Here is a 561,051-nt window from a genome sequence, read left to right as displayed (position 1 = left end):
TGTCATGTTTCCATTATTTGTATTCTCAGCTGTTCTCATGTCTTTAGTTGGTGTCTTCCTTAGACTAAATTAGTTGGATTTTTGCAGTCAGAAAAAAATACTTCCTGTATCTTTTCTTACTTTTCTACATGTCTATTACATCCTGTACCTGGTGGGTTTTCAGTAAATGTTAACTAACTCAAATTAATAAAATGATGTAAAGCAAACAGCATGTTCCTTTTTATTTTGCACTTTAGAAGTACATTTATTTTACTTGCTGATTTACTCTGTTGTTCAAGGATCCATGAATTTGATTTAAACTTTTAGATATTAAAGAGCACAGAAAAACAATACAAAATATAGTTAATTTGAATCTCCTGTGTCCTGGTATTATGCCCACCCATAGATCTTGGCACATACATGTCAATACGTAATTAGCTCAGGCAAAATCCAAGCTATTCACCCACTTGAGGAAGCCTCAGCTGACTAGATTTCTTTATGGGGAATTAAGAAACTGAGACCTGAAGCACTTGTTCTTTTACATTCTCTTTTCTTTCTTTCCTTTTTTCCTTGAATTTCTTGAAAAATATCCAGAAAGGCTCAGTTGGAAACTAAATGTGTTCTTTCTTGTAGCAGCAAAACTCAGCCACAATATTTCATGGGTAAGCCCTTCTCCCCAGCTATGAATCTGGAGAGAAAAAGAGGAGCATGACCAGGCCAAGGGAGAGACAGTGGAAGAGAGAAAAGCGCAAACTGTGGGAGCAAACTGCAGCCACCACTGCAGACACAGCTCCATTTCATGGAGACCTGGCAGTTCTGAGGGCATAGAAATTTCATTCCATTCACTCATCATCCCTTTGTCTCCTTCTCTCCTGCCTCCACCCATCCCACCCCGATCTTTGCTTAGCCAAACTCACTTCCCTTCTCATAGAGAAAAGAAGGAAAATTGTTCTATTGAGGGTTTGTTAGGTTAGGTTCTGAATTTAGGGTCCCATTTTTAGCAATGTTACCCCATTGCCGCTGTTAGTATCCCTACAAACTTAGCAAGTGAAGTCCAACAGTTCCTTGGAGAAAGACCCAGAACTCTTCAAATGCAGCATCTCAGTCTTCCCAGGTATATTAGTGTGTTTTGTGTTGCCATAAAAAAACACCTGAGATGGGGTAATTTTTAAAGAAAAGAGGTATATTTGGCTCACGCTTCTGCAGGCTGTACAGGAAGCATGGTGCTAGTACCTGCTCAGCTTCTGGTGAGGGCCTCCGGAAGCTTTTACTCCTGTCAGAAGGCAAGGGGAGCCGCTGTGTCACATGGCATGAGAGGGTGCAAGAGAGAAAAACGAGGAGGTGCCACGTTCTTTTTAACAACCAGCCCTTTTGGAAACTAAGAGTGAGAACTCACTCAGTCCCACGAGAAAGGCACCAAGGCTTTCATGAGGGATTGTTCCCCTGTGACCCAAACACCTCCCTCCAGGCCCCTCCTCAACACTGGGGATCAAATTTCAACATGAGATTTGGAGGGGACAAATATCCAAAGTATCTCACCTGGTAAGATTATACCTGCACTAACTAAATCCTTTGAGAATTACAGTTGTGTTTTAGAATCTTGTTATAACTTGTTCCAGAAAGGATAAGTTACACATTCGGTGATGCTCTCACAATGCCGGTTGGCAACATTACTATTCGTATCATGAGTGAGCACAAGCCATAATAGAAAAGGTAAAGTGAGGGAAGGGAACCATAAAAGAGAGTCCAAATAAGCAGAGCACAAATCTCCAGAATTGTGCCCTTTCTCAAATGGCCTTATGAACACTGAGAACTGGGCAATAGGGAAAAAAAAAAAACAACGAAGAAGAAATGAACTTTGCCTATTCCTTCCTATTGCCTTTGTTTGGTTTTCTGAGAAATGTGTTTTGTAGCACAATTATAGTATATTTGCTATCAGCAGAAGCTTGTAGAATACTTCCTTCATTAGTGCTCAGAATTTGATTCAACAATTCATCTTGAAATCAGAACTTAATTACCTGCTGTGGAATGACATAGGTTATATAGGATTTTCTCTTAGTAATCAGAGAAAGGATTATGATTTTTTTAAAAATCAAGAAACGGAAAGTGATAGAAAGACCGAGAGAAAGAGAGCTAGAAAAAAATGAACACCCAACTCTAATTTCTGCTAAGGTGGGGCCCAGTTGCTTGCACAGTGTCATGCTTCTCATTAATAGGTGTATGTGAGGGTGCAGTGAATGTCTAGGTGAGATACATGATGCTTTCCCAAGTCTTTCAGAAACTTTCTTAATTCGCCTCCCAGAACAACCCCTCCCTCTTAGCTATCTGACCATTTGCAGCAAGAAGTGGAGAATGAAGGGTGCCCAATAACATAGACCACGATTGATCTAGATTGCACACTAGCATTAAACCTTGCCCTTAATTTCAGGAGCAAACATCTGTCTTCTTTCTAGGAAAAGGCCACAGCTCTCTAACATCTTCCTGGCCAAGGACTTGTGCTCCACCTCACTCACAGTTGGAGATCTGGAAGCAGATCCAGAATGGAAGAGGTTGCTAACACTGAAAAGTAATCCTCTGTCTACTTTAATGATTGTGAGGCCAGTGAGGGTTGAGGGTTACTGAAAAACACATCAAAGAAAGTGACAGCTGACCTGATGCTCACATTTGACAAAGAAATGATATGGAATGATAAAGGAATGAAAAGAGAACATTCCCACTCTGCCCCTCACATGGAAAACCCCTCACATGGAAAACCCCCTCACATGGAAAACCACTGTTCCCCATTCTGTTTCCTTCCCAAAGCGATTCTCTGCTTGTAGAGACACATCCATACTATATGCATATTTTTTTTGCTGGGGAGTGTGGGGGTGTGCGCAGGGGGTTGGGATTGTTACCAAAACTTGGATCATATCTACAACTTGCTTTTTTCACTTAATAATAAATTGTGGAAATTTTTTCAGGTCAGTATAGAGAGAGCTACCATTTTTTCTTATTAGATGCTTGGTTTTCCATTAATGGATATTCCACCAAAATCATCATTTAAATCATTTCCATTATTTGTATTCTTACAAATAATCCTGCAATACGTATGTGTGTCTATATATGTATATATTCATACATTTTTACATATTTGAAGAGAGCCCAAGAAATGGGACTGCTGGTTCATATAGTATGCATTTATCTTTCCAAATTGCTGTATTATTTTAATAACCAATACTTGCCCTTTTCTCCCTCACCTGCATCAGTCAGACATTATGTATCTTTTGAATGTATGCCAACAGATGAAAAATTTACCTCTTTTTCATTTGCATTTATTAAATTACTAGCTTAAGTAATATATGTTTATAGATCTGTTACAAACTGAATTTTGTATTCCTCCCACCTCCCACCTCCACCACCAATTCATATACTGAAATCCTAAACCCCAATGTGATGGTATTTGGAGGTGGGGTCCTTGGAAGATAATTAGGTAATGAGGGTGGAGCCCTCACGAATGGGATTCGTGGCCTTATAAAAAGACACAAACGAGCTTGCTGTTTCTTTTTCTGCTCTCCACCATGTAAGGATGTAATGAGAAGGTGCCATCTGCAAACCAAGCAGTAGACCTGCACCAGACAGCAGATTTGCTGGGTCCTCAATCTTGGACTTCCCAGTCTCTAGAACTGTGAGAAATAAATGTTGTTTAAGCCTCCCAGTCTACGGTAATTTGTTTTTTTTTTTTTTTTTTTTTGAGACGGAGTCTCGCTGTGTCTCCCAGGTTGGAGTGCAGTGGCACGATCTCGGCTCACTGCAAGCTCTGCCTCCCGGGTTCACGCCATTCTCCTGCCTCAGCCTCCCAAGTAGCTGGGACTACAGGCGCCCGCCAACACGCCCGGCTAATTTTTTGTAATTTTAGTAGAAACGGGGTTTCACCGTGTTAGCCAAGATGGTCTCGATCTCCTGACCTCGTGATCCGCCCGTCTCGGCCTCCCAAAGTGCTAGGATTACAGGCGTGAGCCACCGCGCCCGGCCCGGTAATTTGTTATAGCAAACAGAACTAAGACAAATTCCTTGAATTTCTTCTTAATGAATTGTTCATTTATATCCCTTGCTCATTTTTATTGTATTTTTCTTATTAATTTGTTAGAGCTAGTTATATTTCAGAGTTATTCATTTTTGTCTATAATATTTGTAATAAATAATGTCTCCCAGTCTGTTGCTGGTTTTTGTACTTTGTACAAAATATGTTTTGTACATTTTTCTTTTGTTGAGGAAAAGGTTTTAAATTTATGAGTCAGATCTGTCAATCATTTCTTTATAGTTCCCAGGTCTTATGTGTGTCTTAGGAAGATCTATCTTGCCTCCTAAATATGCTCTTCTTTATTTTCTTTCTTTTAAATACACACTTAATATGTTTTTAAAATTATAAAAATAATGCACAAGTTTATACTAAAATGATTCAAATAACACAGATGAATAAACAGTAAAAATTATTTTCACTGTTTACTCTTCCTAGTCTATTTCGCTTTTTTCCCAGGAGATAACCTCCATTGGTATGGAAGACATTTTTGCCTTATCACATGGATTCATACTTTATCTTATTTTCCAAAAGGGTTTAAGACTGGTTTTTTTCTTTTTTTTTTTTCGAGATGGAATCTCGCTCTGCCACCCAGGCAGGAGTGCAGTGGCACCATCTTGGCTCATTGCAAGCTCTGCCTCCCGGGTTCACGCCATTCTCCTGCCTCAGCCTCCCGAGTAGCTGGGACTACAGGTGCCCACCACCATGCCCGGCTAATTTTTTGTATTTTTAGTAGAGACGGGTATCTCTGTGTTAGCCAGGATGGTCTCGATCTCCTGACCTCGTGATCTGCCCGCTTTGGCCTCCCAAAGTGCTGGGATTACAGGCGTCAGCCACTGCGCCCGGCCTAAAACTGTTTTCAAAGATATTAACAACATAGAAAAAAATATATTGTAAATTTCCTAGGAGTTAATGTGATAAAAGGGGAAATGATCCATCCTCATGAGATAAAAACAAACCACATGCTCATGAAAAGCATGATTTCTAATTCTGAGATCTGAGAACAACGTCTTATTGGGAGGACTTGGTAATGCAATGAACAAGATCCTCATAGTAATCATAACCAATATTTCATTTAGCTTTTCTTACAATAACATTTAAAGACAATGGCATCATTCCATTTAATCAATTTAATATGAGTCAGTATCAACACCTACATGTTACCCCCTCTCTGATAGGCTAAATTTTGAGTGATGGATTTATAACACAACATTAATTTTATGAAGACAGGAATCAGGGAAGGCCGCAAAAGTAAAAGTACTACAATCTTTGCCTTTCATGAAAAGTGAGTTAAAGTAATTGTTTTTACTGTGATTTTGATAATTAAACAGACTTATGAAAATGGTTGCAGATTACTTTACAGTAACCATTAGTAAAACTAAAACCAGATTTTCTACCCTCCAGATTATTACAAAAGGCAAGTGAAAACAAAGTTCTGTTTATACTGAAAAGAGAACTGAATTTTAAAAACAGCAAAGGAACCAAAACAAAACCACAAAATCACATGACAGTGGTCAAAACAATTATGACAATTTAAAACTCTTATTAAAAGGCAAGATTTATGGGAATGCAAATTGGTACAATCACTTTGTAAAGTTGTTTAACACTGTTTTCTAAAAATATGCATATTCTGTGACCTAGCAATTCCATCCCAAGGTATGTTCTGAACAAAAATGCATATATAAGCTAGCCAAAATGCACACAATGAGTGTTCATGGCAGCCCCATTTGAGATAGCCCTAAATTAGACAATACCCAAAAGAGCATCAATAATAAGTAGAATATTATTCAGCAATAAGAATGAGCAAACTACAGCTACATCCACCTATGTGGATGAATCTCCCAACAATAATGTTGCATGAAAGAACATAGACACTAAGGTACAAGAATGAATCCATTCATCTAAAATTAAAAATCATTTAAAATTAATCTGTGCTCTTACAAGTGGCTACCCTTGTAAAGGCTAATGACTAGAAGGAAGTAAGAGAAGAGTTTCTGGGATATTCTTGATTCAAATGCTGGCTCACAGCTTTGTTCACTTTGTGAAAAATCATTCAACTGTACACTTAGGTCTGTACTTTCCTGGATGTATATTATTTTAATAAAAATACATTTTAAAAAAAACATTCAGTGACTTTCTGTGTACAAGAGAACACAACTTGCACAAAATGAAAAAAAAACTAAAATTAAAAGAATTAGAAAATAGATTGGCTTTTTTATTTTTTGAGACAGAGTCTCACTCTGTCACTCAGGCTGGAGTGCAGTGACAAAATCATGGCTCACTGCAGCCTTGACCTCCTGGGTTCAGGTGATCCTCCTACCTCAGCTTCCCAAGCAGCTGAGACAACAGGTGTGCATGACCATGCCTGGATAATTTTTGTATTTTTTGTAGAGATGGGGCTTCACCACACTGTGCAGACTGGTCTCGAACTCCTGGACTCGAGCATTCTGCCCACCTCAGCCTCCCAAAGTGCTGGCATTATAGGCATGAGCCACCACACCCAGCCCCAAGTGTTTTTCTTATATTATTTTGTTTACTTTTCCAATAATTTGCTTTATACAATAAGGTACAAATTATTTATATTTCTAATAGATATAATCAATAGAGAATTCATAATAGTATTAAGCATTTATTCATCAAATGATACAGTACCAAAGATACATAAAGCAATAACTTTGGAGATAAAAATAAGGATTTGTAGAAATGCAATTGACATGTAACATAATAACAGCCCCTTCACAAGCTCTGTACAAAATCAACTAGACAAAAATAAGGAAGGTAAGGAAATTTGAACCATATACTTTCTTTACATGTGTCCAAAGAACATCTTTTTGAAAAATAATCAGTTATTAGAGCAAAGAAAATCTAAAAGAAATAAAACAGCAATAATTGAAAAGGCCACATTATCTGATTAAAGAGAATAAAATTAAAAATTCATAAAACATTTAATTTACAACAACTCTTTTAGCCTATTTTCATTGTCACATTGCTATACAGTACTACTGGAGAGTGGGTAATTTATTTAAAAAAAAAAAAAAAGGTTTATTTGACTCACAGTTCCATAGGCTGTACAGGAAGCATGGCTTGGGAGGCCTCAGGAAACTTAACAATCATGGCAGAAGGCCAAGGAAAAGCAGGCACATCTTACATGGCCAGAGAAGGGGGACTAGAGTGAAGGGGGAAGTGCTACACATTTTAAACAACCAGACTTCATGAGAACTCATTCACTATCACAAGAATAGCAAGGGAAAAGTCTGCCCCCATGATCCAATCACCTCCCACCAGGCCCCTCCTCCAACACTGGGGGTTACAATTCGACAAGAGATTTGGCTGAGGACACATATCCAAAACATATTATTTCACCCCTGGGACCTCCCAAATTTCATGTCCTTCTCACATTTCAAAATACAATTATCCCTTCCCAACAGTCCCCCAAAGTCTTAACTCATCTCAGCATTAACTGAAATGTATCATCTGAGATAAGGTATGCCTCTTCCACCCATGAGCCCATAAAATCAAAACCAGTTAGTTACTTCCAAGATATAGTGGGGATACAGGCACTGGCTAAATATGACCATTCCAAAATGGAGAAATCAGCCAAAACAAAGACTACAGGCCCCATGCAAGTCCAAAACCCAGCAGGGCAGTCATTAAATCTTAAAGCTCCAAAATAATCTCCTTTGACTCCATGTCTCATATTGAGGCAACACTGATGCAAGGGGTGGGCTCCCAAGACCGTGTGTTTCTCCACCCCTGTGTCTCTGCAATGTACAGCCCCCTTGCCTGCTTTCATAGGCTGGCACTGAGTGCCTGCAGCTTTTCCTAGCACACGGTGCAAGCTGTTGGTGGATCTACAATTCTGGGGTCTGGAGGATGGTTGCCCCCTTCTCACAGCTCCACTAGGCAGTGCCTCAGTGGGGACTCTGTGTGGGGGCTCCAACCCCACATTTCCCCTCTGAACTGTCCTAGTAGAGGGTCTCCATGAGGACTCCACTCCTGCAGCAGATTTCTGCCTGGATATCCAGGTATCTCCATACATCCTCTGAAATCTAGGCGGAGGCTCCCAAGCCTCAACTCTTGCACTCTGTGCACGCTCAGGCTTAACATCACATGGAAGCCACCAAGGCTTATGGCTTGTACCCTCTGGAGCAGCTGCCTGAGACATAGCTGGAGCCCTGTTAGCCACAGCTGGAGCAGGAGCAGCTGAGAGACAGGGAGCAGTGTCCTCGGGTTGCGCAGGGCAGCAGGGCCCTGGGCCTGACCTACAAAACCATTCTTCCCTCCTAGGCTTCCAGGCCTGTGAGGAAAGGAGATGCCATGAAGGTTTCTAAAGTGTCTTCAAGGCATTTTCCCCAATGTCTTGGCTACTAACATTCCACTCTTCTTTACTTATGCAAATTTCTGCAGGCAGCTTGAATTCTTCCCCAGAAAATGGGTTTTTGTTTTGCTACCACGTGGTCAGGTTGCAAATTTTCCAAACTGTTATGCTCTGCTTCCTTTTTAAATATAAGTTTCAGTTTCAGATTATCTCTTTGTTCACACATAACAAAAATGAGCTTGGTTCCAGTTCTCAATAAGTTTCTCAAATCCATCTGAGACCTCCTCAGGCTGGACTTCACTGTCTATATCACTATCAGCATTTTGGTCACAACAATGTAACAAGTCTCTAAGAAGTTCCAAACTTTCCCTTATTTTCCTGTATTCTTCTGAGCTCTCCAAACCCTTTCAACCTCTGTCCATTACCCAGTTCCAAAGCTGCTTCCATATTTTCAGGTATCTTTATAGCAATGCCCCACTTCCCGATACCAATTTTCTGTTTCTGTCGCCTCTCACATTGCTATAAAGAACTACCTAAGACTGGGTAATTTATAAAGAAAAGAGGTTTAATTGACTCACGGTTCCATAAACTGTACAGGAAGCATGGCTGGGGAGGCCTCAGGAAACTTACAATCATGGCAGAAGGCTAAGGGGAAGCAGGCACATCTTACGTGGTCAGAGAAGGAGGACTAGAATGAAGGGGGAAGTGCTACACACTTTTAAATAACCAGACCTCATGACAACTCACTCACTATCATGAGAACAGCAAGGGAGAAGTCTGCCCCCATGATCCAATCCTCCAACATTAGTGGTTACAATTCGACATGAGACTTGGGCGGGGACACAAATCCAAACTGTATTAAACACTAATAAAAATTCACGTTTGGAAAAAAAAGTAATCCTTTCTTATCCTAAAAATAAAATTCCATAAAGCTATACTTAGAGGTGAACTTCTGGCCTTAAATGCTTTTATGATCAAGAAGAGAAGATAAACTAATAAAATCACTACTTAAATAAGTAAGATGTAAACAATAACTTTCCTTTAAATCACTATTAAACTGTTAAAAGTAAAATGGAGAAAACATCCCATTTATAATAGTAAAACAATAAAAACAGAACCATATATACTTAAAAAATGTGCAGGAACAATACAAAGGAATTATAAAATTATATGAGGACATTAAAAATGTGAATATTCAGTTAATAGGATTGTTTAAAAAATGTGAATACATTGAGAGATGCATCATGCTTCTGAATGTAAAAGCTGTGAAATGATCAGTTTGTCCCAAGTTAATTTCTGGATTTCATGTAAGTCTAGTCACATTGCTAATTAAAATTTTTAAATTGATAAAGTAACTAAACATTTATCTTGAAGTATAAACAATGAAGACTATTTTCTAAAAATTAGAAAACTAGGAGTAATGAGGAAAGAGACAACCAGCAACTAAACATATCAGAGACTTCTACTTCTGGTAAGAGAGGATAATGCAGACTAAGTGTCTCAGATAAACACTCTCCTGAAGGCAACTAGACAAACTAAACAAAATATAATGATCCTCTGCTCTAAGGTAGGGGATAGCTAACGAGAAAGTGAAGAATTCTTGGGCTACGAACCAGGGAAGTACAGTGGCCCAGGGAAGTAAACCAGGGTAGTGTTGGTCATTCCAAAGGGGCTGCTGAGGGACTAGGAGGCTGATCTGTGCTTTCACAGTCTCTTGGGGCAGAGAAAACAGGGAAAGGAATTTAAGGTGCACTGAAGGGAACTCCAGTAAAGCCTCTCACTTTGGGTTGAGATTCTAAAGAGCTGCTTCTAAGGATTTTTTTTTTTTTTTTTTTTTTTTTTTTTTTAGAGAGAGACAGGGTCTTGCTCTGTTGTTTAGGCTGGAGTTCAGTGGCACAACCATAGCTCACTGCAGCTCACTGCAGACTTGAACTCCTATCCTCAAGTGATCCTCCCACCTCAGGCTCCTTTAGTGCTAGGATTACAAGTGTGAGCCATTGTGTCTGAACTCAAGGAGGATTAATAAACTGAAATACATGGGGCATAGGTGGGAACTACAGTTTAATTTCTAATCATCTTAGCTCCTCAGTTTGGTGCATGTGACCCCAGGCACTACAAATGTAAATCCTCTCAGAAGGAAGAAATTATTACCCAAGTTCTCTCAATTATTTCTAAAACAATTTTGCAAGTATGTATGGCACATAATAGAAAATAGCCATGTACATGAGGAGGTAAGACAATAGGAATACAACACAGCACAGACAAAGGAAAATACAAACATCTCCAGGTGCAGCAGCTCACGCCTGTAATCCCAGCACTTCCGGAGACCACAGTGGGCGGATGGCTTGAGGTCAGGAGTTCAAGAACAGTCTGGCCAACATGGTGAAACCCCATCTCTACTAACAAACCAGAAATTAGCCAGGTGTGGTGGCACACACTGGTAATTCCAGCTACTCAGAAGGCTGAGGCACAAGAATTGCTTGAACCTGGGAGGTGGAGGTTGCAGTGAGATCATGCCACTGCACTCCAACCTGAGTGACAGAGTGATACTCTGTCTCAAAAAAAAGAAAAAGAAAAATATAGACAGACACACGAGGTCTTTAAATATTAGAGTTTCTAGACACAGACTTTAAAATAACCATGTGTACTCTCTTCAGAGAGATAAAAGATTGAGAATTTTGGCAGAGATTTTAAAAAATGGAATTTAGAACTGAAAAACTCAATAACTGAAATTAAGGAGTCAATGGATTGAGTTTAACAGCAGATTAAAACAACTGAAGAGAAATTAGTGTCCTGGAAGACAGACTACAAGAAATTTCTAGAATGAGGTACAAAGAGACAAGAAGATGGAAAACACAGATGAGAAGGTAAGAGACATAGAGAATTCAGTAAGGACTAGCTTAAGTGTAGAGTCCCAAAAGGAGAGAATAGGGAGAAGGGAGACAAACAATATTTCTATAGATAATTTAGTTAGAAATCATTTAATAAACATGAATTACATATTTAAGGACCTCTAAAAGTTCCAAACAGAATAGAAAAAAAGAAAAAGAAGGAAGGAAGGAAGGAAAGAAAAGAGGGAGGGAGGGAGGGAAGAAGAAAGAAAGAATGAGATCTATGTTTAGGCACATCACAGTGAAAAACAAGATAAATAAAACTTAGAAGAAAAGAGAGATTGTCTTAAAATAAACCCTCCAGAAAGACAATTTAAATTCAAAGAAGCTACATTAAACTGACAGTTGATTTCTAGCAGAAGTCATGGAAATCAAAATATACTGGAATAACATCTTTAAGATTCTAAAAACACCAATCAACAAACTAACCATTTCAACCTAGAATTTCATATCCAGCAAAAATATCCTTCAAGAATAAAGGTGAAAGAGGGGAGGCATTTTTAAAATTGCTTGAACCTGGGAGGTGGAGGTTGCAGTGAGCTGAGATAGCACCACTGCACTCCAGTCTCGGTAACAGAGCAAGACTCCATCTGCGGAAAAAAAAAAAAAGTTCCAGTTGCTAGCATCTTCTGCATTTGTGCAAACAACAATAGTAACGTTGGTATTTAAAATACAGGGAGAAAATACCTGACAACAATGGCATAAAGGTTAGGTGAAGATTAATAGAAATATTCTAAGGTGCTTGCACTCCCTGGAAAGAGGCAAAGACACCAATTCTTATTAGACTTTGTAACGTCAAAAAGGTAGGCTATACTCATTAGAGTAATTACCTAGAGACCTAGGGTACCACCAAAAGAATAATTAAAAGGCATACAATTTCCAAGCTAATGGACAGGGGGAAATGAAATAGTAAAAAATCTTATCAATCTGAAAAAGGGCAAGAAAGGAATATAACATGGAGCAGGCAGAAAAAAGAGAGTGTGTTTAATAAGAAGGTATATTTACACCCCCAAATATCACTAATTAATGAAATGTAAATGGGCAAAATGCTATAATTAAAGGCAAAGATTGTCACACTGGATAGACAAGCATATTTTTTTCTCTGTATAATTTGATGCTACATTATTAGGTAAAGATAGATACACGCACATAAGCACATGCTCAACTTTCTGTGTTTACAACATAAAAATACAAAAACATAAAGTAAAAAGATGGAAAAAGCCAAAAACTGGTTCTCTGAAAATACTTGTATCTCCCTAGTGAGAATAATTTTTGAAAGAGAGAGGAGGCACAGATTACCAGTGTTAAGAATGAGAAAGAGAACATCACTACAGATCATTCAGACATTGAAAAGACAAGAGAAGGATATTATGGACTATTTTATGCCAATGCATTTGAAAATTTGGATGAAATGGACAAATTCTTATAACAATAAATTTTATAAAATCGAGCACAGAAAGACAATAAAGAACTCTTGATTTATGACAAAGGTGACACACAGAGAAATGGGAAAAGGATGATCTCTTCAATAAATAGAGCTGGGGCAATTTCCAAATACAAAAAAAAATTAACAAGCTTGATTAGTATGTCACACCAAAAAGAAAAATAGATTCCAAAATATTTATAGGTATAAATGTGAAAGTCCACAAAATAAACCTAGAAGATAATTTTGACTATCCTCATAACCTCAAAGTAGGAAAAGATTTCTTAAATATATATAGAAATATACTTTAAAATGTAACATATTTATATAAAATATAAAACATATATTGTAACATACAAATTTATATTTAAATATATTTTCTTAAAATATATCTTAAAATATATTTCTTAAATAATTGTGAGATTTGAACAATAATTTTAACCACAGAGGAAAAGATTGATAAATTGGATTTCATCAAAATTGCGAACTTCTTTTCATCAAAATGACGAGAATAAGAGGGCAAGTGACAGAATAAAGGAAATTATTTGCAATATATTTATCATATAAAGAACTTGTATTAATCAATAAAGACAGACAACCCCGTAGCAAATGAACAAGACACTTCACGAAAATTATATTCCAATGTCCAATAAATGTATATAAAAGTACTTTATTTCCTTATCAGAGAAATGCATACCATTTCAATGTTATTACAATTACAATCTCACCAGAATGGCTAGAATTAAAAGGATTGGCAACACAAATGCAGAAGATGCTAGCAACTGGAACTTTTTTTTTTCCCCAGATGGAGTCTTGCTCTGTTACCCAGACTAGAGTGCAGTGGTGCTATCTCAGCTCACTGCAACCTCCACCTCTCAGGTTCAAGCAATTCTCCTGCCTCAGCCTCCCAAGTAGCTGAGATTACAGGCACTCGCCACCACGCCCGGCTAATTTTTGTATTTTTAGTAGAGATGGGGTTTCATCATGTTGGCCAGGCTGGTCTTGAACTGCTGACCTCATGATCTGCCCACCTCAGCCTCCCAAAGTGCTGGGATTACAGGCATGAGCCACAGCTCCCGGCAGCAACTGTAACTTTTGAGGCAGGATTTTTCTTCTCGGTCACTTTGCAAACCGGGACCTCCGGCCAGCGATGCCCCACCCGCGCCCTGCTCAGCCACCCTGGCATGCCCCAGCTCGCCTGTGTTATAGCTTCTATCTGCGTTCGGCGGTTCCCAAGCTCTTGTACCCGCGTTCGGTGGTTCCCAAGCTCTTGTACCACGCCTGAGAAGAATGAGGATACGTTGGACATTGAAGGGTGAAGAGGGCGGAGAAGAATTTTATTGAGCAAGGGAACAGCAATTAGCGGAGAAGGGACTCTGGGGGGTGGTCGCCCACCCCCTTAGTCGGATGGTTTTTTCCTCCCCTCGTGGCTGGGTCACGAGCTTTTTATGGGCTTAGAATAGGGGAGGGGCAGGTCATAGGTAGTATTGGAAAAGGCAACGCTTGATCGGTTAAAACGCATTATTTAGAAATAATTAATCAGGAAAGAGCGGGGGCAAAAAGGAACAGAAGTACTCAGCCTGTGTCGCGGGTTTCATCTGGGACCAGCAGTTCAGTGTTTTTGGCTGGAAGGTGGGGTTTCACCCCATCCTCCTGGGCATTTAGCAGCCTCCAGCCACGCTCACTTTCGTGTGCCATGGACGGGATGATAAACTGAGATTGTAGAGGAGTTGCAGTTCTTGGCAGTGACCAGGTCTAGAGAATGACCACTGAGGTAAGTGACTGAGGTGGGTAGATGACAAGGGGAGTTAAAGGTGCTGAGAGGCCTGGGTACTGAAGCAGTCATCAGCGTGGATATTAAAATCACCAGGAACAAAGGCTGACGTGGTTTCGGAGAGACTTACAGAAAGCTAAAAGCTAAAATGATGGAGATGTGAGGGGCTCAGCTCAACTGATGACGGTATCAGTAGGTGTGGTAGACGGTGGATGGTATAGTCTGAGGACAGGAGGTGAAAGCTAAGGGAGCGCAAGGACTTTCTGGTCCACCACCATCCTCGTCTGTCTGACCAATACATCTCTCTGCTGGGTTTCTATGTTATCTTTTTCTTTTCTCTTTTAAAATTTACTTACATTCCATCTCATAGATTTCAATCGTTGATTTACTTATTCCCTTTCCCAACCACTCTATGAGAACACCAAGTCTAATTTGATTTTGTGTTCCCGAGGCCTTGCTCATTGGAAGCACTCAAAGATTCTTTGTTGGATGTATGAATGAAGAACTTGTTAAGTGCACCCGCAGAGTATACGTGGTTGGCTCAGCCACGCGAGGTTCAGTGTTAAGCACAGTCCACTGGGAGGCAGTGTTGTGCAGTGAAAAGGTCTCAGCTTTACGAGACAGAAGGCCAGATCTCCAACATCAGTTCTGCCACCTTCTATCTGCCTGACCTTGGGCCACAGTCTCCTTAAGACACAGGCAAAATGGGAATACTGAGAAAGACAGTCATTTTCTTACAGGAGTACTGTGAAAATTAAAGGTAATTTAGGTAGATTTAGGTACAACATCCAGCATATAGTCGGTGTATTTATCATAGGGTAACTTGATTGCTTTCTTATATAACAGTAAGCACGATTGCAGGTTAAGTCCTCCAAAGAAGTGTTTTTCATAATCATGCTGCAAATGATTCTCACTCTAAAATTGTCAGCCCAATTCTCACCTCTCTCAGAGGCCTTGTGGTTGGATGCTTGAGGCTCAGAAGTTCTCAGGGCTCCATGAGACTGGGGGCTCCACTGGGGATCAGGCAAGTCCAAGACTTAAGGGACTGGCCCTGGTTCAGCTGCATGTGCATTAAATAGATTTTTGTGCACTGGCCTGGGAAACAAGCCACCATCTATAATTCTGTTTCTATGGGGAAAGGCTTTCTGTGTTCCAAACAACCGACTTACTAATGAACTCCTGGAACACAACCTATGTGTCGATGGGGACTGGCCGACTGGGTTTTCATGGCCGAGTCAGCCGCCCAAGCAACTGCACAGTGTTGAGCTAATTATAATGGGTTCTCTACGGTGACTAATCTAGCTGTGGTCTCCACAACTGAAGTGGAATTTTGAAAAACTGGAGAAGGTTCTGCAAAAAACCACAAAGATGATTAAAGGACTTAAGGAAGATCTAGTCTGGTCTCTACAGTTTTAAGAGGACTGTAGAAACTACCCATGTAATCATCACTCTCGATTGAAAAAACAAAGTATGCACGCCTGTAGTCCCAGCTACTCGGGAGGCTGAGGCACAAGAATCGCTTGAACCTGGGAGGTGGAGGTTGCAGTGAGCCAAGATCGTGCCACTGCACTCCAGCCTAGCAACAGAGTGAGACTCCATCTCAAAAAAGAAAAAGAATAAACAAAGTATTTGATTCTGTACTGTGGCAAGTGCATTTCTCACTTGTAAATTTACTATAAATTGGCAGAGAAGGGAGCCAGTGTTTGTTGGGCACACACACCAGGGGATTAGACACTCTGCAGGCCCTTTACATGCAATATTTATACTTATTCTCACAGCTACCCTGCCAGATAAGGCATACTAATAATTACCCTGTTTTACAGATGAGGAAACTGAGATTATGTGAGATTAAGTAATTTTTTGAAAATCTTAAAATTAATAACATGGACCATAGATTTAAACCTAGGCCAGATTAATTTCAAAGCCTCTCTAATCAATTTTCCACATGCAGCCAGAATGATCTTTCTGAAACATAAACCTGAGAGGGTCCTTCCCCTGCATCAACACTTCCATGGCCTCACTATGCTCCTGGGATGAAATCCAAGCCTAACATGACCGATGTGACCCCAGGTGTTCTGCCTCCCACATAGCAGCCCTGGCTCCTACTGTCACCCACTCCCACTCTGCCCTGATGATAGCATCTATATTCAGAGATCTTTCCACTTCTTGATTTCTCCATATGCCTCCAGCCTCCAAGCCTCACACACATAGCTCCACCTGCCTTCCGGCTGTGTCTCCTGTTGGCCAACTTTCTCCCACTCACCCTATGCATCTCAGCTTGCACATGCCTTCTAGGTACAGGCTTATCAGCCCTTCTCTTGGGTCTCAGGGCATGCCACATTTCCTGTATAACAGCATTCATCACTAGGAATTGGTTCAGCCTTACACATCTCCCAACACAAACACACACACCCCTCACTCAAGAATTATCTGTTAAAGAAATGTTGAATGGGGTGGGGTGTGGTGGCTCACACCTATAATCCTAGCACTTTAGGAGGCTGAGGTAGGAGGATCACCTGAGGTCAGGAGTTCGACACCAGCCTGGGCAACATGGTGAAACCCTGTCTCTATTAAAAATGCAAAAATTAGCCGGGCATGGTGGTGCATGTCTGTAATCTTGGCTACTCAGGAGGTTGAGGCAAGAGAACTGCTTGAACCCGGGAGGCAGAGGTTGCAGTGAGCCGAGATTGTGCCACTGCACTCCAGCCTGGGCAACAGAGTGAGACTCCATCTCAAAAAAAAAATGTTGACTGATTATATCACAAGCTATTTAGTTATTTTTACAAGCAATAGTTAAAAGACTGACATTTACAAAACATTTACCTTTTTAAAAAAGAGGAGTTGAGGTTATCCTAATCACCAACAAGTAGCTCTTGTTTCCTAATATGTTTTCTTGAGAAGAAGGAAAGGAACACAGCTGCCCGTAGGATGCTGGGAGTTGTGCAAAATGTTAGTTTAGTATGCACATCGAGTGTGTCCCACAGTGAACATCATCCACTGCCATCCTGGTCACGGTAGAAAGGAGACTGCCAGCCTTCCCTCCCTTTACTTCAGGAAAGAGCCAATCTACTGCATTTAAAAGAACATTGATTTTGCAAAGTCCTCCAAAGAAAAATCTCCAACCCTATCTGGTATCAAACAACCCTAGGCATCAGGAAATTCTTCCTTTTGTTTAACTTTAATGAGCCCATTCTTTTTGTGTCCTTGGCAACAGAGGGAAAAAACAGTCATCATCCTCCATGCAATGGCTGTTCTGAAGTTTAAGTCCAATGCTGGCACTTCTTAATTCACCTCTGATGCATCTCCTCTCTAGGCTAAATAATCCTAGGTCTTTTAGCCCTTGTTTGCTGGTCACAGGATGACTATTCTGCTTTAGCTCTGAACTCTCCACATTCTCTCAATTCCCGTTGAACTATGGAGCCGGGAGCCAGCCCCAGCTCTCTGTTACAGCTCTGGACAGTACAGAGAGCAATGTAACAATTACCTCATGATACAGACATGCTTTTCATTTGCTACAGTTCTCTGCTTGCATTTTTTTCAATCAACAGAACTGCAGGATTGTGACAATTCTTCCCGGTCAACTGGCTGTCCACTAAAGAAAGCTATACTTCCAATTTTCCAGCCAACTGCCTTTGAGTAGTTGGCACCTTGCCTTTGAACATGTTCACTTTTCAACTCCAAGTGCATAACCCTGAATTTTTCTCTACTGAACCCCATCCAGTTTATGTCCCATTATTCCAGTTGACCAGGATTGCCTTCTCTGATGACTCTAGCCCCCTGAGATCTTCTGGTTTTATGATATTTCAGGGTTTGAGTTATGTTTCCCATGCATATTTCTTATTGACCAGTGCATTAGTCAGATTAAGCTAAAATATGCTGCAGTAAACAAATCAGCAAATCTCAGCGGCGTAGAACAATAGTCTGGGGTAGTTTTTTGTTTTGTTTTGTTTTCGAGAAGGGGTCTCACTCTGTTGCCCAGGCTGCAGTGCAGTGGTGCAATCTCGGCTCATTGCAGCCTCCACCTCCTGGGTTCAAGCCATCCTCCCACCTCAGCCTCCCAAGTAGCTGGGACTACATACGTGCACCACCACATCCAGCTAATTTTTTAATTATATATGTATTTGGGAGATGGGGCTTGCTATGTTTCCAAGGCTGGCCTCGAAATCCTGGACTGAAGCAATCCTCCCCACTTGGCCTCCCAAAGTGCTGGGATTACAGATGTGACCCACCATGCCCAGCCACATTATTTTTCATATTCACACTACATTTCCCACACTAATTGGCGGAGGGGTTCTGATCATCAGAGTCCAGGTGGCCCAGGTTGACAAAAGTTCTACCACTGTGTGAAATCAACAGAAGGCTTCAGGGTTCATGGAAAATGGAGAAGTTTTATACATATTTAATACAAGTAGAAGTGATACCCGTTGTTCAGTTAATAGGGTTGCTAAAGTTAACAACAAAAAAAGCTAAAAAAATTTTTTTAAAGCGATACCCATTGTTATGCCAACATTTCGTTAGCTAAAGCAAGTAACATGGATGTGACTAATTCCGAGGGATGTGTGCTCCCAAGGAAAGAACTGGAGAGAAATCTTGGCATTCACTAGTTGTCTCCCAGAACCAATGAGATTCCATTTTCCTAAACACAGTCATCTTGTCTTTTATTTCTGCATCATCATAAATTCAACCATAAATTATCAAAGAAGACTTATAGATTCTCAGCCAATTTTTCTCCCACCCAGCATCTCTTACAAAAGTAGGGGCATTTTTCTATTCCATGGTCCAGATTATATACGAAGATGTTAGTTCAAAGACCAGATTCTGCCAAAAGCTGCTGGGCAGAATGATGAGGACTGAGCCACTGAGAACAAATTTCCTCTTTACTAAGAGCACTGTACAATATAGAATTGTTTAGAAACCAGCGTCATGAGCTTGTGAGGGACATCTCTTTCAGTCTACCAAATCCACTGCTCAGCCAAATTTGGGTTAGAACTGATCACATGTTACAAACACAAGAGGGAAGTGCAGACCCTCATCAGTGGCTTTAAAATCGAAACAAGACCAAGGAATCTGGTGGAGAAATGAGCCCCACAGAGAAGAAACGACAGTGGCCTAGGAGTCTGAGCTTCACTCAGCTTCTAGGGAGCTCTGTGACCTTTGGAAAGTCTCTCCACCCTGCAGGAAATCAGGTCTAGCTCTGTCATGGAAGAGGGTGGGACTGACCTGTGACTCCCAGCTCGGGTTGCTGCTCAGAGTCCCTGAAGAGATTTTTTTAAAACATGGATTCCTAGCCAGGCGCGGTGGCTCACGCCTGTAATCCCAGCACTTTGGGAGGCAGAAGTGGATGGACCGCTTGAGCCCGGGAGTTCGTCAACAGCCTGGGCAACATGGTAAAACACCGTCTCTCCTGAAAATAGAAAAATTAGCTGAGTGTAGTGGCCTGCACCTGTGGTCCCAGCTACTTGGGAGGCTGAGATGGGAGGATCACCTGAGCCCAGGAGTCAAAGGTTGCAATGAGTCAAGATCGCCCTACTGCATTCAGCCTGGGTGACAGAGTGAGACTCTGTCTCAAATAAATAAATATATAAATAACAAAAACAATAACAATAACCATGGATTCTTAGGCTTCACCCAGGCCTTCTAAATCATCTCAGGTGGGACCTGGAATCTATTCCAGAAAATAACCTCTTATGATGCCCTTACGATGTGGGGCACCCCATGACTCTGTCCTTGACCTTCTCTTGGACTGCTCTGTCTTCAGTCCAGACACAAGGAGCACAAAAGTGAACTCAGCCCTTAATGGCTCTGTTAATATCCAGACATCCTACAGGTGATTGCTGCAACCATGAATCCCATCAGCGAAGCCCGAGAAACCTGGATTCATCTTTTAGTCTTTCCTCTTTCCACCCACTTAGTCTTTTTTTTTTTCTTTAAAAGACAAGTTCTAGCTCTATTGCCCAGGCTGGAGTGCAGCTGTGGTATCTTAACTCACTGTGACCTCCATCTCCTGTGCTCAAGTGATTCTCCAATCTCAGCCTCCCAAGTAGCTGGAACTACAGGTGTGTTTCACCACGACCAGCTAATTTTTATATTTTTTGTAGAGACTGGGTTTCACCATGTTGCCCAGGCTGGCCTCGAAGTCCTGAGCTCAAGTGATCTGCCCACTTTGGCCTCCCAAAGTGCTGGGATTACAGGCGTGAGCCACCGCCCCCGGCTCCAGTTAGTCTTTCAGCCCTAAACATTCCTCCTGTTTATGCCCAGAGCCACTGCCCCAGCTCAGGCCTTCATCGTCAGTGGCCTGGACTATTGATTGTATCAGCCTCTCTCTAGATGTCCCTGGTTTGAATCTCATTGATTCCTCCTCCCATTCCATCCACACCCCTTATTTCCCCAAAGATCTTTTTTTCCTTTTATTTTTTCTTTTTCTTTTTCTTTTAAGATGGAGTATCGCTCTGTCGCCCAGGCTGGAGTGCATTGGCAGAATCTTAGCTCACTGCAACCTCTGCCTCCAGGTTCAAGCAATTCTCCTGCCTCAGCCTCCTGAGTAGCTGGGATTACAGGCATGCACCACCACACCTGGCTAATTTTGTATTTTTTAGTAGAGATGGAGTTTCACCATGTTGGCCAGGCTGGTCTTGAACTCCTGACCTCGGGTGAACCACCTGTCTCGGCCTCCCAAAGTGCTGGGATTACAGGTGTGAGCCACCATGTCCCACCCACCAGAGTGACCTTTCTAACATAAAAGATCTGCTTAAAAATCTTCAATGTTCTTTCTGTTGACTCCAGTTTAAAATCGAAATTCCCTTGCATGGTATTCAAGGTCCTTGTCCCAGCATGACAGGGCCATGGGCAGGAGCTTCCCTGCTCACAATGCACCCTACAGCAATACTCGGCCATTAGTCGTGCCCCAGCTTCTCCCTGTCTTTGCAGGCGTTGCTTGCTCTGATGGAAACGTTATTCCTAGGCTTCATTTCTGAATATGGATGTCCCACTGCCAGCTTTGGGAAGCCTTCACCATCTCTGCCTATACAGATGGACACACTCCCTGCCTGTGCTGCTGCTAGACTGTGCTTACACTTCCATCACAGAATTTATTTGATTGGGCTATCATGGCTTCTCTGCTGGAATGGAAGCTACTTGGGAGCCTGGGGAAATGCTTGGCTCAAAGCATAAGTATGTGAAGAATACATGAATGAATGAATGACCCTGTCAGCTCTAAACATCCTATAAGTTTATCTTGCTTCATGGCCAGCACAGGGGCTCATGCCTATAATCCCAGCACTTTGGGAGGCAGAGGCGAGCGGATCACCTGAGCTCCGGAGTTCGGGACCAGCCTGGCCAATATGGCGAAAACCGGTCACTACTAAAAATATAAAAATTAGCTGGGTGTGGTGACAGGTGCCTGTAATCCCAGCTACTGGTAGGCTGAGGCAGGAGAATCACTTGAACCTGAGAGGCAGAGGATGCAGTGAGCTGAGATCACACCACTGCACTCCAGCCTGGGCAGCACAGTAAGACTCTGTCTCAAAAAAAAAAAAAGTCTATCTTTGCTTCAATACAAAATATGAAGTATAATATTAAATTCCAAGATTAAATTAATACCTGATCAATGATTGGCAGCAAGGTATGAATGAAATAGAGGTCTGAGCAGGAGGGGAAGAAGCAGAGAATGGGGAATCAAGATGGGGAAAATGGGTCAGGCACAGTGGCTGGTGCCTGTAATCCTAGCACTCTGGGAGACTGAGGCAGAAGGATTGCTTGAGCCCAGGAGTTCAAGACCAGCCCTGGCAACATAGTGAGACCCTGTCTCTACAAAAAATAAAATAAAATAAAATTAGCAGGACATGGTAGCATGCACCTGTAATCTCGGCACTTGGGAGGCTGAGGTGGGAGGATTGCTTGAGGCCAGGAGTTCAAGACCAGCCTGGACAACATAGTGAGACCCCTGTTTCTTAAAAAAAAAAAAAAGACTGGTCAAAATCAGGGGGTGCACAGAGAAAATAATGTTCAGGCCCCAACTCTGCCCAGAGCAATTCTTAATACTGAAGTTGTTTTAGGGAATCTCAAAGTACAAGTCAAGCAACTAGAAAATTAGGATCCACTTGATTGAAAGTCTCTGAATAGCATGATTTCACAGAAGCACTGCCTGCATTCTTAAAGCAAATTATTTTCACTTTCTGCTGCTTTTCTCTGACCTTCTTCTCAAGTACTGACATGCACTAAGTTTGAAAAAGCTGAAACTATCCTTAGAAAAATTCCAAGACGCAGAACTTCCAAAGTGAAGAAACCTTTCCGTTGGCTTTTCCCTGGAGGAAAGCTTCACTGACAGGCTCCTTCATGCTCCCTGCAAAGACCAGGGCTCAGATATGTGCCCTAGGTAGTCAAGGCCATCATCACTGTGAAAAATGTCTCTCTTTTAAAACATTTCTTGTTTAAACAAACATTAAAGAAATATTTGGTGCCAGATGCTTAGAGCTGGTGGCACAATGAATTTTTTTTCTTGAATGTTTATGCTGCCCAGCCTGTAGAATTTAAGTTAATAAAGAACGTTTAGTATAAGGTAGCAATGTGGATGAATAGTTTTTTTGTGTGCTTACTAAAAAGTGGGGCTCCAAAGAACAAATCAGAAACCCATTAGGAATAATTTTGCTTCTCCAAAGATGGACAGAAGTCATGTAGGGGAAATGGAGAAAATTATAAAAGACTGTATTCTAAAGGGGCAATAGTCAAATGTCAGTCGAAGAACTTTTAAATGAAAACCAAACTAGCCAGCAGTTGGGCTATAAGAATGAGCCACTACAACCAGCTCTCTGCATCCCTCCTGTGTGTCTCAATCTCCCTCTGTTTCCCTCTTATACACAGACACACACACACACACACACTTACACACTTCACAAATGGAATTTAATAAATCAGAACTTCATCATGGCTCTTTTGGCTTGACACTTAAACTTTCCAATAGTTACTGATATAAAATTTTTTTTTGAGATGGGGTCTCACTCTGTCACACAGGCTGGAGTACAGTGGCTTGATCACAGCTCACTGCAGCCTCAACCTCCTGGGCTCAGGTGATCCTCCCACCTCAGCCTCCCAAGTAGCTGGGACTACAGGCTCGCACCACTGTGCCTGGCTAGTCTTTTATATTTTTTGTAGAGAAAGGGTCTCACTCTATTGCTCAGACTGGTCTCAAACGACTAGGCTCATGTGATCCTCCCATCTTGGTCTCTCAAAGTGCTAGGATTACAGGCATGAGCCCCTGTGCCCACTTTTGCAAAAAATTATAACAGTGAAGCCAGGCACAGTGGCTCATGCCTGTAATCCCAGCACTTTGGGAGACCAAAATGGGAGGGTGGCTTGAGCTCAGGAGTTTGAGTCTAGCCTGGGCACTTCAAAAAAATTTTTTTTAAATTAGCCAGGCATGGTGGCATGTGCCTGTAGGCCCAGCTACTTGGGAGGTTGACATGGGAGGATTGCTTAAGCCTGGAAGGTTGAGGCTGCAATGAGCTGAGGTCATGCCACTGCAATTCTGCCTGGGCAACAGAGGAAGACTGCCTCTAAAAAAAAACAAATAAATCACAACAGTGAGAAAATGACTACAGGGAAAGGCATGGGCCAAACTAACTATGGGAGAAATTTAGTTTATAGTTTAAATAATAATAGCCCTTTTATAATAATTATTATAAAACTAATAAAAGGCCACAAATTTAGGATTAAGAGAAGGGCCTGAATTCTGCTAAGAAGTAGGTTTAGTTAAACAATTACCAGCAATTGTACTGGAGATCACAAGATTTGTAACTTCCCCTATTACTCCTGTGAATAATGTCACTATTGTAGAGCCTAAGATTGGACTTTTGAGATGTCTTTTCAGACTTCTGCACTTCTGATGGTTGGATGACTCCACTGAGACCCAAGACTTAAGACTCACCTGGTCCTGTAGCCCCCACCCAGAAGTGGACTCAGCACATAAGAACCATTTTCTACATCTCTATGATTACATCCCTGACCAATCAGCAGCACCCATTCCCTAGCCCCCAGCCCACCTAACTATCTTGAAAAAACTCTAGCCTCCAAATTTTCAGGGAATCTGATTTGAGTAATAAAATCAACCCATCTGTTATTATTAGTCTGGCCATTTAGCTGGTTCTATGTATATTAAACTGTTTCTCTACTGCAATTTCCCTGTCTTGATGAATCAGCTCTATCTGGGCAGTGGGCAGGATGAACCTGTTGAGTGGTTACACATCTGGGTGTCAGTTATTGCTGAGTAACAAACAACTCCAAATTCTGATATTTAAAACTATATTCAGCCAGGCACGGTGGCTCATGCCTGTAATCCTGACACTTTGAAAGTCAAAGGCAGATGACTCACTTGAGCCCAGGAGTTCAAGACCAGCCTGGGCAACACAGCAAAACCCTGTCTCTACAAAAAATACAAAAATTAGTCAGGCATGGTGGCATGCAACTGTAGTCCTAGTTACTCACAAGGCTGAGGTGGGAGGATGTCTTGAGCCTGAGAGGTTGAGGCTGCAGTGAGCTGTGATTATGCCACTGCCCTCCAGCCTGGGCAGCTGAGTGAGACACTGTCCCTAAACAACAACAACAACAACAAAACCACATTCATTTACAATCACTCATGTATGGAGAAGTTAGTTAGAATTTGGCAGATCTAGTCTGGGCTCAGTTGGGCAACTCTATTGTAGATTGCAGCAGCCAGAGTGGCTCTGCTGCTCACTGTAGGTCTCAGGGGTGACTCTATGCCCCATGTCACTTATCCTTCTTGAACTAGCAGGCCAGTCTGGGAATGTTTCTTTCATGATGGCTTCTGAGGTTCAAGAGCACAAGTGCAAACACATAAGGTCTCTTAAATCCTAAGCTTGGAATGGCATACTGACATTTCTATTTATGTCATTGGCTGAAGCAGGCAACATTGTCAAGCCCAAAGTCTACCCACAGTAAGGCCTTGACAGTGATATGAAGGCAGGGAGGGGTGAAGAGATTCAATATACTACATCTTCCTTTTCTTTACTTCCTGTAACTGACATGTTACAGAGGCCTATTGATTTTACCATAAAAATCTCCTGAATAGTTCTGCTTTTCATCCTCTCCCTCATCACCGCCCTCATCTAAGCTATCAGGTTTTATCTGGACACTGCAGTAGACTCCTAACTGGTCTCTAGTTATTCAGTCTCGGGCCTAACCCCAAAGGGATCTTTTAAATTCACAGACCTGCTCATGTCACTTGCTATGGCTGTTATTTTTTGAGGATAATGACAAAAGTTTCTTCTATGGCCTAGCACCCCCATATAATCTGACAGTCATCAGCTCTCCGGTCTCATCTCTAAACCACTTCCTCTCACTCTCTGTGTTTCAGTCCTAAATGGCTTCCTTGCAGTCTTTCATAAGTGCCTTTACAGATACTGTTTCTTTGCCTAGAACCCTATTCTCTACCACTACCCCGTTAATTCTGACTTATCCTTCAGAGTTTAGCTTGAAGATTTTTTCTTTAAGAAAGCCTTCTTTGATGCCACAGACCAGACCACCTCTTTGTTTTGGAGAGTCTGAGTCTCATGTCACCATATACCTTTACATCACTTTTTGCATTTTGCCATCATGGAGCATTTATTTGTGGGATTATTTAATTAATGTCTCATTTCTCCAACCCACAGTGGTAAACTCCTTAAGGATAGGAACTATGTCTATTTTTGCTTATTATTATATCTCAGTGCCCAGCATGGTACTTAGCACATGACAGGGACTCAATGCATTTTTGTTTAGTGAATGAACAAACTAGCCCAAACAATGAAGAAAATAAAACTTACTCTCTTTTCATTACTTTTCTCAAGAACCTGAGAATACCCACATACTTTTTTTTTTTTCAGACAGGGTCTCACTCTTTCACCCAGGCTGGAGTGCAGTGGCACAATCTTTGCTCACTGTACTTTCCACTTCCCAGGTTCAAGTGATTCTCATGCCTCAGCCTCTTGAGTCGTTGAGACCACAGGAACATGCCACCATGCCAGGCTAATTTTTGTAGTCTTAGTAGAGACAGGGTTTCACCATGTTGGCCAGGATTGTCTTAAACTCCTGCCTTCAAGTGATTCACTTGCCTCAGCCTCCCAAAATGCTGGGATTACAGGCATGAGCCACTGCGCCCAGCCCCCACACATTTTAAATCAAGCTTTAACAGGAAGAAAAATGCAATCTCAGACAAATTACAATTTCTCAGGACAATAAAAATCTTCACCCACAGACTCCTCTGGCCCTATATCCATCCCTTCCTAGTCTTAATCCAGATTCAATTTAGCAGAAAAAATCTTCCAAGACCCAAGGACCTTTGTTTATGTTTCATTTCCTGAATGTGTCCATGATGACTGAGAAGAACTATTGTAGAACTTGAGTTCCTCTAAGAAGAAAAACTTGGCTGCGTGTGGTGGCTCATGCCTGTAATCCCGGCACTTTGGGAGGCCAAGAGAGGAGGATTCCTAGAATCCAGGAGTTAGAGTCCTGCCTGAGCAACATGGGGAGACCCCATGTCTATAAATACATTTTTTTAAAAATTAGCTGGGTATGGTGGCACGTGCCTGTGGTCTCAGCTTCTTGGGAGGCTGAGACAAGAAGATTGCCTGAGCCCCAGAAGTTGAGCCTGCAGTGAGCCTTGATCATGCAGCTGCACTCCAGCCTGAGCAACAGAGCAAGGCCCAGTCTTGAAAAATAAAAAATTTAAAAGAAAAACACAACTAAATAAAGACAATACATTCAGGTTTTTTTGTTGAAGATGATCCTTACTATTTTCAATTCCAATCAACAACTTTTATTAATATTATGGTAAATTGATTACATTCATAGCCCCAATTGGTGGTCTCTCTGTACCCATGATTTTTGCAATATGACATTGTAATTTGTCAAGCGATGGAGTATATTTCCCCAGCCCTTGAATCTGGGTTGGTCTTGTTTTTTATCTTGACTAATGTAGTGCAGTGGAAATGACACTGAGCCACTTATGAATCTATGCCTCAAGAAGTCTTTCATGCTCCTGTTCTCTCTCGTGGACCTCTCTCAAATGGATGATGTGATAAAAACAAACCCAGGCTGGCCTAATGAAGGACAAGAGACCATGTGGAGGAACGACAAGTTGTCCCAGCCAAGGCCCTAGGCCAGTCAACCCCTTGCCAATATCCAAGCAGAAATCTGCCAAGATTGGACCAGATTCACAGGAATGATTTGCTGAGCTAAATAAATGTTTATTGTTTAAATTGGGCTTGGTTTGTTACATGGCAATAACTAACTGGAACAATATTTAAGACAACGTGCTAAGTTTATAAAATAAATTATTACTATTCCCATCCCCTTTGCTCTGCCCTCAAAGATAGACCTAGACAGATGTAGTTTTGAATCCTCTGTCTTTTATCAAGCAGGTGACTTTGGGCAAGTAACGTAAATGGGTTAATCATTCTTTCCTCCGTTTTAGATCCTCAAAGTTGTAGTTGGCACATGGCCACCCACCTACACATGTTTATATGACTGCCTTCTGGCCAATGGACTCTAAATGAAATATCATGTAGTAGAAACCTTACTAAGCAAAGCAGTGTGTTTCCTTTGCCCTCTTTCTCTTATCCCTTTCTTTGCTGTTGGCACTGCAGCCAGTGAGCATTTATAAGAGAGAAAGAGCTTCAGTCCCTAAGTACTTTGTGGAGCAGAACTATAAAGCCAGGCCTAGAATGCCTACCTCTGGACTTTTATGTAAGATAATACAATTCATTCTTTCTAAAGACATTATTATTTTAGGTTTCTATTACTTGCAATTGAACCCAATCCTTGCTAACATATAGTAAGCATGTTAGCAAATTTCTTTGCTGGCTTGTTGTAAGCTAGATGATAAGTGCCTGGCATCATTTGTAATGCACAGTGACAATAAATGAATGCAGTTATTACTATTTTTTATGATAATAATAATAGAAGCAATACCAACATACCTCCCTAGCTAATGTTGAGAGAAAACTGGCAATACTGTTAAAGTCAGCTGAAGTAATGGGCTCCAGTCACAACATTTGCATAATAGCATAGATCTATGAAATGTGTTTCTTGATAATTTTGTCTTAAAGAATTCTTGATTCATCCCTCAGTAAAATAAAAATTTTACCTTAATGAAATTTAGGAAACAGATGTCCATTAGATATGTTAGTATAGCAGTCACTTTGTTACAAATTCTAACGCATAAAAGAGTTTTGAGCATGTTCTATATAATTCTCATTTCTTCATAAACATTTCAAAACTCTATGAAGAAAATGTAATCTTCATATATATTTGAAAAGCAATGTTATATATTTTAAATGCTATGTTTACTAAGGTAATACAGTTTCTTCGCAGAAAATTAAACATCAGCCTTAAAATATTTAAAAATTTTATTTTAAATATTGGAAGAAGGAATCGTTTTTAGAGAACAACTACTATTGTGACCCTGCCATTAGCATCTTTGATATTCTCTACTGTGAAGATCATTGAGACTTGGAAAGTCAGCAAAAAGGCATGCGGAACCTCCCTAAGTCCTGAATCCAATTTTTAAGACCATTTTTCCTCAGAAATATGGTGAAACACAGAGAAGTCATTCATAATGAGTTCCTCAAGCAAAAATTCTTTTTAATTATTCTGACATTGGAAAAAGAACTCACAGAGACACACTCTTCACAGTGGATTCCATATAGCATTTAATAGTTATGTGTCATTAGCAAAATAACTGACAGGTCCCAATTTAACTAGAATGGGCCTTTTCCCATTAAGGTGCTTTTTACAATTCATTTGTTCCCAAAGCCTATGATAAAGGCTTTTCTATAAATCCTATGCTGTGAAGATCAATAGAGAGATTTAAAAATTGTTATTAGGGGAAGCTGGTCAGAATATTGCAAGAAAATCTAAACTAATTCAACAAGAAAGTCAAGAAATGGTTTTAAGGTGTAAGTAGACTTGAGATGTTTTTAAGAGAGGAGTAGCAGTCTGCCTAGTGAAACACACAAGGGTATAAGAAGTATAGGTCAAGGCAAGAGTTGAGATAGAGGCTGTGGACAAGTGGCAGGTGGGAGATTAGTTGGGAATAGTAGGACATACTACTGGGAATGCATACCATAGGATGTTATATTGAATTCATTAGGTGATTGGTAACCATTGAAGGGTTTCAAAGAGGAGGATGAAAAAGTCATTGCTGGCTTCACTGGGTGAATTTTACCAAACACTTACAGAAGAATTAACACCAATTACTCATGAATTCTTCAAAAGAAATTATAAACCAGTATTTCTTATGAATATAGAGATGAAAATCATCAACAGAGAATTAGCAAACCATATCCAGCAACCCATAAAAGGATTATACTCCATGACCAACTAGGATTTAATTCCAGGAATGCAAAGTTGGTTTAACATTCAAAAATGAAATAATGTTATCATATCAATAGAATAAAAAATAACCACATAATCATCTCAATAGATGCAGAAAGAGCATTTGAAAAAACCAACTCTTGGCCGGGCATGGTGGCTCACACCTATAATCACAGCACTTTGGGAGGCCAAGGCAGGCAGATCATGAGGTCAGGAGATCAAAACCATCCTGGCTAAAACGGTGAAACCCCATCTCTACTAAAAATACAAAAAAATTAGCCAGGCATGGTGGCTAAATTTTTTAGCTGAGGAGTCCCAGCTACTCAGAAGGCTGAGGCAGGAGAATCGCTTGTACCTGGGAGGTGGAGGTTGCAATGAGCCAAGATTGTTCCACTGCACTCCAGCCTGGGTGACAGAGTGAGACTCTATCTCAAAAAACAACAACAACAAACAAAACAAAACAAAAAACTAAAAAAAACCCCAACTCTCTCTTATGATTAAAAAAAAGTTCAACAAATTAGGAACAGTGGACTGCCTGAACCTCATAAAAACCATCTAGAAAAACCCATAGCTACTATCACACTTAATAGTGAAAGACTGAGTGATTTCACCCAAGATCAACAACAAAGGGAGGACTGGGCACAGTGGATCACACCTGTAATCCCAGAACCTTGGGAGGCTGAGGTGGAAGGATTGCTTAAAGCCAGGGGTTTCAGACCCACCTGGGCAACATAGTGAGACTCCTTTCTATAAAAAATTAAAAAATTAAAAGTAGCTGGGTATGGTCACACACACCTGTAGTCCTAGCTATTCGGGAGACTCTGGCAAGAGGATCAATTGAACCCCGGAGTTTGAGGATGTAGTGAGCTATGATCACACTCCTGCACTCCAGCCTGGGCAACAGAAAAAGACTCTAGTCCTTAAAAAACAAAGAGAAGGATGTCCATTCTAACTAGCTCTATTCAACATTGTATGGGGGTTCTAGCCAGAGCAATTAGGCAAAAGAAAGAAATAAAAGAAATCTCAATTGGAAAGGAAGAAGGAAAGCTATCACTATTTGGAGATGACATGATCTCATATACAAAAAAACCATTAGAATGAATAAATGAGTTCAGCAAGGTTGCTGAATACAAGATTAATATGCAAAATCAATTGTATTTCTATACACTTTCACTGAACAATCCAAATATGAAATTAAGAATGTGATCCTACTTACAATAGCATCAAAAAGAATAAAATTTTTAGGAATAAATTTAACAAAAGAAGTGCAAAACTTTTACCTAGAAACTACAAAAATCATTGAAAGAAGTTAAAAAGATCTAAATAAATGGGAACACATTCCATGTTCATGGATCAGAAGATTTAATTTTGTTATAATGGCAATACTCACTAAATTGACCTGTGAATTCCATGCAATCCCTATCAAAATCCCAGCTGGCTTCTTTGTAGAAATTGACAAGCTGATTCTAAAATTCACATGGAAATTCCAAGGATCCAGAATAGCCAAAACAATTTTCAAAAAGAACACTGTAACCCTTGCACTTGGGGAGGCTGAGGTACGAGGATTGATTAGGGACAGGAGTTGGAGACTAGCCTCAGCAATATAGTAAGACCCCCATCTCTAAAAAATGTTTAAAAAATTATCCAGGTGAAGTGGCATGCACCTATAGTTCTAGCTGCTAGGGAGGGTGAAGCAGGAGGGTCACTTGAGCCCAGGAGTTTGAGGTTTTGGTGAGCCGTGATCATGACACTGCACTCCGTTCTGGGTGACAGAGTGAGACCTGTCTCTAAAAAAAAGAAAAAGAAGATCAAAGTTGGAGGGTTCATATTTCCCAATTTCAAAACCTACTATAAAGCTACAAGTAATCAAGACAGTATGGTATTGGCATAAGGATAGACCTGCAGATCAATGAAATAAAATTAAGAATCCAGAAATAAACCCTCGCATTTAGAGTAAATTGCTTTTTGACAGCGTTGCCAAAACAATTCAATAGAGGAAAGAATAATATTTTCAACAAATGGTGCTGAGACAACTGGATATCCACGTGCAAAAGTATGAAGTTCGACCACTATCTTATACCATACACAAAAACTAACTTAATGGAGCAAAGATTTCAGTGGAAGAGCTAAAACTATAAACTCTTAGAAGAAAATGTAGGCGTAAGTCTTCCTAATCTTTATTTGGCAGTGATTTCTTAGATATAACAACAAAGCACAAGCAATCAAAGAAAAAAATAGATAAATTGGATTTCCTCAGAATTGAAAACTTCTATGCTTCAAAGGACACCAGCAAGAAAGTGAAAGGACAAACAACAGAATGAGAAAAAATATTTGCAAATCATATATCTAATAAGGGACTTTTTATCTAGAATACATGATATTCTAGTCAATAGCAAAATACAAATTACCCGATTTAAAAATGGGCATGGAATCTAAATAGATATATCTCCAAAGAAGATAAACAGATGACCAATAGCACATGAAAATATGCTCAACACCAATAGTCACCAGGGAAATGTAAATCAAAACCAAAAGAGATACCACTTTACATCCACTAGTTCGGCTATAATAGAAAGGACAGACAATAACAAGTGTTGCCAAGAATGTGAAAAATTGGAACCCTTCTGCACCACTGGTAGGAATATAAAATGGTGCAGCCCTTTTGGAAAACAGTCTGACAGTTCCTCAAAAAGTTAAACGTTAGAGTTACCACATGACCTGGCAATTCCACTCCTAGGTATACACTCAGGAGAACAAAGTGGATACCTGATAAACACATGAAAAGGTATGTCCACACAAAAACTAGCAAATGAATGATCATAGCAGCAGTATTCATAATAGTCAAAAGGTAGAAAAAGCCAAATGTTCATCAACTGATTAATGGGTACACAAAATGTGGTGTGATCATAGAATGAAATTTTATTTAGCCATAAAAACAATGAAGTACAGACACATGCTATATCTTGGATGACCCTTGAAAACATTTGGTAATGGAAAGAAGCCAGTCACAAAAGACCACATAGCACATAATTCCATTTATCTGAAATGTTCAGAAAAGGGAAATCTAGAGAGACAAAAAGCAGATGCGTGGTTGCCTAGGGCTGGGTGGGGAAATGGGGAGATTGGGAGGTCGTGGTTAAAGAGTACGCATGATGAAAATGTTCTAAAATTGATTGTGGTGATGATTGCACAACTCTGTGAACATACTAAAAACAATTGAATTGTTAAAAAAAAATCAATACTATGCTTTAGGGGAATCTCTTTGACTGGCGTGCAAAGAAACAGAAGGCATGAAGACCAATTAGGAGGTTTTTAATCTTGACTGTTAGAGAGAAAGCATCTCATCACCAGGTCTTTTTTTCCTTCAATCTCCACACCCATTCCCTTTAAATATAATTAAAACACAGTTATGAAATCCATGCTTGATAAATTGGTAAATAAGCTATGGGATGGGGCTAGGAAAAAGGGGGTCATAAAAGGGAGCTCTTAACTCTATAGTGATCATTTTATTATTTAAGTAACCAAGGGCAAAAGATACTTCTCAACTGTTTACATAAAAGTCACAAATTTAAATTTAGGTTCTGAGCAAGACATGTTAAGCTCACATACAGCCTCAGACTAAATGGTGAATGAGTTTTTGTTTTGTGCCTGGCACATAGTAGTAGGTCCTCAGTGTTTTTCAAAATAAATTAAATGAATGAATTTTAAGAGTAAACATAAACTTTATAATGCGTTATATAAATATGACCAAGAAAGGCACTGTGAGATGAAAAAACAACATATAATCTTAAACTGGTGAAGGAGAAGAAGGAAAGAATGAGGAGAAAGGAAAACTCGTAATTCAACAAGACAGCAAGCCACTAAAATGTGTAAGAAGTCTCTTTCGTTCCCTTCAGGAAAAAAAAATTGAGGAAGAAAAAGGTTATAAATTTATAAAGAAGAGTGAGGATATTGTACCTAAAGAATACAAAAGGATGAAAAATCAATAAAGGCAATTCATCACATTAGCAGGCTAAAGAAGAAAAATCATATGATTATATTAATAATGCAGAAAAAGCATTTGACCAAACCTAACATCCATTTATGATTAAAGACTCTCAGCAAACTAAGAATAGAGGGGAATTTCCTCAACTTGGTAAAAAATGAAAAAGGAAATTAACAAACCAGAAACCAAACCTTTTAAGGATGCAGAGGGGAAAAGAAATTGCTACTCATCCAAAAATTTGCTAAATAAAAAGCACAGTAGAGGAAAAAGAGATTAAGGAAAAGAATAAGGAAGTAAAACAAAACAGAAATAAGCTATCTTCAGTATCTAAAATGGAAAGTAAGAGTTAGACATCAGAAACTACCCAGGCACAGTCTTATTCTCCCAGACCAGTTTTGGCCAGAGAGATCTGGTTTTTCCTATTTAGAGAGCTCTTGTTCTCTGTCCTAAAAAATAATTAGGAAGTTGAAAAGAAATAAACGAGATTCAGGGATTACTAAATGCCATCTCACAAGAATGATGATTAAAATATCGTGATTAAGAATCAAGGACCTTTAGCCCCTTTGAGTGCTAATTACAAAGTGATTAGTAGGGATTACTGTGAGATTAACAATGTTTGCAAGGAAGATGATTTGATTCATTCCAGGCGTTAAGGGACAGGGGTGGCAGATGGTTTCGTTATACCAAGAGAAACTGTAAAACACACAGACTAAAAGGCAATCATCTTTTTATTCTATTTCCTTTGAAAAGAGGGGAGGGAGAGACTCTTGACGGGTGAGGATATGTTGTTTAAAGTTGTATAGACTGTGTCATATTTTTTCCAATTTGTCAAGAGTGCGAAAATGAAATGATTAGTTTCTGCCTGGGAAGAATGAAGAGATCCAGATAATGAAAACATTAAGTCCTAGGTGCCCATTTTGTCCTTTATATATTAATTAAAAGCCCTTTGATGGGAATTTATGGTGTGAACTAAACTGCTTGGTTTACTATTTAGACAGCTGTGAAAGGAAATAAAATAGTTTAGATGTTTAAACTAGTACTTGCATATGCAGATGACATGTCAATGATTGTATCAACTGATGAGTCTGTAAAAAACATCTCTTGAATGTTTGAAGCATATGTTGTAAAGCAGCTGGTTCTAAAATAAGTTTAAGAGTAGCTATTTGCTTAATAGAACTCACAAATAGGAACAGGTGATGGTCTTGGAAGAGCCCATTGTTTAAAAATGAACCAGTTGGGAGTTTAAGAGGGTTTTTGGAAAGTCAAAACAATGAAAAAATCCAAGAAGAGAATAGATGTAGCAGATAAGTTAGTGTCTCTCTAGCCAATTTGGAAGTTATTTTATTGTAGTGAATATGTTGTTAATCAAAAAAGTTTCTCATTGCCTTGAGCCATATGGAAGTGATTTACCATGTTTTTCTTGCTGTCCATTTGCAAAGTTATGTTTGAGGGAGCTGGCAAAGTGCCCTTCTAAAAAACACTATCTTTACAAAGTTACCTTAATGAGCTGATTGAAGACAAGATTCTTTGCATGGCAACCATGAGAGAAGAGGTTGTCTTAACTTGTAAGAAGAATCCATATAAGAAAGAACTTGACCAAAAAAAGAAAAAAAACACTCTTTCTCAAATAATTTTGTTATTCTGAGACATGCTTAGGAAGCACGTACACTAAATACACTGACTGCATAGAATTATCTACAGAAGGGCCTTTCCAGTCAGTACAGTTTGTAAGCATTATTTTCTAATCTTTTAAAAACTTTTACTATGATGAAGAGACTTACTGATATGGAATGGTTAAGAGGCTACTAAATCCTCTCTTTAGGCAAAATGATGAAAGGGAAAGAGGCAGAGTGAGAGTCAAGGGACTGGGTTTCCAGGAAGAAGTCCACCACCAGTTGTCACTCACTCTTCTCCTACTTTGTTTTCTTCACCTGAAAAAAATATTAATAATAACTGATGTTTATAAAATGCTTATGTCCAGGCATGGTGGCTGATGCCTGTAATCTCAGCACACTGAGAGGCCGAGGCATGAGGATGGCTTGAGTACATTTCAAGACCAGCCTGGGCAAGCAACATAGGGAGACCCCATCTCTACAAAAACAAAAAAAATAAAATGCTTACTAGTGGTCAGGCACTGTTTACACATTTTATATAAGTGTATTAGTTCGTTTTCATGCTGCTGATAAAGATATACTGGAAACTGGGAACAAAGAGAGGTTTAATTGGACTTACAGTTCCACATGGCTGGGGAAGCCTCAGAATCATGGCGGAGGGCAAAAGGCACTTCTTACATGGCAGCAGCAAGAGAAAATGAAGAAGAAGCAAAAGCAGAAACCCCTGATAAACCTATCAGATCTCGTGAGACTTATTCACTATCGTGAGACTAGCATGGGAAAGACTGGCCCCCATGGTTCAATTATCTCCCCCGGGTCCCTCCCACAGCACGTGGGAATTCTGGGAGATACAATTCAAGTTGAAATTTAAATGGGGACATAGCCAAACCATATCATCCTACCCCTGGCCCCTCCAAATCTCATGTCCTAACATTTCAAAACCAATCATGCCTTCCCAACAGTCCCCCAAATCCTTAACTAATTTCAGCATTAACCCAAAAGTCCACAGTCCAAAGTCTCACCTGAGACAAGGCCAGTCCCTTCCACCTATGAGCCTGTAAAATCAAAAACAAGCTAGTTACTTCCTAGATACAATGGGAGTACAGGTATTGGGTAAATACAGCCATTCCAAATGGGAGAAATTTGCCAAAGCAAAGGGGTTACAGGTGCCATGGAAGTCCAAAATCCAGCAGGGCAGTCAAACTTAAAACTCCAAAATAATCTCCTTTGACTCTAGCTCTCATATCCAGGTCACACTGATGCAAGAGGTGGGTTCCCATGGTCTTGGGCAGCTCCGCCCCTGTGGCTTTGCAGGGTACAGCCTCCCTCCTGGCTGCTTTTGTGGGCTGGCATTGAGTGTCTGCAGCTTTTCCAGGCACATGGTGTAAGCTGTCAGTAGATCTACCATTCTGGGGTCTGGAGGATGGTGGCCCTTGTCTCACAGTTCCACTAGGCAGTGCCTCAGTAGGGACTCTGTGTGGAGGCTCTGACCCCACATTTCCCTTCTGCACTGCCCTAGCAGAGGTTCTCCATGAGGGCCCCACCCCTGCAGAAAACTTTTGCCTGGGCATCTGGGCATTTCCATACATCTTCTGAAATCTAGGCAGAGGTTCCCAAACCTCAATTCTTGACTTCTGTGCACATGCAGGCTCAACACTACATGGAAGCTGCCAAGGCTTGGGGCTTCTACCCTCTGAAGCCACAGCCTGAACTGTACATTGGCCCCTTTCAGCCATGGCTGGAGTGGCTGGGACACAGGGCACCAAGTCCCTAGGCTGCACATAGCACGGGGACCCTGAGCCCAGCCCACGAGACCACTTTTTCCTCCTGGGCCTCCAGGCCTGTGATGGGAGGGGCTGCCATGAAGGTCTCTGACATGGCCTGGAGACATTTTCCCCATGGTCTTGGGGATTAACGTTAGGCTTCTTGCTACTTATGCACATTTCTGTAACCGGCTTGAATTTCTCCCCAGAAAATGGGTTTTTGTTTTCTATTGCATAGTCAGGCTGCAAATTTTCCAAACGTTTATGCTCTGCTTCCCTTATAAAACTGAAGGCCTTTAAAATAACCCAAGTCACCTCTTGAATACTTTGCTGCTTAGAAATTTCTTCTGCCAGATACCCTAAATCATCTGTCTCAAGTTCAAATTCCTACAAATTTCTAGGGCAAGGGCAAAATGCCTCCAGTCTCTTTGCTAAAACATTACAAGAGTCACTTTGCTCCAGTTCCCAACAAGTTCCTCATTTCCCTCTGAGACCACCTCTGCCTGGACCTTATTGTCCATGTCACTATCAGCATTTTGGTCAAAGCCAATCAACAAATATCTAGGAAGTTCCAAACTTTCCCACATTTTCCTGTCTTCTTCTGAGCCCTCCAAACTCTTATAACTTCTGCCTGTTACCCAGTTCCAAAGTCGCTTCCACATTTTTGGGTATCTTTTCAGCAATGCCCCACTCTATTGGTACCAATTTACTGTATTAGTTGGTTTTCACACTGCTGATTACGAATACCTGAAACTGGGAACAAAAAGAGGTTTAATTGGACTTACAGTTCCACATGGCTGAGGAGGCCTCAGAATCATGGCGGAAGGCGAAAGGCATTTCTTACATGGTGGCAGCAAGAGAAAATGAGGAAGAAGCAAAAGTGGAAACGCCTGATAAACCCATAAGATCTGGTGAGACTTACGTACTATCACGAGAATGGCATGGGAAAGACCAGCCCCCATGGTTCAATTACCTCTGTCTAGGTTCCTCCCACAACACATGGGAATTCTGGGAGATATAATTCAAGTTGAGATTTCAATGGGAACACAGCCAAACCGTGTCAATAAGTTATTTCATCTCCCAACAGCACTGTGGTGGATATAATAATCATCATTTTACAGATAAGTAAACTGCATGGAGATAATAGAATACTTCAAACCTCTCATGAGAATGCATTATAAAAATTTAAGGGTTTTTCCAAATACCGCATGTTCTCACTCATAAGTAGGAATTGAACAAGGAGAACACATAGACACTGGAAGGGGAACGTCACACACCGGGGCCTGTTGTGGGGTGGGGGGAGGGGGGAGGGATAGCATTAGGAGATATACCTAATGTTAAACGACAAGTTAATGGGGGCAGCATGCCAACATGGCACATGTATACATATGTAACAAATCTGCATGTTGTGCACATGTACCCGAAAACTTAAAGTATAATAATAAAAAATAAATAAATAAATAAAAATTTAAGGGTTTTTGATCTCAAAAATAATATTTAATCTCAACTGCAGAGTAGTTAGGCATAGCCCAGACTAAGAAAGGTGGACATAGAATAAAAGTTTCCCTCTATACCAACCCATGATAAAAAAGCTTAGCAAGCTAGGAATAGAAGAATATGGGGTTTTCGTTGTTGTTGTTAATTTTTAAAATTAAAAAAAAGAGAGAGAGAGACGAGGTTTCACCATGTTACCCAGGCTGGTCTTTATAGTAAGTCCTGGGATCAAGGGATCTTGGGTCTCCTGGGATCAAGGGATCCTCCCACCTCGACCTCCCAAAGTGCTGAGTTTTGATATCTAGGCAGAGGTTCCCAAACCAAATAAAGTTAGCCAGGCATGGTGGCATAAACCTGTAGTGCCAGCTACTTGGTAGGCTGAGGTGAGAGAATCGTTTGTGCCTGGGAAGTCGAGGTTACAGTGAGCCATGATCTCACTGCTGTACTCCAGCCTAGGTGACAGAGTGAGACTATCTAAAAAAAGAAAAAGAAAAAGAAAACTACACAACTGTATTGAAAGAAAACCTCAATACAGCTAAAATGCAATGTTTGTAGATTAGATGATGTGATATTGTAAAAATGTCAATCTTCCCAAATTAGTCTAGAGATTTACTGTAAATCCAATACACATCTCAGCAAGTTCTTTTAAAAAATAAAAAACTGATTAGCAGGGCACAGATATTCACACCTGTAATCCCAGCACTTTGAGAGGCCAGGCAGGAGGATCGCTTGAGCCCAGGAGTTTGAGACTAGCCTGGGCAACATGGTGAAATCCTGTATCTACAAAAAATACAAAAAAAAATTAGCCAGGTCCGTTGGTGGGCACCAATAGTCCCAGCTACTTGGGAGGCTGAGGTGGAAGGATCACTTGAACCTCAGAGGTTAAGGGTGTAGTAAGTCATGATTGCACTACTGCACTCCAGCCTAGGTGACAGAGCAAGATCCTGTTTCAAAAAAAGGAAGGGAGGGAGGGAGGGAGGGAGGGAGGGAGGGAGGGAGGGAGGGAGGGAGGGAGGGAGGGAGGGAGGGAGGGGGGAGGGGAGGGAAACTGATTAGCTGATTCTAAAATTTATTTGGTAGTTCAGTGGACTAAGAATAGTCAAGACAATGGTGAAGAAGAGCAAAGTTGAAGGACTTATTATAAAACTAATATAATTGAGACATGTTATTAATACAGACATGGACAAATAGACCAATGGAACAGAATATATAGTTCAGAAATAGAACCACTATAGTGTCATGAGGGAAAGAATGGTCTTTTCAAATGAAGCTGGGTTCACCAATATCCATATTGTATGAAAATAAAATTTGAAACTTATCTCTCACCACACACAAAATTAACACTAGATGAATTTTAATCCTAAATATACAATAACACATCTAGAAAGAAGACATAAAAAATATTCTTGTGAGTTTGAGGCAGGCAGTGATTTTTTAAACAGGACATAAGAAGCACTAACCATAAAGGTAAAGATTGATAAATTGAACTACATTGAAATAAAAACCAGTGTTCATCAAAAGGCATTAATAGTTCCAAGACTAAGAAACAAAACAAGAGTGAAAAGGCTACAATGCCAAAAAAAAAAGTGAAAAAGAAAGCTACCAAGTAGAAAAAGATATTTGTAATACCTATATATAACAAATGAATCATAACTATCGTATATGAAACATTTCTACAAACTAATAGAAAAGAAGCAGACAACCCAATAGAAAAATGGGCAAAAGACTTAAATTGGCATTTCATAAAAGAGGACACTCAAAAAAAAATCATCAATCATATGACAGGCTGCTCGACTTTATTAATCACCAGGACAATGCCAATTAAAACCAAAATGCAAATTTGAATCACTGTACCCCACCAGAATAGCTAACATTAATAATAAGACCACAATATCAAATTTAGGCAAGAATGCAAAGCAATTTGGACTCTCAGACACTGTTGGTGGAAGCGCACATTTGTAACAATGTTGGAAAAGTGTTTGATAATATCTACTGAAGTTGAACTTACCCAAACCCTCTATTTTTTATGTATAGCCAAGAGATGCTTATATGTACACCAAAAGTCATGTACAAGTGTTTATAACAGGACTATTCATGATAGCTCAAAACTCAAAACAACTCAAATGCCCATCAATATTTCACAGATAGGGCCTGGCTACAGTGGCTCATGCTTATAATCCCAACACTGTGGGAGGCTGAGGCAGGTGAATCACGGGAGCTTAGAAGTTTGAGACCAGTCTGGGCAACACGGTGAAACCTCATCTCCACAAAATATACAAAAATTAGCCAGGTGTGGTGGTGCACACCTGTGGTCCCAGCTATTCAGGAGGCTGACGTGAGAGGATTGCTGGAGCCCGGGAAGTCAAGGCTGCAGTGAGCCATGATCATGCCACTGCACTCCAGCCTAGGTGACAGAGTGAGACCCTGTCTCAAAAAACAAAAATTCACTTGTAGCTCCATAGGTCCATGTAAGTTTATGAACAGGAATAAAGAAAAGAATATGAATAGAATCAATTGTTCTTCAAGCAATTCTTGCAGGACCTTCCTGAAATGTTGATCATTTCTGGGCTCATTGTCAGCACTGGGGTAGATAAAAAGCTACTGTGGGTTTGAATTTTTTTAAAAAATAAAGAAGACATTTATGCAGCCAAAAGACACATGAAAAAATGCTCATCATCACTGGCCATCAGAGAAATGCAAATAAAAACCACAATGAGATACCATCTCACACCAGTTAGAATGGCAATCATTAAAAAGTCAGGAAACAACAGGTGCTGGAGAGGATGTGGAGAAATAGGAACACTTTTACACTGTTGCTGGGACTGTAAACTAGTTCAACCATTGTGGAAGTCAGTGTGGCGATTCCTCAGGGATCTAGAATTAGAAATACCATTTGACCCAGCCATCCCATTGCTGGGTACATACCCAAAGGATTATAAATCATGCTGCTATAAAGACACATGCACACGCATGTTTATTGCGGCACTATTCACAATAGCAAAGACTTGGAACCAACCCAAATGTCCAACAATGATAGACTGGATTAAGAAAATGTGGCACATATACACCATGGAATACTATGCAGCCATAAAAAATGATGAGTTCATGTCCTTTGTAGGGACGTGGATGAAGCTGGAAACCATCATTCTCAGCAAGCTATTGCAAGAACAAAAAACCAAACACCGCATGTTCTCACTCATAGGTGGGAATTGAACAATGAGAACACATGGACACAGGAAGGGGAACATCACACACCGGGACCTGTTGTGGCGTGGGGGGAGGGGGGAGGGAGAGCATTAGGAGATATACCTAATGTTAAATGACAAGTTAATGGGTGCAGCACACCAACATGGCACATGTATACATATGTAACTAGCCTGCACATTGTGCACATGTACCCTAAAACTTAAAGTATAATAAAAAAAATTAACAGCATAAGGTCAGAACTTTCAGCTGGGCGTGGTGGCTCATGCATGTAATCTCAGCACTTTGGGAGGCCAAGGAGCATGGATCACTCGAGGTCAGGAGTTCAAGACCAGCCTGGCCAACATGGTGAAACCCCGTCTCTACCAAAAATGCAAAAATTAGCCAGGTGTGGTGGCACGTGCCTGTAATCCCAGCTACTCAGGAGGCTGAGGCAAGAGAATCATTTGAACCCAGGAGGTAGAAGTTGCAGTGAGCCAAGATTGCGCCACTGCACTCCAGCCTGGGCAACAGAGCAAGACTCTGTCTAAAAAAAAACTAAACTTTTTTTTTACTACTATGATAAAAAATAGTGTTGATTGTTGATATTACTGGGAAAACGTATTGTCATTTCTACTCTTTCTTGCTCTGAGTATTATAAGTAATTATCCCTTTTCAAATTTATTCCCAGTTAGTGCCTATCTTCAAATTTCTAATGTTCCTAAGTCTCATGTATTTATTGAACTTTCTATGTGTTACTTTATTTTCTTTCCTCTTAATCAACAATTCTGACTGGTAAGTAGTAAGGTTCAACCTCAAATAGCTGGTGTAAATTGCCAGGATACCAGGCTACTAAAAACAGCAAACTGCAGTTAAATTCTCTTTCTTCTTTGTCATTTAAGAAAAGTTGAGCCCTTTCCACTCAGCTGTTTTCTTGCACAGGAGGGCCATAGTCAGCCATGGAGCCCAGCAGGAAAGGCATGATCTTCAAGTCCCACTTCAACAAGCACTGGCAGTGGTGTGTGGCTACATGGTTCAACCACGTCTGGACCCATCCGGCCCCATAGTAAGGTGCTGCATGGTGAGGTATCATACCAAAGTACACGCTGGCCAGGGCTTCAGCATGGAGGAGTTAAGGGTGGTTGGTATTCACAAGAAGGTGGCACAGAACACTGACATCTCTGTGGATCCGAGAAGGCAAAACAAGTCCACTGAGTCCCTGCAAGCCAATGTGCAGTGCTGATGGAGTGCCGCTCTAAACTCATCCTCTTCCCCAGGAAGCCCTTGGCCCCCAAGAAGGGAGACAGTTCTGCTGAAGAACTGAAATTGCCCCAGTAGCTGACAGGACTACTTATGCCTGTCCAGAATGTCTATAAGAAGGAGAAAGCCCGAGGCATCACTGAGGAAGGGAAGAACTCCAAGGCCTTTGCTAGTCTCCATGTGGCCTGCACAAATGCCCAGCTCTTCTGCATATGGGTAAAAAGAACCAAGGAAGCTGAAGAACAGGATATTGAAAAAAAATAAAGATAAAGCCCTGGGGACTTGTAATAAATCAACAGTAAAAAATAAAGAGGAAAAAAAATAAAAGAAAAAACGAAAAGTTGAGCCAAGTGTGGTGGCTCACGCCTGTAATCCCAGCACTTTGGGAGGGCGATCACTTGAAGTCAGGAGTTCAAAACCAGCCTGGCCAACATGGCAAAACCCATCTCTACTAAAAATACAAAAATTAGCCAGGCATGGAGGTACATGCTTGTAATCCAAGCTACTCGGGAGGCTGAGGCAGGAGAATCGCTTGAACCTGGGAGGTGGAGGTTGCAGTGAGCCAAGATCACATAACTATACTCTAGCCTGGGCAACAGAGTGAGACTCTGTCTCAAAACAGAAAAGGAAAAATAAAATAAATAATTAAAAATTATCTGAGCACGGTGGTGTGCACCTGTAGTCCTTGCAACTCAGGAGGATGACATGGGAGGGTGGCATGAGCCCAGGACTACACCACTGCACTTGAGCCTGGGTGACAGAGTGAGAGACCCTGTCTCTAAAATGAAGAAAAGAAAAGAGAAGAAGAAAAGAAAAGAAGAAAAGAAAGAAAAGAAAAGAAAGAAGGAAGGAGGGAAGGAGAAAAGAAAGAGAAAAATAAAGAGGGAGGGAGGAAGGAAGGAAGGGAGGGAGGGAAAAAGAAAAAGAAAGAAGAAGGGAAGACAAACAAAGAAAAGTTGAAAAGTTCAGGGTAGCATCCAAATATACTCTACTGTTGAAGCTTAACACAAATGGTGGAAAGGAAAAGCTGATTAATGCTCTTCTAAACCAAAGTCCTTAGGACAATATTCAAAAACTTTATTCCTTTCAATAATCAAGGCAAAAGCAGAAGAGCAATCATGAATTGCAAGTTAAACTGGAATCTTGATTTTTACATTCTCTCATGTTAGAGCTTCCTGGATCCTTAGAAAGCGAATTCTGAACAAGCTCATTTCTGTACCTTAGACAGCACATACTCAAAAAAGAATTGGTCTGTACATTTCCACTTTATGTTTTAAAAATTTCTGTATCCAAGGTTTCTGAAAATCATATGAGTGAATTGCCTTGGGACAACTTCAGATCTGGTAAATAAACAACTTGGTTCCTCCTTATAAGCATAGATAGCTAGAAGCAAAACTCTTTTAGCCAGGGGTTGGAATTTCTCAAGAGAGAAATAAAAGATTCTTGACTTTCAAAGATTGCTAGTGATCTGAGGCAAAAGTTTAGAGCTGTTTTTCATTGACACTAGGATCTGTGATACAATTAGGCACCTTTCTCCCCTCCCAGCCCTTCCTTATCCAGAGGCTTATGGTAACTAGAAGACGACTAGTTGAAGCTCACATTCTTTAAAGTGGACACTCACCTTATCAGGAACTAATCTATGACTTCAAACATCTCTAAGATATAAGAACTAAAACCACCACATTTTAGGCCAAATAGAAATTAGCTAAGTCTCATTTTCCCCTTTGTGTCATCCAACTGACATAAAGAATATTATTGTCCATTAAGCACTCATCAATGAGGGCACAGTGTAATCTCAGCACTTTGGAAAGCCAAGGTGGGAGGATCGCTTGAACTCAGGAGTTTGAGACCAGCCTGGGCAACATGGTGAAACCCCGTCTCTATGAAAAACATAAAAATTAGCTGGGCATGGTGGTGTGTGCCTGTGCGCAGCTACTTAGGAGGCCCAGGCAGAAGGATCACTTGATCCCACAGAGGTTGGAGTGAGCCAAGATCATGCCACTGTGCTCCAGCCTGGGCAACAGAGTGAGACCCTGACTCAAAAGAGGGTAAAAAAAGGAGACCTACAACTCACTTTAACATAACATTTTGAAATTTTGAACACCAGGATGGTATTATGAATAAGTATTTTTCAAATTGGACTCATCCAACATCCTAAAATCAGTGCAATCAAAAGAGTAGGCATTTCATTGTCTTCTCAGAGACCAAAACTTGTGCAAAAAGTTAATATATTGATATATATTAAATGTGGTATAAACATGCTAAGAAATTCAGGTTATATACTGTATTAGTTTATTCTCACACCATTATGAAAAAAACTACCCAAGACTGGGTAACTTATAAAGAAAACTGGTTTAATTGACTCACAGTTCCACATGGCTGGGGAGGCCTCAGGAAACTTACCATCATGGCAGAAGGCACCTCTTCACAGGGCAGCAGGAGAGAGAATGAGTGCCCAGCAAAGCAGGAAGCCCCTTATAAAACCGTCACATCTCATGAGAACTCACTATCATGAGAACAGCATAGGGGACCTCCCCCAAGTCATGATTTAATTATCTCCCCCTGGTCTTACACTTGACATATGGGGATTATTACAATTCAAGGTGAGGTTCAATGACACAGAGCCAAACTATATCATTCCACCCTGGCCTCTCCCAAATCTCATATCCTCACATTTCAAAACCAATCAAGCCTTTCCAACAGTCCCCCAAAGTCTTAGCTCATTCCAGCATTAACCCAAAAGTCCAAGTCCAAAGTCTTATCTGAGACAAGGCAAGTCCCTTCTGCCTATAAGCCTGTAAAATCGAAAGCAAGTTATTTAGTTCCTGGATACAATAGGGGTACAGGCATTGGATAAATATTCAAAATGGGAAAAACTGGCCAAAACACAGGGGCTACAGGCCCCATGCAAGTCCAAAATCCAATAGAGCAGTTACGAAACCTTAAAGTTCCAAGATGATCTCCTTTGGCTCCATGTCTCATATCCAGTGATATGGACAGGAGGCAGGGAAATACTGCATAGAAGAGGGCAGTTCCCTGGCAAAGGCCCCATCCTCAAGCCTAGAAACCCATGGCTCTAAATGGGAACAGGCATTCCTGTTTTATGCCCAATGTTGCCTTTTGGCCCACTATGCCCCCACCTATCCTGTACCCATATAAATCCCAAACCCCAGGCTCCATAAGCAGAAGAGCAGCAGAGAAGGAGAGAAGAGGAGCATCTGAACGTCAAGAGGAGTTCGTCTGGGGATGGTCAGAGAGGAGATCGGCTGTGGGATGGCCAAACTTCAGGGGAGGATCAACTTCCCACTCCATCACTCTTCCAGCTTCCCATCCATCCCACTGAAAACCACCTCAGTCACTCAATAAAACTCCTGTATTCACCATTCTTCAAGTCCATATGACCTGATTCTTCCTGGACACTGGACAAGGACCTGGGTACCAAGAGGGCAGGGCATAAAAGGCTGTCACCCTGACTCTCCACTGAGCTGGTTTAACACTTAGCTGTCTGCAGATGACAACTGCTAGAAAAGCATTAATTGTAACACACCCCTAGATACTACCATGGGGCCAGAGCCCCAAAGCGCCTGCCCTGGCTCCTGCACCTGCCTGTCTGCATGATCCCCCTCCTATAAGGTGTTTGAGCATGCAGTGGCTGAGCAAACAAGCTGCACCCCTGTTGCAAGTCCTGCGAGGGGGACAGAGAACTATCCTGTTTTACCAGGTCATGCTGATGCAAGAGGTGGGTTCCCACAGTCTTGGGCAGCTCCACCACTGTGGCTTTACAGAATACAGCCTCCCTCCTGGCTGCTTTCATAGGCTGGCATTGAATATCTGCAACTTTTCCAGTCACACGGTGCAAGCTGTCAGCCGAGCTAACATTCTGGGGTCTGGAGGACAGTGGCCCTGCTCTCATAGCTCCACTAGGCAGTGCTCCAGTGGGGACCCTGTGTCGGGGGGCTCCAACCCCACATTTTTCTTCTGCACTGCCCTAGCAGAGGTTCTCCATGAGCGCTACACCCCTGCAGCAAACTTCTGCCTGGACATCCAGGCATTTCCATACATCCTCTGAAATCTAGGAGGAGGTTCCCAAACCTCAATTCTTGTCTTCTGCAGACCTGCAGGACCAACGCCATGTGGAAGCTGCCAAGGCTTAGGGCTTGCACCTCTGAAGCAATGGTCTGAGCTGTATCTTGGCCCCTTTTAGCTATGACTAGAGTGGCTGGGATGCAGGGTACCATGTCCTGAGGCTGCACAGAGCAGGCCAGAAACCCATTTTTCCCTCTTAGGCCTCAGGCCTGTGATGGGAGTGGCCACCATGAAGGTATCTGACATGCCCTGGAGGCATTTTCCCCATTGTCTTTGTGATTAACATCGGCTCCTTGTTACTTATACAAATGTCTGCAGCTGGCTTGAATTTCTCCCCTGAAAATGGGAATTTTTTTTCTATCACATAGTCAGGCTGAAAATTTTCCCAACTTTTATGCTCTGCTTCCTCTTGAATGCTTTGCTGCTTAGAAATCTTTTTCTGCCAGATATCCTAAATCATCTCTCTCGAATTCAAAGTTCCACAGATCTCTAGGGGAGGGGCAAAATGCTGCTAGTCTCTTTGCTAAAGCACAGCAAGAACCACCTTTATTTCAGTTCCCAACAAGTTCCTCATGTCCATCTGAGACCATCTTAGCCTGGACTTTATTGTCCATATCACTATCAGCATTTTGGTCAAAGCCATGTAAGAAGTCTCTAGGAAGTTCCAAGCTTTCCCACATTTTACTGTCTTCTTCTGCACCCTCCAAACTGTTCCAGCCTCTGCCTGTTATCCAGTTCCAAAGTCCCTTCCACATTTTTGGGTATACTTAAAGCAGACCCCACTGTCTGTGTTACCAATTCACTGTATTAGCCCATTCCCACACTTCTATGAAGAAATACCCAAGACTGGGTAATTTATAAAGCAAAGCGATTTAATTGACTCACACTTCCACATGGCTGGGGAGGCCTCAGGAAAGTTATAATCATGGCAGAAGGCACCTCTTCACAGGGTGGCAGGAGAGAGAATGAGTGCCGAGCAAAGCAGGAAGCCCCTTATAAAACCACCACATCTCGTGAGAATTAACTCACTATCACAAGAACAGCATAGGGGAAGCCCCCACCCCTCCATGATTCAATTAGCTCCACCTGGTCCTGCTGTTGACATGTGGGGATTATTACAATTCAAGGTGAGATTCAGGCAGCAACACAGAGCCAAACCACATCATATACCAATTTTACAACAAAATTACTGTTAACTTTTTAAAGGTGTAACAAAAGTCTTCTTATATTTTAAAGATACATATTGATGCTGGGCCTGGTTGCTCATGCCTGTGATTCCAGCACTTGGAAGGTCAAGCAGATCACTTGAGCCCGGGAGATGGAGACACGCCTGGGCAACATGATGAAACCCTGTCTCTACAGAAAATATATTAAAAAAAAAATTAGCTGGATGTGGTGGCATGCCTCTAGGCCCAACTACTCGGTAGGCTGAGGTGGGATGCTCATCTGAGCCTGGGAGGTCAAGGCTGTAGTGAACCGAGATCACATCACTGCACTCCAGCCTGGGTAACAGAGCAAGACCCTGTCTCAAAAAATAAATAAATAAATAAAGATACTTATTGAAATGTTAATGGATGAAATGATAAAATGATGTCTGGGATTCACTTTAAAATAATCCAGGGAAGGAGTAGGGGGAGTAGGGGATACTGATAAAAGAAGATTGGCCATATATTGAGAATTGTTGAAGTGAGATGATGGGTTTATTATATTCTTTCCTCTACTTCTGTATGTGTTTGAAAATGTCCACAATTAAACGTTTAAATAATAGAGTTGTAAATTCATGAATGATTAGGTTTTGCTTTAATATGTGAGTCTTTCCATAAACCCATTAAATTATTTAAAAATGGATTTCAATTCTCTTAATTGATCCTCCAAATCTATAGGTAAATGAATTTCTTCATCAAAATGTATTTACAACTTGCTTAACATTCATTTATTGAATGCATGTATTCACACAGACTTGGAAGTATTTATACTTTTAAAATCAGAATACGTACAGTTTTCTATCTAGAAAGTATATGTAAGAAAAGATTCTAATGAAGCAGGCACTGCTGTATTGTGGGAGAGATCGACAGGTGACATCAGGACACCTGGGAGTTCTAGCTCCAGCTCCACCACTAAGAAGCTAGGAGACGTGGAGCAACCAATCAAGTCCTCTGGGCTTCAGTTTCATCTATTAAATTACAGTAATGTTAGCTTCTCTATCTGCTGCACAGGGTGTTTGGGGATTCATATAAGTAGTAAATGTAACAGCCCCCTAAATGGTTAAAAAAAATAAAGTTGCTCTTTCTAGCAAGGCTTCATTAAAATGCACCACCAGAGTAGAATCTGAGGCAGTGTCAACATAGAGTTGGGAGCAAAGAAATCCATCATCTAGCCAATTGTTTTGCTATGTGACACCAAACAACCAGTTTGGCTGAATTTCTCACTGACTTGTCCAAAGGGAGCAGATGTTTCAGTCCTATTGTTGCAGTCCTTGGAAGACGGACCTTTGCCACGTGTGAAGTCAGGTACGGGGCTGAGCATCAGGCATTATGCTGGGTTGCTCTGCAGGGCTCAAGCTGAGTGCTGATGAGGCTAAAGGGAGGGGACAGTTGGGTAGATAGTGTCAGCACAGAGTCAGTCAGGACCCTTAGGACCCTGTTAGAGACATTAAAAGACAAACAGCAGGAACCTGTACCAACAGCAAGCAGGAGAAGCCCCTTCTCTACCAGGGTCCTATATAGGTTGGTGCAGAAGTAATGGCAAAACCACAATTACTTTTGCACCAATCTAACACATCTTGCTAGCTCCAGATTGTTTTAGAAGCTGGCAACTTTCTGAAATATATATCCTCAAAGCCTCTTTCCTTTGTTCTGTGTTTCTTTCATCTCCATTTGTAATGCATTTAGCCCATTTTTGGCAGGAAGGCCTCTCTGGTGTGTGCTGGGGAGAACTGTCCAAGGGGCTGAAACTCTGCAAGTTTCCGTTCTACATAGACAGAGAGGGTGAGGCACTTGGAACCAAAAGATATGGGGAAATTCAGCCCAATAATGGTTTTCATCCCTTGAAGATGACAATATGGTTTTTGTTTTTGTTTTTGAGATGGAGTTTCGTTCTTGTTGCCCAGGCTGGAGTGCAATGGCATGATCTCTGGCTCACCACAACTTCTGCCTCCCAGTTTCAAGTGATTCTCCTGCCTCAGCCTCCCGAGTAGCTGGGATTACAGGCATGTGCCACCACACCTTGCTAATTTTGTATTTTCAGTAGAGGTGGGGTTTCTCCATGTTGGTCAGGGTGATCTCAAACTCCCACCCTCAGGTGAAACGTCCGCCTCGGCCTCCCAAAATGCTGGGATTACAGGCGTGAGCTACGGTGCCTGGCCGACAATAATGTCTTAATTTATTAGAATACTTGCGTCATTTCTTTATGAAACTTTCACAGTTGCAGAAACAGCCATTCTTCTCGCTCTGCCATAGAATGAAGGTAATGTTCCATTGGAAATAAGACAAAACTCTTTCCCCTTCTTTTCTTTTCGAGCCTCAACAAGCAGCTTATATTAACCAATGCCTGCCTCTATGAAGTAGTGCAATCTTGCATAAGTCACAATGTCTCAGAGCAACTTTCTTCCTAATCAGCAAGATGAGTGGGTTTGGTGAGCTTCTCCTATCATCTCTGTGATATTCTGAAGTTCTCATTCTCTGGTTCTTACCAGAATGCTTAGAAAAGAGAAGCTTTTATAATCTTGAACTCCTGAGCTCAAGTGATCCTTCCACCTCAACCTCCTGAGATACTGGGACTACAGGTGGGCCACCATGCCTGGCTAATTTTTTAATTTCTTATAGACACAGGGTCCGCTATGTTTTCCAGGCTGGTCTTGAACTCCTGGTCTCAAGCGATCCTCCTGCCTCAACCTCCCAAAGTGCTGGTATTACAGGCATGAGCCATTGTACCCAGCAAATAATTTTTCTTATAATTATTTTTATTCAAAAATCTTCCTAACATGCATTATAATCCTTCTGATGAATTCAAATTCCAAATTATAACACTAGCAAATTAAATCTAACAGACTATTAAAAGAATCAGGCCAGGCATGGTGGCTCACACCTGTAATCCCAGCTCTTTGGGAAACTGAGGTGGGAGGATCACTTTAGCCCAGGAGTTCAAGACCAACATAGGCAACATAGTGAGACCTCATCTCTACAACAATAAATACAAAATAAAAAAACAACTGAGCATGGTGGCAGGTTCCCATGGTCGCAGCTACTTGGAAGGCTGAGGTGGAAGAATTGCTTGAGCCAGGGAGGTTGAGGTTGCAGTGAGCAATGATTGTGCCACAGATCAAGACCTTGTCTCAAAAAAAAAAAAAAAAAAGATCATATATCAAATCAAAGGAGAATTTATTCTGGAAATGCGAGGAAGGTTTGATATTGCTAAGTGCATTAACATAATTTGGTATTGGCCAGTTGCAGTGGCTCACACCTATAATCCCAGCACTTTGGGAGGCCGAGGTGGGCAGATCACTTGAGTTCAGGAGTTTGAGACCAGCCTGGGCAAAATGACGAAACCCCATCTCTACCAAAAATACAAAAAATTAACCCGGTGTTGTGGCATGCACCTGTAGTCACAGCTACTCAGGAGATTGAGGTGGGAGAATCACTTGAGCCTAGGAGGCAGAGGTTGCAGTAAGCTGAGATCACGCCACCACACTCCAGCCTGAGTGACAGAGTGAGATATATATATATGTGTGTGTGTGTGTGTATATATATATGTGTGTGTGTGTGTATATATATACGTGTATATATATGCGCATATATATACACATATATGTAAAATTGGTATCAGTAGGACTAAAAAGAATCTGTAATTATCTTAGTTTATGATAAAAAGACAATTGATAAAATTCACATATTTTTTCTTATTCCTAAACTAGCACTATAAGGAATTTTTATTTATATGGTCTTAAAATTTGCCTTAAACCAATCGCCAACCTCATTTTTTTTTTTTTTTTTTTTTTTGAGACAGGATCTCACTCTGTAGTCCAGGCTGGAATGCAATGCCGCAGTCTCGGCTCACTGCAGCCTCGACCTCCCAGGCCCAAGCAGTCCTCTGGCCTTAGCTCCTCATGTAGCTGGGACTACAGGCATGTGCCACTATGCCTGGCTAATTTTTGTATTTTTTGTAGAGACGAGGTCTTGCCATGTTGTCCAGGCTAGTCTCAAACTCCTGAGTTCATGTGATCTGCCCATTCTGGCCTCCCAAAGTGCTGGGATTACAGGCATGAGCCACTGCGCCAGGGTGCCAACTTCATTCTTTAATAATGGAATTCACAAAAACTATTCATGTGTCTGTCCATGGTTCTCGAATCTCCTAAAACTATATACAACACTTTGTATGTCTATCTTTCTAGAATTCGCATTAATCAAATACTTAAAGGGATAGGACATACCAAAAATTCTATAGAGGTGTTACCATTAGTATCAGGAAGAGGGAAAGGAGCTTGCTATTTGCTATTACCACTATTATTTAATAATATTCTGGAATTCCTGGCTAATACAATAAGACAAGAAACAGAACCAAGAAGCACAACTATTAGACATTAAAAAGGTTAAATTATCATTATTTGAGGATGATGTGATTATAGTAAGTTCTTTAGATTGCAAGGCATAGAAGCATGCTTAAGTTATATTAGTTTTACTTATCAGTTTATTATGAAGATACGTGGGAAGTCAAGAGGAGAGGAATCAGCCCCATTGAGTGGTATGTTGCCTGGGACAAGGGAATATGTCTAATGATCTGATGGCAGATGTCCCTTGTTCTTCACTGCTGTGCTACACCACCAAGGTGATTGATCTCCTATTTCTGCTATAATTAACTAATTGGCAGAATCTATATGTCTCTTCTTTGTAAACAAACTTGCTTTTTCCTGCTCATATGGCCAAACCCAAGTCATCCTGACTCCGGGGCCAACCCTCCTATTAGTTTAAGGGAAGTGAGAAGAAAAAATTCTCATTCTTGCTGTTGTTCAGGAATATCCACAACATTGTTCAGGACCACAATGCTTCAACCAATTTCTGGAATGTGCTATAATACTGAATACAGCCATCGCTAAACCTAATCCATGTGTATTTATTCTCTTCAGTGCTTCATTGGGAAAATCCAACTATCCATTGGCTTTCGTATGGGGAAGGATAGCAGTTTCACTAACGAAGTCAAACTTGGGATATGACAGCTTCTCCTGGTAATTTACTTGGCTTTTAGGCTCACGCAATCTGTTCCCATACATACTAAGTAATAATAATTATAATAATGATAATAATAGCTATTACTACTCTTTGAAATGGGGGCTGGGCGAGGTGACTCACACTTGTAACCCCAGCACTTTTGGAGGCTAAGGTGGGAAGATCACTTGAGACCAGGAGTTTAAGACCAGCCTGGGTAACATAGTGACACCCTGTCTCTACAAAAAATAAAAAATTTAGCCAGGCATAGTGGTGCACACCTGTAGTCCCAGTTACTTGGGAGGCTGAGGTAGGAGGATCACTTGAACCTCGGAGTTGGAGGCTGCAGTGAGCTAGGATGGCATCACTGCACTCTAGACTGAGCAACAGAGTGAGACATTGCCTCAAAAAATAATAGTAGTAATTAAGAAATAAGAAATAGCCTAATGGTTAAGAGTATGACCTCTGGAGCCAGAATGGATTCAAATCCCAGCTTCATCACTTGCTAGCTGTGTAATATTGGACAAGATATTCAACCTCTCTGTGCCTCGGTTTCCTTGTTTATAAAAATGAGAATGATTGAGTTGTTTTGAGGATTAAATGAGTCATTGCCTATAAAGCACTTAGATTACCTAGTTAATACCATATAAATTGTTTGTTAAATAAATAGCTAATGCTTATTGAGCACTTACAATGTGCTTGACACTATGCTAAGTATTCTGCACGCATTTTTTCATTTAAATCCCATAATCACCCTATAATCATGACTCTCACAATATAACAGGGTGTTTAAAAGGGACTCTTTCTGTCTCAGTTTCAGCTGAGAAGAAAATAATACTAGCTAGAATTTCCACATTCCAAAGTGTGATGCTAACTGACTTCTGCAAGACTTGCAAAGGAGGTGATTAAGAACCAGCTTTGAGCCTGAGGTTAAAATACCCAGGAAGGGGGGTATTTTGGGGAAAGGGCATAGTAAATGAAAAGAGGAGAGTAGTTCCCTGACTACAAATCAAGTGAGAGGGCAATAAGGAGAGACTTAGAAAGCTCACCCTGTGTCTCCTGGAGTTCGGGGACTCAAGGGTCTAGTATCTTGTGCCTGCCATTTGATTCTGCAAAATCTAAAGAACTAGGACTTCCAACCTGTGGCTAGAGCAAGGACAGCTGCTTTCATAGGAGCAAGTTGACCTGCCAGAGATGGCAGGGCAGAAGTATGCGATTTCCCTGGGCAGCATACTCACATGGGATAGGGCAGGCCTGGGAGTCATTTTACAAGGGACCTGACGTCAGTGACATGGGACCTTAATCAGAAAATAGGGGGTGGGAGGTCACTGAAGCTTGTAAGTGACCAGCCCCAAGACAGCCATTCCTGTGTTGGGTGCTGCTAGTATGTTCCCAAGTAGGGGTCTCCAAAGAGCCAATAGAAACATCACATGTAAGAAAGAGTCAACTTGATCATCTGTCAGCCCCAGAGAACTCCAGCCACAGCGTCAGTCAAGAAAAATCACTGATGGAGCACGGTGGCTTGTGCCTGTAGTCTCACCTACTCTGGAGGCTAAGGAAAGAAGATCACTTGAGGCCAAGAGTTTCAGACCAGATTGGGCAACATAGCAAGACCTCATCTCTAAAAATAAATAAATAATAGCCGGGAGCAGTGTCACTTGCTGTAATCCTAGCTACTCAGGAGGCTGAGGTGTGAGGATCGCTTCAGCCCCGGAGGTCAAGGCTGCAGTAAGCTATGATCACGCTGCTGCTCTCCAGCTTGGGGAAAGAGACACAGTCTCTAAAAAAATGAAACAAAAATCCCAGAGGGGTCGGCTGCTCTGGTTGAGGGTTGGGGTGGGAGAATGGGGGTTTAGGATTAGGGAAAACATAGGTTTGAAAGAGAAGAAGACAGCCCTTTTCTCTTTGCAGATTTATGTAATCAATCAGTGCTGACGTCAGGGAAAGAGAAAATGAAGCTCAAATTGAGATTTTTACATAGGACTAGGCATTTCAGTTACTGAAATGGGACTGTTTTGCAGTTATATGTGATAGAGATAGTAGAATGACTGGAGTAGTCCTAGGACTACCTTAGATTTCATCCCAGGGACAGAAAAAGGCTAGCCCTACTGAGTAGGGGAAAGAAAGCTATTTTTCACTTGTAACCCATGGAATCTGATTCTTCAGACAAGATGGTGGCGGTAATAATGATAATAACAATAACAACTCTTAACATTTACAGAGCTTACTACGTGCCAGTTCAGGTTTAAAGCTTATAACATGTCTTTGTTCATTTAATTTTCACAACAATCCTAGGAGGTAAACCTATGGAGTTTTGTAAGACCAATTGACAAAAAAAGAAACTGATGCTTAGAGGAATCAAGTACCCGCCCATGGTAATAAGCTCAGAAGTGGCAAATCTGGAATCCATTTGATGTTAGCACATTCAAATGTGACCCCTGGCAGATCACCTTCTGCCCCGAGCAACTTGTGAGCACAATAGCAAGTCAGAAGCTGTCTCATATGGACATAGGTGTGATTGAAAAGGGGCATCGACTTACTCCAAAACCCCCACGATTATCCTCATATCCCACACTTCCTGTGGGCTCCACACAGTACCCTGATCTACAGGGACCTCTCTAACTCATGAGACCAATGGAAAATGTTCCTGAGTAGGTCTTTTTTGGAAAGACTAAGGGAAGATTCATAACATACTGCTGTGGTTTTATAGCAGCCTTCTTGAAAGATATCTAGCCTTTCCTTTCCTTGAGAGTGCCTTGGATTTTTTAATTAACTTAAGTCTGGGACTTGCCTGAGGGCCTGGTACTCCTTGCTCTGTTGAGTTTGAATGGGGTACAGAATCCTGTTTGTCAGGTCTGAGGTTTTTCTTCTGATACAATCAAACAATCCTTAGCCTTACCTGATAGTCTTGTTCCTGTGCTCCTCTTAATTGATAAGCCAAACCGTGGGGTCCTCAGCCAATCCCATGCCCACTTGGCTCCCAGCGCTTCACAGCTGCAGCCCCCATGGTGGCATATCCCATGTGGCTTTAGTCTTACGATACCCACTACCTGGACCCTCCTGTCAAAGCTCCTCTCATCCCCATTGTAGTCAGTAAACTGATTTTTGTTTCAAGTTCTTGAGGTAAGATATGCGATGATAAGTGAGGATAAACTGGGCGTTAAGAGTTAAGGTAAGGTCCAGAGTTTGAAAGATAACAAAAATCAGCTGGGCATTTCAATCGCTTGAGCTTGAGATTTCCAAAGGTAGTATGAATGTCAAGATTTTCTTACTATAAAAATGAATGTCTCCTAATGACTTATACCTTTATTATTATACCTGAAGGATTAGGAATAAAATCACATACAGTTAGGAAGACAGACATTGACAAATAGGTAAAAATAAAATACTAATAAACATAGCCAGTTGAGCGTGGTGGTTCACACCTGTAATCTCAGCACTTTGGGAGGCCAAGGTGGGCAGATCACTTGAGGCTAAGAGTTTGACACCAGCCTAGCCAACATGGCGAAAACCCATCTCCACTAAAAATACAAAAATTAGTCCGATGTGGTGGTGCATGCCGGTAATCCCAGCTACTCAGGAGACTGGGGCATGAGAATTGCTTGAACCCAGGAGGCAGAGGTGCAGAGAGCCGAGATCATGCCTGCATTCTAGCCTGGGAGACACAGAGAGACTCTGTCTCAAAAAAAAAAAAAAAAAGCCACATGGCATATATTAAGCCATTATGAACAATTCGGTACTGGTGTATGAAGAGATAGAGATAAATAAAAAAGAACATAGAGACTTCAGAAATAGTCTTGAATATTAATATTTTGTCTAAGATAAAAGCTAGTTCCAATTCAGAAGGAAAATAAATGGTGTTGAGACACTTGGCAAGCTACATGGGAAAAAAAATCAAGTTTCAATTCCTACTGCACTCCTAATTAAACAATAAAATCCAGATAGCTCAAAGATTTAAAGATAAATGTAAAACCATAAAAGTACTAGAAGAAAACATGGAAGATTTTTTTTTTTTGTTTATAGTCTTAAATTAAGAGAGGCCTTTCTTTTTTTTCTTTTTTCTTGAGACGGAGTCTTGCTCGGTCACCTAGACTGGTGTGCGGTGGCACAATCACAGCACACTGCAGCCTTGACCTCCTTGGCTCAAGTGATCCTCCCAAAGTGCTAGGATTACAGGTATGAGCCACTGTGCCCGACCAAGGCCTTTCTAAGTATGGGACAAAAGACATAAGGAAAAAAATACATTTGGCTATGTAAATTAAACATTTCTACATGAAAAATTACCATAAACAAAGTTGAAAAGCAAAGACAAACTCAGAAAAAAATATTAGCAAGTATGATAGAAAAGGAGCTAATTTCCAAGAGTGCTTAGGAAGGACAGACAAAAACAGAGACAGAAAGGCAATGAAAAAAGCAAGAAAGGAAGGAGAAGATCAGGGAAGGAGAAAGGAAGAAGGAAAGAAAGAAGAAAAGACTTGGCAAGACTTGAAACAATTGTTCACAGAGAAACACATATTTGTGTAAACACAACAATATACTCATATTCAGTTGTAATCAAAGAAACGCAAAATTTTAAAACAATGTGTCATTTTTAACCCATCAGAAAACTTTGTAGTCCATAATATTAGCACATATATGGGGAAACAATCACTCTCTTACAGTGTGAGAAAATACATTAGCATAGTCTCTGTGAGGAACAATTTGTTAACATTCAAAAATTTTATACACTTAAGTTAAATACAAGCCAACCGCAGTGGCTCACACCTCCTATAATCCCAGTACTTTGGGAGGCCAAGGTGGGCAGATCACTTGAGGGGGAGTTCGAGACCAGCCTGGCCAACATAGTGAAACCCTGTCTCTACTAAAAATACAAAAATTAGCCAGGCATAGTGGTACACGCCTGTAATCCCAGCTACTTGGGAGGCTGAGGCAGGAGAATCACTTGAACCTGGGAAGCGGAGATTGCAGTGAGCCAAGATCATTCCACTGTACTGCAGCCTGGGTGACAGAGTGAGACTCTGTCACAAAAAAAAAAAAAGGTAAAAAAGTTAACTCCAAATGTCCTTTGACCTACAACTGTTTCCAAAAATTTATGTTAAGATTCATAAAAACCAAATGAATAGTGATATTCATTACAGCATTTTTAGTAACAAAATGCTTGAAACACCTACATTTTTATCAATAAGGACATAGTTTAATAAATCATGGTACAGGCCAGGCATGGTGGCTCACGCCTGTAATCTCAACACTTTGGGAGGCCAAGGTGGGTGGATCACATGAGGTCAGAAGTTCGAGACCAGCCTGGCCAATATGGTGAAACCCCGTCTCTACTAAAAATATAAAAAATTAGCTGAGCATGGTGATGGACGCCTGTAATCCCAGCTACTCGGGAGGCTGAGGCAGGAGAATTGCTTGAACCGAGGAGGCGGAGGCTGTAATGAGCTGAGATCACACCATTGCACTCTAGTATGGGCAACAAGAGCAAAATTCCATCATACACACACACACACACACACACACACACACACAAAAGCCGGGCATGGTGGCTCACGCCTGTAATCCCAGCACTTTGGGAGCCCAAGATGGGCAGATCACGAGGTCAGGAGATCGAGATCATCCTGGCTAACACGGTGAAACTCTGTCTCTACTAAAAATTCAGAAAAAATTAGCTGGGTGTGGTGGCAGGCGCCTGTAGTCCCAGCTACTCAGGGGCTGAGACAGGAGAATGGCACGAACCCGGGAGGAGGAGCTTGCAGTGAGCCAAGATCATGCCACTGCACTCCAGCCTGGGTGACAGAGTGAGACTCCGTCTCAAAAAAAAAAAAAAAAAAAAACAAAACCCGCATTGCCAAGTCACTCTTAAGCCAAAAGAACAAAGCTGGAGGCATCATGCTACCTGACTTCAAACTATACTACAAGGGTACAGTAACCAAAACAGCATGGTACTGGTACCAAAACAGAGATATAGATCAATGGAACAAAACAGAGCCCTCAGAAATAATGCCACATATCTACAACCATCTGATCTTTGACAAACCTGACAAAAACAAGAAATGGGGAAAGGATTCCCTATTTAATAAATGGTGCTGGGAAAACTGGCTAGCCATATGTAGAAAGCTGAAACTGGATCCATTCCTTATACCTTATACAAAAATTAATTCAAGATGGATTAAAGACTTACATATTACACCTAAAACCATAAAAACCCTAGAAGAAAACCTAGGCAATACCATTCAGGACATAGGCATGGGCAAGGACTTCATGTCTAAAACACCAAAAGCAATGGCAACAAAAGCCAAAATGGACAAATGGGATCTAATTAAACTAAAGAGCTTCTGCACAGCAAAACAAACTACCATCAGAGTGAACAGGCAACCTACAAAATGGGAGAAAATTTTCGCAACCTACTCATCTGACAAAGGGCTAATATCCAGAATCTACAATGAACTCAAACAAATTTACACGAAAAAAACAAACAACCCCATCAACAAGTGAGTGAAGGATATGAACAGACACTTCTCAAAAGAAGACATTTATGCAGCCAAAAAACACATGAAAAAATGCTCATCATCACTGGCCGTCAGAGAAATGCAAATCAAAACCACAATGAGATACCATCTCACACCAGTTAGAATGGTGATCATTAAAAAGTCAGGAAACAACAGGTGCTGGAGAGGATGTGGAGAAATAGGAACACTTTTACACTGTTGCTGGGACTGTAAATTAGTTCAACCATTGTGGAAGTCAGTGTGGCGATTCCTCAGGGATCTAGAACTAGAAATACCATTTGACCCAGCCATCCCATTACTGGGTATATACCCAAAGGATTATAAATCATGCTGCTATAAAGACACATGCACACATAAGTTTATTGCAGCACTATTCACAATAGCAAAGTCTTGGAACCAACCCAAATGTCCAACAATGATAGACTGGATTAAGAAAATGTGGCACATATACACCATGGAATACTATGCAGCCATAAAAAATGAAGAGTTCATGTCCTTTGAAGGGACATGGATGAAACCGGAAACCATCATTCTCAGCAAACTATTGAAAGGACAAAAAACCAAACACTGCATGTTCTCACTCATAGGTGGGAAATGAACAATGAGAACACATGGACACAGGAAGGGGAACATCACACTCTGGGGACTGTTGTGGGGTGGGGGGAGGGCGGAGGGATAGCATTAGGAGATATACCTAATGCTAAATGACGAGTTAATGGGTGCAGCACACCAGCATTGCACTTGTATACATATGTAACAAACCTGCACATTGTGCACATGTACCCTAAAACTTTAAGTATAATAATAATAAAATAATAAAAAAAAACAACATGGTACATTTATCCAATGGAATACTATACAACTGTTTAGAAGACTGAATTCCAGCATTATGAATTGATACAGCATTGCCTCCACAATATATTGTTAAGTAAAAAAGTATAATCTGTTGAACAATGTGAAGAGTATGCTCTAATTTGTGCTTATAGAAAATGAAGCAGGCCATTTCTACATAAACATCTTTGTATATGCATATATTTTTTTTTAAAAAAAAAAACCTCAAGCTCATTTTGGAAGTAGAAATGGTATAAACCATCTAAAGAGAAAAACACTTTAATCCTTTATGTAATGGCAACAACATCAACTGTATCATCAACAAATTGTGATTAAGGATATCCTTGATTGATTATTTTTTATCTAGCTCTTATATTGAAAGTTTTATTTTTTTCCCCAAGATGAGGTCTCACTCTGTTGCCCAGGCTCTAGTGCAGTGATGCAATCATAGCTCACTGCAGCCTTGAACTCTGAGACTCAGATGATCCTCCTGCCTCAGCCTCCCGAGTAGCTGGGACTACAGGCATGCACCACCAGCCTGGCTAATTACATTCTATTTTATTTTTTGGAGAGACAGGGTCTCACTTCATTGCCCAGGCTGGTCTTAAACTCCTGGCTTCAAGCAATCCTCCTACCTTGGCCTTCCAAAGTGCTGGGATTATAGGTGTGAAACACTGCACCTGGCCAAAAATATAAATTTTAAATATAAGCATGCTTTCTCTGATTTCCTTTTTTCTTTTAAAAGCAAAATAATTTTTCTTTTTTAAATTTCTTTCGTTACATAGTAAGTTCCAGTTAATCATGATTTACTACATATGTTTGCTTAAGCAGTTAGAAGGACCACAAAAGGCAGGATGGAATTACCTCTGTAGATAAACAGAAAATCTTCCAGAAGCCTCTAGAGCACCCTTGCTTTTTGCAATTTTTCTTTCTTTCTTTCTTTCTTTTTTGAGATGGAGTTTCGCTCTTGTTACCGAGGCTGGAATACAATGGCACGATCTTGGCTCACTGCAACCTCCCCCTCCCGGGTTCAAGTGATTCTCCTGCCTCAGCCTCCCGAGCAGCTGGGATTACAGGCATGTGCCACCACGCCCTGCTAATTCTGTATTTTTAGTAGAGATGGGGTTTCTCCATGTTGGTCAGGCTGGTCTTGAACTGCCAACCCCAGGTGATCCGCCCACCTCGGCCTCCCAAAGTGCTGGGATTACAGGCGTGAGACACTGTGCCCAGCCTTGCAGTTTTTCATCAAGGGCAGAGGACAATGATGAAAGGCAGGGGTCTCTACTCCAGGACCTTCTGCCAACAGGCCAGGGAGAGTTCTCAGGGAACTAGTCGGCAACATTGAATATGGAAGTCATGGTGGCCTTGATGGTCTAAAATACTATAATCTAGTTTCTGCAAAAAAGGCTTAACTTCATAAAATACTTAATAATATTTAAGTGTTATTATTTTATTAATGCTTTAATAAAAGCATTTAGAAACTAGGATAAGTTCTCACTTCCATAAATTTTGCCCACGTCAAATTTGAGCCATTTTCCTGGAGCATGTCTCAGACCCTGTTATGACTGGCAAGTAGAAAATGAGAATACGCTAGTCTTCAGACATGTTCATTTGATAGTTTTCATCACGATACATTTAGCAGTCATAGAAATAAGAGGAAAATATTGAAGTTGGTTCTCTATGAACCTTAATTTTCCATCTGCAGCTTAATGGCTAACTAAATATTATAAATACTTAACGAAATGGTCTTGGTCTTAGGCAGTGATTCTTCACTGGGGGAGATTTTTACCTCCAGGGGACATTTGGCAATATCTAGAGACATTTTTGGTTGTCACAACCAGTGAACTGTTTCTGGCATCTCTAGTGGGTAGAGACCAGGAAGGCTGCCAAACATCCTACAATGCACAGCACAACCCTCCACAGCAAAGAATTACCCAGTCTAAAATGCTACAGGCCAAGGATGGGACGCCGTGGCCTTTTTGTTCCTGGTGTAATAGGTGAAGTATCCCTGCTTGAACTCAAGCTCAGGAGAAAATCCAGCCTTCCTTTGAGTTAAAGTCATCAATTTATTGTTTATGAACTTAATACAGTTCTAAGAATGATCAATTAGCTCCTGAAGAACATCTTAGGATTTACTGCCTTTGTCTTTTTCTCTCTCCCACTTTCAGACTGAATTACATATTCTTGCAAGAGGCTCCCAAAATACCGCAGGCATTCTTCTACTACATTCTGTATGACAGCTAAGACTTATCAGTCCTTTACTACGTGCCAGGGAGTGTAGTAGGTGCTTTATATGCATTGCTCTTTTTTTAATTTTTAATTTTTGCGGGTACATAGTAGGTGTAGCTGGTCTTTGTAAGCTCCATGGCCACCTTCCTCAAGAGGTGTTGCTTTCCTCCCTGACTCAAGAGTACACTTGTGCTTTACAGTACCATGCCTTCCTTGTCACACGACCCTTGCTCTCTGATGCTCACATCAGACTCCCTCCTACAACTGGGTCTTATTCATTTCTCTATCTTCACAGCATCTCAGAGCCTTGTGCATAGTAAGAGAAGTGATGAATGAACAAATGGATAATTGGCTATATAGATATATGCTGTCAAATTTGGAAACTTGTTGCATTTGTAATACCCCCATATAGATTCTCTGCCATATAAAGGAGACAATCTATTTCAGTTTTTTCTCTATGCAAAAGAAAAAAAGGATTGAGAAGTAGTATAGTATCTGGAGGCTTCTATAAAAGTATTCGGCTAAAAATACTGGTTCTTATCTTGACTCTGTGTTTCAGTGTCTTAATTCAATTCCCACTGACCTAAGAAAAGCAACATTATTCAAGAAGCATTCTATTGGAAATGTTTCCTGGGAACAGTTTATTTGGTTGATCTTTCAAATACTTTGTCACATGTAATAATATCTGAAGTAAGTGTTAAAATGGTTTTACAGTTTCTGTGTAGGGTGTTCTGTTGACTGGTGTCATCTGTCTGCAGCTTTTTCACAGTGAATGTGTAGCCCTATTATGTCTGTTCAGAGAAAGCTACATAATCACCACTTGGCTTGACCATGGGGTAGCTCTTTGGCACATGGAAAAGATGTACAAGTATAAGGCCACACTACAAGTCTTATCTTTTCTTATTTAGAGATCAGTGAACACAGACCTTTTTTTGTTTTTTCCAGGTTGTTTATTCTTTTTAATTATGAATGCACATTTATTTATTCATGAACATTGGGAAAAACACAAATACATCAGAATCGTTAAAAATCTACAGCTCCTCATTCTTCACTACTAGTTTCTCTTCTCAGAGGTAAACACTTTTTCAAAAATTCGTATTTTAAATTTGGGGGTGGGTAATTCACATGGTGCAAACATCAAAAGCTATGAAAAGGTGAAGTTTCCCTCCCATTTCTCATTGCTCCAAAGCAGGAAATCATTGTGATTAATTTTGTTTGTTTTTCCAGAATGAACACAAAGTTTTATAATATTTGGAAAGGACACTGTTCCTCAGAGTCCACCCTCTAAGCTAAGCATTTGTGATATAAAGTCAGTAGAAAATATATTAACATTTTCCCCCTTTCTAGATGTATTTCTAGAACCAGAGAAAGGAAAGGCACACAGGGGAGTAACAGTCTCATTAAAAGTTTGAATCAACCAAATAAATTTGTTTTCTTCAGAGAATAGTTTATTGCTTCGATTTGTTGACTTGTAAGAGAGATGGAAAAGGAATTGTCCAAAACTTGGGCAACTTTTTTCTAACATACATATAGGAACCTGCCTAACACTTTAGATCTGGCACCTGGTTATACTGAGCAAAAGTAGTGCTTTGGCTTCAGTTCCCATGTTTCTTATAAATCTGAACCACAAACATCTCTGTGTGATGCAACTGTCCTAAGCAAAGGCCAATGGTTTTCCAGGAAATGTCTTCAGCGTTGTATGTGTTCAAGAAGCATGTTCTCATCCCTTTCCTGACACAAAATCGTGCTACTTCTCCATGTGAGAAACACACTTGCTAGTGTGGACATTTAAGTCACAAATCTATCAGAGGGGACTTTAAACTTTAGCTTCATTCAGAATGCGTGCCTGAGGCTTAGCGTGACTGGCAACACTTTTGTTTTCAGACTTGCCTGTTATTTTGCTTTGCCTTCATTTTTCCTCCACATTTGTGCTGAAAAGAAAAAAAAATTGCCCAATAAATACAGCACTCAAGGAAACAATACGTACATGATATGAACTGTCCAGATTTTTCTCCTAACAATACCTTCTATTTAATCAGAATCTGAAAATCTCCAAGTACTTTGAAGGCTTCCAAAACATTTTCTTCCTATTTTAAATCTCATTAACTAGCTATTTTATCCTAGCAGTGCCCATATAATGAAAGTGGAGAGAACAGGGTATTATACCTGTCTATGCATGAGGCCACAGAAATAGCCTAAGTGCTCAGGGACACACAACAAGCCAGAGATAAAATCTAGGCAAGAATTCTGGGCCCCCGCATCATTATTAGCTCTGCTGAGCCTACTGTGCTTATGGCATTCTTTCCTTTGCCTTTAAATAAGAAGTTCTCCTGCCTACAACAGTACACTGTCCATTTTGTCAACTGAAAAACCAATGTGCAGAGAGGACGAGTGGTCCCCCAGGTCACCTGGACCAAATACAGGAGCTAAAAATAGCACGTGCAATTGGCAGGCCCTGATCCTTCACTCAGCTCCTTTAACCTCACGTTTGGGGTTGCAATATTAGAAGATATTGGAAGTCCATGTATCTCCTGAGTGAAGGCTTTCCTCCAGCTGTGGCCAACCACGAGCTTATTGCTAGCACTATCCAAGCCAGGTCTCTAGTTTGGCCATCGACAAAGGGCAGGAGGTGGAATCCAGGGCTACTTGGGAATAATGAGGATAATTCAGAGGAAGGTGTTGTGTGTCTGGAAAATACAAATAGGTCAGGGGAGGCCTGGAAAGTTGTGAGGCCTTGGAAAGTTTTCTCAATTTCACATTTCCTTTGCTTATGGGCATACGGCCTTAACAAGGTCCACATTCGCAGTCACTCATGTCCCTGCATGTCCAGGTGAGGAGAGCACATTGAATGAACCAAAACCCTTAGACATCTACTCCTCAGACATTTCGAAGTTAAAAGCCATTAAAATCAAATAGATGGAAAGAAAATCCTCATAGTATAAGGAGCGTTTCCACTACAGAACAGATCCCTGGAGTAGTGAATTTTTCATTTTATCTCCTTTTTATTTTAAGGCACATTTGAGCTCCAGAGACCTTGACAAGTTTCTCACCAATGGTTTCTTCAGTACACGAGAATTTCTTTAATTGAGGAGGAGCAAAAAAGTTGAAAAGAGAGTGAAAGAACAGGATTACAACATTAATTAGAACACAAATGGATGCCATTTTCTATTCAAATTCATAGACTGTCACATAAAATAAGCACCAAGTTTTGTTGGTTATCGTAAACTATTTTTATTATAGAAGTAACAGTTTTTCTAATTATAGAAAAATTAGACATTTCATGTGAACGAAAAAGAAAATTCACTCATAATCACATCACCAGAAGTAATCACTATATAATTTATGTGTGTGTATACATACATTCATTTAAAGTAGAGATCATATGATGCATACCATTTAGCAAACTACTTTTATTATTGTACTATATGGTATAAATATCTTTTATGGGAATAAATATCTACATCATTTATTTTATTTTTTGAGACAGTCTGTCTCTGTCACCCAGGCTGGAGTGCAGTGGCGTGATCTTGGCTCATTGCAACCTCTGCCCCCCGGGTTCAAGCAATTCTCTTGCCTCAGCCTCCTGAGTAGCTGGGATTACGAGCATGTGCTATCACGCCTGGCTAATTTTTGTATTTTTGGTAGAGACGGGGTTTCGCCATGTTGGCCAGGCTGGTCTCAAACTCCTGACCTCAAGTGATCTGCCCGCCTCAGCAGTGCTGGAATTACAGGCGTGAGCCACTGCGCCCAGCCAACATCATCATGTTGGCCAGGCTGGTCTCAAACTCCTGACCTCAACTGATCTGCCCGCCTCAGCAGTGCTAGGATTACAGGCGTGAGCCACTGTGCCCTGCTGACATCATTAATTTTAATAGCTGTATAACATTTAATTGTATGGATATACTTACATTTATTTAATCAACATTATTGTTGGACATTTAGGTTGTGTATGAATTTTTCAATAAGATGGAACAGGTCTAGAATAAACAGGCTTATACAAGTTCTTTACCTACTGGTTGAATTATTTCCTTAATACAAATTCCTAGAAGCAAAGTTTCTGGGTCAAAGAAATGCACATATTTGCAGGCTATTGACCCCTTCAATAACCATTTAAAAATAGTAAGCAAAGGAGGTAGTTTTTTGTCTAAAGTAAGCCTGAGTAATAGAATATTATATTAGAGGAATAAATTAAAAATCATATCAGAAAATAGTGGGTTTTTTTTCATAATTATAGGCCAGGCACGGTGGTTCACACCTGTAATCCTAGCACTTTGGGAGGTTGAGGCATGAGAATTGCTTGAGCCCAGGAGTCCAAGACCGGCCTAGGCAACATAGTGAGACCCTATTTCTACAAAAAGTAAAAAGATTAGCTGGGCATGGTGGCATGTGCCTGTCGTCCCAGCTACTCCGGAGGCACAGGTGGCAGAATTGCATGAGCCTGGGAGCTCAAAGTTGCAGTGAGCCATGATTGCACCACTGTACTCCAGCCTGGGCAACAGAGAGAAATCCTGTCTCAAAAAAATTAATAAATAGTAAATAAAATAATTATAGCCAGAACCTTCGTAAACTCTCATTTTAGTTCTAAATCTCAGTTTAAGGGTGAAAGAGAGAAGGGTAATGTGGAAGGGATTGAAGGATACACAACAAAAATCTATGCATAAACCAAACAAGGGACAGAGAAAGGGGGACACACAGGGAGAAAACCCTACCGCCTATTTCAGTCCGTAACTCCCTCCCCACATTCCCTTTTGGCTTTTAACCAAAAGTATGGGTTCCCTGACATCTCTAAGTGGACTTAACTCTCAGTGTCCAGGCCCCAAACTAACGAACAAACACAGATCCACCAATCAACATTTCCAGCCATCTCACAGTGAAACTCACCAGGAGAGGGGCCTTTCTTTTTCTTAGTGTCAAACTTTTTAGCACAGTTTTATTGGCTGAATTTCAATTTCATCTTCAAACATGTAGGAGACAGGGAAAGAAAACATTTTCTACAGTTTCTTAGAGTTATAAAGAGTAAAGCTGCAAAAGCGTGTGATAAATTATGCCTACTTTAAAAATATATTGATTAAAATTTAAGAAACTGAGGTCTGCAGAAAACCCCTCGTAAATGAGACCCAAATGCCTTTTGAATGCTCCAGGATAATCACTACCTTGCATGCTAGACTTTCTTAAGTGTGGTTAGCTTTTAAGTAGCCAATTTTCTACTATTTTTCCCATAATGGTTTTTGCCTTGGATAGGAAAATTGAATATAAGGTCAGAGCACTTCGACATTCATTGAACAAATACGTATTTAGGACTTTTAACTTACATTTGTAACAAATGCCGTGAAGAAAAAATAAACTGGCTCATGGAAGAGAAAGTGGCTTTTTTTTTTCTTTTCTTTTCTTTTTTTTGGTAGAGACAGGGTCTTGCTCTGTTGTCCAGGCTTGTCTTGAACTCCTGGGCTCAAACGATACTCCCACCTTGGCCTCTCAAAGTGCTGGGATTACAGGTGTGAGGCACCACACCCAGCAGACGGAGTTTTGATGAAGGAATCAGGAGCAGCCCTCAGCCCTGGCCACAGCTGGTGGGAAGAAGCCAGCTAGCAAGAGAGGGCATTCCAGGCAAAGGACACAGACTAGGAAACTCCAGACAATATATCGAGGTAAGTGTGATACATTGTGAATATGGGCTCTGTCGATATAAGAAGAGACAGTCCCTCTACAACACGGAGCCATATCTGGGGCCTTTATAACTTTAGATAAGCAGGCACAAACAAGCCTCTGACCAAATAAAAACTAACTTGATTAGTTTCTCTTCGTCTTTAAAATATGGCACAATCAAAGTAGTAATCAATTCATTAACAATTTTTTTTTTTCATGATGGGGTGAGCACATTGATTCTGCTATGACCATGCTTAAACCTAGTGGAGAAGAAAAATGAATACTGGAAGAATTAAAATGCATTGAAATGATAAACCATGGACGTTAACTGAACATTCAGTGAGAGTTCATAGATCATTTCTGAGAAGGGCAAGTGGTCCAAAATGGGAGGTAGGACTTCATCCATTTCATCAATAAACATTTGCTAAATGTTTATACTAAGGCTAGGTATTGAGACAGACACAAACACAGGATAACTAAAATATGTCTTTGTTGCTGGACATGGTGGCATGTACCTGTAGTCCCAGATACTTGGGAGCTGAGGCAGGAGGACAGCTTGAGCCCAGAACTTCTGGGCTGTAGTGAGCTATGCTCACTGGGTGTTCACACTAAACTGGCATCAATATCATGACCTCCCAGGAGTGAGGCCCACTAGGTTGCCTAAGGAGAGGTGAACTGGCCCAGGTCGGAAATGAAGTAGGTCAAAATTTCTGTGCTAATTAGTAGTGGGATCTCACCTATGAATAGCCACTTCACTCCAGCCTGGGAAACTTAGCAAGACCCCATCTCTAAAAACTAGCTAAATAAATAATATGCCTTTGTCCTTGGAGAGCTCACTGCCTAAAGGAGAGAGACTGAAAATTAAATACATAATTACAGTTCAACATTATAACACAGATATGTGCAAATGATTGAAGGAACTCTGATACTTACGGGAGCATGAAGGAAGACTGACCCACATCAGAGCAAATGAGAAGAAATGACATTTGTGCCAAAGCTTAAAGAGTGAGTTAGATTTTATTTAGGGTTTAGGTTCTAAATGCTGATGTTGGCCGGGTGTGGTGGCTCACACCTGTAATCCCAGCACTTTGGGAGGCCAAGGCAGGTGGATCACCTGAGGTCAGGAGTTCGAGACCAGGCATGGCCAACATGGTGAAACCCCATCTCTACTAAAAATACAAAAATTAGTCAGGCATGACGGTGTGCGCCTGTAGTCCCAGCTACTCGGGAGGCTGAGGCAGGAGAACCACTTAAACCTGGGAGGCAGTGGTTGCAGTGAGCCGAGATCATGCCATTGCACTCCAGCCTGGGCAACAGGAGCAAAACTCCATCTCAAAAAACTAAAAAAATAAAAAATAATAAAATATAAACAAATAAATGCTGATGTTTGAAGTGAAACCTTAAATCACCCATAAAGTACAGCACCTAGGTATTTAGTATCTAGATATTCAGTATCCAGTAAGCCCCACACAGCCAGTTTTCCTCCAGCTTTGGAACAGATTGTTGCTGCTTCTTTGAGCACCAGATGCAGAAGTTGGCTTGTGTTTATTGGCTCTGCTGTATGAAAAACGGTTATCCTTCAACACTGGGATTACACCCTCTGTGGTGAGAGCCTCACACTAACACAGGACGGGCACTGGGGGTCTGAGTGGACTGAGGGAATGGTAGGGTAAAGTCTCGCATCTCACGTTCATTCACAAACATAAACTCATTATGTGAAATGAATGGGCAGGCAGTATTGTCCTCATTCTCCCTGTCTCTTTGAGTGAGAGACAGAGTGAATAGTTGAAATCTCAAAAATTAAACTGACAAATGAGTAGATCTAAGAAAAAAAATTAAACTCATGTGATGTGGTTGCTTATCCTGTGAAGAAATGAGAGAAGGATATTGTACATAGAGCGACAAGATGTGGGAAGACCTGGAAACCATGGAGGATTTGAACTGCTTGAAGAAAACTAAGAAGTTAAGGATGGTTAAATTATTGGACAAAGAGATAGGTAAAACAGAGTTGGACGGGTTGTCACACCATAGAAAACATGGGACTTGACTATGCAGGCAATGAGAAACCATCTTTTAAGTTAGAGGGTGACTGGATGGGTGTATTTTTGGCAAGACCATTTTTGTAGCATGGTAAAGATGAGGTCCGAAAAATTATTTTCTGTAAAGGGTCAGATCATAAACATTTTAGGCTTTGTGGGTCATATGATCTGTGTCACAACTACTTATTTCTGCCTCATAGCAGACATGGACAATTTGTAAACAAATGGGCATGGTTGTGTTCCCATAAAACTTTATTGATGAAGACAACCTGTGGGCTTGATTTGGCTCAAAGGGCCAGGGTTTGTTGATTCCTGGATTAGAAAATGATGAGGTTACTGGTGAAGAGATGAAGAGGTAAGCGAGGTAATAGTCTGGGCCAGTGGTTTCAAAGTGTAGTCCCTGGACCAGCAGCATTACCATCACCTGGGAATTCCAGAGGATGGGAGAGGCAGCAATCTGAGGTTCAACACACTCTCCAGATGACGATTTTTTTGGTTTTTGTTTCTGAGACAGGGTCTCACCCTGTTACTCAGGCTGCGGTGCAGTGGCATGATCATAGCTTACTGCAGCCACGAATCCCTGGGCTCGAGTGATCCTCCTGCCCCAGGCTCCCAAGTAGCTGGGACTGCAGGCGGACCACCATACCTGGCTAATCTTTTATTTTTCGTAGAAACAAGGTTTCACTATGTTGCCCAGGCTGGCCTTGAGCAATCCAACCCACTCAGCCTCCCAAAGTGCTGGGACTAAGGTGTGAGCCCCTGCACCCAGATGATGATTCTTATACCTGCTCAGGTTTGAGGACCACTGGTCTAGGAAAGAAGAAAGACAATGCATTTCCGCATTTGGGAGGCGGCACTAGGAAAGAACAGAATAGGGCAAATTTAAGGCAAGATGGTAATCTCAATTTCTAACACACGTACAATGAACAGGACTTTGATGATTATCTGGGTGGGAGGCTGGGGAGATGAAAAAATATTTAAATTCTATTCAGATATTTTCTACACACCTAGATCCCCCATGCCTAAAATACTGCTAGGTGTAAGGTAAGTGCTCAAAAAACGTTTTTTTGAATGCATCAAGGATGATTCAAAGTTCAGCTTAGGTGACTGAAGAGGTGAGACATGCATGGTATTAGCCAAGCTAGAGGACACACTTTGTTGTTTTTGACAGTTGTGAGGGAAAGAGATAAAGGAACATTTATTGATCAAGTATACCTGCTTTGCCTATGATGTGCCAGGTAGTATTTTACATCCATTATCTATTTGTCCCTCAAAATAACTTTTTAAGTAGTTATTATCATAATTTTACAAATGAAGACAATCACAGTTCCCACAGGGATCAATGGCAAAGAATGAGCCTATCCCTGGCAGTGAGTGACAACTAAACCCAGGCTCGTTGCACTTTGAAGAACAGAGTCCTGTTTTGCCTTCTGGCCAAACTTTGCAGAATATGTTTAAGCTGTCACTATAAAATATTCTGAAACTTTACTGTTTACAAAGCAGCTTCGTAGATTATTTCTTTTGAGGGACATCATTTGGTATAGCAGCAAAAGCATAAATTTCTAGGTTCAAATCCCAGCTTGGTCACTGATGCCATGCCTGGATGAGACCACAGGCCCATGTGTAAAATGGGGGTAATGATAATAACTATGCAAGTGAGATGCTGCTATGCAAGTGAGATGAGATATGTAAAGCACCTGGTGCAAAATGAGAGCTCAGTAAATGGTAGATACTATTATTTCATGATCCTTAATACAGCCTATTATGTACATTTGAGAGATATCTTAAAAGTACCTCTTAATGAGTTCCATTGCTTTGCTTAAAGGACTTATCTTCTTGTTTAAGGCAAGTTGATGGTTAAACAGATTTTGAATTTGGGTGAGGCGGCTCCATGTAAAGGCTGGCTTTAGTGCACCTCTTTGCTCCTAGTCCTGCCCACAGTGGGCACCCACTCCACTGGCTTCAAGATCCATCCATACAGGTTTTCCTTCTTTAGATGAGTTAAAAAAAAAAAAATCTTTCTTTCCCTTACTTGTCAAGTGAAACAATGGGTGGGGTTGACTATCAGAAAACAAAAGCTAAAGCAGGTAAAGATGTTCTTGAAAGAAATGCTTCCTTGTTTCAAAGGAATTTTACTCTCTGGGATGAAGGCAAAAAAGAAATAATCTGAAAAAGAGCTGGATTTTCTAAAGAAGTAAAACTAATCGCTGGTTCCCTTCCTCTCTTCCATACTTAGAAGGGCCTAAAGGGGTGGTGGCTCTCCACTTTCAGAATCTGAGAGTGTCACTTGTTTGACCTCCTGAAGGACACGTTGTGGACATCACCAGTGCCTTTATGGCAGACAGGTTGGTTTGTGACATTGTGTTTACCAGCTTTTAGGAGAGAACCTTCTTGCTTTCAGGTATGTTTTAGGTGATTAGAGAGCAAGGCTACTACTTTTGCAACATACTAGATAAACAGCAGTTTCCATATTAAGGGGAAATCATATCATACCTGACCATCTTGCCTCCTTGGTTCCACTGGATTAGAAAACAAGCAGAGATAAACACAACTTTGGTGGAGTTGGTTGCACAGCAAGGAAAGGAATAACTAAGCCCTTTAAGATCAATGTAACTGACAGAGTGCATTCTGCAAAAAATAAACACAGCTCTAGGAGAGTTATTGTGAACAATGGTATCTGAAAATAATAGTTGAATAATTTTGATGCACAGATCTTTTTCCCAAGATTGGAAACAAAATCTTCTCCCCTTCTCTCCCATCGTTTAACCAAGCTTTTGGTCCTCTGATAAAAATCATGCTGTCAAAAATGACTGAACTAATTTGTGACTTTTGACCAAATCAATTTTGATGTAATACAAGATTAAATGAGTGGTTTCTTTTATCCCTCAACCTGAGGTAGAACAAATTGTACTGCTCACGGTGTCCTGCCACACAGGGCTGACTTGACATAAAGATCAGTATTTTATCACAAGATTTGGAGAATAATTATTAGAGATCCACTTTGCGTGACGTTTATTGGGTTCTTAAAAGATAACTGACCATTTCTTATCACAGAACAGTAGTCTGACATGACATTTGGGATTATCTGAAGGTCTAGTTCAGGACTCTCAGGCCTTCTGTGAGTCTGCCCATTTTTGCTTTGAATTTATTAACTGGGATGACAAGAACCAAGATCTCCCCACTCATGTTTCTTCCACTCAGTGATAAATTGGAGGGGGAAATCATGCAAGCAATCCTTACAGTGATTTGTACTCATAGCCATTCACACTTACAGCCCTCTGCCAATTACACCCATGTTGTAACTTCTGACACGTAAACAGGCAGTTTCTCACATGAACATATGTTGCTCTCCCCTTTTGAGAAAATGAATCCCAACCTTAACCACACTACTGGGCTGCGATTAGTTTTAATCCCTAGGTTTTATGACAGGAAAATTGACTATCAGAGAACGAGGGAATGGCAAGTAATCACTCCTGAGTTCACTTTTTTTCTTTTCCAGAACGGCATCACATAACTGCCCCAAACTTTCCTTCAATATACTTGTCAAAATGTCCTCAAGGAAATCATCCTGAAATCCATAAAATGAATAAGCCTGCCCATTGGAGTTGTTTTGCTTCAGTGTAATAGTTGGCAGGAAGCTGTGGTCAAACAGACTGCACCATATTAAATGGATTTTATGTTTATTGACTACTTGTAGCACTACTTAATTGATTTATGTGTGTGTGTTAGAAAGCTTTATGCTATGAAACTAAAATATATCATTTATAGTTTATTAAGTCCTGCATTTAGTAAAAGTTGGCTTAAGGCCCTAGGTCAGGAACTTTACCCGTCTGTTACAGCAGTGTTTCTGGGAGAAAATAATAGTTGATACACTTTATTTCCACGTATAGTAAATTGCCTAGGAATATAATCCACATGGAAAGGTGGCTTGTTTTTGTTTTTCTTAGGGTCTTGCCCTGTTGTCCAAGCTGGAGTATAGTGGCGTGATCTTGGCTCACTGCAACCTTCGCCTCCTGGGTTCAAGCCATCCTCTTGCCTGAGCCTCTAGAATAGCTGGGAATACAGGCACTCATCACCATGCCCAAATAAATAATTTTTTTGTATTTTTTGTTGATACTGGGTTTTGTCATATTGCTCAGGTTAGTCTTAAACTCCTGAGCTCAAGCAATCCTCCCACCTCAGCCTCCCAAAGTGCTGGAATTACAGGTGTGAGCCACTGTGTCTGGCTTGTGTTTCTCAAGTGCTACTCACTGTCATATTACCACTGTGTTTGAATGAGCTTTCTTTTGTGATTCGGAGTTGAAATAATAAATTAGAGAAAATGGTAAATGAAGTATAACTTAGTACCTAAGGTTTTTATTCTACTAGTTTTTAGAACTGGCAGGAGAGGCCTAAGACAAAATAAAAAAGATATTATGATAATGCTAAGATCTTGCAAACTGTAATATAATAATGCTCAGATTTTGAAAATTATATTAAATATATATGTATATACATATGTACTATGTATGAAAATCAGACCGAGCCCAGTGGCTTATGCCTGTAATCCCAGCCCTTTGGGAAGCCAAGGCGGGCAGATCACTTGAGGTCTGGAGTTCGAGACCAGCCTGGCCAACATGGCGAAAACCTGTTTCTACTAAAAATACAAAAAAAAAAAAAAAATTAGCTGGGTGTGGTGGCACATGCCTGTACTCCCAGCTACAGGAGGCTGAGGCAGGAAAATGGCTTGAACCCAGGAGACAGAGGTTGCAGTGAGCCGAGATCGTGCCACTCTGCACTGCAGGCTAGGCAAAAGCGCGAGACTCTGTCTTAAAGAAACAACAAAAAAAGATTAATTAAAATTATAGTAAGTTTTAATATAATTACCACTGCTGCATGTTGGTACTCATAGATGGATAACCAACATTAGGAACCTGAGCCTGGCTGGGTGTGGTGGCTCATACCTGTAATCCCAACACTTTGAGAGGCTGAGGTGAGAGGATTGCTTGCGGCCAGGAGTCTGAGACCAACCTGGGCCACACAGTGAGACACCACACCTCTACAAAAAAATTAAAAAATTAGTTGGGCATGGTGGCACATGCACATAGACCCAGCTACTCAGGAGGCTGAGGTGGGAGGATCGCTTCAGCCCAGAAGCTCAAGGCTACAGTGAGCTGTGATCACACCACTCACTCTACCCTGGGTGACAGAGTGAGACCCTGTCTCAAAAAAAAGAACAAACAAAAAGCAAAACCAAAACACAAAAACCTCCCTGAACCTGGTCTTCAGTCACCAAGGTGCTACATAAAGGGTACCAATAATACTTAGAGTAATCAAAATCATAGAGACAGAAAGTAGAATGATGGTTGTCTGGGGCTGGGGGGAGAAGGGAATGGGGAGTTAGTGTTTAATGGATGTACAGTTTCAGTTTTGCAATGTTAAAAAAAAACTTTAGACAATTTAACAGAGTTTAATTCAGCAAAGAACAATTCAACAACCATGCAGACTCCCCCACCTCCTTGAATAAGTTAAGAGCAACTCTGGCACTGCGTCGCAGTCAGCGAGGATTTTTCACAGAAAAATGCAAGTGACATACAGAAAACACACGTGAGGTACAGAAACAGCCTGATTGGTTACAGCTGGGTGTTGAACACATTCGATCAGTTGGCTACCTGTGATTGGCCAAAACTGGATGATTGGCACAAGAGTAGGTTACAGTCTGTTTACACCTCCAGTCAGGTTACAGTTCACTGTGTATGGAGAAACCTTTAGACCAAACTTAAAATATGTAAGGAGGCAGCTTTAGGCAAAACTTAATTTAACAATTGCCCCCTTTTGGTCAACCTCTCAATTTTGATTGGCCAAAACTTTAGACATTGATGTCACTCTGTCACCATTGTCAGTGTACTTATTTGGTCTCAAATCTCAGTGGGAAATAGCAAAACAGTGAGTTTTTAAATGTGAGAACCAGGACTTCAGGTTTGTTTTTTTTTGTTTTGTTTTGTTTTTTTGGTAAGGGTTAGAACAGAAGGGACCTCTTTATGCTGGAATCTCCTGTTTTCAGGTGAGAAAAAAAAACTGGTCTGTTTTTGTTGTAACCAAGAAAATGCTGAATGAGGAAAGTAGTAATCTAAAAATGGCAGCAAAGCTTTGCAGCTTCCTTAGTTTCATTTTGATTATGTCTCATTTAGCATGAGTGACTCCATTTTGATTTGGTCTGGTCTGTTGGGGCCTAGTGCAGAAAGAGGTGATCTGATTTGGCCTAGGTCCAAAACAATGGCCTCTCACAATTTTAACAGCAAAATGAAAAGAATTACAGAGGTGGGTGGCGGTGTTGGTTGCACAACATTTTAAGTGTATTTAATACCTCTGAACTGTATACTTAAAAGTGATTAGGATGGTAAATTTTATGTTATGTGTATTTTACCACAATTTAAAAAGTAAACCCAGTAGCAGCGGCTCCTGCCTATAATCCCAGCAACTTCAGGCGCTGAGACAGGAGAATTATTTGAGCCCAGAAGTTCGAGATTGCAGTGAGCTATGATCACACCACTGTACTCCAGCCTGGGTGACAGAGCCAGATCCCAGTTCACAAAAAATAAATAATTAAAAATGAAAAAAAAAAAAAGAGGTGCCATTACCTCTAACTGTGGCGTCTCTTGAGCGTGATTTTGAGAGGAAGCCAGTGAGACCAAGAACCCACCAATTCCGGACACAATTTCAGGCCTCACTCTAGCCAGAGTTGCCGGGCTCTTGGGTATGGGCAGGTCCTGTTTTTCCTGCTTCTGCAGCACCAGGGCAATCTACTTGATATGGGAAAAGCTCCCTTGTCCCCCTCGCAGGGTGTGTGATGAGGTGTGGCTCGATTCTTCAGTGCCCTGCTGCTCAGACCTCTAGGGGAGCATACAGGCGGGCAGGCTGTGGGGCTCCGATCCCACAGCAGTGTCTAGGGGTGAATATTTACAGCTCCTGAAGCCCCAGTGGGCGGGCGTGTGTTACAGGATGCTCTTTTAGGTTGCCATCTATAGGCGGTTTGTGTTAGCTCAATTACACCCCCTTTCTTATCACAAGGACAGAAGGATTTCTGTATCCTGGGGTTTCTTGCCCTGGCTTACCTGAAGAATCGGATTACACGTGGGCTTGGAGAATGAGTGCAAGGTTTTATTGAGTAGAAGTAGCTCTCAGCAGATGGGGGAGCCAGAAGGGAGATGGTTTTCCCCTGGAGTCGGGCCCCTTGGCGGCCCAGGCTCTTCTCTGACTGCCCCGTCAAACTCTGCATCATTCTGCTGGTGCATGGCCTGCCGGTGGTGTGTCGGTGCCTGTCGGTGTGTGCTCTTCTGCTGGCATGCTCCTCTCAACGTCCTCTCGAGGACCAGCCACTTGCGTCTTCTGCCAATGTGCTACTCTCCATGTCTGGCTGGCTGTGTGTCTGCCCACTAGGGTCTTGGGAGGTTTTGTTTTGTTTTGTTGTTGTTGTTGTTATTGTTGTTTTTGAAGGAGTCTCTGTCGCCAGGCTAGAGGGCCGTGGCGCAGTCTCTGCTTACTGCAACCTCCACCTCCCGGATTCAAGCGATTCTCCTACCTCAGCCTCCCAAGCAGCTGGGACTACAGGCGCGCACGCCATCACGCCCAGCTAATTTTTGTATTTTCAGTAGAGACAGGGTTTCGCCATGTTAGCAAGGCTGGTCTCGACTTCTTGACCTCGTGATCTGCCCGCCTCGGCCTCCCAAAGTGCTGGGATTACAGGCATGAGCCACCGTGCCCGCAGTCTTGGGTTTTTGCAGGTCCAGGATGGGGGTATGGCGGGCCAGGGAGGTCTTAGAAAATGCAACATTTGGGCGGGAAAGCAGGAATGGGGTTCGTGGGGGTGGAGCCTTAGCCAGGGACCCGCCTTTCTCTACCCAGCGCTTCCCTTCCTCCATTCCGCATCATTTAAAGGGACCACGCTTTTCCCTTCCCAGCACTCCCATATCATACTGACCTCACTCCTCCAGTCCTGTGAGCAGGACCCAACAAATAAGTAGTATGAGAAATAAAGCTTAGCATCTCTGTTTGAAAACACAGGAAAAATTGGGGGCAAAAGTTGTGTTCCATATTGGAATTTCTTTGAATTGTCACATCCAGTGTCACTTCTCTTTTGATATATGTCAAGAGCAATAACTATGAAATATTACATATAATTGTTTCCATTCTAAGCAATTGAACCAATGTTCAGCTAATAGCATTAGTGAAAGAGAACACTGCCTGAGCAATGTAAAATAGCGGCTGATATAAACATTACTAGTATTTGGCTTTGAAATATGCTTCTTATAAAGACTTAGATTTACACATGGCAGATTTGATCTCAAAAATTCCAGCAAGGCTAGGTGCCATGGTGGCTCATGCCTGTTATGCCGGTGCTTTAGGAGGCTGAAGTAGGAAGATCACTTGAGGTCAGGAGTTCAAGACCAGCCCTGGCAACGTAGCAAGACCCCATCTCTACCAAAAAAATTCAAACAAAATAAAATAGAAGGGTAACTCAAGAGAATTGGGAGGCGGTCTTGCCTCGTTATCCTGGCGTTTACTTCCCACCCCTCTGCCTACTGGCTGCTGGCTGGCAAAGATTGCTAGTGCTCCTAATGGATGCAACTCACAAGGTCAAACTTTTGCCTCCCAATCTTTCCTGACTCAGAGACTTTCATTTTGTGTTTTGTTTGGGATTGATTTAAAGTGCTTCTCTCGCTAATGTGTAAGTTTCATGTAAAAATCAGTGTAAAAATAGAAAACTGAAAGGTCAAATTAAGTATTGTGAATAATGCAAGTGCTGTTAAAATTAAAAGCAAGATTTGCTGGAAGTGATGTGCCCCAGATTGATAGTAGATGGAATCTATTTGTATACCTCGCAGATTATTATGTGTGAGTGTATTGTTCATTTGTCGACCATCATAGACTGGCTTCCTTCTTCTACTTAACCTGTTTTCATTTAGTTTCTTTTTTTTGAGACGGAGTCCCTCTGTCGCCCAGGCTGGAGTGCAGTGGCATGATCTTAGCTCATTGCAACCTCCGCCTCCTGGGTTCAAGCGATTCTCCTGCCTCAGCCTCCCGAATAGCTGGGACTACAGGCGCGTGCCACCACGCCCGGCTAATTTTTTGTATTTTTAGTAGAGATGGGGTTTCACCGTGTTAGCCAGTATGGTCTCGATCTCCTGATCTCATGATCCGCCCACCTCGGTCTCCCAAAGTGCTGGGATTACAGGGGCGTACCACCACACCTGGCTAATTTTTTGTATTTTTAGTAGAGATGGGGTTTCACCATGTTAGCCAGGATGTTCTCAATCTCTTGACCTTGTGATCCGCCCACCTCGGCCTCCCAAAGTGCTTGGATTACAGGCGTGATCCACCGTGCTCCACCTATTTAGTTTCCTTATGGCAGGTCTTGGTGGTATTATGGAGCCAGACAGACCAGACTTCAAACCCCAGTAGCAATGCCACTTACAAGCTGCGGGAGCTTAGGTACTTGGCTTAATGTCAGTTTTGACGCTTACTTGTGCCACCTCAAAATGGCATTAATCACACCTCCTTGATAAAACTGTTACAGGATTAGTGATTCCATGTGTATTAATAAGAGCACATTATCTGTTGCATCTTCTTTTATCAATTTCGCAATAACTAATACAGTGACATAAATATTGTGATTATTTTCTTTGGCAGTAAGTTTTGTACTGATAAAGTTAAATAGAATTATTTTATTGGATTTGGGGAGTAAAGAAAAGCTTTTAAAGGGAGAGATTAAAAAAAAACAGCTTTTAAACTAAGCACAAGTAGTTATTTAAGTCTTGCATAGTTATTTCCTCCATTTTGAGTATGATTCATCCTTCTTGCTTAATCATGTGTGGGTTTGAATTTCTTTCTGGAGTAGCTTCTTTATATAGACTACTTTAATAATACTGCTTGTTGTAAACCTACAGGATGCATTTACCTCTGGGAAGTTATTTAGGTTGCAGCTACACATTCAAAACGCTTCGATAATGGTGACCAAACTGATGCTGAGTCATCACCAGTTGAGTGAATTTCTTGTGCCTGCAGTACCGTCCCTCATCCTTTAAGATTGGGTCTTGTGTCCACTTCTCTATGAAGCTTTCCTTCGTTCTCTAGAACCTTCTCTGAAAGGTCCAATCCAGTCAATGACTGCTCAGCCCTCAATTCCTATAATATATATTTCAACCCATCAATGTAGCTCTTAACTATATACTTTCACGTTAGTCTCCATTTTAGGTGGTTTCTGCTTTATTTATTTATTTATTTATTTATTTTTAGACAGAGTCTTGCTCTTGTTGCCCAGGCTGGAGTGCAATGGCACGATCTCAGCTCACTGCAACCTCCACCTCCTGGGTTCAAGTGATTCTCCTGCCTCCGCCTACTGAGTAGCTGGGATTACGGGCGCCTGCCACCATGCCTGGCTAATTTCTGTATTTTTAGTAGAGACGGGGTTTCACCATGTTGATCAGGCTGGTCTTGAACTCTTGACCTTGTGATCTGCCCGCTTTGGCCTCCCAAAGTGCTGGGATTACAGGCATGAGCCACCGCGCCCGGCCGGGTTTTTTGATTTTTTTCTTTGTTTTTTTTTTTTTAGCTTTGAATAGATTATAAAATTCTCCAGAGCAGATACCATGAATGAGAGAGGTGAGAGTGTGATCCCGATGTAGGGCTATTGTGTTTTTGCTTTTTCTTAGTGCCTCCCACATAATTTGACACATGAAGAGAATTCAACATATTTCTTATGTGACTAACCACAAGCATTCATAAAAGGGAAGTTTTTGTGAAGTGGCTAGGCCTTTCTGGTCAACTCTGGTCTTTTAAATTTTTCAGTAATGTGGGAGGTAAATACTTTTAAGAACACAGGAAATTACCACGACACAGAATATTTGGTGATTTGTGAGGTGAATCAAGATGGAAAAGAAAACTTATCCTAATAACACAGACAGTGGGTGTGCACTCAGATTGCTTTCATGGTACATGAGGATGGCACATCTAACCACAGTCATGCTGCAAGCCAACAGGCCCACCATGTCTGGGTCACCTGCTGGAAATTATCATCGCAGCTGAAATGACAAATCAGGTAGTTGATTGACTGGATCTAATTCAACTGTCTTCTAATATTATTTAGATTCTACTATTCTTTAGGTAAATTGTCCAGGAAATGTTATATGCTGATTAATTGTGCTTTCAGGAATGTACATGTGTCTATGATAATTTTTTTTTTTTGAGACAGAATCTCACTCTGTCACTCACACTGAAGTGCAGTAGCATGATCTTGGCTCACTGCAACTTCCATCTCCTGGGTTCAAGCAATTCTCCTGCCTCAGCCTCCAGAGTAGCTGGGATTATAGGCTCCTGCCACCACATGTGGCTACTTTTTTTGTTTTATTTTTAGTAGAGACGGAGTTTCACCATGTTGGCCAGGCTAGTCTCCAACTCCTTACCTCAAACAATCAACCTGCCTCTGCCTCCCAAAGTGCTGGGATTACAGGCATGAGCCACTGCGCCCAGCCAACTATGATAATTTTGCAATCCCAGAGCAACGTGAGAGAATGATACAAATTTAGAGAACCACAGTCCTGTATTAGTAAACACTGAGTCATTTTTTTAGTAAAAGGTATTTATTGAGCACATATTATGTGCCAAATCAATTTAGGTGCTAGGGATACATCAATGCACAAGACAAACAAAAAAATTCCTTCTGTCATGAAGATAGCATGCTGGTAGCTGAGAGAGATAACAAACTATAAACAGAAGTATTGTGATATAAATTCAGGTAGTGAAAAGTTCCGTGAAAAAAATACAGCAAATGAAGGATATTGAGAATGACAAGGGGCAGGTGACCTAACTTATAAAACATGGAAAGGGAAGGTCCCTCTGAAGAGGCAACATTGAACAGAGACCTGAGACATATGATGCGACAAGGCAAGAAGCTTCCAGGTAGAGGATGGAGTAGTAGAATAGCCCTGAGACACAAGCTAGCTTCATACCATACACATAAAGAATATCGAGATGCCCAGCATGGCTGGATTCAGGAGAGAGACAGGGAGAGTGGTAGTTGGGATCCAGTTCATGTAGGGTCTTGTAGTTCGAATTGTCTTCTGAATATTTTGGAAAGCTTTTGGAGGCTTCAGAGTATAGAAATAACATGATTCAGGCTACATTTTTAAAACATCACTCTGGCATCTGTGTAGGGAAAAGATCCTTTGGAAGACAAGATTGGAAGAAGGGAGGCCAGTCAGAGGCTATAACTATAGTCCAGGCAAGTGATGACAACAGCCTCCACCAACATGGAAATCATAGAAATGGTGAAAAGTGGTTGGATTCAGAATATATAGTGCTGGCGGTTCTTGCTGATGGATTGGCTGAAGGATGTGAGAGAAAAAAAAGACTCTGATCTTTCTCATCAAGAGATAAAAAATATAAGGCCGGGCACAGTGGCTCACACCTGTAATCCCTGCACTTTGGGAAGTCGAGGTAGGCAGATCACCTAAGGTCAGGAGTTCAAGTCCAGCCTGGCCAATATGGTGAAACCCCATCTCTATTAAAAATACAAAAAATGGAGACTGGCCTAGCCTCCCAGCCTACATCTTTCTCCTGTGCTGGTTGCTTCCTGCCCTCAAACATTGGACTCCAAATTCTTCTGTTTTGGAACTTGTGCTGGCTTTCCTTGCTCCTCAGCCTGCAGCTGGCCTATTGTGGGATCTTGAGATCATTTAAAGAAGATATCAAAAGAGGAACTGAAAAGTATTTTGATGGAGTCGCTTCCAAGATGCCGAATAGGAAGAGCTCCGGTCTACAGCTCCCAGCGAGATCAATGCAGAAGACGGGTGATTTCTGCATTTCCAACTGAGGTACCTGGTTCATCTTATTGGGACTGGTTGGACAGTGGGTGCAGCCCATGGAGGGCAAGTCGAAGCAGGGCAGGGCATTGCCTCACCCGGGAAGCACAAGGGGTCTGGGGATCTCCCTTTCCTAGCCAAGGGAAGCTGTGAGTGACTGTACCTGGAGGAACAGTACACTGCTGCCCAAATACTGTGCTTTTCCCACGGTCTTCACAACCGGCAGACCAGGAGATTCCCTCCTGTGCCTGGCTTAGTGGGTCCCATGCCCAAGGAGCCTTGCTTCACTGCTAGTGCAGCAGTCTGAGATCGACCTGGGATGCTGGAGCTTGGCGGAGGGAGAGGTGTCCGCCGTTGCTGCGGCTTGAGTAGGCGGTTCTATGCACACAGTGTAAACAAAGCAGCAGGGAAGCTCGAACTGGGTGGAGCCCACCACAGCTCGGCCAGGCCTACTGCCTCTCTAGATTCCATCTCTGGGGGCCGGGCATATCTGAACAAAAGGCAGCAGACAGCCTCTGCAGAATTAAACGTCCCTGCCTGACAGCTCTGAAGAGAGCAGTGGTTCTCCCAGCACAGCGTTTGAGCTCCGATAACAGACAGACTGCCTCTTCAAGTGGGTCCCTGACCCCTGTGTAGCCTGACTGGGAGACACCTCCCAGTAGGGGCCAACAGACACTTCATACAGGTGGGTGCTGTTCTGCAGCCTCCACTGGTGGTACCCAGGCAAACAGGGTCTGGAGTGGACATCCAGCAAACTCCAACAGACCTGCAGCTGAGGGTCCTGTCTGTTAGAAGGAAAACTAACAAACAGAAAGGAATAGCATCAACATCAACAAAAAGGACATCCACACCAAAATACCATCCATAGGTCACCAACATCAAAGACCAAAGGTAGATAAAACCACAAAGATTGGGAGAAATCAGAGCAAAAAGGCTGAAAATACCAAAAACCTTGAACACCTCTTCTCCTCCAAAGGAACACAACTCCTTGCCAACAAGGGAACAAAACTGTACAGAGAATGAGTTTGATGAGTTGATAGAAGTAGGCTTCAGAAGGCCAGTAATAACAAACTTCTCCAAGCCAAAGAAGCACGTTCTAACCCATCACAAGGAAGCTAAAAACCTTGAAAAAATGTTAGACGAATGTTACACTAGAATAACTAGTGTAGAGAAGAGCTTAAATGACCTGATGGAGCTGAAAACCACAGTACGAGAACTTTGTGACGCATACACAAGCTTCAATAGCCGATTCGATCAAGTGGAAGAAAGGACATCAGTGATTGAAGATCAAATTAATGAAATAAAGCGAGAAGACAAGATTAGAGAAAAAAGAGTGAAAAGAAATGAACAAAACCTCCGAGAAATATGGGACTGTGTGAAAAAACCAAATCTATGTTTGATTGGTGTACCTGAAAGTGACAGGGAGAATGGAACCAAGTTAGAAAACACTCTTCAGGATATAATCCAGGAGAACTTCCCCAACCTAGCAAGACAGGCCAACATTCAAATTCAGGAAATACAGAGAACACCATAAAGGTACTCCTCAAGAAGAGCAACCCCAAGACATATAATTGTCGGATTCACCATGGTTGAAATGAAGAAAAAAATGTTAAGGGCAGCCAGAGAGAAAGGTTGGGTTACCCACAAAAGGAAGCCCATCAGACTAACAGCAGATATCTCAGTGGAAACCCTACAAGCCAGAAGACAGTGGGGGCCAATATTCAACATTCTTTTTTTTTTTTTTTTTAAGGGATCCAGTTTCAGCTTTCTACATATGGCTAGCCAGTTTTCCCAGCACCATTTATTAAATAGGGAATCCTTTCCCCATTGCTTGTTTTTCTCAGGTTTGTCAAAGATCAGATAGTTGTAGATAAGCAGCATTATTTCTGAGGGCTCTGTTCTGTTCCATTGATCTTCAACATTCTTAAAGAAAAGATTTTTCAAACCAGAATTTCGTATCCAGCCAAACTAAGCTTCATAAGTGAAGGAGAAATAAAATCCTTTACAGACAAGCAAATGTTGACAGATTTTGTCACCACCAGGCCTGCCCTACAAGAGCTCCTGAAGGAAGCACTAAACATGGAAAAGAACAACCAGTACTAGCCACTGCAAAAACATGCCAAACTGTGAAGACCATCGATGCTATGAAGAAACTGCATCAATTAACGGGTGAAACAACCAGCTAGCATCTTAATGACAGGATCATATTCACGCATAACAATATTAACCTTAAATGTAAATGGGCTAAATGCCCCAATTAAAAGACAGACTGGCAAATTGGATAAAGAGTCAAGACCCATCGGTGTGGTGTATTCAGGAAACCCATCTCACATGCAAAGACACACATAGGCTCAAAATAAAGGGATGGAGGAAGCAAATGGAAAACAAAAAAACAGCAGGGGTTCCAATGCTGGTCTCTGATAAAACAGACTTTAAACTGACAAAGATCAAAACAGAAAAAGAAGGCCATTACATAACGGTAAAGGGATCAATTCAACAAGAAGAGGTAACTATCCTAAATATATATGCATCCTATACAGGAGCACCCAGATTCATAAAGCAAGTTCTCATAGACCTACAAAGAGACTTAGATTCCCACATAATAATAATGGGAGACTTTAACACCCCACTGTCAATATTAGACAGATCAATTAATCAGAAAATTAACAAGGATATCCAGGATTGAACTCAGCTCTGGACCAAGTGGACCTAATAGACACCTACAGAACTCTCCACCCCAAATCAAGAATATACATTCTTCTCACCACCACACAGCACTTATTCTAAAATTGAACACATAATTGGGAGTAAAACACTCCTCAGCAAATGTAAAAGAACAGAAATCACAACAAACTGTCTTTCAGACCACAGTGCAATCAAATTAGAACTCAGGATTAAGAAACTCACTCAAAACTGCACAACTACATGGAAATTGAACAACCTGCTCCTGAATGACTACTGGGTAAATAACGAAATGAAGGCAGAAATAAAGATGTTCTTTGAAACCAATGAGAACAAACATACAATGTACCAGAGTCTCTGGGACACATTTCAAGCCGCGTGTAGAGGGAAATTTATAGCACTAAATGCCCACAAGAGAAAGCAGGAAAGCTCTAAAATCGATACCTTAACATCACAATTAAAAGAACTAGAGAACCAATGGCAACCAAATTCAAAAGCTAGCAAAAGACAAGAAATAACTAAGATCAGAGCAGAACTGAAGGAGATAGAGACACAAAAAACCCTTCAAAAAAATCAATGAATCCAGGAGCTGGTTTTCTGAAAGATCAACAAGATTGATAGACTGCTAGCAAGACTAGTAAAGAAAAAAGCGAGAAGAATCAAATAGATGCAATAAAAAATGATAAAGGGGATATCATAAAGGTTCTGAAATTGAGGAACTAATTAATAGCCTACCAACAAAAAAAAGTCCAGAAATAGACAGATTCACAGCCGAATTCGACCAGAGGTACAAAGAGGAGCTGGTGCCATTCCTTCTGAAACTATTCCAATCAATAGAAAAAGAGGGAATCCTCCCTTACACATTTTATGAGACCAGCATAATCCTGATACCAAAGCCTGGCAGAGACACAACAAAAAAAGAGAATATTAAGCCAATATCCCTGATGAACATCAATGTGAAAATCCTCAATAAAATACTGGCGAACCGAATCCAGCAGCACATCAAAAAGCTTATCCACCACGATCAAGTCAGCTTCATCTCTGGGATGCAAGGCTGGTTCAACAAACGCAAATTAATAAATGTAATCCATCCCATAAACAGAACCAATGACAAAAACCACATGTTTATCTCAATAGATGCAGAAAAGGCCTTCAACAAAATTCAACAGCCTTTCATTCTCAATAAACTAGGTATTGATGGAACATTATCTCAAAATAATAAGAGCTATTTATGATAAACCCACAGCCAGTATCATACTGAATGGGCAAAAACTGGAAGCATTCCCTTGGAAAACTGGCACAAGACAGGGAGGCCCTCTCTCACCACTCCTGTTCAACATAGTATTGGAAGTTCTGGCCAGGGCGATCAGGCAAGAGAAAGAAATAAAGGGTATTCAATTAGGAAAAGAGGAAGTCAAATTGTCTCTGTTTGCAGATGACATTATTGTATATTTAGAAAACCCCACTGTCTCAGCCCAAAGTCTCCTTAAGCTGATAAGCAACTTCAGCAAAGTCTCAAGATACAAAATCAATGTGCAAAAATCACAAGCATTTCTATACACCAAGAACAAACAAACAGAGAGCCAAATCATGAGTGAACTCCCATTCAGAACTACTACAAAGAGAATAAAATACCTAGGAATCCAACATCCAAGGAATGTGAAGGACCTCTTTAAGGAGAACTACAAACCACTGCTCAATGAAATAAAAGAGGACACAAACAAATGGAAGAACATTCCATGTTCATGGATAGGAAGAATCAATATTGTGAAAATGGCCATACTGCCCAAGGTAATTTATAGATTCAATGCTATTGCCATCAAGCTACCAATGACTTTCTTCACAGAATTGGAGAAAACTACTTTTTTCATGTGGAACTAAAAAAGAGCCCACACAGCCAAGCCAATGCTAAGCAAAAAGAACAAAGCTGGAGACATCACGCTACCTGACTTCAAACTATACTACAAGGCCACAGTAACCAAAACAGCGTGGTACTAGTATCAAAACAGATATATAGATGAATGGAACAGAACAGAGACCTCAGAAATAACACCACACATCTACAACCATCTGATCTTTGACAAACCTGACAAAATCAAGAAATGGGGAAATGATTCCCTATTTAATAAATGGTGCTGGGAAAGCTGACTAGCCATAAGTAGAAAGCTGAAACTGGATCCCTTCCTTACACCTTACACAAAAATTAACTCAAGATGGATTAAAGACTTAAATATAGGACCTAAACCCATAAAAACCCTAGAAGAAAACCTAGGCAATACCATTCAGGACATAGGCATGGGCAAAGACTTCATGACTAAAGCACCAAAAGCAATGGCAACAAAAGCCAAAATAGACAAATGGGATCTAATTAAACTAAAGAGCTTCTGCACAGCAAATAAAGTAGCATCAGAGTGAACAGGCAACCTACAGAATGGGAGAAAATTTTTGCAATCTATCCATCTGACAAAGGGATAATACCCGGAATCTACAAAGAACTTAAACAACTTTACAAGAAAAGAACAACACCATCAAAAAGTGGGCAAAGGATATGAACAGACACTTCTCAAAAGAAGACATTTATGCAGCCAACAGAAAAATAAAAAAATGCTCATCATCACTGGTCATAAGATGAATGCAAATCAAAACCACAATGAGATACCATCTCACGCCAGTTAGAATGGCAATCATTAAAAAGTCAGGAAACAACAGATGCTGGAGAGGATATGGAGAAATAGGAATGCTTTTACACTGTCGGTGGGAGTGTAAATTAGTTCAACCATTGTGTAAAACAGTGTGGTGATTCCTCAAGGATCTAGAACTAGAAATACCATTTGACCCAGCGATCCCATTACTGGGTATATACCCAGAGGATTATAAATCATGCTACTATAAAGACACATGCACACGTATGTTTATTGCAACACTATTCACAATAGCAAAGACTTGAACCAACCCAAATGTCCATCAATAATAGACTGGATAAAGAAAATGTGGCACATATACACTATGGAATACTATGCAGCCATAAAAAAGGATGAGTTCATGTCCTTTGCAGGGACATGGATAAAGTTGGAAACCATCATTCTCAGCAAAATATCACAAGGACAGAAAACCAAACACCGCATGTTCTCACTCATAAATGGGAGTTGAACAATGAGAACACATGGACACAGGGAGGGGAACATCACACACCAGGGCCTGTTGTGGGGTCGGGGGCTGGGGGAGGGATAGCGTTAGGAGAAATAACTAATGTAAATGACGAGTTGATGGGTGCAGCAAACACATGTATACCTATTTAACAAACCAGCACCTTGTGCACATGTACCCTAGAAGTTAAAGTATAATTTTTAAAACATACAAAAATTAGCTGGGCTTAGTGGCAGGTGCCTGTAATTTCAGCTACTCAGGAGGCTAAAGCAGGAGAATCGCTTGAACCCACAAGGCAGAGGCTGCAGTGAGCCAAGATTGCACCACTGCACTCTAGCCTGGGCAACAGAGCAAGACTCCATCTCAAAAAAAAAAAAAAGAGAGAGAAAGAGAGATAGTAGAAAATAGTCATTAAAATTTAAGACCAGGTGCCTACAATCCCAGCTACTTGGGAGGCTGAGATGGGGAAATACTTGAACCCAGCAATCCAAGAGCAGCCTGGGCAATAGAGTGAGACCCTGTCTCAAAACAGAAAAAAAAAAAAGTTTAGTTGCATGAAAATATGTACAACCAGAATATTCTATACCAATAGGAATGTGAAAAAGATATCAAAGGTGAAAGATAGCTTTGTAGTTTGTCAAACAACTACTTAACAGTAAAGCAACTAATTGGTGAATGAATTCAATCATCAGTTGTGAAATAAATGTTTAAACTTATTCTACCATTTCTTTCAACAATCTTTCTTGCGTTCCCACATGTTTATATTTTTGCATATCTACATATACAACTGCTATGGTTTGAATGTATGTGTCTGTCGAAAATTCATACATTGGAACTTAAACCCAAAGATGATGGTATTAAGAGAAGAAGCTGTTGGGAGGTGATTAGGCTATGAGGCTCTGCCCTCAGACTTGGGATTAGTACCCTTATACAAGGGCCTGAGGGAGAGAGAGAGTTCCTTGTTTTACACTTCCGCTCTTCTGCTATGTGAGGACACAGTGTTCATCCCCTTTGGAAGACACAGCAACAGGTGCCATCTTGGAAACAGACAGCAAGCCATTACCAGACCCTGAACCTGCCAGTGCCTTGATCTTTGACGTCCCAGCCTCCAGACCTGTGAGAAATAAATTTCCTTTTTTTTATAAATTACCCAGTCTAAGGTATTTTGTTATAGCAGCACAAGCACAAACAGACTTAGACAACAACATTTGTGGCCAAGTAGAAATCTGTATCTCAAGAACACTAGGTCAGAAGTCTATGGGTACTGGTTTTTAGGGCCTACCACTGTCGAACTTTGGATGAAAATGAAAAGTATGCAACTATTTAGTTATTCTCGACTACTTAGCTGGGTAGCTATAGCTTTTCATCTTTATCCAAAAATATAAACAGAGCAGACTGGGCACGGTGGTTCATGCCCATAATCTCAGCACTTTGGGAGGCTGAGGCAGGTGGATCACTTGAGGTCAGGAGTTCAAGACCAGCCTGGCGAACATGGTGAAACCCTGTCTCTACTAAAAATACGAAAATTAGTTGGGTGTGGTGGCGCACGCCTATAATCCCAGCTACTCGGGAGGCTGAGGCAGGAGAGTTGCTTGAACCCAGGAGGCAGAGGTTGCAGTGAGCCAAGATCACACCACTGCACTCCAGCCTGGGCGACAAAGCAAGACTCCATCTCAAAAACAAACAAACAAACAAACAAAATATATATAAACACAGCAATCATGTGAAGATAGTATCATCCCAGAATAGCAATAGCATATCATCACCTCCTTAATGACTGCCTTACTTAGACCTGCACAGACCCCAGAAAAGCACCCAGAATATAAAAGCATAATTAAATTGCAATTGGGCAAAAACACCAGGCATAATAAAACACTCAATAAATCTGAAGAAAATATTCATAAAAGCAAATAATACACAAAAAACCAGATGCTAAGATCAAAAACAAGATTACAGTGTCTTGCAAGAAACAAAGCAGTCAGTCCTCAAATGTGCAGTGGTTTATTTATATTTTTTAAAAATCAAAAACTTACATCTACCTGGTTTTTCTTATGCAATTTCTTCATATAAATCAAGTTACTCAACAATAACAACACTTAGTATTAATAATGTGAAAGAACCTTCACAAATTATTCCAGAAAACATAGCAGTGTGGGAGTATGTAATTTTTTATGGATGAAGGATGAAAAAGCTCAGGCATAGCCCAAGCTAATGTCTTGCCAGTGGCAATTGAGCAAGTTAATGACAGAGCCAGGAGAACACAGAGGGACAAGCCGAACAGTTCTGTGCCGATAAAAGGCAAGATGTGAACTTAGTCCCACGTTACTAATTGACTCATGTATTTAATCATTCAGCTACATTGCTCCCTTTGGCATAAGTTGGATAGATTTTCTTTTTATTCTGTTTCAGCCACAAAATTAGAAACATTTTACAGTTACAGACATGTAATATACATAATCAAAGCAACACTAATGAAAAGAAAAACAGGATGGAAAATGAAGGATAACAACTTTTAGAGTGTCAAGGAGAAGACAAATATATTAAGGATGTTACTTTTAAAGGTCACTATAAATGTGTAATCAAGTACATAAAATTTGGTGTGATACAATGGTAGATAATATTGCACTTCATCAAACTTTTATAAATTATGTCTTTAAGGAATCAAAAAACGGGGTATACATGGAAAAATATATACACTGACTAATGCAGAGCTAGACGAAGAATTATAACCCAAGAAACAAGATAGTCAGAAAAACATAAAAATATCTTTTTTAAATGTCTTAAATGTATTTTAGGCAGGACTGTTGTCAGGGATATTGGCACATTAACATGACTTTTAAATATTCAGAACAATCTGTTAATAAAATTATCAGCCAGAAAGAACTTTCTTAATTATAGAAAAAAGACAAAACAAAACCATCACTAGGGTACAAATTTTCAAGACCAAGACTTCAAAGAAACAACAACTTTATGCTAAGCTTTCAAGGTCAACAACCAGTCCAACAGACTGAGAAGTGACCAAAAATAGAGATAGATAGCAGACTTTCATCATAATGGATTAAGGGTTCCTAAAATATAGATTTTTTTCTTCGTGCTGCTGACTCACTGTGAAACAATGAAAAGGTTGCCCATGCACACAAGCTAAATTTTAAAACACTTTTGACCCAGAGCATGTAATAAATGCTATAAATGCTCTGTCTTTCTGCTGCCAAAATGTCCGTCAGTTCAGAGAGAGTTTGCCTACATAATGCCAGACATCTGTGCAAAAGCTGAACAGCTTGGTCAAGGATTTTAATGTTTTGTCGACATGGTGCCAAACATCTGGGTATTGGAAAAATATCTAGATAATTGACTGACTTTTTACTTTTCATCCAGATGTTTGGCATCAGAATTAAATACCCCCTTACTATATAAGTACATTTATCATGTGAAAGTGCTAACAATATACTCTTAATATAAAAAATAGGTTTAAATCTGCATATACAATGTGATCCCAGCTTTGAAAACAAAAATTGTATATATGCTCACAGAAAAGAACACAGAAGGAAACATACTGAAATGTTGAAAGTGATTATTCATCCTCTGGGTGGTGGGATTATTGTCAATCTTGATTTTACATGTAGTTTTTTTTTTTTTTTTACTTTTTCTAATATTCTTCAATAAAGCATGTATTGCTTTCATAACCATAAAAGCATTTTAATTGTGTGATTAGATGGTATCAGTTAATTTGGAAACTGAAAGAGTATAATTTATGGCTTGGCATTGTATACATACAATTAATTGTAGCTATGAACCTACTAATAAGTTATGCTGGTTTGGGAAAAGCAAATGAAAAGTAAATTAGCAAAGATAGAAAAGCTCCAGAGATCTAATGACTGCTACGCACACATGACTTGAAACAACGTGCCTAACAGGTTTTTCCTCACTCAACTGACTGGAACTCTTTATTTTGCACACACCCCACTATATACCTGCTGGCACAAACACACAAGCCCAGAACACCAGGTGCTGTTCTCAACAACGTCTGGCGCTTGACCAGTGCATTGAGAAGGTTGGTCCCCAATAACATCTATCTCAAGACCACTTTCCACAGCCTTTTTATCTCCCACTCCCAGTCCTCTCTCTTTGTTCTCTTTCCACTCTGACGAATTAAATTTAGCCCATATTCTTTTTCTTGCTTTAGAAAAGTTCCTCGAAGTTTAGATGTGTAGAATGTTAGTGTCCTCAGCATATCTCGCCCAAATCCCTCCTTTTATAGGTGCAGAGACTGAGGCCCACAGAGGTTAAATGCCAGGCTCAAGGTGGTACAATCAAGACTAGAACAAAGGGTCTGTTTTCAGATGCGGGCATTTTTTTTTTTTTTTTTTTTGCTACGGAATGTTACAATGGTTACTCTAGTCCCCAAATGTCTTCATCTATAAAGTAGGATAAATATTTGCATGCAAAGTGCTTTGGGATTTTTGAGATAGAAACTAAATATAAATATTAAGTATTATTTTGGCAACCTTTTTCATTTTATAAACTCTGCTATCCAGTAATGCTTGGAAAAATTAGATCTGATCTAGATGGAATCTCAAATAGAATTTTAGTAAAAATGTCAGCTCCTAAAAGCATCAAGACCTTAATTGTTCTGAAATTGTTAGGAAAGCAAGTGTTCTTCAGATGATCTAAACAATTCCAAATTAAATAAAGAACAAATGGTAAAGTTATCTGGAAACTTTTAAAATGAAACATCTGAGATCCTTTTCAAACAGTAACAAAAAAAAAAAAAAAAAATGAAGGACTCGCGTTGGGTGATTTTTTTTTTCAGCCTTTGTAGAGACCAAAGTAACCATAATTGGCTGATGAATCCCATACACTCTTCAGTGGTTGTTAATCTTAAAAAGCTGTTCAATAAACAACACTTAGAGTAAAAAGGCAAACACTGTTGTCTTTAGTTTATTTTAAGGTTCTTCCCGTAGTTCAAGAACAAATAGACTAACCTGAAATACACCAGGTAAACAGAACCGAAAAAGAAAATGGCTCCCACTTTCTAAGCAAATTTAAAGCTATGCAGCTTAAGAATACTATTTGGTAAAGCTTTCAGTTTTCCCATTCCCTTTCCGATAGGAGGGAAGAAAGAACAAAATACTCATTTCTAGGCAGTGAGCCCTGTAATTACATGCAACCTGCTTAACTCAATTCTTCAGAGCCAACCCAAGAAACACTTACACATTATAAAGAATGTAGCAAACACGTGCTTAGCTAGATCTGGAAACATCCGTAACTCTTAACACTTCCTGGTTTTTTAAAAAAGTATTTATTTGCTCAAGTCATATAAAATGTGAAAAGAAGTAAGAAGTTAATCTGTAAATATTTCATCTCTTCTATAGATTTAATGTTCTTTTCAAAGTATCCTTTCATGAGCCTGGGCTTGGAGCCACAAAGTTACTAGTACGAAAGCCCATTATTGCTCGAATGTATGTAGTATTTCTGTTTTCAAAGCATTTCGCCATCATTAACTTCAATTTCACCATCATTAACTTCATGTCGACTAAGCAGGATATTGGTTTTGATGGGGAAATGATCTAATCCAGTATGGAAAATTCTGTATCTAAAAACACCTGAAACAGGAAAACTTTTTATCTTTTCATTTCTTTGTTTGTGTCTGAAACTTCTCAGTACAGAGGGCTCACAAAATGTGCCTCACATCACTGCAGAATGAGGACAACAGGGGAATCCTGTCTCGTGGAATGGTTTTTATTGTAACTGTCGAATTTGTGTTTGTTATTGGCAGTGATGGTGCTGTTTTGATAAATGTTGTTGATTTGGTTTTGTTTGGGATTGGTTTGGCTTCTCAGAAACGAAAAAAGGTGGTTAAATGAAGTAATTGTCAAGCTAAAAATTGGAGTCTACCTGTGTTCCAAGGTAATTTAGCTGATGGTCTACTTGTACTACCTTTGAGATAAAACAAAAGATTTTTAGGAGTTAGGGACTCTAAATACAGTTTCCTCCGAAAAAGGTCAAATAGCCAAGCAGTCAATTAGAAGGAAAGTTTACAGTCAAGTTTTGATGAATAGAGCAGTTCCGTTCTTTGCACAATTGCTAGTTTTGCATCCTGTCATTCACTCTTTTCTCAAGAACAGTTCAGAGCTGCTGAGCTGTCATGAGCGTGACTTGATTCCTGTGAATTGACTGTGTTCCAAAAGCTCATTATTGGAAAACTTTTCCATTTGATGCTAAATATAGAGTATTATATAAACACAATGTATTATAGGTCAAATTCTGTTACCATAAATGCTAAGAGGCTATCCAATTTGGAGTTAGGAAGAGAGTATTAGAATCTTATAATACAGATAAAATGTGATTACAATTATATAAAGCAAAATTATTTTCAAGCCTTAGTCAATGGGCACCATATTTCAATTCTCAGTAGAAAATCCTTAAGAGTTTGTCAAAATGAGAGTTACTTTAAATGAAACATGAACAATTCTCAATCTTTTTCATCTCACAAGGATCTCACCCTCTTAAACTCATAGCGCTTATTCCCATACCACCACATAGAATGTAATAGTATATTGCTTTGTGACAATGCTCATATGTTGTTTAAAGCATAACATTATCTAGCATTTTCTATTTCTATTTCTCTCTTCAACTTGACTGTAAAGTCTTTGAGGGCAAACATCCAGTGTTTGACTTCCGTGTGTGTTTCACAGTGCTGAATCCACAGAAAGTCCTTAACGAAAAGGATGGAGAAAGGAAAAAGGAGCGAGAAGATGGTGTGACAATTTCAGGCAGAATAGATACCCCTTCGAGAGGGCCTCACTGAGACTTCAGGGGATTTTATTTAATAAGGAAACCTCTTATTCAACTCTTGATTTAAAATAAAGAAGGGGAATAAACTGAGCATAGCTTTCTGCTTATGAACAGACTAGGCTTATAAATGTCTAGCTCCCAAATGCATTACCCTATACAGGAGTGTGAGTTCATCTTTTAAGCCTTAGGGTCAGTTTAATACACATTCTATCAGCCACCTTTGGGCAAAATGGATTAGTTTCATCTCCACTCCATGTGTGAAGAAGGAGGCAACTCCTGTCCGTGGTAATTTCTGCGTGAGCCTAGGGGACCACTCAGCAACTGTAGGATCTCCTTGCTGTCTACCTGCCCCAGACTCTGACATTGGGCACATTTTGATGTGGGCCAACGCCAGGGTAAGGGGAAGGTAGATAGCAAGGACTAGGGAAGTCTTGCCACAAAAGTTTCATCAGGAACACTTTGGCCAGGCTTAGCATTTAAATTCTCAAGCTCCAAGCCCTCTCCTGAATTAACATTAGGCGAATAGGCTCCTCTATCTGAAGGTTCTACTTAAAAGTTTGTTAGGTTGGGGCACTTCTGTACTAATAAATATTAACCCTTACTCTTCAAGAGAATCTTTAGAATTTCAGTCTGACCTTGATCCTGGGTTACATTAGACTGAAAATACAAAACCAAACACTTTCACCTGTACTGCTAATTATCTATCTCTTGAAGAACTAGGTCTTGAAAGAAGATTTTTATCCTAATCTTCAACTCCCAGCTCCTTGCAATCTTTGTAATCTTTACTTCCTTCCATTTACTCCCTTCTAATTGCCCTATGAATAGAGTGATCATATAATTAATTGTTCAAACCAGGAGACATTGAAGTTTTATGTTTTTGTTTGGGTCTTTTAGATTTTTGGTATTGGCTTTTTTTTTTCTTTTTGCAATTTTAAAAATTGAGATTTAATTCACATAAAATTCACCATTCTAAAATGTACAATTAATTGGTTTTTAGTATATTTTGTGTTTTACAACCTTCACTTCTATCTAGCTCTGAAACATTTTCATCATCCCTAAAGGAGACCCCACACACATTAAGCAGTCACTCCCCATTCTCTTTTCCCCCAGGCCCTCGAAACCACAGAGATACTTTTGTTTTGTATGGATTTGCCCATTCTGGACATTTCCCATAAATGGAATCACACAACAGGAGTCACTGTGCCCAGTCTTGTTATTTTCTCTTTTTTTGATTATAGTTATCCTCATGGGCGTGACATGGTATCTTGTAGTTTTGATTTGCATTCCGTAATGATTAGTGGTGTTAAACATCTTTTAACATGCTCATTGGCCACTTTTTATTTCTTTGGAGAACTGACTATTACAATTATTTAACAGTCCAGGTGAAGTGGCTCACACCTGTAATCCCAGCACTTTGGGGGCCAAGGTGGGCAGATCACTCCATCCCAGGAGTTTGAGACCAGCCTGGGCAACATGGTGAAACCCCATGTCTACAAAAATTACAAAAAATTAGCCTGGAATGGTAGCATGTGCCTATAGTCCCAGATACTTGGAAGGCTGAGGTGGGAGGATCACCTGAGCCTGGGAGACAGAGGTTGCAGTGAGCTGTGATGGTGACACTGCATTCCAGCCTGGGCAACAGAGTGAGATCCTGTCTCAAAAACAAACAAACAAACAAACAAACAAACACCTTAAATGCCCATTTTAAAAGTGAGTCGTCTTTTTATTGTTGAGTTGTAAGAGTTCTTTATCTATTACAGACACTTTAACCTGGTATATGAATTGCAAATATTTTCTTCAGGATATTTATAAGTGAAGGGAGAGAACTGTTAATACTTGCTCAGAGAATACAGACATACTGAGACAGTTTCAAGCAAAACAGGACATATGATCAACCTACCTGTGGAGGATCATGATCCAGCAGGTTGAAGAATGAATGTTATTTCAATTTTAATGGGACGGTCTATCTAAATAATCAAACATAGTCAATCGAACCAAGTACCCTTTCTGCATTAGCTGCAGTGCTATATGTTGTGGAAAGGAATCTAAAAAAAAAATAGTTTAAAATATTTGTGAGTGCTTAAGCAACTTTAAGGTCAAGATTGAAGGACAGAAGAAACGCACACATTATAAATGAAAGGATTTGTGTACTACAGTGGCTTAGAAGAAGAGATAAGTGTTAGGATACTTAGAGAAATTCTAGTTCTTTTTCTTTTTGTTTCCCCCTTTTTTTTTTTTTTGGTCTCACTCTGTCATCCAGGCTGGAGTGCAGTGGGGTGATCATGGCTCACTGCAGCCTCTGCCACCCAGGCAAAAGTGACCCTCCTGCCTTAGCCTCCCGACTAGCTGGGACTACAGGTGAGTGCTGCCATGCCTGGCTAATTTATATATATATATATATATATATATATATATTTTTTTTTTTTTTTGAGACGGAGTCTTGCTCTGTCCCCCAGACCGGAGCACAGTGGCGCGATCTCGGCTTACTGCAAGCTCCGCCTCCCGGGTTCACGCCATTCTCCTGCCTCAGCCTCCCTAGTAGCTGGGACTACAGGCGCCCGCCACCAGGCCAGGCTAATATTTTTGTATTTTTTGTAGAGACAGGCTTTCACCATGTTACCCAGACTGGTCTTGAACTCCTGGGCTCAAGTGATCCACCCTACTCAGCTCCCAAAGTGCTGGAATTACAGGCATGAGCCACTGTGCCCAGCCAGTTCTAACCTTAAAGAACAGATAGCACTGAAACTAAGAGAATTCTTGTTTTGAAAAGGAAGTGAGTTGGCCAGGCACGGTGGCTCATGCCTGTAATTCCAGCACTTTGGGAGGCCAAGGCGAGTGGATAACCTGAGGTCAAGAGTTCGAGACTAGCGTGGCCCCCATCTCTACTAAAAATACAAAAAGTACCCAGGAGTGGTAGCGCACCCCTGTAATCCCAGCTACTCAGGAGGCTGAGGCAGGGGAATCACTTGAACCCAGGAAGTGGAGGTTGCAGTGAGCTAAGATTGCCCCATTGCACTCCAGCCTGGGCAACAAGACTGAGACTCCATCTCAAAAAAAAAAAAAAAAAAAAAAAAGAATAAAAAGAAGTGAGTTAGTGCATCTGTTCGGGTTGCTTTAACAAAAGTATCATACACTGGGTAGTTTATAAACAACAGAAATTTATTGCTCACAGTTCTGGAGGCTGGAAAGTCCAAGATCAAGTTACCGGCAAATTCAGTGTCTGGTGAGGGCCCACTTCCTGATTCAGAGATGGTACCTTCTTGCTATATCTTCACATGGTAAAAGGGGCTAGTTAGTGTTCAGGAGTCTCCTTTATAAGGACCCTAATCCCATTCACATGGGTGGAGCCATCATGACCTAATCACCTCCCACATGCCCCACCTTCTGATACTATCACATTGAGGGTTAGTTTTGAACATATGAATTTGTTCAGGGTGTAATAGTTACTGAGAGCTCTAGCTCATGTGTGTGGCATGTGCTAGGGAGTCCAGAAGGGCAGAGCACCCTTGTATGCTCCTATGCTGAGAGAAGGAACGAAAAATAAGGGCTGTGTTTCACACAATGGTTTTGTTCTTCTCTTTCCAACCTCTTACGTTATCACCCCATTAGAGCAAGGAGAAAGGTTTCTAAAAATAAAAAAAAGGTATATATTATTCTACATTCCTGCTTTTGAAGAACACAGCAGCCATTCAGAGCACATTGATTCAATTCTGTTGCTACTTCGTTGCATTTCATACTGTCCCAACCGGAAATTAGCCCTTAATTTGTACTTGCCTAAAAGCACTTTTATTGTTAAAGGTTGACATCGATGCTTTCTAATAAATAAGTCAACTTTGTGAGGACAGGTGCTTTCCTGTTCTCTGGTCTAGTCCCATGTGAGGGTCTTGGATCTGCCCCTGCAGACCTCCTGTTCACTCTGCTCTCTGCCTTTGCTCTCTGGCTGCTGCACACACAGACTCAGCCAGTGGGCTCAGGTCTCTGCAGATGCTGGCTGAGTTCAGTCAGTGGAGATCCCTGGGTAGAGATTGGAGGAGGGAAGAAGGGTAAGATCAAGGTGTTGGTTCACCTGGCTCCTTTTCTGTAAGGTTCCCTGATCCTGCCAGCTCTCTACCTGGTCGTGTTCCTTTGCTCTCTCCCTCTCCTTTAGGACCTACAAGGGGTGACAGTTTTGCTGGTGCTAGCCTTGAGTTCCTGCATAATCCTGCTTTACCCACACCTTTGAAATTTGTAAATAAACTCCCTCTGGATTATCGTAATTTGAATGTGCCATCTGTTTACTCTTGGGACCGTAACTGATATAAACGCTCATAGTGCCCAAAACTTTAGAAGGTGCGTAACAAGTATTTGTGGAATAATTAATAAATGCATAAACGAGAGCAGATGCTTCTATTTCATCTTGTTTTCCTTGACAATTACCTGGTTAGAGAAGAGATTTTTGATAAGGGACATGAAACTTGTAAATTTTCAGTTTACACTTAATGTATAAGTTGACTTCATTTTGAGAAATCTGTTTTTAATTTAAAGTGTAAGGTAGGCCAGGTGCTGTGGTTCATGCCTGTAATTTCAGGGCTTTGGGAGACTGAGGTGGGAGGATTGCTTAAGGCCAGGAGTTTGAGACCAGCCTGGACAACATAGTAAGACCCCATCTCTAAAAAAATTTTTTTTTAATCAGCTGAGCATGGTGGTGCGGCACCTGTGTCTCAGCTGCTCAGGAGACTAAGGTGGGAGGGTCTCTCGAGTCCAGGAGATCAAGGCTGCAGTGAGCTGCGATTGCACCACTGCATTCCAGCCTGGTTGACAGAGCAAGACCCTGTCTCTTAAAAAAAAAAAAAAAAAAAAAAAAAAAAAAAAAAAGCCAGGCAACAAGTCTCATTGTATGATAATTCTGCCTTATTTTGTCACCACAATAATTAAGTATATTCTTTTCTGTGCACTAAGCAAAAACATGTAAGATTGGAAGCAAGGGACATTTTAACATTTTTTTCTACATCATGCGATGTAAGTGGTGTGTGTGTCTGCTCAGTATCAAAGGAAAAAAGAAAAATGTAGTTTTTTTCCTTATTTCAAAAACATCATACTTTCTCTTGCAATTGTTTTCTTAGTCGTGATGCCAATTTCTACCTTTGCCAATTATCACACTGAATGCTTCTGATCACAGGGCAGTAGTTCAGAAAAAGCCCTGGGGTATAGTACACTAAATTTTAACTTTAGTCTTACCTCTTTCAGTTTTGACTTCTCTTTGTTCACTCTGATTTTTTTGTTTTGTTTTGCTTGTGGGATGTGTGTCTGTGCGCACACACATATTTTCAACATGGCCATGCTACAGAGAAAGGCATTTCTTACCTTCCAGCATACTTATAAAAATATTACTTGCTTTCTCACAGAAGCAAGATATCCATAGCTACCTGCCCTACAAAGATCAATAAAACTTTCTTTTTGCTTTCATAAATGATTTCCTCAGTCCTCTAATTTTCTTGAGGACAAGAAGGAAAAAAATTAGCATTAGCCTCCATTTTATCCCTTTGTTCAGGAGACTTCATAAGCTCCAAGAAAAAAAAAAGTCTGTTAGAAATAACAACTATGCCTATGCAGATTCCCTTTGTCAAGAAATTTGATTAGAATAAGAATATCAAAGATTGTCAAAGATCAGTAATGGTGAATTAACAGATCGGGGGCTAGGCATGGTGGTTCATGCCTGTAATCCCAGCACTTTGGGAGGCCAAAGCAGGAGGATGGCTTGAGCCCAGGAGTTTGAGACCAGCCTGGGCAATATGGAGAAACCCCATCTCTAAGAAAAATACAAAAAGTAGCAAGGTGTAGTGGCATGCTCCTGTAGTCCTAACGACTCAGGAGGCTGAGGTGGGAGGATCACCTGAGCCTGGGAGGTCGAGGCTGCAGTGAGCCATGGTGGCGCCACTGCACTCCAGCCTGGGTGACAGAGTGAGACCCTGTCTCAGAAAAAAAAAAGTAAAACAAAGACCTAAGAAATGATGGCCATTTCAGCTAGTGTGGAAATGAAAAATGAAAGTATAGATTAACTATCAACCAGGGATTAGGAGGAAAAAAAACTTGTCTCAAAGAAAAAGTCTGTGGAACATCTTTTCGGTGGATTCTAAGTGAGTCAGTCACTCTAAGTGAGTCAGTCACATCTCTTGGATGGCGAACGGACTGGACACAATGGGTGTGGCCGCCATTATTTGACTGGACACGATCCCTACTGCTTTCTAAATTGGGAGCTTGCTACATGATCTTTTGGAAAAGTTTCTTTCAAATTATTGCCTGGGCTTGTCATGGCTTGCCCCAAAGCAGCCAAACAACTGTCTCCGATGTGCTTTTTTGCCCCAATCCAGCTATTGTGTGCTCTGATGCGACTGAGGGCTATGCTCCTAAGTCTGGTCTGCATCTTAAGGAGAAACGACAGGGAAAGAGTTTGGAATGCTCTAGCCCACTCAGTGACAATGTGTTAGGGTGTTTTCCTCAAATAAAATGCCATTCTTAATTATATTTTCCTCAAAAAATAATTCTCTGTGATTGCCAAAGAGAAATTCATTCATATGTATCTTTGTTACTCATTTTCTTGTGGATTCTGTAAAACAGATTATTATCACTGTAGTATGTGTGAATTTTCTATATTGCTTTGATTTCAAGACAAACTGAAATTTTGATTTGGTGATTTTAGCGAAAACATTTCAGGAAGCCTAGAATTGCTGAGCAGGCTCAGATTTAGCTTCCAAGGACAGGACAAATTGTGAAGGCTTTGTTGCATTTTGTGCATAGTTTGGGGTGAACATCAAATCTTGAAGTTTCCAGAAGGACAAAGGTTGTGTTAAATGGCATATTTTCTTATCCTTCTCTTTCTTTTTAATCCTTCTCATATAACTTGTTGAGAAAAAAAGAAAGAACCATTTCTTTCAGAAAAATCAATTTAAATGGACTCTCCCATCAGACGGAAAAACTGAGCGAAATTGAAAAATAGCTCAGCTCATTAGAATACTTCCTGGGGACTCTCTGGGGGAAAGGCAAGGAGGGAAAAAAATAGGGATTTACAATAAAATTAGGGATGAAAACAAAAACAAAACCTCATTCCAAACTATTATGTAATGATGACCCAGGAATTATGGCAACGAGAGATAATAGTCCAAAACTATACAGTAAGTGCCATAGTCATTGGCAAAGGAGCTAAGAGAAACAAAAGAAAGAATCACCGCTGAGAATGGGAGGGTTTTTGTGAATGTCTACACCAAGAATCTGTGAAGTTCTGTAATCCTATATTCTTCCACAGTCCTCTGGAAGGTACCTTAGGGGTTAATGTGACTACGAAGCTATCTGAGGCACAAACCAAATTTTAGGCACCCAGCCCTGGAGCCGATAAAGGGGTTGTGGTGGTTTGACTTCAGTGCCCTACTGCTTCTCCCAGTTCTCCGAGTGAGCTGTCCTCGAATTGAAGTGCCGCTTTGGGCATGAGGAGCAGAAATAGCAATGTGGAGGGGTGGAGACAGCTTGCTCTGAAGAGCTTTTTGTCTGGTGATTCTGTGACTAAAGATAATATTTGTTTATCTTGTATGTTTAACTTGTGTCTTGTAATCCAGAAAGCTGGAAAAAAAAAAAGTAGAATTACAAGTAAGTTAGTGAACCAACCCATAGTATAGGGTATAATTTCTAGGCATGGGAAGGGCAGGAAGAACAAAATCAGCAGTTATGATAGAATGTATTTTTTCTGTGCTCTCTCCAACCCTTCCAGTAGGATAATTTTACAATTAAAGTGCTGATTGCGCAGCAGTGTTTGATGTTGAGTTATTCTGCACTATTCATGGAAGCAACTTTCTTACTTCTTGCACAGTTAAATGATTTTTAAAAAGAAAATAAAACATCAATCAGTCAATCAAACACAAAAGTCTTCCAGTGGCACTCCAAGGCTGGGAAGCCCAAGGCTGCAGAACATGGAGAAGGATTTAAAACTCGAACATCCTCCCATCAACAAAACATGATTACAGTAGCTCTGTGAATATACCAGATATTATAATGAGTGTGGAGAGGCCAGAGGCATGGGGGGTCTTGGGGCAACACGTTTAGGCTTTTAAAGGATAAAAGGCCCAGAAAAATTCCAGGAAGGAGAAACTGTATGTTCTATCACAGCAGTGTATTTTTTTCTCAGTGAGATCAGCTCCTCCTCTTTCTCTCGTTACAGGCTCGGCTCAATATTATTGAAGTAAAGCCAACAGCAAGTTAGCAAACCAGCAGGGGAGCAAATTGATTATACAGTTAACTGTGGAAAAACTGAAATTCTTTATTAAGGGAAAATGAAATACAGTTAATTTATGCTTCAACCAAGCCTTTCCCCACGTGGCATTTACTCTACTGGTTCTTTGACTTTGCTGTGAGGCTGTAACTCAGCCAAAAAATGACAGAAGCTTTACTGATTTAAAAATAAGGCAGGTTTTGAGCTTTTTTTCCCCCCTTGCATGATGATTTTTCCAGCTACAATTACTGTAACTCACTCATTATAGAGGATAACATGGCAGGCAAACAGGCAAGAAAAAAAGTGTGGTAAAACAGTTGGCAGAATGTAAATTGAAAGTCTTTGCCATCTAATTTTAAACAGTATTTATAGAGAGCACCCATTGAATACAGCATTCAACGTCTCACACAAAATCTCTTAAGTAGTAGACACATTTGCTGAAGTTGTTAGCAAAACTAGTGGACCCTAATAAGTGAAAGAAATTAATAAAACTCTAAGCTCCAAATTTAAAAGATAGAATCAAGGTGAGGTCCATCAATTTCATGTAATTTTGAACTATAAAACCTAATGCTGGGGTGCCCCTTCAGAATTAAAAATAATACTAATGTTTTACACACACAAAGAAAGCTTTCAAAGATCTGCATTCTATATTTTGTCTTATTAATTCTTACAACAGCCCCAGGTTCAGAGAAATTGCTGTATTATTTTCTAACTTTTTATTTTGAGATAATTATAGATTTTCATACAGTTGTAAGAAATAATGTGGGGAGATCCCATATACCCTTTGCCCAGTTTCCCTCAATGACAACGTCTTGCATAATTATAGTACAATATCACCACCAGAAAATTCACACTGATGCAGTCCAGCAATCTTATTCTGTTTTATATGCACTCATTTACATATATGTATGTGTGAAGGGGTGTGTGTATATACTCAGTTCTATGCGATATTTTCACATGCATAGTTTGATGTAACCACCACCAGTGAAGATATGTAATAGTTTCATCATAAAGATCCCTCGTGCTACCCTTTTATAGCCACAGCCACAGCCACCTCCTTCCTACCCCACTCCCTAACCTCTGGCAACTACTAATCTGTTTTCCATCTCTGTAATTTTGTCATTTCAAGGATGTTATATAAATGGAATCGTACAATATATAGCCTTTTGAGATATCCTTGAGATCTATTCAAGTTGTTGTGTATATCAATAGTTTGACTCTATTAATGCTTAGTAATAGTCCATGATATGAATATACCACAATTTGTTTAGCTATTCACCCATTGAAGGACATTTGGATTATTTCCACTTTGGGACTATTACAAATAAAACTGCTGTAAACATTTGTTTACATGTTTGTGTGTGAACATAAGTTTTTATTTCTCTGGAATAAATGCCTAGGACAATTGCTCTGTGTGTGTGCATGTGTGTGTGTGCAAGCGTGCGTGTGTGTGTGTGCAAGCACGCGTGTGTGCATGCTTAGTTCTATACAATTTATCAAATGCTAAGATTCATGTGACCATGACCATAGTCAGAATATATAGTATTATTCTTTTAGCAATAAAAATATAATATTATAGCCGGTAATTGCAGCACTTTGGGAGGCGGAGAAGAGAGGATCACTTGAGGCCGAGAGTTCAAAATCAGCCTGGGCAATATAGCAAGATCTCATCTCTACCAAAAAAAAAGTTTTTTTTATTAGCCAGGCATGGTGGCATATGCCTGTAGTCCCAGCTACTCAGGAGGCTAAAGTGGGAGGATCCCTTGAACCCAGAAGTTCAAGGCTGCAGTAAACTATGGTCTGATCACGCCAGTGCACTCCAGCCTGAGCCACAGAGTGAGACTTTGTCTCTAAACAAAATTTTAGAGACAGATAGAAAAATAGAACAGAGCTACCCTGCAGCATGCTGAATTGGGGCAATTGCTCTGTTTCAATTCAATTACATTCAAAATATATACAAATATGCAGAAAATCACTGCTGTCTAAAGATAGTGATTCCTGTAAGTTACAGGCATAATAATAAATATATGATACCTAGTATTATTATTATTATTTTGTGACAGGGTCTCACTCTGTCACCCAGGTTGGAGTGCAATGTCATGATCAGACCATGGCTCACTGCAGCCTCAACCTCCTGGGCTCAAGTGATCCTCCTGCCTCAGCCTCCTGAGTAGCTAGGACCACAGGCATGCGCTACCACACCCAGCTAATTTTTAAAAACTTTTTGTAGAAATGGAGTGTCACTTCATTGCTCAGGCCGATCTCAAACCCCTGGCCTCAAGCGAGCCTATCACCTCAGCCTCCCAAAGTGCTGGGATTACAGGCATGAGCCACCATGCCCAGCTATGCCTATTATTTTAGTAAATTTTTATGTCTTCGAGGAAGCCTAAAAGTTTTACATTTACTATGTTTTTGTTAGAAAAAGACTTGTTAAGCTTTTTTGTGCAATGGACTGCGTATGGATGCTCACCCGTAAGTGTCTAATTCTGAGTCAATATTACTGCTTTTATTTGGAGGATTCTAAGATAACGAAATGTGAGACATTGGAATCCTATCTCTGATCAGAAGAGGTATAAAATGGCTCAGAAGAGGTATAAAAGAGCCATTCCTACCACAGGACAGCTAGAATCATTCTCCAGCAGAAGCGACCTGGGGAGTGGTTATTAAAGACTTCAAGACAAAGGAAAAAGCCTTGGTATGTTGGGACTGCAACATTCTATTGAAAGGTAAGACCCTTTGCATAAGCAAATCAGAGGTCAGTAGCTGTTGGCAAAGCCTTGTTACAAGAAAATAAATACTGCTTAGAGGAATTTCACCCTGTGTTTCACAATTAGGCGTGTGCTATTTAAGTTAGCAAAATTTTCTAACTTAAGAAGTTTCCCTTTTCGTGCAAATGAAGGTTTTTTCAAGCTAATTATGAGCTAAGAAAACCAGTACTTCAAATGTATGTGAAAGGTTAATATACAAGAATGGTGACTATTTTTGTCTCCACCGAAGTGATAACAAAGGTGAAAATAAAGTTTCAAATATGTTGCTTGAGGGATTTATGTGTAAATACATCCAAGTAAATACTAAGATAACCTGAGGAAGTTGGTAAATGTTCTTCAGCCCTAGAAGTTTACTTCTATACATCTAGAATGGCTTAAAATGCATGTGTGAGCTAGGCCAGCGCGTGCCAACTTTAATGGGAACATTACCTGTGACTGTGACCCTGTTAAATGCAGCTTCTCTCATCGGCCTAAAGACCTGAGAGTCAGCTTTTCTCTTTCTTTCTTTCTTCTTTCTTTCTCTGTTTCTTCTTTCTTCTCTTTTTCTTTCTTTTCTCTTTCTCTCTCTTTCCTTTCTTCTCTTTCTCTTTTTCTTTCTCTCTCTTTCTTTCCTTTCTTTCTTTCTTCTTCTTCTTCTCCCACCTGTGACTGTGACCCTGTTAAATGCAGATTCTCTCAGGGGCCTGAAGACCTGAGAGTCAGTTTGTCTGTCTGTCTTTCTGTCTTTCTTTCTTTCTCTTCTTTCTTTTCTTTCTCTCTCTTTCTTTCTCTCTTTCCTGTTTCTTTCTCTCTTCTTTCTTTCGTTTCTTTCTTTTTCTTTTCTTTCTTTCTTCTTCCTTTTCTCCCACCTGTGACCGTGACCCTGTTAAATGCAGATTCTCTCAGGGGCCTGTAGACCTGAGAGGCTTGCTTGCTTGCTTTCTCTCTCTCTTCTTTCTTTTCTTTCTCTTTCTTTCTCTCTTTCCTCTTTCTTTCTCTCTCTTTCTTTCCTTTCTTCTCTTTTTCTTTCTTCTTTTCTTTCTCTTTCTTTCCTTTCTTTCCTTGTTCTCCCTCTCTTTCTTTTCTTTCTTTTTTCTTTTTTCTTTTTTCTTTCTCTTCTCCCTCTTTGTTTTCTTTCTCTCTCCTTTTCTTTCTTTCTTTCTCTTTCTTCTTTCTCTCTCCTTTCTTTTCTTTCTTTTTCTCTTTCTTTCCTTTCTTTCTCTCTCCTTTCCTCTTTCTCTTTTCTTTTCTTCATTTTTTATTTCTTTCCTTTTTTCTCTTTCCCCTTTCTTTCTCTTTCCTCTTTCTTTCTTTCTTTCTTCTTCCTTTTCTCCCACATGTGACTGTGACCCTGTTAAATGCAGATTCTCTCAGGGGCCTGTAGACCTGAGAGTCTTTCTTTTTTCTTTCTTTCTCTTTCTTTCTCTCTCTTCTTTCTTTTCTTTCCTCTTTCTCTCTTTCCTTTCTTTCTTTCTCTCTTTCTTTTCTTTCTCTTTCTTTCATTTCTTTCCTTCCTTTTTAAATTTCTTTCCTTTCTATCTTTCCTCTTTCTTTCTCTCTCCCTTTCTTTTCTTTTCTTTCTTTCTTCTTCCTTTTCTCCCACCTGTGACCACAACCCTGTTAAATGCAGATTCTCTCAGGGGCCTGAAGACCTGAGAGTCTGTCTTTCTTTCTTCCTTTCTTTCTCTCTTTCCTCTTTCTTTCTTGCTCTCTTTCTTTCCTTTCTTGTCTTTATTTCTTTTTCTTTCTTCTTTTCTTTCTTTCCTTTCTTTCCTCTTTCTCTCTTTCTTTTCTTTCTTTCTCTCTCTCCCTCTTTCTTTTTCTTTCTTCTTTTCTTTCTTTCCTTTCTTTCCTCTCTCTCTTTTCTTTCTTTCTTTCTATCTCTCCCTCTTTCTCTCTCTCTCTTCTTTCTTTCTTTCTCTCTCTCTCTCTTTCTTTCTTTCCTTCCTTCCTTCCTTGTCTCAATCTCTCTCTCTCTCTCTCTCTCTCTCTCTCTCATCTCACTCTGCCACCCAGGCTGAAGTGCAGTGGCGCATCTCAGCCCACTGCCACCTCTGCCTCCCAGGATTCAAGCAATTCTCCTGCCTCAGCCTCCCGAGACTACAGCTGTGCGCCACCATGCCCAGCTAATTTTTGTATTTTTAGTAGAGATGGGGCTTCACAATGTTAGCCAGGATGGTCTCGATCCTCATTTCTAACAAGCTTCCAAGTGAGATGATGCTGCTGGTTTGGAGACAACAAGGAGCTGTGCTACCAATGGGTCTCTCAGTGGCCTTTTCGGGTCCCAGAGTCTTTGGCAAGATTGCTCTCTTGACACCTTGTCTTAATTTTGAGGTACTGAGCACAGAGCATGTTGGGCTCCAAGGGAAAATTGGTATAGGTGGAGACGGGTTGGCGAGAGGCCCAGCACATGGCAGGCCCTCTGACAGGGGCAGCCCTGAAAGGACAGCGACGGGATGAATAGAGTCCACGCAGCCTTGATCCAGAAGGCTCCACCTTGGCACAGAGCAGCAGAAGCCTCCTCCGCGGGGCTGAGATTGTAAACTGAGCCAGATGGGCATCTGGGTTGGAAGTCCTTCCTCAGCTCTGTTCCACCCTGGGAATGCCTCTGCTATTTTCTTACCGCGTATTAGATCTTCCTTCTCTATCTGACAGTACACTTCTTAAGGCAGAGCCACGCGTTCTACTCATAGCACATAGAACTTGCTCAGTAAATTTTTTTGAATGGTTGAATGAATGAGGTATTGCATCTTCATTTGTGCTGTTTCCTCCCCCCGAGTGCCTTCCCCATCTTGTCTGACTGATCAGACCCAAATCACTTAGAAGACTCAGCTCAAGGGTCACCTCTTTCCTGGTTTTCCCTGTTCCTCCTTCTCACTGGCCAGGTACTGTGGGGCACTGCTCTTCTTGAATGCTACCGCTACACTTTGTCCATGCGGCCACTACTCCATTATGTCTCTGTGAGTTCCTTCAGGGCAGGGACTGTGTTTAACTTAGTTTTGACTCCCTGGCACTTAGCACAGTGTTTGGACATAGTAGCACTCCATATATAAGTGGGCATAGCAAGAGACATACAAACTTAGGAATTTAAACCACAGATAAAAGGAAAAAAAGGCAGTATTTTATATTGAATTAGTCCCTGTCATCAGAGGATATTATAGGACCTATACACAGCAATCCCTGTTAAACTTGGTTAATGAAGTAACTATTACTTTACCAATTTTCCCTAAGGATAACCTTAGAAAAAGAGTATAAGCCCTTAGAAAAGGACTTAGGCAGAAGCCCAAATTTCTGGATAGAAAGAGGACAATGCAGAAAACCATTGGAATGTAGGGCCTATAGAATACCCTCTATTCAGATATCCTGAAACATCCCAATGACTACATTTCCACCCCCTCACCTCGGTGTTTGGTATCACATAGACTTGAGCCTTCAACTAAATTCTAAAATTGGAAAAAATAATCTAAAATTGGAAGAAACCTTTTGTCCTAGCTACTGGAAGCCAGTGTTATTTATTCCCAGATCAAGGTCCTTATTAAAATGCATGTATTTTTAAAAATATATGTAAATTCAATGGCAACGAGTCCTCAATATAAAACTCTCCAATCAGGCCAAGTCAATCTCTTTAAAATTTTCCCAACAGTCACAATTTATAAAACATGTAAGCCAAACCCAATAAATCAAGTAAATAGCATTGCATAATGGAGGCTTAAATATAGAACAAGACAAGCCAGAAAGGTTCAATTAAGTAAATGCTGTACATATGTCTAGCTTTGGTGAGGTCAGTATAATATATTGGGTTATTTTAGTATAAAGCCAAGTAAAATAAGATAATTTAATGATTAAATAAAAAAGAGGAAGAAAAAAGAATGAAATGAATACTTTAGGAAAATATAATGGACCAAAAAGTCCTAGAACAAGCTAGAGTTTTGAATTACAATACACTTTTAATAGAAACCCTAGAATTAGTAAATAGGAAAGTTGTGAAACTCTGAAAACAACACAAAAATAGAGTGAAATTCTCTGAATAATTAGTGCATACTATTGTAATTGTGATTTTTAAATCCTAAATTGTTTTCAGATAATTAATATGTAGCAAAAGCAAAATGTACATATATGATATAAAGTTACCATGGAGATATTAGGCTATTGAAGGAGTATGTAACTCTGAAACAATTGGATGAAAATGAAAAATGTATCTAATCATCCAGATGTTTTGTCTACACAGTTGCAAAATTATAATATTTCAAGCTATGTGGGTGATTTAATGAACTTATATTTTTCCTGTGAATGTTTGATCCTGGCCAACAACGTTTTCTACCTCTTTGCAGTAGAAAGGGGATCCTATCAATTAGGAAAAACTTAACTTATGAAAAATACAACTGTTACATGTATGTATAATACAATATCCATGAGCAAATGTCTATAATGATTATGTTGTCAAACTAATCATGATTACCTTTTCTCTTCTAATATTTTTTGCTGTACATTCATTTATTTTGTTCTTCACTGATGCTTACAGGCAAAAAAAAGAGACTGTGACTACTGTAAGTCTTCAAATGCTTAGAAAAAATATATAGGAGAAAAACTTTAAATGGAGAAATCTATCCATGAATATATTGTTTTATGCACTGGGAAACAGGAGCCATTTTTAAATTTTACCAGAAAAACACTTTTGGACAATTTGTATGTCATCATTGTCTCTGAACATAAACTTGAAGATTATTTCTTCAGTCAAACCAGATTTTTTACCAGTTTCCAAACACACCTCTGTGCTTTCCTTGGCTCATATTAATTCATGTATTCATTCAATACCAATTATTAAGCACCTGGTAGGTGTCAGACCTTCTGCCAGATGCAGGTAATACAAAGGTGAAGTAATACACACAGTTGGTGCCCCCGTGGAGCTTATGATCCACTGGGGCACACAGACTTCAATCAAGTGATCATACAAATGAATGGCATGAGAGCCTGTGTGAGAGGATTTGATCTCCAAGGCTTCCCTGAGGAGGTGGCACTTGGGCTGGGGTCTGAAGGATAATTAGGAGTTACATAGGTGAAAAGGTGGTACAAAGTTGTTCCAGCCAGAGGGAATAGCATATGTAGAAATCATGTGACAGGAGAGAGGGTACCAGGAACTAAGATGGGCCTATGTGGCTAGACCAGAGAAAGGACAGGAACATGTTCAGGTGAAGCTCCAGAGAGAAAGTATGTGACAGAGCACGCCCCTTGCAGGGCCTTGTAAATGAATGGAATTTCATCATATCCCAAGATATTTTTCCTAAAAGGCCCTTTGAAATCCTATATGGCCGTTCTCAAATGCCACCTCCTCCAAAATGCATTTCCCAATCCCCTCAGCTAAATGTGTTGTTCCCCTCCTCTATGCTTCAGATAACGGTGGTCATACCTGTGTCGTCTCATTATCCCTTTCTGCCTTGTATAGTGGTTATGTGTGCTGCTTAGTGTCAGGGTTGTGAGTTTATTCACCTTTGTATTCCACACATATGTAATAAGTGATCAATCCATGTTTTGAATAGCTTCAATTTAATCAGCACTCTGGTTCAGCAATTTGAGCCACTGCCTTTTCATAATCAAAACTGCTGGTTAAAGCCTTTAGTAGTTCTATGGAGTGGATAAAGGATTTTGACAATCAAAGGTAAACTATGAAATGTGTGGCAAAATATTGTTACATCTAGGCAAACTGGAGGAGATATGACATACCTGGGTACATGGCTTATTGATATGGGAACACGAAACCATTTGTAGCTCAGTATTCAACTTCACAGCTGCACGAGAACTAATGGCCTTTACCATGTTGTGAAAGTTCCTAGGAATGCTATGTGATCCTGAGATGTGGGTGACCTCCAAGGGCAGGTGCTCACTTTATACCTGACCAACTTTCACACATGTAATAAACGTTGGCTATATAATACTAAATATTTGGAAAAAAATTTAAAATTTTAGTTGAACAGTCTACCAAATAACTCTGGTTTTATCTAGAATTTTGGTAATGCTTACAAATAATCAACGTCTGGGCATTAGGCTAAAACAGAAAATATGAGACGTGGAAATAAAATGCATGCCTCTGAAAACTAGTACCTAGTTTTATTTGTTTTTTGTTTTGGTATCTAGTTTTTGGGGAAATAATTACCTTTTTCCTTTAAAAATATGGCTTTATTAAACACAGTTGAATAAAACTTATATGAAGTCAATTCATTCTTACACATCATGGAGAGGAAAAACGATCATGGATAAAACTAATAATAAAATATTTTCTATGTCAGACTTCGTGGCACGCACCTGTAGTCCTAGCTACTCAGGAGGCTGAAGCAGGAGGATTGCTTAAGCCTAGGAGTTAGAGGTCAGCCTGGGCAACATACCAAGACCTTGTCTCTAAAAAAGGTTTTCTAAATTATAAGCAGCAAAATTATTAAACACAAAGTGAACATTCACAAAAATAAATGTAACAAGATAAAATTAAAATAAAGAAAAGAAAGAGAGGAAGATCATATATATATAAGTATAAGTATTATACTTATATATAAGTATAAGTATTATACTTATATATAAGTATAAGTATTATACTTATATATAAGTATTATACTTATATATAAGTATAAGTATTATACTTATATATAAGTATTATACTTATATATAAGTATAAGTATTATACTTATATATAAGTATAAGTATTATACTTATATATAAGTATTATACTTATATATAAGTATAAGTATTATACTTATATATAAGTATTATACTTATATATAAGTATTATACTTATATATAAGTATTATACTTATATATAAGTATAAGTATTATACTTATATATAAGTATTATACTTATATATAAGTATTATACTTATATATAAGTATAAGTATTATACTTATATATAAGTATTATACTTATATATAAGTATTATACTTATATATAAGTATAAGTATTATACTTATATATAAGTATTATACTTATATATAAGTATAATACTTATACTTATATATAAGTATAAGTATTATACTTATATATAAGTATAAGTATTATACTTATATATATATAAGTAGAAAAGGAGTAATTGCTATTTATGTGTTAGGCTTGCTAGGTATTTTACATGTGTGAATTTATTCAATCTTCACAGCACTCCTATGAGGACAGTACTATTATTATCCCCATTTTACAGAAGAGAAAACTGGAGAACAGAGAGATTAAGTAGCTTGTACAAGGTCACACAGCTAAAAAGCAGTAGAGCTAGGACCTCAATTGGGGCAGTGTGACTCTCCAGAGTGTGTATTCTTAATGAGAGCAGAAATTGATTTTTAGGGGATAAAAAAAAAATCTTAGATATTACCAAGGTTTGTGGCCCTCCCAAGGAACAGATACATAAACAGTCACATAGTACACAAATAGAATTAAAATCTCATGGGGAAGGAGAGATTGGTTAAGAAAAATATGTCTAAAATATCTCCTTAGGAGTGCAATGAAAATGAAGGCTGAGGGCAGTGGTTACACCTGTAATCTCAGATTCATTATATAAACGAGATCATTAGCATATGTGTTGTCATCATAATCATGGGAGTGGATGAAATTGCACTTTGAGAATCCAAGGTGGGAGGATGGCTTGAACCCAGGAGTTCAAGACCAGGCTGAGCAACACAGTATTACCCCTATCTTTATGAAAATTTTAAAAAAATTATCTGGGCATGGTGGCACCCACATGTAGTTCTAGCTACTTGGAGGCTGAGGCAAGAAGATCACGTGAGCCCCGAAGGTCAAGGCTGCAAGGAGCTATGATTCCATCACTGAGCTCTAGCCTAGGCAACAGAGCAAAACCTTGTTTCCAAAAAAAGAAAAAACAAAGAAAGAAAATGAGATTGAGAAACACTACTCTAAAGTTTGTGCTCATAACTCCTATTTAATAATGCCTCTCAAGCTTCATGTTATGTTTTTTCTTTTCTCAGAGAGCAAATTGAAGGGGTGATGTTCACATTTCATTAATAATGTGGATTCATGAGCTCCATAATGATGTAGATTCAGTCTGCTGGAATGTGTCAGTTCTGAAATAGCTAATTTAGCTATCTCCAAGTAACGTTATCGTATCAATTTTATCTCCAAGTTATTAATTATTGAAGTTTTCTTAAAACTTTATTTATAGTATGCTTGTTTTTATGGTATTCTGCTACAGAACATACGTTCCGATGACCGAAGACAATCCTGAGGAAACTTACAGAGTGGGTTCTGTTTATCCTGCCTGGCACTTTCCCTATTATTTTGGAGCTCCTCCTTGACCTCTGAGTTCTCTCTTTTAATCTTCCCTGGTTATTTATTTATTCATTAGACCCAGTAACATTTACTGAGGACCCTGTGCAATTTCATTCACTTCCATGATTTCGATGACAACACATATGCTAATGAGTCTCATTTATATAATGAATCTGAAATCTTTCATCCCAGCAAATATTTTTTTCCCTGAAGTTCCAGAGAACCAGACTGCCTAGTGGACATTTCATTGTCAAGTCCCCCAAATTACATAAAACTTAACACATCCCACAGGGAATGACCTTTTTCTGCATGTGTGCTTCTCCTCCTGGTGCCCCCTTTAAGAAGCGGCAACTTCATCCATCTCATCACCCAAGCCAGAAACCTGGAAGCGTTTGTCACCGGTCACATTCAGCGAGTGACCAAGTCTTGACAACTGTACTTCCTTAACATTTCTCAGATCTTTACTCTCCTTTCTAGTCAAATATATTACTAAATTCACAGTCTTATCACTTCTGTCTAGAAAACTGTTCCCTGCTTTGAAACTCTTCAGTAGCGGCATTGCATAAAGAATGTAGGCCCTATATGATCTGACCTCATTGGGCATACCATTCCATCACCACTCACACTCTACATTTTTGAGGCTTGTAACTCATTTTTAACAAGGTCACTTTGAAAATGTCTGAATCAGAGGCCCTAAATTGGCATATGGGAATCCACCAAAGCTACCTTTGACATATAGAATGGAAAACATGTCCTGTATTTGTTGCCTGAATGTGAATTCCTACCTAAAGTGGACTCCTCTTTTTTTTTTTTAGTGTACTTCTCTTAAAAGCAAAGACATCAAACAAAATATATTGCTATCACCCCTACAGTGCCTTGTGTACTGTAGATGCTCAATAAATATATTTTGACAAAAATCACTATTGACTATTATTCTACAGACTTGCATGTTCTTTCTCTTGGAAATAGAATTATGTTATGAGACCACAGTATTTCTTATTCATGTAATTTGATGGGAGGGCACACAAAATAAACTATAAATTCAATTTACTGACTTACTTATTGAGGAAATTGAGATATTACCAAGTAAAATATAAATATCCAGTCCACTTTTTCAAAAGACAGATATGTAAAAATATAGTTATTGCTAAAACTGGTTTGTGACATGCTTTCTCAGTTTATTTAATGTAATTATAGCCTGTAATCAATATATAAACAATAGAATTCCCAAGTAATACATAAATCACTGAAAGAAATAGATTAAAATCAGCTGTTTTTTGTTAAAATATTGGGGCTTTAACCAAAACATAGATTTTTAACTTTGCTATATCTAAACTTATTATAGGAAATATACAAATACATATAAGCATGAAATTACCATTAAAAAGAATTTTTATTGTAATTTTATTTCCTGAGAATTCAGCATTTATTTGTTTTTGTGAGTGAACCCTAGGATTTTACTTTATTTTATTTATTTTTATTTATTTATTTTTTGAGACAAGGTGTCACTGTATTGCCCAGCCTGGAGTGCAGTGGTGCAATCCTAGCTCACTGAAGCCTCCATCTCCTGGGTTCAAGCAATCCTCCTGCCTCGGCCTTTCGAGTAGCTGGGACTACAGGTGCATGCCCCTAGGCCTGGTTAATTTGTTTTTATTTTTGTAGAGACAGAGTCTTGCTTTGTTGCCCAGGCTGATCTCAAACCCCTGGCCTCAAGCAATCCTCTCACCTTGGCCTCCCAAAATTCTGGGATTACAGGCATGAGCCACCGTGTCCAGCCAAAACCTAGAATTTTCTGAGTTCAATTTTGCTTGGCCAACTGCCAGTCTGAAATGAAGACCCTCTCATCTAAAATCTTTGTAGAGCAGATACATCATAGAAATATTTCATTTGTAAATCAAATCCACAGATCCACAGAACTGTTTCACTTCAAAACTGTCTACTTCAGCCTCACTGTCAGGGGAATTGTTAACAGATTCAAAACCAGTAATGAAGATGGACTTGCAGTATCTTTGCAATGATCAGTATTAGCAAGTAGTGTAAATACCTATCTAGGACTCATCCATATAATCATCTGTACCTATGGTTATCAACCACTGGTTTACTTTTATGTCCTCCCTAATTTTGTGTGCTTGAGAGCACGCTCTGATTTTACCATTTACTATTCCGTTCAAATAAACTTCGATTCCTAGTCTGGTGCTAAATACAGAGTGCTCAAAAACATGTCTTTCAAGTGTATGAATTGATTTGAAAATACGTCTTTATCTTTTAAATCAGAACTATATGAATAAAAAATATTTTAGTAAATTGTCAAATTAGGTTGGTCACTGCCATATCTTTCAACACTATGTAAACAGTAATTGAAACTAATAGACTATTTGAAACATATTTTAATTAAAATTCATATACAAACCCATGTATAAAGTATATGTTAAGCTATGTATTTTACACAGATTTCTGCTATTAAATTTATCTAAGCATATTCAAGGTTTGAAATGCATATAGCCCAAAGAACGAATACTTCATTCATCATGAAAGACTAATTTGTTTTATGAGAGTGTGGAATAAGCATTCACCACAAGAAAACATTTTAGTACAACCACCTTTCACAAATAGCGTATTTCTGGTTTCTTGCTCTACAGTGGAAGAGCTACAAAAAGCAAAAGCAAACACCTTTGTGGTAATCAATAAGTAGCATTAGTGCTACATATATTATGCTTCCAACAGAGTTGGGTCTATTTTTGTTTTATGTTTCAGTGTACAGCATTATCCTTTGGCAATGTCAAGAGAATGAAAAATGTGCTGTTTATAAAATGAAGTATTGAGCTTATTTTAGATATCACATCTTACAAAAACACTCTCAAAATGCAAAAGCGAACCCTCCAAGTTCAATAGAATAATGTATATTGGAAAGGGGTAGAAATAAATTATTTATTATACATAATAAAATATTTATTTAATTTAAAATATATACACATAATTCCACAAGCCAGCAAAATTGAACTGTCATTTTTGAGATTCTCAGCCAGTCTTTACTTATCTGCATATATAATTTTTACATATTGTAATGGAATAAAATCACACTTTCATAAGATAGAGTTTAGTGTTTTAATGTCATTTGCAACAATTTGCCTTATTATTGACATAAAACTCCAACATACAGCTTGTTTTGAGCATTTATCAGTGGAGACCTTCATTTTTGGCCAGATTTCGTAAATCCATTTATTAACTAGAAATAAGTTGATAGATAAGGTAGAAAAAAAAACCATTATTTATTAAACTCAACATACCTTTTTTACTTCATTTCCTGGATTCTTGAATCTTTAATCCAATTAGCATTAGGCTGTGGAGTATGAAAAATAATCGGCAAAATCATTACTCAGGTGAGAGTTCCTTCTGATGACCTGTGTGTTTTCCTCCTCACTCCAACACTATTACTTTACCTTCCAGTTAAGAAACGAAGCAACCATTTTTTTTAATTGAGTGAAAGGGAACATTTTTGTTTTCCTTACAGATTATTAAACGTAATGCCGAACTAACCTATCATGACAGCCAATGAGGCAGTGGTTGAGCCAAAGAAAGGGGGTAGAGGGCAGGAAACTGAGCGAGGAACTGCCACAAGGCAGAAGAAAACATTTGGAGATGACTATGTTGGCTATCTCCATCAAGGTGGCGGTTTCAAGGATGTATACATATGTCAAAATTTACCCACTGTAATTAACTGCTGTTTATTGTGTGCCAATTATCCCTTTATAAAGCTGTAAAAAATGTAGTGCTATTGTAAAAGTAAAGATAATTATTGAAGTAAAAGTAGTTATCAAATGTCTGTGATGTTATGCCATTTTCCTTAAAGGGGCAAGAGATTTTGCCTTTTTATCTCATTTTATCTGTAAGGTAAATTCAAAATTTTGGGAAAGCTTACTTAAGGCAAGACTAATTTTCCATATATTGTTTAGCTTGCTTTCTAACAATTCATAGTTGCACTTCACCATTATTAAAAAATACAGGTTGGGCTCAGTGGCTCATGCCTGTAATCCTAGCACTTTGGGAACCCGAGATGGGAGGATCACTCGAGCCCAAGAGTTCAAGATCAGCCTGAGCAACAAAGTGAGACCCTATCTCTACACGAAATAAGAAAATTAGCCAGGTGTGGTGGCACACTCCTGTAATCCCTGCTGCTTGGAAGGCTGAGACAGGGGGATCGCTTCAGCCCAGCCATGATCACACCATGGCACTCCAGCCTGGGCTGACGGAGGGCGACCCTGTCTCAAAAAAACAAAACAAAACAAAAACCCCACACACACAAAAACAAAAGCAAAGGTCCTTTAACTAAAACTAAAAATAAAACATGTATTAAAGCCCTACATTCTTTTTGAGTGTACAAATCACTTTTGCTGATATCTTTATGATTTTAGTCTTTAATCCTGTTCTTGAAATTGATGATTGAGATTTAAAACCTCATATGTATTACTTTTATACTCTCCATTTATGGTTAATTATGATTGTTCCATATTTCCCCTTATTCTTTGCCTGTATAAGAAGACAGTGAGATGTCAAACAAGATTCTTAGGGATGACTTTACAACCATCACAACTCTGGGAGAAATTGCCCTACATGTGTACAAAGTGACTTTAATCTAGAAAGAAACATAAATTTACAAATAAAGTAGCAAGCAAGAAAGGATGAAATGGAGGAAGGAAGGGAAGCAGAAAGAAAAATGCATACATTAAGGGGAATTACAACACAGTTACAGCACTCCTGCTTTATTGTAAAGGCATACCTAAGTAGCTCCACTTAATTGAAAGGCTTGTCACCTCTGGAACAACCTTGTGGATGCTTTCAGCCTCCACAACTCTGAGCAGAGAAATCGCCTTCATTTAGCAGGAGCAATCTTGAAGGTTGGTGCTCACCCTCATGCCCCAGCACCCATGCACATATTTTTATCAGGCTTCAAACATAAATGAAAGAATGGGGCCTATTATAGTATTGCTGCAAAACATCTCAAAATTATGCATTTATAATTCCTGAAGGTAAGCTGGTGTGCACTGTACTCAGCTTGATCCAGACAAATATGTTTTGGCATGAGGCAGAATAATGAAAAATTGGTATTTTGAAATTTGTGAAGGTTTTGAAATGCAGAGACTCCAAAATAGTTAAATATTGACATCAGCCACAATATATCTTCCTTCTTGTTATATGAGATTGAAAATCATACAAAAACATATATAGTCGTTTCCCACAGTAAGTAGCTGAGATGAAGTGATAGCTTTTGTTCTAAACTTTTTTTTTTTTTAGCAAATTAGCTCGGCATGGGCACATGTTAGATTGCCACACAGAGGGCATATTGCTTGCTGAGCAATTTGCCCTACAGAATAGTTGCTATGCTGCCTTGCTTTGGGCACACTACTAAGCTAAATTCCCGTCTCCTGTCATCATTGACAGCAGAACAGCTGGAAATTAAAGATTGCAAGATACATTATAATTTCTTCCTTAAACAATTTTTTTAGATAACAGCAAGTTATTTTTATTTTTATTTTTAGAGATGGTCTCACTCTGCCACCCAGGCAAAGTGCAGTGGCGCAATCCCAGCTCACCTCAGCCTTGACCTCCTGGGCTCCAGCAATCCTCCTGCCTCAGCCTCCTGAGTAGCTGGGACAACAGGCATGTACAACCATGGCTGACTAATTTTTATTTTTATATTTTTAGAGACAGACAGGTCTTGCTCAGGATGAAGTGAAGTGGCATGATTATAGCTCACTGCAGCCTCAACCTCCCAGGCTCAAGGGATCCTCCCGCCTCAGCCTCTGGAGTAGTTGAAATTATAGGTGCACGCCATCATGCCCTGCTAATTTTTGTATTTTTTTTTTTTTTTTTTTTTTTTTGTAGAGACAGGGTCTCCCTATGTTTCCTGGCTGGTGTCAAACTCCTGAACTCAAGCAGTCCTCCCTCCTCAACTTCTCAAAGCACTGGGATTATAGGTGTGAACCACCATGCCTGACCAGCAAAAGTATTCTGAGAAAACCTTCGAGGGGAAATATAGCCTATTTTTATCAATCCTGCCATGAGAACCATGTTAATTTTCTCAATTTTTTTTCCTTATTTGTATGTCATTGTAATCAGAGATTCAAGTATATTTTATTCAAAATTTTAAACATTTTAGACTTTCCTTTTTCACTTAAAAAAAACCTCAAGAAGGACAGGTTTATGTGAACTGATTTTTGTGGCATATAATTGTGACATTTAGTCATACGTAACTAAAATACTGAATTTATGAAGCTGGAAAAGCCACAACATCACAGTTATACCCTGCCTGTTTTGACTTCCTAGAAGGTGAATGTAAACCACTGGCTTGCGATCATGTTGACGGAGTGTCACATGGCATATGTCATAAATTTGGGGACCACAGGGCTCCTCTCCTGGCATCTTCCTCCTACGGCCAACTTTCAGCATAAATAGTTTGCTCCAGTAAGTTGAGAGAAATTGAACAAGGGCAGAGGCTGGGAGAAGGGGTACCACTTGTACAAATTGTGGGAAATCACTACTCAACTTTTTATAACATTAAGACACTTTGTAAGGGCTTTTAGAACATTCAAGCAGCAGGTTATCGAGCTATTTGCTTGGGACTTTTTTTGGTACTAAAATGTTTAAATGATATAACACTATTTCGCTGACCAATAAAAGCATTCATACTAAAAGATACTCTGAGGAAATTTAACTGCTTTTAAATAGAGATGTAAGATTAGTAAATGAAAAGGTGTTACACTTTATATATCTGATTTTAGTAGATCATTCGTGTGAACACATCCCTACTTATGCTCAGGTATGATTCTCTACCTGATGATATCTTACTCTTCCTTTTTAAAGTAAAACTTTTATATTTAAAGATTCATAGTTAATTTTCATTTTATTTCTCATTTTACTAGTTTCTCTGTTTTAATGAAATGCTCATTTTTCCTCCTGAAAACCGAATTATTACTAACTTCAAGGCCACTTTAAAAATATTAATTTAATTGAGAATTACAATTTGGCACAATGTTAGAATATAATACATACTGAATATAATTTAGGCTTTCTTGGCTTAAAAAAACAAAACCAGGCCAGATATACTAGTATTACTGTGCTCACACCTGTAACCCCAGCACTTCAGGAGGCTGAGGTTGGAGGATCACTTGAGCCCAGGAATTCAAAACCAGACTGTGCAACATAGGGATAAATTTAAAAATTTAAAAATTAGTACAGTGTGGTGGCACACACCTGTAATACCAGCTACTTGGGAAGCTGAGGCAGGAGGATCCTTTGAGCCCGGAAGTTTGAGGCTACAGTGAGCTATGACAGTGACACTGCACTCCAGCCTCAGCAAGACCCTGTCTCTAAAAACACAAAACCAAAAACCAGTTCAGAGTTTTGTAGTGTCTCATCCTCACCACCATATTCATTCATTCACTCATTGATTCATTTCAGCTCTATTTTTTGAGTTTACTACATGCTGGGCACAGAACAAGGTGCAAGAAATTTTAAAACAAACAGATGCATAAGACATAGACCTTGCCCTCCAGGAACTTGGATCAAATAATATTGAATGGGTAGATCAAAGAACCACTCACTAAAGCTTTCTAGTTGACAGCATGCCAGGTATCAAAGAGTTCACAGTGCCTGCCTTTAACTTAAAGCATGACAGGTTTTCTGCTGGTCTTTTAGTCAGTTCTTAGTTTATATTCCAGTGCCCATAATTACGTCAATTTGAATTGATTTCTTCAGTACAATTTCATGTAACTATATGAATGATTTATAAAATTAAATATATAAAGTGTAATACCTTATCATCTATTAATCACACTGAAAGGCAGTTATTTTGTTTCTTAGTTTTATTTTAGTATGAATGTTTTTATCGGTCACAAAAATAGTGTCATATCATATACACATTTTGCTTGCTCTGAAACATGTTCAGTATCTCTAAGAGTGCATTAGTTTAGATTATCAGTTGTAATGGATGGAATGACTAGTCTACCTCCCAAACTTGTTACTTCCCAGTAGAAGGTATTAGGTCATCTCTCTTTTGGCCCAGAGGCATAAATTACCCCACTATGAAGAGAAGAGTTTTGCTGTGTACTTAGCATCTAATTTTTATTCTCTGCTCAGATTTATTTCATGAATAATATACCTGAAAGAGCTAAGGGAAATGAAGACAGTGATCCAGATAATTTTGGAAAATCCAGTTCCATTCACATTCCGTCCTCTGATTGTGCCTTAGGCCTGTTGCTTGGAAGAGCAAATGAGTCGTGGACCCAGACTCAGGCTAGGGAGCAGGCAGTCCTAGGGCCATAGTGGCACACAAAGCCCCTAGCACCAAAGGCATCACCAGGCACCGGCAGTGCAGCCAGTGGGGAGGGTATGGGGTTTACATCATCTTTTCTACTTCCCACATCTTCTCCCTTGCGTTCTGTCTGAATTAAAGACACCACCCAGGTGCTAAAAACTAGACTTAGTGTGCAAACAAAGAAGACAGTATCAGGATTGACGTTGAAATTTAGGCTGGATAAGGAGGAAAGTGAGGATTTGATTTGGGTGAAGCACGGTGAAAAAGTAATAGAAACAATTGGTCATGGATCTGATGGGTGGAATAATTGTTGCCATTGAGGCAGTAAAAGGAATGGGGTGAAAGTGGCTAAGAAGGTAGAGGAATGGGGCAGGGAACAGGATGTGAGGAGTTCAGGGAGGGGAGTTAGTTTAAGCTTCAAATTCTAGTGTGGCCACCGAAGGGAGGGGCTGGGTGGGGTGACAGGCAGTCTTTAAAGGAGGGCACCACTAAATTCTCAGAAATCACCACTAAAGAACTCATCCATGAAACCAAAAACCACCTGTACCCCAAAAACTATTGAAATGTTTTAAAAATGCAGATTAAAAAAATAAAGGGGAGCACTGCAGGTACTGAGAGCCCAGAGTGAGTGATTCTTAGAGAGATGGTTGGAATGGAGATGGAAATAACAAGACCTCATGCTTAGTGCAAGGATGCCTTCCAGAAACAGGAGTGCTAACTGAATTCCAGCTTTGGGAGGGTATTTAGTATTGCCTAGTTTCTAGAAGATGCATTTCTGTCATCGCCTATCACCTACCTTCCGCACATGTTAATGTACAAGTAGGAGTTTAGTGGCTGAGATCTCTGTTTATGTATGTCCTTTAGAACTGTCCTAGTGGAGTGAGTGGCCCTCACTTCAGCAGCCTGGACATTTGAACACTCCACCCATTTGGGAGGTGGGGCGCTTGGCAAATGATGATCCACGCTGCCTTTTGAACTGCTCATGAGCTAGGGATGGTTTGTACATCTTCAAGTGGATGGAAACAACTCAAAAGAAGAGTAACACTTTGTAAGCAATGAATATTACATGAAATTCACATTTGCGTGCTTAAATAACGTTTTACTGCAACACAGACCACCCATTGTTTCATATTGTCTGTGGCTGCTTTCCTACTACAAAGACAGAATTGAGTAGTTAGGACGGGGATCACGTATTTCACAAAGGCTAAAATATTCACGATCTGGCTTTTTGCATAAAAAGTTTGCTCTTCCACAGGAGGCCTGCACACCGCCGCTTGTGCTGCCGCCTTATCTCTTGTGATCCCTGAGAAATTCCAGCGTATTTTGCGAGTACTCAACACCAACATCCATGTTGGCAGAAAATAGCCTTTGCCATCACTGCCATTGAGGGTGTGGGTCGAAGATATGCTCATGTGGTATTGAGAAAGCAGACACTAACCTCACCAAGAGCACAGGACTCTCTGAGGATGAGGTGGAACATATGATTGCCACTAAGCAGAATCCATTGCATTCAAGATCCCCAACTGGTTCTTGAACAGGCAGAAGGATGGAAAGGCTGGAAACTATAGCCAGGTCCTGGCGAATGATCTGGATAACAAGCTCCGTGAAGACCTGGAGCAACTGAAGAAGATTCCAGCCTGTAGAGGGCTGCACCACTTCTGGGGTCTTCGTGTCTGAAAGCCAGCACATTAAGACCACTGGCCACTGTGGCCATACTATGGCTGTGTCCAAGAAGCACTAAGTCTGTGGCCTTGTCTGCTAATACATAGTTTATATACCAAAAGAAAAAGGAAAAGAGAAAGTTTGCTGCTCCCTGCTCTAAACATTAAATAACCATTCATTTGTATATCCTCTGGAAAACAAACTATCTGCTGTATGCTAAGGATCCTCATCAAAAAATAAGACGTTAATCACAGGAGAGGCCATTGTGCAGCCAAGAAAAGAGATCGAGATTGGAGCTGAGGGAAGACTGGATTGGCGGAGAGTGTCGGGGACCCTGTGCTGGCTCTACTGCTGCTGTGGGACCAGAGTGTGCTGCCCAGGACCACTTGGCACAGATCTGGGGTGGATCGAACCCAATTTTACCCTGGTACCCCACTTTTGTAGCCAGTTACTCGTTCCTTTGAGTCTCCGCTTATTATTCCATGAAGTGGGATAGTGATTCCCTCACTGGGTGGTGACATGTGACAACCTTTACAGAAGGCCTTGTGTGGAGTCAGCCTTCGGTCATGTTCTCTTCCTTCCCCCTCATTAGGGCGAGACCTCCAAAAAGGACAAATTACAATTTATATCACCAAGAGACCATTTCACACACTGCAGCAATGAGAGAGAAAAATTTTCATCTTATGATCTCCTGCACTTCAGAGGATTCAATTAGAAAGTATAAAGAAAGCCCAGGCGCGGTGGCTCAATCCCAGCACTCCGGGAGGCCAAGGTGGGCAGATCACCTGAGGTCAGGAGTTCCAGACCAGCCTGACCAACATGGTGAAATCCCGTCTTTACTAAAAATACAAAATTAGCCAGGCATGGTGGTACATGCCTGTAACCCCAGCTACTTGGGAGGCTGAGGCAGGAGAATCACTTGAACCTGGGGGGCAGAGGTTGCAGTGAGCCGAGATCGTGCCATTGCACTACAGCCTGAGCAACAAGAACAAAACTCTGTCTCAAAACAAAACAAAACAAAACAAAAAACCACAAGAAAAAAAGAAAGTATAAAGAAGGCTCAGCCTTTACACTGAGCCAAGTGGAGGGAAAGAGTATAGTGGAGATGAAAACACACTGAGCTGTACCATGAACATCCCAATCAGGAGGTTAATGCATTACAGTACAGCCATATGACTGAACATTCTATAGCTCTTAAAAGAAAAATAATGAGTGGGGCACAGTGGCGGCCCCTGTAATCCCAGCCACTCAGGAGGCTGAGCCTAGGAGTTAGAGGCCAGCCTGGGAAACATAGCAAGACCTTATCTCAAAAGAAAAAATAAAAAGAAAACGTAACAACATTTTAATGACATACATAAAATATGAAAGATATGATAGTGAAAAATCAGAATCTAAAATTGTATATACAATATGGGATTAACTGTATATTTAAAAGAAAAAAACACAAAAAGAATAGGAAGGAATAAAAAGCTCATGAACTTTTTTTAAAAACAGCATTTTGGCCAGGCTCAGTGACTCACACCTGTAATCGCAACACTGGGAGGTGGGAAGATTGCTCGAGCCCAGGAGTTCAAGATCATTCTGGGCAACATAGTAAGACCACGTCTCTACCAAAAACATGAAAATTAGCTGGGTGTGGTGGTGCACACCTGTAGTCCTAGCTACTTGGGTGGCTGAGGTGGGAGGATCGCTCGACCCTGGGAAGTGGAGGTTGCAGTGAGCTGAGATTGCATGACTTCACTCCAACCTGGGCAACAGAGTGAGACCCCAACACAAAAACAACAACAACAACAACAAAAAAAACACATCATTTTGAGAAATAATTCACATACCAGGATATGCACCTTTAAGGCAAAACACGAGACTTCAAGAAAATTTGGACTTGCAGTGGGTGCTTCAGGTTGCCTTGGCTCTGAGCCACAGGCTACACTTCTTTACTCTCTTAGAGGAACCTTGCAAGAAGCACTAGTTTAACTAAAGCTTTCAATTCCCTAACTTTGCAGAAAAGAAATTTGGGCCCCAGAGAAATGAAGAGACCTCTTTAAGGACACATAGCATCTTTTCTTTCTTTTTTTTGGTGGTTTGTTTATATTTTTACTTTTTTTTTTTTTTTTCGAGACCGGAGTCTTGCTCTGTTGCCCAGCCTGGAGTGTAATGGCTCAATCTCAGCTCAATGCAACCTCCACCTCCCTGGTTCAAGCAATTCTCCTGCCTCAGCCTCCCAAGTAGCTGGGATTACAGGCACACTCCACCACACCTGACTAATTTTTGTATTTTTAGTAGAGACGGGGTTTCACCATGTTGGCCAGGCTAGTCTCGAACTCCTGGCCTCAGGGGATCCACCCTCCTCAGCCTCCCAAAGTGCTGGGATTACAGGCATGAGCCACTGCGCCTGGCATATATTTTTACTTTTTTAACTATATTTTTACTACATTTACTTTTTTTTTTTTACCAAAAGCCCAAACCTCACCACACGTATGCATCTTAATAGCAAAGTAGGAACCAGAACTTCAAGCTTCAAGTTTAATACACCTAAACATGCCAATCATTTAATATCTCTTTTCTAGTCCTCATCCACAGACACATATAGTTTTTATGTTGTCGGAATTATTATCGTATAGACACTAATTTTAAAAATACCTTTTTGTTGTTTGAGACAGTATCTCACTCTGTTACCCAGGCTTGAGTGTAGTGGTGCGATCATAGCTCACTGCAGTCTTGAAGTTCTAGGTTCAAGCAATCCTCCTGCCTCCGCATCCTGAGTAGCTACGACTAGAGGCGCATGCTACCACACCTGGCTAATTGTTTTGTGTTTTTTTCTTGTAGAGATGGGGGTCTCGCTATGTTTCCCAGGCTAGTCTTGAACTCTTGGCTTCAAGTGATTCTCCTACCCTGGCCTCCCAAAGTGCTGGGATTACAGGCGTGAGCCACTGTGTCAAGGTTTTAAAGAATTAGTATTCTAATACTAATTCTTTTTTCTTCTCTCAAGTTCTGTCATGTCAACTTTGATTCTTCTTTAGGCTTTCCTCTTAGTGTATTAGTCTGTATACCTAATACACTTGCTGTGCTTGCCTGCCTACACAGTATTTTTTGTAAAAGCCCCAAAAATTCAAAGAGCCCTTTTATTAGCATTTGTTAGAATCTCTGACCTCATTTTAAAATTTAAAATTAAATATTTTTTCCTTTTCAAAGTTTACCTCTTTAGATAGTACTTACAATCTTTCTCCTTAAGTTTTTAAAGATAACAGATACCTTAAAAAACACTTCTGGCCAGGTGCAGTGGCTCACGCCTGTAATCCCAGCACTTTGGGAGGCCAACGCAGGCGGATCATGAGGTCAAGAGATTGAGACCATCCTGGCCAACATGGTGAAACCCCGTCTCTACTAAAAATACAAAAATTAGCTGGGCGTGGTGGTGCAGGCTTGTAGTCCCAGCTACTCGGGAGGCTGAGGCAGGAGAATTGCTTGAAACCAGGAGGTGGAGGCTGCAGAGAGCAGAGATCGCGCCACTGCACTCCAGCCTGGCGACAGAGCAAGACTTGGTCTCAAAAACAAAACACAAAAACAACAACAACAAAGAACACTTCTGTCTCCAGCCACCCCCAGCCTCCTGAAGGGAGAAATGAACTCTTTAAACTCCCCACCTCCCTTCCCACAGCAAAGAACTTCTTTGCCACAATCATTAGAGACCTCGCTTTATTTTCATGCCCCTTAGAACATGCCATCGGTTGCTTCTCTCTTAGTTAGCATAGTAGTTCTCAGCCTTTCCTTCACATTAGACTCACCTGGGGTTGGGGGACTGGTGTTTCTAATTTATTTTTACTGGGATGGGGACATGATTCTCACTTTCAGCCAATTTCAGCCAAGATTAAGAACTTCTGCCTTGGATAAATAGGTTTAAATAAATGTGTTTTTCTAACGGTATTTTTGTTGTAAAATAAGTCCAGTTGGGAAAGTAAAAGACTTGGCCTTTGTGAAAGAAATTTCATTTAGTATCATTTGGAGCTGGCAGAGGAAGTATTTTTTGGACAAGACCATGGAAATTATACAACTAACTTTGTTCTCATCCATTCATTTATTTATTTACTATCCATTCATTAAAAACCTGCCCTGTGCCAGACACTAGAGATTTAAATATGGTTCTTGCTTTTAAGGGGCTTACAGTCTAATAGCAGGAGAAAAATACTCCAGCACATATGATAAAGTGACATATACGCTTGCCAGAGGCATGTGCACAGGCTTTCCCAAAATAAGGAATATGTTAAAATTTAATTTCAAGCATATTAACAAAGTGTATTTCTATAGCATTATACCTAAATCAAGTTTAAAAACTGTAGTCATTCATGGTTAATTGGAAGTCACGGGAAATGTATACAAACATTATAGTTATATCAATAGCAAATGGGAAGTTTATTTGAAATTGAAGTCACATTTGAGGGTGCCTTAAAATGACAAAACTGATTAACAGTTGGTGAAAAAAATAGTAAAAACTCAGTTTGGTAGATGACACAAATCATTTAGGATTATAGGAAAGGAGAGTTAAAGAGTTAGATGAAAAGCAAGTAAGCAATAAAAGTATATGAGAAAGGGACATTAAAACAGACCAAGAATAGAAAAGAAACAATAAGTAGGGACAAGAAAAAGGGCAAAAACAATAAGTAGGGACAAGAAAAGGGGCAAAAAAAGTAAAAGAGCCCATCGTAAAGAAAGTATAATCACTCTAGAATAGAGTTAAAATGTAGTTAAGATTATCACAAGTTAATGATATATTTAAAGGGAAGGAAAGAATTACAAATTTTAAAGAAAACAGATTATGCATAATAGCATAGTACTTAAAAATAGATACTATTACACACATTTTCATTGACTATTTATTTAAAACATGCTATATAAAATATATCCTTTTGGTTCATTTTAAAAAACATCATTTTAGGAGTGAGCAGACCAAAGATAAAAACTCCTTGAAGGATTGCAACAATGTCCCTACTTAAAATTTAACATATGAAAAACCTAGCAAAAATCAAGAAAAAGCCAACAGTGAAACCAAGCCAAATACACTGGGAGGGTTTGTTCAATAAAGAATCTGGATATCTAGTTTTGTTTTTTTTTTTTTTTTATAAAATCCTACAAAATTCCACTATACTATAAAAAATCTTGAAATTATGCCCATGGGGATCCAAATCTTCTCAGCTTGGCACTGACAACCCATTATACACACTGATGGAAGCATACTGAATAGAGCACTCACTTTATTACTACAGATACATCACATTGCTGGTATTATGTTTATAACCAATTGTCATTTATAAATATGTTTTTTTGCATTTTAGAGCAAGTTTGCTAAAATGAATATATTGCAAATATAGTACTAGATTTTTGGCCACCAAAGAAAGTGAGGTAGATTGTTTTAACTACTATTTCAGTGTTATGTATATTCTTTTGAAAAATATTGCAAAGAGATGGTGCTTCTGAGCAAAGTGGTCTATAATAGTAGTTTTCACAGAAGCATTTTGTGCAGGGAAGGCATATCTATAACTAGAGTAAATGCTGCTTCTTTCATGTTAGAAGCAGTCCAATGTAATTGACCTACCACTAGGTAGCTAGCTGATTAGGGAATGGTGCCATATGGGGGACTCGGTGTGGTCTCTGCTGCTGGCAGATTGGGGACTTAGCAGTGGCATCCACTGATTGGAAGTCCATATTGCCATCATAGTCACCTTGTTTATGAGTTTGCTGAATGATGACAGGAGTCTCTGGAAGGAGGCTGACTGGTATCCACAGAACGGGACCTCCTATTCACCATCATGGCATTCTACACAGCATTGCTTCTGATCACGAAACTCATTTTATGGTAAATGAAGTGCAGTAGGCCCAGGGTCATGAAATTCACTTGTCTTACCATGTTCCCCACCATCCTGAAGCATCTCTGGCTTGACAGTACAGTGGAATGGCCTTTTGAAGACTCAGTTATAATGTCAGCTAGGTGACAATACTTTGCAGGACTGGGACAGGGTTCTCTAGGTGGCTGTGTGTGTTCTAAGTAAGTGTCAATAAATGGTGCTGTTTTCTCCCATACCCACTATTCACAGGTCCGAGAATTAAGAAGTAGAAATGGGAGGGAGTATCGCTACTATGCTACTGATTCACTAGCAAAATTTTTGCTTCCTATTCCTGAGATTTTATATGCTGCTAATCTAGAGGTCTTAGTTCCAAAGGGAGGAATTCTTCCACTAACAAACATAACAATGGCTCCATGAACTGGAAGTTAAGATTGCAACCTGGCCACTTTGGCTCTCTCGTGCCTCTGAATTAGCAGACAAAGAAGGGAGTTAATGTACTGCTGGGATGATTTATTCTGATTGCCAGGGGAAACTAGTCAGCAACTACACAATGGAGATACGAAAAACGCTGAAATGCAGAAGATCTATTAGGATGTCTCTTAGTCCTCTATACCCTAGAGTAAAATCAATGAAAAACTACAACCCAATTCAGGCACAACTACTAATGGCTTACTTAGATCTTTCATGAATGAAGTTTTGAGTCACCTGACCGGGTAAAAAACCACAATCAGCTGAGTAACATGCTTGTTGAGGGCAAGGGGAATACAGAATGGATAATGAAAGAAGGTAGTTTTGTTTGTTTGTTTGTTTGTTTGTTTTTTGAGACAGAGTCTCACTCTTGTTGCCCAGGCTGGAGTGCAATGGCACAAGCTTGGCTCACTGCAACCTCTGCCTCCCGGGTTAAAGCAATTCTCCTGCCTCAGCCTCCCGAATAGCTGGGATTACAGGTGCCCACCACCATGCCTGACAAATTTTTGTATTTTTAGTAGAGATGGGGTTTCACCGTGTTGGCCAGGCTGGTCTCAAACTCCTGACCTCAGGTGATCCACCCACCTCGGCTTCCCAAAGTGCTGGGATTACAGGCATGAGCCCCTGCGCCTGGCTTTTTTTTTTTTTTTTTTTTTTTTAATAGAGACGAGGTCTCACTATGTTGTCCAGGCTGATCTCAAGCTCCTGGCCTCAAGAGATCCTCCTGTCTCAGCCTTCCAGAGTTCTGGGATTATAAGCATGAGCCACCATGCCCAGCACCAAGAAGGTAGTTTTAAGTACTAGCTACAACCACATGACCATTTATGGAAATGAGGCTGTAATTGTTTCCTTATTTCATTTGAATGCATGTATGTGTGTATAGGGCAAATATCTTGTTTTCTTTCCTTTCCTCCCATATCCCCTTAACATATAACATAAGATGTATTGATTTTACATCAAGTATTTAAGTATTATCAACTTAACATCTGCTGTGGTTTAAATGTGTCCCCCAAAAAGCATGTGTTAGAAACTTAATCCCCAAGGCAATAGTGTTGGGAGATGAGCCTAATGAGAAGTGATTAGGCTATTACCGCAAGAGTGGTTCATTATAAAGGGCAAGTTTGATACCCTTTGTTCTCACTCTCTCACTCTCTCTTTTCCCTTCTGCCATGGGATGATAAAGCATGAAAGCCCTTGCCAGATCTGGCCCCTCAGTCTTGGACTTTCCAACTTCCAGAATCATGAGTCAATACATTTCTGTTCATTATAAATTGCCCAGTCTCTAGTATTCTGATATAGCAGCATTAAATGTACTAAGGCAATATCATAGTAAAATTTAAGTTACAAGATATCAAGAAGAGTGAACATTACTCAAGGACTTTGCTTTCCTCTCTGGGGAAAGTGTTAGTGTATTTTTCGTTACACACAAGATAGTTGTATCACGTTAGGCAGAAGTATGACTTTTTTATTGTCTTCACTTGGAGATTAAGTATGGCTTAAGAAGACTGCATGGATCCAACTTGAGAAATAGTAGTCTGTGGTGATTTATTTAATGTGTCAATTTGTCTAGGCTGTGGTGCCCAGTTGTTTAGCCAAACACTAGTCTAGATGTTGCTCTGAAGGTATTTTAGATGTAATTAACACTGAAATCAGCAGTACTCATTGAACATTTAAATCAGCTGAGCGCATTAAGAGAAAAAAAAAAAAAAAAAAACTGAGGTCCCCCAAGAAGGAAGGAATTCTGTTTCCAGACTTCCTTCAGACTGAAGACTGCAACATCAACTCTTGCTTCAATTTCCACCCTACTGGCCTTCTCTGCAAAGTTTGGACTTTCAAGTCCCCACAATTGCATGAGCCAAATCCTTAAAATTAATCTCTTTATTAGATATAAATATCTAATTTCTATTTCTCTAGAGAACTCTAATACAAAAATGTTTGGCTTTTTAGGAGGATTGCAATCGTAGTAATATCATAAAGAAGAAATACATTATGAATATCTATGAAGATGGGATTTCAAATGCAACTAATTATCATGGTCTAAAGCCTTTGTTACATTTGGTAAAATTCTGTCTTCTGTTACAATGCTACCATAAATGAGTGCAGAGTTCTTGAAGTGAAGATGATAAATCTAAACTACTTGTAGATAAAATACACTTAGGTCTCAAAGTTAAAATTAGCAAAAAGGTATAGAGGTAGTGGTGGGATGGCACTTGTCTCCTAACCCGTGCCCAGCAAAGTAAGAGCCATATGGGCTGTAGAGGTGTTGCCTTTCTGGTCACAGTCACCCAATATTCCCGCCCACAATTACTTCAGTAGGAATAGGAAGTATTTTAACTTTGATTGCTGTAAAATTCCCCTGCCTAATTTATATTCTGCAACCCCTTCCTTCATTGATTTCATTGAATTTTATGAAACAAAAATATTTATCATATTCTAAGGGTTTTCTTAGGCACAATCACTCACTCCACAAATATTGAGTGCCTAGTATGGGCCGCATCTGCTGTAAATTTCATTCAGATAGAGGAGTTTGTTTAGTACTGGGTCTCTAGTACTTTTTGTTTGTTTGTTTGGGACAGAGTCTTGCTCTGTCACCTGGGCTGGAGTGCAGTGGTGTGAACATGGCTCACTGAAGCCTCAAACTCCTGGGTTCAAGCGATCCTCACACCTCAGCCTTCCAAGTAACTGGGAACACAGGTGAACATTAGCTAATTTAAAAAAAAAAAAAAAACTCAGGTTAATTTTGAAGAAAGTTTTTTGTAGAGATGGGGGCCTTGCCATGTTGCCCAGGCTAGCCTCAAACTCCTGGGCTCAAGCAATCCTCCCACCTCAGCCTCCAAAGGTGTTAGGATTACAGGCATGAGCCACCATGCCTAGTCTCCAGTACTTGAACTAGAGTAGAAACTGAACAAATTTTCACTTAATTAATAAATGGAAAGAAACATATCCTATCTTTTTTTTTATCATTTTGTGCATTATCTCCTGGGCTTCATGTCAAAGGTTGCTAATAAATGCATCTTAGTTATGAATATAACAAGTCCTTGAATGGCTATTAGTTGTGTCAAAAGGCTTTCTTAAAAACTGTGTTTTATGAAGGGCTTTGAAGTCTTAGATGGAAAGCACAAACAATCTTCATGCACTTATTTCCAAAGTTTACTTTTCCATTTATTGGTGGTAAAGTAAAGCATGTTTTTCTATAGAAACAAGATTTTCGAGGAGCTTAAATTCTCAGAGGTGTCTTCCTAAAACCTGTGACATCAATAATAGTACTGTACTGGTAATAAAACATAACCATCATATGCATTTTTGTGGAAAACTATGCTGCACTTGGATAGGGACTCTGCTAAACATGTATAGACGAAGATGGGGCACCTTGGGGTAATGTGGTTGCTCTGTCGGGGAATACTCAAAGTCACCTGGGCTTGGGATTTTATCTTAGGGATGGCAACAAGGGATCCAGAGGAAGGAAAACAATCATCTCCAGAGGGAGGTAGAACTCACATATGAGGCAATGGTGATATTGTCAATGAAACCACTATTAAAAAGGGAGAGAAACAGCTGCAAAGCCCACAGTAAGGAGAGAGAAGAGGAAAGAGGATAAGGGAAGAGGCAGGCAGAGGCAGAAAGAGAAGGGAGTTCAGACGTGGAAGAGCATTGTTAGTCTTAGACGGTGGTTAGTTGACCATGTGTAAATCAGCGACAAACTGTATGAGAAAGTACCCAATATTAGTAATTTATTTTAAAACTTGGTCTAAAGAAAAACAGGGTCTAAATGTTAGCTTTTGTTGTTTTATAAGAAAAGAATGTGATTAAGTAAAACAGTTATTATAGAAGGAATTTAAACTTTTTAAACTAAATATCTTATATACACAGAAAATATTTATAACATGTGTGACAGATACAGGAATAATAAATATTCACATACCTACCACTCGGTTTAAGAGCTTGGACATTAATCATCTAAAAGGGCATGGGGGTGGAGCACGAGACCAACTGCAATCTCTCTGGTAGTTGCGTGGCTGGAACTTTGTAATTATTTTGGGGGAAAACTGAAAACAAAACAAAACAAACAACCCAGGGGCCGAGGCATTTAATCAAAGATGTTAAAAAATGACATTCATAAATAATGGACTAATTAAAGTATAACATTGATTGACTCTGTAAATATTTTGAATAAAAACAAAGTTTTGATTTTAGAGTTCAGAAACTATTGCTGGAATGGGTGTTCAGTGGTAAGACTCTCTGTCAAGTGGTCCATGTTTATAAAGCCTATTTCAAAAGAAGTGAAGGGTATATTACTCTTCTGAAGATGGTTCTTTTCCTGAGGCAAAAGAACAATTATTTAGATGCACTCTGTTTCGCAAAGGCATTATTCTATCCCAACTGTAACTGAAAATTAACGTAGGTTTCTGGATCTAGGGTTTTATAAAACTTGCATTTTAACCAAAGGAGTCTGTTTTTCTTTGAATGTTCTTTAGTTCCCGGATATAGTGTTTCAGAGCTGCATGGAATCTTAAAAATGTAGGACTCAGGTAGGAAACTGAGTCCTAGATGCATTTAATTACATGTCCAGAAGATTTGCTTGAAAAAATTCTAGAGATGGATAGTGTTGAGGGTTGCACAACAAGGTGAATGCATTTAATGCCACTGAATTGTAACTTAAAAATGGCTAAAATGGCAAATGTTGTGTATAAAGAAAGACACACGCACAAAATGCCCAAGTCTCATTGATTATGCATTCAGATACTGGTTTAGAACCTATGTCTCTATTCTTTTTTTTTTTTTTTTTTTGAGACGGAGTCTCACTCTGTCGCCCAGGCTGGAGCACAGTGGCACCATCACAGCTCACTGCAACCTCTGCCTCCTGGGTTCAAGTGATTCTCATGCCTCAGCCTCCCAAGTAGCTGGGATTACAGGTGTGCACCACCACACCTGGCTAATTTTTATATTTTTAGTAGAGACAGGGTTTCGCCATGTTGGCCGGGTAGGTCTTGAACTCTTGGCCTCCAGTGATCTACCCGCCTTGGCCTCCTAAAGTGCTGGGATTATAGGCATGAGCCACTGTACCCGGCCCACTATGAACTTTTATGTTAAGTGGTGTTAAGTCAGGTGAAGCCAATACCTGGTGTTATGTCTATCTGTATTCCAATTTTTACATACTAGCAATACTCAAATGAGATGTGATTCTCACATTGGGCTTAATTTATTAGATTCTAGTTTTTTTGTTTTTTTTTTTTTGAGATGAAGTATTGCTCTGTTGCCCAGGCTGGAGTGCAGTGGTGTTATCTTGGCTCACTGCAACCTCTGCCTCCTTGGTTCAAGCAATTCTCCTGTCTCAGCTTCCTGAGTATAAATTCTACTTTTAATATATATCTAGAGCTTTCTTTTGGAGTTACTAGAGATAAACTAAGAGAAAGGAGATCTTTAGACAAAATGTCAATACTTAAATTGATTTTACATATCTTTATATATTTTTATATATATAAAAATATGTTGTTTTACTATTATTTGTACTTACATTAAAACTAAACAAATAGACTTTATTGGCAACTATATCAACTTATTTTTGTAAAGTAATCTTTTATTTTCTATTTTTATTCTTTTTAGAGACAGACAAGGTCTTGCTTCATTGCCCAGGCTGGAGTACAGTGGTGTGATCATAGCTCACTGCTGCTTGAACTCCTAGGCTCAAGCGATCCTTTCACCTCAGCCTCCTGAGTAGCTGGAATTACAGCTGCTAGCCACCACGCCTGGGCTGTAAAGTAATAGTTTATGAAGCAGCTGTGCTAAAATCTGTGAGGGATGCTAAGAAATCTAAAATATAATCCCTGTCTTCAGGGAGTTTACAGTCTAGTTAGGGAGGGAGATTCAGTAAATGCAAACAACAATAACATTTAAAAAATTGAAGTGTAATATACATAGGCACACAAGTCATTTGTATACCATGAATAAACTGTGCACAAATGTTTCATAAAATGAACATGTCCATGTAACCTCCACTCGGATTAGAAACAGAATATTCTCAGAATCCCCAAATCTCTCTCATGTGCCTTCCTAGGCCGCACCTACCTGGCAAAAGGTAACAACTATCCTGGTATCTATCACCATAGATTAGGTTTGCCTGTCTGACCTTTATGTAAATAGCATCATATAGTAGTGTTCTTTTGTATCTAGTTTCTTTTATTCAAGGTTATTTCTATATGATTTATACATGTTATTGTGTGAAGCTATAGTTTGTTCATTTTCATTTCAGTATAGTATTCCATTGAACAAAAATGCTGTAATTCATTCAGTCTTCTGTTGAAGGACTCTAAAGGATACATACTAAGGAACAGAATTATTAGGTCACCCAGGAGACATGCTCAGCTTTAATGGATATTGCCAAACAGTTTTCAATTTACATGCCAAATTTTCATTTTCTAATTGTTTCTAACATATAGTAACACAATTAATTTTTCTATATTGACCTCCCATTCTAGAGATCTTATTAAATTTAATTCTAATAGTTTGTAGATTCCTTTGCATTTTTCACATAAACATTCATGCCATCTGCAAATAATGACAGTTCTATTTCTCCCTTAGCAATCTTTATGCCATTTTTTCCCCTTTTATCACATTGGCTAGAACTGCCTGTACAATGTTGGTTACAAATGGTAATACTGGGCATACTATTTGCAATTCTCTTTCCCAATCTCAGGGGGAAGCTATAAATGTTTCAACATTGAGTACAATGTTTGTTATAGGCTTTTTGTAAATATACTTCATTATACTGGGGAACGTCCCTATTACCCGGTTTTTTAAAACGCTAATAGTACTTTGTTTAGGTATAATTTGCATAAGTTAATAGCAAAATACACAAATCCTAAGGGTACAACTCAATACATTTTTGACAATGGTTTGTCAAAATGTAACTATCACCTAGATCAATATTAATCATCCCAGAATATTTCTTCATCCCTCCAAAATTCTGTCTTCCCTTTTTCCAGTCAATCTGCACCCCCCACAACCCTAGCATCAACTTTCATCATTATACATTCATTTTGCCTGCGCCTGTAGTATTCTAGCATAAATGGAATTGTACAGAATGCACCCATACGACTACTTTTGCTTAGCAAAATGCTTCTAAAATTCATTCATGTTATTGCATATTTCAGTAATTTGTTCCTTTTATTGTTGAGTAATATTCCATTGTACGAATATACCACACTTTGTTGCTCCACATAACTTGACGATGGAAATTAGTTTCCAGGTTTTCACTATCATGAATAAAACATCGGCCATGCTTGTATTCCAAGCACTTTGGGAGGCCAAGGAAGGAGAATGGCTTGAGCCCAGGAGTTCAAGACCAGCCTCGGCAACATGGTGAAACTCCATCTCTAAAATAAATAAATAAATAAAAAAGCCAGGTGTGGTGGCACACACCTGTAGTCCCAGCTGCTTGGGAGGCTGGGTTATTATTATATTCTATATTATTAATGTTCTATACAATCTTTTGGTGAACATCTGTTCTCATTTCTCTTAGGTAAATACCTAGGAGAACTGTAGGGTAGAATTGTGTATACTTAACTTCATGAGGAAGTTTCTGTTTTCCAAGGTGTTTGTACAATTCTGCCAGCAAAGAATAAGAGTTCCAATTGCCCAACATTCTCCCCAGTATTTGATATTGTCAGTTTTTTGTTTTTTTTTTTGGACAAGAATCTCACTGTCACTCAGGCTGTAGTGCACTGGCACAATCTCATCTCACTGCAACCTCTGCCTCCTGGGTTCAAGTGATTCTCCTGCCTCAGCCTCCCCAGTAGCTAGGAGTAGAGGTATGCTCCACCACGCCCAGCTAATTTTTGTATTTTTAGTAGAGATGGGATTTCATCATGTTGGCCAGGCTGGTCTCGAACTGCTGACCTCAGGTGATCCGGCTGTCTTGGTCTCCCAAAGTGCTAAGATTACAGGCATGAGCCACTGCACCCGGCTGCTGTCTCTTTCTTTCTTCTCTCTCTCTCTCTCTTTCATTCTTTCTTTCACACAGGGTCTTGCTCTCTTGCTCAGGCTGGAGTGCAGTGGCATGATCATGGCTCACTGCAGCCTCGACCTTGCAGGTTTAAGTGATCCTTCTGCCTCAGCCTCCCAAGCAGCTGGGACTACAGGTGTGTGCCACCACACCTGGCTTTTTTATTTACTTATTTTAGAGATGGAGTTTCACCATGTTGCCCAGGCTAGTCTTGAACTCCTGGGCTCAAGCCATTCTCCTGCCTTGGCCTCCCAAAGTGCTTGGAATACAAGGATGGCTGATGTTTTCTTCTAGGAGCTTTATAGTTTGGTTTTTATCATTTAAGTCTATGATCCATCTTGAATTCATTCTTGTGTATGGTAAGAAGTCACTATTTTCTCCAAACTGATACCTAGTTGTAGCACTACTTATTGACAAGACTTTCCTTTTTCCATTGAATTTATTTGACAACTTTGTACAAAATTCATTGACTATAAGTTTGGGGGCCTATTTCTGAATTCTCTATTCTGTTCCATTGATCTGTTTGTCTATTCTTACACCAATATCACACTGTCTTAATTAGTGTAGCTTTATAGTAAATATTGAAGCTGGCAGTGTAAGTCATTCAACTCATGCTTCCTCAAGTTTGTCTTGGCTATTCTAGGTAATATGTATTTGCATATAATTTTTAGAATTAGACCTCAATTTTTACTTAAAAAGCTTGCTGGGATTTTGATTGGGATTGCATTGAATCTATAGATCCATTTGCTAAGTGTTGACCTGTTAATACTGATGACATCTTAATACTGTTTTTTAAAACAGAAATGGAGTCCTTTTGCCCATTTCTGTTGCCCAGGATGGTCTCAAACTCTTTGCCTCAAGTGATCCTCCCACCTCAGCCTCCCAAAGTGCAGCGATTACAGGCATGAGCCACTATACCTGGTCCCATCTCTTGTTTTAAAAATTTAATGTTTTGGTCTGGTATGATGGCTTATGCCGTAATCCTAACACTCTGGAAGGCTTAGGTGGGCAGATCACTTCAGCCCCAGCAGTTCAAGACCAGCCTGGGTAAGACGGTGAAACCCCATCTCTACAAAAAAAAAAAAAAAAATCCAAAAAAAAAAAAAAAAAAGCTGGGTGTGGTGGCACACACCTGTATTCCTGACTATTAGGGAGGTCAGGGCTGCAGTGAGCTGTAATTGTGCCACTGCACTCTCCAGCCTGACTGACAGAGTAAGGTCATGTCACACACACACACAAAAATTAACTTTTTAAGAGACACAGTATTGCTATGTTGCCCACGCTGGTCTGCAACTCCTAGGCTCAAGTGATCTTCCTGCCTCAGCTTCCCAAGTAGCTGGAACTACAAGCATGTGCCACTGTGCCCAGTCTATTTCTGTTTTTAGGCCATTGTGAATTTCTATTAGCAATATTTTTTTCTCAATGTAGAGATCATGCAACATCTTTCATTAAATTTATTCCTAAATTTTGATTTTTAAAATGCTTTTGTAAATGGCATTTTAAAATTTTCATTTTCCAGTTGTTTCATGCTGACATACAGAAGAAATACAATTGACCTTGTATCTTGTGATCCTACATTCATTTTAGTAGTTCATGGATTCTTTTGAATTTTGTACGTACACTATATCATCATTAGTGAGTAAGTTTGGTTTCACCTCCTTCCAATTCATTTTCTTGTCTTATTGCACTGATAAAATTTGCAGAGATGCCAAATAACTTGCCCAAGTTCACCCAGTTAGTAAGAGCCAAGATTGAAACTCATGTCAATCTCATTCAGAATACCCTGGAATGAGTGTGGGTGTATTAATATTTGTTTTTGCTTGAGAAATAAGGGAGGTATGAATAGAGGGGGTATATCAAAGAGGTTCTTAATATAAGGTGAAGGATTTGAATTGTATTCCATAGTTAATGAAGGATCATTAAGTGTTTTCAAGTGGGAAAGTAACAAAATAAGACTGAGGGGATCAATCTTGTGACAGTGTACAGTATGACTTGAAGGGAGCCCATTCATTCATTTATTCATTCTTTTCATGATCATTTATTGAGTATGCATTATGTTCTAGGAGACAGAGTCTTGCTCTGTCACCAGGCTGTAGTGCAGTGGTGCGATCTTGGCTCACTGCAACCTCCGCCTCCCGGTTCAAACAATTCTGCTGCCTCAGCCTCCCAAGTAGCTGGGACTACAGGAGCGCGTCACCACACCCAGCTAATTTTTTTTTTTTTTTTGTATTTTTAGTACAGACGGGGTTTCACCATGTTGGCCAGGATGGTCTCAATCTCTTAACCTCGTGATCTGCCTGCCTCGGCCTCCCAAAGTGCTGGGATTACAGGCGTGAGCCACTGCGCCCAGCCAATGTGTTTCTCAGAGTAGTAGAAATACAAGTGATGAAGAGTAGAATCCTAATACAATCTTAGATATGCAGCGAAGGCAGTTCTATGACTTTGCATTAATTTACTTGACGTCTCTGAAGCTCAGCTTTATTGTACATAAAATGAGAATAATATACATACAATGACTACTTCAGTAAGGAAAAAATTTATGTAATATGCTTGACTTATATTAGACATTTGTTTATTGTAGTTATACTATTTAAGGGATTTAGAAGAGAGCAAACAATAAGAATGAAACATTTCATCACAGTTGTTCAATAATCAAATTGACAAACAAATGTTTTAACTGACGCCCCCACCCTATGATTACATTTTAATAGAATGAACTATAGATTTTTGCTTTGGCAATTTAGGAATGCACCAAAATAGAGATAACTGTGCAACATATTAGCTGACATAATAATATTCCCTTACATCTGTATAAAGAGCTTGATAGTTAACAAAGTACATTTATTTACACCATTTTGAGTCTTGCAACAATTACACAGATGAGGAAATTGCGATATTTAGTGACTTGTTTGAGGTTACACAGTAACTTAGAGACCACTTCACATCATATTTATTTGCTTATATTCTATAGCTCTTTTTTACCATACTGTTACCTCTAATCTCATGATGTATGCTAGTAGTATTAACTCAAAAATAGTATAGAATCTCCCACTTTTATGCAGTTTACTTATGAAAAAAGTGAGTACTTTGAAAACTGTGGAAGAAAAGGCAGACAAAAATAGAAATTCTTGTCTTGTAGCAGTCATATTGTTCTGATTATTCCTAGGTTATATTGTTAAATATATAATTTGTCATTTTCTTTACTTTTCCATGCTGCATTTATGATTCTGCTGACATTTTTGGTGTTTCCTTGCCTCATCCATTCACGGTATGTTATTTCTACTTCCACTAAATTTCAATAATTTCCTTCCCCTTTATGATCTGCACCCACATATTTTTTCCTTGTTGTTCTCTCTTGGTAATATACCTAGTTCCTATATCTTTGCCTTCTTTTTTCTTTCCTTCTTCTTCCTTTCTTAATTTGTGTCATTGAGCCAACTTATTTACCGCCTCCTCTACCTTTTCATTTTACATTATCGTAGTGATGATTCACTAAAAATTATGGCTAGTTTTAATAAACAATTGTTCTGAGGTCTCATGGGAATCAAAGTTCTTTCTAAGTATGGAAGATGTTTTTTATAAACATGTTTTATGAGCAAGGGATTGGAAGATGAGGTGGGGAAGAGGACATGAGGATTGGAATAGATACTATTATTTATATTTCACAAATTCAATGAAACAACAAACATCATACATTCCTTGTTAGGTGCTATAGCATGTACAAACAAGAACAAGACTAGGTCTTGGGCTCTGTTGCACTTACAATCTAGTGAAAGAGAAAGACAAATATATAAACAACTCTAGTGCAAGACAGACTACTGTTACAGCAAGAGCCTGAAGTTCAGAGGGCGCCCAGAGATTGTACCAGAGCGCGTTTAAGTCACACAATTCAATTCAAGCTCAGGCAATTGAGTAGCACTTGGGTATGGAACTCATCTACTATGCTGTCAGACGTTTTTGTTTATTTCTTGTAAGAAAAAGTCTTCAGCCGTCGTAAGACGTTTTATTGGGTAATACGGGAATGCAATGGGGGGAGTCATTTGTTTGCAGAGGTATCATGGGTAGTTTTAAAAAGTGTGAAATCTACGATTGCAGAGGACTGATAGACTCTGGACTTCTGCCAAAATGGGAGGGATAGCAAGCAAGAAGGAGAATCTTTTTTTAAAATTTTTATTTATTTATTTATTTATTATCACAACTCCTGATAGCTCACAGTTGGGGGTGAGGACAGGAAAGCAAATCGGGAGTTCAGAATTGTGACAAACCTCAGGTGACTACTACCCCATTGTAGACAAGCTACAGACTGGTATTAGCAGAAGATAGGCCATAAACAAACTCTCCATTTCCTCTCAACGCTTTGGGAACATAATTCTATTATTCCAGCTAGCTAAAAAAAACCAAACAAACAAACAAAAAAAAACTTTAAAAATATACATTAATACATAGTCAATGCAAACATTTCAAACATTAGATAGGTGTGCAAAATAAAAACTGGAAGTGCCTCATCACCCACTTCTTACACTCCCCAGCGCTAACATTTGTTGTTATAGGCTTCCAAGCATTTTCTATCCACAAACACACACAGACACACACACCCCACACATTTTTTTTTATTCTTTTCCCAAATAAAATTGGCGGTACACCCACAAATTTTAGGATGAAGACATGTTTAAAAGCATGGGCTTTGGAGCTCACCAGAACTGGGCTCACATCCTCTCCAACTACTGGCTGTGACCCTGGGCAAATTACTTTAAGCTTCAATTTTTTGTGTGAAGTGAAAAGCGGCAATGACTTCGGAAGGTTTGAGGATTAAGGCCTATAGCATATATACATCACCTAGCACAGTCAGATTCACAGTAAGTGTTCAATAAACACTCTTATTGTCTACCGCAAGTGACCTTTCTCATTATAAGATTAAAATCAGGGAATATGTTCCTCTCATAGTTTGATAACTGCCATTAAACAAAAGTTTTTTTTTTCAACTAATTACCGTATAAGTTGGAAAAAAAAACTTGCTTTTCCAAAGCGTAAAACAGATTGGTCTAAGTAACACTTAAATGGGGGTTCTCGCATTTTCAGTGCCAATCTCCTACGTCCCCTCAGTACTTTGTTCACGGATGTCTAGAGAATGGACTTTCCAATATAAACTTATGATTTCATGATGTGCCGAAAATTCTCAACCAGGTTAAGTTTCACACTCTGTGTGCAGCATTTGCTTTATCCCGCAATTGCCGGGTGGTGCCCCTTCCAGCTCCCACAGTCGCGCCTCTCCATATCCCCTCTGGAGCTAGGACTGCAATGGGAGAAGCCTCTCCCTGTTGGAGCCGTAGGGGACTTGACGGATGCGGGGCGCCTCCGGGGAGCAGCGGCAGGACCGGGAGTTGGGTAGGGTGAGGTGCGCCCGAGGGGGTGCAGGGTGCTGGCCGAAGGGTCCGGCCGGACGGGCGCGAGGGTCCTCTGCTGGCGACCCTGGAACTCGGCTCTCCCCGATCTTCGTCTTGGGGCACCGTCCCTGCCGTCTGCAGCCCCCAGGCCCCACTGCCTCTAACTCAGCGGCCCAGGCCCGTCCCAGTCGCTAGTTTTCTTTTTGGCATTGCCCTTTGCCCTCCCATGCAGTCCTCTGTTGACTCTCTCTTCAGTTCCAGTCACCTCTAGGTCACCCTCCCTCTACCACAGTCACCCATTTTGTCCCCTGTCCCCTTACTCTTCTTCACCTCTCCCCTTACTCTTCTTCACCTCTCCCCGGGCCGCCTTCTCAGAGGACTCTGCCGACGGAGATGCTGCGGACCCCGCGGCCAGGGGCTGCTCCCCGGACAACCCTGCGTCCACCTTTGCCCCTTCCTCGGGGGCGCGAGAGGCAAGTTTCCGCCCCGTCCTTTTCCCGGTGACAGGACTTGGCGGCGGCCACTGCCGGGGAGGCAGAGGGAGGGACGGCCTGGCTCCCGAGCCCCCTCCCCTGCTCGCGAGCTCGCGCGGTCTGTCTCTCCGCAAGTGCGGAGACGCGGAGGAGGAGGAGGAGGAGGAGGGAGTTGGGGGAGGATCTCCATTGAAATAAACAACCAGGCAGCAGTTATTAACACGGGAACATGGCGGCCGCAGCCTCGGCTACAGCTTCGGCGGCGAAGGTCAGCGCCGACGGCAGCCGGCACCTGACGGCGTGACCGACCCGAGCCGGTAACCGTGCCTTCCCCCGGGGCCGCGAGGGCGGGCGGGGGGCGGGCGGCAGGCGGGGGGCGCCGCGTCCCCACCCCCCGGCCGCGACTGCCCTTCCTGCGCCGAGCTCCGACAGAGCCGTGCGCCTCCGAGAGGCTGTTTTTGTGTGCGGGGACCGCCGCCGGAGTGCGCGGAAAACGGGAGTTGCATCCCGGAGGCGCAGCGACGCTGGGGAGTTGGGGCTTGGGGGTGGGGAGGGCGGGAAGCGACGGGGAGACGCGGAGTCCCCGGGAGAGAAAGGAGGCGCTCCAGCGCCTTGCGAGAGCTCAGGAGACGAGTCCCGGAGCGCGAGGCGGGCGGAGGCTGCAGCCCGCGGCGCGGGCGAGAGGTGAGCGCCGAGGCGCGGCGGGGAGGCCGGGGGGTGCGGGCGCGGCCCCCGCCCCGAGGAGCGAGTGCCCCTTGCCCAGCCTGGTGCGGGGTCGGCGGAGACCGAGGCTCTAACCCCTCGGGGGCAGCGCGGCAGAGCGGGTGAATCCCGGGAAGGTGCATTCTTTAATGGAAGCGCGGAGCGGCTGCAGCGGAGAGTGGGAGCCGGGCGAGGGGAGGCAGGACTCGGGAAGTGCTGGGGGTGTGTGAAGGTGAAGCGGGGTGTCGGGGCGGCCGGCGAGCTGCAGCGCGGGGCGGGGAAGGGGAGCCGCGGCCCGGCGGGTGGCCCGGGCCCGTGTCAGCCCCGGGGGTGGGGGGCGAGGGGCGCCGAGCACGGCGGGCGGACGGGAAGGAGCTGCGGCGGGCGGGGCGGGCGGCGCGCTGGGGCCGAGCAGGCCGGGCCGTGGTGGGGGCGGGGAGCCGGGGGCCGGGCCCCGGCGGCGCCGAGCCGGGCTCGCCCCTGACTGAACTTTCTGGGTGCGGGCGTGTATGCAGGAGGCGCGCTGGGGCCGGGGCCGGGGGCGGGAGGCGGACCGGGAGGTTCCGGGTTGGCTCGCCAGCGCCCCCTTTTCTCGCCCCCTTCTCCCCGCCCCTGAAGGGACAGGCCCTCGGGGCCCCAGGCGGGAAGCGGGAGGGGCCCTGTGGCCGCCTCGCGACGGTCACGCCCCGGGCACGGGGACCCGGCCCTCTCGGGCCCCTGGGGGGTGCTGGGGGAGGGGGCCGGGGTCGTCGCTGCCGGCTGCGCTCCCCGCCTCCTCCCCTCGGGGGAGTCCCAGAGGCGCCTCTTCCGAGACCGGGGGTGGGTCGGTCCCTGGTTAGATGGCCCCTCCCTCTCCCCTTCCCTCTAGTGGTTTCCGGGGCCTGCGGGACCGAGGGGCGGGAATCGGGGACCGGAGCCCCCTTCCGCTGGCCCGGAGCTGGACTGGGCCTCCCGCGTTCTGGGTCCGTCACTGGTAGGGGAAACTTTCCCAAACCAGAGACCGAGCCTGAACACCTTCCTCCGCCACCTCGTCCTCTAATCCCACTCCCTCTCCACCTCCTCCGACGCCTTCCCCTCCCACCGACCCGAATCTCGGTGCGTCTGACTGATGGGGCAGTGAGCCAATGGAAGGCAGGGAACTGACCTGCCGGGTGTCGGTGAGCCAATCGTGCGGACCGGAGGAAGGAAGGGGGCGGGGTTTCTCCTGACCAGTTAGAGCAGAGTTGCATGCGGGGCGGGGGAGTCATGGAGACGCTGAGAGCCAGCTACTCTTGTCCATCCCCGAGTCACCCGCTCCTTGATTTCTGGGGTTGTGTCACTTATAGGGGCTCCGACCCGCAGAGGCTGCCGAGGCAGTCGAGGTCCTGTATGTCTTTCGTACCGAAATAGACGTTGTCTTAGACACGACGAAGTCTAAAGCCACTTTAGGATGTGGCAGTAACTCACCGAGGCCGGTTTCTAAAATGGCATATGCTGTAGTGATCATGTCCTGGACCTCAGCGTCCGGTTTACATGCTAAGGGTCACAGAAGACAGAAGTTACCCATTTACCTCTTATCTCGGTTTCACTCAGCTATGCCAGAATGGGGACAATGAAATTTGAAAAGGAACCCTGAGAATGAAGGCATGGGAGCAGTATCACGTCAACTGATTATTGGTAGTAGAAAGCATCATTGTTCGTAATGGCTTCACTGGTTCCTTGTTTAATTAGAGCGCCAGTTCCCAAAGTGTACTTGAAACTTCGGCATTGGGGATGTCATTAAAAAAAAAAAGTTGTGGTTTATGGTATGCATTTTTTTTTTCTTTTTGCTCTTTCTTGGGTAAACAAAATGAAATTGGGAACTAAAGCATCACTGATTGAAACATTAAGTGTGGGTATTTAAGGAGCAAAGCTAATCAAAGAATATTTGTCTACAGGAAAAAGTCTGAGTAAAATGTAGTTTGCCAGATTACTCCCACACAAAAGATTCTTAAAAATAATTTTAATTTTCTTAAACACTGCTGAATTGTACAGTGTGTGGGTACTTTTCTGGTTTATACAAGGTTTGGAGACATCTTTGGTTTTAACTGTTTATTGCGCGTTCAGTCAAGTGACTTTCTCAACTCTTGACTTTTAGGAACAGAGGTCTTTGATTCTCTGTAAAGATCACAGGTTGCTCTGCAGGAATAGCAGTCTTTTAAAAAGAAAGCAGCTGCTACAAAGCATGTGTGTGTGCGCGTGTGTGTGTGTATGTGTGTGTGTGTTCCTGTTCTTTGTTGGTGAGGTTAGGCACACTGACAGAAGTAATGCTCCCTTTCTCACCTGGAATTTGTAGAATCTTTGGGAGCTCAAAGAATGAAAAGTGTTAGATTAAGAATGAATTCATTGATTTTTGTCATAAGTATCCCATGAATTTAATTTTGGGAGTGTTTTCTTTTAGGTATCTTATGTGGAAAATGTGTATCTTTTCTATAGGTCAAGCTTTTATTAATCTTGGGTTGCTAAGAAAGAATCGAAGGGGACTGCAGTCAGTATTTGCCAAATCTTACAAATGTGTTCTGTTGTAATATACTGTTTTCAAATTTACCATGAGAATTCCCAATTCAGGATCATTTTGGGTGCATGTAGACAAGAATTAATTGCATTTTGCTGTAGCTCTTGAGATGTTTTTTGTAATAAAATAGTAAAAACAGAGAAGGTAAACCAAACACTTACTTAGACTGACAGAGAGGTAAGGAGTATTAAAAACAACATTCAAAATTTGACAACATTCAAAACCCCTCACCATTTGTTAATTTAGTTACTTATGGGCACTCTGACATATGCCCTTCTCTCTTTTGTATGCTGAAGAGCAACACATTATTTTACTTAATTCTTTGCAACAATCCTTGAAAATGTGCTAAGATTCTTGGTAGCAGAGAGAACCAAGTCTCCTAATGGCTGGCTTGGGGGGAAAAAAACCTCTCAAGCATATGGAGACATCTAGAAAAAGATGTGCATCGTCAGCTGTGATTCCATTGTGTGCTCTCAGACTGGATCTGAGCTTCCTTCCTCCTGGGAATTTCAGTCTTAAACAGAGGAGTTCTTTGACTTTTAGATGTCAGTATACTGAAGCAGGAGGGTAGAAAAGGAGCTCACCAATTACGGATTTATTATGTTTTGAGTAGTTAATATGTTTTGGATTTTAACCCTTCATTGGTTAAATATAATTTAGATGAGTGGCTTAGTGTTAGAAGAGCATTTTATTGGAAATATAAAATGTAAGGCTTGGAGGGGGATTTGGGCTGTGGATAAAGGGGTAATGCTCCTTAGTTGTCTTTATTTATAGTTGTATCTTATTAAAGCTTTCCAAGCTTCAGTAACATCAAGGATCTGTGAGCAGTCCTTCCATTATATGCCCTGTATTTAAGGATTCAGTACCGTAGCTGTTTCAAATTACATAAGGTTGAAATGTGACCCATAAGTTGACAGCTTGGATTTCTTAGGAAAAATTGTTTGTGTTGTATTGAGTTGAAAAGCAATTCTTTAAGCACTCTTTAGGATATTGGATAGTAAAGGAAAATACAAAAGGGGATGGTCTCTTTAAACAATTTTTCTGAAATGCACAGCATGCCCTCATTTGATATTTTGGCCATTATTGTGTCATGATCGAAGTTATATTTAAAAGCCAAGTTAATGCTTATTTATTGTTATGAAAAAACTGCTATATAAGAAATTACTAACTTTAGTATTTTGTGTATGTAGTTTTGTTTAGTAATGTATGTTATTACATGCTTTATTGATTTTAGATTAAGAGAATAGGAGGGAGAAAATAAGTCACTGCTTTAAGGTATTGGTCTTTTATTGCAGCAAATCATAAAATCAGCAACAAATCAGGATCTTTTTCCGTAGTAAAAGAATAAGACTATAGTTCATACCAAAAATGAAAGCCATTTAAGGGAAAATGGAACAAAACCTTCAGTTTTTTTGTACCCTTTCATATTTAAGGCTAATTTTACCTCTCTATGCCTTACTTTTCTTAACAAACAAAAAAGGTTCTAAGTGTTTGTGTTCTAGGTGTTTGTGTTTTTCCTTTTTTGTTTTTAAAGGCTTCTAGTAGGGTTTTATGAATTGCAAGCTGTAAAAAGAATATGTCATATTACTCTCTAAAGTCTATTACAAGTAATGGCTGGAAAAGCTATGAAATACAATTTTAATGTTGCAGACCTTCAAGTCAGACATCATAAAGAAAACACATCTTTATGGATTCTAGATGCTAATTTCTAGATAGAGGTGATCACAAATGTGACTTTTGTGGGTATTTTAGAAGCTGGTGTAGTTCTCTTAGCTGTGGTAAAACTGATTATGAAAAGGAGTGGAAATCTTAAAGGTAAACTATGAAGGCAACTGAAATTAAAAGACTAGGTGGTCTGCAGGTAGATCCTAATACTGTTAGCTTTTAGGGCAAAGATTTTATGTGTTTACTCTATGAAATGTTGATCAATGACCACATTTCTGGGTCCCCATGGCTGTGATGACATAATGCAATTGTGGATATGTTGATTCCGGGATAATTTTCAGTTGGTTCTCTGGTTGGAAATTTCTAGAGAAGAATTAAATGACAAGGGAACCTATGGTGGTGTTTTACATAGCTGTTTTTGAGGCTTTGGACACAGAATCATATAGGTAGAAGTTACTTGCAACTGGTTAAATGTTCTAAAGGAAAAAGAAAACATCTTTACTTTGACTAGGCATCAGCTGACAGATACGTGGAGAATTGAAATTAGCCTGTTAATTCTGGCAGAATTTATGCTTTGTAGGCAGCCAGTTCCGAATTGTTTGAGTTCCCCTGGCCAACTTAAATCTTACTTTGGTCTTGCTGTTGTTGTTATTATTATATTATTATTTTGAGATATGGTCTCGCTCTGTCATCCAGGCTGGAGTGCAGTGACATGATCACAGCTCACTGTAGCCTTGACCTCCTAGGCTCAAGTGATCCTCCTGACCCAGCCTCCCAAGTAGTTGGGACTACAGGTGTGTGTCTCCACTCCTAGCTAATTTTTGATATTTTTTGTAGAGATGAGTCTTGCCATGTTGCCCCAGGCTGGTCTTAAACTCCTGGGCTCAGGCGATCCTCTCCCCTTGGCTTCCCAAAGTGCTGGGATTAAAAGCATTAGCCACCGTACCTGGCCATCATTTTGGGCTTTTTGGACCTTGTGTTTGCCTTCTTGTCTGACTTTACTATTGCCTCATTCATTTTATCATTTAGTCGTTTGATGAGTACTGTGTCCTGGCCTTTTCAGTGTGCTTTGATAGTATAAACCATCCATTACAGAGCCAGTGATTAAAGGGGGAACATAGAGTGGGTGATCACTTTTTTTGGTTGGGGAGGTGGGAGGGGACATATATGCCTTAATTTCAATTTGCTTTAGTACTAAAGATCTGTTCTTTTTGTGTGTATGTAATTTTAATTATATAATGTCAGCACATTGTGCTTTGATTTGGGTTTGGGTTGTCTTTTCCCTGAAAATGGGGTTGAAATGTTTATAATAAAAAATATTGTTAAATGTCCCCTTAACTGATTAGCTTGCAACCGAATAGATTTCATTTAATGAAGGTATGAATATTTATAATTCTTTTTGTTTTATTTCCTCTGGAATCATGTTTTGTGCTCTCTGTCCTTGAGTCCTGTGTGGTGTATGGTAAGGATGGCACTCTTTAGTTGGGCGAAGGTGATAGGCGTTGCCTGTGTATTGTTGCTGCTTTAGGACTACTCATTTTGGGCCTTAACTACCTAGGTTTCTAAAGGATAGAATGCTCCTGAGTGCAGCCTTGTGCAAGTATTCTGCTATGGTTGTCAGTTTTTCTAGATGTAGCTTGTTCTTGCTCTTTTTTTTTTTTTTTTCCTTTTTTTGAGACAGGGTCTCACTCTGTTACCCAGGTTGGAGTGCAGTGGCGTGATCTCAGCTCGCTGCAACCTCTGCCTCCCGGGTTCAAGCGATTCTCTCACCTAAGCCTCCTGAGTAGTTGGGACTGCCGTCACATGTCACCACTCCCAGATAATTTTTGTATTTTTTGGTAGAGATGAGGTTTCACCATGTTGGCCAGGCTGGTCCTGAACTCCTGACCTCAAGTGATCTGCCTGCCTCAGCCTCATAGAGTGCTAAGATTACAGGCATGAGCTATTGCACCTGGCCCATTCTTGCTCTTGACTAAAAGGTCTGTATTAGAAGAGTAACAATGATAACATAAATGATAATAGCAGCTATCATTGAGTGCCAGGAACCTGATACAGGCTTTTTTGATGTGTGCTTCATTCTTTAATTCTTGCCACAACCCTATAAAATAGAGGTTACCTCCATTTTCCAGAAGGAGGCTGAAGCTTAAAGTGAGTTTAAGTCCTGTGCCTGTGAGCAAAACTTCGGCGAGGAAAAATTAACTTTGCCACTAAGTGGGGGAAATAAATAATAAACATCAGAGGGAATGGTTGAATCTGAAAACGTCTTTCTTTTAGGAATCTGATAAAGCAAATGTTTGTGGGACATTATAAGGCTCAATCTACTTGTTAAGTCCGTAAGAAGGATGAATAGATTTGAATAGTTCCAGTCCTGCAAATTGTATCAGGAGGCATCTTCCAGACTGTTGCCTTAAGGAGGGCTTATACCTGCACAGAGGTTATTTATTTTAAGACCCATGAATAGTCTCTAGCTTTTTTAGTCATCAGCTCAGTTTTTAACAATTCTTGAAATTATAGATTTTTTCTTTTAATTTTCAGGAAATAAGAATTATATGGGTGAAGTAAAATAGTTAACATTTATTGAGTGCTTACTGAAAACCAAGTGCAGGGCAAAGATGACCCTACAGTACTCTTGTATGTTTTTTACTGTAGCATTGAGAGGTAGAACCCTGTTCTTGTTAGCTCTCTTACCCAGTGCTTTATTGAAGTAACATAGATCAGTAATTCTCTGCTAGTGAAAAGGAAAAGAGTAGGGAGTGTATTTTGCAAGAGCATATTCAGGTTGCCTGTTGTTCTCACAATAAAAAGCTCAGAAAATAAAGCTCAAGAAAACTTGATTGTGGGGGATAGGTAGAACATAGATTGACAGAGCACTATAGAGGATATAGGCTTAGAAAGGATAGAATGCTGATACAGGTATTTGGCTTCTTATGTCCTTAAAACATTTAATTCTAGTATTGTTTAACTGTTGTGCGCAGATTGTGTGATGCATGTTTTGCAGATGTTTTGTAATCATGTAGCATGGATGACTAGGTGTTGAGGTATTGTAGTCCCAAAAAGAAGGCTGATAATATATTCAGTCATCTGACTTCTGCTCTGCTATTTGTGGAATTCTTCTGTCTGCTCAATTGTTTGCACGGAGCGCGGAGAGCTTTCAGGGAACTCTTTCACCTGCACATATAGGATCAGCATGCATTGCTTACAGTGTTCCAGCTGCTGAGACTGAAGACCTGTTGTCATCGACGAGAATATAATGCACGGTATTTTCTATTATTCATTTAGTGTGTCCATATGAAATATGACCCAAAACCTTTCAAGGCTTAACTTGGAGAGTGTTAGTTCTGGTAGTTCCTGTTGGTGCTGACTGATCTCTGCCCATTGAAGTCCCCGTCTAAATGAGGATTGTCTTTACTAGCAGATCATTCCTGCTTATAAAATCAGTACATGATTTAAATATGAAACAATTTCCCTTGTCTTTGGTATTGTAGTAGCATTTGTCAGAATATTTAATATTAACTTATCTTAAAATTTCTAATTGTACTGTTAATATGCTTAAAAAGGAAAAGCTTTCAGTTATTGTCGAAATGTTTTTAGATTCCTAAATAAGGAATACGGAAATTCCGTAGTAGAATTGAATGTCGGGAGTATATGAATTTCTACAAATTTAACCTAATATTACAGCATTTCTGGAAATTACAGAAGCAGGTTGTAGTTATGGAGACAGGCATTGGGGGCTTGCCGGTGCTTGAGGCGGTTCTGCTGTCCTGCATCTGCCATCTTGTGCCAGCAGCCTGTTCTGGATGTAGCATAGGATGTGCCTGGCATTAAGACCAGACTCCAGTAGCTGACCACTTACTACGCAGTGCTTTGACATCAGGGTGGAATGATAAATAATGATTCAAACTTCTGACCACTTCACTTTGGGTATGAACCTTTGCACATCTTTCTCCTCTACCTCCTTTTATCTTTCTTCTTCCCTGACTTTAATTTTTTCTTCAAGTTGAAGATTAAATATAAGTGGTAGTGAAAAGAATACAATCAAGATTACGGGGGAAGTCTGTTACTATCATTAAGGATTTCATGTATGTAGATCATGTCTGATCATGATCTACAGTTTCCCCTTTACCAAACAGATTTACTCTGCCAAAAGCACTTAGTGAAGAAGTCAGCTGTTTGTTAAGAAAGCAGTTATGTTGTGCCTGTGTTAAGATCGCTTAACCCAAGAGTGGTGAGGTATTGGCTGATTTGTTGTTGGAGTTAGTTGCTGGACAACATTGTGGTTCAGAAGACTGGGGCTGAGCTTCTATTGTAGTAGGATCGAGTATTACATTCCTTAGCTTTTATATCTGTATTTTATTTTTTCCCTGTTTAAGGATATTGTTATAAACCCTACAGTGTTAGATGTCATGAAAATGGTGATTAAAGCCATCAAAATGGTGTTAGCTGAAAATATTAAGACAATTTAAGATTGGTGAAACTGTAGTCAAATTGCTAAAACTTGAAGAATGCCTGCCTCTTTGGAGTTTCTCAATATATTTTCAACTTCCGTAATTCTATTTTGAGATTTATTTTGTGTGGTGTTCTTGTTACTGTTTTAAGTAATATTAATGTTTTGATTCCTTAAAGCTTTTTCATACAAGTGTGATGTAAAAATATTTATTTCATTTCAACATGTTATTTTGGCCAGGTGCGGTGACTCACGCGTGTAATCCCAGCACTTTGGGAGGCCGAGGTGGGCGGATCACCTGAGGTCAGGAGTTGGAGACCAGCCTGACCAACATGGAGAAACCCCATCTCAGTTAAAAATACAAAATTAGCCGGGCATGGTGGCGGGCACCTGTAATCCCAGCTGCTTGGGAGGCTGAGGCAGGAGAATTGCTTGAACCCAGGAGGCGGAGGTTGTGGTGAGCCAAGATTGCGCCATCGCACTCCAGCCTGGGCAACAAGAGTGAAACTCCGTCTCAGAAACAAAAACATGTTATTTTATTATATTTGAGCACCACTGTACTCTTTTCTAAATAGGCAGTACGTCATGAAACCTAGTGAAGGAAATGGGAAACCACATGACTATCTTTTCCTTATACTGTGCTACTTTTTATTTTAAGCAAAGGGTTGTACAGTTAATTAACGATCCTAATAGAATGGAATATTCTAAGCTATTACATGTAATACCAAAAAATGACATATTCGCTGACTGAACTTATTGACAGTGAACAACAACAATAGAAGTCAACAAAATGCCTGGACGTTGAAGGGCATTGGAAAACAAAACTGGAGCATTATTTCCTGGTTAAAGGACACTCATGCAATCAGTAGCAGCATTCTCACGATCGTTTATTATCTCATTTCTAGTATTAAGTATTTTCACTTTAAGAAAACACATTTAGTGGAGAAGAGAACCAGGAGACAAGGGGAGCCCAGATTTTAGGCTCCAGGGAAGCAAAGGCTTGGGCAGGAAGGAACTGGGCCTGGGCACACCTGGCCTGGCCCTACATGTGGGTTTCAGGGTGATCTGAGACTCTTGCAGGCGTCATGAACTAGGAGTCACTAGGAGAGGCCTCAGCTGTTCCCTGCCTCCTCTCACTGTGTGTATGGGTGGGGGTGGAGGATGTTGGGGGCCAGCTGCTGACCTTTGGTGGGGATGGAAGAAGAGAGGAAAAGAGGGAGCCTTTGGTAGGTAGATAGAGGATGGGACAAGTCTCAGCAGGTGGAGGCCCTAGATGCTCACTTGCACTACAATTGTACAATTCAGGATATCCCACCAGGAGCTCATGTATAGAGAGAGCCGTTTAATCTGAATCCTTAATTGTGGAACAGAATGGCAATGCTGATGGCCTGTGCCCTTCAAGCACCACTAAGCCCCAAAGCTCTTCTGCCCTCATCCTCTGTGTTACCAGACTGAGCATTTGGGGCATTGTTTTCCCCTTCTTAGGACAGAAGTGATCTTGGATCTGCACCCAAGATCAGATAAAGAGTAGGTAGTCCTAAGGCAAGGGAAGGCTTTCTGGGGCTTGTGGTTTTCAGAGGCTGAGTTCCCTGTCTTCACTGGGCTTGTGTACCTCTAGGGCCCTTGGAAGGAGTGAGGGGAGGCAATGTCTTCCCACCGAGGGGTAAAGAGAGTTTTCCCTTTCCCATCTCCTTCCTGTTTCCTTTTGAGGTTCAGGTATCCCTGGGAGCTTAATCCCACATTTTCTGGGACTACCACAGGTTTTCATACATGTTTACTCCTTTAAGGCAGTCCTCTAACCTTCAAATCAGAAACAATAAAGAATTAAATTTTTGGCTTTGTCACTTCAGTAAAATTGGACATTTTTCACACCTGGACTTATTAAATTTTCCCCTGCAGAATATTTTGCCACTGGAGTGAGAAGAGGGATTAATAGTATCAGTTTTTAGTGGATAGAGGAGGAAAAGGTAAAGAAAACCTTGGGGAAATTCAGTAGTTCTGAAAAGGTAATAAAACAAAACCAAATACAAAGAAAGTATACCAGGGTTGACACTTAACTATTTCCATTGAAGAAGTGATAAAAAAAGAGAATGAAGGCATCACTTAAGGGCTGATGTCTTAATAGATAAATAATGAAATTCTACAACTATCCAAGGCGCAAAGACCTTCCAGTTCACACATTAATATATACTTGTGGCAACACTTGTAAAAATGTTCTCAACGTTCTCCCCAAATTTCTCCTTTTAATAATAATTTCTTATTTTGTGGGATGTTTTTATTTGCAGAATAAGTCAGAAGGCTATCCATCTGTCTGTCATCTATTCATTTTCTGCCACCAACCAATGAACGTTAAATCGTAGAAACACTGTGCGACTCAGATGGAAAAGCGGGCGGCGCTTTGTGCAGTGTCCTGTTCCCCTCCTAGCTCCCCTGATCCTTTAATAATGTGGTAGAATGAGAGGCTAAATACTGTTATTTCAGTGTGTTCTTGTTTTCAGTTCCTGACAGAAAACCTGCTAGAAAAGTATTGGGGTTTAGGGAGGACTAAGGATTTCTTTGGTCCCAACTTTCTTTATGAAAAATTTCCAACACACAGGTTGAAAAATAGTACAGTGAATCCCTGTATAAATTTTGCTATAAATGTTTTTTCTTTCTCCTCCTACCCTCTCCACGGTGTGGTTGTGAGTATGTATATTGGATAAACCATTTCAAAGTAAATTACAGATATGATTCTTCATCCATAAAGTGCATTGTCTTAAAATCAAGGCATTATCTTAGGTAACCACACACACAGTACCATTATTAAACCTAAGAGAACTAATATCATCTAATATCAGCTCTATTTCAGTTTTTCAAGCTGTCCCCAAAATGGCTGTTACAGCTTTGTTTTTCAAACGAGGATCTAATCAAGTTCACTCATTGCATTTTGTTCTCTCCCTTTCATCTCTTTTAAGGTGGACCAGTTCCCGTGGTTTGTTTTGTTTGTTTAGACTTTTTAGAGTCTAAGCCAGTTGTCCTGAAGAGGATGCAATTGTTCTATCAATTTTGGGGTGTCAGACTTCAGTTTCTCCAGAACTGTTAGGAAATTAAGTTGTTAATGTGTTACTGAGTTTGATCAGGGCTGAAGAAGCACAGCCAACCTTTGAGAGCTTATTGCTTGAAATGATGGCATCCTTGGACCTTTTCATGGCATGTTCCTTCTGAAGTCTCTAGGTCTGGGCCTAGACAAACTTTCTACTGGCAGATCATAAGGAGATGCAAATGAAGAGGTAGTATCTGACCATGAGACATTTACCGTCTAACAACTTGAGATATTTTTTCCCTCCTGGGAAGTAGATTTCTGTTTTAGGCTCAGATTAAGGAGGGGGATAGAAATTGAGACACTTAATTTTACAGCCCCCTTGGCTAAATAGAAAGCTTTTATTCAAACATTTATTTGGAGTAACATTATGGAGACGAAAATTTCCTGGAGCTTTTCGGAGCAATAGTAACTTCAGTTTCTTGAATACTTGACTACTTCATAACTTTGAATTTGGAAGTTTCTGTTTCTCTCTTCTGTTTTTCTTTGCAATGTCTTCATCTGTTCTCCCTGTTGACTTTTCCTGTCCTATAATTATTTCCATCTTCTTTACTTTATACCTAACCTTACTTTTTCTCTTTCCTACTTTAGGATCTTATTAGAAGTGTGGTAGAGCCCTCTCTTCCCTCTTGGATCACAGTGTGCATAGGGGTTCATTCTCACTTTGAGAAATAGACCATAAATGTAAAAATCATTCATAGGTATGTAGTAGACACCAGAGAGAGGTACCTGGTCGGTCTCACTCACCTAATCCAGTGGAGAAGTAGTAGTAGTAATATTCTTCGTATGTATGTGTGTGTGTGTGTATGTATGTATGTATGTATTTATTTATTTATTATTGTTGTTTTAGAGACAGGGTCTTGCTCTGTAGCCCAGGCTGGGGTACAGTGGCACGGATCATAGCTCACTGCAGCCTCAAACTCCTGGGCTCAAGTGATCCTCTCACCTCAGCCTCCTGAGTAGCTGGGACCACAGGTGTGCGCCACTATGTCCGACTAATTTTTTTTTTTTTTCTCTATAGAGATAGGGCTTGCTATGTTGCCCAGGCTGGTCTTGGACTGGGCTCAAGTGATCCTTGCACCTTGGCCTCCCAAAATGCTGGGATTATAGGTGTGAGGCACTGTGCCTGGCCTCATAATTATATTCTTAATTGTAGATACAAAAACTTTGGTGTAAGAGTAGTGGGCAGGAAAGATTTTGTCACCCAAGAAAACAATAAGAATTATCACAAGCATTTGAATAACTCCAGAAAAACACTTGGCTTGAAACTTTTAAGCTTTGGAAAAAGCAAAACACAATGAAGTTATCTCCTCTGACTCAAAGTAAGTCCTCTTAGAGTCATTGTTAGGCTAATGGCCTTGAATCAGGCCCTGCACTTTTCTGAATGGGACATAGAGACCTAGACAACATCTCCCAACCCCAGGATAGAAAATGCTGCTTAAAAATAATGCAGATATTATTTTGTGGAATTAATATTTAAAACTGGGAAGTCATATACTTAGAAGATAGAAAAAAGAATGGAAAGAAAAGTGACACTGGTCATAGACCTTTTTTGTTTAACAAATCTGGGCAATTTTAAGGTGACTATGAACCTGAAATAATATGTGACTCGGATTTTTATTTTTATTTTTTGTAAACATTTTCCTGAAATGGCCAGATATGGTGGCTCATGGCTGTAATCCCAGCACTTTGGGAGGCCGAGGTGGGCAGATCACCTGAGGTCAGGAGTTCGAGACCAGCCCACCCAACATGGTGAAACCCCATCTCTACTGAAAATACAAAAATGAGCTGGGTGTGGTGGGCACCTGTAATCCCAGCTACTCGGGAGGCTGAGGCAGGAGAATCGCATGAACCTGGGAGGCAGAGGTTGCAGTGAGCTGAGATTGCACCATTGCACTCCAGCCTGGGCAACAAGATCAAAACTCCGCCGTCTAAAAAAAAGTTTTCCTGAAATGTCTTACAGACATACTTGATGACATTCTCCTTGTTCTTGTCATTCTGTATGTATTGTGCTGCTTTTAAAAAAATGTTGGCATTGGCCAGGCATGGTGGCTCATGCCTGTAATCCCAGCACTTTGGGAGGCTGGGGCGGGCAGATCACCTGAGGTCGGGAGTTCGAGACCAGCCTGACCAACATGGAGAACCCTCATCTCTACTAAAGATTCAAAATTAGCCAGGTGTGGTGGCGCATGCCTGTAATCCCAGCTACTCCGGAGGCGGAGGCAGGAGAATCGCTTGAACCCCAGAGGCGGAGGTTGCGGTGAGCTGAGATGGTGCCATTGCACTCCAGTCTGGGCAATAAGAGCGAAACTGCGTCTCAAAAAAAAAAAAAAATTTGGCCTGTTGGAGGGAGTTTGCCAAAATATTGGAGTTGCACACTGAGTGGCTCTGCTACAACCCAAACAGATGTGATAGTAGCTTGGGTCAGTTGGGAGGAAAATACTTAAATAGTCTGAAGTGTGACGAAAACAGGGACATTAAAAACAAGGGGGAACAACAAAAATAGTATAAAGACAGTGATATTATTGTAAAACAGTAACTATATAAAACCCCCAGAAAATGAGATCTCTTGCTTGGTTCTGTTTTTTATTCCTTTAAAAGGCACCTCCAATTTTAAAAGTAGTCACTTAGGAGAAATACTTATAAAATGAGTAGTATTTCCCTCTTTACTAAACTTACTTGAAATGTGCAAAAATTCACTGAGATCTGTGAGATCTTTTAAGATACTGACCTGTCTCTCTCCACTAAGTAATTGTAAACTGTAGACCCTACACTAAAGAATTCTAGGCTTTTACTTAGTTTCATCTTTGTTCCCTGAGTGTTACCTCTTTCTGTCTGCGTGTGTGTGTGTGCGTGTGTGTGCTTTTTAAAAAGAACAGTTCATTTCCTCTTTTCTAATATTCTGTGTTTTATCTGCTGTGGGTTTGGAAATCAGATAACCAGGTTTGTTTGTTTATTCAGCAAAAATTTAATGAGTGACTTGTATATTGCAGACACTAGTATACAAAGATTAAAAAAGAAGTGTTCCTATCCTTGAAGACCTTACGCTTAGGGAAGGCAAAAGCCATGTAGACAAATAATTATTGTATAATATATACATTAGAATAAAAAATTGTATTAGAGTGGAGGGCTATACAGATATGTTACGTGAGCAAACTGCATTTTGCAAGGTGAAGGAAGGCTTCAGAGCTGCTGTAGTGTTTGATTTGAGCCTTAAAGACCGGCCTAGATGAGATTTCATCAGGGAAAAGGAATCCTAAAGAGGCCTATGCATAGGATGAAGACAGAAAATATTATAGTATGTTTCTATTTTTCCTCATTTTACATATACCTTTAATAAGAGCTGCATGATAATTTGAGAGACTTATCAATAAAGCTAGTGATCTTTAGTGCACAGAATGTGGAATATTTATTTTGAATATAGGGAAAGCAGCCTTAAATTCTTTGCTTCCTTTTCAGTTTTTTCCTTGAGTTCTGAATCAGGGAGTTCTATTAACTATTGCTGCATTATATACCATCCCAAACTTGGTGGCGTTATGCTCACAAATGTTGTGGCTCAGAATCGTAAAAGGTATGATTGACACAGCTTATCTGCCCCATGATGTCTGGCACCTCAGCTAGGAAGACGCAAAGCCAGGGCTGAGTCTATGACTGGGGAGCTGGAATCAGCTGAAGCCTTGCTCACCTGCATGCCTGGCCTTTCCTACTGGCTGTTGGCTGGGATGTAGGCTAGGTTGCAGGCTAGAATGTCTACAAATTGGACTCTCCTTGTACCTGCTTGGACTTCCTCACAGCATGGCGGCAGAAGTTCAGTGGATGAAAATTCCAAGGAAGCTGTGTTCCCTTTATGACTTAACCTCAAAAGTTACATAGGATCACATATGCCCTTAGTCCCAAGCTGCCCCCCGCCCTCCCCCTCTATCCCCCATCCAGATTCATCAGAGAGGAAGCCTTGATTCCAGCTGTACTTCAGAGGAATTCAGCAGGGAGGAAGCATTGATTCCAGCTGTACTTGGAAGACACATTATAAGAGGAGCATTGCATTATAAGGGATGAGAGATTGCAGTCATGTTGGGAGCCACCATCTGTCTGTCACAGGCTAATTTGTAGAAAGTTGAAGCGTTACTGTCCTTTCCTTTAAAATAAGAGAGGAAAGAGGATTTATTATTTCTGAGACGTGTGAAGTGATTCAATATGAGATATAATGACCAGATGTTCTTTAGTTTACAAAAGAGAGCATTCTTAAACTATATATAAAGGGATTTTAGACAGACATTTAGAAGAACTTTCTGATATTGCCAACATGGCAGGGTGGTGCATACCCAAAGCCCCAGCTACTCAGGAGGCTGAATCAGGAGGACTGCTTGAGCCCAGGAGTTTGAGGCTACAGTGTGTTATATGAATAGCCACTGTACTGCAGCCTGACAACATAGCAAGACTCTGTCTACAGTAGGTAAATAATTTTTCAAAAAGTTTATAGGCTTTTTTCTTGACTAGAGGACATTTGTATGATTTAAAAGAAAGTTTACCAGACTGGGCGATAAAGCGAGACCCCATCTCTACCAAAAATAAAAGAAAAATTAACCCAGCTACTTGGGAGGCTGAGGTGGGAGAATTGCATGAGTCCAGGAGTTTGAGCTTGCAGTAAGCCATGATCATGCCACTGCACTCTAGCCTGGGCGACAGAGTCAGACTCCCATCTTTTAAAAAAAAAACTAAAAATATTAAAAAAGAAAGTTTAATAATGGTTAAGTATATTGCCTCTGGATGGACCTGTTGCATTGGACAAGTGCTTTATTTCTGAGTCCCAAATTTCCTTTTTGTTGGATGGGGATAATAACACTTGAGTTGCTGCTGAGCATCAAATAGAAGATTTTTGTTACTCATGAAGCCAGAATGAATTAGATGATTTTAAAGAAGTCTTCTGGAATTGGATTCTCTGGTTATCACTAAGGAAGATTGAACGGCATTAGTTAATTTTTTAAAAATTTTTCTTTACATTCTAGAATTATCTTTTTTAATAAAGAAAAAGTATGGCCCCTCTCTATTGTTTCTTCTCATATACAGTGTGTAGAACTCTTGATTAAATGATGACGACATGTATTTTTGGACTGTTTATTTTACCACAAGTGTTTCCAGGGAGTTAGCCCTGAAAGCCACTTATAAGTAATAATGAACACAGTTCTCCCTGAAAGCACTAGAATGATGCTGCTTCCCCAGATGATCCATTTTATAGATTAAGGCAGCCTTTTGTAAAAAGATGCAGGGCTTTTTACATGGTGAGAGCATGGATGATAGAACAAGTCTCTCATCCAAGAGTCTATACATTTATTTTAGAGTATATAAATTATCTACTTTGCTTATCAAAGTGGTAGTTCCAAGATCTCATTCACTGAGATTTATAAAAGTATGGATGCATCTAGAAATCTGTTTGTAATTTTAAAGAGAGTTTTCAAGTGACTTTTGATAGATATAGTGGGGAACAATACTTGAAGATCCCTTTGTCTGGTCCTAAGCACAGAGGGTCATGGAATCCTCTTTCGCATCAGGAATCCTGGTAACCTGAGAAGTGTGGAGATTACTGGCAAGACTGTCCATCAGTCTGCACGTACTGTTTGGGCTCACTCTTGCGTATTAAGAAATTTCTCAATAGCAGAAAGAGAAGAAAACCGTGCACTAAAGTAACTAATGTGTGTTTTGTGTACCACAAGTTACACACAAATGCCTCGGAAAAGGCATTTCAATTCTAAGGATAAAATGAAAGTAAAATATTTCAAGATACTATGATTAGGTTTTTTTTTCCTCATCACTCTTACAAGGTGATGCCTAAAAGGCAGAAAAATTGTAAAATTTGTGGAACATTCTATTGGAATATGTTAAGTACCTGCAAAATTTGGAGGTCTTGGCTGGGTGCAGTGGCTCATGCCTGTAATCCCAGCATTTTGGAAGGCCAAGGTGGAAGGGTCACATGAGGCCAGGAGTTGAAACCAGCCTGCCCAACATAGTGAGACCCCATTTCTACAAGAAATTAACAAAATTAGCTGGGTGAGGTGGCGGGCACCTGTAGTTCTAGCTACTCAGGAGGCTGAGGTGGGAAGAGTGCTTGAGCCAGGAGTGTGGCTGCAGTGAGCTATGATGACACCACTGCACTCTAGGCTGGGTGACAGAGGGAGACTCTGTTTCAAAAAATAAAATAAAATTGGAGTTTCTTGAATACAAGAGTATTTGTTTTTCAGTTCTGTGAAGGCAGTTTGGTGTAGCACTGTCTGGATTGCCATCCAACTCCATCACTTAAACAAGTGCGACCTTGCGCCCCAATTTTTGTAAATGTTCGCTGTTGTTATTGTCACTTTGAATCACCTGCAGTGATAGGTATTTGACATACAGTTGGTGTTCAATAAATCTTGGTTAGTTATTTGGTATTATAATTCAGAGTAGATTATTTTAAATTCAAATAGAGGATGTTTAGAAGAACTATGAAAAAAGTTAGTCTTGAAGACAAGACCCACCTGTGCATTCAGGATTATTTATGGTCAGGTTTTTATGGTCCTTCTTTATCAATTGAAGGGTGTAACAGAAATGCAATGGGTGATGCAGCACTCTGTAGTCCATAAGGATACATTATGAATTATTTTCTAATTATTCACTGTTTAGAGTAACTGTGTTTCTACTTTGTTTGTTTACAGAATGATTATTATTACAATCCCTTAACATTTTAGCACTTGGTAGGTCTGATTCAATGGTTCTCAATGGATGGGAGTGGGGAAGGACAAAGATGATCTGATGTATCATTTGGCTTACCAACATTCCTGTCCCTGTTACATTCCTGTGGTTTCATGGTGGTTGAAGATGAACCTGACAGTGCTGTTTTACAGAGAAGATTGAAGGGAAGGTGTTTTAAGTCAATAGAGTTAAAGCTCTTTATGTTTTGGAAAAAATTTGGGGGTTATTTTAAAAACTACTCAGAGGTGATAGAGTATTGTAATTATCATATGGAAAATAATACAAGAAATATAGTATATAAAATTCACATTTCATTAACCTGGAAAATTGACTGATTGTTTGATGTATCTAAGTGTTGGACTTAGAAGTGGACAGTATTATTCTCGACAAAGAGATTATATTTAGATTTCTCAGAGAAGTGTGTAATGATTAAACTCAATGTTGGAACCATTTGGTTAATTTAATTATAATTTAAAATAAAACCCCTTTTGAGAAAATTCCTGCATAAGACTTAAGTGTTATTTTTGACTAGTTCAGACTGTGGCTTAATATACAATAATTTTCTCAGAAAAATGAAGCTCTTGCGAAGAATGGTTGGGCATATTTCACCAAAATCAAGTATTTGTGTGTGTGTTTTTTTTTTGGAGTTTGAATATAATCCTGTAAGTAGATGCTTCAAAACCACTTGAATCACCATGGAAAGCAAGTCTCTTTAGTTATTCTCCATCTAAGCAGCCTTTGCTGTACAGTTTAATTAAATCTGATCATCAGTAATAGTTCTCTTTTCCATAGGGATAAGTTGGTTCTTTGGGTTTTTCAAGATTTGGCCTGTTTCAAAGATAAATTCACATTTTACAAAGGTTTGCCCATGGTTATACACAAATGGAGTACACTGATGTTCTCAGAGGTGATGGAAAACCTCGTATAGCTAAATTCCCTGAGGGAAAATTTCCAGATCCACAGGGAAAGGTGAGATATTTAGATAGAGTTACCAGAGAAGACTATTTATAAGCTCTGTTTATGAAGTTCAAAGGAATAAACTTTTTTTTTCTTAGAAGTATGAGCAGAGCATTCAAATAGCAATAAAGAAAATTTCTAGGCCAGGCGCGGTGGCTCACGCCTGTAATCTCAACACTTTGGGAGGCCGAGGTGGGCGGATCACCTGAGGTCAGGAGTTTGAGACCAGCTTGACCAACATGGAGAAACCCTGTCTCTACTAAAAATACAAAATTAGCCAGGTGTGGTGGTGTATGCCTGTAATCCCAGCTACTCGGGAGGCTGAGGCAGGAGAATCGCTTGAACCCAGGAGGCAGAGGTTGCAGTGAGCTGAGATCATGCCATTGCACTCCAGCCTGGGCAGCAAGAGCGAAACTCTGTCTCAGAAAAACAAAAACAAAAACAAAAAAAAACTAGGATGATTTTAGTGTCCCTCTTCTGTAAGAACATAACCATTTAAAATGTTGGATTTCAAGTATTCCAATTTAAACATGATTTATAAATCTCAGTAACACTGCTATATGTTAGACCAATAACTTCTAGTAAAACTTCTGACAGTGTGTCTGTCTTAAATGAGTAATTACAGGTCAGGGGATTAAACAAAAGGAGGTAATTGCTGGTCCAGCTCCTCCTTGGTGAGGTGTTTTCCTCTTAGATCTGGTTGCTGTACATTCACACAGGCAATAACACAGCCCCATCCACTATCTAGCCCTGGCCTTCATATCCCAGCTTCTTGGTGTCTTGATAGGACTTCTCTGGAAGCGCATACCTGTGTGCACGAACATCTGAAGGAAAGGTGTGCTCTGGGCGCGCTATCCAGAGTTCACCCTTTCAGGTAGATGCCTCTGCAATGGGTATGAAAATTGACTTTCTACCATTTTCTGTAATTTTTCGTATTTGTTTTTAATCTTGAAATAGGAACATTTATTAGTAAGTCAAATGAGCTATTCACTCAGAACTATGGAAACTGCAGAGTACCATCTGTGTAGTTTGTGATGTGCCATATCAACTCATATTTGAGCTTTTAGCAGGAAAAGTGACATAAAATTGCGAAGTATTATTAACACGGCTGATCCTACAGTGAATCAGGGTGAGGAAAGAATCTCTGTGGTACAGACTGCTTTTCCATATTGGTTGTATTAACCCTTCTGGAACGTGTGCAAGCATTTGGTAATTTTACCAATTGGTACCCACCAATTGATCATCTTGGTTATGTCAAGAAAGAAATGCCTCCATGTTCTGACTTGGATCAGATTCATTTTTACAAATTATAATTTTCATTCAAAATAGATATCTACTAGCTTCCCTCCTTGGTTCTTCTGGAATTCCTGAACAACAATGCCTAATAGCTGCTGTTTGTATCTAGATAAAACTGTTGGTGGACCTGGTGCAACAGATATTCAAACTTTCCCAACATGGAATATTAGTCTTTCCTGACTTTATCACATTGGGGCCAAGATTTCTTTGTTCTCTTTCTTCCTTGTGGAAACGACATTTTAAATGTAAGCCTTACACTATGCTAAACAACCCTTTATTCTAGCCAGTTAATTTATTATTGCCAGTTTCTTTATTGGGAAAAGTGATCTTCGAAGTCAAAAAGCCGTCTGCCTGCTTGTGTCAGGTGGGCCTCCTCCTGGCCTTGAGGCACTGACTTTTCTTAGAAGAAGCCTTTTTTAGCAGCTTCAGCCCTCAGCACTCTCCTCTCCTGATCCTAACTGGTGCTTATTTCCCAGACCACATGTTGGCTGTTAACCTTACGATAGCTTATTTTATATTCTGGCTTTTTCTGTATGTATTTAGGTTTTGTGCTGCTAACGAAATGATAAACTCCTTCAGTGGCAGCAGCAGCCTGGGATAGTGGAAAGTGAAAAGAATTTGGATTTAGAGGATGATTTGGTATCAGTCTCGCTCCTCTATCCCTGAGTTGGAAGCACAGGCAAATTCTAAAACATATTCTTTAAAAGTAGTCTCATGTAATAATACCTGACTCACAGGATTTTGTGCATTTTATAATCTATATAGATTAAATGCTTTTTACCTATAAAATGCCATTACGGATATTATTTATTGTGGTTATGAGCACATGGGTAAGCCACCCAGTACCTGGATCAGATTTTACATGAGAGCTTCAGAGGTTCTTGGGAAATGTCAAGTAAAATGTGTTATATTTTCAAAACCTATTAGCTTTGTTCCCTCTGCTGCATACTTCATTATCTCAGGTTTAGTCTTGTATTTCTGTTATCATCTCTATATAAGCTTGAATAACAAAAGAAATATTATTATTTTACATTTGGTAATTATATGGTGTCACTACAACAATCCCAATTCACCTGCTAGGCTGGAAAAGAAACATACTTTTCCATGATTAATATTAGTGCTTATGTAGCATTAGTATTATAGCTTCGTAGGGTTCCCTGTAATAACTTTTATCACAGAGTCCTAATACATTTTTCATTGAGAGAGATTAGCACTACTGCCTTCACTTTAACAAACGAGCCATTTGAAACAATGGAAACTTGATATTTATAATTGAGTTAAGATTAGGATTTAGGATCCCATTGTGTATTAAATAGAAGTTACATTTTAATATTCTGTTGTTATTATGCTGTTTTTCTGTGCAGCTTCCTGAAATTCCTAAAAGTTAAAGTTTTTGGTATTGGCAAAATATCCCTTTACAAATGGTTACAAAAAATTACTATGGAAAAGTTTAATAACAATAATGTAATGAACGCCCATGAACCGGTCATCTATACCTTTATCTATTACTCCCCCATCTGTTTTGAGGCAAGTCCCAGATACATCTTTTCATCCTATAGGCATTTTTTTTTTTTGAGACAGTGTCTTGCTCAGTTGCCCAGGGTGGAGTGCAGTTGTGCCATCTCCACTCACTGCAACTCAACCTCCTGGACTCAGGTGATCCTCCTACCTCATCCCAAGTAGTCGGGACCACAGGCGGGCACCACCACACCTGGTTAATTTTTTATATTTTTTGTAGAGGTGGGTTTTTGCCATGTTGCCCAAGCTGATCTTGAACTCCTGAACTCAAGTCATCTGCCTAACTTGGCCTCCGAAAGTGCTGGGATTACAGACGGGAGCCATGGCGACAGGCCTTTTTTTTTCTTTTTTAAAGAAGAAAATTTCGTGTGGTATATATGAATTAACAAATGCTCACTCGAACAAAATTTTGGGCTGTATAGTCCTTGAAAATTTTTGTTTCGTGGTAGCATAATAATAGTGCAATTAGGCTTGGAGAATGAGGGCTGTACAGAATGAATACCAGTAATAGGCATATAGTCTAGGGGAGAGAAACATTAATAAACACACACAGTTCTAAGCTCTGTGACAGCAGAAATCTTTTTTGCCTTGCACAGTGTCTGAAACAACGTAAATGCTAAGCAATTTGTTGAGTGAATGAAAAAAATTAGTAGAAAGTGGAATTATTGGGAACATGAGTCTTGTTATTTGTGTTCAGTATCATTTGGGATTTAAAGTATGTGTGTGTGTGTGAGTGAGTGAGTGTGGCACTGTGCGAGTGAGGAGTATGAATTAAGAATTTGCCTTGACAGAGAATTTAGGTTTGCCCTAAAACTGAGTTCTGAAACCTAGTAGGATCTCATCTTACAAAAGTATTATGAAGTGCATAGGTAAATGGAAAGTAATTCATGCAGCTCTACTAAATGAAACAGAATGAAATGTAATTTTAGAACTTGTACATATAATTAATTATTCATTCTTTAGGCTGAAGTTGACTTATGGCATTACTGATATTTATTTTCTTTCTTTCCTTTTACATTAAGAACCTGCTTGACACTTGTTTCCTGTCTTATTTATAGAAGGCTTAAGCTGTATGTTAAGTACTCATGTTTGCATATTCAGAGCACTTAGAACTAATCCGACTGCCTTTTTTTTGAGCCTCAGTAAGTTATTTATAAACTTCATACTCATTGACACCTTTATATCCTTCAGTGGGAAATTTAATGTGAGAAAACAGCATTTCAGTTTATAATCAGCCATGCGTCATTTTTGTATGAGTTTTAGTTGATGCAAACTGATAGTTAAAGCATGATACAGAAACAATTGATAGAATCAGAAGTTTAGTTGCTCAAAGTTTTATGTATAGGATAAGGACAAGACTCTGTTTTTGCTACTAATATATATATTTTAAATTTTTAAAAAAATCTCAATCCTGCTTCTTCTATAGCTACTTATCTTGATATGTAATATATTAAAATTTTGAATGGGCAAAAAGATGACTTTTTTCTCTTCGGGTGTGCTTTGTGTAAGCAGTAAATGCAGTTCATTTTTCCCAGATACTGTCTTTGATAAAATAAAATGGTGGCAGAAAGAGATAAAATGTCAGTGACAACATGAACTGCTGATATGTGGAAGACAGGCAGTCCGATGCCTCCATCACACAGCAGTGCATTTGTCTGGACCAATTCGTGGAAAAGGCAGAAGTCTGCTAGGGAACTGAAAAGATTGTATGAAACCACATGATATTAAATCTTTATTAGGGATCTTGAAAGGTTTGATTCTCCCCGTCATGTGCTATGTATGTTTAACAAATATTTCTAAAACATAGGGTTTCTCCCGTACTTATCAAAATAAATGAATTGAAGTGGAAGGACAATAGAAGCTTTCCTAGATTGGAGGGTGGGTATAATGCTTTGAGTTTGCCCAAATCTTTTAGAAACCAGAAAATCATTGTAAGTATTTTTGATAATTTAGGCTTACATGGTGTTAAATTTTAGCTAAAATAAGGAAAAATTACCATATAATATTTATTTTGTAAAATGCTACTTAAAACATTAAGAGATTTATCTTGGGATAGACTTCTTCCCACATTTTCTACCCTTATCCTTTAACTGCTTGTCTTCAGGAGAGGAAGGCATCAAGCATAGAGATTAAGGGTATGGCTGAGGAGCCAGGCTGCCTGGGTTTGAAACCCAGCCATGCCCCTTAGGAGCTATGTGGAAATCATCATCATGGTGTCTGCGATTTGGTTCTGTTGCTGTGAGGATTAAATGAGGCACCGACAACAGTGCCTGGTACATAGTTAAAGTTGTATATGTGTTCACAGTTACTAGTCAGCATCATCAGGCTGCTTTTAGCAGAGTTGATTGAATAACATTTCTTCATTTTATGTTGTTTTTTTTATTTTAGCATAGCCTGCAAGTGCAGGGACTTTGGAACTCGAATAACTTGCATTCTCATTTGCTGTTATTTTACAAATTATTGGCCTTGGGAAAGCTTTTCAAATACATTGAGCTTCAGTTTTCTCATTTTTGAATTAATACACCATAAGATTGTGGTAAGAAATCAGTGAAACTATATTTGGAGTTGCTAGACCCGTTCGAAAATCTACCAAAGCTACAAACCATCTCCCTTGAAGAAATGGACCCCTTCCCTGCATTTTGCATACTTCTTCAGCCATCTGTGAAGAAACATGTGGGGATCTCCTACTTTATAATGGCGTTGGGTTAGGTGTTCCTTCCCATTTCTACCTATGACTCTACTTCCCTCAATTTAGAGCCAAGCATCTGTCAGATTTTCAACATTCAAAAATATTTTTTGTAGTATATAAAAGATTTAAAATAATATTTTCTTTTTTATTTTAAAATTATTTTTATGGCGATGGGGTCTCACTATGTTGCCAGGCTGGTCTCAGACTCCTGGCTTCATGCAGTCCTCCCACCTGGGGCCTCCCAAAGAATTCTAGGTGTGAGCCACTGCTCCAGGTCAGTTTGTGGCTATTTTATTCAAGGTGGTTTATATGCTGTGTAAGCGGTATCTCTTAAGCCTATGTTACTGACCTTAATCTTCCAGGAAATAAGTAACTGGAGGGAATTGGTCCATTTTACTTGCAGTCTCATGGTTCCAACTTGGGTGAAATTTTCTGCTTCCTTCTCAAACCCAAACTGATTTTGGCACTGATAATTAGGCCAGTATCAGTCTATGGAAATCAGAGTCAGAGTTATCATTGTTAAAGACTGGAGTACTGACTATCAGACTTGTCATTTCCTTGGGAAACAAAAATAATTAAAATCCTGTGCTTTTTTGCCCATTTAATTTAGATTTATAAGCTCCAGTGGTAGCAGCTGTCTTATTTTAGATTTTGTGCAAGAACTGTCACATTTTTGGTGCTCAATTAATGTGTTTTTACTTTTTATCTAAATTAATGATTCTGCCCATGAACTAATTTACATATTTCCATTTTCAGTACTATGGAAATGGGAAACATTCTTTTTAATTCAATGCCTGGAATTCTAGACTAAAAATTCCAGATCATCAGGCAGTAGCATAAAAGACAGTTTGATTTGAAAAATGTGATTTCAAATCACATTTTGATGTGATAAAGGATTTTTTTTAAAGCTGTTCAACCTATTTTGCTTAGAAAGATGGCTCAGAATTGCCAAACTGATTAAAGATAGAATGTTAAACTATTTAATCCTTTGTAACATACTTTGGATACTAAAAAATGTAATGTACTAAATACTAAATTTTTATTTATTCTTAAATTTATAAGGTACTATTCCTTTTCTAATTATTTTCAGGAAATATAAATGTGTTAGAATTGTTAAGAGTTTTTTTTTTCTTGTCAAGTTGACACGGAGATTTCTAATGGATAGGAAATATAAGTTTTTAAAAAAAGTTTCCATGTAATCAGGATTTTAGGAGTATATATGATCCATGATATAAGAATTAGTAGAGATATTTCATTCATTTTTTTCATTTTGGTTTTTGACTCATTAAGGGAGCTTTGATTAATAGGTCCTACAAATAAATACATAAAGCACTTTTGTTTTCCTGTGTTGATCATAGTCTTAGTGTATAGAAAAAAAAAACACAATGTATAAGCACATTTACTACAGAAAAAGCCATCATCGTCATCTGTGGAAAATCAATATATATTTTTCAAAATTTAGATTGATGATCATGTGTTAGCAGTGTTAGCTAAAGCTTGGGGGCTGCTCCAGGGGTCAAGTACAGGCCAGCGGAGCTCTGGCATCATCAGTGACTATGAGATTGACTTTCTCAGGCAGCTTACCTAGCGCCGGCCCTGAGCGCCCTGGCTGAAGATGAAAGATACACCTGAGTAAGATTTTGACAGGAAATAGTAATAAATAAGTGTTGTGTTGGTCTGTATCTATAACACTGCTACCTTGGGCTAAGCCCAGTAGATTTTGCCTGTCTATGAAAATTGAATTTTGTTGGTCTATTTTTATGGAAATTTTAGAATAAAGTAAACCATTCAACCATAGACCTTTAAAATAATGTTGCATTTGCGCTTATTTAATAATCTAACAGAATTCTAAGATGTTAAATCTGTTCACATCCTGGTCTCTTGATTCTGTAATAGAATTTTTCAAACTGAAGGTCACAATCGACTAGTGTGTCCTGAATCACTTTAGTGGATTATAACCAGCTTAAAAACAAAACAAAACTAGAGAATATAATAGAAAAATTCAGACTGTATTGCACAGAGTTTAGGCAAGTATAAAGGTAGGTGCATACACACGTTTGTGTGTGTGTGTGTGTGTGTGTACTGGGCCACTGTGTAAAATGTATTTTTTACTATGGTTGCACTCAAGAAAGTTAGATATGATAATATCAGTTACTCTCCCCAAAGGAGACTGACTAATGACCTATTCAAATTTTGAGGACACTTATTCCTAAAATAGGAAGTGATAATGTGCCTTCTGGTGAGTATTGTAAAATTGCCACTGCTTTTTGTATTTGGAAATACTTATCCTCCTCCTGCCCTGTTTCTACTTTTATGTATGTCTTCTTTACTACTGGTGTATTATGGAATAACGACTCTCAGACAGTGTTCCTATGGACTGAGGTATTTTACTACTAAAGTTGAATGGAAGAGTATTTTTCCAAATCATAGAAAATAATAATGAATAAAATTATAGTTCTTCTCTCATAAGTTTTCCATAAGTCTTCGGTGACTCTTATTGTCAGGGGATAAAATTAAAGTGAAAAGAGCAAATGGGTATTAGTAGGAAAAGTCATGCTTAATTCAGCAGTGCTATCTTTTTCATAAACATAAAAAATTGTATGCTTCATGTATATAATATGGTCTTATTTTCTGCTATTAAAAGGTTTCTTGTTCATAGGGTGGAATTAGAGATAGTGACATTTCATGCTGTTCGGTAAGGTAGTCTGATATTTGAGCAAGTCTGAAAATGACCCTGGTTGTGGAACTCTAACCAGGTTCACCTCGATTTTCTGATCAGCAATTGAAATTAGAATCAGTATCACAAATGTGGACTGAGCACCAGTAGCAACATTACAGTGACCTGAGATGTGTATATTTAACAATTTTATTACAAATGTGTTGAAATACAGCCTTTTTCTTTTAAGTCTCATTATTTTTGCCCTCAATTTTAATTTCTATCTATGTTTAGGGGTTACTGAAATAGCATATTCTGTTTCCTTCTGATTCCCAAGGACACATGATGAATCCTTTTTGAGTTTCCTGAAACATCCATCTCACCTGATGCCACTGCAAATTTCTAGCCAAGCAAAGGCTTTTCTTCATCTTAGAATTCAAGTGACAGACAGTTGGCATTTTTGGCATACGGAGTTGGGTAGCCTTCCTCTGGGATGATCTTTTCATTATTGCATCAGTTTAACTAATAGCACACAAACACGCATATGCACAAGTACTTTATTTTTATTGATGAATATTTAGCTTTTCTTAAATACCTAAAATACGGTCATTATAATAAAACAACCAAACATTAATAGATGTATATAAAATAAAAAGTGAGTCTTCATTCTTCTTGGAATAATCACTCTCTCCCGATGAGAGTTAATAGTTTGCAGTTTATTGATATCTTTTTTTTGCATTTACCAGGATGATATGCGATGTTAAAAATGCAGAGGTAGGGTGACTGAGCTTTTTTTCTACTTAAGTTATTCTGTAGATTTCTTTATTATATATAATTGTTTTCCTTATGAAATTGTTTATTAAGGAAACATTGGAAAATATAGATAAGTAAAAAGGAAAACTTAATTTTCTGTAATCTCATCTTTTAGAAAGACTTTTTTTTTAACGTATCGGCATATATGCTTTCACTTTTCTTTCTTTTTTTTTTTTTTTAAAGAGACAGCATCTTTCTCTGTCTAGAGTGCAGTAGCATGATCATGGCTCACTGCAGCCTTAACCTCCTGTGCTCAAGCGATCTTCCCACCTCAGCCTCCCGAATAGCTGGGAGTATAGGTGCACACCATTGCCCCAGCTAATTTTTAAATTTTTCGTAGAGATGGGGTCTGGATTTGTTTCCCAGGCTGCTCTTGAACTTAAGGGCTCAAGTGATCCTCCTGCCTTGGCCTCCCAAGTTGTTGGGATTACAGGTGTGAGCCACAGCACCTGGCCTAACTTTCTTTTATGTGTGTCCATTTCTTTTTTCTTTTTTTTTTTTGAGACGGAGTCTAGCTTTGTTGCCCAGGCTGGAATGCTGTGGTGTGATCTTAGCTCATTGTAACCTCTGCCACCTGGCTTCAAGCAATTCTCCTGTCTCAGCCTCCCTAGTAGCTGAGATTACAGGCATGTGCCACCACGCCTGGCTAATTTATGTATTTTTAGTAGAGACAGGATTTCACCATGTTGGCCAGGCTGGTCTCGAACTCCTGAACTCAGGTGATCCGCCCACCTCAGCCTTCTAAAGTGATGGGATTATAGGCGTGAGCCACCACACCCGACCAATGCATGTCCCTTTCAATATAGGCTTGATTTAATGAAAATGGGATTATATATATATATTTTTAAATTCATGCTATTTTGACAAGGGGATTATATTTTCAGTGTAGTTTTCCATACTACTTTTTCCCCCCATTCAGCAGTGAGTGAAAAATTATAGAAATTGACAGGCTGGAACTAAAATTCATATGGAAGTGCAAAGACTTAGGATACCCAGAATTTGTTTTGAAAATGAAGAATAAGGTTGGAACTTTTACACTCTCTAATTTCAAGATTTATTATAAAATCTTCAAGAATGAAAGTATTGTGGTCTTACCATAATAATAAACGTATAGATCAATGGAGCAGTATATAGCCCTCAAATAGACCCACGTTATACGGTCAATTGTTTTTTAGTCAACAAATGATGTTAAAACAACTGGATATTGGTATGGGAAAAAATGAACCTTGTCTACTTGACCTTTCCCTCATAAAATACATAAAAATTAATTTGAAGTGGCTCATAGGCCTAAATAGAAAAGCTAAAACTATGAAAGTTTTAAAAGTAAACTTAGCACAAGATAATATCAACTTTGGTTAGGCAAGGATTTCTTAGAACACAAAAAAGTACTAAGTGTAAAAGAAAAAATGATAAATTAGATTTTATAAAAAATAAAGCTGTCTGCTCTTCTAAAGAAGCTGTTAAGAAAATGAAAAGGTAAGCCACATATTGGGAGAAAATATTTGTAACACAAAAGTCTTTTATCTAGAATATGTAAAGAACTCTTATAACTTAAATCAACCCGATTTTTAAAATGTGCCAAAGACTTGGACAGATGCTTCACAAAAAATTGAAAGTACAGGAAAAGATATTCAACACCATAAACCATCAGGGAAATGCAAATTAAAACCACAATAAGATGGAGTAGCTAAACTTTAAGAAAAATATGAGAATACCAAGTGCAGGGGAGACTATGAAGCAAATTAGATCTCATTCTTTGCTGGTTGAGGTGTTCTTTGGAAAACAGGTTCGCAGTTTTTTAGAAAGTGTCTTGTAAAGTTTAAAGTATACATACCATATTCCTAAGTATTAATCTTATAGGAATGTAAGCACATGTCCACAAAGACTTTTTACATGAATGTTCCTAATAGCTTTATTGATAATATTCTCAAACTGGATAAAACCTCAGATGTCCATGGGTAGAGTAAATGGTTGAATACAGTGTATTATTCATACAATGGGATACTATTTAGCAATAAAAAAGAACAAACTAGTGATAAACTAACACCATATGGATGAGTCTCAAAAATATTATGCTAAATAAAGAAGCCAGACATATATTGTGTATTTCCTTTCATATGAATCTTAAGAACAGGACAAAGTAAGCTGTAGTGGTAGAAATCAGGCAAATGGTTGCTTGGGATGTGGTGGGGAATTAACTGTAAAGGGTGATGAGGGCACTTTTTGGAATGGTAGAAATGTTCATCATATTGTGGTAATAGTATACGTTTGTTACCTGTGTGTTAAAACATACCAGACTTACACATTTATACACATCAGTATATTTCATGAAAAATAAGTTTTGGTATAGCTATGCTTTATTTAAATGATGGAAAGGTGCCTTTGAGAAGTGTATGAATTCTGCTGTTCCCCTACTTCCTAGCCACACAATATGACCTAGGCTGAATCATAAAATGATTTAAAATGAGCATTTGTGGCAATTCTCTGAAAAGAGTAGGATTTTGGGTTGGTGGGGTTGGTTTGTACTTGTTAATTGCTTCTTTGAAAGCTGGCTATGCGTGCTCAGTTTGCATAACCCCCAACTAATCTCAGCACTTCTGAACATGTTAAAGCATTAAATTCTAATTTCTGTACTAAGAGTTATATTCCTTTCCCTCTTCTCCAGTAACTAAGAGAGCTTTAGTAGTGATTTTTGTATGAGTGGATGACCTTTGAGCTTTTTTAGAATTTTAGAACAGAATCTGGTTTCCAGAAATAATGTTTTAAAACCTGCTTGGAATTTTTGGTTTTTGTCTGTAGGGTTTCAAAATAAATGTATTTTATGTCTGGGCTTTTTGTGTTTTATTCTGGTTTTCTTTCTTCATTAACTCGGTATCCAGCTCACTAACTTTTCCACTTTTCCTTGCCCAAATCCATGTATGGTTAATATGATTTTTAGCCTAATAACATTTTTTCCCTAATACTTTAGAGTTAAAAAAATTATAAAGATACACAGTGTAGATTTGTGAATATTTGTTAGTTTTTAAACTAATGAGTTTTACTTATTAGACATCAGATGAACGTACTTTGTTATATTATCTAATAATGCACTTTTAAAAACTTACAGTTTTAAAAATAGCTCTCTTAAGAGATCCCTGTGATGCAGGGTAGAAGTGATAAGAAATTTTCTTAGAGTTTTGAGGAAACTGTTGCTGTAAGTGTATTTTAAAAGCTGCAGTAGTGTTCTTATGTCCTCTTGGGACTGAACTGTTTGCCCACGTGTAGTACATTTGTGTTTATGTGGTTAAACAACAACAACAACAGAACTGTAGATTCATGTTCATAAGATCAAAGTTTTCATTGCTAGCCAATAGTAAAATATCCTGTATCAGAATATTAGGAATATCTATAAATCACTTAAAACTTTTTAGTATCTTTGTAAGTGAAATTGCTTGTCCTTTTTTTCCATAAAATCAGGCTATATATATGTTAAATAAGAAATCTTAAAAATTTGATGTCTCTGTGTTAAGTATAAGAATTCTAGATTATTCTGTGCTATTCTTACCTTTATTTTATTTTATTTTGTATTTTTTTATTGTAGAAAAAGACATTTCAGAATTTACTATCTTAACCATTTTCAGGTGTACATTTACATTGTTGTGGTTACCTTTATTTTTATTTATTTATTTATTTATTTGAGACTGAGTCTCACTCTGTCACCCAGGCTGGAGTGCAGTGGTGCAATCTCAGCTCACTGCAAGCTCCACCTCCTGGGTTTATGCCATTCTCCTGCCTCAGCCTCCCGAGTAGCTGGGACTACAGGCGCCCGCCACCACGCCCGGCTGATTTTTTTGTATTTTTAGTAGAGACGGGGGTTTCACTGTGTTAGCCAGGATGGTCTTGATCTCCTGACCTCGTGATCCGCCCGACTCGGCCTCCCAAAGTGCTGGGATTACAGGCGTGAGCCACTGTGCCCGGCCGGTTACCTTTATTTTTTAAGGTAGCTTAATTTAAACACACGTATCATTATTGCCCAGCACAACAAAGGATATGTGGGTTTACTTAGAGTTTTCTTTAATTTAATATCACTAGTCTAGAATTCTAAGAAGTTGATTCACACACCATTTATTCCTGGTAAATATTCTCTAATTGTTTGACTAGTAACCTGCATATTCTTTCTATCATTCTTCTAATTGTGGCTTCTATTCCTTAGGATATTCCCTTCCTTCTCTTTTTTTCCCTTTTCTCACCTGTTCACAAAAGTATTTTTTTTTTGAAATAAGGAATAAATAACGTACGTGGAGGAAACAGATGTGTTCATCTTAAATTCATTATTTTTCTTACATAGTTTAAGATTTTTTTTTCCAGAAGAGTTGATCTTATGGCATATGAAGTATTCTTAGAACATATCCAGGTGAAGCAGTCATGGCTGAGACACAGTCATAGTTAAATGATGGCATTAGGAAGAATGTGGAGTAAATAAATAAGACCCAGTGTGCTGATTTTCCTACTGCCTGAGTCCTTTTAGCTGCCACAAACCCATGATGGAAAGGAAATAAATATGTCAAGAAAAAGTAAGTTTTTTTTGACATAGGATTTGTATTTATGGAAGTACAGTAAAAGTTTTTATTTCATGATTGTTACTATTTAAAATATACTTTTCTCATATAGGTGGGAAATAATTTCTAGAGAGCTCCATGAAAGGAAGCCTGACATTTTTTGGACATAATATTCTTCATTTGTGTGTTTTCTCTTAATTGCTCTCGCCTTTTCTTTGCGTGTTTTTAAATATTTAGTTTAAAGGCTGGGCACGGTGGTTCACAGCTGTAATCCCAGCTCTTTGGGTGACTGAGGCAGGTGGATTGCTTGAGCCCAGGAGTTTGAGACCAGCTGGGCAAGATGGCGAGACCTTGCCCATACAAAAAAATAAGAAAGTAGCCCTTTGTGGTGGCACACCCCTGTGGTCTCAGCTCCTCTGGAGGCTAAGGTTGGAGGATTGCATGAGCCCAGAAGGTTAAGGCTGCACCACTGCACTCCAGCCTGGGCGACAGAATGAAACCCTGTCTCAAAAAATAAAATACTCAGTTTATAATCCTGAAAAAAAGAAAAAGATTAATGAGGCACTATTCTGCCTTTAGTACTTTGTAGCTTCTTGTCTTACTCCTTAGGCAAGCACAGAAGGTATAATGGGCCTGGGACAGAAAAATCTACTATGTGCCCAGAGCTTGAATCAGGTTGTCTTGTGAAAACCTGACAGTATTACTAGGAAGTAGGTAATAGCATCCCCTGTCAGCCCCCCAAAACACGTACATTGACTATTTGGATTGCTTGGTGATATCTCAAATTAATCATTGGCAGAAGTAGGATCTAAATCGAAGGATGATGATAAAGATTGTGTGCTTTCTGCTCTATCTTTAAAGCTGCCTCATGCTGCCAGGGAGCAAGACACAGTGAAACTCATTGTGGATAATTGGGTCCATGCCTCACTAATCAGAAAACTGAGTTGCAATATATTACATTTCTCTGTTCTATTATGATGGGAGTAATTTCATTATAAGTGAGTTTTTATAGCACCATCTAAAAAGAATATACACTTTAAGAAAATCTAAAATCCAAACTTAGAAAGCCAGATTAATCAGGGATATTTATTCACTTTACATTGGTGTCTCTCAATTTTATAAAAGAACCAATTGTACTACAGCCTTCCTTAAATGGACATCTTCCAAATGTTTCGTATGTTTAAACTATTTGAGTTACCAAAATTGAATTTGTGTGGAATTTTTAAGACTACGTCAGTGTGTAAAATGAACTGAGTTTCAAGTGAAGTCTATTCATTTTGATAATGGATAGAAAATCACATAGCATTTAAAATGTTGCTCAAGTTTATTATTTTAGGCATACTGTTAACTCTAAAGAAATGGGTAAATGTATAATGAAGTAGTTAATGGGACAGAAATGGAATTATCCCTTTTTTTTCTTTTTTTGAGACTTTACTGTTATTTTTGGAAAACATTTAATAACTCTTAATATTTTAGTAGCCATTATATCAGAGATGCTACTTTTGTTTTTGTAGAATAGATTTACAGAGTACATAAGCAGCCAGAATTTCCCACAGGGAGTGACAGAATAAGTTGTGCAGTTTTGGGAGGGGTTACATTGACCAATAAATGATTTCTGTCAGTACCCAAAGGGCACCCTTACGGCCCAACAGAATTAATGAAACTGTGCAGCAGCATTAATTTCCTTTTGAAAGGCTTAGGACCAATAATACTGTCCTTATTTTCTAAATTAAAGTGAATTTTTATATAAATACAGTTTGTTATGTGACACTTAAGAAATACAGTGAAAGGTTTTAATAGTCTAAACTATACTTAAGCTGTTTTATAAGAAAAATAAAGTGAAGAGTTGGTGAATTTCATTGATATAGATAACCAGTTACTTTGGTCTCAGTAGCAGATTTTGACTTGAAAAACTAAATAATGGCTGTATTTCTCTGCCTCATTTAATTGTGCACCATTTTGCTTTTTTGGTCTTTTATCTATAATCCATCCATTACTCCCCTTTGAGATTAAGTTTTCTAAAACTCTGCTTTCATTCCTCCCTCAACTTTTCCATGTCTTATAAATTGCCTCTTGGTTAAAGTCCCAGCCTAGTGTATTTTACAGCCCCATCTCCAAGTATTTCCCTATGCGGCCTTGCACTTCAGCCAGATGTCTCTAGCCAGCACTTGTGACACTCTCTTTGTCTTTCTTTCTGTCCACATCCTATATATGCTTTACAGCATAGAAGAATAAGCCACATTTAACTTTCCAGACCAAGCCAGCACACTTGTATGTCAGGTTTTGAAATTGTTGCAGCTTTGGGTATAAAAGCTGTTATACTTTGCATTGTCTTCTAAGATTTCTAAACTCTTAAGTTACTTCTCTCATTTCCTAGTCTTCATTTGGAAATTTACTGAGAGCAGAGGCCTGCATCTTCTACTTCTGAGTCTATGTTGAATTCATTCCTACAGTGTCTACTTCTATGTAACAGTATTTTACACATATTGAAACCCTAAAAAAGACACAGAATTAAGTCATAGAATTTTAGGGCTAGAAATAATTTGTAAAAGGTTGTCATTTATAGTTGAGAATACTGAGTCATAGAAATGTTGATTTTGATTAATAGTATCTTGAAATCATGGTATGGCTTGGAGAAGTGTTATCTGTTATTTTTATTTTAGTAGGGTCTTTGTGGTGGTTTTCACTTTGATTCTTTTTGAAGAAATAGCTTTAAAAATCCTTAGCACTTGGATATGTAATTATTTTACTAAGATAATTTTCAAACACTTTGAATAGTTCTACTTAATACACGGAAACTGATGATCAAACATTTAAATTGAAACTGTTTGGACCTGTAAACTGGTTTTTACTAAAAGCTGGAGTACTGTGATTATTGGTCCCTCTGTGCAGTAACTCCAAAATCTATGTTATACTCTCAGCAGTCCTATTTATATATGTTATTGGTGTAACTATTACTCTGTTGGTAGTCTTTTCACTGTATCTGGAAATGCAGTCCACCTCCTGAGGAAAAAAGGAAAAAAATAGTAGTACTTAATACTATTATTCCCACAGAGCTTCAGAAATTGGCACAAAAGTTTTCATGTTAATCTTACAAATGCTGTTATTTTGAATTTATTTAATTTCAAAACAGTATTCAGTGTCTTTTCATGAAATGCAAACTTAAACAAGGTCAGCATTATAGAAGGAAATGAGAACAGTCTTAGGAGTTTGTATTAAAGGAGATAGCTATGGTTGAAAGGAAAATCTGGGCTACTAGTAACTTGTGTTTATTTCTAAAACAAGAATTTTTCCTCCCCCAAGGCCTGGTAGGGTGTTTTGAAGGCTGTATGTAAAGTCAGACATGATCGGGTTGCTATTATTGTCCTTTAGGAGAACTGTGGAAGATTTCTGCTGTGCAGTGTCAGGAACAGGTTGCTGTGGATGATGAGAGTATCCTCATTGGCCACTATTATTCTGTATGAATCTTCTGCTTTTATGAACCTTTAGCACATCTAGGGGTAAAAGGTGTGTTTTATTTCAGAGCTACGAGGTCAGAGTTTGGATGATATGCTGCCAAAGTGTGTGAATTGTGGCTACTGGAGTTCTGAGATCCCATCTTTGCCTAAAATCAGAATTCTAGAACAGTAAGCATTCAATAAGCACTCCAAGCTTCCAAGTAACCTTTTTTTTTTTTTTTTTAACGCCAATGGCTGCTTAATTTTATACAATGGTTTTCTTGCTTGTTTTCTGAATGTTGTAGATAAATAACTTATGCCGGCAATGGATATATAATTCTCAATCAGATTCTTAGGGAAAAAGCCAAAGTAGTAAAGAAAACCTTTTATATCAAAAAATATAATTTGTAAATTTGAGGTTTAGATTTAAAAAATAACATTAATATATACATATTATATATATATATATATAAACTCTTCTCTCCTCGAAAGCCCCTGAGTATTAAATATTTTGGTCTTACCAAGTCGTGACTAAGGCATATTAAAGCCAGTTCACATGGAAACATTTAATAACCTTTATATTACTATTTCCTAGATTTATAATTTGTATTAGATACTGTACAGAGCCTGCTAGAAAAGCTTTGTGAACCTGTGCTCTGTGTATTTCCCCCCTCTTTTAACAGTTGAGAACATACTTTCATCAATCTGTGTCCTTTTCTCAAATCCACATACTTCACTTTTGGGATGCTATTTTTCCCCCTAGAATGTGGTCACAAGAGCCTTGTGGTCATAGGAGGGCTCTCGTGGGATCTTTGGAATTGGCCTAGATTCAGGCTTGGGTGCCCGAAATTGGTCTTGTGGCTTTTGAGGCCAGGCAGTGAATGAACAGTGTTTAATGCTGGTAAGCGAAGCACATGCTCATGGCTTTGTTAGCTTTTGTTTAAAGCTCTTTTCCCTGAGTTGCATGAGGTGCAGATTTAATAATTATGTTCATCTCTTGCTTATTTCATTATTTTCCCTCACTGTCTCTTCCGTCATTAAAATGAAGGTGTTTGTTGGGCTGGTGATTGTTAAGGGCCTGGCTCTCTTGCACCTGTGGTTTTGCTGGGTGATAATCTTCTTTCTCCATTTTAAAATTTATCCTCTTCTTTCATTGTCATATTTACTCATTTCTTTCTCTTTTTTCTCCCTTTTCATTGTGAAGGAGAACTTAGAGCAGTGTTTTCTGTTCTTCTGCCACCGGCAATGGCTTTTATAGGCAGAAAGAACATTGGTGTCTCTAGTGTGGAACACTTATAAGGCATTTTAAAAACATTTACGTCTGTAATTGGAAAAGGGCACCATAGGAAAATATGAGCTTTAATCATTAACATTCTAGAAGTTTATAAGATGAGAGTATTTTCTCCTGAAAGAATACCTATGGTCTATTTGAAGCTTAGGCTGAAAAAGAGTAGGATGCTGTATAATTTGGTTCAGAATTAGATGATTTAGAGACTACATAGATAATCAGAGAAGGAAGAAAAATTTGGCTATATGTAGATTCCTTGTTTTTAACTAGAATAGGACTTCTTTCTCTGGGCATATTATTTATGGTTGTCATACCTGTTTTTTTTGTTTGTTTGGATTTTTTTTTTTTTTTTTTTTTGAGACGGAGTCTCGCTCTGTCGCCTAGGCTGGAGTGCAGTGGTGCGATCGTGTCTCACTGCAGCCTCGACCTCGCAGGCTCAATCTGTTTTCCCACCTCAGCCTCCCTCGTAGCTGAGACTACAGGTGTGCCACCATGCCCAACTAATTTTTGTATTTTTTTGTAGAGATGGGGTTTCGTCATTTTGCCCAGGCTGGTCTCAAACACCTGAATTCAAGTGATGCACCCTCCTTGGCCTCCCAAAATATTGGGATTACACACATGAGCCACTGAGCCCAGACACATATGTTCTAAAGAGTTGGCACTTCATAAGAATTCATTGGATTGAAGTGAATATATTTTTTCCAAATTTCTTAACCACATCACTCGGCCATTGTAATAAGACCCTCCTAGACTTGCAGAAACACTTGGAACCACATCAGAGTAGATGAACAGAAATGGTAATCTCTACCACAGAATCCCTATGCTGATGTGCACAGACTGGGGGAAGAAAAAACAAAAAACCTTTTTACTTTATAGAACTGGTCTGGTGGTTATTGAATATATTACTTTGCTCCTTAAATTTGCTAGTTTTTTTTTTTTTTTTTTTTTTAAGTATTGGGAGATGGAATAATGTAGTGGTCAAGAGAGACTGTGTCAGATGCATTTGGTTTTGAGTCTTATCTCTTCCATTTATGCCCTGTGACCATAATCATCTGTGGGATTAGCATGCTAGCTTAAGAATTCTCATGTTCATCTTTCATAGCTCAGAGTACACTAAAATAATAGCAGTTATTAGCATTTTTACACTTCACCATTAATAGACTTCATTACGCATCATCTGATTTAGTTCTGCAAGGTTCCTCGACGCTGTTTCTTGCTGTTTTCAGTTTGCCACATTTTGTCTTCAAAAACATTGCATTTTTCTGAAAAAGTCAGAGCTGGTGTTACCATCAAATTAAACAGTTGACTAAACATTTTCCCCAAGTAATTTTTTTAATGCTTTTTGCATACACCTTTTCTTCCTTTTCTCCACTTTCCACATACTGTATTTGAAGAATGAGTTTTGTGGCTTTGCTTTCAGATATGACATTTCCTTTTTTTTTTCAGTCCTAAATGTAAAACTCAAAAGTTTTAAGCCATAGCCCCTTTATTTGGTGTTGGGATTAACAGCTAAGGTAATGCTTCCTCTCCATATTCTTCCTGGTTGTAGAGACGTTAGTCACATCTGCTTTCAGTTCTTGTCTTTCTAACTGGAGACTGTGTCCCATAAAGCAGCAATCTTTCTCTTCAGCATTTTTTTTTCCATTCTTTGAGTCTTCTCTATTTGTGGATTTTTTTTTTTTCATTGTTGTATCCCACCTGTACTGCATATAGCGTTCAAGTTGTGGGAATAGCAGTTTTATAATAGCATAAAGAGGGGTTTTGTTTCTCGTACACTCCTGAGGATGGCCGGCATCTTCTTGACCTTGAATTGAGGGCTTTAAAAAAAAATCAGTTTATATACAGTAAGATCCATCTCTTTAAATGTGTAATTCTGCAAGTTTTGGCTAATGTATGTAGACAAGTGTATGTAGTCAGAAATTTTACTCTGCTTCTTTTTGGTCAGTGCCAACCCTACCCTCAGTTCCTGGCAACCACTGATCTGTTTTCTCTTTCCGTAGTTTTGCCTTTTCTAAAATGTCATGAAATAACAATCCTACAGTCTTTTGAGTCTGGCTGTTGGGTGTATGAGTAGTTTATTCCTTTTTATTGCTGATAGTATTTCATAGTATGGTTGTATCAGAGTTTATCTATTCACATATAAAAGACATTTGGGTTGTTTCCAGTTTCTAGCAATTATGAATAAAGTTGCTATAAACTTTTGCCTACAAATTTAGGAACATAAATTTTTATTTCACATAGGTAAATATCTAGGAGTGGGCTTACTAGGTTGTGTGGTAAGTTTAAACTTGTTTACTTTTTTTTTTTTTTTTTTTGAGATGGCGTCTAGCTCTGTCACCCAGGCTGGAATGCAGTGGCGTGATCTCTGCTTACTGCAAGCTCTGCCTCCTGGGTTCACACCATTCTTCTGCCTCAGCCTCCCGAGTAGCTGGGACTACAGGCGCCCGCCACCACATCCGGCTAATTTTATGTATTTTTAGTAGAGACGGGGTTTCACTGTGTTAGCCAGGATGGTCTCGATCTCCTGACCTCGTGATCCACCCACCTTGGCGTCCCAAAGTGCTGGGATTACAGGTGTGAGCCACCGTGCCAGGCCCTTTTTTTTTTTTTTTTTTTTTTTTAAAGACAGAGTCTTAACTCTGTCAACCAGCTGGAATGCAGTGGCAGGATCACAGCTCACTGTAGCCTCGACCTCTCCGGGCTCAGGTGATCCTCCCACCTCAGCCTCTCAAGTAGCTGGGACTATAAGCATGCATCACTACACCTGACTAATTTTTGTGTTTTTTGTAGAGACGGGGTTTTGCCATGTTGCCCAGGCTGGTCTCAAACTCCTGGGCTTAAACAGTCCTCCCACCTTGGCCTCCCAAGGTGCTGGGATTTCAGGTGTGAGCCACTGTATTCAGCAAGCTTATTTACTTGTAAACTTAACTTGTTAAACATAAACTTTATAAGAAACTGCCAAATAGTTTTCAAAGTAGCTATGCCATCTTGCATTCCCACCAGCAGTATATAAGGTTTTCAGTTGCTCTGTAACCTCACCAGCACTTGGTATTGCCAGGTTTTTTCTTCTTTTAACCATTCGGATAGGTGTATAGTGGGATATGTAATTGAGTTTTCATTTTCTTGGATGACAAATGATATTGAGCATGCTTTTGTGAGCTTATCTGCCATCTGTATATCTTTTTTTGGTGAAGAGTCTGCTAAAATCTTTTGCACGTTAAAAAAACCTTTTTTTAATTGAGTTTTGAGAGTTCCTTATATTTTCTGATCAGAAGTCTTTTATCAGATATGCGACTTGTGAGTTATTTTCTCCCAGTTTTTGGCTTGTCTTTTCATTTATCAATTATTCTTTGATGGATTGTTTTGAGCATTGATTTTATACTATATGAAAAAAGGTTTTAAAAAGTCCATCTAAATATGTCTATGTGCATTAACGTAGATGTATGGTTTTGATTATCCTTTTTTCTTGTTTTCCCTCTATCGTTTGACTTGGCCTTTCTATATTCTCCCCTTTGCTCACATAAACACATATTTTCCTTATTTATTTTAAAATTAGGTCCTTTAGGGCAATACAGTAAATATCTGTGCTCCAAAAAAATCAATCCTGTCACACCAATGTTTAACGGACTTTGAAACAATGCAGCTGTATGGAGGAAATGAATTCTGTTCTCTGTCAAAATTGTAAAGGACTGCTTGTTTTAACAGCTACTGAAGATGGAAGCATTTATACTGCGGCCATACGGCTTGTCAAAACTAGATATGTTCCTGTGTTTAAAATATTTGGGATTTTCCAAAAGTTACCATTTCCTCTTGATCCTTCTTAAGGAGTACTAGGTTTCTGATTACAGTTAACCCCTACTTCACTGTTAAACTGTCTCTGAATAGACTTAAAATATTTAGCCCATTTAGATAAATGATTGAGCGTCGTAAGTATTGGCATTCCATTTTGGACATTTAGAAATGTATTTACATATAATTGGATTATTTCAGATTTCTCTATTAATGGAACAGGTTGGTTCTACGTTCTGTAAAAGTAGATTTTTAGGGAAAGCTGAAGACAACATATTCTTTTGAATAATGGTAGGAGATAATATATGTCAAAATGTCCTCATTTTTATGCATATTAAAGAGTTAGAATATGTAAACATCTAAAATGAATTAAGATTTCATACATGTATTTTTTTCTATTCAATCATGTTTTTCTTCTTTCTTTCTTTTTTTTTCTTTTTTGAGACGGAGTTTTGTTCTTGTTGCTCAGACTGGAGTGCAGTGAGCCTCCTGGGTTCAAGTGATTCTCCTGCCTAGCCTACTGGGTAGCTGGGATTACAGGCACCCACAATCACGCCTGGCTCATTTTTTTTGTATTTTTAATAGAGACAGGGTTTCACCATGTTGGTCAGGCTGTTGATCTGCTCACCTTGGCCACCCAAAGTGCTGGGATTACAGGCATGAGTCACTGCGCTGGGCCCTCAATCATTTTCATAAAGCTAGAATTTTCATTGTAAATGTTTGCTCTGTAGAGACAGTTTTGTTTTGAAGAAGCTAGTATTATAAAATGATAACAGATTAAGATCAGGGTCATTTTATTTAACAATGCAAAGTTATTAGCAATGGTGGATTTGGGCATAGAATTTTATCTTAATTTTTTAAATTTAATTTGGCCTTTTAGAAAAACAGCTTTTGCCATTAAGCAGTGTGTTTGGCCAGAGGCCACAATGAGATCAGTATTTTACAAGTAACTTTTTTTTTTTTTTTTTTTTTTTTTTTTGAGCTGGAATCTCCACTCACTCTGTCACCCAGGCTGGAGTGCAGTGGTGTGATCTTGGCTCACTGTAATCTCCTTCTCCCAGGTTCAAGCAATTCTTCTGCCTCAGCCTCCCTGGTAGCTGGAATTACAGGCATGGGCTACCACGCCTGGCTAATTTTTGTATTTTTAGTAGAGATGTGGTTTCACCATGTTGGCCAGGCTGGTCTCTAACTGCTGACCTCAGGTGATCTGCCCACCTCAGCCTCCCAAAGTGCTGGGATTACAATCATGAGCCACCGCACCCGGCCTACAAATAACATTTTAAATGACAGATTATATTGCAGTCTTCTGTTTATGTGGAAATGAATGGTTTTGTGAAAACTCTGGCTTTTAAACAGGTGTATTGCAAGAAACTCTCTTGGTGGGATGAAATAACCATGAACATAAAATCTTCCAATGACCTCTTTTAAAATCTCCTGTGCTGTAATTAACTACCCTTTAAATATAAGGGTTCTGTTTGTACTGCTAATTAAATTCATAGTTAAGACTTGTAGAATAGCATTTAATTTATGTGTTGTTTTGTCTTGGGACTTCACTAACTTGAAAGGTGATGAAGGTATAAATAGTGAATTTTCATTAAAATGTACCAGAAAAATATGTGCTAAATTCTCAGATAATGACTAGCTTGTATGAAAACTAAACATGTGGCTAAAAGGGGCAAATCAACGGTTTTCTTGCTGTTTGCTACAGTTTTATGTTAGGCTCTTTCATTTGCTCATTGATCCTGATTTGATTTTGGAGGCATTTAAAATGTACTAAAATTTACCTGATTACTTATAAATTAGCTTAATTAGTGTGGGCTTCTATAAATAAAAAATACTGCATTTGTTATAGTTAATTCAGAGTAGGGATAACCTCAAAATATTTGTGTCAAAGTTTTTGTATCTGTTTCTCTTTCCTAAGGGATTGCAGCAAAACTTAGAGCCTAGGAACAGAAAGAGAAATATCAAAGATGGAACTGGGAGAGATAGGCACTGCAGAATTAAGCAAGATGAAGTGATCCACATTCAAAGTAAAATTTTAGGGCAGGGTATGTATATTTGAAATGCAAATAAAATGTAGAGTGATTACCTCAGTGTTTATTAGAAGAATTTGTCCTTTTGCAGGCCAGCACAGGAGGGTAAATCTCTGTTAAGGAGTCTAAGACAAAGAGGATATTAAAAAAATTGAGGTGAAGTTGAGTTAATAATATAGACTTAACCTTTTTAAAGCAAACAATTCATTGGAATTTAGTACATGCATAATATTTTGTAACCACCACCTCTCTCTAGTTCCTAAACATTTTATTATGGCAAATGGAAACTCAGTATCCATTAAACAGTTTTTCCTTGTAACTTCCCCTTCAAGAGTGGCTGGCAACCACTAATCTGCATGTTGTCTCTATGAATTTACCTATTCTGGATATTTCATATAAATAGTATCATATTCTATTGTACCTTGTTTCTTTTTCTTAGCACAGATTTTCTAGGTGCATTTATGTTGTAGCATATATCAATTCTTTATTCCTTTCTATGTCTGAATAATATTCCATTGTATGGATATACCACAGTTTACTTACCTGTTCATTCATTGATCGACATTTTGGCTGTTGCTACCTTTTGGCTATTTTGAATAGCTGTCAATATGTGTACATGTATTTGTTTGACTATCTATCTACACTTTCAGGTATATACCCAGGAGTGGAATTGCTGGGTTATATGGTAATTCTGTGTTTAACTTCTTGAGGAAATGCCACACTGTTTTCCACAGCAGCTGCACCATTTTATATTCAGCAATGTATGAGGTTTCTAATTTCGCTACATCCTCACCAACACTTGTTATTAGCAATTTTTTTCAAAAATTGTAATATAGCCATCCTAGGGAGTGTAAAGTGGTTATCTCATTGCAGTTTTGATTTAAATTTCCCTAGTGACCAATGATGTTGACATCTTTCATGTGCTTATTGGCCATTTGTATATCCTCTGGAGAAATGTCTGTTCAAGTCCTTTGCTCATTTTTTTAATCGGTTTCTCTTTATGTTGCTGAGTTGCAGTAGTTCTTTATTTTAGATACTAGACCCTTATCAACTATGATATACATATATTTTTCACCAATGCTGTATGTTGTCTTTTCGTTTTCTTCATAATGTCCCTAGATGCACACACACTTTAAATTTTGATAAAGTTTGATTTATCCATTTTTCTTTGCTTTTGCTTTTAGTGCCAAGTCAAGGTTGTAAAGATTTGGCCTGCTGTGTTTTCTTCTGAGAATTTTATGGTTTTAGTTTTTACATTTTGGTGGTTGATCTATTTTGAATTAATTTTTTATATATAGAATGAGGTGGGGGTTCAATTTCATTTTTTTGTATGTGGATATGCTGTTGTTCCAGCATCACATGTTGAATAGACCATTCTTGCCCCACTGAATACTCTTGACATCATTGTTGAAAATTAGTTTGCCATAGATAATGTATTTCTGGACTCTGCATTAAATTCCGCTGATTTTTATGTGGGTCTTTATGCTGGTACCACACTATTTCGATTATGATAGCTTTGTAGTAGATTTTGAAAGCAAGAAATATGAGTTCTTCAACTTTGTTCTTCTTTTTCAATATTGTTTTGACTATTCAGGGCCTCTTATATTTTCATATGAATTTGAGGATTGGTTGGCTCTCATTTCTATTTAAAAGGCCATTGGAATTTTGATAGGAATTGCATTTAATCTTTAGATCACTTTGGGTATTATTACCATTTTAACAGTATTAAGTCTCCTAATGCATGAACAGAGGATAATTTCCCATTTATTTAAGTCTTTAATTCCTTTAGGAGTGTTTTGTAGGGTTTTTTTTGTTGTTGTTCTGTTTTTTCTTTTTTGCGACTGAGTCTCGCTTTGTCACCCAGGCTGGAGTGCAATGGCATGATCTCGGCTCACTGCATCCTCCGCCTCCCAGGTTCAAGCGATTCTCCTGCCTCAGCCTCCCAAGTAGCTGGGATCACTGGTGGACACCACCAAGCCCAGCTAATTTTTGTATTTTTAGTAGAGATGGGATTTCACCATGTTGCCCAGGCTGGTATTGAACTCCTGACTTCGGGTGATCCACTCGCCTTGGCCTCCCAAAGTGCTCACATTACAGGTGTGAGCCACTGTGCTCGGCCTCTTCCCCCCCCGCGCTTTTTTTTTGAGATGGAGTCTTGCTCTGTCACCCAGGCTAGAGTGCAGTGGCGCGCGATCTAGGCTCACTGCAAGCTCCGCCTCCCAGGTTCACGCCATTCTCCTGCCTCAGCCTCCCTAGTAGCTGGGACTACAGGTGCCCACCACAATGCCCAGCGAATTTTTTGTATTTTTAGTAGAGATGAGGTTTCACCGTGTTAGCCAGGATGGTCTCGATCTCCTGACCTCGTGATCTGCCCACCTCGGCCTCCCAAAGTGCTGGGATTACAGGCGTGAGCCACCGCGCCTGGCCTTTTTCCCTTTTTAAGGCTAGTCAAGTAAAGCAGTGAGAGTGAAGAAGAAACAAATAAATCTGTAAATGGTTGTGATCAGTTAGTTGTAAACACCACTGCACTCTGGCCAGCCGTGTTTTGTAGTTTTCAGTGTAAAAAAAAAAAAATTTTTTTTTGCCTCTTCAGCTAGGTATATTATTCTTTTGGATGCTATGGTAAATGGAATTTTCTTAATTTTTTTTGGATTGTTCATTGCTGGCATATAGAGACACAACTGGTTTTTGTGTGTTGATTTTGCACCCTGGTAGAGGAGGGCATTTCAAATAAATTTTGAAGATTAGAATTTGATAGCCAAAATAATGTGGGAGGAGTATGTTTGAAGCAGGCGGAACTCATTAAGCAAGCATTTGTTAAACTGCCACCTTCATGTATAGGTAGTGGAGGAAACAAAGATTTATAAAATGTAGAAGCTACCCTCAAAGAACTATGTTAGGGAAAATAACCATATATAATAACTCTAACAGGAAACAGACTATGAGACATGAAATGCAGGGAGAAGGCCAAGAAAAGATGACTTTAATCTAGATTAATGATGTTCCCTGTTATGTAAAAACAAGTAGTGTTTTTAGTCATGCCATCAAATATTTTGGTAGCTAAATGACAGAATGAATGTGAAAATACCTTTTGAGGTAAAAGCATTATGGTAGTATACATACTGTCAAAGCATTATGGCAGTATTGTAAGGTGAAGTTATTTCTCCTCTGCTGTGGTTTTTACGTCATCAGTCTGGGTAGCAGTCAACTAATAGGAAAAGCGTTCTGCTTTTAGGGATGTTCAGTAGTTTTAAAGGGTTAATCAGGAATTTGTGATCTGCTTGTTTTTTAGGAAAAAGGATATTTATTTATAACTATTAAACACACCGTTAGAATTAAAATATGTAGTATTTGAAACTTTCTAGCCTTTATTCTCCACTTGTCCTTTTTTAAAATCATTGGTTCAGTAGTTTCTGTAACAATTTGTCATACTTCATGGTTCCTTAGGAATACAGCTATTAGAGCTATGTGCCTATGCTGCTGTAGAATGACTAGTGGAGTGATTTTACTTGTTTTTGCTGCAGGGATACTTATTGGGAAGAAAAAAAGCAATCAACTCTTTCTCTTTTCTCTTTTCTTTTTTTTTGGTATCATTTACAGACATTGGGTCTTACTATGTTGCCCAGGCTGGTCTTGAACTCCTGGACTCAGGCCATATGCCTACCTCGGCTTCCCAGTGTTGGGATTATAGGCATGAACCACTGAGCCTGGTTGTGATCAACTTTTTATAAGGGAGACATGGATTATAAAATTATCTCCCCATAGTCCTTCTAAATTCTAAGATGGCAGGTAAAAATTATTATTATAATCGTATGTTTAGTCTGAGAAGTATGAAAATACTTGTGTAGCCCTTGGGTAGACAGTAGTTCCATTTAAATGTGGTATCCCTCTACTTCTACTGGAGATAACCATTTAGTCCCATTCAGAATCATGAGAGAGATTAGCATAAAACTTTATATTATTAGATTAAGTTTTATTTAATATATAAGTAGAAGTATGAGAAAATGATTTCCTAGAATGAGGATGGCAAATTTAAGTTCCCATTCTGTCTTTAGCTGTTCAGCATGTCCATAACAGATATACTAATGAATTATAACTTTTGTTTTGAAATTTGCACATGGCCTTAAAAGCTTTCTTAGCCTAGGGCTTCAGGCAGTATTTTGGAGTGTGTAGGTAACAGGAAACTATTTGCATTTCTTAGAGCAGGGGTGTCCAATCTTTTGGCTTCCCCCACATTGAATGAAGAATTGTCTTGGGCCACACATAAACTATGCTAACACAATAGCCGATGAGAGAAAAAAAAAAAAAAAAACAAAAAAATCTCATGACATTGGAAAAAAGTTTATGAGTTTGTGTTGGGCTACATTCAGAGCCATCCTGGGCCATGGATTGGACAAGCTTGTCTAAGAGAATACAGGTTCCCTGAGGATAGTTTTCACCCCCTCATTTTATTGATCACACTGTATCTTCAGTGCCTAGAATAGTGTCTGGCACATGTAGGCTCAATATCAAAGTAAAGAGTGGAAATCTGTCTTAGAAAGTGTTTGCGAGATATTCTGGCTTGAAGGACTCGTAACTTTGCTTCCTTTGTTTCAGAGTCAGAATCTGTTCCCCTTCAGGTGGATGTTTGTGTGTTTTTATTAACTTAGGTCAGCACTGTCTTCTGGTTTTGAATGTTCTTCTGTGTTCTTCATACTGAGCATGGCTGATCTGGCCATGTGCCACACATATGGTCAACATAGTAATAGAGATAGAAGTACAATTGATAACTTGATCAGCATTCATTTCGCCATATATAATAGCTTGGTTTGGTTGAATTTGCGTTTAAAATATTATACAGAGTGTGCTAATTACTGCAGTGTCAAAATGGATTAGACAGCTGACAAAGCAAACATTCGAGGACCAGCATCTGTGCCAAAACACCTTTAATTACTGTAGGCTTTGATCATCTTAATTTTTCCCATAAATAAATTCATTATATTGGTACTGTTCACATCTCAGAGAATAATAAACTATCAGCTTTTTCACAGTTTATGCCATATAAGAATAAATGTCTTTTCCCAGTCTTGCTTAAGTGAAGTTCTGCCATTTTTTCAAGATTGTTATTATGCAAACATATTTTTCATAGAATTCCTTAGCATTAAGTAGAGCTTAAGTATCATTAATATTAAACTCTTAATATTAGTTCATCTAAGAGATACGAGTATTTTCCTAGTAGATACCATTGTCAAGAGACTTGGAGATTAGAAACATATTGTTAAATTTCTTCAGAGATGAAGGGCCAGGTTTCTCTAGTCCCTGGCCCATTGGGTTAGGCCTATGTTTCAAATTTTTGTATGAGTTTCAGATTGTAGAATAGTTATTCTGTGTTAAGAAAGCACATTTTCAAAGCATATGTTTTCTAGAGAATGTTTGCTACTGCCTTAAAGTAGAAGAATGCATACTCCTGAATTCTACCTTAGAACTATCTTCAGGGGAATCATGTGAGAAGGTGCAGACTTTTCATTGATTTGTAGTTGAGTATGAATTTTTCCTTTGAGATAACTTAAGCCACATCAACAAAACATCAAAATAAATCGTTATAAAGTTCAGTCAGATTTATGATTTGGTATTTTAAAAGATCACATGGTTACATAGTGGTGATTTTTAAAAATAACTGTTTAAATCACTTTTATAAAAACAGTTCAAACAATGCCCTAACGATATAAGAAAAGATAAGAATGACATACATTTTCATATTATTGGTGATGCTCTGTAATGGGTTTGGAATTACAACTGAAACCTTCTTGGTCATACCCTTGGGAGAAGGTAGATTGTGCAAATAAAGACAGTAGTTCCTTTTTTTAAAGGAGAAATGGTTTCATTTGATAGTTACAACTCTGATGGATTCCAGAGCTAAGGTTTTGGCATTCATTGCATGCAATTAGGGAGATTAAAAATGGAACTGATTTTCACGTAGTTTTATTGGGTAAATTATATTACCATATTTAACCGTTTATAAGGGTCAGTGTATTTATAAGACATATCTAAAGGTCTTAATGGGGAGTTAAAATGTATATCCAGCGAACAATTCTAGGACACTGCGCAAGCTTACATAATCAAGCATACTTAAATCGTATAGGCCAAACCATAATTACCTTAGAATTTAGATATGGGATATTATCAGGGTTGGCCATTGTTATTGGTATTGATATTTGGAAGGTATGGACAATGTGTCACGTAGTGGAAAGAGACTGAACTGCTGACAGATAAGTAACAAGGTTCTAGTCCAAGTTTTACCATTAAAGATGTGTATGACTTTGGCCAAATCACTTAACTTTCTAAACCTTTAGTTTTTTTCATTTTTGAAATGAGTTTATATGATCATTTTGATTTCTAAGGTCTCTTCTGTCTTTCCATCTAGTATGCTAAAAAAGATTTACCAGATAAAAACTTTTTTTTGGAGAAAAAGTTGGCTTATAAACATAATGTTTGGCCAGGCATGGTGGCACCCCCCTTTAATCCCAACACTTTGGGAGGCTGAGGTGGGAAGATCATTTGAGCCTGGGAAGTTGAGCCTTCATTGAGCTGTGATTGTGCCACTGCACTTCAGCCTGGGTGACAGAGGGAGGCCTTGTCTCAAAAAAACAAAAACAAACACATGTTTACGGATGGTTTAGGTTTCTTCAAATATCTTAAGGTGGTTGGTTTTCCTAAAGAGGTTTCTTTAATGGTGATAGACTGTCACTGTGCTATGACTTTAAGCTAGATTGCAGTAGTTACTTTTTTAAAAAGAAATGTTTTTAAAGTAAAACTTGAGTTTGCATTAATAGTTTGGCTCTAACAACCTAATATTTTCAAATTAGGAAAAATTTGAAGCTCTCACAAGTAATTCAGCATTAAATATGAGAATGTACTAAAGCATAGGGTGGATTGAGGCACTGTATGTTATGCTACTACTAAGGTAGTAGCAAAATAAGCTCTTATGGGTGTTATCTGCTGCCAGGATGGCCAGATTGAATCAGAAACAAAGTCAAGATTTCAGCTGGTCAACCTGTTTTATTTAGGACAATGTTTGGCAAATTGGAGAGTGTGACCTGTAAGTGGGTTGTAAAATTAATTTAGTGGATCATGACCAGTGTTAAGAAAACTGTAATAGAAGAGAATAGAAAAGATGACAGTATGTTACATGCAGTAACGGTAATTACTTGTTTGTTGCAGTTGTTGTATGTATTGGTTCATGGTGTGAAATGTATTTCTTAACTACATGGTGTTTACTATGAGCACTTAGCACAGCTCATAGAACATTCAAGATAATAGGCAGTCAATGAATGTTCAACTGCACTAAATTTAATTTAAACTTATATAGGAAAAAATTGCACAAGTAATTTCAGAAAAGTTTTCTAACACAAAATGGCATTAGGAAAATTGGTAGAACTTTAACTGTTGTGCTGGAATTATCTTGTTATATGCCTGTGACCTTCTTGGGTCTGTGGGGACTTAGCTTTATATCAGTGTGCATGATGGAAGAGCCTGATTTTTAGAGTCAGAAAGAACTGCGTTCCAATTTTGTCTCTTGACCCATATAAACTTTTGGACATTGGGCAATTTTTTTCAGCACTCTGAGCTTCAAATTCCTCATTTAAAAAAGACGACATAATAGCACTTACCTAACGATTAAGAGAGGGATCAATTCTAAACATCTAATACTTTGCCTGGAACATAGTAGATGCTTAATAAACAGTTAATTAAAAGGGTATGAAACATAATTGAATACTAGTATATATTTTAAAACACTGTTTTGAGTATCCAGGAAAAAGTATGAAGTGTAAGAGTAATTAAATCACATGCATGGGTAGAAATTCCTTGTGACCTTTTGAAAAATTGAAAAAAAGCATAATTGTAGAAGATTGCTTCCTTTAAAAAAAAAAATTGCCCAGTTAGCGTAATATGCAAGATGTAAACTAGAAATTAAATGAGCCAAAACCAGAGTTAGTTGCTTGTAAAGATTAAAAGTGAACTCACACTGGGTGTGGTGGCTCACACCTGTAGTCCTAGCACTTTGGGAGGATGAGGCTTGAGCCAGGAGTTTGAGAACAGCCTGGACAAAATAGTGAGACTTTATCTCTACTTAAAAAAAAAAAAAAAAAAAAAATTAGCCGGGGGTGGTGGTGTGTGCCTATAGTCCTAGCTACTCTGGAGGCTGAGGTAGGGGGATTGCTGGAGCCTAGGAGTTTGAGCTTGCAGTGAGCTACGATCTTGCTTGTACTTCAGCCTGGGTGACAGAGCAAGACTTTAAAAAAAAAAAAAAAAAAAAGGAAAAAAAGGAAAGGTGAACCCAAATAAATGCTCTCAGGTCAAGAAACCTAGATAAAGATTCATTAGTAATTATTGAAATTGGTTGATATTCATGTGTAAATTATATACTCAGGGATGAAAAAATAGGGATATGTTTAGATGGAATCTTTATAGAAATTTTCTTTTAGAATTAGAAGCAGACAAAACTTTAAAGAATAGAATATCTTGGGTTTAATTAGCAAACAAGTACAATCAGTTGATAAAATGGTGTTCACTCAAGAGTTTTCAGAGAATTAATAGGTAGAGTTATGAAGTTGTTGGCTAAAATGTATAACCTATTACTCTTCATATCAATCATGTTCATATAAAGGTAGGTTGTCGGTATATGTTTATCGTGGTTTCAATGCCCTCTCTAAAACTCAGGTTGAAATTTAATTGCCATTGTGACAGTATTAAGAGGGATCATGAAGAGGTGATTAAGCCGTGAGGGCTCTGCTCTCATGACTGGATTAATGTCATTATTGTGGGAGTGGGTTTGTTATTGCAACAATGGGTACTTATAAAAGTGAGTTTAGCTGTCTCTTGCTCTCTCATCCTCTCTTGTCCTTCCACCTGCTGCCATGGCACAGAGGCCATCATCAGTTGCCAGGCATCTTGATATTGGACTTCCCTGCTTCCAGAACTGTGAAAAACAAATTGCTTTATAAATTACTCAGTCTGTGGTATTTTGTTATAGCAACACAAAATGGACTAAGACAATGTCCCATTATAAGAACGTTTGTAGAGGACTTACAGATAACTATGGGTCAGCTTGTCTTGCTATATTTTTAACACTCAGGAGTTTAGAATAAAACAAATTATTGAATTTGGTTTTGTAAACCAAAAACCTGAATGATTGGTATACTGGAGTTATTTAGGGGATTATGGAGTATGTTGAAGAGAAACAGTGAAAATAATTTATGTAAACTTTATAAAATCTTTCAAGGTTCTAATCTGAAAGGAATAAAATCTTTTGTGTTACCGTAGGATGGAGGAGAAATGTTTATTCATGGAATCACATTGATTTAGTAAGTAAACATCAGTTGTGAACTGTCACTCTTTAGAGGAAAAAGTGTATTATGTGGGTCCCCAAGTTGGGACCAATCTAATTTCACATTTTAATAAATGGTGTAAAAGAAGGTGTATGTAGTCAATTTTTAGCTCTTTTGGATAGTGAAATATCCCAGGAAAAAAACCTAACTGCAGATAATGAGTGAGCAAAAAACTGAGTGAACTCATGTGAGATAGTTTTCAGTGGTATATTTGGGGGAAAAAATCACATGAATTATAATTATTAACTGAGGAGTCTTGAATTTAAAGTCAGGAAAAGAATCTATAAGCTATCATAGATGATTATGGATACTGTGCTAAGAAGATCCACAGTATGCTAGACATTTTTTGAGAGTATGGGAATAGTAAGTTATCTTGCCATTATTCAAAATCATACCTTATACACACCCAAGATAAATACTATATGTTCTGTTAAATAAAAACAATGAAGTGTCTGGCTACGTAACAGTATACTAATAAATATTTATTCCTTGGGGCTTTTAATACTAAGGAGGAAGTGGAGGAGGAAGATGTAATTGAGGTTCTAAAATGGGACCTTGGATGAATTACTCAAATTCCATCATGCTGGAATTGTGGGCAGAGTATGAGTGCTTCTAGGAATTTTATAAAAGTCAGTTTAAGATAAATATCTTAATTATCTATATAATATTAGAGAGTAAGTTAGTGGAAATTAGTACCATAAGATGGGATATAGACTGAACAAATTTTTTTATGAAAATTAGATTCACAGATGATACATACATAATAGAATAGTAAAGAAAATCTGAGATATTTAGAACGTATTTTTTCCTATTTGAAAAAATGACATGAAGGTCTTCATTTAGTGTCAGACAGAATCTAGGATTTATGGAAAGCTTAGGAGTTAAAACTAGTGAAGTATAGTTGGTTGTGACTGGAGACCACTCAAAATGTATAGTGGGGTTATCAATACTTTTTATCAGGTGAAGGAAGAAGCTTCCTTCTATACGGAGTTTGCTAATAGTTTTTTTCTTCTCTAGTTTGCATCTATTGACATGATTATACAGTTTTGCTTTTTTTATTTGTTAGGGGATCTCAGGTAAAAATTCATAGATTTTTAAATTTAACTTGAGATAATTTTGGTAACATACATTTCTTTAGAATATTACCCATATGTAAATTTGATAATGTCTGTTTCTCTAGAATATTACCCATATATAAATTTTCAAATATTGGCATAAAGTTGTTCATAATTTTTTTTTATTGTGACAGCTCTGTATCTATGGGTGTAATGATGTCATTTTTCATGTGTGTATGTTTTTGTTTGTTTTTGCTTGATTTTCTTGATGTCACATTTTAATAGTAGGGACTATACTGTTACTCATCATTTTACCTCAAATATAATACTCACAGGTAACAGGCTCCAGTGAACTTCCAATGAACTGAATAACCTTGACTTTAATTCTTCTGTTTCTGGCCAGTCTTCTCTGTGTCCATTGCTAACTTTCCTTCCCCCTTTCCCTCCCATCCCCCACTGCCATGCCCCCCACATTTTCAATTTTTTCCCTCTCTTCTATGCCAGTATGCCCTTTTAATTTAGTGATCTTATGCAATCCAAGCTTTTGCCTTCTCTTATTTACATAGCTCCCAAATTTATAACCTTAACCTGACCTTTGTTCTAAGCTTTAACTGCTGGCTTGACATTTCTCCCTGGGTATCTCCTTGCTTCCACCTTCAGTGCAGCACAACCAAAGTGAAACTCCTTACTTCCCTCCACCCAAATCAGTTCTTTCTCCAAATTTCCTGGTTTCTATTAATTGGCACTGCCACTCACCCAGGCTCAAAATGTCAGTCATTCTGAGACTCTTCTCTCTTTTCTTACATGTGCTCATCTGCAAAGCTGTACATTCTACTGCTACAACCTCCCTATATGTATACATGACCTCCCTTTTCATCCCTTCAGCCACAACCTTTATTCAGACCCTCACTGCTTTGTACCCGGACTACTGTAACACCTCCCTGTCTGATTGAATCTAGTTCATCTGTTACACTGAGGTGAGATTAAATTTGCTAAACACAGTAATTTTGTACCACTCTTTAGCCCCAAATTACGTAGTTCTCCTCATAGCTGCTAAAATAAGAACAAACTCTTTAGCTTTTCCAGGTCTTCCATAATAATGCCCAAATATACCCATCTTGGCTTGTCTTTCCCTTACTACCTTACTGGCACCTCTATTCTAGCATAAGTGTTTTATCTCTATTGTACTTTTTAAAGTTTCTGCTCAGCTGTTTGCTCTTCAGGGAATGCCATTTCCCTTATCTCTGCCTGTTGAAAGGAAGCTTGTCAAGGGTAATCTCTTAGATTCTTTGCTAGGCTTTATAACCCACAAAACACTTTTCTTTATGCTTTTTAGGGCACCTACCTCACTTTGTATTGTAGCCAATTGTGTACTTGCTTAATATTTCAGATTATAAGCCCCTGGGGGGTAGGAACTATTTTTTACTCAGCTCTTTCCTTTTTATTGCTTTAGCAAATTAGCATGGACAAGAAATATTGATTGAAAATAATTAAAATGATTACAGTTGTTTTTCATTTCCTTCAGTGAAATTTCCTACACTCTCTTCTTAAGAAGTTTACTCCAATGCAAATTAACAATACAGAAGTCCAGTAAATTTATCTATTTTAGAGATGTAGCTGCATGTGTACAAGTCTTGTTCTTGGAGTGTTTTGTGTTACTTTTCTAACAGGTGCTATCTTACAGTATAATAAGGTTTCTGCTTGAAGTGAGACCAGAGACATTATAGTTGAGGCATTGATTGATTCTGCTGTAGCAGGGCTAGGTTATATCTACCCCTCCACTTGTTCTGGATATTTAAAAATTTTTTTAAGACAAGGTCTCGCTTTGTCGCCCAGCTGGAGTGCAATGGTGCAATCATGGCTCATTGATTGCAGCCTTGACCTCCCAGGCTCAAGTGATCCTCTTACCTGAGCCTCCCAAGTAGCTGGGACCGCAGACATATGTCACCATGCCCAGCTCATTTTTTTTTTTCTTTTTTTTTGAAGATGGAGTCTTGCTCTGTCGTCCAGGCTAGAGTGCAATGGCACGATCTTGGCTCACTGCAACCTCCGCCTCCTGGGTTCAAGTGAGTCTCCTGCCTCAGTTTCTCGAGTAGCTGGAATTATAGGCACCTGCCACCAGGCCTGGCTAATTTTTGTATTTTTAGTAGAGACAGGGTTTCACCACGTTGGCCCGGCTGGTCTCGAACTCCTGATCTCAGGTGATCTGTCTGCCTCAGCCTCCCAAAGTGCTAGTATTACAGGTGTGAGCCACCGTGCCCGGCCGATTTTTTTGTATTTTTAGTGAAGACAGGGTTTCGCCACGTTGCCCAGGCTAGTAAGATAAAAGTACATGTGTGTAAATTCAACGTGGATAAATTTAAGAAGTAAATCCCACTATCGTAGTTTGTTCCTTAATCCGTAGAATGAAGATGATGAAAAGAGAAGAGATTGAATTTTGTTCACATTAAAGAAAACTGTTATAGGCCAATTTAATGTGAATCTGCCATTATATTTTACATTGATGATATTGTCAATTATTAAAATGATGCCTTTGTAGTTGAAAAGTCATGATTAACCTGTCCATTAGCCTGTCAGCAAACTGAACTGATGAAATGTCCTCATAATAAAAGATTCAGGAATACAGGGAACAGATGCATATGGAAATTACATTAAGCAGTAATTCTGTCATTTACAAAAGTTAGGTTTCTCTGCAACCTAACAGCTTGAGTACTTGTTAGCTACATCTTGGTTCTCTAACTTCTACTCTTTCCTCCCTGCCTCCCTTCCACTGGTATTTTCGGTAATATGAGGTAGGCACTAGGCTGAGAACCAGCAATGCATTGGCGAATAATGTACACTCAGAAGCTGCCTCATTGAGCATCCACTCCACTTTTGGATATGTGTGATAAATGATGTTCTTTGTTTTGTAAAATAGTTTCTTATGACAGTGTTTATCTTTTTAAAGGAAAAAGGCAGGCAACTCAAGTTCAGATTGATAGTCATTTCAATAATAATGAAAAGTTTAAGCTTCAGCTATCTAAAAAAATTACTGAGCTCAGTGCAGCTACAGGCCTTAATCTGAATCCCTTTGCTTATCTCTGTCAATAGGGATATTGTGAAAAAGAGAAGTAATAAATGTTTAGCAAGCAGTTTGATATTTACACCCAGTGGCTGCAAACAGTTATTAAAAGCCATTGCATAGGTCAGGATAGCAGGTTTGGTGGCTTGGCCAGGGCGAGGGCTAGAAGAGCACTGTCTTTGTGGCTTCAAAGAAGGAGATGCACGTGAAATTATTCTACTCTTGATAAAACATTTTCTTATTAAATGCTTAGAGTTAGGATTTTGTCTGTAGATTTCTGTACACTTCAAAACATCCTGAGAAATTCAAGTCCTGTTTGTGAACACAAGCAAGTTGATTATTTCTTGATTAGGATATTTTATATACAATACTATAGATTTTAATTCCACTTAGTAAAGATAGCTCCCTGACAAGGCCTGGAAAGGTCATTTCGTGAGACTACAACAATCACAACCATTCATTGTGTTTGGAGGCAAGTATTGGGGCTGGAGTGGGAGTTCCTGTTTGGTGTGCTGGGAGGATTGTTGGACATGGAACCCTGGTTCTAGCTGCCTTCTAGCCTCAGCTCTGCTTCTGCTAGCTGACCGCCTGAACTTAAATCATGTTTTCCTCTATCCTTTGGGCATTGTTTGATTTTAGGCAAATCACTCGGCATCATTTTGCCTAAATTACTTAAACATTTTTGAGGGTGTTGGACCAGATGCTCTTTCAGATCATGTCCGATTAAAAAAAATCTGTGATTTGCAGAGCAACAGTATCAGAAAAATACTAGGCACAATAAGTTGATGAGAAGTATTTAGTGCTTGTGCAGCATTTAGGATTTTATGGCTAAAACAAATCTAAATTATGAATGATTCATCATTTTAATAGGATTTTACAAGGTACTTGGAATGGGTCCAAGCATTATATGTACTTCTAAAAGTCAAGGTTTCGTTACTAACTGCTGCTGTTGTTTTTGTAATCCCTCAGACCCCTTGTGAAGAGAGAAGATAGTACATATTGGGTCAGTTGTTGAGTGGATGTGCTGTTAATCCTGTGGGAAAAAATTACATGTCTCTGAAAATGCTTTGAACTTTTATCTGGCTGAAAAAATACAGTTCTAAATTTGAAGACAACTCTGAGCAGAGAAAAACTTTTATGAATCCTGCATGGTATGTTTACAAATTATTTGAGAAAACTGCCTGTGAATGTCTTTGGCATGATTGTTTACCCCTAGAGTCCCATATGTCACACATTGCCTGTTTACCCCTGGGGAGTAACCATATTGCATTATTTGTGATCCTTTGGAGTTGTATGAAGGATAATTTAACTTTTCAGATGTGGTTAATATACAGGCCCTCATTCCTAACTATTAACATACATAGCATGACAGGCTTAAATGTTTCCAGGCGTGATTGAGGAATTTGGACATTAAATTACTCTTAGATTATCTTGGCCATTGTAATTTACTACAGAACTGCAGTTTGGGCGTCAACACTTGAAGAGAGTATGTTAACATGAACACCACTTGAGGCACATTTTACATTAAATAAATTGTCTTCTTGAGACACTTAAGTGTTTTATTATTTTTTAAAAATACAGTTTAGAACTCTTGTCTTTTGAGTGCTTGAAGTTTTGTTAATAAGCAGGCCTTGATTTACATAATCCTGACTGATGTTGTGAGACATTTACTGTAGCTGGAGCACTCTCTCTCCTGCTCATGGAACTTTCCTCCCCTCAGTCCTGCTTTTATCCCTGCCCTAGTCCAGAGAAGCCATCTATCTTTCATCCACTTCACAGAATAGAGTCTCATTTTCCTCCAGAAACAGCTCACCATTAATCAATGCATAAGAGGGCCCATTTAATACTGCCGCTGTTTGCAGCTAAAATCCTTAGAAATCTAGAGGGTTTGTTATTAATGGAGACATAAGAGAGGCTGTGTTCTATTTTGTAGCGAGGCTGTGTTCTATTTTGTAGCGGACCAGAGGAGGAGCAGATGAGGTGGGCAGAGGTAGCAAATGAGGTGAATTGAAAGAGAGGCAGAAGGCTGGCTTGGGCTGAGAACTGCTTGCTGTTATAGCTCTGTGGGCTGCCGCCCCACACTCTCTGTTCCTTACCCATGTCTATCCTCTCTCAAGCTTAGTACCTACCCTCAAACTTCCAGTCCCCATCTGGTCTTCAGCCATTCTCAAACCTTTCCCACCTCTCCACCTCATTCAGTGGGAGGCACTGCCTCACTGCAGCAAGGTAGAGAGTCAATGGATTCCTGATGCCCCCTAATTGGAATTCTGAGTTTTCTCACTGAAATGTTTGTGCTCATGCCAGTTAGTCCTTGTAGAACTCTAAGTATACTGTAGTGCTATACAGTTAGAATATACGGGTTTAAAAGGCTTTTGTTGCTGGCCATAGAATACATAGATTAAAAAGGCTTTTGTTGCTGGTCCTAGAATATATAGATTAAAAAGGCTTTTGTTGCTGGTCTGGGGTAACCTTATAATCATTTATGACATTGTTCACATGAGTGTCCCAGGTTCTAAACAGTCAACCTAAAATGGATTTTTGAAACACATTTTTCTAGAAAGATTATGTTTTCCCATGGAACTCATGTTCAATTGTCTTCTCTTTCACTTTTTTTTTTTTTTTTTGAGATGGGGTCTTGCTTCATCACCCAGGCTAGAGTGCAGTGGCACGATCTTGGCTCACTGCAACCTCTGCCTCCCGGGTTCAAGCGATTCTCCTGCCTCAGCCTCCTGAGCTGGGATTACAGGCACCCGCCACCATGCCTGGCTAATTTTTGTATTTTTAGTAGAAATGGGGTTTCACCATGTTGGCCAGGCTGGTCTCGAACTCTCCTGACCTCAAGTGATCTGCCTGCCTCGGCCTCCCTCCCAAAGTGCTGGGATTACAGGCATGAGCCACTGTGTCCGGCCTTCACTTTTCCTTAACTCTGAATTAGAATGAAATCTTCAAGTGATACTAGATCCTTAATGAAAGAGAAAGTAGGGATCTTTTGTTCTTAGAATTTCAAGTTGGTCACCCATTTTAAAGTGCTATAAATAATCACTGATTATTTGATTTTTTTGGATCAACTTTGAAATGGTACTGGTGTGGAAAGGTTCATATATTATTTTAGTTTTTTGTGACCTTCTAGGAAGGATATTATGTATGACAGAATGGAACTTAAGAACCTGAAAAGGCATAAGTAGAAATTTTACACTGATTTCATTTATTAGAATGCAAGTTTTTAAAGGGATATTTGATCCAAGGCTTCGAATAAACTTCAGTTCTACTATTGACTTTGTCCCTTGAAACTTTTTTCTAACCTATGGAGTTACAACTTTAGGCACTTGCTAATGTATTTGCAATGACTGTTGAAATAATTCAAATTTATTGACCATAGGAGGATACTAAATATTTATCTTTCCTGTTTAGTGCCTGTAGTGAAATAGAATATAAGTTAATGGTTAATGGCTTATAGGCTACTATTTCTGAAATACTATCTTCATGTACTCTATCTAGTGGTATCATTTATATTTTGTATGTGTTAAACAGCATATTTGGAATCTACCTTACATAAATTTTGCAGCTTGGGTAAAAAAAAAATTCCAGGAGAGATTTTCTAACCATGTAGGGATGTGTGTGTATGTGTGTGTGTGTGTGTGTGTGTGTGTGTGTGTGTGTGTGTAATTGCAAAAGAAGAAAAGTGTGTAAGTTTGGGCTAGGGAGAAGTCCTTTTTAGAAAAGTAATGTAGTAATATTATAATGTGTATTCTGGCACTCCTGCAATATCTAGTGCATTCTAGAATGTCTCTGCTTGGCATTAATTCAGCATGTGACAATCTGTGGCAAGTATGTTAGCTTAGTATTGGGATAACCAAATGAAAAATGTGTTTGTAGATGTAGAACCAGAGAAGGAAGCTGAAGTATTTAATGCAGTATTAAACCAAAAGCATTTTAACATAAAAGTAATTTAATTTGCATTGGTATAAACATTAGAGGGAACAAAAGGCAATATTCTTACGTTTTAAATTTTGAGGGTAATAATTTATAGAATTCTTTTGAATTTTCTGAAAACTTCAAAGTTGACTTATGAAAGCCACTTAGTAAGAGAAGCTTTGATTTTCTACAGGCCTCAAAGGACTGCCTTAGGGTTTATTGTTTTGTTTTGCTTCCTGTTTAATTTTCAAGATGCTGAAAGTGATTGCTTATTGTGGTTAATTTAAATAATCCAGATATTTTGAATTTTAAAACTATGAGGACTTTAATGTCATTCATTTGTCAAAACAGATAAATAATTTAGAAGTGGTTGGTTGGCTGAATAATTCCTTACGCATGTAATATCAGCTCATGGAAGTATTAGGTATATTATCGAGTTCTGTAGTACAGATAACAAATTCTAAAAATACATCAAATCCTAGCAGCATTTTTTAAAAGTTTAAAAAGTTTGTTTTTAGGAGAAAAGAATCCTCAGAGCTTTTTAATTAGTTATATTCAGAAGTTGTCTTAGATAAAAAGAGATGTGTATTGAAAAAGTTTTTGTATGGAATGTGGCATTTGCACAAAATACATTGAGTAGACAACATGGTTTTGAACATGTATTATTAAATGGAATGCATTTGAGCATTGGAAAATTCATCCTAAGGTCTTTCTTTTGTTCCTTTTGTATCTTCCAATATTATGGAAGATTATATAGCTTATCCGTTATATTTTGTTACACTAAAATTTAGAATTCACTCATTAAAAGAGTATAAACAAGACAGTAATATTTTAAGTACTAAATAAGAGCAGTCATGAGTAATATTTGTTACCTTTGTTAAAACAAAATTCATTGCTGATTAACAAAGCAATTAAGTTGCTTTTTTCCCTCAGGCATGCATCATTGCAAGACAGTTTTACCAACTTTAGTTATGGACAATTAAACTGTGTGGCTATGTATGTGTATATTGAGGAACTAACACATTTATAAATTGGTTGAGGCAGCAAGACTTCATTGACTGTGCCCTTGTAGTGTTGGCCAGTTTCATAGAATTTTAACTACTGATTTATTTTTATTTACTTAATTTGTTTTGAGACAGGGTCTTGCTCTGTCACCTGGGCTGGAGTGCTGTGGCACAATCATAGCTTATTCTAACCTCAAACTCCTGGGCTTAAGCGATCCTCCCACCTCCCAAGTAGCTGTGACTACAGGCATGTGCTGGGATGTGCTACCATACCTGGCTAATTTTCAAAGTTTTTCTAGAGATAGGGTCTCAGTATATCAGGTCTTGAACTCCTGACCTCAAGCAGTCCTCCCACCTTGGCCTCCCAAAGTGCTGGGATTACAGGCATTGAGCCACCATGCCCAGCCTATTTGTTTCTTTTTTTTTTTTTTCTTCAACTTTTTAAGTTCAGGGGTACACATGCAGGATGTACAGTTTTGTTACATAGGTAAACATCTGCCGTGGTAGTTTGCCACACAGATCATCCCATCACCTACGTATTAAGCTCAGCATTCATTAGCTATTTTTCCTGATGCTCCCTGCTACCCCCAACAGGCCCTAGTGTGTGTTGTTCCCTACCATGTGTCCATGTGTTCTTATCATTCAACTCCCACTTACAAGTAAAAACATGCGGTGTTTGTTTTTCTGTTCCTGTGTTAGTTTGCTGAGGATAGTAACTTCATGTCCATTCATGTCCCTGCAAAGGATATGATCTTGTTCCTTTTTATGGCTGCATAGTATTCCATGGTTTATATGTACCATATTTTCTTTATCCAGTCTATCATGTTGATTCCATGTCTTTGCTATTGTGAATAGTGCTGCAGTGAACATATGCATACATGTATCTTTATAATAGAATGATTTATATTCCTTTGGGTGTATACCCAATAGTGGGATTGCTGGGTCAAATGGTATTTCTGACTCTAGGTCTTTGAGAAGTCGCTACACTGTCTTCCACAATGGTTGAACTAATTTACACTCCCACCGGTAGTGTAAAAGCATATCTTTTTCTCTGCAACCTCGCTAGCATTTGCTGTTTTTGACTTTTTAATAATCGCCATTCTGACTGGCGTGAGATGGTATCTGTCTCCTTGTGGCTTTGATTTGCATTTCTCTAAGGATCAGTGATGTTGAGCTTTTTTTCATACGTTTGTTGGCTGCATGTATATCTTCTTTTAAGAAGTGCTCATACATGTCCTTTGTCCACTTTTTAGTGGAGTTGTTTGGTTTTTTCTTATAAATTTGTTTAAGTTCCATGTAGACTCTGGATATCAGACCACTGTCAGAAAGATAGATTACCAAATGTTTCTCCCATTCTGTAGGTTGTCTGTTTACTCTGATGATAGTTTCTTTTTCTGTGCAGAAGCTTTTTAGTTTAATTAGATCCCATTTGTCAATTTTTGCTTTTGTTGCAATTGCTTTTGGCATTTTCATCATGAAATCTTTGCCCATGCTTATGTCCTGAATGGTATTGCCTAGATATTCTTCTAGGGTTTTTATAGTTTTGCATTTTACATTTAAGTCTTTAATCCATCCTGAGTTAATTTTTGTATAAGGTGTAAGGAAGGGGTCCACTTTCAGTTTTTTGCATATGGCTAGCCAGTTCTCCCAGCACCATTTATTAAATGGGGAATCTTTTTCCCATTGCATGTTTTTGTCAGGTTTGTTGAAGATCAGATGGTTGTAGGTGTGCAACAGTTATATTACTGAGTTCTCTATTCTGTTCCATTGGTCTGTGTGTCTGTTTTTATACCAGTACCATGCTGTTTTGGTTACTGTAGCCTTGTAGTATAGCTTGAAGTCGGGTAGTGTGATGCCTCCAGCTTTGTTCTTTTTGCTTAGGATTGTCTTAGCTATTTGGGCTCTTTTTTGGTTCCATATGAATTTTAAAAGTTATTTCTTTTCTAATTCTGTGAAGAATGCCAATGGTAGTTTAATGGGAATATCATTGAATCTATAAATTACTTTGGGCAGTATGGCCATTTTCATAATATTGAATTTTCCTATCCATGAGCATGGGATGTTTTTCCATTTGTTTGTGTCCTCTGTGATTTCGTTGAGCAGTGGTTTGTAGTTCTTCTTGAAGATGTCCTTTACTTCCCTTGTTAGCTGTATTCCTAGGTATTTTATTCTCTTTGTAGCAATTGCGAATGGGAGTTCATTCATGATTTGGCTTTCTGCTTGCCTGTCTTTGGTGTATAGGAATGCTAGTGATTTTTGCACATTGATGTATCCTGAGACTTTGCTGAAGTTGCTTATCAGTTTAAGAAGCTTTCGGGCTGAGACTATGGGGTTTTCTAGATGCTGGATCATGCTGTCTTCAAACAAAGACAATTTGACTTCCTTTCTTCCTATTTGAATACCCTTTATTTCTTTCTCTTGCCTGATTGCCCTGGCCAGAACTTCCAGTATTATGCATAATAGAAATGTTGAGAGAGGGGATCCATGTCTTATGCCGGTTTTCAAGGGAAATGCTTCCAGTATGATACTGGCTGTGAGTTTGTCATATATGGCTCTTATTATTTTGAGGTATGTTCCTTCAATACCTAGTTTATTGAGATTTTTTAACATGAAGGGATGTTGAATTTTATTGAAGGCCTTTTCTGCGTGTATTGAGATAATCATGTGTTTTTTGTCTTTAGTGCAGTTTATGTAGTGAAGCACATTTACTGTTTTGTGTGTATTGAACCAACCTTGCACCCTGGGGATGAAGCATACCTTGAAGCCACCTTGATCCTGGTGGATAAGCTTTTTGATGTGCTTCTGGATTCAGTTTGCCAGTATTTTATTGAGGGTTTTTGCATCACTGTTCATCAAGGATACTGGCCTGAAGTTTTCTCTTTTTTTGTATTTCTGCCAAGTTTTGGTATCAGGATGATGCTGGCCTCGTAGAATGAGTTAGGGAGGAGTCCCTCCTTTTCAGTTTTTTGGAATAGTTTCAGTGGAAATGGTACCAGCTCTTCTTTGTACCTCTGATAGAATTCAGCTGTGAATCTCTGGTCCTGGGCCTTTTTTGGTTGGTAGGCTATTTATTACTGCCTCAACTTCAGAATTCATTATTGGTCTGTTCAGGGATTCAGTTTCTTTCTGGTTCAGTCTTGGGAGGGTGTATGTGTCCAGGAATTTATCCATATTTTCTAGATTTTTCTATTTCATGTGCATGGAAGTGTTTATAGTATTCTCTAATGGTTGTTTGTATTTTGTGGGGTCTTGTTGTGATAATCTTCTTATTATTTCTGATTGTGCTTATTTGATTCTTCTCTAGATTTTCTTCTTTATTAGTCTAGCTAGCAGTCTATCCATTTTATTAACTTTTTCAACAAACCAGCTCCTGGATTGGTTGATTTTTTTTTAAGGGTTTTTTGGTGTCTCTATCTCCTTCAATTCAGCTCTGATCTTGGTTATTTCTTGTCTACTGCTAGCTTTCGGGTATTTTTGCTCATGGTTCTCTAGTTCTTTCAGTTGTGATGGTAGGTTATTAACTTGAGATCTTTCTAGCTTTTTGATGTGGGCATTTAGTGCTACAAATTTCCATCAACACTGCTGTAGCTGCATCCCAGAGATTCTGGTATGTTGTCTCTTTGTTCTCATTAGTTTCAAGAACTTGATTTCTGCCTTAATTTCATTATTTACCAAGAGTCATTCAGGAGCAGGTTGTTGAATTTCCATGTAGTTTTGTGGTTTTGAGTGAATTTCTTAATCTTGAGTTCTAATTTGATTGCGCTGTTGTCTGAGAGACTGTTATGACCAGTTCTTTTGCATTTGCTGAGGAGTGTTTTATTCCAATTACGTGATCAGCTTTAGCCTCATTTCTTTTACAGAAACTTGTATAGTGTTTACCATGGGCTAGGCATTGTTCTAAATACCTTTGTTAATATTGACTTACTTAAACCTGAGAGCAACACTGTGAAGGGGTTTTGACTGTTTTCAGTGTTACAGATGGTAGAGTTACACAAGTTACGCAGAGGCTGGGTAACTTGCCTAAGGTCCCATAGCTATTATGTATAGGATCACTATTCAAGTCTCAGCAGTTTGCCTCCTGAATTTTTGACCTTAACCACTGTCCTCTGTTGCCTATTCAGAAAGGTCTCTCTTGGAAAGTTGAGTCCAAATTCTTTCCTTTGTGAGACTCTTTCCTCTCAAGCTTTTTCTGACCAGACAAGGGACCTTGGGAGGGACATGTTGGCAGGAGTTTCTTACATTCTTGCTCTTCTTGATGTTTGGGAGGCAGTGTGGCAGCTGTGTTACACCACACACACACACACACACACACACACTCCTCAGCAGTGCTGGGTAGGCTAAATTGTGTGTACAAACACTTAGAGTTGTCAATTATCAGTCCATACCAGGTATTCAAAAACATTAATGAGTTTATTTTGGCACTCAATTTGTTTTGTGAGTGCTTCTGCTCCATGGCATCTTTATAAATATAAACTTGTCTCCGTCAGTATATATATTTGTGGGACACCTATTGTCTCTTATTTTTGGCTATTTTGGAAGATGACTTTTTTCCATTGTGGTGCCCTAGTCCTCTCCCCTCTTCACATGGCCCCTCCAGAGTGGACACCTGTGTTCACAGCACCATTATTTACAATAGTCCAAAGGTAGAAGCAACCCGGGTGTCCATCAGTGGATGAATGGATAAGCAGAATGTGGTATATACATTGATTTGGTTTTGCACTGTGTCCCACCCAAATCTCATCTCAAATTGTAATCCCCACATGTTGGAGGAGGGGCCTGGTGGGAGGGGATTGTATCATGGGGGTGGATTTCCCCCTTGTAGTTCTTGTCATAGTGAGTGAGTTCTTACGAGATCTGGTTGTTTTGTGGCATTTGCTCCGTTTTCTCTCTCTCTTTCTCTCTCCCTCTCTCTCTGTCTCTGTCTCTCTCTCCTGCCACCATGTAAGATGTGCCTTGCTTCCCCTTCACCTTCCACCATGATTGTAAGTTTCCTGAGGCCTCCCCATGAGGAACTGTGATTCAATTAAACCTCTTTTCTTTATAAATTAAGATACTTCTTTATAGTAGTGTGAAAATGGGCTAATACGTACATATAATTAAACATTAATTACCTTTAAAAAAGAAGGAATTTCTGATACGTGTTACAATATGGGTGGACTGGCTAAGTGAAATAAGCCAGTCACAGAAGGACAGATCCACCCATGTGTCACATAATGATTTTTCAGTCAGCGACAGATCATATATACGACGATGGTCCCATAAGATTATAAAGGTACTTAAAAATTCCTATCATCTAGTGCCATAGCCATCAGTATGTCTTAGCCCAGTGCATTACTCACATGTTTGTGATGATGCTGGTATAAACAAACCTACCATGCTGCCAGTTCCATAAAAGTTCACAGTAATGTCATAGGTATTCCTGTTCACTCACCACTCACTCACTCACTCACTGACTCACCCAGCATCTTCCAGTCCTGCAAGCTCCATTCATTGCAAGAGCCCTATGCAGGTATATAATTTTTAAAAAATCTTCTATACCTTTAAAAAAATGTTTCAGACAGTATTTTTACTGTGTCTTTTCTTTGTTTATATATATTTAGAGACACAAATGCTTGCCACTCTGTTGCAGTTGCCCACAGTATTCGGTACAATGGCATACTGTACAGGTTTGTGGTCTGGAAGCAATAGGCTATACCATATAGCCTCGGTGTGTAGCAGGCTCCACCATCTAGGTTTGTGTAAATATGCTCTACAATGTTCGCAAAATGATGAAATCACCTAACGATGCATTTCTTGGAAGGTATCCCCATCATTAATTGACACAGACTGTAGTGTATGATTCTACTGTTATGAAGTACCTAGAGTAGTCAAATTCATAGAAATAAGATAGAAGAGTGGTTGCCAGGAGTAGGGAGCAGGGGTGCGGGAGGAATGAGAGTTGTTTAACTGGTATAGAATTTTGGTTTTACAAGGTGAAAATAGTCCTGGAGATTGGTTGCACAACAGTGTGAATGTGCTTAACAGTAACTGAACTGTCCATTTAAACAGAATCATGGCAAATTTTTGTTATGTGTGTTGTGTCACACACAGAAAAAAGCCCTTCAGATTTGGTGTAAAATCTGTTTAGCTGTTGTAGTGTGTTGCTTCAGTAGACAAAAAGACAAAAAGAAAAACCAGCTCAGTTCCGCTTTTGAGATGACACACATTGTGGTACCTGTGTGAATGTGTTTGTATCAATTCAGAAAAAGCCTGTTGTGGAAGTTGAAGAAAGGGAAAAGCCAGTATGGGGGGCAGTGTGAGCAGAGATCATGGAAGCAGAAATGAATGGAACATGTCTAGGGTGACTAAGAAAATGGTCATAGGGAGAGATCTTTTTTTTTTTTTTTTTTTTTTTGAGATGGAGTCTCAGCTGTCGCCCAGGCTGGAGTGCAGTGGCACAATCTCAGCTCACTGCAACCTCCACCTCCCAGGTTCAAGAGATTTTCCTGCCTCAGCTTCCCAAGTAGCTGGGATTACAGGCGTGCACCACCACACCTGGCTAGTTTTTTTATTTTTGTAGAGATAGGGTTTCACCGTGTCGGTCAGGCTGGTCTCAAACTCCTGACCTCAGGTGATCCGCCACCTCGGCCTCCCAAAGTGCTGAGATCACAGGCACATGCCACTGCGCCCAGCCAAGGAGAGAGAATCTGACCAGAGCAAAATGAATATTACTAAGAGCTGGTATCAGTCTCCATTTTTTCAGTCTCTACTTTTTGATAATTGAAGTTTGGTCATTTTGTTTATATTTCATTTCTCACCATATCTATCAGGTAGAGTATTTGATGCCTTTTGCCAAGGATCATTTCAGGGAATGCTCTGCGCTGAGTTACTAGGATTGATGTAAGGATAAGTCTACAACCCCCTTCCCTTAGAATTTCATGCTCTAATAGGCAAGATAAGAAACGTGGACCAGTATAACTAAAATGCAAGACAGAGAGTCGAGTGATATGCAGTATCAAGAACGTTGTACATAGACTAGAGAGATGGAGTTCTCAGAGGGAAGACCAGGGAAGGTCCTAAAGAAGTAGGAGCAGAACTTTGAAAGAGAGGAAGGATGTTAATAGGTAGAGCTAATAAAGATATAGATCCAGGGTGAGCACATGACACAGAAAGATACAGGGAAGGCCAGGGTGGTCTCTGCTAGGAAGGGCACAGAGCTCAGTGTCATCAGAGAATAGGATGCATGTTGGTTGCAGGAAGAATAAAGTAGCAAAGGTAGAGTTTAGGGGCAGATTATAGAGAAGTTTGGAAGTCATATTAAAGAGTTGGAAGTTAATTATGCAAGCAGTGGGAGAACTGTTGAAAGTTTTAAAGTGTGGGAAGACAGTGCATTGACACCATCAGAAGGTCAAGCCAACAGATGCTGTGTCAGGAAGCATGAGGGTTGATATATGGGCCATTTTGTGATTGTTCAGTGATATGGCTGATTTGATTCTTTGGTGTCCATCTGAAGTAGGAAATTAGCTTGGATAAATAGATAAGGAGGATATAAATTTGGCCTTAAAAGTTAGGCATAGGGGTTAAAATTTGATTGAGTTCACTATATAGAGCTATTGAAAGAGTTCTGAGCAGAGTTTTATCAGGTAGGTAGCAGTATGTAGAGTGAATTGTATTGATGAGAAAGACTGGGTAGTTCAAAGGCTATTGAAGAGTGAAAAGCATGAAGACCTGGACTAGGGTAGTAGTAGCAACAGACACCAAAAGAGGAGAGGATTAACCTGAAGTAGAAGAAATAGTGGAAGGAAGGAAGGAGGGAAATTAACAACTAAGATGCATATTTTATTTGCAAAGCATTTATTGCTTGACAATGTAACTGGCCAGTGTTACCCACTCTTAGAGAATAGGTATGTATATTGCTTAGGCAAGGGGCATTGTCATGTAACAGTCTGGGTGAAGAATCTTTGTTAGAGCAAGCTGATGGGGAGGGTCTTGGATGGCTTTTAGGACTGGTGAATTGACAAGTGCAGGTAGTGGTCACCATTAACATGTACTGGGTTTGTTGGCTGTGTCCACTGGTGTGCCTAGGCCAGTGGTTCTCACCCTTCCATGCCTTGATAAATGGCAAATTCTGTTAAATTTTGAAAGTTTGTATTAATTTTTTGCTGCTGATGTGTATTCATGTCGTCCAAGAGAGTGTGAAAGAGAATCTAACCCAGCAGGTTATTCATGGCAGTGTTGGAGCAAGGCAATGATTGCTCTTAAGAAGCAAGAGGCTTAATCTCTAGGCCAGTGCCCAGAACTGCCCATTGCTGGCAGAGTTCAGGAAATGTACTTCAATAGCAGTGGCTGCTATTGGGAGTCTGGGACTGATGCAGCTTCAGGGTGATGGGACAGCATTGGCACCCCAAGGTACCCATCGGTGTAATAGTGAATGCTTAGGAGTACTCTGGGCATGGTTCAGTTTAGATGTGGGTTTTTAAATTCATTCAGGTCTTCCCAAAAAAAGTCCAGTCTTTGAACATGCCCTGCAAGCAGTTGGAAAAGACCGGTCCAGCCAGCTCTTTGATGAATGCTGCAACTACATAATGGGGTGGATGAAGGTAGGGTGAAAAGAGAATGGAATTTGGAAAATGAAATCATAAGTTTGAATCCTTGCTTTGCCACTGTCATTGAGACCCCAGGCAAGTTATCTCAGAAACTGAGAAATCCCAGTTTTTACAGTTTCTTTGTAAAATGAAAGTAATCATATTTACCTTTCAGGCCTGATCTGGTAACTGTAGTTAATGACTATAAAGTTCTAGGCATTGTACTCCATGAATAAAAATAATTTATTTCCTGTCTCCACTGTGGGATGACTTCAGTGCTGTATTCTTCTCTGTATTAAGCAACCACATCCCAGCTTTCGTAAAGCATGTGTTTCTCTGAACTATGGACTCCTGGAGTTTGATCTTTAAAGATTAAATAGGCTTAGAGTAGTCAGGCCAAGAAAGCAAGTGTTGGTCACTTGTGAATTATTTAAAATGGAAAAAAATACTTAGATATAAGCATCAAAATTTGCTGTTAAAAATCTATTTAAATTGTAATACATCTGAATACACAGTCATACACATTATGAAGCACCTTTAAAAAAGGCTCCACTTGCCACCCCCACCTAAAAACAGCAACAGCAAAATTTATGACTAAAATAGTCAAAGGGGATTTTGGCAGACTTTTCTATCAACTTCCACAGAAAAAGACCCATTTTCCTATTTAGAATTAGGAAGAAGAAGTTGGGAAAATGTTTTAGAGCAGCATAGAGTCAGAAATATCATATTATAATATATTGTAGTATTTTGGAACATATTCAAGTGTAGGTAGTTTTCTTTTAATTATTAAGCATAGTTTTAAACCTGCTTACAAATGTAGCCATTTTAATTCACAGTGGGCTAAACTTGGCACAGATATTCTCTGCTCAAACACAAATGTAGTTGCTTTTTAACTGAAAAAGTTGACTTGCTGCTTTTTCAAAATTCCTAGAGATTTAAAAAAATGTATTTACTTTGTCCAGTTTTAGCTACAAGCAATGGTGTTGGCTTCTTCCCCAACCACTTCTAATTCAAGTTACTGTTTACTATATACTTTTGTTTTTAGTAAAATAGTTGATTTACAAGTCTTAAAATGGCTTCTCTCATCGCATAGTGACTGCTTTTCATAAGTATTGTTTTTGAAACCTTAATAAAGGAGCGCATGTAACATGAATATAAAAGAAAATCCTGTTGACCTTGAGGGTACTTTGCATTCTAACATTTTCAGCATCTCTATTCATGTCATGATGTAAGTCATGTTTTATTGTTTAAAAGTGTAGTTTGTCTATGTATGTGAAAAACTGCATTTATTCATACTGCCTTTGCTGGGACTGTAACATCTTAATGATTTTATTTTGTTCACAATATGTTTGATTGCTCCTTCACTGAATATGAGATTTTTGCTTTAGAAAATTTAAATGTAAGCATTTAAAGATACAGCTTAAATGAAAATTAAAGCTTAGCTTAAAATGAAGTTCGCTAAAGTCTGACTTTTACTTTGATTTCTCTGGTCGTATGCAGTTTAATGCCAGAAAAAAAATGTAGATCTAAAATAACATCAAAATGTTAGACTTTTTAGAAGTTTCACATAAATTAATACATAGCATTAATTTTAGACATTTTAACGTAAGGAATATCTGTTACTTGTAGCTATGAACTCTTAGGCAACTGAAGAGATCTGTAAAAAGGAAAAAATCTGTAATTTAATACAGTTTTAGCAATTTAAAAATTAGCTTAAAATTTGTAGTACCATTTTATATTTCAGCAAGCTAAAATTTTGAATTAGAGTAAATTCAAGGACACATAAAAGCTGTATTAAAAATTTAAAGACTAAAATGATTACTTTTCTGATTATGTGCTATACTCTATTGTGTTGTTTTAGTTTGTTTGTTTTAGTAAGAAAGCTTTATGCTGTTGTTTCTATGTGCCAGAAATGATTAGCAGATGACAGTTTTACTCCTGATCATTATTGTAAGAGAAAGCCCAGTAAAGAATATCTTAAAAATATCATACATTTGCTATATATGTAAATGTAGAATTTGCTTTTTTTTTATTAAAAGCTGTACCATATGAGCATTTCAGGATGTAAATAAATTCCTCCTCCATGTTAGAACTGTTTTCTTTACTGACTGTTCTTAAGTAAGTGGGAGTACGGGAGGCTTTAAAATGAATTAGCTAATTGAAAGTTCTTATTTAGGAGAGAAATATTATATATTAATTCCTTATCTATTTGCTTTGCATAGCTGCCATTTCCAGATAACTGAAGATAACCAGCTCGTAGGTGTTAGAATTGCTTTTATTTTATTTAACCACTTCAACTGGAAATTTTTTCTAAGTGTATTGCACACAGCCATACTTTTTAAGATTGCGTAAGCATAACCTGTCTTTTTCTCGTGACTCAGTAAATACTGTGCACGTTACTTTTTGTTAACTTGTGTTCAGCATTTTGCTTTTGTACTATGACATAAGACTTTTCCAAATTTTAATTTCTGGTATCTGATTTTTTTCTATGACTGCCAGCTGTTGTTTTTACTAATTGACATTCATCTTTTTTTTGTTTGTTTTTTGGGGTTTTTTTTTTTTTTTTGAGACAGGGTGTCTGTGTCACTCAGGCAGGAGTGCAGTGGCATGATTGGAGCCTACTGTAGCCTAGACCTCCTGGGCTCCAACAATCTTTCCATCTCAGCCTCCTGAGTAGCTGGGACTGCAGGTGTGTGCCACCATGCCCGGCTAATCTTTTTATTTTTTGTAGGGACAGGAGCCTCTCTATGTTGCCAGGGCTGGTCTTGAATTCCTGGCCTCAAGGGATCCCTCTGCGTTGGCCTTCCAAAGTGTTGGGATTACAGGCATGAGCCACCGTACCAAGCTCATACATTATTCCCCTGTGTTCCTTATTTGAAGCAAATAAGAAACCAGATCATCATCATCATCATCATCATCATCATCATCATTTATTGAGTGTTTTATAATCTTCATATCCTGTGTCAAAGTCATTATTCCCATCTTGTACTGGAAAAAAAAATAGGTTTAGATAGGTTAAATAACTTAATGGAGGTAAGGCAGTTGGAAGTGGTAAGATGGAATATGACTCAGATGAGTTTTTCTATATGTATAAATATGTATGTGCCTTTGTAAATACTACCCAGATGAAAACAGGATATTTATATCACTCCAGAAGGTTCCCTCTCCTGTGTTCTTTTCCATTAGTATTTCCCCAGAGATAACCACTGTGGTGACCTTGGTCCCTATAAGATAGAGCTCTGTTCTTTGTAATTAGTTTTACTTGTTCTTGAACTTTATAAAAGTTGAATCATATAAGATATACTTTTTTGTGTCAGGCTTCTTTGCTGTGCATTGCATCCATGAGATTTCTGAATGTTGTGTAGTATGTAGCGTTAGTGCTTTTGTTTACATTGCTTTGTAGTATTCCATTATATGAATATATTAATATTTATTTATCCTATTGATGAATACATCAACATTTGGGTCACTTTCTATTTTGGTGTTATGAATAAAGCTGCTGTGAACATTCCTATTTGTGTTTTTTGTGGACATGAGCCCTCACATCTCTTGGGTATACCCAAGATCAAAATTGCTGAGTCTTGGCTGAGGCATGTGGACTCACACCTGTAATGCTAGCATTTTGGGAGGTCCAGTTGGGAGGATGACTTGAGGCCTGGAGTTCAAGACCAGCCTGGGAGACTCCATCTCTACAAAAAATTAAAAAATAAAAAAGGTCAGAAACAGTGGCTTATGCCTGTAATTCCAGCACTTGGGGAGGCTGAGGTGGGTCGATTGCTTGAGCCCAGGAGTTTGAGACCATCCACATGGCGAACTCCCATCTCTACAAAAGGACAAAAAATAAGCCAGGCGTGGTGGCTCACGCCTGTAGTCCCAACTACTCAGGAGGCTGAGGTGGGAGGATTGCTTGAACACATTGGGGGCTACGGTGAGCTGTGATAGCACCACTGCACTCCTGGGCAACAGAGTGAGACCCTGTCTCAAAAAAAGAAACCAAAAAACAGTAGCCAGGCATGGTGGTGTGCATCTGTGGTCCTAGCTCCTTAGATGGCTGAGGCAGGAGGATTATTTGAGCCCAGGAGTTCAGGCTGTAGTGAGCTATGATCATGCCACTGCACTCCAGCTTGGGTGACAGAGTGTGAGATCCTGTCTCTAAGAAGGAAAAAAAAATTGCTGGGTCTTGAGAATAATGTATATTGAGCTTTAGTAGGTACTAGGTACTACCAAACAGTTTTTCAAGTGGTTGTTATCAGTTTATATTCTCATCAGCCATGTTGTGGAAGTTCTAGTTGCTCTGCATCCTCATTACTTGTTGGTATTGTCCTATTTTTTTCTCTTTGTTTTTAATTTTATTTATTCTGGTAAGGTATCTAGTTTGACACCAGGGAAATGCAAATGAAAAGTTATTTTTTAACATGAAAAAATATTTAATGTGAAAAATATATTCTGTGTGTACAGATGAATAGGTGTGTACATGGTCTTGAACCTTGCTGAGTTTTTTTCCTCTTAACCTCAGTTTTTATAAGTGAGCCTTGATTGCCTGCTTAATCACTGATATTAATAGAGTTCTACTATAACAAGGACAAGTTCAGTATTCTAGAAACCACTTGTTTAGTTTAGAATTTTATTTAAGGAAATTTATTCAAGGAATTTAAGATGGTAAATGTCTATTCAAAGAATCCAGTTTATGAATGATGTCTAGGAGACCTAGAGAGGACAAGAAAAATTGTACCCAAGAATGTCACAAACTTATTGCGTAGAAACATACAAATTGTCTTGTAGAAGAACTGAGGAAAGACCTTTACAGCTGAAAAATAATCGGTTTCTTTCACTGAAATATAGCAGGTACATATAATCTATAAGACTTAGAATTGTATTCATTCGATGGTTTACATAATCTCCTAGCTATTCTGCTGAAAAGTTCTTGAATTGATTAGTTCTTGGTTTTCCAAGTTCAGTGCCATTTACAGGTCTTCAACTTTTCTGTATGTGTCTCAGGTACACTGATTAGTCAGACGGTCTCATCTGAAACTAATGTATAATAGTGCTAAGTTGTGTAACTTGCCATACCAGTTTTACAGTGTTTTTGTTTTGCTCAAAGTAGATGAAAGGTTTATTTAAGTGTGGCCACACTGGTACTGCATTCCTGGTGATCTTGGTAAGGTTAATGACAATCTTTGTCATAGAAATCAGGAAATGTGGGTTGAGCCTCTGGGATGCATGTAGCTGGTTCGTTAAAATGCTGCTTCCCAAAGGAGTGGAGATTGTTGGAAGCTCTTGGTAGGTAATGTAGCTTTAAAAACCCATCTGTCTGTCTGTCTGTCTGTCTCTCCATCTATCTACATTCAGTTTTTTTAAAACTCTCTTAATACATCAGTGTTTAATCATAATATCTACTGTGTGATTGCTTTCTCTAGTAACATTAAAAACCGCTTTGGAAATCCAGGTCGGTTTTTTTCCTGGTTTTGTTTTAGTTGGAGTGTTTTGCTTAGTAGTGATGATGGTCATATAGTGAGATTGTACTTGTACTTTAACTGGTTGACTTTTAACTGCATTAATTTTGTCTGTTGGTATTCTGATTTATGCCACTGCTATTTACTTTTAGAGGGTGGATTGAAGAGTTGCTTAAAATAAATGTCTTTGAAACAGAATCAGTTAAAGCAATTAAAGCAGTTTTGGTACTCACTTAACTTTGAGGTATCCTTTGGACAATACTTGAATGGATTATATTAATGAATTTTGCAAAAATTTCAGGCTTCTCACAAATGTATAAATGTAGGCATGCATTTATGTGGAGAGAATACATACTGCATTCTTGCTTTCTGTTGAGTATGTTGTTACCAGGCACACTTTACTTAATTTGTTTCAGATATATTCCTTAATGACATTATTCAAAATGCAAATGAATACAAGGCAAGATTGTTGCTCATTTGAAGATTTGTTCATACTTTTCATGTGTGCCTATGTTTTAAGGAAAGTGATGACAGAAGCCGAATGTATTAATCTCCTTGAGCAAACTTCAAGAATATACTTAATCTTGAATATGAATGGAAAACTTTGAAGTTAGGCAAGGAAAGCTTAAGCAAAGGCAGTGAAGTGAGTTAGTGGCTGGTAAAGGACTACTGGGACGGGACTGAGTGAAGTTAAGATTGTCCTTAGTGTGATCTCTAGAGAAGCTAGGAGATAAGTTATGTATTAGAACCACAGTAAGGTAGCTGAGGCCTTTAATTTTTTAAAAGACTGTTTCTGCATTTTGTAAAGTTAGTGTTGAATTTAGAGACTATTTCCAATACTTCAAAGGCTAAAACTAATGAAAGCTGAATATATCTCATTACATTTTCTGTTCTTCTTTATGCATCTGGATGATCATGAATATTGAGTTACCAGTATGTCTAGGAGTGAATCTGTATAATGGTCAAGTACACTTTGCTAGCTTTTGAGCTTGAAATCTTCAACACTGGATCACTGGAGGCCATGACCAATGATCTCCATGATTTGTTATATATATATCATGTAAGAAATTAAAAATTTGCTATCAGTTTTCCTCATGTGAACCCCCCTTGTTTTATATTTTATGAAAGACATGTCCTCCAAATTACTTTGTTTTCTGTATAATTTTAGGAATCACAGCTCTGTGTGTGTGTGTGTGTGTGCACGTGTGTGTGTGTGTGTGAGAGAGGGAGAAATGCAGAAAGAGTAGTTTTCTGTCATTTTATTTGTATTAATTTTATTGCTGTCACTGTTTTGAACTAACAGTGAAATGCCTGTATCCTTTCACATGTATATGGGAGAACTTAATAAAGGTAAGAGCATATGTACTTTATATACATATATACACGGACTTATTTATGTGATAGTGACTTAATTATTAAGGGTAAGAGGATGTATACTTCATACATAGATGTACACAGACTTACAGTTTATATTACATGTAGTAGACTACTTTGAAAATAGTATTAATTGAACCATATCATGGGTACTAGGAAGAATTGACAAAAGTGTTTATATGATTAAGAACTGTAGGAGTTTTGGTGGAAGCCTATTAAACTGTAACTCAGTGTTTTTGGCTTGTCTTGCCAGTTGTGAAGGAGGTGAGGAGTAGTGCAGGCTAGTTTCCTAGTGGCCTCATTTGAGCTGCCTCTGCTATTAGAATGGTAGGTGTGTCCCAGGGAGAGCAGTCAGCTACTTAGAATGTTGGTGGTAATGGCCTTCATTTGTGAGGTGATGAGGTTAGAGATGATGAAGCTTTGGCCAGAAAGATCAGAATGGCAGACCAAGTAAATGGGCCACCCATGTGAAAGATTCTGGGGGATAGCTAGATCCCATTTTAGCCTCGGTAAAGAACAGACAAGATTCTTAAATGAAAAGTATAAGTGAAAACTTGCAGTTAAGATGTTATTTTCAGCCAGGCACGATAGCTCACGCCTGTAATCCCAGAACTTTGGGAGGCCAAAGTGGGCAGATTACTTGAGTCCAGGAGTTCAAGACCAGCCTGGGTGACACGGCGAAATCCCATCTTTACAAAAATTAGCTGAGTGTGGTGATGTGCACCTGTAGTCCCAGCTACTTAGGAGGATCACCTGAGCCAGAGGAGGTTGAGGCTGCAGTGTGCCGAGATTACGCCACTGTACTCCAGCCTGGGTGACAGAGTGTTTAAAAAAAAAAAAAAAGATGTTATGTTCTACTTTCTATTTATTAAATTAGTAGAATGAGTGAGAGACTGCCCTTTGTTAATTAGATTGTGATTGAAAGAGCATTTTCAGGAACTAGTCTTTGGTATAAATTGTTACTACTTTTCTGAAAAATCACTTTGGCTTTGTATAGCAGAAGCCTTACCAGTTGAGCATATCTTTTGACCAAGGAATGCCTAGGAAATAATTATATAACCAGACGAAGATTTGTGTTCAAAGATTTCTGTCATACAGTTTCTGTAAACAGTGAAACAATGGAAACAGCACTGTTTAACAGGAAAGAAATGGTTAGGTACATGATGCCATATTCTTAAGATAGCAATAACAGTAATGGTAAGGGCAAATAGCTAAGTAGTAAATTATTATGTTTAAAGATATGGATAGTAAAAACATCTGAAAGAAATAAACTAAAAAATATTAGCTAAAATACTCAGAGAAGTTACTTCATGGGGGTAGAGATAGTGGTGAATATTTCTTCCTCTCTTTTATACTTTTTTTCTATTTTTCAAAATTTCCAAAGTAAACATAAAAAGGAAAATTTAAAAAGATCAGAGTGAATGATAACTTCATTAAAGGGGGAAAGGTAGAACTGACTGCATTTGAAATAGTTGGTTCAGATATGAGGCCACGTTTGGAAACAATACCTAATATCTTGTCTCTTGGAACAAGTCCCAAGGATAGCAAAATCTTCTTGGAATGAGTAAGAAAGGGTTATTAATTTTCTTTTAAAGGTTGTTGATCTATAGAGTTTATCCTATATGAGTACCTTTTTTTTTTTTTGGGTTGGACACCATGGCTCGTGAGCTTTTGGGAGGCCAAGGCGGGTGGATTGCTTGAGGCAGGAGTTTGAGACCAGCCTTGACAACATAGTGAGAACCCTGTCTTTACAGAAAATAAATTAAAAATTAGCTGGGTGCAGTGGCACATGCCTACAGTCCCAGCAACCTGGGAGGCTGAGGCAGGAGGATCACTTGCGCCCAATAAGTTTGAGATTGCAGCGAGCTTTGGTCACATCACTGCACTGCAGCCTGAGTGACAGAGCGAGACCTTGTCTCAAAAATAAACCTAAAAAAAACAAAGATATTAATACAACTTTTTTATATCCTCTGGCACCTGGTACTTGATGAGTTCATGAGGAACTAGAGAATGAATGAATGAAATTTGCACTGCATTTTGGTCACAAATTGACAAGATGTCTCCATATACTTTAGGGATTAGATAGCATATATTGATAAGATGGAGAAAATAGAGATATTTGGAGTAGAATAATCACCAGCTTACTTAGTATATTTTATCCTAACATGTGTATCCTAGGCATATACATGGCAGTCTTGAAAAATGAAGTCCTTTATTAAGACGGATTTTCAGAGGGAGAGAAAAACTAGTAGCAGAACCAGTTAAGGTGGTATGTGGGACCAGTAATGGGTAGGGGAAGGGCTGGGCCTGGGAAATGGGACCCCAGACTGTTCAGGGAAGCATGTTCATCCCCACTGAAGATTAGGACTGTCCTGGAAATACCATGTTAACCTACCATATGGTATTGGATAGTTGTGTTTGTATATACATATTATTCTTTAAATTTTGGATCTTTTTGGGAGTTCATTTTAAAAACTATTTTTTTTCTAGAAAACCAGAAAATTAGCACATAGGCTCATACCAGGTGTCAGAAAGGTTATTAGAGATAGTTGGGTAGATAGTATTTATTGAGTGAGACAATGTTATAATCATATAATCAGTAGTCTGATTTACACATCGTTTATGGTAATAAGTATCCCCAGGCAATAATCTCCCCCTTCAATAATTAGCAAAGGACTTAATGTATCAAATAATTATTTTTAAAAAAAATTTTGTTAAATTTCTAGATTAGGCTGTTAGCACCCTTAATATCAATTACCTTTTTGAAGTTTGCTAATTTTTTTTCCTACCTCAGATAAATCTGCTTTTCACTGTCAGCATTACTTATGTTTCATCCTGTGTTTGTGTGCTTTCTTGCTGTTGCTACATTCAACATCCAAATTGTAATTTATATTTATAACTGCCTCTCATCTAATTATATTCTTTCTCATTTTTAAAACACAGCAAAATCAACTTTAGCTAGCCATTATACTAAAACATACTACATTTTCTTTTAAACTTCTTTTAGTTTGTTTCCTCTAGATGGTAAACTCTACTCAGGCAGGGATTATGTTTGATTATTGATGTGAATGCAACTTTTTAGTACATAGCTGCGTACTCAGTGGACTCAGTACATACTGACCAGTTGTTGAAAAATCTGATGCAGCCTCCGTAAGTGTTTAGCATAGCCAGAGTAGTTTACGTATTCATTAAATCTGACTCAGTAATTAGCAGACCTAGTGTTTAAGTACTGGGGAAATACCTGCTTGCCTCTCACAGATGTCAAGAAAGTACCTGGTAGAAGAGTCTTACGACACAGCCTAACTTGTGTAGGACAGAAGATACCATCTGGACTTTGTAGAACCCAGAAATACAAGTCTAAAAATATCTTGATAACAAATTCTTTGAAATATTTTTGAAGGTCCTGAGCACTTCACTTTTTTGGCTATATTATTAGGAATTGGTTGATCTCTGCAATTTCAACAATGATTACAGTAATCACTGTCATTATCAAGCATTTACTATGGGCCAGACCCTTTCCTAGGTACTTTACATACAATATATTGTTCTGTTAAAAACTTAACAAGGTTTGTATTATTATTTTACAAATGAAGAAACTAAGGCCGAGGGAGGTTAACTAACTTGCCCAGGATCACACATACGGTAAAGGCAGAAGTAAATACTTGAGATATGGTTTGTTGAGTTCTAAAACTTAGGTGAATTTTACCTCCTAATACGTCTCAAGGATGTGGGTACTGGAGGAAGAACTGTACTGAAATCCAAATATTTGGTGCTAGCTGTTTTGTATAATACTAGTAAATATTCATATTGCCCTTATGGTATTGCTTATAATCATACAATAATTGGTTCTTGCTTATATAGAAATCTACAGTTTTCTGTAGTGAATATATGTGTTACAGCAACCACAACTATTTATCTGAAATATCAGTAAATATTTATCATAGGAATGAACATATATTAAGTCTTGACAGAGCTCTCGAGGCATAATGACGTGGTTGAAAGTAGCAGATTTCAGTAAGAACCATGCCAAAAATATTAAGCTATAAGTTATTAGTGTACCTAGTTTTAATGGCAAACATGATTATTTTCTTAGTGCCATATGATGAAATAAATAACTTACTAGAAGTTTGTAGACAGGTTTTTTTTTTTTCCCTCTGGAGACAGAGTCATGCTTTGTTGCCCAGGCTGGAGTGCAATGGCATAATTTTGGCTCACTGCAACCTCTGCCTCCCAGGTTCAAGCAATTCTCCTGCCTCAGCCTCCCACGTACCTGGGATTACCATGCCTGGCTAATTTTTGTATTTTTAGTAGAGATGAGGTTTCACCATGTTTGCCTGGCTGGTCTCGAACTCCTGACCTCAGGTGATCCCCCCGCCTGGGCCTCCCAAAGTGCTGGGATTACAGGCCACCTCGCCTAGCCTAGATAGTTTTATTCACTTGGCTGTTTCACCAAAAAAAAAAAAAAAAAAAAAAGGCATATTCTGAAACTTAGGAAAGCATTACCTAAGAATCAAGTTTATAAATAAAATATATTCTTGATGAAGGAAAAAAGCAAAGCATTTCTGATATATTAGAAATTTCAAACCTCATAGGAAAGAATGCTGTTTTGCTTCTTGTTTGGCGAAGGGTGTCTTAGTAAGTCTACTTCCTCTGTGAGAAAGAAAATGGATGTGCACAGCCTGCCTGGTACTTACTGAAATCTCCTTTGGATAAATAATTTCTTTTTCAAAAATTTTAATTTTGTAAATTGGCAATTTGTAATTGCATACTTATGGTTTACAAAGTGATGTTATATTTTATGAATATTGGCTGGGCATGGAAGCTCATGCCTGTAATCCCAGCACTTTGAGAGGCTGAGGCAGGTGGAGTGCTGGAGCTCAGGGGTTCAAGATTAGCCTGGGCAACATGGTGAAACCCTATCTCTACAAAAAAAACCAAAGTGATGTTATATTTTATGAATATAATGTGGAATAATTAAATCAAGCTAATTAACATATCCCTCGTTTTGAAAACTTTATGTGGTGAGAACATTTGAAATTTAAGAATTTTGATGTGTATAATACACTGTTGTTAACTATACTTTCCATGCTGTACAATAGATCTCAAAATGCTAAACAATAGAAAACCCATTGAGGCTTTCCAGGGGCCTAGAAGAAAATCCCAAAGTTAATTTGGAGCTCAGAAAGTTAATTTAGAATTTGATTTTGGGAAGCTTGTCAAAATTATCGAAGGTTTAAAACACTTGATCAAAATAGGATCACAGGTCACTGCGAAATAGTAGTCATTCATTTAATCAGTGTGATAATAAAAGGATTTCAAAAGGCAAATACAGAAAGTTATATATTTGTAGATAAAACCTTAGTTCTTTAATAGAGATAACTCATAACACTTACTAAAGAAAATATGCACAGTGAATCATACTGATAAAACACAGAATCCTTGTTTTCGAGACCAGTTACCTAAAAGATAAAAACCTTTCATTATTTTTTATTAAGAGCAGATCAATACTCCTCCAAGAAAACCTTTTTTTAACAGAGTATCAGATTACCTGTTTTGTGTTAGTGTATTTTGATATTAATGCTCAGTTTTTAGAAAAACTTTTAATTTCCTTCCAATTTTAGCCAGTTTGATTGCATGTAAAATTTCTTTTGCAAGTTTCATTTTCCACAAACCTTTTACAACCCTTCTTATATCCTATGCTTTTTATTCATATTGGAACAACCAGTCACTCTAGGACAAAAATTACTATCTTTTTCTCTTAATAAAAACATATCTTTCATGTAAGCCTGACTTACCAAAAAACCACATTCCTTTCCTTGCATAAAGAGTTTTTTCTCTTATTTCTAGTTTTAATTATCATATAGTAGAGTTTTTAACTTAGTGATTTTAATTTATAGAGAAAACTGAGGAAGTAATAAGCAATTTTGAGCTGTTGTGTATCAGCATTTTGTAGGTGAGCACTGTTTCAAAATTTTTAGAACACTTTTTCTCATAATGCAGTTTCTTCATGTTTTTTTAACAGACCCAGATATATAGCTTCCATATAAAAACAAGATGTCAAAATACATATACTTTAAACTTGTATTCAGCAATTAATGTTTCAGCATTTTAACTTACATAGAAATGAGGCAGACATTTCATGAATATCTATTTAAGATTTCACGTTACTGCAAAGGAATTTTAAAATTTTGAAAAGTGAATTTATAAACATTTATACTATTCACATTCACCTAATTTATTCATTCTTAATAGTTATGTTTGAATTGCTCATGGAAAACAAGGCTACCCATCATCATATTTTTTGACAAATCGGACAGTTAACAAAAATATCACAGAAGCAAAGAAACCAATAACTTAAACTTGGTTTTTCCCTCTTCCTTTTACCTCCATGTCTGACATGTATCAAGCAATTTATTTTCATGAGTATTCTGCAATAAGGTTGGATTTATAGTTTTAAGGTCTTAAATATCTAGGAGATAACAAGCCTGTTTAACTAGTAAAACTAGGTTTAAAGAAAGTATGCTTGCATTATAATTGATGTTAGCAATTCCGAAAACGTTTTTATTTTAACAATAATTTTAAAACTAGCTTTATTTACCAAAGATTATCTCAGATCACCTGAAGTAAAAGATATTAGTTTCTATTTTCTGAGAGAATATTTATTTAAGCATCACTTTTTAAAAGCCAGCTAAATAGAGCTTTTATTTATTTATTTATTTATTTATTTTATTTATTTTTGAGAGAGGGTCTCTGTTGCCTATGCTAGTGTGCAGTGGTGTCATCACGGCTCACTGTAACCTCCATGTCCTGGGCTCAGGTGATCCTCCCACCTCAGCCTCCCAAGTAGCTGAGACCATGGTCCTACACCACCGTGCCTGGCAAATTTTTGTATTTTTTGTAGAGTCAGGGTTTCACCATGTTGCTCAGGCTGGTGTCGAACCCTTGGGCTCAAGTGACCTGCCCACCTCAGCCTCCTAAAGCATTGGGATTACAGGTGTTAGCCACCATGCCTGGCCTAAATAGAGCTCTTTATAAATTTCAGAAACATCATCCAAGGTATATAACATGCATAATAGATATACACAAATGTACAGATGCCAGTTTCCCAATAGTTTCTCTCCCTGTTTCAGATGATCCGTCTTTCCCGTTTCATTGCTCTAGTCAGTTGTTAGCTAGGCAACCCTAAATTTGTACTTGGAAAGGCGTGAATGTTAATGTGGAAAGTTTACTTCTCAAAGGCACTGGGAAAAAATGGAAGTTTTTTTCAAGAAAGAGCTTAGGGCGTATTGCCTTTTGTCAGAGGTCAATGGTATAGAGACTGTGGACTAAAATTTAGGTCTGAATATCTCCAGAGCTCATCTGGGTGGACAAAACACCCATTTTCTGCTAAAACTGGATACGGTGTATTTTCCTATGACTTGGTCTTGAGATTTCTGCCTGGGGAGTGGCTGTAAACTGTAGTCCTGCCCTGATGGGCCTATTGAGATAGCCCCTCCTTCTTTTTTTTTCTTTTGAGACAGGGTCTCCCTCTGTCACCCCGTCTGGAGGGCAGTGGTGATTACGGCTAACGGCAGCCTCAACCTCCTGGGCTCAAATGATCCTCCCACAGCCTCCCGAGTGCTGGGACTACAGGCAGGCGCCACTAAGCCCAGCTAATTTTTTTGGTATTTTTTGTAGAGATGGGATTTTGCCGAGTTGCCTAGGCTCACCTCAAACTCCTGGGCTTAAGTGATCTGCCCTCCTTGCCTCCCAAAGTGCTGGGATTACAGGCATGAGCCACCATGCCTGGCCAGCCACTTTTTAAGAGCACTGAGCAGGAGGAGAATTAGGTTCAGGTGTGTCAGTTAGGGAGCCACAGAGGAGGATTCAAAAGATATGCTGAGGCAACAAAAAGCCATAGGAATTCACTGCAGACTTTTACAAGGAAGTACACAGATGAGCCTAGGAGAACATTCAGAAGCCTATTCAAAATAACCGCCTGAATGCCAGAAAGGCGTATTTTGGAAACAAATTTTGTTAGGTGGCTTTTCAGTTTAGCTTCTGTTTCTTCACTGGCTTATTGAGTTCCAGGTGGGGCACATTAACAAATAGGGCTGATTAAGCATTATGACTGCACTCAGCATGGAAAGCTCTGAAAAAGAAGCAAACCGGCTTGACCTGAGGGCCTAACTTTTATAAGACTTTCCCAATGTTCCTTTGTTTTTGTGGTGAGGTAGTAACTAAGTGAAATGGCCTGCAACTTGAATTTTTTTGTCAACTAGTTTTAAGTGTTTCATTTTCCTTTTGTAAAGTGTCTTAAAAGTGGCAATAAACAATTTTTTTTGAAAACTTCATTTTTTTTTGTTTTTTAGAGACAGGGTCTCACTCTGTCACCCAGGCTGGAATACAGTGACATGATCATAGCTCACTGCAGCCTTGAATTCCTGGCCTCAAGCAGTCCTCCTGCCTTGGCCTCCCAAAGTGTTTAGATTACAGGTATGAGCCACTGTGCTGGCCTGAAATCTTTTTAGAAGCTTCTACATACCAATAGATGCCCCTGGGTTGGCCTGAATTAGGACTCCTTATTTTTAAATGGACTTCTTAAAGTGCAGTGCTGTTTATCTGAAATGCTCCATGTAATGGCCATTGTAATTCTAAATTATCTTTGTTGTGATTTTGCCATTTGTCAGTATTTTGTAGCTTCTGGGACCTAACACTTACTCATATAAAAGACAGGTTTATCCAGAAGGTGGAGTACTTAGTTCTTTAGAAATTAAGGATCTCATTTTTTATGTTGAATATTGGATCTCTCAAATCTGAGGTAAAAGCCTAAGAGGGAAATGCCACAGTGTTGGGTTGTGCAATGCTTTTGGTGTGCCTTCTTGTGCAGATACTTCCTGAAGGTGGTGGCACTGCTGTGTTTTGTGTCCAGTTTATCCTCTCACGACAGTCTTATTTTTTCATGTCTGGTTAATCTAACAGCTCTTAAGTGCTTGAACCGGGTCCACCAGTCAAGTTGTGACTTTTGGCACTGGGATCCCCTTGACTAACTAGCCAGTGATTTCCCCCTACCAAAGCACACAAGAAAAAGAAACAAAGAGGATAGAATCCAAATTTTTGTGAATTCTGAAAGCTGGAGATCACACCCTCTACAATAATAGCCACTCATTGCAACCGCGGTACATTGCCTTTAAAACTGTAGCTCTTGCTAGCCACTGCAAACCCCAAGAGTTCATGTGCTCTCTTATAGCACAAACTAACCCTGAGTTCAAAAGCCAAAACTATCCAGGGGCTCCACGCAGAGATCAGAGTTTGAACCGTGAGGAACTTACAACCTTCCGAACAGTGTGAGGAAGACAGGGGACTTTAAAAGAGGTGGGCAGCACCTCTCCTGCATTCCCCATGGGTCTCGGGCGTCATCAACAGTGTTTTTCAGGTCCCACTGTTGGACACCAGAACTACCAAAAGACAAAATTACAAGAAGTTTAGTTATAGATTTGATTGGCTTTTATTTTATTTAACATCAGGTTACTTCGGTTACTTTCTGGTAAGGGTTAAAGCACAGGGGACTTCCTTATTACACTGGCTCAGGAAGACTGTAATCTCCCATTTTCAGAAAAAAACTGATTTGTTTTGGGATCTATCTCCTACCTTGAAGTTTCCGTTTGGTTATGTGGCATAGCATGAGTAATTCCAGTTTGGTTTGGTCTGGTCTGTTGGGACCTAGTGTAGGAGCTCAGTCCAAAACAATGGCCTCCCATAATTTTTGTTTAACAATACCCAGAAGTGGGATTGCTGGATCTGAATGAGTAATTTCTTGAATGATCTGGAAACAAAACCAGAGTGCTGTTTTAGAGAGTTCTATCGGGATTGAGATGAAGTGTTTGGCATTTGTGTAGGAAGGTGTCTGGCTTCTTGGAGTTGGTTGAGGTAGTATCATGACGGACACTCCCAGGACTTGGTAAAAACATGGTGCCTTTGAAACAGCTCATTGAACAAGCTTGAGCCCTCATAAACCAGTTCAGTCTCCAAATCTAATAAGACTTTGCTTTCAGCCATATGGTGCTTTGACTCGAGAGGAAACGAGACTCTTAATGTTCACACAAACATAGTTTATTTACTGAGAGCAGATTTTTCGTCTAGGCATACCCTCTGTATTGTTTCTGAAGGTGATGCTGCATTTTCCTTACCTTATGCATCGTGCGGATGACTCTCCCTAGAAAGCATGTACTGCAATACTTCAGCTGTTTCATCATTAACGGAAGAGGCTCACATTCAAAGCAGTGTTCCTTTAGGAATTTTCTTTAGAAGTTCCGTCATCTATTAACTCCTGCCTACCATAATATTATACCCCAGCAGGGCAGTGTTTCATTGGAATCAGATTAGGGCTCAATTCAGTCCTCAGCCCTCCTGATTTCTCTATCTTGGTTCCTCTCTGGAAGGCTCTCAGGGCGGCCAGCTGTGTGGCCTGTTTGAAAGCATTAGGTTGTGGATGAGGCTTGTGGCAGGAATGTGGGTTTGCTATTAGTGTTGCAAAATCACTTCTTATAGAGAATGGTACCTTCCTCCTGACTCCTGCAGTCTGGTTTTAGATTATTTTTCTTGTGGTTTTGGTTTGTGAGTGTGTCCTCATGGCTTTATTTTCCTTTATTCCTTTTCCCTTTGTTAACACAGGGAAGAAAAGAATAAGCAAGAGATACTTTTGTATTTGTTTATAGTGTCAAGTTTTATAGGCGACTTCCCCTTTGTCTTGTGTAGTATAAGGTCAGGGTAGTTAAAATGTTTGGAATCATTTAACTTACTTTCCCAATAATGCTTTTATTGTTTTGGTATTAAATATAAGTATTAATAATATGGTTATAATTTAGAAGGCGTGGACATGAAAGAATCTATCCATAATGGCGTCATCCATACACAACCACTTTTAGTGTTTTAATGTATTTTCTTTTGGGTCTCTAAGAGGTTATTCTGTTTGTTTTGTTTTTTAAGTGTTTTTGCTGGAAATGAAATTTCATAGGTTGGAATTTTACCTCATTTTCTCAATTCTTTCTTTTTCTTAGAGGTGTTGAATGCCCAAAAAGACACCTGAAAGAAAAGAGGAAGAAATCAAACACAGAATGACTTTTGTATCATCAGCATCATCAACAAACTAGATGATCATCCCTTTATAATCAGTGTCAAGTATCTTACCTGATTTCTGTAAGACATAGGCAAAAAGTGATTGTGAGGCACAGTGCATTGCCTTCCTTAGCTCGTCAAAACTTCTTTACCTTCCAGTATTTTATTGAACATGTTGGAGATTTAGGACACTCAAATAAATGAAGAGGCTCAGATATGTAGGAGTGAGTGGTATCAACCCACATCAGCATTTATCATTTCTGCCTTCCTGCTAGATAAAATGAATAAGTTCAATGAAATGTCTACTAGAAAGCATTGATTACATAGCACACTTGTGTTTCTCTTGTAGGCCTTAGGAAACATGGTTCAATTCTCAATTCATTATATAACTGAGAAAGACAACAGTCTTGTTCACACATACAATAATACAGTTTTAATATTCTAAAAAAGCATAGCAGTTGCTGAAAAACAATTTTGGAATGCTTAAATAACAATCCTTTTCATTATTTTTTAAATTATATTTTACATTTAGGAAATGAATGCTGCTTGGTTTCATATTTAAAAAACATTTCAAAACCCTCACTTTTCAGTGTTTCAGGGATTTTGTTCTAGTTTAACAATCTGCAGAGTGTAAATTTCTTGTTATATCCATCATACAGGCTTATTACATCATGGAATTTAGGCACTGGAGATGGTAGTTCAATTTTTTTAATGTGACCTTCCAAAATATGCTGTTTGTTATTGTTTTTGTAAGTAGTTTAGACATAATTCCTTAATCTAGCATTTGGAGTCTAAACTCACTTGCAGAGAGGTCACTTTATATAATTTTACTCCATAGATAGAAATAGGATAATATAGGTTGGTGAAGCATACTGTACTTTGATGCCTTTATGAGTCTTTGTGGCATTCTGTACTTTATTTTAAAATATGACTTACTCATTTATTTGTGGACAAGGCAGTTGCTTTTTTTTTTTTTTTTTTTTTTGAGACAGAGTCTCGCTCTGTCGCCCAGGCTGGAGTGCAGTGGCGTGATCTCGGCTCACTGCAAGCTCTGCCTCCCAGGTTCACACCATTCTCCTACCTCAGCCTCCCGAGTAGCTGGGACTATAGGCGCCCGCCATCATGCCAAGCTAATGTTTTGTGTATATATATATATATATATATATATATATATATATATATATATATATTTTTAGTAGGGACGGTGTTTCACTGTAGCCAGGATGGTCTTCATCTCCTGACCTCATGATCTGCCCTCCTCAGCCTCCCAAAGTGCTGGGATTACAGGCGTGAGCCGCCTCGCCCGGCCAGCAGTTGTTTTTGAAGTTTACTTTCTGTTTATGGCCTGGTTAACAGATCACCTTCTGAATTATAAAATGGATATAATAGGGGGATGGTGGAGGAAGTGGGGAGAAACTTGTATAAACATTTTAAGGATTAGGAAGTGACTGAAATATCTAAAATCTTTTAGCCAACACTGAGTACTTCTATTCCTAAAAATTTTTTCGTGTGTGTACCTTAAAAGTAAATATATAACTTACTCTGTTGTTAATTCTTCCAGTTTTAAACAGAAATTTGATTTGTGAATTACAGAAGCATAACATTTCATATATATGAGGTGAAGGGTGAGGTTTGAGACTAGAGCCCACAATTTCTTATTTTCTCAAAATAACTCTTTTCAGCTTCCCGAGTTACCACTATTACCAGTGACAAGTCATACCTCTTTGCCTGAAGTGGTAAGTTATACCACTTCTAAAATACCATTACTTAAAACAGCTCATTTCTAAGCTGCCTTACATTTTCAAAAGCATTTGAAAGTATTTTTGGACTTGCTAAACATTATTAGTTAGAAGTAAAAAGAAACTTGTTTGGTTATTAGGGAACTCATCGTTGCCTAGAGGAAGGGTTAGAAATGCCTAATCCCTTTGGGAATAAATAGATATATCTAGTGTTATAAAATCATGAGCACAAGATAAATTCAGATTAGCTAATTAGCCTTTGCCTTATCATTTGCTATTTTATAAATAGGGCAAAACCACACTTATATTAATAGTTACTTCCATGTTACAAGTAGGTTAATGGGCTCAGTGATTAAGTAATTTATCTTCCCCTTTACCTGTAAATGTTTGTTCCCAATTTTAGATACAGATCTCTATAATAGTTTAAGATGGATTCAAATGTTATTTCTCTGATGTACATTTTCCCCCAATTACCTGTCTTTGCTAATATGTATTTAAAGTGTACATTTCATCTGAATTGAAGTCTCCCCAGATTTTTCAGTATTAGTTCTGGGTATGTGATTTAGCTAAGAAGGAGACCTTTTAATATGATGTCATGTCATTTGTGTCACGAGAGTACACTTTAAGATTATGAGAAGATTTTTTACCATAGTTCTCTATTCCAAGTTGCTGTTGATTACGAAGTACAATATTGGGTCAACAGCTTTTCAGGAAATGAAAAAAGGGACACTGTCATGTTAAATGTACAAATTGTAAGATAATTTACCTTTTCAGAAAAGATGAAAATGTGGATGTTAGAGAAATAAGGAAAAATTATAATAATTTTGTTTTTTATTTAGGAAATGATCATCTTTTAAAAATACACAGAAGTGTTTTCCAAGATGATTTTGTTCATTGGAACAAAAGTGCTTTAGAATGACCATTGGTATTTTATAAAAAGTCTGAAGTATATATCAGTCAGCAAATTTGTGAAATGCTAGATTAAACTAAAGACCTTATGTGCATTATTAATCTACAAATATTCCAAATCTTAATTTCATACAGACCCCCTTTTTCCCCAAGAAAGATACATTGATTTAGGAAATCCTGATAGATGGTAATATTTTGATAATGTGTTAAGCCACTGGGATTTTCTTGTTCCAGGAGTCTTGAAAATAATTTTGAGATATAAAGGCCTAAAATTGTACTGTTTTAGGGAATTTAAGACTATGGCATTGGATTTAAAGAAACAGTATATTCATTTAAAAATAAACACCATTTTTTCCCCTTCCTTGTAGTTCTTGTGGATTTAAAAGTGGCTTGTTTCTGGAAATCTCTTGCGTGAGCACTGAGCTAGAGTCAGAAGATCTGATTTCCAGGTTTTTCTTGGCTAAGTGACTTTAATCAAACCACGTCACCTCACTCAGCCTCCCTTTTGGCATTTTCCTAATGCACATCAAAATTACAGGGTCAACATACCTCACAGAGTTGTTGTAAAGATAAAATAAGAAAGTAGTCTATCTCTAGGCATTTGAAACTTGTAAAGTGTTTAGTGCAAGATTAAGGAAATAATTGTACCTTAATTAAGCAAATAGAAGATGTGGATGCCTTAAAACCTTGTTTAGACTAATGGCTCTTTATTTGAGGATGGTAGAAATTTTTTAGTCCTAAACAGGATTTAGGGACAATTGTGCCACTCTCTCCTTTTGTCACTGAGGAAACTGAGGACTAGAAATGTTAAGTGATTGGCCTTGGGTCTCACAGAGATCCAGGAAGATGGCCAGGTCTTCTGACGCATGTTCTGATGCCATGGCCAGTCTCTAGACCAGTCTAGAAGAGAACAATGAGCTGTCTGTTAAGTAAGACATTCTTCAGTATCTTCTTCCCAGATATTGCAACTTTTAATAATGGAATGTTGGTATTGTTATTTTAAAGATCCTGATGATGTTCTTGTGCAGTACACTGTTACGACTTTTATACTGTGTTTTGGGTAAAAAATTAATAAGTTGCTTTTTAGCAGTGATAATTTTTTTCTTTTTTGCATCATATTTTAAAAAAGAAATTCTGACAAATTACTATGTAATGTGCTAAAACTGAAATTATGAGAGAAAAGAAAACACAAGTTAGTTTATAATTCTGTTACTGCTTCATTGTCATCTGTGCGATACTGACATTTAGAGCACATAGCACTTGTTACCACTTTCCCCCACCCTATTCCTTTTAAAATATTTTCAAGAGAAAATGAAAAGGGCAGGTATGTTTCTTTGTGACCTCTTTTGAAAACATTTTTTTTTCTTTGCCTCAAATATTACTGGGATAAAAAATAGCATTGCTTATTTTTCTTGGACACACTTAAAAAAAAACTAGGAAATAAATGTGTTATCAGTCAACAGACAATTGCTGAGAATCTACTACCGAGACATTGTGCTAGGTGCTAATGATTTTAAGACATACTACGGTCTTTTGCCTAAGAGACCATAAACATAGTTATTTACTGCGTTGTTCTTTTACAATGTGATATCAGACATTTTCTTTTATTTAAAAATACCATGTAGAATAATTTTCTCTATTTGTGTTCTTTTTGGCATTGTATGAAATTTGAATAGAGAAATGCTACAAATAGAAAGGTGTGAATAATTTTAGAGCCCTGAGGATGATATTATGAAAGGTTAAATTGTCTATGCTTTAATAAAAGGAGCAGTTAAAAATTATTTTAGTCACTGGAATAGTGAGTGTGTTTGTTTGAATTGTAGCACACCTAGACAGAAATAAATCTTGTTAAAACAACAGCTTACTACTGACCTTACTTGCTTTGCCCATTTTAGGCCCTAGAATCTTGACTACAGTGAAATAGAAAAGGTCTACTATGTACATTTGTAAGCGTATCTTTAAAAGATATTTTAACCTGATACTTTATGAAGAAAAAATAACAAGAATTCGTTACGCATGCCTTGAATTTATGGTCTGAAATCAGAACCCAAACATTTTATTATATACTATAGTTAACTAAAGTGTGTTTAGATACTACAAACTACAAATAACTTTTTGTGGGATTTTGATTCAATCTTCACTTCCTTCTCATAGAGGAACTCAAACTCTCGGTCACTCTATGAGATTTTTTTTTTTTTTTGGGAAGACAGAGTCTTGCTCTGTCACCCAGGCTGGAGTGCAGTGGTGTGATCTTGGCTCACTGCAACCTCTGCCTCCTAGATTCAAGCAATTCTTGTGCTTCAGCCTCCCAAGAAGCTGGGATTACAGGCACCCCCCGCACCATACCTAGCTAATTTTTGTATTTTTAGGAGAGACGGAGTTTCACCATCTTGGCCCCTTGCTGGTCTTGCTGGTCTCGAACTCCCGGCCTCAAGCGATCCTCCCTCCTTGGCCTCCCAAAGTGCTGGGTTACAGGTATGAGCCACTGCGCCTGGCCTGTGTTTTGATTTGATCTGAATTGTTGGTTATGTCCATAAAAAGCTAGCTATTTTTTGTTTGGTTTCGTTTTTTTGTTTGTTTGTTTGTTTGTTTGTTTTAGAGACAGGGTCTTGCTCTGTCTCCATGCTGGAGTGCAATGGTGTGATCACTGCTCACTGCATCCTCAATCTCCTGGGCTCAAATGATCCTCCTGCCTCAGCCTCCTGAGTAGCTGGTACCACAGATGTGCACCACCACACTCAGCTAATTTCTTGTTTATTTCTGGTAGAGATGGTGTCTCACTATGTTGCCCATGCTGGTCTGGAACTCCTAGGTTCAAGCAGTCCTCCCATGTCGACCTCCCAAAGTGTTGGGATTACAGGTGCTTGCTACTGCGCTTGGCCAAGGCTAGCAATTTTTGTGGGGGGAAAAAAAAAATTTAAGTACTGTATATAGAAAGATACCACTATGATACATAATGTTTTCTTGTAAGTTCCTTGAAGGTAGGACTTCTTTTGTTTTTTTAAACCATTATATTCCCAGAGCCTTTATATATCCCTGTTTATATATCCCTTGTATATAAATCTTTGTTGGGTAAATGAATTAATGAATTTTTATTTATCCTTAAGCATCGTAATCCTTTTTTGTGTTTGTTGCCATTCTGGTTTCCAGCTTGTCTGCCTGAGATGTTTCTTTTTTTTTTTTTAAGTCCTTATTACTATTTATGAAAGGCGATTCATTTTTGTTCTGGTGATATATTGTTTAAAACAATAATTTATTATTAATATAGCTCATAATTCTGTGGGTTAGGAATTTGGACAGGGCACAATAGGGATGGTTTGTCTCTTCTGTATCTGGAGTCTTAGTTGGGAAGACCAGGAACTGTCAGGGGCTATAATAGATGGGGCCTGGCTGGGCATTTAATTCTCTTTTTTCATATGGCTTTTCCACATGGCCAGCTTGGGCTTCTTCATAGTATGGCAGCCTCAAGGCAGTCATACATACGTAGCAGCTCAGAATGCTAAGATCGAGGGTTTCAGGAGTCCCAGGCTGAAGCATCAAGGCTCAGAAGTCCCAAAATACTGCTGCTGCTATATTCTCTTGGTCAAGCCAGTCATTAAGGCAACCCCAGCTTCAGGGAAAGGGTGGTTACACTTCAGTTCTCAATGAGAGTAGCAGCAAAGAGTTTATTGCTGTCTTTAATCTTTCACAGTTTCTGTTCAGAGTTTTTGTTGTCTTGTCATTATTATTATTAACACTATTAGGCTGTGGTTTATTCTAGGATGTCTAGCAAAATAACTATTTCCAAGTGTTTAGATATCAAATGGTAATAGCTCCTCTTTTCTCTCCATGCTGTAGTTTGTGGCCTGACTGCCTAGAGTGCTCTTTGTCCTAGATGGGCTAGAAAGAGGGGTGTTAGATTCCTTTTGATAGAAATAAGAACTTCCCAATTGGGAGTTCATGCTACAAATGAATTTCCCCCATGGAATAGAAATTCCCAGAGGAGAATACCTATAACTGTGTATCTATATCTATTTGTATGTGTATGTATATACATGTTTTTTATATATATATATTTATACACACACACACATATATGTGTATGTATAAATACACTCACAGATACACACACACACACCCCATTTCATAGTAGATAACTTGTAGGCCAGTAGTACCCAGATTATGATTCCATGTTTCTATTTAAAAATTTTTCCCAAATCTGCAAACTGGCATAGGAGTGCCACAATTTCAGTTTTGTCAAGTCATTATATGAAAATGAAAATGACCACTTACTAGCATCAGCATTTCAGAAAATAAAAGAAAAATTTAGCCCCATGAAACAGTAAGCTCATAATCTATAATAAAGTCAGATTCTTCACATTTACTGAAATTTAGCTTTATAAAAAAGGATTACATTTTTTCTTTTAGTTTTAAAAGACTTTGTTCTTTAGTTACAGTTCAGAGACATATTTTGGGTACCACTGGTAGGGCCTTTGATTTGTCAGTGAAATTTTTGGTAAACAAAACCTGTACATGAATGATTCTTAAAATCTACATTTTATGGCCATATTTATTATGTAAATAATTGGGAATGTTAACTTGGTTAATGGCTCCTATGAAAAGCAGCCAGTTTAGTATGTTACTAGATTCCTTTTCAATATAGAAGATTTTAGTTTAATTAAGACCTATAAAACAAAAATAGATTTACTAACTAAATATAAACAAAACTACCAAATCGATAAGATTTAAATTAGCACTACCATGCAAGGGTATTTGGCTGTAACAAAATTGCTGTGTATAATCTGCTGAGCTCAGGTTACATTGAGTTCAGCATGTACTGCTAGTAGCTGTGTGAAGATGTTTCAAATACTCCACATGAATTTTCTTTACTGAATTCATAGAAAACTTTCCCTCTCAAGATTTGACTTCAAAGAAATTAAAATACTCATCTTTAACACGAATGTAAGCACAAATGGAAGTCCTGAAATTAAATGGCAATAAGTTATCAGTTATATAATGGTCGTCCACATGATTCAGCATATCCATATGTTAAGTAATTTCAAATTTTCATCAAAATGAAAGCATGAAATTAGAAAATTTCATGGATGTTTTATGGACATTTATATACATTCTTGGTCTCTGGGACCCCCCAGTTTGAAGAAAAATTTAGCCACAATAGATTGTTTTCCTAGCTGTCTCCCACCTTAGGTTTCAGAATTGTCTTCTTTTCTAATGAAATTCCTTGTGTCAAGTAAAGTTCTCATTTTGTCACAGCCTTAAATTTTTTTTTCTTCACTGTCTTTTATCCTGCAATATTGTATTATTTCTTCTATTTTTTTTTTTTTTTTGCTTATGTAGGTACAACAGCCAATAACTGAATAATCTTGTTAGTGAAACCTTTTTGGGTAACTCATTGTTAAGTTGGTGCTTGTGACTGCTGTGTAAGGCTGGCTTTTAGAAAGTATCTTCTTGATATCAAATCCTTTTCTTTGAGGGAATAAGGAGTTGGGTAGAGCAAGAATTGCAGAGAAGGGAGCCTGGCAGAAGAAGCAGTAATAGAAGCAACCTGGGAGAGTGGAGGCCTTGAATTCAGAACGACCTGGATTCAGTTGGTATTTCTTCCTCTTGCTTTAACTTGAGCAAATTGCTTAACTTCTCTTAGTTTCCTCATCTGTAAAATGGATTTTTAAGAGACATGGTCTTGCTCTGTCACCCAGGCTGGAGTGTGATGGCACAAACATAGCTCACTGCAGCTTCAACCTCCCAGGCTCAAGCAATCCTCCAGCCTCAGCCCCTCAAGTAGCTGGGACTGCAGGCACGCGCCACCACACCTGGCTAATTTTTGTATTTTTTGTAGAGACGACGTTTCGCCTTGTTGCCCAGGCTCATCTTGAGCTCCTGAGTTCAATAATCCTCCCACCTCAGCCTCCCGAAGTGCTGGGATTACAGACATAAGCCACTGAGCCCGACCAGCATGTAAAATTTATAGCAGGGGAACTGGCATCTGTTTCATAACAAAAGGTAGCTCCTGTTATTCTGTATGCTTAGGGTGTTGGAATGCTCATCTCAAGATCTATCCAGTTTTATTTATGTTTTGTATGTTAGATATGTTATCAATAAATTCTAGCTTCACAACTAAGTTAGAAGGCCCTTTCACACCTTTTTGTGTACATAGTGCCCTTCTGTGACGTGGAGGTTGAATAGCAATTGGTTAAGATAGGATAGTGAGGCCCAAGTTTTAATGATATATTTGTTCCTGGGTTCATAGAAACTCTGTTAGTCATGATGACTGGGAGAAGTCCTGTCATCAGTAGAGGTACTAATCTCTTTGAGCCCTAGATTTCCATCTGTGAAACTCAGTAGTTGAAACGTGATTTCTAAGTTTGCTCTAGATCTCAATTTTTTCCCGAAATGGTACTGTTGCCATAGGATCCAGTTTTCTCCAGTATTCCTCAATGTTTTTGTTAGAACCTAGGCACCTAGTAAAATGAAAAATCCCATTTTTAATTTTTTAGGAAGACAAAAAACTCTATATAGTCTCACACAGTAGGGCCACATTTCTAATGAAATCTGTTTTCTGATAACATTTCTTCTGAGTGACATTTGGATCCATGGGATGACTCAGTAAAATACAGAAAGTTGATTAAAATGTGGCTAGGTACTAACTACTCCACAGGTAAAGTTCTTCACTGTCCTACACAGTGAGTTGCAAAGCTTTTCTCTTAGTCTGGTGCTAGCTTTTGGAATACTACATTCTTTCTACAACTCTGTAAAATATTGACATACTTAATCGCATAATACATAATTATAATTTGAGTCAAAGAAAATAAACTTACTTTTGTTTGATTAAAACATTATGGCTATGAATACCTATTATACACACTTGTGAGCTGTTTTCAATTTTTTTTCTGTTTAAAATACTGTTCATTTGGTGCTTGCTATCCTTTGTTTTGGTGGGTCGGTGCTGCCTAGCAGGCAGGCAGAGCAGTAAAAATACAGGTCCTGTGCTCGAGCAGTCCTGGGTTTGACATCCGGGTCTGTTGTAAGTTTTTTGACTTTAGATAAATTGTGTTACCTTACTGTCTTCCTTTTTAAGGAGACACCTCCTCTCCTGCCCTCGTACATGCTTTGTGTGCATTTTAAAAAATTAATGTTCCTTTTATTATATTGAAATAATGATTATATCTTAATGCGGTCATGTTCTATTGATAGATTTGACCTCTTTGTAGGAGGTGAGAATTGACAGTGACCATCATTTGGGGAAGGGTGCCTTTGGTGGCAAGTTTGTGCTGGTTCCTCTGAGGCTGTCTTTGAGGGTACTTTAGGTGTTGGAAGTTAAAGACTGCCGCTGCCCTTTGTAGATACATATATAATGTTAATGTTGGCTGGGGTGGTGGGTCACGCCTGTAAAACCAGCACTTTGGGAGGCCTAGGTGGGAAGATCACTTGAGGCCAGGAGTTCCAAGTCCAGCCTGAGCAACATAGCAAAACCCCATCTCTACAAAAAAAAAAAAAAAAGAATGAATAAATAAATATGAAAATCAGCCAGGTGTGGTGGTGCATGCCTATAGTCCTAGCTACTCAGGAGGCCGACATGGGTAGATCAACTGAGCCCAGGAGGTCGAGGCTGCAGTGAGCTGTGGTTGCACCACAGCACTCCAGCCTGAGCAATAGAGCAAGACCCTGTCTCAAAAAAAAAAAAAAAAAGCTAGTTACTTCTGGTCCACTTTCTTTTCTTACCCATAGTCTTAAGATATTATGCATATAGTTGCCAGGCACGGTGGCTCACACCTGTAATCCCAGCACCTTGGGAGGCCAAGATGGGTGGATCATGAGCTCAGGAGTTCAAGACCAGTCTGGCCAAGATGGTGAAACTCTGTCTCTACTAAAAAAAAAAAACCAAAAAAAAAAAAACCAAAAAAATTAGCCGGGCATGGTGGCGGGCACCTGTAATCCTAGCCACTCAGGAGGCTGAAGCAGAGAATTGCTTGAACCTGGGAGGCAGGTGTTGCAGTGAGCCGAGGTCATGCCACTGCACTCCAGCCTGGGCGACAGTGCGAGACTGGTCTAAAAAAAAAAAAATATGCATATAGTCACGCATCACTTAGATGCATTCTGAGTATTGCCTCATTAGGCAAGAGTGTACTTACACAAACCTAGATGGTCTAGCCTGCTACATACCTAGGCTATCTGGTGTAACCCATTGTTTCTAGGCTACAAACCTGTGTAGCATGTTACTATACTGAATACTGTGGGCAGTTGTAACACAATGGGAAATATTTGTGTATATAAACATGTCTAAATATAAAAAAGTGCAGTAAAAATATGGTATTATAATATTACAGGACCACCATGGGATATGCAGTGTGTCATTGACAAATGTTGTTATGCAGTGCATGACTGTATATTATACAGAATCTTGAAGTGTTTTATAGGCTCGTCTGTATTGTACCCAAGGGATATAAAAGGAATGATTCTAGGCTCAGTTGTGTCAGAATGGTCGTTGCAACAGTAATTAGGGGAAAAAAGCTAAGGAGAAGATGAATTTCTGAGGGGAGTTTATAATCTAAAAATTATCCACACTATTGGGAGAAAAACAATAAAAATTCTACTTATAGTGTGTTGGGGCCTTTTTACTTGAGGTGGGGGTGGATTGGTTGTTAGGGTGGCATGCTCTAGTCTTGGTGGGGAACTATCCTTGAGACTTTTACCTCTGTTTAAGAAAGATTAATTTCTGCCCAATAACTTATCTTCCCCCCCCCGCCATAATTCTGTTAAAGACTGTTGTCAGTTTTTTGGCAAAGCACCCTAATAAAAGCCCTAGGACTTCTGCAGTTGTTTAAAAATTACTAGTCCAGCAGCAGGTTATTGTCTTACTCAAAGATGGATGCAACCTCATCCTTGCCCTCAAACAGCTCACAGTCTAGAGGAGAAGATAAATTTTAGTATAAGATAATGACAGCAATCATTTGTACATGCCGTATCCAAATTCTTATTTCCTTTTCACATGTCAACACTTCAACCTTCTCTAGCCTGATTTATATCTTTATCTCTCCATTGAAACTGTCCTTATAAAGGGCACCAGTAATTTCTGATTGCCACATCAAGTAGAAATCTTAATTTCCAGTGTCATTGAACAATGGGGACCACCCTCTCCTTCTTGGAATTATCTCCTCTGGAATTTCATAGTACTTGTCTTTGCTGGTCTTCCTCTTGTCTTTTAGGTAATTTCTTCTCATTTTCCTTGGTCAATTCCTTTTCTACATAGTTTTTACCTGTAGAAGTTCCTCAAGACTTAGTTCCAGTCTCCCACCCTCCTTTCTTTATATTTTCTGCCAAAGAAATCTTAACCATTTCTATGGATTCAAGTGCTATTTTCAAGTCAAGGGCTGCCAATTTAGTATCTTTCATCCTTTTCCAAATTTGAACTTTGTACATTCAACTACAGATATGAGATTAATTGGTTGTCTAGGTCTATCTCTGGGCAAGAATACTAGTCTTTACAGAGTTGCTGTTTTATTATAGTTGCTTTATTGTATTGCCTCTGACCATGGTAGGCAAGAGACAAGATGGAAAGGAATGGGCATAATGAGATCCGTGAGTGTGATGGATATATTATTTTTCACTGTGTCATATATGTAAATTGTGGATGTGTATGTAACTGTAGCTTAAGAATTTTTAAACTGATATATTTTTCTATATATCTGTTATAATTATGGACTATGAATTTTTTTACATTTAGTGAGGATGAAAATTTATTAAATTGTATATCTAAATCTCTACTTGTTTAACTTATGACTAATTGTACTTTCAGAAGCTTTTTATTAAACTGAGTTAAAATAACAAAAGAACATCTTAAGATTGACTTTGAGTTAACTTTAAGCACTGGTTTTATTAACCTAAAAATTTATCTGTATTAATTTGTATACCTTAATAGGCAAAATGAATAGTTGGAAAGAATAATTAGGAGGTTAGTTAATGTTTACCTGTAAGTTATCAGGGCTAAATGTTATTTTAAGGGAGTTTTGCCACGATTCTGTTGACCTTACAGAGGACTTTGGAAAATGAAAATTACCTTTAGTCTCCCTCTCCCTCTCCCGTCTCCCTCTCCCGTCTCCCTCTCCCGTCTCCCTCTCCCGTCTCCCTCTCCCGTCTCCCTCTCCCGTCTCCCTCTCCCGTCTCCCTCTCCCGTCTCCCTCTCCCGTCTCCCTCTCCCGTCTCCCTCTCCCGTCTCCCGTCTCCCTCTCCCGTCTCCCTCTCCCTCTCCCTCTCCCTCTCCCTCTCCCTCTCCCTCTCCCGTCTCCCTCTCCCTCTCCCGTCTCCCTCTCCCTCTCCTTTCCACGGTCTCCCTCTCATGCCGGGCCAAAGCTGGACTGTACTGCTGCCATCTCGGCTTGCTGCAGCCTCCCTGCCTGATTCTCCTGCCTCAGCCTGCCGAGTGCCTGCGATTGCAGGCGCGCGCCGCCACGCCTGACTGGTTTTCATGTTTTTTTGGTGGGGACGGGGTTTCGCTGTGTTGGCCGGACTGGTCTCCAGCTCCTAGCCGCGAGTGATCCGCCAGCCTCGGCCTCCCGAGGTGCCGGGATTGCAGACGGAGTCTCATTCACTCAGTGCTCAATGGTGCCCAGGCTGGAGTGCAGTGGCGTGATCTCGGCTCGCTACGGCCTCCACCTCCCAGCCGCCTGCCTTGGCCCCCCAAAGTGCAGAGATTGCAGCCTCTGCCCGGCCGCCACCCCATCTGGGAAGTGAGGAGCGTCTCTGCCTGGCTGCCCATCGTCTGGGATGTGAGGAGCCCCTCTGCCTGGCTGCCCAGTCTGGAAAGTGAGGAGCGTCTCTGCCCGGCCGCCATCCCACCTGGGAAGTGAGGAGCGCCTCATCCCGGCCGCCATCCCATCTAGGAAGTGAGGAGCGTCTCTGCCCGGCAGCCCATAGTCTGAGATGTGGGGAGCGCCTCTGCCCCGCCGCCCCGTCTGGGATGTGAGGAGCGCCTCGGCCCGGCCGCGACCCCGTCTGGGAGGTGAGGAGCGTCTCTGCCCGGCCGCCCCGTCTGAGAAGTGAGGAGACCCTCCGCCTGGCAACCGCACCTTCTGAGAAGTGAGGAGCCCCTCTGCCTGGCTGCCACCCCGTCTGGGAAGTGAGGAGCGTCTCCGCCCGGCAGCCACCCCGTCCGGGAGGGAGGTGGGGGTCAGCCCCCCGCCCGGCCAGCCGCCCCGTCCGGGAGGGAGGTGGGGGGGTCAGCCCCCCGCCCGGCCAGCCGCCCCGTCCGGGAGGGAGGTGGGGGGGTCAGCCCCCCGCCCGGCCAGCCGCCCCGTCCGGGAGGTGAGGGGCACCTCTGCCTGGCCGCCCCTACTGGGAAGTGAGGAGCCCCTCTGCCCAGCCAGCCGCCCCGTCCAGGAGGGAGGTGGGGGAGTCAGCCCCCCGCCTGGCCAGCCGCCCCGTCTGGGAGGGAGGTGGGGGGCTCAGCCCCCCACCCGGCCAGCCGCTCTGTCCGGGAGGGAGGTCGGGGGGGGTCAGTGCCTCCTCCCGGCCAGCCGCCCCGTCTGGGAGGGAGGTGGGGGGCTCAGCCCCCTGCCCGGCCAGCCGCTCCGTCCGGGAGGGAGGTGGGGGGGGGGTCAGCGCCTCCTCCCGGCCAGCCGCCCCGACTGGGAGGGAGGTGGGGGGGTCAGCCACCCCGTCCGGGAGGGAGGTGGGGGGGTCAGCCCCCCGCCCGGCCAGCCGCCCCATCCGGGAGGTGAGGAGCGCCTCTGCCTGGCCGCCCCTACTGGGAAATGAGGAGCCCCTCTGCCCGGCCAGCCGCCCCGTCCGGGAGGGAGGTGGGGGAGTCAGCCCCTGGCCCGGCCAGCCGCCCCGTCCAGGAGGGAGGTGGGGGGCTCAGCCCCCCGCCCGGCCAGCCGCCCTGTCCAGGAGGTGAGGGGCGCCTCTGCCCGGCCGCCCCTACTGGGAAGTGAGGAGCCCCTCTGCCCGGCCAGCCGCCCCATCCGGGAGGGAGGTGGGGGGCTCAGTCCCCCGCCCGGCCAGCCGCTCCGTCCGGGAGGGAGGTGGGGGGGTCAGCCCCCCGCCCGGCCAGCCGCCCCATCCAGGAGGTGAGGGGCGCCTCTGCCTGGCCGCCCCTACTGGGAAGTGAGGAGCCCCTCTGCCCGGCCAGCCGCCCCGTCCGGGAGGGAGGTGGGGGAGTCAGCCCCCGGCCCGGCCAGCCGCCCCGTCCGGGAGGGAGGTGGGGGGGTCAGCCCCACGCCCGGCCAGCCGCCCGGTCCGGGAGCTGAGGGGCGCCTCTGCCCGGCCGCCCCTACTGGGAAGTGAGGAGCCCCTCTGCCCGGCCACCACCCTGTCTGGGAGGTGTACCCAACAGCTCATTGAGAATGGGCCATGATGACGATGGCGGTTTTCTGGAATAGAAAAGGGGGCAAGGTGGGGAAAAGATTGAGAAATCGGATGGTTGCCGTGTCTGTGTAGAAAGAAGTAGACATGGGAGACTTTTCATTTTGTTCTGTACTAAGAAAAATTCTTCTGCCTTGGGATCCTGTTGATCTATGACCTTACCCCCAAACCTGTGCTCTCTGAAACATGTGCTGTGTCCACTCAGGGTTAAATGGATTAAGGGCGGTGCAAGATGTGCTTTGTTAAACAGATGCTTGAAGGCAGCATGCTCCTTAAGAGTCATCACCACTCCCTAATCTCAAGTACCCAGGGACACAAACCCTCTGCCTAGGAAAACCAGAGACCTTTGTTCACTTGTTTGTCTGCTGACCTTTCCTCCACTAGTGTCCTATGACCCTGCCAAATCCCCCTCTGTGAGAAACACCCAGGAATGATCAATAAAAAATTATATTAAAAAAAAAAAAAAAGAAAATTACCTTTAAACATTTTCATTAGTTAAGAGTTATTGTCTGCAGTGGAGGTATAGCCTTTTAAACAGAGAAAGAAATCATGAGCTTGTCTGCAGTATATATAGAAGTTAGTCAATTTATAAATTATTCTTCTGAGGTCTAGATGCTTATTAGCACCATCAAACTTATTGGGGAACAATTTTACTTTGCATGTCTAGTCCTCATTCTTTATATTATTAAGTCTTCTGCAGTGAAACTTTGGAATTTTACTATTTTATTAAAATTCATATGAAGGCTATATATTAGGACACATTTGCATTACAAATATATGTAATATATTTGTATAATAACAATATCACGTTCAATAATCTGAAATAGTTTTCAAAGGTAAGTCGTGAAAGTATGACTTTCTTCTTGGGGTTATATCCTGTGGTGACTTAAAGGTGTTTTTTATGTTTGAGAGTTTGTGCTTTTAAGCAAAAAAAGGGAAAAATAAATTTTGTATTAATCATATATTATGAGTGTACACTATGGGTATAAATTCACATGTGCTTGGCTGGAACTATTGAAAAATCTTAAGTAATTTGAGCAGTTCTTCCTTAGCTTTTTCTTCTGTTCCCTGTGCGTTCTCTTTTTTCCTGCCAGTCTGTCTGGCTGGCTTGATTAAGGTGGTGCTGGCTGGCCTGAAACATGAAGTGTGATAGTTGTTGGGCTGCCCTTTTGTTTAGTCATCTCTTTCCAACAGCCTGTTTGTTCCATGTTTTCAGTTGTCCATGAAAAAATTGACTTGGTTGTTTTGAGTTGACAAACATATCTTTCTTTTTTTTTTTTTTTTTTTTTGAGAAAGGGTCTCACTCTGTCACCTAGGCTGGAATGCAGTGGCGTGATCACGACTCACTGCAGCCTTGACATCCGCAGGCTCAAGTGATCCTCCCATCCCAGCCTCATGAGTATCTGAGACTACAGACATGCGCCACCATGCCTAGCTAATTTTTTTGTATTTTTTGGAGACGGGGTTTCACCTTGTTGCCCCAAGCTGGTTTCGAACTCCTGGGCTCAAGTGATATGCCTGCTCAAGCCTCCCAAAGTGTTGGGAATACAGGCGGGAGCCACCATGCCCTGCAACAGACATATCTTTATTTACATACCAGCTCTATTAGTGATTGCATCCTTTGATTGGTAGCAACTTTGAGAAAATTGTGAGGCCTACATTTGGGCTGAGAAAATAATAATGCCAAGATTTAATAATAGTGTCTGCCAAAGGTGCAAGATGTAGGGAATACCTTTTGCTGGTCTTGTTAGTACTATACCAAAAACCTCAAGAAGGCAGTTTTCAGGTTGGTCACATTTCTGCCATTTGCTTTTTCAAATCAAGTTGGCAAAAATAGCATTATCAAAACAGTGACCTTCTGTAACAGCCTACTGGGTAAGATCATGTATGAACTCCAGAGTCAGACTCTTGTGGGTTAGAACCCAGACTTTTGCTAGTTCCTCAGCTCTCTGGCTTTAGACAGAGCTCTTTACTCCCCAGTTAGGTTTCTGTATCTATAAGGTGGACATGATAGTAGCAGGGCCTACCCTCATAGGATTGTTATGAAGGTTAAATTAGGTAACACACAAAAAGTTCTCTACTCAGTGCTCTCACAGAATAAGCATTCAATAAATGCTATTGATGCTATTGTTACGTTGTTGTTAAGCCAAATAAAGTATGGCACATCTCTTATTATAGTAGTTATAAATTAAAATGTTCTTTTAGCCAGTATTACAGCTGTCATTTCATTTTCTTCCCAGTTTCCATTGCTTCCTCTGGGTCTGTTTCTATCCATTCACTTAAAAAATAAATAAAATGAAATATTGAGCATATCTTCTTCAGTTCTCTCTCACGCCCTGCCATTAACCTACACGGTTCTAATGCTGCCAGCTGTCTTATTTATGTGTGGTGTAGATTCAGTCCTGACTGCTTTTTGCCTCAGACTCGTGAGGTGTTACTCCACCTGCTAGTTGATGCTTTACATGGCAGGTGTTCACACCACCATATGCAGCTAGAACTACCTTTACCCTTAGATCCCTACTCACGCGGAAACTGTAGTTATCACACAAGAAAGAGCAAGGACACACAGGTGCATTTGTGAAAAATCACTAAAATATTTTTTAACATTAAAAATTTTTTTGCATTTTAAAAATTGAAGTATAATTTGCAGACCATAAAATGCACCCATTTTAAGTAGCAGGAGTTTCAGTACATTTTTACAGTCATATATCTTGTGTCTGTTATTCATCTTCTTTAGGACACAATTCAGTTTTAGAACAATTCTATCACCCCACAAAGTTATCTTGTGTCCATTTTTAGTCAGTTTCCATTTCCATATCCTGACACTGGAAACCATCAGCCTGCTTTCTGTCTTTATAGTTTTACTTTTTCTAGAAATTTCAAATAAATGGAATCATACAATACAGTGTGTGTTGTATTTGTGTCAGTCTTCTTTCATTTAGCATAATGTTTTTGAGGTTCATCTGTGTTGTTCACATATTGATAATTCATTCCCCTTTATTGAGTGGTATTCCACTGTATGGATGTACAGCATTTAAGAAAATTCCTTGATAAACATTTGTATTGTTTACAATTTTTGGCTATTGTGGACAATAACTGCTGTGAACATTTCCATTCAGCTCTTTGTATGGATATCTCTTCCCCAAGAGAAATGAAAACATCAGGGATAAAATTGCATTGTGTAGTGAGAAACTTCCAAACTGTTTTCCCAAATGACTGTACTATTGCATTTTCTACCAGCAGTGGATTAAAAGGGGTTCTGATTTCTTCATATCCTTGTCAACACTTTAGATAATTTTACTGGTTGTGTAGAATATTTCATTGTGGTTTCAATTTCCATTTTCCTAATAACTAATGATGTTGAGTATTTTTTCATGTACTTTTCCTTATTGTATATCTCATGGTGAGTTGCAGAATATGTTGCCCATTTAAAAATAATTGAATTATTTGTCCTATTATTAAGTTGTAAGAGATCTTTATATATTCTAGATACATGCCCTTTATCAAATAATTTAGCTCCTTATATAATATATTCTAGATATGTGTCCTTTATCAGATAATTATTTTGCAGATATCCCCAAAATTATCCCTACTCCTTCCCTTGAAACACATTCTTAGAGGGGCTTTGTGAAAACTCTCGGGACAGAGCAGTAACGAGATGCTTCTTTATTATAGAGCTTTTGTTACCTCCACTTTTGCTTTAAATGACTACTAGTTTCTCTTAGTAACTTATGAAAAAGTTTGTAATTCTGTTTTTATGGAAGTATTTTATTCTTTTTGTTTAAAATGTTACACCAAGGTATCTAGATGTTTGGAAATTTTAGTATCTTTATATCTCCTAAACATCTTTCTGGTTTTTTTTTTTTTTTTGAGTTGGAGTCTCCCTCTGTCGCCCAGGCTGGAGTATAGTGGCGCGATCTCGGCTCACTGCAAGCTCTGCCTCCTGGGTTCACGCCATTCTCCTGCCTCAGCCTCCGAGTAGCTGGAACTATAGGCACCTGCCACCACGGCCGGCTAATTTTTTAGTATTTTAGTAGAGACGGGGTTTCACCGTGTTAGCCGGGATGGTCTTGATCTCCTGACTTCATGATCCACCCGCTCAGCCTCCCAGAGTGCTGGGATTACAGGTGTGAACCACTGTGCCCGGCTAACATCTTTCTTTAGCATGGGTGCATTGACACTTTTGCCTCATGTTATAGTAGCTTATTAATAAAAGCTTACTGAATAGTATAGAGCCAACAGTAATCATTTAATATAATTCCTACTAATATCACAAGTTTCAGCTCATGATTGTTGCATAATATGATGTCCTTGAGCAAATTAGTTGTTGGTATAGAATTATAACGGGCTTAAGTAGGCCAGCATAATGAATACATTTATCCCAGTAGTGTTAGAAAGAGTTGATGACTCCTATTACTTAAGTTTATTGCACACTATTCACTGACTGCCACTTGAGTAGAATCCATTCATTTTATTTACTGTGATAACTTCTTATTTGCATATAGATTCTTTTTGTTTGTTTTTCATGAAGTATCTCTGACTAATACACTAGCTGCATTTCATTATATATGATGAGTTCAAGACTGGCCAGGTCTTGGTAAAAATCAAAATGCCATCTTTTTCTGTTTCTCTCCCCTGTAGACCTTTTAGATTATGAAATCAGATGTTTCTAGTGTCCAAGAAAAATAGTAATTTTGATATTAAATTGATGTTAACTTGTTTGTGCTACTGGATTCTATTTACTGTTTTAACGAGTAAAGGGCTCTTAAAGGAATTAGTAATGTTTTAAGTTTTGATAATCCAAATTGTAAATTCTTACTGATGGATGTCATCTGAAGGAAGAAAAATCTAGTAGCTTAGTTATAAAAACATTCCTTGGAGCTGATTAAATCTAGTAGTGTTTAATGTTTTTTAAAAATTATTCTTAAAAAGAGATACATTTTCAGTATCGTTACTAGTAGCAATCAAGCCACTTTTCTTGAGTCCATAAAATATACAAAAGCAGTAAATATTAATATACATAAAATGCTGTAAGCACATACTTCTTGTTTTCATATTCCTCATTGTGTTTCTTGGGAACAAACTTAATTGGTGCAGTGGAAGGATCAGACGAAAAGCTGCAGGCTCATTTACAGCGAAGTACTTTGTTCACAAAGACACAGACTCTGAAGAAACATTGCAAACAGTTGCCCTCATTATTGAAAATATTCAGTTCTTCCTTTTCTTATTCACCTTTTCTCTTGCAAATTATCTTGGTTATTATAACATCACTTTTACTGCCATAAAGGCTGTCCTTGGCTGGGCATGGTGGTTCACACCTGTAACCTGGCATTTTGGAAGGCCAAGGCAGGAAGGTCACTTGACGCTAGGAGTTCGAGACCAGCCCAGGCAACTTAGCAAGACCCTACCACTACAAAAAATAAAAGATTAGCTGGGTGTGGTGGCGCATGCCTGTAGTCCTAGCTACTTGGGAGGCTGGGGCGGGAGGATCACCTGAGCCTACGAGTTTGAGGTTGCAGTGAGCTGTGATAGTGCCACTGCATTCCAGCCTGGGTAGCAGAACGAAATTTTGTCTCTGAAGGGGGGGAAATAAAAGATAATTCTTGAGATAAGAAATTATTTAGTCATTCAGGCCTTTTGGTTCCATATAGGTAAACTGTAAATCATGGTAAATTAAGATTAGCATGGGAACTTTCTTTATTTATTCAGCACACATTTTCTGCCTGTTACAATGTGCTGGGCACAGCCCTAGGAATGCAGTGTGGGAGTAGGTCACTAGGGCCTCCTGCTTTTACTCAGCTTTTTGTCTCATAGGGAAGGCTGGTGGTTAGACAAGCAGTTAAAGTATAAGGACGGCCACTCAGAATTTGTAGGCACTTCATAATTCACAATGAAATGCAGCCTTATATATTTTACATTACCTTGTACAAATAAAAGTAATGCAGCAAGTCTACTTCTTGATTTACCATGCGATTTAATAAGAGATGTTATTAATGCATATTACTTGTGTATTGATGGCAATTAACAAGTATTACTTTGAAAATCGGTTATAAAAATCACATCTGCTCTAAGGAATCTTAACAGGATTCTGCAGATTTTATTCACGTTTATTTGTTTGTTTATATTACAGATTTCTCTTGGATTTGGCTACACACTTATAGATCTTCTGCACTGTTTACAGGCACAGGTGAGTTAACGTTGAATTCTTCATATTGGATACTTTGATATTTAATTAAAAATTTAAAATTCTGTATATAGTTTAGGAAAATATGTAAATAAGATGATTTTAAATAAAAACAATAAACTGTATATTTGTCTATATTTCATTTTTATTATGAAAGTTCCCTACAAATGTATTGGGAATAACATTTAAAGGTAAAATGCTCATATCTGTTTATCAGTGGTTACTATATCTATTTGGGATGAGTTTACATTATACCTATTGGATGAGTTGATTACAGTTTATTCTAATTTCATAGCCTGACAAAATGTTTATTATATTTATTTTTATATGTAAAAATTTGAGTGGTGGTATTTCTCATTTCTTAGCAAACTAGCATAAAACAGGAGAAAAGAAAAGTTACTACAGATTTTAGCAGCAAATCTCAGACTTACAGGGGTAGATGTTATAAAATGCAATGAGCCAACCTTTCTTGTCCAACCTGTGTAAAATAGCTTCTCAAGCACTCCATATCACACAGCTGAAATTGATTTTTATCACAATATTTATGATCATGTGATACATTTTTACTTACTCTTTACAACTTTCCCTACTAGCTTCATGAACATCGGGACCATTTCTATCTTGTTCAAAACAGCATCCCTAACACTTAGGATGGTGCCTGGTATACAGTAAAGACTAAATAAACGTTTGTTAAAGTAATTATTGGGTAATAAACATTAAGAATATATTTATATTCAGAGACACTGAACTTTGTAAATACAAATAGAAATAGTTTATTAAGCTTATTTCATTTTTTGTTTTTGAGATGGAATCTCGCTCTTTCACCCAGGCTGGAGTGCAGTAGTGCAATCTTGGCTCACTGCAACCTCCGCCTCATGGGTTCAAGCGATTCTCCTGCCTCAGCCTCATGAGTAGCTGGGATTACAGGTGTCCACCAGCATGCACCACTAATTTTTTTTGTATTTTTAATAGAGACGGGGTTTCACCATATTGGCCAGGCTGGTCTTGAGCTCCTGACCTCAAGTGATCTGCCTGCCTCGGCCTCCCAAAGTGCTTGGATTGCAGACGTGAGCCACTGCGCCCAGACTCTTAAGCTTATTTCTAGATATGAAATTAATTTATACCGTGAACTTAAGGTATATAGCTCTTAAATGTTATGAAAAATTAGTTGTATTAGATATTTTGTGTATCCAAATATGCTTAATCAGGGTAGAATTAAGAAGATAACTCTTCCAATTCCACATTTATTTTGTCACTGTCCCAGAAGGTTCTTACAATCAAGTAAAGAACAAACCTGAAGGAAGTGTGGCAGCTTCTCGTCTCCATACTGGATCATATTAACGTATTAGATGTGTTTTGTGGTATATTTATAGAGAGCAAAGTAGATTTGAAAGTTGTCCAGTTTATATCGCTGCAAACCAAATAAATTAATATTTTCCCACTACCTGCCACTTGATACAAAATGTAACTTATTTCGTTTTTTGTTTCTAGGTTGGGGAAATGTTTTGGTCATTTTCCTGCCCTATATATTGATGTGTTTGAACTCATTATCAAAGGTAGCGGTAGGCATAATTTTATAAGCTGACTACTTATTTCCTTTCCTTGTGTCCATGACAGTTTTCTTTGTGCTTCAGGATGTCAGTTGTTATTGGGTTCTTGTCTCGTTTTATTTTTTTGTTCTTTCTTACCTTTTTCAGACATTCGCTTCTCTTTCTGCAATCAGAATTTTTCATTTATAGAAGGAATTAAGTCTGACCTTTAAGAATTATTGAAAGTAAAATTTTAGGGATTATACAGCTGTTTCTGATTCACATCTATTTTACAAGTGCAATTTGCAGAGATTCTACTGATAATACTAATAACAACTATTACTTATTGCTCTTTTACTGTATGCTAGGCATTATGTAAGTGCCTTTTGGTTGTCTTCAAAATAACAGATAAGGAAGTTGAAGCTCAGAGAGGTTAAATGACTTTTCCAAGGTCATATCAAGTAAGAGGCAGTTTGCCACTCCAAAGACCTTGACCTTAACCACTGAGCTCCATTTTCTGCCTAAATACCCCTAGTACAAGAATATTTGTGACAACAGTTGTAGTACATGAAAATCATATTCATATTTGAAGACTTCAAAATTAATTTAAAAGCCAAACATTATTTCACTTATATTTCATTAGGAGACCTTAACTTGTAATTGTTATTCCAAACTGAAACATGACGACTCATTTGAAATGTAATGACTACCTAAACTATTTAAGTTCTACTCTGAGACTTTGATTTTATACTCACAGATTATGGGTAGGGGCATGGGGGACAGCTATTCTAATTCCTTTTTCTGTTGTAAACATGATATGCTATTAATATGAATCAGCATTCTTTCTCTCATGCAATATTAGAAATTTTAGATTGTAAGTGGCATCTGTGGTTCATTGGATAAATCACTTTTCTCGCAAAGAACAGATTGTTTGAAATATAGTGACTATAGAATTACTTAGAACCTTTATCTTGAAAAATTTAATAGTTTGTATCTCTGGGAAAAATACTTTAACTATTGAAGAAATGAAGTTTAGTATATAGCCTTGCAGTATATCAGGAGTTGGTTCAGATAGAACTTTAGCTTCTCTTACTTAGTTTATTTTCAAAGCTGAGTAGGACATACTATGTAAAAATATAATTATTATATTTTGGGTCTTAAATTTATAAAGTGGACAAAATGTTCTGAAGGACAACTTTGTTGAATATACCTTAAGATTTTGATTTGAAAATATGATTATTTATATACTTCCTTAGACTTTCCAAAAGAGTTGTATCTATGAGTGTAAATGCAAATTCCAGATTTGAGTATATGAAAAATGGAATTCTGTAGTTTGAGTTAAAAAGACAAAACTTATTGAACAGACTGAACTATGATTTTTAATGTACAGCTAGGTCAGTATTTCCATTCTAGTCTCACATTTTAAGCATTTTTAAAGTTAGCCAATAAAATTTACTTGGCATTGATAATCAAAACAGGAGCAAGAGTTATATAAATCTATTTGGCAATATAGCTTTGAAATGTAATTTTCCTTTCACTACAGAAAGTTGAACTCACTGTGGATTTATATAGACCTTGGATTTATTTATAAGTTTTCTCTGTGTTGGAAGATTTGGGGTGGGAGGATAGGGTGAGGGTAGGTTGGTGAATTATTCACACATGCTAAGTACAGCCCAACTCTTAAATACCAACATGGGGGAGAAGTTCTCCACTGTACAATAAAACACAATACATACTTCATGTAGTACCAGTTTACTTTGTTGTTGTGTACTAAGTGCTATATACTAAAAATTAAGCATATCAAGGCCTAAGAGAAACTTTGACCATATTGGATATGACATGGTTGAAATACATTTCAAATGAATATTTGTTGGAGTTTTTAATCCCTCCTTTGTTCATAGATGTGAGAAGATTTGTGATTAGATATCTGATTTAACTGGATGTATATGTATCCATGAAGATATGGGCACTTTGATTTGAGGTACAGGTATCAGGCTTTGGGCACTATCTACTGAAAATCAGTATTAATCTAAACTAAAATTGAGAATACTGAAATATATATCTTTTGCTTTAGGCAAAATCTGCCCATATTTATTTATATCACTATTTTTGTGGTATTTTCTTCAAATGACAGCATGGTAGGCACTGTCATCTGTAGAATTAAAAAAAAAATTTAAGTTGACAAAATGCCCTCAGTCGTTTAACTATTCAGAGTAGAATCACGATCCTGGTCTCACAGGGTAGACTCCTCTGCACTTAATACGCAGAATGGACTACTGAACTCAGGATGATGTAGGCTCACATTGAAATGATCTTCTGATGGGTGTTGTTGACACAAAGCCAGCAGTTGGAAACTGACAGGCAGTTTACTCTTTTCTTGTTGTTTTCTTCCTTTTATGTGCACACATTAGTGTGAACCAGTTAGCTTAGTTTTCCTCATTAAACTAAATCATTCAGCACCATTAACTCTCCTTTCTCTCTTCCTGACTTCCTTTTACCCTTAGGCCATCCCTAGCCTAGGCTAAGTGCTATAGGAAATACAAAGAATGGTTGCCAAAAATTATTAAATTAAAAAGGATTATCTATCCATGCAAGTTTAACTCCATGTTTCCTTGTTCGATATTTTTACATTGTGTTTAGGTTTTCTGATTCTTTTTTTTTTTTTCTGAGATGGAGTCTTTGTTGCCCAGGCTGGAGTGCAGTGGCAAGATCACAGCTCACTGCAGCCTCTGCCTCCTGGATTTAAGCGATTCTCCTGCCTCAGGGCTGGGTGCGGTGGCTCACACCTGTAATCCCAGCTCTTTGGGAGGCCCAGGCGGCAGATCACGAGGTCAAGAGATGGAGACCATCCTGGCCTACATGGTGAAACCCCATCTCTACTAAAAATACAAAAATTAGCTGGGCATGGTGGCGTGTGCCTGTAGTCCCAGCTACTTGGGAGGCTGAGGTAGGAGAATCGCTTGAACCCAGGAGGTGGAGGTTGCAGTGAGCCGAGATCACGCCACCGCACTGCAACCTGGCCACTGCACTCCAGCCTGGCGACAGAGCAGGACTTCCTCTAAAAAACAAACAAACAAAAAACAGGGCACTGATTTCTGAATTATATGTCTCCCTATTCAAAGTCTTTTTTTTTTTTTTTTTTTTTGAGACGGAGTCTCGCTCTGTTGCCCAGGCTGGAGTGCAGTGGGTGGATCTCAGCTCACTGCAAGCTCCGCCTCCCAGGTTCATGCCATTCTCCTGCCTCAGCTCCCCCGAGTAGCTGGGACTACAGGCGCCCGCCACCGCACCCGGCTACGGGGTTTCACCGTGTTAGCCAGGATGGTCTCAATCTCCTGACCTTGTGATCCACCCGCCTCGGCCTCCCAAAGTGCTGGGATTACAGGCGTGAGCCACTGCGCCCGGCCAACTTATTCAAAGCCTTAATCTGTCCATGTGAATAGAGGTTAAAGCAGTAGCAACAACAACAAAATGCTATCATTAGTAAATGTTTTATTACGTAGTGTTAACAGAGCTCTCAGAGTGTGCTCTTAGGAAGACACGCACCTCTTAAGGTAGGTGTGTCTTGCTTAGTGAGGTTGAACAAATCACAGTCCAGGCAATCTTCATTCTGCATGATGGCATTGCTGTCTTCATATGGACAGACAAGTAGAATGATGTTGGAAATCATGTATTTAGAATTATAGACAGTAATTTAATTTTTTTTTCAGAATGCACAAGGATGTTGTTTCTTGGAGTATAAGAGAATTGAGTTTTAGCTTAGAGCCACTTTACTGTGGGAGCAACTTTTTTTAAATTGAAAATTTCTAAGTGTGAAAAGTATTACCAGTCTATATCTTGTGTAAATCTTTTGAGTTAGCATGTTTAGAGGAGGTAGGACTGGTGTCAGAATATTCTGAGAAAGTTAGGGTGGGCCATAATTTCTCAGCTATGCTTTCTGTACTAGAAAACAGGAGAGATTTATGCATAGGAGTGGGATAAGTGGTTTAATAGATTGTTAATAAAATACATATTCTGTTTGTTGTTTTTGTTGTTGGTCCTTAGGGTTCAATTCAAACTTGAATATTCCACTTATCTGGATGGTACAGTTGTTAGCTTCAGGGAGAAGGTCTGTGACAAGTAGAATTTCACATAAATGCCACCACAGTAACTTTTGAAATACTTGGCATTAGATTTGGGTCAGTTAGTAGGATTTTTAGCTAGGCTGTTCACTTTCACTTTGGAAGGCAAATGCCAGATGTATGTTATTTTCTAGGCAGGTGCTGAATTTGAGTCAGCTAACTTTGCCAGAATCCCCTTAAAGATAAAATAGCAAGTAAAGTCAGGCTGTTTCCATTAAACACCTTATAGTTTTGTTTTTTTTTAAGCTGAAATTCATACATGTTATTTTGAACCATTTATAACATCTAGATACAAGGGTCTAAATTAGGCATTTATTTATAAAATTATCCATATCCATGCAATTAAGTTTTTTTTATTTTACTGTGATTCTTTAGCATTAGGATATAGGTATTTCTATTTATTTTGACTTGTATTGCTAGCTTGAGACTCAGTATAATGGGAGAAAACCAGAGAAATTAACAGTAAGCTTTGCAAATTATGATTTTTATCTTAATTCCATGCATTAGGTTGTCTAAGCCTTGTTTGCTATTTCATGAATGATTCATGGATGTCTATAATCAATGGAAATAGGCCGGGCGCGGTGGCTCACACCTGTAATCCCAGCACTTTGGGAGGCCGAGGCAGGCGGATCACGAGGTCAGGAGATCGAGACCATCCTGGCTAACATAGTGAAACCCCGTGTCTACTAAAAATACAAAAAATTAGCCGGGTGTGGTGGCGGGCGCCTGTAGTCCCAGCTACTTGGGAGGCTGAGGCAGGAGAATGGTGTGAACCCAGGAGGCGGAGCTGGCAGTGAGCCGAGAAATCGCGCCACTGCACTCTAGCCTGGGCAACAGAGCGAGACTCCATCTCAAAAAAAAAAAAAAAAAAAATCAATGGAAATGTATTTTTTGGCCTAGGCACCATTATATTTTGCCTTCTCATCTACAAAGATTAAAGAGAAAGTAAGAAGTATACGTAGGGGTAGCATTTAGCTGAGGCCTAGGCACCATTATATTTTGCCTTCTCATCTACAAAGATTAAAGAGAAAGTAAGAAGTATACGTAGGGGTAGCATTTAGCTGAGCACAGTGACGTGTTCTGTAGTCCCAGCTACTCAGGAGCCTTGAGGCAGGAGGATTGCTTGAGCCCAAGAGTTGGAGGCTGTAGTGTGTCCTGATTACCTGTGAATAGCCACTGCACCCCAGCTTGGGCGACATAGCAAGATCCAGTCTCTTAAAGAAAAAAAAAAAGTGTGTAGCACTTAATAATGGCCAAGTAGGGAGTCAACATACAGTTTAAATCAATGTAGTCCAATTTTGAGGAGGATCTTTTAACTGCATGCTTCCATGCAAGGTTGCTTTTGTGGTGCCACTGTGTATGGAATTGTTTGTTTTCACTACTTTTTAAAAAGTAGAATTAAGGACTTCCTTTTTTTAAACCAACAGTTTTGGCTTTTTTGGTGCCAGTTACATAAATTTTACAAGCAGAAGTCACACATTAGTGTCAACCTAATGGTCTGGAAATTTGTTAACTATCAGTATGACAGAACCCCAGCATGGTTTTATCATGTTTCCCTGAGAAGTGAAAAGAACTGGGAAAGCAAGGATGTGATAGGCCAGAGTTTCAGTGGAAGGATGAATGGGGAAATTTTTAAGATACCTACCAGTGTTGGATATGAGTACTGAGACTTTTAAATCTTTACCTAGACTATAAAAGACTATCTTTAAAAGAAACAGCTGTGTCATAATTATTGAATTGGTAGCTTATTCTAGAATATAGAGAGTAGTGGCCAGTGAAAACAGTTCATCTCTCAACTTTTCAATTCTTTGTCATTAAAAAGGCTATTTGATCTAGATTACTAATTCTTCCTTTTAAGTGGCGGTTTTATTACAGTCCAGAAAACACTTCTGTTTCCTGGGTTATAAGACAGAGTATGAAAATAGAAGATAGTTTTGAACTCATGTGTTTTGAAAACTGTATCATGATTACTTACGCTATTATATTTGAATAGAATAGAAATATAAAATTCTTTGACTTAAACATCTATTGGACAAATTGGTTTGATGAGTTTCTTATTAGTATACAGCAGTAGATTTTATTTTATTAACTGAGTAGAATTTAGATTTTTTTGTAACTAGATGCTTTGGGAACAGTTAAATTTTTTCTCTAATATAGAGGTTAGATGTTTAATTGTTGCTGCTGCTTCAAAATATTCACAAAATTTCATAAAATCTTTATTGTCTGACACATAAACTATTTGCACTTGTGCGCTGACATATTGCGTATCAAAGTCAGGTTCAAATTTCCTCTTTAAAGTATCTTTTGGAAATAGGAAATGATAGCCTTTTGTAAAATATTGCTGTTATCTTTTAAATGTATTTTTAACATATCCTAAATGCAGAAGCATGTTGCTTTAAACCGTAATGTGTGTGCCCTGTGTTTATCTATTTCCAATATTGTAATTTATTTCTTCCTTTTTTTTTTTTTTTTTTTTTTTTTTGTTTTGAGACAGGGTTTCGCTCTGTTGCCCAGGCTAGCGTGCAGTGGCGCAATCTCCGCTCACTGCAACCTCTGCCTTCTGGGTTCAAGCGATTCTCCTGCCTCAGCTTCCCTGAGTAGCTGTGACTAAAGGTGCGCACCACCATGCTGGCTAATTTTTTTTGTATTTTTAGTAGAGATGGGGTTTCGCCATTTGGCCAGGCTGGTCTTGAACTCCTAACCTCAGGGGATCTGCCCGCCTTGGCCTCCCAAAGTGCTGAGATTACAGGCATGAGCCGCACACCGGCCTATTTCCTCCATATTTTTAAAAGGAAAAAAAATAACCCTTCCTCTTTCACATCATAGTGAATAAAAAATTCTTGGAACTGAAAGATCATTTATAATAGCTAGCATGCCTATTGTGCTTATCATGTACCAAGTAGTGTTCTAAGCCTTTCTCATAGTAATTCACATAATCCTCAAACCTATGATGTAGCTGCTATTATGATCCTATTTTAAAGACGGGTAGACAAAGGCACTGAGAAGTTAAATAACTTGCCCAGTGATTTGCACCTAATTAGCCAGTTAGAGGCCAAATTGGGAATCCAGCCCAATCTGGCATTTGCAGTTTTTGGCTTGTGAAACTTGGTTCTCTTAAAACAAACAAACAAACAAACAAGCAAAAGACCGAGAAAGCCAAAAAAGAATTAACTAGTAATTTTCAAAATAAAGTTTCAAGCTGACTTTGTCATTATAGGTAAGGCTGTGACAAGGCTTAATGCTCTGTATGCCATTTTCTCTACAGTGAGGGTCTGCAGGCTCATATCATTGTGGCTACTAGCTAGACTGAAGTCCATGAAGTTGATAAATTGCCTATTTTATCAGACATGATAATCTGCCATTAATTAACAAAGGAAATGCAGGTTACAGAAATGATATTATGCTGTTTCGTGGCTTCAAATGAGGTTACACAGATAATGCTTTCAATAGGATGTGTGTTTAGCTTTTCTATTAACATGGTTATTTTGTTTTGAAAGATGGAAAAACAGGGCCCAGCCCTACTCCCTTTGATTCGTCTCTTTAAAAATGACTTCACAAGTTTTATTCAGTAAAAAAATTCTTAAAAAGTAATTTAGAATTCCCATAATCAGAAGCCTATATAGGACCTTTTTACGCAAAGTGAAGAAAGTTTTCAATTCAAAAGCAAATTTCAGCTTTGATTTAGAAAAGAGTACATTCTTTTGTTCCAGCAGTGAAAAGAAAAAAATTTAAAAAAGAGAAAATACTACATTCTAAGAGTGACTAGAGAATCCTTTCAATTACTTTTAAAAACCTAATTAATTAATTAATTAATTAATATATTTTTTGAGACAGGATCTTGCTCTTTCACCCAGGCCGAAGTGCAGTGGTGCAGTCATAGCTCACTGCAGCCTCAACCTCCCGAGCTAGATTGATCCTCCTGCCTCAGTGTCCTGATTAGCTGAGATTACAGGTGTATACCACCACATCCGGCTAATTTTTGTATTTTTTTGTAGAGACAGGATTTAAGCATGTTGGCCAGGCTAGTCTCTAACTCCTGGGCTCAAGTGATCCGCCCATCTCTGCCTCCCTAAATGCTGGGTTTACAAGCGTGAGCCACCACACCTGGCCAAAAAACCCTTAATTTATATTGGACAGTTTTTGTTTCATTTTGACTATATTTCAGATTATCATACCTTAACAGACATGGCCTTTTTATTTTATAAAATGTTAAGAAAAATAGGCCATCCTTTCTCTCAGATTTCCCCGGGTTTTGTTTTGTTTTAAATATATATAGGGGAAATTACAGCTGCTCTTTACAATCAATACACAGGGTTTTTGGTTGCTTATGAGTATCTGTGATATAATTAACAGTATTTACCATGAACACAAAAAGAGGTTTTAATTGCTTACTACCTAGAATTTACTTTATTCACAACTGCCGTTTTCTTTTTCTCTTGTCTTTTAAAGCAATTCCTAAGCATACATAGTAAAGATAATTTAATTAATAATGTGAAATATGTTTTTAGTGTTTGAGCAATTCATGCTGTTTCTTAAATCACTGGTTAAATCCACCTTTAAAATTTTAACTTTGAGTATTTATATTGTAGCTCATGGTTAAGTCTCTTGAAAAGTTTGTTTCATTTACTTTCTAGCAAGGGTTTGACCACATCTTTTTAAAACAGAGATGGAAATATATATATATTTCCTTTTCCTTTTTCTTGCTCTGTCACCAGACTGGAGTGCAGTGGCACAGTCATAGCTCACTGCAACCTTGAACTCCTGGGCAGAGGTGATCCTCCTCCCTCAGTCAACATGCCCAGCTAATTTTTAATTTTTTTGTAGAGACAAGTCTCATTATGTTGCCCAGGCTGATCTTGAACTCCTGGGCTCAAGTGATCCTCCCACCTCAGCCTCCCAAAGCACTGGGATTACAGGCATGAGCCACTGTACACAGCCTGGAAATATTTTTTATACATTAGAATATAAAGAAGTGCAAATTTAAGAAGGAAACTTTTCTTGCATACCTACATTCTGCTAGGCATAATATGCTTTTTATTTCATCAAATTCTTACCAGTAGCTTGGGAGAGAGAACTTACCCCATTTTTAGCTGAAAACACTAAGGTATAGAGAGATGAATTAAATCATATTGTCAGGTAGGTAGTTCTGGAATTTGAACCTGAAACTATATATTTCCAAAAATCTCTTTCTGATATGACATAGAGCCTCCTCTAGTGATACAAATGGAACTTGTTGATTACATGAAAGCCCTGATTTGTTTTTCATTCCCCATCCAACCGGTAGCATTTTTCAATTTAGTCTGTACTCATTTCTGGAGCAATGATAGTGCATGCAGTAAAGTAGTCATGTTTTAGGTATACAGAAGCAATATATATAGTCCTACCCACATACGGTGTAGTAAGAGAAATGGCAAACATTAAGTTACGTGAATGGGATTACAAAGCAGTGTATCAACAAATGTACAATAATGTAGTAGGCATAGAGTGCAGGAAGGGCAGTGGGCACTGTGCCTATGGCTGTCTGTCTCTCAGTGTTCTTCGCCATGTGCATATCTTGCTATGAAGGCTACAACCTGCCATCTATTTTAGATCATCACAACAGGAGTAGTTAGAAATGAAACACAGAAATAAGGGGAATCTTGATTAATGGGACTCAAGTGCCAAAAGGTAGGAAAATGACTCTTGGTTATCATCTTAGCTGAAGTATGTGGGCACTTAATGGTGGATGCTGTGTTCTAAACCTTGTCTAACTAGATAGTAAATTTATTTGCTAAATGATAGGAACTCATAACACTTGGGTATCTACAGGACTCTAAGTAAATTCTTGTTGATTTTTAATTTTCTTACTAGACCTTAATAAATTGTATCTGATATATTTTCTATTTGAAGAATACCTCTAGTTGAAGAAGTATAAAACATGGTTAAGCATGAGGCTCTCAAAAGCTATCATGAATATAAGGATATTATAAGACCATGTCCTTTTTATAGGTAGTCACCTGTAGCTACATCAGATGGAAAGTGTAGAGCAGGTCTGGTTTTATTGAGCATATAATGTAAAGCCTACCTTGAGGGTCCTTTATTCTTGATACCAACTTGAGTCTAATCTGTTCTCCCTGTATAGATTCTACTTCCCTGCTCCGTGGGACATCTGTTCTTTTTCTAGTATGTGGTTTTTGTGTTGAGATAATTCTCTCCCCCTCTCCCCTCTCCCTTCTCCCTTCTCCCTCTCTCCTGTCTCCTCTCTCCATATTGTGCCTTAAAAGTCTTCACTTATGCTGCCAGAGGGTAGAGGCAAAGCTTCTTTCCTAACAATCTCATGATACGTTGAAATCCCCTTCAGTAATACACACTCTCTTCCATACACCACACCCACACACACAACACACACACACGTTCTCCCTCGTATGTATATACCATCCCTTAAGAATGGATGCTCATTAAGTTAGCCACAGATTATCTGAAGTTACCTGATAGGCAGTTTGATAACAAAGGGGGATGGGAGAAGGTGGCTGAGAGGGTTAAAGTCCCTCCCTATTATAGTCTTCCCTTTCTAGCTTTTTAGGAACAAATGAGTATCATGAGAGCTAAAGACCTTCAGAAAGTGAGGATAAACAACTACAAAATTTATTTTCTAGGACATTGCTCTCTTGAAAATCACTGAGTATTTCTACTAATTTTCTTTTAATACATGTTTTCTTTGTGACTACTTCCTTGCCTCCATCTACTTCCACCCTGTCAGGCCTCCTTTTAGAGGGAGAATAGGAGTGAAAGAGAAAGAGGAGGACATTTATTTTTCAAATTTGTATCCAAGGAGGGCTTCACACAAATTCTCACTTGAAAGCACCGTCCAGAGATTCTGAGGATGAGAATCTAAAAAGAGTTATAAAAGTGGTGAAGCATGTTACCTGTGGACCCCAGCAGATGATCATTTGTGTTCTTCAGCCTCTCTCATCCCATTTCTAGTGCACCTTGCTGTTTTCAAGGGGTGTTGTCATTCTTGGCAGTCATCTAGTGAGGAGAGGGGGCTGTTTCTAACATGGAGGGGAATGTTGCTTATTTATTCAAGAGGAATACTTCTAAACATTGTTATTGCTAAATATGTTATTGTAAACCTGGAGAAAAGGGGAAGAAAAATCATTCAATTAGACAAATAAATGTAGATTGAGCATCCCATATCTGAAATCCTCCAAAATCTAAACTTTTTGAGCACCAACATGACACTCAAAAGGAAATGCTCACTGGAACGTACAGGATTTCAGATTTTTGGATTTGGAATGCCAACTAGCGAGTGCAATGCAAATATCTGAAAAAAACCAGAAATCTGAAATACTTCTGGTCTCAAGCATTTTGGGTAAGGGACACTTATCTTGTATTATTTTGACATATTATCAGAAAATACTGTATAATGGTAGGTAGACAACATAAAGACTTTTAATACCTCTTTACTGATTGTTCTACCGATTACTATGGCAAATAAAAGTTAAGGCTGGGCTCTTTGATCTTTGTGTCTTACATCAGAAAAAGGTATAAGTGAACCAAACATGCATAAGAGTCAGTGAGTCGGTAATTCACCCACTTGTTCCCAGGTGGTAGCTGTGAGATCTTGTGCAAATTGTATTTGTTGCCTGGACTCAATATTGAAAGCAGTCTGAAAGATTGCTTCTAGAAATCTGTTGTGACTCTGCACTTAAAAACTCATCAATGACCATTTTAAATGCATCATTTTGGTATTACGAATACACATCTCCACTTTGAGAGTGAAGGAAAAAAATGATACAATTTAACTAATGTCCCTAAACTAGTCTCACCTATCGATGGCAAAGTTTAAATTCCCCATTAGTTTTCTGATTTTTGCCTAGAATATCTGTTGGAAGCCTCTCTTCAATTTCGTGGATAAACCAAGGAAGATACCAGTGTTAGCACTGAATTACAGAATGTGTTCACTAGAAGATAAACTAGTAGATCCTGAGTTAAGTCAGCATGAACCAGAGTCCTGGGGCCAAGCTCTGTCTGTACTGAATTTTATTCTCAGTGTTTAGCCCTGCTTGTGGGTGGCCTTCTGGATGTTTACTAAAATGAAAATTCAGTTTTTGTGAACAAACACACTCATTCATATGTGTGCTCACATGCACACACACTGTGAGTACATTAGTATTTTAGAAAATGGGGACACTGAGATCACTCTGGAGCGTCATTGCACATCAGATGTGGGTCCTGTCACTTGGGTTTAATATTACACCAACCCTAGTAGTATTTAGCTGACACTCTTATTAGCAATATTGAACGAATCATGGAATTTTTACAGGAAAATTTTATGATTGGGAAGAAACAAGTCCAGTAGCCTGGCTGCTTTTTTTTTTTTTTTTGAGGCAGTTTTGCTCTTTTTGCCCAGGCTGGAGTACAATGGCACGATCTCAGCTCACTGCAACCTCCGCCTTCCGGGTTCAAGCGATTCTCCTGCCTCAGCCTCCCGAGTAGCTGGGATTACAGGCGCGCGCCACAATGCCTGGCTAATTTTTTTGTATTTTTGGTAGAGATGGGGTTTCACCATGTTGACCAGGCTGGTCTTGAACTCCTGGCCTCCAGTAATCCACCTGTCTCGGCCTCCCAAAGTGTTGGGATTAAAGGCATGAGCCTCCGTGCCCGGCCTTATGGCCTGGCTGATTTCATGTAATTAATTAGTAGAAAAGACGGGACCCATAATAAGGTTATCCTGTTGCCTGCACAGTCTTTTTGTTGGCAGTTGTTTTTGTAGTCCTTGATATATGCATGATCATATATCTTTATTAATCTTTATAATCTGTATACATCTAGTTGGATATAATGAACTTGGATTAACATGAACCCCATATTGAGATGCTCAAATAAATAGCATTTTAATCTCTTACATTGCTGTTAAATTGAATCTCAGGAAATTAGAAATCAGCATATATATGTACACACTAATTTGTTGGGGTTAGTAGACATTTGGTCTTATCTCTCACCTCTTAGGTTTCATTATTTTGTGTTGGTATCAAATATTCAGAATGATATTCCTACAGACTATAAGATCTTAAGTTGTAGAGAAAGATAAAATTATATTTTGAATGTTATATTTTACTAAAATAGGAAATTATATCATACACTTTTAGGAAGGCTTTGAATAATAAATAATGATGAACCACATTTGGTGGTGATAGTGGGGTAACGTAACTTATCTCATGAGTATTCTGATTAATAGTGGCTTTGTTGTAGAATCTCCATTTTGCAGGTGTAAAGATCTGAAATTCTAAAGCTTAGTGTGTTTTCAAAACTGATACTGTGAGCAGCTCTTGAGCATTGACCCTTGGCCACGGACTGCTGCATGCTGTTCAGGCAGGATATGTGGAAGAGAAGGCTATGTTTCTCTTTTCCTGGAAGCCTCTGATTCTGTTGAGTGTTGTTACTTTTGCTGCTACTATCCAAGAAAACAAAGAGGTGGGGGGTGATGAGTTTCCTAGTTTAGAGGCTTTTCTGGGAATGCTCCCCAGCCACTTGTACTTAATTCACCTTTTCCCTTGATCTACAAGAGGCCACAGCATGATCTTTTCTGTATCACCAGCTGCTTATGCTCCCTAAGTGGAAGAGAGATTTAAGTTAATGCAACTGCAGAGTCTTTCATACCTGGAATTTCTAATGTATTTTTTCCTTTTTTTTTTTTTTGAGACAGGGTCTCGCTCTGTCAGGCAGGCTGGAATACAGTGGCACTATCTTGGCTCACTACAACCTCTGCCTCCTATGTTCAAGGTTGATTTTCCTGCCTCAGCCTCCCAAATAGCTGGGACTACAGGTGTGTGCCACCATGCCCAGCTAATTTTTGTATTTTTAGTAGAGACGGGATTTCACCATGTTGGCTAGGCTGGTCTCGAACTCCTGACTTCAAGTGATCCACCCACCTCGGCTTCCCAAAGTGCTGGGATTACAGGCATGAGCCACCATGCCCAGCCTATTTTTTCCTAAATTTTAATAACTGGTTCCCAGTGCTTAATTCACATTAGAAGCTTCCACAGCCAGGATACAGATGTGTACACCACATCTTCCCAGCCCTCTGCCTTCCCCTGCAGATGCCCATTATCTCGTGTGACATGCTCTCCACAGAGCTCACACTGGCCTCCCATTCTTAAGATCGTGTATGAGTGGGAAGCCCTCAACGATGTTATGCAAAGTCATTCTTTTGGAAAAAGAGCCTGGAAGTAAGGGGTAGAATGGATTTCTATGAGGCATCACTAACTAGTAGGAAAAAGCCCCAAAGCTGCTTGGTGTAGATCCTATGCTTGACTCCAATTTTCTGATTATTCTTGGTCATATCGTTCTTTCTACTGTACTGTACCAGTCACTGAGGACACAGATGATGTCTCAATTTCAGTATCTTCTCCTGTCACCAAGAAATCTAGCTTAGATTAACACTCAATTTTGTAACGTTTCATGAACACTGTATTCAGAAAAACTGGTTCTATCCTAGTTACTCCACCCATAGGGAAGTAGTTGGTATATTGTGTATGGGTCAGTATTTCTATATCTTACATGAAATTTGGAAGAATTCTATACAACCAAACCTGACCCTTCAATTTCAGCAAATTGATTTCTGAGAAAACAGATGAATTTTGATTTATCTTACGTCTCTAAGGATGAAAGCAACAGAATTGCGATCGCCCCTCAGTTGGTCCAATTCTGTGCTGTCTTTTATCATTTTCCCCATTATAGGTTGAAAGCTTCAGATGTCCCAATTTCCCGGGGTCTTAGGATTCTACCCTGGCTCTGGCAGCCTACCTTCATTGTTTTACCCACCAAAGGAAATGGTAGAAACTCAGCTCTGAGGCAAGGGGTTATGGCTTCTACTAAGGTATCCCTAAGAATAGGGCATATGCTTTGTCTGAACTTTAAACTATATAAATGGTGATGCAGAATGGCAGATGCTTGAAAGATAGGTATAGTCTCTTAATGCCTAAGGTAGACTAACACAAGAAGATAGATTCTTGATGTGTGTAGTCATGGACTCCTTGGCTGCAAGTGTAGAAATGCAACTCAAACCAGTATAAGCAAACCTGGAACTTATTACCTCTTGTAAGTGGGAAGTCCAAAGCTACAACTGGCTCAGGGCAAGTCTGGATGGAAGGAATTAAGGATGTCATCAGGACCTTCTCTTTTTCTCTACTTTCTTGTGTTGGCTTTTTTCAATTAGGACCTTATGTCATGGCAGAGAAGGTCATTAGCAGCTCTGCCTTATGTCATTTTAACAGTCAACAATCCCCTCTCAAAAGGATCTTTCCTGATAGCTCTAAAAAAAAATTACAGGAATGACTCTCACTGGTCCATGTTGGATTACCTGCCTGTTCCTGAGCCAATCTTGCCAGGGGGCTGAAATTAAGGCACAGCATTTTGGCTAGTCCTGGTCACTCTAGAGGCTGTGAGGAAGTAGGGATATTAGTCTCATCATGAACCATGTGACCTGACAGGGGAGGGTTGCTTGCATGTGTTGTAGAGGGGTAAGCCAAGGTTAAGGTTTGTGTTTTGTATTTCCTTACCAGCTTTTTATCAACCCCAGAGCCTAGGAAAGTCCTTCTTACTCAGGAATTATTCAGGTATACTAATAAGCATAGCATTTCCTCATGAGAGCCACAAATAGTGTTGAAAATCCACTCTATGCCATTGATTGTACTAGATCCACTGGTAATGAGAAAAGACACATTTCACTCACTTGGAGTGTATGTCATTGTGGAGGTGATGGCATATTGAAAAAAAGGTAGGAAATAAACAGTTCCATCATAAGGGGAAGCACCTACTGCGGGTAATTCCAGGCAGAGAGGGCAGCATGTACAAAGGTTCAGTGGTGAGAAGAGGGAGCAAGGCCTTTGGAATAATGAACTCCAGTTGTTCCTCATAGGTGCAGCAGAAATAGCGAGCGGTCAGGATTATGGAGATTGGTAAGGCGAGATCATCCAAGGGCCTTTTGCTTGGTAAGCCATTTTACTTTAATCTTGGGTGCCATAGGGATTCATTGATGGATTGATACAGGGAAATGAAATGATTTTTTTTTTTTTTTTTGTGGGGGGAGACAAGAGTCTTGCTCTGTTGCCCAGGCTGGAGTGCAGTGGCATAACGTCGGTTCACTGCAGTGTCTGTCTCCCAGGTTCAAGCAATTCTCATGCCTCAGCCTACCTTGTAGCTGGGATTACAGGTGCACACCACCACACCCAGCTATTTTTTATATTTTTGGTAGAGACGGGGTTTTGCCATTTGTCCAGCCTGGTCTCGAACTCCTGGCCTCAAGTGATCTGCCCACCTCAGCCTCCCAAAATGCTGGGATCACAGGCATGAGCCACCGTCCCAAGCCAATTCATTCATTTTAGAATGAATGCCCTGTCCTGGGGTGAATGGACTAGAGGAGGGCAATACTGGAGGCTGAGGCAGGTTTAGCCTGTGGAAGTGATCCAGATGAGATGTGAACTGAGGGGTAGTGGCGGAGGGGATGAAGATAAGCGGATTCTAGGAAGTGACTGACTTCTAAGGGAAGGAGGAGTCACCCCAGGTCTTACAAAAGACCTGGTTTGGTCTCCTGTGGATATCCAGGCTCCCTATGATCCACATCATCCCATTACCATAAACTAGTTAGTAGACTTTCTATATTGATGGAACGTGAATATGAGAATGTTCATAGCAGCATTAGTCATAATAGTCCCAAAATAAAAACAGTCCAAACATCCATCAGCTGATGAATGGATAAGTAAAACTTGCTATATACTTCAGTGGAATATTATTTGGCAATAAAAAGAAGTGAAATACTGATACATGCTACAAAATGGATGAGCCCTGAAAGCATTAAATTTAGTGAAAGAAGCCAGTCATAAAGGCCATATATTGTATGATTCCATTTATATGAAATGTCCAGAATAGGCAATGCTGTAGAGATAGAAGGTAGATTAATGGTTGCCTAGGGCTGGGATTGGAGAGTGGGAGAAAATGGGAGTGAGTGCTAATGGATATAGGGTTTCTTTTTATAGTGTTAATAATGTTCTAAAATTGATTGTGGTATTGGTTGCACAACTCTGAATATACTAAAAACTATTGTACATTTTATTTAAATTGATGAATTGTATGGCATGTAAATTATATATCATTAAAGCTATTATAAAGATATGAATATGGGAGTAAAGTCTAGAAAACAAAACTGGCTGGTAGAATCAGGCATATGGAATACATCAAAAACAACAGTGGGGAAATAGCAAAAAACTGGAAAAAATTTAAATGTCTAACAGAAGGATGGATAAATTGTAGTGTATTCATTTTTTAAAAAATGACAGTGAGTACCCTGATAATTAAGCAATTCACATAAAAGTATGAATAGTGTATAAACGTGACCTAAAAATAGCATTTGTGGGAACATTTAGTTTAGAAGTAATTTTTTTTTACTCAACTGTCTGGCCCTTAATACTGCTATTAACATTACCAAAGAACACCATTTAGGAAGGTAAAGAAACGTGTACTTTAGCAAAGATTTTATTTTAAAATGTAGGGATTTTATTTTTAAAAAAGTTTCAGGATTAGTTTCATTTAACCGAAAGATATAGCTACATCTTTAGAACATCTTTACAGAAGAACCAGTAAATATTTTCTCATCTGAATTGTGAGTTTCTTAAGGTTAGGGTAAATAGAGAAAAGAAGAGATTATTACTTGGAAAAACAGAAAAGGCAAGAGATAGCAGTAATGTATAGTAAAGTTTCAGAAGGAAATTGGACAGTTAAGGATCACTCAAGCTTTAGTGACTTCTGTCATTTGTGCTTTATTGCAGAAATGTTATACAGACCATTTTTGGGCATTTGTCTCATTTTGTTTTTGCGTAATCACTGAAGCAATTAGGAAAAAAAACAAAAACGCCTGCTTTAGATGAAGAACCCGAGGGAAAAAAAATTAAAGAGCTTGCCCATGGTTGGGACTGGGGAATGAAGGATAAAACACAAGGTGGAGAAATCTAGGTTCTGCTTAAATGGGGTCTTAGAAATTGTTTTTTAAGAGAAAGTATTTGTGCTTTAGTATACTTACATTTTATTATGTTATTCATTCTGAAATTATTTTACTTAGACAATGAGACAGCAGAATGAAAGTGTGGCTAGTAAAGAATGAAAATATCAGAAAATTTAGAATGCCATGTAGATGATGTCTGTTTTTTAAAGGTCTGTATATCAGAATTTGAGAGAATTGTTTTGAGACTAACGGGTGTATATATTAGTCCTCACGCTGCTATGAAGAAATACCCGAGACTGGGTAATTTATAAAGGAAAGAGGTTTAATTGACTCACAGTTTCACATGGTTAGGAAGGCCTCAGGAAACTTGACAGTCATGGCAGAAGGGGAAGAAAATATGTCTTCCTTCACAAGGCAGCAGGCGAGAGAAGAATGAGAACTGAATGAAGGGAGAAGCCCCTTATAAAACCATCAGATCTCAGTGATAACTTACTATCACAAAAATAGGATGGGGGAAACCACCTCCCAATTCAATTACCTCCCACAGGGACCCTCCTAGACACCTGGGGATTATGGGAACTACAATTCATGATGAGATTTGGGTGGGGGCACAACCAAACTATATCAGTATACTTAAAATTTGGCATTCAGAAGTTTTTGCTGCCATATTTTGAATTTACTTCTTAAATCGCCTCAATTTGCTATTCTTTAATGTTAATCTTTTTTTTCCCCCAAAGAGCAAGTTTCTCATCTTGGAATCTGGAGGATTTATTTGTCTTTCCTGAGAATTTCCTTTCCTTATCTTTTTAATTGCAGTGCTGTTATGGGTCCTGTCCCAAATTTCTTCCTTAATTTCTTTTTCTCTTTTCATTTAATTTAGGCATATTCATTTTACATTAATGATCTGTGCCTCCTTTTATCTTGGAGGAAGAAATTGGTATTCTTTGAGTGTATTGTGAAATTCTTCCATTAAAATTAACAGCAAATATTGAAATATGTCTCTGATAATTAGGGAATCATTCATAGAAAGAGGAACAATTCTAGATGTTTTCAAAGGTCATCTCAGTCAATATTTTACCTTACAGCTAAGTGGACAAAAACTTTGCAAAGTTTAGTATTTTTTGGCCAAACTATTTCTGCTATACTACCAGCTACATAGCCTTTATAGTTGTTGAAAGTGTTTAAGCATAAGAACCATCGTCTATCTATATATCTATGACACAAGATTTTCAGTGCACTTTTAAAAATTAACACATATTCTACTGTTGGTTGCATCTGTTCCATCCTAGTTCTCTAGAAGAACTGCCAATTAGAGTCTAGTTCTTTGTGTTGGTGTTCTAATTAATCAGGAAAGCAAAATTTGCTTTTATGTCTTTGTGAAAGCCCTTGCTAATTAGAAACATTAATTCAAAATTTTTTTCATATTTTCTCCGCTAAGCTTGTTCTTCTTTGGTTAGCTGTTTGTTTTTTTAATTAGAGTAATACTACATAGACAACCTGTTTTAATGTATCAGATTCCTACATATAAAATAATTTAAGTAGGAGTTGATCATTTGTATTGCTAAAGATTATTCAGTTTTAAAAAAGAACTCAGCAGGTTTCCTTTTAAATATTAAATTTCTTTCACATATTGAAAATAAAATTCAAATTTACATGATTTATATAGTATTTTTAAGAATACAATTCTTTAATAAGCTGAACAACTATATATAAGTACTTATTTCTTTTTAAGGACTATATTCTACTCTTAGATGATTTCTCATTATACCTACTGAATTTATGGTGATGATTTCAGTTTACTGGAAATTTCCTGTGGTTAATTAAGAATACAGTTTTGCAAGTAAAGTTTGATAACTCTAAATGAGAGAAATAAAACTTGAGAATTAGAGAATTTTAGAAGATGGCATATTTGTACTTATTTTGATTTTTGGAATATCTGCTCATTTAAAATAATCAGAACTACAGATGAACCTACTGGCTGGGTAAAGATGCCTTTTGATTAGGTATATATGAGTTTTTTATGTGCAGAAATTTTAATATATTTAATTGTAGTGTAAATCTGTTAGGTCTGGAAATGGTATAACTTACTGTGCCAGTTCTCTAGCCGAAATCTTAATTACGGGAGATGATGCCTCAGTGTTTCTGTTGTGGACACTAAGAGGTGAGACAGTGGAGTGAGCGAGCATCTTCACTGGTAACAGAGTTCACGAGTAGCGATGAGATTGAGGTCCTGGTTATGAATACTTTTCAGTTCATATTTTATGGGATTGTTGCGTTGCAGGCCACCAGTGATTTTGTAAAGGAGTCTTAGAATAATTGCTGTGTTCTATAAGCAGTATCTTTCGGAGTTATTTTGGAAGAAAATCATTTTGCTAAATATGAGAATAAATATTTGCTTGATCATTAAAGACTGTATTTGTAATATGAATGTAAAACAGATTTGTGGATAGAGCTAATGTTGAGCAAATTTATGATGGGATATTACCAAAATTATACAGAGAATTTTTCAAGGATGACATAAAGCAAAAGAATTTTGTGATTGGTAATTAGTTTAAAAAAAAACTGTAAATTTTTGACCCTACTTAAAAAGCCCTGGAGTTGTGTAAAGCACCTACAGATGGCAAGATTGAGCACACGGTAGGTTCTCGCCCTTCACAGCAATTACAATTAGCTGAAGCTCTGTAGGCTTTGGAAACTTCAGTATCCTAATGGAGTAGATATGGATCTGAATTATTTTTCAGGTGCTCATATGTATTAGAGAACCACCAAGCACTTTTAACCAAAAAACAAGTTTTTGTTGTTGCTTTAGTTAAATGTGTCCCTGATGTAAGGTTTTTTTTTTTTCAAACATGAGAACTTTATACCACCTGTGTTACACTACACTGTGATTTACTGTGTACAGATCGGTGTCAATGAAATAAAGAATAAAACTGTATACTAGGCAAAGAACTTCATTAACCTTTGTTTCAAACTATTCACAGACTTCTTCGGCTTAATTAGCTGCAAAGAATGAATTGCGTATAAGCAAAAACTGAGAAGAGCTGTAGTGTCCAAGGGACTTGAGCTTAAAAATATTAGAGATCTAGATTTTATCAGACCCATAAACAAAAATTTCTTAAAAAGCAGTCATAATATAAAATAGCAGCTCCCAGTAACTTCTTCAAGTTTTGTCTTCAGAAGTTGACTCACTGAAGTTGACTCACTTCAGTTTGCCTCATTCTTGGAAGCCTCATCCAAATTCTCCACAAGATCTGGAACTTCATCATCATCATTCTCTCCAGTAGTAAGTGGTGCTTTTCCACCCACAGATTGTTTGGACAGTGCTTCAGCCAGTCCTTAAACTAGTCAGACTGCCTGCACCAAGCTGGTTTAAGATTCTGGGTAGCATTTCTGTCAGCTGCTTTGTCTCAGTATAGCCTGTAATGGTGAAAGTGTTCACTGCCAGAGATGTCTGAGCTTTAGGGTTGTTAAAGTGGATCACTGTTGCTTGGTTTGTAAACATATTCACCTCTTCAATGCCAGAGATTTCTCACTTCTTTAAGGAGAACTGACGTTTTTTATCATTTGCTGTGGCTGTTCTGTGAACCACCTTCTTTCTGTGAGCAGTTCCACCAATGGGCACTTTTGCCTGCAGTTTGGCGAGTTTTTCCTGGTTCGTGATTGTTTCTTTCATCTTGTCGCAGCCGATAAGGGGCTGCGCGGGGGACTAGGGTTGGTGCTCAGGGGGTCTCGGGGGAACCAGCTGAGATTAGGTGCACACACACGGGGATGCAAGATGGCAGCTCCCTGTTCTAAGTTTTTTGGCATCATGTTGCAAGTTAAAACCACTTACACTGAAATTTCTGAGATGTCTGCTCACTGCTTTAGGCTACTCTTATCATCATTTAAAAAATTATAGGTGTGCCTTGGCAGCATATAAATAGGTACTGATTCATTGTTTCATCCATTGAAATAATTTTGGCAGATTTATATACACAATCATTAAATCAATTCACAGATAAGTTTTTAAAATAGAAAATATCAAAGATAAAGTTATTTTCTTAGTAAAATACCTAAGTAGCTACATACATTGTATAATTTGGCTTGTAATTAATGTATTTCACTGTTAATATTTCTGATGGTATTAGAGATTACTTTAAAAATGAAGATGAAAGTTAGTTTTCTTCACTGTAAATATTAAATTATTACTTTATAAGTGTTTACTGAATCTCTACATATTGAATAATAAAGGGATTATTATTTTACATCTTTAAAGAGAATTTTTATTTAGGAAATTAACATTCAGCCTAATGTTATATCTAACATGGTGTCCTTTTGTACAATTGTATCAAATAAAGAATAGAAGCTATATTCTGGTTTCTAGTGATGCCCTAACCACTAGTGTTTCATTTTTCTGGTGTTCCCTCTTACGTGCACACTCCTTGCTCCCCTTTGGGTTGACTTACAATCTGACTTTTGTGACAGATGTTAGGAGGTGGAGCAAAGGAATTTCAGACCCATCAGTTAAGAGACTGCTGTGGGGTAAGAAAAAAAAAATTAGCCTCTTAAAATTACTCTTACCAAAGGAAAAAAAGTTGGAAGCACATGATAGTATAACCAGAAACATGACACAGAAGAATTAAGGGAAGAGTAGAGGAGACATGTAGATAAGTTAGATAGTTACTGCTGAGAAGGTTTTTTAGGTGGGGGTAGGGGTTTCATGTTGAAGCCTGTGCTTTGCTTTGAGTGAATCTGGCTTAATTTCTGTAAACATCCCTCCTTCTAGGATGAATCAATGCATTTTAGCCATGTCTATACCTGTAGCAGAATACTGGTGATGAAAGTTTACAGGCAGTTTAAAAAAAGGAGAAAAAGTGAAAAACCTTGATGTTTCAAGGATCCCACAGTTTCTGCCAAGTTTGAACACATTCCAAAATCCAAAAAAAGTGTGTACTTTTGAAGCTTTATTTTTCAAGTGTTTGTATGTACATTTCCGTAAGTTGGAAATCAGTCAACAATAAATACGTACTTTAAACTATTTCTTTTACTTTGGTAATTACACGTGTGAAGAATTCCTACAATTTTTCAATCTCTTTATTCAATTTACTGGGATATCTGTACAGTTTTTCTTATGGAAAGTAATTTCAGTGGAGAGATTTAGCTAGGAACTTCATTAGGCAGCCTGTGTGATTCAGGAGCAAAGGAATAGCCTGTTAGTTTAATGTGTAGAAGGTTGTGTTTGCAAACATGTGGGTTGAGGGCAAGTATGTAGGCACAAGCTGTCAGAAGCAAATGATGGATCTGGTGGCTCTGGTTTGCTAAGGCGTTTCTGTCTATCTCAGTCGTGCAGGACCTGGCCATCCTGTACTGTTGCTGACTGAAGGCCAAAGCTTCGCAGAGCAGAGTGCTGACATGTTTCTCATTGTACATTTGATGTTGAAAGCACTAACATGTAAGCTCTGGAAAGCATTTAATCACTGTAGTTTCTAAATAGTCAAGTCTAGTGAGAGCAACTTTCAGTAATTTACAACTTAAAAAGTTGAGTGTTTTTTCCCCTAAAAATCTTACTTTATTAAAGCATTTAATTTTAAAGGAGGAAGAACTTCTTAGTTTTCCCATTAGAGATTACAAAAGAGCATAATGACTGCTTATTACACAGTCTTCACATAAGCATAGCAGTTTAAATTTACAGTCAGGGTACCCTTTATAGCTACATTTAGTCAGTTGAAATATGTAAAAATTAATACTAATAAGCTCAGTGTGTTCCACAGTACTCTGGTGCTTTCCTTGTTTTTTATTTTTTGTTAACTCAAAGACATAGCAAATCTGTCATTTACTATACTGTATCTTGCTTAGAATCAGGACCAGAAATGAATGTTTATTTGAAAGATGGCAAACAAAGATCTCCTTCTTGGTTTAAAAAGATGTTTGAAAAGAGCATATGCCTGTGTTGCGTTTTTAATGAGCCAAGATGTATTTTCAACATATATCTTCCCCTCTATTGCATATTACAAACAAACAAAAAATTAACAAAGTTAGCATTCTAAAGTATGTTCATAGAATTTCAATGCTAATTTAATGTGCTTTGAAAATTCATATAATTCATCATCTTTTTCTTTATATTTAGACTAATTGCTCATAGGTATGTGTTCAGAATAAATGAATTTAAGCATGATTTTATATGGTGTTTTTAAAATAACTATGCAAACGTATTTATTTCAACAGACAATATTAATGTCTGTTGATTAGGCAGATTTCAAAATCGTTTTCCTTGTGTACCAGGAAAGTAAATGGAAGTTTCTTTAATGAGAGCAACTCAGATATTTAATTTCAATCTGGTTGTTGTTATTGTTAAAGGGATAGGGAACCAAGGTAGCAGAAAAGACTAAAGCAGAATTTTTTTATGGTTTTTTACTTTTAAAGAAAACAATACATTTATATAACAAATAATGGGATTATAGTGGCCACTGTGCCTACCTGCTATCCCCCCACCCCCGCCAGCCACCCCGACTACAGCACACACTGTCTGGGACACTGCTGAACAAAATTACAGGTTTAGGATTTGATGTACATCAATAAGTCGCCTGTCCCGTGGCCGTCAGTTGCATGCCAGATAATGGTAGCATTATCATCTTTATTTCTTAGCATCTTTACTTTAGAGCTGGAAGAGACAGTAGGAATCACATCATTGAAGGACTACACTTTAAAGTTAGGACCTAGAGTTAGTAAACAATTTTTCGGCTGTTGCATAGTTGAGGGCCATGCTGGGACATGAATCCAAGTTTTTGCCTTCCAAGTTCAGTGACTCTTTTCATCAAATCATGCTGCTTTCCTAATGTTCTCTTTTCTTTTTTCTTCTTTTTTTTTTTCTTCCTGTTTTTTGAGACAAGGTCTCACTGTGTCACCCAGGCTGGAGTGCAGTGGTGAGATCACTGCTCACTGCAGCCTCGACCTCCCTGGCTCAAGTGATTCTCCCACCGCAGCCTCCCCAGTAGCTGGGACTACAGGCATGCGCCAGGATAAAATTTAAAAATGAGCCTGGCTAATTTTTAACAGTTGAGGTCTATGATGCCCAAGCTGGTAATTTTTTAAATAAATGAAACATTTTTACTGGTTGCTGTTAGTCAATTAAAGTAGTATGTGTTGAATCTGGCAAAATTCATAATTAGGTTTCAGTAAATGTGTGTTATATGTATTTTTAAAATCTCTGATAACCTAAAGTATCCTTAAGCTACCAGATGGAAAATTTAAGTTTCAGCATAGACACATCTATGAATTTTTCTTACTGTGGATGAATTTAGGTTGACCTGCCTTAAGTCGGAATGCAAACATGTGTATTTTGTATATTGATTGAAGTTGTTAGTTTGTCTTAGTGAAAAATTGGAAGTGCTCCTTAATGAAAATTAACATTTAAGTTGAAGCCACAACTTTGTTCCATATTTTTTCTTCCTGTATTTATTAGCTTAGTGCTACCATCATTGTTTTGACTATACTAAGCACTAGAAAGATGCCAGTGTGTGTGCTGTAGAAAAAAGTTTGCACTCCCATGACTGTGGATCCCGACTGACATTCTTTTTTCTTTTTTTAATTTAAATTAAATTTTTTTTAGAGATAGAGTCTCACCGTGTTGCCCAGGCTGGTCTTGAACTCCTGGTCCTTATCCCAGATTTGAACTCCTGAACTCTTAGCCTCCCAAAGCAGTGGGATTATAGGTGTGAGCCACTGCACCTAGGCCCCCCATCACTATTCTTTTATGGCAAGTATGCTTGCAGTTGTCACAAGAAGGTCCTGCCCACGTTTGCTTTAGAATATGTGAATTCAACTTGAAATATTATGCTGCTATTAAAAATTATATTGTCAAAGGCTGAACCAACAAGGAAAAATACTTCCATGGTACTGGTAGGTAGAAATGGTAGGATTTAATTTTATATAACTGATTTTAAAAAATTACATTTTTGATATAAAATTCTTGGAAGTAAATATATCACATAGTGTATATAGTGGAAATATGCATGTCCTCCCCCCCTTCACTTTTCCTTACTTTCCACGCTTTTTCTAGTAACCACTTTCTGTATTAAAATAATAAATTTGAGGGAGAAAAATCTATAAATATTTATCTTTACAGACTAGCTGCGGAGACAACTGGGAAAGTTGTGTTTACAATTTTTCAAGCTCAAAAGAGCCTACTAACCAAAATGATACTTGCTCAGTCTTATTAAGCATTGAAAGTATATTTATAGCTTATTACTCCAGTAACTAGTGTTACTGTTACTCCATGTTAAAAATGCAGGATTTGTACAGAATTCATGTTAGGTGCTTTTCTGTTTTACTTGTACTAACTCATTTAATATTAATAAAAACCCGTGAAGCAGTAGTGATGGTTTTTGCTCTTGGGGCCTAAAAATATTAGTGATTTTTTTAAGTTAACATAGCTAATAACCAGTGCAGCCCAGATTTGAACTAGTGTCACACAAGAGCCTATAATCTTAAGCATTATATAGTAATTACCTAAATTTTATGTTATGGTATAGAAAAGGTGACTTAGAAAGAAAAATAAAGGGAAAAATAGTCAAATAAAAATAGTCAAACTGTACCTAATGTAAGATTTTGCCTGTAAACTGAATGGTAAATGTTCAAATTTCTGTTTGTTGCCATGTCATGTAAAAATGGCTAGATTGAGTATCATTAAATTTAGAGGGTACATGAGGAGCCCTATAATGTAGGCTAGATGGTCTACTTGAAATTATCTTTCTGGGGTGGATGTCAAAGATGGGCAGTGGACTTCTCAAGTAGCTGAAACAGAGAGATAATGAGAGATTTCGAGCCACTGTGGATTAAGAGAGGTGAGCCTTGTATATAAAGACAATGAGGATAGAGACCAAATTGTGGTTTAAAATATGAGCTCTAAATGAAGGTCCCAAGGGTAGGCTCCAAATTGTAGTCAATCTAAAGTTGATTTTAAAAGCAGCTGCTTCTCTTGTGGGCAACTGCATCCAGCAGGAGCAGCAGGGATTCCTAACAGAGGTTGATAATTCTTCTGAAAAACCAGGTAGGCTAGCTAGTTGATCAATAATGAATTCCCACATATCCTGCTTCAAATAGGAAGTCAAATATGAAAAACGATTTTATGAAAGAGGAATTCAAAGTTTTCTTGATCATATTTATTATAATTAGCAATTTTGTTAATTTCTCTATTCTTTTCCAAATCCCATTTTCATTGGTGCTTTTAGCAAGGTTATAAATACCTAACGTTTGTGCCTTATGTGATAAATAGAATAAAGACATTTTAAAAATAGAATTTTATGGCCTTGAGATTATTTAATATGTAATTCAAATATTTTAATTGAATATTTGAATATTTCTTTAGGTATTCCTTTCTTTCACTTACTAGTCAAAGACAGCATTTCCATCACCTAGCAGAAAGGAAATGGATCTTCCAACCTGGGTAACATGGCGAAACCCCATCTCTACAAAAAAATAAAAAATAAAAAATTAGCCGGGCATGGTGACGTATGCCAGTAGTCCCAGCTTCTTGGGAGGCTGAGGCAGGAGGATCACCCGAGTCTGGGAGATTGAGGCCTGCAGTGAGCTGTGATTGTCACTGCACTCCGCCTGGGTGACAGAGCGAGGCCCTATCTCAAAGGAAAAAAAAAAACAAAACAGAAAGGAAACAGATCTTTATTAGCTCTTCTGGTGGGAAATGAGGATATTGGCATCTGTTGAAAATAACCTAGTAAAAGTTTGTTGGATTCATGAATGAGTGTGAGGCATGCTTCTAGCACAATAAAATACGTCTTTTTCTAATTTACTTATGCCTCATAGCAGTCATGAACATCTTCACAGGTAGGTGTAAATATTCTCATTTTATGGAGATTAATGTACAGAGAAAGTAATATGGCCAGAGGTGGTGCACAGTGGAGCCCAAGTTTCACACAGACCTTCTGACTCCAAGTCCATTGTTCTTGTATAGATGTATATATACATCACAAGAAAATGCTGTAATTGTTCAAAGTTCCAAGGATAGGCATTGATTATTTTGGGTCAAAAAATTAGAAGATTATAACTTATTTCAAAATTCATTTAGCCAGAGAATGTTGAACCCTAAACACAAAGTACTACGTTATTGCCCTGTGGAATAAATGAACTCCTTGTCTTTAAGAAGCACATAATGTAGTTGAGGTTGACATATACATTAACAAAAAGAGCAAAACAGTATTTAATTCATGCGTAGTATATATATAGGCATTCTGTGAGTGCCCCTAGAACTGTGTCTCCTGTCACATGCTAGGCATCCAATAAATATTGATTGATTGAATGAATGAGTCTAAATTAGAGTGTATTGGTTAGGGAGGCATTTATGGATTAGATAAGACTTGTGTGGCAAGGTCTTAGAAGACAACTAGAATTTAGATACTGTGAGAAAGGTGGTGTTAGAGAGGATGGCATTCCAAACAGGAGACACAGGATGACCAAAGAAGAGGTGAGAATGAGCAAAGCCCATGCAGGGCTTTGAATAGAGCAGTTTGGCTAGAGGGAGCCATTTATATAGAGTAATGGAAGGTACAGATAGAAATAACCGCTTTGAGCCAGGCTTAAAGACCTTTACATGCTAGATTAAGGAGTTTTCATTGTATTGTTCAGCAATGGCTGCTGTCAAAGAGTTAAATTCCAGGATCTAACAAGTGACATTACCAAAGTAACATTTTATGTAGATTGATTTGCCCTTGAAGCTGGGCATGGTGGCCTTCACCTGTAGTCCCACCTACTCAGGTGGCTAAGGTAGGAGGATCACTTGAGCCCAGGAGTTTGAGGCTGCAATAAACTGTGATCGTGCCACTGTACTCCCACCTGGGTGACAGAACAAGACTCCATCTCTTTTTGTTTGTTTGTTTTTGTTTTTGAGACGGAGTCTCACTCTGTCACCCAGGCTGGAGTGCAGTAGCGCGATTTCGGCTCACTGCAACCTCTGCCTCCTGGGTTCAAGCAATTCTCCTGCCTCAGCCTCCTGAGCAGCTAGGCCTACAGGCATGCGCCACCACGCCCAGCTAATTTTTGTATTTTTAGAGATTTTTGTATTAGAGATGGGGTTACACCATATTGGCCAGGCTGGTCTCAAATTCTTGATCTCGTGATCCCTCAGCCTCCCAAAGTGCTGGGATTACAGGCGTGAGCCACCACGCCCAGCCGACTCTGTCTCTTTAAAAAAACAAACAAAACAACAACAACAAAAAAAAACTGAAGTTTCTGGTTTGCTCTTGGTACACAGGGTGAATTTGGAAATTGGAGAGAAAATAGATCAGAGGTGAAAAGACTAGTGAGAGAGGCTATGCGTTGGTTCAGAACAGTAGGGATGGCATTCCAAATGGACTGAGTGTCTCTGACATCAAAAAGATTTGTCAGAACCTGATTACTGATTGTTTTGAAGAAGAGGAAGTCAGTATTTTTTTAAAAAATAGAATTATATATAGGATAATAGTCTTAAAGTTGTTCTCTGAGAACTAGTGTCTTATTAGTGTGTTCTAATTGAGAACTGCCATGCTATGTCATTCACTTAATCTGGATTTTAGTTTTTTGTTATTTTTTACTAGTTGAAAAATATAACACTTAACTGTTTCAGCTCGTGCTGTCATAACAAAATACCATAGACTAGGTGACTGAAACAACAGACATTCATTTCTCACAGTTCCGGAGGCAGGGAGTCTAAGATCATGGTGCCAGCATGGATCCCAGTGAGAGCTCTCTTCCTGTCTTACACGTGGTGGCCTTCTTGCTGCATCCTCACATGGCAGGGAGAGAAAGAAAGAGAGAAGGGGAAGTCTCTGGTCTCTTACATGGACACTAATTCCATCATAAGGATCCCATTCTCATGACCTCCTCTAAACATAATTACTCCCTAAAGACCTCACCTCCAAATACTATCACATTAGGGGTCAGGACTTCAATTTATGAATATTGTGCCCCATAGACGTTGAGTCCATACATGTAATTTTAAGCCCTTTTTGGATTATTTATATCATTCTCTTCTTAGAGGTAAGTGCTATCCAGAATTTATTGTGTATTATACCCATTTAAAAAAAAGTTTACTCTTTGTGTATTTGTTTATAATATTTAGTATTTTTTTAGGTTTTAAAGCTCAGTTAAATAGTATACTATTCATATTATTCTGCAACTTCTTTTTTTCCTATAACATTATGGGGTTTTTTTGGTGATAATATCTATGTAGTTGCAAGTCAGTCAAATGTTGTGCAGTATTCCATTTTGTGAACATATACAATTTATCAGTTTTTCTCTTGATCTGCATTTAGGTTGTTTCTAATTTTTTCCAATTTCAAGTATTCCGGCAGTGAACATTTTTGTTCATGATACCTTACGTAGATATGACAGTTTCTTTAGAGTATTACCTATGAGGGTAATATCCCTAGACTGGGTTGTATGTGATTTTTAGCTTCATTAAATATTTTCAGTTTATTCCAATTTACATTGGAGCCTGAAGTATATAGGTTGACATTTGGTATAAGACTTTGTTGTTGTTGTTGTTGTTGTTAAGAGATGGAGTCTCATTCTGTTGCCCAGGCTGGAATGCAGTGGCACTATCACACCTCTCTGCAGCCTCTAACTCCTGGGATGAGGGGATCCACCCACCTCAGCCTCCCAAGGAGCTGATTCTACAGGTGTGTACTACCATGTTCAGCTAATTATTTTATTATATTGCCCAGACTGGTCTGAAACTCTTGGCCTCAGGCGATCCTTCTGCCTCAGCCTCCCAAAGTGGTGGGGTTAGAAGCATGAGCCACTGCACTCAGCCAATCCCCCTTTTTTTTTTTTGAGACAGAGTTTCACTCTTGTTGCCCAGGCTGGATGGAGTGCAATGGCGTGATCTCGGCTCACCGCATCCTCTGCCTCCCGGGTTCAAGTGATTCTCCTGCCTCAGCCTCCCAAGTAGCTGGGATTACAGGCAGAAGCCACCACGTCTGGCTAATTTTGTATTTTTAGTAGAGAAGAGATTTCTCCATGTTGGTCGGGCTGGTCTCAAACTCCCAATCTCAAGTGATATGCCCGCCTTGGCTTCCCAAAGTGCTGGGATTATAGGCATGAGCCACCACGCCTGGCCCACTGTTTTTTTTAAGACTTAATTTTTAATAACATGAGGGGTATGAAATGGTATTTCACTCTTCAGTTTCATTATGCGTTTTCTGATTACTGTTGAGATTACACAGTGCACAGTGGCCATTCTGATTCCTTCTTCTGAATTGCCTGTTAATATATTTTGCCCATTTAGCTGTAGGGTGATTTTGTTTGTTTTTTTTTTTGAGATGGCGTCTCACTCTGCCGCCCAGGCTGGAGTGCAGTGGCGCGATCTCGGCTCACTGCAAGCTCCGCCTCCCGGGTTCACGCCATTCTCCTGCCTCAGCCTCCCGGTGATGTTTTTTATATTGACTTACAGATATTGATGTGTATTCCAAATACTTCAGGTGGAATTTTTAACCCTTGGTTAACTAGCTCTGTTAGTATGATAGAACTCTATATCAGATCAACTTTGGTGAAAAAGATGACTTTTTTTGGAAAAGGATCATACCACTTACATGAAACGGAGTAATCTGTTTGGTCACTACAGTTGTGCACCCTTATACATGGTTTCAGTTATCTGCGGTCAACTGTGGCCCAAATTTATTGCATGGAATATTCCAGAAATAATCCATGAGTTTTAAATTGCATACGGTTCTGGGCATTGTGATGAAATTTCCTGCCATCCTGTTCTGTCCTGCCCAGGAGGGGAATCCTCCCTTTGTCCCTCATCTCCACACTCTATGTGCCACCCACCCATCAGTCACCTAGTAGCCGGCTTGGTTATCAGGTCCACTGTCTAGGTATCGCAGTGCTAGTGTTCCAGTGACCCTTATTTGACTTAATAATGGCCCCAAGGCACAAGAGTATTGATGCTGGCAATTCGGATACTCTGAAGAGAAGCCGTAAAGTGCTTCCTTTAAGTGAAAAAGTGAAAGTTATTGACAAAAACAATCATAGGCTGAGGTTGCCAAAATCTATAGTAATAATGAATTTTCTATCTGAAATTGTAAACAGTATATTGTTATAATTCTATTTTATTATTAACTATTGTTGTTAATCTCTTACTGTGTCTAATTTATAAGTTAAACTTTATAGGTATCTGTGCATAGGAAAAACCGGTGTATATACAGTTCAGTAGTATCTGTGGTTTCAGGCATCCACTCGAGGATGAGGGGGACTACTGTACTTCACTTCCCTAAAGATAAAAGAAATACAATCTCTATTGCATCAAGGCTGAAATTATAGCAGCCTTCTCAGGCCTTCTTGCCTCCTCCCACATTGACTGCCACTGTTTTTTTAGCATTTGTGTCCACTGGCCCCATTTTCCTTCCTCTATTAAATGTCCAACCTGTTTAAAAGTTGGTATTCCACTTGTTGAGAGACCTGGCCTTGCCTGGCAGCATGGGTGCTTGATTTTGCCTTTGAATCTTTCCCGCAGCAGTACCAGCCAAGCTCGTATTTGGGCTATGATTCAAGGAACTGCAATTAAGAGTAACCCTGATTCAACTTTCCCATCTTCTCTCCTCTTTGTAAAGGTACTTTAAGGTGTGTAAGTTTTAAAAATCCATATGGTAACTCTTGTAGGACCAGAGGACTGGACATGTTGATTATCCTGTGCATGTGCTTAATCATTAAAATTATATGAAAGTTAGTACAGTAAATATGATAACAGTTAAAAGAACCAAGTGAGACTCTGGGTTTGAAATCAAGCTCTGACAGTTACTATAAAATGGGGGATACTATAAATATCTGCTTCATAGGGATGTTGTTAAAGGAGATGTATATAAAGTGTTTACCATTAGGCTTAGCACTTAATAAGCACTCAATAAATATTCGCTGGTCTCAAAATTAATTTGAAGCTTTGATATTGAGATGGTATTAGAGTGTGAGGTGCTTGCTAATTTTTGGTATTATAATTATTTTATAATATCTTCTATATATACTGAAGTTTTAAATTTTTAACTTATTTTACATGTTTTCCTAAATGAAGACTTAGATTTATCTGCAGTGGTTGGCCATCATATTCACTGTTTGCTGTATCCACTTTTTCCCCCTCATCTGGAGCATGCCTACCATTTTGTACTTTTTAAAATTTTTTTCTATAAAAGCATATCGTCATATAAGCAAGGGAGAGGGTTAGCTTTGAAGAGTCACCTTTTATGTAATACGCTGTTTTATCTTTACTATCACCTATAATAGGGGCTCGGGTGGTGTGGCATTTCCCAGTAAAATGTCTGCTTTGTTCACTCACTAGTTTATGTTTCAGTAATTATTGTGATTATTCCCTTTTTTGGTAAGCGTTTTGTAAATGTTTTAGTTGTTAATCATTTTTTAGCTAGAAACTTTTACTTGACAGTCCATTTATTATTATTGTTATTATACTTTAAGTTTTAGGTACATGTGCGCAATGTGCAGGTTACTTACATATGTATACATGTGCCATGTTGGTGTGCTGCACCCATTAACTCGTCATTTAGCATTAGGTATATCTCCTAATGCTATCCCTCCCACCTCCCCCCACCCCACAGAGTGTGATGTTCCCCTTCCTGTGTCCATGTGTTCTCATTGTTCAGTTCCCACCTGTGAGTGAGAATATGCGGTGTTTGGCCTTTTGTTCCTGCGATAGTTTACTGCGAATGATGATTTCCAATTTCATCCATGTCCCTACAAAGGACATGAACTCATCATTTTTATGGCTGCATAGTATTCCATGGTGTATATGTGCCACATTTTCTTAATCCAATCTATCATTGTTGGACATTTGGGTTGGTTCCAAGTCTTTGCTATTGAGAATAGTGCCGCAATAAACATATGTGTGCATGTGTCTTTATAGCAGCATGATTTATAATCCTTTGGGTATATACCCAGTAATGGGATGGCTGGGTCAAATGGTATTTCCTGTTCTAGATCCCTGAGGAATCGCCACACTGACTTCCACAATGGTTGAACTAGTTTACAGTCCCACCAACAGTGTAAAAGTGTTCCTATTTCTCCACATCCTCTCCAGCACCTGTTGTTTCCTGACTTTTTAATGATTGCCATTCTAACTGGTGTGAGATGGTATCTCATTGTGGTTTTGATTTGCATTTCTCTGATGGCCAGTGATGGTGAGCATTTTTTCATGTGTTTTTTGGCTGCATAAATGTCTTCTTTTGAGAAGTGTCTGTTCAGACAGTACATTTTTTAAGGAATAGATTCCCTTTAAAATAAGTGTTACTGTTCCTGCTTTTAAGGAAAACAAATTGACAGCCTTAGTATCTTTAAGAGTAGAACATGGATGTTAGTGTACTATTCAGTAATTTTAAATTGACTGTATAATTGTGCTTGTGATAGTTAACACTAGAAGTTGAACAGTTCATTTGTTCATTATAATGTTTAAAGCAAATGGTTAGGTATGTGCCTACCTTAGCCCCACATGTAGATAGACCCTTCATCCTCATTAGACTCTACCTTGTTGGTTTAGAGTTAAAATTCATTTGGAAGTTTCAGGCCAAGAAATAATACATTTGAGATGTTAAAGACTCATTTCCAGCCAGACATGGTGCCTCATGCCATGGTGCCTCCCAGCACTTTGGGAGGCTGAGGCGGGTGGATTGCTTGAGGCCAGGAGTTCGAGATTAGCTTGGGCAACGTGGTGAAACCTTGTCTCTACAAAAAATTTAAAAATTAGCTGGGTTGGGAGATCACTTGAACCCAGGAGGTCAAGGCTGCAGTGAGCTGTGATAACACCACTGTTCTCCAGCCTGGGTGACAGACCGAGACCCTGTCTCAAAAAAACAAAGCAAAACACAGAAACTCACTTCCATTGTCTAAGCATATATTCATACATTGACAGCATCTAAGCTACTGGAAAATTGATCTTTATTTGATTTTGCTTTAACTTTGTTAAGGAGGGTTATGGTTGTAACTTTGTTTCCTGGTAGTGGTGTTGACCAGGAAGGGATGAGTTAGAGGAGTTGTCTTGTTGTCAGATTTTCTTTACACTTTGTATTTGACTCATCCTGCTGACTAATAACCCTTGTGTTTAACACCGAATCAGGGACTCAGTACAGTGAATTTGTTCTTTATTCAGCCATTTTAATTTCTGTTTACATATGGTATAGTGATTCCCAGTCATAAGACTTTTATGTGCGAGAGCTCTCTTAATAACAAAACACAGAAGTTTGTAATAACATTTAGTATAAGGATTGAGGTTTTATTGAGTGATTCTTATTTTTATTTAATCATTGCTTTGATAATATTTTTTCAACTGAAGTTTGAGGTTAAGTGTCTAAGACTCTAAATTCTATTTCTAGTTTTATATATTTAAATCATGGTAAAGTTTTATGTACATAATTGCTCTATATTTCTTCATCTAACATTTTACAAATAATAGTAATTTCTCTTCCATGTCTTTTAGTAATAATTATTTTTCTCTATGAAACCCTTTATGATTCTCTGGAATAAAATGTTATTGAAGTATAACAAAATAATTGTGACTACCATCAAATTTAAGTTTACATTATGTACCAAGGTATCATAATAAGTCCTGTAGGGAATATGAAGATGAGTAATAGAATCACTATGCTGGTCTATTTCATGTTTATAATATACTTAGGGCAAAATAAGTACATAGACAGTAATAACCATGATATAACATGAATAGTTTTCTACTTTTTTGTCCTTATTTCCTGATACAGGCACATATTTATAGACTGACCAAAAGGTTCTGTCAGCGTAGTCCATTGGTTTCAGGGGATTGAGAGAGAGGGGAAGGTCTCACTTGTATGAAGCACTTAAGAAAGGCCTTCTGAGGCAGCAGCTATTGAGATAATAAACCTTTGAGGGTCAGTAAGACTTAGGTGGAAGATGGAAGGAAAGGTCACTCAAAATGTAAGGATGGAAAGCATGAGCAGTGATCTGTCTGCATAAAAATGCCAGGCCAAGTCAAAGAATACTGCACACAGTATGAGTTTGGTTAGAACGTGCACCATACAGCTAGGGGAATATTTGATGGACAGAGCTAGGGAACTGGGTAGATTGCAGAGGCCCCTGAATGCCAGATCACTGTTTTGATTTCACAGAGAGTAAGAAAAAGAGAAGTGACATTTATTGAGTTCCTACTATATGTTAAGAACTATGTTAGATGGTTAATATAATCATGTTTAATCCTCAAATCAGTACTGTACAGTAATTTCTATCTCCATGTTACACATGAGGGAATTGTAACCTAATAACTTGGTGCTAATTATAGGATAGATTGAGTAAGGGAGAGACCTGGCATGAGAAGAAGTTATTGGTGGTGGGGTTACTGAAGAGAAAGAAATCTTGGAATTGTAGAGGGATTGGAAAGAAGGGGATGTGATGAAGAGAAACTGCAAAAGTAGAATCTAAAGGTCTTGGAAATTGATTGGATTTGAAGATTGAGAGAAAAAAGGAGTTAAAAATATTTGCTGGTGACTTATGAAAAGTAGCAGATACAGATTTCCTGTCTCCCCTCTCCTGGGGGAAAAAAAATAGCAGATAAAGAAAAACTTCCTCAGAAAGGTGAGGAGTTCAATTTTGGGTACATTTAGGGAGATACGTTTATGAGAGCTTGAAAGTTGGGCACGGTAGTAGCTAAGGTAATCCTGAAGCTACAAATGAAAATTGGGTCTCATTTACATGAATATGATCTTTGATACTGCATCAGCAGACAAGATTTCAAGGAGCAGCTTTGTAGTGAGAAGAAAGGGCAAGGATGTTATTCAAGAAATGCCCATTGGGCATTACAGGTGGTTCACACCTGTAATCCCAGCACTTTGGGAGGCCGAGGCTGGCGGATCACTTGAGCTCATGAGTTAAAGACCAGCCTGGGCAACATGATGAAATCCTATCTATACAAAAAATATAAAAAATTAGCCGAGCATGGTGGTGTGCCTCTGATCCCAGCTACTGGGGAGACTGAGGTGGGAGGGTCACTTGAGCCTAGAAGGCGGAGGTTACAGTGAGCTGAAATTGTGCCACTGTACTCCAGCCTGGGTGACAGAGCGAGACAGAGTCTCAAAAAAAGAAAAAAGAAAAGAAAAAAGACATGCTCATCTTTCTTTTCTTTTTTTTTTTTTTTTTGCTGTTGTTGCGGAGGTGGGGCTCAGTGACAGGGAGACGCAGATCCAAGACAGATCAGGGAGGTAGGAAGGGAGAAGCAAGATACTGCCAGTGTCATTGAAGCCAAGGGACAACAGGGAAAAAGTTTTCTGATAGAGGCCAGGTTGTACAAGACTTCAGAGAATGGCAGGAAACTATAGTCTCTGTGTGGTTCTCAAGGGCCAGTGACCCTATGGCATTTGGAAAGGGGCGGGGGTGGTTTTGGCAGTAGCGATGTGAGGCGTGCTGCCTTAGTTTAGCAAAGCACAGGGGAGGCCCCGACGGCCCCATCTCAGATGTCCACCTCCTGCCCTCTTCTCTAATCCTCCTGCCTGCTGCTCTTTCTCCTTAGTGCTTATCATCATCTTACATACTATGTCTTTTCCTTATTTATCTTGTTTATTGTCTGTCTCTAGATTGTTAAGTCAGGAGGGCAAAGATACTTATCTGATTGGTTTGCTGCTATATGCAGTGCCTAGAACAGTGCCCTACATTTAGGAAGGACCCCAAGGAATGGTTCATGAATAAATGTATGGCAATTATAGTGATTTGAATAACTGACCTTTCTCCTTCAATATACTGTAAGCTTCTTAAATGGAACTGAATCATCTTTGTAACCCTATATATTGTAACTGATATATGGAGTTTTATTTATAGCAGCATCAGAAGGGAAAAACCAAGGATTTGGGACTCAACTGGTGTGAGTTTAAATTTCTTCTGTTCTTACTAATTTGGCCCCAATTAAACTACCAGACCTCTCTCTGAGCCCTATTTTCTTCAGCTGTAAAGTGGACTAAACTAGTACCTCTGTCATAGGGCTGTTGAGGATTAGAAGATGACGCCTATCAGAGTGGCTGGCACATTGTTTGTGCCCAGTAAATAACTGGTGTTTTGCAGTCTTTCTACTCTGTAACCTTGAGTAATTTACTTCACTTCACTGTTTTTTCATCTCTAAAAGGGGAGGATGAAACCAATCTCATGAGATTTGGAGGAACCAATGAGACAGTAGGCACAGGTGCCCTCTGTTTTTGTATTGTGATTGAGAGCACAGACTCTGGAACCAGACTGCATGAATTCCAATCCTAACCCATTTACTTTAGCTTTACTTGACTTTTCTGTGCCACAGTTTCCTCATGTGTAAATTGGGAGACATAACAGTACCAGCTCCATGGTACTCTGAAAAAAATGGATGTGAATATTAATAAAAAGCTTAGACCAATATTTGGCGTATGGTAAGCACTAAAAGTGTTTGATTTAAAAAATAATAAAATAGTATGCCTTTATTGCTTTTTTCTTTCTCTTCAGTCTGTCAAATGGTATAAAGAATGGGGCACCTTTACAATGAAGTCGGCCATGTTTATGTTGGAAAATATAATGAAACAACAAAAACAATACTACTGCTTCTTCATGGTTTGACCTGACTGGGTAAGGCAGCTGTGGTCCCAAATCTTCCATGCAGCAGCACTGTAAAATCTGTCCTTTAGTCCCTGTTCTTGTCAAGATTCACTTACTACTAGCAATGGCAGCCTGGTTGAGAGCTTGTCTCTGAAAAATGTTTTTGTCACTTGCAAATCTGCCTCCTCATTTCCTTGCCTCCCGTTCTGTCAGCTGGTCTCTAGGAATGGTTAGGAATGTAGTTTGAGTAGAAACCTGGGAGGAAGCAGCAAAATGAGAGGGACAGGTGGTGAGTGGCTGGCCAATCTGGAAACCTTCCCCTCTTGCTAGGGAAGGTTTTCTGTAGTAGCAGTAACAAAACTCTAAGAACATATCTTTAAATGTGTCTCTCAGTTCTTTAATTCTGTCAAGGGTAAAAGGTTTCTGTATGTAAAGAACTACAGAGCTTATTACATCACTGAGGACTTGGCTGAATCTTTATTCACATCCAAAACAGACTTAGGAAGGAAAGGTAGCTGCTTCAAGTCAGCAGATTCAGCTTCCATTCATGTAGCAAGCTGCTGTTGGAAAAGCTGTTGTGTGTAGATCTTCTTTCCATTAGCAGAGGTTCTACTGGATCTTCTTTGTGTGTGATTCATCGTTATGCCTAATCTGCCCCCGACTCTCACCTTGGTGCTGGGGTGGCAAGCATGCTTCAGTCTCTGGTGCCAATTCCTATTGATTATAGTGATTGTGTGGAGTGCTGTGTTGAGGAGAATTGAGAGGCCACATACAGGCTTAGAAGTGATTTAATTGGCAGTGTCTGCTGTGTGAGGGGAGAGGAGGTAACCACAGCATATGTGTTGTGTATGTGCCGAACGTGATAGATTCCACGATAGGGCTCACCCTTGAGAGATTCAAAGTCACATTTTGTGTCTGTGTATTTTTGTCTTTGAATTGGTATGTACATATTACTGTATTACACAGTAAAATATAAATAAACTGGGAATTATCGGTTAGCTTGGGTTATATAGAATTACCTATGTATGCTTTTCATGGCTTGCTTAAAGCGTGGATCTAAATTATTATTAATTCTTTCATTTCTGAAATAAAATTATCTATACTTCTCTACACTTTTTGTGAGTTTCTCTTGTTTAGTTGATACATGATTCTGATCTCCTGTTTTTTAAGTTTGGCAAAAAATACTTTTAAATTCCTGGGTAATTTCACTTACCAAACTACTGACAAATTAACATGAGTTGCTTGAAACCTTGGGCACACAACAGGTGGTTGTGACAGACTCGGGGGTTCCAATCATTGTAGAACAGACCAGAGATCTCTTTCCTTAAGGAATGGTCATGTGTCTGTTGCCACTTGGCTTCTCTCCTTATGGGTCAGAGGTAATCCTCAGTTTAACCGCTGAGGTATAAAAGTATTTTTTAAATTTTATTTTGTTTCCTTCTTGTGAATCAAAGTCTTTCCTAATTTGGCAGCTGACAAAGAATACTCTTTCATTGAGTTAGAATGTTGAAAGTATAAGCAAAAATTTGAGAGGCACTTTTTACATTTGCTAAGTAAAGAAATATTTATATTAGACTTTTCAAAAAAGTATGATAAAATATACATAAAATTGACCCTTTTAACCATTCTTAAATGTATAGTTCTGTGGCATTAAGTGTATTCACACTGTTATACAGCTATCAACAACATCCATCTTCACAATTTTTTCATCTTCCTTTACCCGTTAAACACTCTACCCATTAAACTCTTAACTCCCCATTCCTACCTGCCCCCACCCCCGCCCGCCCCTGGTAACCACCATTCTAATTGCTGTAGCTACTTAAAGATTTGACTACCTCATGTAAGAGAAATCATACAATCTTTGTCTTTTTGTGACTGGCTTATTTCACTTAGCATAATCTTCAAGGTTCGTTTATGTTGTAGCTGGTGTTAAAATTTCTTTTTCATGGCTGAATAATACTGTATTGTGTACCACATTTTGTTTATTCGTCTGTCAATGGACACTTGAGTTGCTTTCACCTTTTGGCTATTGTGAATAATGCGGCTATGAACATGTGTTCTTACATCTATTCAAGTCCCTGCTTTCAGTTCTTTTGGATACATACCCAGAAGTGGAATTGCAGGATCATATTTTTTGAAAAATTTTTGTTTTCCACAGTGGCTGTGCCATTTTACATGCCATCAGTAATGCACAAGGGTTCTAGTTTTTCTGCATCCTCACCAACACTTTTTATTTTCTATATTTTTGATAGTAGCGATCCTTATGGGTGTGAGGTAGTATCTTATTGTGCTTCTTATTTGCATTTCCCTAATGATTAGTGATGTTGAGCATATTTCCATGTGCTTATTTGCCCATTTGTGTGTCGTCTTTGGAGAAATGTGTATTCAAGTCCTTTGCCAGTTTTTAAATCAGATTCCTTGTTTTTTGCTATTGAGTTGTAGGAGTTCTTCATATATTCTGGATGTCAATCCCTTATCAAATATACGGTTTGCAGTTTTTTTTGCCTGTCCATGGGTTGCCTTTTCACTGTGTTGATAGTGCCTTTTGATGCCCGAAAATTTTTAATTTTGATGAAATCCAAGTTATTTTTCTTTTATTGCCCATGCTTTTGGTATCATATATAAGAAATACCAAATCCTGTGTCATGAAGTTTTTCCCCTGTTTTCTTCTAAGTATTGTTTAACTTTTACTCTCTTACATTTAGATCTTGTAATCATTTTGAGTTAATTTTTGTATGCGTAAGGTAAGGCTCCAGCATTATTCTTTTTCATGAGGCTATCCAATTTTCCCAATACTATTTGTTGAAAAGACTATCCTTTCCCCATTGAATGGTCTTGGTGCCCTTGTCAAAAATCATTTGACCATATATGTGAGAGGTTTTTTTGTTTTGTTTTGTTTTTTTCTGGGCGGTATTTGACATTTTAAGGTTAAGTTCAGAGTTTCATCATTTCTCAGTGATATTGCACACTTCCTAACTATTGTCCCTAATTCAAGTATCATTTTTGATACATTTCTACTCTGGCATTCTGATTATGTTTTCTAGGTTTTGTCTGCTCTTCTATTTTCCCTCTTTGATTATGAGTCCCTGGAGGGCAGGGATTTTGTTCTGGAGACCTAGTGCCTTATGCGTCATTGGTACTGAATACGTGTTTGTTGGATGAAATTAACTTAGAGCTAAAAAAAGAAAGAACTAGAAGACATCAAGTTAGGTATAAAAAGTACTTTTTCATTATTATAAACTATTACTATGGCTTATGAGCCTTTAAGGAAATATGTCTTTTTTCTGCTAATGGTATTTTCCCTCTTTTCCCATGCTTGCCACTGTGACTGCAGTTATCACCCTTTTCCTTACAAGGATAAATAATCTTCACAAAAATTTGAGAGGAAGACAAGAATAAGTAGAAAACAGAAGAAAGGAAAGGAAAGGTGAAAGAAATCAACCTCATTCAAAAGCATTTAACAGTACACTTGAAGTTGAGTCAGAACAGGCTGAAGGTGCTAAGAAGCAGTGATATGCTGTGAGAGATGCAGTCTTGCAGACAAAACTTAAAATACATGTTCCCTAGTACCTTTTGTCACAAGTGTCTGTTGTGCCTGTTGAAATTTGGAATAGATGAATAATTAATTATTTGCCTCAGAATATAACATCTCTACAAAGAGTAGCCTTTTGTCTTCGACAATTCTATTTGTATGGTCAAATCTGCGAATAAATGAAAACATTAATTAGTCTAATCTTCATCAAAGTAGGCTGTCCAAAAAAAAGACATAAAAACCTTAATACCAATGACCTGTGTAATATTTGATGCATTGAGGAGCCAGGTTTCTTCAGGGCCCTAACGTATGTGATTGTCACTTTCTTTTGACTCTATTTGGGAAAAGTTAATACATAGGAGAACCAGAGAATGGTAGAATCAGAAGAGCAAATCTGGTTAACCCACCAGACTTAAGGATGGGAAGAAGTTATGTAGGGCCATTAAGCCATCATGGTCAAAGCATATGTTGTACCCTGAAAGTTCCATTCCCTCTAACGTTTTATTTTGTTTTATTTTTTAAAAATAGATACAGTGTCTCACTATGTTGCCCAGGCTGGTCTTGAACTCCTGGGCTCGAGCGATCCTCTGACCTCAGCCTCCCAAAATGCTGGGATTACAGGCGTTAGCCACTGCAGCCAGCCACTAACTACCACTACTTAAGTAGTATGATCTTCTCTCTGCTTTCAGTTACTTACTGACTTAATAACAGTTTGGGAGATTCTCCTTACTTAGTACGTAAATGATTCTAAAGCTAGGCACATTCAGCCCTCCATGTTTGCAGGTTTCACATCTTTGAATTCAACTAACCATGGATCAAAAATATTTTTAAAAACCAATAAAAATAGTACAAATTTTAAAAACACAATATAACAATTATTTACATAGCACCTTGTATAGGCATTATAAGTAATCTATAAATGATTTAAAGTCTGTGTGTAGGTTATAAGCAAATATCATTTTATATCAGGAACTTGAGCATCTGAGGATTTTAGTATCCATGGGAGGTCCTGGAACCAATACCCTGTGGATATAGGGAATGACAGTACTGGAAAAGTCTAACCAGAGACAATGGTTATCCAAGTCTGAGAATTTGAAACGGATGACTTTGAGAGTCCCAGGACTAGATGGCTCTCACATTCTTTTTAGCCCCTTTTAAAGTTCTAGTTGTTCATTAAAACTGTCAGAGACTTATTTGGGAATAATACTGATCTCAAAGAGCTGGATTAATAGTGAATCAAATTCTTGTGATCTTTCTCTGAGCCTTTGGCATTTTTGGAAGCCCAAGGTTTATAAGGTATAACCTGGATAGACCACTAGGGTTCTCATTAACTCTAGTTAACAGATGACTTAAGAATTTCAGTTTTAACCTAGTGATACTCCACTGACTTCAAGGAGTAAATACATTTTTAAAGGCGACTTACTTTAGAGTGGTTTACAGTGTGCTAATTAGGAAGAATTTAACTCAGTCATTTCAAGCCTCTGAAATCCTTGGATGAAGTACAAATGCTGAGATGGAAATGTAGTATGCTATTTGTATATTATTCCATTTCATGAAGTGGTAACTTGGCAGAGTCGTATTTAGAAGTGATTGCACTCTATAGTCCTTCTCCTCAGCCCTCTTTTGTGTGGGTATAATCTACTGCAGTAGTATCATAGACATTTATGCACTGCTGTTTGCATAAGCTTTTTATTGGAAATAACCCAACAAAATAGCAGTCCCTGCTAGCTTAGCACAGTTGGGCCTTTTCTAAGGCTCATTTTCCTACACATCAAGAAAAAAAACTCTCTAGTTAATGTTAGTGGGATGATACCCACAAGCAGGAGATTCAAAGATGGCCCTTTTCTTTATCCCTGGCTCACCTGAGGAAGGAGGTCAGAGGCCCAAGTGACTTAATTCTATGCAGATCTATGCCTAATGGAAACAATAAATTCAAATGGGCAGTATTACTTTTTCCCTTACTATCTTACTATTTATGAAACGTATTTCTCACTGCATTTAAAAATGTATTTAACATATAAATTATTTCATGATATTTTACCAGGTTTTAAAAATCTGATATTTAGCTGTAGTATGGAATTACAATGCTAATGGGTTTACAAATTAATATTACAAATGACTGAAAAGTTCACACTCTGCAACTTGTTAAACATGTCACCTTCAGAGCTTATCTCATTTTTAATTAATAAATATGTGGTCATAGTGTGTAAAGAAGAAATCTTTGTAGATTAAAGATTTGTCACCTTTTGGTACAGTGGACTCTGTTTTTTAACATTTGTATTATAGAAATTTAGAATAGTATAGTAAACTTCCATGTACCCTTCATACCCAGCTTCAGAAGTTACATAAACATTTTTGCCTTCTTTTTGAAATGGGGTCTCGCCGATGCCCAGGCTGGAGTGCAGTGGCACAATCTCAGCTCACTGCATCCTCTGCCTCCTGGGCTCAAGTGATCCTCTCGCCTCAGCCTCCTGAACAGCTGGGACCACAGGCGTGCCACCACGCTTGGCTGACTTTTTTTTATTTGAGACAGGGTCTCACTCTGTCAACCAGGCAGGAGTGTAGTGGCACAATCATGGCTCACTGCAGACCTTGGCCTTCCAGGTTCAGATGATCCTCCCACCTCAGCCTCCTGAGTAGCTGGAGCTACAAGTATGTGCCACCACACCTGCCTAATTTTTGTATTTTTTTGTAGAGATGGGTTTCACCATGTTGCCCAGGCTGGTCTCAAACTCCTGAGCTCAAGTGATCCACCTGCCTCTGCCTCCCAAAGTGCTGGGATTACAGGGCATGAGCCACCGTGCCTGGTCTTTGCCATGTTTTTAAATGATGAAAACGACATTACTAAAAGTTTGGAAATTAGGATGAAAAGGACCTCTGGTTTCACCCAGTTTAACTCTCATCATCATTTTTTGGTCTTCTTCTTCTTCTTCTTTTTTTTTTTTTTTTGGAGGCAGATTCTCTCTCTGTTGCCTAGGCTGGAGTGCAATGTTGTGATCTCGGCTCACTGCAACCTCTGCCTCCCAAGGTTCAAGCGATTCTCCTGCGTTAGCCTCCGAGTAGCTGGGACTACAGGCACACACCACCACGCCCATCTAATTTTTCATATTTTTAGTTGAGGCAGAGTTTCACCATGTTAGCCAGGCTGATCTCAAACTCCTGACCTCAGGTGATCTGCCCGCCTCGGCCTCCCAAAGTGCTGGGATTACAGACATGAGCCACTGCACCCAGCCTACAGTTTTGATATACAGATACTGTTTCTTCTTTTTGCTGAACATGATATCAAACTAAGAGCGAATGGTGGCTACCATCAATTGATGTCTTCCTATGCTATGCACTGGGCCAGTTGCTTTACATATAATTCATAGACTCTTCACAATAACAATACAGTAGTATAAACATCCTCTCTACCCCAGAGACACACATTTATAGATAAGGAACCTAAGACAGGGAGGTTAAGTAACTTGCTCAGGCACTGCATATCTGGCATATGTATTCGGGCAAAAGTCTAACTCTGAGTGCATGCTCTTTCCTCCCTCTAAAGTGGCCTCTTCAAAAGCATTTTTTCATGTTGCAACGTAATCACCTTTTTAAGGAAAAAGAAATATCAGTATGTAAATTTTGACCGTGTATCATATAGAAGCAGCACTAGGACAGATGCTGCTGTGGGTTAGAGGGATAAAAGGTATGGTGTCTGCTCTTCAATGTCAGTGCTCTAATGCTGAGGAGCCTGCCCCCTCGGGTACACTTACAAAGAAAGTGCATGGTTGGCTCAGGCCCACCCTGGTTATCTTTCTTTCTTAGAGCCAGTTGTGCCATGTAACATAAACTAATCATAGAGGTAAAAACATCTGTCATATTTACAGTCCTAGGAAATGTGCAGGACATGTCCATCCGGGGGGTGGAGAATCTTGCAGAACCACGTCAGAATTCTGTTCATCACAAGCTCCCAATTGGAAACAACTTAAATGTCTACCAACAGGAGAATGGATAAACTGTGGTATATTCATACAATATCCTAAGCAGTGAAAAGGGACAAATTGTTAATATACAGTCACCCTCTGTATTGGTGGGTTCTGCACACTAGATTCGGCCAACCTCAGAAAATACTCGGGAGAAAAAATTTTGTCTGTACTGAACATGTGCAGACTTTTTTCCCTTGTCATTATTCCCGAAACAATACAGTATAACAACTATTTGCATAGCACTTACATTTTATTAGGTATCATAAGTAATCTAGAGATGATTTCGTGTATATGAGAGGATATGCATAGATTATATGCAGATTCTATACCTTTTATATCCAGGACTTGAGCATCCATGGATTTTGGTATCCAGGGGGAGCTCCTGGAAGCAATCCCCCAAGACCATGCAGTAATATGGATGCATCTCGAAAGCTTGGTACTGAAAGGAGCCAGGACATAGAGTACTTACTGTATGATTTCATTTATTTAAAGTTCTAGACAAAGCAAAACTAATCTGTGGTAACAGAAAATCAGAGTATCGTGGTTGTTGGCAGGGATGAGGAGATGTGGAGTTTGCCTGAGAACAGGCACAAGAGAACTTTACAGAGTGATGGAAGTGTTCTACATTTTGATAGAAGCCTGGATTACAGAGATGCTTTCATTTGTCTCAACTATTGAACTTTACTCTTCTCTTTAGATCTGTATATGGCACTGAATGTAAATTGTACCTCAATTTAAAAATGAAAACATTACTCTAATGAATCCTTGTTTTACTTCTCACCAGACTCTTGGATTAAGAAACAAACCACCATTATATACAACCACCATCATAAAATGTTAAAGCTAAAAACAACTTGACAAATTATCTAGTCTAATTCCCTTGTAAACACTACTGCCTTGGTGAAGAAAAAAGTTTAAAATTGCTAATGATAAAATCTGCTGTTGCTATCTTCTGCACTCAGGAGAAGAGTTAGGCAATTTTACCAATTCGTGTATGCCAGCAGAAAATATGAGAGAGGGACAGATTTGCTAACAGCAATACATCTTGAAGTGTAAGCACAGAATCTGGATCAAGACATTTTACTTAGATTTGTTTGGCCGAAGGCATTATCTTAGCTGCGATTGATCTGGTCAGGGAATGCACAGCATTTTGCTGCTGCCCATGATCTGGCTGAGAAATAATTTGTAAAAGCGCCGTTGTAGTTAATAAAGGACACATGGTGTTAATGTTAGCGTGTCTGTGACCTCATGCTCTCTCTATGGAAGTGATCTATAAGATTGCCAAAGGTTTCATGACCTTGTGAGCAGAAAAAGAACACATTTGGGTAGACGGATTTCACAAACCGCCCCCTGCAGTTTTTTGCTAGTCTTTTAAAACTGCAGTCATTGCATTGATTTTATATGTTGCCTTGGCTGATTATCGATTTTAGTCATTGCATTGCATTGCATTGATTTTCTATGTTGCCTTGGCTGATTATTGATTTTAGATTTTAAGTCCATAATGAAAATATTTAGGTGGTGGTAAAAATCATTATAACTTTTAAAGGTTCTTTAGCAATTAAAACATTATCTTAAAAATTCTGAATTGTGCTTTTTTGGGTTTTCATTATGAGGTGTTGGCATAGGCTGGTATTTTAAATTTTTTATGTTTATTTTCTTCATCTCTGAAATTACTTTATTTCCTAATTGAATTTCTTTGCTCAGGTCTTTATGGAAACTTATGTTCCCTGACACCTCACTAATCATTTCAGGCTCTGTTAGGTGTTAGTGTTGTCTTCCAGAGTGGCCATGGTTCCCTTCAGTGACTTAAAGAGAATTAGTAAACACTCATTCTATCCTATTTATTTCTATGTTGAGTGGTTAATTAGAGTAAACTAGGAGTTTTGGAATTGGAGTTGTTAAATTCTTTGAGTTCTGAGAACTTAGAGAATTTTTTGTATAGATAACTTTTATATGATAATAATCCCTTCTGGTATCTGTAATAATTCTTGGTTTTTCTGTATTAAAGAATATAAGTTTGGCTTGGTTTACTTATGAATAATGCAGTTTATGTAAAATGATTTTGTGAAATGAAAACTCTCTGTCTTGATCTGGTATTAAAATAATCCATAAAGTATCTACACACAAAAGAAAATTAATGTATGATTCCACTTATATGAGGTATCTAAAGTACTCAAACTCATAGAAACAGAAAGTAGAGTGGTGGTTGCCAGGGGCTAGGGGAGGAGGAAATAGGAGTTGTTTAATGGGTGTAGAGTTTCGGTTTTGCAAGATGAAAAAGTTCAGGAGATCTGTTGCATAACAGTATGAATGTACTTAACCCTATTAAACTGTACACTTACAAATGGTTAAGATGATAAATTTTGTGTTATGTATATTTTACCACAGTTAAAAGTAAAATATATATATTAAAAATATGTTTTGCATTTATGAGATGAGGAAGCCAGTTACAACCAAGAAATGTAAAATATAGTTTAAATTTCTGTTGACTTCAGATTAACAGAATCTGTCATTCTTTTAGTCTCCTCGTGTACAGCATTCTTCACTTTGCACATTGTACTTGAGCGTAGTTCCTTACACCATCTTTTTCCCCACTTTCAACTACCCAGCACTCTCACATTTAAACTTCTTCCTCAAATTGCTTGCTTCATGGATTAAGAACAATTTTTAATGTGAAACAAACCATAACCAAAGATAAAGTAGGAATATAATGTGATCAGCTGCTTTCTTTTGATCTGGTGCTTCTACTTGTTACTTAAGGACATTTAAAAAAAACATGGAGCAGCCTCTGTGTGTCAGGTACTGTGCTGGTGTTTCCAGATATGTGTTTTCAGAGTTGATTATTTATCAGAAATGGACAAAGGTAACCAGCCTTAAAGGAACTTCTGATTATTATTTTTTAAGATGCTTTGGCCATGGGAATATTTTTCTTCTTGGGACAAATTATAAATTACTTAATAAGGATATATTCTTAACAAGACTACATTTTGATGTTAAAAAGTATGTTTACATGTGTTTTACTAATACAGGGAATTAATTCTCAGTATGTGGATAGCTATAATGTCTCCAAAGTGTTCATTATGCCAGATTTGTCAGATTTATATCATTGAGGGCAAAGCTCAAGAGAGTATATATTTGCTTTTAACTGCCCCTCACTGTTCATGGCCATTGTAGTACATCCTAGTGAAAGGAAGACCATGCATCAGAATGTTTGTTTTGAGCATTTATTTTTAGCAGCAGATCTAGAAATTATATTTTCATTTATGGTATATATTTTTTATTTATTATGAACATTCCAAGACTAAATAATTTTAGACATGCGTATGTGAGTGCATGTGTACATTGCACGCACGTGTGTATGTGTATGTGAGAGAGTGAGAGACTGAGTCTGAGACTGTGTGTGAGAGAGAAGGAGAGGGAGAGAGAGGGAGAGAAAAGAAAAAGACATTCCCTTAATAGCAGGAGGGGTAGAGGCTTACTCAGTCTATTATCATAAAGCTCTGCTAATGTAGCTTCTGAGTCATGTGACTGCAGAAAAGGCTATTATCTCAATGAAAAGGAAACCGGGTTTTAGAGCAAGCAATAGAATAGAAGCAGGAAGAATTTTCGAGTGTTCCACCATGCTGGATTGTCAAAGGGGGATCTGTCTGATCAGCAGCTAAAAAAGGATTTGTGTGGCTAGTTTGTCAGCTATCGTTAGAAACAAATGATAGAGGAGATAAGCGGCGGGGTGCTCAGCATGTGCTTAGGTTTACATCAAGATGTAATGTTGGTTTGGGTTAACAGAGGAGATTTATCTCTGAGGCAATAAATTTATTGCTAATTGTGGGGGTTTTTGTTTTGATGAGTGATGTATGGTATTTGTATTTACATCACTGGTGAAGATAAAGAGAAGCTGCTGAGCTCTAATATGAACTGCAGAAGCTGTGGACAGTTACAAGGTGTGTTTCAGAAGTGCTCTGACTTAATATTTGCTAATGTTCTTGGAATTCTGTGTGCTTGTGGATTGGATGTGCGGTGCGTTGTAGAAGGGAGAACTGAGCGTGACAACCAGGCAGTGATAATGTTCTCAGGAACACATAGATACAGTGTGACCCAAATTGATTCCGTGGTCCTTATTTCTTTTGTGTTTAGTGTTTTTAAAATATTCCTTGTAGTTTCTTTATGTAGCCAAATACAGTGTCACGCTTGTTTGTAGGAAATATTTTGGTAAGCATTTTCTAAAATTCAGGAGGAGAAGCTTAATTTTTTAGATGCAAATCTTAATTATTAAGGAATAAATATAACTATAAGCTTTATCTTTCTACCTTTATACTTTTTATCCTTTTCTAATTTCAAGCTTAAAGGGGAGCTTTGTGATAAATTTGAAATTATTTAATTTTTGATTACATGATAAGTACAGCTTTTATTTTTGGTGGAGGCCTTGATTCAGTGATTTTTTTGTTGTTGTTATCTATAGTACCTAACTTTCTCAGATTGATCTTATGCTACTGTATGCAGAGAGCTAAATAACATACAGTTAATCTTCAGATTGTACTTGTCTGCTTTTGCTCATGTTAATGCTATTAATTCTCATAGCAGTCTGTACCTGTCTCTTAACCTTGGAAAATGTAGCACTTGAAAGTCTGAGATTGGTGAAAGATAATCAGAAGCATTATCTGAAAAGGGTTAACAATTACACAACATATATTCGGAGAATGATTTTGCTAATGTTTTTCATTTAACTTCTAGAGCAGATGGGCTGAAGTGTATGTATGTTTCCAAATCACATATGATTTTGAAACTAAACTATACTGTATACAGTTCCCTTTTGAAATTGAGGTTGGAAGAGGTAAGGAATGTATCAGGCAATTTCTAAGGTGTATAGACGGTTTAACAATTAATTCTCGCTGTCTTTTCTAATAAAAGATGAGAGCAACTCAAACATAATTTTTAATTATACTAAGTGCAGGAGATTCTTCTTTATATCTACAAGCCATATCTTAGCACAGTATAGTTTAATAAATCATTAATTTTATTAAATGGGATTTTCTTTTAAAAAGCAGACAACACTGGCACTTTACATAGAAAAACAACTTGGTTCAAATAAGCAGTTAATTTGGGATTTTTTTTAACTATAGTATTCTCCCACATTCTTTTTTTTTTTTTCTTTTTCCATTTTTTATTTTCACTGCTCTTTCAGTAATTCTCACGTTCTTGTAAGTAGTCTGTGAGACAGGGTTACATACCATTTTCAGGGTTACATACCATTTTCCGCCCAGAAAGCACTAGCACCATATGTTAAATATTTTGAATAATAAAAGTTTCAAAGTTGTATTATTTGAGCTTTCTTTGTTTTTCTTTATTTTATTTTTAAATCTTATTTTGTTACCTTATCTAAGCCTTTGAATGAGCCAAGACTTTTGTAATAATTAAAAGATATTTTTATTGAGCACCTATTATTATTACAAGCCACTGTATGAAACAATATGGGAACATGAAGACAAATAAGATCTTTAATCCAACAAGTTAATTATAACTGGCATTGGAATCCAGCCTCAGTAAATGTAATTATCCTGTATCTTATAGGAATTTAAAATGGCTAAAAGGAATAAAACTTATCTGACTGTTGAGAGAGTACTTCTCTGATTTTGTGAATGACATTTCATATGAGCAGATTTGGATGGTAGTTTTAACTGGTCTGCATCCATGCCATTTCATTTTCCTTTGTTTCAGAACAGAAATACTTTTTGTTTTTTAAATAATCTTCTACAGCTAGAGTAGTTTTTATTCCTGATGGTTTTGTTTTTCCCCTAGGACATAAAATATCAGTCCTTTGCAAATTTAAAGTATTTTCATAAACAGATTAACATATTGAGTTATCTAAACAAACAGTATTTACTTTTAGAGGTTGGGGAGTGAGGAAGCACCCCAGTATTATTATCAGAGTTAAGAGGTGCAGGTGTTGAAGTCCAGGTAGCGTGTAAACAAGCCAGATGTCTAGCTTGCAAATCCTGCTACACTTCAGAATTCCAACCACAATAATTAACCACAAATATTATAATCGGGTCTGATCTTGTCAGGCTGAGGGGGTTTGTTTCTTGGAACGAATTTTAATTTGTAGAATAGATAGGGTAAGAAAAGGTAGAATTAAGTGTGATCTTAGTATTCAGTGTTGTAAAACTCAGTGAAATGTGTTCATAGGACCTTTTTGTTTTTTGAGAAGGTAAAAGTTTGGGAAGATTTAGGCAGGATTAAAGTACGGGGCTATATTTTAGAGACATTTGAATTCTGTGGAAGCCAAGGGAATATAAGATTCAGGAAGTGGAAAAGCCTGTGTAACAGCCAGCAAATTTTCCCACGGTACCTCTTATAGGATTTGCTCTAAAAATTATCATTCAGAAATGCAGAAAAAGGTTTAGAATCAGTTGGTTTATCCATTTCTCTCACAGGTGCTTTGGTCCTTGTCATTAAAAAGGTAAGACTTTGCATTTTTTAGCATGCGTTTTAGTAGTGATGGCTCTTTTCACCAGGTTCACAGTTAACATGCAGGGTTATGGCTTGTAGTAATCACTAATATAGTACAACATAAACATACATTTGCATTATTTTAATTTTAAAGATAACATGGTTATTGCTATGTATGTTTTATTAAAGATTTTATAAGAAACACCAAACACTATAATCTTGACATTGAATGATTGTTTCTTCTTTAAAAGTCAGTCAAGATTAAGAAGTATGTTGAGATAGAAGCTAGATGTTTGGTTTCATCATTTTAGATGTCAAATCCAATTACAATAGTAAATTGATTGGCTAGAATAGTCATAAAAGCATACTATGAGGCTTATGTTTAAGATACCTGTTTTGTTTCCATAAGTCCTTAGAGTGTAGTCAAAATGAATGATAAATAAACATAGTATTGAAACCATAATAGCCTTTTTATTTTTAGTTCTACATTAATTGGTTTTTCCAAATTTTGCTTTCATGTTTTAAATGTGAAAATGTCCATTTTTATATGTCATTTTTACATATGCTTATTAAAAATAAAATTTTAAAGGCTTTGTTTTTACTTTTTCTTTTGATAAGGAAAATGACTTTTGCAAAACAATTAACGGTAGTTTTAAAGCTTATCTTTTATGTAGAGCTTACATGCCAGGTCCTGTTCTATGGACCTTACATATATTAATTCAATTCCTGTTTCACAGTTGGGAGATGGAGACATGGAGAGGTAAAGTCACTGGTCCAAGCTCACACAGCTAATGAGTCAGTGGTGCAGGATTTCAGCCCAGGTAGTTTGCCTTGAGAGTCTACACTCTAAATTACTATGTATATTGAGTTCAGATGATGCTGGGTTCAGTTAGATTTGCTGATTTATTCTAGAATGAGGACAGGATGAACATAACGGACAAGGAGGGAACTATTACAGTTGAAGTGATTTTTTGTTTTTTAATGTTTGTACTTTAGTGAACTTCTGTTTCATTTCAAGTATGTTAAGAGTAAGACATTATTTAAAGAGTATTCGGTCTGCATTGAAAAGAAACATATTCATGAACATTAACTCCCAGCTAATTCAGAAATCTGCTTTAGAGGAAGGAGAATGAAGGAGAGCATTAAAATTGGGATAGCAGAGATTGTTAAAACAGAGTGACTATGAATTGCCATGAGATTAACTGGGTGGGGAGAAGCTTTGTAGTTCTGGGATCTGAAAGAAGTGTGTTGCATATTTTCTTACTTAGTTTCTTTTCCTTTTTCTTGGCAAATGGAGAACTTGCTGCTTCCAAGGTCCTTTATTCACTGCATTGCTATGATGGAGCATTCAGGTATAAAAACCACAGAGAATCCAAATAAAGATCCTTGTTTACAGATACCAGGGATTCCATAAAGAGGAGGAAGGTATACAGACCCTTCCCAAGCCCATAGTCTTTGAATCAGTAACTACAGATTAGAAGCAATTAGAAGTCCACCTTCCTTGGTAGGACATAAGAGCCTCTTTCACTATCTGGACCTGCCCCTCCCACTTGGAGATTCTCACCTAGTCCCATATTCTACCTTTAATGTAATAGCATTGATTCTCCTGATTTCACAGGAGTTATGTTTTATAAAGTTGTGGGAAACATTGAACTGGCGAATTCTGAGGCATGGCTCCTAGTGGAAAATTGAGGGCTAGGTTCCTGCAGGCCTCTGGTCACATCATCTTAGTCATCTGATCAATACATAACCTTATGTGTATTTCTGTTTAAAGACAACTTATTTAATATGTAAGTTACATAATATTGTTGATTCATTAAGATTGCACTCACAGTCAACAGCAATGTAACTCCTGCCTTAACAAAGCTTGTCTAACATTCATATTTTCTCATAAGGCACATCACAGCCTTCTGGCACTTCGGAACCCTCTATAGCATTCCAACATCACGCTTGGGGGCCATTTTCAACATCAGAAGAACAAAAATGCAAAAAATGTGGCCCTAAAGAGACTGCAGAAAGATAATTGCTTTACAGTATGAGAGCTGAAACAAGACAGAGCATCTCCTGTTTGAATAGGGAGTGTTATTTGTGGAGTACCTACAATGGGCCAAGTGTTTCAGATAATAATGACAATAATAATGAAGGCAGCTTATTTTTATGAGGGTGTTTCTGTATACCAGGCCATGTACTTTTCTGCTTTATCTCATTTAATTTTCATTCAAACTTGTGAAGTAAATGTTATCTGCAAATATTACAGACATGGAAACAGCTTAGAAAGGTTAAGTACCTTTCCTAAGGTTGTGCAGCTAGTAAATGGTGGAAGCAAGAAATGACTCTGAAGCTTGTTATTATCTGGAGGTTCAAGGCCGTGTTAGGAGATGCAGTCAAATAGGGCTGCCCTTCTCAACAGAGCTTCTTTGTTGGAAAGGGGTAGAGGGCCACATTTCCCCAAAGCCTTTGTGTCTGTGTGATAGTCTAGATATGGAAATCTGGAAGGATTGGGCACAAGAGATTATTTCCTGTGTGGAGAGGTTGGAGAATCATGAACTTGTTGACTGTGGTAGCAAAGGTGGTCTCTCAGTCTGCTTCTGCTCTGCCTGTCATGCCAGCTAACCAACCTGTTCACACTCTCACTGTGTATCTTTTCTCTGCCTTGTAACTTTGGCTCATTCATTTCTTCTTGTAACTTTATTATCTTGTGGTTTCTTCCTATGTGTCTTTTTAGCTGTTGTTTTCTCTTCTCACTGAACAATTCTCTCTCTTAATTATCCCAAAGACTGAGAGAACCTGATTGAGCCAACCAATCACCATTGTCTTTGTCTGGATAGAACTTTTGTGCCAAGCCATCCCTCTAGACCCTGGCAACCTGTAGATTGGATACCTGAATCAAGTGCTAGGGGGCAGTGTCTCATGGTGTTGTCAGGGTGTCTTCTGTGTAAGGAGATGGAGAAAAGCTGCCTTATATCAGCAGGTTGTGGGTCCTTAGGAAGAGCTGTGGGAATGGATTGTTTGGTCCAGAATAGAGTGCAGTGGAGTCTTGTACTACATGACATTTACCACGAAGATCAACAAAGACTGTAGGTCTTGTGTTTCTTCATGCCTAAAATTTGAAGACCAATTTAAATTCTCTGGTTTTTCTGCTTGGTGGTTGGTAGAGGTTAGTCTTTCATTTAGATGATAAGTTGTTGTATATGTTTATCAGAATGAACCATTGTTCAAATATATTCAGTTGCCTTTGCAAGGCCGAAACAGAATTCCTGTAATGACCTGTTTGAGGCCCCTTCTGTCCTACCTGGTTTGATCTCCCATCACCTCCAGATATTTCAATTCCCAGGTAAACTCAAGGCAGTTGAAATTATATTCTGGAACACAGTCTTCTAAAGTTGATTAGAAATGTTATCAGAGTACCTAGGATTAAGTAGGAAAAGGCAAGGTAGCGGATGTAAACAGAAAGTTGTTTCTTATACAGAGGTTAATGTGAGCAGAACACACCAAAGTAAGAGAAATCAACCCAACTACTGTGAGACACAAAAATCTATTGTTTCTCTAGAATAGTGGGTTAAGATTGCAGACATGGAGGGAAATGGGGACACAGTTGAGCTTATGGGGGCCTGAATCTGTCCTGAATGTCTAAACCACCTAAGTTCTGTATAATTTTGTGGTTTGGTCAAGTAATGTACCATATTTGCTGTTGGTTGTGGTCGGTACCTGGAGCTGCTGAGAACGGTTTGGGTGCTAGAAATGAACAGAAGCACAAGTCACCATACTCCAGTGACATAACTCAAGGAAGATTTGGGTAAAGGGAAAATTCATACTTCCTTCGTCTCCAGGGACAGACAGTCCACAGACTTTGAGGATGACATGTTCGTCTTTTCAAATATGTTTTACCTAGATCATTTCCTTGTGTTGTTGGCAACTCTCCTGTTACGTATTTCTAGATAGTTATTTAATGGCATTTCTTAGACAATGGGAAGAATTGTGCAGAGCATGGCATTTGCAGTCAGAGCTTGGTTTCAAGCCTTGTCCTGTGATGTAAGAGCTTTGAGACCTTGGAGAGGTCACGTAACTTCTCTGAATCTGTTTTCTCCTCTGTAAAATAGGAACAATATTTACATTGTAGAGCTCTGAGAATCAAATAATGTCATGCATAATACATTCTTCAACACTATACTAATTACTAAGCACCTAATATATTGTCATTTTGTTTGTTTTTTAAACTGCATATTTTGTCAGTGTGGCATCTCTTGTCTGTGAAATATTCCTTTAACACATGTGGTGTATTTTCTCACCTACGTATGTTTCCTCTTCCTAAGTAGTTTAAAACACACACACACACACACACATGCGCGCGTGTGCACATGCTTATTCATTGACTAAGTTATCCATGAACCTGTCATTTCTGTCTTCTGGAGCAACATGGAATCTCATATTTCTATCTTAATCACATATTTTTAATTTTGCCTTTGTTTTGTGGTCTGTGGGTACATTTGTTATTTTTAGTATCAAGTCATTTGGCTAAATCATATTAAATTGCAATCACCTAAAATCCCCTGGTTATTTTGACTTAAATGACTGTCATCTTTGGTTTCCCTTACTTAGAACGTCACACAGTTAATTTTTTTTTTCAACCTAATGGCAAGTGTGTGTGTGTGTTCTTGGAGTAGTTCTGCTGGCTATGAAGAGTATGTAGTAATATGCTAAAGCTTTGTAAACTCTTTTTTTGTTATTTTGGAAGATGGAGTGTTGCTCTGTTGCCCAGGCTGGAGTGCAGTGGTGTGATTTTGGCTCACTAGAGCCTCCACCTTCTGGGCTCAAGCAGTCCTCTCACCTCAGCCTCCCTGGTTTGTGGAACTACAGGGGCATGCCAGCATGCCCGGATAATTTTTGTATTTTTTTTCTTTTGTAGATACAGAGTCTCACTATGTTGCCCAGGCTAGTCTCAAACTCCTGAGCTCAAGCAGTCCTCCTGCCTCAGCTTCCTGAAGTGTTGGGATTACAGGCATGAGCCATTGCACCTGGCCCTAAATTTTAACAGATACAAAACTATAAGTTTATACTTAAAAAAAAAAAGGAAAATACTGGATGGAATTATTTACTTGAGATGAGACATGCACAGTAAGAAGTTGAGAGAGTAGCAGTGCATCAAATAATGAGGCAGTGTCCTAGAGGTAAAGAGTACAGGCTTAGAGTCAGACAGCGCGGGTTCAAATCCTGCTTCTGCCAGCTGTTGGCTGTGTTTGACCTTAGTCATGTTACTTGGATTTTCATTCAGGGAATAATAATAATTACTTCATACAGTTAATTGTGAGGATCAAATAAAATAATACAAGTATACTACTATACCATAGTAAATATTCAACGATGCTACCTATTTTGGTGAAGTAGCTTCAAACTCGATAGCAGTTTGTAAAGCAATTTATTCCATGAATATTAAGTACTTGTGCATCAGGCATTCTAATAAGGGCCTAGGATTTTTTTACAATGAGAAATACTTCCTTTCTGTCTTTCAAAGAGCTTAAAATATGGTAGGGAAAAAGCATAAATAAGATAGTTATGATATACATGATTAATGGTAGAGTTATATGCAACTGTTCTTCAGTATTACAGGGGATTGGTTCTAGAAACCCAGTGGAGACCCAAGTCCACCAATGCTCAAGTCCCTTATATGAAATGGCATAGTAATTGCATATAATGCGCATCCTCCCATATACTTTAAATCATCTCTAGATTACTTATAATACCTAATACATTGCAAATGCTATGCACATAGTTGTTATATTGTACTGCTTTTTTATTTGTATTACTTTTATTGTTGTTTTTTTCTTTTAAGTTTCAAATTTGAGATTGGCTGAATCTGCGAATACAGAACCACAGATACGGAGAGGGCCAACTGTATAGGCGTTTAGAAGACAGAAGAGGGGAATTTAATCTTGGGAGGAAGAGTCAATGTGAGCTAGGTCTTAAAGATGAGTGGGAGTTACCCAAAAGGACAAGATATATGGCTTATTGCATATATGACAAGCAAAAGAACTTAGGTAAGAGCTGGTATGTAGTAAGTGAGGAACCATGTGCATTTATAGTTCCCAGGCAAACAGAAAAGGTCAAGAAATGAACCTGGAGACAGAGGTATGGGCTAGATCATAAGGCACCTTGTATTACGTTTGAGAAAGCACAGACTTCGTCTTGGAGGGAGTGAAGACCATTGAAGAATTTTAATCAAGGAAGTTATCTGGAAATAAGGAGACTTATTTTGGATAATCCAGGTGAGAGGTGATAAAGACCTAAAATAGAAGCAGTAGTGATTAGCAAAGTGATAAGAGGAGAGACTTGAGGATATTGGAGAGGCACAGATATCTTATTGATGATTTGACAAGAATACAGAAGTATAAGGAGGATGTTCAGTGGATTGACATCTTACACATGGGGCATTTTGGGGGCGGGGAATAAAAATGGATGTGTTTAATTTTCTGAGTAGTCACTTAGCAGGCGGCATGATTTTTAAGGTGAAAGCTTTGAGAGGTGAAGGCTGGAAAGATGTGGGAAACCCGTAGGGATAACTGATACCACCAAAGATACTATAAAGCAGCAGTTCTTAATCCTAGTTGAACATCAGAATTATCTGGAAAATTTTTAAGAAAAAAAATTTGTTTTTTGAGACAAGGTCTCACTCTATTGTCCAGGCTGGAGCATAGTGGTGCGATCATAGTTCACTGCAGCCTTGATCTCCTGGGCTCAAGAAATCCTCCTGCCTCAGCCTCCCGAGTAGCTGACACTACAGGTGTGCACCACGATGCCCAGCTAATTTTTGATCTTTTTGTAGAGACAAGGTCTTGTCTTGTTGCCCAGGCTGGTCTCTAACTCCTGGGCTTGAGTGATCCTCCTGCCTTGGCCTCCTAAAGTTCTGGGATCACAAGTGTGAGCCACCGCACCTGGCCTAAGAGAAATATTGATGGTCATACCACACCTCTAAAATTTCTGATCTGATGGGTCTGGAGTGGTACCTGGTTATCTTGGATGTTTTTAAATATTTTTAAAAATTTTTTATTATGGTAAAATATCCATACAATTTGCCATTGTAACTATTTTAAGTACACATTTCAGGAATGTTAAATACATGAACAATATTGTGCAACCATCACCATTATTCATTTCTAGAACTTTTTCATCATCCCAAATAGAAACCATTAATAACTCCATTCCCTCCCACTCCCCAGCCCCTGATAATCTATGTTCCTCTTTCTGTCTCATAAATTTGACCAGTCTAAGTACCTCATATTAGTGAAATCATTCTTTCATTTAGGATATTCTCAAGGTTCATCCATGTTTTAACATGTATCAGTACGATACTCCTCTTTAAGGCTGAATAATATTCTATTATATGTGTGTGCACCTTTTGTTTATTCATATGTTGATGGACATTTGGGTTGTTTTCACCTTTAGCAAAGCCTATTCACCTATTATGCTGCTTAGAGCATGGATGTACATATGTCTGAGTCGCACATAAAGTTCACATCTTTTGGGTGTGGAGGTAGAATTGATGGATTGTATGGCAATGGAAAATGAAAATCAGATGGTTTTTATCTATGCAGCCATGGTTGGGAACCTATGGTATAGAACAGGGGTTCTTAATCTGGAGGATCCATAAATGGTCTTAGTGAGTTAGTGACATTTTGGAAAAGTTGTATGTCATATTCTGTATGTGTGTGCTTTTACTTTTTGGCCTTGATCAGGTACTCAGAGAGGTTCATAACCCCAAAAGCTGTTAAGAATCACTGACCGGAGAACCTAATTTTAGGGACAGGCAAAGGATTTGAGTAGGCACCTCTCCAAAGAAGATATGCAAATAGCCAAATAAACACAGGTAAAGATGCTCAATATTGTTATTAGGGAAGGGCAAATCAAACCCACAATGAGATATACTGCTTAATATCCAGTAGGATGGCTATAACTTAAAAAGAAAACAAAAATAACAAGGTTTGGGGAAGATTTGAAAAAAAAAATGGAATCCTTGTTTATTACTGGTAGGAATGTAAAATGGTGTAGCAAGTTTGGGAAGTAGTTTGGCATTTCTTCAAAAAGTTAAACATAGAGTTACCATATGACTCACCGATTCCATTCCTAGCTATATATCCAAGAGAATGGAAAGCATATATCTGTGTAAAAACTTGTACACAAATGTCCATGATAGCATTATTCATAATAGCCAAAAAGTAGAAACAACCCAAATGTCCATTCACTGAGTAATGGGTAAACAAAATTTGGTATAGCTATACAATGGAATATTTGGCCATAAAAAGAAATGAAGTACTGATACATGCAGCAGTGTTGCTAAGCCTTGAAAACATTATGCTAATTGAAACAAATGAGGCATAGAAGGTCACATATTATTTGATTCTGTTTATATGAAATGTTCGTATTAGGTAAATCCATAGAGATAGAGAGTAGATCAGTGGCTGTGAGGGGCTGGGAGAGGAGAGAATGGGGATTAATTGTATGAGTTTGGGGTTTCCTCTTGGGGTGATGACAATGCTTTGGAATTACATATGGTGATGGTTTCACAACCCTGTGAATACACTAAAACTACTTTTTAATGTATATATTAAATTGCTGCGTTTTACGACATGTGACCTCAGTAAAGCTGTTAAAAATAATTTTTAAAATAGAGATGAATGAGGAGAGAACTGGCCAGATGGAAACCTGGATAACTTCAAAAAGGAAGAAGATCCCATAAAAGAGATTGAAAAAGAATAATTATGTAAGAGGAGGACCTATAGATTGTTGTGTCATGAAAGCCACAAAATGGAGAGGTTAAAGGAGGAACCACGGAAGGGGTGTGATTTTTAACTGTGGTAAACACAGCAGAAAGTTTGGTAACAACATACAGTATGCCCAAATTGCTGTAGATTGGCATTTGAATGTCATGGAAGACTAGGGAGGGCAGATTTAATGGGGTAATATGGGAAGAGATACAATGTCTTTGGGTCATAGAGTGAGTGGAAGGGAATAGGAGAATAATCTACATGCCTGTATTCCCTTATTTGAATCTCAAAATTCAGCACACTGAAAATGGAAAGGTTTTTTGTAATTCATTTGGCAGTAAAACCTGACCTGAATGGATGTGAGATGATTTATAATCATCATTTGTTTCATTTAGTGTGAATATTCATACATTTCACTGCAGAAATAATACTGAATTTGATTATAGAATGCTTCTGTAGACCCTTCTGGGGTTATAATGAAATATGGTATATGACATGTATTATCTTTTTTTTTTTAAACGGAGTCTCACTCTGTCACCCAGGCTGGAGTGTAGTGGTGCGATCTCAGCTCACTGCAACCTCCGCCTCCTGGGTTCAAGCGATTCTCCTGCCTCAGCCTCCTGAGTAGCTGGGAGTACAGGCGGACACCACCATGCCCAGCTAATTTTTGTATTTTTAGTAGAGATGGGATTTCACCATGTTGGCCAGGATGGTCTTGATCTCTTGACCTTGTGATCTGCCCGCCTTGGCCTCCCAAAGTGCTGGGATTACAGGCATGAGCTACCGCGCCTGGCCGACATGTATTATCTTTCTAGAATGAAATATATATATATATGTATATCTACGCACACATGTGTATATGTGTGTGTGTGTGTGTGTGTGTGTAAATTCTAAATCATATGGTCCCCAGTGTTTGGGGATAAAGGAATCCCAGACCTTTGTATTCTTTAGACAGGTCTGGATGTGAAGGAAGATTTGAGATTGAATGGTAGTTGGAGAGGAATTTAAGCTCATCCTTGAAATATTTTTATTTTAAAAGATGGAGATGACCTGACTATGCATTAAGTAGAGAGGAAGAGGTTGAAATATTGCAGCAGGGTCTCCCAAGGTGAGGAGGGGAATAGAAATGGGGTTGGAGTAGTTAGTGTTTACAGGCAGAAGGATCACACATTCTCTGAGACACCAGAAGTGATGTTGAAGATGGAGTTGGCTATCTTTCTAAGCAGGAAGAAGGGAAGTTGAGGAAAATCAGATTGAACGGGTATTTACTGAAGTGGCAAACGCTGGAAATAATTGTTGAGGTCAATAGAACAAGCTGAGAACAAAGTAAAGGATTGACAGGCAGGACTAAGGGCCTGGGCAATTTTAGAAACCCTGAAATCTATGGGGCCCCTCTGCCCCTTGTTGCTTGATATTCTCCATCAGTGCTCAGCTTCCCCTTATGGTGGAAAGACTTGGGAATGAAGTTTTGCAGAAAGAATTCTATGAGAGGGTGGTGTGAAAGGGAACTGAGGTGGCTGCAGGTGGGGAGGTGGCTCTAGCTTGAGAATGACGGAAAGGGGCAGGGGCTGGCATACACTGAAGACTGTTGGGGAGGAAGACAGTATGAAAGCTAGTGTGCTAGGAGTTTGTGGACCAAAAAAATGGTGTTCAAATGGAAACAGTCCTGCGTAATAACAAGGTTCAGGGCATGATTATAGAAGGCAGCGGCTGAAGTGGAGGGGAGGTGAACTTCGTTGGAGTTGACAGACAAGGACTTGCGGGATACTCATTAGTTCATCCACACAGTCTTTGAAATTACTCAGAATGATGACCAGATTTGAGCTAGAGAGGAAGCGCTAGTCTGATGGCAGAATGCTTCAGTAACTGTGGGGGATTAAGCTGCATGTTGGTAAACTTAGGAAGATAGATAGAGGCGTTCTATGGTACTGGTAGAGAGAGGGTTTTTTCAGAGGAGGAAAGATTCTATATAAGGGCATCTTTGTAATGGAGTGAGGAGAGGGTGACCCCACCTACTATCCCTACTACACGTGTAATGAGAGGACAGCAGCTTCTACTGGAGTGGACTGCAGGGAAGTGGTGGCCTGTCAGGAGAACCAGACAGGATTAATATCCTATTAACACCCAGCAGGTTATTCCACCAGCCTTAACTCAGTTTTCCATTGTCATCTAGCCCAGTAGGTTTCAACTGATCTCCTAGGGTCTTTCCTCAAGGGATTCTGCTTTAGTTGGTCTGGGGCGGAGCCAGGAAAACTATGGTTTCAAAAGCTCCTTGGGTGATTGATTAGTGGCCAAAGATGAAGACCACCAGTGGAACCCACATTTTGCTTTCATCTGCACAACAGCATTACATCACATGCCTAGCTGACCTCAACATATTGCACCTATGGCATACCTGACTCGGCATTCTTTCATCAGAGTAGAAATGAAGTGCTAAAACAATTCAAAGATATTCAATTACTAGGAATCAGTTTAAATTGTGAAACAGTGTCACACCATAATCTTTAAATTAGCAAAGCATTTTTAAAAAAATCTTAATACTCGTTGTGAATTGTGAGAAGGGAACTCGCATACTCTGCTGAGGGGATTGTAAATTAATACAGTCTTCTTGGAAAACAGTTTGACAGTACATAAATAGGATTAAATATGGTCAGACCCTTTGATCTAATAATTACATTTCTAAGACTATTGTAGGTATATAATCAGAAATGTGGATCAAGACATATTTAAGATATTAATCAGTGTTATAGTCACAAAAATGGAAACAAATGGTTAAATATGGTATATTCATATGATGGGATATCACAGAGCCATTGAAAATTATAAAGACATTTAATGACATGGTGGATAACATTAAGAAAACAAAGACCCAGCTATAAAATTATATATACACTTTGTGCTTGATTGTATACACACTTACATTTTAAAATACTGAGCAGGAAATTTTTTAAGTTATTGATTGTTCTCTGGGTGGTAGGAATATGTGCTATTCTATTCTTTTGTGTTTTTGTATTTTTCTAAATTGTATACTAGGAGCATGTTTATTAAGCAAAAAGTAAGCTTTAAAAAATTAAAATTCTTACTCTAATCTCTTTAGCAAAAAGAATAAGGAAAACTCATTTGGGATGAATGTTGCTAGAGAAGTCCTTGCTCATAGTAATCCCCAGTGTGTTTTCTAAATACTTGCAAACTATCTATTTATCTGTTGCACAGTGTTGCCAGGTTAAGCCTGTTGGTTTTGTTCTTTTTGTTTCATATAATAGCTTTCTTGAGATATAATTCACATAAAATTCAGCCTTTTTAAAGTGTACAATTCAGGAGTATTCAGTTTATTTGCAAGTTGTGCAGCCATCACCATGATCTAATTTCAGAACAGTTTTATCAACCCCAAAAGAAACCCGGTACTCAACAGTTACTCCCCATTTCCCCTTCCCTCCAGCCCTTGGCAGCCACCAATCTCCTTTCTGTTTCTACGGATCTGCTTATTTTGGACATTTCATATAAATGCAGCCATACAATAATGTGGCCTTTTGCAGTATCCTATTAATGAGTCTCCAGTATCTCCTCCCTACACTGCTGGAAACGTCATTTAGACCGCTACCATGCTAATCTTTCTAGCGTAACTGTGACCTTACCATCTTCAGCTCAAAAGTTTTCATTGTACTCACAGTATATTAAATTGACAAGAGCTATTCCTTATTCTGGGGGTTAAGGTTTTCAGACTCTACAAAGTAAGTGCCTAACTAAATACCTGGTAAATAAATGAACTAAATGAATTAAATATACTCTACCTTATCTCTTCTTTTCCTTCTCCCTCAGAGAGGAAGATAACACTACGTGTTAGTCAGATTTCAGGTCACCCATAGAGCAAGACAATTTCTTTCTAAAGTTTGGGGCAGCGGTTCTTACATCTCAGCAAGCATCAGAATCAAGGGGAAGGCTTGGCAAGCTGATGCTGTGCTTCGCCTCCGAAGTCTCCTTTCAGCAGGTCTGGTCAGAGCCAGAGAGTGCATTTCTGACAGTTCTCAGGTGACCCTTTGATAAGCATGGTTCTAGGGTCGTGCTGGCTCAGGTAGGATGCAGTCAGCACTCAGTCCAGGGCCTGGCAGTAACCTGGGGGAAAGAGGAAAGTGAGGAGGGGAAGGACCCACACTCCCAAATCCCCGGGTCCCATGGTCATCCCAGCATGCAGGGTCCCCACAACAACTCTAGCATTGTCTCACTCTTTAGTAACTGTACCACTTTGGTGCCCTGAAGTTCTCTTATACATGCTCACCCATCTCCCCTTCACTTTGGAAAATTATACCCATTCTTCAAAACCTAGCTCAGGCATTCATAAAACCTTTGCCTACTCTTCCAAATGAAGGAAGTAATTTTTCCTTCGTTAGCACTTTGTATTTTTTATGTATATTGTCTTGTATGTTAATTAATTCCATACTTGTATCTTCTTCCTAAGTCTTGCATTTCATGAGATCAAATTCTGTTATTTACTCAGTGACTGTATTGCAGTGTCCATAGAGCAAAGTATTTTGCCCTTAGCAGGTACTCAATAATTATCAGTACAGTTGAATTCAATATCAGAAGAAAATAAATGCAAATAGATTTTTAAGTTAAAAGCCTGTAATTTAGGCTGTATTTTAATACCAAAAGAGACCTGTTTTAATTAGAAACTTAACCATATATAACATTAGATTGTTCAAATATATTTTTGCCCTAAGTATAATAGTCACTGCTCTTGGTTCAGAAACATTGACTTGAAAGAAAATACCAACTAAAGAAATCATATGTTTGTGCTATGAACACGTATATACTGTGTCGTGGTGTCTCTGAGAGCTAGCTTAGTTTTCTCCACGTCATTCTATCCCAACTAGAACCAGGGTTTAAATTTCAGCTTGATGGATTATTATCAATTTCATTTTAGTATCAGGCAGAAGGAATATAATATAGCTAGCTGTCTCTGAGGCGTCAAGCAATTATCTCAATTTCTTTCAAGTTTCATTCCGTGCTTATTACTTGCTAGTTATAGCTAAATAGGGTGCGGCAATCTTAGAGATCTTTATCCATAGGTGTAGCTTTTATAAACAATTGTTCTTTATTCTCTCAGTGGAAAAACGTCTTAGGACTATTTAAAAGAAACAGGTAGAGAGCAACATAAAAAATAGAAGGAATTTTCCTTAATATTTTTAATGCCTACTGTAGACCACCCTTATTAACTACTCAAGGGATAACTAGAAGCTACCTTTCTTGAATCCAGTTACATATTTAGTTCCACAAAGCGTAATAATTCTCCATCTGGGGCTATAAAGGGGAGAAAACCCTCCACTGGCAGCTTGCCAAGGCTATTCTGTGCTCTTCACAAAGTTTGTCTGCCAAAACTAGAGGGTCCCCCCAGTCTCTGACACTGAGGTCAGAGAATTGGACTCCACTGTACAATCCCAATGATAGCAATATGCTTATGCTTTTGCTGACAGCTACTTGCCTGTGTCTCAAGTTTGAAACTTAAAATAGCTAAAATATAAATCATGATCTTACAGAATGGCTGGTTTTGATGATTACCAAAATCCATCATTTGAGGGAGAAAAAATTGTTAAATTAAGGGTTTTGATTCACATTTTTAGGTGCCAAGGTAATTTTCAAATTCCATTTGTAAAAAAGACTTTCTAAGTTCTAGTAATTCTCAGTAAACATTCTGTAGGTATGTGTTATTTGCAAATAAAAATGCTTAATTTGGCTTTTTTTTTTTTTTTTTTTTTTGAGATGGAGTCTCACTCTGTCGCCCAGGCTGGAGTGCAATGGCTCGCTGCGACCTCCACCTCCCAGGTTCAAGTGATTCTCCTGCCTCAGCCTCCCAAGTAGCTAGGATTACAAGTGCATGCAATCATGCCCGGCTAATTTTTTTGTGTTTTTGTAGAGATGGGGTTTCACCATGTTGGCCAGCCTGGTCTCAAACTCCTGACCTCCGGTGATCCGCCCCACTCTGCCTCCCATAGTGCTGGGATTACAGGTGTGAGCCACTGCACTCGGCCTAATTTGGTTTATTTTTATGAGATAAAATTGGTATCTTTTTGGAGCGGGGGAGCTTCTGTTAATCTAGAGCTGCCATTTTCATTATTAATGTCAACCATTGCCTCATAACAAGTAGTGTTCAGAATAATTGTAATGATCTGACGAAGAGTAAGTTTTTAGGAATTTGTATGGTAAGAAAATGATTCAGAGGTCCTCCCAAACTAGATTTTTCCTTCTTGTTATTTTTTACCACTGTAGAAGTGTGGTGGAAAACAGAGAAAAGAGCATAAAAAGGTATTTCAGAAGAATACTTCTTACACACTCACCCTAGAAAGGAAACATTATTTACACTGCCAAAACAGCCTATAACTGTGTCCCTTATTTCTTATCAAACCACAAGCCTTTATTAAATTTGGGTCCTGTACTTTTTTCATGCAACATGCTTGAAAGTTTTGCAGAGGCAAAACTTTGCTTTTCTGTTTGATTGAGGTAAAGAACCCACAGGAAAGTTTGGAGTTAAATGAGTGACAGTGGACAAAAGGGAAGAAGGAGTGAGTTTCTTAAGGCACATCCCTGACAGAGACACTGGAGTGGGAGGCAGCAGCATGAGCCTGCCTGGAGCCCACAAAGGGCTGCCTCATGGGGACAGTGGGTGCCAACAAAACCGTGGACCCTCTCCTGGGAAAGAGGCAGCTGATCAGGAGGCATTTAAAAAAGTGTTACTTTCACTTTAACATACCATGGGCTTGGAAAAAGTGAAAGGGAACCTTCAATTCTTCCTGGTGGAATCTGTGAAGCCTGCGTAAAGGGAGTATGCTTTGAGCTGCTTTGGAAGGATAGACCAGATTTTTCTGAGATAGAAGGGCAATTTTAGTAACCTTTACTGGAAAGCTCTTGTGATTTAGATATATTTCTTGCTCTGAAAGAGTTGGTAGAAGAAAAAACATGAGAAGTCCATATAGTTAAAGAACATATGATATGCTAATGACTCTAAAATATCTAAGTATCTGTCTATATTATACAGAAGAACTTAGGATAAATATGTTTACCCTAAGTTTTAAGTATAGTTTTATATATATATATAAATAATTAAAACATAAGTTTTAAGTATAGTTATACAGATTTAGTAGGTTGGAAATTGTTATAGAATTATCCTTTGGTTTACCAAAGAAAATAATTTTTACTTGAAATTTCATTGCTAATACCAGTAAAATGAGATTTGATTTCTCATTTCATTCATTGTAGGCAGTCTTTGTGCCACTTAGTACAGTATAGGTTTCCCTCAGTTGTTGCAAGATTTTTTCTGAAAATAAGCATGTAAACAATTCATACACTTACAGTTTATATTCCAAAGAGCAGGTTACTTTAAAAATTCCGTTTGGTTTGCCTAGGTTTTAGTTTGTTTGTTTTTCCCAGCAGCACAGTCAGCTTTATTTCGTTCCTTTTCTTCTTTCTTTCTTTCCTCTCTCCCTCCTGTTCTTTCCCTCTTCCTTCTTATAAACTCACAAAAGTCTGATGTGTTAATGAAAGGGAATTTGGAAAATACAAAAATTAAATTACACCCGTAATGCCCATTGAAATAATTTAACTGCTAATATTTTGATAACTTTTCTGTTTTAAATTAATTAATTTTTTAATTTTCTTTTTAAATTAATTTTTCTTTCCAAATTCACCATCAATTTAGATTATTTTATAAACATTTATAGTCTATTAAATTCAGATAACAGTTTATGTTTATTAAATAAGCCCTTACTATATGCCAGCTGCTCTTCTGTGCCCTTAACATTTCATGCTCTCAGCAAGCCTATAAAGGTATGTATTATTGCTCCAGTTTTACAAATGAAGAAACAAAGCTCCAAAGAGGTTAATTAAATAACTTGCCACGGGTCAAATAACTAATATATGTAGTGTTCTAGGGATTTCCAGCCAGAGTTGACACCAGAGAATGTGATCTAAGCCACAACATTGTACCGCTTTTCATATGATTAATGGTTGTATATTAAAGAAATTATATTATGAATCTTAGAGATCTGTTAGAAAGCTCTCAGATAACACTCATCTGAGAGGACTTTGCTGGCTACCTATGTAAAATAGTATCCCTCACCCCATCTACATTATACTCTCTTAATCTTACTGCCTTGTTTTTCTTCTCTTTTTCTTTTTCTTTTCTTTTCTTTTCTTTTTCTTTTTTTTTTTGAGACAGAGTCTCACTCTGTCGCCCAGGCTGGAGTGCAATGGCACAATCTCAGCTCACTGCAACCTCTGCCTGGGGGGTTCAAGCGATTCTCCTGCCTCAGCCTCCTGAGTAGCTGGGATTACAGGCATGTGCCAACACACCCGGCTAATTTTTGTATTTTTTTAGTAGAGGCGGGTTTCACCATGTTGGTCATGTTGGTCTCGAACGTCTGACTTCATGGTCCACCTGCCCCAGCTCCCAAAATGCAGGGATTACAGGCGTGAGCCACTGCGCCTGGCCCTACCTTGTTTTTCTTTATACCTCTAATCACTATCTGATGTGGTAAATATTTTGTTTGTTTTACTATTCCCCACCCTCTCCCTACTTTCCTGTTAGAATATAAGAGTCAGTGACTTGGTCTATTGGGTTTATTGCTATATTCTCCAATAACTAGAACCTTGCTTGGTGCATAATAGGTATTCACTAATATTTGTTGTGATCTGCATTCCCCCTTAATAGATCATGGCCTCTTGCTGCCGCTGTCTGAGAGTCTCGGGATGATGGGCAACTTAAGTACTCCAGTGGAGACTGAGACTCTGGACAGGAGAGGAGAGGGGTAGGGGAACAGAGGAGCAGGAGGACAGGGAGGAGCGGGGCAGGTAGTGGGGCACTCTGCACCTAGCCATGATATTGCCATGATATTGTATGCCTACCAAGAGCCAGATTCTTGTTTCCCGGACAGTTTTTGCCAGTTGTACTTCTTATTATAATGACATAATTTAATTAATATATATGTAATATAATAATTAAATATATGTAACGTATCAAGTGTGAGTTTGAAAAGATACATTTGTTTCTGTGAAAACCAAGACTCAAAGTGAAATGAAGAAACATTGCTGCCAAATGGGTGTATAGGACACATAACACATGTCTAACAGACTGGGAAAAAATCATACAAATCTACACCTTATAAGCACTTTTAAGAAATCTAAGTGTCTATAAGTTCTAGGTCTGTTTTAAATAAACAGAAATTGGAGAGTAGACACTGTTTTTATTGTCCACTATTTAGATGATAAATTATAGGTATAGGTATGATTTATGCAAGAAGGACACCGTGAAACTCCAGTGGAGACTGAGACTCAAAGTTACATTTATATGTTTAAAATTAAAAGGAAATTATTAAGGTGTAGTATGTATCATTTTTACAATTTCCCTTCATAACTGACTTTTTAAATCAACCAATTACCATTTCTGAAACAGAAGAAAAGGCTTTTACTGTTTTAAGTGAAACTGAGCATTCTTGGTATGCCAGATAAAATTTCTAGTTGGTGTCTTATTTAATAGCTTCATAATAAATTCAGTAATAACAAAAATATTTGCTTATCTTCGGGGAATAATTGTGCATGAGCTGAGCATGACATCTTTTCTGCACTGGAATGTGAGCTGCAGGAGGACAGGGACTGTTAGCTGTTTTGTCATGACTTTCTCTCCAGTGTCTGCAGCAGTGCCTGGAGCATTAGTTATATATTGAATAAATGGATACATGATTCTAACATATGCACTGTTTAACAGAAAGAAGTGTTTTACATTTCACAGTGGTACTGTTTTTAAGAAAAAGAAAAGTGCTTTCAAATTACATAGTCACTGTTGACTAAGTTAAAATATAGTGCTTCCTGTAATACATACTAGTTTATAAACTTCTCTCTTCAGTGAAAGTGTCAAAGTATAGGAACCTTTAATGCCCACATTACAGTGGTTAAGAATTGAGGAACTGTTTGGATTCATGAGCTCCAAGACTTCCTGTGTGGCCTTGTTCAAGTTACTTTATTTCTCGTGTACCTCAATTTCCTCATCTATACGATGGTGATAATCAGGCTGTTACAGGAACTAAAGGAGTGTATACAGGTAAAGTACGTAGAAAACGCCAACCAATGTAGAAACACTCCATGGATGATGGCTATTATCATTACACCCGTGATCTGTGTGACCTGTTAGGAAACAGGTCGGAGAGGTTAGATAATCTATAAGATGTATATATACATACATATCAAATTGTGGCTTTTAAGCAAGGAAATATGTGCTAAGTAACCTAACTCATAATAAGTCTTCAATAAATGTTAGCAAAAAAACCAAACAACATATTATGCTGTGAGAGAGAACTCTCATTTATTTAAGAACTGTTGACAACTCAGATGATAAAAACACTCTTTGTATAGGTACAGACTGTCTCGACCTTGCCAGTTAACTTTCTCAGGAATTAGAAAGTCATTTTTTAATCTCATAACAAAATTTAAAATGGGTTTCAGAATGAAGAAAGATAATTGAATTTTAGTCTGGACAAGTTATGAAACGCAAACACAAGCGCTACATTGTAGTCCTTGATTTGATGACTTCTTTCCAGAATGCTAAGCCTTTGGTGAAAACTGGTTTTCAGAATAATAAAAAGACACTGAGTACACTCTGCTTGAAGGGGAGAGAAAATGCTTACGTTATGCAAGGAATGCAGCTTCTTCCTGTGATGTTTTCTCATCTGAGGCCTCATTAAAACCTAGTCTTGCTATTCCTGGCCATATTCACACCAGCTGACGTCGATATATAAGCAGTCCAGTAACTGGCTATGTTAAGGAACTTGGCCTATGAGAATTTAGAAAGTAGAAGCCATCATGTGCCACTGATGTCAGACTAGACATTTTCACCCATGTTGGTAATGATAGTTTAGAACAGCTCCCTGCTACTTATGTATTCTGGCCTGAATTCTGCTAAGATAAGACTTTGAAGGAGGTTTTCCCCTTCTTTAGGACAGATGCAGATGATGGATATGTTGCAGCAAAATATTTGTGTAACCAGTGAACATGAATGTAGCCATTTATTTGATTATTGCAGCATGTGTTAAAGAGCTGCTACTGCCCATTTGCAGCCTAATGTGTTTATTACAGTCTTCCCAATGGCATCTTGAAGTGTCTTTCAGCTAAAAAATTCATGAGTATTATTGGCTTTCAGTCAGAAAATGGAATATGTCTTCTAGTTACTGTCTAATATACCACTTTAAGGCCATTATACAAAAGTAATCTAAGAGCAGACGATACTGAGAGGAAGGAATTTTTAGCTTAAACATTTGTTTATACACTGTTATTACTGTTCCTGGACTAAGACACAGCATAAGAGAAGGTAGGTGCTAAAGCCAGTTTACCTAGAGACTAGTTGTGGTTGCAGGATATGTTATTTTCTTTAATCCTCTACCTAACAATAAATGGCTAGTGTTTTAGTATTGAAAAATCATATCCTAATAATAGTCGTTTGTGTCTATCTTATTGTTATTTTTAAAAGGCAAATGTACAGTAAACTGCTCTAAACTAGTAAAGTTGAACTTATTTGAAAACAAATTCTAGATTTTTCTGGATTTATTTGAAGTGAGTCCTCTAAAACTTTGTAACTTAACTGTTGTTACTATATGAATTAATGTACAGTTTTTTGAGTCTGTACATTAATCTGTAGATACAGACTATAGTATGTGAGGCAAATTAAAATTTTACTGTATGAAAACCAAGAAGCACTACAGTATTACGTAAAGATGAAGTTAAAAGAGCCCTTATGATCTAGTAAAAAAGAGTAATGACACTTGGGAGGAAATAATACATAATTTTACTAGGTAAAAATTTTAAAAATATTGTGTCATGTCCTCTATCACTGTTAAATGCATTACTTGTTTGCCAATGGGAAGCAACGTTTGATTTTCTGTGCGCTGTCATCCCAGCATTTAGTAAATCCACATAGTTCTACTTCTGTTTTATTTGTCTGTGTGATGATTCTTTGTATGAATCAACATTATATCCTTGAGTAGTCTGTATATTTCCTGCATAGAATATTTATTCAACTGTTGCCAGAAGTTGGGATCTTGCCAAAATAATGTCTGCTTTGGGTAATTTTGACCAATTAACCCTATTTGAAAAGAGGTATTTCCCTTCCTCTAGCAATTGGATGTCTTCTGTATCATCTTACTGACTTCCCAAGTTTGGCCTACTTTCTTTTCTTTCTCAGGCATCTACATCCAAAAAGCACATTTTGTTTATTGAAGCATTAGATACTATGTTTTTTAGACTTATCAGAGCCTGGCCCAGAAATTTTGCTTTTATCCTTATAAAGGGATGGCTCTTGGAACACAGTATACTTTGAAGGAGAAACTGTTACCAGTTTAGAATGAGCAAATGTTTTCATTTGTGATAAAGCAATAGTGGATGCAGCTTTGGCTGTTGAGGTGGGATTCTGAGAAACAGTGGGCTCTAGAAGATTATCCTTCTGTAGTTTAGTTAAATAGAAATGGAAGGGTATTTAAGTGAGGTTTTATGTATACTTTTAATATTGCTTGAGCATTTCTTGGTTTTAAAAGTTTGTAAAGGGTTAGACTACATATTACACAATTTCATATGTCTATCGTAAAGAGAGCTCAGAAGGAACCTCGGAAATCTCTAAGTCTTTCTGTTCTCATAACAAGGGCTAGATGATTTATCAGGCAGGTCCTCTTCAAGTAGACATTCATAAGAGAAGTGGTTTCAGTAGCTCTTTCTATGTCGTTTCTAACTTGGGGAATTTCAGAGAAGGCCTAACTTTAAGAACATTTATTGGAGCTAGCAGTCAGGATCAGATGTTCGATCACTTTATTATGTTTGGAGTTCAGCAGCAGTAGTATCCTTATTCTTTAACTGAATTTGTTCTGTATATAATGCATCTGGCAGTTTTACAAGCCTTGTTTGGAAGATAGGCTGTCTTGATAAAAGATAAAATGCATATTATCGTTTACATAAATTATGGATGATTAACAAGCTTTAATGGTGTGAGGTTGTATTGAGAGCAACAGCTTTGTTACCTTTAAATTATATTGGTGAATTCCATGAAAGTACATTTTTGAATTGTGTTGAGGTTTAACATTTTATTTTGCTTTCTGTCATTATGCTAAGGATTCAACTGGCTTTGTTCACCCCTCCCAGAATATTGTTACTTTTTAGAGATAAAACTTACTAATCGTAAGGCTATAACTCTTCCCTACCGTCTAGCTCATCCAAGCTGATATCAAGGGATGTAAGGGAGGATGTATGGTCACTGTGAAAACAGGGCTATTGTGTTGTTACAGATAACAAGAATGGATGATTTGAAACTTTTTTTTTCAGACTTGTCCTTTCACAACCCCCAACATCTGGTAGAAACTGGTTTGCTCTCAATGACTGTAATTACCATCAAATACAGCCTGAGAGTTTACTTGTGTCATTTTCAGTTTTTGTGATTTACGTTAAACAGTTTCAGCATTGAGAGTGAGATGCTTAAGAATTTTAATTTCATGTGAGTGTGCAGAAATTATAAGAAATTATTAATTTAGAGCTGGTCACCAAATGAAATTTTAGAACCTTCAGTGCTGCTCTTTAGTATTTTCCATCTCCTACCTTTACACTGGAAATGAATTTTTTAACTTCGATCTACAAAAGTGCATAAAAATTCCTCTGTCCATAGAGTTTATTTTAGATATTTCTCTATGAGTGACTATACAGTAGAATGTACATTTGTATAGAAAAAGTAATTTATATAACTTAGAAGAAAGTCGTTTTTATAACTTATCTATCTCTCTCTGGTTTTTATTTGTGTCACTTCTGCATTGCCCAGTATTTTGAGTAGGGGGAAAAAATGAACTCACCTGGCCCCACCTCCTGTTCCAGTGTGAAATACTGACACTTGCTGCCAGCCCAGCCTCCTCACATAAGCATTAGAAATATCAGACAGTCCACTAGGTTAGAGCACCTCATTCATGAGGTTCTGTTATTTATTCGGCTCTCCCACTAAAATGCAGGGCATAAATTTATGTGTCTGCTCTAAGACTGCAGCTGTCTGCCCCCCCTCCGCCCTCCTCCTGCCCTTCCTGTGTCAGTGTTACATTCGCTCCCCCCACTTTTGGTCTCAGGTCTGTCTCCTTTTTGTTTTTATGGGTGATTTGCAGTGATTCAGACAGGGCATCCTTGCATGTTGGCACTTCCTGGAGGTTACCAGGAGGCAGCCATCCTTCCTTGGCTTGGCCAGGCATCCCCGACTCCACCCCCACTTTCCCCTTGGTGGTGGAAAGGTGGGTTGGAGGTGTGTACTGGGGCACATAGCCCAGGAATGTTGCTCTGAGAAGAGGACATGTGCAGTAGACACAAAAATATAAGGAAGCAATTATGTTCATCAAGCCGAAAGTTGCAGATTTTGAGGAAATGTGTTTAAGATACCACTACATAATAAAAGGGAAAACCACTTGGCATTTAAATAACTTACTTCAAGAGGAAATTATGATATTTTCAGTCTACAAATAGAGTGGTTTTTAAGCCAACCTTGAGTAGGTACAAGCAAATTATAAACAGTCTGCTCAAATGATTTTACTATACTTAGACTAGAAAATGGCTCCTCTTCTCCCTCCCTCTGGTCCCTATGTCCCAGTGCTGTCCCTCATATGTTACAATTGTTCATGTATGTATTTTAGAATATTCACAGGTAAATGATGCAAATAATATATATATAATGTTAAATCATCCTCAAACTGGGTGTATATGACTTTAGGTAAAACAGTTCCTTACTTTAATTGTCTGTTGAAAGCTTTCTGATCTTTCTGATAATACTATACATTTTAGTATATGTGGCAATACTTTTGGGGGGGGAATAGCCATTTTAACAAAAAAACTTGTCACCTATACCTACTATGTAGGGCATTTTGCTATGCTGTATATTGAAGGCTATATTGTAATGATAGAAACTTTCTTAAGTTTGTATGACTTCTAGAAAGCTGCTTTCAGAGTGAAAATCTCCTAGGTCATTTGTTGAAAGGTTACTTAGACTGGATGTGTAATGTTTTTTCTTACATCTCATGATTGAAACCATGGGAATTGTGATTCAGAGAGAAGTACTGAAAGTGAATGTCTATAAGGTATCATCTGAGAAGGGTTCTGGAATTTAGGGTTTTGTTGTTGTTACAGAGATGGGATCTTGATACGTTGTTCAGGCTGGTCTCCAACTCCTGGTCTCAAGTGAGCCTCGCATAGCTAAAAGTGGTGAAGCTTGGACATGAATACTGGCCCTTAACTTCTCTGCTATCCTGCCTCTCATAGTCTGCCTCTCTCATAGTAAATAAATACAGATTATACTTATTATCAGGTCAAAATTGTGACCACAGTGTGGGACATTGGGACTTGGTTGCATTGCTCTAACCAGCAAGAAGCTTGGGTATCAGCTTTGAGAATTATTCCCTTCTGTGTCACCTCTTGAATCAAATGTGTACCAGTGGTGCAGCCTCCCTAAATGGATACAGTATTTCTTCATTCTGCTTACATATGACTCTTTAAAAAAAAAAAAAAAAAAAACTAACTCCACTGCGCTATTGTATCAGAAGTGGCGAGAAGAAATTATTGTAGTACAGCTGAGACTGGGCAGCCCAGATTACAGGGAAGAAGTGGCCTGGCGGTTTGACTGGTACGCGTTATGTTCCTTAGCCCTCCTTGCTCTTTGTCCTTACTCTTGATTGTCCTCTGTCATCTTCCTTAAGTTCTCTGTCTTCTAATGCACTTTACCTTCCCTTTGATTTTTTTTTTTTTCTATCCAGAAAAGAAAAGAAGCCACTACAAAAAGTAAAGGAGGGGCAAAGGTGATTTAGAAGTCTGGGGGCCAGAAGGAAGGGGAAGTAGTATAGAATAGGAGCTCTAGGAAAGACTTTAAATGCAGATTTCAACTTGTCCTGCTGCATTGTTTTTTCTTTTGGTAAGCAGTTATTGAACACCTTGAGTAGCAGTCTTTTATGGTTTCCTCACAGTCTTTGTAAGTCTCTTTGTTTAGCTCTTTCAGTACGTAAACCTCTGTCACTGACTTGTTCTTGCTTACCTAAATATTATTTTGATTATGTTAGTGATGACGAGCACACTGATTTTCTTATTTTTTTTTTATTTTCTTACTGAGAGGAATTCAGCAAGCAGGAGCTGATCATGGTCCTTCCCACTTGGGGGTCAGTAAAGTTCCCCTGACTTTTGGGGCATATCTTAAGACCTTTGGCGTTAGCAGCCAGAACCAGCTGAGGGAAGGAAAGTTTGGAGGCGGCAGGATGTGAGAGAGGAAGCGACCATGCTGTGTGCAGGGAGGCGAGCTGCCACAGAGAGAGGGCACCGATGGAGGAGCAGCCAGGCAGCTGCTGCAGGAGAGCCAGGCACAGGAGCTTCCCGAGGGGCCAGGAAGATCCCCCACTAGGGGGCATTGATTAAGAGGCCTTGTGCAGGAACTCGGGGCTATAGGGGTGTCAGATGTACCTAGTTAAATTTGAAAACCTTCAATTTCGTGTCCTGGCACTGGCTCTTCCCCGGGCTGTCTGTCGTGGGTGAGCTATTGCAGCATAGACTTCACATTGGCTAACCCAAAACAGAGACTGGGAGGAGCCCCTTACAACACCTGTAGTTTCCACATGGTGCAAGATCACTCTTGAAACTGGAGGCTGGCAGCCCATACCCAGAGCTGGTAGATTGTAGTTCATGGTGCTGTTGAAATACAACTCGTGTTTAAAGAATTTGGGCCCAATGAGGTAGGCTTGTTTGTTTCTTAAATGTTAACCTTTACATTTGTTTAATCTTAAAAGATTTTTTTAAAGAGACGGCTTTTATATTAGAAATTATACATGCACATAAAACAATGTGTTAATTACTGGTCTCAAATTTCTGATTGGAGTCAAAATTCTTTTATTGTTGGTAAAATGATCAGACACTTCATCATCAGCTCTCTTCATTTTTTTCTTCCTCTTCTCTGTTTTCTGTTTTAGTTGCTGATATGTGTTCAAGATGAGTGGGATGGGAGAAAATACCTCTGACCCCTCCAGGGCAGAGACAAGAAAGCGCAAGGAATGTCCTGACCAACTTGGACCCAGGTTAGATTCTTGCTGAGAAAAGGAATCAGTATTGTCTATTAAAGCCACATGAGTGCTTCTTTGTTATTTTAGCATTGATTTTACTGCTGATTCAAATATTGGGTTGGTTTTTCTCCTTAACAGTTAAATCTCTGAATATGTACTTGCTTACATTTTGAATATGCAAATCAGTTACAGATTGTATTCTTTACAAAAAGAGGAAAGCTGTAAACTTCTGATATCTTTTGACTCTTAGAATCAATTTATTTAATAATATTGAGTTTGATTACACAATATTATAACAAGAAGATCCTATAGTAAAAAGGATTTGCCGTTAATTTTATAATGGGTTTTATTTTTGTTGTTTTATTTTTAAAGACATAAAATGTTAAACCCATGTACTTCTGAGTTGAGAACAAAGATTGTGGCTCTTTAGTGAATAAAAGAAAGAATTTTAAAGCAAATTTCATCTCATATATTATGGGTGGAAGTATGAGTTGTTATAACGCCCATGTAGGGTAATTTGGCAGTATCAAAATTATAAATGCATATCCTGTTTGAACTAGCCATTCCACTTTTAGGAATTTTCCTATTATATACTTTAACACATGCAAAATGATGTGTATATGAGGTTACTCAAATTGCAAAAGATTCGGAAAAACCTAAATGTCTGTTAAACAGCTGTGGTACATCTAGAACCTGGAACACAGTTCAGCTAGGATAAAGATGAGGACGCTCTTTATGGGTTAATATGAAAAAAAAATATCTTAAGAATATTGTTACAGACAAAAAGCAAGGTTTAGAAAATGTTTATGGAATATTGCCATTTATATAAACAAGGAAGAAAAAAGAATCTGTATTGTTTTAGGATAATCAAGAAACAATAATTGTTGCTACCTGTTTCGGTGGATGAGAACTGGGCAAATAGTTACCAAAAGTAGAAGAGAGACTTTTCACTTTTTCAATGTTTTAAATCATATAAATAATTTTAAGAATTAAATAAAAACAACACCTTCTACCTAATGGACAGTAAAAGCATCAGACATGAAATAGTAGGGAAGAGGGCTAGGAAAAGTCATCAAGAGAGGCAGAGCAGGAGAAAGGGCAAAACACCAATATTTTATATTCCCTTTTCCCCTTCTAGTTGCCAAGCAAAACATCAAGCCCAATAAATCTCCACTCTCTACATCCCAGCCCCCAGCTCCTCTAGGTTCCCTACTACTTCCTGGTAAACCACAAACTTCTGTCTGTCAGACTGCCTTTAATAGTCAGGAGCCCTACCTGGGGAGGCAGTGGGAGAAAATGGGAACTGTTTCAGCTGTGGGCTGTAGTGGCAGGTCTCTGAGCCCTCCCTCTGGGGCGCTCAGGGGTCTTTTGAACACAACTCCCCTTTCTCACCTATTTGTCATTTATTTCTTACCTTGTGTGAGGGTGAGAGGGCATGGGTGGAGGGTGGTGGAGGGGGTCAGAATGGGAACTGGGCTATTCTAAGCATTCCAGCCACTCTTTACCTTTTGCTGTAAAAACAGAAGCTACGGGTAAAAATGAGACTTAGAAAAAAAACCAAATTCTGAATTACTGTGCCAGTAATTCGTGGGGTGATCCTGGACAAATTGTATAAACACTATAAAATAGAGACATTGTATTATAGTATGTATTTATGAAAATCAAACATATTTAGAGATGCATATATGAAAGTCTACTGTGAATCCAGAAATTTTAAAATTAGTATTATATACAAATAATTATATATAAAAATACAGAAAGCTGCTACATTAAGCAACTTGCTTTTCTTCCTTATTGTATTGTTTTGAATGTCATTTAATGGGCCCCCCTTTGCACTTGAGAAAATAATTGTATGCTGTTATTATGAAAAGGAACTTTTGAGTTTACTATTTTGTCACATTCTAATGAGAAGATTTTGCCTCTTTTGATATTTTTCCATTCCATTAACTTTTTAAACTTTAGTTGAAATTGGACTGTTTGTTTATATTTTGCATGTCATTCAGCTTGGACAGTTAACAAATTTCCTGGGTCAGTTTCGCTTTTGTTTCTAGCTGTATTGTGACTTTTTGCATTACCTAAAAAGGCTGTTTGGTTTGCTTACTAACATTCTGAAGAAGTCTATAAAATTATAAATATCTGGTTTTATTTTTTATGTTTTACCAAAAATTATTGAAATTTATTCCTGTTATTAACTGGGTTAACTTCTCTTCTTTTACTAATCTTAAATAAATTTTAAAATATAACCTCCTTTACCTTTTTGAAACATTCTTTTATTTGTCAATTAATTTGGTGCCCACTTGTTTCAAGTACTGCACTAAGCACAGTGGTGAGCACAGTCCAGGTCACTGTGAAGTGGACAGTCCAGTGGGAGACGCCAAACACATTGAACAGATAGTTTCATTACAAACTAGGCTTAGGTTGATTTTTTTAAAAAACATGGAACACTTTTGGAAAATTGTGTTTTTCCCCCAAAAGTATTTCTGTGTTTATATAGGTAGCTTTTGTTTGCTATCTTTGTATTAAACTTGTTTAACACGTTCATTTTTTTCACAATAGCTCTTTTTCAAATACATCATAAAAATGTGTTTCTTCTTTTAAGCCCCAAAAGGAACACTGAAAAACGTAATCGTGAACAGGAAAATAAATATATAGAAGAACTTGCAGAGTTGATTTTTGCAAATTTTAATGATATAGACAACTTTAACTTCAAACCTGACAAATGTGCAATCTTAAAAGAAACTGTGAAGCAAATTCGTCAGATCAAAGAACAAGGTAAGAGGACTGAATTAGTATTTTGAAGAGTTGAATTGGTTTCTGTTTTTCCCTGTGTGAGAAGTCCCTTCAGAGTCCCTTTAATCCATTTCTTATGCTTAAATTATTGATGAGGAAATGATGTCACAGTGTAAGATGAATGCAAGTATCACTTGCAGTGGTTTATAAATAGGCTTTGTATAAAATTCAGCCATACCCTAAAGACAGAGAAGACTGAGGTGAGTCAGGGTGATGGAACTTTTCATCTAGTAAACTCAGTTAGGTGCCCACAATTCTCCTCCCCACACTGTGGCATTTTCAAGGCATACACAGCAAGTGACCATCAAAAGTTGCAAGTAGCAGCCAGATTGAGATGTAAACCAGAAGTAAGGAAGTGAAGCACCTCCTATTTCAGCTAGTCAGCATATTTGATTAGTCTGAGCCTCAACTGGCCATGACACTAGATTAGAATTTCATATCCTGAATGACAAGAGATTTGAAAGGCTCTAACCTCCAGTAAGAAATCCATCTGTGAACTTGAAACATAGAACGTGACAGCTGTCTTCCTATGGTTTTCTTTTTTTCTGAGATAATTTTATGATTCTTTTCTTTGATATTTTTGCCTACAGAAAAATATCAAGAAAATAATGTTTTTAAGAACACATTTGACTTTGTGGTGCCAAAAATAAATCTTTATTCGGCATGTATGAACAACATTTTGGTGCCCAGGGCCAATATATGCTCTTGAAGTATCTGTGTACTGCTTTTCTTTAGGCCTGGGGAGATTATTATCTTCTGTAATCTGGTGTGGTTTTTTTTTTTTTTTTGGTGTTTTTTTTTGAGACAGTCTCACTCTATCGCCCAGGCTGGGGTGCAGTGGTGTGATCCTCAACTCACTGCAACCTCTGCCTCCTTGGTTCAAGCGATTCTCCTGCCTCAGCCTCCCGAGTAGCTGGGATTACAGGTGCCTGCCACCATGCCCTGCTAATTTTTTAGTATTTTTAGTAAAAACAGGGTTTCACCATGTTTGCCAGGCTGGTCTGGAACTCCTGACCTCAAGCAACCCTCCTGCCTCGGCCTCCCAAAGGGCTGGGATTACAGGCGTGAGCCACCATGCCCGACCTGTAATCTGTTTTTGAATGCATCCTCTTAGAGTTCAAATTTTTAAAATCTGCCTTTTATATAATATTCAAAAAAGGCATATTTCCTAAAAATAATATCTTTGTCTTTATAATACATGAGCCTGAAACTGTCTGCTCTTATCTGTCACAAATCCTAGCTACCTATTAGCATATCATCTTAGCGTTTTCCATTTCATACCTATACTGTTGAGCTAAATTCTGTATAAAATAGTTTTACAAGTATAGTTCTGTCTTCTAAGAACATAAAAATATACATATAGCATTCACAACACAGTTTCTAACACCAGCCCACTCTGCAAATCAGTCTTTATTTCCTGATTTCTCCATGACCTTTAACATCCAGTGGGTTTCTTCTCCCAGTGCCCATTTCAGTCCCCTTCATCACTCGTCTTTCTTTTCCCTTTGGGGTTCACTAGTTATCAAAAACTCAGTTTAAACCTCAATTTTGTATCTTCCATATTTTAGTGTCAGCAAAGGGATAAAATAATATTCCTAGAACTCTTAGGAGAAATAATTGGTTAAAGTTATTAACCAGTGCCTTGAAGTTGCTGTGTTTCTAGTTGCTGATGTCATTACAGTAAAGAAATCATTAAGCTTCTTGTTTTAGGTTTCTAAGGATTATGAATGATTCAGTTTTGAGAACACTGCATGTTTAGGTAGTACTTCTACATTTCAAAACAAATATAAATATATATATATATATATATATATATATATATGCCACAAAGAAGGTCTTGCACAAGTTTTTAAAGTTTGCAAAACCTTGGTAATTCCCCCTTCAAACCATAAAACATGTTCAGATGTGTCATGCTGGGACTGCGCCATACCTTAACCATAGTTTTAATCATAGGGCTGCATACCACAACCACCCAAGAAGCAGCAATATATACCCTGTCATGTCTTATTCTTCTAATAATGTTCCTGCTAATTTGAAAAGCAACGTGTTTTGTAAAGGGAAGCAAAACTTAAATACCAAATGAAAAAATGAAAAGCATAAATGTATTTTTAAGTTCTCAACTACTCTGATATTTTCCGAATAGTCTTTGTTTAATAATTTGTTTTTTAAAAAGAGCAGAATTGAATCAGACAGGAGCTAGGTATGAATCCTGGTCCATTTAGGAGCTTTTTGAACCTGGGCAAATTATCTTATCTCTGAGACTCAGTTGCCTCATATAGAGTTTAGTGCTAACAATACCTAGGTCACATAGCTGTTGAAGATATCATGAGCCATGTAAATTCAGTAAACACCTGTCATAGTAGATGTTCAGTAGTTTTCATTCCTACTTAAGCAGAAAGATGCTGTTTTTTCTTTTTTTTTCTTTTTTTTTTTTTGGAGTCTTGCTCTGTTGCCCAGGCTGAAGTTCAGTGGCGCGATCTCAGCTCACTGCAACCTCCACCTTCTGGGTTCAAGCGATTCTCCTGCCTCAGCCTCCCGAGTAGCTGGGATTACAGGCATGCGCCACCACGTCCAGCTAATTTTTGTATTTTTAATAGAGAAGGGGTTTCACCATGTTGGCCTGGCTGGTCTCGAACTCCTGACCTCATGATCTGCCTGCCTCGGCCTCCCAAAGTTCTGGGATTACAGGCATGAGCCACTGTGCCTGACCTATTTGTAGAAAGTAAAAAAAATTTTCTGGTGCCAGAAAATCTGTGCAACCCATGCGTACCACTCCATCAGCAGCTCTGTTTGGGCCAGTTTAATTTTTCTCAGCATCTGATAGCCAGTAAGAACAACACATAAGTCAGGCCAAAGCCTTTCTCTCTAACTCTGTCTTCCCCCAACCCCAACTGATCCCCTGACCAATCAGCATAAATAAAATCCAACTACCATCTTTACACCATTATCCAGACTTAATTTGTATTTCAGTCATAGTTGTCAGCGTGAATAAAATGCATTTGGGAGCTCAGGAGAACATGCCCATTATGTAATAAACCTGCCTATTTATCCTAGAGAAGTTAAACTGGGTTGCATGAGGGGCCATACTAAAGAATACACAATGAGGAAAGCTGGGCTCATCTTTATGGAACCCTGCTCCAGTGTCAGAAGCTATGACGTGTCAGCCAGGCATGGAGGGCTCTTTCCCTCAAGTCTGTGCTCTGTCAGTTACTTCTCAACTTTTATATGCTTTATAAATAAAGGGAGAGAAGAAAAGGATTTTTAAATGGCCTAAAGGATGGAAATTTGGAGGGGAAATTACCAGCTAAATTAATAAGCATTCTGTTGTACGTAGTGCTTTATGAGACCCGTGTTTCATAAACGCTAGCCCTCCAAGAGCATTAACTGTGGAATGGACTTTGTAGAAACAGAGCAAGTACACACAAGAGTTTGATGCTAATAGTGTGACCACCATCAAATAGAGAATTCCGTACATGTTGGTGGGGTTTTTTTGGGCCGACATTCATAATCCTTAGTTATTAGCTAAGTTAGTTACTTAGTAATTAAGTTAGATCTTCTGTTGGCTAAATAATCTTGGAGAATTTTTAATACTAGCTAAGACTAAATAGTTCTTACTGTGTGTCAGGCAGTTTTTAAAGTGCTCAGATTTGATAACCTATTTCGTACTCAAAACAAACCATGGAATAGGTGTATTGTTTTCCCCCTTGGCAGGAGGGGAACCTGTGACACAGAGTGGTTAAGTAGCCTGGCAAAGTCACACAGCCATTAAGCGAAAGAATAGGGCAGTCTGGGTCTGGAATCTGCACTGTCATCACAGCTTTCTGATACTGAAGTAGGATATTTCTTTATATTTGGTATGATAGTCATAAATGTTTAGAACTTCTCTCTTCTATAAATTAGAAACAGGAGTCATGGAAACAGATAGCAAATAACCATTTTCCCTAACTGGGAGGCTAATATTGCTTCTATTCCACAGAAAAATAGTAAGCACAGGCATACCTCAGAGATACTGCAGGTTCAGTTCCAGATCCGCACCATAAAGCAAATATAAAATAAAGCAAGTGACATGAATTTTTTGTTTTTCCAGGGTGTATAAAAGTTATACTTCACTGTACTGTAGTCTATTAAGTGTACAATGGTATTACTTCTTTAAAAAATTAATACATTTTAACTTAAAAATACCTTAATGCTAGAAAGTGCTATAACAAGCATATGAGCCTCGTCAACAAGTTCTAATCTCTTTGCTGGTGGGAGGGTCTTGCCTCAATGTTGATGGCTGCTGACTGATCAGGGTGGGAGTTGCTAAAGGCTGGGGTGGCTATAACGATTTCTTAAAGTAAGATAACAATGAAGTTTGCCATACTGATGGACTCTTACTTTCATGAAAGATTTCTCTGTACCATGCAATGCTGTTTGATGGCATTATACCCACAGTAGAACTTTCAAAATTGGAATCAGTCCTCTCAAACCCTGTTCCTGCCTTATCAACTAAGTTTATGGAATATTCTAAATCCTTTGTTGTCATTTCAACAGTGTTCACAGCATCTTTACCAGGAGTTGATTCCATCTCGAGAAACCATTTTCTTTGTTTATCCGCAAAAAGCAACTCCTCGTTTGTTCAAGTTTGATCATGAGATTGCAGCAATTCAGTCACATCTTGGGCTTCACTTCTAATTCCAGTTCTCTTGTTATTTCCACTGCATCTAGAGTTACTTCCTCCACTGAAGTCAGGAATCCCTCCAAGTCATCCATGAGGGTTAGAATCAGCTTCTTCCAAATTCCTGTTAATGTTGATATTTTGACCTCCTCCCATGAATCATGAATGTTCTTCATGGCATCTAGAATGGTGATTCCTTTCCAGAATATTTTTCTTTGTACTTTGCCCAGATCTATCAGAAGAATCACTGTCTGTGGCAGATACACCCTTACAAAGTGTATTTCTTAAGTACACCTTGAAACATGGCTATAGCATAGATACTGTGTTAGTTAGCAGGCATGAAAACAAACATTTTTGGCCTTGTACATCTTCATCACAGCTCTTGGGCGACTGGGTCCATTGCCAATGAGCAGTAATATTTTGAAAGGAATCTTTTTCTAAGCAGTACATCTCAACAATGGGCTTAAAATAGTAAACCATACTATAAACAAATGTGCTGACATTCAGTCTTTGTTATTTCAGGGCACAGGCAGAGTAGATTTAGCATTATTCTTATGAAGAGCCCTAGAATTTTCAGAATGGGAAGTGAACATTTACTTCAAGTCACCAGCTGCATCAGCCCCTTAACAGAAGAGTCAGTTTGTCCTTTCAAGCTTCGAAATGAGGCATTGACTTCTCTCCTCTAGCTATGAAAGTCCTAGATGGCTGCTTCTTCCAACAGAAGGTTTTTTTGTCTACATTGAAAATCTATTGCTTAGTGTAACCACCTTCGTTAATGATCTTAGCCAGACCTTCTGGATAACTTGCTACAGCTTCTCCATCAGCACATGCTGCTTCACCTTATATTTTTATATTATGGAGGATTTTTTTCTTTAAACTTTATGAACTCACCTTTGCTAGCTTTAAACTTTTCTTCTGCATCTTCTCATAGAATTGAAAATATCTTCTGCATCTTCTCATAGAATTTTCTTCTGCATCTTCTCATAGAATTTTCTTCTGCATCTTCTCATAGAATTGAGAGGGCCTTGCTCTCAATTAGGCTCTCATTTAAGGGAATCTTGTGGCTGGCTTGATCTTCTGTCCAGACAACTGAAACTTTGTCCATATCAGCAAAAAGGCTATTTCACTTTCTTATATTTATTTTATTTTATTTTTTTATTTTCAGAGATGGGATCTCACTAGGTGGCCCAGGCTGGTCTCGAACTCCTAAGCTCAAGAGATCCTCCCACTTGGCCTCCCAAAGTGCTGTGATTATAGGCATGAGTCACCACGTCCAGCTGTTTCACTTTTTTATTGTTGATGCATTCGCTGAAGTAGCACTATTCATTTTCAATTGCTTTTCTTTTCTTCTTCTTCTTTTTTTTTTTTTTTTTTTTTTTTTTTGAGGTGGAGTCAGGCTCTGTCACCCAGGCTGGAGTTCAGTGGCGCCATCTCAGTTCACTGCAACCTCTGCCTCCCAGGTTCAAGCAGTTCTTCTGCCTCAGCCTCCCGAGTAGCTGGGATTACAGTGCCCACCACCATGCCTGGCTAATTTTTGTATTTTTAGTAGGGACAGGGTTTCACCATGTTGGTCAGGCTGGTCTCAAACTCCTAACCTAAGGTGATCCACCCGCCTTGGCCTCCCAGAGTGCTGGGATTACAGGCATGAGCCACCACACCCCACCAATACTGCAGTTTTTAATGAAGACTAACTATTTTTCCACTGAACTACATATAATTCATTTTCGCACATTTTCATGTGGCTTAATGGCTTATATGGCTAATGAAATCCTTAAAATTAGTGAGCAGGGATGGAATTTCTATTCTCATTTCCTCCTAGGATCCCCTTATTTTATTTCTTAAGTACATGGAAGTTTTTTGTTTAACAGCTTTCAGATAAAGAGGATTTAAATAATTGAATGTGTTATAATGCTTTAGGATTTATGATGTGAGCTCTCACTTCAAGACCCAAGCCGGCTATCACACTCTGATAGAAAGTAGACATCCCTTGTTTTCTTGATCACCTTGTACTTGTATGAAAAGAAATTAATTCTGTCATTGATGTATGACACTAATCATACATCAATACTATATGTATTGCTTTCATTCAAGAGTAAATATTCATTCAATAAATTTTGTATTGAGTATATACTATATATAAAACGTATGGTTATTTGCCAGGGGAAATCCAGCAATCAGTAAGTACGTGATTCTTTTTCTTGGAGCTTTCACTCATTTGGGGGAAAATCAGCTTTCAGACAACTAGCTGTGGAACTGTAGGGGACAATGGAAAGGAATGTGATTATTAAAGAAGCCTGTTGATTATTAAAGAAGCTGGCACAGGCTTCGAGGAGGACAATAAACTTGAACTGGGTCTTGCTGTAAAAGTAAGATTTTAATAGGTAAAAAAGTCAGGGCTGGGCGTGAGGAGAGGCACTCCACACAGGAAATAGAGGAGCCTGAGTGCTCCGTGGCATGTGGTGTGTGCCGGGTCAGACTGTAGAATAAGATGTATGGGAGCACTTGGTTGGATTTGAGGCTGAAAAGGGCAAGTCAGCTAGATAGGAGAGTAGTAAGCCCAGTACAGTAAGCAATATTGGAATTTGGAGAGGGTAACATTAAATGAGAGACCTCTAACCATCTTCAGCAGAGCTGGCTTGAAGTCATCTACCATCCTTTCCAGATTCTAGAGATACTCTATATTTGGAATGGGAGATAATTTGGGTTTTTAAAAATTCTAAATCTAGAGGGGGAGAGGTGCATAACTAATGAAACAACAAGAAAAAATGAAGTTAAATGCTGGAAAACTATAAAATTTCTCATTCATCAATAAGAAATAAATTTTGTTTTATAAATAAGCTTTCATTTATTTTTATAATTTAAATAGACTTAGAAGGAGCAGGAGGAAATGAAGAGGGGGAAATGACAGAGGTGAAAGACAGTGAGAGAGACTCACAATGACAGAGAGCTGGACACAGAGAGAGGAATATGGAAAGTACACTCAGAAGTACCCACTTGCAGGTTCAAACACCAAGATAGAGAAATTCTTAAATATCTTAGTTTATAGTTCCTTATGACATTGTCACTAATGACTTAATGCAGAGTCATATTGTGACACTGCAGGCACATTTGTAGGTAAGAGCCCTTGGGCTGAGCCCACTAGCTGCCAGTCCTTACCTTCTGTCCTACTCCCACCCCAGCTTTAGTGAAGAGTGCCCACATGTTTCCTGGCTGCTCAGCCCTCTCTTGTACTTGTCAGAGGGTGGGGGAGGTGAATCAGTATGCTACCTGCTCCTGCCACTTTGATTGCTGGGGCATAGTATCTGCCATTGTGCCCAGGGGAGTAATACTTGGCCATTCCTATACAAGAATCTGCTAAAGGTACTCCTTAAGATCCTCCTTGAGGGAGCCAGGTTGATCATTTGCCCCGACTTCGTGACTACTAGCGGAGTCTATGACAAAGTCCAAAAGAAGAACCCTCACCATAGAAGACTAGTACCCCTGTGATTTGTCTCCAGTCCTGCCATTCTCCCTTGCTCCAACCGACAACCTCCTTTGCACTTGCATCTCTTCCCCATGACATACACTGGCTCAGGCTCTCACGTTGTGGTTTCCTCCTTCTGGGTCTTCTGTTTAGGAATGCCTCTTTTTTTTTTCCCTCTCAGCTGGTTGACATCTGCCCACCTTTAGTAGGCCATCCTGATGGAGTATCACAGCTATTCTGCGTTTGTAGTGTATAGTGACAGGGAATCTGGGTGGATGATAGTAGAAGGTCCAGTGGCAAGGGGGCTTCACCAAGACCTCAGGTCTGACCAGTTTGGCCTACTACTGTATTCTTGTGGCTCATTTCATCAGTACGTATACCCAAAGCCCATTACCCTAGACTACTTATTGTTGCTGACACATACTTCACATACTTGTGCTTTTTCACTTTTGTGTGATTATTTGTATTCTTTCCTCCCTATCCAAAATACTGCTTTTCCTGTTTCTGTCTATTCCCATTACATTCCTACTATTCATTCTTCAAGGCCTATCTCAAACACTGCTTTTTTTCACAAAACACTTTCTAATCTCCAAACAAATATGAATTCATCTCCTTTGACATCTCTGGTACTGTCTGATCTTACTCTGTTTAGTGTTTGTTTAGTGTTTTAGGTACTTCACTTTCTCTTCACCCATTGAATGACAGATTTCTTGATGGCAGAGGTTGTATTATCTACCTAACCCTTGGACCTGCAGCACTTCTTTTTTTGAGACAAGGTCTTACTCTGTCTTCCGGGCCAGAGTGCAATGGTACGATCTCCGCTCACTGCAACCTCTGCCTCCCGGGTTCAAGCGATTCTTGTGCCTCATCCTTCTGAGTAGCTGGGATTATAGGTGTGCACCACTACAGGCATGCACCACCATGCCTGGCTAATTTTTGTATTTTTAGTAGAGACAGGGTTTCGCCATGTTGCCCAGGCTGGTCTTGAACTCCTGAGCTCAGGTGATCTGCCCTCCTTGTCCTCCCTAAGTGCTGGGATTACAGGCGTGAGCCACCGCACCCAGCCACCTGCAGCGGTTTTGAGTATGATGTTTGTTCTTAGTTTATGTAAAATAAATATTTGTTGGATTTCTCTGATTCCTGGCCTTTATTCAGCCTTGTGTAATGGTTTTATATCAGGAGAAAATACTGCCCTAAATTTAAGAACATAACATTTGTATTATAGTAACTGAGTGAATACATTCCCGTCCTTGCACAAGGATTACAGATTACAACCTATCTCGTGACAAATATTATTTACAATATTTTTGTTTGCCTCCTGATAGTGCATTAACATCTTTATAAAACAATTGGTGGTGAACTGTTAACTCTCTTAGATTCTGATGAGCATAGCTGGAGCCCAGTTTGTTTTTGTAAGGATGAAGAATCCTCACAGCTTGTCGAGTAGAATATATTTTGAAATCCTATTCGCCGGTCATGGTGGCTTATGCCTGTAATCCCAGCACTTTGGGAGGCTGAGGCAGGCGGATCACTTGAGGTCAGGAGTTCGAGACTATCCTGGCCAACATGGTGAAACCCCGTCTCTACTAAAACTACAAAAATTAGCCTGGCATGGTGGCACACGCCTGTAATCCCAGCTACTCAGGAGGCTGAGGCAGAAGAATCGCTTGAACCCGGGAAGCAGAGGTTGCAGTGAGCCAAGATTGCACCACTGCACTCATGGGTGATAGAGCGAGACCTCATCTTAAAAAAAAAAAAAAAAAAAAAAATCCTATGAAAAGAAGTATTTTATAATTTTTTATTAGGAACTTTAATTACCATGGAATATTTTCTTTAATGTTTTAAATAGACATATTGTTTTAGACTAGAATATATAATGTAGAACGCACATTCACATTTTATGTTAGTGCTGCGCAGATATTAGATATATTGGTTTTGAAATAACTCATGTAAGAATTTGCCGAGTACATTTAAATTTCTGTGAGCTGATGTTTACATTTAATTCATTCTTTTAGTTTGAAGAATGATGCCAATTTTTGAGAAATGAATTAAATATTTGTGCTGTGGTAGGGAGAAGAGTTTAAACATAGAAATAAACAAAAGATATAAGAGCACAAATACCACTGTTTATTATTGTCATTCACTGGTTAGCTTAGGTTTAAAGTATGTTTTTCTGTTTCTTTCTTTCTTATTTCTTTTTTTTTTCAGTTGAGGTCTTGCAATGTTGCCCAGGTTTGATTCAAACTTCTGAGTTCAAGTGATCCTCCCACCTCAGCCTCTTAAGTAGCTGGGATTATAGTAAAGTATGTTTTTCATGGGTGTTTGTTTTGGGTTTGTTTTTTTAAAAACAAATCAATAAGAACGATCCTATTTTAAAAATCTGTTGTACTGGTAGAAGAAGGGAGAGGGAACTGTGACTAATTTTATGGACTTTAGACTTAAGTATTTTCAGACTGATATGGATTATACAGTAATAAATTACACATGCAACTATTTCCTTTTTCTTTTTTCTTTCTTTTTTTTTTTTTTTTTTTTGAGACAGAGTCTTGTTCTATCACCAGCCTGGAGTGCAGTGGTGCGATCTCGGCTCACTGCAACCTCCGCCTCCCAGGTTCAAGTGATTCTTCTGCGTCAGCCTCCTGATTAGCTGGGACTACAGGCACATGCCATCATGCCCAGCTAATTTTTATATTTTTAGTTGAGACAGGGTTTCACCGTGTTGGCCAGAATGGTCTCGATCTTTTGACCTCGTGATCCACCCGCCTCGGCCTCCCAAAGTGCTGGGATTACAGGCATGAGCCACCACTTGATCTCTTGACCTCGTGATCCGGCCACCTCAGCCTCCCAAAGTCCTGGGATTATAGGCATAAGCTACTGCGCCCAGCCCTTGCAACTATTTTCATTGGTCCTTCCAAGGAGACTTTTTTTTGGTTGGTGAATTTGTGGGTGGGGTAGTAAATAAGCACATAAAATAAATTGACTCTCTTACCAATTTTTAGGTGTAAATTACAATATTGTTAACTATATGCACATTGTTGTACAGTGGATCTCTAGAATTTCATTTTGCATGAGTAAAACTCTGTTCCCAGTAAACAGCAACTCTGTTTCCCTGCCCCTGACAATCACCATTCTAGTTTCTAGTTCTGCTAGTTTGACTACTTCGGATACCTTATATTAATAAAACAAGGCAGTATTTGTCTTTTTGTGATTGGGGTTCTTTCACATGGCTTAATGTCCTCAAGGTTCATCCATTTTGTGGCATGTGACTGGATTTCCTTCTTTTTTTAAGCCTGAATAAGATTCTACTGTGTTATATACCACATTTTCTTTATTCATTTATCCACTGATGTACATATAGATTGCTTCCATATCTTGGCTGTTATGAATAAAATACTGCAATTAACATGGGGATGCAAATATCTCTTTGAGATCCTGTTTTCAATTCTTTTGGGTATATACCCAGAAGTGAGATTACTGGCTTATACATGGTAATTCTGCATTTAAATTTTCAGGGAACCTCCATAGTGTCTTCTATAGTGGATGCATCATTTTACAATTCCACCACCAGTGTGCAAGACTTTCCATTTTCCCATACTCTCACCAACACTTACTCTCTGGGGGTGGTTTTGATAGTGGCTGTCCTTAATAGGTGTGAGGTGATATCTCATTGTGGTTTTCATTTGCATTTTCCTGCTGAATAGTGATGTTGAACATCTTTTCCAAGGAGATATTTTGAAAAGAATAATTATCTAATACTATATTGCATCACAGAATGCCTTCTATAGTCAAGTATCATAATATTTATCACTGAATAATCTAGGGCACTAAACATCATAGGCCAAGAAAATGGGAGCGGGGAGATTCTAAGGTACAGGAAGGAGGATTCTTTGAGGCAGATTAGAAGTCAATAGGAGAATGAGAGAAAACCACCATGGCATTGACATCTCCTTTCTGGACATTTTGCCTCATTTCAGTCGTTTCTCATGTCCCCCTAAAGAGTATTTCTTGCGCTGAAGCTTTTTGCTACATTAGACTTCCTATACAGGTTACAGGGAAAGAAGTGTAATGGCTGTCCTTCTATCTGTAGTTTGGGCATGGGCAGAATAGAGGCACTCACTTCCAGTTCTTTCCTCCTCTTATTACTGCTGCTCACTCTGAAATATTTTAGTTCATTTCTTCTCACAAAATGTTCACCTTTTGTTAATTACTGAGTCATTTATCCCTGGTAATCAGTGTAGGAGCTTGTGTTTTTATCCTCTTATCATCCCCATCCCTGAGATTTGTAAGGTAATAACTCCAGGGCAACAGTAATAGTGTTCTTTACCTCAGCTTTATAGGTAAAAAATGGAGCCTCTTACAGCTTAGGTGTTGTCATGAGTGCAAAGTCTGCTAAAAAGTTGACCTGCAGTTCTGGACTTGGAGATTATCATTGCTAGTCCAGCTTTTACTCCAGAGGTGTGTTTATCAGCATGTCAGATTCTGGTTCATATTTTGTTAAGAGATTTTCTGTGAATGTGACTGTAGAGGATACTTCACAAAATTACAAGAATTGCAGTTCTGCTTGTAATACTTATTGATTTAAAGACGAGTTAGTGGGTGCAGCGCACCAGCATGGCACATGTATACATATGTAACTAACCTGCACAATGTGCACATGTACCCTAAAACTTAAAGTATAATTAAAAAATAAAATAAAATAAAATAAATTAATACAATGTCAAAAAAAAAAAAAAGACTCTAAATACCAATTATCCTTTAACCTGAGAATTGGTTTTAATTTGACCTTTTTTGTTGTGGTAAATATTCATAATATAAAATTTACCATCTTTAAATGTGCAGTTCAGTGGTATTAAGTAAATTCACTTTACTTTTTTTTTTTTTTTTTTTGAGACAGAGTCTCACCCTGTTACCCAGGCTGGAGTGCAGTGGTGTAATCGTGGCTCACCGCAGCCCCTTGACTTCCTGGGCTCAAGTGATTCTCCCACCTCAGCCTCCCAAGTAGCTAGGACCACAGGTGCACAACACCACATTTGACTTTTTTGGTAGTGATGAGTTCTCGCTATGTTGCACAGGTTGGCCTTGAACTCCTGAGCTGAAGCAGTCCTCCCACCTCGACCTCCCAAAGTGCTGGGATGATTACAGGCATGCACCACCACACCTGGCCTTACATTCACATTTTTGTGTAACCATCACTACTGTTCATCTTCTATGAATTTGACTATTATAGTTACCTTGTGTAAGTAGATTCATGTAATATTTGCCCTTCTGTGACTGGCTCATTTCACTTAGTGTAATGTCCTTAAGCTTTATCCATGTTGTAGCAATTATTGTTCCTTCAATTGTGTCACCTGACTAGGGATAGGTAGTGGCGAGTCAGAATTACACAATGATTTTGTCAGTCAGGAAACCCTTAATGAATGCCTTCTTCATGGAGCTGGAGTTGAGCAGTAGGAGAGACAGGCCACAGATCAGTAAATTACAGTGCAAAATCCATCCCTAGAGTAAGGCAGTAATGCTGTATGCCTTAGGAAGTGATCTTGCTTGGGCTTCATGGAAGGTGGTTGGTCTCTTGCCTTTCAGCTAGAAATGAATAGAGAAACCAGGACCCATAATATTGAACTCCAATAATATTTGATGTTCATTCTAACAGAGGTACATACATGTACCTTATAAATAAATATACATATTTTATACAGTCACCCCTCTGAATCCATGGGGGATTGGTTCCAGGACCCCCATGGATACCAAAATCCTTGGATGCTTATGTCGCTGATATAAAGTGGTATATAGTATTTGTGTATAACCTATGCACATCCTCCTGTTTACTTTAAATCATCTGTAGATTACTTATTATATAATATGTAAAACAATATAAATGCTATATACATAGTTGTTATAGTGTATTGTTTAGGGAATAATGACAAGGGGGGAAAAAAAAAAGCTTGTTCATGTTTGGTACAGACCATCCATCTTTTCCTGAATATTTTCAATCTGTGGTTGGTTGAATCCACCAGTGCAGAACCCATGGATACAGAAGGCTGACTGTATACATTATATAGAGGTACGAAAAATCCTGATAGCGTGAGTATTAAAGATGTTTCTTTTAGCAAATTCTGGCCTAGTTGGCTCTCAATGGATGTAATTAGCCTACAGCTAACAGAGGAGTGAATAGGGAGACGGCAGGATGTGGCCTGGGACCAAGAAAGATCTGAGTTCTGCCTCCTTATGATGGTTTTCTTCTCACCATACTGTTTGCTCGTTCTTCTTCTCTTTATTGCCAAATTTCTTACAAAATGAAGGAAGTTACACTCCTGTTTACTGTTCAGCAGCTAAACTCTGGCCTGTGTGCCCCTCACTGCTCCCTGGACTGTCTGCAGCGACTCCCGTTGATCAGAGGTGGCAGCTCTTCTTCCCATCTGCCTGCCTAGCTTCTCTGGTAGCTGTCTCTGTTGACCATCCCTCTCTACTTTATTTTATTTTATTTTTTTTGAGATGGAGTCTCACTCTGACACCCAGGCTAGAGTGCAGTGGCGCAATCTTGGCTCTCTGCAACCTCCACCTCCTGGGTTCAAGCAATTCTCCTGCCTCAGCCTCCTGAGTAGCTGGGATTACAGGCACCCACCACCACACCCAGGTAATTTTGTTTGTATTTTTAGTAGAGACAAGGTTTCATCATGTTGGCTAGGCTGGCCTCGAACTCCTGACCTCAGGTGATCCTCCCACCTCAGCCTCCCAAAGTGCTGGAATTACAGGCATGAGCCACTGCACCTCGCCCCTTTCTACTTTTGAGCTGTACCACATTCATCCTCACTCACTGGCTTTTTTTCCTCATCTAAACCTTGGCCCTTTTTTCTTCTCAAATAAAATTCGCTCTTTAATGAGTTTTAACTGTTGCTTATATTTGTGCTGACTGTCAAGGTAAATCTGCCCTTGACCTTTCCCTCATCTTTCATTGCACAGATACTCGGTGAGTCCCTCCCCACAGCCCCCGTCTTACAGTTTCACTCTCCGTCCAGATTGCCAGCTACCATTAGACATCCACAGGGGTGTTCCACAGGTGCCTTAAATTGATACTCTCAAACCAAACCCGTTTTCTCCTCTGCCTTCTGAGAAGACTGCCTCATCCTTTTTTCTGTGCTCTATCTCAGTCTGTGTAACCACCATGCGCTGATCACCTGTTTTGTCCTTACTGAGGCTAGAAACCTCAGTTCCAGCCACCTTCTCTTTTACCTCTTCCTTCCCCACAATCAGCCAATTTAGTCAGCTCTGTCAGTTCCTCACTGTATTCTGTGCTATATAACCCTTTTTTCCCATGTTTATTTTCAGCACTCTAATTTAAGACATCTTTTCTCACCTTAACTCATCTCTGCTTCTTTACCTTCTATAATCCATCCCCGCTGCTATCACCATTAACTTTCTAAAAATACATTGGCTGTGTAACTCCTGAGCCTCCAGTGAGTCTCCCTGCCTGCAGGATGAAGGAAAATGCCTTCCCATGGTATTCAAGGCCCTTTGCTGGCTGGTCCCAGTGTACTTTCCAGGCTGTCTCCTGCTCTTATCTTTTTGGCCATCGTACTTCTAGGCAGACCTCCAGCCTTAATTACTCTTTAACTCATAACTGCACAGCTTGTGTGCCACTTTTAGATCAAATGTATACATCATTTTGGCTTGTAGTGTAGTTTAAACTGAAAACAACAACAACAAAACACAAAAAACTCCCTATTACCATTACCATGACAGCTCTTTTGGAACCTTAATAATTTTTATACCCTTTTACCTGTCTTGTACATAAGGGATACTTAATAAGCATTTATACAAAATGAACAAAAAGCCAGATGCCATTACTCAAACCTGTTATTCCAACACTTTGGGAGGCCAAGGCAGGAGGATCTCTTGAGGCCAGGAGTTTGAGACCAGCCTGGGCAACATAGTGAGATCCTGTCCCTACAAAAAATAAAAAAAAATTAAATGGGCATGGTGGTGTGTGCCTGTAGTTCTAGCTACTCAAGAGGCTGAGCTGGGAGGATCACTTGAGCCAATGCACTCTAGCCTGGGTGACAGAGAAAAGCCTTGTCTTTAAAAAAAAAAAAAAAAAAAAACTTTTAGAGAAAATGTGAAAGCAGCAAGAAATCCAAGGTTTTCTTCAGATGCTTTAAGAAGGTATGAATAGAATAATGAAGAAAAAGAACACATTTAAGGACTTTCATTAACTACTGTGTCAGTTTAAAATAAATTCCAATGATATGGTCTGGAAATGACCAAATGACCAGGGAACATGCCATAATTATATTTAAACATGGTGATTTCTTATTAATTCATACTTACGTTCAGGACACATTTGCCAGATATCTTCTGTGTTCAAACACTGTGCTAGCCATCAGGAATATAAAGACCTGTAAAGCACTGTCCCTGTCGTCGTGGGGCTCTCAGGCTGTGCAGACAACAAAAAAATCGTTAAAGCTTTTTTAGAATAGCTGCTCCTCAGCATATGTCCCTCACCCTCCCTGATGTAGGGACCCACCCTCAAGGGAGGCCAGTGGGGGTCCAGCTTGGCCTGTGCCTGCATTTAGTAGGTAAGAAAGCTGATACCTGGATCTAAGAAAAAGAAGAAGTAATAATAGCAAATTAGTAAGTACTATGATTGATTGATTGATAGGTTGATGTAGATATATAGTGATATAAAGGAAAGTGGGATAAGAGAAGGTAGGAAGTAAAACGTTTTTTGATCTCCGGGAGTATATTGAAGTTCACCATATGGGTAATGTTTAAATAAAGTCTAATACTAAGAATCAAAATTCCTTGTATCCAGGGCTACTTAACTATACTTTTTTCTTTAGCAGCGTTAAGAGAATGTCATGTAAATGCATTCATACATACTGTTTTCAGCTACCTCATCCCATTTAGACGCCTACTGCATTCTACACTCTGTCCATAGAATAGATCTGTGAGACTGCCTCAGGATTGGAATTATTGCCTATGTTTCATAGATAAGGAAACTGATACACAAAAACAGTAGTAAGGTTGAGGCCTTAAAACTAGTCAGTGACAAACTAGAACCCAAAGCGCAGTCTGGTTATTCTGCAGCCTGTGATCTTTCTACCTCCGCATTCCATTACCTACCTGAGAATGGTTGTCATGTCTTCAACTTTGCCTTTGTTTATTAAGACAGAAAATGCTGTTCCACAGAGAAATTCCAAAAGCAACACATTCAAAATAAAAATAAAGATTTGTAATAGTTATTGCTGTGTCTTTAGAGATAGTTTTTTAGAGGTAGTTTTAACACATACTGTTCAGAAAAGAGATTTTGATAATTTGAGTTAGATGTGGTTTCATTAAATACCTTAAATCTTATGTAGGCTGTAGTCAAGGCCTCTGAGGCATTATAGGTTAAGGAAGCACTATAGCAAACAGCGCCTTTAGGTCATAACTGTCTCTAATCCAGGGTCCTGTATGTTCTGCACATCTAAGCATTTCTAACCAGGCTTTCATCGCCGATGTATATCCATCATAGGTGAAGAGAAAAAAGGAAAGGTTATTTTTTATTTTTATTTTTATTTTTTTGAGACACAGTCTAGCCCTGTTGCCCAGGCTGGAGTGCAATGGTGTGATCTCAGCTCACTGCAACCTCCGCCTCCCAGGTTCAAGTGATTCTCGTGCCTCAGCCTCCCAAGTAGCTGAGATTACAGACGTGCACCACTATGCCCAGCTAATTTTTGTATCTTTAGTGGAGACGGGGTTTCACCATGTTGTCCAGGCTGGTCTCGAACTCCTGACCTTGTGATCTGCCTGCCTTGGCCTCCCAACATGCTGGGATTACAGGCGTGAGCCACCGTGCCCAGCCAGGAAAGGTTATTATTATTCTTCCTCCTCCAGATGCGAGAATTCCTCATGGCCATGAACACTATCTGAATACTGCTGCTCTGTATTCAGAGCACTCATGCCTTTCTGTTGTCTTAAAAGGAACATAAAATATGGGGTTCAATGAATGATGTCCCCTATAATGCTGTTCCTTCTGGGCCACTCTTCTCACAGGTGGCTGTAGTTTGGCGTGGTGTGGAGCACAAGAAGATGTAACCACACGGTGTTTGGGGTGGGAATGAATTGGTCTCTTAAAGGAATGTGGTGAAGCAGCTATTGGGAAGAAAGTTGTAAGCGGTGTAGCAGGATGAAATGGAACGTGGGATTTCTGTAGCCACCGGGGATCATCAGATGAAACAGTGATTCCTGTATGACCATTTATATTTAAGGGACTTGTAAATATCAAGAACTTTGGTCTAACAATCTGCTTGTAAAGATAAAATATAGAACATAAGATGTAATTAATATTACAAGCCAAAAGCCAGATGAATGACATAAAAATAATTAAGTGAAAATTTTATATTGTACACTTTCAGAGGCAGAATTCCCTCTAGGCTGACAAAGCTTAAGCTTCAGGACCCCTTACTTGTATGGGTCCTATATGTGCCAGGAGCTATAGAGTGTTCTAGATAGGACCCCACGTTTCAATCAGGAAGCACTTCTTCAGAAGCATTTCAGATTATTATCTACAGAGTTCTCAGAAGAAGAAATGTGAATCTTGTTCATCACTCTAGTGTTTACAGCTCTTTTCTCATTCTATGTAAATATTCACTTTTATACTCAATTTTTTACTCATAAAGAGACACCCTTCCCTGTAATTAAGCTCCAGGCCCTACAAAATGCAGATCCATCCTTATGTACTAGCAAAGCCTGTCACATATACTCTGTCAAAAGCAAAAGGGTCAGCTACTACAGTGAAATGAGAACTCACACATACAGAGTGCTGACTTGGTGCCAGGCACTGCTCTTTCATACGTCATCTCATTTCAGCCTTGCAACACTCCCTGTAGGTAAGTTGAGTTATTATCTCCATTTTACAGAAGAAGAACCTAGGTTTGGGTCTAGACTCTAGACTTCTCTAGAGTCACACAGCTAATAAGTGGTAGGACTAGCATTGAAGTCTAGATCTCTACCTAGCTCCATATCCACTGTCTCCCACTGAAGTGGAAAGACAATTAAACCTGTTACCCAGCTGTTTACTCTTGGCTTTGTCTGCCATTTGGAAGGTTGTTAGGAGTCAATTGGGTAAGCATGGTATCAGCTGTTATTTGAAACACAGAGACACCGAGTTTTAGTTTACTAGGAAGAATATTTTTTGCAGATCCCTATTTCAGAAGATGATGCACACTTTCAAGGCAGGTCAGCTTTTCCTGTCAGAAAAAAAAAAAAAAAAAAAGAAGATAAAAGAGCCCAGAAAAACAGAAAGTTGCTCTCTAGACCAAAAAAGACTTCCTGGTATTTAGCCAGAATATTGGATACCAGGCTTGTTTTAGAACATTCATTTTGTACCCCTATGTGAGCAGATGAGGAATTTTTCTGTCAGAGTGAATGTTCTGTTGTCCATCATAAGATCTGTCCATCTTCACTTGTGCGATGTAACCTCTAGATAAACAACACTGGCCTTGTTAAGGTGTTCTCTCCCATTTTGGGAAGTATGTTGGGAGCAAAACAGACTTTGCAGATAGTCACTGTGACCACCCCAGTATTCATTACATCATTGATCAAAAATGAAGGAATGTAATCTGAGGGCCAAGAGTGCTTAGCTATATACAAGACCGTATGCAGTGTGTTTTAACTTGTGTTCTGGAAAAGAATGTAAAATCTGAACTTCCACCTAGAAAATGAATTTATTAGATTTCAAATATTTACACTTAAAATTTTAGATATGAAATTGCATCTTTGCCTATGTTTCTCATTTCTGTTATTTTGTACAAAAGGAAACCCCAATTCAACATAGTCACATAGAAAAAATACACAACAGAGAAAAGTTGTTCATTTAAAACGGACTTGGATTCTGCTCTTCCAGTGTTAGAACCTTGATATCTGTAATAGATTTAGAGTCCTGTTGGAGCTGTCTTTTTTGGAAATAAGAAATTTTGTCTGTGGAAGAAGAGTAAAATAAATAATGCCAATATCAGCGTGGTGCTGCTTCCCATACGTTCATCACTGAGATGCCTTTCCACTGCCAGTTAACACCAGATAGCAAACATTACAGAACTCTGAGGTCGTTTTGGGGAGCCTGTATCCTCTATTTCTTTAGGCCCGAAGTGGTTCTCAGAGCAGTGGTGATTTCTTATTTAAGCCTGTCTACATTAGATGGGCATGCACATACCACCATTCTGTAAGATTCCAAGTGGTGTATTCATTTTGTTACATCTGATGGGAGGAAACAGAAGAGGAAAAGAAGCAAGCTCTTTTGGGATTGACATGATTAAACTCAACTTCTTAAAAGCTTTTTTCCTGTGGTAGACAGACCATCTTCAATTTGTAGATCCTTTATGTCAGATTAGGGGAAAAAATTACACATAGTACATTTTATTTGGAATATTGTTAGATAGCTGAATTGTCGAAGATCAGAAGTTGTTACATATTTTTGTCTCTTAGATAATATGGAAGTATATACCTTGTGTGATTGCATTTGGGAGTCTTTTTTTCCCCTCACTTCCATGCTTTCTTAAGAAAGAAAGAGACCTTTTAACCTTTAAACCTTTTCTTTTTCTGAGATTTAACTATAAGTTAATTGATCAGAATGGAGGGTATTTTCTATCAAACCAATGCAAATTTTGGTGATTAGATTATTGGACCAGCTCCATAAGGCCTATTGTTATCAATATTGCATCTAATGAGAGAAGTTCTTAATCTATGTGGTGCATATAGCTCTGATGGTGTAATGATAGATAGTTCTTTTAGAAGCATTACTAAACTTACTGTAACCTGTTATTCATGTTATATATCATTTTCAAGTATGATATTGTCGTATGGGTCTCCATTTTTTTTTTTTTTTTTAAATAGAGTCTCGCTCTGTCGCCCAGGCTGGAGTGCAGTGGTGCAATCTCGGCTCACTGCAACCTCTGCCTCCCAGGTTCAAGCAATTCTCCTGCCTCAGCCTCCTGAGTAGCTGGGATTACAGACATGCGCCACCATGCCCGGCTAATTTTCGTATTTTTAGTAGTGATGAGTTTTCACCATGTTGGTCAGGCTGGTCTCGAACTCCTGAGCTCGTGATCTGCCCACCTCCGCCTCCCAAAGTGCTGGGATTACAGGCATGAGCCACCGTTCTTGGCCAGGTCTCCATTTTTATTGATGTTAAAAAGAGCCCTCTTACCCCAAAAGGTGGGAACCACTGACCCAATGTTTATTACAAGGAGGGATACTATAGAGGCTAATTGATCAACACATCCATATATTTCCTGGGAAGATCTGTTCTGGATTTCCAGAGAAGCCTGGAGCATGGTTGCCTCTTCCTTCCTTTCTGCCCTGGTAGTGTCCTGGCTCCTCCCTTTGCAGGCCTCCACTGCCATGAAATACCAGGCAAGACTCTTAGGAGCAGAGGGGCAGGCCCGTGGGTGGTGGGGTTGTCCAGTTACAGGTGTATGCACAGGCTGGAAGCCAGGAGCTACCAAGGGCTCAGGCTAGCACAGTAACTCTTCTAAGACTCTGGCCAAGTTCCTTCCTTTAATTCATAAGTCACCTGCTTCCCATTCTGCTGTCTTCCTCTAGCCATCAGTTTATTTGTTTTTTTTCCCCTCCTCTGGTCCGCTGTAGCACAAAATTCAGGTTTTTATGTACAGTTGTCCCTGAAGCAAATGCTCAACTCTTTGGGGAGTAAGGATTGTTACTGTAATAACAAAGTAAAATAAGGGAAAAGTCACAAACTTTCAGCAAATCTTAAAAACTCCTACTAAATGGTATTCCACATACAGATACAATTGGAAATGTATTCTTTGAAATACATGTAAAGCTTGGTTTCAACTCTCCCATGTTGTCTTCAGTCTTTTATTTTTTGTTTTTATTTTTATTTTTGTTTTTTGAGACGGATTCTCACTCTCTCGCCCAGGCTGGAGTGCAGTGGCACGATCTCAGCTCACTGCAGCCTCTGCCTCCCAGGTTCAAGCGGTTCTCCTGCCTCAGCCTCCCCAAGTAACTGGGATTACAGGCGCCTTCCACCATGGCCAGCTAATTTTTGTATTTTTAGTAGAGATGGGGTTTTGCCATGTTGGCCAGGCTGGTCTCAAACTCCTGAGCTCAGGTGATCCACCCACTTCGGCCTCCCAAAGTTCTGGGATTACAGGCATGAGCCACCGTCCCTGGCCTTTTCAGTCTTTAGAAACCCCTCAGTTTATCTCTTTTAATCTCACAGGAGATTCTCATGGGTCTCTCTCACTTCTATAAAAACATATCCCATTTGTGTATGTCTCTTTCTCCCTCTCCCTCCCTCTCTCTTCCTCCCTCTCTCTTCCTCCTTTTCTTAGAGACAAAGGCCACTGTATAGGTAAATGATGAGTCTTTTATTACATGAAGAATTAATGTAAGGTTCATCTCTTCAGAGGAAAACTCAGTCTAATTTTCTAGGAGCTCCCTATGCCAGAGGATATTCTAAGTGGGGGGACTAGGAAATGTGGGTGAGGCTATGTGTGCAGCTTGAGGAGTGGATAGAAATCCACCCTGTCTGTCTTTTGACTGGCATTATTTCAGTACTGAAGTGATTGCACATTACCTGGCTAACCAGGTGGACATTTGAGTTTTTGTTTACTACTTCAGTGGCTTCAAATTGATAGAAGTTTTATCTTTGATTTCTGTCTATTCATTATAGTAGTCACTCAGAATTGTAAGAATATACTCTCTGCCCATTCCTTGCCTATAGGACACAATAAGGCTATTTTCGTATTTTTTTAAAGCACACAAATGATGAACAATTTAACTTTTTTTGAAGTGACCCTTGGAGTGAGAGTGGGAGAAGTCATTCATGATGAAGCTGAAAGTTTATGGACCTGGTATCAGTGTTTGTAAAGACCTGCAGTATCAGATATTCTTGTGTCAAAGTCATGTACCTACCAGCTTCTCAATTAGTTTTCTTGCTGTTAGGTCCACTGCTTTTAGCTCCCTTACCAAAGTATCCTCCACAAATGATCCTTGATTTTTAGACTCCCATTCCCCTGATTTTTCTCATTTATAATGTAGTCATTTGAAGTTCATCTACTTCCAACTTTCTTTTTTTTTTTTTTTTTTTTTTTTTTTTGAGACGGAGTCTCGCTCTGTCGCCCAGGCTGGAGTGCAGTGGCACGATCTCGGCTCACTGCAAGCTCCGCCTCCCGGGTTCACGCCATTCTCCTGCCTCAGCCTCCCGAGTAGCTGGGACTACAGGCGCCCGCTACCACGCCCGGCTAATTTTTTGTATTTTTAGTAGAGACAGGGTTTCACCGTGTTAGCCAGGATGGTCTCGATCTCCTGACCTCGTGATCCGCCCGCCTCGGCCTCCCAAAGTGCTGGGATTACAGGCGTGAGCCACCGCGCCCAGCCTACTTCCAACTTTCTTTTACTTTACTTTTTTTTTGGAGACAGAGTCTCACTCCATCGCCCAGGTGATCTCAGCTTACTGCAACCTCTGCCTCCTGGGTTCAAGTAATTCTCCTGCTTCACCCTCCCAAGTAGCTGGGATTACAGACGTCTACCACCACGCCCAGCTAAATTTTTTTTGTATTTTTAGTAGAGACAGGGTTTTGCCATGTTGGCCAGGCTGGTCTCGAACTCCTGACCTCAGGGGATCCACCCGCCTCAGCCTCCCAAAGTTCTGGAATTACAGGCATGAGCCATCACACCAGGCCTTACTTTCCTTCTTATAAATAGTTTATTATAGTAATTCGTCTGAAGAGCCCCTTAGATACTTTCATATACTCTACTAAACCCTCTCTGTTTTTGGAAATCAAGGTTTTAATTGAGCTCCCAATCCATATTCGGATACATGAGAGCAAAGATCTAAACACCAATGAGTTTTATTTAGTTCCATTCCTGACTTAGTGACTCATAGTTTCTTTAGAAAGGACAGATAGTATAACTCCTCTTTGTATAGATGCTTTTGTAGTTCCATGATTGTAGGTTTTTCTCTAAGTCTACCACTTAACTGGGTTTAGTTTTGAAAAATTAACAGATTTCTTTTTATTCCTGCAGGGTATGTTCTTAGCCTGAATTTTTGAGATTTGTAAGTCTAATTTCCTTGGCAACTGAATTTATCCTGAGAGGATAATATAAGAGATTATTAATCTTCACATTTTTATTTTCCAAAAATTTTTTTGAGCTGTTATACTTCAGAGAACTAATTAGGCCCTGTTAGCATCCTGAGGTGTATGTATTGTTCCTGGTGTGTTGATGGAAGTTTATTTTGAGTTAAGTAATCAGCTCTGCTATGTTCATTCTCTGATGAAAGCATTCTTAGTGAAAATCTTAGATAATTAGAGTCTTTCTTTATTCAGCATCCAGATCAATGCTGTTTCCTATACTCTCCAAACAAGTGGAGTCTTCTAGCTAAATAAAGAAAAACCTTTTTAATACTTATGAATTCACAAATTTCAAATTTTAATTTTTCTTTTGTTCATAAATCCCTAACACTTTAATCACGATAATCCACTAACCCCATTTCAGCACTTGGCTTAACCGTGGCAGTGCACCCTAAACCCTATAAGAGGCAGAGCTTGTCTTTTTCATCTTTGCATTTCCACCATCTAATATCATGTATTTTTAAAAAAGAAAACATAAACTACTACTTCTCTAAAACAAAATTACAAATGAAAATTAGAGAGTAAAATTCCTTGTCCCATGTGCTTGAAGTTGATGCTGTACAGCCTGCTCAGCCCACTTGAGGGAAACAGTGTTTTCTCCAGAGTGTGGGTCACTTGGGTCTACATGGTGTCTACATGGGTCAGCAGTTGCATGGTGGATGGAGATACACAGATGAAAAATGTAATTTCTGGCTCAGAGACTGGACAATCTTGAGGGAGTTCTGAGATCTAGATCAAATAAGACGATTTATATGATACAGTAAATGATATTATGGACATGTTGTGGAAGCACAGAGGGTAAACAGCTTGGATCCCCTGAAATTCTGAGATTTCCTTGAGAAAATGGCATCTGCTGAACCAAGAAGGCCCGTCACTATCCAGTAAATTCAGTGGCACCTAAGAGCCTAGCAATGCCACTTCAACCTGGCCAGCTCTGGTAGAGAGACACCCCAAATGAAGTGGAATTTAATGCATCGTGTTCCTTTGGCTGGGCGTGTCCGGAGGAAAAAGAAATAGGCATTTCCCATCCATAAGACAAATGCTGTTGGCAAAAAAGGAAGAAAGAAAGAAAAGAGAAAGAAAATCCAGCATTATTTTAATTTATTAAAAAGAAAATGTACATTTGGTAAAGTATTCATGTTTTATTCTACTGAGAGTTAAATCAGTTTTATCATTGATAACTGAAGAAATTTTACTACTGTTTATACTGACTTTGATTTAAAATTTATTAGTAAGAAAGCCATAGAAATATAACTAAATTTAATTCATAACAGCAATGTCACAAAATAATTTTAATAAAATATACTTTTCTTTCTTGTAAGTTTCTGAATCCATTTCTATTCTCTCACAAAGCAATATAATCTTTCTGTTTAGTAGAAACTTGTCTATTTCTTTTCATTTTGACCTAGCCTTATGAAGTCTGTTCATTCCACTTTTCAGACTGAAATGATTTCAGGTTTTTTTTGTTGTACAATTAAATTATTTAAGCTAGTTTTTATTTGTAATTTGTGAACAGGTCTATTAGATTTTTGCCATTGTAAGACTGCTTGTCATTATAAATGCAGAATAATAATATTACTTCCTGCCTTTCTTCTGTAGAGCTCAGAGTGCTTCACATGCATTATTTTATTAAGTCTCATAACATCCCTGTGAAGCAGGGCATTTTGCAAGTGATTATGTATTGCTTTGCTGAATCAGCATAGCCTTACGGCATTATGATAAGCTTGGAAAAGATTGAGGTCGTGTACTAACTTGCTCTCAGGAAACCCTATATGCAGCCAAATATTTTCCTTGGCAATACAGAGCTGACAAACTGCTACCATTCCATTCTCTGGGAAGCCCACTGTCCGTTGATGTAATTTAAAAACAACACACAATGCGTTTTTGAGAAAGCAAATCTAAGACAGTATTCAGTTTATTTGAGAAGCAGGTGAATTACATATGAAATGAGTACACCATCATCCTCGTGTCCAGGCTATCAGCCTACAAAAAAAAGGCTACCTTCTGTTCTTGCTATGGCTCTGAAAACTGGACCTGCCCAGCTGTCACATCAGTCATCTTCAGCCTCACCTGTAAGCCATCACCTGGCAGGCAGGATTTCCAAAAACAGGTTTCTTGGATTCAACCCATGCATCTGCATTGAAGCTAAGCTTATTGTTTCAAACTGCCACTGGGGGAAAAATGCCATTGGGTAGAACTTTTCTGAAGTCTTATGATAGTATATTACTAAATTAGTTAGCATCTAGAAGCTTATGTAGGATAATTAAATTGAAAGAAGAAGAAATTTTATGAGGATTTTATTTTATTTCATTATTTGAATGGTTGTAGAATGGTGGGGAAGCATCTCTTGTGGTTAATATATGTAAAACAAAACTAATTTTAAGGTAATTTAAACCAGTTAATTTGATAGGGAGTAACTTAATTACCATGTCTTTTTCATATTTATAATTAGATACTGAATTGTGATATGTTCTATGGCCTATATGGATGATCATAATTAATTTTCTGAGAGTTTTTCGTTTTTGACTTATCCATCCATAGCCATGGTGCTCACAGTCTGTATATCTGTCTATTGTGGCTCAAACTTTTCCATAACATCTACTGGAAAATTGTTAGACTTTAAATAGACATTTGTTCTGATTTCTTGCAAGTGGATTTGATTGCTTAAACAGTCCTTGTATTTGAGAGCATGTAACCGATATAAAATCTCAGGGAATTACTAAATTACTGAGGATATTACCATTTTTTCCCCTCAGGTTACAAAATTTGCTGCAGAATTAAATAAAATAAGAAAAGGAGAGGATTTGGTTATAGAAAGGTTAGTCTGGATACCAAATTTAGGAAACATTGTAAATGTTGGTTGGCCTTTGTTAATGTCACTTTGACCTCAGCATGCAAATTGTAACCACCTCTCTTTCACACTTGTGCTGGGCTTTGCAGCATGGAAGTGCCAGCCGTTTCTAAGGCCCTCACTGCTTCTCCTGCTGCCTGGTTGAGGCATGTCAATTTCTGAGTGATGCCGGTCCTTGTGTTCTTTTTAATTGCCTACTGCTTTAAATAGTTGTGGAAGGTTGGTTGATGAGTCACTGCCATGCCTGCTTAAATTGGAGAGAATTTATGCTGTAAGGTATTTAAAGGGTCATTTTAAAGATGTATTTAAAGCTCTTCCTGTTGTCATTATGAAATGCAGTAATTATTGAATGGATATTTGACAGGACCTCTTTTTCTAGAATGTCCTTTGAATTTAGGTGTTAATAAAGATGTTAATAAAGAAAATTCACATTTTTACAAATTAGGAAGATCTACTTTGGAATTATTTTCCAAATGCTTCCTAGTCTTTCTTCTCACCTACTGTTTTACCTGATCTCTTACTCTCAATACAGTGAGCATGTTACACAATAAGACATACTGTAAATTTGTCTGTAAATACATATCAGGTTTATTTGTTACGTATGCAAACCTTGCTTTTAAAAATTTTGTAGTAGCATATTTTTGATCTTCAGAACAAATCAGGTCCTTTATTTTACCAGACTTTACTTCGCAGACTTTACCTGTCCCAGGTAACAGCTCTCTTCTGGAAGAGGGCCCTGATGATCTTAGTGCAGAAGATGAATACTTCATAACAGCTTTGTCCCTCGCAGCACCTTGCCCTCTGCAGTCAGCCCTGATCTGAGGGGCCTTGGTAGTGCCGAGTTCATAAGGACTGGGACCATTCTGAGATTAGCTGGTCGGGGAGGAAAGTGAGGAGGGAGGACATACACTTTGTATGTAAAAATGTGAATTCAAAATTAAGCTATTTCAAGCATTTGAACAGAATCTGTTTCTATATGATATAAATATTATTCTTTATGTAGTTTTCCCCACAGAAGTTCTGTTAGGAAGAACATAGACCTTCTAATGGTTAGAAAGTCCCTGGGTTGTGAACTGAGACCCAGGATTATAAACTTTTTACACCATCCTTTCTTGACATCCTGGAGGATAAATCTGGGCTCCTTTCCCCAAGATGGGTTTCTCTGGAGAAAGAGAGAGTGAGAGAGTGTGTATGTATTTAGGTTTATTATTTGTATGTGCGTTTTCATTGTTAGGTGGCCGCATTCCTATACATAGTTTCTAATAGGTTAAAAAAAAAATCCTGTGAACCAGGTAGAAAATAAACATACATGTAGAGAAGGACTAATGACACAACAAATAATGGCAGTTGGAGAATCACAAGAAATGGTAAACTCTGCCTGTAGTAACTGCTCAAATTGCCAAAAAAATACTTGAGACTAGACAGACCTATTCTCATATACCCACTTATTTTCCTCCCTAAATGTTCACTTAGAAATTACCTAGTTTTTGTCTTAGCAGTCAGCTTTCCAGAGAGTTGATTTGACTGAAGCAAATTCTTGGCTACTAGAGATCTTTGCCTGTGGGAGATTTGAGTGGTGTCAGATTGTAAACTTTTCTGGAGCCTGCCTCTGGAGTTGTTCCACCTCCACGCCACCCCACCACGTGCCCCATGACCCTGTCCACAGAGAGCTTGCGCCCTGGCCACAAGCAGCCTGCACTCGCCTTACAGTTACTTCCTTTGTTCTCATGGTCTTTCTTGTTTTGCTCCCTGGAGTCTGCTGTCCTCTCAGCCCCATTCTCCCTGTGCCTTCATTGCTTGGCCAGAGCCATGGTGCTGCGTATATTTATGCAGAGTTCTCCCATTGTTAACACTGCTTTGCTTTCTCTGCTACAATGATATGATTTAGCATAATGTTTTAGGCTCTAAATTGGATGATTCTGTGTTCTATTATCAGCTTTTTGCATTAGGTACTTTAAATTAGGAACACCTGCTTTTTGAAAAACCACACTAGTGAGGTCCTCCCATGATTGCTCAAGCAAATGCTAGAATGAGAGAACTGGGAATAGACGGTAGTAAGCAAAATGAAACCGGGAATTTCAACCTCCCTATGATATTGTTAGAATCACAGTAGGGGAAAGGAGAAGAGTCTACATATGATGAGTTGTAGCAGTCTCTTTAGAATGACATCAGATCCTGTGTCTGTAGAGAGAAACTGGAAGGAAAAGATAACCAGATGGGAGAAAAACACAAGGAGAGAAATGCAAGCAGGTCTGAGAAGTGGAACAAAATGCAGTGGGGAGCAAGATGTCAGTGAAAAGGAAGTGAGGAGCAGGGAGGATTCCTAGGCATGGAAGATATGGCCCCAGAAGACAAATGAAGGTCAGGTACTAGGATGGTTTTCAGTCCTTTCGAAGCCTTGAGAGACACCCCTCCAGATAGCCACCATTAAGGTGAAGCAGCGGCCTGGGAGTGAAGCCTTGCAAGCTTCATAGAAATGAGGGTTGGTGGCAGAGCCAGAAAGAAGAGACAGCAGAAAGTAACCAGCCCCCCTTCCTTTGCTTCATCCTTCCCTCTGTCTTTCTCTACACGTTTATTGGCCATCTTTAGGGCGTTCAGCTTTATTTTAGTCATTGGATATTCAAAGTTGAATAAGACAGGAAGAACCTTGGCAGCCTCTCCAGGGATTTTAGCCCTTCGGCCAATCCCACTTTATAAAGCCACCTATAAAGCGCTGCTTTATAGGTGGCTTTCCTCTATCAGCTGTTAACCTTATCCTTAGAATCCAAGGCTTCTCGCAGCACTCTGCGTGGGAGGGACAAGAAACCTGATGAAGTGCTCTTTTATCCTGGCTCCCCAGGCAAATGTGACAATTTGTACAACCTCCACTTGGGTAGGTTTATTTTCTTAAGAGCTGTGAGTGGCTGGGAAAATCCCAAGGACTGAAAAAAATGTCTGTGTTACCCAGATCACTTTTTTTGTAAAGTAGGTTGTAACTTCCTAGATGAGAATCTGGACTAGTAAAGTAGGCTGGTTGGGGTTTTTAAACTTCGTGGCTCAGGTGTAGAGAAAGCCTTGGTGACTTTTCTTCCAAATCCTCTTCTCATTGGCCTGACCACCTGAGCTCTTATTCTTGATGCCCTTAGCAAATACGGTCTGACCTTTTTTCTCATCCCATCTCTACCTAATACTTTGACTCCAAAAATAAAAAATCAGAGTCTTAAAATGAACCTCCACTATGTTAGGTATATGGTAAAGGTCTTCAAAACAGATACCTCTGAAGAGACGTTTGTGATATTTCAGCCCTGGCTAAATGGAATTTAATTTTAGCTCCAGCTGTGAAACTGTATTCACAGCTGTAAATACTGTGTTCAATATTAACACAACATCATTGAGCGCCCACTATGTGCCAGGCAGCAAATAAAAAGTCATTTCTTACAGCCAAGGAGCCAGCAATGCAGTGAAAAGGGACAGACATGAAAATACATCATTTCAAAATGGTGAGGGGAATGTTAAGATGGGGATGGGCATAGGGCATCACAGAAGCACGGTGGCAGGGGCCTAACTTCGTTGACATGAGCTTTCTGGAGCTGTGGTGGCATCTTCCAAGAGAAGGGGTGTAAGGGCATCTGTGCCAATGGAACAATCTGAGAGAATGCTCAAAATCTTGAAAGAATGTGATGCATTTGGCGGGAGACAGATACTAAATATTGCTATGGTGTATAAGCTAGGAATAATGGGAGATGAGGTTTACTGCGCTAATAAACAGAATTGTGATTTAGGAGATTTTAAAAGTTGCACAACTAAGACCAAAGTCTTAGAATTTTAGAAACAACTTTTTAAATATAATTTTCATATTTTAAGCTATTTATCAGAAACTTTATTAAGTACTCCTACAGTGTAACTTTGTTGGCCTTGCTTTTGAGTTGACATTCATATTTGGAAGAAATAAAACTTTTTTATAATTTGGTCTTTTGACAGGCTTACTCATAATCTTCTGAATAAGTGATGACTTCGAGCCTCACCTCACTTCTCATTTCTTTCACACCCATTGATTTTTTTTCCTTCTTTCATCTAATCTCAATTTCACCTTTCAACTTTCTAAGCAAATTATGATTCCTTTATTTCCTTGTTCAGGTAACTTCCAAAACTTTAGTGAGTGGAGCCCAATAAATTAGAATTTACTCTGAAATAGCAGTTTTTATATTTTATTTTGCCTTCACCTCTCAGTACTCCATTGCTGTGGAAGATACAAGTAGAGATGCACCATTATCATATCAGGGAATGAATGAATGCTGCCATAATAAATGTAGTAATATGTATAATATTTAATACTTGTTGGCTTTCAGTTCACTAACTTGAAGCACTTCTGAAGCCATGTTTCCATGGGTTCTTTCAGTGTCTACATTGTTTATTGTGTGCCTAAGTATTTTTTTTCTTCTGCAGTTGATCTTTAAATTTAAGCTCCTATAGGACATGAACTGTGACATGCAGGAATTTGGATTATATAAAAGGACGATTTTGGACAAATTGTTATTCACTGACATGGCTTATCATGAAAGATTTTCCACTGCCCATTTTACCTATCAGTAAATTCAATACTGATAGGTACTATATGAAGTGGGCTATTATATAGTAATATGTATGGGCAATAGCAGAGGGAATGATAGTGAATTCCCATGAACAAAAGCATTTTCTATTAAAGTCTATTCTGTCTATACTCAAAGCCTAAATATTCTGTCTAATACTCAAAGTCTATTCTGGTTGCTGTCCTTTCTCTTGGTAACTGTAGTACATTAATTTTAAAAGTAGGCCTGTGTATTTCAAACTTGAGACATGATTTTTGTTTCTACTTAAGTAGTCATGCCTTATACCATTGATGAAAATGAAGCCAAATATGTTGCTTTCTCTAAAGCAGAGAGTAAGAGGGTTTTGCTGGGTGGAGATGGCCTTCAGATTGGTTAATTTTGCTATTTCTTCATGCTGAAGGGAAATCATGATGTTAAGAAGCTCAATGTCAGAAAAAGAGGGAGGCAACTTGCGGCTTAGGTTCCTCCCACTACTAAAGAAAGTGCAGCTGCGCGCTTTTAATATGCACGGCAGGAGACTTCAGCAGCTTGATGATATATAGTGCATTAATGTTGAAAAGATAAACACATTTTGAGAGCACAGGAAGGGCCTTGTGTTTTTATGTTAGCAGAATGCTTCCTAATGAATAAGAATGTGCTGCTGGCTTCACAAAGCCATATGGCAGCTTTTCTAATTTTAGTTGGGTGCAGATGCATAATTCTCTCATTTTACCTTCTAGAACCTTGGAGATGCTACATAACTTTTCCTGTAATATTTCATCTATAGTGCTTGGTCAGAAACTGCCCATCATTGTTTCAGTGACTTCTTCGCTCTGCGTAGGTCTCATTGCTGCTGGGTTTGACAGTCACTTCACCTGAAACATCCAGTTCCTTAATGCAGGAAAACATAGAAATTGTGGATGTTTTCCCATTAGAATCTTCAAATTTGTTGTGGAGGTAATTAGACTTGTGTTTGACGTCAGTCTACTGAAAAATTCGTAGATTTCTAGGTGAGTGATTTTACTCACTTTGAAGCAGAGGAATTAATTATAAAACCTACACAAAGTATCAGATTCCATTTTAGTCAGAGATTCTATCTAATTTAAATAATACAGCTTCTGTAAAAACAACTATCCTCAGGCTTGACCAAACAGAAAGATAACCTAAATTCTTAATTGTCTTTACACATCAGGGATCTGTAAACATGGGCAGTCTTAAAATGTCTCTATATATGTGTACATACCCTGTGGATTATCTCTCAGTAGATGCATTATTACAGAGTGAGTGACATTGTTTGGATTCTGACTTTTTAAAGATAGACTAATTTCTGCGCGTTTTCTACAACCTCTTCAGATGATCCCCAAAAAAGGAAAAAGCAAGAGTATCAACTTCTACCATAATGACAGTGTCACCCTGTCCCTATAATGGGAGACATTTAATAGCATTTAGGTTTCTAAGTAATCAGTAGTGGTTGCCACTGCTGCTGCTGGAGTTAGAACAATTATGTGGCTGTCCCTTGAGCATGACTGCCACCCCAGTGAAGGGATAGAACTCTGTTCTGGTAATGCTTTGTGGAAAGACTCTCTGAATTTGTAATCTCAGTTCAGTTGCCTAATAAAAAATTGATTAAGAGTACCTAATACTATGAGATTAAATAAGCTACCAAAATTAATAAATGATACTTCAGAGGATTATGTAAAGGCCTTTTTTTAAAACATCACTTGATAATTTAAAAATGTTTAATTGTACTTTTTTAAAAATAAATTTTTTGCTAGGATCAGTTTCTAATTTATTGTTCTCACCAGAAGACTGGAATTTTACTTTCAGTTTATGCATGGAGCTGAGCATGGTGGCATTTGCCAATAATCTCAGCTACTTGGGAGGCTGAGTCAGGAGGATTGCTTAAGACCAAGAGTTCAAGGCTGTAGTGTGTGATGATCACACCTGTGAATAGCCACTGCACTCCAGCCTGGTGACATAGTGGGATGCTGTCTCTAAAAATAAACAAATAAATAACAGATTTATGCCTGTACATGCCAATGAGCAATTTAATACAGCTGCTTCAAAAAATAAATATTTTTTCCTTGTATTTTCAAATCACTTATATTTCTAGGATCAAATTCTTCCCTGTTCACCTTTTCTTTTGTTCTAAGAGAAAGCACGAATAATAATTACTTATAAAAAAACCTGTGGAATATAATATTAATGATTTTTCCCCAGTTTGTGGTATGACTCATCTTAACATGGTCCCTGAAGAGATGGGGTTTTGTTCTTCGCTTTGAAAGTGGAAATCTAATTAATTGGTGTTGGATTTCTGGAGCGCGGGCAAATGGAGAAGGTGATTGTGAGGGATTGCTGTTCAAGCAGCCACCCAGGAGGAAAAGGCGAGTCAGAGAAAAATTATAGAGGCATCCTTGGATGATCTCTCCAATCAGGTTTTGCATTTGTAAAACTGGGTGCTATTAAAAAGATCATAGCTACTTCCTACTGATCAGGTCTAAAAAGATCAGAGATATTTTATGATTTCCTTAAGTCTTTTGCGAGTGAGGAAGACAAGGATAGAATTAGTATTTTCATTGTTACTTTCTTAGGTTGTGGTCTTTATCTAAAAAGAAAAACTGTGGGGATTGGGCATGGTGGTTCATGCCTGTAATCCCAGCACTTTGGGAGGCCAAGGCGAGAAGATTGCTTGAGCCCAGGAGTTCAAGACCAGCCTGGGCAACAGAGTGAGACCCTGTCTCTACAAAAAAAAAAAAAAAAAAATTAATAAAATAAAAAGAATAACTTTAATGGTAAAAGCGTAGCAGGAAGAAATAATGAAGTCAGGGCTTAGAAGAAATATTCTAGTAGTCTCTGAAAATTTGATTTTATCTCTTTCTCTGATTTAAAAAGAGTTCCATCTGTAATAATGAAATTTCATAAGGTTTTGATCATATGAAACTCTGAGATGAGCTTTCTACTGTTGAGTTTACTGAAGGATATTTTTGTAACAGAATATATTTTTATGGTTAATGGATGCAAAAGATAGAAAAGTAAATATAGTTTGTGACCGCTGAGAAAACTGCCTTATTTAAAAATATTAAATAGTGTGTTTTAGTATAGTAATGCTGTACTTACAGAAGTATAAATATCTAAGGATTTAAGCTTATTTATATCAGGTACATAAAAATAGCATACTCATTACTGAAATGCTCTGTCAAGATACCAGTGTATGTCCGGTTAACATAATAGTATCTCTCTAAAGAGTCCTTTTCTTTTTCCTCCTCCCTTCCTCCCTTCTTTTCCTCCTCCGGTATAATTTCAAGGCTCAACTGAACATTCAGCAGAGGTAGTAATTACTTCATGAAAAGTACCCAAATAACATAAATTTAGGGCCACTTTAATTTAGATTCCGATTACATTGGTAAAGCCATGTTTCTGAGTGTTTTCTATCACTTCATATTATTGATTTTTTTCTTTTTAATATTGAGAAATGGTCAAAGCACAAATTCAATACAGAATTAAAGAATAGATGACAAATTAGCTAGAAAATACATATGTTTCATTCTTGTGAGAATAAGAGTAAGCTCTGAATTCTTTACCCTTTTTTCTTTTATTTGCTTAATGAGGAATAAAAATTTCTCATTCTCTTAATATATATAAATAGCATTTGTGTAAATATTGCAACACTTTTTAAAGCTTCTCTTGCAATTAACCTATAGAGTCATTTGGAATTTTCTTTCAAATCACAATTTCCACTAATATAAGTTTAGATTGATCTTGTGAACAACTTTGTTGTTTTATTTTCTGTCTGAGATTGCTAGAGTTCCAGCTTAGATCAATGTTTCGCCAGTGTTCCTTACCATGGGCTTTCAAACCAGGCTGAGATTTTGTAGTGGCCCGATGCCAGCCACACATCCGTCTCCACCTGTTTTCTTGCTGTCCACTTGCATATCCTGCAGAATCCAATTCGGTTACAACAAATGTGAAATACTTTCAGATATGTCCAGCCATTTCCATCCCTTTTTTTGAACTGAGGGCTTGCTGTTTAGCCCTATGTTGTGCTCATTTGGTTGGGTTGTATACTTTTGCCCTCCTGGACAGAGGGTGAGCCCTCAGCAGACGAGGATTTTTCACTTTGCTTCCCCTGCACAGACAGTGCAGGCCACAGACCAGACACACAGACATAGGCTACTCTGCCCATCCCAGTGTCACTGTTCCATTCCCTCATGTGGGCTCACATAGGCCACTCATTCTCCATTACTGGTGTTAGCTACTGCTTTCTTCCTCTTAAATATTTATCAGTTGACTATTTTAAAGAATAAAACAGCATGTTTTGCATTTATAAGTAATGTTTCAGGGTAATAATTATTTTTATCCAGGCTTTCCTCCATCCAGTTGTTCCTCAAACACATGTTTTGTGAGATCCAAATCATCTCCCAATTTAAATTGTAGGCCCTTACCCCAAATTATATCTGATAAATTCCTAAAAATAAAATACTGTACATATTTGATCCTGATTCTACATAACCTCTGACAAAAGTCTAAAATTCTTTGCCTGAGCACATTGCTAGAATTTAGAATACCCAGGCATGAAGACTTAGCAGTGTTGAGGAACCTGCCTGATTGAGTTATCCAAGTGTAAGGTTTTTGTATCACACAGAATGTTGATGGCTGAATTTAGATCCTCAGAAAGATTATCATACCCTGATAATATAAACATCTCACAAGGCCTACTTATTGTCTTTAAAAGGCCTAGAAATGGGTTACTATCACAAACATCATTATTTTGTATTTATTTTGCCCAAAAATGCAACATTAGTATAGATACCATAGGAAACAATAATTCATTACTATTGTGATATCAGAATCTCATGTGCCAAATAGGCTGATGTTTTCTAGTGAACAGCGATAGGCACAGGGTTGCCTTTGTGATTGGGCAGCTGTTGTTTCCTCTCACTCTCTCCCACAACATTAACCTAAATTAAATTCATTCTTAAAAAGAATAAAATAGGACTTGGATCCTGAGAGAATAATAGGACTTGGGATCCTGAGAGAATATGAGATGCCTTGAAACGTCTTGACTATAGCAAGATAAGATTGTTATTTAAGACCAGTTTTTAGGAAACCCTTTCCCATATTACTTGACCCTGTCCACCTATTCTATCTTCCTCCTCTACCCTGGAGGTCCTGTGAGGCAAAAGGGGAAAATTACTTTCTCTTTCCACACACCCTCGATCCCACTTGCTCCCATGCTTCTGGGAGGAAGTGCTGGTGGTGGGTCTAGCCTTTCAGTCAGCCCCCATAGATGCAGTGAAAACCTGGTCTGAAATAGGGACGGTGCTATTGAGGATCCAGACACAGTTCAAAAAGCTTACCTTCAAGTCGGGTAGCCTACTCTTTTGTGGACTGTGTGTGTCACACTGTAGGAGGCAGGAGAATGGGGATATCCTCCTAGGAAGATGTATCAGAATCTCAGCAAAGCAGACCTTTCAAGCTGTCTGTGTGTTCCCACTGCACATTCTGATAGACCCCCCTCCAGGGAGGTTGTCTTCTCATGTTTACCATTGCATTTTGAGAATCACTGCTGCTACTGAAAGATGGGAGAATGTGACCCCTGATGGGATAATGCGACCCCTGTGAATAGTTAGGCGAAGGAAAGGCTGCAGATCAGTCAGTCTGTGGGATGTCAGCACATTGCTCCTGCATGTGGACTGCTGCAACACTGAAGACAATAAAGAAGTAAGAATGCAGTAGGACCACATAAATTATGACATGTTTTATATGGGCCTTGAGATTTAGTATTCATGAAACATAGGGATCCTTAGGTCTGAGGCACACTGGGGCCTCTACAACAAGGACTGTTAAGGGAGGTACACACCCTGTCCACATCCAAGAAGACCCCACAGAGTGTGGTGTGGATGGAGGTGCTCAAGGAAAATCCAGCATAGCTACTGTAGCGAGATGGCCCTTGAAAATTAGATGAAGCAGCAGGCAGCAGTACAAATCCTATTCCTGTACTGGTGGGTAGAAAAGTGAGCAGATCTTGAGGAGAAATCAACATTCTTAGAGAGTGAACTGCCCAAAAAATTAAAAAGTATGCCCCAGTGCACATTTATTTTACTGTGAGTCTATTTGGCAATGAAAAAGATTCCAGTAAAAGGGGGTGGGGGCGGTCACATGCAATAATTGGCCAAGCCAATCCTGTGGCTGGAGACCCTGAGGTATTTGCCGCCTCAGAAGAGACTGGCTGAGGAATTGGGATGAGACCAAGCCTGCAGACAGAACAAATGTACAGGACCCAGCAGTGAGGAGCTTGGGAAGGCAGCAAAGCCAGAAATGAAGCAAGGACTGACAAATCCGCCAATATTGAATTATGGAGGCTACCAGACAAGTCATATCTCTATTTATAGGCAGTCACAATTTTTTCGATCTAAAGAGGTGAATCAGGAATATATTAGAGAGTTGATAAAGCAATACAGTCTGCTTATGATAAGCTCTGCAGAGAAATTACTACATTTGGAACTCAAGGAAGAACTAATCAATACAGATATGCTAGTATTAAGATACATTTGTAAACTTCTTTGTATTTTTAAAGAGTGTTTCACATACCATCCCATTTACTTTGGCTCAGTCCATGGTATACGGGAGACAGGTAAATTGAAGCAACTTGCTCGAAGTCATACTTCTTAGTGGCTGAGTTTGAGCTTGAACTGCACAGGTCATCCTCCCCTCTGTGAAAGCTTTGTCATGGGAATAGCAAGATTGGGAGGACCCACATCATTCCTAATTGTTTTCTAGGTTCTCAGCCATAAATTAGGCTTTACAGATTTTCAACATACTGCATAAAATATTTTTGACAAAAAAAAATTATTAAGGTTCTGAAAGCAGGTTAATTCTGAGTGCTAAATTGATTTACAGTTTTCTATTTCTACGTTTAATTACAATGATAACATGCAGTGTAAACAGGATATAATTTATTCAAGTACAAATAATTGTCACGTTTTGTGTTGTTTTCTAGCAAGTTGTTGATATGTATGTGTTATGCTGTAAACTTTTTTTGGTGTTCTTGAAATAACTACTTTACCACATACGTTGATAAGTGTGCATCTTTTTCTTCTGTGAGCTTTTTCACAAAACATTCTCATTCTATGATGAAATGTCTTCCGGGGCCTTCCTGTCTTCATGAGCCTGAAATTTGCCTTGCACGTTTCCATCCAGGAGCGCACGCTACGCGCCTTTCTGCTAGATCAGAGGGCAGCCATTGAAATTCCCCAAGTGCCTGGTAGGGTGCTTCTAACCTCTTAGATGGAGAAGCACTTTGAACAAGTCAGGGACCAAATCTTCCTGTCCACTTTAAATGGGAATGTAAGCAGAAGTGGAACAGTAAAAGAGTCCAGGCAGACATTGCAGAATGTCTCATGGGGGCAGCCATAGCAGTTTAGGAGTCCTTGTTACTTCTTCAAATGTGTGCAAATCTATCTGTGATTATGCTACCAAATTCTGAACAGACCTTCCTTTATCCTAGTTTGGGGAATCTCCTGAGTAGAAATTAATTGTGCCATAGAATATAGCAGTTTCATAATCTAGAAAAAAATGCCTGTTGGGGACTGTCATGAAACCTCAAAATTCATTTTCTGGGCAGCCTGAAAGGGGATCCAAGCCACAGGTTCTAGAGGTGAAAAGTTAATGTTCTGGCTTCTGCTTCCAGCAGTTTCTCCCATTTAGGGGCAACAGGGATGTACTGTAACTCTTTTGTAGCTGCATCTGATCCCACTAGAGATTTTTAAAAATCATTACAATAAAAACATTTCTGTGTCACTCTGTCCTTGAAATAGCACTGCCATTTAATTCACACTTATGTTTATTGCAGAGAAAGCAGCAGCTGCCAACATAGATGAAGTGCAGAAGTCAGATGTATCCTCTACAGGGCAGGGTGTCATCGACAAGGATGCGCTGGGGCCTATGATGCTTGAGGTAGCACATCTTCATTTTAGTGCTGTATTTTAAAATCTTGTTGATCTTCACATTATTACATTTAATTTCAGGTGAATATAATTTAAGGAGAATCCACACTAGTACTAGTACTATGGACCTCTTGAGCTTGCTGATATGCCTGTGTGTCTCTATGTATGTTTTGGCTCCTGCTGCCAGTATATGTGTGTTTGAAATTAACATAGAATTAAATTAACTAGATTAGAGTAGACATTGACAAGTTGTAATTGCCAGTTGAGCATTTATTTGAGAAACTGTATTCACAAGTCCTACTAAATTCTGTGTTGTATTTTAGCTTGAAATGTTCTCAAAATTCTTAAATTTTGTACATGCCATGTACAAATGCCTATACATACAGGTTAAAATATGAGGACCAAGGAGGAGCTTTATGCTTTCTATTTATGCTATTTGAAACTAGCTTATTTATCTCATAAGGAAGAAAACTGAAATAATAGGCAAAAGGAACTTTTAAGAGAAGCATAAGGTTGGTCTTAACTACCTGTTGTTTATTAACTTCAGGAAGCTTTATGACCAGCTAATGTCTACAGTTTGTAAAGTACAGTTTTTCTATTTTATTAACTAGTACTAAACGCCAAGTGCTTTGCTGTACCTGTTCCAAAATTAAAATTCAAGATGTAGGTTATGGTAAGATGAGAAAAAAAAATGTCAGTGAATATATAACAAGAAACAGAGGAACCCTGAGACATAAATTATGTCAGTTCTCAGGATAATTTGCTCGGCTGATGATACGATGAGGTTGAAAAGACTGCATGGCCAGAAGCTTTGCAGCACTGCCATTGTAGAATCAGCTAGCTTGCTGCAGCAGACAAGAATTAGTATTTTTAAAACAGAGATAACCAATAGTCCCCCTTATCTCTTTTTTTTCAGTTGATGCTTAAAGGGATTTTTATTTTTAGAAAATCTAATTCTATGAAAATCTACCATAAAATTGGGGGCAGGGTGGAGGGGGGGCACACAATAAAGACTCCAAGAGCATCTGACCCAGTCTTTGTATTTAGAAATGACAAACTTCATTTCCTGGGGCTGGACCTGCTGGCCAAAAGACTTTAAATGTCCCAGTGTTGGCCCTTGCTTATCTCCTCTAGAATCACTGGCTTGAAAACATTTCAGCCTCCCTTTCCAGGAGAAAAGCAAAAACACACTTAACCCAATTTTCCATAGTCAACAAGGCAATGGAAGGCCAGAGAGTGCTACTTCTCTCTGGGTTCTTAGAAGCAGATTATGAAAACTATAACTAGGTGGACCATTTAGAATTAAATGAAAGAAAGTGGATAATTTCCTTTGGAAAATGTTTGAATTACAAATTAAAAACTGATTTGAAAATTATGTTAACTAAATTATTACAATTGGGAAATTTCCCTATACATGTGTTTATTCATTGTATCTTGGGGTGGGGGGAACATTAGAATGGCAACTCCTGGGAAGACTTTTGATACTTCTAAATAGAAATGCTGGGAATAACAGAGCTGGGACTCAAGCCCTTTGAGACTGAGTTCATTAATTGTAGAAATCAGATTGCTAGATGTCAGTAGACCTGATGTCATAAAATCAAACCAACATTTTTGTCATTCAGAATAGTCTTCTGAGAATTTAGTGCATTGATCAAGAACCTGTGTAGCAGGACTTGAGTGTTAAATGTGTTAGAGAGGTTATTCTTAAATCTGGTGACTTATGGTTTGAATTTAAATTTTTGTCCCTGTTTACGTGTAATCACTTAAACAGAGAGAACATCTTCTCATGGAGCTGTTCCTAGGCATAGATGCACACTCATGCTTACATCATAGCATAGTGGTTGCTAGGCAACAAAACCAAATGTCAGCTTTTTTCATCAGAGCATATCATAGTGAGCCTTAAAAAAAACACAGCTTTATGAGATGAAACAATTTCGTCTTTCAGTTTTATTATACCTCAAGTCAGTCTTTTTACTGTGGTATAAGCAGTAGGAAGCAACATGTACTTTTAAAAATGAACCGTAGGTAATATGATTATGAAAATCCCTATCAAAGGGTGTATCCAAAGCAGTGAGTTGAAAAGGGACACTGGGCATGTAACTTATCACCTAACCTCCTGAGTGCACACACTTGCACACAGTTCTCAAGGTTAGTACCATGTATTATGAAAGGCTATTTATTTACATATAGTCTTGCTTTGTCCTGCATGTGGTTCATACAATTGAGAAAACCTGATAGAATGTTTTAAGAAAAACTTAAAAACCAAATGGGTGAACCTTTCTCTGGTGCCTTATGGTCAGTTCTAATTTGAGAGAGCACTTAGTTTTGTGATTAAAATAGAATTAAAGATGAAATATATTCAAAGGTAGCTCATAAAATAGGAGCCTGTTTAATAACATAAGGGAAAAACAAACTAGGGAAAAAGTAAACACTTTAGGCCCCATCCACCAAATTCATTGTTGTATGTGTATATGCATGTGACATTCGTGTTAAAAATAGTAATAAACTTGCTGGGCATAGTGGCTCATGCCTATAATCCCAGCACTTTGGGATTACAGAGTGATGGGAGGATCACTTGAGGCCGAGAGTTTGAGACCAGCCTGGGCAGCATAGTGAGTTCCTTTCTCTACAGAAAATTTAAAAAGACTGGTGCACTGGCTCATGCCTGTAATTTCACCCCTTTGTGAGGCTGAGACAAGGAGGATCACTTGGACCCAGGAGTTCAAGACCAGCTTGGGCAACATAGGGAGACCCCATCATTACAAAAATTAAAAAATTAGTCAAGTGTAATGGTACATGCCTGTAGTTCCAGCTACTTGGTAGGCTGAGGTGGGAGGATCACTTGGGCCCAGGAGGTGAAGGCTGCAGTGAGCCATGATCATGCCATTGCACCCCAGCCTATGCAGCAGAGTGAGACTGTGTCTCAAAAAATAAAAAATATCTGGGTGTGGTGGTGCATACCTGTGATCCTAGCTACTCAGGAGGCTGAGGTGGGAGGATAGCTTGAGCCCAGGAGTTCAAGGCTGCAGTGAGCTATGATCGTGCCACTGTACTCCAGGCTGGGCGGAGAGCAAGCCCTTGTCTCCAAAAAAGATAAAATTGTAATAAACACATATCATAAAGAAACTGAGCAGCCTAAACTGACTAGACCCCATGGCCCTGGTCCCAGGTATGATGAATCAATGTAAAGCTTTCAGTCCTGATCACTCACGTGATCCATAAAACAGAGCTTTGATAAGCAAGGGTCAAAAAGAGAAAAATGGGGTAATGTAACCAGGAGAAACTAAACCCCCAACATTTCCATCACCAAGGTAAACATGATGGGAAGTGGATTAGGGGTGAATGAATATTAGAGTAGAGGACTGTACTGAATGGTCATCAAAGCATGAGCTTTGGAATCGGATCCTTCTGGATTCACATTCAAGCTGTACTACCACTGACTAGTTCTGAGACTTTAACCTCTTTGAGCCTCAGTTTCCTCCTCTGTAAATTGGGAAAGATAAAAGATTCCTTCCAGGAGGTACTTGTAAGGCACAGTGAACATGCTCCACAGCCACTGTTATTATCTCAACTTCCTGAAATGATCCTAGATTCTTTATCTCCTTCCCTTACCTCCGTTGGGATGACAACAAAAAGTGAGGCTGTGAACTCATTACCGGAAGCGTGCTACTGTTATTTGGGTAATTTAGGAACCTGCATCTTAATCTGGAGAACAAGTAACATAGAATAATTTGACATAATTAGTGCCCTTCTAAGGTCAGGGCAATGCTGAGGTCCCCATGAAGGTGAGTTTGCCACATCAGAGACACTTCCGAGACCCTTTCCCATATACACCAAGTAATAAAGGATTGATGTTTCTTTAAAGGTCTGAAATTATCTGTGATGTTTTTCATATAATCCGTGACAGCTAGGTGGTAAAATTCAGGAAGGTTTTCCTGGTAATTATCCTTAAACTGGGGAAAAATTTTTTAATGACCCCTTTCTCTCATTGTATAACATGACAAACTATAGATCAAAATTACCTTGCATTAGGTTGATGACATAAAAGTTGTTCTTGGCCCGGTGGAGTATGTCAGTCTCATTTTGAAAATACAGATGAATGTCTGTACACTTTTACTTCATAGTAATTATCTCCTGATAAATTAATGGAGTTAGTGTTGGTCGTTTAGTTTGTGACAAGAAACCCTAGTCTTAGGCTCTCTCTCCCACTTACTAAGATGGAATAATTTCTATTTCACCAAGAGAAAATGTGTTAATTGTTCCTGAAAACTGGGAGAGGGCTGAGAAAGATCTCTTTTCTATCCGTGTGTGAATTGTGTTTCCTTGAAAGGGATCATTCCCTTCTTAACAATTGCATGTGATGTTATGTTGCATCCTTTCTAACACAATTTGTACTTTGTTCCCTAGGCCCTTGATGGGTTCTTCTTTGTAGTGAACCTGGAAGGCAACGTTGTGTTTGTGTCAGAGAATGTGACACAGTATCTAAGGTATAACCAAGAAGAGCTGATGAACAAAAGTGTATATAGCATCTTGCATGTTGGGGACCACACGGAATTTGTCAAAAACCTGCTGCCAAAGTCTATAGGTAAATGACTGTCTGCTGGGTCTCCCTTCCTACCTCCCGTCACCCCCACCTGCCCTGCCTCATACACACAGTGTCTTGGTTGAAGTGGATCAAATAAAACTATATTATATCAGATGGGGAGGAGAGTGACTGGGTAGTTTTTTACAGATGCTTGTGTGTTTAAGCTTAAAAGTCATGGAAAAGGGGGCATCTTCAGATACTGATCTCAAATGAGTGATCATTTTCGATCCTATATTTAAAGTACGTGAAAATCATTGCTTCTTAGCCAAAAGGCCAAGAAGTGATGATGATGATGATGATTATTATTATTATTTTGCTTGGCAGTAATTACCTCATGATAAATGAACAGAAATTGATTCAGATTCATGAAAATGATTCAGATGGAAAGTACTTATATGGCAACTATTTTCATTAAGATTGTTGTATTTTTTTTAATTATTTTTTATTTTTGTGCATACATAGTAGGTATATATATTTATGGGGCACATGAGGTGTTTTGATACAGACATGCAGTGTGAAATAGTCACGTCATGGAGATGGGGTATTTATCCCCTTGAGCATCTGTCCTTTGTGCTATAATGCAGAGATTGTTTTTTTAAGGTGACACATTGCCTCACCCTGTTCCATGCTAGCCAACTTTGTTTTGTCCATTTTCTCCATGACCATCTGAAAAGTCAAAGGTCATGAGAAGTTTGAGATTCAGCGTATTTTGAGTCCTGCACGTGAAGCGTATTATAGGTGTGTACACATTCTAAAAATAAAATGATAAGGAACAAGTGGCAGATGGAGAGGTTCAGATGCTATAGCCCAAGCCCTGAATGGGCTCTTCGGTCTTGCAGACTCTCCAGTGGGCCCTGTAGGTGTGATCACCAGATGCTGCTGCCTTAGCCTACTCTCCCTGTCTGGAATTTCCTGACTTCATCTTATTTTGGAGATGTCGTCCGAGTACGTGATGATTAAGGACACACTGTGCAGTGGGTGATTCACAGCGTGGGCCCACCTTAGCTGCTGCTCTAGAGTACTGCTGTTCCCACTCACTAAGTGATTCTTTTTTTAATATTCTCAAATTGATGATGCTAAGAACATCTTCACGGATTGAAGGAAGTGCAAAATAAGGTCAAATCCTGAGTTGGCAAGTATTTCTGTTCTTAAGATTGTTTATACTAGCTGGTCTTATTGTTATAATAAGTAGGAAAAGGTCCTTTTCAAATTTCATTCGGGCTAGCTTTTCCTTTATGTGATAATTCTTTGTTCAAAGTGACTATAACAGTAATACAAAATGTATGAATACTTGTGTAGGATTCCTTTATTATATTCTCTAGTAAATTAAGAAAATGGGATTTCTTATTTCAAGTAACTAATATTTTCAGATCTCTTCAGTAGTTTTATGACTTCCTTAAAAGACTTCTACTTATTAATTCGCTATTATTAATTAACTTGTCTAAAGAGCTCTTTGCCTTACTTTATATTGTATCCTTTTAACTTTCAACTTATTAATCTGACTTAATAAGAACTCTTTTTCTCTTCAGTTGACTACTCTGTGTAGTCTTTATTTTGTAAATAAGCTTTTCAAAATGCTGATACTGGCTGGGCTCAGTGGCTCACCTGTGTAATCCCAGCACTTTGGGAGGCCAAGGCTGGTGGATCGCTTGAGGTCAGGAGTTCAAGACCAGCCTGGCCAACATGGCAAAACCCCGCCTCCACTAAAAATACAAAACATTAGCTAGGCATGGTGGCTCGTGCCTGTAATCCCAGCTTCTCCAGAGGCTGAGGCATGAGAATCCCTTGAGCCCAGGAGGTGGAGATTGCAGTGAGCCAAGATCACGCCACTGCACTCCAGCCTTGGTGACAGAGACTCTGTCTCAAAAAAGTAATAATAATAAAATAAAATGCTGATGCTGAAATAAACTTCCCAAATGTCTGCAAAAAGATAAAAAGCTAGTTATGGGTTTTTCTGTAATTTTCAAATAATTTCTTACAGCTAACTTTTTCCTTTCGAGGGTTTGTTTCCTTTCTCATTCTACAGCCCAGTGGCCATGGGCTCTTTGGGTTCACTGGGCCATTCATGGGCCATTGGATTCGCTGTAACACCTACATGTCCTTCTCCATTTTCTTTAGCTGATGACTGGAGAATATATTAGTTTTCTTATGACTCACCCTTTTTTTGATCTCCTGTTCTATTGTCCTACTGTCCCCAGTATATTTTAGATAAAGCATAAGGAATGATATAGAAAAGAACACCAAAATGAGAATTAGGATTGATTCTGATTCCAACTTTTCTAGTAGTTGAACATGTCTTTGGACATCAGATTTTTTTTATGTGTCAAATGAGGAAGTTAACCTGGTAAAATCCATAAACACCCTTTAATTCTCAAAGTCAGTCATTGTTTTATTTCTTTCATTGTTATCTCTAATGCATTTCAAAAATAATTGTTGTCTTTCCTCTCTTTCATTGTCTCGTTCTTAAATATATACTTTTTTTAGTTTTAATACTCAAATAGATGTCTGAAGTAGTTAACTTGAAAAGAAATGACATTAGCACTGTATTTTCAAGGATTTTTCAGTCTTATTGAAGAAATGTACATGAAACAATTTAAAAAGACTACCACTGAACAACTTAGGAAAAACAAAGTTATAAACTATATACTAAAGTTTCTGTAAAATTTGAGAAAAGAAAAATCTGCCCAAGGAGGCAGTATGGGGGAGTAGTTAGTAAAGTATTGATTGTAGAGGACCTCAGCCTTAGAGCATGAGTATCTATGGAGAGAGAAACTGAGGCAACCTGATATGTCAGATAGGGTGGCAGCAGGAGCAAGGACATCCATGCGGGCCCGGTATGGTGGAGCATGGGGAGGCTTGTGCAGGGGAATGTGGAAGATCCCGTTAGATGGATGCAATGGAGCTGGTTAGTGAGAGTCTGTGTTAATGGACTTCATCCTCCAGACTACATCAAGTCTAAATCCTCTGAAAGAATTTAACGTGCACTACATTTGGTGCCACTCACAGAATTTTGAGCAGGGCTGACTTATCTAAAATTAGAATGCAAGTAGATTGAACTAAATTTCTAAGAAATCAGTTAGGAAGACGCAAAAGTAGAAAACTATAGTATTCTAGTAACAAATAATCCAGGACTGGACTTGAAGGGAAGGAGTCAGGGTAAAGAAGTAGTGTAGAAAATGTTTTGAAAATCCCAAGATTCCACATGTATTCCAGAACTTGAAGTATAATAAAAGAAAAAAAAATTGGAAAAAAGAAAATCCCAAGATATTCCCAAGTTGTAAAAATGGTAAAGATTTTTCCTCCTCTAGATTATGAAAGTATTTAGACAAGTATAAAAGTAGTACATAAAGATGAAATAATCATATTTTTCCTACATCATTTTAATAATTCAGAGGCAATGAATCTGATGTTTGTTTCTTTGTAAAACTGGATTACTTTTGCCTTGCTCAGTAAATGGGGGATCTTGGTCCGGCGAACCTCCGAGGCGGAACAGCCATACCTTCAATTGTCGGATGCTGGTAAAACCTTTACCTGATTCAGAAGAGGAGGGTCATGATAACCAGGAAGCTCATCAGAAATATGAAACTATGCAGTGCTTCGCTGTCTCTCAACCAAAGTCCATCAAAGAAGAAGGAGAAGGTGGGACAGAATCCCTAGGGTGTTCTGTGTGTCTGTGTATTTATTCCTGTGCTACTTCCTTCACACTTTAATTAGTGGTCACCCAAAGAAAAGTGAGGAGGCAGTATCTTTGTTCTTTTCAATTTTACTGTTTTGTGATGGAAATTTTTAAGTCTTCAGAACAGCACTGTCCAACAGAATTATCTGCAATGGTGGAAGTGACATATCTTCACTGTCTGGTGTGGCAGCCACTAGCCACGTGTGGCTGGTGAGCCTTGAAATGTCAGTAGTGCAGCTAGGGGGCGGGAGTTTTAATTTTTATTAAATTTGCATTTGAATAGCCACATGCAGTTAGCGGCTACTGTACTAGTATAACTGTATTAGTGATCACACTTTTGAGGGATCCTAGGCTCTTTGAACATCTAGTGCAAGCTGTGAGCCACAGCCCTAGAAAAATGCACAGTTGTCCTGGCACGGTGGCTCACGCCTGTAATCCCAGCACTTTGGGAGACTGAGGTGGGTGGATCACGAGATCAGGAGATCGAGACCATCCTGGCCAACATGGTAAAACCCTGTCTCTACTAAAAGTACAAAAAGTAGCCGGGCGTGGTGGCTGGCATGTGCCTGTAGTCCCAGCTACTCAGGAGGCTGAGGCAGGAGAATCACTTGAACCTGAGAGGCGGAGGTTGCAGTTAGCCAAGATCACGCCATTGCACTCCAGCCTGGGCGACAGAGTGAGACTCCATCTCAGAAAAGAAAAAAGAAAAATGCACACAGTTAAAACGACATTTTAAATATACTTTCAAGGGGTTAATGGAATCCATGTAGCCTATCCATGGATGCTGGGCCCAGAATTGATAAAATACAATGGTACTAAAGAGAGGATAGAGACAGGAGTGGGGAATGGAGGGGGTTTTAGACTCTAAGCTTATTAGGCTGTTTGCCATAAAGATGTGCTGATGTAGCATTCACCTCCTGAGCCCACTAGGCAAGCCGTCCACACAGCTGAGTGTCACTCTAATACAAGGCAGTGTTGAAGAGTGCATTGTGCGTGGGGAGCAGAAGGGAAAGAGCTGAGGACCACTTGTGACTGAAAACATCCCCGGCTACATAATCAGACAGGCCAACTCCTAATTCAGCTGCTCCCAGCTCTGGGACTTTGGACAGAATCCTTGGCCTTTCTGAGCAACAGTTTATTATCAAGTGAAGTCACCAATACCAGTATCAGAATGTAATAAGGTTTAAATGAATATGCTGAACTGTGGTTGGCATTGAATGCTAGTTATTTAATGCTTATTTTAATATTTAAATTTTATTGAGAAGGAAATATTAGAGCTGTTAGAGATAATAAACACATAGTATTTCAAAATTAAGTTTTTTGCCTAGGTCAAATGATTTTATTTTGTTTTATGCAGCGGAGTAAGTGCTGCTAATTTATCCATCTGATAATATTCCAAGGCAGTATAAAAAAGGAATAGCTGAGCTAACTTATTACTTTGTGCTTTATAAACATTTTCTGTACATTTAAAAGTACGTTCTATGTTAAGTTAACACAGTATAGCATAAGCACAGGGTTTCTGAGCCATGGCATGCTCAGATTCTAATCCTGGCTTTGCCGAAGGTTTGTGTGACATTGGACAAGTTACTTAAACTTTGTGCTTTGATCTTTTTGTCTGTAAAATGGAAATAATGCTACTACGTGTGTCATAGAGCTGTTAAGAGGATTAAATGAGTTAATAACTCATACAGTAGCTAGAAAGGTGTTTATCTCATAGTGCCCAAAAATTTAGTTGTTATTTTCTTGAGGACTATAATTGCATTTTAGTTTTGTGATACCAGCTATTACTGGATATTTCAGTCTTGTTGAAGAAATAATACATGAAACAGTTTTAAAAGACTACAGTAGAGCAATTCAGGAACAGCCAAGTTACAAACTATATCCTAAAATTTCTGTAAAAGTTGAGAAAGAAAAATCTGTCCAAGGAGGCAGTGTGGGGGCCTATAGTAGTTAGTGAAGTACTGATTGTAGAGGACCTCCGCCTTACAGCATGAATACCTGTGGAGGATGAAATTGAGGCAGCCTGATATTTTAGATAGGGTAGCAGCAGGAGCAAAGAAAAATAATAAACTCTTTGTCAAATCCAAGAAATTCTCAAATTTAGAGGTAAACAATCAGAAATCAGTGATATAAGAAGACATGAAGGGATTACTTAAGTTTTTTGACAATAGCATTTGTCCAGTGTTTTTTAAATGGAAAGGGCTGTGCAGAGTGCTCTGCATGTTACAAAGATAAATAAAACTTTTCCCTTTCCTCCAGAAATGAACCCTGATGCATAAGACAGTTGAAGCAAGGTGAGGATTAAGTGATTAGAATTGGCTGTGTGAGAAACCGTCCACAGCCAAGATTCTGAACTATAATGCAGCTGTTCTGGTGCACGCTGCATTTTCTAGGTATTGTGGGAGTCGTTCTCTGAATCTGCGTCTAGACCCAGTTTATATTCTTTGCTTTAAATTGCATATTGCCATTGTAGTATTTACTTAGTTTGGCATAAGGTGTACCTAGTTTTCCTGAACCCTAAAACTCAAGAAGCAAACCCTTGACAAAACAGGAGTATCATATTTTAGTTTCATCATTTTTGTACTTCATTACAAATTAACCTGGTTTTCTATCAGCCATTTAAAAAGAAAGGATTTCATTTTTTTTTCTACTGCTGGAGAGAGGGTTTCAGATTATTAACGTTTTAGTGTAGTCGATGTATTTCCATCACATGTATTGTGGGGACTTGGCAATTTATCCTTTGCTCCCCAGCTCTCCTTACACAGCCACCCTCCGTCTCCCTTACCCACCTACCACTTTCATGAAGAGAATAAAACCAGTAAGAAGCTCAGGTACATAGTGTTTCATCACTGTCTCCCTTACTGCTTTTTTAATGACAGGCTGTGCTGTCATAAATACACTTGGGTTTGTTTGAATCACTAGAAAAGCCCAATATGATAAACGTAAACATGTGTGGTTTAAGATTTGCAGTCCTGCTTGATTTGCGTGGCAAGAAGAGTTCCCATGAAGGAAAGACCAGTTCTTCCCTCATCAGAAAGTTTTACTACTCGCCAGGATCTCCAAGGTAAATTTCCTCTCCAAAGAAGACCAAAGGAATCATTTTAGAATACTTACATATTTGGGAATGCAAGGACTGTATTTAGAAGACTGTAAGGATGCTAGTACTAGCAATTGCTGCTGCAGTAGAAATGTCAAGGAGTTGGAGGACCGGAGAGAGAGCCACTGGCTCTCACTGTATACCCTTTTGTTCCATGTACTTATGCTACCTAGTTTAAATAAATACATTTAAATCTTGTTAAAATTTAATTGTTTCTGGCTGGGCACGGTGGCTCACACCTGTAACCCCAACACTTTGGGAGGCTGAGGCAGGAGGATCACTTGAGGTCAGGAGTTCAAAGCCAGCCTGGCCAACATGGCAAAACCTCATCCGTATTAAAAATACAAAAATTAGCCAAATGTGGTGGTACACGCCTGTAATCCCAGCTACTTGAGCATCTGATTCACAAGAGTCGTTTGACCCCAGGAGGTAGAGGTTGCAGTGAGCTGAGATCGCACCACTGCACTCCAGCCTGGACGATAGAGTGAGACTCTGTCTCAAAAAAAAAAAAAAAAAAAAATTATTTCCGTAAAGAATAGATCAACATGTAGGTATAATGCCTGCTGTTACTTAATAGGCAAGATCACATCTCTGGATACCAGCACCATGAGAGCAGCCATGAAACCAGGCTGGGAGGACCTGGTAAGAAGGTGTATTCAGAAGTTCCATGCGCAGCATGAAGGAGAATCTGTGTCCTATGCTAAGAGGCATCATCATGAAGGTAAGCATCTCTAAATGATTTTTCTTAAATTATTGCTTCCTGTGGGAGCTTTCTCTCAATGATTCCTGGAGTTCACCTTGGGAACAGAGCTGGTGACTGTTCTCGTGAGCTGTCTCATCTGGCCCCAGTGTTGCCATCTAAAGGAAAATTTAACAGGAGAACCTGTAGGACAGAAGAGTGATGAAAGTAGAACAGGAGATGATAGTGTCACAGAGGCAGGCAAAAGGAGGAAGAAAGAGGTCATTTTCTTTGATCCAGGGGCTTCTAGATATGTGGCAAGATTATAAGTACCATCTAATGAAAAGAAATATTAACGATTCAGTTAGAATCTGAATATAAGAGTAAGTGGAATTTTGGAGAGTGAGTGAACCCCTGGTGAAGGTAACAGTGGGACCCCAAGCCCTTCTTCAAGGTGGTAACCAACAAAGACTATCCAGGTGTTTCTAGAGGGCCCAAAAGTTGACACAACTTGTCTCAGCTCACAGACTTAAGCAATAGGACAGCTGGAACTGAGCCCAAGACTTCAGTAATAACAGCAGCCCTTATTGAGCACCTGGTCTTTGTGTGGCATTATCCCTTTTGCCTCCTCTCACTGGCCCTCACACCAAGCCTGTGATGTGAACATCACGTCTCTCACTCTGGACAAGGGGACGAGGAGGTTCAGGCAAGTGAAATGACTGACTCTCTAGCATTCAGTGTCAGTGCAGGACGTCCATCTGAGCTCATTTTGGTCACTGTCATGCTGCTTCCGAAGGTCTTCCCAAAGAATCACTTTTTCTCAAGTGCATTGTTGTTTTCTGTTAAAGAGGTAGGAACCAAAAAAAAAAAAAATTCTTTTGCTTTAGTATGTGCTAATTTGGGGAGGGAGACTGTCCTTCTCTCTGTGTCCCAGCAGTGCGGTTGGCCAGGGCTCCACATGCACTGTCAGCTGCACCATGCTGCACGTGAGGGACTCATGCAGTGCAGTGCAGCTTGTAACTCAGCTTCAACAGTTGTCTGCATCCTTGCAGAAAAAAATTTGTAACTAGTTATTGAAAATGGAGTTTGAGTTTGTCATCATCCACCTAATGTGCATCTGGCACTTTACCAATAGTGTTGGTATGTTTAAACTTTATGCTTTTTAGATCACTTATAAAAAAGCAAAAATCTTAATAAATGACCTGTTTCTCCCATGCCCTTTTTTCCCCTCATCTTATTCATTCTTTTCATCCTATTCATCCTGTTTTTTAGAAATAAGTGCATAATCCAACAACTTGTGTCTTCCGTCATTTTTCTTTAAGTTTGAGAGAATACAAGGAAATAATGATGCTACATTGACAGAAATCAATATTTAACCTACTGTTTCATTACATCTGGTTTAAAATAGGAAGAATAGTAATAACAAAAACTAAGAAACTGGCATAAGCAAACATGTTCAGCATCCTTGGGTCCTGAGTTTAATTCTTTGACAACCTGATTGCTTACAAAAGGATTTACACAGATGGACCAGGCACTGCACTAGATTTAAACAGATGGGACCCACTGGAAGGAAACCCCGTATAGACATTTCAAACTTTTGAAATAGGTAAGATCAGGGATGATCAGTTACATTGAACAGAAATCTACTGCAAAGCGTTGTTTAAATGGAGGCACTTCCTAAATGTGTTCAGGTGCGTGCTCACAGATACCTACTTTTCAGAGGTGTTGGATGTAGACCAAGAGGAAATGAAAATCTTTAGGGATCACAGCCAAGGTCAGGTAAAATTCTGAAATTATAAGCCATTGGAAATATAAGTCTTACTATAAAAAATTACATTTATGTCATCTTTTAGACACTTTGTGCAAAGCAAGATACTCACATGTTCAGTAATTCATTTTCAGTACTTCCACTTCAGACTAACATTGTGCAACAATTGATGGCAGAAAGCGAAACCTAAATGTAGTATCTAACTGAAACTGCAGAGAGGAGTCATTAGACAAATTGCTTAAAGTGAAATTTTACGAAGAAATTAGAATCCACATTATATGTCAGCCCCTCTCTCTCTCTCTCTTTCTCTCTCTCTCTCTCTCTCTCTCTCTCTCTCTCTCTCTCTCTCTCACTTGTGGCAGTTTTGTGGCATGGTGAATACACATGGTTGCTTTAGGGGTAACTATTCAACCCACAAAATTTGTGCTGAGGATTATGTGATAGCAACATAGTAGCCTTGTTAAAATGGTTTAAGAGGAACTAAATTCTATGTCTTTTTTTTTTAACTGAATTGAAATGTTCTTTTTTAATAGGTGATATAAGACAGCTATAAAACATAGTAGCTTTAAAAGATAAATCTCAATTCTTTTAAGAGAAATTATATTAACCTAGTTGATTTGTGTTCTATTTTGTTATTGTCTTGAAAATGGAAACACCTGATCCCTTATCTAAAAGTTAAACCAATTCCAGTGTTGCTAAGATTTGCACTTTTATTGTTTCAGTTTTGTTTAGCCTTTTTTTCTCTGAATAGATTCTTCTGATTGTTTATCTTTTACTTCCTGTTGTCCTAACCACATAAATAATACTTCTTACACAGTGAGAAACAGGACTGGGGGAGAGTAGTGTGTGAGATGATGGATTGAACAGTACGTAATTTCTAGATGAATATTCAGAGAACATATTAAATGTCATAAATTTTATTTTCATATTTGTATTAGTTTTACAAGGAAATTAAAGTCATATTGTATACGTAAGAGATACCCTGTTTATACATTGTGTTGTTTTCTACCATTTTAAGCAAATCATTATAAAGCTTGTTTGAGCAGTTAAATGGTTTACACTGTTTTGCCATAATAATAAAGATTTTAAGAACACAGTTTGAGGGTCCAGGCTCTTACTCCTTTTCATAAGGAAAACAGATAATTGAGGTTATTGGTATTTTCAGTGAAAAGTAAATGTGCTTTTAAAATGTTATGTTTTAATCTCATGAAGTATTACTTATAACTCTTTACATGCTGGTGGGAAACTATTATGAAACTTAATGAAGTTGATTACTCTTATTATGTCTTGTCCTCCCCGACCCCTCAATTTTTTTTTCTAAACGTGCCTTCTGTTTCCTTGCTTGCCTGCAGTACTGAGACAAGGATTGGCATTCAGTCAAATCTATCGTTTTTCCTTGTCTGATGGCACTCTTGTTGCTGCACAAACGAAGAGCAAACTCATCCGTTCTCAGACTACTAATGAACCTCAACTTGTAATATCTTTACATATGCTTCACAGGTAATCCTAGTTCTAAGAAGTCATTTTCCATTTCCAAGTTAAGAGGAGATATTACAAAAGCAGCAAATTATTTTAGAGCTTTGAGGATTTGTTAGACATTTCTTCTCATCAATCCCAGTAATGTAAAATATAAAATTAAATTGTTATTAGCTGTTGGCTAAAAGACAATTCATAATATAATTGGCCCTCTGTATCCATGGCTTCTGCATCCCAGGAGTCAACCAACCACAGATGGAAAATATTTGGGGGAAAAAAAAAATATATATATATATATATATGTAATGTTATACTGTATTATTTGTATTATAACTATATTTACACTGTATCAGGTATTATAAGAAATTATTTCTAGAAATGATTTAAAGTATATAGGAGGATGTGTGTAGGTTATATGCAAAAATTATGCTATTGATTTCAGGGACTTGAGCATCCAGGGTGGAGGCTAGAACCAGTCCCCCATATAACCAAAGAACAACTGTACTGGCAAAGTAGGACTCTACTTTGAATTTTAGCCTTAACATTAGTGAATTGTAAAACCCAGTTGGCACTAAGTTTGCTTAGACATGATTGCCCATTACATTGAAAAAGGGAAATTTATTGATCAGCTCCCAGTAGCAACAAATGCAGGGCAGGAATATTGATGTCACTAGTATGATTTCTGTTCCTGTGTGTTTAAATGTAGAACTGTTTGGTTTTTTGTTTTGTTTTGTTTTTTGTTTTTTTTTTTGAGGCAGAGTCTTGCTCTGTCTCCCAGACTGGAGTGCAGTGGCGCGATCTCAGCTCACTGCAACCTCTGCCTCTTGGGTTCAGGCAATTCTTGTGCCTCCACCTCCTGAGTAGCTGTGATTACAGGCATGCGCCAGCCTTGAGTGATCCTTCCACCTTGGCCTCCCAAATTGCTGGAATTACAGGTGTGGACTACCACGCCCAGCCTAAATCTAGAACTTTCTATGTATATATTTACAAATAATATTTTAGATTTTTGTTCTCTGGTTCAAATTAACTTCTCAACATTAGACCTTAAATTGAAGGGTAATAAACATTTTCATAAAAAAGTGAAGATAAAGAAATTGAATGTTGATTTTTAAATAAATGTCATAAACCATATTGTCTTAGAGCACATATTTAGGAAAATGATTAAATTTCATTAGTTATCTAAATATTTATGCTTATGCTGTGGAAAACTTTATGAGGTCCTATCAGTAAATATATAACGTTGCTCTGGCTGAGGAGTTCCATTTTATCACATTTCTCAATTCACTGTTTAGGAGTAAAAAAATCAGGCAACTCTGTTTGCCAACTGTTAATAAATCTAACCTCAAACTGAAACAATTTGAAAGTGATTACAGATGTGGCAAATTTCACCCACCTAACGAAAAGCTGATGTTTGACAATTTGTGAAACCTGTTTTATTTGGATTTGTGAACACATTTGGTAACTCAAAAGTGACTGCCAAGGCTGTAAATTAAAGCTCATAGAACTTGCAAAATCATCTTGCTCAGAAAGCCTGCTTTTAGTCATTAGTAAGGAGATGGAATGGAGTTATCCAGAAGTAGAAGAATAAGATCCCAAACTAAAGTCACTCTGAACTTCCCTTCCCATGCTGTTGGCTCTGAGGTCTTGCTCTGACTTGGAGGGGTGTGGGGTGAGGAGATGAGTGGAAATCTGTTAAACAAGGTGATCTAATTCTAAACAGTTTTAGTAACTATTAGTTCTAGAACTGGCAGAGTTTCTCTTAACAGTTAGGGGCAAGTTGTTTTCCCCTAAGCGTGTTTATCTTGAGCCAAGTAGTAAATATCAGAGCTCTGGGCTTACAGATGTGTCTATTGTTAGGAATTATAATCTCTGGAAAAAAAACTGAAGACAGCTCTACTCATTTCTTTAAGACAGTACAAGCTCTCAACTACTCATGAGAAAGATGTATTATGTAATTGGAACCCTGTTAATGTCTTGTCTAGTAAATGCAATTTAAATACAGTAGTAGTCAAATTTAAACACACCCCCTCTGTAAAACCAGACATCTTAATGAGTTGCCTGAAAAACATCCCTCTTGGTCCAACACTGTACATGTTCAGTCTTGTCAATAATTGCAGATGATTTCAACAAAGTATTATCTATCCTTAAAATGTAGCCTGTTCTTTTAAGGTGAAGAGGCCATATCATTTTTAAAAATTAATAACAACTTGCTAAGTATTTTTCCTTTTATCTTACATTTTTTTCTTTTCTCGTTATACAGAGAGCAGAATGTGTGTGTGATGAATCCGGATCTGACTGGACAAACGATGGGGAAGCCACTGAATCCAATTAGCTCTAACAGCCCTGCCCATCAGGCCCTGTGCAGTGGGAACCCAGGTCAGGACATGACCCTCAGTAGCAATATAAATTTTCCCATAAATGGCCCAAAGGAACAAATGGGCATGCCCATGGGCAGGTTTGGTGGTTCTGGGGGAATGAACCATGTGTCAGGCATGCAAGCAACCACTCCTCAGGGTAGTAACTATGCACTCAAAATGAACAGCCCCTCACAAAGCAGCCCTGGCATGAATCCAGGACAGCCCACCTCCATGCTTTCACCAAGGCATCGCATGAGCCCTGGAGTGGCTGGCAGCCCTCGAATCCCACCCAGTCAGTTTTCCCCTGCAGGAAGCTTGCATTCCCCTGTGGGAGTTTGCAGCAGCACAGGAAATAGCCATAGTTATACCAACAGCTCCCTCAATGCACTTCAGGCCCTCAGCGAGGGGCACGGGGTCTCATTAGGGTCATCGTTGGCTTCACCAGACCTAAAAATGGGCAATTTGCAAAACTCCCCAGTTAATATGAATCCTCCCCCACTCAGCAAGATGGGAAGCTTGGACTCAAAAGACTGTTTTGGACTATATGGGGAGCCCTCTGAAGGTACAACTGGACAAGCAGAGAGCAGCTGCCATCCTGGAGAGCAAAAGGAAACAAATGACCCCAACCTGCCCCCGGCCGTGAGCAGTGAGAGAGCTGACGGGCAGAGCAGACTGCATGACAGCAAAGGGCAGACCAAACTCCTGCAGCTGCTGACCACCAAATCTGATCAGATGGAGCCCTCGCCCTTAGCCAGCTCTTTGTCGGATACAAACAAAGACTCCACAGGTAGCTTGCCTGGTTCTGGGTCTACACATGGAACCTCGCTCAAGGAGAAGCATAAAATTTTGCACAGACTCTTGCAGGACAGCAGTTCCCCTGTGGACTTGGCCAAGTTAACAGCAGAAGCCACAGGCAAAGACCTGAGCCAGGAGTCCAGCAGCACAGCTCCTGGATCAGAAGTGACTATTAAACAAGAGCCGGTGAGCCCCAAGAAGAAAGAGAATGCACTACTTCGCTATTTGCTAGATAAAGATGATACTAAAGATATTGGTTTACCAGAAATAACCCCCAAACTTGAGCGACTGGACAGTAAGACAGATCCTGCCAGTAACACAAAATTAATAGCAATGAAAACTGAGAAGGAGGAGATGAGCTTTGAGCCTGGTGACCAGGTAAGTTTTATCACATCTTCTCGCAGGTGTACTAATCTGTATCCATCAAGGATTTTCTCCATAGGGGCATTTTGAAGTCTCAGGTGATTGGATAAAAATAAGCTTTCTCCTTTGTTGTTCTTATCTTGAAAATCTCGCTGAAGCTGTGTGTTTCAAATACTCTCCTAGCAGAGTGACATTGTTATAGAACATAGGTGGGCAGGCCTTTTTTTGTGAGGACCAAATGTAAGTATTTTAGGCTTTGCAGGCCATATAGTCTCTGTCACAGCCATTCAAATCCACCATTGTAGTGCAAAAGCAGCCACAGACACTGTGTAAACAAACTTGAATATGACTTTGCTCCGATAAAACATTGCTTATAGACACTGAAATTTGAATTTCATGGAATTATCATGTGTCACAAAATATTTAAAATGTTTTTAACCATTAAAAAAATGTAAATTCATTCTTAGCTCATACAAAAACAAGATTTAGCCCACAGGCTGGTGGTAGTTTGCTGACCTCTGTTATAGAAGCTGCCTGAATTGGAGATAATCACTTCCTTGAAACTGGGCTTTGTCAGAACAGATGTAATTGAATTATTTCTTATTTACCTTTCTCTCTTTTTAAGATCAGAGTTTAACTGGTTTTGAAACCCAATGAAGGTCGTTCTACCTCTCTTTATTCTTAACTAAACTTCTGATTAATGCAAAAGAATTTCTTAGACCACTGGTATAAAAAATATTTAAGAGGGAAAGGGATAGTAGAAAGGAGAAAGAAAGATTGAACTGATATTAGTACGTCTGAGCCATGGTATGTAAATTCAAAACTAGAATAATAGGCTACATTATGTGCTCTTCTTGTCTGAAAAATAAGTTCCCTGAAAAAATCCAGGATACCTTAAGTGATATTGAAAATAATTCTTATTTATACTTGACAAATTAAAATTGTATATATTTATGGTATACAACATGTTGTTTTGAAATACATATCCTGGAATGGCTAGACCAAGCTAATTAACAAATACATTACCTCACATACTTTTTGGGGTACAAACACTTAAAATCTATTAGTGATTTTCAGGCATATAATACATTGTTACTAACTGTAGCCACAGTGTTGTACAATAGATCTCTTGAACTTACTCTTCCCGGCTAACTGAAATTTGTATCCTTTGACCAACATCTCCTCAACCTTCCACCCCAAATCATTCTTGATAATCCTCTAAGGAGATAATGACATCACAGGGAAAAAGTAAGCTATTTTTCTTTATTAAAAAAACAAAAACAGACTGGGTGAGGTGGCTCATGCTTGTAATCCCAACACTTTGGGAGGCCAAGGTGGAGGACTGCTTGAGGACAAGAGTTCAAGACCAGCCTGGGCAGCATGATGAAACCCCATCTCTAGAAAACATAAAAAATTAGCTAGGTGTGGTGGCATGCACCTGTAGTCTCAGCTACTCAGGAGGCTGAGGCTGCTTGAGCCCAGGAGTTGGAGGCTGCAGTGAGCTATGACTGCACCACTGCACTCCAGCCTAGGCAATAGATTGAGACCCTGTCTCAAAAAATAAAAACCCATTTAAAGAAAACATGGGTTATTAACAGCCACAGTGACTTGGCATGAGACGTTTCCTAGGGAATCAATGATCAAAGACTTTACCCTAGCCATCACTTTTCTCTAGTCCCTGAATATGCCCTATACTTCTTATCTGTTCTTGGGTCATGATTGGTTAAGAAGTGAAGAAGCCAAGAGGGCTTTCCTACTTTAAATGACTCAAGGTTTGTCCTTGAAATTTGTTTTGCAAGAGGATATTTCGTGGGTCAGTGTCTTCAATGGATGGAGAGAGGAAAAGCACACCCCTTGCTGTACCTTGGAGCTCTGCTGAGTCGGTAGAGCTAACCCAGAGGCAGGTCTGGGGTTGAGAGCCATCCTCAGGGAAGCCAAGGCCACACTTGCTCTTCTAGCTGGGCTCCATCTAGGCTTCTAAGCACTTGGCTTCCTTATTTCTTTCACTTTGATGTCTCGACAGCTGCTACCATTCCTAAAGGTCAGATACAATTTTTCAAACCTTCATGTCCTTCACAGGGGAAGCGGAGCCAAATTATATAAACATCTTGGGTGATTAATCCTTAAACTTAGATATTAGTGCAAGGTTCTATTAGCAGCTGTTCCGTAACACTGTAAAATCATTAAATGGGGAAACTGGTGTCTCAGCAGAAAATTAATAGCAATGTCTTGAATAAAGTGAAATGTAAAACCATATTAACACCTGTAAGTGTTTTAATCTTTTGAGGTGTACTAGATTAGAATCTACACAGCTAGTGGTAATCCAGAGTGGCAGGCACAGACAATGGCACTCCGGTCTCTTGACACATGCTGGAGGGCAAGATGGTCTCCCCTAGCTTAGTGTCTAATGTGGCGAGGCCTTCCCTGTGTAAACAATTTATTTCTATCCTAGGCCTGATCTGAGGCCCTAGGGACTTAGAGGGTCAAGGAAAGGGGCCACTCTTTGGTATTTCTGTATTTATTTATGTGATTTCACTAACTTCAGACAAGAAACTGACAAAAGAGGAGTTTTTAAAAAACTCCTTGAGTCACTTGCAGTTTCAGGTTATTTATTTAGGAGAAATGTTTTTCTGATAAAAATTGTCTCACCTAGGAAACATAAAGTCCAGAGTGTAATCAGCACAGATCTGTTTTTTGGGGTGAATCAAAAAGCAGTGTACACAGGCACACATGCATGTGCACACACACAGAGGCACATATAGTAAGTATATTTTTCTTAATGAAATCCAGTCTCTGGTCTCGCCCTCCCTTTACTCTCATGTAAAACTCCACCAGAAGTACTGCTTTAGAGCAATTTTAACATCAAAAACATTGCAGCTTCAAAAGTTACCACAGGAAGTGTGCATTACCTATATTTAGATCAAAGTTAGAATGACTTACTTTAAGAAAAAAACAATGATTCTTTCACCTCTTGCTCACCTTCACTGTTTCCAAATACAGGTTAATTGTATCTCCTATTGATTGCTGTACAAACTTATTGAAGACTTTTCTTTCATTTCAAGGGAATACAATAAGTTATTTAGTGAGATAAAACTATTAATGAGTCTGAATTGCACAGTTAACTGTCTTGTTATTTTGATTCAGAAAAGAGCCATTGACTGAGTGTGTGTTTAACCTATTACTAACTTATTAATGACAGGAAGTACTTCGATGGTGCTATTATACCCAAAATAGCATTTTTTACCGAGCAGAGTGGTTAAACATTTGTTTCTATAGCATTTCCTAACCAGCAGGAAACAGTAACAGAAAAATTTCCAATATGTTTACAGACTTTTAAGTTACATGCTTATTTACACAGTGGAACATGGTTGATACTTAACCAAACGATACTACTGGGTCCTTTGTAATGCTGCTGAGACACGTATGATAAGGGTTTGGAAATAGTCTAAAAAGAATTTCTTCTTGGTATTTGACTCCATTAGAAAGGCAAACCATATTTTAAACTGATAGTGTCCTGAAAATTTCTCTCCAGATGTGGTAGAATTGTATTACCATTTCTTAACAACTTTGTGTTAGGCAAATATGGTAAAATTATACTTTTTATTTAAAATATTTTGAAAAGATGCCTTGTAATTTATTAGAATACTGATGTTGTTTAAATGCTTGTGCTTTTTATATTTCCTGCAGAGAACAAGTTGATTTGACATGAAAAAATCCTAAAACCAGAAAAATGAAAAATTAAAGAAATCAAGTCTGATTTTCATTTTGTAGAACTTTTATAAAAATCTTTCTGACTCATTTTCTGCCTGAAATAGTTTAAACTAACAACTCAAATTGATGTGGCTAATTTGAGCATTCAAATAGATGCCTAAGCAAAACTTTGAAGTATCTTGGCAAAGCATTTTAAAGGAAGGCATTAATCTTTTTGTCTTGTAAAGAAATTGTGCCTAACAAAGTGGATAGAGACTAGAAGAACTTCTGATGAGAATTAAAGCCTACAAAAATTGAGGGGAGAAAATTTTTTAACAGAAACTTAATGTGATCAAATTTATTCCTTCCAAAACTTACATGAATACAGAAAAAAAAAAATTCTGTAGTCATCAAATGTTACTGTTAACCTGAGGGGTATAGATATTCTGAACTTTATCTCCTTGAAGAAGAACATGTAAAGTGAACTTACGACAATTAATGTTAAATGTGTACTCCATAAATTGACAAGGAATAAACACAGGCAAAGCAATATTATCTCTAGTTGGGAAAACTTCATAGTGCATTTTTCAGATGCCAAGCTTGAATGAATTCAAATAGTGTTCATAGTTTAAGCCTTCATAGAACTAGTTCCTTTTGATACTAAGAAGATCCTGAATGGCTTTCTTAAGAAAAATGTATTTAGGCCGGGCGCGATGGCTCACACCTGTAATCCCAACACTTTGGGAAGCCAAGGCAGGCAGATCATCTGAGGTTGGGAGTTCAAGACCAGCCTAGCCAACATGGTGAAACCCCATTTCTACTAAAAATATGAAAATGAGCCAGGTGTGGTTGTGCACACCTGTAGTTCCAGCTGTTGGGGAGGCTGAGGCAGGAGAATTGGTTGAACCTGGGAGGCGGAGGTTGCAGTGAGCCTAGATTACACCACTGCACTCCAGCCTGGGTGACAGAGTGAGACCTTGTCTCCAAAAAAAAAAAAAGGAAAAGTGTGAGTCTAGACTGTTCTTAATATATATTGTCAAAAGTTCCTTTTACATATGTCTGGGATTGGAAGCAAATATAAATGTATCCATTGAGAAATAACATACTTTACTTTTATTGTTTACATGGACCTATTTATTTTGCATATTTCTCTTAAAAGTAATCTGCAGAGCTTTCTCAAGAGGCAACTCATCACTTATTATAGCCCACCTCCCTCACCCCCACACATGGAGCTTCTACCTTTTAAAAATGCTCAACACAGGACAACATTGTAGTAGGGAAACTGGTTTTCATAGAACAGATATAACCTTCTCAGTTTATTAGAGGCTTTTTCTGATCTATCTTCATGACAAGTGTAAGGAAATTTACCACACATTTTAATGAAACATTTTCTGAAAAAGTAATGGAAATTATAGGAATTCCTATGAAAAAAATTACTGATTTGGGGAAGATTTTTTCAAGTTTGTGTTAATATGATTAAAAGAAATCATCGTGTTGACCCAGTGCCCATTACTTAGTTCTAGGCACTGTCCTTGGAGGGCAATCTATGTTTATACTGAGAATAACAGTTTATACCTTATGCATTCAGCAAAACATGATAAAGAAGATTACAGTGGAGTCAACTTTACATATGTATTTTAAGTACATAAAGTCAGTTTTATGTTCCTGGAAGAACAGATGGTTATTAAATGGTTATTTCAGTAGTATGAGCAGTTTTGCCCACCATTGAACTCAATGAATACCTGCCGTAGTGGAGTGATCATGAGGTGGGTGACATGACTTTGCTGGGTTTTGGTTCCCTTGTGGCTCTAATAGTGTGAACGTGTACCTATGGGCTTTTTAAATGCAGTATGGCCCCTACATAAACTACTTCACTTAGGACTCAGCCAAAGAAATAGTAATTTGCTGCCACTCTGGAGGAAAGACTGTTGCTGTTGGAGGAGATAGTCAGTGCGGTGCCTTCCTACAGAGCTTTAAGGATAATTTGACCTGTCTGTGACTGTTGGTACTTTAGGATGCTAACTTTGGAACCCAGCTCTTAATTCATAACTGACTCTCCTGTATTAGATACCTCCCTCTTTTGTTACAATTGAGTGGCTAAACTAGCTAAAAAATGGTCTTGTGATTGCTCTAACAATGCGTTAGGAAAATGGATCTCCCAATCATTGCTAAGCTAGTTGTCTCCGAGAAGAACCAAATAAAATCTCACTCCACTCTATTCTTCCTAACTTGAGAAATATTTCCAATCAAAAAACATCTCATATGGATGTTAAATTTGCTGTAAGTTGCAAAAATCTTAGCATATCCAACCTCTGCATGGGGAGGAATTGTATGTCAGATAAAAATGTAAGCCATCCTGCTTTCAGTGTAACTCATTATTAGACGTACGCCATGTATTTCATTTGATTTGCCAGTGTAGATGAAAGGAATAGTTGTGGTCAAGGATTCAAAGTCCAATGACTGAGGAAACTAACTTACGTTTTCCACTTACACATCAAGAAAATCGTTCGTACTACTTTCTGCACTAGAAAGCAATCCTAGCATGCACTATCTGATTTTAAATATCTGGCACATAGATAGGTTATATTTAAAAGAATATCTGTAAAATCTAGAATAAATTCCAGTTTAGCTTCCTAGCAGAAAAGTGCTAAGTGTGAAATAGTGGTGATACTTAGCTTATGTTAGTGCTTGAATTTTGTTTTTTTTTTTTTTAATGGAAGAGAAAACTTAAAAACATTTTTTATGGCTTCTGTAGACAGGCACGGTGGCTCTCTCCTGTAATCCCAGCACTTTGGGAAGCTGAGGCAGGAGGATTGCTTGAGCTCAGAGACCAGCCTGGGCAACAAAATGAGACCCCCATCTCTAAAAAAAAAAAAAAAATCAAAAAATTAGCCAGACATGGTGGTGGTGGTGCATGCCTGTGGTCCCAGCTACTGAGGAGGCTCAGGTGGCAGGATCACTTGAGCCCAGGAGATCAAGACTACAGGGATGAGTGTTTGCGCTACTGCTCGCCAGTCTGGGTGACAGAGCAAGACCCTTTCTCAGAAAAAAAAAAAAAAAAAAAACATTTTTATAGCTTCCGTATAATTAGGTTAATAGTGCTATGTCTGGGGGGCAACCAGTTTTTATCCTGCTTCCCTACCTTTGTTACCTAAGCTGGCAAAAGACTGGGAAAGCCATTGTCATTCAAAATTGAAAGTCCAAGCAGAAAAAAAGGACTACTCAAATTGAAAAGGCAGTGCTTAGTTCATGGATGCTTCAAGCTTATTTTGCTTCTCTCTCCCCACCCCTGTGTTCTTTTAAAGATTAAAAAAAAAAAAATCCTGAAGGGAAATGACTGTTTGTTAAATACTGATTGGGTGCAAATTTGGATTACATTATATGCCAGTTTTTTGTTGTTGTTATTTCTTAGGGAGTTTTGACGATAAAACCTAGACCTGGACCAAAGTCATAGTCTATTCATAATTAATTGGAAATATATATTCTTATGATTAATTGAATGATAAGCATAAAATAAAGGAGAATTTATAAATTGCCAATAAATCACAATGCTGGAAGAGAGCTTTCTTTCTAATTCAGCCATCTCTTTTTATAGATGAGGAAATTGAGGACCAAGAGATTAAATTACTTGTCCTTTGTTAACCTAATTTTTTAAAAGATGATCAATTATCTGTTAGGCCTGTGGTATGCAGGAATCTACCTATTTTATTTGGCTGTGGTGCCTTATGGCAGTTAGGTCAATGATTGCAAATGGGCTTGTGGTGTCTACTCTTAGAGTAGACTGGATAAACTCTTCTGTTTGTCAACTACAGCCTGGCAGTGAGCTGGACAACTTGGAGGAGATTTTGGATGATTTGCAGAATAGTCAATTACCACAGCTTTTCCCAGACACGAGGCCAGGCGCCCCTGCTGGATCAGTTGACAAGCAAGCCATCATCAATGACCTCATGCAACTCACAGCTGAAAACAGCCCTGTCACACCTGTTGGAGCCCAGAAAACAGCACTGCGAATTTCACAGAGCAGTGAGTATGAGAAATGGCTGGTTATGCCAAGAAATTTCCATATAATCACTATCAGAAACAGGGATTATTGAAGTCTGATGCAACCAGCTTAGTCACTTTAAGGTTTTTGTGATCAAATAGCACCATCTACTGTCCTGGTCTTTTGAAACAGTATTCAAAATGGTTCTCTCACATTCTCTTGTGGGTTAATTTAATCGGCACTGGACAGGGAGACTGACCTACATTGATGAAGTTCTTCAACTGATTGTCATATTTCCCTTCATTTCAGTGACTGCCTTCAGACATGGAGTTTATCCTGGATTTTATGTGTTTAATAGACAATGAAATACTGAAATATATAACATTTGGGAGCTATGCTGACTTTTTAGGGATAATACACTATTTAAAAATATTCTACTCTCCCAAACTGCTCAGCTGGTAGTAACAAAAAATAAATTTAAAAAAAAATAATAAAATATTCTACTAAAAGTATTTATACATGAAAGGGCTACACACATTAAAAATCTTGCCCTATCTCAGGAATCTTCATATAAACATCACTTGACGTGGAACTTTACGTTTCTAAATGTATTCTAAGTTAAGTTGTCTGTTTAGAAAAAACATCTTTTATCTTTTCATTTTAAAGTTTTGTAAGCTTAGGATAAACTTGTTTACTATGAACACTCAGTTTACAAACTTGATTAATACCTGAAGTTGTCTGATAATCTTGAATGGAAGAAAGTATCTGTTATGTAACAAGGCCATAATTTATGAAAGATAGATAACCTCTTCAGCGTTAAATTGGCAAAACAGAGTGATTTTTCCTTTTCAGATACAATTTGAGCCAATACCTGGCATTTGTTCTCAGATCAAAAATGGCAACCATCAGTCAAATCATAGAACATCTTTCATTGCTAGGTCTTTTCTCAAGTGATTTCTGACCATTCTGAAATAGGAAAAACAAAAGAAAGATGAGTTTGGGCCGGGCGTGGTGGTGGGCGCCTGTAATCCCAGCTACTCGGGAGGCTGAGGCAGGAGAATTGGTTGAACCCGGGAGGCGGAGGTTGCAGTGGTCCAAGATTGCGCTGCTGTACTCCAGCCTGGGCGACAGAGCGAAACTCCATCTCAGAACACACACACACACACACACACACACACACACACACACACACACGAAAGATTTGCATGTGACCTCTCAAACCTCACTCTTTCTTGGGCAATGGAGAGTTAATTGTGGATCATGGGAGATCACGAAGTCAAAAGAGTTGAGAATTGGGTAAGAAACACACTAGACAGGCTGGGCGCGGTCGCACGTGCCTGTAATCCCAGCACTTGGGGAGGCTGAGGCAGGTCGATCACCTGAGGTCAGGAGTTCAAGACCAGCCTGGCCAACATGGTGAAACCCCATCTCTACTACAAAAAATTTGCCGGGCATGGTGATGGGCGCCTGTAATCCCAGCTACTCGGGAGGCTGAGGCAGGAGAATTGCTTGAACCCAGAAGGTGGAGGTTGCAGTGAGCTGAGATCATGCCATTGCACTCCAGCGTGGACAACAAGAGTGAAACTCAGTCTCAAAAAAAAAAAACCAGACACACTAGACAGTCCATGCTCATTAGCCCTAGGGGAGGTTATGAAGGACTGTGTAGAATTTATGGTTTCTCCTCTTTCTGTAGCTCCTGGTGGTATTCAGATTATTGATGGCAACCTGATAACCAAACCTGAGGAAGTCATGATTAAGCACGCACATAATTTCCATTCTCAGCCCTAATTTTTAAAAATATTTTATTTCTATCATTGATGGTTAAGAACTTTTTCTTTTAAATGTGCTATTTCAGACTATGTTTATGTAATTCAGGAAAATAAAGTACTTGATGTTATGTAATAAGTTACTATAATTTGTAATATCTTAGTATTAAATTTAATAGCGTTAAATTATAGGTTGTCAGTGTGATGCTGGTCTAGTGCTTAGTACACAATAAATTCTTGTCAACTAGCTATAAAAATCATATCAAATCCAAATATGTCTAGAATTTAAAGAAGCTGTACTTTGAAAAGTAAGCAGGGTCCTACAGCTTTAATTTAATACTGCTTTAGGCAACAGAGTTCACACTTAAAATTTTTAACTTCTAAGGAGAGTAACCACTTTTAATCTAATTCTAATCCTAGGAAAGCCCAGTTAAGAAGTGATGTTCTAATATCCAAACCACGTATGTATAGGTTTGGTGATATATGTAAGAGATGTTAATAGCTTCATAGCTGTGAGAAAGCAGTACTCCTAAGTCTGAATATTATAACGTGAAAAAAATACTGGTTTAATTAGCAAATACAGTTATATATTTGAAATTACTATTGGGAGCCAGACACGGTGGCTCATGCCTGTAATCTCAGCACTTTGGGGGGCCAAGGCAGGAGGATCACTTGAGGCAAGAAGTTTGAGACCACCTTAGGCAATATAGTGAGACACTGTCTCTACAAAAAAATTTTAAAATTAGCCAGACCTGGTGGTACTTACCTGTAGTCCTAGCTACTCAGAAAGCTGAGGCAAGAGGATCTCTTAACCTCTTCTTAAGCCCAGGAGTTAAAAGCTGCAGTTAACTACAATTGTGCTGCTACACTCCAGCTGGCACAACAGAGTGAGACCCTGTATTAAAAAAAAAAAAAGGCTGGGCACAGTGGCTCAGGCCTGTAATCCCAGCACTTTGGGAGGCTGAGGCAGGCGGGTCACATGGTCAAGAGATCGAGACCATCCTGGCCAACATGGTGAAACCCCGTCTCTACTAAAAATACAAAAATTAGCTGGGCGTGGTGGCACAGCTGTAGTCCCAGCTACTCGGGAGGCTGAGGCAAGAGAATCACTTGAACCCTAGAGGCAGAGGTTGCAGTGAGCCGAGATCGGGCCACTGCACTGCAGCCTCGCAACAGAGCGAGACTCCGTCTCAAAAAAAAAAAAGAAAAAAAGAAAGAAAAAATTAGCCGGGCATGGTAGTGCACGCCTATAATCCCAGCTACTTGGGAGGCTGAAGCAGGAGAATCTCTTGAACCTCGGAGGCAGAGGTTGTAATGAGCCGAGATCGTGCCATTGCACTCTAGCTTGGGCAACAAGAGCGAAACTCTGTCTCAGAATAAAAAAAGAGAGAGAGAGAATGAATGAATGAATGAAATTACTGTTGGTGAGGAAGGTATATGGTAAATAATATACATGTGTTTGTTTTGTTTTGCAAGATCGTCAAGAATTAGAGACCAGTTGATTAGATCACACATCTATGCTTTGGGGTGCTGCATGTGTTTTTTGTCTGTGATTTTGTCTTTTATCTAGGTAGTTGGTCCCTGACATGCATACCTTTGTCATTTTACAGACATTGTCCCTAAACACTACTGTTAATATTATTTTCCATTATCCTATATTAACCTTCAATTTTCATTTGTTTTCTCCTTAGCTTTTAATAACCCACGACCAGGGCAACTGGGCAGGTTATTGCCAAACCAGAATTTACCACTTGACATCACATTGCAAAGCCCAACTGGTGCTGGACCTTTCCCACCAATCAGAAACAGTAGTCCCTACTCAGTGATACCTCAGCCAGGAATGATGGGTAATCAAGGGATGATAGGAAACCAAGGAAATTTAGGGAACAGTAGCACAGGTAAGGGGTCAAATGCACTGTTACTTTATTGGTGGGTTATTTAATTTAATGGTGTATTTATCCACATCAAACTAGTAGAATTTTTCAAGTGAACTTTTTATGTTAGAAAATAACATCTGAAAGTGAGAAAATTCTACAGATTTTCACTGTGAGAATGGCATGTGGGAAAGCCTTTGGGTGAGCTAACCATTTAATTCTGTGATTGTTACTTTTATGAGGTTTCCAACCATTAATCCTATAGCTGAGACTTATTTCACTTCTATCCCAGTTACTGTTCTAGGCATTGCAGGGTATATATAAAATTACTCCAGGGATAATTTACTGATACCTCAAAAACTTATGGATTGATTATTTGTGTTTGGAGAATTTCAGAATAAGAGCTTAAAATTCAACCAACCTTTTATACTTCTAGGTGATAAAATTCTTATTCCAAAAAGTACTAATTAAAAATAAAGAACTTTAAACAGTAATATGCCTGGCCTAATAGCTTTCAGATCTGGTCCCCAGCTCCCTTTTGAAGATGTAGGAAGTTGCCTGTGATCAGGTTTGGACGTTGACCTGCTATAATTGCAGGTGTCTGGCAATTTGCCTAGGCACATTTCCTAGGTAGTAGTCACTGTCTCAGTGGCCATTATATTCCCAAGCTTATATCCAGTTCAGATTGGAAGTCACTGCAGTAGCACTGATTGCTGTTGCCACCACATCCACATCCTGTACCCTGTGACATATTTTTATTATGGATATAGCAGGATGCTGTTTTCTAATGCAAAGCTGCTCACAGTTTATAGCTTTCTTCCTCTGTCTCAATGAGTCACTAGAAACAAAGGCATGGAAAGAAATCTTGTAAGAAGAACTTATAGTGGCAGGTGTTTTAACTGTTGGTATTTTATTTTTAGCCAAGCCTGTATCCCTATACACACATTGAGTGCTGTTTACACAGTTAACTGAATATAAGAGTTCAATTTAAGGGGAAGAAGTAGATTTTTAACTTTCTATTGTTTATAAGGAATTCATGGCAACTGTGAACTGTGCTGTATTAAGGTAACTTTTTCCTTCAGCAAATATTTATTGGGTGCCTGCCACATATGTCATGCACTGACTGCTTCACTAATTATATAGTCATATTCATTTCATTAAATATTCAGTAAACAAAGATTAATTTAAAATTTAAGATAAATAAAATATTGATTTATATAAAGTTCTATAAGAGAAAAAGGAGCCATGATTTATTAAGGCTTACCAGCAGAATACAAGAAGATATGAGTTCTTGTAGGAATCTTCTGCAGGAATTTGAGAATAGGCCTGTATTAAAATCCGAGCAGCCAAGAGAGCACTGGTGTCCAGCCTGTGAAGATCATACAGTACCCTCACGCTGTTTAAAAAAACAGACTAGGCCAGGCATGGTGGCTCATGCCTGTAATCCCAGCACTTTGGGAGGCCAAGGCGGGTGGATGACAAGGTCAGGAGTTCGAGACCATCCTGACCAACATGGTGAAACCTCATCTCCACTAAAAATACAAAAATTAAATGGGTGTGGTGGCGTGCACCTGTAATCCCGGCTACTCAGGAGGCTGAGGCAGGAGAATCACTTGAACCCAGGAGGCGGAGGTTGTAGTGAGCCGAGATCATACCACTGCACTCCAGCCTGGGCAACAGAGTGAGACTCCATCTCAAAAAAAAAAAAAACAAAAAAAACAAAACACAGACTGAGAGGGACTTTCCCAGTTATCATTGCAGTAATATTGTTGAATTATGGATCATTCTCTTTTTTGCTTTCTAGACTTCCTATAATCTTGTCATATTATTTAGATAACAGATTTTTAAAAAAATAAAATCCCTTTTTCCCATAATATTTTTCTATAGTTCAAATCTAATTCTAAAATGGTTTTTAAAATATGTGTTAATAGAATACCCTTCTAACTTTTTATTTTAGTTTATTTTTGAGACAGAGTCTTACTCTGTCACCCAGGCTGGAGTGCAGTGGCTCAATCACAGCTCACCATAGCTTCAACCTCCCAGGCTCAAGTGATCCTCCCACCTCAGCCTCCTGAGTAATTGGGACTACAGGCATCTGCCACCACGCCCGGCTAATTTTTGTATTTTTTATAGAGATGAGGCTTCCCCATGTTGCCCAGGCTGACCTCGAATTCCTGGGCTCAAGCAATCTGCCCACCGCAGCCTCCCTAAGTGCTGGGATTACAGACATGAGCCACCGCGCCTGGCCTCTTAACTTTAAAATCTAACTGACTACCTTTCACCCTTAATCATCACAGCACATTCTCATTTCGTAAGTGAAGAAACGCCCACAATGCATGTTCATTTGTTAAATATACCCTATTTTTAGTTGTTTATCGTAATTAAAGAAAATGAAAGCAGCCATATATTTGAAAGCAGAACCTTCATGTATCCATCATTAAACACTTCAAAATGAAGAGACCTCATTTGAAGAGTTTTCCCTTTAGAATATCAAGTCTTAGCAAATGTTTGGCCATTATCAGCATCCTGGGGGCCAGGACAGGACAGAGCAAACACAGTCCTGCTTAGCAGCGTTACGCTCTTATGTGTGGTCAGATAACTGTTAACACCTCAAAAAGGAAGGGATTTTTACAAATCTGTCCTAACCCATTCTAGGTCTGTATAGTCAGGAATACAGTGGATACAAGGCAAGGAACTCCCTTGCCTTGGCTATGAAGAACTACAGTAAATATCAGAAAGATCTATAAGTTCTCCATTGCTTAGAGGCTACTCTTGGTCAGTTTTGAAGTATACCCTGAAGGAGACTTGAGGATAAAGTCTCATATAGACTTCAAGATATCTTCTATGATTATCGTTTATAATGAGAGTATTGATTATCAGTTTTTACCTTATTCCTCTTGGCCTCTACCTCCCTTTTGGAAAGTAAAGCATTGACGTGTATATCAGCTAATGTGATTCACTTCCTGAGGAAGGAAGTTGGGGTTATCCACACGCCACGGCACCTGTTTCTAAGTACAAATGGGAACAATTTTAATAGCTGTTCTAAACTATAAAGAGCGGCAGGTCCATGTTATGAAAACTATGTAGTGATTGCCAATTGTTATTTCTTAGCCAAGGTCCCACATCTGCCCAATGAGAACATTAGCTATTGGCTAAGTGTGAATTAGAGAATGATTATTTTGTAGGGTAAGATCATCTGGTGTTCATACATGCTAAATATGTTTTCAGTTACTGCATCTCTCAGTTTTCTTTGGCTTGCATGCAGGAATGATTGGTAACAGTGCTTCTCGGCCTACTATGCCATCTGGAGAATGGGCACCGCAGAGTTCGGCTGTGAGAGTCACCTGTGCTGCTACCACCAGTGCCATGAACCGGCCAGTCCAAGGAGGTATGATTCGGAACCCAGCAGCCAGCATCCCCATGAGGCCCAGCAGCCAGCCTGGCCAAAGACAGACGCTTCAGTCTCAGGTCATGAATATAGGTAAGGTGGCTCTAGTGCTGTTTGCTTTTAACTTTTATGCTCTCTTAGAAAAGAGAGCTTCATAAGTTCTTTCAAGACATGCTTCTTATGGGCATTTTAGATAATCCTCCCATGAAGCTGCCGTAAGTGGGATTTTGCTGGACCTCTGTATGGAATTAGAATCTCAAAAGTTCTCCAGTCATATAAGAGACCCAACTACCTTTGAGATGTTTTATTTTTACTAAATTACCTAATTTCAACTTTGGGGAAGAAATGAATTATAATGTCACACTATTAATAAAGAAATAGGCCAGGCACGGTGGCTCACGCTTGTAATCCCAGCACTTTGGGAGGCCGAGGCAGGAGGATCACTTGAGGTCAGGAGTTCGAGACCAGCCTGGCCAACATGGTGAAACCCCATCTCTACTAAAATTACAAAAATTAGCTGGGTGTGGTGGTGGGCACCTGTAACCCCAGCTACTCAGGATGCTGAGGCAGGAGAGTCACTTGAACCCGGGAGGTGGAGGGTGCATTGAGCCAAGATGACACCACTGCACTCAAGCCTGGGCAGCAGAGCAAGACTCTGTCTCAAAAAAAAAAAAAAAAAAAAAAACTTAGGTGGTACAGCAGTAGTTTCTAACGCTGTGTGATCATCAGAACAATATCAGGAACTTCAAATGCAGATTCCTGGGCCACCACCTAGACTACTAAATCAGACTATCCCAGGCCCTCACTGAAGGTTGCAAGGTCTTACAGAACATCTCACAGAATGTGAGGATTACTAGAATTCTATTTGGAGACAGTTCACATATTATTAAAATTGATGGTCTGATACATCATGTGATGCCATTTATATGAAATGTCCAGAATGAGCAAATCTGTAGAGACAGAAAGTAAAGTAGTGGTTACCTAGGGCCAGGAGTTGTGGGGAGGGGCTCAGGTAGGAAGTAGGGAGTGACTCCTAATGAGTAATGGGTTTCTTTTTGGGGGAATGAAAGTGTTCTGAAGTTGATTGTGGTGTGATGGTTGTACAACTCTGAATATACTAAAACTCATTGTACTCTTTAAATAGGTGAATTGTATGTTATGTGAATTATCTCTCAAAGCTGTTATATTTTAAAAATTAATGGTCTGTACAACTCATACTTGAGATTATTTCCTTTATCATTGACATGTTAGCCCTCCTCTTGTACATTAGCATAATTCCAATAAGTTAATGTTTATGTTCTTTTCATATACTTAGATATTGCACAATGAGGAAGAGCTAAATAATTCACAAAAAGATGCCAGGCACTGTGGGAGGCTGAGGTAGGCAGATCACCTGAGGTCAGGAGTTTGAGACCAGCCTGGCCAACATGGTGAAACCCGGTCTCTGCTAAAAATACAAAAATTAGCCGGGGGTGGTGGCGCATACCTGTAATCCCAGCTACTCAGGAGGTTGCGGTAGGGAAATCGCTTGAACCCGGGAGACAGAGGTTGCAGTGAGCTGTGACTGCAACACTGCATTCCAGCCTGGGCAACAGAGTGAGACTCCTCCTCAAAAAAAAAAAAAAGATGGCCAGCGTTGTTTTGACAAGACAGTGTAGAATTTTCATCCTAACTTGGCATTAGTTTTCTTACCTATTTAATTGTTCAGCATATTTTGGCTTATTGTTTCTCAGAGATGGCATTTATATTGCCTTACTACATTGAATATACTTAATGAGTGATTCTCAAACATAAATTTGTATAATTTGACAGCACGAAAAATGCTAAAAACTGATTTCTGTGCAAAATTAAATGAGAAATTTAAAAATATTTATTGATTAAAAATCATAATAGTGAGTACCTTATATCCAGAAATGTAATTTATTCTCAGTCTTCACTGAAGAGCATCTGGCTCTTGAGCTGGAAATATGGCTCTATAAGCTTTCTTGTATAGCTGAGTTTCTCTGATTTTTAATAAACTCCAAAAGCTATTAATTCAACAGAAAATTATCTTTTGGAATGGAATACAGGTCTACAGATAATGATGATAATATAATTTTTAAAAGCTCATCTCATCCATTGGCTTTAAAGCCTTACGAAGAACTTCAGAGAAAGAGTGCTTGTGGGCTGTCTTGGCCTCCTTTCTGCTCTGCTCTTTCTCTGGTAGGGGAGCCAGCTGAAGTACAGTTAGTCGACGTTCAGGAGCCAGCAGTCTCGACATGGTGCAGCACCCTGATTCCCAGTCAAAGAGTCTGCAAGGCCAAAACTATTTTCATACTAATCCTAAAACACTGTTGGCTTCTTCACTCTTATTATCGCCCAAGCGTTATGGTAGAGTTTTCCAGAAATTTTACATGCTATATGATATCACAGAAGATGAAATGCGAAAACACAGGATTTCACTCTATTCCATTAACCCAGGCATTAAAGCTATTTGCAGAAATGTAAAACGATGCCAATAAAAGAATTTTTTTAATTTTGCAATCAAAAATCTTATTTCTTCCGCTTACTTGGATCTAGAAAAAAATCTTTTAACATATAATTCATTTATTGTGATTTTTAAATGAATCTACACTTTTTTCTGTTTTCTCAATTTCAATTTCCAGTACAGTAAATATCAGTAAGATATAACGCACATGAATAAAAACTTTTTTGAGTATTTAAAGTCTTAAATGCTAAAGGTTTAGAACTGCTTGTCTAGATATTCTCTGAAATGGCTTTCATATTTATTGACTTCTATTTCAGAATCAGAATTTTATCTTCTTATATTCACCTAGTTAATTATTACTGCTTCTGTGTTTTCCCTTTTTCATAAACCAGACATTTCACTTTATATTACATAGCAGAAATAAATGCTTCCTTGATTAAAGATGTAAGATTTTTTTCTTCTCCCTTTCTAGGGCCATCTGAATTAGAGATGAACATGGGGGGACCTCAGTATAGCCAACAACAAGCTCCTCCAAATCAGACTGCCCCATGGCCTGAAAGCATCCTGCCTATAGACCAGGCATCTTTTGCCAGCCAAAACAGGTGAGTCCTGAGCACCTAGGGTAGCCAGTTATTTTATACCTGTCCAGAAATTAATCTTTTCCTTTTGAGTAGTCGGTGCCTGACCAGTTTTCATTTATTTGTACTATATTATCTACTGTGCAGTGCATGAAGAGGAGGGGTGAATCCAGAAATCAGTATGACCTAGGACATGCCTTTAAAGGAGTTACAAATTAAATGGAAAATAAAATATGTATGCTGATAACTGTAATATTGAGGTAGTGTGTGGTATAAAAATCATAAGCCATGTTTCAGAAGATCATCCAACCAGGATGCTTGGAGAAGCCTTCAGAATCTTGAAGAAAAGGTCTCATTTCAGATGGCAGACATGACAGGAAGCCAGTCCAGCTGGTAAAAGCTGCATATCACAGGGCCAGAGTAAGGATTGCTGTGAGTAGAATTGAGGCAGTGGGTGACAGAGGAAGAACCTCAGGCAGGCGGTGTGGCTCGTCCCAAACTGGCTGCCAAGGGCAGTGGTAGGCACACACTGTGTAGACAGGGAAGCATGCCCCAGGTAGATAGCCATTGCTGTCGCACTTGGAGCTGCTGTCATACTTGGAGGTGGTGGTTTCTCACAGTCCATCTTGTTCTTTGATTCTTGTTTCATGACATCAGTGAATGGTAGGCTATTTCTAGATACGTTTATTTGATATGTTAGAAACCCACCCATTTCCATGGAAACTTGAATATAACACAGGACAAATGTATAATAATTAAATCCACCACCTGATAGTTGTTTCTGGATGAAATGTCAAAGATTAGTTTTTAGGAAGAACTAGACCCAAAATTAGGATTTTTAGTGTTGCCCAAACAGGAGGAGAGTTCTCTTAAAACAAAAATGGAGCAAGACGCGGTGGCTCACGCCTGTAATCCTAGCACTTTGGGAGGTTGAGGCGGGCAGATCACCTGAGGTCAGGAGTTTGAGACCAGCCTGACCAACGTGGAGAAACCCTGTCTCTACTAAAAATACAAAAAAACTTAGCCGGGTGTGGTGGCGCATGCCTGTAATCCCAGATACTCGGGAGGCTGAGGCAGGAGAATCGCTTGAACCCGGAAGGCAGAGGTTGTGGTGAGCTGAGACCGCACCATTGCACTCCAGCCTGGGCAACAAGAGCGAAACTCCAGTAATAGAGTCAGCATGTTAAGTTTGCTGTGCAAGTGTCTGTGACTCAGCACTGCCCTAGCATGTTGTTGTTTCTGTTACCATCAGTTAGGTTTTTTGCATAAGCAATGTGTGGACAAAACATTTTCATTACGTTTAAAGTTATTTCAGTTTTTCTAGCCACTCTCACATTTTTATTTTAAATAATTCAGTGTGGAAGAAACTTACTACCAGCTTTATGGTAATCTTACTGTCATAGAACATCAGAAGTAATGGGTAATATTTCTAACCATGTCTCTCTTTTGAAATAAAAGAAGAGCAGTGCTTTTTAAAAATCCCCTTTATAAGCATCACAGTTAATATTTAGGAACCAGGTTTTTTAATGTTTTATGAATCCAGCATCAGTTTATGTATACATTTCAAAAAGATAGCAGTTTAGCCCTTAAATCTGTAACATTCACATATTCGTGTATTTATAGCTAATTTCCACTTTTAGTTCCATTATGGGTTTTTGGGTTTTTTGTTTTCCTTCATTCATCTGGTATATAAAAGAGATCTTTATAATATAGCCAAAAATTTATAGATGACTTTTTAAAGATATCTGTTGGTTTTATTAAAGGGGTTTTCTCTTGAAATACAATAGCTGTCTTTCATGAAAGACTTCCTTTTGCATTAAGTTCACAATTTGGTGGATTTTTGTTTGGTTTTTTTGTTTTGAGACAGAGTCTCACTTTGTTGCCCAGGCTGGAGTGCAGTGGTGTGGTCTCGGCTCACTGCAACCTCCACCTCCTGGGTTCAAGTGATTCTCCTGCCTCAGCCTCCTGAGTAGCTGGGATTACAGGTGCCCAGCTAATTTTTGTATTTATAGTAGAGACAGGCTTTTGCCGTGTTGGCCAGGCTGGTCTCGAACTCCTGACCTCAGGTAATCCACCTGCCTCAGCCTCCCAAAGTGCTGGGATTATAGGTGTGAGCCACCGCGCCCAGCCTAAGTTCACAATTTTAATTTGATTTTCCCCTGTTTGAAATGTATCTCTAAGTAAGGTTTCTTTTGTTGACTATTTCTCATCATTCAGTAGCTGCTGCTTTTTTGCAGAATTTTGAAAATACTTTTGAAAAGTGAAGAAATGGTAATGTTATGGTTTCTCAATCAAGTGCTGAGAATTTGACCTAATTCTCCTTCTTAGTCCCGTACTTAATGACCTACTAGTCCATAAATAAACATGTAGACTTTAAGGTATGGGATTTCCATTGATTATGGATCTCTCTCTGCTTGTTTATTAGTTATTATTTTGCACCAGCCTGGGGCCTGTGTGTGTTTTTCCCTTTATTACCCTGAATTCTATTCTCGTCTTAATATTATATTTATCTGTCAGATGCTGTCTAGGTTGTAACTATATGTAATTGCCCAAAACATAGGAAAATAATTTCTTCATTGTGTTAGTGGCCATTTATAAAGTTCGGATTGGGAGTCTGGATCAGTGTTTTTTCTGTAAGCAAGCATATTATGACATCTCTAAGGGAAGTGATATCACTCATGCCCAAATTTGTAACACCAAGCCACAAGGCAGTATGTATTTCTGAATATAAAAGTGGTTTTTAATGTATTGTAGCTCAGCCAAATCAGGAACCTTTTGTTTTCATCCACTAGAAACTTACTGCACCTATACTGTGTTTATGTTCAAGCACTGGGCCAAAAAGAGGTAGAGGATGCAATGCTTGCCCCGTGTGAGCATGGTGTGAAGTTGCGTTTTTAACATAAATTGTTAGTATCAATTCAGCATAGCACAGTAAGTGGTTTAATGCTGAGAGGAGAAAGCGGGGCAGTCTATGAGGAGATGGGTGGCACCCCAATGGAAAGTAGACCCTCAGCTGGAGAAGAGCGTGGGAAGGATGGGGTAAATGTCAAGGTCTTGGTTTTCTGGTGGTATGTGTAGCATCTTTTGGAGAAAGATCAGCTGCCCGTGGTAGCTGGAGCTCACAGGGAAGGCATGAACATTAAGTTTGGGAAGGTTAGGCGTTACCCACCACCACTACCACCCTATTCCAGGGGCGTTTTCCTGGGAGAGCTGAAGAACCACATAAGAATTCTGAGTAGGGCCTGTTTGCTCAGTAAAGTGTGCTTTGGGAATGGGAACCTGAGAGCATCATATTAGAATTAGAGATACCATGCAAGCAGGAAAGTTGTTGGGAAAGTGTCCCGAGAGTCCCAACTTGTGTTGAAGAGGGCCTTGACCAAAGTGGGACGGTCTGGAGGCACTGTTTAACTTTTTAATCTCTGCATTTATTTGGGGTTTTTTAAATTAAAAAAGAAAAGCATGTAACAAAAAGTGATTTTATGATGTAGGAAATTGTTTAAATTCAAATGATTGTTTTAGTTGTTTGTTATTAAGCATTTGGCTGTATTGCTGATCTGTCAAGGTGGAGTGGTCTTACAAAGGCACGAGACAGTGCCTGCCTCCTCCTGACAGTGGGTTTCCGCCAGATGTGAGGCTGGGAAGTCTGCTTGTGCAGCCTGCACGCATTAGATTTCACACGAACCTGCCATCACTGAATACATCTGGGACGGGAGGGTTGCATATGAATGCAGCTTCCAAAGAAACAAGTTGAAAATGACAAAATCTAGGTAAAGGAAATCCTTTAATGCCTAACTTAACTAGCATTTTTAGGGAATGAGATAGCTGCCTAGGAGAATTTGGTAAATAGCTGACATTACTCTTGACTGACTTGAATTCTTTCATGGAACTCCTGCCATATCCATGTTTGTTGGCCCCTCCTCATTGAGGAATCTCCTTCTCTCTTTGCTATCATGGCAGACAGTCCAGTGGTTTCTCCCTCTCCTGACTGCTTTTCTGCATCTGCTTCTTCCTCCCCCTCCCTAAGTGTAGCAGTAGTGGAGCAGTCTGATCACATTTGCTTTAAAGAAAGTTCTAGGAGAGTGTGGGCTGTGGAGAAGAAGCAGGAGGAAGGAGCCAGCAAGCTCCCAGCATGTGTGACTTTGTGAAGCCCAGCAGTGACAAGAAAGGGGCAGAAAGGGGCGGGAGTGGGAAGAGCACCTGCCTCTCAGGGGTCTGGGTGGGTCCCTTAGAAATGCAAGGAGCTCCTGCAGTGAGGAAGTCGGGGAAGCAGGTGACGCGTGGCCTCAAGGGACCCTCAGCTGGACAATTTCCAAGTTACTAGAGGTGAGTGGAGAGAATAGGTTGTTATTAATGCATTCCTTTATGACCATTTGAAATTAATTGTTGGTTTCGGTGCTAGCACTTCAGTATTTCAGAATTCTAAGCCAAAATAGCATATTAGAGCATTTAAAAACCACATGGCATATTGAACTGTGTTCATAGGTAACTTCATTTCTTGATAAGTTTATTCTGACTTGCTTAAGAATGAGTTTGCTCATCTATAAACTTTTTGTTTGTTTTTTAATCTGTAAACGTTTATTTTCTCCAAAACATCATGTAGTGACTCTAAGAGTACAAAATAGACTTTTGGTAAAGTACAAATACCATTTTCCCTTTTAGTATTCAGGCAACTCAGAAGCTCTTTTTTAAAAGCCTCCTCTAGGCTAGATGTGGTGGCTCACGCCTGTTATCCCAGCACTTGGGAGGCCAAGGTGGGAGGATTGCTTGAGTCCAGGAGTTCGAGACCAGCCTGGGCAATGTAGCAAGACCCTGTCTCTACAAAAAATGTACAAAAATTAGCCAAGCGTGGTGGTACACATCAAATCTGTAGTCCCAGCTACTCAGGAGGCTGAGGTAGAAGGATTCCTTTAGCCCAGGAGTTCAGGGATGTAGTGTGCAATGATTGTGCCTGTGAAAAGCTACTGCACTCCAGCCTGGGCAACATAATGAAACTCTGTCTTTACCAAAAAAAAAAAAAAAAAAAAGTAGCAGCCAGTTGTGGTGGCACACACCTATAGTCCTAGCTACTCAGGAGGGTGAGGCCAGAGGATCACCTGAGCCCAGTGAGCCATGATGGCATCACTACACACATACACACACACACACACCCCTCCTCTACTCTGACAATTAATTTAAATGTATAGGAGTTGTATGTACCATGTAATCTAGAGTTTAGTGTTCTGATTTTATCACCAATTATCTTATATAATAACAAATATAATTTGCATGTTGATGATCCACTTTCCTTATGTACCTAATGCAGGAAGGCTAACAGATACACTTCTTGAGGGTTTTAATAAATGTTTTCAGGCCAGGTGTGGTAGCTCACGCCTGTTATCCCAGCACTTAGGGAGACCGAAGTGGGTGGATCGCTTGAGCTCAGGAGTTCAAGACCAGCGTGGGTAACATGGCGAAACGCCATCTCTACAAAAAAATACAAAAAATTAGCCAGGCGTGGTGGCGCGTGCCTATAGTCCCAGCTACTTGGATGCTGAGGTAGGAGGATCACCTAAGCCCGGGAGGTTGAGGCTGCAGTGAGCCATGATCACACCACTGCACTCCAGCCTGGGCAATGAAGTGAGACCCTGTCTCAGAGAAAAATAAATGTTTTCCAGGCCTGCTTGTGCATGACTAAGAAATTTCCTATCAACCCAGCCAAATTTAATCTAGCTGCAGCTGAGTTCAAGAAAGTTAATGCAGCTCTGATGCCTCTAGTTCTCTCATTTCTCCCAGGTGGGTCATCACAGCTTCTAACTAAGAATCTTAAGTCAATCAGTGATTCCTACTAAAGGGCAGAAAAGTCCTTTGGTTCCTTCAATGCCAAGTAAATATTTACATGCTTGAGCAGTCGGTGTAGGTTGGTGAGCCCTGGACTCACACAGATCCATGTGGACCTCACCTCACTAAGCCTCAGCTTTGCCAGCCGTGAAGTGGGACCAATAGAAATAAAAATCATACCTTAAATGTCTAGATTTGTGCCTGGTCTGTATTGGGCACTGAATAAAGTGTATCGAATATTTCAGACTGTCCTTTTGTTCTGTGTTGAGTTGGTACAGTAGTTTGTTGGAACAACCCTGGAAGTCAATTGATACTTTCACCTTTGAGATAAAGAATTTGTTCTCTAATCAACTAGCTTTTCCATTGGCCCAAGGTGACATTTCTGTCTTTACAGGCAGCCATTTGGCAGTTCTCCAGATGACTTGCTATGTCCACATCCTGCAGCTGAGTCTCCGAGTGATGAGGGAGCTCTCCTGGACCAGCTGTATCTGGCCTTGCGGAATTTTGATGGCCTGGAGGAGATTGATAGAGCCTTAGGAATACCCGAACTGGTCAGCCAGGTATGCGCGGAAGGGCAGCAGGTGGGGGCCAAGCGCTCTCATGGGCGCAGAGGTGTCCATTTTCTGTTTACAGGTACTCCACGGTCTGCTTTTTAGAATATACTGTTGTTTTTTTTTTTTTTTTTTACCTCAAAACAGGCTGGCCCTGTTTCTTCCTCCCCTTTCCTTGTAACCCTCACATAAACTTTTGCCTGAGAATGGAGAGCACTGAAAATGAGCATTGCATACAGTTCAAGTTAGCAGAAAGACACAAACTCAAGTCCATTTCACCTGGTGTCCACCCTTGCTGATAGGGAAGGACACACAAGATACAGAAAAACCACAAACAGCACATTGCTGCCTTGTGACCTAGAACGCTTCCCCCTGGAAGTTGGTGTGAGTGTAGTCGTGACCCCAGTATTCATTTCACACCTGTGGGCTGGTGATAGAAAGCTGTTTGTGCTAAAAGAATACTTTCCACATAAGTTAGCAGAAGTCATTTTACAGGTAGCTGCAACTCTTTCATCATTTTTACCTTTAAAAATGGCGGGTTAAACCTTTCACTTATGGTTTAGCCCAGGAGTTCAAGGATGTAGTGTGCACTGACTGTGCCTGTGAAAAGCTACTGCACTCTAGCCTGGGCAACATAATGAAACCCTGTCTTTACCAAAAAAATAAAATAAAATGTCGCAGCCAGTTGTGGTGGCACACACCTATAGTCCTAGCTACAGTTCCTTTCACTTATGGTTTAGCCCACCATAATTTTGGGGATATTTAAGCGTAAATGGGAATATAAAAAAGTTAACTAATCTTAGTGAGCTTATTTAGCTTTCTTCTTCCAAGTAATTAGTTGGTTACTATAAAAAAGGAAGTCCCTGCTTTTAGAGTACCTGATAGCAATGATATAGTAAATAACCTAACATAGTCCCTTGAAAGAACAAAACACTATCTGAACTGGCTGCACAGCTAACTGTGTGTGAAGCAGTGCAGCCTGGCTTACTGTGTAAAGAGTAACCCAGAAAAACCATCATGTTCTAGTTACTGTTTTCCTCCTTACTTAGCATGAGTCATCTTTATTTCTTACTGCCAAAAAGTACCTGCCAGTGTCCAGTCTACTTCTTGGCCATACGATGTGTCATCATCTTTCTGAGAGAAAGATGATGCAGAGTCATTGGAGACTTCTCTGAAACATTAAAATTAGTCTTGTCATAATTCCCACAGTTGAGCAGACACAGGTGGGAGTTGTGACTTATCAATTCATATTGAAAACAGCAGAATGGAAAGAAATGACTTGAGGTTACATGATATAACCTGAAATAAATTAAGAAAGGAAAATGGAGTTTAAGTATTTCCTGTGTGACTGGTTTGCTTTGTCTTCAGTGATAGTTAGAATTTAGCACTCAGTACTATTTTATCCTTGAGTTTATCTAAGTGACATTTTAAAATGTGATCCGTGGAGTTGCTGAGTGACTTGTAATGTTATCAAAACAGGTGTCATGTCATTTAATATTTTTAGTCTGTTTTTCACTCATTTCTGTTATTTCTATTTTGTCTCATCAAATCCACCATCATTATAATATTGTCATGAAACTGAATTATAGAAATATGTTTATTAGGTAGAATTGAGGGAAGTATAGAATACAAAGTATTCGTATTCATGTTAAAGTTCTGAGATGGTTTTGTGTTTAGTTAGAGCAGTAATTCAGCAATGAGTGGTTTCCTCTGCTTAGGCTCCATCCCTGTGTTTAGAATTACCATAGGGAGGGCAGTGGGCTCCTGGCTGTCACAGGCTGGCCTTAGGGCTGTGCTGATCAGAGCTCAGGGCTCTGGGCGGCTCCAGCACTACATGGGTAGATGGTTTTCAAGAAGGCCTAGGACAACGCTGAGCTAAAGAAAACTTGAGGCCGGGCGCGGTGGCTCACGCCTGTAATCCCAGCACTTTGGGAGGCTGAGACGGGCAGATCACCTGAGGTTGGGAGTTCGAGACCAGCCTGACCAACATGGAGAAACCCCGTCTCTACTAAAAATACAAAAGTAGCCGGGCTTGGTGATGCATGCCTGTGATCCCAGCTACTTGGGAGGCTGAGGCAGGAGAATTGCTTGAACCTGGGAGGCAAGGTTGCGGTGAGCCGAGATCACAACATTGCACTCCAGCCTGAGCAACAAGAGCGAAACTCCGTCTCAAAAAAAAAAAGTCAGGAGTGACAGACACATAAACCATGTCTAGTAGGTAATGAGAGGATGATGGCAAAATGTGGGGCACGTAGGAAATCCTGACAGCCACAGAAAGCAGTAGATAATAGGCAGCGCATCACATTGGTGAGGAGCTCAGATCCCAAATCACAAACTGAATTGGACCCCACCATGTACTAGCTGAATAGGGCTTATTGCAATTCACTTCATGTCTTTAAGTCTCATTTTTTTTAGCTACAAAATCAGGATAATGATGGTCAGTACCCCACACTGCTGATCCCAGTCAGGTGCCAAAGAGGTTATCTAATTAAAATGAACTCTACAGATACAAATAATCAATCAAAAAACGTAACACTTCCAGGGGATATTTGCATCTGAAAGTCCAGGCCAATATGATTGGTGGAGTGGGTAGGAGGCATTCTGTAGTCCTGACCCATTTTTCCCCTTCCCTTGGAAGAAGTGCTGCTGGGAGTCCAGTGTGACCCCGGCTTCTGTCCTTGTGTAACCAGAGCTGTGAGCAGAGGCATTTTCTAGAAAGACAAGTGGAGTCAAGCTCTAAAGATACCTTTGTATAGTAAGTATAATATTAAAAAGTATAAAAAGCTTCAAATATATGATAGTGAGAGAAAACAGCCTTATATTGACTGCTGTTTTTATGGTTTAATTATTTGTTTGTTATTTGGGACTTTCTCTCCAGAGCCAAGCAGTAGATCCAGAACAGTTCTCAAGTCAGGATTCCAACATCATGCTGGAGCAGAAGGCGCCCGTTTTCCCACAGCAGTATGCATCTCAGGCACAAATGGCCCAGGGTAGCTATTCTCCCATGCAAGATCCAAACTTTCACACCATGGGACAGCGGCCTAGTTATGCCACACTCCGTATGCAGCCCAGACCGGGCCTCAGGCCCACGGGCCTAGTGCAGAACCAGCCAAATCAACTAAGACTTCAACTTCAGCATCGCCTCCAAGCACAGCAGGTCTGTTCTTCGATGGCACCTGGGAAGTCAGGGGTGCTGGGTGGAGGACATGGGGAAGATGATGTGAGACAGCACAGCTGTCCAACAACGTGCAGATACTGGGTTGGGGAGGGCAGTTACTTGGGAAACTTGATTTAAAGTAAAATGTATTCTGTTCTTAAAACGTATTCATCCTGTTTGTATGTATTTAGAATCGCCAGCCACTTATGAATCAAATCAGCAATGTTTCCAATGTGAACTTGACTCTGAGGCCTGGAGTACCAACACAGGTAAGGCAACATACCAGCCATTAGCTTTCATTGTATGCATGCAGCTGCTTTTGTCATTTCTTCCTCTCTGAAGAAAGTTAACTTAGTAGACGTGGATCCAGATCAGCACACTAGCCCTGTACTGTCACCTAGTTACCTACTAGTGTGTTATATTTTTCCCTTCTAATCACTGCCATTTTTATTGCCAGGTACAGTCAATTCTTGTTATTCTAAGAAGTTGTGCTACATAAAGTTACTGCAAACACTGAATTAGAGAATAGCCAACTATTGTTCCTAGGAGGAATACAGGGTTGGGTTCCTGCAGACCTCTGGTCACAACATTGTCATCATCCAGTCAACACATAACCTTGTTTTATGTGTGTTTCTGTTTAAAGAACTCACTGTAACTCAGGCCTGAATGGCGCTTATCTAGCACACCTGTTTTCTCCAGAAGGCACATCACCGCCTCTTGCACTTAGGAACACTAGAGAGCACTGCAGCACCATGCCTGGGAGCCAGTTTAAGCAGCAAAATCACCAACAGGAAAAGCAAAAAATGGAAAAATCTTGCCACCAAATAGATCACAGAGGACACTAGTTTACAGTATGAGAGCTGAAACCAGAAGGCAAAGTGTTGCCTTGTTCAACCTCTGCTGGAAGTGTGCACATTGCATATCTGAAATGTTTTACCACTGTGCTCATGTCTACGAATGACCGTGACAGTGGCATGTGTATTGATTTGGGGGTTACAAATACATTTTACTGAGTAGGCAACTTCAGAAATGTGGAATTCATAAATGAGGATCAACGATATCTTAGCAGCCTCATGCCTCTCACTGACAGCAAGCACTGGGATCCCTTCCCTTCATCCATCCTGCCTTTCCTCCCTCTCCACCCTCCACCTCTGACTCGGTCTCTGTGCGTTCTTATCAGGCACTCTCCTCGCTCTCCCCTTTTCCTCCTGCCTCTGTTCAGCCTTTTGTGAAGTGCACCACGTCACCTTTTGTCCCAGTGATTTTATTTCTCTATAGACTTGAATGTCACTTGAATGAGACTCTAAACTACCATCCTCAGGGTTTATATTACAGTCTTCTTATAGAAAGGACTGTGTTATTTTGAGATCCTTCAGTTAATTGTGTCCTTACAAAATGATTTAATTGATATTAGCATCAAACTTAACTCTGCTGAGTCATAGCAAAGCTTCAGAATAATCATATCTTTAGAACTTAGAAGCTCATGTTCTCAATCACTAGTTGTTCAACTCTGAGTTATTCCTTTCATGTAATTTTTTTCCAAATAATTTTACAGATGATAGTACCATTTGCTAGCCTCTCTATAATACTCACTTTGTTTTTTAATCTATGTCTGTCCCCGACATTTTCCTCCATGTATTGCCCCTGATTTCAGGCACCTATTAATGCACAGATGCTGGCCCAGAGACAGAGGGAAATCCTGAACCAGCATCTTCGACAGAGACAAATGCATCAGCAACAGCAAGTTCAGCAACGAACTATGATGATGAGAGGACAAGGGTTGAATATGACACCAAGCATGGTGGCTCCTAGTGGTATGCCAGCAACTATGAGCAACCCTCGGATTCCCCAGGCAAATGCACAGCAGTTTCCATTTCCTCCAAACTACGGTACTGGACTTACATCCCCACCACCTTTCACCAGTCCTTTCTCCCCAGTGTCCCCCAGTGTTGGGTCACAGCTCCTCTCTCACAGCTCTTTGCATGGCTCCCAGATGAATCTGGCTAACCAGGGAATGATAGGAAACCTGGGAGGACAGTTGGGGCCTGTGAGGAGTCCCCAAGTCCAGCACAGTACCTTCCAGGCTCTCAGCTCAGGTACCTCCTTTTCTCTGAGTGCAGGTCTTACTTTAAGAATGACCGAAGTAAGTGTGTGTGCATAGACTGTGTCTATCTTGTGTGCGAGCGTGTATGGATCTATGTTTATGTCAATGTCTACAAGTGCATATATGTTTATATATTTGAAAGCCTCTGAGTCTGACTCAAACAAATCAATAGATACAAAATGTAAAAAGACCTCTATAAATTTAAATATTATAGACATTCTGCGACTTTTGAAAAATACTTTACAGATTATACCAGATCATTAATGAATAGGTAATTCTTGAGAAGTACTGTATAGAAACTACAGTGGGAGACCTTTTAGTCTTCTTCATATTGATTTGTTGTTTAATGTCAGTCTTAAGAGATACCAAGTGTGTAATGTCATGAACATTAATATTTGTGTGCATGTCATGTTCAGTTAATGGTTGAATTATTGATAAAGTAAGTGCTTACATTAATGTTAATATTCAAAAATGACTTTCCCTACCCTTTGCCAGTTATCTGTAAATAACTGTGAAGTCTGTTGCCGAAATCCAAGTCTCCTGTTTCTTTAAAGAACAGAAAGATAATGTGCAGCCTTTTTCTATATGATCTTAAGCTTTTCTTTTGTAGCTAATTTAAATATTAATTAAATATGCATGTTTTACAAGTCTTCTATGCAAAAGTGTACTTAATACCATCCTCAAAATACTCTAAGTTGCCTCCTTTGTTTCCCAGCTCCTTTCTCTATTTCCTTCTTGATGATTTAGAAAAGTGTGCTGAAAGTTCTCTTTCCTTTTAGTTTAAATTCTGTTTGCCTCGAAACTGAACAAGAAGCATACATTGAATTTTTTTCTTATTCTTACTAATATTGGATAGCCCTAAAGTACCACAGAGCTCTTTATAAAGACAAAACAAGCTAACCATGAATACAGCTATTTATTTTTAAAGGTGGATCCATCTCATCATGGAATGGCTTCAGCTAATTTAATATAAATTTATTCAAATGTGTTGACTTTTGATATATAGCTGAACTTTAATCCAATTTAAATTTAATTTAAACAATCTGGCCAGGTGCAATGGCTCATGCCTGTAATCCCAGCACTTTGGGAGGCCAAGAATCTCTTGAGCTCAGGAGTTCAAGACCAGCCTGAGCAACATAGTGAGACCTCAACTCTACTAAAAATTAAAAAAATTAGCTGGGCATGGTCGTACATGCCTGTAGTCCCAGCTACTCAGGAAGCTGAGGTGAGAGGATCCTTTGCGCCCAGGAGGTTAAGGCTGCAGTGAACTATGATCACGCCACTGTACTCCAGCCTGGGCAACAGAGCAAGCAAGACCCTATGTCAAAATAATAATAATAAGCTTAATTTAAACTAATTGCAGTGATACTTTGAGATTTTATATGTGTGTATATATATATATTTCTTGTTGATCAAAATATGTGACTCATTCTTGATTTGGAAAGGAATTTGAAGAAAGAATAGCATTGTTTCTTTCTAACTCTAGCTATGATGGTTAATGGTTCCTAGGCACCATCTAACTACTAGGGGGAATCAGTATGGAGATTTTATTTTCTCCATATTTTATCCGAGCTTGGAATCTTTCTTAAATGTATGTAATTAATCAGTACACAATCATATATTTGAAAGTAATTTTTTATGCATGCCTAATTTGGAATGTTCTTTCCCCCCCCCAACCAGTCTCTACAATATAACTAACAGTCTCTTTTGGATTTCTGTTTCTGTTTTTTTTTTTTAAGGAATAAGTCAGCAACCTGATCCAGGCTTTACTGGGGCTACGACTCCCCAGAGCCCACTTATGTCACCCCGAATGGCACATACACAGAGTCCCATGATGCAACAGTCTCAGGCCAACCCAGCCTATCAGGCCCCCTCCGACATAAATGGATGGGCGCAGGGGAACATGGGCGGAAACAGGTAACCGCAAATCCTTCTCCTTTTCATACCGCCACTGTGACAGCTGAAGGACATCCCCCACCTTCATGCCTGCACCCGAGGAGCTTTCTGTTTGTTTTTATCAAACGTAGTGATAAAGGATGGCTTCTGGGTCACCGCCTTCCACAGCAATTTCTATCATAAATTGGTCGGTGGTACCTTGTTAGGGATGTTCTTGTTCCTCCAAAGAATGTTCCTTGCTAAGCTTTTGTAAATTCTAGTGACTCCTGCTCTAGGAAAAGTAAACTGGCTTATTTAGAAGTTTGCTTGATATCGCTTGCATGAGCAAAGACTTTAAAAAAAAAAAAGAAAGAAAGGAGACAGGTAGTCTATAGAAAGTTTCCCTGGTGATCATTTATCACAGCAACACACAGAATTGCCCCCACAGCTTCATTGAATGCCACTTCCCCTGCTGTCTCAGGCTTCAGCAAGCCCACCACCTGCCGGCTGTCTCAGCCTGGGTTCATGCAGTTCAGGTTTATTCACTCAGAGTAAACGCCTGAGAAACAAGTGCCCTGAGCTGCCTGCCTCTGGATACCAGCAAGCTGTAACATTCATTCAATCTTTCCATTGTATTCCAGCATGTTTTCCCAGCAGTCCCCACCACACTTTGGGCAGCAAGCAAACACCAGCATGTACAGTAACAACATGAACATCAATGTGTCCATGGCGACCAACACAGGTGGCATGAGCAGCATGAACCAGATGACAGGACAGATCAGCATGACCTCAGTGACCTCCGTGCCTACGTCAGGGCTGTCCTCCATGGGTCCCGAGCAGGTGAGCGCCCAAGGAGAAGCAACCCAGTGGCTTCATATCACGGCTTTTTTTCTACTTCTGCATCAAATATATCTTTCCATGTATCTGACTTTAGCCACCAACTCCCACATTTACTTTGAGGAGTGTTTTTCACCCTTCACCTGTGTTAGTGACATTAATAAAAATCTTTGTTAATGATTAAATAAACAGAAAGGATTCCTGACTGCTTGAGGAGCTTTTAAAATATTTTGTAACTTTCTTATCATTGACATTTTTCTCTTGAGGAATTCACCAGTATCTAAAATGAATCTCTAAAGATGAAATAGTGAGTGTACTTTTAAAATAGCTCTATTTGGGGGTTATCGTTTGGGGGGGTTTTGTTTTGTTTGATACAGAGTCTCACTCTGTCACCTAGGCTGGAGTGCAGTGGCACTATCTTGGCTCACTGCAACCTCCGTCTCCCGGCTCAAGCAGTCCTCCCACCTCAGCCTCCTGGGTAGCTGGGATTATAGGCACATACTACCATGCCCGGCTAGAGGATTATAGTTTAATAATGGATTTATTTCTAAGTGTAAAACCAGATGAAAAGCAAAGGCCAAACTACCTGCCATCCAGTTAGTTTGAAATGATCCTTCATTTATGCAAAGAGACAGACACAGATAATCCAAAAACTATTCTTTTTACTTTGGAACGTGAAGGCAATGATTTTTTAAAATAATTGTTTTGCGTTGAACAACATCAAAATGATTCTGTTCCTAACTTCACTAGATGGCAGAGAGACTCAAAGCATTTGAGATAGCAGTAGCCAGCCTGGAATCCAAAAATCTGTGGCTGATTCAGAGGTAAAAGTAGAGGTTAATAATTGTACCATGGTATTTACAGAAGATCTTGTTTTTAAAGGCCCAAAATGCTGACCACTCTACCACTGATCCTCAGTAGTTCACACAAGTAAAAAATATGGCAAGACCTTGACTCTTATTTCATATAAGGAGAAAGTGCAGTATGGAAAGTGTAAATGACTTAAGCATGAAATCACTGACAGGTCTGTGAATGTCTGTTAGAACAAGATTGTGAGAATGGTGAAAGATTGAAGAGTTTGATTAGATCTATTTAATTCTGTTAGTAGACCACAATTTTTGTGAAAATTTTAAGAACTATTACAGAGCTTCCGTGTTTTATTCTTTAAAACGATTAATAAAAATGTAAAGTGGTACATGAGAAAATTTAAAGCCCTTTGCATTTTAAGAAGGTTGTGTGCTTGTAGTAATAACTTACACTTCTGTTGTTGAATTGGTGGCAGTTAAATGCTTATTTGGATACATTAAGCAGACATAAAGAAATGCAGACTTTTAGCCTGGCATGTTGGCTTGTGCCTATAATCCCAGCTATTCAGGAGGCTGAAGTGGGAAGATGGCTTGAAGCCAGGAATTCAAGACCAGTCTGGGCAACATAGTAAGACTCTGTCTCTGAAAAAAAAAAAAAAAAAAAGTTTAAATTAGCTAGGCATGGTGGCAGGTGCTTATAATTCCAGCTACTTGGGAAATTGAGGCTGGAGGATCTATTGAGCCCAAGAGTTTGAGGCTGCAGTGAGCTAAGATTGTACTACTGCCCTCCAGCCTGGGTAACAGAGCAAGACCCTATCTCTTAAAATATATGCGTGTGTTTATAGAGAGATATCTATGCTTTTATTTCTTCAATGGAGAAATGTAGGGTTGATGTTTTATTTCCTGCAAAAATGGGCCACTAATGACTCCTAATTTGCTTGCTGAAGAAAAGCGTACAAAGTAAGGGCTACTGAGATAGTCTAGTGTAATACGATCTTAGTCCAATCTGCTCAGCAATGAATTGATGCATTTTTATTTGATGTATTTTTAACAATCCAGATTGTTTTGAAACTTCTGCATGATTTTAAACCATTTGAATCCCATGGTTAATTTGGAAGCCCCAAGGCACAACTGCAGTGTGTCTTCCTACAAAAATCATTATTCTATTAGCATTTGCACATTTACTTTCTAATGTGTAAAGAAATGTACAAATGCAAATGAATAGTCCATTTGGTCAGAGTAAATTCACAAAGTCCAGCACTAGTTTGGGTATTTACACTTGCTCTTGATAATTAATAACTTGCCTAAGTAGCAAAGATGTCAGGAATTTCTCAGATGACTTCAAAGTCCCAAATGTGAGTCATTGGTCTAATTTGAATAAGCCAAGAAAGCATGCTGGTTATGGCACAAAAATGGCTCTATTATTATTAAGTCAATTGAATTTGATTTCTGTACAGCATGCAGATAAAGGTTAATTTTGAAGGCAGCTAGTATTTCATGAGTATTTTCATGTTCCTCTAGACTCCGCAAAATACGTACATGGGAGAGCTTGTGTAGGATGAGGCCATTGTTCTGCAGTTCCTTTTCCCCGTTTTTACACCCCTAAAAACAGAGGAAGGGCGGCGGCCACTTGTTTTCCAGTGCACTCTTGGACATTCTGCTCTGCGTAGCCACTGTCCTGTCTTCTTGTCCTTAGGTTAATGATCCTGCTCTGAGGGGAGGCAACCTGTTCCCAAACCAGCTGCCTGGAATGGATATGATTAAGCAGGAGGGAGACACAACACGGGTAAGAAAGAACAGTGAAATATATGAATATGGAAGTAAAGCAAACATGAATATTTGATAGACCAAAACTGGCATAGATATATTGTCAACCAGTAGATTAAAGATAGTTGTAAAATATCTTCTAGTTTCATCTGGCATACGGTGCTTTTGTGTGAATGATTATTTCTTTAAGCTCATTTTAACTCAGCTAATGGTACCATATGAATTAAGAACACTAAATTTTTTTTTATTTATTTATCTTTTTTTTCTGTAGTCTTCGTAGCCAACAAAAGAACAGTAATTTTGCCCTGGAATGATACTATGATAGCAAAGCAAGAAATAATGTGGCAAATAATTAGTTGTGTTAGGGCAAACTTTTATTTTTGCTATTTCTGAATTATAAGGCTAGATTTTTAGGAGGATTAAGAGGAATTAACTTACATTGTTCACTCCCTTAATTAAGTCTTCTTAAGGGTTTTCTATATTTCGTTGTGTTTAGGAACAATCTAGTACATTATTTATATTATTGTATTATTTGCCTATTACACCTTAAACACTTCTCTTTTTGTTTTTTTTTTTTTTTGAGACAGTGTCTTGCTTTGTTGCCCAGGCTGGAATGCAGTGGCACAGTCTTGGCTCACTGCAACCTCCACCTCCCGTGTTCAGGCAACTCTCCTGCCTCAGCCTCTTGAGTAGCTGGGATTACAGGCACATGCCACCATGCCTGGCTAATTTTTGTATTTTTAGTAGAGACGGGGTTTCACCATGTTGGCCAGGCTGGTCTCGAACTCCTGACCTCAGGTGATCCACCCACCTCAGCCTCCCAAAGTGCTGGGATTATAGGCGTGAACCACCACACCTGGCCTATTAAACACTTGTTCTAAAGAGAATGATATTACCATGTTCAGCCAATGAAACTGTAGAATAATTAGTACTTAGACGTAATTGAAATGTGTACCTAGCAGCAGATCTCTTGCAGGAAGAAGTCTGAGCAGTTTGGCACATAGATAAATGGGCCTATGTGGCCCTTTAAGGTAAGAGATATTACCCTTCACAGTAGGTAGCTCTTTTTTAAAAAATCCTATCCCATACAACCTGTTAAGTGGAAGAAAATATTTGCAAACCATTTATCCAACAAGGGACTAATATCTATAATATACAGAGAACTCAACAGGAATAAAACAGATAATCCCATTAAAAAGTGGGCAAAGTTTGTGACCAGCCTGGCCAACATAGTGAAACCCCATCTTGACTAAAAATACAAAAATTAGCCAGGTGTGGTGGCACGTGCCTGTAGTCCCAACTACTTGGGAGGCTGAGGCGGGAGAATCACTTATACTTGGGAGGTGGAGGTTGCAGTGAGTGGAGACCATGCCATTGCACTCCAGCCTGGGTGACAGAGTGAGACTCCATCTCAAAAAAAAAAAAAAAAAGTGGACAAAGGACATGAATAATTTCTCAAAAGAAAATGTACAGGTGGCCAGCAGTTATATTAAAAATGCTCAGCATCAGTAATCATCAGAGAAATACAAATAAAAACCATAAGGAGATACCATCTTACCCCAGTCAGAATGGCTATTATTAAAAACACAAAAAATAACAGATGTTGGCAAGATAGAGTAAAAAAGGGAACTCTCATACACTGTTGGAATGTAAACTAGTAGAGCCAGTATGGAGATTTCTCAAAAAACTAAAAACAGAATTATCATTTGATCCAGGAGTCACATTGCTGGGTTTCTACCCAAAGGAAGAAAGGTCAGTATATCAAAGGGATACCTGCCCTCTTGTGGTTATTGCAGCACTATTCACAATAGCAAAGATACAGAATCAACCTGTGTGTCCATCAGTAGATAAAATGGATAAAGAAAATGTGGTACATATACACAGTAGAATACTATTTAGCCATTAAAAAAATGAAACCATGTCATTTGTGGCAACATAGATGGAACTGGAGGTCATTATCTTAACTGAGATAAGGCAGGCACAAAAAGACAAATATCTATTGCATGTTCTTACATATGAGAGCTAGAAAATTTGTTCACATGGAAGTAGAGAGTGGAAAAATAGATAACAGAGACTGAGAAGGGTGACTGAGGGCAGGAGAGGAGGAAGAGAAGTGGGTGAGAGGTTACAGACATACAGTTAGAAGGAATAAATGTAATGTTAGCAGAGTAGCATGACTATAGTTAAAAATGTATTGCATCTGGGTAATGGACACCCTAAAACCCTGTCTTGATCCCTCACTATGCATTATGTAATGAAATTTCATATGTACCCCCATAAATTTGTACAAATAAAAATAAAATAAAAAATCCTCTCCTGGCCAGGTGCAGTGGCTCAAGCCTGTAATCCCAACACTTTCGGAGGCTGAGGCGGATGGATCACCTGAGGTCAAGAGTTTGAGACTAGCCTGGCTAACATGGTGAAACCTCACCTCTACTAAAAATACAAAATTAGCCGAGTGTAGAAGCACATGCCTGTAGTCCCAGCGATTCGGGAGGCTGAGATAGGAGAATTGCTTGAACCTGGGAGGCGGAAGTTGTAGTGAGCCGAGATCATGCCGTTGCACTCCAGCATGGGCGACAAGAGCAAAACTCTGTCTCAAAAAAAAAAAAAAAAAAATCCTCCCCCAGTAGAGACAGTACAGGGTTGTTGTTCAGTTTCCTCCCAAAAAAAAGTGGGTATTTGATGATTTGGTTAATACTAGCATTCAAGTTGAGAAAGTAATAGCATAAGTTTGCTCCAGATTTTAACTTACTGTGTGCATATTCTCCATGCGGTTTCTCTTGTTTTTAAGAATCACAGTCCCGAGTGGCAGAGGTGCTGGCTGTTGGTGGGAGTCCTGTAGATGTTGTCTGTATATACCTAGAGGGGCTGGTGTCTTTCCTGGTGCCAATCCTGTTCTCTCCTCCACTGAGTACAGGAAATGAGTGGCCACACAACTCAGTCGTGGCTTATGTGCAGAAGTTGAAATCAGGAATGCACTTCCCAGAAGAACAGTGATGTTACTGATAATTGGGCTCCCACAGAGGGGCCATTTTAACCCAAAAGTGCCAGGGAGCTCAACCTCTGAGCACATCATATCTCTATGGGAGAAAAATGGATTTGGGAGGCCAGGCTTACGTCTCCCTCCCTGAATTCACCACAGTGAGATTAGACCTCCCTGCCTCACCCTTCGTCATGCGGCTGCATGCCAGCCGCCTAGGCCAGGGCTCCAGCAGAGCAGGTGCCCCGAGAAAGCCACTCCGTAGGGTAAGGCCCTCAAATATTGCATGGGCCCCGTCTGCCACCCCTGTCTCCCAAGAACCCCAGGAATTGACCTGCCCTGCCTTGTGCTCTTTCTTCAGCTGCCATGTAACCTCCAAGAAGAGACTCACCTGCTATAAAAGCAGAACACTGAGATGGTCCCACATTCTGCCTTTTAAAAATTTACAGAAACAACCAACATGTACTGAGCATTTACTGCAAGCCTATTCTCTATTAAAAGTTTTGTTTAGATTCCCTCATTTAAACCACACCACAACTGTCTGGTAGAGCTACTGTTTTGAGAGTTTAATGACTCGATCAAGGTCTTACAACACTGGGAAGTAAATCCAGGCCGGCTGACCCCAAATATGCATTCTTAACCCCTGCACCCTCCTGCCACTTCCCTAAAGGGAACACTGAGGGCTTGTGAGATTTTTCTAAGGGGTTTTATGCAGGTAACATTGGAGAAGGCCAACAACGGATAATTTTCTTCTTTGGTGCCACTCCCTTCTCTATTTAGATCTTGAAAGGGACAAGAAATATATTCATAAACAATGTGGACAGACAGTAAATATTCAGCTACATTTTTGGAAGCATCCTCAGCCTCAGGCATTGGGATTCTTCATCTCAGGAGGGAGGAACCTCCCAGAGCAAGGGAAGGGAATGAACCTTTTGGCCTCGAATTTACCAGGGATAGTGCCAGGCCCTTCGTAGATATTTAAGGTTCCCCACCATTTCAGATGAGACTGAATCTCAGAGGATGAGATAATTTATGCAGGGCTACCAGCTAGCCTGAAGACTTAGAGAACTGGTGACCCAGACCAATCAAGGTAGAAAGTGCCCAGCTGGGGGTTTAGGGGTAGGCCTGCAACCAGCCCTGTGGTGCAGGCCACACGGCAGGCTGGCAGGACCAGGGGTTCACCTTCACGTGCATCCTGGTGGCCCATGGGGGCCCTTTAAACCCAAAATGGAAAGAGTAGTGTTAGGATGTAAGACATCAATTTTCAGTAAATATAGGATGTTCTCTCTTCCCAGCAAAGGCGTCTTTCAGGTGAGGCACAGTGGGTGGCACGCTTGTAGTCACAGCTACTCAGGTGGCTTGAGGCCAGGAGTTCTAGGCTGCAATGAGCTATGACTACACCTGTGAACAGCCACTGCACTCCAGCCTGGGCGACACAGCACCTCTCTGTTACCATCTTGCTCAGGCCACTGATAACCTCGTCAACTTTCCCTGTTTTTTTCTAGTCCCCCTCTTGAATCTGCCTCATCCACCTGCACTTTCTTCATGCTGATTGTTAAGGCCAGAGAACAGTCCGTCATAGAGACTCATTTGCTTTAGAGAATAATCTGTATAGGATATCCCTTTTCATTCATCAGAAATAACTGGAAGTTACTTGGATTTGTCACTGTGCTACTTATGTGCACATTGACAGGGGTTCAGTCATCATCCCGTGTTTCCGTAATAAGCTCTGCTGCTGTTATGAATCAAGGAGCTTTTTCCAGAATTTTTTTTTTTTTTTTGAGACGGACTCTGTGTTGACCAGGCTAGAATGCAGTGGCGCGATCTTAGCTCACTGCAGCCTCTGTCTCCCAGGTTCAAGCGCATCTCCTGCCTCCACTTCCCAAGTAGCTGGATTACAGGCCCATGGCACCACACCCAGCTAATTTTTGTATTTTTAGTAGAGACAGGGTCTCACCATGTTGGCCAGGCTGCTCTCAAACTCCTGACCTCAAATGATCCGCCTGCCTCGGCCTCCCGAAGTGCTGGGATTACAGGCGTGAGCCACTGTGCCCTGCTCTTTTCCAGAATTGTTATTGGTAACTTGGTTCTATTTGTTGAACAAGATACTACTGTCATCCTTTTTTTTTTTTTTTAAGACAGAGTCTCGCTTTGTCGCCCAGGCTGGAGTGCAGTGGCGCAATCTCGGCTCACTGCAAGCTCTGCCTCCCAGGTTCATGCCATTCTCCTGCCTCAGCCTCCCGAGTAGCTGGGACTACAGGCACCCGCCACCAGGCCTGGCTAATTTTTTTGTATTTTTAGTAGAGACGGGGTTTCACCGTGTTAGCCAGGATGGTCTCGATCTCCTAACCTCATGATCTGCCTGCCTCGGCCTCCCAAAGTGCTGGGATTACAGGTGTGAGCCACTGCGCCTGGCCCTGTCATCCATTTTTAATTGACTGTTCCATTTATCTTGAATTGGAAATTATAATGGTACCTTGCTTTAAGCAGAGCTAGTATGTACAACCGTTGACTTACCAAAAATATATATTTAGAGAAGGGCAGTTATTTGACCTAACCAGAAGATTCTTCCTTTTATAAGAACTTACAGTATTTCTTTATATTTTAGATATATTTAAATAGATTAAAATTGAGTTTACTGCTCAGCAGCATGGTTCTCTTGTAATTACTTGTATTTACTAGTGTTATGAAAATTGATTACTAATAGGGTCGGCTTTTAGTTGATGATGATGGTGATAGTGGTGATGACATTTACTGAGCACTTATGATGTTCCAAGAACTATTTAAACACTTCATGTGCATCATTTTGTTTAATCCTTACAACCATCCTAGAAGTATTAGGTACATAATGGACCCCACCCCTAAAGTGACACAGCCAGGGTACACCCCAGACAGCATGACTCCAGAGTTGTGTGCGGAGCACAGCATTCTCCTTCATCAAACTGATTCTGGCCGGTGGCTGCTCATTGATGTTAGTCCATGCCAGAGAATACTGCCTTACAAAGTTTCTAAGCCTCAGAAACGCAATAGGTATAAATACTTCTCTGGGAGGCTGAGGCAGGAGAATTGCTTTAACCTGGGAGGCAGAGGTTGCAGTGAGCCGAGATCGTACCATTGAACTCCAGCCTGGGCAACAAGAGCGAAACTCCGTCTCAAAAATAAATAAATAAATAAATAAATAAATACTTCTCAGTAGACTTTTTCTAGACTAACTGGAAAATTGAGGGTTTTTCATATTTTAATCAGCACCATGGAGTGTTTTTATATGAAATCATAAAAGTGACACAAGTTAGGAATACATATCTATTCAGCTTTATATTATAAAGTATGCTAAATGTTCTTCTCTGAGAAGTAAAATCACAGGTATTCTAAGCTCATTTTTTAAGCTTAGGAGAATTGTGCACCTGACCAGGGGCTAATGTAATTCCACCTTTGGCCACTAGAACTCATGATCTGGCAATACTTTCCCCAGAACTCTCTTTTTGGAGTGCTAAGGTAAAATAGATTATTTGGAGCTGGCTTCCTCTCTAATCTTACTTAAATTAGATAATTTCTAATGGCCCTGATGGGCTAGAATTCTGTGTCTAAATATCTAAATCCCAGAAGCAATTGTTCCCAAAGCAGACAGTATTTCCACTAACCAAACTCAGATCATGTTGTTATTTGTAATAATTTGATTTGTAGCAAGGTACAATTATAATCTCCAGTGTGGTCAGCCTTGCCTAGTCGGGCAATTTTTGTGATAGCAGTGACCAAGAATGTCTTGTTGTGGATATATCCCAGCACCTAGCATGTAATAGATGCTGAATTAATATTTGCTAAGTGAATGAAAACTTTTGGAAGGAAGATAGTCGGTAGCCAAAGAAAATCATTGACAGATATATTTGCACCAACCAAAGAAACAACGCCACATAATTTGCTCACTATAACCTTTGGTATTCAGTCATTCACATCATCAGCACATAGCAGCCAAAAACCAGCAAGAACACCCCAAGAGGCCGGGTGCAGTGCCTCACACCTGTAATCCCAGCATTTTGAGAGGCCAAGGCGGGCAGATCACTTGAGGTCAGGAGTTTGAGACCAACCTGGCCAACATGGTGAAACCCCATCTCTACTAAAAATACAAAAATTAGACACAAAGTGGGCACCTGTAGTCCCAGCTCTTGGGAGGCCAAAGCTGGAGAATCACTTGAACCTGAAGGTGGAAGTTGCAGTGAGCTGAGATTGCGCCACTGCACTCCAGCCTGGGCAACAGAGCAAGACTGCGTCTCAAAAAAAAAAAAAAAAAAAAAGAACACCCCAGGAGTCAAAACCCATCATGATCTAGCTTGCTGAAGCCAGGGAGAACACACCCAGAGAACCTTGGGAGTATCTGATTAGGGAAAATCAGGAGGGCCATTTTATAGAAGAAGTGTTTGTACTGGATGAATTTGAGGAAGAATTAGGAAGCAGTGGCCCCTTCTGGATTGGATGCTGCCAAAAAGCAGCTGGGTGAATTGTTCAGTCATCTTTATTGAAGGTGGGAGAAATGAAATTGAGCTAGGATGTTGTTGGTTGGAGAGCGGTCATTAAGGAGAGATTCATCATCCATTTGCAGACGATGGCCTGCGAGAAATAGCATGTAGGATTCGCTGGGCTCCTCCTTGGCTCCTGGAAGCGTTGTGTGGAGGGAGGAATGGCGCCCTCTGCCTGTTCACCTCCACATCGAATGTACTCATCCAGATGCGGCCTCTGTGATTTGCTTTATTGAAAACAGTCAGGAATTTTGATGTTTTTGTGGTGGGCTTTATGATGGTTTTTTCAAAACCTCAAAGATATTTCACAACTTTTTATCTGTTTTCCTACAGAAATATTGCTGACACTGCTGAAGCCAGTTGCTTCTTCAGCTGACCGGGCTCACTTGCTCAAAACACTTCCAGTCTGGAGAGCTGTGTCTATTTGTTTCAACCCAACTGACCTGCCAGCCGGTTCTGCTAGAGCAGACAGGCCTGGCCCTGGTTCCCAGGGTGGCGTCCACTCGGCTGTGGCAGGAGGAGCTGCCTCTTCTCTTGACAGTCTGAAGCTCGCATCCAGACAGTCGCTCAGTCTGTTCACTGCATTCACCTTAGTGCAACTTAGATCTCTCCTGCAAAAGTAAATGTTGACAGGCAAATTTCATACCCATGTCAGATTGAATGTATTTAAATGTATGTATTTAAGGAGAACCATGCTCTTGTTCTGTTCCTGTTCGGTTCCAGACACTGGTTTCTTGCTTTGTTTTCCCTGGCTAACAGTCTAGTGCAAAAGATTAAGATTTTATCTGGGGGAAAGAAAAGAATTTTTTAAAAAATTAAACTAAAGATGTTTTAAGCTAAAGCCTGAATTTGGGATGGAAGCAGGACAGACACCGTGGACAGCGCTGTATTTACAGACACACCCAGTGCGTGAAGACCAACAAAGTCACAGTCGTATCTCTAGAAAGCTCTAAAGACCATGTTGGAAAGAGTCTCCAGTTACTGAACAGATGAAAAGGAGCCTGTGAGAGGGCTGTTAACATTAGCAAATATTTTTTCCTTGTTTTTTCTTTGTTAAAACCAAACTGGTTCACCTGAATCATGAATTGAGAAGAAATAATTTTCATTTCTAAATTAAGTCCCTTTTAGTTTGATCAGACAGCTTGAATCAGCATCTCTTCTTCCCTGTCAGCCTGACTCTTCCCTTCCCCTCTCTCATTCCCCATACTCCCTACTTTCATTCCTTTTTTAAAAAATAATATAAGCTACAGAAACCAGGTAAGCCCTTTATTTCCTTAAATGTTTTGCCAGCCACTTACCAATTGCTAAGTATTGAATTTCAGAAAAAAAAAATGCATTTACTGGCAAGGAGAGGAGCAAAGTTAAGGCTTGATACCAATCGAGCTAAGGATACCTGCTTTGGAAGCATGTTTATTCTGTTCCCCAGCAACTCTGGCCTCCAAAATGGGAGAAAACGCCAGTGTGTTTAAATTGATAGCAGATATCACGACAGATTTAACCTCTGCCATGTGTTTTTTATTTTGTTTTTTAGCAGTGCTGACTAAGCCGAAGTTTTGTAAGGTACATAAAATCCAATTTATATGTAAACAAGCAATAATTTAAGTTGAGAACTTATGTGTTTTAATTGTATAATTTTTGTGAGGTATACATATTGTGGAATTGACTCAAAAATGAGGTACTTCAGTATTAAATTAGATATCTTCATAGCAATGTCTCCTAAAGGTGTTTTGTAAAGGATATCAATGCCTTGATTAGACCTAATTTGTAGACTTAAGACTTTTTATTTTCTAAACCTTGTGATTCTGCTTATAAGTCATTTATCTAATCTATATGATATGCAGCCGCTGTAGGAACCAATTCTTGATTTTTATATGTTTATATTCTTTCTTAATGAACCTTAGAAAGACTACATGTTACTAAGCAGGCCACTTTTATGGTTGTTTTTCTTGCCCACTCTGGTAGGGGAAAAATCTTTTATTAATAGGTGTCAGTTTCAGACAACTGCAATACCAAGAAACTGATGACCTTTTTTGAGCTATTTCTCCTTAACCCCTAATACCTTTCTTACCTAAATTTCAGAATGATATCTTTTTGATGTCTAAAAAGCAAAGCATTTTATAATATCTCATTAGCCAGGCTTTTTAGGAACAGAGAAGTTTTTCCTTGAAATTTGATTGTTTGTTTATTTGTGGCAGGGTGAAAAATGTACAAACTACCCCTATTTATACTTATATCTCTCTCTATATGTACACATTATGGAAATATAGAAAGAGATATAGCCCAAAGATAGATGGTAAGTAGACAGTCTGAAAATGTTGCTCCATACTAAAGAACCTTTCTGGAAATTTGCATTTCGCTACTTTTTTCCACTTGAGAGGGGTCTCAATACAGGGAGGTGGCCAAGGAACAACACTTCTCAGTGGCCACCAGTTCATATATCCCCTCAAAAGGCTCTACTTTTCTCCACCAAACCATTGGGTTGCCCAACTGTGATGGAAAAAACAAGCAGATGTTGGCCCAGAACTCCAGGACCTCCCCGTGGGCTGAGGCACACACACAATTCAGTGTGACCAGTTTTAATGTTCAGAAATATGTGAATTAGAATGACTTTTAACTTCACACAGCACAAAAGAGAAATGGAGTTTAAACTGGATTTGTTTTGTTTTGAGTTTCAAGTCCCTTTTCACTACAACACTGTCCAAAACTATCTACCTATCTCTTCTTTTTTATCCATCTGCCCGCTGTATTTTAATGTCAATCCTAATTCAGACAAATCCGCAACTTCATGATACTGGTAATTTATAATAATTTGTGATCATTGCTGTTTTGAAGGAAAAGAGATGATAAATTCTCTTATGGTTTCAATCAGGTAATGGATTTTGTTTTACATCTAGTTAGGAGAAGAAAAGTAAGTGAAGGAATCCTCTGATCATATTGATCACTATAGAAGCAAAAGCCAAATCAGTTCCCTTCATTATCAGTATTTCTCATGCTGTACACAATAAATTTGTTAGACTGAGTACTTGGTTTTTGTTTAATAGAACAAATAATCAGTGTTTCACTTATATTACTAAATGTGAAAAACATAATGTGAAAAGTATACATACATTAACTTGGTTGTAAAACTCATTTTAAGTGTTCATGTAATGTGGTAAGTTTAAAAAGTGAAGTGAGCTGTTTTACTACAATGAATTCGTTTGACTCAAAGATTAAAATGCCCCTCCCCCTATGTGTATCTCTTATGGCCTGTAATAATTGAAAGCAATGTTTTTGCAGTTTATATAATGCAATTTTTAATCTGTGTTCAAAAATGGAGTTCATATGGGCTTAACACATGAAATGGGTGGCACAGATCCACTTGCAGAACCCAAAGATACACAATCCATTTTGAAATGCAACTTAAGCCATTAATTGTTGGTGTGAATTTAAAATTTTCTAGTGTTTGTATGGTAGTATGCTGCCTAAGAGCAAAGCATTCTCTGCACAAAAGAAAATTACTGTAGTGGCTTCGATTTTAATTAGAATTTTCTCCCTGGTGTTTCTTTATAGACTAAAACAAAATCTTTTAAGTTTCTTACTACAGGTAAAAGCTATGTGCAAGAACCTCAAAATGCTAAAATCTAGCATAATGCCTTAGATCTGTTTTTAAGTCTTGTATATTCCTACATAGCTGTCCGATGTATTATATTTGTATAGTGAATTGTGTACAATTTTTGAATAAGTGCATCATCACTTAACCTTTATGTTGTTTGAATAGTGATGATGATACATTTCTTCAAACATTTAACTGTCATTTTTTTCCTTTGTCATTTGTGAGTTTTATTTGTACAGTTCCTCATGAAGTTGCATCTGAGATGTGTGTATATGAAAAGATTATACAAGGGTAAAATTAAGCAATATATTAACTATGGTTCTTCAGGAGAAAGCTTACAGTGTTTCAGGTTGTGATTTATTTTCAAAATGGAGTTGACTCTGAACATCACTTTGTTCACCTGCATTGATGTTTGTATTTCTAGTGTGAGCAGTTTATGCAAAGGTAGATATATTCAGAGAAATTTTAAATACATTTATGCAAGTTAATATTGCTTTGCTGATGCTATTTGCTTATTTGATGTTAAATAATGCTATTGTAAATAAAGAATTCTGTTGTTATTGCATCATTTAATAAATTTTAATGCCTTCGGGTTTTACATGGCTTTAGAGATTTTAATGTGTTTATATTGTATCTTCTTTCATAATTGCATTTAAAAAGACCTTGTAATTTAATAATTTATATTTATATGGTAGTTGACACTGTTGACAGCACCTTAACATTTAATTCTTCCAATAACCCATTTTATAAATTTTTACATTTGAAATAAAGGATTATCTAATAACTTAATGGCAAATACAAGCCACATCTAGTTCCATTCAGTCCTAGATGACTCATCACCATACTGTTCCACCTTCCACTCCCAAATCTCCAGACACATTTATAAGAATAATGTGGACTTCTGACTGGCTTAGGAAGGTCGTATCATGCATTAGAATATCCATAATGGTTTAATAGTTGATAAGCAGTAGAAGTACAGTACCTGAAACCTAGATCATAAACTATGTGAAATATTAGGAAATACAACCTGGAATTGTATTTTTAAAAGATCCCCCAAAAAATGATTAGAAAACTATATCAATGCTATTAACTATTTTAACAGATTAAAGGAAGAAATAAACATGATTAACAATGAGTGCCATTTGATAAATTTGTGTAGGACAAACGTTAGCTCTCATTCATTTTTAAAAAATAAAGCTAGGAAAAGTAAATGTCATAAATATATTTAAAGTTATCTGATGGCATTCCCAATGAAACATCTTAATGGTGAACTAAAAGTATTAATTAAAGTCAACAAAACAAGGAGCCCCACTACCAAGACTAAGAAATAAAGTACTAATACGAGAATAGACAGAAAACATTTTTGACGATTATGGGAAAACCCGAAAGGTTTTTGGGTTTTTGGTTTTGCCCTGCTTTTGGAATGAATAGAAAAGCTCTGTAAGATGGCTAGACTATACAAAAATCAATATAATCTATCCACACTAATTTTGAAATTGTATCTTTAAAAGATGCCCATTCACAATAACAAAATAATACAATGCTTATTAAGTGGAATTACATCTAACAGGAAGTGTCACAGAGCTTTGTGAAGAAAACTAAAGGTTAATCAAAAGATGTAGATTTTAAAAAATGGAGACATGCTATCAACCCAGAAAGACCCAAATATAAGACCATTCATTCTTTCCCGAAATTCATGACAATCCCTATCAAGAAAAAGAAGTAAGATGCATTTGGAAGAAAAAATGTGTGATGATAATGAGAAATTTGGAAGATGTGGGACTTCTAACAAAACATTTTATAATCTATTGATTTGTGGTATAAAATACTTAACACAGGTAGGAATAAATACTCTTTATTTATTCCTTTACTTAACACAGATAGGAATAAATACTCTTTGAAAAAGAGCCCAGAGACAGATTGCTGTGTAAATATAAAATCAATATATGACAGATTTCATTTCTAATTCACAGAATCATTGTTCTAAAAAAAAATGGTGTTGAGACAGTTGGTCACATTTGAGTGAAATACCAAGCTTAACTCCCTACCCCACGATATTAACAAATGCCAAATGGATCAAGGGTTAAACATAAATGTAAAATTGCTAGAAGGTTATGTTTGCATTATCAGAAAAGTGGAAACATCTTTTGAAAAACAAGTTATTAAGAAATGGATAAGTAAATATACATATATTTGTGTGTGTATAAGTATATATTAGATTTATTATATATAAGATTTATATATTAGATTTATTTATATATTATATATGTGTATACATATAAACCTAATATGTAATATATATTCTACCAAAAATATTCTAATATTCTACATATACATAAATCATATATACTGTAGACTCACCAAATATAATGTATAACAGTAATATTAAAATACAAAGTTAAAAATGAAAAAAGGAAAATGAGCAAAAAAGATGAAATACTGAAAGTGAAAAATGGCTAATATTAGGTGTTGAACATCATAATAAGTTGCAAACAAAAATAGTAAGGAGATGCTATTTTTCATTTATTGATTTGGCAAAAAAGAGGTTAGTAATAGCCACAAATAACTTCCATGGACTATGGTGGAAATGAACATTCTTTGGCACTTGGAATAAATGTGTAAGTTTGGTAAGATAGGTATTTCTTTGTATTTTGGGTAGAACTCATGACTGAAGCCATATGGCTAGAGTTGTCTGGCCTCCAGTTTAATTCTTCAGAATGTCTCCTCTTACTTTTTAAACCTGTCTATTCCACCTACTGCATATTTGAACCAATTTTTTTTCCTAGCTTGTGTTTACTTTGGGTTTATTTTGGTAGGTTTTTTTCTAACTTCTTGAGAATGTATAAATTTTTCACCTTTTTTTTTTCTTACTGTATAAATTTCAAGGCTATACGTCCTCTTTACAGCTTTTAGCAGCATCCTACACATTTTGTCTACTAATGCTAACAAAGTCTCCGATTATGGTTTGGAATTTTTCTCACTTCTGTTGATTTTTGCTACTTCACTCAGAAGCTATGTTATTAGGAGCATATACGTTTCTCAAGACAAACTGGCTCTTTTACTATTACATAATGCCCCACACTATCTCTGGTAAGCTTCCTTGCCTTGTTTTCTTTGTCCGAAATGCACATAGACATGCTAAAGCTGGATTCATTTTGCAGGTTGTATCTTTATTCATCCTTTAACTTCCAACCTTGTAGACAGAATATAAGTGGTTCCTTACTAATTTTTAATCTGGTTTGTTATCAGTTACTGAGGTCTCTTTCTCCCTTTAAGTATATTATCTCTGCTTTTGTATTTTGAAACACTATTTGGCACATAGACAGTACCAATATAACAGTTATATGCCCTTCTGATGCATTGACCCTTTCATCATTTGGTCAGAGATCAGAAAGTGAGGGAGCCTGATACGGAAGAAACTGGGAGGTGTGTTCCAGGTAGAACAAACAGCAGGTACAAAGGTCAGGAGACAAAACCAACTTGTGATGTCTGAAGGACGGTGAGGCCAGTGTGTGGTTAGAAAGACACTTGAGGGGCAACATCAGGAGGCGAGGGCCAAAACGCAGCCTGGGGCCAGATCATCCAAGGTCTCAAGGACCAAAGCAAGGAACTTGGTTCTTATTCTAAGTATGGAAGCCAGTGGAGAGTTTCTGTTTGTTTTCGTTTTTGTTTTTTTTGTTTTGAGACGGAGTTTCGCTCTTGTTGCCCAGGCTGGAGTGCAATGGCGCAATCTGGGCTCATTGCAACCTCCACCTCCCAGGTTCAAGCAATTTTCCTGCCTCAGACACCTGAGTAGCTGGGATTAGAAGCATGTGCCACCACGCCCCGCTAATTTTGTATTTTTGGTAGAGATGGGGTTTCTCCATGTTGGTCAGGCTGGTCTCGAACTCCTGACCTCAGATAATCCACCCCCCCCCCCCGGCCCTTGGCTTCCCAAAGTGCTGGGACTACAGGCATGAGCCACCACACCTGGCCTGGAGAGTTTTTAAAAGGGAGTAATAGGACCTAACTTTTGTTTTCAAAAGGCCAGCAACTATGTGGAGAAATGTCTCAATTTAAAAAATAAGTTAATTATGGCTTGGCGCGGCGTCTCACACCTGTAATCCCAGCACTTTGGGGGGCCGAAGCAAGCGGATCGCCTGAGGTCAGGAGTTCGAGACCAGCCTGGCCAACATGGTGAAACCCTGTCTCTACAAAAAAAAAAAAAATACAAAAAATCAGCCGGGTGTGGTGGCACGTGCCTGTAATCCCAGCTACTCGGGAGGCTGAGGCAGGAGAATCGCTTGAACCCAGGACGCAGAGGTTGCAGTGAGCTGAGATTATGCCACTGCATTCTAGCCTGGGCAACAGGAGCAAAACTCAGTCTCAACAACAACAACAAAAAGTTAAAATAAATTTTAAAAATGAAATACCACACGGGGCCAAATTTTTTTTTAAAGAGTCCAGGGAAATCAGTTAATAGCTTATTAAAGAGGTCAGTTAGAATGGAGGATTGAACCCATGACTACCTCATCTCCCTCCCATATCCCACTAACACAAATGCCTTTTTTTTTTTTTTTTTTTTTTTTTTGAGACAGAGTCTCACTCTGTGGCCCAGGCTGGAGTGCAGTGGTGTGATCTCGGCTCACTGCAACCTCTGTCTCTCAGGTTCATGCGATTTTTCCTGCCTCAGCCTCCCAAGTAGCTAGGACTACAAGTGTGCACCACAACAGCCAGCTAATTTTTGTATCTGTAGTAGAGATGGGGTTTTACCGTGTTGGCCAGGCTGGTCTCGAACTCTTGACCTCAAGTGATCTGCCCACCTCAGCCTCCCAAAGTGCTGGGATTATAGACATGAGCCACTGCACCCAGCCAAATGCCTTTTTTTTTTTTTCACACACAGGATCTCTGTCACCCAGGCTGGAGTGCAGTGGCATAACCATAGCTCACTACATCCACGAACTCCTGGGCTCAAATGATCCTTCCACCTCAGTCTCCTGAGTAGCTAGGACTACAGGCGTAGTCCTAGCCCAGCTAATTTTTTACGTTTTGTAGAGACGGAAAGGTTTCACTATGTTGCCCAGGCTGGTCTTAAACTCCCAGCCTCAAGTGATCCACCCGCCTCGGCCTCACAAAGTGCTGGGATTATAAGCATGAGCCACCGCGCCTGGCCCAAATGCCTTTTTATAAAGGCATAAACCCACAAGGACAAGGATAATAGGAGATGAAACAACAGCAACAAAATGTAAGTTGAAAGCTGATAAAAGGGTGGTGACTCATTTTGTAGCCCCTGGAAAGCTGAATGGCAAGCAGTGAGTAACGTCAAGAAGCAAGCGAAGTTTCCCACAGATGTCTCCCGGCTCAGGAGCCAGCCAGCACCTCTGGATGCGTGATTAAGAAGCCAAATCATCTGGGCGCGGTGGCTCACGCCTGTAATCCCAACACTTCTGGAGGCCGAGGCGGGCGGATCACCTGAGGTCAGGAATTTGAGACCAGCCTGGCCAACATGGTGAAACTCCGTCTCTACGCAGGGCATAGTGGCGCGCGCCCGTAGTCCCAGCTGCTCCGGAGGCTGAGGCAGGAGAATCGCTTAAACCGGGGAGGCGGAAGTTGCAGTGAGCCGAGATGACGCCACTGCACTCCAGCCTGGGTGTCGGAGTGAGACTCTGTCTCTAAATAAATAAATAAATAAATAAATAAATAAATAAAATGTGGCAGGGATACCAAGGCGGACCCAACAGGAGACAGGACTGCTGTAAGGAGCAACCTTGACTCAAGCACTCTGTCGGCCTTGCCAAACTTGGATTTGGGACCGCACTTTTAGATCCTTTCACCTAACCTTCCTTCACGGTCTTTCCGCTCTTCTAGCCTCCCCTCGATTCCTCCCTACTTTCAGGCGATTGGCAGGTTAAGGAGCTAATTGTTAAGAGGTTTAGATGCTGAACTAAGGAAGGTCTGTTACGCAAAAGATAGAACCCTTGTAGGAAAAGCCTGGGGCCCTTCAACATGGGTGGAAATATCTGGATGGATACTTCTGAAGCTATTGACTGAAGCTCCCTGAGCCTTCTCGGCTTGTAGAGAAGGCCCATCCTTCCCTACCGGGAGCTATCGGCTTAACAGCTACAATCAAAAAAGATAAGAATGGGCAGTTTGAATCGCGGTGGGACGAAGGAGTCTCGCCATGGGTCTGATTAGCCCTTTCTCCGCCTTGCTTGAGCTTCAGCAGAATTCGAAATGACTGGCGGTAAGGCTGGGAAGGACTCCGGAAAGGCCAAGACAAAGGCGGTTTCCCGCTGCCAGAGAGCCGGCTTGCAGTTCCCAGTTGGGCGTATTCATCTACACCTGAAATCTAGGACGACCAGTCATGGACGTGTGGGCGCGACTGCCGCTGTGTACAGCGCAGCCATCCTGAAGTACCTCACCGCAGAGGTACTTGAACTGGCAGGAAATGCATCCAAAGACTTAAAGGTAAAGCGTAGTACCACTGGTCACTTGCAACTTGCTATCCGTGGAGATGAAGAATTGGATTCTCTCATCAAGGCTACGATTGCTGGTGGTGGTGTCATTCCACACATCCACAAATCTCTGACTGGGAAGAAAGGACAACAGAAGACTGTCTAAAGGCTGCCTGGATTCCTTGATATCTCAGGACTCTAAATACTCTGCCAGCTGTCCAGTGTTGCGGATTCCAGTGGACTGCATCTCTGTAAAAAACACAATTTTGCCTTTTTGAAATTCTATGTGAGCAATCTGGAAGTTTAATTAGCTTTCCAACCAACCAAATTTCTGCATTCCAGTCTTAACCATATTTAAGTATTACTGTGGCTTCAAAGAAGCTATTGATTCTGAAGTAGTGGGTTTTGATTGAGTGGACTGTTTTTAAAAAACTGTTTGGATTTTAATTGTGATGCAGAAGTTAGAGTAACAAACATTTGGTTTTGTACAGACATTATTTCCACTCTGGTGGATAAGCTCAATAAAGGTCATATTACAAACCTAAAAAAAAAAAAAAAAAAAAAAGCAAAGAATGAAGGAGCAGTTGCCTCAATTAAAAGTCATGATTCTTGTTCAGTTTCCAGAACTGAGCCAATTTTCAAATCCAAAATTCACTGATAGGAGGTGGCCAAGACCCTAGGGGTAAGAACCCTGCAATCTCATGGCAAATATATACTGCAAGGATTCCCCCAGTATTTCCCTAAAGGGAGCTATGGTCATTTACTCAGGTGACTATACACTGGGAGACATTTAAAGGATTCTTGGCACAGGGTCTGAGTTGACATTGATACCTGAAAACATGAGCGTTATCCCGAGCCCCTGCTAGAGTGGGGGCCAAGTGATCAATGGAGTACTGGCTGAAGTCCCATTCAGAGTGGGCCCAGTGGTTCCATGGTCCCAGTTGGCTTTTCCCGAGTCCCTGATTATACAACAGGAATTTTATGCTTGGCAGTTGGAATAATCCTCATGTTGGGTTGCTGGCCTGTACTGCCTTGGAGTGGAGTGGGGCGGTGCAGATGAGCACCATTAAAGACCTTCATATAGGATACAGAGTGCTGGCCCTTAGCATTTGCAGGGTGATCCCTGCTTTTGCACCCCGGAGAATGACTGTAGGCTACCACAGATGTAACCAACTTCATTTCTGATTGCACTGCAAGGCTGGATGTGATATTGTCACCGTGGCAGACTAGGCATCAGGTACGTGGTGATGCAGCCAGTGATTTGGCAAGTGCATTCCTTTCCATTGTAATTAGAAAAGAGAACCAGAAATATTTGCTTTCAAACAGGAGAAACAGGAATATTCATTTATAGTTTATTTCAGGACTATATTAAGTTTCCCAACTTCTGTCATGATATAGTCCAAAGAGAACCTGGACCACGCAGACATCAAGCAGAACATGACGCTGACCCATTCTATCAGTGACGTTGTGCTGATTGCACAGGACAGATGAGAGGCTCGTATACCAGAAGTCTTGGTAAGCTCGTGGGAAGTAAATGCTATGATGACTCAGGGACTGGCTGCTTCAGTGACATTTTGAGAGGTCCAGTGATGGAGGGCATGCCAAGATAACCATTTCAAAGTGAAAGGCAAATTGCTGCATCTGGAATCTCCTACCACAAACAAGGAGGCACAGCTCCTGGTAGAGCTATTTGAGTTTTGCAGGTAACACCCTACACTCTGAGGACTACTATTCAGTGCCTTCCACATGCAGGAATACTTCTCCAGCCTGTAAACCAGGTGACACAGAAGGCTTCCAGCTTTGAGTGAGGCCTGGAGCAGGAAAGGGTTATGTGACAGGTCCAGGCCACAGTGCAAACCACACTGCAACTTGGACCATCTGATCTTCAGATCCTATGGTGTTGGTGGGGTAGGGGTAGTCAGCAGTTGGAAAGGAGGCAGCGTGAGGGGATGGGTAATGGCGAGCTCTGGTGGAAGAATCAGATCGCAGCCTCCTGGGATTCTGGAGCAAGACCATGATATCCACAGCAGAGCAGCTTATGCTGTTTGAGAAGCAACTGTTACTGGAGCCTGGTGGAGATAGAACCCTTGGCCACCAAACACCATGTGACCACACGTCCATAAGTGACTGCTGGGAACTGGGTTCTGTTGGACCCAACAAGTCATAAAGTCACATGTGTCCAGCAGCAATCATAAAATGGAAGTGATCCATCAGGATTGGGTCCTGGAGGGGCCACAGGGCATGAGTAAGCTGCATGAGCAAGAAGCCCAGAGGCCCATGTCACCCACAACAGATGCACCCATGCCCTCCCCTGGTTATGTGTACAGCCTACTAGGGAGAGTCCATATGACTGGCTAAATAAGAAGGAAAAAGCCCAAGCTTGGTTTACAGATGGATCTGCTCACTTCATGGGTAGAGCTAAAAGCGGATATTAGCCACACTGACGGGTGGCCTGGAAAGAGGGAACAATGTTCTCAATGGGGGAAGCTGCAAGGAGTAGATACGTGTGAGGAAAAGTGGCCTGAAGGGAAAATATGTACAAATTCCTGGCCAATGACCAATGGTCTGAGCATCTGGTCAGGGACTTAGAAGGAAACAGATTGGAAGATTGGAGACAAGGAATCCTGAGAAAGAGGCGTGTGGATGTGCATATGGAAATGGGTAGACAGTTCAAGGACTTCTGATTTGCATGTTAATGCCCACTGGAAACATCTACCACAAGAGACGCACTGAACAACCAAGTAGACAAAATGACTTGCCAGTGGACACGAGCCACCTTCAGTCACCCCAGAACGGCTGGAGACATGAATGGCATGCCCACGGTGGCAGAGACGGGGCTCTGCTTGGGCCCAACAACGTGGATTTTCACTTACCAAGGCAGAGCTAGCCATTGCTGCCTCCGAATGTCCAACTTGTGAGCAACAGGGACCAATACTGAGCCCCAGTATGGCGCTATATCTCCAGACCAGATCTGTGAAAGCCAAACACATCGTGCCCCTTCAATCTTGGAGGGTCAGCAGTTCATCCTCACCGCTTTAGATACCCGGGCATGGATTGACCTTCCCTGACCACAGATCCTCTGCCAGGCTTGGGGGATTCCTGATTCACAAACACAGAATTACAAGGAGCAGAATATCTGACAAGAGGCCCAACTTCCTAGTGAAGGTGGGGCAGGAGGGGGCCCCTGGCCATAGGGTCCATGGTCATATGACAGACTGCTCCAGGTTGAAGCAGCTGGCCTCACAGAGCTTGGGAGCAGCTTCCTGAAAAACAATGGGAAGTGCTAGCTCGGAGGCACACTCCTTCAGGATTCAACTTATGCACTAAATCAGAAACCTCTAAATGGCACTGTGTCCTTAATCAGAGAATATGTGGATCCGGGACTCAAGGGATGGAAGCAGGAATGGCCCCTTTCAACATGATTCCCAATAGCCCACTGGGGAATTTTATCCTTGTCATCCCCGAAACTCTGGGTGCTGCAGCGTTGGAGGTCCTGATCTCGAAGGGAGCACACTTGCCAGTGGACGTGGTAAGGGTCCATTGAACTACAAGTTACGGCCGCCACTGGCACACTTAGGACTTCACATGCCCAGAACCAGCAGGTGAGAAGAGTCACTACAGTGGCAGGGCAATTAACCCTGATTGGCAGGAGGAAGTAGGGCTGTCCAGTGCATCCCAGAATTGCCTGGATCCATTGTAACTGTGAATGGACACATGCAGCAAATCTGGACTGAAAGACTCAGAGCCCTCAGGAATGAAGATTTGGGTCACAGCCCCAGGGAAGCCAAGGCCTCCTGAGGTGATTGCTGAGGATGAGGGGAATTTAGAATGAATGGAGGAGGAGAAAGAAGGCAAGTGCCAGTTGTGGTCTCAAGACCAATGGCATTGATGGCGACTACAGTTCATCCCACTGAATGCTCTCTTCTCAGTTTTCCCCAAGAAAGAGAAGTCCACAGAAATCACAGAGGAGCAGACCCAAATGTATGTGAAGAAGTAGATCTGTGAAGAAAGAGGTGAACTATGGCATAACAGCAATATTTAATGAAATAAAGACAAAATTTTCCAAATCTGATGAATGATATACATCCACAGATCCAAGAAGCTCACAAGCCTCAAGTAGGATAAAATGCATGCACCACCCACACTCATTTACTTATAGACACATCAACATACACGCACCAAGACACACCACAATCAAATGGATGAATGCCAGTGATGAAAAGGGAAACCATGAAAGCAGCCAGAGAAAGATGACACATTACATACAGGTGAACAGCATAAGAATGACTGCAATCTTCTTTTAATTTTTATTTTTTAGAGATGGAGTCTTGCTATGTTGCCCAGGCTGGTCTTGAACTCCTGGCCTTAAGCAATCCTCCCACCTCAGCCTCCCAAGAAGCTGAGATTACAGTTGTGTACTACCATGCCCAGCTGGTGCAATCCTCCAGTCAAAAACTACACAAACCAAGGCTGGGCACTGTGGCTCATGCCTCTAATCCCAGCACTTTGGGAGGCTGAAGCAGGAGGATTGCTTGAGGCCAGGAGTTCAAGACCAACCTGGGCAACATAGCAAGACCCTGTCTCTACCAAAAAAAAAAAAAAAAAAAAACTTCACAAGTCAGAAGAGAAGACATGTGACTGGACAATGAAATATGACTAAAATTCTTAACATTTCAGTCAATGAAGTCAATTCAGAGGAGAAATATGAGTTCTGGTACTTGTCTGGACACCCAGTAAAACCAAAATGTACTAGAATAAAAACATATAGAATGATTCTGAATATCTTGGAGGAAAACCCCAGAGACAATAATGGAGCACTCTTTTTCCGTCTCCTCTCCTCCTCTCCCCTCCCCCCTCCCTCCTTCTCCCCTCCCCTCCCCTTCCCTCCCCTCTCCTTTTCTTTCCTTTCCTTTGCATGTCAATGGCTACAATTGAAGCACTCTTTAATTCCCAGATCACCAATATTCTTAAGACAAAGAGGATAATATTACACAAAAAACACAGACAGCTGGGCGCAGTGGCTCACACCTGTAATCCCAGCACTTTGGGAGGCTGAGGCGGGCAGATCACCTGAGGTTGGGAGTTCGAGACCACCCTGACCAACATGAAGAAACCCCATCTCCACTAAAAATACAAAATTAGCTGGGTGTGGTGGCACATGCCTGTAATCCCAGCTGCTCGGGAGGCTGAGGCAGGAGAATTGCTTGAACCCAGGAGGCGGAGGTTGTGGTGAGCCGGAGATGATGCCATTGCACTCCAGCCTGGGTGACAGAGCGAGCCGCTGTCTCCAAAAAAAAAAACAAAAAGAAAAATTGACAACATGTATCAGGAGTCTTTTTTGTTTGTCCCATTTCAGAGAATCTTACCTAAGGTAAATAATACAAAATACAGAAAAACTGTGAGCACAAACTTATGTTGGCATTATTTATATTATTGAAAAATTGGACATAACAAGTCAATGATTCTGTCACCTATTATATAGGCTATTAACCTTCTATGAACTTTTCATGATGTTCACACAAAAATGAAATCACCCGGCAACTCCGCTGTCAGAATGCATCCTTGTCGTTAAGCGACACATAACTGTAGTATCAGTTTTCTTAATCTTTCCTCATTTGACATTTTTAGCTGATGAAATTACAGATAACTTTTTTCTCTGACTTTTTTCCAACGTTTGTAAATATGCTATAATGATAATAAACTGCGTACTTTCATCATCAGAAACGCCTACGCACAAACCTCCTGCAGAGAAAGCAGAATGTTTCTCCCACTGGGGGGCCCCAGACCCTAAACTAAGCAGCTGCGATGACCTCCCAAGCGAGGGAGTAACCACGGCAATTGCTTTGCCTTCTCCCTGTGAAAGTTCGCTTTTCACTGTTTGTTCTCTTTTGTTCCACAGCTGGCCATTGTCCCGCTCCTGATTTGGACTGTCTACTTGCCTTTTCCACAGAGACACCGGAGCCCTCGGCCCAGTACCCTCTTGCCAGTGGTTTCTCATATAGAGGAGCTCTCTCTTAATAGTTTCTATGTGGTCTGAACAAGAGGATTTTAAAATTCCTCTTGGAATTTAAAAACAAAACAAAAACACAGAAAATGATACTTCCTAAAAAGTAAGTGCCTTCTCTGAATCTACCCTTTTCCAAACTGCCTTACAAAGAACATATTTCAATTCAATTCGTGTATATTTATGAAGTATGTGCAGTGTGGCAGGAACTAACGGTGTGGAGGCCAGGGGTCAACAGATGGGTAAAATCCAGGCCTTCCAAGCCTGAGCCCAGGGTCGCCAGGCCATGTGGTCGGAGCACGTGAGTAAGCGGTGGACAAGGTAGAAATGGGGCTTGTCGATTATTAGACTGCTCTGGATTCAGCATGCTGAGGCCTTGGGTGCAGCTGGCCAAACGGAGGGCAGCTCATGCGGAATCGATGAGCTCTCTCACAATACAACAAAGCTCCAATCACCAGGAAGCTGACCTCACAGTCTAGACTCAGATCCCTGGATTCATCAACCCCTGTGGGGTCCTCTTGCATCCAGTGCCCACCAGCCCACTGACTCCCTCTAAGGCCCTGTTCTGTTGTCAGAATCTGTGCTGCTGAATGGTGAGCTCAGCCTCTGGTGGACCCCTCATTCCCTGGTTCTCTTCGTTGTCCGGAATCTCCCGAGACTCCCAACCAGTAGGTAGTGGAGTCGGAACATGCACTTGGGTTGGCCAACCTGTGGTCTAGGGCTCCATCACAAAACACACTGCCCCGTGGTCTGGCCTCAGGAAATTCGAGAGTTTCCGAAGAGGTGTGGATGGATGCCGGATAGACCCGCGGGACACCCCTGCAGCTTCTGCAGTGCATTGGCAGATGCTGTGGCGAGGCTTCTCTGGGTATTGTGAATATCCTGCATGTGTATCAGGGACTTAAGCACTTCTATTTCTGCTGCCTGCCAGGCATGTGTCTAACTCCAGCCCAGGTAGTGGGGGCTCCCCTTAAGAAAATGCCATGCTGTGGACATGATAGTGAAAGTGGCATTTCTGAGTGAGCAGGAGCATTTTTGGCTGAAAGGTGGAAAGGAAGATGCGCAGGAGGGGCTGCAGAGGAAGATGAAAGGAAAGAAAATGATGGAAGCCAATGTAATTCAGTCCTTCACTGACCAAACAAATATTAAGGTCAGTGCAAAAGTAATTGTGGTTTTTGCCATTATTTACTTACAAACTGCTTTGAAAGGGCAAAAATGAATGCCTTATGGTCTACCTGGAAGATACAAATATAAGTAAGCAACTACAGAAGTAGGGTACCTGGGCTGGGCACGGTGGCTCATGCCTGTAATCCCAACACTTTGAGAGGCCCAGGTGGGAGGATTCCTTGAGCTCAGGAGTTCGAGACCAGCCTGGGCAACATAGCAAGACCTCATCTCTACAAAATACAAAAAAGAATTAGCCAGGCATGGTGGTGAGCACCTGTAGTCCCAGCTAGTTGGGAGGCTGAGGTAGGAGGATTGCTTGAGCCTGAGAGGTCAAGGCTGCAGTGAACTGTGATTACACCCCTGCACTACAACCTGGGCAAAGGATCAAGACCCTTCCTCAAAAAAAAAAAAAAAAAAAAAAAGGGCAGAAAGTTATAGTCCTCCCAAGTGAAGTAAATTATAGGAAATTGGAGTGACTACTTTGCATTGGAAGGTTTTATAGAAATGGTGGTATTTAATCTGTTTCCAAAGGTCAGGAGTTGAGCTACTGGAGTTGAGGAGGTATACTCTCCAGGTAAGGAGTCCAGCACCACCAGCCTCTTAACTAGAAGGGAGACTTCCTGGGACCAAGCGTGGAGAGAAACTGCAGGGCTATCCCTGCTAAGACCAAAGGCCCACCTTCCAGCCTCTTCTAATAGACAAGCAGGCTCCGGGGAGGGACACAGGGGCAGCCAGTCCCAGGCTCTTTCATCCAAGGTAGGCAATAACCTTTTCCGATGAACTAAGCCCAAACTGGTAGTTGGCAAATAAAGCTACTTGCTCTTGTTAAGACTACATCCTTCTGGTCGGGCGCAGTGATTCACGCCTATAATCCCAGCACTTTGGGAGGCCAACACGGGCAGATTACTTGAGGCCAGGAGTTCAAGACCAGCCTGGGCAACATGACAAACCCCATCTCTACTAAAAAATACAAAAATTAGCCGGGTGTGGTGCCACACACCTGTAGTCCCGCTACTTGGAGGGCTGAGGCAGGAGAATTGCTTGAACCTGGGAGGTGAGGTTGCAGTGAGCTGAGATTACACCACCGCACTCCAGCCTGGGTGACAGAGCAAGACTCTATCTTAAAATAATAATAATAATAATGATAGGCTGGGCATGGTGGCTCATGCCTGTAATCCCTACACTTTGGGAGGCTGAGATGGGTGGATCACCTGAGGTCAGGAGTTTGAAACCAGTCTGGCCAACATGGTGAAACCCCGTCTCTACTAAAAACACAAAATTAGCTGGGCATGATGGTGCGTGCCTGTAATCCCAGCTATTTAAGAGGCTGAGGCAGGAGAATTGCTGGAACCCAGGAGGCAGAGGTTGCAGTGAGCCGAGACCACGCCATTGCACTCCAGCCTGGGCAACAAGAGTGAAACTCCATTTCAAAAAAATAATAAAATAATAATAATAGATGTCTTTCCCAGATGTCTGGGACCATCACCATGTATCAAGGCCCCTACCCTTCAAGCTAGGCAAGGAGTTCTTTGAGGACATTTAATCAGTGTAGAAAGACTGAAGAGGCAAGCTGGGCTTGGTGGCTCATGTCTGTAATCCCAGAACTTCGGGAGGCCAAGGTGGGCGGATCACGAGGTCAGGAGATTGAGACCATCCTGGCTAACATGGTGAAACCCCGTCTTTACTAAAAATACAAAAAAAAAAAAAAAAAATTAGCTAGGCGTGGTGGTGGGCGCCTGTAGTCCCAGCTACTCGGGAGGCCTCATGAGGCAGGAGAATGGCGTGAACCCGGGAGGCGGAGCTTGCAGTGAGCAGAGATCGCGCCACTGCACTCCAGCCTAGGCGACAGAGCGAGACTCCGTTTCAAAAACAAACAAACAAACAAACAAACAAACAAACAAACAACAACAACAGAAAGACTGAAGAGGTTGTTCTTGCAGAAACAGGATTCCTGGGAGCAAACAATTCCCTGGGACTATTCCTCAGCAGAGGTCCTCGGGAGCCTCTGAGCCCTCAGTGACTGGGTCTTACAGATGAAAGAATGAAAAACAGGAGAGTCAGACAAACTCCAGATATTATTGTTGTTAATATTAGTGCTGTTTATTACTCATGAGAGTAAAAGCATGAAAGTGTGAAGAGAGGGAAAAGTAGGAAAGAGAAAGCAAAAAAACGATCATTTGCCCTGAGAGACACGGCCGCCAATCATCACACAATGCCCAGGAGAGTGATCTGTGGGGCCCCTGCAGCAAGTGTCAGAGAGAGAGGGGGAATCAGAAAGTGCCCCTCAAAGCAGGTTCTTAAAGGGAAGAGAAGGAGAGTACCTGGCAAGAGCTACTGCTTTTCTTTTTATTTCTTGCCTCCGCCAGGGACCCATAAGATGAGCTATAAATCATGAGGCCAGCATGGTGGTGGGCACCTGTAGCCCCACCTTCTCAGGAGGCTGAGGTAGGAGGATCTCTTGACCCCAGGAGTTCAAGGAGGTAGTGCACAATGATGGTGCCTGTGAAGCTACTGCACTTTAACCTGGGCAATATAGTGAGATCCCACCTCTAAAAAAAGATGAGCTGGCCGGGTGTGGTGGCTCACGCCTGTAATCCCAGCACTTTGGGAGGCCAAGGCAGGTGGATCACCTGAGGTCAGGAGTTCGAGACCAGCCTGACCAATATGATGAAACCCCATCTCTACTAAAACTACAAAAATTAGCTGGGTATGGTGGCATGTGCCTGTAATCCCAGCTACGCGAGAGGCTGAGACAGAAGAATCACTTGAACCTGGGAGGTGGAGGTTGCAGTGAGCCAAGATCATGCCATTGCACTCCAGCCTGGGCAACAAGACAGAAACTCTGTCTTAAAGAAAAAAAAAAAAAAGATGAACTACATATCACCTCTCTAGGCTGACCATACACACACACACACACACACACACACACACACACACACACACCACACACAAACACATCCTTACCTTTCTGGAACAATTCTAACAAACTTGAGCAAAAGGAACTATGAACAAAATTTTATCTATACTTGCTTTCCGAAGACTGACAACACTCACGAGATGTCAGAGTTAATGTAATAAGAGGAAAGAATGGAAAAGAGAAGTTCAGCATTCATTTGGTTTAGAAATAATGAAATATGATAAAAAGAAATTTCAAATTTGTCCTTTCTTTCCCTACTTCTCCCACCATTTTAAAAACAAGGAAACGAAGCCTAGATTTGCAAGAATAAAAGGTTTGGGTTTATTTACCTGTTGGACTCTATACCAGTTATTGATTTATTGCCTCTCACCTCTGAATTCACCTTATTTGACTGCTTTGCGAAAATTAATCTGAACCTTTTCAAGAATTTGCCGTTGGCACTGAAGTTTTGCCAGTAGAGGGCGCTCGAGAAACATTGCAGGAGAAAGAGTTTTGCCTCCGGCTGGGTGGAGTCTCAGCGGGGTTGGCAGGGGCGCGTGGTTTCGCCGGCCCCCAGCGCCTTTGGCTCACAGGTTCTCCAGGGCCTTCCTGCTGCCATACACAGCCAGCAACACTCAGTGGCCAGTGGCTTTCCCCTGCAACCTCCTAAGGTGGTTTGTAGCCAAGGCGCGGTAGTGAGACATCTTCCCATAAACAGCTTTCCCCAGCACCCTACAGGACTGATTTCTAGCAAGTTTCACCATTATGGCACCACAGCAACTTGTCCGCCGTTTAGTAGCCATGACTGAGCCATGGATCTCAGCCCACGGAGTGTGGAGTTGGTAACACATATATTATTGCATAATCATGCCAATCTCCTGCTATAGAGAATAATTCTTTATAGTAAGCTTTTCCTGTTCAAATTACTATATGGTTTTTCTCTCTCTGGATTGGTCCTAGATGGATACAAACATTTCAACAAAGCTGGCTCCTATTGTAGCTGCATCAGATTTGCAGGGGGGCGTGCAGTGTGGGGGTGGGGGGCTGTCAGGGGTATGGGTTGGGGGGTGGTGTAGGGTAGATCATGTTTCTGAAGACAAAAATTTTGTACATAGGAGTAATCTATTGTATTTGTTGGCCAAGCATGGTGGCTCACGCCTATAATCTCAGCACTTTGGGAGGCCAAAGTGGGCAGATTGCTTGAGCCCAGGAGTTCAAGACCAGCCTGGGCAACATGGAGAAACTCTGTCTCTACAAAAAATACAAAAATTAGCCAGATGTAGTAGTGCACACCTGTTGTCCCAGCTACTTGGGAGGCCAAAATGGGCAGATTGCTTGAGCCCAGGAGTTCAAGACCAGCCTGGGCAACATGGAGAAACTCTGTCTCTACAAAAAATACAAAAATTAGCCAGATGTAGTAGTGCACACCTGTTGTCCCAGCTACTTGGGAGGCTGAGGTGGGAGGATCACTTGAGCCCAGGAGGTTGAGGCTGCAGTGAGCCATGATCAGGCCACTGGATCCAGCCATGGCAACAGAACAAGACCACGTCTCAAAAAAAAAAAAAAAAAAAGTATTTGTTGCAAATTATCAAAACTGCAACAATTAATGAGAAACAGAGACAATTCTCCATTGTTCTGTACATTTTGTGAGTGCAACAAATACCCTCTATTCTACACTATGTTTTCTCTTTTCTTTTTGAGACAGAGTTTCGCTCTTGTCATCCAGGCTGGAGTGCAATGGCGCAATCTCAGCTCACTGCAACCTCTGCCTCCCGGGCTCAAGTGATTCTCCTGCCTCAGCCTCCTGAGTAACTGGGATTACAGGCACCCGCCACCACGCCAGGCTCATTTTTGTATTTTTAGTAGAGACGGGATTTCACCATGTTGGGCAAGCTGGTCTCGAACTCCTGGCCTCAAGTGATCCACCCGCCTTGGCCCCCAAAGTGCTGGGATTACAGGTGTGAGCCACCGCGCCTGGCTCTGGACTATGTTTTCATATAGGATGTTTGAATGGCCAAACACATGGAAAATATAGCGTCTCCCTCCAGAGACAAGAGCAAGTTTGTTGTCTTGGAAGATAGAGCAAAGGGCAGGTGTGCTCACTGCCCATTATAAATGAGAAGATTCCCAATTCCCTACACACCTATAATGCAGCCTTCTGTGTGCACTGGAGTCATCTGACCCTCCACATTGCCGTGTGGGATTAGGACTTTGAGAACTGGTGCAAAAATGTTGGTAGTCTGGCTGTTGCTGTTGCTGTGAGTGATAAATTGCCCTTCAGCTCTGGCCCTGGATTCTGATGTCTTCAACCAGCAACCATGAAACTATGGCAGGCTGCCTTGGTAACTTGCAAGTAAGGATGAAATCTCAGATCTTTCACAGATCTTGACAATGGGTTTCTTGTAGACAATCTATAGTCAGAACTTGTACTGTTTTTTGGAGTTTGTTTTTATTCAATCTGATAAACTCTGCCTCTTAATGGCATAGTTAGACCATGCACATTTAATGTAATTATTGACATGCCTGGGCTTAAATCTATCATAATTTTCCTTCTGCCCCAAGAACTTCCTTTTTAAAGCTATTTTTATTTTTATTTATTTATTTTTATAGACATGGAATCTTGCTATGTTGTTCAGGCTGGACTTGAACTCCTGGTCTCAAGGGATCCTCCTGCCTCCACCTCCTGAGTAGCTGGTACTATAGGTACAGACTACTACACCCAGCTAAGAGCTTCCTTTAGCATTTCTTGGAGTGCAGGTCTGTTAGTTATAAATTTTCTCTGCTTTCGTTGGTGTGGGAAAGTATTTATTTCACCATAATTTAAAAAAGATTTTGGGGGGTAGGTCGGGCATGGTGGCTCATGCCTATAATTCCAGCACTATGGGAGGCCAAGGTGGGTGGATCACATGAGGTCAGAGTTCAAGACCAGCCTGGCCAACATGGCAAAACCCCAACTCAATACAAAAAATTAGCCGGGTGTGGTGGCACCTATAATCCCAGCTACTGGGGAGACTGAAGTGGGAGAATCACTTGAACCCAGGGGGTGGAGGTTGACTCTGTCTCAAAAAAAAAAGATTTTTTCAGGGGCACAGAATTCAGGTTGACAGTTCATTCAGTATTTTAAAGATGTCTCTATATTGTTTTTATAGTTTGCATTGATTGTAATGGAAAGTTTGCTGTCATTCTTACCTTTTTTCATCCTTAGGTAATGTCTTTTTTTTGTTTTTTTTCTGGTTGGTTTTAAATATTTGTTATCAGCACTTTGGTGTTTTTTTTTTTTTTTTTTTTTTTTGAGACAGAGTCTCACTCTATTGCCCAGGGTGGAGTGCAGTGGCACAAGCTCAGCTTACTGCAGCCTCGACCTCCTGGGCTCAAGTGATCCTTCTACCTCAGCCTCCCAAGTAGCTGGGGTAACAGGCATCCACCACCGTGTTGGCCAGGCTGGTCTCAAACTCCTGGCCTCAAATGATCCACCCACCTTGGCCTCCCAAAGTGCTGGGATTACTGGTGTGAGCCGCACCTGGCTTAGCATATCTATACTAACTATTTTATCATATTTCTCTACTAATTTCATAATTGCTATCATTTCTGAGTCTGTTCCTATGGATTGTTTTGTATTTTGGTTATGGGGTCCATTTTCTGCCTTCCTGCATGCCTTTCTTTTTTTTTTTTACTAGATGCCAAAAATTGTGAATTTTACATTCTTGAGTGCTGGATTTTGTTCTATTCCATTAAAAACTGTTGAACTTTGTCCTGACATGCAGTTACTTAAGATAGGTTTGACACTTGCTTTTGAGGCTTGCTTTTAAGCTTCGTGAGGGCAGGTCCGGAGCAGCCTTTAATGTGGGACAATTTTTTTCCCCCACTCTTTAGGTAACAGTCCCCAATGCCCTATGTACTGTGGTCTCTCCGTGCCGGGTGACTGGAATGAGAAGTCTTCTCAGCCCTTGGGAAGATCCTGGAATTGTCTGGCCCACTGCTCTCTAGTGGCTTTCCCTGGCCTTGTGGGGTTTCCTCTCATACATGAGTATATCAGTGCTCACCTGAAGACTCAGATCCCTTTACAAATTTCCAGACCCATCTTTCTGTGTGGTTTCCCCCTCACTAGTATCCTGTGCACAAATTCTAACCACCTTGCCTCACATCATTAAAAAATAAGCCCTTGGCCAGGCGCGGTGACTCACGCCTGGAATCCCAGCACTTTGGGAATCCAAGGCGGGTAGATCACTTGAGGTCAGGAGTTCAGCCTGGCCAACATGGCGAAACCCTGTCTCTACTAAAAATACAAAATAAGCTGGGTGTGGTGGCTCCCACCTGTAATTCCAGCTACTTGGGAGGCTGAGGCAGGAGAATCGCTTAAACCCAGGAGGTAAAAGTTGCAATGAGCCAAGATCATGCCACTGCACTGCACTCCAGTCTGGGCAACAAGAGTGAGATTCCAACTCAAAAAAGAAAAAAAGACAAAAAACAAAAACAAACAGACAAACAAAAAACCCTTAGATCGCTGTCTTCAACTCAGCCAGCCCAGGGGATTTAATTTGGGGACCTCTTTCTGTTCTATGTCATAGAAACTGCCTCAGTGGTAAACTTAGGCATCCTAACACTTGGCTCATTTATTTCCCTTCTCTCGGGTGTTACAGTTCCTGTGCTGCCTGCTGCCCACCATCTAAGAACAGCTGATTCATATATTTTGTCTAGTTTTCTATTGTTTATGGCAGGAGGTCAACTTCCCTGGTAGTTCATCCTTCATAGGCAAACAGAGAATCCTGTATCATAGATTCATAATGTATTGCCAGATTTCAGTGTCTCATTTTATTTGCAATTTTGCACTTTCTCATAAAAGTGAGATTGCGTTTTTAAAGTTTTCTATCTTGGTGGGGTGCGGTGGCTCACACCTGTAATCCCAGCATTTTGGGAGGCCGAGCCAGGTGGATCACCTGAAGCCAGGAGTTTGAGACCAGCCTGGCTAACATAGCAGAACCCTGTCTCTACTGTAAATACAAAAATTAGCCAGGCGTGGTGGCACACACCTGTAATCCCAGCTACTCGGGAGGCTGAGGCAGGAGAATCACTTGAACCTGGGAGGTGGAGGTTGCAGTGAGCCGAGATTTTGCCACTGCACTCCATCCTGTGAGACAGAGTGAGACTCTGTCTGGAAAAAATAAAAATAAAGTTCTCTATGTTTATCTGTCTCTACTGGACATGAGGTTTACATAGACTTCTCTAATCATTACTTTAATCTTATCTTTATCTATGGTTATGTTTTCTTTCTCATTACTATTGCTGTATATTTCTTGTTTTTTGTTTATTTTTTTCCTTCCTTGGTTATGTTTGCCAAAGGTGTATCAGCTCCAATGATTTTTCCAAAGCAGCAGCTCTTGGTTTTATTTATTAATTTCTTTATTTTTAGTTTGTTAATCCATCAAGTTTAGGATTTTTTTTTTAAATAAATCCTTTCCTCCTGATTTCATTAAGTGTATTTAGTCATTCTTTCTCTAGATTCTTATCTTGAATTCTGATTTTGTTTATTTTCTATTCTATGTAAATGTTAAAATTGGCTGGGCATGGTGGCTCACGCCTGTAATCCCAGCACTTTGGGAGGCCGAGGCGGGCGGATCATGAGGTAAAGAGTTCAAGGCCAGCCTGGCCAACATGGTGAAACCCCGTGTCTACTAAAAAAGCCCAAAAAATTAGCAGGGCGTGGTGGTGCACAACTGTAATCCCAGCTACTGGGGAGGCTGAGGCAGGAGAATCGCTTGAACCCAGGAGGCAGAGGTTGCAGTGAGCCCAGATCACACAATTGCACTCCAGCCCAGGTGACAGAGCAAGACTCTGTCTTGAGAAAAAAAAAATGTTAAAATCATTTATGGTTATGATTTTTTTTTCTACCTATGGCTTTGGCTGTCACTACTGTGAATCAGAACACACCCCCCCCCCCATCAGTTGTGGAAGACAGAAGCAGAATGATAGCTCTGTTGGTTATGGAATTATAATTGTACAATGTTTTGTGCTTCGAGTATCACTTCTTTCTTCAAGTAGAACCTCACCTTGGTTATATCAACCATGATCTTGAGGAATCAACCAAAGAGTCATTCCAGGTTTGATATCCCATCTCAGGAGCTTCCCAACCCAACCTGTAAGAAGAAGAAGAAGAAAAAAAAAGCACACCCATTTCCCATTTCAGGATTGTATGTGGGTGTTTTTACGGTTTGTTTATCTCATAACAGGTTGTTTATTTAAGGAGGAAGGATTCCACAATTTGGAGGTCTCATGGAGACTCAACTGTGACTCTCTGCCATTGCCAGGACTCTGCATCTTGGCATCTGGTGGTGGGGGGGTTGAGTGAGGGCTGGTCTCTCTTCCGCTTGCATTTTCTGGCCTCAGCAGAGAGGGGAGCCGCACACTAAGTGTGAGCTCCAATTTCATTGACATGGCTAATTTTCTCAGGAAAATCATATTTTACCCACTGAAACTCCACTTTTCTGAGTAGACCTATCTTTCTAATGATTCTTGGTGGAAGTATGCTCTTTGCCTAACCTTATCTTTATCTTGTCCTTTCTTATATTGTGTAATGACATGGAAAAAAAGCAACAAATGGTCAATCCACAGAGTCCCAATGCATCCATGACAAAAGGACTGACAAGTGTAAGGTCTTGTCACACCAGTCTCCCTCGGTAGATGAAGTTTGCCTTGGGTAACCATCTAAAAACCTTATGAAGTCTATTATTCCCCTAGCTATCCCTAAGAATTGATTTGGGAAAAAAAAGTCTTCAAAAACTTTGATAATCAGGGGCTGCAGTTATCAGTTCTTTGGTCAAAGGCAGCTAACCTCTGGTTGCGGGCTGAGATCAGAAGTACACAAGCAGCAGGTTTGGTCCTTACCAATTCTCAAGGGGTCGTCTCAGTCCAAGAAAGCCCATGCCATGCCTCCTGGATACTCACTTCTTTTCTTTCTTTTTTTTTTTTGGAGACAGAGTCTCACTCTGTTGCCCAGGCTGGAGTGCACTGGTGCAATCTCGGCTCACTGCAACCTCCACCTCCCAGGTTCAAGTGATTCTCCTCCCTCAGCCCCCTGAGTAGCTGGGATTACAGGTGTGCGCCACCACACCCAGCTAGTTTTTGTATTTTTTGGTAGAGACGGGGTTTCACTCTGTTGGCCAGGCTGGTCTTGAACTCCCAACCTCAGGTGATCCGCCTGCCTCTGCCTCCCAAAATGCTGGGATTATAGGCATGAGCCACCACACCTGGCCTGGATACTCACTTTTTAAACATATTCTTTGTTTTTGTTTGTTTGAAACAGAGTCTTGCTCTGTTGCCCAGGCTGGAATGCCGTGGCACAATCATGGCTCACTGCAGCCTTGACCTTCCCGGCTCAAGCAATCCTCCCACTTCAGCTTCTCAAGCAACTGGGACTACAAGCATGCGCCACCACGCCTGGATTATTTTTAAATTTTTTATAGAGACGGGGTTTCCTGTTTCCCAGGCTAGCCTAAACTCTTGGTCTCAAGCCATCCTCCCACTTCAGCCTCCCAAAATACTTGGATTACAGGCATGAGCCACTGTGCCCGGCCTTTAAACATATTCTTGTTATTCTTATGCGTATCTTAAAGTGACACAATTTACCAAATGACCAATTTGAGGAACTTTAAAAGTGACCAAAATTATCCATTTTAGGAACATCTTAAAACAAAAGAGCAAAAAAAGGGGGAAGTAGCAAATGTTTAATATTTAATTGTCAGCCTTTTATGACCGATATGAAGAACCTGAGAATCTACAATAGTGCTTGGAAGCAATGGTCCCAATCTCCCTGATGTACATCACCTAGTACATGTATCTAGATGCTAACCCTACCTTAAAGAGTCCATTGGAAGGACCTGGGAAATAATCTATGTATTCCTGAGGACCAGCAAACAGAACAGGGACTTTTAAGAAGCACAAAATGTAGTGCAATCCTTACTGAAGGCAATACCTACTTTATTTTGAGTAGAGATTCTCTGGTCATTAATCCAGTTTTTTTGTGTTTGTTTTTTATTTTTTTAAAGCAAATTCATTAAAAATTTTAGAAATTGCTGGGCATGATGGCTCACACCTGTAATCCCAGCACTTCGGGAAGCCAAGGCGGGCGGATCACTTGAGGTCAGAAGTTCAAGACCAGCCTGGCCAACATGGTGAAACCCCAACTCTATTCAGGGTGTTGGGTGCCTATTACCCAGCTACTCAGGAGGCTGAGGTGGGAGAATTTCTTGAACCTGGCAGGCGGAGGTTGCAGTGAGGTGAGATTGCTCCACTGCACTCCAGCCTGGGTGACAGAGGGAGACTACGTCTCAAAAAAAAGAAAAGATTTTAGAAATCACCTTCAGTCAACAGTCTGGGATAGATCAATAGGCAGATGTTTTGCTACATTATCCTCATTGCTTATGAATGGCCTTTAGCCAAAATTCAGGGGTTTGGTACTTAAAGGCTAGAATAAGAAATAACTCCACTAACAGCCCTATAGCATGTGTCCAAATCTTCTGAGAAACTCTTAGAACAAAAGGAGAGTAAGATCCTAAACAACTTAACGGTTTTTCAAATTAAACAACTGGATGACCTCACAACCTCCACAATCCCCCCAAGCCAAATGCCCAGTGATAAGAATACTTGCTGCTACTCTGAACAAAAGAGACGATGGAAAACCAATTGTCTCACTTTGGGCAAAAAGGAATCTGACAGATAATGAGACAGTTCCAAGGGAGAAGATGGCATCCACTTCTGAGTCTTCCCTTAAAACTTGCAAGAAGAATTATCATTAACTCTTCTGGGCCACACTCAGGGTTAGGGGTGCAACATTTTCAACAACAACCCTGCCACTAAGTTCACTTCTTGTCCTTGGAGTCAGCAAAAACCAAGAGGTGGATGTCTCCATCGGCCTGGCCACTCCCTGTATCCTGGCCACTGTTATTCTTGGTCTTTTTACTAAAAACACCCTTCCCTTGTGACATCACACCAGCATAAACTTAATGAGGAGTCTTTATTATGAAAATGGAATCACCAGATTAAATTTTCCTAGGAGGGAGCTCTTCCTTGAAACTCATGAGGGTGTCTCTATTCATAATCAAATCATAGCTAATTTGGATACAGATACATAAACCAGACACAATTTGAAGATCTTTGTGAGGTACCAAGTCCTAATGAGCCAAAAATGTATCACCATTTTAGGATTACTGGGGCTGAGCACATCAAGGTTCAGACTGACCAGGTCCCAACCTTCACCCAGCCTTGTACAATTCCCTTGAAGCCAGAAGAAAAAAATTAAGGCCCATAGTAGAAGGACTAATAGGCAAAAGACTCATTATTCCTTGCACCAAACCTTCTCACGCTCCTATCCTGAGTATTAGGTAACTCAACGCATGAGTGCGCAGATTTATTCATGATCTGAGGGATATCGTTAAGATAATTATACCCCACATTCCAGCAGTGCCAAGTCCAAATACTGGACTTTGTTCTTTCCCCCAGTCCCGCCCAACGCCATCTATTTCACAGTTGTGCATCTATGTTCTTCCTTCTTTAGAACCTGTTCTCTGTCTTTTTTTCTCTTTTTTTTTTTTTTTTGAGACAGAGTCTCACACTGTCGCCCAGGCTGGAGTGCAATGGCACGATCCCAGCTCACTGCAACCTCTGCCTCCTGGGTTCAAGCTATTCTCCTGCCTCAGCCTCCCGAGTAGCTGGGACTACAGGTGCGTGCCACCACACCCAGCTGATTTTTTTTTTTTTTGTATTTTTAATAGAGACGGGGTTTCACAATGTTGGCCAGGATGGTCTGGAGCTCTTGACCTTGTGATCCGCCCACCTCGGCCTCCCAAAGTGCTGGGATTACAGGCGTGAGCCACTGGCACCCAGCGAACTTGTTCTCTTAAATCAATGCCTGTTCTCCTGTCCTTAGGAGAACCCACAGTACATGTGGATTGTTATGCCTCAGAGATTCACTGTGGTTCCTTACTTTTTATAAGTTCTTAGGCCAGGCGTGGTGATGGCTCACCCCTGTAATCCCAGCACTTTAAGAGGCTGAGGTGGACAAATCTCTTGAGGCCAGGAGTTTGAGACCAGCCTGGGCAACATGGTGAAACCTCGTTTCTACAAAAAATACAAAAAATTAGTTGGGTATGGTGACACACACCTGTAGTCCCAGCTACTCGGGTGGCTGAGATGGGAGGATTGCTTGAAACTGGGAAGTCAAGGCTGCAGTGAGCTGAGATCACACCACTGTCCTCCAGCCTGGATGATGGAGTGAAACCCTGTCTCAATAAATAAATATAAATAAATAAATAAATAAATAAATAAATGAAATAAGCTCTTAATCAGGATCTCAAGGACCTTAAAGTTCTTCTATAGGATGAGCTTTTGCTAATCTCTGAAGATTGGAAAAACACTAAAAATGAATTCTTTCTACCTTCTATTTTTGCACAAAAGGACACAGGTGCTCAAGAAACTTGAAGTTTTTTCAGAAAAAAGGTTCATTATCTAGATCATGATTTGTCTCAGGCAAGTCTCTTGCCTCTGATTGACTGAACTTCCACTCAGAACTGCCCTAAACTCACCACTGAAAACAAACTGCTAGGTTTCATGAGGGATTGTGGACAGGGAGCTCCCAACTTCTCTGCAATTACTTCTTCTTTAGGACCCGACTAAATTCTTGGTGACAGACTTGCCTCTCCTGGGAACACAGCATGAACAGACATTTTACACGCTAGAGCTAGCTCTTCAACAAACCCCATCCTTGACTGCTCTAACTTACCATAAACCTTTCTCCAGGTTCATAGATGATCTGCTCAGGTCCTTGAGGTTTTAACTCAATGACAAGAAAACCACCCATGGGTTCCAGCCTGGCCAACATGGTGAAACCACGTCTCTACTAAAAATACAAAAATTAGCCGGGCGTGGTGGCAGGTGCCTGTAATCCCAGCTACTCGGGGGACTGAGGCATGAGACTCACTTGAACCCAGGAGGCAGAGGCTGCAGTGAGCTGAGATTGCACCACTGCACTCCAGCCAGCCTGGGTGACAGAGTGAGAATCTGTCCCAAAAAAAGTCCCCAAAACCAACAAAACAAAAACAAAAACAAAAACAAAACCACCCATGGTTTACTGTAACGTCCCTGCTCCCTACTCTACTGGCAAAGGCCTATCTACCTTGTCTCAAGGCAATGGCAGTCATTGTCAACTCGGGGAGGCTTCTGCTTACTTAGTTTTGGGATCTCATGAACCCAGTGGTCTCCCAAGTTGTATAATCACTGCTACTTAATGAAATGGACAACATTTCTAGCGGAGCCACCTTGCATCCTATGAAATATTGTTACAATATACCCACCTGACCAGGAAGATTCCATGATCATGAAGGTGGTTTTCCCAGGATGAGGCTTATCCATTGCACTCCAGATGTGCTGATCCTTGAAATTTCCCCAAATACAGGAAACTTGACTGCATTGAAAGGAAAGAAAGAAAGAAAGAAAAGGAAAGGAAAGGAAAGGAAAGGAGGAAGGAAGGAAGGAGAAAGAAAGAGAGAGAGAAAGAAAGAAAGAAAGAAAGAAAGAAAGAAAGAAAAAGAAAGAAGAGAGAGAAAGAAGAGGAAGAGGAAGAAGAAGAAAAAAAGAAAAGAAGAAGGAGAAGAAAGAACAACTAATGCAATAATGCCCGGGTATGCGGGCTCACATCTGTAATCCCAGCACTTTGGGAGGTGCTGGGATTGGATGGATTACTTGAGGTCAGGAGCTCGAGACCAGCCTGGCCAATGCGGCAAAACCTTGTCTCTACTGAAAATAAAAAAATTAGCCAGCCTTGGTGGTGGACATCTGTAGTCCCAGCTCAGTCCTGGGCTGAGGCAGGAGAATCACTTGAACCTGGGAGTGGGAAGTTGCAGTGAGCTGAGATTGCGCCACTGCACTGCAGCCTGGGCGACAGAAAAAAGAAATATTGTTCTTTTCCCTATACATATGTCTGTCAATCACTGTGGTTATTTGAACTCTGCCATGCTCCTTCCATCTCAAAAGAAAAAATGCCAAACTGGCATTTGTCCAAGCCCCATGCAGGTGTAATAGAAATACTTTTGGAGAGTCCATAATTGACCCTGATTGTTGATGGGTCAGATCTGCAGACAGAGGCAGGATATGATCAGTCTCACTTTGCCATAACAGATCTCAAATCACCCCTAGAATATGCATCCTTATAGCCCAGATGGCAGAAGCGATTGCTCTCACTGGAGCCTGCCAGCCAGCTGGAGAGAAGAGAGTTAGCATGCTCAGACAGATTAGTCTTGGGGTCATTTATAAAGTCTGGGTGCGCTGGAAACAATGAGGCTGTCTAACTTCAGTGGGGATTCCTATCAAGGTGGAACTTCAAAATACCTTAATGCTACCCAAGGAATAGGTAGTATCTAGGTCTTGAATGATCTAGATGCTAGGAGAAATGCCCTGTCTGATCACTTACCCTAAACAGGGGGCCCTTACAAAAATACTGGTCCATCGAGATAAGAAAAAAATTCCATGACCTTGGAGGGGTTCAAGGCGGCCATCAAAGGATGCTAAAATTGGGCCTCCATATCAAAGAAAAAGTACTGAGGCAGATTTGGAGGTAAATACATGAAGATACTCTCTGGTGTTCCCAGGATGGTTTCTTGGAAGCACCAGAGTTTCTCCAGTGGAGAGGGCCTTGCTGAGGTCCCAGGTGGGACCACCCGCCAACACAGGGACACACTGGCTGCCATTGCAGACAACACTGTCCCTACCAGGCACGCCTCACCGGCTGTCAGTATATACTCTTGGCGACAGCAAGCCATTAAGATGGGCATGGGCAGGAACCAAACTTCAAGGCCCATTTGAACTCCTCTAAATGGGTTTCCAATAATTACCCCTGTGGTGGGACATAAATATGGTTGCTGTTTGCTTTCTTCGGGGTGCCTCAAAGCTTCTCCTCTATCAAAGAGCTAAGCCTCTTGAAATATATAGTGAAGAGCATGTGCTATAAAATTCCATTTACAGGAAGTCAGAACAGGCAAAACCGCATGTCTGGAAGAAGAAAAAAATGGAACAGTTACTGGGGGAGGGAATGGGAACAGGGATTACCTGGGAAGTGACCTGAAGGCGTTTCTGGGGTGTTAAATTCTATATTGTGATAGGGATTGAGGCTACACTTGTTTATACAACTGTCAAAATGTTTTTTCTTTCTTCTTTTTTTTTTTTTTTGAGGCAAGTTCTCGCTCTGTAGCTCAGGCTGGAGTGCAGTGGCACGATCACAGCTCAATGCAACCTCCACCTTTCCAGCTCAAGTGAACCTCCCACCTCAGCCTCCCACTGGCATGTCACTATACATGGCTAATTTTTCTATTTTTTGTAGAGATGGTGTTTTGCCATGTTGCCCAGGCTGGTCTTGAACTCCTGACCTCAAGTGATCCACCCACCTCGGCCTCCCAAAGCGTTGGGATTACAGGTGTGAGCCACTGCACCCAGTCAATACTTTCTTTTTTTTTTTTTTTTGAGGCAGGGCCTCACTCTGTCACCCAGGCTGGAGTGCAGTGGTGCCACCTTGGCTCACTGTTACCTCCACCTCCTGGGCTGAAGCCATCCTCCCAACTCAGCCTCCTGAGTAGCTGGGACTACAGGCATGCACCACCATGCCCAGCTAATTTTTGTATTTTTTTGTAGAGACAGAGTTTCATCATGTTGCCCAGGCTGGTCTCCAACTCCTGGACTCAAGGGACCTCCCTACGTCGGCATCTCAAAGTGCTGGGATTACAGGTATAAGCCACTGCACCCAGGCATCAACTGTCAAAATTTATGGTACAGCCAAGATACATGCATTTCATCATATGTAAATTTTACCTTTCAAAAAAAGAACCATAAACAAATGCTGAATTTGATTTAATGATATGCATGCTGAAGTTCTTTAGTGATGAAGTATGCTGATGTCTGCAGTGACTTCTTACTACTTCTTGGTGAATACTTGGAAGTAAAGCTGTAAGGATACTTACATCTTAGCAAGTGTTCTCTGCAAGACCTGGTGTCTGCTGACATTCCAACCTCAAGCTGTCTCCTGGCACCAGTTCTGTGAATCAGCCAAGCTTCCTCCAGGCTTAAGGCCTTAGCACCAAGGGTTCTGTGGCCCTGGAGTACCACTTGTCCTCATCCCCTTCACCAAGTTCATTTCTACACATCTTTCCAATTTGATAGGTTGGGAGAACCCTCCTGTACTCCTAGCCTAGATTGAGGCTCGTTACTTGTACTACACTTTCTTCCCTCCTTATTGCAGTTCATAGTGACTCATTCATCAAGTATTCACACACATACAGACATTCTTCATTAGGCTTTTAAGGGGATCAAGACTGCTTTGTTCACAATTGTATTCCCTATACTTGGCTTGCTGACTGGCCCATCAATAGGCAGGCATTCAAAAGAAACTTTGTTATGTAAATGACTAAAAGGCAATTAGAATACGATTTTACTTCTTATGTGAAAGACAGGCAGCTTTAAAGAATTGGCAATACTCCCAAGGTGTGGTAGCTCACACGTGTAATCCCAGTACTTTGGGAGGCTGAGGTGGGAGGATGGCTTTACACAAGGAATTGGAGACTAGCCTAGGCAATATAGCAAGACCCCCGCCTCTACCAAAAATTGAAAGGTTAGGCGGGTGTGGTGGCACATACCTGTAGTCCTAGCTCCTGGGGAGGCTGACACAGGACAATTGCTTGAACCCAGGAGTTGGAGGCAGTAGTGAGCCGCAATCATGCTGCTGCATTCCAGACTAAGTGACAGAGTGAGGGCCTGTCTCTATGAAAGAAAAAAAAAATTTAAGGCCGGGCGTGGTGGCACATGTCTGTAATCCCAGCACTTTGGGAGGCTGAGGCAGGTGGATCACTTGAACTTAGGAGTTTGACATCAGCCTGGGCAACATGGTGAAATCCCTGTCTCTACAAAAAACACAAAATTAGACAGGCTGAGATGAGAGGATCGCTTGAGCTGGGGCAGTTGAGGTGCAGTGTAGCCTGGGTGACAGAGTGAGACCCTGTCTCAAAAAAAAAAAAAAAACCAGGAATGGCAATATTCGGTATTAGATGAAGCATGGAGAAATAGGCACTTGCCCTCACTGCTGGAGGAAGTATAAATTGATATGGTTTGAAGTACTTGTTTATTTTGTATTTTTTGAGGCAGAATCTCACTCTGTCACCCAGGCTGGAGTGCAGTGGCGTGATCTTGACTCACTGCAACCTCTGCCTCCTGGATTCAAGCTAGTCTCCTGCCTCAGCCCTCCGAGTAACTGGGATTACAGGCTTGTGCCACCATGCTTGGCTAATGTTTGTATTTTTAGTAGAGATGGGGTTTCACCATGTTGGCCAGGCTGGTCTTGAACTCCTGACCTCTAGTGATCCACCCACTTAAACCTCCCAAAGTGCTGGGGTTACAGGTGTGAGCCACTGCGCCCAGTCTTGAAGTACTTGTTTAAATGATCAGTGTTTATACCTGTTGATCCAGCAACTTCACACCTGGATATTTCTTCTACAAGGCACAGTAGCACAACTATGTATCTGTATCAGTGTTTCTGTACATTGCCAGAAGTATTGAAAAACTGGCAACAACTTAAATACCTTTCAAGAGGAGGCTGATAAACTATGAGCACACCTATAAAATGGAAATTCTGTACCATGCAACCATTATAAAGAATAAATTTGCCGGTGTGGTGGCTCAGGTCTGCCATCCCAGCAATTTGGGAGGCCAAGGTGGGTGGATCCCTTGAGTTCAGTAGTTTGAGATCAGCCTGGGCAACATGGTGAAACCTGTCTCCACAAAAATATACAAAAATTAGCCGGGCTTGGTGGCGCATGACTGTAGTCCCAGCTAGTTGAGGGGAAGGGGCCGGGTGGTGAGACGGGAGGACAGCTTGAGCCCAGGAGGCAGAGGCTGCAATGAGCCAAGATCATACCACTGTACTCCAGCCTGGGTGACAAAGTGAGACCCTGTCTCAAAATAATAATGATAATACTAAAATAAGGTTAATTCTACTATACTGATAGGGAATGATTACTAGTAGGAGCTAGGCCGTTGCAGAAACGGGTGAAGTATAATCCCATTTTTATTTTTACAAAATCCTACGTAATCCTACACAATCTAAAAGTATAGTGGGTTTTGGTTTCTTTGTTTGTTTGTTTGTTTTTAAGGAATGGGGGTAGGGAGCAAACCAAACTGTTGATCAGGATTATCTCCTAGAGTAGAAATGGGAAGCATGGATTTCAACTTTTCTTTTATCGATTTCTCCCAACTTCTTAAAACAAGCAAGTGTTATTTTAAAATAGTGTCAAATATAGTAAACTCTGGATTCTTTGCAAAACAAACCTCTAAGATAAGGTTTGATATTGCTTCCGCTAAAATGAAGCTACGACACTTCCGTGCACGAAAAAACGGCCTCTTGAGGACCTGCCACCCACAGATCACCCAGGTGCCCCCATATCATTCTTGAAATCCTACCTGTAAAGCCCAGGAGGAAGTATAGCGAATGCCAGTGGGTCTAGGAGCTCTGGGGTGAGCACGCCTCCGGAAGGAAAACGGCAACAGAATTTATTCTGCTTTTCCAAGTAAATGATCCTTCCACAGAGGCACTTGGGACAAGAGGCGACGGGTACTTTTCACGTTTTCGATCTATTGGCTAAGATCCTATCACCTCAAAACAAGGAGACGAGGAAACCCTGGGATCTTGATCCCATTTCGATTGAGAAAACAACACGCTCCTTGCGAAGCGAAACGGGGCTGGCCGCGGGCAGCGCGGAACCACGCGAAGGCGTCGGGGGCGGGAGGGCGCGGGGACCAGGGCCACCCGGTGCAGCAAAGGGGGCGAGCAGGCGGCAGGGCGCGCGGGGAGACAAGGCTGAGTGCACGCCGCCCGCGCCCTCGAAGGCTCGAGTCCCACTCCTTCCTCCCTTCTTGCAGCCCCGCCGCGCCCTGGCGAAGGCTACAGGGTCAGGTTCCCCGCACCGAGGAGCCCAGAAGCCCGGCTGCGGGCGCTCTGAAGATCCGGGACCCCGGCCTCCGTCCCCCGCCAGCTTTAGGGACTCTGGCGGCGTCTCTTAGCCGGGTAAATGTTCCTCCTTTCCCTCTCTCTTCCAAGCCGCTGCCAGGCCGGGGGTGAGGCTGCACCTCAGTCTTCAGCCCCGAAGGCCGCGCCCGGGGCGGGTCGCTCCCCATTCAGCTAAGAGGAAGCAGCGGCCGGGGGGCAGGCGAGGAACCTGTCCCGGCTCACCCGGCAAGACTGCGTTTCCCCCACCCTCGGCGCTTCTTTCTGTGAATGTGAATGGAACTAAGCGTTCCTTTCTCTCCCTCAATGGCCGGCGAGGGGAATTCAAATGCGGTCTTTGGGCGCTCGGTATGGGTCTGGACCTTGGTTTTCAGAGCCTGCGCGTCCAAGGTCGCTAGCCTTTCCCGAAGGAAGTGACAGCTGCGGCGGCGCGGGAGGCCCATCCTCAGTCGTTTAAAGCCACTTAAGGAATAAAAGCCCCCGAGAGAGCAAAACGACCACCCGAAACCTCGGAAGCGTCGGGGGTGCCGGGCCCAACGCTCCCACGTATCACTGCCGGGGACTCGCGAGGCGAAGCTTCCCAGCGCTCAAGGCGCTCCCGCCTCGTCCCCAGGTATCAGGAACAGACACCCACCAGGTGCACCAGCGGGTCAGACGCCGCCTTCGGGCAGACTGGGCTCTTCCGAACTGGGAGCGGAGAGTAAGGGGCTCGACCCCGGGACGCGAGTCCGGCCTTCTGGACTCCGGTTCAGGGTGTGTGTGCGCGCGGAGGGGCTTATCTGGGGGCCCTGGGTAGCACACGTGTCCGGTTTTTTTCTCCCCGACTCCGCACGCCTGGAGCGGCAATACTGCCTGCCCTAGAAGGCCAGCGGCAAGTGCTCGCCACTAGGGTCCCAGGGAGGGTTTGGAAAACTGATGAGTTAAGTGAGCGACCCCAGGGGACAGAGGGCGAGTCGAGAGTCGGCCAATGGCTGCGGTGGGCGGGGAGAAGACGACGCGGGGATCTGCGTGGGCCGGGTCAATTCCCTACCCTCGACCTGTCGATGCCCCGCGGCACCGCCCGCCCTCTTAAGCCTGGCTCAGCCCTCAGGGCCCGCCCGAAGTCTACCGAGCCCGAGTGGCCCCGCAGCGTCCAGGAGGCGCCCGCTCCGCGGTGGCGCTCTTGAAGGTGGTGTCGGAGGTAGGCACGGGACAGGACGCGCCTGGGGCCCGGGGCGGTGGTCTTCCAGGGCCGTTGGGGAGGGCGGCAGCACTCGCTGGCGCAGTTCGTTTTGGATGGTCGTTCTGCCCTCTCGGGGGCTTTGAATCCCAAGTTGCAGATCCCTGAGGTCGGAGGAGGCTAGGAGAGGGGCGCCTTTGGAGGATCGGGAGGAGACGGGCCGCTGCCTGTGTCGTGGCTGACCTCTTCTCCTGACCCCGTGTTCTTTAATTTCTGAGTCATGACCCTGCTTGGTTTTCTTATTGGGCTCATTGATCTCAAGACCCGCCGGCCCTGAAGGGGCTTCATTCTTCAGCCTCGGTGAACTTGCTGCCTGTCTATTAAAACGCCATCCTTTCCCGGCGGCGCGGGGGCGGGAGGACTGGCAGTCGCCGAGGCTCTTCGCTCCCACCTGGCCAGGGCTCGTCCACGCGGCTCCCGAGGGGCCACCCCAGGCCCCAATAGTCCTGGTAGAATGATTGGAGTTTCCGAGGAACCCGGGGAATGTGGCGGACGCTGCCCGCGAGGGAAAAGAGGTTCAGGCGGCGCATCCTAGGGCAGCCAAAAGTGGCGCGCCCCTCCCCTGCGGGCAGTCAGGACCGCCAGGACCCGCGGGGTCAGACCGCTGGGCCGGAGCAGGTCGCGGGGTCCCTGGACCTGCCCGGGGGCTCTGGGAGCGCGTCTCCATCTGCGCGGTGCGACCCAGGGTCCTCGGCTCTTCCCTCCCAGCCGAGGGCCCAGGAGCGCCTGGAGCTGTCGCTTGCTCCATTGCCCTCCGACCGCCTGCGCTCGGCTCCCGGCCCAGCCCCGAGGTTGGGAGGGCCCCGCGGCTCCCACAGACCCTACCAAAGACTTTTGTAGGACCGAGAAGAAGGAAGGAAAGGGAACTTCAATGGGTTTTGCAGGAACCGGGTTGGGGGCCGAAAGCGGAGAGCGGGTGTGGGAAGGCGGCCGGGCTTGGGGAAGGGGTGCTTGGAGAGGGAAGGGGAAGGCAACACTAACCCGGAATTTAGAGTAGGGCGGGATCCCAGCAGATTTCCGTTTGGGGCTTTTTTGTGTTTGCTTCTATTGCTGTTTTTTCGTTTTGTCTTAATTGTGGGAGCGGGCTGGCGGGATCGGACTGGGGGCGTTTATCCTGTTCCCTTGGATCTGGGGCTGGCTCGGGTGGAGGAGGCTGGTGGGGAGGCGCGGGTCGGACCCCGGGAAGCTCCCGCGCGGTGTCCTCAGCGGCGCCCGCTTTTCCGCAGAGCCGCCGAGCGTGCGGTCCCGGGATGGCTCTACCCCGGCCAAGTGAGGCCGTGCCTCAGGACAAGGTGTGCTACCCGCCGGAGAGCAGCCCGCAGAACCTGGCCGCGTACTACACGCCTTTCCCGTCCTATGGACACTACAGAAACAGCCTGGCCACCGTGGAGGAAGACTTCCAACCTTTCCGGCAGCTGGAGGCCGCAGCGTCTGCTGCCCCCGCCATGCCCCCCTTCCCCTTCCGGATGGCGCCTCCCTTGCTGAGCCCGGGTCTGGGCCTACAGAGGGAGCCTCTCTACGATCTGCCCTGGTACAGCAAGCTGCCACCGTGGTACCCAATTCCCCACGTCCCCAGGGAAGTGCCGCCCTTCCTTAGCAGCAGCCACGAGTACGCGGGTGCCAGCAGTGAAGATCTGGGCCACCAAATCATTGGTGGCGACAACGAGAGTGGCCCGTGTTGTGGACCTGACACTTTAATTCCACCGCCCCCTGCGGATGCTTCTCTGTTACCTGAGGGGCTGAGGACATCCCAGTTATTACCTTGCTCACCCAGCAAGCAGTCAGAGGATGGTCCCAAACCCTCCAACCAAGAAGGGAAGTCCCCTGCTCGGTTCCAGTTCACGGAGGAGGACCTGCACTTCGTTCTGTACGGGGTCACTCCCAGCCTGGAGCACCCAGCCAGCCTGCACCATGCGATTTCAGGCCTCCTGGTCCCCCCAGACAGCTCTGGTAAAGGGAGTTCACACCATTTGGGAGTCGAATTGGACGGGAATGCAGGCGGGAACGGGAGTGTCCGGGAAGAGGCGCTTCCAGGTGGAGCTGAGGCTGCAGAGTGCGGGAAGGGGGAAGTACCTCCATGAGAGCCAGGGCTGTTCTAGGCTCACTTCTGAGGCCCTGCTTGCTTAACTGCATGACTAAGGTTGGTTTTAGTGAGAGCTGAGGACCAAGAGAGAAATGGTTCCTGCAGCGAACTCCCAGGTAGGTTCAGATTCTATGCTAACATGCAATGACAGCCTTCGGCAGTTCACACCTAACAGTCCCAGCTCAGCTAGCTACGCTGACCTTAGTCAGGCATTACCTCTGATCCTCAAATTCCTTGAATTTGCCTAATGGGGTTAATACATAACCTTCCATGAGGCTGTTCTGAGTCTCAAATGAGAAATTGTATATGGAATTGTTTACAGTGAAATTGTATATGAACAGACCATGTAAAATGAGCAGGGAAAAATAGAAACAACAAATAAATATCAAACTGGGATGATGGTTACCTTTAGGGAATTAAGGAGGGAAACACCTCATAAAAGCACTTTATAATGCATTTTTAATGAAAAATTGTTTTAACCTGCCTTTTGCTAGGATCTGATTCTCTTCCTCAAACTCTGGATAAAGACTCCCTTCAACTTCCAGAAGGTAGGCAGGACTCCTTGCATGGATTTCTTTCCCTGAACTAATGCAGAGTCAACTCTCCTCATTCTCTTTTCCTGCCTCGGCTTTTCCCTAGGTCTATGCCTCATGCAGACGGTATTTGGTGAAGTCCCACATTTTGGTGTGTTCTGCAGTAGTTTTATTGCCAAAGGAGTCAGGTTTGGGCCCTTTCAAGGTAAAGTGGTCAACGCCAGTGAAGTGAAGACCTACGGAGACAATTCTGTGATGTGGGAGGTAAATCTGTTTCTGGTGGGTCTGCTGCTGAAAATGGGGCGGGAGACTAGTCCGGGGAAATCTTGGCCTTTGCCCTTTTGGGAGAGTCCTGGTCAGAGAGAGAGGACATCCAGGGCGGATATCTGTGGTTTGTGTTGCCTGTAAAAGGAAGGAACGGCCAGTGTTTGCTCCATGAGGATAGCACTTCTGCATGAATTCTGTGTTTTGTGGGTGCCTTAAGTCATTTTAGTCTGGAAGATTAGCAATGGAATATACATTTAAAGAATCAATACATTGTATTATATTTATAGACAAAACCAAATGCTTTAGATATTATAGAGTGCTGAAACTATGCTAAAGAGAATAAAAACAAGTTTTAAAATTCAATATTATTCACTTATAAAATTAGTCAAGGATTAAAAAAAAATAACCAGATACTCTTCAAGATCTAGTGATGATATATTAGGGATATGCTAGTGGGACTGCAGTTTATTACCTGCAGGAGAAAATTTGTCAGAATGTATCAGATACCTTAAAATGTTCAAAGTCCCTTGACCCTGAATTTCTACTTCTAGGAATATAGTACAGGAAAATAATCTGAAATTGAGGCTATGTGGAATATGTTAATCCTAGGGTTGTTTATAATAACAAAACGTTGGAGACAGCGAAATTGCCAGCAGCAGAGAAAGAAGTAATCTTTCTTTGTTTTTGTTTTTGTTTTCTTGAGACGGAGTTTTTGTCTGTTACCCAGGTTGGAGTGCAGTGGCGTGATCTCAGCTCACTGTGACCTCCACCTCCTGGGTTCAAGCAATTCTCCTGCCTCAGCCTTCCAAGTAGCTAGGATTACAGGCATGTGCCACCATGCCCGGCTAATTTTTGTATTTTTAGTAGAGAGGGGTTTCACCATGTTGGCCTGGCTGGTCTCGAACTCCTGACCTCATGATCCGCCTGCTTTGGCCTCCCAAAGTGCTGGGATTACAGGTGTGAGCCACCAGGCCCGGCCTTGAAAGAAATAATCTATAGCTCCATTAATATGCATGAAAACTAACTGGGAGTAAAATATAAAACTATTCAGTTGTGTTTAAGTGGTGGAATTAAATAAAACCTTTTTGTTTCACTTACCTCTGCTTATGAAATTAACATGTGCTCACTATAGGAATTTGGGAAGCAAGAAAGTGATAAAAGTAAGAATCTTTTAGAATATGTCACATTAGGCAGGCTCAGTGGCTTACACCTGTAATTCTAGCACTTTAGGAGGCCAAGGTGGGAGGATCACTTGAACCCAGGAGTTTGAGGCCAGCCTAGGAAAGAGTGAGGCCCTGTCTCTACAAAAAATTTTTTTAAAAAAATTTGCCAGGCGTGATGGTGCATGCCTTTAGTTCCAGCTACTCAGGGGGCTAAGGTGGGAGGATCATTTGAGCCCAGGAATTCGAGGCTATTGTGACCTGTGATTGAGCCACTGCACTCCAGTCTGGGCAACAGAGTGAGACTCTGTCTCTGAAAAAAACAAACAAACAAACCCAATATGTGACATTACCTAGAGAGGTGTCCTTAAACTAACAAATCTATGTTGGCATAAGTAAATTTATAAACTACTTGTAATGACATAGAAATCAGAATGATAGAAGTGTATTTGGTGGACTCAAGTGTGATATTTAGGTTACAAGTATTAAAAAATTTATTTTGTAGATGAGACCAAAAAAAAAAGTACAATACAAACTTCATGTCTTATTTCATTTAGATCTTTGAAGATGGTCATTTGAGCCACTTTATAGATGGAAAAGGAGGTACGGGGAACTGGATGTCCTATGTCAACTGTGCCCGCTTCCCCAAGGAGCAGAACCTAGTTGCTGTGCAGTGTCAAGGGCATATATTTTATGAGAGCTGCAAAGAGATCCATCAGAACCAAGAGCTCCTTGTGTGGTATGGAGACTGCTATGAGAAATTTCTGGATATTCCTGTGAGCCTTCAGGTCACAGAGCCGGGGAAGCAGCCATCTGGGCCCTCTGAAGGTGAGTGCACACCCTCGCCTTGCCCAATGAGGGCATCCCAGTAGAAGGACTGGGCTCTTTTCCACAAACCCTCCATGCACAGCTCCTCCCTCCTAAAGGCTAATGCAGAGGACTAACCGAGAGTGTCTCTAACCAGGGGGGAATTACCCAGGTGAAGGAAAGCATCCTCAATTTCCCAAAGCTGCGGAAGCTACTCCTATTTATAAAGATATATACTCCTATTTATAAAGACTTGTTCTTCTTCCCTACCTTCCACCCCAAGAGTAAAAGAAAATGTACTACATGGATGTAACTTCTACCATAGGTGAGCGAGTTTCTGATTCATCTCTGCCCAGGCTAATGTAGCTGAAGTCTAATCACTAGAGCAGTGTTTTTCAAATGGTGGGTTGCAGAGTTGCATGTCTTAGTGGGGTGGGAAATCAATTTAGTGGTCAAGACCCACATTAAAAAAAAAAAAAAGTATAGAGTAGAATAGAAAATATTGATGGGAATCCCTTAAGAGTAAGGATTGTTTTGTGAAATTTCTATTTCACATGGGTATATGTGGGTATGGTGGGTGTCAAGCATAAAATACATTGCCTACTATGGGTCTCAGGCAAGTTTGAGAAATACTGAGCTGGACTCTCACTCTCAAACTTTAATGTGGGAATGAATACCCAGGGATCTTCATGATGCTGGTTCTCATTCAGGGTAGGGGCCCAGGATTTGGTATTTTTATCAACTTGCAGGGAGTGCTGCTGGTCCTGGTCCCTGGACCACATTCCAGTAGCAAGGGGCGAGGGAACCACCAGCCCACTCTAGGGGTGAGACTTTGGAATTTGCATGTTAAATAAGCTCTCCAAGTGATTTCTATATACACTGAAGTTTAGGAACTACTAATCTAGTAGGTGGGACAAGATAAATGTAAATTGCTGTAAATAAGAGGGAAGGCAGGCCGGATACTGTGGCTCACACCTGTAATCTCAGCACTTTTGGAGGCGGAGATGGGCAGATCACTTGAGGTCAGGACTTCAAGACTAGCCTGGCCAACATGGTAAAACCTCATCTCAGGTCGGGCACAGTGGCTCACACCTCTAATCCCAGCACTTTGGGATGCCGAGATGGGCAGATCACCAGGTCAAGAGATCAAGACCATCCTGGCTAACGTGGTGAAAACCCGTCTCTACTAAAAATACAAAAAATTAGCGGGGCGTAGTGGCACACACCTGTAGTTCCAGCTACTCAGGAGGCTGAGGCAGGAGAATCATTTGAACCCAGGAGACAGAGGTTGCAATGTGCCAAGACTGCACCACTGCACTCCAGCACTCCAGCCTGGGCAACAGAGCAAGACTCTGTCTCCAAAAAAAAAAAAAGAGAGAGAGAGAAGGCAAATTAAATAAATGTGTAAGGAGCAGGTTTAAAAAAAAAATGGCCCAGGCGTGGTGGCCCACGCCTCTAATCCCAGCACTTTGGGAGGTGAGGCGGGCGGATCACGAGGTCAGGAGATCATAGCCATCCTGGCTAACACGGTGAAACCTCTTCTCTACTAAAAATACAAAAAAATTAGCCGGGCGTGGTGGCGGGCCCCTGTAGTCCCAGCTACTTGGGAGGCTGAGGCAGGAGAATGGCGTGAACCCAGCAGGGGGAGCTTGCAGTGAGCTGAGATTGCGCCACTGCACTCCAGCCTGGGCGACAGAGCGAGATTCCGTTTCAAAAAAAAAAAAAAAAAGTGAATTGCATCTGCATGCCTGTTTTCCTGCTAGGCTGAGATGCTTCAGGGCAGGAAATAACCCTAAACACTTTAGTATCTCGTGCTTCTGGATCCCAGTGCGTACTGAGTGAGAGGAAGACATTAGAACTAAGCTAGAAAAAGCTGCTTAGGGATGAGATGAAATAAGGCACGTGTAAGGCAGAGGGAGAGAGGGAAGGCAATCAGGATCAGGGAACAGTGAAGCAGAAGGCAAGGAAATGTCCAGAAATTAGGGGGTAAATAATGAGCAGTCATTATTTATCTAATGATAAATAATGAGCAGTCAGCCGTCATTATTTATCTAATGATAAATAATGGTCCCAATGATGAGGGGCTGTCAGGATTGTTTTGGTGAACTATCTTCCTACTCCCCCAGGTATCTTATGTCCATGCTGGGTTCCCCCTGCCACTGAACCATCATAAGCCCTCATTCTGTTGCTTGTTCTGATCGCCTCTGATATCTGCATACAGGTTGAGTATCCTTTTTCTGAAATGCCTGGGACCAGAAGTGTTTTGGTGGGTGGTGTGGGTGTGGGAATGTAGGTGAAGATAGGAATGGAGGCAAAAATGGTTGGGATTCTCTATGATCTGTGGAGCTCTAAGTTGTCTCCTACTTAGCACCAAACCAAGACCTGTTGGTCACTTCCTGAAATGTACCAACTCCTTTCAAAATAAAAGTCAACAGGCTGGGCGTGGTGGCTCACACCTGTAACCCCAACACTTTGGGAGGCCAAGGTGGTTGGGTCACCTGAGGTCAGGAGTTCACGACCAGCCTGGCCAACATGGTGAAACTCCGTCTCTACTAAAATACAAAAAATTAGCTGGTTGTGGTGGTGCATGCCTGTAATCCCAGCTACTCAGGAGGCTGAGACAGGAGAATCGCTTGAACCCAGGAGCAGAGGTTGCAGTGAGCTGAGATCGCGCCACTGCACTCCAGCCTGGGTGACAGAGTGAGACTCCATCTCAAAAAAAAAAAATGAAAGAAAGAAAAGTGAACAATGGATTTGAGAAAAGTACCTGCTTAGTAACTGGCAAGATGATTATTATCCTTTTGAGAAATCATTATTATTTTTTGAGATAGGGTCTCACTCTGTCACCCAGACTGGAGTACAGTAGTGTAATCTAGGCTCACTGCAACCTCTGCCTCCAGGGTTCAGGCATTTCTCCTGCCTCAGCCTCCCGAGTAGCTGGGATTAAGTAGAGATGGGGTTTCGCCATTTTGGCCAGGCTGGTCTTGAACTCCTGGCCTCAAGTGATCCACCCACCTTGGCCTCCCTAAATTCTGGGATAACAGGCATGAGACACCATGGCCGGCCATTTTTGAGAAATTTTTTCACCATATGTATCAAATTATTACAATGTTTGTAACTTTGATGTCTCAGTAATACTCTTCTGGAAATTTATTATCGAGAAATAGTCCAAAAGGAAAAAGCTATGCTTATGAAGATTTTTAACTGTGGCACCACTCTTGTGAGTGAAAAATCACAAACAACCTAAATGTTCAGTAGTATAATAATTAAGTAAATGATGATACAGGCTCAGCAGCTCCAATCAAGAAATCCTAAATCCAAAATGCTCTAAAATCTGAAACTGAGCACTGACATATTGCCAAAAGTGGGAATTTCCACACACCAGTACTTAACACAAACTTTGTTTCATTCACAAAATTATTTAAAATATTGTGTAAAACTACCTTCAGGTGGGCCAGGCACGGTGGCTCATGCCTGTAATCCCAGCGCTTTGGGAGGCCGAGGCAGGCAGATCACCTGAGGTCAGGAGTTTGAGACCAGCATGACAAACATGGTGGAACCCCGTCTCTACTAAAAATACAAACAAATTAGCTGGGCATGGTGGCAGATGCCTGTAATCTCAGCTACTCAGGAGGCTGGAGCCGGATAATCGCTTGAAACCGGGGGCGGAGGTTGCAGACCGAGCAAGACTCCGTCTCAAAAAAAAAATTACCTTCAGGATATGTGTATAAAGTATGTATAAAACAAAACATAAATGGACTTTATATTTAGACTTTGGTTCCATCCCCAAGATACCTCATTATGTATACGAAATATTCCAAAGTTGGAAAAAAACCTGAAATCCAAAACACTTCTGGTCCCAAGCATTTCAGAAAAAGGATACTCAACCTGTTTGTTATTAACATGGAATAGTATGCAGATATCAGAGGCAATCAGAGCAAGCAACAGAATGAGGGCTTTGATGGTTAAGTGCAGGGGATACCCAGCATGCAGATAAGATACTTGTATTCCAGTTCTGAACCAAGTGATACCTGATGCTTACAGCATTATTATGAGGACATATATTTTGGACAATGGAGGGAAACTTGTAAACAACTTAATTTGTTGGGAATAATTATAAATGAATGTTAATTTGTTAATCTGTTAATATGAATGGTTTGGATGTGATAAAAAGGAAAGAAAAATTAAAATTCCATTGCATTCTCAAATGAGTTTTTTTCCCCAAAGGCTTTTTGGTGAGGATTGGTGGTAGGTGGGAGCCTTCCTCTTTAAGGTCTTGAGTGGTGAGGGAAGGGTCTAGACTCTATGTGGGCGGGTTATTTGAATATGCAAGCATTCCCCTCTTGTGAGGGAGAGAGAGAATTTGTGTGTGTGTTTTGGGGTGTGGAGGTGTGAAGAGCTAGGGGGAGGGAGGATAGGGAACAAGATAAAATTAGGAAGGATAGGGAACAAGATGAAATTAGGTTTCATTTCTACCTAAGTGGTTGTTCTTAAGCGAACTCAGTATTGAAACTTTATTCTGAATTTTGGTGTGCTTTAGTGCTTAGGTTTGTAAAATTGCTGACCCTCTCTTCCCTTCCCACCCCAGGAAGCAGGAAGGCCAGGTATTTCTGACCAATAAAAATTCTACCTCTGTGCCAAAAAAGTGTCCCAGCACGGGGATTCTGAGAGTATTAGCACCTCAATGAAAGTGATAGACAGAGCAGGGTGATGGATCAGCTTGGGGCTGGCAGTTGCCTTCCTGGTTATTTACTTAATGAATAGTTTATTTCCTTAGCCACCTGTTAAACGTGCCTGGGATGTAGCTGTCAACTAACAAAGCCCCTGATGGACAGCTTCCCTGCTGTCCTGATGCTGAGAAGATTTCTATCTGCAGACTCTTGCATAGACTCACTCTTGGCTGCTCTTCCTCCCTGGGGTCAAACAATGAGATCTCTGTGGTGCATTCATAGTCAAAGCCACTTTATCCTCTGGAATCCAGAGTGTCCTCTGCAGGGATGCTTTTGTAGGTGGCCCCTGTTCTCTCGCCTTCCCCCAACACATAGACACCCCTGGACGTGGGACCTGCTTTGCTAGAGTCTAGCTGCACCCTCTCTAACTTCTCTCCTCCTCCCTCCTCCATTGATAGAAACAGATTTACCTCTCTCAGTCTTGTCTGCCATTCAGTGATAGTATCACTCACATTGGTAAGACTCGATAAGTGTTAGAATTAAATTAGTCATCACGGTAACCCTGTGCATTAGGGAAGTCAAGATGCTTTCAACCTTACTCTATACATAAAGATTCTAGCTCTGGAATCTGCCACAAGTTTTGAGTAATGAAGTATAAACTAAGAAGGTCCCTTGAATTGTGTAGAATAGAACAGCACTGTGAGCTGCGGGTGTCCTGGTGACTGCTCTGAGCTTGTAACTCAGGCTGATCTTAAAGGCACAAAGAGAAATAGGTCGGCCTCAGTGCCTCAGTGTATTAACCTTGTAACAAGTGCCAGGCAGGAATGTGTTCAAGAGCTGCAGGGTTGCACTGCCCTTAAATGGGGCTGGTGGAAGGGTCTCTTCAACAGTACATATCAAGGAACAAAAGGGAAAGAGAGCCTATAGGTTAAGATATTTAAGAGACATAGCAACCATATACAACATGTAGACTTTGTTTGAATCCTAATTTGAATGGACTGACCAGAAAGTAATTAAACAAATATATATGTGTGTATATAAATGTGCGTATATAAGTACATATATGTTTCTATAAAAGAATAAGAGTTAATCGTTTAGGTATGACAATGTGACAATGACATTATGGTTATGGTTTTTTTTTTTTTCGAGACAAAGTGTTGCTCTGTTGCCCAGGCTGGAGTGCAGTGGCTCAATCACTGCTCATTGCAGCCTCAACTAACTTCCCCAGGCTCAGGTGATCCTCCCATCTCAGCCTCTGGGACTAAAGGCGTGTGCTATCATGCCCAGATAATTTTTATTATTTTTTTGTAGAGATGGGGTCTTACTATGTTGCCCAGGCTGGTCTCAAACTCCTGGGCTCAAGCGATCTGTCCACTTCAGCTTCCCAAAGTGTTGGGATTATAGGCGTGAGCCACTGCACCTGGCACAATTATGCTTTTTTTTTTTTTTTTTTTTTTTGAGATGGAGTTTTGCTGTTGTTGCCCAGGCTGGAGTGCAGTGGTGCAATCTTGGCTCACTGCAACCTGCGCCTCCCAGTTCAAGTGATTCTCCTGCCTCAGCCTCCCAAGTAGCTGGGATTACAGGAATGCACCACCACGCCTGGCTAATTTTGTATTTTTAGTACAGACGGGATTTCACCATGTTGGCCAGGCTGGTTTTAAACCCCTGACCTCAGGTGATCCACCTGCCTCAGCTTCCCGTTTTAAACCCCTGACCTCAGGTGATCCACCTGCCTCAGCTTCCCAAAGTGCTGGGATTATAGGCGTGAGCCACTTGCCTGGTCACAATTATGCTTTTTAAAAATATGTCATCTTCTAAAGATTACGGTTAGATATTTTTGAGTCAAAGGATGAATTAGTATTAAAATAATCTACTATGGCGAGCGGTGATATAAATAAAAACAAAATTAGTTACGAGTTGGTCAAAGCTTGGTGTTTGGCACATGAGGGTTTATTACACTATTATTTTCACTTTGGTATGTTTACATTTTTCTGTAATAAAAAGGTTTTTAAAAATTCTCTTGGCAGCCGGGCATGGTGGCTCATGCCTGTAATCCCAGCACTTTGGGAGGCCGAGGCAGGTGGATCACAAGATCAAGAGATCAAGACTGTCCTGGCCAAGATGGTGAAACCTCACCTCTACTAAAAATACAAAAATTAGCTGGGCGTGGTGGTGTGTGCCTGTAGTCCCAGCTACTTGGGAGGCTGAGGCAGGAGAATCACTTGAACCCGGGAGGTGGAGGTTGCAGTGAGCCGAGATCACACCCCTGCACTCCAGCCTGGGTGACAGAGCAAGACTCCATCTCAAAAAAAAAGAAAAGAAAAGAAAAGAAAATTCTCTTGACCAGGCACAGTGGCTCACACATGTAATCCTAGCACTTTGGGAGGCCAAGAGGGGCTGATCACCTGAGGTCAGGAGTTCTAGACCAGCCTGGCCAACATGATGAAACCCTGTTTCTACTAAAAATACAAAAATTAGCCAGGCGTGGTAGCGGGCACCTGTAATCCCAGCTACTTGGGAGGCTGAGGCAGGAGAATCGCTTGAACCTGGGAGGCAGAGGTTGCAGTGAGCCAAGATCGTGCCACTGCACTACAGACTGGGTAATACAGCAAGATTCTGTCTCAAAAAAAGAAAATTCCTCTTGAAGTAGCCAAAAGAATTCTTGGCTAAAAATAAATAAATAAATAAATATCCTCTTGAAGGAACTAGGGAGGGAAGTAACTGAAAAGACGTTGTGTTTGCTGTGTTTGACAGAGTCTGCAGAAGGCTACAGATGTGAAAGATGTGGGAAGGTATTTACCTACAAATATTACAGAGATAAGCACCTCAAGTACACCCCCTGTGTGGACAAGGGCGATAGGAAATTTCCCTGTTCTCTCTGCAAACGATCCTTTGAGAAGCGGGACCGGCTTCGGATCCACATTCTTCATGTTCATGAGAAGCACCGGCCTCACAAGGTGAGTATTAGGAGGACACATGACCCACCATCACGTTCTCTCTCCCTTCCCAAGCTCCTGAACACGGGGAGTTGCCTTGTAGGTGCTAGCTGCAGGACTGTGATGCCTGACGGACACCCTCTCTGAAGGAGGAGAGGATAGTATTACGGAACAGGCAGGCGTGAATAGGCACAGCGATGCACATGTGTTAGGATGCATGTACCCACAGATAGAGGAACATGGAGGAAGGAGTGTCCACGGCCACCTGGACACGTGGATTATGAAAGATGCACAGAGGCGGCCTTGAGCCAAGTATAGAAGGACAAATGGGGTGTCTGATTTATACTGGTGGCAGGGTTAGTTGGGCAGGAAAGAGTCGAGCCGTTCCAGACAGGAAAGAGCCTGGCATGTGCTCCTGGGGAACTGCGCCTTGTTCCAAATCTGTGCAGGTGTGTTGACAGGTATAGGTGAGGAGGAAGCGAAGGCATGGTCCTTCCAAGGAGCGGAAGGCCTCTACAGTGGGCCGAGGATTTTGTAAGACAGAAAATCAGTAATGACATTAGGGAGCCATTCCAAATACCTGGATGCTCTGCTAGGCTTGCTGCAAAAAAGTGCAATATTCCCTTGGGCTTAATTAAAAGGAGGACGAGGCTTGGGCACAGATGTATTCTTGCTTGACTGTTGGCCTTGTCGGAACTACCTCAGGCAGCTACGACCTTGAGCCCATTTTCCTGTTTTGAAAATTGAGAGTAAAATCATCATAAAATTGTCCTAATTTCTCCCTTCCTTCCTAAGCTTCTGGAAAAGTCATGTTTAATCACTATATTATATACTCCTATAAAATTTGAATACATTTACAGTTATCATGTATTTGTGTAATTCTAAAAGGATTTAAAAATATCAGGACGGTGAAGGTATTTCTCGCTTATTAGACTGGCAAAAGTGAAAACTATCCAGTATTCTGATAGTGAAAAGTTTGAGACTGCATGTTCATCAACACAAAATTGATTATATAAATTATGGCTTACTGGCCAGGCGCAGTGGCTCACGCCTGTAATCTCAGCACCTTGGGAGGCTGAGGTGGGCAGATCACCTGAGGTCAGGAGTTCGAGACCAGCCTGGCCAACATGGTGAAACCCCGCCTCTACTAAAAATATAAAAACATTAGCCAGGTGTGGTGGCACGCACCTGTAGCCCCAGTTACTCTAGAGGTTGAGGCAGGAGAATTGCTTCAACCCTAGAGGCGGAGGTTGCAGTGAGCCGAGACTGTGTCATTGCACTGCAGCCTGGGTGGCAAGAGCGAGACTCCATCCCCCCAAAAAAAAAAAATTATCAAGCAAAAACCAAATTACAGAAGATGTATAGAATGCTTGCTCTCTTTGAAATTGGAGGCAAGTCCGGTGGCTCACGCCTGTAATCCCAGTACTTTGGGAGGCCGAGATGGGCGGATCACGAGGTCAGGAGATCGAGACCATCGTGGCTAACATGGTGAAACCCCATCTCTACTAAAAGTACAAAAAATTAGCCAGGCGTGGTGGTGGGAGTCTGTAGTCCCAGCTACTCGGGAGGCTGAGGCAGGAAAATGGCATGAACCTGGGAGGCGGAGGTTGCAGTGAGCCGAGATCGCACCACTGCACTCCAGCCTGGGCGACAGAGCGAGACTCTGTCTCAAAAAAAAAAAAGAAAAGAAATTGGCGGACTGTCAACCAGGAGGTCAGTAGATGACAGGACTGATGAGGAAGCTGGTGATAGTGAGATGATGGCTTACCCTTCAACAGACGAGCTGCTCTTACAGTAGAGTGGAGGAACAATCTTTTTTTTTTTTTTTTGAGACAGTCTCACTCTGTTGCCCAGGCTAGAGTACAATGGCATGATCTCAGCTCACTGCAACCTCCACCTCCTACGCTCAAACAATCTCCCAACCTCAGCCTCCCAAGTAGCTGAGCTGAGGCTATAAGTGGACACCACCATGCTCAGCTAATTTTTTATATTTTTTGTAGAGATGGGCATGTGGTGCGCACCTGTGGTCCCAGCCACTCGGGAGGCTGAGACACCAGAATTGCTTAAACCCAGGAGGCAGAGGTTGCGGTGGGCCGAGATCGTGCTACTGCACTCCAGCCTGGGCAACAGAGCGAGGCTCTGCCTCAAAAATAAATAAAAATAAACAAATAAACAAATACAAAGATCTGCTCTCTCCTCTGCCCCATAAGCATGCCTGGAAAGAGGTTGTGAAAGCACAGAAACCTTTCTCAGAGAAAAATTGTTTTTTCTCTTTAGTAAGTGTAATTTCCTTAAAAGTGATGTCAAAACCAAAGGCCTTCTGCTTTATCCCTGGCAAACTCTCGGTGCTTGCACCTCTCTGGTAGTTTACTTCACCTGGTGTGGAATTCCTGAGACAGTTTCGAGAGGAGTTGCCAGGGTCAAGAAACAATATTAATTATTCACAGCATGTGAACAAAATATTAACCTCTTCATGCAAGTTCAACACGTCTCAGATAATCTGCTACTGTGCATTGCCATGTTGGCTTACATGTTCATCGTCACCCCTCCTTGATTTCTAGCTCCTGGTTTCTAGCAGTGTGGAGCACACAGTAGGTACTCTGTAAGTCGTAGATAATTGTTCAGTTAATTGCACAGTACTTGGAGTTTACTCATAGCTCTGTGAGGAAGGCAGAGCAGGTATTTTGCCTATGAGCAAGATCGGAAAACTAAGATTCCAGATTTAACCGATGTGCTGTAGTCACACAGCTACCTGTTGAGAGAGCAGGACTAATTGAGGCCTCTGCCATATACCACAAACCTGTTCAGTTCCCACATTCCACATCTGAAGCAAGAGTTTTCTCAGGTCGGGTGCCGTGGCTCAAGGCTATAATCCTAGCACTTTGGGAGGCCAAGGCAGGAGGATCTGTTGGAGTTCAAGACAAGGCTGGGCAACATAGTGAGACCTCATCTCTACAAAAAAAATTTTTTTAAGTTAGCTGGCTTAGTGGCACGCACCTGTAGTCCCAGTTACTCAGGAGGCTGAGGTGGGAGGATCGCTTGAGCCTGGGAGTTCCAGGCTGCAGTGAACCGTGATTGTGCCACTGCAGTCCAGTCTGGGTAACAAATTGAGATCCCATCTCAAAAAAAAAAAAAGAAAAAAATTGGAAAAGAGTTCTTCTGTAACCCCAGGTAAACGCAAGGTTGAAATGGACTTGTTAGAGGAAGGTGTGATTTCAACTATATTTTTCTTTTTCACCTTAGTGTTCTACATGTGGGAAGTGTTTCTCTCAGTCTTCCAGCCTAAACAAACACATGCGAGTCCACTCTGGAGACAGACCATACCAGTGTGTGTATTGTACTAAGGTAAATGGAACCTCTTACTAAGGGATGTGTCCTGAGCTCTGCTTGAGTGTCTATGGATAAGAACTTGAAACAAAGCCTGGCTTAATGAGTTCTTGGTAAATGTTAGTCAAATATCAGCCCAGTCCTCATTTCCACCCCTAAATATGCTCAAGTTTGCTAAAGATGGTCAAATATAACCAACCTCCTATTGCCAAGCTGGCGTTTAGAGTACATGTAATAAAATACATTCCAAATTTATGGGGACCTGATGACCTATTACATAGTATTTAAAAGCACTAGCCAAGTGTGGTGGCTCACACCTATAATCAAATTTTCCATGCATCGGTGGCTCATGCCTGTAGTCCCAGCTACTTGGGAGGCTGAGGCTGGAGAATTGCTTGAGTCCAGGAAGTGGAGGTTGCAGTGAGCCGAGATTGCACCACTGCACACTCCAGCCTGGGTGACAGAGTGAGACACTGTCTCAAAAAAAAAAGGAGGGGGTGGGGAGGCGTGGTGGCTCAAGCCTGTAATCCCAGCACTTTGGGAGGCTGAGGTGGGCAGGTGCCTGGAGATAGGGAGTTCGAGACCATCCTGGCCAACATAGTGAAACCCCATCTCTACTAAAAATACAAAAATTAGCTGGGCATGGTGGCGCGTGCCTGTAATCCCAGCTACTTGGGAGGCCGAGGCAGGAGAATCACTTGAACCCAGAGGCAGAGGTTGCAGCGAGTCAAGATTGCGCCACTGCACTCCAGCCTGAGTGGCAGAGTGAAACTCCGTCTCCAAAAAAAAAAAAAAAAAAAAAAATCACTGTTTCATAGTATTTAAGAATACAAACATGGCCAAGGTTCAAATCCTGCCTCTGGTGCTTACCTAGCTGTGCCACCCTAAGCAAGTCCATGAACTCCTGTTAGTTTCCACATTGATAAACTGGGGAGAATAGTCTTTACCAAGTTGTTGGATAACATCAGTAAAGTATATGAAACTCTTGTAACAGTGCCTGGTACAACATAAAAGTACTACTGGAATGTTAACTGCTATTATTACTACTTTAATCTGTGAAGGATGCTACTGATGTAATTTTCTATAGGAGCATTGCAGAAGCGGCATCTAGTCTATGTTACACAGAATACAGAGTTGTAAAAACAGAGATGAATCATGTGGTTAGAGGTTGCTATAATAGAAACAATAGGTTGACCACGCTTTAGACATATTACACCAAAATAGCTCTGTGCTACCCAATGTGCAGTTAGCGGTTAATCATATGTGGCTATTTCAATTAGTAAAGACGAAGTAAAGTTGAAAAATTCCATTCCCTAGGTTGCATTAGCCACATTTTAAGTGCTCAATGGCTCCATGTGGCCATTTATTCCCAAGATGGACAGCGTGGGTACAGAATATTTCCATTATTGCAGCAAGTCCTGTTGGAAAGCACTGGTATAGATTATGTTTCAGTCACTGAGTCATTTACACTTTTTACAGTAAAGCCATAAAAGGAGTAGAGGCTGTCCTACAGCTACTTCTAAGCCTCTCAAAAGGAATAAAACATTGAGTCTACCAGATTAGAGCAACTAATACCTCCAAAGTGTGTGTCAATAGAATGAAAATAATGGGCATAGAAAAACACCACTAAGCTGGGTGTGGTGGCTCACACCTGTAATCCCAGCACTTTGAGAGGCCAAGGTGGGTGGATCAACCTGAGGTCAGGAGTTTGAAACCAGCCTGGCCAACATGGAGAAACACCATCTCTACTAAAAATAGAAAAATTAGCTGGGCATCATGGTGCACCTGTAATTCCAGCTACTTGGGAGGCTGAGGCACTAGAATCGCTTGAACCTGGGAGGTGGAGGTTGCAGTGAGCCAAGATTGTGCCACTGCACTCCAACCTGGGTGATGGAGTGAGATTCTGTCTCAAAACAAACAAACAAACAAATAAACCTACAAGCCATCTCAAAAAGTTTAAATTAAAAAGAAGAAGAATAAGAAGAAAACCAGTAAGGCACTGACTTATGCAAAGACACTGGCCGATATTAGCTTCTGGTCGATATTAGCTTCTCTTTCTGTAATGAGGTTTGTCTTGAAGTATGATCCTAGGACCCACATGCATCAGAATTGCTTGTTTAAATGCAGGCTCCTGGGTCTCATGTCAGATTTATTGGGTCACACTCTCTTGGGTAGGGTTGGCAATCTGCTTTTTTTTTTTTTTTTTTTTTTTTTTTAAAGATAGGGTCTTGCTGTGTTACCCAGGCTGGAGTGCAGTGGTGCCATCATAACTCACTGCAGCCTTGACCTTCTGGCTCAAGTTATCCTCCCACCTCAGCTTTCCAAATAGCTGGGACCACAGGTACATGCCACCATGCCTAGGTAATTTTTTTACTTTTTGTAGAGGTGAGGTATTGCTATGTTGCCCAGGCTGGCAGTCTGCTTTTTTTTTTTTTTTTTTGAGACAGAGTCTCACTCTGTCACCCAGGCTGGAGTACAGTGGTGCAATAACGGCTTACTGTAACCTCCGCCTCCTGGGTTCAAGAAATTCTCCCATCTCAGCCTCCTGAGAAGCTGGGATTAAAGGTGCACGATAGCATGCCCGACTAATTTTTGTATTTTTAGTAGAGATGGGGTTTCACCATGTCGGCCAGGCTGGTCTCGAACTCCTGACCTCAGGTGACCCACCCTCCTTGGCCTCCCAAAGTGCTGGGATTACAGGCGTGAACCACTGTGCCCAGCCTGCAATCTGCTTTTTTACAAACTGGACCTCCAGATAATCTAGCCATTGAAGAACCACTGTTCTAACATCCAGTGCTTCTCAAAACTAGCCAGAAGGACACATCAGTGGAGTCCTTTCAGATTAAGGCTACTGATGATGACCAGGAGTGCTCTATGGCCTTAAAACCCAAGGTTGGTCCATAAGGATGAGCAACAGTGAAATTAACCCCTTAGTTTAATTGGTTGTCCAGCTCATGGAAGTTGACTTTCTTGTGTTCTGTATTTCTGTTCTCTGCAGAGGTTCACTGCCTCCAGCATACTCCGCACACACATCAGGCAGCACTCCGGGGAGAAGCCCTTCAAATGCAAGTACTGTGGTAAATCTTTTGCATCCCATGCTGCCCATGACAGCCATGTCCGGCGTTCACACAAGGAGGATGATGGCTGCTCATGCAGCATCTGTGGGAAAATCTTCTCAGATCAAGAAACATTCTACTCCCACATGAAGTTTCATGAAGACTACTAGCCCTGCCAGGCACAATGACTCACGCCTGTAATCCCAGCACTTTGGGAGGCGGAGGTGGGTGGATCACTCAAGTCCAGGAGTTCGAGACCAGACTGGGCAACATCGTGAAACCCCGTCTCTACCAAAAAAATACAAAAATCAGCCGGGGGTGGTGGCACATGCCTGTGGTCCCAGCCACTCAGGAGGTTGAGGTGGCAGGATGGTTTGAGCACAGGAGACGGAGGTTGCTGTGAGCTGAGATCGCCCCACTGCTTTTCAACCTGGGTGACAGAACCAGACCCTGTCTCAAAAAACAACAACAACAAAAAAAACGACTAGCCCTCAGAGTGTGGAGACAAGGTAAAAACAAGAGATTCAGATTCTCTCTATTTCCTTTTATGGGTTATAGAAGTCCCTGCAGTTGGCTGTGTGTGGTGGCTCACGCCTGTTATTCCAAAACTTTGGGAGGCCCAGATGGGTGGATCAGCTGAGGTCAGGAGTTCAAGACCAGCCTGGCCAACATGGTGAAACCCCGTCTCTACTAAAAATACAAAAATTAGCCTGGTGTGGTGGCACATGCCTGTAATACCAGCTACTTGGGAGGGGAATTGGTTGAACCGAGGCGGAGGTTGCAATGATCTGAGAAAAAGGTAGCTTTTTCTCTACTATTTGCCTTGGGCCCCCAATTATACTATGCGGTCATCACGTGTTATATTTCTTTATAGAAAAGATTCTTATATATATATATAAAGAGACAGAGAGGCAGATCCCAACATGTTACCCAGGCTGGTCTCAAACTCCTGGGCTCAACTGATCCTCTCGCCTCAGCCTCCCAAAGTGCTGGAATTATAGGTGTGAGCCACTGCATCAGGCCTAGAACAAATCCTCTAAAAATTCACTTATCATACTGTGCACTTGGCAGAAACAAAAACAAACAAAAACCCCACTAAATAAATAAATATTAATTTAAAGCCAGGCGTGGTGGCACACACCTGTAGTCCCAGTTGCTTGGGAGGCCGAGGCAGGAGGATCCCTTGAGGTCAGGAGTTTGAGGCTGTAGTGCTCTATGATCACACCTGTGAATAGTCAGTGCACTCTAGCCTGGAAACAGCAAGATTCCCGCTTCTAAAATATACATAAATAAATTAAATTAAAGTAAAAATTTGGCTGGGCACAGTGGCTCATGGCTGTAATCCCAGCACTTTGGGAGGCTAAAGTGGGCAGATTGGTTCAGCCCAGGAGTTCCAGACAAGCTTGGGCAACATGCTGAAACCCTATCTCTGCAAAAAAAAAAAAAAAGAAAAACTAGCCAGGTATTGTGGCACATGCCTGTAGTCCCAGTTACTCAGGACACTGAGGTGGAAGGATCAGTTGAACCTGGGAGGTCGAGGCTGCCGTGAGCCATGATGGTGCACAGCCTGGGTGACAGATCGAGACCCTGTCTCAAATAAATACATATAAATAAATAAGAACTCATTCGAGTCAGAGCTTCATTAGTATTGTAACTATCCTCGGTCATGAATTAATATTCCATCTTTATTTTGATTAATTTTAAACACTTTGTTCCCACCCCTCCCCCACCACATGACAAATGCCAGTTACTGTGTTTAGCTCCAAAGTTACTTGGAGGGCACAGAAGTTATTTGTCCCACAATCTGTGATGTTAAGCAATTGGGGAAGAAATATGATAACCAAATGAAGAAAGGCTAAAAAAAAATACTGATACTGCTCTAGGTTTAAACCTGATTTCATTATTGATTAATAGACAGTATGAAATATACAGGATATTTTGGGGGGTTTTTCTAATTAGCTGGTTCTTGCTAATACAGGGTGCAGAGCACACACAAACACACAGAGGCCCACTGAAAAGAAAAATGTGCCCTGCATGGTATCCTATGGCTGATGCAAGTGTTCGGGGAATGGGTTTCTCTAACGTGCACAGAGACATCAGACTCATCTCATACGTGGATCCTAATAGCCAACAACTATCGAGCATTAACCCTATGAGATGATACCACTGAGTTTACCACTTTACAGATGAGGAAATTGAGACAGAGAGATGAAAGAAGTGGGGCAAGCTGATTTGCCTCTAAGAGGCAAAGCCAGGTCTGCCCAGCTCCAGAGCCCAGCCTCCTAACTAGCCTCTATGCCTGGTTTATGGATCCTGTTAAGAATATAGCATTTTTTTCTGGGCCAGGTGCAGTCGCTCATGCCTGTAATCCCAGCACTTTGGGAGGCTGAAGCAGGTGGATCACCTGAGGTTAGGAGTTCAAGACCAGCCTGGCTAACATGGCAAAACCCCATCTCTACTAAAAATACAAAAATTAGCCGGGCATTATGGTGTACGCCTGTAATCCCAGCTACTCGGGAGTCTGAGGCAGGAGAATTGCTTGAACCCAGGAGACAGGTTGCGGTAAGCCGAGATGGTGCCACTGTACTCCAGCCTGGGTGACAGAGAGAGACTCCATCTCAAAAAAATAAAAAAATTAAAAAAAAAGAAAATAGCATTTTTCTGGAGACTACCCATCCCATTCTTCCCTATATTAAGTTAAGCAATAACAGACTGAAATACCCACGTGGAAGATTTGAGACCAGAACGAGCAGGATAAAAGTGCTTTGAAGGCAGCCACAGCTGCTGAGGATCTGTCCCATCCCAGCTGTGTTTCTGCTGACTGCCTGGGGATCTGCTGCACCCTCCACCCATGGCCACAAATGGAGCAAATTCAATATGGAACAGATGCCCCTTCCAGAGGGAGGCTCCCAGCTCTAGCCCAGTCCTTTGAGAGAGAGATATAGTGCAGGTGGAAAAGCAGTGACAGATTCTACTCTAGGGAATTATTTGCTGCCTTGCTGAAGTCTGAGTAATTTATCCTAATGGGAATGTGCCCTGTTGTTTTAGGACCGTTTTACTTCATGTTAATTAAGACAGAACAATGGTCTTTCGAAGAGATGGGGGCTCATTGTGTAATTAGGCAGCCTTTCCTTAACTGCTGGTTCAAAATGTATTACTCGAAACATGTTCTTACTGTTATGGGTTTAAACATTATTTTTAAATCAAATAGTAAAACAAGTCATCACAAACTGGTGTGATCCTAGTTTTTTCACTCATTGAATAGTTAAAATTAACAACTTCATTCTTTGACCTAGAATAGCAGCAAAGGGAGGTAGGGTTATTTTATTTTATTTTATTTTTTTGCTCTTTTCTAACAGTCATTCAAATGCATGCATGCCAGTAATTGAACAATCAAATAATAATACTGTATAACGGGTAATATATCCTATACTAACTAGAAAATTTTGGGGACCATTTCATTTAATACCTGTTTACTCAAAGTTTTGGTCATATTGATAGGGTTACATATTTCAACTTTTAGTTTGGGAAATACAGTCATTCATAACATAACATCTTTCTATAGTAATACCCTGAAGCTCTTTTATGTTTATTTTTTTTTAATGTATATTATTGGCCAGGTGCAGTGGCTTATGCCTGTCACCCCAGCACTTTGGGAGGCCGAGGCAGGAGGATCACTTGAACCTAGGAGTTTCAGACCAGTTTGGGCAACACTATAAGACCCTGTTTTAAAAATATATTTAAAATTTTTAAAAATAAAATGTATGTAATCTATTTCTAAAGCTAATTTAAACCAGTTTAAAATAATAATAAAAGCTGTAGACGGCCAGGCATGGTGGCTCATGCCTGTAATCCCAGCACTTTGGGAGGCCGAGGTGAGCAGATCACCTGAGGTTGGGAGTTCGCCACCAGCCTGACCAACGGAGAAACCCCGTCTCTACTAAAAATACAAAATTAGCCGGGCGTGGTGGCCCGTGCCTGTAATCTCAGCTACTCGGGAGGCTGAGGCAGGAAAATCACTTGAACCCAGGAGGTGGGGGTTGTGGTGAGCCGAGATCACGCCATTGCACTCCAGCCTGAGCTGGAGCTCTTGTTTTAGGACCGTTTTACTTCATGTTAATTAAGACAGAACAATGGTCTTTCGAAGAGATGGGGGCTCATTGTGTAATTAGGCAGCCTAATTGAGACAAGAGCGAAACTCTGTCTCAAAAAAAAAAAACCAGTAGACTAGGACAGTCAAAGTAGAAGACAAAGCACCACGTAGAATGTAGAATGAGATTAAAACTACGCTAATATACTTATTCTGGCTGAACATTTTTAGATGCAGCATAAGGTATAACATAGAGAATGTAGATTTTGGAGTCAGGCAAACTAGTATTTGTCCCCCATTTCCTCATTGTATAATGTTGGACAAATCATTTGATTTCTGAGGTTTACCATCACATCCATAAAATTGAAGAACCATTGCTTTATTTGATTTATCCTCCCAGTCACTGCAGCTATTAATTAGGAGACACCATTAGAATGAGGACTGCAGGCAGTATGGTGTACTTACTGGGAATAATGGATACCAGTGGAAAACAGTTTTGTTATTTTATTGTTGGAAATACAGAACTGTTTCTGGAGCTACAGATAGAATTTAGAGATCTCCTGAGGTAGTTTCTCTGCTTATATTTCTTTTCCCTACCTGAGTCTATATCTGATCATTGTATTATCCTTTCACTCATTAGAGTAAAAAAAAAATGTATAAAGAGGGACATTTAAAACCCTGAAAAAATAACTAGGCTGAAAGTAAAGTGGCATCCCTGATATTGATGGTGCTCCTAATAAGCCCTCAGGATGTCCTTCTTGAATCTGGGGAAGTTGGCAGTTGCAGTGAACAAAGCTATCAGAGTAGATAGATGCTTGGGATCTCAATGGGCCTGCAGAAGACTCAGTGTTCTGGCCACACTGGCCACAAAGTTACAGCTCATTTATACCCAGGCAAAGCACAGGGCAGGCTGGGGTTGGTAGGAGCTGCCATTCCAAGTATAATACAGGTAAAATCACAAATACTGTCCTGGACCATCTATTATTGGTGGATCTGATTTTGACATTATAGATTGCAGAATATTTTGCTCAGACATAGTTTTTAAGGGCATTCAGAATGCTTTGTGAGGCTGGGCACGGTGGCTCATGCCTGTAATCCCAGCACTGTGGGAGGCGGAGGTGGGCGGATCACCTGAGTTCAGGAGTTCGAGACCAGTCCGGCCAACATGGTGAAAACCCATCTCTACTAAAAATACAAAAATTAGCTGGGTGTGGTGCTGGGCACCTGTAATCCCAGCTACTTGGGAGGTTGAGACAGGAGAATTGCTTCAACCCAGGAGGTGGAGGTTGCAGTGAGCCGAGGTCACACCACTGCACTCCAGCCTGGGTGACAAAGCAAGACTCCATCTCAAAAAAAAAAAATGTTTTATGACTCTAGGGGCAGTAACTGAGTAACTGCAATGGACTCTTAAATGTATGAACCCTACCCAAAGTTCAGGGGAACAGATTTGTACATTGAATTATTTCAGTAGAAACATTGAGCTAGAATCCCATATCATAGAACTTTTTTGTTGTGGCCGAGCACCATGGCTCACGGCTATAATCCCAGCACTTTGGGAGGCCGAGGCAGGCAGATCTTTTGAGGTCAGGAGTTCAAGACCAGCTTGGCTAACATGGTGAAACCCAGTCTCTGTTAAAAATACAAAAATTAGCCAGGCGTGGTGGCATGTGCCTGTAATCCCAGCTACTCGGGAGGCTGAGGCACAAGAATTGCTTGAACTGGGAGGCAGAGGTTGCAGTGAGCTGAGATCGTGCCACTGCATTCCATCCTGGCTGACAGAGTAAGACTCCATCTCAAAAAAAAAAAAAAAAAAAAAAAGAACTTTTTTGTTATTTGGCAGATATTAAAATAGAATTACCAAAATTATTTTGAAAGGAAAATAATGTTAAAAATTATATAAAGCAGAGATAAATGTCTTCCTCATTGACATTCTCTTCATAAAGTATGAGAATCTCATATAGAAAATAATGGTTTTCTTTTTTTTTTTTTTTTGAGAGAGAGAGTTTCACTCTGTCACTCAGGCTGGAGTGCAGTGGCATGATCTCGGCTCACTGCAACCTCCACCCTCCGGGTCCAAATGATTCTCCTTCCTCAGCCTCCTGAGTAGCTGGGACTACAGGCGCCTGCCACCGTGCCAGGCTAATTTTTTGTATTTTTAGTAGAGATGGGGTTTCACCATCTTGGCCAGGCTGGTCTTGAACTCCTGACCTCGCGATCCACCCGCCTCGGCCTCCCAAAGTGCTGGGATTACAGGCATAAGCCACCGCTCCCAGCCAGAAAACAATGGTTTTCTACATTATTCAAAGAGGTTACGTGTTCAAGAAATAAAAAGTACTTCCACTTGTTAATGCAAAAAATTTTCACCACATCACTTTGTTGGTGTAAAGGAGCTTAAATAGAATAAATTCTAGTATTTTGAAATGAGATATTTAGCCCTAATTACAACTAGGAGAGAGAATGTTTAGGGAGAAGATTGGTTCTATTTTTGCAGATGATCTCAGGATATTCTTTTCACTGTTAAATTGTTTTTCATCTTAAATTATCTCAGAATTCTTATTTATTTATTTATTTATTTATTTATTTATTTATTCTCAAACTCCTGACCTCAGGCAATCCACCTGCCTCTGCCTCCCAGAGTGCTGGGATTACAGGTGTGAGCCACTGCACCCGGCCAGAATTCTCTTTTTAAAAATAAATTTTAGGCCGGGCACAGTGGCTCACGCCTGTAATCCCAGCACTTTGGGAGGCCGAGGCAGGCGGATCACGAGGTAAGGAGATCGAGATCATCCTGGCTAACACGGTGAAACCCGTCTCTACTAAAAATACAAAAAATTAGCCGGGCATTGTGGCGGGCGCCTGTAGTCCCAGTTACCCAGGAGGCTGAGGCAGGAGAATGGCGTGAACCCGGGAGGCGGAGCTTGCAGTGAGCCGAGATCGAGCCACTGCACTCCAGCCTGGGCAACAGAGCTAGACTCCGTCTCAAAAAAAAAAAAAAAAATTATTGTTTATATTTGAGATGAGGATTCTTGATACATTTTTTGGTATATTAAAAAGTGAGATAAATTGTTTGTGCTTTAACATTATGTAAATTGCATCGTAGATTCATAAAATTCATCTTGGATTTATTTCTAGCACAGTACTTTCTATTGAAAGCAGTTTACTATCAAGAAAATCTATCAAAGGGGATGGAATCCCATTCTTCATTTTCATGAATTGTTTTAAAAAGTGTTCTTCTGGCCAGGGTCGGTGGCTCACACCTGTAATCCCAGCACTTTGGGAGGTCGAGGTGGGTGGATCACGAGGTCAGGAGATCGAGACCATCCTGGCCAACATGGTGAAACCTCGTCTCTGCTAAAAATACAAAAATTTGCTGGGTGTGACCGCACGTGACTGTAATCCCAGCTACTCGGGAGGCTGAGGCAGGAGAATCGCTTGAACCTGGGAGGCGGAGGCTGCAGTGAGCCAAGATCGCGCCGCTGCACTCCAGCCTGGCAACAGAGCCAGACTCCGTCTGGAAAAAAAACAAAAACAAAAAACAATGCCGGGCGCGGTGGCTCACGCCTGTAATCCGAGCACTTTGGGAGGCCGAGGCAGGCGGATCACGAGGTCAGGAGATCGAGACCATCCTGGCTAACACGGTGAAACCCTGTCTCTACTAAAAATACAAAAAATTAGCCGGGCGTGGTGGCAGGCGCCTGTAGTCCCAGCTACTCGGGAGGCTGAGGCAGGAGAATGGCATGAACCCGGGAGGCGGAACTTGCAGTGAGCCGAGATCGCGCCACTGCACTCCAGCCTGGGCGACAGAGCGAGACTCCGTCTCAAACAAACAAACAAACAAAAAACAAAAAACAAAACAAAACAAAAACAGTAGACCTCCATTTGTTTCTGTGTGGGGAAGGTAGGGGGTGGGGGAGGGGCAGGGGTTGAAACTGAATTTCACTCACTCTGTCTCCCACGCTGGAGTGCAGTGGCTCATGATCATGGCTCACTGTAGCCTCAACCTCTTGGGCTCAGGTGATCCTCCCATCTCAGCCTTCTGAGTAGCTGGGACTACAAGCATGGGCCACCACGTCCAGCCAATTTTTTTTTTTTAATAGAGATGGAGGTGTCACTTTGTTGTCCAAGCTGGTCTCTAGCTCCTGGGCTCAAGCGATCTTCCGGCTTCCTGGGCTCAAGCGATCTTCCCGCTTTGTCTTCCCAAAATGTTGGGATTACAGGTACAAGCCACTATGCTGGGCCCATTTGTGTTTTTTTGGCATCTCTTTATCTGTATCAATTATTTTTTCCAATTTTAGCATGTGTGCTGCTGAAGCAAGCACAATTTTTTTTTTTTTTTTTTTTGAAACGGAGTCTGGCTCTGTCACCCAGGCTGGAGTGCAGTGGGGCGATCTCGGTTCACTGCAAGCTCCGCCTCCCAGGTTCACGCCATTCTCTTTCCTCAGCCTCCCTAGTAGCTGGGACTACAGGCGCCCACCACCATGCCCGGCTAATTTTTTTGTATTTTTAGTAGAGACGGGGTTTCACCGTGTTAGCCAGGATGGTCTTGATCTCCTGACCTCGTCGTGATCCACCCGCCTTGGCCTCCCAAAGTGCTCGGATTACAGGTGTGAGCCACCGCGCCCGGTGCAAGCACAATTTTTTAAGTGTTAATAATGAAAATATTATGTAAGATTTTTCTTACCTAATATATTATTTTTTTAATTCTTGGCGTTTTTGTTTTGTTTTGAGACAGACTCTCTTTCTGTCGCCCAGGCTAGAGTGCAGTGGCACTATCTCTCTCACTGCAAACTCAGCCTTTCAGGCTCAAGCGATTCTCCTGCCTCAGCCTCCTGTGTAGCTGGACTCACAGGAGCACACCACCACGTCTGGCATTTTTGTATTTTTGGTTGAAATGGGGTTTCACCATGTTGCCCAGGCTGGTCTTGAACTCCTGAACTCGAGTGATCCGTCCGTCTCGATCTCCCAAAGTGCTGGGATTTCAGGGGTGAGCAACCGTGCCTGGACTTTTTGTGTATTTATTTATTTTAAAGAGACAGAGACAGGGTCTCACTTGGTTGCCCAGGCTGGTGTGCAGTGGCCATTATAACTCACTCAAACTCCTGGGCTCAAGGTATCTTCCTGACTCAGTCTCCTGAGTAGCTGGGGGTTGGGGGTGGGGTTCGCATTATTAACCAATGCACGTACTGAGATGCAGCCAGAGAATGCAGAGGGAAAACTGCAAAACAAAATCACTCATTTTATCCCCATTAAGCTTGCTTTGGGGTCAGTAGGATTTTTTTTCCTTTGGAAAAGTTTCCTCAACCTCACTGCTACAAGGCTGTGCAGACCTGACCTAGGGAAGAGCCCTCTAGGTGAATTCCACTCCCCCGGGTTATCTGATTTAAAGGTGCCAGAACCAAATTCTCTTAAATTTGATTTTGAATCTATCTTCCATTAAAACTGTGCACGGTGTCTTCCAAGGTTGCTGTTCCCTCCTTAGAGGGAACCGGCCATCTCTATTTCCCAGTTGTTAAATACTATACCAAATCCCTTCAGCCCTAAAACCCCCTCAAGGCAAGTCCAAGGTGGGTCTCTCTATTCCTGATGATAACAGAGGGGTCTGAAATCTTTCCTGTTGACTAGTAGCTTAGGTTATGGCTGGGCAGTCAAAAGCTGGTGTGACATGGGATCCCAGTCTTGTGCACGTGCCCAAGGGGAGGACTGCAGGGCCTGGGAAGGCCAGTGCAAAGACAATGCTCCAATATAAGGCCCTTTAAGGCCCTCCAGGCTCTGGCTGCCTGGGGGTTTTGAGCCTGCAGACTCAAGTGCCCAGTAAGAGGAAGACCCTTGAACACTGTCAGCCAGGAACTTTTGCAATTGCCAATTTATGAATTGCAAAGGCACCTCCTGGTTCACCAGTTAGCTGGATACTTACATGCAATTGTTTTTTCAAGATGTGGCAAGATTTGAGAGGGAGAGAAAGTAAATACAAAGAAACAGATGTTTGTAAACTATTACTTGAATAACAAATACAAAATGACTCTCAAAAATAGAGGTCTGTCTGTGAATTACAGTATATTAATCACAAAATGCTTAAAGGCAGCATAGGGGAAATTCTCTCTGAGAAACCTAAACCCACAACCCAAACGGAACAAACACTATGATTCCACTAATATGTGGTACCTGGAGTAGTCAAATTCACAGAAAGTAGAATGGTGGTCACTGGGCCTGCAGGGTGTTACTGTTAAATGATTGTAGAGAATCAGGTTTGCAAGATGAAGAGTTTTGGAGCTGGATAATGGCTGTGGCTACACAACAATGTGAATTTACTTAATGCCACTGAATGTGAAGTAACTCACATTCAGTATGTTAACTCACATTCACATAAATCTTGTATGTTCTCATTCATAAGTGGGAGCTAAGCTATGAGGATGCAAAGGGATAAGAATGACATTAATATAATGGACTTTGGGGACTGGGGGAGAAGGGTGGGAGGGGGGTGAGAGATAAAAGACTACATTTTGGGTTCATTGTACACTGCTTGGGTGACAGGTGCACCAAAATTTCAGAAATCCCCACTAAAGAACTTACCCATGTAACCAAAAACCAGCTATTTCCCCAAAACTAGTGAAATTAAAAAAAAAAAAAAAAAAGGCCAGCCTCAGTGGCTCACACCTGTAATCCCAGCACTTTGGGGGGCCAAGGTGGAAGGATCATTTGAGACCAGGAGTTCGAGACTAGCCTGGGCAACATGTAAACCCCATCTCTACAAAATACAAAATAATTAGCCAGGTATGGTGGCGTGTGCCTGTAGTCCCAGCTACTTGGGAGGCTGAGATGGGAGGATCACTTGGACCCAGGAGGTCGAGGGTGCAGTGAGCCGTGACTGTACCACAGGGACTCCAGCTTGGGTGACAGATGACAGAGTGAGACCCTGTCTCAAAAAAAAAAGAAATTTAAAAAAAGTTTAGACAATAAATGTTACGTCTATTTTACCACAATTTTAAAAAATCATTTTAAAATAATTTTTTAAAATTAGACCAATGACAGATGCTACAAGTGGACAAACCATATGAATCCTGGGGCTCTAAAGGTACTGCCCCAATGGACAGCCTTCCCCCAGCTCTGAGAGGCTTTTCCCCTGCTGTCTTGTTTTTGTTCCTAGCTCTTCCTATCGGATCCCAGCACTGATGGCAGTGTGAGGGCTGCACACTCCCCACTCCCAGGAGAAGCTTCACTTTTCAGAGTGTTTACTCCAGGCCCTCTCTCTAAGTGGCTACCTGTCAGTTTCCATTTCAGCTCTACCTCTACTTGCAGGACTGCTGACCACCAACTGACATATTACCTGTATTGATTCTCTAAGAGCTGTCGAGGTGAAGGGAAAGACTATTCTAAGGCAACCCTGAGCTCTTAGCTGAGTGGGATCATAAAACGCCCCCATTAAAGGTTTCATTCAATAACAATCTTTGCAAAAGTAAATGGACATCAGTCTCCCACCCCCACAACTAATACAGAGGCCATTATCAATGGGCAGAGAGCACTGAACGGCGGCAGTATCAGTTTCCACATTTTCAAATGATTCCTTTAATGAAAAGCTGCATTCTTTTCAGGCCATAAAACACCAAGGAAAAGTCTATTCATTTAGCTATTGTACATATTAGCTTATTTATTTATGGCTAATGCTGCCATCAGCATTCCCTGGGTGTAGAGTTAACTCACTTAATGATTGGTTGATAAATTGCTAAAAAGCGGAGAGGTTGAAATTGGCTATCATGCAGGGTGATTTAAGTTTGTTTTGTCATTTCAAATACAAACTCACTGTCTTTATACTCTATTTTAAATGATCCATCTCACATAAGGTGTTTTATATTCGCATGCCTATTTGATCCAGAGTGCACAAAGATTGATTTTCAACCACGTGCTTAGGAAATAAGCATATTGTCATCATTTTACCAAAAGAGAGATAACATCTACTAGCTATTTGAAATAGATCTTCACCACCAAATTATGGACTCTTTTATTGCAAAACTCATCTTCTCATTCTTTCCCTCTCTTGCTCCCTTCCTTCCTCCCATCTTTCTTTCATTAAATAGTTACTAGTAGGATCATCTCAGCAGTTTTATGTCTTGCATAGCAGGGACTCGATGGTTGTTGACACAATCTGCTTTGGGGAAAAAATAGTGCCTAAATGAGACAAGTCATGAATGGGTCTCGGAAAGCAATTAAACTCTACACCTTGGTGTTTTCTGAACATCAGGGTTCAGAACTTCATTTCCTATTTGTACAATTCTAAAGATACTGTACTTAAAAATGTCCACTTGTATTTACTTGATAATGGCTGATGTGGAAATGGTGGAAGATAAGAGTAATGAAATGTTGACAGCAAAATGTGTTCTTTCATTAAATTACCCCCTTTTCTTTGTTCATTGAGATATACATGTAAAAATCTGAAATAAACTACAAAGCGAGGCCGGGTGCATGGCTCATGCCTGAAATCCCAGCACTTTGGGAGGCCGAGGCGGGCGGATCAAAAGGTCAAGAGATCGAGACCATCCTGGCTAACATGGTGAAACCCTGTGTCTACTAAACATACAAAAAAAATTAGCCAGGCATGGTGACAGGCACCTGTAGTCCCAGCTACTTGGGAGGCTGAGGCAGGAGAATGGCGTGAACCCAGGAGGTGGAGCTTGCAGTGAGCTGAGATCGCGCCACTGCACTCCAGCCTGGGTGACAGAGCGAGACTCCGTCTCAAAAAAAAAAAAAAAAAGAAACTACAAAATGAGGCCTAAAGTTCACTTGCTAGACCTTCAAAATTATGTTCTGCTGAAACAAATGGAGCAGAAGGAGGGCTGCCCATCAGCCCACAGCAGAATCACTAACAGCAGTTTACAAATCTGAGAGCCCTGCAAACCCTGGTGCCAAGGATACTCCAACTTCCATGTCCAGCAGGCGAGTCGGCTCCTGAAATATGTGCTGCCCTCTGATGTTCCTCCCCTCTCCTGGTTCCTGGGGTACCTTCACAGGCTTCCTGCATTCAACCTGTAAATGTTTGTGCCCTGCACTCTTGTCACTGTTCTCTCTGTCCCTGCACAGTGTCCTGCATTGCCGTAGCTTGTTTCGATTGCCATCTGTGCACTGACAATTCCTACATTTTGATCTGTCTTTCTACATGGAATCTCTACTTGTGTGTCTCAGAGGCAACTGACTTTGACACATCTAAAACTAAACTGAAGATGTTTCCTACAAACCTGACAGTGTCTCCATCCCATCCCCAGGTCCTATCTGAGGAATGGCACCACTATCTACTGCCCTAGCAAGCTGGTTGTCACACCTCACACCCAGTTCATGCAATTCATCTCAGAAGCCTAAGGCCCTCATCTCAACCCATCTGATAAAATAACTTTTATACCTGTTCTTGCCCCAATCCAGATCATTTTCTTCCCAGCTAGAGGCATCTTTTCAAAACACAATGTTATCACTCTTTTGCTTAAGCCCCCACCCCCTTTTTTTTTCTTTTCTTTTCTTTCTTTCTTTCTTTCTTTTTTTTTTTGATACAGGGTCTCTGTCATCCAGGCAGTGGCACACTCACGGCTCACTGCAGCCTTGACCTCCTGGGCTCAGGTGATCCTCCCACCTTAGCCTTCCTGATAGCTGGGACTACAGACACACACCCAGCTAATTTTTTATATTTTTGTAGAGACAAGGTCTCACTCTATTGCCCAAGCTGCTCTTGAACTTTTGGGCTCAAGTGATCCTCCCGTCTCAGCCTCCCTAAGTGCTGGGATTATAGGTGTGAGCTACTGCCGGCCTCAAGACCTTGTAAAAGCTTCACATTTGTAGTCCACAATTTTTTTTTTTTTTTTTTTTTTTTTTTTTTGAGACAGAGTTTTGCTGTGTCACCCAGGCTGGAGTGCAGTGGTGTGATCTGGGCTCCCGGCAACCTCGGCTTCCCAGGTTCAAGCAATTCTCCTGCCTCAGCCTCCTGAGTAGCTGGGATTATAGGCACCCGCCACCACACCTGGCTAATTTTTGTATTTTTAGTAGAGATAGGGTTTCACCATGTTGGCCAACCTGGTCTTGAACTCCTGACCTCATGATCCACCCACCTCGCCATCCCAAAGTGCTGGGGTTACAGGTGTGAGCCACCGTGCCCAGCCTCTGTAGTCCAAAATCTTTAACACTGACCTACAAGGCCTTGCCTCTTCCTCCAGTTAGGTCTTGGGCTCCCTTTAGAACTCTGTTATGGCCACATAAACTTTCTTTCAGCCTTTTTTTTTTTTTTTTTTTTTTTTTGAGACGGAGTTTTGCTCTTGTTGCCCAGGCTGGAATGCAATGGCATGATCTTGGCTCACTGCAACCTCTGCCTCCCAGGTTCAAGTGATTCTCCTGCCTCAGCCTCCTGAGTAGCTGGGATTACAGGCATGCGCCACCACACACAACTAATTTTGTATTTTTAGTAGAGACAGGGTTTCTCTATGTTGTTCAGGCTGGTCTCGAGCTCCCGACCTCAGGTGATCCACCCGCCTCGGCCTCCCAAAGTGCTGGGATTACAGGCGTGAGCCACCGGCCTTCTTCCAGTTTTTAACAAGCCAAACTGCTTTCTGCTTCAGGGCCTTCACTTATGATATCCCTTCTGCCTAGAACACTCGCCATTCTTCTGGAATCTGTCTCTGAGTGCTGACAGCCTGGATTGGGATCCAGGCTCCACCATTTAACCAGCTGTATGACCTTTAACTTCTGTAGCCATTAGTTCTCTTATCTGTAAAATGGGGTAAATAATAGTACTTACTTCATTGGGATCTTACTTAAGGATTAAGTAAGATCCTGTGCACAGTCTTATCCTTAATGCAGTGCCTGTCTTTAGTGTTCAATAAATGTTAGATATTAATGTCAATATTATTTCCTTCTGTGTCCGCAACAAGCACTGCATATAATAGGTGGCTCAGTGAATAGTTGTGAAATGAATAAATGAATGAATGTGCGAACAATGTGATCTGGCCTTCCCTTTGTTGTCATTACTTTGGAACTAAAATATCCCCAAGTAAGAGTGACAGCAGCCACCCAGGGCACATGACAGTGTGAAAAAGGGGAGATGAGGACACAGAGCAAAAGGACAAATGCGAAAGCATGACATGCAAAGACAAGCATGGGAAAGACAGTGTAAAGATGTCCTTAGACCTTCTGCCAGCAGCTTGTATGTCTGCTATTTTCCACTGAGTGTGCACAAAGAGACGACAGCCCCAGAAACTGAGCAGTTGTGACCTATGGGAGTAGGTGTGGGGGATCAGAAGCAAGGTGGGAACATATTTATTCAGTCAACAACATGTATGGTGCTGGATGTGCTGGAGATGCCAAGCACAATGGGTTTTTGGTGCAGTTAAAGAAGGTGAAGGCCAGGTGCGGTGGCTCACGCCTGTAATCCCAGCACTTTGGGAAGCCGAGGCGGGCGGATCACAAGGCAAGAGATCGAGACCATCCTGGCCAACATGGTAAAACCCCATCTCTACTAAAAATACAAAAATTAGCTGGGCGTGGTGGCGCATACTTGTAGTCCCAGCTACTTGGGAGGCTGAGGCAGGAGAATCGTTTGAACCTGACAGGCGGAGGTTGCAGTGAGCTGAGATCACACCACTGCACTCCAGCCTGGTGACAGAGCGAGACTCCATCTCAAAAAAAAAAAAAAGAAGAAGAAGAAGGTGATGCCTTTAGAATAGAATACCTAGAATACCCCATCTGATCATGATCTACCTGCGTAAAGACCTTGTCACTCTTGCGTATTCTCAAACTCACTGGTAATGAAAAGATATGAGTGCACCTATTCTGCTAAACCTATAGACTGGCACAACCCTTTAGTAAGCAGTTAAGCACTGTGCACCAAAAGATCTGTAGTCTTTTTTTTCTTTTTGAGAGGGAGTCTCACTCTGTCACCCAGGCTGGATGCAGTAGCACGATCTTGGCTCACTGCGACCTCCGCCTCCCAGGTTCAAGCTATTCTCCTGCCTCAGCCTCCCAAGTAGCTGGGATTACAAGAGCCCACCACCATGCCTGGCTAATTTTTGTATTTTTAGTAGAGATGGGGTTTCACCATGCTGGCCAGGCTGGTCTCAAACTCCTGACCTCAGGTGATCCGCCTGCCTCAGCCTCCCAAAGTGCTGGGATTACAGGCGTGAGCCACCACGCCCAGCCAGGTCTGCAGTCTTTAACCCGGAAATTTCAGTTTTGGGTATTCCTTCCAAAGAGTCAGAAATACAAAGATATATGAACAAGAATGTTAGCAGCACTCTTTTTGATGATGAAAACTGCTAACAGCCTAAATGTTCAGCAATAGGACTTGTGGCACATTGCTAAAATTGAGTATTGGGTAGTTACTAAAACTGAAGTTTTTCAAAGACTGTTTGGCATTCTTTCTACAAACATTTTTGAGAACCTTCTTCAGGACATTGGGAAACACTCACAATACAATGCTAAGCTGAAAGGAATCCAAATTCTCTGTATAGCAAATTCTGTGTATAGCAGGTGTTATCTCTGGGGCACTTATAGATAATTCTTCATTCAAGACAGGTAACAACTATTTCATCCATTTTTCCAGGCATTAGTAGCTGAGCAGATGGAAATTAGATGGGAAACCCTCCTAAGAAGCGTCCACAGCCCTTATTTGAATTCTTTCACAGCTGTCTTTATGGACTGAAGCTACATGCCACCCAAGCCTGGCCTGTCACTCCAATGGGCCTTAGTTTCCTTACATGTCAAATGGGGAGGTAGGATTACATTATTATTGCTACAGCTTCTATGAACAAAATATGCAAGGCAGGCGAGGTCTCAGTTATCCTTTGTCATTAGCATATCTTTGTCTTCTGGTCCCTTTTGGAAAGGCCGAATGGTGTGCAAAGCTGATAAGCATTTGAATTAGAGAACTCGGGAAAGGCATTTTTTTTCTCCTGGTCCCCAGCAGCCTCCAACTGGGCGATGGAGAAGGAGAGAATCACAGAATGGGTGTCCTGTTGGTTTTGGGGGCGGAGGGACAGCACGGCAGATTCTGAGGAATACGATAACGGCTCCCAGGGATCCTCGAGCAGATGCCCCCAGGCGGGGCCGGCAGATGGCCAGGACTTCCTCTCCCGGTTGTGTCCCGGGGGAGCCTCAGCCACCTCGGGTTCCGCTTCCTCTTCGTTTTGTGGTCTCGAGTGGGAGTCGATCTGGTCTCTGCTCTCAGACACTAAGGCCATCCCTCCCCACCAGTCAGGGGCACTGGGAACGGAGGCCCCAGCGCAGCCCCTCCCGCCCTCTGTGAAAGCCTCAGGGAGACTTCTCGGGGAGGGGACGCCTAAGGTCACCGCGGCGAAGACCCTCGAGGGTCTAGAGGGGCTGTTTGAAGCCTTTCGGGCCTAATCAAAGCTCTACATCAGAGGGCATTTAATTGGCCTTGAAATTTCCGATCGATTCCCGAATTCAACACACTTTGGAAAACGTGCCTTGAGAGAGGCACCGGGCGAGAAGGGGTGCAGAACACATGGACCCCGGCTCACGTCCCCAACCCGCCTCTGGATCTGGGAACAGCAAGCCCCGCCCCTTTGCCCGTAGCATCCACTCTCCGCACCCCGGCAGAGGCCGAGGGTCCCGCCAGTCTCAACCCGACCCCGCAGCCGGCACTCCTGCGGCGCGCGCGTTCCGGGCTCTTGGGGCCAGTGACGCCGGCGCCCTTCCTGCAACTCCGGGCCGCTTCTTGAACCTGACAACCTCTAGGGAGGCGAAAGGGAGAGTGGATTTGGAGAGGAGCAAATTCCGTATATTTAAAATAACGTTTTTCTCCTAGCCTTACAAAAATAACATTGCGGCCAACCTATACCCAGCATCCAGCCACCTAGAGATAATCACTCTTCAGTCTCTGCCATCCAGATTATGTCTACGTGTTTTCTCTTTTCACCAGAAACTATTCTGTAAACAGCTTTCCCCCCACTTAGTGTGTAGTGAGCATTTCATGTTGATAGTATTCTCCGGTAAAATGACTTGAAACGTGCCCATTAAAGTCGACCAAAATGATTGGTCGGGCGCGTGGCTCACGCCTGTAATCCCAGCACTTTAGGAGGCCAAGGCGGGTGGATTACGAGGTCAGGAGTTCAAGACCAGCCTGGCCAAGATGGTGAAACCCCGTCTGTACTAAAAATACAAAAAAATTAGCCAGGCGCGGTGGCAGACACCTGTAATCCCAGCTACTCGGGAGGCTGGGGCAGAGAATTGCTTGAATCAGGGAGGCGGTGGTCGCGCCACTGCACTCCAGCCTGGGCGACAGAGCAAGACTGCGTATCAAAAAAAAAAAAAAAAATTACCATGATTTACAATCAATCGACTATTGTGAAACAGGTAGCTTACAATTTTTTGAGTATTACAAATAGCTGTGCTAAACATCAGTGTAGATTAAATAATATACCTACATCCCAGACTGTTGTTCACTTGAATACATTTCTAGACGTGAACAAATGGAAGAAAACACAGGTAAGGAATGGAAAGGTTGGGCCCAGGTGTGCCGAGAATAGCACAGCGACAGCACAGAAACAGTGGCCACTTCTTCCTTTCTTTTCTTTTCTTTCTTGCTTGCTTGCTTTTCTTGCTTCCTTGCTTTTTTGTTTCTTTTTTCTTTTCTTTTCCTTCTTTTTATTTTTGGATCTCTGTTCATACAACCTCTGCCTCCCGGGCTCAAGCGCTCCTCCCACCCCAGCCTGCCAAGTAGCTGGGATTACAGGCGCATGCCGCCACGCCCGGCTAATTTTTGTATTTTTAGTAGAGACGGGTCTCGCCATGTTGGCCAGGCTGGTCTCGAACTCCTGGGCTCAAGCGATCCTCCCGCCTCGGCCTCTCAAAGGGCTGGGATTACAGGCGTGAGCCGCTGCGCCCACCTCCTTGTCACTTTCTTGATTTACCTTGTTGCTTCCTGTCCTCCCAATAATTATTATTCAGAGCTGAGCTGGATAAAGCAAGGACCTGATTTCACCAGGACAAACGGTGCCAGAGATGTTTCCCCCTTAAGAAACCTAGCCCAGAGACCCGGGGTCGGGGATGGGGGGTGGGAGTTACGAGGAGAAAAGGCACAGGCGGGGGCAGATCCGGATTATGAATGGATGCTCCTCCCAGGTGGCACCCAGAGCCTGGCCCCATCCACGCGTGCGTGGGCGCGGCAGGGGGTCGTGACGATGGCTGTGACTACAGGTGGTCCTCCTCTGAGCCTTGAAGTGCCCAGTCTCTCCCTTCCTCCTTTCTCCTCTCCCTCCCTTACTCCACACTTTTAGACCTCCTCCCCTTCCCCTCCACCTGGCGCAGATGAGTGGGACCAGCCCAGGCGCTGCGAATGGGGCTTTGGGCTAGAGAGGGGGCAAGCGAGCGCGAGCGCGGACCACGCGCAGCGGCAGAGAGGGAACCGAGCGCGGCTTTACTCCCTCCCTCCGCTCACGCCCCAGGCATCCTGGAGCTCCCAGACCCGCTCCTGGCAGAGCTCCGCCCGGCCAGCTACTGCCCTAACCCTGGGGGCTTGGCTCCCTCTCCATCTATCTTTCGGGAGTGCCCAACCACAGCTAGAGACCAGCCGATGGAGGAAAGGGTCTAACTCAGGTTCTTTATCTGCACACTGAAATGGGGGTGACTGGTTTCTTTTAGTGGTGTTTTTCTTTTTGCCTGAAGGGGATCTGTACATCTGAAAGCGGTTCGTGAGGGAGCAAGGCGTCAAAGCCGGAGGGAGGCCTTTCCTCCCATCCTTGTCTTCGTGTTTTGCTAGCTGTTCAGGGAGTGAAAGGATGAAGCCTTAGTGCAAGGCCGATGCAGACCACTCACCTGCCATTTTGTGGTATTTTTTCATTATTCAGTTTCCCTAAATCTGACTCCCCTGTACATCTACTTCACAACTGCATAACCTTCTTGAATATAAGAGATTAGCTCTTATACTGCTCATGTTGGTTCCTTGATAGATTAGTATATGTATAATATATATTTGTATATATTAAATATATATATTTAGGCCAGGCTTAGTGGTTCACATTTGTAATCCCAGCACTTTGGGAGGCTGAGATGGGAGGATCATTTGCGCCCAGGAGGCAGAGACTGCAGAGAGCCGAGATCATGCCACTGCACTCTGCATTCCAGCCTGGGTGACAGAGTAAGCCGCTGTCTCAAAAAATATGTACATATACACACATAACCTGCCTGCTTGTGTGTGCTACTTACTGCTTGAGCAAAAGATATAGCTAGGAGTAAAACCTATGCAACAATTGCCCTGCATAGCAATAGGCTGCTTCTCATACTCACTGCATTTTAAAATATTTATTTATTTATATATTTTTTTGAGACAGAGTCTCACTCTGTCGCCGAGGCTAGAGTGCAGTGGTGCGATCTTGGCTCACTGCAAGCTCCGCCTCCCAGGTTCATGCAATTCTCCTGCCTTAGCCTCCCAAGTAGCTGGGACAACAAGCGCCCACCACCACGCCTGGCTAATTTTTGTATTTTTAGTAGAGATGGGGTTTCATCGTGTTAGCCAGGATGGTCTCGATTTCCTGACCTTGTGATCCGCCCACCTCGGCTTCCCAAAGTGCAGGGATTACAGGCGTGAGCCACCGCACCTGGCCTAATTTTTATTTTTTGAGACAGGGTCTTGCTCTGTCACCCAGGCTGGAGTGCAGTGGCATGAACATGGCTCACTGCAGCCTCGACCTCCTGGGCTCAAATTATCCTCCTGCCTCAGCCTCCAGAGTAGCTGGGACTACAGGCATGCACCACCATGACCAGCTAATTTTTTATTTTTCGTACAGGCAGGGTCTCACTATGTTGCCCTGGCTGGTCTCGAATTCCTGGACCCAAGCAATTCTCCTGCCTCTGCCTCCTGAAGTGCTGGAATTATATACATGAGACACCATGCCTGGCCTCATACTCACTGCATTTGAACCATCATTAATAGGAATGTCCCCTGACTACTCTTGCAGGGGTCAAGGGATATATAGGGAGATAATTTACTCTACCTGGGTCACCATGCGTCACCTAGCTAAACTCCTTAAATCCCAGCTTAACCTTCCCTTTCTCTGGGAAATTAGTTCTAACTTTTCCCCATAAAATTAGGAGGCATAAATCCTCAGGAATCCCACCCTTGAATGGATTAATTTAAAATGAATCACCAGGCCGGGCACAGTGGCTCACACCTGTAATCCCAGCACTTTGGGAGGCCGAGGAGGGTGGATCACCTGACGTCAGGAGTTCAAGACAAGTCAGGCCAACATGGTGAAACCCTATCTCTACTAACAAAATACAAAAATTAGCTGGGCATGGTGGCAGGTGCCTGTAATCTCAGCTACTTGGGAGGCTGAGGCAGGGAGAATTGCTTGAACCCGGTAGGCAGAGGTTGCAGTGATCTGAGATGGTGCCACTGCACTCCAGACTGGGTGACAGAGTGAGACTCCATCTCAAAACAAAATAAAATAATAAAATAAAATAAAATAAAATAACCTCTCTCTGATGGTCTATTATCCCTTGGGAGTGAAGGAGGGCTGTGAGTCATGGGAAGTATACCAGATGTATAAATAGCATGAACATGAAATACGATGTCCAATATACAACTAGTGAGTTAGAGTGAACTAGAAGGATTGGGAAAAGATGCAGCTGACAATGGAGGAATGCTTCATGGAAGGCAAACATTGCGAATAGAGTTTTGGAGAACTGAAAAGATAATATTTAAGAAAAGAGAAAAAGTTTCATTATGCCATTGTTCTCGAAAGGTTGACTCAAGATATGTGGGAAACCATGGGAGAAAAAAGAAGCCAAGCAGTTGTGAAATCTAAGGGTTTCTTTTGCCTTTATCATCAAAATTCTGGAATCAGGTGTGATGAAGACCTGAGTACTATACATGTTAGCACAAAAATGTAAATTGCATAAGAGAAGTCTGCTGTATTTGAATTGCTTGGTTTGGAAGGTCCAGGGGAAACATTTAGAACCCAGATGTTTATATCTGTTCCCTCATGAAATACAAGTGAAATAGTACTAAAAGGCTAAAAAGGAGAAACCTATAAAAACAAAGGGAAAAGAAATGACAGTAGATGAGCGATTTCAACCTAGTTTTTTGTAGAAGGCTGGAAGCGGATGGCCAAGTATTAACTGATTTAGCCAACCCGAGAGAGCTGACTCCCCTGAGTTGGTGGCGAATTTGACAAGAACCAAGAGAATTCCCACCACAGACCTCAGGACAGCTCAGGAAAAAAGACATCAATTTCTTCTGAAAACGCGAGTGTGGGTGGGAAGGAAATTAGGATAATTGGTTGGAAGTTGTATAACGAGCAGTTAGATGCACAGATCTCATCCCCAACGTGTGCATCCAGGCCCACCTGAGAGTGAACAGAACATGCCAAACAGAGCATTCCCAACAAGGATCACCAACATTTGAGAAAAGCCTCCAACATACCAGACAGAGACCAAAATAAGGAAATAGGGCCAGGGGCAGTAGCTCATGCCTGTTATCCAGGCACTTTGGGAGGCCAAGATGGGTGGATCACCTGAGGTCAGGAGTTCGAGAACAGTCTGGCCAATATGGTGAAACCCTGTCTCTACTAAAAATACAAAATAAATTAGCCAGACGTGGTGGTGCACATATGTAGTTGCAGCTACTTGGGAGGCTGAGGCAGGAGAATCGTTTGAACCTGGGAGGCGGAGATTGCTATGAGTTGAGATCGTGCCACTGCACCCCTCACTAGGCAACAGAGTGAGATTGCATCCCCGCCCCCACCAAAAAAAAAAATAAGGAAATAGAAAGAAAAATAGAGACAGTATATGGAGCATGAGAAAACTTTAAAAATAAACTCTCAGACCTTCAGAGACATACTAGAAGATCTTGCATTCATGAAACAAGAACAGGGGTATATACAACAGTAAACAGAGGACAAAAATCCCTTGGAAATTAAAAATATAACAGCAAAATTTTTTTTAAACAGCACAGTTGGAAGGGTGGAAGATGAAATTGAGGAAATCACAGAAAGTATAAGAACAACAACATTAACAAGCACAAACAAGTGGAAAATGGGAGAGAAAAAAAGGTTTAATCCAGGAGACCCCAAATCTAAAAGGAATTATAACCACTGATATGGTTTGGTTGTATCCCTATCCAAATCTCATCTTGAATTCCCATGTGTTGTGGGAGGGACCTGGTGGGAGGTAATTGAATCATGGGGGCAAGTGTTTCCCGTGCTGTTCTCATGAGAGTGAATAAGTCTCATGAGATCTGATGGTTTTATAAAGAGGAGTTCCCCTGGACAAGCTCCCTCTCTTTGCCTGCTGCCATCCATGTAAGACGTGACTTGCTCCTCCTTGCCTTCCACCATGATTGCGAGGCCTCCCTAGCCACGTGGAACTGTAAGGATCCAGGAAACAGAGGACACAGCACAGATGTTTGCATCCCAGAATAATGGCAGGAGAAGTCACAGGATGATGGCTATGCCCCAGGGCCAGAGAGCAAGCAGTCCAAACCAGAGCAGAATGGAGGCACCTCAAGGGGTAAGGAGGGAAGTGAGGAAGAAACCCACAATAAACTAGGCAAGCAAACACCAGCCAAAAAGGAAGACAATTATGAACTCCAGGGATAAAAAGAAGTGGTAACAAATAAAAAGTAAAATAAAAAAGAATTTTTAAAAAGTAAAACAAAAAAAAGAGAGAAATGGTACAGGAAAGGGAAAATATGCCATAGCTAAGCCAGGATACTATTTAGCTCATCTAGGAATAATATGTGCTGCCATAACAACAAACAATGAGTAATACTGATAAAACTGAAAGTATGATATGAATATATTATGAGGATAGAGGGAGGGGATAACACATGTGGGACCTGGGAGGTATGAGAGCCTCATCTTCCATAGTAGGAAGGCAAGAGTTAACAAATCAGAAAAGAAAATAAATGGTGTTACATAAATATTATTTACAAATTTGGGGCTAGCTATTGCTGATAGTTTCTTTAGGGAGAATATGAATCAACAATAGCTTCACAGCTTACCAGTAGTAAAAGAAAGAACAGAGAAAAAAAAGAAGAAAAGAAGGAAAAAAGAAGGAAAGAAAGAAGGAAGAAAGAAAAGAAAAGAGAAAGAAAAAACAATGGGGCATGCTAGGATTAAGATCTGCCAAATTTTTGTTATAAACTCTGCAAAATTATGTGAGTTTTTAAATAGTTGTTATTTTGAAACATTTTAAGCCTAACAAGAAGTTTCAAAGATATTACATGGGGTTCTCATGTACCATTCATCTCATTTTCCCCAATGATAACATCTTATCTAACCATAGACCATTATCAAAACCAGGCAATTGACACTGTTATAATACTATTAACTCTACGTGACTTTTGAAATCATGTTCATATATGATTTTGTTTTGAATAAGCATTAAAAGAGAAAGACACAGCCGGGCATGGTGGCTCACGCCTGTAATCCCAGCACTTTGGGAGGACGAGGCAGGTGGATCACGAGGTCAGGAGATTGAGACCATCCTGACTAACACGGTGAAACCCCATCTCTACTAAAAATACAAAAAATTAGCCGGGCGTGGTGGCAGGAGCCTGTAGTCCCACCTACTGGGGAGGCTGAGGCAGGAGAATGGGGTGAACCTGGGAGGTGGAGCTTGCAGTGAGCCGAGATAGCCCCACTGCACTCCAGCCCGGGCAACAGAGCAAGACTTCATCTCAAAAAAAAAAAAAAAAAAAAAAGAGAGAGAAAGATACGGGCTGGGCACAGTGGCTCAAACCTGTAATTCCGGCACTTTGGGAGGCCAAGGCAGGTGGATCACTTGAGGTCAGGCATTTGAGACCAGCCTGGCCAACGTGGTGAAATCCCATCTCTACTAAAAATACAAAAATTAGCCAGGTGCGGTGGCGGGCGCCTGTAGTCCCAGCTACTTGGGAGGCTGAGGCAGGAGAATCGCTTGAACCTGGGAGGTGGAGGTTGCAGTGAGCTGACATCTCGCCACTGCACTCCAGCCTGATGACAGAGTGAGACTCCGTCTCATAAAAAAAAAAAAGAAAGAAAAGAAAAGGGCTGGCTCACGCCTGTAATCTCAGCACTTTGGGAGGCCTAGGCAGGCAGATCACGAGGTCAGGAGTTCAAGACCAGCCTGGCCAACATGGTGAAACCCCATCTCTACTAAAAATACAAAAAATTAGCCGGGCGTGGTGGTGCACGCCTGTAATCCCAGCTACTCAGGAGGCTGAGGCAGGAGAATCGATTGAACCCAGGAGGCAGAGGTTGTGGTGAGCGAAGACTGTGCTACTGCACTCCAGCCTGGGTGACAGAGCAAGACTCCGTCTCAAAAAAAAAAAGAAAGAAAGAAAGAAAGAAAGATGGACTGTGTTGCATAGCCTGGAGGTGAGACAGCCAAATAAAAAGAGCTCCCCAGAGAATCTCCAACTGGCCTGCACACTGGGAGACAGGGTGGGGCCTTGGGAAGTTTCTGAGGTTCTCAGCTAGTGGGGAGCCTAGTCCTGTGTGGTAACCTGGGATTCAATCTGCGAGATGGGGGCCTGTTAACAGGAACACCTCTCGCTTTGCTGTGTTTCCTTTTTACTCAACAAATTCCATAACCCCCTCACCCTTCAAAGTGTCTGCGAGCCTGATCTTTCCTGGTTGTGTGACAAGAACCCGTATTGCCTCCAACAGAGGCTGTAGCATAGTGGTGCAATCAGAGCTCACTACAGCCTTGAACTCCTGGGCTCAAGTGATCCTCTCACCTCCTTCCTAAGACTGCAGTTGAAAAACTTTCTATGATTTACCATACAATCTTTCTGGCACATTCTCTCAAATTCCAGATTGTGTTTTTCTTTCCCATTTGTTTGTTTTCCCCTTCTTTTTTTTTTTTTTCTGAGATGGAGTCTCTTTCTGTCACCCAGGCTGGAGTGCAGTGGTGCGATCTCTGCTCACTGCAACCTCCGCCTCCTGGGTTCAAGCAATTCTCATGCCTCAGCCTCCCGAGTAGCTGGGATTACAGGCATGTGCCACCACACCCCGCTAATTTTTGTATTTTTAGTAGAGACAGGGTTTTGCCATGTTGCCAATGCTGGTCTCAAACTCCTGATCTCAAGTGATCTGCCTGCCTCGGCCTCTCAAAGTGCTGGGATTACAGACATGAGCCACTGAGCCCAGCCTGTTTTCCCCTTCATTCTAGTCATTTTTCCTTTTTCTTTTCAAAATCATAACCTGTTCCTAAAATGCATACATTCTTCAGTCTTGTTGAGCAATTTAATTCACTGGACAAAACCCCCCCAAAATATTGAAAATATTTTGCCTAAAAGAATTTCAGACAGTTGGTGATATACAGTTTGAAGAATTTTGGTAGCAATTACAGTTAAATGTGTCTTTTTGGCTTGGGGTATAAGTTTAGAGAGAGCATGTAATCTTGACCATTTCTTCATCACTCATCTGGTACACATTTCTAGTTACATTTCCCTTCAATGCCTCTGAGCAAACACTGGGCACTGATTGAACATTTTCGCTAACTCACGCAAAAGGCTGCTTACTAGAAATTGATTTGTTGATTTTTAAAATGCCTCTTAGAATAAGAATCCTCATTAAATTTCATATTGGAAAAAGAAACAGTATGTATGATAGACACCACCAGAAATCTCTGTGTGCTGCATATGTACAATTTTTTGTAGTCATTATATTGAACATGCCTCATTTTAAGAGTATGACCTTGAATTGTCATTGCCTTAGAAAACATGGACTGGTTAGGACATCCATTAATGTCCTAGAACAAATGCTGTAGCAGAATCCCCAAGAGAGGCAGGGATTTTACTGGTCTCCGGACACAGGAATCCATTTGTTGGAGCATGTGCTGAGTGTGATGAGCTGTAAAATGAAGTTAATTTCTGTGCCAGACCAAACTAGGTGAAAGACCGAGCAACCCGATGAGGGCTGCATATCCTTCTGAAGGAAAAATAACTGCATTTTTTCAGATACTGTCACACGTTTGTTTTGGTTTATTTCACAGGGCCATATAGAGCAATAAAGAGGAATGAAATCTAAGTAATCACTCCAAATCAGAGTCTAGGAAGTTCTCACTGTGAAATTTTTAATTTTGAGTTGTATTTCATGCAGAGTAGTAGAAGACAATACCTTATGGCATCCTCTAAGGGAAAAAGCTATCAGCACCTGTCTCATAGGTCTTTGTAGCTGAAAATTTTACAACAAAAGAATTGCAATTTTTAGGCCAGGAGTGGTGGCTCATACCTGTAATCTCAGCACTTTGGGAAGCCGAGGCAGGTGGATCATGAGGTCAGGAGTTCAAGACCAGCCCAACCTACATAGTGAAATACAAAAATACAATTTTCAGTCTCTACTAAAACACAAAATTAGCCAGGTGTGGTGGTGCATGCCTGTAATCCCAGTTACTTGGGAGGCTGAGGCAGGAGAATCGCTTGAACCCGGGAGGCGGAGGTTGCAGTGAACTGAGATTGCGCCATTGTACTCCAGCTGGGCAACAAGAGTGAAACTCTGTCTCAAAAAAAAAAAAAAAGAAAAAAGAAAAAGAAAAAGAAAAAGAAAAGAATTACAATTTTCTTTCTTTCTTTTTTTTTTGAGATGGAGTCTCACTCTGTCACCCAGGCTGGAATGCAATGGCACAATCTCAGCTCACTGCAACCTCCGCCTCCCGGGTTCAAGCAATTCTCTGCCTCAGCCTCTAGAGTAGCTGGGATTACACGTGCCACCACCAAACTAGGCTAATTTTTGTATTTTCAGTAGAGATGGGGTTTCACCATCTTGGCCAGGATGGTTTTGAACTCCTGACCTTGTGATCCACCCGCCTTGCCCTCCCAAAGTGCTGGGATTACAGGCGTGAGCCACTGCACCTGGCCAAGAATCGCAATTTTCTATCTTCCCTTTGGGGTATTGAATTGTCAAAGCAGAGGCCAGGCACAGTGCTGGTGAGAAACAAGTGACAAGATAAACTTGCCCTCAGGCTGTTAAAAAGCTGACGGGAAAAGTTCTCATTTCAAAGCTGCAAATTTTCAGTCTTGCAAATGATGGGGCTTGAATTCATTTTTGGGCCTGACAGTTTCTTGGAAATGGATAGATCACCTGAATCTAGGTATGCAAACTCAAAGAACTTATCAAAACATGTTGCAAATTGCCCTTGGTGAGATTATAAATGGCTATTTTAACCCCTTATCTGGTGGGTCAGTCACTCTCCTACTCCCACCACCTGAAACATTCTCTGCCCTTGACTTCTTGAAAGGATGGCCTCTGCAAGGTCCTCCTGTCCTCCTCATGGACCTGCTCTTCTAGCTGCACAGTAAACCATTGTTCATGATAGTCACCTGGAATAGCTGCTGAGGTTGTGTCCTTACCTCTGTTCTGGCTCCCCTTCAATCCCTTCTCGCTACAGTAAACGGACATTTAAAAACACAAACTGGGCTGGGCAAGGTGGCCTCTAATCCCAACACTTTGGGAGGCCGAGGCTGGTGGATCACCTGAGGTCAGGAGTTTGAGACCAGCCTGGCCAACATAGTGAAACCCTGTCTCTACTAAAAATACAAAAATTAACTGGGTATGGTGGCACACGCCTGTAGTCCCAGCTACTCGGGAGACTGAGGCAGGAGAATCGTTTGAACCCAGGAGGAGGAGGTTGCAGTGAGCCGAGATTGCGCCATTGCACTCCAGCCTAGGAGACACAGCGAGACTATATCTCCAAAAGAAAAAAACACAAACCTGGCTGGGTGTGGTGGCTCATGCTTGTAATCCCTTTGGGAGGTCAAGGCAGGTGGATCACCAGAGGTCAGGAGTTTGAGACCAGCCTGGCCAACATGGTGAAACCCCATCTCTACTAAAAATACAAAAATTAGCCAAGTGCGATGGCACATGCCTGTAGTCCCAGCTACTTGGGAGGCTGAGACAAGAGAATTGCTTGAACCTGGGAGGCAGAGGATGCAGTGAGCTGAGATTGTGCCACTGTACTCCAACCTGGGTGACAAAGCAAGACTCTATTGCAAAAAGATAAAGAAATAGGCCAGGCTCATGCCTGTAATCCCAGCACTTTGGGAGGCAGAGGCAGGCAGATCACGAGGTCAGGAGTTTGAGATCAGCCTGACCAACATGGTGAAACCCCATCTCTACTAAAAATACAAAAATTAGCCAGGCATGGTGGTGTGCGCCTGTAATCCAGCTACTTGGGAGGCTGAGGCAAAAAAATCACTTGAACCTGGGAAGCGGAGGTTGCAGTGAGCCGAGATTGCGCCATTGCACTCCAGCCTGGGCGAGAGAGTGAGACTCTGTCTCAAAATAATAATAATAATAGAAAATAAAATAAAATAAATAAAAATAAAGACACAAACCTGGACTGGGTGCGGTGGTTCATGCCTATAATCCCAGCACTTTGGGAGGGCCAAGATTGGCTAATCGCTTGAGGTCGAGAGTTCGAGACCAGCCTGGCCAACATAGTGAAACCCCATCTCTCCTAAAAATACAAAAATTAGCCAGGCGTGGTGGTACATGCCTGTAGTCCCAGCTACTTGGGAGGCTGAGGCAGGAGAATTGCTTGAACCTCAGAGGCGGAGGCTGCAGTGAGCCGAGATCATGCCACTGCACTCCAGCCTGGGCAACAGAGAGAGACCCTGTCTCAAAAAATAAAAATAAAGGCTGGGCACGGTGGCTCACGCCTGTAATCCCAGCACTTTGGGAGGCCAAGGCCGGCGGATAACAAGGTCAGGACTTCGAGACCAGCCTGGCCAATATGGTGAAGCCCTGTCTCTACTAAAAACACAAAAATTAGCCAGGCGTGGTGGCACATGCCTGTAGTCCCAGCTACTCGGGAGGCTGAGCCAGGAGAATTGCTTGAACCTGGGAGACGGAGGTTGCAGTGAGCTGAAATGGCGCCATTGCACTCCAGCCTGGGCAACAGAGCAAGATTCCATCTCAAAAATAAATAAATAAATAAATAAATAAATAAATAAATAAATAAATAAATAAAAATAAAACCACAAACCTGATCCTAGCCCCCATTGCTTACAGCCGTTCAGTGGCATTTTATTGCTCCTAGGAAAAGTCCAGATGCATCACCATGCATGCAGAGCCAGCCTGATGAGTTTGGGTGGCCTTTCCAACTTCCAGTGGAGCTGTCTCCTTTCCCACCCTCCAGGCACACTGGAGGTTTCACACACATACATTTCACAAATGCCTTTCCCTTCAGTGGAACAGCCTCTCCCTCTCCTCCCTCAGCGCTCTCTGCCTAACAAACTTATTTTTAGTTTCCAACTTGAATGCCTCTTTTTCAGGGAAGCCTTCCCTGTTCCAGTCTCTTCTTAAATTGTTCGCTTTGCATAGGACGCGGAGAAACTGGGAATCACCAGGACGTGTGTGGGGAAGCCAAGCAACCCACTATTGCCAGGAAAGCAGAGGGCAAGGTAGCTGCAGAAGTGAGGGACTGGGAGTGGAGGTGGATGGGCGAGTGAAGGGCATGGGCTTTGGGAAGATATGGAAAGTGGTTTCCATTATGACTTAGCCACTCTTATTAGGAAGGGGATTTTGGAAAGTTACTCGATCTCTCTGAACCTCAGTCTTCTCATCTCTAAGTGCGTTGATGAGGTTTGATGTGGGGCTTCCAGGAAGGAATAGTTGAAAGAGGCTGCTGGTTATTAGGTATGCTGTGGGTGTTGTCAGCCTTTCTGGCAGCCTAGTCTGAGGTTCAGTGGCTCTCTTGAGGCTGGCTATGTAGATTTGGGAGCTATCAGCATCTGGGTGGTAGTTAAAGTCAGAAGAGAGCCTGAGGCCAGGTGTGGTGGCTCACTCATAATCCCAGCACTTTGGGAGGCTGAGAAGGGAGGCTCACTTGAGCCAAAGATTTCAAGACCAGCCTAGGTAACATAGTGAGGCCTTGTCTCCACAAAAAAATAAATGAAATTAATCAGGCATGGTGGCATGTGCCTGTGATCCCAGCTACTTGGGAGGCTGAAGTGGCAGGATCCCTTGAGCCCCGGAAATGGAGGCTGCAGTGAGCTATGATTGCACCATTGCACTCCAGCCTGGGTGACAGAGTGACACTCTGCCCCCCAAAAAAAGAAGTAGAAGAAGAAGAACAACAACAGCAGCAAGAGAGCCTGAGATTGCCAGGGAGTTGAAGAGAGGGGAAAGAGGATTGAGGCTGGAACAACGGGAGCATCGGCATTTATAAAGGTGGCACCCTGCCCCGTTCGGCACACAGCAGGCACCCAGTACATCCCATACATGTACCTCTGGGTGAAATGATTAGGCTTCTGATAAAATCTTAGCCCTTAACTTAATTCCCAAGATTTTGGCCTTTTGGCAACAGAAAACATTTCCCAGTAGCCCAGTGGATAGGAGACTCTGGGTCCAGGGCAATTGTCTTGATTATAATTTATCTATTTGAAGAAATGCTAACCAGAGGACTAGGGTGAGACTACACTATCTAGCTTTTCCTTATTCCACTGGGAGCAAACTTCTGGCTCTCACTCCTGACAGGTCTCAGGGACTGAGCTGCTGCACGGGACGCCAGGTGTCTGAGTGAAATAGCTCGTGTAGGCTTCACACCATGCCTTCACAATAGGCCTTTTTATTATTAAAAAGAAAAGCCAGGCCAGGCCTTCATTTGTTTCTTGTATTTTATTTTATATTACATTATTGTATTTTATTTTTTGAGATGAAGTCTCACTCTGTTGCCCAGGCTGGAGTACAGTGGTGTGATCTTGGCTCACTGCAACCTCCGCCTACTAGGTTCAAGCAATTCTTCCTGCCTCAGCTTCCTGAGTAGCTGGGCTTAGAGGTGCCTGCCACCATGCCTGGCTAATTTTTTAATATTGTTTAGTAGAGACAGGGTTTTGCCATGTTGGCCAGGCTGGTCTTGAGCTCCTGACTTCAGGTGACCTGCCTGCCTCAGCCTCCCAAAATGTTGGGATTACAGGAGTGAGCACCCGGCCACATTATTTTATTTTTTAAAGATAGGTTCTCACTCTGATGCCTAGACTGTAGTGCAGTGGTGTGATCATGGCTCACTGCAGCCTTAACCTCCTGGGCTCAAACAATCCTCCCACCTCAGCCTCCCCAGTAGCTGGGATTACAGGTGCATGCCACTATGACTGGCTAATTTTTGTATTTTTTGTGGAGATGGGGTTTCATCATGTTTCCCAAGCTAGTGCTTCTTGTATTTTAAATTATTATTTGAAAGCCAAGCACTGTGGGATGTACCTATAGTTCCCTCTACTTAGGCTGAAGCAGGAGAACAGCTTGAGCCCAGGTATTTGGGCTGCAGTGAGCTATGATCCACACCTGTAAATGACCATTGCACTCCAGCCTGGCAATACAGCAAGAACCTGTCTCTAAATAAATTTTTAAAAATTATTATTATTAGCTGGGTGCAGTGGCTCACACCTGTAATCCCAGCACTTTGGAAGACGAGGCAGAAGGATCACTTGAATCCAGCAGTTTGAGACCAGCCTGGGCAACATAGTGAGATGCCATCTCTACAAAAAATAAACAAAATTAGCTGGGCATATTGGTATATGCCTGTGGTCCCAGGTACTAGGGAGGCTGAGGTGGGAGGATCACTTGAGCCCCGGAGGTTGAGGCTGCAGTGAGCTAAGATCGTGTCACTGCACTCTAGCCTGAGTGACAGAGCAAGACACTGTCTCAAAAAATTTATATATTATTGTCATTTTGAGATAGGGTCTCATTCTGTTGCCTAGGCTGGGGTGCAGCAGTGTGATTATAGCTCATTGCAGCCTCAAAGTCCTGGGCTCAAGAGATCCTCCCACCTCAGCCTCCCAAATAGCTGGACAACAGGTGATCATCACCATACCTGGCTAATTTTTTATTTTTAGTAGAGACGGGGTCTTGCTATGTTGCCCAGCTGGTTTCCAACTCCTTCCCTCAAATGATCCTCCTGCTTTGGCCTTGCAAAGTTTTGGGAATACAGGAGCCACTGCACCTGACCTATGACAATTATTATTTGATGCTAGCCTGGGCTTGATATGCTTTGCCAGCACCTTAGCCACCCCTGTGCCTTCAGCCTTGAAGATGCTACCGGTTCCCCAGGTTCTGGTTGTGCTCGGCCTTGCTGAGTCTCTGGATTTTGCACCAAACTGGCCTCTGTGCCCTGGACATACATCGCTCATAACAAAGAAATCAGGACACCACGCTGGGTTGGGGCCTTGTCTGGTCTTGGGTGGCTTCTCCAGTTTCCCAGTCCAGCCTGCAGAGGTGAGGGTGAGGATTGAGCCCACCACCCTCACAGGGTGGTTAACATTACCCTTATTCAGGTGTGGCTTAGCTGGCTTGGCTCAAATCCTCCTTAAAATAACCTTGGAAAACCATGGGTGCCTTCTCCCCACTTTAAAGTTGACATCTGCATTTGGTCATTATAAGTTCAAATAATTACAAAGGATGACTTTTCTGGCACATTGTAAACACTGACTTTTAAAAATGAAATGGTTATACACTCTTTAAAAAGTATCAGCTGGGCAAGGTGGCTCACGCCTGTAATCCCAGCACTTTGGGAGACCAAGGCGGGCGGATCACAAGGTCAGGAGTTCGAGACTAGCCTGGCCAGCATGGTGAAACCCCGGCTCCACTAAAAATACAAAAAATTAGCTGGGTATGGTGGTGTGCATCTATAATCACAGCTACTCGGGAGGTTGAGTCAGGAGAATCACTTGAACCCAGGAGACAGAGGTTGCAGTGAGCCGAGATTGCGCCACTGTACTCCAGCCTGCACGATAGAGTAAAACGCTGTCAAAAAAAAAAAAAAAAGTATCTAGTGGAATTAGAGCAGGCACTGTGGCTCACACCTGTAATCCCAGCACTTTGGAAGGCTAAGGTGGGATGATTGCTTGAGGCCAGGTGTTCAAGACCAGCTTGGGCAACATATGGAGAATTAATCAAGCATGGTGGTGCGTGCTTGTGGTCCCAGCTACTTGGGAGGCTGAGGTGGGAGGATCACTTGAGCCCAGGAGTTCAAGGTTACAATGAGCCATGATAGCATCACTGCACTCCGGCCTGGCCGACAGAGTGAGAACCTGTCTCTGAAAAATAATAATAATAAATTAAAAATAAATACATACATACATAAAAAGTATCTAGTGGAATATCTGTACATTAATGATTGAATACTCACCATTATCCATTAAAAAATACACTAGTAGTCTCCTCTTTTTTTTTTTTTTGAGATGGAGTCTTGCTCTGACACCCAGGCTTGAATACAATGAGGTGATCTCTGCTCACTGCAACCTCCGCCTCCCAGGTTCAAGCGATTCTGCTGCCTCAGTCTCCTGAGTAGCTGGGATTACAGGCGCCCGCCACCAAGCCCAGCTAATTTTTGTATTTTCAGTAGAGATGAGGTTTCACCATGTTGGTCAGGCTGGTCTCGAACTCCTGATCTCGTGATCCGCCTGCCTCGGCCTCCCAAAGTGCTAGGATTACAAGCATGAGCCCCCGCACCCAGTGTAATCTCCTCTTTAACACTTGAAAATTTTACATTATTCCTTTTCTCTTTGAACATTGCATTTCACTTACTCCACAGATTTTTACTTTTTTTTTTTGGTCTAAATAATTTTATTCCAGCCTGGCCAACATGGTGAAATCCCATCTCTACTAAAAATACAAAAACTAGCAGGATGTGGTGGTGCATGCTTGTAATCCCAGCTACTTGGGAGGTTGAGGTAGGAGAATTGCTTGAACTGGGGAGGCGGAGGTTGCAGTGAGCCGAGATCGTGCCACTGCACTCCAGCCCGGGCGATGGAGTGAGACTCTGTCTGAAAAAAACCACTTTATTACTATTCCTTTCTTTCTTTCTTTCTTTCTTTTTTTGAGATGGAGTCTGGCTCCGTTGCCCAGGCTGGAGTGCAGTGGTATGATCTCAGCTCACTGTAATCTCCGCCTCCCAGGTTCAAGCGATTCTCCTGCCTCAACCTCCTGAGTAGCTGGGATTACAAGCGTGCACCACCACACCTGGCTAATTTTTGTATTTTTAGTAGAGACGGGGTTTCACCATGTTGGTCAGGCTGGTCTCAATCTCCTGACCTCGTGATCTGCCTGCTTCGGCCTCCCAAAATGCTGGGATTACAGGTGTGAGCCACCGCGCCTGGCTTTATTACTATTTCTTTTATCTAGAACATGTCTCTCTGACAATAGAACACATAAATCAATAAATTTTATGGAAATAAATAAATTTTCCATCAAAGGGAAAATTCTCAACTTGTTTTTTTCCCTGTGACCATGATGCAGCTAAGTGTTAACAAATCTATTCTGCATTATTATTCTATTAGTTCATAACTAATACAAACACATAAGTATATTATATATTTTGAGAAGGAGTTATAAAGAGAAAAAGTAAACCTACTGAAAATGTGTCTCTTATTGACATGGATCATAATTAAACTTTCTCCATGCGCCTAATGGAAGATGAAGATATGCTCTCCTCAAAACAAATTGATCTGGCAGCTAGCATATAAATTCATTCGGGGTTAATAGGAGATAGAAGATATGAAACATTTTACAAGATGAAATAAAACGAGGATTGACTATAATTAGCAAATGTCATGATCTGATTTGGTAATGTAATTTTTACCTCTTTTAAGAATAGCACACATCAAATATGAAAGAATAACATAAAAGCTCTATCTGAGGGTTTTATCCAGCATGTTTTGAATAATTTTGCAGTTTCAAAAAAAAAATTCTAATCATATTTAAAAGGAATCAGCTTTACTAATGCAATTGTTCCACCTGTTTGAAGGTATTCCCTCCCCTACCCTAGAGTGTGGAGTCCTAGGACCGAGTATTGAGAATAGCTAAAAAAGAATTGCTCATGTTCAAATGTTAGACAGTCTCTTTCTTTCTCTCTCTCTTTCTTTCTCTCTCTCCTTCCTTCCTTCCTTCCTTCCTTCCTTCCTTCCTTCCTTCCCTCCTTCCCTCCCTCCTTCCTTCCTTCCCTCCTTCCTTCCTCTCTCTCTCTCTCTCTCTCTTTCTTTCTTTCGACAGAATTTCCCTCTTGTCGCCCAAGCTGGAGTGCAATGGTGCAATCTCGGCTCATTGCAGCCTCCGCCTCCCGGGTTCAAAGGATTCTCCTGCCTCAGCCTCCCGAGTAGCTGGGATTACAGGCATGCACCACCACGCCTGGCTAATTTTGTATTTTTAGTACAGACGGAGTTTCTCCATGTTGGTCAGACTGGTCTCGAACTTCCAACCTCAGGAGATCTGCCCGCCTCGGCCATCCAAAGTGCTGGGATTACAGGTATGAGCCACCTCTTCTGGCCTAGACAGCCTTTCTTAGCAGTCCATAGTTCTTCCCCAACTCTCTTTCCCTTTCCTCTTGGTACTGTCTCTCAGGAATAACGCATTCTGTGACTAATGATCAGGAAAAGAAGGAGCAAAGTCATACAAAAATTACCATTTTTCCACTACTTACTCTACCATATATGTAAAATAAAAATATCTGATACAGACCAAAATACCACATTTCTAAGCCCATGTTTCTCCTTTAATAGATGTAAGATTAGACAGGGAGAAGACCAGGAAATACAAGCCCTGAGGATTTAAGGCAACTGGAGTGAGCATTAAAACAGGCTTCCTCTTTGGGTCTCCAAGAGGCCTTTCCACCCTGGAGCAAATACACAGCTGCCTTGGATGGATGAGACGTGCATTTTTCTTTTGTAAAGCTGTTGTGAAGCTGGGTAATTGCGAAAGTAAAGAGTTTGGTAGGTAATTCCCCTAAGACTAGGTAAGGTCTCACCGGGTGCAGTGGCTCACGCCTGTAATCCCAGCACTTTGGGAGGCTGAGATGGGTGGATCACCTGAGGTCAGGAGTTCAAGACCAGCCATGACCAACATGGCGAAACCCTGTCTCTAATAAAAATACGAACAATTAGCCGGGCATGGTGGCACATGCCTGTAATCCCAGCGACTCTGGAGACTGAGGCAGGAGAATCGCTTGAACCCAGGAGGTGGAGGTTTCAGTGAGCCAAGATCATGTCATTGCACCCCATCCTGGGTGACAAGAGCAAAAACTCTGTCTCAAAAAAAAAAAGAAAAAAGAAAAAAGACTACACAAGGTCTCATAACCCTTGGAAAGTGTTTGTGTACCCCAGGGGTATGGGCACTCCAGTTCAAAGACTTGACCTTGGGGTGGTCTACGGGAGTCAGAATGTTCAACACCTTTGGGAACCTCCATCTCCACTTGCTTGGTGGTCACAGAGAAAGCGGCTGACTCTAGTCTTGAAGATGTAACAACCAAAGTGCTGAGAAACATGCTGGAGCCAGGAGTGGCTGTGGTCCTAGCTACTTAGGGGGCTGAGGTGGAAGGAGCCTCTGAGCCCAGGAGTTGGAGCCTCTGAGTCCAGGAGTTCGAGCCAGCAGTGAGCTAGGATAGCATCACTGCACTTCAACCTGGGCAACAAAGAGAGACCCCACTCCCTCTCTAAAAAAAAAGAAGAAGAAGGAGAAGGAGAAGAAAGAAGAAGAAAGAGAAGTTCTAGAACTTGCCTAAGGCCACACAGTTGCTAATGTCAGAGCCAACAATTGGAGCTTCTGTCTGTGAGTTTGTCTTCACAAGTACACCCTTTTTTCCCCCACCTCCACTCTGCCAACACCTTTCTGTCCAACTATTCTGAAGTCTGGTTGTTTACAGAACTCTTTTATGACCATTATCTCTTCTCACCCTCATGGCAAGTTTGTCAGGTTAGTGTAATAATCTACTTAGTAACAAAGGGAGAGTAAGAGATAAGCAAGCGCAGGGGGAGGGTGGAATATCGTGTCAGTCACAGCCAGATAGTAAGCACACCCTGCTGGCAAAGTGTTTTGGGATACGACTCTTGGGCTCAATACAGGGCATCTGGAGAAACATATAAACCTCATTTACCCAGTAATTCAAGAACCTGCCTTTTTCTAGAAAATATTGAAACGACTATAATAAGCTAAAAAAGGAGGTGGGCTGGGGGAAGGGGACACTTTTCAGGCAGAGGGGACAGTATGGTCAAAGGCAGAGGCAAAAACAAAAACATCGTGGTGAAGGCAAGAATGTAAAAGCATTCTGGAATGAAAATGTCAAACACTGCTCAACCCTCAAGTTACCTTGCCTAAACTTAAGGCGTATTACTTGGATTGCAACTTATCTTTCTTTTTTTTCTTTTTTCTTTTTCTGAGACAGGGTCTTACTCTGTCACCCAGGCTGGAGTGCAGTGCGATCTTGACTCACTGCAACCTCCACCTCCAGGCTGAAGGGATCCTTCCACCTCAGCTTCCCAAGTTGCTGGGACTGCAGGCATGCACCACACCCAGCTAATTTTTTTTGTATTTTTAGTAGAGATGGGGTTTCACCATATTGGTCAGGTTGGTCTCGAACTGCTAACCACTGGTGATCTGCCCGCCTTGGACTCCCAGTGTTGGAATTACAGGTGTGAGCCATCGCGCCTGGCCCCTGCAACTTATCTTTCTATATTTCTCATTTTTCACATGAAAAGGTTGGTCTATTGTATCTGATTTTATGGAAGCTGTGCTCTGTATTTGTGGGTTCTGAAATTGTGCTTACGATATGACTCATTACTGATTGTTTCACATCTTAGAGATGAGGTTGGACTGAAATGTGGACCGGATGCCTATTTTTGTGTTTCAATTTTAAAAATATAGCCAGGCGCGGTGGCTCACGCCTGTAATCCCAGCACTTAGGGAGGCCAAGGCAGGTGGATCACGAGGTCAGGAGATCGAGACCATCCTGGCTAACATGGTAAAACTCCATCTATACAAAAAATACAAAAAAATTAGCCGGGCGTGGTGGCGGGCGCCTATAGTCCCAGCTACTCGGGAGGCTGAGGCAGGAGAATGGCATGAACCCAGGAGGCGGAGCTTGCAGTGTGCCAAAATCATACCACTCTACATCCAGCCTGGGCGAAAGAGCAAGACTCTGTCACCAAAAAAAATAAATAAATACATACATAAATAATAAAAATAAAAATAAACACTGGCCAGGTGCAGTAGCTCATGTCCATAATCCCAGAACTTTGGGAGGCCGAGGCAGGTGAATCACTTGAGGCCAGGAGTTCAAGACCAACCTGGCCAATGTGAAGAAGCCCTGTCTCTACTAAAAATACAAAAATTAGCTGGGTGTGGTGGCACCCACATGTAATTCCAGCTACTTGGAAGACTGAGGCGTAAGAATCACTTGAGCCTGGGCAGTGGAGGTTGCAGTGAGCCAAGATTGCACCATTGCACTCTAGCCTGGGTGACAGAGCAAGACTCTGTCTCAAATAAATACATAATAATAATAAAAAAAAATTGCTGACAAGGAGTGGTGGCTCACGCCTGTAATCCCAGCACTTTGGGAGGCTGAGGTGGGCGGATCACAAGGTCAGGAGTTTAAGAACCAGCCTGGCCAACATGGTGAAACCCCGTCTCTACTAAAAATACAAAAAAAAAAAAAAAAAAAAAATTAGCCGGGCGTGGTGGCATGCACCTGTAATCCCAGCTACTCGGGAGGTTGAGGCAGGAGAATTGCTTGAACCCGGGAGGTGGAGGTTGCAGTGAGCCCAGATCATGCCATTTGTACTCCAGCCTGGGCGACAAGAGCAAGACTCCATCTCCAAAAAAAAAAAAAAAATATATATATATATATATATATAAAATTGCATATGTGTGTATACAAAAACATATATACAAATTTATGAATAGGTTATCTCTGAGAAGACATACAAAACCCTGGTAATATGGGTTGAGTTCCTGGGAGGGCAACTAGTTGGTGAAAACTAGGAAACAGAGGTACAGAAAGGCATTACTTTTTCTCTGTCCACTCTTTTGTGATGTCTGAACTTTGTGCACACATTATCTACCGAATTCGTTTAATAAAGAAAAGAACTGGAGACAAAGATAAGAAATGGTACTTCTTTGTAATGAGTTTCTTAAACTGACAAAAAAGGGAAAGGCACACTGCGGTGGCAGAGGAGAGACGTGTGTTGGAGAGTGAGACCAGCAGCTCTAGGTGCTGGCATGCCCACCCTCACATCCCCGGGGCCTTGGGCAAGTGAAGCCTTTCTCATTGGCTTCTGTAGTGTGTATTCCCTGCCCTGGGCAGTGCAGATAGATGGTCCCTGCAGAGACAGATCATGAAAGCACTAAGTAGTTTATCAGCATATACTAAATGCCAAAATGATTTCAAAGTTTAAGTTAAAATCCAGTCTATTCTGGCTGGGTGCGGTGGCTCACACCTGTAATCTCAGCACTTTGGGAGGCCAAGGTGGGTGGATCACCTGAGGTCGGGAGTTCGAGACCAGCCTGACCAACATGGAGAAACCCCGTCTCTACTAAAAATATAAAATTAGCCAGGCGTGGTGGTGCATACCGGTAATCCCAGATACTCAGGGGCTGAGGCAGAGAATCACTTGAACCTGGGAGGCAGAGGTTGCGGTGAGCTGAGATTGTGCCATTGTACTCCAACCTGGGCAAAAAAAGCAAAACTCGTCTCAAAAAAAAAAAAAAAAAAAAGTCTTGGCTATACTTTAAGTTTTAGAATTTTGGGCCAGACACAGTGGTTTATGGCTGAGGCAGGCGGATCAGCCAAGGTCAGGAGTTTGAGACCAGCCCAGGTAACATAGTGAGACCTTGTCTTTATTTTAAATAAAGAATAAGGCTGGGTGTGGTGGCTCACGTCTGTAATCGCAACACTTTGGGAGGCTGAGGCGGGTGGATCACCTGAGGTCATGAGTTTGAGACCAGCCTGGTCAACACAGTGAAACCCTGTCTCTACTAAAAATACAAAGTTAGCCGGGTGTGGTGGCACATGCCTGTAATCCCCGCTACCTGAAAGTCTGAGGCAGGAGAATTGCTTGAACCTGGGAGGCGGAAGCTCTCAAAGTGGGGTGCCCAACGAGCAGCATCAGCATCACCTGGGAATTTATTAGAACTGTTAAGTCTCCAACCCCAGACTACTGAATCAGTAACTCTGGGGATGGAGCCAACCATGTGTGTTTTAATAAACCCTCCAGGTGATACATGCTCAAGTTTGAGATTCCCTGAGCTAGAACTATACTGTCCAGCATGGTAGCCATTAGCCAAAGCTGTCTATTGAGCTCTTGAAATGTGACTAGTTGGAATTTAGATGTGTTGAAAGTATAAAATATACACCTGATTTCAAAGGTTTAGTGTGGAAAAAGAAAGCACAATGGTTCATTAGCAATTTTATTTAGGTTACATGTTACAGTGTTATTTTTGAGATACTGGTTTATATAATATACACTATTAAATTAATTTTACTTGTTAATTTTTAATTTATTACTTTTTTTGAGACAGAATCTTGCTCTGTCGCTAGGCTGGAGTGCAGTGGCGTGATCTCAGCTCGATGCAACCTCCGCCAGCCGGGTCCAAGCGATTACCCTGCCTCAGCCTCTTGAGTAGCGGGGACGATAGACGTATGCCACCACATCCGGCTAATTTTTTGTATTTTAGTAGAGACAGGGTTTTACTATGTTGGGCCAGGATGGTCTCCATCTCCTGACCTCTTGGTCTGCCCGCCTCCACCTCCCAAAGTGCTGGGATTGCAGGCATGAGCAACCGTGCCTGTCCTATATTTCTTTTTGTTTTCTTTTTTCTTTTTTTTTTTTTTGAGACGGAGTTTTACTTCAGAAAGTTGGGAAAATACGAGAAATGTGACATCCTCTGACAAATGTTTTACAAAAGAAAGGCATAATAATAATTATTATTATTTTATTTTATTTTTTTGAGATGGAGTTTCACTCTTGTTGCCCAGGCTGGAGTGCAATGGCATGATCTTGGCTCACCGCAACCTCCACCTCCTGGGTTCAAGCGATTCTCCTGCCTCAGTCTCCCGAGTAGCTGGGATACAGACATGTGCCACCACGTCCGGCTAATTTTGTATTTTTAGTAGAGACGGAGTTTCCCCATGTTGGTCAGGCTGGTGTTGAACTCCCGACCTCAGGTGATCCACCCGCCTTGGCCTCTCAAAGTGCTGGGATTACAGGCGTGAGCCAATGTGCCCGGCCTTTTTCTTTTTTTTGAGACAGAGTCTTGCTCTGTTGCCGAGACTGGAATGCAGTGGCATGATCTTGGCTCCCAGGTTCCAGGGATTCTTGTGCCTCAGCCTCCCCAGTAGCTGGGACTACATGTGTGCTCCACCATACCAGGCTAATTTTTGTATTTTTACCAGAGATGGGGGTTTCACCATGTTGGCCAGGCTGGTCTCGAACTCCTGGCCTCAAGCAATCCACCCACCTCGGCCTCCCAAAATGCTGGGATTACAGGCGTGAGCTATTGCACCTGGCCCCAATGTTAAATTTTTTTTTTGAGATGGTGTCTCACTCTGTCGCCCAGGCTGGAGTGCAGTGGTGCGATCTTGGCTCACTGCAGCCTCCGCCTCCTGGGTTCAAGCGATTCTCTTGCCTCAGCCTCCCGAGTACCTGGGATTACAGGCACCCACCACCATGCCCAGCTAATTTTTGTATTTTTTTAGAGGCGGGGTTTCATCACGTTGTCCAGGCTGGCCTCGAACTCCTGACCTCAGGTGATCTACCTGCTCTGGCCTCCCAAAGTGCTGGGATTGCAGGCATGAGCCACCATGCCTGGCCGATTTTGAATTTTTTAAATGTGGCTATTAGAAAATTTAAAATATTTCTATTGGATAGTGCTGGTCTAGAATATTGAAATATTCTCAGTGTTGGAGAACTCCATTCTGAATTTGAGTTTGGGGAAGAGGTGCTTCTTGTTGTATATTTTGTCTGTTTCCTGCAGAGCAGGAATCATCATCATCATCATCATCATCATCATCATCATCATTATCGTCATCATTGTCATTCTCTTTCTTTGGCTGAGAGCAACATTTGCCTGATATCCTGAATAACAGAGGCCCTTCATGCAAAATTTCCAAATAATGTCACCAAAATAGGACTGTTGCACCAAGTGACTAGTGCTGGAGAGTGTGTGCTGACTTCGTGGGACTATTCTTATATTACCATATTCCAACTTGGCTGGTGTTAAAATGTAAGATAAAGAAAAGATGGTTAAAAAAAGTAGTAGGGACTCTGTGTCTTGAAATAAAATTGCCTCCTTAGTTTGCCCTTGCACAGTTGAGCATCAGTGCCTTATTGATCAGAATTAGGAAGTTAATAAGGTTTGGGCTAATTAATCAGATGGGTAGGGACTGGAACTGCACTGCAAGGCTTAATCAAGTCATCAAAGCTCTCAAGCCATGAAGAAGGTAATTAAAGGAAAAGGATGCCTGTTATATAGTAACGGGAGACCAGGAGAGGACAAGAGCAAGATAGAGAACCTCCATTTTCTTTTGTACACTTTTCTGATATAAATCAGGCCCAATGACCACAGCACGTTGCTTAGCTTCCTATCAGAGAATTAAGTTGAATGAATTTATAAATCACCTCATTGGGTAATTTACTTGCTTTACTTGCCCTAGACTAAATGTCAATGAAACTACACTTATTTATATCAAATCTGGGCTTTGCCAGGTTCTGCAGAAATGAGTTCTTGAGGATAACCTGCAGTTATCATGAAAGGTTGCAGCAATTCTGACCTACAAGCAATGCATAATTCAGTAGTTGATTATTCAACAGATACTGAGTGCCCCTGCTTTCAAACATTGTATTAGACACAGAACCATGGACCTTATCAACTGTAGAGATACTCAGGTAAAGCATGCTTTACTCAGGTAAAGTATGCTGCAAGGTGAATGTTGGAGATTCTTGGGAAATGTTTTTTAACCCTGGTGCTCAATCGGTCTGTGCCCACACCCTGCCCCTCCTTAAAATCCTTCACTGTACCATTCTCAAACTCAAGCAGAAAAGAAATAAGGATGATGTAAGGAGGGGAAGATGCGAAGGGGAAGAAGAGGCATGAAAATAAATGCAGAGATTATTGTGTGACCCAGACATCATTGTGTCTGGATTAGATTCTCTTGGACTGGGGTGATGAACTCAACTCAAAGGAATAGGAGGTGTGCCGCTATTCAAACTAGGTCTGACCTTGTAGGTTAATAAGAATATCAGCAAAGCACTGCTATCTTTTGGGGACTATCTACAAGACCCTAAGAAAAGAGTTCATTGGATTTCAAAACCAGAAAAACCTAGTGTCCTTTGTCAAGAGCATTTCAGTGGAATGGGGGTAGCAGGGGCCATGTTGCAGGGGAAGGGAACACCGCAAACTCATCTGTTTTTTTCTCTTGCGAGTCAGGGTCTCACTCTGTCACCCAGGCTGGAGTGCAGTTGGCGCAATTATAGCTCACTGCAGCTTCAAACTACTGGGGTCAAGCAATCCTCCACCTCAGCCTCCTGAGTAGCCAGGACTACAGGTGCGCACCACCATGCTAGGCTAATTTTTTAATGCATTTTTTGTAGAGATGGGGTCTGGGTTTGTTGCCCAGGCTGATCTCCAGCTCTTGGACTCAAGCAATCTCCTGCCTTGGCCTCTCAGATTGTTGGAATTATAGGCAAGTGCCACCAGGTGAAAGTGCCCAGCCTCATCTTTCTTGTCTCCTCCCTTCCTCCCTCTAAACTCTTTCTTCCTCCTTTTCTCTCTTTTACAACTCGCAGTGTCTGTGGGGACAGGTTGAGCTAATTAACATCTGAATGTTCCCTTGTTTTCCTGCCCCCAGTCCTTGAGTCTGTCTAGTACTTACCAAATCTTATTAAAATGTGAAGAGGAAGTATCTTGAAATTAAGTACTCATCTATTCAATGTAATGTATAATACATTCTGAAAATAAATAAAAGGAGTGAAAGGATCCTTAACAGACATTAAAATGTTTTGTGAAACTACAGTAAAATGTTTTGTGAAACTCAGTTTGGTACTGAGGCATGGATACACTAGTCTCCCCTTACCTTGGTTTTGCTTTCCCAGGTTTCAGTTACCCGTGGTCAATTGTAGTCCAAAAATATTAAATGGAAAATTCCAGAAATAAACAATTCAATTCATAAGTTTTAAATTTTGTGCCATTCTGAGTTATGTGATGAAATATTTCGAGGTTCTGCTACATCTTGACTGGATGTGAATTCTCCCTTTGTCCAACATCTCCATGCTATAGACGCCATAGAGGCTACCTTCCCCTTAGTCGTTTAGTAGTTGTTTGGTTATTGGTTAACAGATTGCAATACTTGTGTTCAAGTCACCCTTATTTTACTTCATCATGGCCCCAAACTGCAAGAGTAGTAATGCTGGCAATTCAGGTATGTCAAAGCAGAGCTGTAAAGTGCTTCCTTTAAGAATAAGGAAAGGGGCCGGGTGCGGTGGCTCACGCCTGTAATCCTAGGACTTTGGGAGGCCGAGGCGGGTGGATCACCTGAGGTCCAGAGTTCAAGACCAGCCTGGCCAACATGGTGAAACCCTGTTTACTAATAATACAAAAAAAATTAGCCGGGCATGGTGGCGGGCACCTGTAGTCCCAGCTACTTGGGAGCCTGAGGCAGGAGAATTGCTTGAACCCAGGAGGCGGCGGTTGCAGTGAGCTGCAGAGAGCTGAGATAGTGCCATTGCACTCAAGCCTGGGCAACAAGAGCAAAACTCCGTCTCAAAAAAAAAAAAAAGAATAAGGAAAGGAAAAACAAAAAAGTGTGCTGAGGTTGCTAAGGTCTACAGTAAGAGCAAATCATCATCTTCTTTTTCTCCTTCTTCTTCTTCTCCTTCTCCTTCTTCTTCTTCTTTTTTGAGACAGCGCCTTGCTTTGTCACTCAGGCTGAAGAGCAGTGGTGTGATCCTAGCTCACGACAGCCCCAACCTCCTGGGCTCAAGCGATTCTCCTGCCTCATCCTTTCGGGGAGCTGGGACTGCAGGTGTGCACCACCACAGCTGGCTAATTTTTAAATTTTTGTAGGAGGGGTCTCAAACAATTCTCTAACTCTCTGAGTTGGTTGGGTTGGTGCAGCAAAGTGTTCAATGAGGAGTCAGCAATGGAGTAAACTCTAATACAGGGAGAAAATGGTTTTGTTGGAGGTTGATCATAAACGTTAAATACAAATCTTTGATATTCTGGCCTCTGACCTCATGAAGCACATTCATAATTGATCACACAGGGTTGCTAAATCTTAGTATTATAGTAAAGTTTCCATTTAGATTAAATTTTAAGTTTTTAAATTGATAAAGCAGTAAAATTACATGCTGATTATTTTCAACTTTTTTGGCAATAATTTCAAACTTGGAGAAAAATGTCAAGAAAAGTACAAAGAACTAGGCCAGGTGTGGTGGCTCACACCTTCAATCCCAGCACTTTGGGAGGCCGAGGCGGGCAGATCACCTAAGATCAGGAGTTCGAGACTAGACTGACCAATATGGTGAAACCGTGTTTCTACTAAAAATACAAAAATTAGCCGGACGTGGTGGCAGGTGCCTGTAGCCCCAACTACTCGGGAGGCTGAGGCAGGAGAATCACATGAACCCGGGAGGTGGAGGTTACAGTGAGCCGAGATCATGCCACTGCACTCCAGCCTGGGCGAGAGAGCGAGACTCCGTCTCAAAAAAAAAAAGGAAAAAAAGAAAAAAAGAAAAGTACAAAGAACTTCCATATGCCCTTGAACAATAAGATTCACCAACTTGTAAAAAACAATTCACTAATCACTTAAAATTTATTTTTCTTCCACACATTTTTATTAGAAATGGTGCTGGCTGGTTAGCATACGATAGGTAATGCTATTTAATTTAGCACAACATCTATTATCTTTTGTATGTTAGTTTTTTCATGGCTGTTCATAAAGAGGACCTCTTTGTCCAAGAATTCTATCACCTGGAAATTTTGAGAATTATTGCCCCCAAGGTGTGCTCTGGTGGAAATTTCACAAGAAATGAGCAGGGGGCTCGCTTGAACCTGGGAGGCAAAGGTTGCAGTGAGCCAAGATTACACCACTGCACTCCAGCCTGGGCAACAGAGTGAGACCCTATCTCGAAAAAAAAAGAAGAAGCAGCAGAGAAAAAGCAGGATCTTTTTCAGGACCTTCATCTTAGTGGGATTTTCTCTAAACCACTACATTGCTCTATCATTGGCCTTTCTAGTAAAATTATTGGTTTTTAAATTTATTATTATTTTTCCTTTCTTTCTCCCTCCTTCCTTCCTTCTTCTCTCTCTTTCTTCCTTTCTTTCTTTCCTCTCCCGCCTCTCTCTCTCCTCCCTCTCTCCCTCCCTCCCTTCCTTCCTTCCTTCCTCTCTCTTTCTTTTTTTTTCTATTTACTTATTTATTTATTTATTTTTGAGACGGAGTCTCGCTCTGTCACCCAGGCTGGAGTGCAGTGGCGCGATCTCGGCTCACTGCAAGCTCCACCTCCCAGGTTCACACCATCCTCCTGCCTCAGCCTCCTGAGTAGCTGGGACTACAGGCACCTGCCACCACGCTTGGCTAATTTTTTATATTTTTTAGTAGAGACGGGGTTTCACCGTGTTAGCCAGGATGGTCTCGATCTCCTGACCTCATGATCCGCCTGCCTCGGCCTCCCAAAGTGCTGGGTGTGAGCCACCGTGCCTGGCCCTTTTTTCCTTTTCTTTTCTTTTTTGACAAGGTCTTGCTCTGTTGCCCAAGCTGGAGTGCAGTGGCACAAACACCGCTCACTCCAGTCTCAACCTCCTGGGTTCAAGTGATTCTCCCACTTCAGTCTTCCAAAGTGCTGGGATTACAGGTGTGAGCCACCACGCCTGGCCCCTTTCTAGTAAAATTAAAGTATTGATTCAAAAATGTTCCCTTGGCTGGGCACAGTGGCTCAAGCTTGTATTTAATCCCAGCACTTTGGGAGGCAAAGGCAGGAGGAGTCCCTTGAGCCGTGGAGCTTGAGACCAGCTTAGGCAACATAGTGAAACTCCATCTCTACCAAAAGAAAAGTCCCCTTTGCAGGTTCATTAGCCACTGTCACTATTCTTACTCTATTGTTATAATGGAAAGTGTGAGTTTTGAAGTCAGACAAACTCAGAATTGATTTAAGACTATCACTTACTAGAGGCAGGACTTGTCTTCAAACCTTCAGTCCTCATTGGTAAAGTAGCTGATCACACAAGATTGCTATAAGGATTAAAAAGAGATCCTGTAAAGAAAAGTGCCTGGCACATCACAGGTTTTTGATAAACGCCCAATGCATAAATGATTTATAAATAGTTATGAAACTAGGAAAGCCAGGAAGATCATAGGGAACATAAACTGACATGCCTCAGAGAGTTGTTTTTGATTTTAACATCTTGGATTTTTTGGCATCTCCCTACCACTTTCTCCATTTTCTCCCGTCTGCAAAATGAAGCATGGTAGGTCATCATGAGCATCTATCAGCTACTGTTACTGAGTTTTCTTTACCTCTCTTCTACGTGTTATACATGTTTCATTGTAATTCTCCTAATAACCTTATGTGCTAGAAACGCTTATCATCTTCATTTCACAAATGAGGAAGCTGAAGCTTTGAAGGTTCTGTAACTTGCTGAGGAATCACCCAACCATCACTGAATCACTTTACTATACTGAAAATACAACATATTTATGCTGATGATCCTGAAGAAAAAGGTTCAATTATGTTTAATACATTCTCTTAAAAGGGCAGGGAAGTGGGCAGTACATTTTAAAAATAGTCTCACTGAGCCGGGTGCGGTGGCTCACGTCTGTAATACCAGCACTTTGGGAGGCCAAGGTGGGCAGATCATGAGGTCAAGAGATTGAGACCATCCTGGCGAACATGGTGAAACCCCATCTCTACTAAAAATGCAAAAATTACCTGGGCGTGGTGGTGCGAACCTGCACCTGTAGTCCCAGCTACTCGGGAGGCTGAGGTAGGAGAATAGCTTAAACCCGGGAGGTGGAGGTTGCAGTGAGCCGAGACGGCACCACTGCACTCTAGTTTGGTGACAGAGCGAGACTCCGCCTCAAAAAAAAAAAAAAAAAAAAATTGAGGCTGGGCGCAGTGGCTCACGCCTGTAATCCCAGCACTTTGGGAGGCTGAGGCGGGCGGATCACAAGGTCAGGAGATCGATACCATTCTGGCTAACATAGTGAAACCCCGTTTCTACTAAAAAGACAAAAAATTAGCCCAGCGTGGTGGCGGGTGCCTGTAGTCCCAGCTACTTGGGAGGTTGAGGCAGAAGAATGGCGTGAACCTGGGAGGCGGAGCTTGCAGTGAGCCAAGATTGTGCCACTGCACTCCAGGCTGGGCGACAGAGTGAGACTCCATCTCAAATAAATAAATAAATAAATAAATAAATAAATAAATAAAAATAAAAGTAAATAAAAATAGTCTCACTGACATATAATTTATGTACTATTGTAGCCAGACATGGTGGCTCAAGCCTGTAATCCCAGCACTTTGGAAGGCCAAGGCGGATGGATCACCTGAGGTCAGGGGTTCGTGACCAGCCTGGCCAACATAGTGAAACCCCATTTCTATTAAAAATACAGAATTAGTCAGGCATGGTGGCAGGTGCCTGTAATCCCAGCTACTCAGGAGGCTGAGGCAGGGAGTCACTTGAACCCAGGAGGCAGAGGTGTCAGTGAGCCAAGATCGCACCATTGCACTCCAGCCCGGGTGACAAGAGCGAAACTCCATCTCAAAAAAAAAAAAAAAAAAAAAACCTATTGTAAGTGCGCAGTTAAATTATTTCTAGTAAATTTATGGTTGTGCAACCAATCCCACAATCAGGTTTTAGAACATTTCCATCACCCTAAAAAGTTACCACGTGCTCACTGGCAATGAATCCCTCTCCCAACCTCAGCCCCAGGAGAGCATTGATCTGCTTTCTTTCGCTATAGATTTTTCTTTTCTAGAAATTTCATAAAAATAGGTAGATATATACATCATACAATATGTATTTGGCTTCTTTTCCTTAGCATAATGCTTCTGAGGCTCATCCATATTGTTGCGAGTTTCAGTAGATTGGTTCTTTTTATGCTAAAGAATATTCCATTGGCTATTTATGAATAATCCTGCCAGCAATGTTCATGTATAAGTCTTTGTGGGGAAGAAGTATTTTCGCAACTCAGAAATTTTAGGTAATTCAATGATGACTATATTGTCAGATCAAAGCTAATAAGATTTAAGCAGGCTGCTTCTGAGAGGTGATTGAGCTGGGAGAAAAAGTGTATATAAGTGAAGGGGGCTGAGAAAGAGAGGACTGAGAAGAGGGGGACTCTAATCCTTAACATCCTCTTTTTTATTTTTTTTTGAGATGGAGTCTGGCTCTGTTGCCCAGGCTGGAGTGCAGTGGCACCAGTGGCGTGATCTTGGCTTACTGCAACTTCTGCCCCCCAGGTTCAAGCAATTCTGCCTCAGCCTTTTGAGTAGCTGGGATTACAGATGCACACCACCACGCCTGGCTAATTTTTCTGTATTTTAGTAGAGATGGGGTTTCACCATGTTGGCTAGGATGGTCTCAATCTCCTGACCTCGTGACCCACCTGCCTTGGCCTCCCAAAGTGTTGGGATTACAGGTGTTAGCCACCGCACCCAGCCCTACCATCTTTCTTTAAAAAAATTTCTTTTAATGTTATTATTTGTATTTATTTATTTATTTTGGAGACAGTCTCACTCTGTTGCCCAGGCTGGAGTGCAGTGGCATGATCTCAACTCACTGCAACCTCTGCCTCCTGGGTTCAAGCGATTCTCATGCCTCAGCCACCTCAGTAGCTGGGATTACAGGCATGCGCCACCATACTTGGCTAATTTTTGCATTTTTAGCAGAGATGGGGTTTCACTTTGTTGGCCAGGCTGGTCTCAAACTTCCAACCTCAGATGGTCCACCCACCTCGACCTCCCAAAGTGCTGAGATTACAGGCATGAGCCAATGTGCCCGGCCTATATACGTGCCCTTGTATCTTCCCATTACATCAAGGTGTAAGTCAATTTGCTACCACTGGCTCTTCAGACCAGCACACTGGCTGCAGAGCTTGGCCATGGCACCGACCAGAAGGACTGCCCTCTCTTATATATCTGACAAAGTGTTACATTCATCAAGATTCGGCCTCTCTCTGACCACCCTTTCCCCATCAGGTGAGCTGTAGACCCTTCTGTTTTCTTATATCTTTACATAGCAGTGGTTGCCAGTTGTCCCTCTCTAACCATCTGGCAGATATATGATCTACAATGTATCTATAGCCATATATGCACCTACATCTTGCTGGTTTTTTTGGGGGGGGATGGGATCTTGCTAGGTTGCCCAGGCTGCTCTTGAACTTCCAGGCTCAAGTGATCCTCCCACCTCTTCCTCCCTAATGCTAGCATTATATGCATGAGTCATCACGCAGCCACATCTTGATTTCTTTTGTTGATATATCTAACTTCCTTCAGTACATATGAGCTCACTGGCAGCAGAGGATTTTTGGTCTTGGTCATCTACGCATCCTTAGCATTTAGCATGGTAAATACTCATTATGTGTTTGTGAAATGAATAAAAGAACTAGCAAATGAATGAATAAATAATAAATTAACATTCTGGGAATAAAAGAGAAAGGAGGTCTCACTGCAGATCCAATATAAGGCACAACATTTATCAGTCATGGAGTGACAGCATGCACTGGTGTGTCATAATAAGTTGTAAGGTAATTTTACAAATATTTTGTTTCTTCAAGAAGATACTCAAGTTATGACCTGGGCGTGGTAGCTCACTCCTGTAATCCCAGCACTTAGGGAGGCCGAGGCAGGCAGATCACTTGAGGTCAGGAGTTTAAGACCAGCCTGGGCAACATGGCAAAACCCCCATCTCTATAAAAAATACAAAAATTAGCCAGGGGTGGTGTGCATACCTGTAGTTCCAGCTACGTGGGAGGCTGAGGTGGGAGGATCTACTTGAGCCCAGGAAGTCAAGGCTGCAATGAGTGGTGATCACATCACTGCACTCCAGCATGGGCAACAAAATGAGACCCTGTCTTGAAAAAAAAGAGAGAGTATACCCAAGTTTGCAAATATACCCATGTTGGCTTGCTTTAACAAAAAAATCAGAGCAGATTTGAGGTTATTTATACAGTAATATAACTCTTACTTGCTTTCCACTATATTTTCTTGATTGGGAGGAAAAAGGATAAAGTTACATATGGTCAACCAAGACTGGTGCCCAGGCTTGGGTATGCTCAGTCATGTGCTGTGAAAGTGGATTGCATCTGTCAGGAGTCACCATATAGAAGAGGACAAAGCTGCCAGGCCAGAATACCATGAAGAGGGAACCTGTGAGGTGCTGATTCCAGAGACTCCTTCCCTGACTGGGACTGAAACAAAGGCAGCCATGTCTGTCAAGGAGGAAGGCATTCATTCTTGGCATGCAGTTGGTAGGTACAGCACTCTGCCTTCTTTTGCCTGGAAGTCCAACACACTGCACCCACTAGTATGCATATTTTTTCAGGATGTGAAATGAAACTCCCTAAAAGAGAGACTTGGTCTCTCTTGGAAAACAGTTATGAGACACACATATAGAAAAATTTCCATCTAAAATAACCAGAAATTTTGATGATAAAAGCTTCTGGAACTGGGAAAATTCATTTGTGTGTTATTTCCTTACACCTTAAGTACAAAGACCTACTTTCTACAAATTCCTCTTAAACTTCAATTATCATAAAATTGACCACATGTCAAAAAGTGACAGATGAATTGCACCAGAAATCCAAATGTGTAAGAGCCTGGCATTTCTGCAGACCAACTGGTGCTTGAATGTATCACTCCAGAAGAACTAACCAGGTTCACAGACATCTATTATTTTGGCTGTTTATTTATTTATTAATTTATTGACACAGAGTATCACTCTGTTGCCCAGGCTGGAATGAAGTGGTGTGATCTCAGCTCACTGCAGCCTCCATCTCCCGAATTCAAGCGATTCTCCTGCCTCAGCCTTCTGACTAGCTGGGATTACAGACATGCGCCAACACGCCCAGCTAATTTTTGTATTTTTGGTAGAGACGGGGTTTCACCATGATGGCCAGGCTGGTCTAGAATTCCTGACCTCAAGCGATCTGCCTGTCTTGGCCTCCCAAAGTGCAGGGATTACAGGTGTGAGCCACCACGCCAGGCTTTGGCTGTTTAAAACTAATAGCTATCAGGTCAGGCGCGGTGGCCCACACCTGTAATCCCAGCACTTTGGGAGGCCAAGGCGGGCGGATCACGAGGTCAGGAGATGGAGACCATCCTGGCTAACACGGTGAAACCCCGTCTCTACTAAATATACAAAAAATTAGCCGGGCGCGGTGGCAGACGCCTGTAGTCCCAGCTACTCGGGAGGCTGAGGTAGGAGAATGGTGTGAACCTGGAAGGCAGAGCTTGCAGTGAGCCAAGATCGTGCCACTGCACTCCAGCCCTGGTGACAGAGCGCGACTCCGTCTCAGAAAAAAAAAAACAAACCTGATAGCTACATGTGTTCATCAGGGCAGGAGGGGTATAGTGTGATTCAAAAGCAGCAACCCAAAATGACAATCTTTGCTCTATTTATTTATAGTTACCTTAATTCTTTTTGTTTGTTTGTTTATTTTGTTTTGTTTTGTTTTGAGACAGGGTCTTGCTCAGTTATCCAGGCTGGAGTGTAGTGGCTCAAACATGGCTCACTGCAGCCTCAACCTCCTGGGCTCAAGCGATCCTCATTTTTGTCTGTTTTGTAGAGACAAGATTTTGCGATGTTATCCAGGCTGGTCTCCAACTCCGGGGCTCAAGTGATCTGCTTGCTTTGGCCTCCCAAGCTACAGGCACGAGCTATCACACACAGCAGTTGCCTTTATTCTAATGAAAAAAATTAAACAACTTATGTGAGATTTCTTTCCATGGTTTAATTATAAATTGTTTAAAATCACCATTTGTTTGTATTATCATTTTAATTATGCAAAATAGATGCTGTGTAATAAAATAACGGCAAATACATTGAACGTCCCCTTTTACTCTTGAAAGTGTCCTGGTTTTGATGATGTAATCGCACTATTCACTGAACATTTACTTGGTGCTATGCCCTTTTCTAAGTACTTTATATGGACTCGTTATATATTGTAGAGGTCCCATACATTGTAAGACCATGCCTTCAAATTTTGAAGGCAGTTAGCGATTCAGCATTAGCTAGAATAATATTGTGCATGCTACTAATAGATTCTTCTTAGTATTTTCATTAGTCAGGAGTGTAATGGTGCTGGGGAAACCTAATAATAAAGTAAGCAATGGTAATCGATTGTTATGGATTAATCAAAGAGTATATAAAGCAGAGCATATAAATTTTGGAATGAATCATCACCATTTGGAAGCATTCTGTCCTTTCAGGGAAGATGAATGAGCATTGAGAGAAAACTGATTTTTTTTTTTCTCATTAATGACACTTCTTTTCATTAAAGGTAAGTTTATCACTGTTAATTACCTTCATTCCTTCAACCAGACTTGTATAGGAGAACAGGACTAGAGAAAAAAAATCTGAAAAACTTCTCATAATCAAATGGAAATTATTGGTTCTTTCACATTTTGTACCCCTGTATAACAAAAATTAAAAATTTAATTCCCTGACAACTCTATGACTATACTAAAAATCATTGAATTGTACACTTTAGTTGCATTGTGTAGTATTTGAGTGAATTATATCACAATAAAACAGTTCTTAAGATTTTTTTTGGCTGGATGCAGTGGCTCACATTTTGGGAGGCTGTAATCCCAGCATTTTGGGAGGCTGAGGCAGGAGGATTGCTTGAGCCCAAAGTTCACAATCAGCCTGGGCAAAAAAGTGAGATCCCATCTATACAAAAAATAAAATCAACCAGGCATGGTGGTCTGTAGGTCTAGCTACTTGGGAAGCTGAGGCAGGAGGGTTGTTTGAGCCCAGAAGTTTGATGCTGAAGTCAGCCATGATCACATCACTGCACTCCAGCTTGGATGACAGAGCAAGACCCTGTCTCTCTTTTTTTTTCTTGAGATGGAGTCTCTCTCTGTCACCCAGCCTGGAGTGCAGTGGCACGATCTCGGCTCACTGCAACCTCTGCCTCCTGGGTTCGACCGATTCTTTTGCCTCAGCCTCCCAAGTAGCTGGGACTACGGGCACATACTACCATGCCCAGCTAATTTTTGTATTTTTAGTAGAGATAAGGTTTCACCATGTTGGCCACAATGGTCTCGATCTCTTGACCTCATGATCTGCCTGCCTCGGCCTCCCAAAGTGCTGGGATTACAGGCATGAGCCACCACACCCGGCCTGACCCTGTCTCTTAAAAAAGAAAAAAGTGGGAGTCTGGCCTATTCACGTGTAGATCTATCAAATCAGAATCTCTGGGGATGGAACTGGCCCAGAGATTCTTGAAATCTTCCTAAGTGATTTCAACATGCAGTCAAAGTTGAGAGACACCAGCTTAGCTAAAGATGACTGGGGTCAGAGCTCTGGGTGACAGGTACCTTCTTCCAACTGGATAGGCTAGAAACGGGCTCTTTCCTAAGAGCAGTTCTCATGGATACTGCTAAGTACTAACTCTGGATGAGCTCAGCATGTACTGAGTGGATACAAAATAAGAGGACAACATAGCTAAGGAGGGCTGGAAGCATGAATTAAAAGAAAAAATCAAGGTTGGGCACAGTGGCTCAAGCCTGTAATCCTAGCACTTTGGGAGGCCAAGGCGGGTGGATCAACTAAGGTCGAAAGTTCGAGACCAGCCTGGCCAACCTGGAGAAACCCCATCTCTACTAAAAATACAAAAAGTAGCTGGGCGTGGTGGCACGCACCCATGATCCCAGCTACTCTGGAGGCTGAGGCAAGAGAATCACTTGAACCCGGGAGATGGAGGTTGCAGTGAGCTGAGATCACACCATTACACTCCAGCCTGGGCAACAAGAGCAAGACACCATCTCAGGAAAAAAAAAAAAAAAAGAAAGAAAAAATCAAAATAGAATAGAAAGAGCTAAGGAGGCAAAGGAGAACCTAGAAACCCTTTAATTGGTCTTACATTTTAAAAGTAGAAAGGACATTAAAAATCTAATTAAAAAAAAAAAAGACATCTAGACCGGGTGTGGTGGCTCATGCCTGTAATCCCAGCACTTTGGGAAGTCGAGGTGGGTGGATCACCTGAGGTCGGGAGTTTGAGACCAGCCTGGCCAACATGGTGAAACCCCATCTCTACTAAAAATACAAAAAAATTTAGCTGGGAGTGGTGGCGGGCGTCTGTAATCCCAGCTTCTCAGGAGGGTGAGGCAGGAGAATCACTTGAGATTTTTTTTGGCTGGATGGCTCACATTTTGGGAGGCTGTAATCGTAGCATTTTGGGATGCTGAGGCAGGAGGATTGCTTGAGCCCAAAAGTTCACAACCAGCCTGGGCAAAAAAGTGAGATCCCCTCCAGGGGGCAGAGATTGCAGTGAGCTGAAATTGCGCCATTCCACTCCAGGCTGGGTGACACAGTGAGACTCCGTCTCAAAAAAAAAAAAATCTAATTCAATATCCACAGTTTTCTAAGGTAAGGGATTAGAAATTAAGCAGTGTATCCCAGCAGGACACATTAGTTTACAACAAAACCTTGAGTAGAAGTCAGGATTTATAAGTGCCAGTGCATTCTAAACCTAATACAAGATGGGAGGCCCTCCTTGTTTTCCAAGTCATCTGCCCCTGAAACAGAGAAGCTGCAAAAATGCAGTACTATACACAATTCTCACAACCTGGCTTTCCTGTATGTTAACATTTTACATAGCCAACTTTCAATGATCCAAGCCAAAAAATTAACATTGGTACAATGCTATATTCTTTTACAAATGAAGGAACCAAGGCCTGGAGGGGTTAAGGGACTTGCCTAAGGGCGCTCAGCCAACAAGTGGCTAAATTTCCATAAACTTAAAGGACACAGGTAACCAGTTCCCTTTTGTTTCATCTGAAGACCACTTTACATTGAAACATGTTTCTAGAAGAAGGCTGGTTATAAGCATTATGTTGTCTGGCTGACTTCACAGATGCAAGACTAGAGATGAGGCTGTTAGAACTGCCTCGCCTGCTCCTCTGGAAATAGGAGTAGCTTAAGCCCACATAACTGTATGGGCATGTGACAGCCCCCTCTAAGAAAGGCCTTTGCGCCTGGTTCAATGCTTTGCTGCTGTTGCTTTTTTTTTTTTTTTTTTTGCACAGGTCTCACTGTCACCCAGGCTGGAGTACAGTGGCATGATCTCGGCTCACTGCAACCTCGCCTCCCGGGTTCAAGCGATTCTCCTGCCTCAGCCTCCCGAGTAGCTGAGATTACAGGCGCACGCCATCACGCCCACCTAATTTTTGTAGTTTTAGTAGAGACGGGGGTTTCACTATGTTTGCCAGGCTGGTCTCGAACTCCTGACCTCAAGTGATCTTCACCGCCTTGGCCTCCCAGAGTATTGGGATTATAGGCGTGAGCCACCGCGCCCGGCCCCTGCACTCCTAAAATTCTTAATTATTTTATCGTTGAACTTGTTTTGTAAGTAAAATCCCATGGTACAAAGGAGCATGAGCGTGAGCTGGAGCGATAAACCCGCAGCAGGGTGGGGGACTCCGGCCTGCGGGAAACGCAGGCAGGGCCGGCGCCTGAGCCATTATTCAGGCGCCCAGTGCGCATGCGCAAGCCTCGCCAGGGCGGAGAGGCCGGGATAGACCTCGGAATAGCTGCGGCCACTGTAGCAGCTGAAGGGCTGCGGGCGGGAGGAGGGCTGCGCGCGTGTGTCTTTGGAGTCCGTCCCTGCAGCGCCTTGCCCGCCCGTTGGTTCACACAGGGCAGACGTTGTCAGTAAATCATTACAGAACAGAAGCGTCCGCGTGGACATTGCCATCAAGCACACCAGGGGTTACTGGACTTATGCAATGAGTTTAGACTCTGGTTTTGAAAACTGCTGCAGCATTGCAAAAGTGAATATCCATCCACAGGCTTAGAAATAGAAATTGAAGGCCGGGCGCGGTGGCTCACGCCTGTAATCCCGGCACTTTGGGGCTGGCGGATCACCTGAGATCAGGAGTTCCAGGCCAGCCTGACCAATATGATGAAACCTTGCCTCTACTAAAAATACAAAAATTAGCCGGGCGTGGTGGCATGTGCCTGTAATCCCAGCTACTGGGGGGGGGCGGGGGGGGGGAGGTGGGGGGTGGGGACCGCGGGGAGAGGGTGGTGAGACAGGAGAATCGCTTGAACCCGGGAGGCAGAGGTTGCAGTTAGCTGAGATAGCGCCACAGCACTCCAGCCTGGGCAAAAAGAGCAAAACTCCGTCTCAAAAAAAAAAAAAAAAAAAGAAAAGAAAAGAAAAGAAAGAAATAGAAATTAAATTTAAAGAGTGTAACATTCAACAGAAAACACTTTTCATATGATGCTTCGGATGAACCAGTAATTAGAGAGAAAGACAATTTTAAAATGGCTTTTGGCCGGACATGGTGGCTCACGCCTGTAATTTCAGCACTTTGGGAGGCTTAGGCCAGTAGATCACCTGAGGTCAGGAGTTCGAGAGCAGCCTGGCCAACACGTCGAAACTCCATCTCTACTAAAAAAAAACAAAAATTAAGACCGGGCGCGGTGGCTCACGCCTGTAATCCCAGCCCCTTGGGAGGCCAAGGCAGGCGGATCACCAGGTCAGGAGATGGAGACCATCCTGGCCAACATTGTGAAACCTTGTCTCTACTAAAAATACAAAAATTAGCTGGGTGTGGTGGGGGGCGCCTGTAGTCCCAGCTACTCCGGAGCCTGAGGCAGGAGAATCGCTTGAACCTGGGAGGCGGAGGTTGCAGTGAGGCGAGATTGCACCACTGCTCTCCAGCACGGCGACAGAGCTAGACTCCGTCTCAATAAATAAATAAATAAATAAATAAATAAATAAATAAATGAAATTTAGAAATAAAACGGGTTTTTCCTAACGTGATGGTTATCCCAGTTACACTGATTTTATCTTTACAAGTTATATGAATGTATTAAATTATCATGTGCACTCTGAAAATGGGTACATCTATGACATATCAATGAAAACATTAAAAAATAGGTCAGACTCAGTGGCTCCCGCCTGTAATCCCAGCACTTTGGGAGGCCGAGGTGAGCGGATCACCTGAGGCCAGGAGTTGGAGACCATCCTGGTCAACATGGTGAAACCCTGTCTCTACTAAAAATGCAAAAATTACCCGGGTGTGGTGTGCTTTTATAATCTCAGCTACTCAAGGGGCTGAGGCAGGAGAATCACTTGACTCTGGGAGGCAGAAGTTGCAGTGAGCCGAGATAGCGCCACTGCACTCCAGCCTGGGTGACAGAGCAAGACTGTCTCAAAAAAAAAAAAAAAAAAAAAGAAGGCTGAGATGGGAGGATCACTTGAGCCGGGGAGGGTGAGGCTGCAGTGAGCTGTGATGGCACCACTGCACTCCAGTTTGGGTGCCAGAGGGGGGTCTTTGCAGATGTAGTCAAGTTAGGGATCTGGAGATGAGATCATCCTGCATTATCCAGGTGGGCCCTAAACCCAATGACAAGTGTTTATAAGAGAAAGAAGAGGAGGACCCAGACCAGGAGAAAGTCATGTGAAGATGGAGGCAGAGATTAGAATCCTGCAGCCACAAACCAAGGAATGCCTGGAGCTGCCAGAGGCTGAAAGAGGCAAAGAAGCATTCTTCCCTAGCACCTTTTGAGGGAGTACAGCCCTGTTAACACCTTCGTTTTGGACTTCTGGCCTCTGGAACTGTGAGAGAATACATTTCTGTTATTTTAAACCACCCACTTTGTAGAACTTTGTTACGGCAGCCTCAGGAAACTAACGCAGTCGTCTTGCAGAGCATAGTAAAGCTGAACTTCAGTGTTGGTAAATTCTTGTTAAGAGGATTTATTAGCCTGTTTTTTATGAAAACAACATTTTGGTGGCATCATTCAGAACAGTCCTGTGGCTCCTCCATCTTGCCACCAACGCTGTCTAACTCCCCGAATTCCCCACTTCTCCCTCCTACGTTTTATTCCCAGACCACTGATCTGAATAGAGAATGCACAGGTAATACCCAAGGTGACTCATTAGGAAGACAAATACCTAATTTAGTATTCCAACATCAGAAAACGTAAATCTAATGAAGGATGATTTTTACCCAAATGAACATCGGGAAGGTAATTACCGCTGTGATTTGGGGGTGAAGTAGCACGCTTTGTTTCCTCAAGGTGTTACTTCTCTGTATTAACAGAGCCACATCCAGGCCTTGGAATGCCTTGTTAAGAGAAGAAAATTCTCTTTCTTTCAAAGCTGCCAGGCATATGTTTCTTTATATTTTCCTTCTTTTAAGAAAGAAACAAAAACTGTTTTTTTTTTTTTTTTTTTTTTTTGAGACGGAGTCTTGCTCTCTCGCCCAGGCTGGAGTGCAGTGGCGTGATCTCCGCTCACTGCAAGCTCCGCCTCCCGGGTTCACGCCATTCACCTGCCTCAGCCTCCTGAGTAGCTGGGACTACAGGGGTCCACCACCGCGCCCGGCTAATTTTTTTTGTATTTTTAGTACAGACGGGGTTTCACCGTGGTCTCGATCTCCTGAACTCGTGATCCACCCGCCTCGGCCACCCAAAGTGCTGGGATTACAGGCGTGAGCCATCGCGCCCGGCCCCAACACTAAAAGGATGGACAAACAGATTGATATTTCTCTCCCAAATGCGGCAGTTACGAAGAATGAGGCAGATCTGCGTTTATTGAGTAGAAAAACAGAAAAAGCACATTTCAGAACAATGGGTATTTAGTCCTTGCATTTTTTCTCTTTTGTCTCATAGCTTTAATAATTATCTTTATGTGGACAAATCTTATATGTATATCTTCAGCTTGGATCTCTTCCCTGAGCCCAGATTCTGCCCAACATCTCCACTATGAAGTCCAACAGGCATCTCAAACTTAATTTGTGTGGCTAGGCGCGGTGGCTCACGTCTGTAATCCCAGCACTTTGGGAGGTCAAGACAGGCAGCTCACGAGGTTAGGAGATCGAGACCATCCTGGCTAACACGGTGAAACCCCGTCTCTACTAAAAATACAAAAAATTAGCCGGGTGTGGTGGCGGGCGCCTGTAGTCCCAGCTACTGGGGAGGCTGAGGCGGGAGAATGGCGTGAACCTGGGAGGTGGAGCTTGCAGTGAGCCGAGATCGCGCCACTGCACTCCAGCCTGGGCGACAGAGCGAGACTCCATCTCAAAACACACACACACACAAAAACAACAACAACAAAAAACCCACTTAATTTGTGCAAAAACAAATTCGTGGCATTCCTCCCTACCTTGCTTCATCCATGACTTCCCTCAGTTAATGCCATTCTAATCTTCAGCTTCTCAGTCAAATATAAGTGAACAAGCAGGTAAGCAGGAAAAGAAAAAAGGCCTTAGAGTCATCCTTCTCTTGTCTCTTACCCTACATTGAATCCTTGAATGGGACCAGCCCTCACCATCTCTGTAGCTGTTGCAGGGCTCCTAACATCATCTCTCTGGCGTGATCACGGCTCACTGCAGCCTCAGTCTCCCTAGGCTCAGGTAATCCTCCCACCTCAGCCTCTTGAGAAGCTGGGACTACCGGCATGCACCACCATACTTGTCTAATTTTTTTGTATTTTTGGTAGAGACAGGGTTGGCCAGACTGGTCTCAAACTCCTGGGCTCAAGTGATCCGCCTGCCTCGGACACTCAGAAAGCGCTGGGATTACAGGCATGGGCCACCATGCCCAGCCACACACTGATCTTTTTAAAACCTAAGACAGATCATGTCACTCTTCTGTTCAAAATCTTCTGTAGACATAAATGAAGACCAACTGAGAAAAGCAAAGGCTATTTATTCAGAGCTTGCTATAGCAAGGCAGTTAGCCACCATCACTTGTGTTTGCAGAGTCTCAAAGGCAGGTAGGGGAAACAGAAAAGCTTTATAGCAGAAAAAGGGAAGGCTTCAGGTCGGTCCTGAATGGAGGCTGCTGGCTTGGGAAAACTGTAGGTGACTAACTAGAAGGAAAGCACCCGATGTGATTGGTTAGGGGTGTGTATTTGACTTTTCTGCTTGGTCCTAAGTTGGAAGTGGGCATAAAAACCAGGGAAGCTGTCAGTTACTAATCAAGTTCTTCCTAGCCATTTTGGGCCAGTTGTTATAGCTGGTGTTGTTTAGCATCCTGAACTGTTTTAGAGATAGAGTGTGGCTTCTGCAAGTCTGAATTAAGCATGCTGGCTCCCTGTGCTGTTAATTGTAGATAAGGGATTGATTTTCTGGGCAGGTGGCTGCAGGTTGTCGGTCAGAGTTATAGTTTATTTATTTATTAGAGATGAGGTCTCTCAATGTTGCCCAAAGTGCTGAACTCAACTCCTGGGTTCAAGTGATCTTCCTGTCTCAGCCTCCTGAGTAGCTGGGTAGTCCCAGCTGTGGCACCAAGCACTGCTCAGAGTACTCTTTTTATTTGTATTATTATTAATTTATATATTTATCTGTTTTTGAACAAGGTTTTGCTCCGTCACCCAGGCTGGAGTGCAGTGTGGCACAATCATAGCTCACTGCAGCCTCAAACTCCTGGGCTCAAACAATCCTCCTTCCTTAGCCTCCCAAGTAACTGGGACTACAGGTGTGCACTAACACACCCAACTAGTTTTAAACATTTTTTGTAGCTGGGCACAGTGACTCATGCCTGTAATCCCAGCACTTTGGGAGGCCAAGGCGGGTGGATCACCTGAGGTCAGGAGTTTGAGAACAGCCTGGCCAACACAGTGAAATCCTGTCTGTGCTAAAAATATAAAAAAATTAGCTGGGCATGGTGGCACACACCTGTAGTCCCAGCTACTCAGGAGTTTGAGGCACCAGAATCGCTTGAACCTGGGAGGCGGAGGTTGCAGAGAGCAGAGATCGTGCCGCTGCACTCCAGCCTGGGCGAAAGAGCAAGACTCTGTCTTGAAAAAACAAAACCAGGCCGGGCGCAGTGGCTCACGCCTGTAATCCCAGCACTTTGGGAGGCTGAGGCGGGTGAATCACGAGGTCAGGAGATCGAGACCATCTTGGCTAATGCGGTGAAACCCCGTCTCTACTAAAAATACAAAAAATAAGCCAGGCGTGGTGGTGGACGCCTGTAGTCCCAGCTACTCGGGAGGCTGAGGCAGTAGAATGGCGTGAACTCAGAAGGTGGAGCTTGCAGTGAGCCGAGATCACGCCACTGTACTCCAGCCTGGGCGACAGAGTGAGACTCTGCCTCAAAAACAAACAAACAAACAAACAAACAAACCATTTTTTGTAGAGACGAGGTCTCGCTATGTTACCCGGGGTGGTCTCAAGCTCCTGAGCTCAAGCGATCCTCCCATCTTGGCCTCCCAAAGTGCTAGGCTTACAGGCATGGACTGCCACGCCTGGGCTTCTTGCTACCCCTTAACAATAAGGCGGCTCCTCCTCAGGCTTTCACAGTCAGCTCTTCTACTCCAATGCTTTTCCTTCAGGAAATCCCAAGGTCACTGTAGATAAATAAAATAGATTTTTAGAGCTCCTTTAAAATTTTTATTTCATTGTTTAAATTGACAGATAAAATTGTATTTATCATGTGTAGCATGATGTTCTGTATATATACATTGTGGAATGACAAGATCTAGCTAATTAACATATGCATTACCTCACATAGCTATCATTTTTGTGGCAAGAATGCATAACATCCACTCTGTTAGCATTTTTCAAGAATACATTATATTGTTATTAACTACAGGCACCATGGTGTATGGTGGAGCTCCTTGGAACATCTCTCAACACAGGCTGATGGCATAACAGCAATGAATGGACACAAAATTATGTGGTCTACATTTGTCATTCTCTGAAGGTCTGGCTAATAGATAAAATGTTGACTATCAGGGCAGAATTGAAGGGCTCCATTTATTTCAAAACATTCCCTAAGTAGATAGCTTTTTGACCGGCGTGGTGGCTCAGGCCTATAATTCCAGCAATTTGGGAGGTCGAGGTGGGTAGATTGTTTGAGCCCAGGAATTGGAGACCAGTCTGGTCAACATAGAGAGATCCTTCCCTTCTTCTCTCCCTTCCTTGCTTCATTTCTTTCTTTTTTAAAATTATTTTTATGGCTGGGCACGGTGACTCATGCCTGTAATCCCAGCACTTTAGGAAGCTGAGGTGAGCAGATCACCTGAGATCAGGACTCGAGACTAGCCTGGTCAACATGGTGAAACCCCATCTCTACTAAAACTACAAAAATTGGTCAGATATGGTGGTGGGAGCCTGTAATCCCAGCTACTTGGGAGGCTGAAGCAGGAGAATCACTTGAACCTGGGGAGCGGAGGTTGCAGTGAGCTGAGATCACACCACTGCACTCCAGCCTGTGCGACAGAACGAGACCCTATCTCAAAAAAAAAATATATATATATATAATTATTATTATTATTATTATTTTGAGACAGAGTCTTACTCTGTCACCCAGGCTGGAGTGCAGTGGCACAATCTCGGCTCGCTGCAACCTCCGCCTCCTGGGTTCAAGCAGTTCTCCTGCCTCAGCCTCCTGAGTAGCTGGGATTACAGGCATGGGCCACCATGCCCGGCTAATTTTTGTATTTTTAGTAGAGACGGGGTTCCACCGTGTTGGCCAGGCTGGTCTCGAACTCCTGACCTCGTGACCCACCCGCCTCGGCCTCCCAAAGTGCTGGGATTACAGGCATGAGCCACCGTGCCTGGCCTATTATTTTTTTTTTTTTTAAAAAGATTTTGCTCATTCCATGCGAACCTGGTACCTCTCTTGTGAAGCTACAGCTGAGGAGACTCTGATGCTCGCCATAGCTGACGAAAAGCCCAAGGAAGGAGTCAAGGCTGAGAACCACAATCATATTAATTTAACGGTGGCGGGGCAAGATGGTTCTGTGATGCAGTTTAAGATTAAGAGGCATACACCACTTAGTAAACTAATGAAAGCCTATTGTGAAAGACAGGGATTGTCAATGAGGC

At 40.4% G+C, this 561,051-nt stretch overlaps 3 protein-coding genes, 1 long non-coding RNA gene and 4 pseudogenes across 20 annotated transcripts; 6 read left to right on the top strand and 2 right to left on the bottom strand.

Annotated features, from left to right (window-relative positions):
* The first annotated feature begins 42,640 nt into the window (after positions 1–42,640).
* Positions 42,641–44,017, top strand: LOC100981293 (large ribosomal subunit protein eL13-like; annotated as a pseudogene).
* A 19,720-nt stretch (positions 44,018–63,737) lies between these two features.
* LOC130541724 (uncharacterized) lies at positions 63,738–78,451 on the bottom strand. Its single transcript, XR_008955820.2, has 4 exons — positions 77,741–78,451; positions 71,432–71,502; positions 68,274–68,867; positions 63,738–64,892 (listed from the first exon to the last, which is right to left on the bottom strand). It is a non-coding gene; the product is annotated as an uncharacterized LOC130541724 (long non-coding RNA).
* Positions 78,452–118,894: 40,443 nt separating this feature from the next.
* LOC100981641 (small ribosomal subunit protein uS13-like) lies at positions 118,895–128,167 on the top strand (annotated as a pseudogene).
* A 13,417-nt stretch (positions 128,168–141,584) lies between these two features.
* NCOA2 (nuclear receptor coactivator 2) lies at positions 141,585–443,226 on the top strand. 17 transcript variants are annotated; one of them, XM_055116648.2, is made up of 24 exons: positions 141,587–145,812; positions 255,682–255,738; positions 273,285–273,357; positions 335,608–335,712; positions 338,297–338,469; positions 377,991–378,094; positions 382,492–382,669; positions 386,120–386,308; positions 389,308–389,409; positions 390,020–390,163; positions 393,242–393,389; positions 395,626–396,895; positions 404,383–404,593; positions 408,010–408,216; positions 411,458–411,673; positions 414,520–414,649; positions 420,837–421,002; positions 423,872–424,150; positions 424,342–424,419; positions 425,805–426,246; positions 427,994–428,171; positions 428,771–428,969; positions 431,469–431,558; positions 439,370–443,226. In XM_055116648.2, exons 4-24 carry the CDS (start codon positions 335,627–335,629, stop codon positions 439,379–439,381), a joined length of 4,602 nt encoding a protein of 1,533 aa, XP_054972623.2. In that variant the 5' UTR covers positions 141,587–145,812; positions 255,682–255,738; positions 273,285–273,357; positions 335,608–335,626; the 3' UTR covers positions 439,382–443,226. The 17 variants fall into 17 exon arrangements, with proteins under 17 accessions (XP_063462887.1, XP_054972629.2, XP_054972623.2 ...); XM_063606816.1 differs by having other exon boundaries at positions 141,590–145,812; positions 425,805–426,039; XM_063606815.1 differs by lacking the exon at positions 273,285–273,357 and adding an exon at positions 257,227–257,291 and having other exon boundaries at positions 141,590–145,812; positions 425,805–426,039.
* On the bottom strand, positions 278,568–279,036 carry LOC100977225 (transcription factor BTF3-like; annotated as a pseudogene).
* Positions 443,227–448,749: 5,523 nt separating the features above from the next.
* LOC117981575 (histone H2A.Z-like) lies at positions 448,750–450,198 on the top strand. Its single transcript, XM_034967004.3, has one exon. It carries the CDS (start codon positions 448,842–448,844, stop codon positions 449,226–449,228), a length of 387 nt encoding a protein of 128 aa, XP_034822895.1. The 5' UTR covers positions 448,750–448,841; the 3' UTR covers positions 449,229–450,198.
* A 26,272-nt stretch (positions 450,199–476,470) lies between these two features.
* Positions 476,471–497,849, top strand: PRDM14 (PR/SET domain 14). Its single transcript, XM_003831339.7, has 8 exons — positions 476,471–477,341; positions 478,607–479,330; positions 479,958–480,011; positions 480,103–480,260; positions 481,981–482,251; positions 489,655–489,857; positions 493,080–493,181; positions 496,162–497,849. The coding sequence occupies exons 2-8, from the start codon at positions 478,631–478,633 to the stop codon at positions 496,387–496,389; spliced, it is 1,716 nt and encodes a 571-aa protein (XP_003831387.1). The 5' UTR covers positions 476,471–477,341; positions 478,607–478,630; the 3' UTR covers positions 496,390–497,849.
* A 62,728-nt stretch (positions 497,850–560,577) lies between these two features.
* LOC100982292 (small ubiquitin-related modifier 2-like) overlaps positions 560,578–561,051 on the top strand; it is a 917-nt pseudogene continuing 443 nt past the window's right edge.

This window comes from Pan paniscus, chromosome 7, assembly GCF_029289425.2.
Source record: "Pan paniscus chromosome 7, NHGRI_mPanPan1-v2.0_pri, whole genome shotgun sequence".
In the NCBI taxonomy this organism is placed as follows: domain Eukaryota; kingdom Metazoa; phylum Chordata; class Mammalia; order Primates; family Hominidae; genus Pan; species Pan paniscus.
Note: the sequence above shows the minus strand (reverse complement) of the source record. Positions and strands in the feature narration are given on the sequence as shown.

What these genes read in the sequence shown, in the direction of transcription:
- NCOA2 (XM_055116652.2), top strand. Translation starts at nt 335,627, where the DNA reads ATGAGTGGGATGGGAGAAAATACCTCTGACCCCTCCAGGGCAGAGACA. An exon ending in TCTTTACATATGCTTCACAG is followed by an intron (nt 393,390 to 395,625) that starts GTAATCCTAGTT and finishes CTCGTTATACAG; the next exon opens with AGAGCAGAATGTGTGTGTGA. An exon ending in ATCGCCTCCAAGCACAGCAG is followed by an intron (nt 424,151 to 424,341) that starts GTCTGTTCTTCG and finishes GTATGTATTTAG; the next exon opens with AATCGCCAGCCACTTATGAA.
- LOC117981575 (XM_034967004.3), top strand. Translation starts at nt 448,842, where the DNA reads ATGACTGGCGGTAAGGCTGGGAAGGACTCCGGAAAGGCCAAGACAAAG.
- PRDM14 (XM_003831339.7), top strand. Translation starts at nt 478,631, where the DNA reads ATGGCTCTACCCCGGCCAAGTGAGGCCGTGCCTCAGGACAAGGTGTGC. An exon ending in ACAATTCTGTGATGTGGGAG is followed by an intron (nt 480,261 to 481,980) that starts GTAAATCTGTTT and finishes TATTTCATTTAG; the next exon opens with ATCTTTGAAGATGGTCATTT. An exon ending in AGTGTGTGTATTGTACTAAG is followed by an intron (nt 493,182 to 496,161) that starts GTAAATGGAACC and finishes TGTTCTCTGCAG; the next exon opens with AGGTTCACTGCCTCCAGCAT.